Raw genomic sequence first — 487587 nt, 5'->3', positions numbered from 1 at the left:
TGTAAACATCATTTTTTTTTCTGGTCATAAGCCAAGGTACATGTGTCTCAGTCCACTTATTTGAGGACACAAGGGAAAAAAAGAAAATGCTAAGAAATGCCATTTATAATATGGTACATCTTTCCAAGAGAGGACTTGAAAGTAACAATTTGGAAATCATATTCTAATGGTGTGGAGCTCCTATTTCCTTTCTGACTTCATCTGCTACTACGGCTGCCTTCCCATTTCATTCCAACCAGAGTGGCTTCCTTGCTGTCTTTTAAACACAACAGCCATCCACTCATCTTGGCATATTTTCACTTCCTCTTCCGTTTTTCTGTAGTTCTTTCTACCTGTGTTACTCCCCAGCTCTTTCACAACCTTAATATGTGCTATCTCCCCAAGGTCTATTCTGGCCACACTTCATGAGATTTCAAACTCCTCTCTACCTCACATTCTGTCTCCTTTTCCTTTTTAATCCTTTTTCTCTGTAATATTATTTATTATCTTTTTCATCTGTCTTATGTGCCAGAACTTAAGCCCTTGAGGCAGAGGAATTTTGGTTATTTTGTCCAGGGCTATACCCCCGGTTGTAGAACGTTCTTAAGCACTTAATAAATATTTGTCAAAGGAATGGATTCGAGGTTACCTAATCTGATTCCAGAGCTCCAATGGGTAGCTCGAATACGTTACTAGACAGTGAGTTCTTAAGGCTAGGATCTCTTGTGTAGGATCTCTCTCTCTCTCTCTTGCTTTTTTTGTTTGTTTTGTTATTGCTTTGCGGTTCCACAGTAGCTGAAAAAAAGTGTCCACTTAAATGTTTGCTGAATTTAAATTAGTTATATTTTATAGCACATCTAAAAGGAGTGGTGAAAATTGTAGCTAACTTTAAAGAAATCTATTGTCATAGAACGACTTCTGGGTCTGAGGACTCTGATTTTATGTAACAATTTATAAAATGGGATGCATTTACCATGGTGAGTATTTTCAGAGAAGAGATAACTAGGAAGAGAGTTAAGTCCTTTCCTAATAAGAGATAATTACCTATGCTTACTTTCAAGTATTTTAACTGTATTCAGGACAGGGAGGTTTAAGCCTAAGAGGAACCATAAATATCAAGAAAATACTGTTTCCTTCTGAGAAGAAACACGGTGTGTGGGTGGAAATTCTGGCTAAATGGTCACTGAATAAATACAGCCAAAATCTTGATGGCTTAAGCAGAAAATATAGGTGTTTTTTAAAAATCATTCTCCAAAATAGAATACTTAAAGTTGCTTTGGTTTAATTATAGGCAGTTCAGTGACCTTTGGGAGCCAAGCTCTTGCCTGCTGGTAGCCTTTCACATAGAAACATCTCTAATATTGCAATGCTTTACATTACCTCTCAGGTAGTACTGATGTTTAAAGGCTTCTCTAGTATTGAACTGTCTTGCTCAATTCTAATCTTATTTTCTATATTTTTATCTTTCCCACATACCAACATCAACTTATATATTTTTTAAAAGCAAAAGAAATCTAGAGAGGGGCGGAGCAAGATGGCCGAATAGGAGCAGCTCCAGTCTCCAACTCCCAGCGCGAGCGACACAGAAGACCGGTGATTTCTGCATTTTTAACTGAGGTACTGGGTTCATCTCACTGGGGAGTGCCGGATGATCGGTGCTGGTCAGCTGCTGCAGCCCGACCAGCGAGAGCTGAAGCAGGGCGAGGCATTGCCTCAACTGGGAAGCGCAAGGGGGAAGGGAGTCCCTTTTCCTAGCCAGGGGAACTGAGACACACAACACCTGGAAAATCGGGTAACTCCCACCCCAATACTGCGCTTTAAGCAAACAGGCACACCAGGAGATCATATCCCACACCTGGCCGGGAGGGTCCCACACCCACGGAGCCTCCCTCATTGCTAGCACAGCAGTCTGTGATCTACCTGCAAGGCAGCAGCGAGGCTGGGGGAGGGGTGCCCGACATTGCTGAGGCTTAAGTAGGTAAACAAAGCTGCTGGGAAGCTCGAACTGGGTGGAGCACACAGCAGCTCAAGGAAACCTGCCTGTCTCTGTAGACTCCACCTCTGGGGACAGGGCAATAACAAACACAGCCGAAACCTCTGCAGACGCAAACGACTCTGTCTGACAGCTTTGAAGAGAGCAGTGGATCTCCCAACACGGAGGTTGAGATCTGAGAAGGGACAGACTCCCTGCTCAAGTGGGTCCCTGACCCCTGAGTAGCCTAACTGGGAGACATCCCCCACTAGGGGCAGTCTGACACCCCACACCTCACAGGGTGGAGTACACCCCTGAGAGGAAGCTTCCAAAGCAAGAATCAGACAGGTACACTCGCCGTTCAGAAATATTCTATCTTCTGCAGCCTCTGCTGCTGATACCCAGGCAAACAGGGTCTGGAGTGGACCTCAAGCAATCTCCAACAGACCTACAGCTGAGGGTCCTGACTGTTAGAAGGAAAACTATCAAACAGGAAGGACACCTACACCAAAACCCCATCAGTACATCACCATCATCAAAGACCAGAGGCAGATAAAACCACAAAGATGGGGAAAAAGCAGGGCAGAAAAGCTGGAAATTCCAAAAATAAGAGCGCATCTCCCCCGGCAAAGGAGCGCAGCTCATCGCCAGCAACGGATCAAAGCTGGACGGAGAATGACTTTGACGAGATGAGAGAAGAAGGCTTCAGTCCATCAAATTTCTCAGAGCTAAAGGAGGAATTACGTACCCAGTGCAAAGAAACTAAAAATCTTGAAAAAAAAGTGGAAGAATTGATGGCTAGAGTAATTAATGCAGAGAAGGTCCTAAACGAAATGAAAGAGATGAAAACCATGACACGAGAAATACGTGACAAATGCACAAGCTTCAGTAACCGACTCGATCAACTGGAAGAAAGAGTATCAGCGATTGAGGATCAAATGAATGAAATGAAGCGAGAAGAGAAACCAAAAGAAAAAAGAAGAAAAAGAAATGAAGAAAGCCTACAAGAAGTATGGGATTATGTAAAAAGACCAAATCTACGTCTGATTGGGGTGCCTGAAAGTGAGGGGGAAAATGGAACCAAGTTGGAAAACACTCTTCAGGATATCATCCAGGAGAACTTCCCCAACCTAGTAGGGCAGGCCAACATTCAAATCCAGGAAATACAGAGAATGCCACAAAGATACTCCTCGAGAAGAGCAACTCCAAGACACATAATTGCCAGATTCACCAAAGTTGAAATGAAGGAAAAAATCTTAAGGGCAGCCAGAGAGAAAGGTCGGGTTACCCACAAAGGGAAGCCCATCAGACTAACAGCAGATCTCTTGGCAGAAACTCTACAAGCCAGAAGAGAGTGGGGGCCAATATTCAACGTTCTTAAAGAAAAGAATTTTAAACCCAGAATTTCATATCCAGCCAAACTAAGTTTCATAAGTGAAGGAGAAATAAAATCCTTTACAGATAAGCAAATGCTTAGAGATTTTGTCACCACTAGGCCTGCCTTACAAGAGACCCTGAAGGAAGCACTAAACATGGAAAGGAACAACCGGTACCAGCCATTGCAAAAACATGCCAAAATGTAAAGACCATTGAGGCTAGGAAGAAACTGCATCAACTAACGAGCAAAATAACCAGTTAATATCATAATGGCAGGATCAAGTTCACACATAACAATATTAACCTTAAATGTAAATGGACTAAATGCTCCAATTAAAAGACACAGACTGATCAAAAGAGACAAAGAAGGCCATTACATAATGGTAAAGGGATCAATTCAACAGGAAGAGCTAACTATCCTAAATATATATGCACCCAATACAGGAGCACCCAGATTCATAAAGCAAGTCCTTAGAGACTTACAAAGAGACTTAGACTCCCATACAATAATAATGGGAGACTTCAACACTCCACTGTCAACATTAGACAGATCAATGAGACAGAAAGTTAACAAGGATATCCAGGAATTGAACTCATCTCTGCAGCAAGCAGACCTAATAGACATCTATAGAACTCTCCACCCCAAATCAACAGAATATACATTCTTCTCAGCACGACATCATACTTACTCCAAAATTGACCACGTAATTGGAAGTAAAGCACTCCTCAGCAAATGTACAAGAACAGAAATTATAACAAACTGTCTCTCAGACCACAGTGCAATCAAACTAGAACTCAGGACTAAGAAACTCAATCAAAACCGCTCAACTACATGGAAACTGAACAACCTGCTCCTGAATGACTACTGGGTACATAACGAACTGAAGGCAGAAATAAAGATGTTCTTTGAAACCAATGAGAACAAAGATACAACATACCAGAATCTCTGGGACACATTTAAAGCAGTGTGTAGAGGGAAATTTATAGCACTAAATGCCCACAAGAGAAAGCAGGAAAGATCTAAAATTGACACTCTAACATCGCAATTAAAAGAACTAGAGAAGCAAGAGCAAACACATTCGAAAGCTAGCAGAAGGCAAGAAATAACTAAGATCAGAGCAGAACTGAAGGAGATAGAGACACAAAAAACTCTCCAAAAAATCAATGAATCCAGGAGTTGGTTTTTTGAAAAGATCAACAAAATTGACAGACCACTAGCCAGATTAATAAAGAAGAAAAGAGAGAAGAATCAAATCGACGCAATTAAAAATGATAAAGGGGATATCACCACCGACCCCACAGAAATACAAACTACCATCAGAGAATACTATAAACACCTCTACGCAAATAAACTGGAAAATCTAGAAGAAATGGATAATTTCCTGGACACTCACACTCTTCCAAGACTAAACCAGGAAGAAGTTGAATCCCTGAATAGACCAATAGCAGGCTCTGAAATTGAGGCAACAATTAATAGCCTACCAACCAAAAAAAGTCCAGGACCAGATGGATTCACAGCTGAATTCTACCAGAGGTACAAGGAGGAGTTGGTACCATTCCTTCTGAAACTATTCCAATCAGTAGAAAAAGAGGGAATCCTCCCTAACTCATTTTATGAGGCCAACATCATCCTGATACCAAAGCCTGGCAGAGACACAACAAAAAAAGAGAATTTTAGACCAATATCCCTGATGAACATCGATGCAAAAATCCTCAATAAAATACTGGCAAACCGGATTCAGCAACACATCAAAAACCTTATCCACCATGATCAAGTGGGCTTCATCCCTGGGATGCAAGGATGGTTCAACATTCGCAAATCAATACACATAATCCAGCATATAAACAGAACCAAAGACAAGAACCACATGATTATCTCAATTGATGCAGAAAAGGCTTTTGACAAAATTCAACAGCCCTTCATGCTAAAAACGCTCAATAAATTCGGTATTGATGGAACGTACCTCAAAATAATAAGAGCTATCTATGACAAACCCACAGCCAATATCATACTGAATGGGCAAAAACTGGAAAAATTCCCTTTGAAAACTGGCACAAGACAGGGATGCCCTCTCTCACCACTCCTATTCAACATAGTGTTGGAAGTTCTGGCTAGGGCAATCAGGCAAGAGAAAGAAATCAAGGGTATTCAGTTAGGAAAAGAAGAAGTCAAACTGTCCCTGTTTGCAGATGACTTGATTGTATATTTAGAAAACCCCATTGTCTCAGCCCAAAATCTCCTTAAGCTGATAAGCAACTTCAGCAAAGTCTCAGGATACAAAATTAATGTGCAAAATTCACAAGCATTCTTATACACCAGTAACAGACAAACAGAGAGCCAAATCAGGAATGAACTTCCATTCACAATTGCTTCAAAGAGAATCAAATACCTAGGAATCCAACTGACAAGGGATGTAAAGGACCTCTTCAAGGAGAACTACAAACCACTGCTCAGTGAAATCAAAGAGGACACAAACAAATGGAAGAACATACCATGCTCATGGATAGGAAGAATCAATATCATGAAAATGGCCATACTGCCCAAGGTAATTTATAGATTCAATGCCATCCCCATCAAGCTACCAATGACTTTCTTCACAGAATTGGAAAAAACTACTTTAAAGTTCATATGGAACCAAAAAAGAGCCTGCATCTCCAAGACAATCCTAAGTCAAAAGAACAAAGCTGGAGGCATCACGCTACCTGACTTCAAACTATACTACAAGGCTACAGTAACCAAAACAGCATGGTACTGGTACCAAAACAGAGATATAGACCAATGGAACAGAACAGAGTCCTCAGAAATAATACCAGACATCTACAGCCATTTGATCTTTGACAAACCTGAGAGAAACAAGAAATGGGGAAAGGATTCCCTATTTAATAAATGGTGCTGGGAAAATTGGCTAGCCATAAGTAGAAAGCTGAAACTGGATCCTTTCCTTACTCCTTATACGAAAATTAATTCAAGATGGATTAGAGACTTAAATGTTAGACCTAATACCATAAAAATCCTAGAGGAAAACCTAGGTAGTACCATTCAGGACATAAGCATGGGCAAAGATTTCATGTCTAAAACACCAAAAGCAACGGCAGCAAAAGCCAAAATTGACAAATGGGATCTCATTAAACTAAAGAGCTTCTGCACAGCAAAAGACACTACCATCAGAGTGAACAGGCAACCTACAGAATGGGAGAAAATTTTTGCAATCTACTCATCTGACAAAGGGCTAATATCCAGAACCTACAAAGAACTCCAACAAATTTACAAGAAAAAAACAAACAACCCCATCAAAAAGTGGGCAAAGGATATGAACAGACATTTCTCAAAAGAAGACATTAATACAGCCAACAGACACATGAAAAAATGCTCATCATCACTGGCCATCAGAGAAATGCAAATCAAAACCACAATGAGATACCATGTCACACCAGTTAGAATGGCAATCATTAAAAAGTCAGGAAACAACAGGTGCTGGAGAGGATGTGGAGAAATAGGAACACTTTTACACTGTTGGTGGGATTGTAAACTAGTTCAACCATTATGGAAAACAGTATGGCGATTCCTCAAGGATCTAGAACTAGATGTACCATATGACCCAGCCATCCCATTACTGGGTATATACCCAAAGGATTATAAATTATGCTGCTATAAAGACACATGCACATGTATGTTTATTGCGGCACTATTCACAATAGCAAAGACTTGGAATCAACCCAAATGTCCATCAGTGACAGATTGGATTAAGAAAATGTGGCACATATACACCATGGAATACTATGCAGCCATCAAAAAGGATGAGTTTGAGTCCTTTGTAGGGACTTGGATGCAGCTGGAATCCATCATTCTTAGCAAACTATCACAAGAACAGAAAACCAGACACCGCATGTTCTCACTCATAGGTGGGAACTGAACAATGAGATCACTCGGACTCAGGAAGGGGAACATCACACACCGGGGCCTATCATGGGGAGGGGGGAGGGGGGAGGGATTGCATTGGGAGTTATACCTGATGTAAATGACGAGTTGATGGGTGCAGCACAGCAACATGGCACAAGTATACATATGTAACAAACCTGCACGTTATGCACATGTACCCTATAACTTAAAGTATAATAATAATAAATAAAAAAAAAAAAGAAATCTAGAAACTTCCTTTTACTTACTTGCTTTATTATTTTTTAATTGACACAGAATAACTGTACATATTTATGGGATACAGTGTGATATTTTGAATATTTTGATACATGTATATAATGTGCGATGATCAAGTCAGGGTAATTAGCATACCAATCATTTCAAATGCTTATTTCTTTTTTTTGAGAATATTAAAAACCTGCTGTTTTGGCTATTTGGTACAATAAATTGTTAATTATAGTCATCCTATAGTGCTATAGAACAGTCACACTTATTCCTGCTATCTAGCTGTAATTTTGTATCCATTAATGAACCTCTGGCTATCTTCTGCTTCCTAATCTTTAGACTATTATATATACTGAGATGATAATATGAGGGGGCAATTGGTGGATTTTTTTTTCTGATTTTTATTCTACGTCTACCTCTTTTGTTCCTGGTACTCAAAGCATACACATAAACCATATTTTTTTAAAAACTGTCATCCATTAACAAGGAGGGGGAGGAGTTTTTAAGTTTCCTAAATTTGGGAGTCATTATGGGACAGATAAATAATATTTCTTAGATATTTTCATCAGACACCACAATGTATATATCCTGGTGTTCCTCTAAGATTGTTTTTCTTCTCCTTCTTCTTCTTCTTTCTCTCTGTGTTGCCTAGACTGGAGTGCAGTGGCATGATCTCAGCTCACTGCAACCTCTGCCCCCTTCAAGTGATTCTCCTGCCTTAGCCTCCCAAGTAGCTGGGATTACAGGCATGTGCCGTCATGCCCGGCTAATTTTGTATTTTTAGTAGAGATGGGGTTTCACCGTGTTGGTCAGGCTGGTCTCAAGCTCCTGACCTCAGTTGATCCGCCCACCTTGGCCTACCAAAGTGCTGGGATGACAGGCGTGAGCCACCACATCAGGCCAGAGATCCTTTTAAAGGTGCTAAATAATTGTACTTCTTTTATCTTTTGTGGGTTTCTTGCTTATCTCAAAATCATCTCATTTGCTCAGTTAAAACACTAAGCACTTAGAGTGGCAAATCTGTGGATATAAGAGAGTAAGTTTTTATAGCCCGCATAGTGGGGGGCTTGCTAAGTTTTCTTTCCCTCCAGAAAATAATAATATAACACAAATAGTGATTAAACATTATTTAATGAAAATTATTTGATAGAAGTAGTATCAAGGCTTTCCTGTTTTAACTGAATTTTCAGACTCAATGACCAAGTTTATTGCCTACATGTTCTCTGAGAACTTGTGACATGATCAATAAAATCAGTAAATTTACGATTCAGTAGAATTCAGCCATAGATATTAGATCATACCAATATATACAGGAGCACTTCCATTTTCACTGACAAAAGAATTTGTCTGTAGAGATGGACTGGTTATGTAATCTTTTTGGATGAAGAATAGATCTCTATAATATTACAGTGTGCAAATCAGACAAGCATCTCAACCATGCAATCAAAGTTGATACCAACATGTCATGTTTGTAAGTCGTGTTGATAGAATGCATCCTTGATATGATGTGATAAGAATTGTAATTTACCTTTACACTCTTCCTTCCAAATATGTATAACCCCTGTCTACCACAAACTGTAGAATGTTCTATAAAATTCCTGACCAGCATGACTCACAACTGTTAAGTTTGTTAAGTTAGAAACAAGGAAAAACTGAGAAATTCTGACAGCCAAGAAGAGCCTGAGGAGACTTGCTGACTAAATGTCATGTGGTATACTAGACAATATCCTTAAATAGAAAAAAAGAACTCTAGGGGAAAACTAAGGAATCTGAATAGAATATGGACTTAAGAATGTATCAATATTGATCAACAGTTGTGACAAATATACTATCATAAGATGTTAATGATAGGAGAAATAGTGTAGAGTGTGTAGGAATTCTCTGCACTATTTTTGTAGCTTTTGGTAAATTAAAAAACTTATAAAATGAAAAGTTGGTTAAAAATAAAGAAGTTTGTCAAGTATATTGTTTAAAAAATTGTCATATTATATTTATCAACGTTAAATGAATTTTTAAAAAGAAAGAATAATTTTCTCAGTCCAACTGAACACATTTAAGGTGCACAATAGTTGCATGTGGCTAGAGTCACAAGGTTAGGTTGACTAACCCTACTGGACAGCCCAGATGTTAAACAGAAACTATTACCACACAAAGTTGTATTACACATTGTAAAACTCCAGAGACAGCTTTCTTTCAATTTCTGATACTGGTTTTGAAGAACTGATAGTATATTTGTTGATTTTCTATTGTAGGTCTGCATTTAATTTCATCCATTTATATTCTTATCTATATATTGTATATAGTTTTTCTTTCTACTTCCCTTGGATTTACTTTATCATTCTATTTTTTAGCTTCTTGTAAAGGCATAAATCAATGTTCCAAAGCGTTCTTTTAAAAATATATACATGTAAATATATATATTTCACTATAAATTAAAAACCTTCCATTTAGCTATATCTCACAATTTGTGATATTTTTATTTCACTCAGCTCAGAAATGTTCTAATTTATGTTTTCTCTCACCTGCCTTGGTTTAATGTTATCAAATATTTTACTACTTTATATGTTACATATATTATACAACATAGTTGTTACTGTTATATTAAAGGATTAATACTATTCATTTTCTTACATATTTTTATTTTTTGTTTCTGCACAATTCCATTCTTACATCTGCAGTCATTTCTGTTAGTGCCTCTTATTTTAGTAATGATTTCTCTCAGCTTTTTCCTGTCTAAACCGTGTTGCCTTTATTTTCATATTTGAAAGATATTTTTATTGCATATAGAATTTTAGTTTAACACTCTTTTCCTTTTTACTTTTTTCTTTCTATTCCTTTTAGCAGCACATTAAATGTGTCATTCCATTGTCTTCGTCGTTTCACAATTTTAGTTAAAATATCAGAGGTTGATTTTATGATTATTTTTCCTGTGAAAGTAAAGTATCTTTTTTGCAGGGCTGCTTTTAAAATTTTCTATTTAGCTTTGGCTTATGGAATTGTTACTATTCTGATCATTGTCTGTTAGTGTATGTGTGTGTGTGTGTTTGTTTGTTATTCTACTTAGGGTGTGCAGAGCAGAGTAAATTAATGTGTTTAAATCTGTCTTCAGTTTTGGAAAGACATTTTCTCTTATCTCTTAAAATATTGCTTTGGCAAAATTTCTAGTTTTTTTGAGGGGAGACTTTAATTTCATGCATTTTTTACCATTTGATCTGCATCTTTCTTCTGCTCTGCTATTTTCATTCTTTATTCACCAGTCTGTGCTTTAATTTGGTAATTTTCTATTGTCCTGTATTTGAGTTCACTATTTTTCTTTTTCTGTGCCTGGCATGTTAAACCTATGAAATAAGTTATTAATTTTAGAAATTTTAATTTGCAAGTCTAGAATGCACTATAGATTATTTTTATAGATTTCAATTTTCTGTTGACACTGGCCATCTTTTTCATACTTTTGTCATATTTTCCTCATATACAATAATCAAGGTTATTTTAAAGTCCTTATTTACCAACTCCAATACCTTAGGCACATGTTTGTATCCTTTTCCTCTTTATTATTCAGTTACATTTTTCTGTCTCTTCACATGTGTGGTATATTTTTTCCTTTGTATTGTTTTATTTTGTACATTTTACATAATGTAACCGTATAGAATAAAGTTGTTCTAGTGCTTCTTTCCAGAAATTTTACCAAAGTGAAACAAATGGTATATCAGGCATGAACTACCTAAAGAAATGAGGTAATGTCTATAAAACAAAGAGAATGCTCTGTGATATGAAAGGGAAAGGTTTCCAGGATGTATTGTTAAGTATAAAAGTATGTAAAGATGCATATGTATAGTGTGCTTCTATTTTGTTAAAGTATAAGCATACAAGAATTCTAGAAACACAATCAAATAATGTTTATTTCAGCTTTTTATTATTTAAAAAACATGTAAAGATTCTGAAAATACCTCTTTTTAATTCTTCTTCTATTTGAAAAATGTTATACCTCCTTCTCAACAAGAAGAAGAAAAGAGAATAAAAGCAAGAAGCAAGACAAAAAGGCAAAAACAAAAATAAAAACAAACAAAAAACAATGGGGGGGATGAAAGAGGAAAGGAGGAAAAAAATGTTGAAAATCATAGCTTTAGAGATTATTATCCATCATTGTGAAATATGCCTTATGAAAGGTAAAAATATTACTTAGAGAATCATTAAAACATTAACTTTTAAATATATATTCTTTAATAATAAACTTTTGTGTTTAATTGCCAGATTGTCTCTACTTTTACAGTATACAGCTAAGTAAATATTAGGGTGAATTTTGCTATGAGCTCAATATCATTACAGAAATGCAAATTAAAATCATAACAAGATACTATCTCACACCAGTCAGAATGGCTATTACTAAAAGCCAAAAATTAACAGATGCTGGTGAGGAGATGATGTTGTGGAGAAAAGGGAGTACACTGTTGCTGAGAGTGTAAATTAGCTCAACCATTTTGGAAGGCAGTGTAGCAATTCCTCAAAGCATTAAAAACAGAACTACTATTTGACCCAGCAATCCCATTACTGAGTATATACCCAAAGGAACGTAAATCATTCTACCGAAAAGACACATGCAAACATGTGTTCACTGCAGCACTAGTCACAATAGCAAAGACATGGGTTCATGCCCGTCAATGACAGATTGGATAAAGAAAATGTGGTACATAGACACCACAGAATACTATGGTGACATAAAAAAATAGTGAGATCATGTCCATTGTGGGAATATAGATGGAGCTGGAGGCCATTATCCTCAGCAAACTAATGCAAGAACAGAAAACCAAATACCGCATGTTCTTACTTGTAAGGGCTGAATGATGAGAACACATGGACACAAAGAGAGGAACAATAGACACTGGGGCCTACTTAAGGGTAGAAGGTGGGAAGTGGGAGAGAATCAGCAAAAAATAACCCTTGGGTACTAGGCTTAGTTCCTGGGTGACAAAGTAATCTATACAACAAATCCTTGTGACACAAATTTACCTATGTGACAAACCTGCATATGTACCCCTGAACCTGAAATAAAAGTAGAAGGAAAATTTGTTATGAGTATGAATTAAAGGCATATCTTGACTTAATTTTGGCCTGGAATTCAATTTCATCATACAATATGAATTGAATACTTAATGCAAATATTAATGCTCTAAAAATAACTTCTGCTTTATGATGAAAATTATCTTTTCAGATATAAAGTATACTCAGTTCCCTTGGTAGCCAATATAATTTATACCTAAACTTTTATTTATATAAAATAATAAATGTACATATCCATAGAGAAATACAATGTAGTAGAACTTAGAGTAACATATATGAACAGCAAAAACTATAAGCCATAAAATTTTAGCATTAACCGTGAGTTCACATAGTGATTTAATATCTGACTTGATATTTCCTAATATAAATACATCAAATGACTGTTACTACGTCAACCAACTGAAAGTTCAGTACCTCTCAAGGCAATAAATGTCAGTATCTGAGAGTTCTGATTGTTAGAAATGTAATTCTTATATAGAATAAAATTAATTTACTTTCTCCACAGGTCACTTTATCTATTAATTGGTAAGCATACAATTCCCATATCTAAATAACTAGCCTTGCCTTCTTTAGAAATTCCAGGCTTGAATTTCAAATCATTTTTTATTCTCACTACCTGTATAGAGTAAACCCCTCTAAATCAACATGACCACAATTTAATCTAAGTGTTTGTATCCTTCTCACACCTGCATTGTCTATTTTATCCTCCTAATTACAATAGAAAACATCTTTAATTGTGACCCTCCCTACTTTATAACATATACCCAGTTCTTTAATAATTCATTTTTACTTTTAAAATGTAACTCATTTATTTCCTTCTCATTTCCATTTTAATAGTCTCTGCAATCATTATTTCTCCTTTTTCCTTTTCCTCCTATGAAGTCTTGGGTACACATAATTGTTCCAATCATAATCCCTAGTTTATGATGTACTGCTTTAATTACTCAATGGAAAACTCTTTTACTTTATTTATTCTAATGGTATAGTGAACATTGTGAACATATTATCAAACCTGAGAACCAGAAAATTAACAATAACTATGTGCTTCTCTCTGATCCTAAAACCCTCCTAAATTTATTTTAACATTCTCTTTCTCTTCCATAATAGTTTCATCACATATTTTTATGACCAAACTATATTTTGGTTACTTTTAGATGACTTTGAGTTTTGTGAAAAGGGAATATATTTTAGATACTCCTCTGAAACTTGCTTTTATTAACTCAACATTAATGTATTGATACTCATTTTTACTTGTGCATAACATTTTATTTATCTAACATAAATTGTTCATTATCTATTTGTTTCCAGCTTGAGTCTTTTAGAAATAATTTTTATGGACAGCCATGTTTCTTTCTACACTTATGCAACAGTATCTCCTGGGTATATGCAAAAGTAAAATTGCTATACGAGTATGTCAATATTCAATTTTTAAAATAGTAGAAAATTGCTTTCAAAGTGGTTATAGAAATTACATTCCTATCAAATGTGCCTATTGATCCATACATACGTTTGCTAAATTTGGTTTGATTAAACGTTAAAATGTAGGAATTAAATGGGGACAATGATGTCTTCTGTTTCTGACTTGCAATTTTTGACTAGTAATGAGATTTTTTTCATATTTATCAGAATCACCCATTTTGCCTTTTGAGAAATGCCTGCTTATATCTTTTGCACAATTTTCAAATGCATAGTTTTTCCATGTCCCTTCATTTTTAGGAGTTATTTATACATTCTGGGTATCAATTGTGCCGGTTTTATATATTGCAAAATATCTTCTCCCGGTTTATAGCTTGTCTTTATACTTCTTCTTCTTTTTTTTTTTTTTTTTCTTTGAGACTGAGTCTGGCCTTGTCACCAGGCTGGAGTTCAGTGGCACCATCTGGGCTTACTGCAACCTTGCCTCCCAGATTCAAGCAATCCTGCCTCAGCCTCCCGAATAGCTGGGATTGCAGGCACAAGCCACCACACCGAGCTAATTTTTATATTTTTAGTAGAGACGGGTTTCACCATGTTGGCCAGGATGGTCTGGATCTCCTGACCTCGTGATCTGCCTCCCTCAGCCTCCCGAAGTGCTGGGATTACAGGCGTGAGCCACCGCGCCCAGGGGTCTTTATACTTTCATTAAGTTGGGATTTGATGAACAAGAGTCCTTAAATTTAAATGGTTAATGATTTTTTTCTTGTTTAATAAATAATTCCCTTGACCACATGGTAGAAAGTTGTTTGTATTTCCTTCTAAAAGTTTTGTTTTATATATGAAAGTTTTTAATCCATCTGAAGTTAATTTCTATGCCTGAGAAACAGAGTGAGATGTAATTTCATTTTTCTTCCATATGGGTAATCCATCTTTCTTTATGATCTTCAATGACAAATATATGAAAATTCCATAAATTTTTAGACCTTTGTTTGTCTGTTTGTTTTTTGAGATAGGGTCTTACTCTGTTACACAGACTGGAGTGCTTTGGTGCAATCTCGGTTCACCACAACCTCTACCTCCCAGGCTCAAGTGATTCTCCTTCCTCAGCCTCTCAAGTAGCTGGGATTACAGGCGCATGCCATTACTGCCTGGCTCATTTTTGTATTTTTAGTTGAGATGGGGTTTCACTGTGTTGGCCAGGATGGTCTGAACTCCTGACCTCAAATGATCCACCCACCTCGGCGTCCCAAAGTGCTGGAATTACAAAAGTGAACCACTGTGCCCAGCCGTAAACACGTTTTTAAGTTGCCTATTCATTATGTTAATAAATATATTCACCAAATAAATGTACTAAATATCCTTAACATCTAGAATTTTTATAAAGAGTGCTAATATCTGGTATGGCAATACTCTTCCACCTTTTTATTCTTTCTTTCAGAAGTATCTTAAAGTAAACTGTGTTACAGTTTATTAAAAAATGGTAATAAATTTTTATTAGAGTTCCATGGAATCTATAGCATTTAGAGGAGTATTGCTATATCCACAACTATTTACTTATTAATGAACATAGAACATATTCTCTAATAAGGAAGGCAAGAACCCATCGCCTTCTTTATAGTTCTATAGATTTTAGTAAAGCTTTTATATTTTTATGTAGGTTTTCCACAGCATTTTGGTGAAATTTTCCCAGGTGCTTTTTAGTTTTTGCTTTTTATGATTGAAAATGGTGCCCATTTTTTAAAGAAAGTTGTATTTGAAATATATATACACAAACTGTGCTTATTGGAAGGGTAAAGCTTACCACAGTTTAAGTGAACATGATTCCATAACCAGCACCAAATCAAGAAAGAGGATATTAATTTATGCATATATTTTTAAAATTATATTTTCTAGTGTTTTTGTTACTGCATAAAAGTACAACTGATTTTTATTTTGATACTATTTTTAGCTATATTACTAACTTATCTTGTTTCTAATAATTTGAAGATATTTTAGTGTAAATCATCAGAAAATATGCCAATAATGAGATTCATTTTTCTTCTTTCTATTTCTTATGCTTTCAGAATTGTATACTCTAATTGCAACATTTCGGGCATCCACTGCAATGCTGCGTTTGAGTGGTGGTAGTAAGACTACTTTTCTTGTGCCTGGTTTAAAGGCTTTCAACATGTTCTCATTTGATTCTTATGATAACTTTTCAGATTAAGAATGTTCTCTTCAAACCCAGTTTAATAGAAGTTTGGTCAAGGACAGATGCTGACATTTACGGAATGCCTTTTCTGTATATGTTGAGGATATAAAATGTTTTTCTTCTTTAATATATTAATGCAGTGACTCACACACATTGTACATGTATACACATATTAGATCATTTGCTTTTCTTAGGATAAACCCAACTTTGTCATATTATATTATAATTTTAATATCCTCTTGGATTTTTTTCTAATATATTATTTAGAATCATTGTAGTCCTATAATACTGTTTTTCCTTATTATCTTTATTTGTTTGGGTATGGTATTTTAACCACAAAGAATGAATTATGGAATCTATTTTTCTTTTCTGTTCTCTTTCATGTTTCCATGTTCAAGTTTGACATGGAGTTCTAACTTTTTAAAATATCTTTTATGTTAACTTCTTTGGCCCATGAGTTAATTAGAAATAAATTCTTAATTTGTAAATATATTGAGATTTTAGGAGTTTTTATTTTTTACTAACTTCTAATTTGATAATTCCATGGTCAAAGCTTCTGACCTACATAACTAATCTTTACATTTTTTAAAAAATTGTTAATATCTCAGAAATTAATCAATCAACTTTATAAATGTATCATGTCTGAGAATAATGTGTACTTTCAAATTATTTTATTTAGAACTCTAAATATATGAGTTAGATGAACTTTATTAATTATTTTGCTCAAATATTATTTATTGATTGAATTTTAGCCTGTTTGATTTATCAATAATTGATGGATACTGAAGTACTACACTGTGATTTTGTATGGATTAACACTATTTCTTTCAAATATTTATTAAATGCTTAAGTGATTAGTGTTTTATCTTCCTGAAGAATTCAATACTTTATCAGCATGTGGTTACTCTCTATATTCTTAATAATATTTTGCCTTAACATCTGTTTTTAAAATATTAATATAGCTACAGGAATTTTTTTCTGCTTAGTGTTTATTATTTTAAATTTTTCTGTAACTTTTACGTTCATGTAATTTTACATTAACTTAAAAGGTGCAAGAATAATATAAGGAATATTCATAAACACTTTTTCTAAATTCACTAATTTTTTTTTTTTTTTGAGACGGAGTCTCTCTGTCACCCAGGCTGGAGTGCAGTGGCCTGATCTTGGCTCACTGCAAGCTCCGCTTCCTGGGTTCATGTCATTCTCCTGCCTCAGCCTCCCCAGTAGCTGGGACTACAGGCACCCGCCACCACGCCCGGTTAATTTTTTTTTTTTTTTTGTATTTTTAGTAGAGACAGTGTTTCACCATGTTAGCCAGGATGGTTGCGATCTCCTGACCTCGTGATCTGCCTGCCTCGGCCTCCCAAAGTGCTGGGATTACAGGTGTGAGCCACTGCGCCCGACCTCTAGATTCACTATTTATTTGTTGTCTCATTTGCTTTATATTGTGTCATTTTTAATATTATTGCTTGATCATTCCCTAAATTTTCCTTCTCCCTTATCTCATATATACATAATATTACTATACATTCATGTTGATTTTGTATATTCATATATAATTTTCTGAGCTGATGAGAGTAAGTTGGAGATGCAGTCTAGTGTTATTTCCTAAGAACAAGGACAGTCTATTACAAGAGTATAGTACAATCAAAATTAAGAAATTGATATTCATGTAGTAAATTTCTGTTTCCTTAGTCTTTTTTAGTCATTCTAGTGTTGTGTAGTAGTATCTCACTGTAGTTTAATTTACATTTTTCTGAAACATATTGTTGAAGACTTTATCGGGTGCCTTTTGAACATTGCATTTCTTGCTTTGTAAAATGTCCGTTCAAGACAATTGTATTTTTTTGTTGTTGTGATTCTTTTATTGGCTTATTCTGACTGTGGTTGATTTTTTTTTTAAATTATTAAGTTGTAATAGTTATTTTTATGTTTTGCTGTAATATCATTATCAGATGCAAAACTTGAAAACATTTTTGGTGGCTTGTCTATTCATTTTTTAATGGAGTATTTTATTAAGCAGATGCTTTTGTTTTTAGTAAAATCTAAATTATCAGTTTTTCTTTCATTATTATTTTTTCTGTCTTAACTAAAAAGTATTTACCAACTTCTAGGCCATGAAGATATTCTCTTCAATATTTTTAAAGCATTATTATATTTTTACCATTGACTTTTAGTTATATGATTCATCTTGAATTAATTTTGAGTATTGTGCAATGTAGGGGCAGACGTTCAGCATTTTCTACAAGTATATCCGGTTGTTCTAGCATCCTTTGTTAAAAGGCGATCACTTCCCATGAATAGATTTGGTGACTTTGCTGACAATGATTTTATAACAGTATACATATTTCTGGACTGTTTATTTGTTTAACTAGTCTTATTTTAATTCCACACTCTCTTGGCTTCTGTAACATTTTAATAATACTTGAAGTATGGTGGTGTAAGTCCTCTATCTTTCTTCTTCATTTTGAAGTTGTTTTGGAAATTATTGGCACTTTGCATATCTATATAAATATATGAATTGCATTAATTTCTGTGGTTTAATATTGAGATTGTACTGAATTGATAGTTTGACTTGTGGATAATTGGTTTAGCAAGATAGAACCTTCTATTTCTGTGAATATAGTCATGTGACATCTAGGTAATGAACATACTGCAGGTTCTGCCGTGATTAATGAAATGGTGGCCCTGCCTATTTCCAGTTATGAGCTGGAAGAGCCTAAAACATCAGTAGCATTTGGAGATGAGGCAATGATGGAGATTTTAATCCCTGGTTACTTTATTATGGCTGGTGTGTACTATCTTTGAGGTTACGACTGCTTAGAAACATAATCCTTGTCTGAGGGCTGGGAGGGCCATGGGGCCAACTGAAGTAACACATAGCCAGGTTGTTGATATAACACTCCTGCACAGAGCTGGCTAAAATTAGTGAGGAATTAGGTTATTTTGTTTAGAATGCAATCATAGAGCATATACGTATTTACTACATATAGGTAGGGAGCTGAGCTAAATAAATGGTAAGATATTCTATTGTCATAATCACTAATTTACGCAATCCTGGTTCTTTGTCTTTTTTGTTTCATGATAATTTTGAACTTCATAAATTATCTATTTTAAGGGTTTAGATACATTTTCTTTATAAAGCATAATATATTTGACACCTAATTCCAATCTCACAATCCAAGTAGAGAGCTTGATATTTTGATCCTCACAAAAATCTTAATTTAGTTGCTATATCAAAAGTAAAATGAGCACAGTGACTTCTGATAATTCAGGTGCTACAATAAATAGAATTCTTCTCCTTCAGTACAGTGGTCAAACTGATGACTCCTGTCTTCATGATAGTCTTCTGAAAGTTGACTAAGAAAAGTGTCTGACGTTGTATTCATCAAATTCCCTCTCATTTTTGAAAAGCCAGGACATGGAATACTGTCAGTATTTTTAATTTAAGAATCTTATAATTAATCAAATATAGATACAGTTTAATGTAATCCTTTCACTATATAAACAATTGTGATTCATTTTAATATTTCACTGAATTTGGAGTTCAGGAAGCAAGGGAAGAGAGAGAGTCAGAGAGAGGTGGAAAGAGAGAATTTTTTTTAATTACAAATTGTCTCAGTAACTTATCCCTTCACACCACTTGCCTATTCTACTACTCTGGAGTCTGGAGGCAGGCTTCTCTGAGCAAATGCTCATTCAACAGCATGTTTACTCATAAGTTCAAGGCTCTGTTTAAGGTATCAGAAAAATGTTACAGTGCTCAGAGTACAATGCAACTCCTTGGTTAGATAATTTATTTACATATTAACTTTAGTCTTCTTCATATTAGACATATTAGCTTTCTGTCTTCTTCCCTTCTCCTCCTTCCTTCCCTTCCCTAACTTCTTTTCTCCTTCCACTCCTTTCTCTCCTCCTTTTATTCCTTTTTCCTATCATTCTCATCTAATGTATGTGGGATCCTTTATTTTAGTTAGAGTCCTCTGAGAGGCAGATGCCAAGATAGAAATAAATGTCCAGGAGATTTGAGGAATGGAATACCTGGATGGATGAAGCAATAGGCAGGGAAAGCCTTCAAATCCTCATGCAAGTTTGATATCTGTGACAGGAGAAGGAAAAGAAAGAAGGAAGACTGGGCAGGAGGAGATTCAGACTGCTGAGTATTTCTAAGAAAGTTTATATTAGGTCAATGAAGAGTATCAAGTCCCTCCAGAATAGGCCTAGAGAGGTTACCACCTGTCATGCTCAGACAAAACTGAATGGATCTAAAACTGTATCCCTATATGTTTTAGAACTCTTTTCTAATAAAAACATACATTTAATTTTTGTATCCAATATGATAATATCTGGCTTTTAAAAGTCAAGCCTGGTGTGTTGATATTTATTGATACATTTACATTTATTTATTTCATTTTTTTTCCCTTTGAGACAGGGTCTTGCTGTGTTGCCCAGGCTGGAGTGCAGTGGTGTGATCATAGCTCACTGCAGCATCAACCTCTAGGGCTCACACAATCCTGCCACCTCAGCTTCCTGAGTACCTCAGACCACAGGAATATGTCCCCATGCCCAGCTAAACTTTCTTGTTTTTTCATAGAGACAAGGATTCACTACGTTGCCCAGGCTGGTCTTGAAATTCTGGGTTCAGATGATCCTCTTGCCTTGACCTCCCAGAATCCTGGGGTTACAGGTGCGAGTCACCATGCCCAATCTAAATTTATTTCTATCATTTTATTTTGTGATTTTTTTATTTCCCTGAATGATACTTGAATATATTTTCTTCCTTTCCTCCTTTTAACTGAAATGATTGTGTTTATGTTTAATTCCTTCTCTTTACCCCTTTCCAAGTTTTTATTTTTATTCTTGTATTTTAAAAGTCATTACTCTTAATATGTGAATATGCGTGAAGAAAGCTGATATCTTTATTCAACTCAATGCTAATCAGTCCTTCTGTCATCCATGATATTGATACCCACCATTTTAGTTGTAGCTTGTTTTTACCTTGTATGGAAAGAAGAACCCCGTGTAGGTTCCTAGTTGGAAGGAACCCCTGTAAAAAGAGAAAGATTAACAAGAGAAAAACAAATAGAAATTTATTAACAAGCATATTTTATTTATACTTGGAAGAAATCCTGGGAATAAAAAGTGCTCAAAGAGATAGTCTTGAATTCCAGCTTATATAGCATCTTCAACAAAGAACAGTGAATTTTTAGAAAAGTGACAATACGAAAGAAAAGGACTTTGAGTCTCTAGGGGTGTCAACTTGGGGGAAGGCAAATAAATGGCAGGAAAGGCAGGTTAGCAAGGCTTATTAATGTAGATTATTCTGATACCATTTCCAGGATGATAGGATCTAAATTGTCTTCCACGGTTAACCTTAACCTTTGTCTTTCCTGGTTGGGAGTGTCAGAGTATTTTTTGTCTTTGCAAATTTACTTCTTGCTTTAATGCTAGTAGAGGAAAGGGAAGTAACTGTCTTACATCGACTATTTTATTTCTTGATTATCTTCAGCTCAGCAATTCTTCGTAACATGGGGTGGCAATATCTGGTCTCCCATAACACCCAAAAACTAGACATAATTATGATTATTTTTTCACATGGTCAATAATATTTTTTATTGTACTACCTCTTTATCAGTTTCTTTATCATTGTTTTTGTCTGCAATCTTCACTTCTGAGACCTATTTACATTTTTTTCAAATATATCTGTAACCATGGGACCAGCCCAAACTGGGCCCACTCTGCTGATAACAAAATGTAGAGTTATCTTGTAGATGTAACAGTACCAAAAACTAGCTCATGTAGCCCAGGCATGCACAATAGAAAAACCTTAGACCTTTCACAACATCTAGAACAAATGATTCCTCCTCTCAGAACCAAGAAGACTGGGACATGACCAGAACATAAATGATAGAACTCTTTCAAAAGCAAGGGGTCTTTTGGTCAGAAAGATTCAGAGCTAAAATCTGTCTCAATATACCTTACTGTAAATGGTCAAATTTGAGGCCCTCCAAGAAGACCCTGCCAAACAAACATTCCTAAGTCATTTTCGTTGCCCTCTGGTCCCTTAAAACTTGCTTCAGACCTCATTTAGTGAGACAGATTTGAGCTTGTTTTCTGTCTCCTTGATGAAGAGGCAGAAAACAATAGAGCCCTCCGTTTCCCAATAACCCATCGCCACAGTATTGGCTTCTGTGTGCATTGGGTGGCAAGTTCATTTGCTTGACAAAATATCCTTTATTAATTTTGTGGTGAGGTTCTATTAGTAGTTAGCTATCAACCCTTTTCAGAATGCTTATTTATGAATGATAATTTAACTTGGCATAGAATTGTAATCTGTAAGTTTATTTTTTTTAAATCAGTGAATTGTTAGCTTATGTGTTTTAGTCCTAATTTTTACTGCACTATTCATTTTTTTTGAGTCCTGAGGATTTTCTTACTTCATTATACCTTATAATTTGTATAGGGGAGGGATTCATGAATTTGTAATTGCCCAAAGCGTCCTTCTTGCCTACTACCCAGATAGAGCCGATTTACCAAGACAACACAACTGTAATAGAGAAAGAATTTAATAAATGCTGAGCCAGCTAAGTGTAAGACTAGAGTTTACTCCTCAAATCAGTTTCCCAAAAAAATTGGAAACCAGGGTTTTTAAGGATAATTTGACAGATAGAGGGCTAGAGAATGGGGAATGCTGATTGATTGGGTTGGGGGCGAAATCACAGGGAGTTGAAGTGGGGTCTTCTTGGTCTCCCCAGTTTCTAGGTGGGATTGCAGAAGTACTTGAGCCAGTTTACTGGTCTGAATGGCACCAGCTGGTACATTAGAAAGCAGAGTCTGAAAAACATCTTGAACACCAATCTAGGTTTTACAATAGTGATGTTACCCAATGGGAACAACTGGGGAGGTTAGGAATCTGTGGTCTCTGGCTTCATGACTTCTGAGCAATAATTTCTCTTCTTGTGGTAAATTTGCTAGGCACTTTAGGCCCCAAGCAAGTAGGAGATTTGTTTGGGAGATTTGTCATCTTTGTTTAAAAGTTAAACTATAAACTAAGGTCCCCCCATAGTTAGCTCAGCCATGCCAGGAATGAACAAGGGCAGCTTGGAGGTTAAAAGCAAGACAGAGATGGGCAGGTCATATTTCCTTCACTGCCATAATTTTTCTGTATCAGTTTTTTCTCACTGTCATAATTTTTGCAAAGGGTGTTTCAGCTTCCCCGCACACTCCTAGGTTTTTTGGCTGGGCCAAGGTAATTCTATGGGCTATCATAAGGCAGATTAAAAGGAGAATTTAAAAACCATTTTAGTTATGTGCATATCTATATATGCAAGGCAATCTTACAAAAATATGAGATTCAAAGAAGGGCCAGACAATTGAAGCTTATATAGCATCCTGAGTGACATAAAGAAATAGGGGATTGGGGCTTCTTTGGTGATGGAGGAAGGGCTGAGCCAAATTATGAGCCAGTGAGGGCAGGAAATGTATGGTGAATAAACGTTAACTTATTATGCAAATAAAAGCCTCTCAGGTGATAAAACTTGTGTTACAGTACCTTTCTTCCTGGTATAGATAGTTCTACTAACGTAAATTTCCTTTATAGATATGTTTCCTTTACAAATGGGAGATTTTTAAGAGCTACTCCTGTGTCTGCAGTTTCTCAAAATAACCAACTCCAAATAATCAATATGCCAGAGAGGTATATTTTGGAGTGGCATATTCTGGTCTCCTGAAGTCATAGTTTGATCTGGTGCATCCTGAGCCTCAATATGTGTATTTAGAAATACCTTCTTTATATTATATCTAGCATCTAGAAATTTTGAAGGGAATAGTTTCTTTGTTTTGTTTTGTTTTTTTAATCTGCTTTGCTATTTTCCCAGAAGTGGAAATCTGCTAACATAGCATCATAAAGTCAGAGCTGGCAGGTAATTGCTTGGTCTCTGTTGATCACCAGCTTCTAACTCTTATCCATTGTTATTCTCATTGAAAGGATTTATCCTTAAATGACCTTTTGTTGCACTTTTTATGACACTTTGTGCATTTGGTAGATGAGAATTAGCAAAATCATTCCATGTTATCTGAAGTGCAGGAGTGGGGATAGGGGCTAAATCCAGACCATCACATCATGAGAAAATATTATGAGCATTTCTATGGAATTAGTAGTTTAATTAAACAGCGGCCCAAAATCTATAAACAATATGGTAGACACTGAACAGAAGCAGGAAAATCAGCTAAACCAGAGAAAAGGCTCTACACAGATTTCGTTATGGAAAAGGCTGCCTTTTGTATTAGTCGTTTCACATCTTCACATGTATTTTTAATATTGTCAAAAATTCACAACTAAGAAAGTTAGATAAGGAAAACCTGAAGCGCTTAAAACACTTAGAAAAAGAGTATCAAGCATGTTTTGTGCTGCCATAAATTTCTTTATGATATTTTATGATTGAGATCATGAGATATAAATTTATTTAATAAAGCAAAAACATATTAGACAGAAAAAAAATTTATTCCATCGGATTCTGTTGATGATTTGGGACTCAGAAAACAGCCTCAGAGTGAAGGCTGCAGAAACAGACTCAAAGGCAGTTTCTCTCTGACCTTCTGTGCCTTCCTTTCTCTCATCCCTCACTTTCTTGCACTGCAAGCCATAGGATCTAGAATCCTTCTCTCCAAGGGGAGTCATGGAAACCAAAACCCCTTTTCTCTAAAGCCAGCCATAAAATCTAAAAATGTTACTCTAACTTTCCCCCTTCTTTCTATGTAAGAACTGGTCAAGAAAGAAATTATCTATCTTTTTTGATTGTAGGCAGTAAGACCCTCATTCCAGAGAGGGCCATTCCCCATACCTGGAAGGAAGGAAGGAAAGCTCCACAAGAGGCCAAGAAGAACCTGAACAGACAGGCCTTGCTACGTTTCCCCACTCAGTCTATTTTCATTAGCTCCTACCCTTTTTGCCCAGTCACATTTCTACATGGCCATCCCTGCTTTATCAAACCAAAGCATGAAGTCAGATTGTTTCCCCTGTTTCTTCAGGCTTCTTTCTGAAGGCTCCTATGCCATATAAAATTATGATTAAATAAATTTGTTATGTTTTTTCTTGCTAACCTGCCTTTTGTTGTAGAAATGGAGGTTGCGACCCTGATGATAATGCTGAGCATGCTTGCGTTATGGGACAGAATATTTAACTCTTAGATTTCTTTGTTAACTCAGAGACAAAGATGAAAATTTTTCTACTGTTATTATGCCATAAGGAAAAGGAATAGATACATTGAAATGGTAGTGCTTTGTGTGATTCTTGTATTTCTGCATCCACATATTATGTTCTAATAATATGAGGCCAACGTTCCTGTAATCATGATTATAGTGGATTAAATTGTGTCCCTCCAAAATATATGTTGAAGTCTTAAACACTCATTCTTTTGAATTTTATTTAGAAATAGGGTCTTTCAGATGTAACCAAGTTAAAGTCAGATCCTTACACGAGGTGCTAATCCAAAATAACTGTTATCCTTATAAGAAGAGAAGAAGAGGCACAGACAGAGGCACACAGGGAGAATGCCACATGATAATGAGGGCAAAGAGTGGAATGATGTGTCTAAGAAAATGGCGCAGAGCCAGTTCTCCCTTGGGTCTTCAGAGAGAAATGGCCCTACCAACAATTTCATTTCAGACTTCAAGCCTCTAAGACTTATGGGAGAATACATTTCTGCTGTTTTAAGCCAATCAGTTTGCATACTTTGTTTTAAGCAACTCAGTTTGTGTACAACTGCATACAGATTAGGCATTGTGGAAAGGAAGGTTAATGAACTCAAATCCAAAGTAAAAGATTGGAAAAAAAATTCTAAATGAGGAAAAGGAGAAAGCAGAGAAAAAGGATGAGAAGGGAATATCAGTCAGTGATCTATGGGATAACTTTAAGTAAACTGGTGTATGTGTAACTGGAGTCTGTGACAGAGGAGAGAGAGGAGGAACAGATTGCATGCTAATTTGAACATCTATTTTAGTTATGGGTCAGTGTTATTTGTGTGACTTTTCTCCTCTTGTGGGTGATAGTTTCCAGCTTCCTTTTATGCTCTAATTTTTTTATGTCTTTGTAAGTGTTTTTAATTGGATGACAGGCATTGTGAATTTTACTATGTTGAGCGCTGTGTATTTTTGTTTTCCCTAAGTATTCTTAGGCTTTGTTTTCTGAGTCGCAATTAAGTTACTTGAAAATTATGTGATCATGCTGGTTTTTGCTTTTAAGATTAAGATTTTTTTCAGGTGAGACCAGAGCTGTGTTCAGTCTAAGGTTAACGATTTCCCACATCTGAGACAGGAATCTAAGGAACCTACTGCATATTCTCTTCCAATTCCCAAAGAATCTTGAAGTTTTCTAGTAAGTCTGGTGAGAACAGGTACTATTCCTTGCCATGTGTGAGCTCTAGGCACTGCTGTTTCTCTTTGTAAGTTATTTATCTGGCCTCAGCCGGATTCCCCAGACACTTGCGCTAATCAACCAGTGCTGAGTGGAATACCAGATGAGTGCCCTCTGCAAATCTTCAGGTCACTCTCTTTAAACCTCCTCCTCATTTTGTACTTTGTCCTGAGAACTTTAGCTACTGTAGTCTCCTCGGGCTGTCAGTTCTAAGGCATTAAGGCATCAATTTATGGCAACCTTAGAGTTCACCTTTTTTCCCAGTTCATGGGGATGACTGTTTTTTGTTGCCTGATAATACAGTGCTTGCAAAATGTTATTCTATAATTATTTTTCTGGTTATTTCAAGTGGGGTGGCAAATCCAGTCCGTATTACTCCATTTTGAAAGGAACTGGAATGTTCCCTCCTGCATTCCTTTTCATTATTTTCTTTCTAATAAACCAGAGAGCACTTAAGACCGAAGACAGAAAATGTTTAACAAAATTTACATTTTAGAAATAACTGTTAAAAAGAGGGAAGAAAAAGGAGGTCTAGGATAGATAGGAGCTTTATTGAAACATGAGTTTTGTTTTCTGAAAAATATCTCTTTACTCTCAATTTGTCTTACTGGCATTAACATTTAAAGAGAAGACCATGGATAGTCATCATAATTTCCCCAAATCTGATATGAAGTCAAGGTAACAGGAAGAAGTGTTACTTATGAAAATATCAGAAATATTAGACATGAAAACATTATAAATAAACTCAGTCCAAGAGGCTTTTTACTCATGCTATTTTCTTAAGTTTTGTTTATTCTAAATTTTCCATCTTCAAATTGCACTCAATCGTATAAGATTAGTTTAAGTCCTACCCTTACAAGAAAGCCTTCCCAACAGCTCTAGGCTTTTAAAAATTGTAGAATTTATGACATAAAAACCAAATTTAGTGGTTTATGATATTCTATTATGCTTTATTAATTTTGTTATATTTTAAAATCTTGTGATAACAGAATTAATATCCCTTTTCACATTTCTAGATGTCTGCATACATTTTTTACCTTACTGTTCATTTTTTTTATAGTTCTTGAATTACACTAGGTTACTGAGTATTTTATCTTAATCATGATGTTTTATTTATTACAAACCGTTTAGTTTACGTAATAACTGTTTACTTCAGGTTTTAAATTCCACACTGTCTTCATAGGTTAGGTGTAGCCAAGGGAAATAACTTATTTTTTTCCATTGTTTTAAATGTGTTTCTTTTAAATAAAGGCTGTAGTTTTATTTTAAATAAAGCCAGTAGTTTATACAAACACAGTAAAGAAGATTAATAAGTACATTTAACTAAAGTTTTTTGGATGTATCCAATAACCAGCAAAAAGAAAGAGAAGCAAAAGGAGAATGTCAAGTGTTACAGCAAGGAATGAGATAGGAGCTGAGATATTGACTCAAATTTTAGAAACAAATTGAAATCTGAGCTAAAACTGAGATATACTGGGAGAGCATGAAGAAAGGCAAAGAAAGTTTTCTTAATCTATCCAACTCTTTAGTCCATTAGATAATTTCATGAGTGCTGTGTGACACGGATCAAGGTTTTTCTCCCAAAGTAAATATCTAATGGAGTCAGCATCTTTTAATGAAAAGATCTTCTTTTCTCTTATGGTATTGTATTAGTAGTACCCTTGTCATTAAGCTGGTGACCATTTATTTGAAAGTCTGTTTCTGGTTTCTACTCTGTTACATTTGTCTGTCCTGAAAATGTTATATTTATATGTCCTTAAAGTAGATATTGCTAATTTCCACAAAAGAAAAACTCCTATTATTTGACTAGGCTTTAATTGAATCTATAGATCAATTTCAGAGAATTGATATTTATTGCCCTAGTGAATTTGAAGTTTCCATTTTGTGACTATGGTTTGTTACTTCTTGTTGTTATTTCTATTATTATTATTATTATTTTGAGACAGAATCTCTCTGTCACCCAGGCTGGAGTGCAGTGGCACCATCTCGGCTCACTGCAACCTCCGCCTCCCAGGTTCAAGCAATTCCCCTGCCTCAGCCTCCCGAGTAGCTGGAACTACAGACATGCACCACCATTGCTGGCTAATTTTTTTGTATTTTTAGTAGAGATGGGGTTTCACCATGTTGTCTAGGCTGGTCTCAAATTCCTAACCTCAGGCAATCTGCCCACTTCGGCCTCCCAAAGTGCCGAGATCACACACATGAGCCACCGCAATGGGCTGGTTTATAAGTTTTTAATTTAAGTTTTTGCTTTTTCTCCACAATGATTTGTAATTTCCTGTATGGAAGTACTTTTTATGTAACTACCAGAATGATTTCCAATTTTTATAATTATCATTCACTGTCATTACTGCTGGCTTATTCAGTTTTTCTCCTTTTAATTATGTTGTTTTATACTGAATTTTAAAAAACCATTTACATAAACCCAGTAAGTTCCCCTGTGACTCTTCCCAATCTCGACCCCTACAACCAGATAAAAAAATATTTTTTAAATTTCTGTTGTCATATAATAGTTTTGTCTGCTCATGAACCTCATACAAATAGAAACATATATACTCTGGTGTTTCTGCTTCCTCATTCGCTTACTATTTTTGAGAATCAGTTGTGTTGTTGCATATATAATTTTTTTTCCTTTTTACAACTGAGTAATATTTTGTTTGAATACATTATAATTTGTTTATTCATTCTCTTACTGATTAATATATAGTTTACTTACAGTTTTTTAATTATTAGGAATAGAACATATTTGAGCATTCCTTTATAAGTCTTCTTTTTTTAAAACCATTCAATGAGCATTTATTTGTTGTTACCCTTAGCTAGTCATTGTATCAGGCATGGGAGATACTGAGATAAGAAAGCCTCTGTTCTTTAGGGACTCTTCCCCCCCCCCTTTATTTAAATTATACTTTAAGTTCTGGGATACATGTGCAGAACGTGCAGGTTTGTTACATAGGTATACACGTGCCATGGTGGTTTGCTGCACCCATCAACCCATCATCTATATTAGGTATTCCTTCTAATGCTATCCCCCGCCAGTCCCCCACTCCTTGACAGGCCCCGGTGTATGATGTTCCCCTCCCTATATCCATGTCATTGTTCAACTCCCACTTCTGAGTGAGAACATGCGGTGTTTGATTTTCTGTTCCTGCATTAGCTTGCTGAGAATGATGGTTTTCAGTTTCATCCATGTCCCTGAAAAGGAGATGAACTCATCCTTTTTTATGACTGCATAGTATTCCATGGTGTATATGTACTGCATTTTCTTTATCCAGTCTATCATTGATGGGCATTTGGGTTGGTTAAAAGTCTTTGCTATTGTGAATAGTGGTGCAATAAACATACGTGTGCATATGTCTTCATAGTAGAATGATTTATAATACTTTGGGTATATACTCAGTAATGGGATTGCTGGGTCAAATGGTATTTCTGGTTCTAGATCCTTGAGGAATCACCACACTGTCTTCCACAATGGTTGAACTAATTTACACTCCCACCAATAGTCTAAAAGTATTCCTATTTCTCAACACCCTTGCCAGCCTTTGTTCTTTCCTGACTTTTAATGATAGCCATTCTAACTGGCATTAGATGGTATCTCATTGTGGTTTAGATTTGCATTTCTCTAATGATCAGTGATGATGAGCTTTTTTTTCATATGTTTGTTGGCCACATAAATGTCTTCTTTTGAGAAGTGTCTGTTGATATTCTTTGTCCACTTTTTGATGGGGTCATTTCTTTTTTTCCTTGTGAATTTCTTTAAGTTGCCTGTAAATTCTGGATATTAGCCCTTTGTCAGATGGATAGAATGCAAAAATTTTCTCCCATTTTGTATGTTGCCTATTCACTCTGATAATAGTTTCTTTTGCTGTGCAGAAGCTCTTTAGTTTAATTAGATCCCATTTGTCAATTTTGACTTTTGTTGCCATTGCTTTTGGTGTTTTCATCATGAAATCTTTGCCCATGCCTATGTACTGAATGGTATTGCCTAGATTTTCTTCTAGGATTCTTATGGTTTTAGGTCTTATGTTGAAGTCTTTAATCCATCTTGAGTTAATTTTTGCATAAGGCATAAAGAAGGGATCCAGTTTCAATTTTCTGCATATGGCTAGCCAGTTTTCCCAACACCATTTATTAAGTAGGGAATCCTTTCCCCATTGCTTGTTTTTGTCAGGTGTGTCAAAAATCAGATGGTTGTACATGTGTGGCATTATTTGTGAGGCCTCTGCTCTTTTCCATTGGTCTAGGTCCCTGTTTTGGTACCAGTACCATGCTGGTTTTGTTACTGTAGCCTTGTAGTATAGTTTGAAGTCAGGTAGTGTGATGCCTTCAGCTTTGTTCTTTTTGCTTAGGGTTGTCTTGGCTATACAGGCTCTTTTTTGGTTCCATATGAAATTTATAGTTTTTTCTAATTCTGGGAAGAAAGTCCATGGTAGCTTGATGGAGATAGCATTGAATCTATAAATTACTTTGGGCAGTATGGCCATTTTCATGATATTGATTCTTCCTATCCATGAGCATGACCATTTGTTTGTGTCCTCTCTTATTTCTTTGAGGAGTGGTTTGTAGTTCTCCTTGAAGACGTCCTTCACATCCCTTGTAAGTTGTATTCCTAGTTATTTTGTTATCTTTGTAGCAATTGTGAATGGGAGTTCACTCATCATTTGGCTCTTTGTTTGTCTACTATTGGTGTATAGGAATGCTTTTGATTTTTGCACATTGATTTTGTATCCCGAGACTTTGCTGATGTTGCTTATCGTCTCAAGGAGGTTTTGGATGGAGACGATGTGGTTTTCTAAATGTACAATCATGTCATCTGCAAACAGAGACAATTTGACTTCCTTTCTTCCTATTTGAATGCATTTTATTTCTTCCTCTTGCCTGATTGCCCTAGCCAGAACTTCCAATACTATGTTGAATACGAGTCGTGAGAGAGGGCATCCTTGTCTTGTGCCAGTTTTCAAAGGGAATGATTCCAGGTTTCGCCCTTTCAGTATGATATTGGCTGTGGGTCTGTCATAAATAGCTCTTGTGATTTTGAGATACATACTATCAATACCTAGTTTATTGAGAGTTTTTAGTATTAAGGGGTGTTGAATTTTATTGACGGCCTTTTCTGCACCTATCAAGATAAATCATGTGGTTTTTGTCATTGGTTCCGTTTATGTGATAAATTATGTTTATTGATTTACATATCTTGAACCAGCCTTGCATCCCAAGGATGAAGACGACTTGACTGTGGCGGGTAAGCTTTTTGATGTGCTGCTGGACTTGGTTTGCCAGTATTTTACTGAGGATTTTTGCATCAATGTTCATCAGGGGTATTGGCCTGAAATTTTCTTTTTTTGTTGTGTCTCTATAAGTCTTCTTGTAGGTACATGTTTTCACTTAATTTTGGTAAATATCTGAGAGTGGAATTGATGGGTCATAGGGTAGTTGTATGTTTATATTTATTAGAAATGCCCAAACAATTTTCCAAAGTGTTTCATTATTTTACATTTCTGTCAGCAATGTATGAGAGTTCACATGACTCTAAAGTCTTGCCAACACATTTCATCATCAGTCTTTTAATATGGCCATTTTGCTGAGTATGTAGTGCTGTTCATTGTGGTTTTATTTTGAATTATCCTAGTGATTGTTTCTGATCATCTTTTCATACAATAATTGGCCTCTCATATATCAACTTTTGTGAACATTCTTTTCAAGCATTTTTTAAGAGTTTTATTTTTATTGTTCTTTATCATTATCCTTTTTATCTGATGGAGGATGTACATATGGATATGGACATATTTATGGTATTGTAATTGTACCATTGTCATTAAGCTGGTGACCATTTATGTGTAGGTCTGTTTCTGGTTTCTGTATATATAGATATATATATATATATGATTATGGATTAGATATATATCAATAGTATATATAATATTGGATATGTCATATATAGTATATATGGTATTAGATATGTCATATATAGTAATATATGATATTGGATATATAATATATATGCTATTACATATAAGATATATGATATGTATATTATATGATATATATGATGTATATCCATATATAAACATATCCATATATATCATACCTTTTCCAGTCTGTGCCTTACTTTTTCACTTTCTTAACACTTAACTTGGTCCTTTTATTATCCTTTATCTTCTCTTTCTACATTTTACTTTGAATAATCCTAGATTCATCAGAAGTTGCAAAAAATGTATAGACAGGTCCTCTGTGCCCTTCATCTAGTTTTCTCCGATGATAACTAACTTCATTATCTTTAAATAATATCAAAGCCTATAAAAGGACATTTATATTGGTATAATTTACAAAACCTAGTCAGATTTCACCAGTTTTATTTGTACTTGTGTTTGTATAGTTTTGCACAATTCCAGCACATGTGTAGACTGATCTAATCACCAACACAATGAAGATACAGAACTGTTCCCTACTTTAAGGTAAAATATGTAATGCATTTACATTTTTGACAAACATTGAAATTATTTCAGCCCTGGGTAATTCTAGAAATGTAAAACACCTACCTATTACTCAGTTTTGTTCTTATCGTAATAATATAATTTGAACATTTTGAGTTATTTCATACATTAGGCTAAAAAATTCACTTCTGAAAATCATACACTTATTGTTTATTTGAGACAGTAAAAATAAAATATCTTGATGCATCTGTGTTGGTATCACACATGATTCATTTGCTTGACATCTTTTGTCCCAATATTCATAAACATAGCTATTTAAAGGTATAAATGATAACAAAAGTTTTATTAGGTCATACTCATTTATATTTAACAATGCCAAATGGTATTTCTTTAAATAGAACTGTATTCTATTTAAAAGCATGTATAAGAGTAACTATAATACAAATGGCTGATGGCATAGATAGGTGGAGAAAGAACCAATAGAATAAAAGACCACCATGTTTTTCTTCTCATTCACCAGTCATTTATTGGCCTGATAATGTACTGTTGAAATTAAAAGCTCTCATCTGTGACACATATTAGATCTTCAGAATTCCATTCATTTCCTACCTGAAGAAAGAAAAATATGGGATATAGGGCGGATGAAGGAAGAATGTCTGAACTGTAGGAGTTAGCTCTCAATAAGCTCACAAAGAACCAAATAATCTTTTCCAAGATGAACCCTAATCCACTCATATAATACAATATTATCATCTGACAAAAGTGCTTATGATTTCTCACCTTCTTTTTTGACTCATGTAGAACTTCACTTACTGGAGATCAAGACCTGTCTTATAAGATCAGGATACTATAAAGTGGCTTCAGACATGTTAAGCTTAACTTGAGAAGACCAATCTGCTGGTACCAAGTTGTGGATTTCTGTAAAAACTCCACAAATCACAAATCCGATCTAAATTATATTCCTCTGTCATCTGTGAGGCAGTACTGTGCCAAGTTGGATAAAAAGATGGTCTCCTCCTACTCTTCTCTTCCCATGCATGGTATAGGCCAAAGGAAGCCCCATTTCTATACCCAAACCTACAGTTTTATCTTATGTCCACAAGTACTTGTGAGGCTGATGTTGTGAGTTCCAGTCCTAATCTTGCTGATCCCTTTTTGTTCTGAAAGAATTAGAAATTTACTCCCTCTCAATTTTGGACCCAAGTTGTCAGAATATTCCTCAAATCTTTATCTGATTTAAAAAAAAACAGACTCAATATAGCTTTTCCTTGTAAAAAGGGAAAAGAATAGTACTTCACTTAAATTACTTTGTTAATAAATATATAAACAAAAAAGTTAGTCATCAAGCTATTTTTCATAAGTTCCCCTTTCCCTTTCTAGCTATGTGATGCATTGTATTTTAAATGTATTACATTAAAATGCTGATGAGAAAAAAGAGAATGATCTGTTTTTTCCTTTCCTGAAGATTATTCATCTATCAAAAGCTTAATTGACTTGAAAGTAATAAATCACGCTGGGCTTGTCACAAGATTTTGGGTTCTTTTTTTAATTTATGTCAATTAGAAAAAAGCTGGTCTGTTGGAACTGAAGTTGAATTAATGATGCATGTACTTTGATGTCAGAATGAGCTCTGCCTTGGTTTCCTGAGACTTTTAGAGAATGCCCCAAATCTGATATACCTCACCCTAAAGAAGGGCCTGCCTCCAAGGGGTCTTATAAAAATAGACCTTTGGGAATGAGTCCAACCGAAAAAAACAATGTACAGTGATGAAAGGTCACACCCAGAAAGTAGCATTGAGTGATTCCAGTAGAAATCATGAGGGACCGAGAATTGTAGTCAGATTTTCCTCTGTTGATTAACTAAACTCTTGGAAACAGCTATTGTAAACTAATCCATTGTTTTCTGGAGGATATTACTTTGTCCACATCTAATTGCTTCCACGTATTCATCATTGTTCAAAATGTTCCTTTTAAACAGTTGCATGGATATCACCTACAACTTTTCCCTATGAAATTTTAATGATTATTAAGGTATGCCCAGTAGGCAGTCATGGTCTGCTACTACAGATTTCATTTACAGAAGTCATAAATATCTGAACACGCAGAAAGGCAATTTCTGCAGTAGTGTTTTGGAGCACACATTTTGCAGTGACAGAAGATCAGTCTACACTCACCCTCTGCCACATTCATGGCTTATGGATAGCAATCCTAGAGTCATACTCTTCCAAGATCTCCTTGGAGAGTAAGGACTATACCTTCTGTTTCTTTACAATCTGAGTCTCTTGATCGTATTTCTCTTTTGGATGGTATTATGTTCTTACCTAGAATATAAGTTTTGGTTCTCTTTGTAAAATTTCTCCTACCTTATAAATAATTAGGGGCATATTTGATTCCTGTAATACCTACAACTATCTTGCATGTGGCCGTTGCTCAATGAGTGTTTATAGTATAAAGAGACAGGATTTGACTCAGAAAGATTGTGTTTGAATATTATGGTTGCATAAGGTAGTGGCATAACTTTGGGCAAGTTTATCCAGTTCTTTACTCTTCAGTGCCTACATAAATAAAATGAGAATAATAATTCTAAATTTGTGTAGGGATGAGAATTATAAATAATATTTTATAACATCTAGAACATTATCTGTCACATAGTAAACATCTGAAATGCCAGTTGCTTTATTGTTTAATGAATATTGTTAAGGTCATTGCTGAATTACCTTATTATACCTAACTCAGCCTCACAAATGCTATCAACCTACTAGAAGTGTCTTTATATTTAGTTGAACTTGAGTGGTTTGGGAGAGAATAAGGTATTTATGATTTGGCTAACTTTATTTGTGCAAGATAAAGAAACCAGCATGTGCACTAGAAAAATTGAACACTAGAAAAATTCAATTCCATGAAACCTTGGGAATACTTCAAATGTACAAATCAACACATAGCCGTAGATGGTGTCATTAATTCTCAGATTATTTGCTTCCTTGTATCAAACAACATAATGGGAAAAAACAAAATGCCCAATAAGTTCTCAAAAATAAGTCACTTTTTATCTTATAGTTGGAATCAGCCTAGAATGTCAGATACTATGTCAATTTTAATATTTTAATTTTGAGTTATCAGTTTCCTGAAATGATAGCTAAACTTTATGCCTGATAATGCAATGTGGTTAAGTGTATAACACCGATTATGTTCCAGACACTGTTATTAAAATAATATTGAGGCATTGTTACTCTGATTCTTTAGAATAATCTGCATTTTGAACACTGTGTTTCATCATGATACCATATTTCCAATCACTTTTAACTCATTAATTAGTAGAAAATTACATTCTCATAGTTCAATAAATTTCCATTCCATGAATGGGTATGTATCTGATAAAAATAAGGTCTTATGTTAATTAAATAAAATATATGAGAATTTTAAAAATATATATGCAACTTTAAGGCAACTTTTCAACTGAACAATGACACAAGCCATTAATGAGGACAATCAAAATGTAGAATTAATTGAGCAGTGCTAACACGTTTGCTAAACTGGCAAATGTTGAGGCAGTGATGGTGGCTTTAGACTGTCAACCTGATAGGTTTACATAGAAGAATGCAGAATAATTAAACCTTATAAATGATCTTGATCTACCATATACAACATATCCTGACATTTTATGTCATCTGGAGCTTTGATAATTATGAGGGGACTTCAAAAAGTTTCTGAAAAAATGAAATTAAAAGATACAAATTAAAAGCATAAACTTTATTTCTCAGCATAACCTTCATCAACGTCAAGACACTTTTCTAAGCAATGATACCAATCATTTTGTCCATCCCAAAGAGCTAAGGACCCTGGGAGTTTAATCAAGTCAATGTAGTCTTTTTTACATTATTAACTGAAAAAAAAATTGGAGAAGCTTTAAAGATTTTCTTAAGATTAGAAACAAAAAGAAGTCAAAAGAGTCCAAATCAGAACTGTAAGGTGTATGCCTATTGATTTGTCATTGAAACTCTTGCAAAATTGCCCTTGTTTGATGACAGAAAGGAATGGGGTTATTGTCATGATGGAGAAAGCCTCTCTGATGAAGCTTTCTTGGGCATTTCTCTGCTAAAGCTTTGGCTAAGTTTCTCAAAGCATTCTCATAATAAGCAGATGTTATTATTCTTTGACCCTCTGGGAAGTCAACAGCAAATATCTTGAACATTTTCCCCAAAATGTTGCCATGACTTTTGCTCTTGACTGGTGGTTTGCTTTTGCTTTGACTGCACTGTTTCCGCCTCTTGGTAGCCATTGCTTTGATTGTGCTTTGTCTTCAGGATCATACTGGTAAATCTATGTTTCATTTCCTGCTACAATTCTTCAAAAAAACAAAATGCTTCAGAATCTTGATCCCACTTGTTTGAAACTTCAATTGAAAGTTCTGCTCTTGTTTATAGCCAATCTGAGCACAATGATTTTTGGCACTTACTAAATGGGAAGGTTTGTTCAGCTTTAATTTTTCATTCAGAATTGTGTATGCTGGAACAATTGAGATGTCTATAGTGTTGGCTATTTGTGTGGTTATTTGTCAGTCCTCTTCAATTAGGGCATAAACAAGATTGATTTGTTCTCACAAATTGATGTAGGTGGTCTGCTAGTATAGACTTCATTACAGCATCATCTCATCCCTTCTTAAAATGAGTTGTCCATTTGTAAGCTGTCATTTTATTTGGAGAATCATACCCATAAACTCCTCATAAAGCATCAATGATCTCACCATTCTTCTACCCAAGCTTCACCATAAAATTGATGTTTGTTTTGCTTCAATTTTAGCAGAATTTGTTTTGCTCTGATAGGAGCTTTTTTCAAACTGATGCATTATCCTTCTTAGTTTCTCCCCAACCCAAATCTTGTTCAAATATGTTTACAAGTTTATTTTGGTGCAAAGTATTTTTCAAATCCATGCATAGTTTTTTATTTATAATACACATTGTCCGTAAAATTTAAAAGACTCCCTTCTATATCGTTTATGTTATTCTCCACACTGTTTATTATAACACATATTAACAAGGGCTGTGCTTTAGAGCAGAGTTCTCCCACTGCCCCTTGAAGCTTCTTTTACTATGCTGACACTGAGTTATCAACCCTCTCCCTCTAAACTTAACTGTTTTGAGGTAAGTGATTCAGAGAAAATTTAAATCCAGCTACTGACCTTGGTGGACGTCCTAGCTTCATATGCTAACTTGCATACGTTAGCAAAACTGAAACAAACTTTCCATCTTGACAATTGTTCTGTAAGTTATACAACTAATGTCATACAAAGCAGCTTTTTAGGGTATGCTACCTATATAAACTTAAATTTAGTTGTACAGTTCAAGCAAAAAAGATGCAGTACTCAAGTATTTCTTTTGGTTCTCATGGGTCCTCTCAAATCAAGTGAAATTTGTTCTTGGATTTGGAAAGGGGCTTTATTTTACAAGAATTGCTATTTCATTCTACTCAGTATTGCTCCATTCACAGAACAGCTGTAAGCAAGGGGATATGTGGGAATTTTTATCAGAACAAAATAAACAATATCATTTTCTAGCAAAGTATAGGAAATGGTGCAAGAGGTTCAATCTCTTCAGGTTGCTAAGTGTGGCAGGATGTTTTTGGAAGGTGACACATTCACAGTGCACTATGTAACCTGATGAAAAGGTAGAAACTCATAACAATGAATATGAAAACAATAACAACAACAACAATCATAAAATCAAGCTTTACTATGCCCTTGCTTTGATAGAGAAACATGGGTGAAAAACAGAGAAATCAGATTTCAGATGTGACAGCAAATCTAAGGATACTTTAAGCATTAATTTTTAAAATTTTAGATTATTTCATTCTAACTAAAGGCAGCATTAACTAATCTTATGCTCTAAACTGACTGCAACAGTGATAGAATGATTAAGACTAAGAGAGCTTATTTGGGGTGTGGGTTGGGTCAGGTATGCAAGGATGTTTGGCAAGGTACAGTTAGCAAAAGTATATCAATAGGATAGGGATGAAGGTTATGGTTGAAATTAGAGCAGCGTTTGAGGTCAGAACTAACATTACTTGGAAATAATGTAAACTTTGTTGTCAAAGAAATGTGATTCCCATTAAAGAAGAGAATAGTTAAAAATGCAATTAAGAAGGAAATAACATCAAATGAAAAGTAAATATTCTGCTGAGCAAACTTGCAGAGGAATATACAATCGTGAATGGTAAATACAAAAACTTGGGAACAAACTCACCTTACCTAAAGAGGAACCAAGGATTAGGATTTATGGACTTTAATACTACTTTGGATACTAACAAATAATGTACACATTAGGAAGGCCAACTTACTGCCTTTGAATGGAAATAATGTATGTTAGTCTAACAATATCTTCTCATTTCATTGAAAAAATGTTAAGTAATCAAATACTAATCGTATGTCCAGGGCTATATGCTAAATTCTTGGATTAAGTAGTGTTTGTGGAGGACTCATGGGAACAAGGAAATAAGAAATCAAAATTACTGAGCCTGTCAAATAGTTGGGGAGCACAAAACACAGAAAGTACAATTGAACACAAGTAAGATGATGCTCATGCCTAGTGTTACAAAACTAATCTTTCTGTATCTAAGGAGAGATTTTAAGATGGAATAAAACAATACTCTTCTAAATCAGAGATGTTAAACATATATCTGGTACTGAACTTTGGGCTCAAAAAGATCTGATCATACTTATCTCCAATATCTGTGAGGTTGGTCAGTCATTTGCCTCTCTAGGCTTTCATTTTTGTAGTTTAATGTGTTAATACACTTTAAACACTTAGCACAATGCCTGGGACCTAATAAACATTAAATAAATGACAATGTTTAAGTTTACTAATATGTTTACAATGTTAAAAATAGAATAAAGGAGGCAATATGACCATCTTACATTTTTAAACTATTGGATTCTTTCACTCTTTCACCTTGCTTGATCCAATGAATACATACGGTTAAAAAAAAAAAGTCACAAGGAAAGTAGTAAAAGATTAAACTTACCTGCCATATATTCACATAAAAATTTATGATTTTCAGTTAACAACTGGATCTATTATAGCTGGCGCATGTTGTATGAAAATTTATTACCCAAAGCTATAATTAAACAAATTAATATTTTTGTTTCATCTTATTTTGATAAAATAAGTATGCACAAGGGAAAATTCTACCCATATAAACATCTCACTTTTATGTGTTGTCAATTATTCTGCACTCATTTCTAAGAAGTTATAAAATTAACACAGGTATCATAAAACTGTATGAATTATTTAACACCAATTTAACACTCTGATTATTTATGTATTTTTATCTTTATATTTTGCTTGTATTTCATTTGTTTAGTCTTTCTCTCTATCTTTTGCCCCGAATCTTTGTTTTTCAGAAAGCAAAGTTTCTATTTCATCCACTGACATGATTAGGTTAAGATATGGGGGATTCAGTGAGTGCTTAAAACTACTCTTGTAAAAATCAATTTCACACGCACACACACTGATTTCACTGAACAGGTAAGAAGTCTGCCAAGACATCCTTCCCTCCTCACTCTTAATATCAAGAGAATCAGGAAAGGCTTTGGGAACACACATGTCAACACTATGAGTCAGGCACTCAGTACTCAAGGTCAGCCCAGTTGATCACAATATTTTGGTTTACTATAAGGATCTAACCCCTCTCATCCTATTTACTACAAGTCTTCACGTGATTTCAGAGGCAACTGTCCTCCTCTACTCTGATTAGTTTATCTGTATTTCTTTCAGAACTCTCTACTCAATTGAAGAGGGTCTTTTGCAAAATGAAGAGCTGCTAGTGCACTGCTTGTCACTTACCCGTTTGATCTTGACCCCTTTTTGGAGGAATCATTTAATGAATCTTGTTCTCCACTTGTTATTTTCCACATACCAATGACAAGTATAGGATAAAGGCTGAGAACAAAGATTTTAGAAACCTAGAGAACAGATTTAGATACCAAGCTATACTATTTAATAGCTGTAAAATCGTTTTAGAAATACTTTTATCTCCTGCAGTTATTGTAGATATTGGATTTTATACCACGTATATAAAACTCTTAGCACAATGCTTTGCACATAGAAAACAATCAAATGCCAGTGATGGATGACAACAAGGATGTTGACTGTGATGATAAGGAAGATGATGGTGAAGATAATGGAGGTAACATTTGTATAGAACTCTGGATATTTGAGAGCAAGTAATACATGATATAGCCAGTACAAATTATATAGAATATAAATATATATGTAAACCCATATATGTACACCCATATATACTTTAAATAAATGTATATATACTTTAAATATATATACTTTATATATATACTTTAAATATATATATATTTGTATTTGCTTTGTTATGCCAATAAATGTAGCAATGAATGAAAGGGCTACACTAATTCATGGTTTCATACATTCAGATATTACAATTGTCAGCAAATATTTTCTTAAAAGGTCAGATATTAAATACTTTTTACTTTGCGGGCCATATGGTCTCTGTCACCAGAAACTCAAATCTGCCACTGCAGCATAAAAGCAGTCATGGAGAATACATAAATTAATGGGATGGGTATGGTTGTGTTTCAAGTAAACTTTTCAGTAAAGTGGCCAGTGCATGTTTGCTGAATCCTGAAATAGACTATTATATGCTTATTTGGTACTTCTGAAGGTAATATAAATGTTATAAATTTGATATCAAGTGTCTGAGATATATAGCATTTTAATGCACTACCACCATTTAATTATAATTAAGTAAAATGGTTAACTTCTCTTTGTACATATCTTGATTTGTTTACATATTTATTTATCCAACAAATACTTATAAAGTGACAATCAAGTCCCAAATGCTAAATCTTGTGCCAAGATAACAAAGAAGAATAAGGCAAAATCTCTTTCCAAAATGGAAAAAAAAATTCGTTGTTTATATATACACACCTACTATGTCCCCATAAAAATTTAAAAAAAAATTAAAAGTTAACAAGCTTAAAGAGATATAATATTTGTATTCCCATGCAAAGTGAGTAGTATGAGCATTATGGATCCGTAAAATAAATAGGCTCTCAAAGTCCTCAGCTGTGGTAGATTGCAATAATTGTCACAATATTTGGCAGTTCCCCCAATCAAGAGGCAGAGTTGATTTCCCACCCCTTGAATCAAACCATGTGATTTGCTCTGAAAACAGCACATTGACAACCGTAATGAAAGCAGAGACTTGGAAATGTTCTTACGTAGTGGGTCCTGGACTTTCTGGCTGCTATTCAGGATGCAGAGAGCATCCTGTGAAGAAGTCCAGGACAGCCTGCTGAAGAATAAGACATCATGTGGAACAGAAATTAGCACAGCTGAGACTCCCTAGATTAATCAGTCTGCTAACAACAGATGTAAGAGTTAGACCATCTTAAGTCATTCAATCCCAGTTTAGACTCTTATTAACCATAAATATCAGTTGAGCTGGCAAAGACCAGATAAATGGGACAACTGACCTGTAGAACCATGAGACTTTTTAAAAATTATTATTTACTTGTGTCATGATTTGTTAGGCATCCAAAGCTAACTGAAATAATAGCTACAGTTCTATCACTTGGAACACATATATAATACATTGGCATATTCACATGTATGTTTATGTGTGTGAGTGTGTGTGCAAGCATGTGTGGCATACATATTTATATAACAAGCACACTCACAGTCTACATAATTTTATAACTCTTTAATGTATATCTCAGTTGTATAACCAAATTGAGATATTTTGTACAGAATGCCAATTAATGTAACATTGTATTGACATCCTTTAATTGACATTCTTCAGCTACTGAGAGAAGGTTTCTTTTAAAAGGGATAAAAAAGGAATGAAGAAAATGAACTTTTGCCCAAAATTAAAATGTGTAACATTTAAAAATATGCCATGTACCATATGCCACATTGGCTTATATTACTACAGTAATTCATAACATTTCTGGGTGGCAGCAAAACTTAGTAGTCTGTACAATATGGTCTTCACTTCACTGGCATTTGTCATTGCTTGATATTATATTACTAACTGTTAGTAAAGAGATGAAGTTTCTGACCATTTGGAGGACCACTAATTCCTATATCTCATAACAATTCTTATGGTAAGTACTAATGATGCTCAAGGTACTGCATAGGTAATGTTCTTATAAGATATGAACAATTCTTCTTTTCCTACACATAGAAAAAGGAAACACAAGGCACATCTTCACTTGGCAATAAATGTTAATTCTGGAGCTCTTGCAGGCCCAACTAACATTCTATCCCAGAATAGAATCACAGATAAAAGACAAGGTGCTCATCTGCATAAGAACTCCACAGTATGTAGGAGCTTGTAGACTCCTACAGGGCATGATTTTCCACCACTGCCCCATCTGATTCCCAAAATGAGACTTTCTTTCTTTACTGCATTCACACGTGAGTCCAGATTATCCTAAGATTGCTCCCTAAGGGGTGCACACATTCTTTTTGGTGGCCCTCCATTTTATTGTTGTTCTTAGAAGGGTAGTATATGTGTGCCAATGGGAATGAGGAGATATAGATAGTTTACAATAATGGGATACTTCACAACTTTCTGTCACTTGTTTAAAAAGTAAATAACACCCAAATGGTTCTGACAGAGACACAATGCTCTACTCCAAAACTGGTAGACCTTCGAATGTGAGGGACCAAAATATTTTAAGTGTTTTTCTAGTATAACTACTGTGTCAGTTATCCTCAGACAAACAAAACAAAACAAAACAAAACAAACTTCACCACAGCTTAGAGTCTTAAAATTTCTAACTATTCTTTCTTATAGTTCTGTCAGTTGGCTGGGTGGTTTCTTGCTGTGTTCACATGGACACACATAGCTGCATAGCTGCATTCACGTGGAGAATCAACTGGATTGGAAGGTCCAAGATAGGCTCACTCACATACTACTGGGCTATATTGACTTCCCTGTATGTTAATTTCAGGGCAATGTTCCAAGCAGGTGAGGGAGAAGGCTGCCAAGATGTCTTAAAACCTATGCTCCATAACTCATACACCATTACTAAATGCCACATTATTCCAGTGGTCAAAATGAGTGACATGGACAGCCCAGATCTAAGAGGGTAGGGAAATAGACTCCCTTTTCGGATGGGAGATGTGGTAAAGCATAGTTGCAGAGGGACATGTATACTCGAATGGGAGGAATCTGTGGCCATTAAGGAATCAATGACTGTCAACTTTATGACATAACCATAAAAAACACTGCTTAATCTGGAATGAAGATCAAATATCATTCTGGATTATGTTTGCTATCATTCCAGGATAGTTGAGGACAGTATTTCTCAATAAGTGTTCTAAGGAGTGCAATATTTAAAGATATTCACAGAACATGCAGTATTTGGTTTTCTGTTCTTGTGATAGATGAGAATGATGGTTTCCAGCTGCATCCATGTCCCTACAAAGGACACGAACTCATCCTTTTTTATGGCTGCATAGTATTCCATGGTGTATATGTGCCACATTTTCTTAATCCAGTCTATCACTGATGGACATTTGGGTTGGTTCCAAGTCTTTGCTATTGTGAATAATGCCGCAATAAACATACGTGTTCATGTGTCTTTATAGCAGCATGATTTATAATCCTTTGGGTATATACCCAGCAATGGGATGGCTGAGTCAAATGGTATTTCTAGTTCTAGATCCTTGAGGAATCACCACACTGTCTTCCACAATGGTTGACTAGTTTACAGGCCCACCAATGATGTAAAAGTGTTCCTATTTCTCCACATCCTCTCCAGCACCTGTTGTTTCCTGACTTTTTACATACGTAACAAACCTGCACATTGTGCACATGTGCCCTAGAACATAAAGTATAATAAAAAAAATTGACAATAAAAAAATAAAATTAAGAAGGAAAAAAAAAGATATTCACAGGAAAGTTACAAAATGTGCCTCAATGAGGTTGAGATAAGCTACATGTTATATTCCACTCAGAGATTAGCAATAGACATTAACAAAACAAAGGTTCTAAATTAAAGGCTAGAAAAGGGAAACTATTGAACTTTGCTTAACTCAGTATTTGAGAAGTGACACTTCTTACTAGCCATTACCCTTTAAGAATTCTGTCTGAAAGAGTATTCTGGTTTGAAAAATGTTGAGATAAATGAACAGGAAATCCTCACACAAATTGATAAACAATGAGCACAATTACTATCTCCCTGGTCAGTAATGGAAAAATAATCAAGTGCTGATAATTATAGACATAACAATAAATTAATTATACAAAGTACACATTTTCTACTGATTCCTGCCAGAGTGGGAACATCCTCTCCCTGCTTTTGTTTCATCACCTGATTGTGATATTTGGATAAAGTAACTGAAGAGGATTCAATGAGTTAAAAGACCCTGCTATACTAATTCGCCTCCAACCAACTTTGTGGCAGTATATATAGCAATTGGTAGTGCCAAAGTCTTCTAAATTATTTAACAATTTGATCTATATGCGCAAGAGACATTTCTCCTCTGCTATATTCCCCATAGGCTTTTCTAAAGTGTTTATATTCACAGTAAATTGGAAAGGTTTGTAATTCATCAAAGTAATACATTTTCTCATGCCAGTTTTCAAAGCAATATCACAGTTAACTATTGTTTCCATTTTCACACATAAAATACCTCAGATATAAAATAAATGTGAGTTTAGCAATGGAGTAACTTTGCTAGGGTAGATGGCATCTACAATGCTATTGAAATACGAGTACACATTGATGACTGCTCAGTGTTCCATAAATGTAAGAAATAAGTGCTTATAATTACATCTTGCATTTTGCATCTGTATTATTACTAGCTACACAGTACCATATTGTACAATAATATAACATAAAATGGGTGCAAGTCCTCGTTTTTTTCTCTTAATTGGGAAGAATAATTTTTTGGAGAAAGATCGTATTACCTTTAATAGGTGTCATCAATTTGAGACCTTTTGTAATCCAGGCACACTGTATAAGATTTAATTTTTCTACTGAATAAAATAAGATGTATGAGTTTGTTGATAAGGTAAAATAAAGTCTGGTACCTTTGCATTGTACAGGATCCAGATTGTAGTTAGAATGTAATTGAGGGACTCTGAAGTAGAAAGGCATCAGTTCATCTACAGACGAGGTTAGATAATTTTTGTTATCTTCTCTTTTTTTCTAGATTAATGTTCTATTGTCCTTTTTATTTGAAACCATGTAAAACAACAGAAGAATACCAACTTAGCCTGTGAATGTGATACAAATCATACGGTATTAGAACAAATATTTTCCATTGAAAATGTGTATTTTCAGGAAACTTAAATGAGAAAATTGTAGTAAACTAGTATCATGTTTTAGTCAATACTAATGACTAAGAAGGAAGTAAAAAAGCCGGGAACATAAATTACACTCCTGACCACCAGAAACTGACTGAAAACTATTTCTCTCCACCTCTCCATCTGGAAAAAAAAATATGAAACTGTGATTTTTAGACACTGGACAAAGGTCAGTACAGGATTGTGATCCTCAAGAGAAGGGAAACAAATGAGATAATCCCTTTGATTGTCTTATCTTGTACTTTCAGGGCAGTTTCTTGGTCACAGAACAAGGAGACAAAAAATTGAAAAGTAGGGAGAACAAAAGCAGCTGCAGAGGTGGGAGCTGTGTGGAGGTGAGAGCCGTGCACAGAGAGAAATTCCGGAGGTCTTCACAGGGTTCCTTATGCCTGCAACTGAGTTCTGATTAGCAAATGTGTTTGAGACTGAGAAAAAAGCCACTTGATAGGAACAGGTAAAACAATCTCAGGAGCTCACATAAAGCCAAGAATAGTTTCTTCTCTCACAGTCAACATGGGCAAATCTTATAATATAATACTTGGAGTCCTAGGTGCAGTAAATAAATGCTATTGCTGGTACTTTTTCCTACTCTTCCTTGTAAGAACAGATTAAAATGCTGGGCATTATATATTAAATAAACATAATAAGCCTCTGAAAAGTGAAGAGAAGAAGGCAGGCTGGTCAAAGACCTCAGGATCTAAGGAATGATATAGTGGTAACTTACTCTGAGTTTTCTTCTTTTGGCATCATAGATCCAGGGCTGAGTGCTGGAGAAGGCAGCACCCTAGAAACATCAATGGACACAGACAAAACAAAGCCCCAAGAGAAACCTGTTCTATTCACTTAAGAGACCAGAAAAGGGATATCCTATTAGGACAGATAATAACTGTTCTACTCCAGCCACAAACCACAGAAAAACTATGGCCCCATCCCCATCTCTCCCAGTAAAGGCTGAATGGAGAGTCTAGACTTCTACCTTCGTCAGGATATAACGATGTGCTCCAACACTCTGCTGGGATGTTGTCAGAGAAGGCTGCAGAGGGAGCTGGGATATCTGTTGTCCAGCAGGTGGTAAGGCCTCTCCTTCCTGATGTTAATGGAGACCATAGAGGGAGCCTGGACATCCACACCATATGGTGGTGGAAGCATCCCATTGTCTGCCTGCTAGAGGGGTGTAAAAAGGAGGCTGGTGGAGATTCAGTAATGAATCCTAGCAGTAATGAGGCCATCACCCTACAATGTCAGCATAGGTCATGTGAGTGTAAGCCCCAGGGTATCAATGCATAACTAGAGAGAATCTGTATTTCCACATTTTTTTTAACATATGGCAGAAATGAGAGGGCATCTGCTTCCCTTGCTGGTGTGGTGTCACAGGAGAAGTTAAATAAAGCAAAATATTTAAATAAGATCCAGAGTCTCACAAAATAATACCTAAAATGCCTAGGTTTCATTTGAAAAATCACCCTTCACACCAAGAACAAGAAAAATTCAGACTCAAATGACAAAAGGCAATCAAAGAGACCACACAGATGTAGGAGTAATCAGAAATGATTTTTCAAACAGCTTATAAAAATGGTTCTATTAGCAATTTTGAACACACTTCAAACAAATGAAAATATATAGTCTTAGCGAAGAAATATAAATTCTCAGAAAAGACATAAAAATAGAAATTTTGGTAGTAAAAATGCAATAATAGACAAAAAAATCCTCCATGGAAGTACTCATTATCGGGATGGAGGCAACAGAGAAAATAATTAGTGAAGTTGAAGGTAGAAAAACAGAAATTACTTAGTCTGATCAACAAAAGGAAAAGTAACGGAGAAAAAAATACGCGTCAAGGAACTGGGATCATAACAAAGGAATCTAGCATTTGTTTCATTGGAATTCCAGAAAGAGAGTAGAAAGTTGTATGGCATCTAAAAAGTATTTTTAAAAATGACAGAATTGAAAAAAAACTTGTCAAAAGATTTCAATGTGACATTCATAAATTGTACCGCTATGACTTTATCCTTGTAAAATAGCTATTTATTGAATTTTCTTTTAAAACCTGTATTTACTGTTTTTTTTTTCTTCTCTCAGTTTAAACATCTTAACAGAGAACTGGTTACTGTTTATTAAAAGAATTGCATTTGGAAGCAAGAAAACAACCTGATTTACAATCATATGAAGAAACAATAATGCCTTTATTATCAAGTATTAAGCACAATTCTTATACAAACTGTGATAAATTCTTTTTTATTTTCTTTGCCACATTATTTTCTTATGAACAAACCAAAAATTCATGGTGAGCAGTTGCAGTGTTGACTGATATATCTTTTATGTACAGGGAATTAGAAGAGGACAGTGGATTCATTTAGAAGTGTAACTGGTGCTGTGATTATAGCAATACATTTGTTAGTTGTACTTCATCTTTTTCATGCTAGCTTTTTAAATGTTTAGTTTTCCTCTTGTCATTGTCAGCTGCTGAATTTACTTGAAGGATGTAGAATACTGTTTAAAAAATACTAAAATCTGTACAATTAGGTCAAAGAATTGTGCAGTCATTTCCTTTTTAATTGTTAAAATGTTGAGGGTCATAAATATTTGAGAACATCAGATCAAATGGAGCGTAGTGATGCTATTTAATTTAACCAAAGTCTCTAGTGAATATTTCAACTTTGAATGTAAACTAACGAATAAACTTGACCACCAAGGAGATTGTTTGCCCAGAGTTTCAAAGCACATTGTCTACAAATGGAAATTGAAATAATTTATAAAATATTGACTTTACTATGTTTTTTAAAAAGTTCCTAATTTTTTCACTAAATGGAGGAAACTATTAGTTTTATTGTTAAATATGGTAGATATTAATATTCCTCTTAGATGACCAGCGATTCCAATTGTCCCAGTTTGAAATAAGTACCCTGTGAGTATGAGATAAATTAGTGACAATCAGAACAAGTTTCAGTATCAGATGTTCAACAGGAAGTTGCTATTGTTGCACTGATTTTAATATTTGTACATAAACACTGATTTTTTTTTAGCATTATTTTGTATTTGTTGTACTTTAATACCTGGTGTGCAGTTCCAGATATAAAAATCTGGGAATCTTAAAAAAAAAAAAAAAAAAAAAACACAAACAAACATTTAATCCCACAGACTCAAGAAGCTGAGTAAACCCCAAACAGGATAAGCTAATAAAAAAAATTCTGAAAAACAGTAATAAAGAAAGCCATGACTGAGAAATGAAAAGTGACAACCTGACTAACTGTAGAGGAAAACAATTCCAATGACAACAAATTTGTTGGAATAAACCGTGGCGGCACCATATTTTTCAAGTGTTGAAAGAAGATAATTGTTAAATCAAAATGATCCAGAGAAAATATTCTTCAGGAATGAAGAGAAAAATCAAATGAATTAGCACTAAAGAATTCAAGTGAATAACAGAATTTGTCACCTTCAGATTTAGTCTAAAAGAATGGCAGACGGAATTTTTCTAATGATACAGAAACATGATACAGAAAAAAATATTGAAACATCTGAACATAAGAAAGAACAGAATGAGCAAAAATATGGTGAGATCTAATAGATTTTTCCATATTTCTTTCTCTTGAATTTTCTAAATTATGGGCTATAGTTGAAGCAAAAAATATAATGCTCTTTTGTGTGGTTCTCAATATATGTAGAAGAAATATTTAAGACAATGAATGATAAACAAGGGAAGATTAAGGAACATAAAAGGTTTCTCAATTTCAATTGAACTGGTAAAATTTTGACTCCAGTAGACTGAGATAAATAATGTGTATATAATAAAATACCCATAACAACAACTAAAAGGCTATACAAAAAGATACAGTCAAAAATATTAGATATGAATCAGAATGGAAATAAAAATAATATTCAACTAACTCATAGGAATACAGGAAAAAGAAAACAAAGAAACAGAAAAACTGAAAACAAATCAAAACCAAAAAATAAAATAGCACACTTAAGACATATCTAAAGTTGCCTTTGATATAAATGGTAAATAAATTAAATGACAGAGATAAACAGAGTTAATTTTTTTAAATGACTGAACAGAATGCTGCTTACAAGAAACTCACTTCAGATACAACTCTCTCTATATATAGGTTGGTAATAAAAGGAAGAAAAAAAATACAGCTGTTCTTTGGTATTTATGAGGGCTCTTTACAAGACCTCCTGCTAATACCAAAGTCCTTGGGTGTTCAAGTTCAAGATATAAAATGACGTAGGATTTGCATACAACCTATGCACATCCTCCTGTATACTTTAAATCATCTCTAGATTAGTTATCTAATATTGAATACAATGTAAATGCTATGTGAATAGCTTTTATCCTGCATTATTTAAAGAATTATGAGAAGAAAAAAGATATTTAGTAGAGTCACAATTTTATTTTTTGAATATTTTCAATCTGGAGTTGATCGAATCCATGGATGTGAAGCCCGTGGATACAGAAGGTTGACTGTATTATACAAAAGTTAAAAGAAAGTAGGAATGGCTAGATTAATATTAGATAAAGTAGACCTTAGATGAATTGATAGGTATGTAGAGGCATGAAGAAATGTACATATATGTTATAAATCAAGTACAGTAAATGCTAATTACAAGTGGTAGATATATGGTTATTCACTGCAAACATGTTTTCGATTTTTCTATATGTTTGAAAATTTATAATGAAGTGTTGGGAGACAAATTCATGTAAAGATACATTAAAATTATCAAAAGAAATGATATTCCTCCTGTAGCAGTTCAAAAATTGTCATAGATGAGAAGTTGCTATTGTCCTGTCTAATAAGGTTTAAAAGAAAGACTCTAAAGGACACAACATTTGCTATATAACTTAACTGCATCTCAGAATAAACCTCGAGTTTTTTTCATAAGAATTCAAACACATCCAGTCTCTAACAAAATGCAATTCAGAATACTTGGCAATCAAGAAAAAAGTACGAGGCATGTAAAGAAGCAAAAAAATACAACCTATGATGAAAACGAGAATCAAACCAAGAGTAACAGTCTCATATATGAGACGGTAACATTCATGCACTAATACATTAAATGAGTTCCTATAGCTATGTTAGATATGTTACAGAAGGTAGAGAAAAGCATAAGCCAGTAAAGGAGACAGATGCAAAATATAATAAAGATCCAATGAATTTGTAGTGATTAAAAATCTAAAATTTAATATGAAAATAATGCATTGGATGGGTTTAACAGACAATTAGACACTGCAGGAAAAAAAAAACAATTAGTAAACATGAAGGTGTATCAGTAGAAATTATACCAAGTGAAACATAAATATTAATGCTAGTAATAGTAACAATAAATAATGATAATAATAAACAGAGTATCAGTGAGCTGTGGGACAACTCCAAGTAGCCAAATATACACGTAAGTAAAGTCTCTGAAGAGGAGGGCAGAAAAAGTATTTGAAGAAATAAGGCTAAAAGCTTTCCAAATTTGATAGAAGCTATACACTCTCAGACCCAATAAGTTTGACAAATCCCAAGTACAACAAAAATGAATAAATTTCTGTTAAAACATGTCATAACCAAATTGTTTAAATAAATGGTAAACAGAAAATTTTATAAATAGCCAGAAAAGAAAGACATAGTATATGCAGAGGAGCAAAGAAAACAATGACAGCAAGCCTCTTTTAAAAAACATGCTACATGACAGTGAAGCACATTTTTAAAGCATAAGAGAAAAATGTCTTAGCTAGAAATCTGTAGCGAGTAGAAATATATTTTAAAAACAAAGCCTGGCCAGGCACGGTGGCTCATGCCTATAATCCTAGCACTTTGGGAGGCTGAGGCAGGCAGATCACTTGAGGTCAGGAGTTCAAAACTAGCCTGGTCAATTTGCATGTGTGTGTATGTATGTGTGTGTGTGTGTGTGTGTGTGTGTGTGTGTATAAATAAGCTGGGTGTGGTGGTGGGCACCTGTAATTCTAGCTACTCAGGAGGCTGACGTAGGAGAATTGCTTGAACGCGGGAGGTGGAGGTTGCAGTTAACCAAGTTGTGCCATTGTACTCCAGCCTGGGCAACAAGAGTGAAACTCCATCTAAAAAAAAGAAAAAGAAACCAACAAAAAACCAAAACTGCATGAACTCTTTTTCAGACATACGAAAGCTAAAATAATGTATTACCCTTAGACCTACTATACAAGAAATTTTACATGAATTATTTCAGCGAGAAGAAAAACACCAGATGGGAGTATGGATTAATACAAAGGAATGAAGAACAATGGAAATAAGTGGGTATCTATAAAAGACTGTTAAAATATCTTTTAAAATCTTCTTTTAATTATAAGTGACCATGTAAAGCCAAAAAATGACATTGTGGGTTTTAGAATATATATAGAAATAAAATATTTGACTACAAGAGCACAGAGTTTAATAGTGGAAAACAGTAGTATACTGTTATAATTTTATTGCACCATGCATGAAGATTTACAATATGTTTAGAAGTTAGTTAATGATAAGTTTACATAATTCATAATTCCATTTACTTAAAAATTATAGAAAATGCAAACTAATCTATGGTGATAGGAGGAGATCAATGGTCGCCTAAGGATGATAGACAAGGACCTAGGAATGGAGGGATAGATTGCAAAATGGCAGAAGGAAAGCATTGGAGTTGATTGATATATTCAATATCTTGATTATGACAATGGTTTTACATGTTTATACACATTTATTCATGAAAAAATTCAATCATAATTCATTTCAATAATTTGGAAAATTTAGTTCCCTCTTTTAAAAAATGTTTCAAAATTGATCATTTACTATGTGTCAGGCTTTATATCAAAAGCATTATAAGAAAGATCTTCTTTCGTATTTATGACATGCATTACCATGAAAGTACAATTATTATGTCCATTCCATACAACAGAAAACAGTGGTGAAAGTGACTGTGTAAGTTACTCACTGTAACAGAGCTAGTTTTTTGCAAGACCAGAATTAAATCTTGGGCAGTCTGATTTCAGGATCTATAGTCTTCAGCATCCATACTCTTATCACCTACTTTATCCTGCTAATACTGATATTTTGCTCTAATATCAATGTTAAAATGTTAAAATGTTAAAATCAGTTTTAACATTAAGCGTTTCACACTTCTTTCTTTTTCCTCCTGCAACCTCCACCCCCTGTGGAATTGATCAGTTCTGTACTGAAGCACAAGGTCGCTGCAGCAGCATTTAATCTCTCTGATGTGGTTTCATCCTTTCCACAAAGATCTTGCTGACCATTTCCAGAACTAATGTCATGATACACTAGTTTCCATAGGTCACCTGCCTTTTCAGGATCTTAGAATAACCCTGTGATTCAAAACCCTATTCAAACTTCACAAAATTCCCCACCACTGCCTGCCTGCCATTATCACTTGTAATTTTAAATATACATAACTCTTATAATTAGCATGTGACATACATATTCTCAGGCCAGTGTCTGAGTTCAATCTCTCTCTCCAATAAGGACTTCCACTCAACTTATTTTAGAATATCTGAATCTCCTCCTTTCTTTTTTACTGAAATCAAATTCTATTTGCTTCATGGATTCTATTCTGGATCCTGTAATCCATACTCATATCCTCCTTTTTTGGATGCATTTAATGTTTATAATCAGCACTTAACATTTAACCCTTGTTTATTGGTTTTAGATAAGGTTCATGAGATTATAAACACTTTCAGAGCAAGACCTACTTCTCCTTTTGTGTCAACTACAATTCCACAGCAGTTGGAATATCAGTAAGTCTTTACAAGTTTTCTGAATCACAAAGTATATATTTTATGTTGTGAAGTGTCTCTGTGCATAGCTTTAAAGTCATTACTTAGATAATTTTTACTTACAGTTAGTTATGTCAACATCATTATGGCCACTTTGGGTGAATAGGATTATGGTTAAAGAGTTATTCAGTTACATGATTCATTTCCATAAATGTAAAAAGTGCATGCATAGTGTTTGTATTCATATCATCTACCACCACTGTGACACAGATATTGTTCTAGGTATTTATGTTAAGTATATTATTTTATATAATTTGTCTCGTTACACTTTAGACTCTTACAGGACTTTAGGCTTATTGTTTTGAGCAGTAATTCCCATTACACAGGATTATTGATGCTAGCAAGTTCAAAGACTTGGCTGAATGGGCCAACATCCTTTAGAAATATGTTAACTTTCCTATTTGTCTTTAAAACATATAATTTAATTTTTTTAGCCAATACCAAGTTTCTGCTTTGTTGCATTAACTGGAAGAGGTAGTGGGAACACAGTGTAAACAGGATATAGGCTCTGCAGTCAGGGAGGTTATAGCCTGTGCCTGTGAAGTAGACAAATGCATAGGCAATGGGATTACAGCATGAGGCAGGCTGTGAAAGGAATGCATCCAGAGTCCTGTGCATCACAGAGAAGAGTTGTATAACTCAACTGGAGCAACCTAGGCTGAAAATATAGAATCCTGCATTAAAATTTGGACATAACCACACATACTATCACAAAGCAGTACCAATTCGAGTTCAGTTTTTGCAATTTTCACTTGGAATCGTTGGTACTTTCAATTCAGTTAAATTAATGTTTCTGGGTCATAGATTGCTTCCTAGGTTATGAACAGCCTTCTAGATGCTATTGTGGATAGAAAGAATAGAAAGATTAGCCTCTGTCTTCTGGATATACAAATATTCTCTGTAGTGGACTATCCTTCTAATTTGAAGATGGCAACAAGAACTTGGTCTGACAAAAAGAATGAGTGATCAATATGCATACTATTATATTTGGTTAAAAATCGATATATTATTATAGTGTTGAGGCTTATGTTTTTTCAGGCTTTGTATATTGATTTTTTTAGCAAAGCCAAAAATAGCATACATAAAAATATTTTGAGAAGTAAAAACACCTAAGTTATATTGTTTCTCACCTTGATATATAAGATTCTATGTTAGAATCACTTATTATGTATGTATAGTCCTTGTGATGTCCCATCTCCCTCTTTCAGCTTTTCAAGAGCTCATTTAATAGCATTGGAATTACTCCCAGATTTTAAAATAAAACCCACAAAGCCAGCTCTACAGAGAGAATGTCTTCTGATATAATTGAACCAATAGAAAAATGTTGGTACTTGTTGTGTAAAAAATCTAAACCAATCTGAGTTTAAAATATATATAACTCCCAGGAAGGAATCCAAACTTGTTAAAGAGTTTTATCATGTTGCAAATGTTTTGCACAAATAGAGTGATTTAAATGAGAGTTTGCCTCAGAAGACTCTTTTCAACACTTTTATTTGGTTAATGTTAAGTCTACTGCATTTACTAGTTTAAAAAGAAAATAAATACAAGAAAGTAAAAAAAAAAAATCAAAACCATACTAAGATTGAGTCTACTTCTCTTTAAAGTTTTTCTGTAAGGGAAGGCAAAAATAACAGCCCCAACCCCCCAACACAAACACACACATTTTTTAGATTAATTGTCTAAACTATATTTGATTTTATACCCAAGTTATAGCGAACACATGTCACTCATTGATTTTGGAGAGTTTCCTCAGTCTTTTATTTACAATTCTGTTTGGAAAACTCAACTCTCTAAAGCAAAGAATAAATAATGACTTAAAAAGTGAAGGGAAATTAACCTTACAAAAAATGAAAAGCTCAATGAAATGTGAATTATAAATACTGAAAAAGCAATTCATTCAAATTATTCTTAGATTCATTATAATTAGGTAATCTGTGCATTTCAAAAAATTAAAACTTTTCTTACTGTTGATTTTTTATGGCAACCAAATGGGAGTCTGTATGACTATCTTCTTTGATATTGCTTTGCTACCTTCTAATCTTCCTTTTATAGTTATATGTATACATCCAAACTAAGAAACTCAATTGAGAGTACTTAATAAAACTAGGATCAAAAGAATCCTTAAAATTGCCTATAAAAAGATATTAATTCAGAGATATGTGTCAACATGCAAACCATTCTTTGATACTGATCTGTTTGGTTTTATTCACAAAACCAAACACAAATTTATTGGAAATTAATGATAATAAATATTTGTGTTACTTTAATATTGTAGAGGAGTAGTTAGAAAGTGTAATTCACCACTGTGGCTTTCCAAATGTGTTCCTTGGAAATGTGGCTCTGCAAGGACCATCTGGAACTCACAGTGTTGAATATATATATAATCTATGCTTGGAGTAATGTTTTTGTGCTTTACTTCTAATGGTGAATTGGGAGCCTGAAGTTACAAATCACAGCATAGAAACAAAAAGAGAGAAAATTTATATGTAGGAATTCAAAGATACTAGTCTTATAGATATAACACTGTGTTAGATATACAGGAATTAATGATAATCTCAGTTTGGTTCCTTGAACAGCAGCATAATAGATAAAAACATGTTTTCTGGAGGCATGCAGCAGGTTTTCAAATCTTGAGTGACTTTTCTATGAGTACTGCTTCCTATGACTCAGTTTCCTTAAACATCAAATTGTGTTAATATGACTTAATCATCAACGGGAAAATGCAATAATAAAAATATTCAAAAAATCTGAGACAAACCAAGAAAGGACAATTAAAAAAAAAGGAACAGGAGAGGGAGGCTACAGAGCACAAAATAAGATGGTAGATATGAACCCAAATATTTTGATAATTACAATAAATGTAACTATACTAAATGTTCCAATTAAAATACCAATATTTTCAGACTACATTTAAAGATTTAAAATCAAATTATAGTCTTTTACAAAAGGAACATATGAACATAGTGCTACAAAAAATATTAGAAATAAGTTGAGGGAAAAAGAAACGCTTTACCACTATGTCCAAAAGAAAGTCTGTGGAGTCATGTTAATATTACGCACACCGAACTTTAATGCAAGAAAACTACCAGAGATAAGAAGAGGCATTCCTGTGATAAAGATTCACCAGGCAAGTAGAACTATTTAAAATTTGAGTACACTCAGTAATATAGCCACAAAAGGTAGAAAGCAGAAAAAGACTGATCTATGGGGAGGAAAAAAATCAACTTATAGTGAGAAATTTGAACCAGCTCCTTTCAATATTTTATAGACCAAGATGGAAAAGTCAACATAATACGAACGCAATGCACAAGGAGAACATATATTGATGCCTAGTTTGGAGTAGCTATGCATCACTCAGTAAGATGAACTAACAGGCCTGAAAATGAAGTCTTTTGAGACATCACCCCTTCTTCCATCCTTTCCATACTCTTGTTCACTCTGGGTTCAACTTTCCGGAATTCTATTAGTAACTTGACAAAGTCAGACCTACTAGCTTAGCACAGTCTTTAATGAAAGAACATTTCTTATTTTTTCCCTCACTGCTTCTTGAGGCAAAATTCTATCAATGATGGACTGTTCCATTTTCCAGTCTTTGGCTTTGTTTGTTTCCAACCAGAACTTAATCAAGATTTAAGGTCAATGAATAGAGTCAGTCTGGCCCTTGAGGGAATGGATGATAGCAAAGAACACATGTGACTTAGAAAGATTCTTATCACTGCCATTAGAACTATAGACAATCAAATAATATCTGGCTGTTTAAATACTTTATTTTAACACTCCAATGATCTGACTGGCTTATAATTTGGAAAAGGAAATCCAGCTAGGGCCAGTCAAGGCAATTACATATAAGAAGGAAAACTTGATTGTTTTTCCATGCATGAAAACATGAAGAAAATTAAGTCTTTCCCCTTTTGTCCAAGTATTGGCTGTAATTATAGATAGCAGGGATTCTTAGTTACTATAAAATATGGACGTGCTTTTATATTGCTGCTAACTGTATAATTGTTTATTAAAGGATTATAGGAAAGCTTTGGTTTAATGAGTGCATTTTTGAAAAACAATGGGGATAAAAGGCATTACTACATAATACTCTGCTCCTTTATTATTAGCTTGAAAGGACAGCCAAAAGAAATGTTAAACTAGCTCAGCCTCCATTCTAACATGAATTTCCCATTAGTTGTTCTATCGCTAACTCTTGTTTCTGAAAAGACAGGGAAATGCAAATATATAAAGTTGTCGCTTAAAGGCTATTTAAACTGCAATTTTCCTGTGACATTGTCCAAAGTGTTCTCAGCCTGGTAGACAAAACAGAAACTCTTGATTTATATCAGAATAAGTTTAGAAACAGGATAGAAACTTGGTAATAGAGGTGAAGAATACATGTCAAAAGAAAAGCAATGTTCTAAGTCAGAAATAAGTTGAATGTTTAGAGTCGGAAAGAAATTTTTAAAAAGACACATTAGTTAGATTGTAGGCAATTCCAGTAACTGCCATAATCTTAGTGATTATTATTACTAATTGTACAACTGTCTACTCTAACATTGAACATGAAAAACTCAATGGAGTATCATCAGAAAACAACTTGTCTCCCACAGTCCCTTTAAATTTACTCTGTGGGTTTAAGCTTTCCCTTGCCCATGGAAGAAAAATGAAACAAATCTTAAGGGTGTTTCTGTTTAATCTTAAGTAGTTCAGATGATTTTCCAGTCTCTTAAATTCACACAACATAGTTTCAGTTTAGTAACCAATTGTTTAAGTCTATGTAATAGTGATAAATTCAGTATTGCTTTCAAGTCCAACTTCTTCCCTGACTTGCTTACTATAAATGAGAATCTGAAGATGGAGAAAGGGCTTACAGTTCCTTACCGCATTTCCACCACATGCCTTTATTCCTCCTTTACCCATTTTGTTAATTATAATTTTTGGCCCCCTATGATTGGAGCAGTAGGAGGAGGAGAGGAAATAGAAGCAGGAAATTTCCAGTGACTGGTGCCATTGTGAAGATCTAGCACCCTCTGAGCTTGGCAGATATTTCAATTCATTCTCAGAAATCTCACCATCACTCTGACAAATGCAACTGAGGTTCCATAAGTGTTGAACTTATCTCTATTCTAACTTTTCCCCTATGATTCCTTTCACAGCCTCTAGGTATCACCATTATGCTCAGCTTCTTTCTGCTGTGAACTTGGATATGTTCAAAGACACCCAATGTTGGCTTCTGTTTGTTTTCACACATATGTGCCCAAGGAAATTCTCATGCTTCCAATACCCTGAAAACCCTGAAAAATTTGTGAATGCTGGAAAATTTGAGGGAATAACAATTGCTTATCTTTTTCACCATCAGAGCAATTCACCAATCACTTAGTCTACCTTCAGATATAGATAGATAGATAGATAGATAGATAGATAGATAGATAGATAGATAGATATTGTTTGTCAGAGAGCAGTCCATTGTGTCCCACAAACTAGGTTAGAGCCATGTAAGATGTTCTGAGTTTCCAAGTAAAGCCTCTTTCCCTAGTCTGGAAGTGAGAAACAAGGCTTCCTGTAATCCTTCTTTATAGAAGTTGCGATGTTTATCACACTAGTATCTGTTAGCCAAAGTATATTCTAATCTGTAACCATGTGAAGTATATTCTAATCTGTAACCTCTTATCTCCTTAAAGGGGATGAATAGTTTAAAAGTCATAAATTGTTTATAACTGGTTAATATGCATTCCTGGTATCATACCTTTTCACTTCTCTTTAAAATGTGGTATGTATTGCCACAGTACTTCAACTACAACTTCCATTTTACGTTGTATTCCATTAAGGTTGATGTTATCATTGCACAAATAAGGAGACTACTTGGTCACAACTAATTTCATTTGATAGATCACTCTTGCACAAAGTTCTTAGATTAATTGCTGTTTGGGCTAGAAATCAGTGCACAAAAATATCTAAGATACTATGGCATTATTTTTACCCTATATAGTTGTAGAAGTGAGCTGAAATATAAAGAATAGCACTTTGCATTTTACTAATATTTGTAATTGCAGAACTTTTTGCTAGCATTCTTCTACTTATTCTTTATTATGATTGCTTTTTAAAGATTGAGTGAATAGTCAGAGATAGGCTAAATAAAGACCTCGTCTTGAAGAAATAAAAGATTACTGGTGAATTTGGAAGCACTAAATCCCCAGAACATTTATTGCCCCTAAATAATTGCCTCTATTGTGTCTCCACAATAATGTTTTTTTATGTTTTCCAGATTATGGAAGCATAGGCTAGTAGAACCAAAATGAAAGCAAGTTTTTACAATGATTAGTGCATAATATTAGGTTCTTTTGCCAAGTATAGTTTTGCTCTTTAAATAACAGGAATATCACACTCTAATTGAGTCCCCGAGTAATACTGTGTTCAGAAATTCCTTACAAGTTCATTAATGTATTTTCCAGAAAAGCTTGGTAGAAAAGTATCCAAATCATTCTTTTAGTCACAAGAGAAACTAATAAAGAAAACTGCTGACAGTAAAGACTGCAGGGCTAAGTCCAAGAAACCTAGATTTTCCACTGCATGGAAGTGTCATCTCACACAAGATATTTAATTTCCTTGGACTTCATTTAACTTGTTTTCCAAAATGTTGAATAATCCTGTATAGGCTGCCTCACAGATTACGAAATAAAATCCATACATAAAAGTCCTTTGCAATTTTAATAAAAGTTTAAATCACTGTGTTCAGTTATGATCACCACCATTGCCATCATTGTTCTTTGGTTTTTATTTTTTAAATCCTAATGTGAGATATTGTCATTTAGGCCTTTTATTGAAAAAAAAAACTCTGAAATATTATGGATGTTTTAAGAAATAATCTAAATTTGGTGAAATTTGTAACTTAAGACTAGTTGGGACTATGTCACTATAGATTTTTTTCATACATACAAAAATGTCCTTTGATATTAATATTATGCTGAGATTAGGGGAGGTGTAAGAGGTCAAAACTTGCAAAATTGATAATGTATACTTCGTAAAAAATGTGACTATCATTTTTGATAGACCACTAAAATTTATCATTCTCATTCTTTAAAGGTTATCATGACAAAATGATGACCACAGTCATCTGTAGGTGAAGATTCAATATATTTTTGCAAGAGGAAAAGGACTACTAGATGCACAGACAACTCATAATATATCCATTTTGACAGGAAACTCAATGTATTAAAATACTGATTTTGGATTAATCTAGAGCAGGTCACCCAAAGCAAGTGCTGAAAAAGGCCAAAAAGCAACAGCACTCAATAAAGCAATAAAGTTAGTACATTTCCTCTAGTTTTCAATGTCTATATTAAAAACAGCTGTAATGTGGAAGAAATATCCAACCCCAAGTGTGCAAGGAATGCCAAAACCTCAAAACCACCAAAGGTATAAAACCATGTCCTACTTAATTGAGGCTGGATGAAAAATGATAGTAAAATGTTGCTTGAGGTTTTCACATAGAGCTTTCCTCAAGCCAGGAGAAAATAAACAATCTCCAGATGTTCAGATGATGTGCACATTTCCTTTACTAATGTTTTCATGTGGTCTCCTAGTTAATCGTTTATAGCAGTTCTAACTAGGAAAAGAATAACATTTTATTTTAGAGACTTTTCTCAAAGATGGATGTTTAGGTGTATAAATCATTCTTTTCTCACTTAAACTTTGAATCTCTTAGGATTAGTGGGATGAAACATCTTGGAACCACAAAATTAAGCTAATGCTAAAACCATTGCAATTTGCTGTCTGGCTAAAGAATCATCGCAGCTGCCTATAACAACCTTCAGCTAAGGGGTGGTCTAATTAGGTATAAGATAATATTTTTCCGATGATTTCTTTCAAGACATTTAAATCGAATGACATACTCTATGCCTTCTCCTTCTTTGATGGATACTCAACCATATTCCACTTTATGGAATTCTATAATGCCCTCTTATTTTTAAGTCATCTGAGTTGAGGAGGTACTGCCAAAATGAACTAGGAGCTAGGTTTAATGGTATGGCTGTTTTAAATTACCAAGTGTAATCAAGTATCTCTTTTCTACAAATATTCTGACTATTATCACTGTGTGTGAGTCAATTTACTATTTTTTCTTTTGATTTAGGCTTGGCATCATTAAAGGTATAGACATAGTCAGAAATTATAAATGAACATGATGTATTACTTCTTTTGAAGATATGTATTGTTTTCTAGGATTTTTCCCTTATTGCAATGTAGGTTGACAGTAAGGGGCAAAGTGAAAAGGGAATTACTTTTCTGCTGTTTCCAAACTTCAGGATGTATTCTTGTCTAAAACATTCCATGAGCATCAGGACCTATTTATAATTGTGAGTGTGTTTGTGTGTGTGTGTGTGTGTGTGTGTGTGTGTGTGTTGGGAGGGGGTGTTTTTTATTTTATTTTTTTTAAAAAAACAAGTTTTTCAGGAGTATATCCACTCAGATTTGATTTTAGTTCCTTATAAAACTACTTAAAATTTTTAATTTTAAATAGTCTTTTTTGTTTTTTTTTTGGAAGGGCCGTACTCTCAAGGAACCATTATTATTCCCTGTAGAAAATTCAACTACCATTTTTTCTGCTTATTTTACCCAGAAAGATTTACCACGAGGATAACTTGAAATAATACTTGTCCTAATTTTTTTATTACCATCATAAAAGTTACAATAAACTTAGTGACTTAAACAATACAAATATGTTCTCTTCTCTGAGAGTTATGGAGATCAGAGTCCAAAATAGAACGTAATGGCCTAAAATCAAAATGTGTACAGGGCATTCTAGAGGCTCTAGGGAAGAACCTATTTCCTTGACTTTTTCAGCTTCTAGAGCTGCTTGCATTCCTTGGCTTATAGCTTCTTCCAGCTCAAAGTCAGTATCTTTTAACTGCTCTCTGAGTCTGATGCTCACTCTTCTGACTCCTTCTTTCAGTTATTAGAATCTCTGTGATTAGACTGGGCACACTCAGATAACTCAAGATAATCTCCCCACCTCAAAGTCAGCTGAATAACAAATTTTTCCCATCTGTAAACATAATTTCCCCATCATATAGGATATGAGCTATTCGAAGTTTATAGAAATTAGGACATGGGTATCTTTGGGTGGGGGGGAATGAAGGGAGGTGATTATTCCTACTAGCATCATAGTTAATCAAGAAAATAGTAGTAATATGGTTACTTCCAGAGACAACCGTCACACCTGAATTCTCTTGAATGCTCACATTCCTTGACTTCACTGTCTTCATACCTAATGGAAATTTGGTTTGCATGTTCCATTTCAGTTGCAATTCCCTATTTGAGGGTTAGGGTTCTTCAGAGACATAACATATTAATTATTATTATTTTTAAATTTATTGTGACTACACACAACAAGTATTAGATAAACAGATTAAGTGGGTTCTTTATATTCTGCTTGTTTAAAGTGCCTTACTTTTGATATTGTTGTTGCAATTTCAATATCTACTTGTCAAGTTCAAGGTGCTGCCAAAAGGAACTATTGCATGGCAGGCTACCTGCCTCATTAGGGACCTTCCTGAAGTGATATGGCGCATATCTCAACAATGCAGAAACAATACATTTGAAATGTTTTGTTGTGCTAACTTTGGGTTTGTGAACTAACATGTCTTGAGTGTCCATTGTGTGCGGTGTGTTTAATGAGCAACTTTTATTTATCCCTTGAAACCACCTTCCATAGATGATGAAGTTGGGGCTCAGCTTTCTGACGTTGTCCAGAAAATGTAAACAAGATCACACAGCCAATATTTGGTGGAGTTCAGATTCAAATTTGGTTCTGTCTGAGATAATTACTTAACTAATAATACACCATAACAAAAACTAAGGAAGGGCATTTAAAAATATAACTATAGTTATATATAGGAGTAAAAAAAGAAAACAGACCATTCAGGATGATATTGGCTGTGGGTTTGTCATAAACAGCTCTTATTATTTAGAGATATGTTACATCAATACCTAGTTTATCGAGAGTTTTTAGCATGAAGGGCTGTTGAATTTTGTCAAAGGCCTTTTCTGCATCTATTGAGATAATCATGTGGTTTTGTTGTTCTTTCTGTTTAAGTGATGGATTATGTTTATTGATTTGCATATGTTGAACCAGCCTTGTATTCCAGGGATGAAGTCAACTTGATCATTGTGGATAAGCTTTTTGATGTGCTGATGGATTCGGTTTGCATGTATTTTATTGAGGATTTTTGCATTGATGATCATCAGGGATATTGGCCTAAAATTCTCTTTTTTTGTTGTGTCTCTGCCAGGCTTTGTTATCAGGATGATCCTGGCCTCATAAAATGAGTTACGGAGGATTCCCTCTTTTTCTATTGACTGGAATAGTTTCAGAAGGAATGCTGCCAGCTCCTCTTTGTACCTCTGGTAGAATTCGGCTGTGAATCCGTCTGGTCCTGGACTTTTTTTGGTTGGTAGGCTCTTAATTATTGCCTCAATTTCAGAGCCTGTTATTGGTCTATTCAGGGATTCAACTTCTTTGTGGTTTAGTCTTGGGAGGGTGTATGTGTCCAGGAATTTATCCATTTCTTCTAGATTTTCTGGTTTATTTGCATAGAGGTGTTTATAGTATTCTCTGATGGTAGTTTCTATTTCTGTGAGATTGGTGGTGATATCCCCTTTATCATTTTTTATTGCGTCTATTTCATTCTTCTCTCTTTTCTTCTTTATTAGTCTTGCTAGCGGTCTGTCAATTTTGTTGATCTTTTAAAAAACCAGCTCCTGCATTCATTGATTTTTTGAAGGTTTTATTTTTTTGTGTCTCTATCTCCTTCAGTTCTGCTCTGATCTTAGTTATTTCTTGCCTTCTGCTAATTTTTGAATTTGTTTGCTCTTGCTTCTCTAGTTCTTTTAATTGTGATGTTAGGGTGTCAATTTTAGATCTTTCCTGCTTTCTCTGTGGGCAGTTACTGCTATAAATTTACCTCTACACACCGCTTTAAATGTGTGCCAGAGATTCTGGTATGTTGTGTCTTTGTTCTCATTGGTTTCAAAGAAGATTTTTATTTCTGCCTTCATTTTGTTATTTACCCAGTAGTCATTCAGGAGCAGGTTGTTCAGTTTCCATGTAGTTGAGTGGTTTTGAGTGAGTTTCTTAATCCTGAGTTCTAGTTTGATTGCACTGTGGTCTGAGAGACAGTTTGTTGTGATTTCTGTTCTTTTACATTTGCTGAGAAGTGCTTTAGTTCCAACTATGTGGTCAGTTTTGGAATAAGTATGATGTGGTGCTGAGAAGAATGTCTATTTTGTTGATTTGGAATGGAGAGTTCTGTAGATGTCTATTAGGTTCGCTTGGTGCAGAGCTGAGTTCAATTCCTGGATATCCTTATTAACCTTCTGTCTCATTGATCTGTCTAATATTGATAGTGGGATGTTAAAGTCTCCCATTATTATTGTGTGGGAGTCTAAGTCTCTTTGTAGGTATTTAAGGACTTGCTTTATGAATCTGGGTGCTCCTGTATGGGGTGCATATATATTTAGGACAGTTAGCTCTTCTTGTTGATTTGATCCCTTTACCATTATGTAATGGCCTTCTTTGTCTCTTTTGATCTTTGTTGGTTTAAAGTCTGTTTTATCAGAGACTAGGATTGCAACCCCTGCTTTCTTTTTGCTTTCCATTTGCTTGGTAGATCTTCCTCCATCCCATTATTTTGAGCCTATGTATGTCTCTGCACGTGAGATGGGTCTCCTGAATACAGCACACTAATGGGTCTTGACTCTTTATCTAACTTGCCAGTCTGTGTCTTTTAATTTAACCCGTTTACATTTAACCCATTTACATTTAGAGTTAATACTGTTATGTGTGAATTTGATCCTGTCATTATGATGTTAGCTGGTTATATTGCCCGTTAGTTGATGCAGTTTCTTCTTAGCATGGATGGTCTTTACAATTTGGCATGTTTTTGCGGTGGCTGGTACGGTTGTTCCTTTCCATGTTTAGTGCTTCCTTCAGGAGCTCTTGTAAGGCAGGCCTGGTGGTGACAAAATCTCTCAGCATTTGCTTGTCTGTAAAGGATTTTATTTCTCCTTCACTTATGAAGCTTGGTTTGGCTGGATATGAAATTCTGGATTGAAAATTCTTTTATTTAAGGATGTTGAATATTGGCCCCCACTCTCTTCTGACTTGTAGAGTTTCTGCTGAGAGATCTGCTGTTAGTCTGATGGGCTTCCCTCTGTGGGTAACCCAACCTTTCTCTCTGGTTGCCCTTAACATTTTTTCCTTCATTTCAACCTTGGGAAATCTGACAATTATGTTTCTTGGGGTTGCTCTTCTCAAGGAGTATCTTTGTGGTGTTCTCTGTATTTCCTGAATTTGAGTGTTGGTCTGCCTTCCTAGGTTGGGGAAGTTCTCCTGGATAATATCATAAAGAGTGTTTTCCAGCTTGGTTCCACTCTCCCCGTCATTTTCAAGTACAAAAATCAAACGTAGATTTGGTCTTTTCACATAGTCCCATATTTCTTGGAGGCTTTGTTCGTTTATTTTCACTCTTTTCTCTCCAAACTTCTCTTCTGGCTTTATTTCATTAATTTGGTCTTCAATCACTGATACTCTTTCTTCCACTTGATCAAATTGGCTATTCCACAGCCAATATCACACTGAATGGGCAAAAACTGGACGCATTCCCTTTGAAAATTGGCACAAAACAGGGATACCCTCTCCCTCTACTTCTATTAAACATAGTTTTGGAAGTTCTGGCCAAGGCAATCAGGCAAGAGAAAGAAATAAAGGGTATTCAATTAGGAAAAGAGGAAGTCAAACTGTCCCTGTTTGTAGATGGCATATTTAGAAAACCCCATCATCTCAGCCCAAAATCTCCTTAAGCTGATAAGCAACTTCAGCACAGTCTCATGATACAAAATCAATGTGCAAAAATCACAAGCATTCCTATACACCAATAACAGACAGAGAGCCAAATCATGAGTGAACTCCCACTCACTATTCCTTCAAATAGAATGAATTACCTAGGAATCAGCTTACGTGGGAAGTGAAGGACCTCTTCACAGAGAGCTACAAACCACGGCTCAATGAAATAAAAGAGGACACAAACAAATGGAAGAACTTTCCATGCTCATGCATAGGAAAAATCAATACCATGAATATGCTCATACTGCCCAAGGGAATTTATAGAGTCAATGCCATCCCCATCAAGTTACCAATGACTTTCTTCACAGAATTGGAAAAAACTACTCTAAAATTCATATGGAACCAAAAAAGAGCCCGCATCGCCAAGACAATCCTAAGCCAAAAGAACAAAGCTGGAGGCATCACACTCCCTGACTTCAAACTATACTACAAGGCTACAGTAACCAAAACAGCATGGTACTGGTACCAAAACAGAGATATAGAGCAATGGAACAGAACAGAGGCCTCAGAAATAACACCACACATCTACAACCATCTGATCTTTGACAAACCTGACAAAAAAAGAAATAGGGATAGGATTCCCTATTTAATAAATGATGCTGGGAAAACTGGCTAGCTATAGGTAGAAAGGTGAAACTGGATCCCTTCCTTACGCCTTATATGAAAATTAATTCAAGATGGATTAGAGACTTAAATGTTAGACCTAAAATCATAAAAACCCTAGAAGAAAACCTAGGCAATACCATTCAGGACATAGGCATGGGCAAGACTAAATAACTAAATGACTTGGTGTTTCATGACCAAAACACCAAAAGCAATGAAAACAAAAGCCAAAATAGACATATGGAATCTAATTAAACTAAAGAACTTCTGCACAGAAAAAGAAACTATTATCAGAGTGAACAGGAAACCTACAGAATGGGAGAAAATTTTGTAATCTACCCTTCTGTCAAAGGGCTAATATCCAGATTCTGCAAAGAACTTAAACAAAATTACAAGAAAAAAACAAACAACCGCATCAAAAAGTGGGCAAAGGATATGAACAGACACTTCTCAGAAGAAGACATTTATGCAGCCATCAGACACATGAAAAAATGCTCATCATCACTGGTCATCAAAGAAATGCAAATCAAAACCATAATGAGATACTAGTTAGAATGGCAATCATTAAAAAGTCAGGAAACAACAGATGCTAGAAACAACAGAGAGCATGTGGAGAAATAGGAACACTTTTACACTGTTGGTGGGACTGTAAACTAGTTCAACCAATGTGGAAGACAGTGTGGCGATTCCTCAAGGATGTAGAACTAGAAATACCATTTGACCCAGCAATCCCATTATGGGTGTATACCCAAAGGATTATAAATTGTGCTACTATAAAGACATATGCACACATATGTTTGTTGAGGCACTATTCACAATAGCAAAGACTTTGAACCAACCCAAATATCCATCAATGGTAGACTGGATTAAGAAAATGTGGCACATATACAGCATGGAATACTATGCAGTCATAAAAAAGGATGAGCTCATGTCATTTGCAGGGACATGGATGCAGTTGGAAACCATCATTCTCAGCAAACTATCACAAGGACAGAAAACCAAACACCGCATGTTCTCACTCATAGGTGGGAGTTGAACAATGAGAACACTTGGACACAGGGCGGGGAACATCACATTCCTGGTCCTGCCATGAGGTGAGGGGAGCAGGGAGGGACGGCATTAGGAGAAATACCTAGTGTAAATGACAAGTTAATGGGTGCAGCAAACCAACATGGTAAATGTATACATATGTGACAAACCTGCACATTGTGCACGTGTACCCTAGAACTTAAAGTATAATAAAAAAAAATTAAATAAATAAATAAAAAGAAAATAGCAATATCATGTTAATTAGGGCAATGCAAGTTTTGAGGATAGGGTGATCAACATTGCATTTGTGGCAGAGAAAGGGAAGATTAAGGATAATAAGAAGATCACTTAATTATTTTTGATCCATCTACAAGACAGGGGTATTGGTATTAAGATGGGTTAGATGTCTAAATGCAGGGAGATCAAGGGTGATAGGAAATGAAGATAGAGATAAAAAAAAATCTCAGTGCCAAAAATGAAAGCACTGAAGGAAAGAAAAGAGAATGAACAGCAATTAGAATAAAAGAAGAGCATCTGTTGGTGCTATATAAAGAACCAACACTGGAGTTAAACATATATGAGTGAGAACTTTACTTCTGCCATTTAGTAGACATAACTGTGGCCATCTAATAACTATTTGGACTGCAGTTTCCCATCTGAAAAATAGGGGCAGTCCTAATTAATTAATGTTGTTGTAAGGATAAAGTATAAAAATATTAGATGTAATTAGCGCTAGAGGATTTAAATGCTGAAAGAAAATGGGCTTGCTGGAAGAGAATGCACAGAGCACTGAAAAAAAGGTGACAAGTAATGGAGATGTTGGGTGTTTTTTTTTTTTTTTTTTTTTCCGAGATAGAGTCTCTCTCTTGTTGCCCAGGCTGGAGTGCAGTGGTGTGATCTCGGCTCATCGCAACCTCTGCCTCTTGGTTTCAAGCAATTATCCTGGCTCAGCCTCCTGAGTAGCTGGGATTACAGGCATGTACCACCTTGCCCAGCTAATTTTGTATTTTTAGTAGAGATGGGGTTTCTCCATGTTGGCCAGGCTGGTCTTGAACTCCTGACCTCAGGTGATTCGCCTGCCTTGCCCTCCCAGAGTGCCGAGATTACAGGCGTGAGCCACCATGCCCAGCCGACATGTTGGTTTTTAAGGAGATTGAGAAGGATTTAAATCCAGAGGCTAGGTGGAAGAGTTAACATTCAGCCAAAGATTTATATTGTGTGTATTTCCTTAAGTAAACTCATAGAGTAATTCCATAATGGTGAGAATGAGATACCATTAAAAAATGTCAGATGAAGGAGTAAAAGGCTCTCTGATCTCCTTTAAGTTCTTCAAAGTGTCATTGGCTCTATCTCTGTCTCTTTCTAGTCAGTTCTGAAACCTCTGCTAAGAAAGAATACAGTATCTCTCAGAAATCCCTTTCAAATACAAAGCATTATTAGATTTCTGCAGCTTGACTAACTTCTTAGCTTTGCGATATTAATTGGTTGCCTAGTGTGCAGCAGTGTGAAGATGGCGACTTGCATTGGTATTCTCCAATACGACAATGATACCCATCAGGAGACTCATGAATGGGCTTCTGTATAGCCGGGCAACAATTCCTTTCCACAAGCAAGGTAATCTAGTCTAATCAATATTTGGAATGTGGTCAGGTTAAACTAGGTACCAGGTCTTTGTTTACTTTTTTCATGAGAAATCATTACGACACAGAAATCAGCATGACTACTCAGTGTGCTTTCATATTTGGCCTCTTAGAAGACACCATATAAATCTCCATTAGAAAATTAGTACCAGGAAAACCTTACCGCTCCTGTTAATATCATATGATTTCTTTTATAGTACATTGACAAAAATAGACCACACCAGGTTGTGCTTTTGTGTGTGTGTGTTTTGTCTTCTCTTACAGAAAATTCAAAACTAAGCAAAACACTAAGTAAAGTAACTGTGTTATTGGAGTCTTTTGTAGGATTTTGTTTTTAAGATTTGTTTGACAATGCTCAGTTAAAACACACACACACACACACAATTATATATATATATCAATTTACAATTTTAAAAAGAATGAGCAAAATGTTAATAGTGATTGTGCTTAAATGATGAGAGAATAGGTATGTTTTACTTCTCTAATCTTTATTCAATAAGTTGAGTAGTTTTACTTCTATTATAAGAGAAAATAAAAAGGATTAATCCTACATGACCTCAAATTTTTCTTATAGCAGTTTAATTTACTCGTTTATTTATTTTATTTTGTGTTTTCTTTGTCATCTCAAATGGATTATTCTTTGGAAACGAGCAGGAAATAAATTTTATGAAACATAAAATGCATATGTAAATATTTTGATAGATCAAAGACATTTATTTTAATGCTTTTTCTTTAAATTTATTCTAATTTTAAAGAATAGCACATTGTCATTGAGGATTTTGAGTGGGAAAATAAGAAAAGGCTAGTGAATAGAAAGAAGTCAAATCAAAGAAAATATAAAAATCTAGTGAGAGCATCTTTAGATACTAGATAACCCAGCCTGTGGTATTTGCTGTGTTCAGAAGTGTTCTTTAAAAAATAATAATAAAATAAGACATAATGATAAGGGAACTTCCTGGGAAATCAGAGGATTAACATCTAAGTGTTGTGATTCTTGATTTTAAGAAAGGGAGAGAGCCTTCTCCCGTCCTAAATTAGTTAGTTTCTCTTCTGGCTTGCTCTACCAACTAAGACTTGTATGTACGTGTGTGTGTGTGTGTGTGTGTGTGTGTGTGTGTGTGTATTAGTTTGTTTTCATGCTGCTAATAAAGACATACCTGAGACTGGGCAATTTATAAAAGGAAGAGGTTTATTGAACTTACAGTTCCATGTGGCTGGGTAGGCCTCACAATCATGGCAGAAGGTGAAAGGCATGTTTCATGGAGGCAGACAAGAGAGAGCTTGTGCAGGGAAACTCCCATTTTTACAACCATCAGATCTCCTGAGACTCATTCACAATTATGAGAACAGCACAGGAAAGACCCACCCCCCATAATTCAATCACCTCCCACTGGGTTCATCCCACAACATGTGGGAATTGTGGGAGTAACAATTCAAGATGGCATTTGGGTGGGGACTTAGCCAAACCATAACATTCTGCCCCTGGTCACTCCCAAATCTCATGTCATCACATTTAAAAACCAATCATGCTTTCCCAATAGTCCCCCAAAGTGTTATTTCAGCATTAACTCAAAAGCCAAGAGTCCCAAGTCTCATCTGAGACACAGCAAGTCCCTTCTGCCTATGAGCCTGTAAAATCAAAAGCAAGTTAGTTACTTCCTAGATACAATGCGGGTACAGGCATTGGATAAATACAGTCATTCCAAATGGGAGAAATTGGCCCAAACGAAGGGGCTACAGGTCCCATGAAAGTCCAAAATCCAGGGCGGGGAGGCACAGTGGAAGTCAAATCTCAAAGCTCCAAAATGATCTCCTTTGACTCCATGTCTAATATCCAGGTCACACTGATGCAAGGGGTGAGTTCCCATGGTCTTGGGCAGCTCCACCCCTGTGGTTTTGCAGGGTACAGCCTCCTTCCCAGCTGCTTTCCCAGGCTGGCACTGAGTGCCTGTGACTTTTCCAGCCTTACTGTGTAAGCTTAGGTGGATCCATCATTCTGGGGTCTGGAGCTCGCAGCTCCACTAGGTGGCGTCCCAGTAGGGACTCTGTGTGGGGTTCCTACCCCCATTTCCCTTCCACATTGCCCTAGCAGAGGTTCTCTATGTGGACCCTGCCCCTACAGCAAACTTCGCTTGGGCATTCAGGCATTTCCATACATCTTCTGAAATCTAGGCGGAGGTTCCCAGACCCCAGTTCTTGACTTCCGTGCAATCACAGGCTCAATAACACGTGGAAGCTGCCAAGGCTTGACACTTGCACCCTTTGAAGCTGTGGCCTGAGCTCTGTATTGGCCCTTTTCATCCATGGCTGGAGCAGTTGGGATGCAGGGATCCAAGTCCCTGTGGTGCACACAGCATGGGTACCCTGGGCGCAGCCTATGAAACCACATTTTCCTCTTAGGCCTTCAGGCCCGTGATGGGAGGGGCTGCTGTGAAGACTTCTGATATGCCCTGGAAATACTTTCCCCATCATCTTGGGGATTAACATTTGGCTCCTTGTTACTTATGCAAATTTCTGCAGCCAGCTTGAATTTATCCTCAGAAAGTGGGATTTTATGTTCTATTGCATTGTAGGCTGCAAATTTTCTGAACTTTTATGCTCTGTTTCCCTTTTGAAATTGAATGCCTTTAACAGCACCCGAGTCACCTCTGGAATGCTTTGCTGCCTAGAAAGTTCTTCTGCCAGATACCCTAAATCATCTCTCTCAAGTTCAAAATCCACAAATCTCTAGAGCAGGTGTAAAATGCCACCAGTCCCTTTGCCAAAACATAGCAAGAGTCACCATTGCTCCTGTTCCCAACAAGTTCCTTATTCCCATCAGAGACCACCTCAACCTGGACTTTATTGTCCACATTACTATCAGCATTTTGGGCAAAGCCATTCAACAAGTCTCTAGGAAGTTCCATACCTTCCCACATTTTCCTGTCTCCTTTTGAGCCCTCCAAACTGTTCCAACCTTTGCCTGTTTCCCAGTTCCAATTTTGTTTCCACATTTTTGGGCATCTTTTCAGTAGTGCCCCATTCTACTGGTACCAATTTACTGTATTTGCTTGTTTCCACACTGCTAATAAAGACATATCTGAGACTGGGCAATTTACAAAAGGAAGAGGTTTATTGAACTTACAGTTCCACGTGTCTTGGGAGGCCTCACAATCATGGTGGAAGGTAAAAGGCATGTCTCACATGGCAGCAGACAGGTGAGAGCTTGTGCAGGTTAACTCCCGTTTTTAAAACCATCAGATCTCATGAGACTCATTCACTATGATGAGAACAGCACAGGAAAGACCTGCCCTCATAATTCAATCACCTCCCACCGGTTCCTTCCATGACACATGGGAATTATGGGAGTTACAATTCAAGATGAGATTTGGGTGGGGAAACAGTCAAACCATATCTGTGTGTGTGTGTGTGTGTGTGTGTGTGTGTGTGTGTTAAGAAGAGAAGACAAATGAAAGGAAGAGAAAATAATGGAAGGGGAGAGAAAAAAATGTAAGGGGCTGAAAAGAGGAAAGGAAGTGAGAGGAGGGGATAGAAGGCAGCAGGGGAAGAAAAGAGAGAGTCTTGCAGCCTTGGACTTAGTGGAAATGATTAAGAATCATACTTTTAAGGATAAAAGAAAGGGAAGGAGTTAGTCTGAATACCAAAGGAAAAAAGGTTGTAAAAACAAACTTCTTTGGCTTCTTTCTTCAATAGCTTTATTTTTTTAAGAATCTGCCATTATTCTGAGAATTTATTTTAGATGCAATAGAATACATGCAACCTATATCAAATAGTTGAGTGATTGTGTGGGGAACATTCTTAATAAAATGAATCCAATTTTATTTGCGTGTGAGTATAAAAGTCTTGGCATTGAATAGGGTGCTGATTTTGTCTTCTAATGTATTATATGTTATTTCTATTTGATGCTATTGGTAGAGTTACAGAACACTTCATTACTGTACTTGTTCAAGGCAATAATAAAAATTATTGACTAGGAAGGTGTTCTTAGATTTCCATCATTGACTTCTTGCTGCATTTATAATATTTTACTACAAGAATATCTGTATTATGATAGTTATAGAAAGATAGTAGAAACTTGATTCCTGCCCTCAAGAAAACTGTAATTTGGCTAGGGAGGTATGAATATGTTGAATAATGTGTTTTATCTGGTCAAGATTATATGACAAATGCAAATTTAAAGATACTAAAAATCAGAATAGGAAGAAATATTTTTCATCTTGCTTGATCCAGAGAAGGAGATAATTGAATTGAGTCTGGGAGAGTAGGTGGCTTTGGGTGTGTAGAAATAAAGGAGTAGACATTTCAGAAAAAGGAATGCACCAGCAGAAGGTTAAGATAGTTGAAGATAAGACGTAATCAGGAAATGTCAGATTAGGCAAAGAAAATCAGTTAAATAATTTTCATAAATTTATTTAGCAAATAAATTTCCAGTTTTTTATTGTTAGCCTTAAACATAAACCCACATTCTTTCCCTTTGTTATGCTGTTTCTGTTCCATTGACTCTTTAAGAAGAAAAGAGTTACTCAACCAGGCAGTACTTAGGGACATTCCTTTAGACGTGTTGTTCAAAATAGTAAGAGGAAGCCCTTAAAGAACTTGCAATGGTTCACATTGGAAGAGTAGTTTTCAGTCATTTATTTGAACACTATCTGTCCTTCCTATCAGAATATTAGGATTAAAATCCATAGGCTACCTCCTCATCTATCCATCTTTATTTAACTATTTAGACAAATGAAAATTTTTCCATATTGGCATGATGTATCTAGCAATGTGGACGGTTTACACTGCCAAAAGGTCCTTTTAAGGCCTGTCAATTAAAATTTGGGAAACAAACTGGTCTGTGATTAATGAACCCATCTTTTAACCGGGATCCCTTAGGCTAGATTTCCTCATTAATGAAGACTGCACTGCTGTCTTGAAAATAGCCGTTATCTTTTGGTCATTCACAGCCTGAGAAAGCACTCTATAATTCATTTTTCTGAGTGGAAAATCTCACAGGGAAGTTTCATTATCTCTTGAACTAATTATTTACCAGAACCTTTTGTAAAAATAGTGGTATTTGGGGCTGAAAGATGTCAAAAATATTCTTGATTACAATAAGCACAAGGAAAAACAAGTATTATGAAGAGGACATGAAATCTTGAATTCCAAATAATCAATTTGCTCATTACACATTGTATGCTTGTATCAAAATAGCACATGTACCCAATAAATATGTACAACTATTATGTGTCAATAATTACAACAGACCTTATAATTTGCAGGACAAGTTGAGAAGAATTATTAAATTTCATTCTAATTTTTCACATTCAATTAAATGAAGACGACATGAATTTCATGCTTACTTCACAGATTTGCAAATGTACTTTGAATGTTTAAACTGCTCTGCAAATATTGTTGAAGTATTGACCCAAATAATAAGCAATGTTATTTTAAGAGTAAGAAACTCATATAGAGCTGTCTTGACATTCAAAGATATAGACCTTGCTTAACCTCTCTTGGTTCCTCAATTATGTCATTGCTTCTGCTACAAATATACTGTTCTGAATTACATTACCAATTAAGGGGAACAGGATGCTCAGAAAAGACAAGCTGTATAATGGTTTGGAAATAATTATATTTATATATATATATATATTTTTTTAATCTGAATTTAAAAATTTTTGACTTTTCTTTTTAAAATGCAGCTGTATTCCTTGTGGCTGTATTAGCTCTTTTGTTCACAACATTCTGTAAAGCTTTATAAGAAAAGGCATGTAAAACAATTGGGTAATTTTTTTGAAAGGAATAAATAAATATACATTACCCATAGCATCAGAAAAGGTACAAATCTAAGTAGAATGAATCTTTTACTCTCTAAGAAATAAACTAAATAAACTACTTTTCTGTAGACTTTTCTTTAATTAAAAAGTTGTTTGTTAGAGAACAATTCTGTAATTTCAAAATTGCATTTGAAAACTCCAATTTGAGATGATCTGAAACTAAAATCAATGCTGTCTACTTTTCAGCATTTGCCTAATTTCTACATTATTTGGGTCTCTGTATTGTTACTCAGTTATTTATTAATACTGTGATGTGAGTATGCTTTCCTCATTTAATCCCATTTCAAAACTAAAGTGTCTTCAATGTGGGTAGCTAGGGAAAAATTTTATTTGTTAAAATAACCAATTCTTTGCACAGAGTGTGCTATAGTAAAACAATTGGCTGCAATGGTAATGAAAGCACTTACTTCTATATTGGAGATATCCCTAGAATGTTCTAGTTGCATTAATTGCCAGACTTTATACATTCAATATAATTCTGTGATTAGTTCCAGAAAAATAGCCAGAGTTTAAAATGTTTCAAACTTGTTTTTTTGTAAGTGGTCTGGGACTTATAGCTTCTAACATCATATTACTAGAAATGCCTCTGAGTTATGAGGCATAGATTTAAATGATAACTATCAATAGAACAACTACCTTAAAAATCATCTATTATATGTAAAAAATCAATTGACAAAGATATAAACTGTGAATGTCTTCTAGTTTCTTTGGTCAAGTGATGGAGCTTGTCTCTTCAGCCACCACTGTCTGTGATTACATCAACATATTCCATGGAAACAAAAATAAGGTTATTGAGCCAGTCTCTCATCAATAGTTATAACTAAGGGGAACTAACTGGCTAGAGAAAAATGGGAATTTGTTATCTCATAACTTCACACAGAGACTTCAAGCAAAATGAAATCAGAATTTGTATATAAATAAAAAAGCTGAAATTTCAGGCTGTTTTAATGCTATAGTTCTGCAGTATTCTTTATAACTTTCTATCCAAGTAATGATTTTAGGTTTATAAAAGTATACAACTCACCTAGCAGACCAAGCAGAAATGCTATTAAAGACCATGAATTAGTAGCTTTTTATAAGTCATTACATTCTGTTACAGATGAAGCATTAGTAAGTATCAGCAGGTCACAGAGCACAGTAGTAAACACTATGATTTATATGTGGTTTCCCACAATTCAAGAGAAAGCTCCCTTTGGTTCTTCCAAGCAACAGAAAGATGAGTATCAATTACCTTTTATTTATTTATTTATTCTTTTGAGACAAAGTCTCACTCTGTCTCCCAGGCTGGAGTGCAATGGCGTGATCTCAGCTCACTGCAACCACTGCCTCCCTGGTTCAAGTGATTCTCCTGCCTCAGCCTCTTGTGTAGCTAGGATTATAGGTGTGTGCCACCACGCCTGGCTAATTTTTTTTCTTTTCTTTTTTTTTTTTTTTTTTTTTTTTTGAGACAGAGTTTCAATCTTGTTGCCTAGGTTGGAGTGCAATGGCGTAATCTTGGCTCACTGCAACTCCTGCCTTCCTGATTCAAGCAACTCTCCTGTCTCAACCTCCTGAGTAACTGGGATTACAGGCACCTGCCACAGTGCCCAGCTAAATTTTTTGTATTTTTAGTAGAGACAGGGTTTCACCATGTTGGCCAGGTTGGTCTCAAATTCCTGACCTCAAGTCATTTGCCTGCCTCGGCCTCCCAAAATGCTGGGATTATAGTCACTCTGCCCAGCCTATTATCTTAAAAATCTACTCTTGTGATCATTTTAATCTTATATGTAACTCTGAAACTTTTGTTAAGTTGATAGTTCAAAAAGAATTGTGATTTTAGAAAATTATGCTATAGGATTTTAGGGACTTGGAGTTTTCTAATGGTGGCACACGTATCATATACACATATCTTTCAATCGTGTTAGGGGGAAATTGATGTAAGTTTAAGATGGTCTTCCCCAAAATTTGTACAAAAGAATTAGAGATAGGTCTATAAAATATCCTCACATAGTTCTTATTTTCCTGAATGAGAGAACAGTTTTTTACAGTCCTATAATAAATTTTCAACTTCTTTTTTTCTTTATTTAACTTTTATTTTAAGTTTGGGGGTACATGTGCTGGTTTGTTATAAAGGTAAAATTGTACCGTGGGGGTTTGTTGTACAGATAATTTCATCATTCAGGTATTAAGCCTGGTGTAACCCATTAGTTACTTCTCCTGATTCTCTGCCTCCTCTCACCCTCCAGCCTCCAATAGGCCCCAATGTGTTTTGTTGCCTTCTGTGTGTCCATGTGTTTTCATCATGTAGCTCCCGCTTATTAGTGAGAACATGTGGTGTTTGATTTCTGCTCCTGTGTTAGTTTGCTAAGGATAATGGCCTCCAGCTCAATCAATGTTCCTGCAAAGAACATCATCTTGTTCTTTTTTATGGCTGCTTAGTATTCTGTGATGTATATCTACCACATTTTCTGTATTCAGTCTACCATTGCTGGTCATTTAGGTTGATTCCATGTCTTTGCTATTGTGTTTTGTGCAGCAGTGAACATATTCATGCATGTGTCTTTATGATAGAGCAACTTATATTATTTTGGACACCCAGTAATGGAATTTCTGAGTCAAAAACCTATTTTTAGGTTTTTGAGGAATTGCCACACTGTTTTACACAATGGTTGAACTAATTACACTTCCACCAGCAGTGTATAAGCATTCCTTCTCTACAACCTCCATCTGTTAATTTTTGACTTTTTAATAGTAGCCATTCTTACTTGTGTGAGATGGTACCTCACTGTGGTTTTGATTAGCATTTCTGTAACGATCAGTGGTGTTGACCTTTTTTCCATATGCTTGTTGGCTGCATGTATGTCTTCTTTTGAAAAATGTCTGTTTATATCTGTTGTTCCCTTTTTAATGGAGTTCTTTGTTTTCTTTCTTATGAATTTGTTTAAGTTTCTTACAGATGATGGATATTCGATCTTTGTCAGATGCATAGATCATTTTGCTGTAAAGAAGATCTTTAGTTTAATTAGATCCCATTTGTCAATTTTTGCTTTTGTTGCAATTGTTGTTGGCAGCCTTGTCATGGAATCTTTACTTATTCCTGTGACCAACATGGTATTGCTTAGGTTGTCTTCTAGGGTTTTTATAGTTTTGGTTTTTACATCTAAATCTTCAATTAATCTTTGAATTAATTATTGTATATGGTATAAAGAAGAGGTCCAGTTTCAATCTTCTGCATATGGCTACCCAGTTATCCCAGCACCATTTATTAAATAGGGATTCCTATCCCCAAAGCAATCAGGCAAGAGAAAGAAATAAAGGGCATCCAAATAAAGGGCATCCAAATGCAAACTATTCCTGTTTGCAGATAGCATGATCCTATATCTAGAAAACCCCATGGTCTCAACCCAAAAACTCCTTAGCTGATAAACAACTTAATCATTGTTTGAAGATACAATGTCAATGTACAAAAATTATCAGCATTCCTATATACCAACAACAATCAAGCTGAGAGTGAAATTAGGAATGCAATCCCACTCACAGTTGCCACAACCAGAATAAAATACCTACGAAAACAGCTAATCAGAGAGGTGAAAGATCTCTACAAGGATAACTACAAAACACAACTCAAAGAAATCAGAGATGACACAAGCAAATGGAAAAAAAAAAAACTTTTCATATTCATGGATAAGGAGAATGAATATTGTTAAAATGACCAGACTCCCCAAAGCAATTTATAGATTCAGTGATATTTCTGTTAAACTGTCAAAGACATTCTTCAAAGAACTAGGAAAAGATATTTTAAAATTCATATGGAACCAAAAAGGAGTCCGAGTAGCCAAGGCAATCCTAAGCAAAAAGAACAGGTACCTAAGGCATCAGGTACCTAACTTCAAACTATACTACAGGGCTATAGTAACCATAATAGCATGGTACTGGTACATAAAAAAGACATATAGACCAATGGAACAGAATAGAGAACCCAGAAATAAGACTGCATGCTTACAACTATCAGTTTCATTTTTAGTAGAATCAGAAACCAAGATCAAAATAGTCCCATTGGAAGTTTTTACTTCATTTGCTATTCCATATCAATGATCTTAGTTTACATTTATCTTTTCCTTCAAATGTTCATATTATATTTCTAAAAATGATATGTATGTCACATTTGTAGCTATATCTGTGGGTTGTTCCTCCTCTTTCTTTTAACCAATGGATGGCTTTCTCATCAGATTCCTGTATTAAATGTGGTGATTGAGAGCGTGAGCTCTTGGCTAGAAAACTTGGGTTTAAATTTCTACTCTGACAGTTACTAGTTATGTAACTTTAGACAACATATTTAACCACTCTATGATTCAGCTTTCTTATTACATTCTCATATAGATTAAATTGCTCAATAGATGTAATGAGTCAAAGAATACCTAGCACCAAGTAATCACTCTTATTACTATTATTATCCCTATTATTTTTATCATAGGCAAAAATAAATGTATATGTGGATGATCTGTTGGGAAGCTTTCTATCTGCTCAGTTTCCCAGGAGCATTATTTCAAGAAGCTAATGATTTCAGAAGTAACGTAGACAAATTCTAACTTGTAAGTCCTGATGTCTTGGCTCCAAGAGTCTAAAGAGAGTTTATCTTCAAATAACTGTAAAAGACAGGAGCATTAATGTGAAACAGAGTGGCCCTGATTGAGGGAGAGGGTGGGCTTAGCAGTTTGATGGTTGACCAGAAGGATGGCAACTATCCTGATGCTAGAAGATGAATTGATACCGCTTTTGGAGAAAGATGGGTGGAATGGTACTGGCTTTAGAAACATTGTTCTCATGGGTGGGCATGTAGAATTCAGCATCTGGGAGTGACAGATTTCAAGGATTCAGGTGAGAAAGATGGGCTTTCAGATAAACAATGGGAATTCTGAGCCATGTGGCAACTAGGAATACTTGTAGAATCTAAGCCAAGAGGTATCTGCTCTCTGCCAAAGAGAGAAGAACTAATCTCTGCCCCATACCAGTGACTGGTGAAGGTCTGTAAGTGAATGGCAGCAAACACACTTGACTTTAATGTGAAGTACATCCAAGGTAGAGGCTCTTTATATGATTCAGGCTCTAAATTGTCACTGGGCTAAGGAGTGGTTTGTTTTGAAACTTCAACTAGGACAAGCTGCTGACTCAAATATCGATTAAGGTGATAGGTTGTTTGTAAATGAATGGAAGGTTAAGATCTTTCAATTAATTTTCTTTACTATACCCAGCATTTCTTGTGTTTGGTATTTGTTGGACCTTGAATTGCAGTATATACTCAATGGGTCCTACTCGTTCACAGACACCACATAGCTGATTCTCTCCTGCTGTTGGTATCATCATTTATTCCTCTTTTCAGAGCAGATGGAGGCCTCATGGCTGTATTCCCCTGCCCAGTACCCTCCTCAAGCTTCCTTCAAAAGCCATGCATGCACACCCATCTTCCTGTCTTTTGTGGAGTGGACTCTGCCCTCTCCTGCTTCATGTGTCCTTCAGGATGGCTCTCTTCCTGTTCTGTTGGGATCTACCAGATGTCTTCAGTTAACCCCCCACTGATTAACAAGAGAGATTGCTCCACAGGGCAGACATTTGCTTTATAGGCCAGGCTGTTTCTCATTTTATGTAGCTTTAGAGAGTGTGATGAGAGGTGGCATAAATTAAAACGTCAGCCTCATCTTCCTTTCGTATACATTAAACAAGCTGAGTGAGAAAAAGAAAACACCCTGATTATTTTAGTGCGCAATAATTTAAGATTTAAAAAGATTTAAGAATATAGCATTCTGTATAATTCAGAAAGTAAATAGATTTATGAGAATAGTAAATCTCAATCAAAACCTCAAAAGTGTGAGACCCCATCTCTACAAAAAATTAAAAAATTAACTGGGTGTGGTGGTGCCCATCTATGGTCCTGGCTGCTCGGGAGGCTGAGGAGAGATGATGGTCTGAGTCCAGGAGTTCGAGGCTACAGAGAGATGTGATAGTGCCAATGCACTCCAGATTGAGTGACAAAGCAAGACTCCATCTTAAACAAACAAACAAACAAACACAAATCTCTCAAAAGTTTCTAATCACCACCTCCATATCTTGCCCTATACAGTATATGTAAATCCCCCAAAAGAGATGAAGCAAATTACTGAAATGTTGTTTTAACCACTAAAATGCTTGGATGGAGAGAGGATGCCCTTATTTATAAGTGGTTATTTCAAGACCCATTTAATGGCTATTTGTATCCTTTTCCTAAAAAATAATTAATTGTTACTGTTTTTCTGCGCATTACGTACCTTGACTCCTTGACTCAAAAAAAAAAAAAAAAAAAAAAAAAAAAGCAAGCAAGAAAAAAAAAAAAAAAAAAAAACTGAAGTTTCCCCAGACAGCATACATTAGTATGTCTGGAAGCCATTGCCTTCCAAACAGCTCTGTTCTTTCTGAAATGTTATTTAAAAATAAAGTCCTGATAAAAACATTCCTAGGATATAAATTATCTCTGCCACGTAGGTCTGACATGGCAAAACTAAGGGGAAAAAAATGTTTTAACTGTTTCCGAAAGGGACTATAGGCAGCTTTAAAACTTTGTCCTCTCTTAAAGAAAATCCTAAATTACAAAATAAAAAAAAAATTAACATTTCACTATGCTCTTGTAGCAGGATGAGCCACAGACAAAACACCTCAGACACTGAGTTAAAGAAAGAAGGGCTTTATTCAGCTGGGAGCATCGGCGGACTCATGTCTCCAAAAACCGAGCTCTCCAAGTGAGCAATTCCTGTCCCTTTTAAGGGCTTACGACTCTAAGGGGGTCTGCATGAGAGGGTCGTGATCGATTGAGCAAGGCACCGGTGGTTAGAACAGAACAGAGCAGGACAGGGATTTTCACAGAGCTTTCCCATACAATGTCTGGAATCTACAGGTAACATAACCAGTTAGATCAGAGGTCAGTCTTCAACTACCAGGCCTGGAATGCAGCACGGGTTATGTGACTACTGATTTCACTTCTGTCTTTTCTTTAACTCCTACTTTTCCTTTGAGGCAGAAATTGGTCATAAGACAATATGAGGGGTGGTCTCCTCCCTTACTAGAACTTTATCAAGATTATTATACTTTTTGTCAATGTTCTAGTTGCAAAATTCCATAAATTTTAAGTGGTCTTCTACAATCTTGTTTTTCCCTGTAAACTGTGATTTTGCTGAGCTGAGATTTTTCAGAAGTGCGTATGTATAGCATTGAAACAGAAATGCCTGCTTTATTTTTCTGAGCTGTGCATGCTTTTATTAAGTGCAAGAGAAGCATTAAGGCCTGGGATGATTTTTCATACACCAAAGTGTAATGTTACATTTGAGTGGCACAATTTAATAATGTTTAGCTCTACTCAGTGAAAGATTTACAGTGGCAATACGACAGCCAAATGTTTTTCATGTCAATCAGTTATTTTCAAATTTAAAGCCATAGCCTTATTATAGAAATAGTTCTGTTATAGTTCAAGTATTCTAATTGTTTTTGAGGCGTTAACAGAGCACTAGGATGGAAAACTAGGACTCATCAATTAAATATTCCAGATTTTATTTTCTACATTTTGCCTGAGTGTGAAATTTAAAATAATTCACAGTGTATCAAATCTGAGCAGAAAATATGGCTGAGAAACATGACTGATTCTGGTAAAACCAATCACATTACTTCATCTGAACACGTTTTCTTAAGGAGTATAGACAAAAGAAGAAAATGATGTTAGTAATTACTTCTTAAATTAGGTTCGTGGTGACCTTGTGGAAATTCTACTATAATTCTGAGTAAAAAGACATCTATTCTATGTCCCACAGTAGAGAGCAATAATTAGAGAAGTAATTCTGGAAGAAGAAGAAAAAAACAACAACCTCAAGTTGTTGACTCCAGGTGTTCTGAATTGAATCAGAAATTGAGTACTCCAGACCTGTCCTAAGAATAGCTTTAAAGTTAAATGGGGACTGATGATCAAGGGTACAGGCTTGCCAAGCAATACTGTCTGAGATAATATATCATGGTACCCATCCAGTTCAAAAACACACACATTATAAGAAAACTAATACATTGTATTAAAAATCACAACCATGCAATTTTTTTTCTGTTTTTAACAACTATTGGTCTGCCTCACAGGTGGAGGATTCTTTTTTTCTTAAAGATAAGTTTAGGCATATCTGACATATTATATTTGTCCATAGGTTTATGCTAGTCAGTTGAAGCAATGGTAATGCAGTGCTGCATGTGATTGGTGAGTCATGAAGCCGCCATCCTTCAGGAATCTGGATAAATTCAGAAGTGGTAGAGTGCAGTAGTTGCACAAAAGGCCTAACATTGGAGAAACTAGTTTGAATTTTGGTTATGTTGTCTGTTAATTGTGTGACCTTGTGCATGTAACCTCACTGAGCTTCAATTTCTCAGTTATGACAAAGTAGAAAACCCATTATGGTGTTTTAAGTTGAATTTATTAACATCAATAAAGCCACTACTGTTCAGTAAATTTTAGATCTGGTTAGTGATTGGAGTAATGTATTAACTGGAGTAGCTAGATAATCTATTGATAAGCTAAACCACATCTTGTTTTCACCACCATAGAGGCCTCCAAGATGGTAGCCACTCTTATTCCCACCCCCAGAAGGGTAAGTAGGTCATGTTCTTAAGAAGTGAACTTATCTTTCTCAAGAGAATTATCATTTTTATATTTATGGGTTGGAAAGGAGTCATTGACAGTCAGTGTTGGTATTGACCTGAAGTCTTTCTTTAAACTTTTGTTTCAATGCCCATGAAGTCATTGAAGCTAAATTGTCTAAAGGGAGAAAGGAATGGATGGATTTTGTTGTTGTTGTTATGAGTGTTAAGGGTTTGAACACCCAGAAGAGACTGGAAGCAAGGAGAAAGTGATGAGGCCCTTGTACAGGGGTTTGGACCCCTGAGCCACATCTTAAGAAAGGTTGTCTAGAGGGTATGCTACCCAGACAGTGGGTGAATGGGTGTATAGAAAAACTCTTAGATCCCTGGAAGCTTCCAAGGAATAGTACTAGATCAGAGAGGCAACCTTAGCCCTTCCTGCCTGACAAAATTCCTTAGGGCAGTGTGAGAATTGATCTTTTCTTCCATTGTTTAATCATAATTGAGAACACATTGGCTTGATCTGTGACTTGCACATCCATGCAAGTGAGGAAAAGAAAAAAACCTTACCACTTTCTCACCCTTTGGGTGTCACATTATTGAACCACCCAATGAGAATGTCTCACTGAGTCTCCCACCTCCAACTTCAAACCACATTTGGACCCCTGCAGGAGGGGAGGAGTTGGGAGGGGAATTTCTGTACTTCCATATCTTGAGAGCAGTGTGGGGAGGGCGTTGGGTGATAGCAAGCTAGGAAGAGAAGAGCCTGTGTACATTGTCATTATAATCACCTCAATATATTTTGAAATTGATATGACTTTTTGATCTTCTAAACACTGGAAAAGAAGAGTTTAATTAAAAGGTTTTCATGTTTATATTATCAGAAAGAGTTCAGCTCTAGAATTTTTGAGAAAAGAATGTTTTCTTTTTTCTAACCCAAGGATAGTAAGTATCTTTCAACCTTCATCTGAGGTATTTTGAGGCAACTGTTGTTAATTGTGCTGCTTGTTTTACACCCGGGGTTTCATTAGATAAGTGGTGGTGTCATTTAAAACCACCAAGTAAGGAGGCTCTGAAGGAGAGAAAGGAAAACCAGTTAAAACTAAAAAGACAGGAGAAGCCCTATGGTGAAGTTAGAGACAGATCATCAGCTTTTTACTTCTCTTAAAATTTAAAACAATTTTTGTTTTCTATCTCTCCTTTCAGGTGCTTTGATTCTTTCCATAGCATATTACCTAGTTTATAAAGAGCTTTTGGAAATAACTTTTTTACAGGTACTGTTACCACCTTGTAATTTAGCTTGAGTAGAAGAATGACAAAGCTGGGAGAATTTAAGTTATGATTGCTTTGGAAATTTAGCAGCACACTGCTCAGCTGTAGAAAACAATGTCATTGTTAGAAATAAGGGATCTTATTCTGTTCAATATTTTGGGAAGAATGGAGACCTGAAACAGAAACTTCCCAAGAAGTTGGACTTATAATAAAGTTTCCAGGGACTTGTGCTAATTGTTTACTATATGCAGGGTTTTACATTCACTGTGAGAGTTATTACCTATGACTATCCTGGAAGGAAAATGTAAGTTAGTATTTCCATTTCTTGAATCAATTACATTGTACCAAAAATGTGTGGATGAGAAATATGTTACCACGTAGTCTATGTAATAATGTGTTATACAAGCAAATAAGGCTTGTAATTATTTTAGTGATTTTCAAAATACTTCATTTTAAAGCAAAAAAAAAATAGTTTCCACAGAAGAGATTATGTGTGAAATGAAAGTAGATTTATTAAATCTTAACCAATAAATAGATTTCAAATTTCCATGGTGATCTGTCTTTGTACAATTATTACTTCAGAACTTACACTGGAGATGTACAAAGCATATTTAACAAATACCTAGAATATTTTTAAATAAATTAATGACACAACTAGGGGTTGAAAACTGTTTTCTGTTTTTTTGTGTGTTTTTTTTTTTTTTTTTTGAGATGGAGTTTCGTTCTTGTCACCCAGGCTGGAATGCAATGGCACGATCTAGGCTTACCATAACCTCTGCCTCCAGGGTTCAGGTGATTCTCCTGCCTCAGCCTCCCAAGTAGATGGGGTAACAGGCGGCCGCCATCACACCCAGCTCATTTTTTGTATTTTTAGTAGAGATGGGGTTTCACCATCTTGGCAAGGCTGGTCTTGAACTCCTTGACTTTAGGCCATTCACCCTCCTTGGACTCCCAAAATGCTGTGATTACAGGTGTGAGCCACCATGCCTGGATGAAAACCGTATTTTTATTCCATCATTATATCCTACTCAAATTTATTGGCTATTTATCTGAAAAAAAAAGAAAAGATTGCCTGCCATGTACATTTCCACATTTCCATACATTATTTTCTTTTAATTTTCAGTATGATCATCTGCAGTTTGTTTTATTAAAGACCAGAAAGGTTAACTGAATTGAAAAAAATCACTCAGCTATTAAGTACCTGAGCCAGAATTAGAACCAAGCGCTATGTCTTTCTAAATATATGACAATTTTTACGTGAAGAGACCTTTACTACTTCATAGCTGACTTCTTTGTGGGATGGTAATTGCTCCACTCTGAAATGATAAGACTGTATCTAAAAACTTTACCCGGGACAGAGAGGGGCCTTTCAAAGTTCAGAAAACTGACGGTGCGACTGGATGCCAGGCTATGAAGCAGAGGTAGATCTAATTAACAGAAAGCTACTAACAAGGTTGTAAAAGATAAAAAGATCTGTGGAGTCTTAAAGTTGAGAGAGAAGAAAAATGTGCTTGCTACCACCACTTCTATTAAACATTTTTATTAGAAATCCTAACCAAGAAGAAGAAATAAAAGGCATCGAATTTAAAGAGGAAAAAGTAAATATGTTCTTATTTACAGATAATGTGATCGTTATGTAGAATATAATAAATAAATAACAACAACTACGAAAAACTATATAAATAATAATGAAACTAAGAAGACAATCACAATGGTCAAAGGCAGTAGTTTGCTAGACCTGCTGACATCTATTCTCAAGAACTAATTTTTAACAATAATGTCTTGTAATTTCAAAATGGTTAGAAGAGATGATTTGGAATATTCTCACCACAGAGAAGTGATAAGTGTTTGAGGTTATGTATATGCTAATTACCCTGATTTGATTATTACACAATGCACACATGTATTGAAACATCACACTGTATCCATAAATATATACCAATATCATGTGCCAGTCAGAAACAAAGTAAAACTTAACAACATTGACAAATTGAACCCCAGAAAAAGTTAAATTTCCTGTTCATCAAAAAACACCATTAAGAAAATTACAAGGAAAACCATGAACTGGGATAAAATTGCATCCATATATCCTTAAAAAAGACTTGTGTCTTGAATATATAATAAACTCTTTCCAATGAACAATAAAAAGATAGACAATATGATTTAACAGTTGGCAAAAGACTTGAACAGACAGTTCACCAAAGAAGATATATGGATGGTCAATAATCTCATGACAAGGGGATCAACATTATTGGCCATCAGGGTAATGCAAATGATAACCCACCATGTAAGGTCATTTCAACAAATTAGAAGCTATAAAATAAAAAAGTGACAATGTCAAAGAATGGCAAGGATGTCAACAAGTGAACCTGCCACATGGTGTTGATGTGGATACAAAGCTGTGACTGCTTTGGTGAATTGCGGTAATTTCTAATAAAAGTAAATACATATCTGTTGTGCTTTCTATTACAATTTGATGGAAACTGTGAAGTCCAAGATCTAGGCACTGGCAGATCTGATAAATCTAGGGTACTCCTCCAGGTTTGCAGACAACTGCTTTATCCTGGTATCTTCACAATGTGGGGAGAGAGAAAGTATCTTTTTCATGTCTCTTCTTATGAGGGCACTAATCCTATTCATGAAGTCCCCACCCTCATGAATCCATTCTCCCAAAGGTGTCACCTCCAAATGTCAATATATTGGGAATTTAGGCTTTAACATACGCATTTTGAAAGGACATATTCAGTTCATAGCAGATTCTGATTTGAAAGCTCTGCTAATATGACTTGCACATTATCTATTCTTTATGACTCTGGCTGCCACAGATCACATATTGGATTTATTCAACTACTCAATTATATGTGACTATGTTTCTATAATAGAAATGTCTCAGTTTTCGTGCTCATATTCCAATGATATTTGTTGGCCCATTTTGACAAGGAACAGAATTTATTACCTTGAGAATTTTGTATTGTAGAAATAAAACATAAAAAGAAAATGCAAAATGAGTTCGACACAGGACAGGAAATGTGATTTGTGTTGATACGTATAAAGAGCCACAACTAAAACCAATTATCCCAAATATTAATATGAAAGAATGACAGTGGCAATCTATTACATTTTGATTCTCACATCAGCGGTATGTAGTAAATGGTCATTAAAAGTCTGCATCCGAAAGTTAGCCATCAGGTCAATCTTAAATATTTTGTAGTATATATAATTCAATAAATAAAATGATGATAGTGATATTTCTCTTCTTTTTTTTTCTTTTTCTTTTTTTTTTTTTTTTTTGAGACAGAGTTTCGCTCTTGTCGCCCAGGCTAGAGAGCAGTAGCGCGATCTCAGCTCACTGCAACCTCTGCCTCCCATGTTCAAGAGATTCTCCTGCCTCAGCCTCTTGAGTAGCTGGGATTACAAACGTTCGCCACCACACACAGCTAATTTTTGTCTTTTTAGTAGAGACGACCTTCACCACGTTGGCCAGTCTTATCTGGAGCTCCTGACCTCAGGCGATCCACCTGCCTTGGCCTCAAAATGCTGAGATTACTGGGTAATATTTCTTTTCTAATGCAAAAAATTACAAGTGCCTGTGAAGAAATGTCAGGCTTAGGTTGTAGCTTTCACCTGGAATGACAAAGGAGTTTCTATTTGCATACCATCTCTCAATTGCTTAGTGGTATTGCCTAGATTATCATGATAAAAAAAAGTCCTTGGTTGGGCCTTATGTAAGTGTCATTAAATGGAGTGAGGATGGGAGAGTCGTAACGTAACTTTCATATAACATTTGTAATATTTCTTGATTATGGCCTTAGGAAATTTCCACTCTGTAAAGACAGCTTTAGGAGGGCAGCTTTCCCCTTCTATTTACTGTTTCCATGCTCCCCCTACAGCAACATATCACCAAGATCCAAACAATTGCAGGTTGCGTGTTTTTTATGTCCAAAAAAATGAGAGGATATGTCAGGATAGACAATATATGTAGATGTGTAGTGACAGATACAGTTAAATCAAGCCATGTTTAGTTTAGGTTAAGATATCCTTGGAATTCCTTTGTTTTAGTGACTGTGTCACATAGAGGTACTTTTATCTCATCACAGGCAAATAGCTTATTCACTATCCTGGACCCTTCTGTCAGCTTATCCAAGGAGCTTTCTTTAATTCTGTTTTGGCACTACTTTCTTTGTAACAAAGTAATGTTAAAAACACGAACTTGGATTAATATATGATATTTTACAATTTATGTAACCCTGGAAATTTTGTCCTTCTATCTGATACATTAAATAATTTTGGGATGTATGTAAATATTACTCCAATTTCTTATTCAAGGGAGGAGAAAAAAGCAAATGTACAAGTGATCAAAGAAACAACTTTCTTTTCTAAATTCAGAAATGATTCCAGAACTCAGCTACCTGACTTTCAAATCTTTAATACTTAGCCACAAAGAGCAGATATAGTATATAAAAACATAGTGTAAGCAAAAGCACAGTAACAAAAGTATCCAGGAAAAAGCTGGAATATAGTGGTTATTCTGATAGCTCTTATTATTACCTAGAAGACAGGGAATCTTATGTCAGAACAACCAGTTCAAAGTGTAAAACTGCACTGAATATTAGAGAAAGATCTGAAAGATTTTTCTACTCCTTGGATGAAACATTTGTGCTGGTGTGTTTTGCACAGCTCCAAAAAATGCTGCACTTCCTGCATTTAATCCTGGACTATAGCTTCTCTTTTCTGCTTAAATAAGTCCCCTAATCTCCACAAAGGCTTGCTGAAATATAGTGGCAATTTGAGGTAATTGTGTCAGTAGAAAAAGGGGAAATCAAATTTATTTTGTTATTTCCATTCATAGTAAACCATTTTCCAGTGCTAATATTTGTCAGAAGTGTTTGTGGGAGTAAAAATGGATTCCCAGTGTGATTTGTTTCTACTCATCTTTCCTTTTTTTTAAAAAAGTAGAAGATAAATAATTTGATATAGTAATTAAGTATAAATCCTCTTTTAAATGTTTATTTCCTGTGAAATTAGAATGAATACAAATATATAACATTTCGGGATTTTTTAGAGGATTAAAAAATCCTCTGAAATGGGAAATTATGGTATAAACTGTAAAGAAAATGTTCTTAATCTGGGATCCAGGGTCAAATTGTCACTATCAAAGCTGTCAGGGTCCTGGATAATTTCTAGAAAATTGAAAATAATCAGGATTATATGAAAAATTAATTTTGGGTGTTTGTATTTAATGCTTTGTGTTCAAGTTGTGCTTTTTTGTACATTGGCTTTTCCCTCGGTAATATACGCAGGGGTCATCATTCTCATTGTATAAAGAAACTAAAGGCAGATGACAAAGTATTTGAACTGGACTTTCAGACTCAGAACCCAGTTTTCATGATTCCAGCTCTCTGCTCTTTAGAATATACTAGATATGTACTCAAAATTACAGACACACAGTTCTATTTAAATCTGTGCTTTTTGTAATTTCAAAGACAGAGAAGAAAGCCTCAGTTATCTGTAGTATCTCTATGTATAAATTTTAATATTCTTTGTCATTATTTCCTTTCAGCCTTATTTGAATAATCTCTATTTGAATAATGGACTAACTAAGCAGAGTCAGCATGTAAACCCAGACATTCAATGCTCATTTGGGAGAAGTTTCTGGGTGAGAATCTGCCCTCTTCTGGAATGCAATCATAATATGGTGAATGATCCAAAAGGACTTCATTCAGCAGCTGTTTATTAAATTTGTACCTTGAATATTAATATATTTATATGGTTTGGCTGTGTCCCCACTCAAATCTCATCTTGAATTATAGCTCCCGTAATTCCCAATGTGTCTGGGAGGGACCCAGTGGGAGGTAATTGAATCATGGGGTCCAGCCTTTCCCATGCTGTTCTCATGATAGTGAATAAGTCTCACGAGATCTGATGGTTTTATAAATGGGAGTTCCCTTGCCTACGCTCTCTTTTTCTTCTGCCATATAAGACATGACTTGGCTCATCCTTTGCCTTCTGCCATGATTGTGAGGCCTCCCTAGCCACGTGGAACTGTGAGTCAACTTAACCTCTTTCCTTTATAAGTTACCCAGTCTTGGATATGTCTTTATTAGGAGCATGAGAAAGGACTAATACGTATATTAAGTAGAGGGAGAAAAGGTACCTAGACTTTTCTAGCTTCCCACTCAAGAAGGGTCTTGAGCATGTAGAGAAATCAGTGGATTTGTACCGCAGAAAGTGAGTTATACCTGCTCTTTAGAGCACAGACTGGTGCATGGCTTGATGTAAAACTGAGTGCCCAACCAGGATGATACTGTAAGAATCCTGATGATAGTAAAGAGTGATGGGGAGAGGAATGGGAGTAGAGATGGGGGGAAGAGGGTGAATTTGTAGATATTTAAATGTTGTAATAAGAAGTCCTTAATGGATGTTGGACTGTTTGATGAGGGGAGTGAGGGAAAGTTGAGGGAGGTGCTTGGATTTCTTACTTGAGTACCCAGGATGATGAGGATGATCTCATAAGGAATTCAATGGAGAACAAAGCTTTTTTTTCTTTTTTAGAAGTTTATTACTCATTTTAATTATTTTTCTGAAAAGATAAAGTGAAAACTTTGAAAGCTTTTATAGAAAGATTTGAAGGTTTTTTGTTTTTGTTTGCTGGCCTTTTGGGCTAAAGCATGATGGTCAGTAGAGCTATTACAATGCATAGAAGAGAAATTTTCCGCAGTTGAGGTCAGGTATAATCAGTGTTTCAATTGGATAATTTTGTCCTGTCTCACCGATGGTGAAATTTCCATGCCTGTCATGTTGTGATGTGTCATAGAGCGAGTCAACTGGCAGCAGTTTGTTCTATTAACCAAGAGCATTTGTAGCTTGAAATTGATTTGTAAACTTAATCCAGTGACTGCTAAGCATGCTAAGAATAGGAGGTGAAGGGGATCTCCATACCCTGAGAGGTGGGCTGAAAACTTAGAACTCTTACAGGCTGAACTCTATGTAGCTTTATACATGTTGCACCCCTTTCCGTTTTCCTACTGTGAAATAAGGGCAGCTGCAGCAGTCCAGTGCTGGGCTGTGGACATCCCCTACACAATGATAGAATGCCAGCAATGTTACAGTATCTTAACATTATGGAGCTAGAAGGCTTAAGTAAAAAATACACTCCAATTACACACATATTTCAGACAAAATTAACCCTTTCACTTAAATCACCAGTTTGAAATATGTTTTTAATGTCTGATTTAAATATTTATTTTGTTATAGGAAAAAAACATGAAAAAAATTTTTTTTCTTTTTTTTTTTTTAGCTACATGTTTTTCTACTGTGAAATTTATTTATTTATTTATTTATTTGAGACAGAGTGTCAGTCTGCCACCCAGGCTGGAGTGCAGTGGCACAATCTCAGGTAAATGCAACCTTCGCCTCCTGGGTTCAAGTGATCCTCTTGCCTCAGCCTCTCAAGTAACTAGGATTACAGGCATGGGCCACCATGCCTGGCTATCTTCTTTTGTATTTTAGTAGAGATGGGGTTTTGTCATGTTGGCCAGGCTGGTCTCAATCTCCTGGCCTCAAGCAATCCACCCGCCTTGGCCTCACAAAGTGCTGCGATTACAGGCATGAGCCACTGTGCTGGCCATTTATTTTTAATTCTCACTCCCATATTAAGATGTAAGGTAATATGCTCATTTTAAAATATAAGAACATAAGAGTTTCGATGACTTCCCTAAGGTCATTTAATAGTTAGGAGCATAGATAGACCTGACGAAAGCACCGGTCTGATCATATATGGTAATAAATAGAACCTGAGTGATTTTGCCTGCTAGGGGACATTTGGCAATGTCTAGGGACATTTGTCAAAGACTGAGGGTATGATGCAATTGGCATCTAGTTGGTAAGTGACAGTATGCTGCTAAACATCTTAAAATACACAGAGAAGCTCCTACCCCCATCCCCACCCCCCTCCACACACACACATTCATGCACTCACCACAAAACACAATAAATCCAGCCCTAAAGGACTTTTGATCCAGGTAGTGTACACCTAGATCAAAGTTTATAGTTAATTAGATAGTTAATCTTAGGGAGTTTCTACCTGTCCCATATACTGCATCTTTTGCAATTTTGGGAGATTGGGCCACTTGCCTTTTTAGGAAGTAGTAAAGATGAAGGTTGCTATTTCCATATTTAAGGGGAAATGTCTCAAGACTATTCTATTTTATAATTATTATATAACATCTCACCTATTCTTCTGAAGATAACAAACTTTATTAGAGAATAAGAACAATACAAAAAAGTCTGTCAAAATTATTTGTCTCCAAGCAACACAAGTGTACCAGAATTTACATGTATACCCAAATGCAAACATACATATGCATATATATATATATATATCAATGCATACATATAGAGACATACATATACATGCATATATATGCACACATATACATGCACAAATGTTTACATCCACAGGCTCAGGTAATTTTATTATGAACGCATAGTGGGCACAACTCTTTCTGCAACGATTTAGTGATTTATCTGAAGCTATTGCTTGAGACTTCTTCCTGTATGAAGCAAATTACAAATTTGCAATATCAAATTAATAGGAAGTTTATGATCTCTGAAATCACCCAAAGTAAAATTCACAACTTCAGATCTAGAAGAAGTTATCTGTGTCAAAATCAGTTCTTCATGGAAAACATCAAGAACATCAGCCTGTAAACTTTCATCATAAACATGTCAGAATGTGAGTTTAAAAACCCAAATGTAACCTCAAATGTGGACATCCCCAAACAAGACTTTGCTATTACGTTGTAAACAGCAAAATAACCACATAGTTAGAGGAGAGATCCTTGTCCCCTATAATGTAGGTATTTTTAGAATTGGTATTTTAGATTGAAGTAATTAATTTCATAATTCCATAGGATTTTGGCAAATCAAAATATGTGCATCACTGGAATTCTAATAATCGTGAACGAAAGAAGCCTTGCAAGGGGCATAAGATAAGGAGAGGTGGAAATAGTCAATATGCAGCTGGAATAGTATTTTGGAGGGAGTTTGCCAAAGGACGATCAAATACTCTATACAGTGGAGGATGGGAGATGAGACCAAGAGAAATCCATGAAAGATAATTGATATTGAGTACCTGTGGTAAGGCACCATGGGCTACACGAACACATAAGACATCACTCTAACTTGGAAGCCTACACAAATTGAAAATAAGAAATATTAAAATACACAAGATGATAATAAAGGTTAAAGAATCCTATATATATATATGTGTGTGTGTGTGTGTGTGTGTGTGTATATGTGTGTGTGTGTGTATATATATATATATATATATATATTTTTTTTTTTTTTTTTTTGAGCTGGAGTCTCACTGTGTTGCCAGGCTGGAGTGCAGTAGTGTGATTGTGTGATCTCGGCTCACGGCAACCTCGACCTCCCAGGTTCAAGTGATTCTCCTGCCTCAACCTCCCAAGTAACTGGGACTACAGGTGAGTGCCACCACACCCCACTAATTTTTTATATTTTTAGTAGAGATGGGGCTTCACCATGTTGACCAGGATGGTCTTGATCTCTTGACATCGTGATCTGCCCACCTCGGGCTCCCAAAGTGCTGAGATTACAGGCGTGAGCTACCATGGCCGGCTGACAAACTATATATCTTATAGTTAAAATGGAGAATAGTTTCACAGATGTATTATTTAGCTCCTTAATTGAGCCTTAAAACTATCAGTTTATATTGAAATAGATGGTGGAACAAAGAGAGAAGAAAGAAATCATGTGTTTGCGGTCTGTGATGTCTGTGATGAGGTTTTAATTGTTAATTTTTTAAAACCCACACATGACTTCCTGTTTATCCTGTGATTAAGTTCTTACCTACTGTCCTCTCCATAGTCCTTTCCCCTGAGCATGCATCTCCTGCTTACCTCACCACTGTCTTCAAAAGTTACCTTTTATGGTGGGACCACCATCTTTCCTGCTTTTGTATTCCCAGTTTATGAGAACCATGATACAGTGTAGGCAGTTTATAAAATTTGTGAAATAATTAAAATGAAAACCTAGGGCAAGCTCTGGACGAGGTCAAAGACTTTCTTTACTCATCACAAGGAAAATTCTAGGCCCAGAGTTTACACTGTGCAGAAATATTCTGAGACTGAGCACAGAAATTACTTAAATGATATTACAGTGCACATGAGTAAGGAGTGAAAGGATACATGTGAAAAGATGAAAGACCTGGGAATACATGTGCTAGCAAAAGAACACACTGAACTACTGAGGAGTTAGGAGTTAGACGTAATCATTACTTTGCCTTTAAACTGTCGTATAGCTATAAGTCTCTGTTCTCTCACTAAAATAAAACCAGCTGATTTTTGGGAATTCTGTCTATAAGATGAGCTTGTAAAACTAGTAATTATCCCTTATAGTGGGCAAAGCCACTGTTTGGGAACAGTAAAATAACAGATATTAAATAATTTTAAAGATACAAAATATCCCTTGAATAAAAAAATTATATAATGAAATATATGGCTAATTAGACCATGTTGATACAATGTCCCTTTCAGGAAAACATTTCTGTCTTTTGAAGAGCACATAGGGGTTACATTTGAATACAGTCATCATTCTCTCTTGCTCACCAAAATGTTACGTATTCTGAGCAGTGATATACATAAACTGAGAGACTAAGAAATATTAATATGAGTAAAAATGCAATTATTTTTAGAAATTTTCTCTTTAAAGGTGACTTACTTATTGCTTATTCTGAGTAAGTGTACCAGTTTGAGAATTCTACACTGGCAAATGTTCGGTAGAGCTCTTTCCCCTTTATGTAGAATTACCGTATGGAAATTCTTTTTTCTTCATTTTTCCTCTGTGAAAAACAACCTGAGCACATTTTTTACCCCCAGAACCTCACAGATGGAATCACCTGTTCTGCGTCAATGTTTACTGGAAATAGAGTTTGGCTTATAGAATTGCTATCTGCCCCATGTATGGTTAGCTAAGGTTGTGAGGCATTTCTCTGACCTGGAGACACCCTTTAGAGCTATATGTTTAAATGATATTACAGTGCATCTTAAATGACCAATTTAAGACCTGGAAAAATCATTGGCAACTCAAGCTCTGGCGGCTCTTCATAGGCAGCAGAGACGAAGCTAAAACAATTAGAAGGGTCATCGATTCTCTAAAAGCAGTGGTAACTGGAAGTCATTGACATTCATAATTGCTTTTACATGGCCCTAGCATCTGCAAATGCAAACTTAATTCCCCTTCAAGACAAAATCTGAAGCTGGTAATGCAATCCCAAAATCAAAAAGTGGGTAGAGTAAACCAAGTACAGTGAGAAGGAGAACAAAAGGTACTCCCTATTGAATATTAGTAACAATGATCCTTAAAAAGAAATCTGCATATTGGTTGAGCACAATACCTGGCTTTGCATGATGGTTTATACCACACCATTGGTTGTCTCTCAATATACATTTATTCTTTCTTCCTTGTTAACAGAATCTTTCCTTTTCAGTTTATTAAAATTATCTTTTCAAAAAATTTTATTCATTTTTAAATTGATATACAATAATTGTACATATTTGTGGAGTATGTAGCGATATTTCACCACATAAGGTAAAGTGATCAGACCAGGGTAATAAGCCAATATTTATTATTTCTTGTATTGGGTGTATTGGGGACAACTAACGTCCTCCTTCTAGTTATTTGAAACTATATATCATTGTTAATTATAGTCATGCTAGATTGGTATAGAACACTAGAGCTTATTCTTCATATCTAGCTGTAGTTTTGTATTCTTTAGCAAATTTCCCCCTTGATTATATTCAGAGAAGCAATGTCCCTGAGAAAAGAACCATTTTCCCAGCCTTCCTTTGTAGTAGGAGTGGCCATGAAACAATTTCACCAATGAAACATGCTACGGTTTGAATGTATCCCCCCAGATTCCTGTGCTGAAAGCTTAATCCCCATTGCAACATTGTTGAGAGGTGGAACATTTAAGAAGTGATGACTTCATGAGGGCTTTGCCCTCATGAATAGATCAGTGCTATTATCACAGGAGTGGGTTAGTTATCATGGGAGCTGATTCCAGGTAAAAGGATGAATTTGGTTCCCTTCCTCTCCCTCTTGCACATGCTCTCTTGCCCTTCCACCTCCCTCCATGGAATGACAGGAAAAAGACCCTTGGAAGCTGCCAGCACCTTGACATTGGACTTCCCAGCCTTCAGAACTATGAGATATACATTTGTTTCCTTTATACATTGCCAATTCTGTAGTATTCTGTTAACACAAAGCAGAGTAAAACAAAACATAAATGTAAATTTACAGCATTTTATTTCAAAAGCTTTTGCTTTCCTGAAAAAGAGGGACTTGCACAGCCTTTCTTCTTTCTTCCCTGTCCTTGCATTAAAAGCAGGCCTGGTGCCTGTAATTGAGCAGCCATCTGGTAATCCTGAGGAGACAAATGTGAGGGTGGTGGAGCAGAAAGCAGAATTGCCGCAGGTCCAAATGATCTCGTGGAGCACCTGCTCCATGTCTAGCACCCGCCTAGCTCTGGACTTCAATGTAGGGGAGTTAAATAAATCCCTAAACTGAGTTCAAATGCAATTGAGTTGAATTTTCTGTTGCTAGCAGTGAATGCAATCCTAACTGATACAGCAGTCATCTTTCATTATGCAATAAGCACTAAATAATCTAATCATCTAACTCAATGTTTGGGTCAAAGGGAAAAGGAGATAGAGTAAAAATTCAGAACACAAAGTACATAATAAGTGATTTCTCTCTAGGACATGAGGGTGGAGTCAATGTTTAAGCAGGTTTTAGGTGACCGTTGAGACAGAAATGGGCTGCACATGAGTAAGGAGTGAAAGGATACATGTGAAAAGATGAAAGACCTGGGAATATATGTGCTAGCAAAAGAACACACTGAACTACTGAGGAGTTAGGAGTTAGACGTAATCGTTACTTTGCCTTTAAATTGTTGTATAGCTATAAGTCTCCGTTCTCTCACTAAAATAAAACCAGCTGATTTTTGGGAATTCTGTCAATAAGATGAGTTTGTAAAACTAGTAATTATCCCTTACAGTGGGTAAAGCCACTGTTTGGGGACAATGAAATAACAAATATAAGATAATTTTAAAGATACAAAATATCCCTTGAATAAAAAATTATATAATGAAATATATGGCTAATTAGACCAGAAAAGGTCTAATCAGAATTGGGCCATTAATCAGAATTGGGCCATTTGTCTTAAAATAATGGAACCTTAAAGGTTTAAGGTTTATTGAATTATTTTTATTATGTGTTTATTTGAATTATTTTTCCATGTTTTCTTTGTACATTTAAAATATATCTTCTGATATCAGAGATAGGCTTCTGATTATTCAGAAATGTGATTATTTTAAGCATTATACAGACAAGGCTGCCAGCGTGACTTTATTTATTGTGATTGTGTAGTCAGCAGGTGGTATCTGTTAAGGTATATATTTCTCATATGTCAATTTAGAATTTCAAGAATTGACTAAAAGTGAAAATCATTGTAATGCATAAGGAATTTTATTTAGCACAATGATTCTGTTGGTAATGGTGGAAAATGAAGCATAATGGGAATAGAAATAATGAAATGGATAATAGAAAGGTTAGGATTATATGATAATGTATTATAGAAATATGGCAATTTTAATATAAGGAATACTGGTGTGAAATATATATGTGTGTACATTCATATATATATGAGCATATGTGTTCATATATATAAATATATTCAATAAAATATATATGTTCATATATATAACAAATATTTATATATTTGTTATATATATGAACATATATATTTTATTTTAATATAAGAAATACTGAGTGCGAAATATATATGTGTGTGTACGTTCATATATATGAACATTCATATATGTTCACATCCATATATGAACATATATATGAATGTCCATATATGTTCATATGTTTATATATGAACATATATATGAACGTACACACACACATATATTTCACACCCAGTATTTCTTATATTAGAAGAATATATATATATGAACGTACACACACACACACAGCCACACACACATACACACACACACACAGGTGAGACCTGAACCACTCAGGAGTTAAGGGTGCCAACTTCCTACACAGTTGAAAATCTGCATAAAATTTTGACTCCCCCAAAACTTAACTACTAACAGTTTACTGTTGTCTTGAAGACTCACTGATAGCGTAAAGTCAATTAACGCATGTTTTGTATGTTATATGTATTATGTACTATATTACAATATAGGAAGCTAGAGAAAAGAAAATGTTATTTAAGGATATTATAAGAAAGCAAAAAAAGTATTTGCTCTTTATTAAGTGGAGGTGAATCTCCATAAAGGTTTTCATCCTAGGTGTTTTTACATTGAGTAGTCTGAAGAGGAAAAGGAGAGCTTGGTCTTGCTGCCTGAGGGGTTGTAGAGGTTGAAGAGGTGGAGGAGTTGAAAGGGGAGGCAGGAGAGACAGCACACTCTGTGTAACTTTATAGAAATAAATCATAATTTCTGTCTGGCTTTTTGACATTTTCATTTCTCTAAAAATATTTCTATGTGGAACCAATCCTTTTTCCACCATTTGCTTTAGTTTCAGTTCGTGTATCATAAAGGGTTCATTTTGTAAAAGAGTTAAAAGCAGGTTTGAATAATCTGAACACTTCTGCCAGATTGTCTAATGCCAACTTGTTTTCTGTCACTGCTGCTTCCATGTCTTCTTCATCATCTGGCACTGGTTCAGAAGCACTCATCTCCATCAAGTCATCTTCTGTTCATTCCTGTGGTGTGGTGTCTATTAACTCTTGAGTTTATCCAAGATCTATATCTTGGAACACTTCGTCCTCCACCTTTTTTTTTTTTTTTTGCCATATCCATAAATGCTTTCATGATTTACCTGATTGACTCTGTCAGTCCTGTAAAGTCATGAACAATATAGGAACACAGATTTCTCCAGCAGGATTGTTTTTGCTTTGTTTTTGGGCTTGATGACTTTCACGGCATTTTCAGCTGTGTAATCCTTCCATACTTTTGTGATGTTCTTTCTGTAGTTCTCTTCTGTATTATGATAATCCTTTTGATAATGTGTACGACAACACTTTAAGACTCTTATGACCCCCTGATTAGAGGTTGAGTTAGAGACGTTGTATTTGGAGGCAAGTGGACCACTTCAACACCTTTGGTATTAAACTCCTGGGGTTCTGAGTGGTATTGTCCAATATCAAAAGAACCTTAAAAGGCAGTCTCTTACTGGGAAGGTACTTATTGACTTCAGGGACAATGTATCAATGGAACCAGTCCAGAAAAGGGATTTCATTGTCCAGACCTTATTGTTGTACAACAGAAAAACTGGCAGCTGGTATTTACTTTGCCCCTTCAAGGCTTGAGCTTTATAAATAAGGGCAGCCCTGACCATAAACCCAACTGCATTTGCACAGAACAGTAGAGTTAGCCTATCTCTTTCTGCCTTAAATCCTGGTGTTGACTTCTCTTCCTTAGTAATAAATGTTCTTTGTGGCATTTTCTCCCCAAATCAGTACTTTCATCTCCATTCAAAATCTGTTCAGGTAGATATCGTTCCTCCTCAATAATTTTTCTTAATGGTTTTGGGAACTCTGCTGCCTTTGAGTAGGCAGAAGCTCCTTCTCAAGCTGATATTTCAAAAGCCAAACCTCCTTTTAAAATTATCAAACTATCCCTTACTGACATTAAACTCATAACTGAGGAGTGGAAAAGCAAATATCGTATGTTTGCACTTATAAGGAGGAGTTGAGCTATGAGGATGCAAAGACATGAGAATGATATAATGGACTTTGGGAACTCAGAAAAGGGTGGAAGGGGGTGAGGGAAAAAAGACTACACATTGGGTACAGGGTACACTGCTCTGCTGATGGGTTCACCAAAATCTCAGAAATCACCACTAAAGAACTTATCCATATAACTAAATTTACATGCTTCCCCAAATCTATTGAAATTTAAAAAAAAAATTCTACAGCTTTAGGTCCTTTACTGTCTTTTATCTTATGATTTTTTCATATCCTGATTTTGCCTTTTCTCAAATCATATTACCCTATAGGTATGCCTTTCTTATAGCAATCCTGTACCAACACAAAAGCTGCATTTTCAGTACAAGTTAAAAAGATATTTCTCAAAGAATGCAAGGCTTTGTACCCACTGGCATAGCTGCGGCAATGCCTTCAAATTTTTTTTTTCCTTTTTAAAATAATCCTTATGCCAGATTCGTTTCTCTAGAAATGGTGGGCAACTGCAACGGCAGACCTCAATCTCTGCTACATATCAAGCTGTTAAACTTTTTATTGTAACGTCATGACTTTTTGTTTTGTTTGTTTTGTTTTTCTTGGGAGTGCTTTCATCATCACTAGTGACACATTTTATGGGTCCCACGCTGTTGCTCAAGGTTTACAGTATTGGATTAAACATGATGAAAAATACATGAGAACTGTGTACATTTGGATAAATTTTAACTTTTCGTAATAGATTGGTATATATTAGTGAGAAAATAGACTAACACCTACATATAATTTACGGACTTATGACATACCTAACTTTTTCTTAATTTTTTGATATTTCTAGGCTACATAGTTTGTGAGTTTTTTCAGATTGACAAAAATCTCCAAAAATTTTTCCATTATATTTATTGAAAGAAGTCCATGTATAAGTGGACCCATGCAGTTCAAGCCCATGTAGTTCAAGGATCGAATGCACACACACACACATAAACACACACACACACACACACACACAAACATTTTATATATACACACACATGTATTTTATTTACACTTGATGCTGTTTGGGTTTGGTTATTAATAAGCCATGTGATCTTTAATAAGTCACTTATTCTCTCGAATCTCCCTTTCTTATCAGTATGTAAGTTATATTTCCCATAAAGTTTTAATTTTAAACATTTTTTTCTCTATGTCTGCTAGGACAATAGTACCACTTGGGAAATGAAGAGCTGATCTCACTTTCTTCTGTGTCTCTAGGAAATCATACAGTAGTCCAAGGTAGTTTTGCCCTGGCCCGCACCTCTTGCTGCCCTTTTGTGCTCCATTGCAGTTGTTTTATTTGATTCAAACCTATCTGTGCTTGATAATCTTCTTGTTATGGACTGAATATTGTATCCATCAAAATTTATATGTTGAAGCCCTAACCCTCAGCTCTTTCTCTCTCTCTCTCTCTCTTTCTCTCTCTCTCTGAGTTCCTGAACCAAGGAAAGAGCATATAATGACGTAGCGAAAAGGTGGCTGTCTGCAAGTCAGAAAGAGAGCCCTCACCAGGGAGTAAATTGGTCAGAACCTTGATCTTGGTCTTCTAGCCTCCAGAACTGTGGGAAAATAAATTTCTGTTGTTTAAGTCACCTAGATTGTGGCATTTTGTTATGACAGCCCAAGCACACTAAGACGCTATTCCAGATTTTCTGCCTTCACACTGTTCCCAGGCCTCTTCCCAGATGGTTGTCTGGGTCTGCCTACAGCTGCCTACAATGACCCGTCTTCCTATGGCTATTTGAGGTTTTCCACGTAGAGATAAGATCTGCACTTTTATGTTAAGCACTTCCTGGAATTTCAGTTTGCTGAAAATTTTTGGTATCTGTTTTCCCATAACTGATGGTCACTTCTCTGTTCTGTTGGAAGAGAAACAGACACTTTATTTCTCTTGAAAATGTTTTTTGTTTTGTTTGTTTTTGGAGAGGAACATAGATTTCAGATATTTGGGCCCAGAGGAGGTGTTTATTTCATATTTTCCTTCAGGTTCTTCTCAGGATATGGAGGCATTCAGTGAGGAGGGAGGAGACCCTCTTACATGAAGAAGCTGAGCATAGGCTCACCTTACATCAAGATCCACTGTACTGCCCCTCTGTACCCAGGACCTGCTGCCAAGTCGAGCTTATCTTCAGTGGTAGCAGACTTGTGCCTTATATGTCATGACATTTTTCCCAGTGGGTCCATTTTATTAATCATGACATAGTATCTGTTATTGGCCACAGATTGTATTGGCCATATCTTTACAAATGAACACCAATTTTCAAATGAATCACAATTTACAAATGCACTCCAAATGTTGACACAGATAACTTTATTGATCACAGGCTTAGCAAACCCCATGCAAATGAATGTATATGGCAGAGTCCCACGGAAATATCCCTGAGCATGAGTGGATATTCCAGGAACTTTACGCTAAAGCGCTCTTGTAGGAGAATAATTTTGTAATTTGTTATTTAGTATTTTGTTACCTAAACCCTGAATATCTTTACGGCTTTCATCAAGATATTCTATTATGTGAAAAATGGGTATGTAACTACTGAGAAAAGAAAAGAAAACACAGTCCATAGTACCACACAAGCTCAGTTATTTGATTTATCCCTTCATTTAAGATAATAAAAATTTATACTTTAATGGCCAGATGCTATTAGGGTTAATCCATATAGTCACATGACATTAATTTTTATGAGGGTGGAATTTGGATATAATTCTTTTGCTAGCCAGGTCTGGAACAGAATAAACAAAACAAAATACAACTATCTCTGAATGATGACATCAGAATTTTTTTTATTACTAGGATATAACTGGATATACTTTAAAATAATCATTGTTTATGAGCTGTAATCGATCTTAGTTATCTTTTTCTTCAAATTCTACATTTAAAAAAGTCCATTTGGGGGTTAGAGATTATGTACATATATTCAAGAGAACAACTTATTATCGCTCTAGTAATAAGCGAGTCAGGTCTCTGATAATTCCTGGAAATGTATAGCCTTAATGGCTGTGAGTTACACAAGTTTGAACTGAAACTTCAGAACTGTGTAAAGGACAAGGACGTAAACAAGCTTATGTCACTAAAACCTATTTCTTGTTCAATTCCCTTTGTCTGTTTTTTTCCTTCAGTAAGATGCTGGCTGTCATCATTTCCTGATGTGACAGACCCTTCTTTGTTCTGTTCCATAATGTCTTTGGGACCGGCTTAGTCACAATGCTGAATACTCAGCTTCCTCTGCCAGAAACAGTATTACTTGTACCAAAATTAATCACTTGCAGAGACTCTGAGCTCTTTTTTCCAACTACTCTCTCTTAAATATGTAAAATAGTCTGCCAGACACCGCTTTTTATTTATTTCTCAGTTGTAGCAAAGTATCTGTTGGGCCTCAGATGGTCTCATGGGAACTAAAGAAGAACATAAAGTACCTGAATTTCTATTAATGCAGAATCAGAATCCGTAAAAATAATAACATAGTTGCCATTCTTTAAACATTTGGTACCTGCTGATTTCCATGTTAGTTATTTTATATGAATTATCTCTATCTCTATTCTTTTAAAAAAACTATAAATAACCTTTATTGTCTCTGCATTGCAGATTAAGAAAAGGAAGTTCAGAATAATTAAATTAGTTACCATGTCAACGCAGCTAGCAAGTGTTTAGGTGAGGACTGAAATGTAGTCTGCCTTTCTCAAATATCCCTAGTCTTTTTACTGTAGCCTTTTCATTTTCTTAGTGCTTTTATTGCCAATAGCAACAATAATGACAGTTATTATATGGTGAGTACGATTATGTGCCAGACACTGTGCTAAGCACTTTATCTGCATCTTTACAAATTTTATTTGTCCTATATGCAGATGTGTGATACAGATGATGCCATTGATTAGAATATGGGTCATACGTGGCATTTAGTATATCTGAGATTCAATTACCAATCATTATTGGCCTCATTAAATCCCTGCATTCTAAATTATTGTCTCCTAGGCTCATTATCCAAAACCATGAGCTCTCAAGCTTCCACCTAGATTCCAACATATTCCCATTGTATTTGCATTTGGTTGCTTATGTCCTCCCTAGATGGTCCATGTTCTCTAATGGGCTGTGTGCCTTCATTTCCCACATTTTCTTTGTCCAAGATGAACTTCCTAATCTCTTCAAATCCTCTTATCCTTTTTTTTTTTCACCCAAATGTCTTATCCTTAGTAAAGTTCCCCCTGGTAACCCACTCTCAATATGAAACCATCTTTCCATTTTCTTTGTTCCCAAGAGGACTTTTATTACACTTGTGTAGTGGAACTGATGATTTTAAAATTATGTTGTTCCTGTGTGTGTATGTGTATGTACACACTTCTACATTTCCTACCTTCATTATACTGTAGGATAAGAAACGGCACTGTTTATTTTCTTTTTATAAGGTAGCACATTTCCTATCCGAAAATTTTACAGATTTATAAACAATAAATTCTTTATTTCTTCTTTCAAACATATAAAGAAGAAATTGTCATTTGTAATTCTACCATTTACATATAATTACTATTAATATATGATTTCTTTAGTTTTTTTTTTTTTTTTTTTTTTTTACCTTTTTTTTTTAATACAGGGTATCACTAGGTTTCCCAGGCTGGTCTTGAACTCTGAGCCTCAACCAATCCTCCCACCTTGGCCTCCCAAAGTGCTGGGATTACACATGTAAACCACCACACTCAGCCTATAAACCACATTCTTATCTAAATTTTATGACTGTAAAATAGATATTGTATTACTTGTGAGTAAACCTCACAGTTGTCAATCCAATGTTAAAATGCAGTTGTATAATTTGGATATTGTATGTATCTAAAATTATTAAGAGACAAATTTTTGTCTTTTATTCACATTGCAAGAATTTGCACACATGACTAGTAAAGATCAAAATGCATGTACACTTTTGAAAACATTTTGTGGATAGGTGTGGTGGCTCACACCTGTAATCCCACCACTTTGGGAGGTCAATGCAGGCAGATCATGAGGTCAGGAGTTTGAGATCAGCCTGACCAACACAATGAAACCCCATTTCTACTAAAAATACAAAAAATTAGCTGTGTGTCATGATGGGCACCTGTAATCCCAGCTAATTAGGAGGCTAAGACAGGAGAATTGCTTGAACCTGGGAGGCAGAGGTTGCAGTGAGCCAAGATCATGCCACTGCACTCCAGCCTGTGCGACAGTGTGAGACTCCGTCTTAAAAAAAAATAAAATAAAAAATAAAAAAAGACAGACAGACAGAAAGAAACATTTTGCCATGTATTTCAAGGTACAAATAACGTATGCCATCTGATGAAGTAATTGAACAGCTAGAAACCTTAAGAAAAGTAATCGATGTTGCAAAAAGATGATTTATGTGTAAGAATTCACTTTGTAATTATTTGTAACAGTGAAAAATTATAAACAACTTAAATATAAAATTATTATATAATAGCCACATATTTGAAACACAATAGTAATAACACATACTTAGCATGTGCTAGAACCTGCTTAGTATATTCCAGAATAGTTTTAGAGCTTTGCACATATTATCTCATTAAGTTCTCAGAATAATCCTGTACAATACTCAATTATAGTATGTCCATTTTCTACATAAAGAAATAAGGCACAGTTCACATGAGTAGCCTAAGATCATACAAGTAGTATTGTCAAAGCCAGAATTTGAATTCAGATTTCTAGCTCCAAGCCTTTTCTTACCACTGTATTCTATTGCCACTGTATAGCATCATTCAAGATATTTTTAATATGGATGAAGATTATCCTTCAAATATCTTGAACTTTATGTCTATGATCTTCTCACCTCCAATGATCTTGTTTCTCATTTACCTCATCCGCACACAACTGCTGTCATCCACAAAACTTTGCTATAACCTTCAAATTTTCCATATCAAGCACTCACTTTCAGACAAACACCACCTATCTTTAAAATTTATTCTGTATTGTATCTTGACGCCAGCAATTTTTTGGCGCCTTACTATTTTAAAATAATGTACACTAATGCCTTTTTACTTTTCCTAATTTTCTTTATTCCAGTTGGATCAGAACCCTATCATTATCATTACTTCTTTGTAAACCTTCTCTACTTCCTCTCTTTTTTCTTCTTCCAATCTCCATCCTGGTTAAATGTACATCTCTACCTACTCTAAGCCTGATATTTGAGTAGTTGAAGGTGGCTTAGAATATGGAGAAAAATATAAAACCATGCTGAATCATCTCAGTTTTAATCATGAACACTAAACCAAAAAGACCCCATATAGCCAAGACAGTCCTATGCAAAAAGAACAAAACTGGAGTCATCACAGTACCTGACTTCAAACTATACTACAAGGTTACAATAATCAAAATATCATGATACTGGTACAAAAACCAGACACATAGACCAATGGAACCGAATAGAGAACTCAGAAATATAACCACACACCTACAAGCATCTGATCTTCAACAAACCTGACAGAAACAAACAATGGGGAAAGGAGTCCCTATTTAATAAATGATGCTGGGAAAACTGGCTATCAATATGCAGAAAATTGCAACTGGACCCCTTCCTGACACCTTATACAAAAATTAACTCAAATGGATTAAATACTTAAATGTAAACCCCAAAACTATAAAAACCCTAGAAGAAAATCTAGGCAATGTCATTCAGGACAATAGGCATGGGCAAAGATTTCATGACAAAAAAACAAAAACAATTGCAACAAAAGCCAAAATTGACAAATGGGATTTAATTGAACTAAAGAGCTTCTGCACAGCAAAAGAAACTGTCATCAGAGTGAGCAGACAGCCTACCTAATGGGAGAAAGTTTTTGTTGTCAATCCATCTGACAAAGATCTAATATCCAGAGTTCACAAGGAACTTAAACAAATTTACAAGAAAAAAGCAAAGAACTCCATTAAAAAGTGGGCAAAGGACACGAACAGGCAGTTTTCAAAAGAAGACATTCATGCGACCAACAAGCATATGAAAAAAAGCTCAACATCACTGATTATTAAAGAAATACAAATCAAAACCATAATAAGATACCATCTCATGCCGTTCAGAGTGGCTGTTACTAAAAACACAAGAAACAACAGTTGCTGGCTATGATGTGGATAAAAAGGAATGCTTTTACAGTGCTGGTGGGTATGTAAATTAGTTCAACCATTGTGGAAGACAGTGTAGAGATTCCTCAAGGATCTAGAAGCAGAAATACCATTTGACCCAGCAATCCCATTACTGGGTTTATACCCAAAGAAATATAAATCATTCTGTTATAAAGATATGTGCACACATATGTTCATTGGCAGCACTATTCACAATAGCAGAGGCATGGAACCAACCCAAATGCCCATCAATGATAGACTGGATAAAGAAAATGTGGTACTTATATACCATGGAATACTATGCAGCCATAAAAAGGAACGAGATTATATCCTTTGCAGGGACGTGGATAGAGCTGAAAGCCGTTGTCCTCAGCAAACTAACACAGGAACAGAAAACCAAATGCTGCATGTTCTCTCTTAAAAGTGGTGGCTGAATGATGAGAACGCATGGACACACTGGAGGGAACAACACATACTGGAGCCTGTTGGAGGAAGGGGAGGAAGAGCATCAGGAAGAATAGCTAATGGATGCTGGGCTTAATATCTAGGTGATGGTTGATATGTGCAGCAAACAATCATGGCATATGTTCACCAGTGTAACAAACCTGCACATCCTGTGCATGCACCCCAGAACTTAAAATAAAAGTTGAAGAAAAAAATTAATTTCTTAGTGCTACCTGACAATACTGCTATTTACTCTCTCACTCTCTTAGATGATTATTTCACATAATCAACTTTTCCTCGAACCTTCAAATTTTCTTTTATTTTTTTTTTCTGTCACTTGCAGTTGATGGGCTTGTATCTTATTGTGTAAATAGAGTAACAAGAAATTCAAGAAATTTCCTGGAGCTTAATATAAACTTTAGCATAACACATGTACCTTTAGCATTTTTTTCCATTTTAATGAATTTAACTTTCCACATTCTCATGTAGAGCCAACACCAGTGCTACACACAAGATAATATACCTGCTCTTTATTCCAGAAACTCATACTTGCCTTGACTTCTCTCCTTTTCACCACCAATAGCGCTCTCTCTCCTGGATAATTTATATTATCATGAAAATACAAAATCATATTGCCTGTCTTTAAACAAGCCCTTCTGATAAAAGCATATTTCCCACCAGGTAATGCCCAGTCTGTCCAACTCCCCATTTTTAGAAAAGCTTCTCAAATTTTAGGCTATATTTTCTTTCCTTGCTTTCTCTAGCCTCACTCTATCTTAAACACACCCCAATCAGACATCCACCCTGCCAATCTACCAAAGCCCTTCTCACAGTGACTATGCCCTTTAGTTGTCACTTCAGGGGTTATTAGCTCTCCTATTATCTGATCTGACAGCTGCATCTGAAACTCTTGATTGCCTCATTCTTCTTTAAACACCCTTAATTTTCTTCCTTTGGTATACCACTTTTTCTTCATATCTCCAAATTTTCCAGCCTCTTATTTTTGTTCCCTACCCTGCATCCTCCTTGGGTTCCTACACTCTACCTGTAGAGTTTGCTCAGAGTATGGGCATTGGCAATCCTCTCTCTCTTCACACAGTCCCTTGAACCCCCTACAATATGAAAACACCATCCATTAATTGTTAACTCGCAAAGTTTTGTCTTTGGCCCAGATTACTTCACTGAGATCCAAATTCTCAAATTCTTGACATTTTGACTTGAATTTCAAGTACTCATCTAAAATTTAACAAGTTCAAAACCAAACTGCTGATTTCCGACCTGTTCCTCCTATCAAGGTAACTTCCGAGTTTTCATTTGCTCAAATAAAATGTTTGGCATCATGCTTGATTTCTGTCTTTCAGGGATACCCCACAGTGGTCAGTCATGAAATCCTTTTAGCTCTACAAAAGATAATACGCAGAATTTGACTATTTCTCACTTCAGCAATCACAGTTGTTCAAGCCACTGTAATTTCTTACCCAGGCCATACTTTCCTGGATGTTCTTTCTGTGGTCACTCTGGACTCTCTATGGTCTATCCTCCACAGAGCAGCCAAAGCCATCATTTCATAAAGCAAGCCAGGTCCCATTACTTTACATGACTGGCCAATCACTAATGATAAAAGTCTAAATCTAATACAGCCTTCAGAGCCCTACGTCACCTGGTCACTTTATCCTGTTATGGCTTTCTTTCTTCCACTCCCACCTTATTCTTTTGTCATCCTTCAAATATTTCAAGCAAGGTTTTGCATCAGCATTAGCAATAACTGTTCTGCCTAACAGACATTTCCTTCAGATCCTCCCCTGAGTGGCTCCTTCACTTCTTCAGTTCTCTAATCAAATGTCACCCTTGGAGAGAAGTCTTCCCTGAACCCTGTGTATAACGCAGCCCTCACCCCAATTATTCTTTGTCCTCCTGCCCTGCATATCCTGCACCATTGCACTGCCACTTAACACATACATACATGCTTTTGCATCTTTGGTGTCTGTGAATTTTCAGTAGAATGTAAACTTTAGCAGGATCTTCATTTTGCATAAATAAAATAATATGTGGTACCTTGTAAGTTCTCAATTAATATTTAATGAATAAACAGGGGATTCGGTTAATATGACTTACTTCTGTACACTTTTTAAAATTATTTGCATCTAAAACTTTTGATGACAAGAGAAAATGTCTAAGATACAATGTTAAGTTGTTAAAGCAATAGAAAACACTGTTTGACAAAATGGGGCAAAACATTTGTTTTAAAGCCCAGTTCTTCACAATGAATATTGTGAAGATACATTGAATATTAATGAGTGCATCAAAATATTGACAGTGATTTTAGCTCAGTTTGGGACTAAAATGTCTAATTTATGTTTTATCTTCATATCATCAAATTTGTAAGCCAACATACATTAATTTTTAATATTTTAGAACCATGAAATGAAATAGATTTATTTTAAAAATAAATAAAATCAGTATGTATTACCTACATACTATCATACCTTCTTAACAGTTGTATTCTTGACACTGTCCAGCATAACATCATGCATATAGCAGATGTGTAACAATTTCCATAAAATAAATGCCTAAAATGCCATTTCAATGTGAAGGTCTTATGATCAGTTTTAACTTCCGGCAAAGTGCTTCAAAAGTACTTTTATTTATTCTCAGAATTCTATAAACATTTGTTAAGCCACAATTCTGTGCCAGGCAAGTTTCTAACCACTAAGAATATAGGGTGGGCATGACAGCTAATGTTGCTACCTTATAGGTTTGACTTTCTACTACAATTAGACATATTAAGCCATGTAGATTTCCAAAATATTGATTAATAGTCACCTCTTTTGTTAGGTATTATAATAAAATGATGAAAAGTTAAGGAAATTCTATTTGATTGGAAACAGTATGAGATTCTTTCTAGAAACATGTTTTAAATGTCCAATTGAATACATTTTATTGACAATTGATTTTTCCTTATATATATTGTGATAAAATATAATCATTGTTGTTACTTGTGCTTTATCAGCCCTAAATATGTGTTTAAGACCTCAAAAATGAAACACACTAAGAATATTAAAACCATCATAGAAATGTGAGTATACATATGTATATATGTATACACATACACACACATTTAATGTATATTTTGAAGCACAAACAATTCTTACTATTACATATAACAATGTTTACAAGCTTAACTGATTCAGTTTGGGTGATTATAAAATGAAATCATATAAATTTTAGGTTATCAGAATCCAGAGTCATTAAATGTTTCATTACCAGTTTAATTCTTCCTCTGATTTCAAGTTTGCCAAGTGTCATTCTGATTGCAATTTGTTTTTTGATGTAATTTATCTTCAGGGTTAAAATATGGGTGTTGGTGAAGTTGCTGTGAGGATAGACTTGACAGTAATATTTCTTGATTAATGTAATTAAATTTTTATTAGATTGCATATTTCTATGAAAAATCAATGTGAAAATAAATGTTTTCTGGAGATAGTTCCATGATTGGTTACAACTATATCACATCTAATATGAGGAAAAATACCAATGGTACTTTATCAATTACATTAATTATCAAATGTTGATAAGTGATATTATTTTTCCTTCGACTATGAGAATGCCTTTTATTAAACAAGGTTTCCAGAAACATATGCTTATTTAAACTGAGTTGAATAACATAGTCTAAAGCATAATACCTCTATTTACATAAAGTTGCTGAATTAAGTTACTAAATAAGTTCAAATAGCATACAATATTGAAAGATTATTTACTTGATTCAAAAAAAGAAAAATTCTAGCACTCTACTTACTTCTAAAGATATTATCTGAGTGGAAAATATAGTCTCAAAAAAAAGATTACAAGCTCACATCTGAGAATGAACACTATTTGCAATTTTTCAGACTAGAAAATGGTTTATCATCAGGTATAACATGTTATTTTAAATTTTTAATAAAGTTTTATTTCCAAAGGCATTTATATTCTATAATAGCTAAGTGATATGTGTGTGTGTGTGTGTGTGTGTGTGTGTGTGTGTGTGTGTGTTCTCTTAGATTAAAGTGAATACTTTCTGGTCTAGTTTTATTTTCTAGAAAGATGGCAATGCATACATTAAAGTTGGTCTCTATTTCTCACTATATTGTACATTTCTCAATACCCTTATGTAAAAGAATTAAAAATGAAACACAAATAAGGTGAAAGATCATACTATCACTGGCAGAATGAAAGGTCATTATCTCTAATGTATCTTCAGAAACTTGAAGAAAAGTAGCTGAGATATTCAATAAGGCCAAAAAAATTGTAATAATTGCATCCTCTACTTTCTTTTTCTACTCACTTTCTTCTGATAATAATTATTGATTTCACCTTGTCAAGCAGTTGAAATATAAAGAACATAGGCTTTATAATCAGACAAAAGAGGATGTGAATTTCACCTTTGTACTTACTCTGTGGCTTAACACAAATTATTTATCAGCGCTTATTTTAATTTTCTTTATGTATAAAATGTAAATGATAAGTTCTATTTCATGACATTGCAAAGATTTAATGAAATAACATGCAGACTGCTGAATATATTGTGCTGAATATTGGTTGACCAGTTTCCTCAATAATGAATCTTGTGGGGTAGGTGAATTATTTTTTTCGATGGCTGAAGGTCACAGTTGAGAATTGCGAATTCTAAATTCACGATTAAACTCTAATTTCACTAGAATTAAAACTAGTACTCTGTGAATTTTCTAAAACAGAAATTTTTTAAAACTAAAGATAATAATTGCTATCAGAAGAAAGGCTACCTCTAGAGCAGGCAAAGCATTAGGCAAGCACTTCTGGTAGTCAGACAAACTCCACAAGTTAGGAACTTAATAAAAATAACTTAAAAATAAAAAATATGAGGCTCAGTAATGTTGAATAGCCTCCTGTAATAAAGTGCATGGAATATATTAATATCTAAAACCATCCCTTGATTCTCAGTGTCTTTGACATGCACATGGCCATTGCAATGAGGAAGACATGCATTAACATTTGCATTGAGGGTATATTGACATGGATAGGTTTAAGTCTATCATCTCACTAATTATTTTCTATTGGTTTATCTCTCCTTTGTTCTATGTTTCCTCTTTTACTGCCTTTTCAGGGATTAATTACAAATCGGATAGTTTATTTTCCTTCTGGCATTGATGTAAAAACTGGCAAAATCCAAATAAAATCTGAAGATTAGTTAATAGTAATGTACCAATTTTGATTTCTTACTTTTGATAAACATTGTGATGCAATAGAAGATGTTAACATTATAGAAGCTGGGTAAGGAGAAAGGGATATATGGAAACTCTCTGTATTACCTTTAAAACATTTTTATAAACTTATAAAGTTATTCTAAAATTTAAGATATTTAAAAGGGTAAAGAGATTGCCAGTGAAAACAAAAGCTGAACAAATAAATTGCCAGCATACCTGCACCAATGGAAATGCTAAGGACCATTCTTTCAGCTGAGGGAAAATAATCTTATAGAGAACTGAAAGGTAGGAGGGATTGAAAAGTAAAGAAAAGGGTAAATGTATATGTAAGTCTAAATATTCACTATATAAAACAAAATAATATTATGTGGGTTTAAAATAAATGTAAAATTTTAGATTCTAATAAGGCAAGGATACACACTCTGGGATGAATCGTATAATAAAAATACAAGAACTTTCATCTGACAAATTAAAAAAAGGGAAAATGAAATGATGCATTGTTCATTTCAAAGTATAAATGAGACAAAAGGGAAACTAATGATAAGACAGTTAAGAAAAACTGAAATATGAAAATTATTGTAATGTGAGGGATATAATGATATATCTTTCTAAAAAGTCCTACACACAGGCAACAAGAGTAAAACTAGACAAATGGGTCGGCATCAAACTAAAAAGTGTCTCTCCAGCATAGAAAACAATTAAGAAAGTGAAAGTACCATCCATAGAATGGGAGAAAATATTTGCAAACTATTCATCTGATAAGAGGTTAATATCCAAAATATGTAAGGAACTAAACAACTTAATAGCAAGAAAACAAATAACCAGATTAAGACAGGCAAAGGACTAGAACAGACATTTCTCAAAAGATACATGCAAATGGCCAACAGGTACACAAAAAATGCTCAGCATCACTTATTATTAGGGAAAGGTAAAATAAAACCACAATGCAACATCACCTCACACATGTTTGAATGGCTTTTATGAAAAAGATAAAAGATAATAAGTTTGTCAAGGATGCAGAGAAAAAGAAACTCTTGTATATTGTTGGTAGACATGTAAATTAGTATAGTCATCATAGAAAATGGTGTAGAGATTCCCCAAAAAACTAAAAATAGAGCTACTGTATGATCCAGTAATCCGACTTCTGGGTACATATCCAAAGGAACGTAAATCAACATATTGTAGGAATACCTGCACTCCCATATTCATTGCAGCATTATTCATAATGTTCAAGGCATAGAATCAACCTAAGTGCCTGTCAATAGATGGTTGAATGTTTAAAATGTGGTATATATAAATAATGGAATACTATTCAGCTTTTAAAAGAGGAGAAGGCCTGACATTTTTGACAACATGGATGAATCTGGTGGAGATCATGCTAGGTAAAATAAACCAGGTGCAGAAGGACAAAAACCACAGCATCTTACTTAAAACAAACCAGGCACAGAAGGACAAAAACCACATCACCTTACTTACATGTAGAATCTGCAAAAGTTGAATTTACAGAAGAGAGTTGAATGATGACTACCTGAGGCTGGGAGGGTTGGAAAAGAGGGAATGGTGAGTTGACTAAAGGGTAGCAAGTTTAAGACAGGAGAAATAGGTATTGAAATTTATCGTATAGCAGAGTAACTATAGTAAATAATAATGTATATTTTAAAATAATGAAATGAGTAAATTTTAAATGTCTTATAAAAATGATAGGTGGTCACTATGTTAATTAGCTTGATTTAATAATTTCACATTGTAGGCATATATTGAAATATCACATTGTACACAACAAATGGTAAAATTATAATTTTTCAATCAATCAATAATAATAAATCCATATATATTAGATTAAGTATCAAGTATCCAATTAGAGAACACAGGCTGTCAGACTGTAAATATTTTTAAAAACATCACCATATGCTGTTTACAAAAGAAATATAATCCAGAACATTTGAAAGTAAAAGAATCGAGAACGATTATGAAACTACTAAACAAAGTAAATACTGTATATCAAAGTAGTTTTTAAAACATTATTTGATAGAACCAAAGACATTTCTACTTGAAAGATATGATTTTAAATCTATATGAATCCAAAAACTTAGCTTGAAAATATATTAAGTAAAAGGTGAAGAACTTCAGGTAGAAATAAACAATTCCACAATATTAGTGAAGATATTAACACATCTCCCTCAATTACTGATGGAAGAAATAGCAAAATATAGGAGATTTGGACAACAGTAATAATAAACATGACTTGATTGGCATATACACAACACTTAAATAGAGAAAAATGTAGTAAGAATCATTTTAACTGGAAACTAAAAATAAAAGTAAGATCATTTAATCATATTTAGAAATTCCCATACCAAATATTATACATCATGGCGAATTATGAGAGCTTTCCACTGAAAATGGAAGAAAAGAAAGTACGCTTGTGGTCAACATTTATATTCAGGTCCTTGGTGCAAAAAGAAAGCAACAACAAAAAGCCAGAAGAAATGAAAAATAATAAATAAAACTGTTAATTGTTGTGAATGGCATAATTGTAAACATAGAAAAAACAAAATATTCAGAGATAAAAGTTTAGAATTGTTGGGTGATTTTTAGCATCCTGTTAAATATACAAAAAAATTACAAAAATAATTTTGATGCTCCATTTAATTCTATACATGAAACAAATAACCAGAAAGTATAAGCAATACTATTTATATCAGTATTTAAACTACCAAGTAATCAATTGGATGTAAGGTGTTCAAACATCTCAAAAATCTACAAACTATTACTAAGATAAATTATAAAAGACCTAATTAACTGAAAGATTATATGTTGCAATGGTTTGGGAAAACAAAACTAAATACTGTAAAGATGTCAGCTTCCCCCAAATTAATCTCCAGTTTCAGTTTAAACCAATCTTAGTATTATTTTTGTGGAATATAACAAGCTGATTTCCAAACTTTTCATATGAAAATATGAGCATCCAAAGCTAGCCAATATAATGTTGAAGAATAAGAACAATTTGAAGGAGTTTTACTACAATATATTGAGACATTATAAAACCACAGTAACTAATAACAGTTTGCTATTGGCACGAAAAGACATAAATAGGCCAAAGGGACTATATAGGGAGTCCAGAACACTTAACATGCAATCATTTGATTTATGACAATGATGTCATAAATGGAGTGCAGATTTTTTAAAAAACCAGTAATGTTAATTATATACTCATAGGTGAGAAATAAATAGTTTTTTGATTTCCTATGTCATATTATACATAGAAATCAATTCCAGGTAGAATATAGACCTAACTGTAAAAGGCAAAAATTGTCATCAATTGATACTATTAAGATAATGTGAAATCAAGCTAGACCATAGTTGTGATATAAAATTCCAATGATAGACATGAAATCTAAATATTAAAACTTCTTACAAAACAATAAATGAAAAGGCCAGCCAAATTTAAACAATGGGCAAAAGACTCGAACAAGAACATACCCTTTTCTTTTCATACAAAAACTACAATGTGGAGGAAGCACAGCTGTTAGGTAAATAAGCTTTCTTCCTCATGTTGGGTGTCATAGCTGTATGTCAATTAATACAACGGAATGAAGACCAGAGAAACCTGAACTCTCCTAAAGTAAGTGAATAAGGAATAAAATTATAATTTAAGTATGCCTTATGTTCTTATTTGATTACCCTAAATATTTTGGGGTATACTCAATTAATTATGAAAATAGAAAATTTAGTGAATTTGAATTGTTGAAGACCAAAACAATCTTGTTAGAGAAAAATTCATCCACTGATATTTGCATGTTTTGTTTTGCTTCTTGAAGAATTTTGTGGCAGGTAATTAACAGGACACCAATTGTGAGAATGAAAGAAAAGATGGAATAAAATAAAAATATCTTTAGTTTAGGTAAGAGATATTATTGGTAGCATGAAAAAAGCAAGTGTTATTCTCACACAATGGATAACCAAGTATTCAAAAACATCAATATATAAATGTAAAAACACATTTTATTCCCATTAAAACTTTCAATATTTGAGCTTTGCTTTGCCTGTTGGGAATTTATTTTGGGTAAAAATCTTAAGAGCACAGATACATGAGAAAAAAAAATCAACTAAAATTCTTTTGGCGTATACAACTCCCATGCATCTTAGCATTATGGACGAGAGAATTTTTAACATTACAACTACCTTGAACATGCTTAAGTCAATTAAGATTTAAAAAATGAACAATGGGTTACACATTGATTTTTTAACATTATAAGCACAAAGTATTCTTGATATTTTATTTATTTTAAAGCAGCATGACATAATATAATTTTGTGGGTAGTTCATTCATTTGGTATTTCACTAATTCATGATTTTCTGATATTCATTAATTCACAGTATATTTCCTGAAACTGTCTTCCTAAAAAAGGGACCACTTTTCTGAAGCTTAGAATATGACTAGAACTGGCCATATTTCACCAACATTTCTACTTGAGTTTGGTATGACCAAAAGGCTGATTTATAAGCAATTAATTTCTCCCTCAATGAAATGTACTTTTTTCATTCCCCTTTATGTCTGTTAGCTAGTATTCTGCCTTTACTACTTACAATTTCATAAGATGTAAGATGTCTTTTTTTTTTTTTTTTTTTTTGAGACGGAGTCTCGCTGTGTCTCCCAGGCTGGAGTGTAGTGGCACAATCTTGGCTTAAGCCATTCTCCTGCCTAAGCCTCCCGAGTAGCTGGGACTACAGGCACCCGCCACCATGTCAGGCTAATTTTTTGTATTTTTAGTGGAGACGGGGTTTCATCGTGTTAGCCAGAATGGTGTTGATCCCCTGACCTCGTGATCTGCCCACCTTGGCCTCCCAAAGTGCTGGGATTACAGGCGTGAGCCACCGCGCCCGGCCCATAAGATGTCTTTTTAAAGTAATACAGTTTTCTACAATGAAGTCCTTACCAGAAAACAAGTTTAGGAATGAGGAAGAAAATGTCATCTTTAGAGGACATTGTAGAAAGATTTCAAATACTTTAACACGTTTTAACATGGGTAAATAAGTGTATGTGCATCAGGTATCAATGTCTTATCAAATTCATCTAAGGGTTTTTCATATACTTTAAAATTTTACCTTAGTGTATTTCTTTTATAACTGCTATTATGAGAAGAAGTTTGTAAGATAAATTTTGTAAATAATTAGCATTATCATAGTCATAAATTTCATCAAATAAAGTAACAGCTCTCATGATGATCAAACAGATACGATTTTCTTTACAATCAATAAAGGCAACACTCTTCTCTTCAACCAGAGTATACACCATCAAGCTGACGTGGAATCTTGAACCAAATACTGACAAGGAAGAAGGCCCTAGTGAAAATGTTTCCTTGGGTAGGGAGCCAGCCTTCTTTTCATTGCTTCAGTGATGGAGAAAGCTTTCCTGTACAGAGTATTTGTGCTTACAACACTCATTTCTTTAAGTAAACGAAAATCCAATTTTAATTGTTGACCTTAGCTCCCTCTGATTTGTAGAATTTCTGCCTTAAAATCCATTCTTGAGTGAGTAAAGCATTAACTTTTCTAATCATAAGGCACTGTGGAAAATTGTAAGTATATTTTCATCTGAGTTATAGCAAAAGTTTCATATAGGACAAATAACTCTTGTGTTCAGTCTGTTTCTGACAGTTTCTACTTGGAAAGTCTAGTCACAAGATCTTAGTCTCAGCATTCCAGTAATTTAGGACATAATATTACTACCTCATATGAGTAAGATAATTAAATGAAGTATGTGGAAACAATCAACATGGCATCTAGAACTTTGCTGACTCTTCATAAACATTACCTTTCTTCCTTGTAACAAAGATAAAAGCTATCATGCTTATTCTAATGTCATTTCTCTCTCATGAGCAAAGGCTTAATTTGGACCATGCATAGGTCTGATTTATTTCTTTTAGTGTCCTGTAATTACAGAATATTGTCAGACACATGTAGGTATTATATTACATGCCAATTAAGTTGCAATAATTCACATTTACTTAACAATGATTAAAAAGTAATGTTGTATTTACCAATTAGTTGATTGTATTAATATGCTGGTAATATGTTAGAGGTATTACCTGCACAATTCTTAAATTTAAAGAAAAGGGCTTTAATATTTAAAAGGAATGCAACCTCATTCCAAGAAGAAACAGTGTGATGTGAAGGAAAGAACAAGATTTTAAATCAAACAGACCTGGGTTCAACTTCTGCCTCTGTCAGAAACTAGTTGTGTCACCATGAGAAAATGACGTACCTGATTTTGCTTCAGTTTTTTTTTTTTTTCAGTAAAATACTACCTTGAAAAATTCTTCAAAGGATTAGATATAATATAGAGAGTTGATCTTCATTACATGTGGATTCTGTATTTGCAAATTTGCCTACTCATTAATATGTGTTTGTAACACGAAAATCAATATTGTGTTCATTTCATGGTCATTCATGGATATGTCAAAGCAGCAAAATTTGGAGTCACCTAACATGCATGTTCCCAGTTGAGGCTGAACACGGCTGTGTGTGCTCTGCCTTCTTGTTTGACTTTACCTACTATAAGTAGTATGGTCTAGTCAGTCCCACAGAAACACACATAAAACAATGTTATATATTGATCAGTTTACAAAAATGTTTAGACCAAAGGCTTATAGGAACCTAACCTTGTGTGTCTAGTAGGAGCAGTGCTTAAATATTCATTCATTCAGTGTTCACAGTGACTTCATGAATATGTGAATATTCATTAACAATGAGAAACGTTTGTGTGTGTGTGTGTGTGTGTGTGTGTGTGTGTGAGTGAAAAGTTTAGTACTTGCTACAGTATCAGTAGAGTGGGAAAGAAGCAGCCACTGACATCTAGGAGTCCAGGAACTGGCCTTTCAGTTAGGTCTTGGTGTTCCCCTGCTGAGCATAAACAATTTCACAGAGAAGGGATCTCTGTGACCTGGATGGATTATGACAAAAATAAGGCTATTCTGTAATGATGCCTGGGCACAGACAAAACGTGAACATTGTCCAAGCCATGGAATACATACATAACACTCCCCTCACAAGTAATATGAGGGGTTCTGCTGATTCTTTACCCTTTTACCTATTGTTATAAAACTTGCTCTAGTCTGCCCTCTGTATTGATATGATTTAGTAAGATACCCAGTTATCGGATGGCTCCACTCTCTGACAGCACCAAATCCACATCAAACTCTTCCTTTTTTGGACCCCTCTCCAAAATCACCAAACAGAGGACAAATGCTCTAATTAGTTCTTTTGAACACCCTCTTACTGAGATAAGCCGGTAATCTATGCCACGTATTCTCCCTCACCGCAATGAAAAATAAAGTCATTTGTTTACACCCTGTGTGTGTTCCTGGTGGTCTATGCCTGCAGGACATTAACAACAGATGTAATTAGCAGGTAATAGTGGTGGTGTTGATGTTATAGATAGATTTTTCCATCTGATAACCATCCCAAATGGACTCACAAAAGCAATTTGCAGGATGTAGTTCCTTCATAGACAGTTAATTTTGTTGTCATGGGTGTGTTGCAGGTTCTTTACTGTTTTGCATAGTACTACAAAGAGTTAAAATGTAGAAACTTTACTGTATTAATCATGATATTTTATTTTCTGATGTTTTGACATGTTGAAGCCTTGCCGGCTCTGAAGGGATTGCCCCTGGAAGGCTTAGCTTATTCCTAGAAATAACAAACAACTTCCTGTGTCTGTGCCATTCATTCAAACCAAGCAAGCCAGAGTCCATGCCCCCAACACTCTCTTTTATCAGTCTCTCAGGCTCTGGATTACGATTTCCCTGCCCTCATCACCCCAGGGCCAGGTACTAGCAATTATAAACAGCTCCTATGCCCCAGAGCCCACTGAAATTATTTAAACTAGCCAATCCTAGACCTGTGTTTATGCTGACTCTCTTGTTCCTTTCCATGGAAATCACAAAAGTGGGACTTGTCCACAGTTCACTGCACCCCCACCTTGATTCCTTTGCCTCCTTCCTGACCCTAGTACTTCCCATCTGACTTGCCTGTGGCGTGGTGTACCCCCTTATCTTGAAGTCTATGTGTCTAACAAACTATCAGTTCAAAATTTCAGCGGTCTCCTCATATGTTGACCTTGCTATTCCTAAATAATAACAAAACTTATATTTTAAAATACTCAGCTATTCTCATAAAGAAATTTTGACTGTAACTTTGGAAACCAGATAACTTACAAGAGAGAAAAAAAACAAAGCAATCAAACACAATATGTAACTTGTGCAAAACTTACACAAAGGTAGTTGTAAGGATGATTGATAGGGTTGGCACAAAACACAAGAAGGCTGAACGGGCAATTAAAAACAGCAGTGCATGGAGGAATGAGGCATGCTTGTCAGATGAGAGATGATTGAAGTTCTTTGTGCTGTAAGTGATGAATGAAGCAGTGAATTTGGAAGTAGTTGGTTCCCCTGCAAAATTACTTCATTAAGGCAAGGCATTACAATTTTCTGGTTTTAATTTTAAAAACATACATTTGATCAGGTAATGAATTAAAAATGGGTCTGAATGATGCTCATTCTCAAAAGCAAGCATCTTTTATGGGATATTTGAGATGCAGAGGTGAGCTTTGATTTTTATCTCAAAAAAGTGACCCAGATAAATATATAATGCTTATGGACATATACCTCTGTATCCAGGCAACATCACTTTGAAGTAGGGGGCAGATTATTGACATTTTATATCCAGGGTTCTAAGAATACACACACACAAAAAAAGCCAGTCTTGGAAGCAGAAATAGCCCACAGGCCAGGGATCCTGGAAAATTGGGATAATTACTGAAATTAATTCTAGCTTGCAAAGAACATAAAAGCTGAACACACACTGTTAAATTGCATTCAGCTCACCTGTGGTTTATCTTTTTTTTTTTTTAATGTTCAGATTTTGTAAAGGCCAAGTGGAATTTCTAACAGATCATTAATAAGAAGCACTCGTGGCAGTAACAGGAACACCAACTTATCACAGCGCTTAAAATATCTACACTTCCTATAACCTTAAAATTAATAAAATGGAATAAAAATTACTAAATTGCTTTCAGCAAATGCCATTTATGGATAACATGTATATGTAAATGCTTTTTAAAGCTTTTAATACATATGATTCAATTTATGAAGTGGTTAATGCTACTTGGATTTGAGAAGTCATATCTATATGAATAATGCCATGAATCTCTAGTAATTATCAATTTATTAATGTACCCCATGTGATCCATGCATAATTCAGGCATCATGTAGTGGGCTTTTCAGGATAAGAGATAATTGCTGTCACAAGTGCTGTGGAGTAAATGATTGCCTCAACATGAGGAAGGAATGATCCACAGTGTGTTGGCTTCATGTCCAATGAACCACATTTATATGATATTACTGACTCAGAGAAGGAACAAATGCCTAAACCAAAAGAAGGTTATTATTATGGCTTCAAGCCTATTTAGCCCATAGAAAATCCAGAAATACTACTTCAGCACAATTCTGTGGAGGCCTCAGAAAATCAATTCCATAGTGTGTTCTTTAAGCTTATTGCTAGAATATATCAGAAGTGATAGTGAAATTCATCTTTTGATCTTGAATGAATGTAAATCCTACTGATGCCACCTGAATGAATAATTGCAATTAACGTGTAAAGAGCAGAATTTTTCTTTTGTTTGTTTGTTTTGAGACAGAGTCTCTCTCTGTTGTCCAGGCTAGAGTGCAGTGGCACGATCTCGTCTCTCTGCAACCTCCGCCTCCCGGGTTCAAGCGATTCTCATGCCTCAGCCTCCTGAGTAGCTGTGATTATAGGCATGCACCATGACACCCAGCTAATTGTTGTACTTTTAGTAGAGATGGAGTTTCACCATGTTGGCCAGGCTGGTCTTGAACTTCTGACCTCAAATGATCTGCCTGTCTCAGCCTCCCAAAGTGCTGGGATTACAAGCACTTTGGGAGGCTGAGACAGGCAGATCATTTTATGGCCAGGAGCCACCGCACCTGGCCGCCAAACATTTTTGAAACAGACGTAGTTAGCTTTGAGTCTCAATATTGTCTCTTCCTGGCAGAATAACTGAATACAAATTATTGAACCTCTTAGAGCCTCCATTTTGCTCGTATTTATAGATTAAGTACAACACATATCTTGTGAATATTAAATAAAAATTTATATGAAAGAACAAGGTTGGCACATAGTGGGTACTCAAAATATCAATCACTCTTCAAAGAACTGCAGTAATTCTAAAATAAATTGGGATCTTTAGAAGAAATGGCTTAAAGTCAGTCTTGATCTCCCGATCCTACTCAAAACTGGAAAGTGAGGGGTTTAGCTTCATTATCGCTCAATTTACCCCTCAGAACCACTTTATCTTTGTGTAGTGGCTCAGTGCTCCCCATCACTTCTGAAAAATGCTGCTTCTAAGAAGAAAATCTGTAATGTATTCACTCTGAACTGTATTACAAATTAACGCACCTTTGCCAAGTATTTAAAGACTTTAAAGTAGAAAAATGAAAGAGGTTTTAGCTATTGGGTACACGTTTTGTGTGTGGAAGTGTGGAAGGCAGAGTAAGGGATGGTGGGAAAGAGAGTTTAGGCTGGGATGTTGACTTATAAAATGTAAACATGGTGGATTATAACCAGGAAAACAACTTTACTTTCTGAAGGAAAGCTTTGTATACTCTTTTAAGCTACTTTGTACTAGTAATTGTATTCAGAATGTTTTCTGTAAACAGAATTGTAATACAAAGTGTTTTAAGAGGGTTTTTTACTTAACAGAATGTTTAAACGGGTTTCCTATCCAAAAATGACTCATACAAAGAAAAAATTAAAATTATAGAAATATATTAAGCTATATAAAACCCAAGATCTTATAAGACTAAAATTTTTTTCTTTGTCCTGTGCTAGGCATTTAGTTTTATCCACTTGCTTTTGTTACTTTCAGGGCAAATGTGCTTCCTTGCTTTTCACTCAGTGCTGAGTATACTTATTACAGAGAAAAATACGACTGACTGGAAGTCGGGAGTCCTAGTAGCAAGAGCCTGAATTACTAACAATTTGATATGAAAGCATGAATAAGTTTTTTCCTTAATGTCTTTGTTTTCTTTTATAATATGTAAAAGTAAAGAAGTTTTGTTTAGTTCTGCTTGGAACACTTGAATAAGCATGGCTGGAAATTTTCCTGTATTAAAAGGCAAAAAGCAAGGAGTGGACAATTAAATTGGGGAGATAAATAAGTATAATTAATGGCACATACCGTATGCATCCATTTTTATAGTCAACGAAGTTCCCAACATTCATAAAAGAGTTTCATATGCTTACGTGATTAGAATGTAGCCTACACCCCATGTAGCCTGAGGATTTTCTCCACAGAGTAAGTCATATGCCATCAAATCAAAATAATTTCATGTAGAAGAAAGCTACATTTGCAAGAATGTTAAATTGGGTAGATGCACCTGGAGGCTCAAAAAGAATCACATTATAAAATTTAAAAAATAATTTTACTTGAAGCTGTAATGTGGGGAATAGACACTGTTGATTATTTTACATAGTTATTGGTGCTATTTGAAATGATTACTCTTCAGAGTCTTAATTTCTAACCCTTTTCATGGTGGAACTGATTGCACAAAAGTAAAATGTAATCTTTTTCCAAGTCGTATGTTTTACAAATGCAGTTTAACTTTGGGCAATTACATTGAAAATTAAAGGATTTAAGCTGAAAGGAAGTAGGTTTAGAGGCAGTGTGAATTCAAAGACCTTTCTCTTCCTTAAGCAGCATCTAATCAAATGAATATGCAAAACCTACGTACTCTGTGTTTTTCTCACATTTCTCTCCTCTCTCCTATTGAAACAAGGTCCCCACATAATAATGATCTTTGGACTTGCTTCCCACATGCTGCTGTTAACAGTATTTCTCTGTTCTTTGGCTGAATTGCTTTTACTTTTAAAATAGATGCTTTGAAATCAGTGCAGATATTAGGAGTCACTTGTATTTTAACATAGATATACACATATACCTTAAATATATATTTTTATTTGTCAATCATACTTCAAAAATTCCAGAGGCAAAACAAAAAGAAAAGTGAAATGGTAGGTGATTGATAGATAAATGATAGGTAGATAGATAGCTAGATAGACAGACAGATAGATAGATAGATTAAATAGACAGATAGGTAGACAGACAGATAGAGGATAGACAAAAAGTGCTTTAAATGACTTCTGGCTGTGGTACGCTGGAAAATGTTTAAAATGAGACATCTGAGAGAGAAAAAAGTACCACTTGTTAATGTTTGTGGTGTAAATACTTCCACTTCTAGCTACTAATATGATGTCATTGAATAAGGAGTTGGGAGGAGATATAGAGTAGCACATCCAACAGAGCAGGAGGCTCCATCTTCAAGGCGGCGGACTGGGCAAGCAGCATTACCGCCTGAGCCACACCTCCCTTTAGATGAGCCTCCGCCATTAGATTCTCATAGAAACTTGAACCCTATTGTGAGCTGCACATGCGAGAAATCTAGCTAGTGCGCTTCTTATGAGACTGTAATGCCTGATGATTGGAGGTGGGACGATTTCATCCCGAAATCATCCGCCCAACTCCCTGCTCCGTGGAAAAATTGTGTTCCACAAAAGTGGTCCCTAGTGTCAAAAAGGTTGGTGACCGCTGCAATAGAGGATACCGTGGATGTAAATCACTTCATGAGGATAAATGGTAAAATGTAGACAGTAATATATTGCGAGTGTATTAACTTGTTTTTAGTGTAAATTATTTAATTGTACATTAATATGATTTAGTTTCAAATAATATTAGCTTTAAACAACTGGCTCAAAAATTCCTGAAAATATAATAATTGGTTCTGATAGGCCAGTACAAGGTAACTCCAGCGTACCACTGAAAAATCTAAATAGAAGGAAGAGGCAGCAATTAAATCATGGGTTTTGACGGGTGGGCAAGACATAGTTTTAGTTTCAGAACGGTTAGTATTCCTTAAATAGCAGTTGAAATAACTTCCTTTATCCTTGGGTATGTTCATACATCACCTTAGCATTTGATAAATTGGGAAGGTTTTTGCACTTATCCTAGGATGGCATGATTTCAAGAAACCCACAGTTTTGGAGTACAGTTAAATGTTTAATGCATTAGAAAGGCAGTTACCCACCTGAGAGGCAGAAGAGGCCACTGCCTTGAAGTGCAGCATACTCTGAAGCCCAACTACCGGCTTTTACATCTTGGCCTCTCCATTTATTTTTTGCTTTAGGCAAGGTATTTAAGTTCTCTGTCTCTCTGTTTCTTTATCTGTAAAATATGCAGAATAATATTCCTTACTTACGAGGGTTCTGTAGTGTGGTTGGAATGTATCAAGTGTTTAATAAAGTTTAGCTATCAATCTCATTTGACTTTTGTGAGATTTTCCTTTTTTGGAAAATGTTGTTTCTTAGCCTCCTCACATGCAGGAATTTCCCTATTCGGCACAAAACAACTGTATGTGTTGAGAGGTCATCATTAATTTACCATATACTGTATATCACTGTCTTTTATGACAGTTCCCTACTTGATGGGAACAGAGCTATGCTCCCTGACAGTAAACTAACATTAGAGAAGCTTACTTTTTTTTGGTCCCTCTCCAAGCACTGGTCCCTCTACCTTTTATATAATCTCTCTCACATTGTTGGCAGCACCTTTCTAATTTCACTGGCTGTTTCAACCCAAGCCCTTAGATTGCTTCCTGTACCTATCTTAACTTCCCCTCTGTAAAACTATTAATGTTTCTCATGGATTAAAAAATGTACCTTATCATATCATTCTCTTTTCCAGAATCCCTGATTATTCTAATGATGATCAAACACTGACTACTTTTTTAAGAATGTGCCTAATGTTTTTATTTTCCTGTGAAAGAGATAGCAGTTTCATATTATTTTAAACAACTTCATTTATTTGGCAGAGATTGTAGGGTGTTACAAACTAAAATCCTTTCTAATATGAATGTCCCAGGTTCCTGAAAACCGAGTGATTTCAAGGTAGCCATTATTTATTCATTTTTATTTTCATTTTTTAATTTCTTTCAGACAGAGTATTGCTCTGTCACCCAGGCTGAAGTGCAGTAGTGGGATCTCAGCTCACTGCAACCTCCACCTCACAATTAGCCCTCATTTTAATTATTGAATTTAAAATAACCAAAAACAAACAGAAAGTTTATAAATTTTGTCAAGTTTATAAATTACTGATTTTAGTGTTAATTTTATGAATGTTGTATTTTATTAGTCATCCAGGGACATTTTTATTTAATTTTCAAACATAAATATTTGAGAAGACATCCTTTTTGTTCATCAAATGTCTACATTCTCCTTCCCCACTTGAATAAGGAATATCAGTAACAGCACTTTCTTTCTCTTTCTTTCTTTCTTTCTTTCTTTCTTTCTTTCTTTCTTTCTTTCTTTCTTTCTTTCTTTCTTTCTCTTTCTTTTCCTTCCTTCTTTCTTTCCTTCCTTCCTTTATTCCTTAACAGCACTTTCTTCTTTCTTTCTTTCTTTCTTTCTTTCTTTCTTTCTTTCTTTCTTTCTTTCTTTCTTTCTTTCTTTCCCTTTCTTTCTTTCCTTCCTTCCTTTATTCCTTATCAGTAACAGCACTTTCTTTTCTTTCTTTCTTTTCCTTCTTTCTTTCTTTCCTTCCTTCCTTTATTCCTTATCAGTAACAGCTCTTTCTTTTTCTTTCTTTTCCTTCCTTCTTTCTTTCCTTCCTTCCTTTATTCCTTATCAATAACAGCACTTTCTTCTTTCTTTCTTTCTTTCTTTCTTTCTTTCTTTCTTTCTTTCTTTCTTTCTTTCTTTCTTTCTTTTTCTTTCTTTCTTTCTTTCTTTCTTTCTCTTTCTTTCTTTCTTTTTCCTTCTTTCTTTCTTTCCTTCCTTCCTTTATTCCTTATCAATAACAGCACTTTCTTTTCTTTCTTTCTTTTCCTTCTTTCTTTCCTTCCTTTATTCCTTATCAGTAACAGCTCTTTCTTTTTCTTTCTTTCTTTCTTTCTTTCTTTCTTTCTTTCTTTCTTTCTTTCTCTCTCTCTCTCTCTCTCTCTTTCTCTCTCTCTCTCCTTCCTTCCTTCCTTCCTTCCTTCCTTCCTTCCTTCCTTCCTTCCTTCCTTCCTTCCTTCCTTCCTTCCTTCCTTCCTTCCTTCCTTCCTTCCTTTGTGCTCTCTCTCTCTCTTTCTTTCTTTCTATTGAGACGGAGTCTCACTCTGTCGCCCAGGCTGGAGTGCAGTGGCGCAATCTTGGCTCACTGCAACCTCCGCCTCCCGGGTTCAAGCAATTCTCCTGCCTCAGCCTCGTGAGTAGCTGGGACTACAGGCGCCTGTCACCACTCCAAGCTAATTTTTGTATTTTTAGTAGAGACAGGGTTTCACCATGTTGGTCAGGCTGGTCTGGAACTCCTGACCTCAGGCGATCTGCCCTCCTCAGCCTCCCAAAGTTCTGGGATTACAGGTGTGAGCCACCGTGCCCAGTCAACAAAACCTTCTTTCAATTCTCTAGCTTAAAGATAATAAGAAAACATAGCTAGGTTTTTTTTTTTCTCTCATTTCCTTGATTGTCTTTTATGATTTTCTTGGGGGAATAGTTGGATTGAAGATCATCTGAGCTATCAAACAATGCACCCTCAGCATTCCTGTGTGTGTGTGTGTGTGTGTGTGTGTGTGTGTGTGTTTCTTTTCATGTGATTTTTAAAATATAAAGCACATGTCTGACTCTAATGCCACTCACATTATGTTGTAGCTAAGCAAGTTCTAAATAACTAAGTATGACTAAAAAATATTTCGCAAGAAGATCAAGTGCCCCTAACTGAATTTCAAATACAAAAAGAGAATAAAACACACTATTTTCATTTCCTCCAAACAACAGGCACCTATATAAGAAAACAGTACAGGGGCTTAGAATTCAAGAAATCAACACTCTTTCATGTCTTTTCTCTAAAACAGATAGTTTTTTCTCTAAAACAGTTAGGTTTTGAGAAAGTCAATATAGTCATTCTTTTATGTTCAGCTTTGGTACTAAATGACTAATATTTAGCAATTAACAGTGATAGCACCTTTTCCATATCTACGTATTACATTTTCTTGATTGGATGATGAAAAAGATGTAACTAAATATATTAATATCCAAGTGCCTATATTACCTAATACAGCTAGCAATGTTTCTAGGAATGTTAAATTTGAATAGTTATACCCTTTTAACACTTATTTGCTGGTCATTATTCACCTTTACTTTTCTTCAGACAAAAGCCTCTAGGATGGTCCCCAATGATTCCCACCTCTTATATTTTTTACTTTTGTTGAATGTGGGCTTTACCTGATGGCTGGCTTCTGAATAATAAAACTGGACAACATTAATGTGATGCCACTTCTGTAATTAAGCTACAAAAATACTGTTGCCTTTTTTTTTTTTTTTTTTTTTAACTCTTGGGCTGCCTTCTGTCATTCTCTGACTCACTTGCTCTGTGAGAAGTCAGCTGCCATGTCATGAGCTTCCTCATGGGAAGATCCACATGTCAAGGAACTAATGTTTCTAGGCAATAGCCATTGAAGGCCTGGGGCCTGCCAACAGACACGTGAGTGAGCTTCAGGGTGGATATGTCTAGGACTTACAGGTAGGCCTTGAAACAACTGCGGCCCTGGCCAACACCTTGAATATGGCGTTGTGAAGAGTCTGAGCTAAAAGAACCCAACTAAAGCCCAATCCCTGTTCCACAGAGACTGAGATAGCAAATGCTTGTTGCTTTAAACTTCTATGTTTTGGGGTATTTGTTACTCTGTTATTATCTGTTGATAATGATGCAGGCAGATTCTTTGTCTATTTAATAAGTCTCTCATCAATTTATAATTTGCACAAATTCCACTCTGTTCTGTCAAAGATTATATACAAACCACAAATTTGGGGAAAAGACTCACACGTTGTCTTTTGGTAACCTTTTATTTCCTATTTATGTTCCAAATAATGTATTATTTAATTACATGGAAGATTAGAATGTCAGGTGAGTCCTTCTCATTTCATCAAGCTATAGTTTTCTTTAGAAATACTAGTTTCTCTCAATGGATAACAAGAAGTAAAAGAATATATTTCTTTTAGATAGATAGACTAGCATAGATATCTATATAAACAATTACTTTAATTACAGAAAATAATCAATAATTAAGTCAATTAATTCAAACAATATTTACATCTCTTCATTTCATGAAAAATCTCTTTTTAATGAAAAATCTCATCCAAGATGAAACAGTGCTTTTCATAGATAAAGAAATGAGAAATTAATCTATGCTAAAAGAAATATTGAATAGGTTCTGAGTCATTCTGTGAAATATTTTCCATAAGCAAAAAGTCTTTTGAAGAAGAGATGACTGGATTTTTATTAGGATATGCAGTTTCCAGAACATTTTGGAAACTTGAAGATACTCCATTCTGATCAACTGTCTTTAATTAGACCCCAATAAGATGCAGCGGAAACTATCTGTAGCAGTGATTATATGTTAACACTGGTCAGTTTTGAAGTATGTATGAAATAAACCAAACAAATTTGACCATTTTGCGGGAATATGCAAGATATTTATCTATATTTTTAGACTGTGTTTATGTAGTTATATGCATCATAGAATGATTATATTCACTGGTTCCATAGAATTTAGTTCTGAATTTAAAACCATAGCGTACAGACTCTAGTCACTATAAATTACTCTCAGAACATGGAGATTCCTGGCAAGGAAAATATTGTTACATGAAGTAGTTACCAGGTGAAATGCTCCCTCAGGAGTCCTGGGATGGATCTGTTCAATGTCTTCTTGGTTTCCAAATTCCTAATTTGGACGCTCCTCCTGTGAGTGCAGCTATAATTGAAAAGAGAGGAAAAGCACTCTGCTAAATGTTTACTGTTAATAAGGGAGTGGGAAATAGAGAGAAGTTCAGAGGCTGTTAGAAAGAAGTACATTTTCCTGACCAGCTATGTCCTTCAGAAAAGATTTCTTCAACATATTTTAAGAAGGCAGATAATATCATTGTTTTAAAACAGAGCTTTTTGAAAACTCAGTATAGTTTTAAGGGAGTTTCCCATTGTAAAAACAAAACAAAACAAACAAAAACAAAACTATTGGTTGAGGAAAGTGTTTATATACCTATTATGAACAGGTCTTTTTATGACCAAGTATCTTTACCTACAAACTAATGCTATTTCCTCTCCTATTACATTTGATTTTAAAAATAGTGCTCTTCCTTTTAAAGATGTTTAAACATTTGGACTCATTCTAGGATACATGGATATACATGCATACATCATATAAAAATCTATGCATATACACTATGTATATTCAGTGTGTATATATACATATGTGCAGTATATATGTATTTACAGTATACATGTACAGTATACATATACAGTATACACAGTGTATATCCATAAATACACATATATGTGTTTGTACATATGTGTATTTAAATAGCTGTTAATCTTGAAAATATAGACCCAACACTAATGATGTTGATTTATTAATTTTATTAATCATTTTAACATTTTTCTAACATTTCCAAAGGACTTATTTTTTATAACAATATGTTTAATAGTATTTTCAAATATATGAGAAGTTCTCAAGAAAATTGACACTTTTAGAAAAAAAGAATTTTGGCAGAACCATTGTAATAAAAATAAAATTAATAACATATTCTCAGAATTTTCAGTGTACTCAAAATAATGTTTCTTTCAGACCTGAGGCATAGTTGAAATTGTAACTGCCCAGTGGGTTCACCTTGCCTACTGCCTAGACAGAACCAATTTATCAAGACATAGGAATTACAATAGAGAAAGAGTAATTCATGCAGAGCCGCCTGTGCGGGATTCCAGAGTTTTATTATTATTCAAATCAGTCTCCCCAGCATTCAAGGATCAGAGTTTATTTTGTTAATTTTTTAATTTTTTATTTTTATTATACTTTAAGTTCTGGGATACATGTGCAGAACATGCAGGTTTGTTACACAGGTGGTGGTTTGCTGCACCCATCAACCCGTAATCTACATTAGGTATTTCTCCTAAAGCTATCCCTCCTCTAGTCTCCCAGCCCCCGACAGGTCCCGGTGTGTGATGTTCCCTCCCTGTGTCCATGTCTTCTCATTGTTCAACTCCCACTTATGAGTGAGAACATAAACACAACTTGGTGGGTAGGGGGAAGCCAGCGAGCCAGGAGTGCTGATTGGTTAGGTCAGAGATGAAATCATAGGGAATCGAAGCTGTCTTCTTATGCCAGGTCAGTTCTTGGGTGGAGGCAAGAAGATCAGATGAGCCAGCTTATCGATCTGGGTGGTGCCAGCTTGTCAGAGGCCTTAGAACCAAAGCGACTCCATTTTGAGTAAGGGCTAGGAAAATGAGGCTGAGACTTGCTGGGCTGCATTCTCAGAAAATTAGGCATTCCTAGCCTCTAGATGTTTACACATAAGGGGACAAATTAATAATGTTTACTAAACAGACCCAGTCTTGGGAGTGTCCAGATATCCCAATATCTGGAAAACAAAGCCATTCCTAATTTTGCTTTAACGATAATACTATCAATTCTTGCAAAATACAGTAATTAAGAAAATTAATCCTTTATCACAAACCCTTATAGCAGAGCACATCTCCTCATATATAGGAGTATTGTACCCAGGGTGGACACCATCCTCCTCTTACTTTCTGGAAAGTCCTACTCTGGAGTCCCTACTATGGAGTCCTACTCCATAAAGTTCTATGGAGTTGCTGTCCTTTTACCACTTTACTTTCTTAATAAACTTAATTTTACATCTCTCTTGGGGTCTGGATGGGGACATGTTTCCTGTAACAAGCTGATCCATTAAGTGCAGGGTTTGTAAAATATCTCAAGCACTGATCTTAGGAGCAGTTGAGCAAGGGTCAGAATCTTGTAGCCTCTAGCTGCATAACTCCTAAGCCATAATTTCTAATATTGTGGCTAATTTGTTGGTCCAACAAAGGCAGTCTAGTCCCCAGGAAGAAGGAGGGTTTTTTTTTTGGGAAAAGGGCTGTTATCATCTTTGTTTTAAACTATAAACTATACACTAAGTAGCTCCCAAAGTTAAATCCGCCTACACCCAGGAATGAACAAGGACTGTTTGAAAGTTAGAAGCAAGATGGAGTTGGTTAGGTCAGATCTCTTTCACTGTCTCAGATACAGTTTTGCAATGGCAGTTTCAAAATTTGTCTTGACAATGTAACATACAGACAAGTTGCAAAATGTGTATTTAAAATAATGGAAATAAAAAAATAGTAGGATATAAAGATAAAATGAGAAAGAATACAAATTTTATCTGATTTATAGTTGCTTGTAGCCTGCCAACATTACCTTTTTAATAAAAATATCACATTTCTAATTCAATACTATTGGCAAAGTTTGATTGTTTTACTTGAGGTTTAAACGTCAAAATGAATTTTCTTTAAATTGGTCTATTTTTCAAACATAAGGCTATTTTTCTCCTCAATGAATTGTAGTGATTACAAATTCAATTGATACAAAAAAGTATAATACTTAGAAAAAATAAATAAGAAACAGCAAGAACATCTGATAACAAATTATTTGGTATATTGTGTTTAAAAGAAATAGTTACTCAGTAACTTGAAGGGAAGTATTTAATGGATAATATATCTCAACAAAGACTAAAAGTACAATTTGTAAGCTGAAAGAAAATTTGCAATTTGGGATATTGTGAAAGAAATAACATCATTGAGAAGAAACTTTTACCTAATCAAAGCTAACTGTCTCCACATTGTTGATTTCCACTTCTTCAGAGGAAATCTTGTTGTAATTTAACATAGTACTCTCACTTAGTTTTGAATTTTAAGTTACTTCTGTAGATCAGCTGATATAAAAGTTGTTTTGAAATATAAGATATGCTACTCGGTTTTGAAGAAAAGGCACCGTTCTTTTGAAGTAGAGTTATGCTATTTAAAAACAAATTGTTTAAATATAAAATTTTATACAAGCTGTTTAATGTTTTTGTGCATATCAACAGCTTAATTGCACTAAAGTTATTAACATCTCATCACTATACCCCAGATTATTTTCAGTAATGTTAGGCAGAAAATTAGTCAATGATTTATAGTTATACCTAGCTCATGCACTGAAAGATTTCATCTAAATACGTGTTTTGATAGACCAGGCTCACGGAAGAATGTCTTATTCTTCACAATTCCTTATCAATATAAATATTTGAAATTTCAAATCACATATTTAAAACTTAGAAATAGTAATATAGTGCATGCCTTGGTAATAGCTATAATCATGTAGAAGTAATGTAGAGAAGAAACTCCAAAAAGAAAGGTTAGGCTGGTTAAAACATAAATTTTAAGTGGTATGGTAGAAAAAAAGCAGTGGTATAGGCTGAGGCAATGGATTTGGATAATTTGGGATGGAAGAAGGAAATTGAAAAAACATATACTGAGCATCTACATGTTTCAGGCATTTTTAAAGATACCATCTATTCTTTATAATAGTGACAGGTTGATAGAATAAATATCATATTTATTACACTTGAGGAAACTGGACAAGTGATGTTCTTACCCAAGACCACACAGCTAATATGTTGGTTAAAATACTTCTGAGATTTTCTTGGGAAATTCAGAGCACCTTGACATTGATACAAACTCATACATGTGACTCCAAAACCTATCCACTTCTTACTGTACCTGATATTATTGTATGAGCAAAGCCAGAGTAAGATATGAAATATCATTATGTGTTGGGGTAATGGGTCTGTGGCAGGAGTTTGGGTTATGAGGCCATAGTAGAGTTGGACTTAAATGACAGCTTGTAATTTAACTCTCCAATTTAAAGAAAACCATAAATATCAGTATAAGAACTTACATTTTATACTGTACTCAGTGGGGAGTCAACAAAAATTTTAACCAGAAGAGTAACCAAATCAAAATTATGGTTTAGATTTGTGAATTCCTTCAGCTTGTTCTAGGAAGAACACATTCTCCAACCCAGCATCATGTTTAAAAGTGGCTCAGCTAAGCTACATTACATTCTAATTGTGTTGGTTTAAAAATAAATTTAATTTAAATTTAAAATATGACAGTTTCATAACAATTGCAGTTTCCAATCAACATTTTCACTGTTACTTTCTTTTAAAACTAAATTTGAACATTTCCATTCAGTGATTAAATGTAAAATCTTACCTACAATGAACAGTTATCAATCCCAAAAGGAGAAGAATTAGAAGAATGTAGGCGTATCCTCTTTATAGAAAAGTTGAGGGTTTTGGCTCAAATGTATTAAACAACATATAATGGGAGTTTTGAGGAGAAAGAAAACCTGGAGTTTTTTTTTTTTATTTTTTTATTTTCAGTCATTCAACAGGTATACACAAAATGCCTCTTAAGTGCCAGAAACACTTGTAAGTTCTAAGATTATGTACAGCAGTGAAGATACTCCTTTTCTCCAGTGAATTTTATTTCATTAGGATGGAAATATTCAACAGACAAACAAATAAGGCAATAACAAAGTTCTGATAAATGCAATAAAATGGGTAAAGGAAGGAGCAAATTTGGAGTGGGGAGGTTCATTGCAAACAGAACATTTGAGCAGATCTGAAAGGTATGAGAAAGTGAGTAGAAAGCTTATCTGCAAGTTAGCATTTCAGGCAAAGGGAAGAGACACTACAAATAAGTTAGGTGAAATTTTTCTGGAATATTTGATCACCTCAAGTGTTCTTGGAGTGTGCGATGAAACGGAGTGTGAGAGAGAAGATAATGAAAACACATGAGTATTCAGGAGGTAGCTGGGGAGGCTAGAACATGGAGAGTCTTGTAAGATACCATTTGGATTTTTGCATTTACTCAGAGATAGAAGGGAATTTATTAAAGTTTTTTTTTTATATGAGTGTCATAATATTTTTTATTTTTTTATTATTTTTTTAAACATTCTGAAAGGACCATTATGGGGGCAGATTGGGAGGTGAGGACAAAAATAGTCATTCAAGTTAAAACCATTGTAATAATCCAGGTAAGAAGTATTTATTGTCTGAAGTTTGCTTGTAGCAGTAGATATTCTGAAGGTAGTAAAATTCTAGATCTATACTCAAGACAACGTAATTTGCTGATAGAGTGGGTATGGCATATGAAAGAAACAGGAAACAGAAGAATCTAAATGAGAAAGGGAGAATGAGGAAGAGAAACTGTTGAGAGGGTTAAGGAATCAAGAGATTAGTTTTATTAATGTTAAATTTGAGATGAATATTAATATCCAAGTACAAATATTGACTAGTTGTATATTAAAATCTGGAATTTAGAGAAATAGAGCTTAAGATATAAAATGAGGAACTTAAATGTATAAATAATATTTGCAACTACAAGGCTGGGTGAGATCTTCCAGGTAGTAATTATGAATTAAAAAAAGAAGAAGCCTTAGGCCAAAGATTTGGGGCATTCCAATATTTATGTTAGACGAAAAAGAAAAAAAAAACAACACAAAGGAGGCAGCAGCAATGGATGTAGGAGAATCAAGAGAGATTGATATCCTGAAAGCTAAGAGAAAAAAAAGTACAATGCAGTAAGTTATTAACTGTCTAAGACCACTGGATTTAGCAATGAATAGGTTGGCCCCGGCAATAGCTGTTGGCCCCGGCAATAGCTGTTTATTTGAGTTTTGAAGAAGAAGATCTAATTATACTAGATTAAAAAGTCAGTGAAGGGGAATAAGTAGAGGCAGTATTCTTAAGGAGTTTTATTGTGTAAAGTCACAAATAAATGGAGCATTAACTGGAACAGAATGTGGGCAACAATATATATTTTAAATATGGCATCTATTATGGCAGGTTTTGATTATTATTGAAAAGCCCTAGTATGGATGGAAGAGTTGATGATGTAGCAAAGAAATGGGAAATTTGAGTAGATGAGAGGAGATTAAATGTGGTCCATAGAAATATGGACATTTTGTCCATAATTTGATAGATGTGATCTTAGAAATGTGTAAAACTATCTATCATTCCTTCTACTGGGGTTTATATTATATATTTATTGTCCTTTAAAAAGATATTGAAATCTATACATTTAACTGTTTTCTGAAAAAAATGTCATGATGTATATATTAATAAGCAGCTTTCTGGCCTTTTTACTCTTAAGCCAGTGCTTTTAAAAAACTATATTAAACCACTAATATTTACAACTTCAGAGAAGGGTTAACAAATACAGAGAAATGTTTTAATACATCCCTCTTTTCTATATTTTTTGAATTTTGGTGAATAGTATTCATTTTCTGACATGATCTTGCTATTTGCCAACTGGAGCATGTTAACTTCTCTGTAAATATTAGCTATTATAAGGAAAATAAATGGAGGAGTATAATTTCTTGGTTGATATCACTTCATGACACTTGAGACTTCAGCTATTCTTTATTTTTATACACACCAATTCTTTAAAATGTTATTTAACTGTGGAGCAAAACAACTTACTGTGCATAAAAACATCAGACAAGCTAGAGTTTCCCATTCAGTAAGTAGGGATAGGGCCAGGTAATTTCCAGTTCAATAATGCTATCAGAAAATTTATCACCAGAAATTTGAAGGCTAGGAGAGAATGGGATGGTATATACAAAGTGCTGAAGAAAAAACATTCCAACCAAGAATACGGAACTCAGAAAGCTATCATTCAGAAATAACAGAAAATTAGACTTTCTCAGGTAAACAAAAGCTAATGGGGCTTATCACAGTAGACCTGCCTTAGAAAAAATACTAAAGATATTCTTCAAGCTGAAATGAAAGATCACTAATGAGTAAAGTGGAAACACATGAAAGTATAAAACTTACTGATGAAAGAATGTAGTCAAATTCAGAATATTTTAATACTTCAATGATAGTGTGTAAATTACTTATAACTCTAGTATATAGCTTAAAAGATGAAAGTATTAAAAATAACAAATAATTTGAAGAGGATAGATATACAAAATAAAAAGGTATAAATCATAACATAAAAAACAAAATGTGGGGGGCAAGGAATAAAAGTATTGAGTTTTTATATGCTACCGAAGTTAAGGTATTGTCGGCTTAAAGTAGACTGTCAAAATTTTTATTTGTAAGCCTCATGGTAACCACAAAACAAAAATCTATGGTAGACACGCAAAAGATACAGAGAAAGGAATCAAAACATATCACTACAGAAAATCATCAAATCACAAGGGAAGACAGCAAGAGAGAAAAAAGAGAACAAAGAATCTACAAACAGCCCCAAAATAATTCACAAACTGGCAATAGGAAGTTCTTACCTATCAACAATTACTTTAAATATGAAAAGATGCCGAGTGGCTGAATGGAGTAAAAAACAAGACCAAACTGTACGCTGTCTATAAGATCCCCATTTCAGCTTTGAAGACATATATAGACTTAAAGTGAAGGTTTTAGGAAAAAAATCTATGCAAATGTAAATCAAAAGAGAGCAAGGGTAGCACTACTTATATGAGACAAAATAGACTTTCAGTTAAAATCTGAAACAAGAAACAAAGAGGGTCATTATATAATGACAAAGGTTCAATTTGTCATCAAGAGGATATAAGAGTCGTAAATATATATGGACTGAACATGAGAGCACTTAGATATATAAAACAAATAGTAACAGATCTGAAGGGAGAGATAGACTGTAATACAAAATTAATACGAGAATTCAATACCCTTCTTTCAGCAATAGACAGAATATTCAATCAGAAAATCAATAAGAACACATCAGACAGGACTTATCCTTTTTTAAAATTTTTATTTATTTATTTATTTTTAAAGAAGGGGTCACACTATATTGCCCAGGCTGGAATCAAACTTCTGGGCCCAAGGGATCCTCCCACTTCAGCCCGCAAGTAGCTGGGACCACAGATGCATGCCACTGTGCCTGACTTTGGATTACTCTTTAGAACAAATGGACCTAACAGACGTGTATAGCACATGCCATTCAGTAATAGCAGAATATACATTCTTCTCAAGTGTATACAAAACATGCTTCAAGAAAGATGATATGTTTGGCCAAAAACAGGTTTTAACAAGTTTAAGAAGATTGATCATATCAAGCATCGTTTCTGACCATAATGGCATAAAACTACGAATGAGTAGCTGACGGAAAATTAGAAAATTTAAAAATATGTGGAAATTAAACAGCACACTCTTGAACAATCTATAGGTCAAAGAAGAAATCAAGGCCAGGCGCGGTGGCTCACGCCTGTAATCCCAGCACTTTGGGATGCCGAGGCGGGAGGATCATGAGGTCAGGAGATTGAGACTATCCTGGCTAACATGGTGAAACCCGATCTCTACTGAATAAATAAATAAATAAATAAAAGTAAAAATAAATTAGCCGGGCATGATGGCTGGTGCCTATAGTCCCAGCTACTTGGGAGGCTGAGGCAGGAGAGTGGCATGAATGCGGGAGGCAGGCGGAGCTTGCAGTGAGCCGAGATTGCGCCACTGCACTCAAGCCTGGGTGACAGAGCGAGATTCCATCTCAAAAAATAGTAATAAATAAATAAGATTAAATTTAAAAAAATAAGAAGTGTAGTCAAAATAACGTTTTGTCTACCTTTAAAATGCTCTGTGTTACCTTTAAATAATTGCATTTTATCTTTAAATCATGCTCTGTTTTATCTTTACCTGGCATGTGCCCTCATTTGGCCAATATAAATTAGAGAAGAATAAGGGTCAGCTTTTATATGCTCAACATAATGGAATGGAAAACTCTGATACATGCCTTCAGAGTCATGATTTATGTAAAGGAAAAACTGTTACTTCAAGTGATCTTGCCTTTTTCTGATTTTTTTTTTCTTTGTAGTCACTCATTCAACACATTACCTTTTAGAATTCTACTTGAGAGCACTGCTTTCTACATAAGGGAGAAATGGTGATCTTCACGTTTCTCTCTCTCTCTCTCTTTTTTTTTTTTTTTTTTTTGAGGTGGGGTCTTACTCTGTCCCCCAGGCTGGAGTGCAGTGGTGTGATTTCTGCTCACTCCAACCTCTGCCTCCTGGGTTCAAGCAATTCTCTTGCCTCAGTCTCCCAATTACCTGGGGCTACAGGTGCTTGCCACCATGCCTGGCTAATTTTTTTGTATTTTTATTAGAGACAGGGTTTCACCATATTGGCCAGGCTGGTCTCGAACTCCTGATCTCATGACCCACCTGCCTCCAACCTCCCAAAGTGCTGGGATTATGAGTGTGAGCCACTGTGCCCGGCCCACAATATTTTTTATTAAAAGAGTTCATTTTATGTTCTTACAAGCAGGGAACTTAGAATTTTTAACACGAAGTGACTATCTGAAATAAGAGCACCCTTTCCTGAGACTCCATGTCGTGGAGACTGTAGAGAAATTTTTTATAACTTCTACTATTTTTAGAAGAGTTGTCACGTATAGGTTGTGTAAATATAGTATATTGTACCTTATAGAAAACTAAAGTTCTTGCCAACTATATTCATTTTTTTTTTACTAGTGAAAAGGTATTTTATTGATTAAAGGAGATTATTTTTTTCTAGCAAATATGCATTAAGTCAGTCTTCTATTACTTTTTTTTAATTTTTTTTATTATTATTATACTTTAAGTTCTAGGGTACATGTGCATAACGTGCAGGTTTGTTACTTATGCAGCTGTGCTGCACCCATCAACTCATCAGCACCCATCAACTCGTCATTTACATCAGGTATAACTCTCAGTGCAATCCCTCCCCGCTCCCCCCTCCCCATGATAGGCCCCGGTGTGTGATGTTCCCCTTCCCAAGTCCAAGTGATCTCATTGTTCAGTTCCCACCTATGAGTGAGAACATGCGGTGTTTGGTTTTCTGTTCTTGTGATAGTTTGCTAAGAATGATGGTTTCCAGCTGCATCCATGTCATAGGTAAGGTCTAGAACCCTGGGTGTAGCCACATTTGTTATCAAGTATTTGTTTTATGAGTGATATTGGTCAAGGATGAAGAAACCCAAAACTATGGATTCTCTAAAAGATTTAAAATGAAACACAGATGAAAAATGTTTCACAAGAATAATAGCTAGCATATATTGAACATGTATGTAGAACATTTTCTTATCACCTTTTAAAAGTTACATATGGTGGATACTTGTATTATTTATATTTTACAGATGAACAGACCAAAGCATTGACAGGGTAAACAACTATCCATGATCTCGCAGATACTAAATGGAATTTAGTATCCATGTATTTGGGTTGCAGAGTTCACATACTTAATGACTGTATTCTATTACCTCATCCAACTCAATGTTTGAAAAACACAAGTTTTACCCATTTTACAGTCTCTCCCACACCTAAAAAACTGTCAAAATTTGTTATCGTAGAAACATACAGGATGCCTTGAAAGCAAGTTGAGGAGACTTCTGAATTTATAATGAAGACTTTAAAAATTCCTAATACTAGCCTGAAGTAAAGGCATGTCTTTAATGATTAAATGTATTTTACTTTTAATGACAAAAACCGCAGTTACTTTTGCACCAATCTAATAGCTACAGGTTAAAACGAATAGGAGCCAAAGGTGTCTGCAGCATTTGAAAACAGACTATAAAGCAAAAGGCATTGCAAGAATGAGGACTTTGCTTATTAGGGACAATCTTCTGATCAATTTATTTATTATTTTTAATTAAAGATTGTTATGACTAAAAATTTAATAAACTATATACTTTCTACAGTGATCCCCTGTGAAGCTGAATGGTACCTATTAAAAGTAGAAATGGTTGGAATCTGTTTTTAAATATGCTTAAATTTAAGCATTACATCTCAATATTATTGAGAGTTCATATCTTTAATTTTTTATGTAGTTTCAATTTTAAAAAGAATTAGTGAGAGGAGTACTGCTCCTCATAGGCAGAAAAACATTCTAGTACTTGAAAAAAAATTATTTTCTGTTTAATAGAATTCAAATACCAGGAAGCAAACTACATGTAAAGAATTGAAAACCAATGCTATAAATAATTTTGAACTCTAATATGCAGTGAACTTAGAACAAATTCTAATTTTAAAAATTGGACTGTAACATTTGTTGCCTTTCAATACAGAAGTAGAATTTTCTTTTCTTTTTTGACTGGGGGCAGGCAGAGTTTTTGTTGTCCAGGCTGGAGTGCAGTGCCATGATCACAATTCACTATAACTTCAACTTCCTAGGCTCAACCTCAGCTAGGGACTATAGGCATCACCACAACACCCAGCTAATTTTGTAATTTTTTTACAGAGGGGGGTCTGACTAGGTTGCCAGGGCTGATCTTGAACTCCTGGGCTCAGGTGATTCTCCTGCCTCAGCCTCCCAAAGTGCTGAGATTACAGGCGTAAGCAATTGTGTCTGGCTGGAAGTAGAATTTTCATTCAAAATGTTTCATTGTGGATTATTAGTGACTAAGAGGGGAGAATATATAATTCCTTGATTTCAGAATGAGAGACTTCTCCTGGTTATTGGTAAATCCTGAATTCTCCATCTCTTGAGTACTACCATGTACATGCTAATCATAAAGTTGTATAAACCTACATGGAAAACAGAGTCATCCAGACAGACTCAAATTTTCAGTTAAAATTTTAAAGTTTTATTTGAACACTCATTCAGAAATGTACTTTCTTTTTTTGCCCTAAGACTTTCTGCTTTATTCATTTGTCATCCTTAGATTAAAAAAGAAAGAAAGAAAGAAAAAGGGAATGAAAGAGAGAAAACTGATGATTCTTCTTAAACTGTGTGCTGGAAAAAAAAGTTTTTAGGCTTTATTTGTGTAGGGTTTATAGGTTTCTGCCATTCAAGATGAAAGTTTTGAATATTTACTAACTCAATTGCTATTATTGCTGCATTAATAATTCTGGCATAAAATTAATTAATCTCATTTTTCCATTTGACATAATAATAACCAAAAAGGACATGTTTTAGAAAGCTGTTTTATTCAGCAATTTAAAAAAATCTATGAATGAGTGAAAATTGCTGATTAGATTTTTTCACTTTACAGTTCATAGAACATACAGATTTTACATTCACCTTTTTTACAAAAGAGAGACAATATACTTACATTGAACTAAAAATTGAACTAACATAAGACTATTTTTAACAAGGCAAATGTAGTTTGTTGAGCACTTCCAGGACTCACCTCTTTACTGATTTCGTGGAATCTAAGGTATTAAAATATTTCCATCACTATTCAAAGGCAGAGGAACACCAAAATGGACTTCAAAAGTAGTTATTGGCCTAGCTGTGAATAAAATTATCTGCAAAATAAGTGATTTATTCTGTATATTATTTTATGGTTTAATTTATTAAATTTGAGTTTGAGGAGTTTTTACAATCTCAATTTTGTATTATCTCAAATACCATATATACCAAAAGCATGGTGAAGACTACATACCTAATCTTAAAGTAGAAAAATGCAAACTAACTAAATCTGATAAACATTTACCATGGTATCTAGTAGGTATGTATTTTAAATGAAGTAACTGGCCAGTACTAAATCGCTTATCAAATGCAGAGAGATTCTAAGTCCTAATTTTGGTTTTTACCTAACTGTAGGCAAAATTTGACACATACATAGAGGCAGTGCTTGTTTTTGCACAGTTTCAACATTCATGAAATTCAGATATCATGATTTACTTAGAGAATACCAGTCCCCATAAATACAGTTCCAACTTCAATTACCACAATATATTAACTGTGAGTAATTGTATAAAGTAAAAAAAAAAAACAAAAAACTATTAGCTCTTTAGTCTACAAATCACTGCATAAACAACAGATTCCCATCATGATAAATGAATGGTAATGTCACTTATTTTAGATCTGTCCATAAGTGATCACTGCCCATCTGTTATTTAGTTCTTATTCTGACAGCAAACATGAAGAAGTGTTACCTCCCTATTTTCCCAGTGATTCAACCACATGCCATTTTACATAACTTGATCTTTGGAATGGGGGAATTGGCCAACAAAGATAAAAGTTCAACAAAGAAACTATAAGTGATAATGCTAGAAGTAAAATTCAAAACAAACATAAATGGATGTCTGAAGAGGTAAGTGACCATAGGAATGTTGACAGTGGTGTTATTTCGAAGACTGAAAATATACAAGCAGTGGAACTTAATACTTGCAAACTTACTGAAATAAATGAGGAAAGTGGTTGTGACCAAAATAAATAAATAAATAAATAAATAAATAAATAAATAAAGTAATGAAGATGTTCCAGAGCAAGTGATGTCAGTGAAACACCCCACATTAAAGAAACTCCCAAAGGTATTTTATAGCATAGAAAGGACAAAGACTAAAATGTTAGAAACTGATCTAAATTTAGAGAGAAGTATGACAATTCACTAAGGCATTGAAAAAGTACTTGCTTCATATTGTTAGTTAATGCACAAGGCAAGCACTGTTCAATTACCCTTAATTAGTTTTTTTTTTTACTAAGAGATAAAATACATCAATTCTCAATGGTTTGAACATTGTAAACTGATGTGCTACGGTTTGAATATTTGTGTTCTTTCCAAAATTCATGTTGAAACTTAATTCCCAATGCAATATTATTAAGAGATAGAGCCTTTAGGAGGTAATTTAGTCATGCGTGCTCCTCCCTCATGATTGAGATTTAGGGCCTTGTAAATAGGCATCGGACAACATTCAGCCCTTTTTACCCTTCTGCCTTCCGCCATGTTGAGGACACAGCAACACGATGCCATCGTGAAAGTAGGGAAAACTGTCTTCACCAGACACCAATTTGCTGGTGCGTTGATCTTGGACTTCCAAGCCTCCAGAACTGTGAGAAATACATTTATATTTTATATTAATTACCCAATGTGTGGTATTTTGTTATAGCAGAACAAAAAGAATAAGACACAATGCAATAAGTAATACTGATTTTACTGTTTTTGCATTCTCCTATACCTATTAACTGACAATAAGAAAGCTTTAAATACTTTGACAAAAGTTTTAAAGATGATGGAAAATGATCTACTATTAAGGTGACTTTGTACAGTTTCACATTTTAGTCTTTTTGCAGTCCTGAAAAGCCATACAAAATTACATGTATATATTTCTCTGTTTGTATATATGTATACATATATAAAAACATGTATATACCTATATACATACATATATACACATATATATGCATGCATATATGTACACATATGTATATATACATACGTATATGTAATGAGGTTGCAGTTTTAACCTCTTATTTTAAATAGATGTGTGTATCTTCATCTGAGAGTAATTTCACCATTGTAGACCTCAACTGATCAATAATAAAAAGAAAATATTTCTGATGAGAGATTTTTTCCTTCAACTGGGAAGAAAACTCTTCACCATTCTGATCCTAGTATGAATCCTGAGTTAAAAACTATGTCAAGGGAGGCCGAGACGGGCGGATCACGAGGTCAGGAGATCGAGACCATCCTGGCTAACACGGTGAAACCCTGTCTCTACTAAAAAATATAAAAATTAGCCGGGCGTGGTGGCGGGCGCCTGTAGTCCCAGCTACTCGGGAGGCTGAGGCAGGAGAATAGCATGAATCCGGGAGGCGGAGCTTGCAGTGAGCTGAGATCTGGCCACTGCACTCCAATCTGGGCAAAAGAGCGAGACTCCATCTCAAAAACAAACAAACAAACAAAAAAAAAACTATGTCAAAAGGAAAGTGCTTCTTTAAGGACAGAATTGATAGAGGAAAAAGTCCTCCGTGCCATCTGGTGACTTAACAACGTTAAAATGAAAGATTTTTGTGTACCTCTCTCTGTAAACACAGCAATTAATGGCCATTCTTTAACAACCTGAGAATCATGTGTCTTCAGGTCATCTGCCAATGAATCATCCATCAAAGGTAGAGTTTCTCAAATAATCTCAAATTAGAGTCTCAAGCTCTAGTGTTGCTAGATGTACAACAGAGATCAAATTACAGGGATTCAAACCATGTGGCAAAAAGAAAGGAACAATACACAACATCTCAAAATGAGTATTCTTAGTGAAAGAAGTCGGATACAAAATGGTACACATGGAGTGATTCTACTTATATGAAACTCTAGAAAGTGCAAACTGATTAATAGTGATAGAAAGCAGATCAACAGTTGTCTAGGACATGGTGTGCGGGAGGAATTGACCACAAAGGGGCACGAGAAAAGGTTTAGAGTTGATAGAAATGTTTTGTATTGTAATTGCGATGGTGGTTTCCCAGGTATATACATCATCAAAACTCATCACAGTGTTTATAAATGAGTGCAGTTTTTTGGGTGTAAATTATATCATAGTAAAGTCATGAGAAAGTCATACAGTTCAAGATTTGAACAAGATCAGACTAGATTATATCAAGCCCCAGAGGAGCCAAAATGTATTCTTTGGATTTTATAGATTTTCCACAATAATCTTTCAATTCTGTGTTTACAATCACAAGGAAAACCTTTAAAAGGCTAATTTAAGCATTATTCATGATTGACATCCTTTTCACTATGTTATGCCCATGAGCTGTGGGAACATGTGTTCATTTGCGTGTACACTTTTGCTTACATAGTGCTGCCATGATATTGTAATCATTGTGATATGCTCAAAAATTAAGAAGTGCATGTTTTTATATATACATTATGGATTTCTATTAAGTGAATGTAAATCTCTGTCAAGCAAAGATTTGAAAGCTCAGACAAAAGAAAGTCATGAAAGTCATTAAAGTTCTGCAAAGCCAGTATGTTGTTAACATCTCAACTCAAAAGTCCTTGAAATGTTCATACAGTGAGGGCAAAAACATTTTTAAGGTTTTAATTTAATTTTACTTTTGGTTTTGTAGTCTTTCTTGGAAGTGTAGAGCACCTGTAGTTATAATGTCATATACACAGTTTATATGCATAGAAATTAAATATTATAATGAAAATAGCTATGCCATTTTTCCTTTAAAAGGAATTTTTAAAAATCATTACAGTTTAAGAACTATCTCCCAATATCACTTTGAAAACACTGATAATTTTGTTATAACTCTATATCTGGTAATAATGTTTCTGTCAAAAATAGCATGACATTAAATGCAATTCAGATTATTATTCTTTTGAAGTCATAATATCCCCTCCAGTTTTTTATTGTAAATATATAATATTCTAATGATATTATAAATTAAGCAAGTTTTATTTGTTTGCTTGTTAAATATCTGTGAATTCAGAACTTAAAGAACTCATTTCTGTTTGTAAATAGCAACTTGTCAAATGCATTAGAATATAAGCATTTCACAGTGAGTATTACTGATATGTATGGCATGGTTTTTGAAGAGCTGGCAGCATCAATATACATTTTTTTAAACTAAATTTTTAAAAAATTCTGGTTTTTTTTTGTTGTTGTTGGTTATGTTAAAAGCAAACATGCTTTCCTTAGCAAGTAAGGCACTGAGAAAAGTGAAGATTGAGACAAATGCCAAGTTAGTCAATTTGTGATAGCCACTGCTACAACAGTATAAAGGAATGTCCTGATGATTTTTCATACCTTTTTATTTCAATAAACCTAAAAGATGTTGCTCATGCCTCCAATGGAAGCAAGTCAGCCAGGTAGTATTCTTCCAATCTTAAAAAAATGGGAAAAATAACACCAACAAGAATGCCCATTAATATTAGCCATTCTGATTTGTGTGAGATGGTATCTCATTGTGGTTTTGATTTGTATTTCTCTGATGATTAAAGATGATATCATATGGTTGTTGGCCTCTTGTATGAGAAAAAGGTTGCACATATACACCATAGGATTCTATGCAGCCATGAAAAAGAGCAAAATCTTGTCTTTTGCAACATGAATAGAGCTGGAGGTCATAATCCTAATCAAATTAATGTAGAAACAGAAAGCCAAATATAGCATGTTTCCACTTATATGTGGGAGCTAAACATTGAGTACACATGGGCATAAAGATGGGAACAGCAGAGACTGCAGACTACTAGAGTAGGGAGGGAAGAAGAGGGGTGTGGGGTAACAGATTACCTATTGGGCATTATGCTCACTTCCTGAGTGACAGAATCCATATCCCAAACTTCAGCATCATGTTATATACCCATGTGACAAACCTGCACATGCACCCCTGTAACTAAAATAAAAGTTGAAATTATATATAAAAAAGAATGCCCATTAGAGAAAGCTGAAACTTTAATTGAAAAAAAAATAACAATATATGCTATGCCAGCTTCTGCTACCTTTTTGACCCTACCCAACAACCAACTGAACACTAAGCCTTGAAATCTTGGAATGCTTCTGTTTTATAGCCACACAAGGATGGCATTCCTTTGTTTTAGAAGATAAAGTTTACAAAAGCAGCACGTTATCATGATGGTCTCAGTGAAGAACAACTTTTTAATGAGAAGCTAATCAAAACTATTTCAAACTTAAACTGGAAATATTTAATGACATCTTTGGAGTAGCCAGTTATTTTTACACCTTAAAATCTACCTAAGATTTATTTTTAATGATTTTGCAGGAAAAGAACAGAAAATGGGCGCAAATATTAGCTGTAAAAATGTCATGTCTGAGCTTCATTCACGACTTAACAGTTTAAATCATGTACAAGCCAGTACCATCCAGGGCAAGATAGCTTAATGATTCAGGACACCAGACTCATATCTTCATTTTCATTGACTTGTATGTTGACTTCTGCGAGTTATTTTCCCTCTTCGAATCTGTTTCATATCTTTCAATGGAGCAGATTAACTAGGTGTGACATTTTCATATCAAAGCTTCCTTGTATATGCATCAGAGACCCCTAGGGACTGGACTGATCAGGTGTCCATCTCCCCATCTCCTGCACTCATTCAGCAGGAAAATACTGTAATTATGTATTTATATACTGGTTTTAGTGTTATCATTGCTGTTGTTTTTAAGAGGAAAAAATGGATCTAGAGATCCATTTTTAAGTGCTTGCAACTATTAGAATGGATTATCTCTATGGTTCCATCCAACATCTATAATTAAGCCTACCAGCAATGGAAATTGGTGCTCAGAACTTGTTATTACTGTTAATAATGACACCAGCAGGCCGCTAAAAGACAGACATTTGTAATACAATTAGCCCCCCATTTAAAACCAGAATTTGAGGCACACATTTATTTATAAGTTAGATATTTGGGAGATGAAGGCATTTTTCCATAGAACCAGTTTTTCCATAGAACCAGTTTTTAAGGTAGCCAAAGATAATAATTATTAATAATAACAAAACAAACTAATTTAACTGCCACAGTAAAAAACAGTCTGTTTTTGATAAATAGGAATGAGAAAAAATACTCTCGCAAAAGCTGCAGTTAAAATTTAGGAAGAAAACAGTATTATATTTTGAGGTTTTTTTTTTTTTTTTTTTTTTTTTTTTTTTTTTTTTTTGAGACGGAGTCTCACGCTGTTGCCCAGGCTGGAGTGCAGTGGCGCGATCTCGGCTCACTGCAAGCTCCGCCTCCCGGGTTCCCGCCATTCTCCTGCCTCAGCCTCCTGAGTAGCTGGGACTACAGGCGCCCGCCACCGCGCCCGGCTAATTTTTTGTATTTTTAGTAGAGACGGGGTTTCACTGTGGTCTCGATCTCCTGACCTTGTGATCCGCCCGCCTCGGCCTCCCAAAGTGCTGGGATTACAGGCTTGAGCCACCGCGCCCGGCCTATTTTGAGGTTTTTAAACTTAATTTTGAATGTTTGAAGACAAATGTTTTTAGAAATACAGTATTTATTTTAATATCCTTTTGGTTTTAGAAGTTATCCAAAGTGACATGATTAGAGAGACACCTCTTTACTGATGTTGACATGGTGACTGAGATTTCAAAATTTAAATTAAATTAAAAAGTCAATGCCCACTTAACTTTATTCAGAATGAGAGGTTTGCTCAATCCCTTTTAAATCTTTATATCCCTCTTCAAGCTAAACCTAAAGACCTTGTGTTAGTGGTAGAGGAAAAAAAGCAGCACTAATAGATTTTACCATCTATTTCTACCTTTGTTTAAATATATAGGTTTTTAATCAGAAGATGCTGGTAACTCAGGGAGTTGCTCCATTAAAACTGATGGAATACTTTTATGTTTTCAAAATCTTCCCTCAAGTGTACATCTTGTTAAAAAGATCAGTAAATGGAGATCCAGAAAAATAAAGCTTAAGAGAATCTAAATATCTAGGTAACATATTCAACAGGAATATAAATATCTAGATATTGTGAATGCAATTAGTTCTACTTAACTAAAACTATTTTTTGTTTTAAAGGGTTCCAGTACTTAATAGAAAAATCCATTTCACCTATGCTGGAATATTTTCAGGCTAAATATTGTAATGGGAGAGTATGGTTTAGAATACACAGTGCATTAATAAATTGTTCAATATAACTAGTAAATGAGACACATCAAAAGTGATTGTAACAATTGCTATAAAATTCTAGGTTCATCAATCTCAGTTCTTGGATGTTTACACATTTTGCAAGTGTCATGTACTCCTTCATCTCCAACACCAGAATAGTTGGGCATCACTCCGAAATTTTTGTTTCCATGATTATGGGAAGTGAATATTCCATATTATTATATCCCAAGATTGTACTTAACATAGTCAAAGTTATATGATCATTCTGACCTAAAAGTTAGTACACAGTGGGTACTCTCTATATATTTTAAAACCTTGTAATTGTGAAGAAAAATGATCTATCCATTTTTATCATTAAAATGAAAATTTTTTCTTAGCCTTATGTTTTAAGCACTAGTATAGGACCTCTTTCATTATCACAAATACACGAAATTCCCTTTGTTCCTTTATGATGGGGATGAGCAGTGTATACTCAAAATAACAAAAAATACATATTTCCGATTTCCCATTTCCCCTATTGCGTCAAAAATGTATAAACAAGAAATTTAAAAGTTGAATGAACATATGCCATGAGATTTTAACTATTAGAGGAAGTGTGCTTCCTAGGTTATTATTTTTAGAAAGGTAATATGTACTTCTCCAGGCAGAGGTTCCACTTTGACACGAACATGACATATATCTCACACAGTAATTCTGTGTCATTTGGGGTAGATTGGCATCATAAAAAAAAATACATATGCATTATGGCATATGAAAATTATAGCTTGATTTGATTTTTTAAAAATTTCAAGTAACACTATAGCTTCTTGGAAACATAAATTTCATAAGGAAAGAAAAATGATTTATCTTTCTGGGAAGATAAAACTGAGAGGTGACGTCTTACTTTTCTTACCAAAATGTCAGCACAGTCTTTCAACAATGTCAGCATATGGTTGGATCTTGTCTTCCTTCTATATATTTTTTCTCCCACTGTGAAAGCTGAAAGTGATTGAAAGGGAGAGAGAAATGTACTGTACATTATAGGGTTCTTCAGCAGAAATTCCACTCCCCTTGCTTTCTTGCTCATTATCTGCATCTCACATGTATGAAGAAATTACACACCTAGTCAGGAAAATTGTTTACTATAAAATAAATTTTAAAATGCCAAGATTCTTAAAAATTATGCTTTTATAAAAATGTTTTATTTTCTTTGTAAGGTTATAAGATATGCTATAGACTGTTTCTTAATTATTAGTCATGAGTTTCCCAATCATTAAAAAATTGGTTTCTAGAAACCCAAAGACCACATAACAGGCTTTTGTATCATATAAAAATTAATCCAGTTTGTAAATAGAGGGCTTTGAAAGAATTTTAAAATTCTGTTTCTGGAATCTTAACCAGAATCTCCATAAAATTTTTTAGAACTAAACTGATGTGGAGCTTTGGTTAAATGCAAATTAAGAAATGTCAAGAAAGATATTTAAGTGAGGTAACAAAATATAAAAAAGGGAGCTTAAGTTAAAAGTAAAATGAAAAATAAGAGACAGACAATATTTGGGACATGAATGAGAAATCGGAAATAAGATATAAAACATTTCATGTAGTAGTTTAACTAAGTAGGTAGGTAACAAGAGAAGCTTAAACAAAACAGGAAACCTTTATACCAAGCTTGTCCAACCCATGGCCCATGGGCTGCATGAGGCCCTGGACAGCTTTGAATATGGCTCAACAAATTCATAAACTTTCTTAAAACATTATGAAAATCTTTTGCCTGTTTTTTTTTTTTTTAAGCTCATCAGCTATCATTAGTGTTAGTGTATTTTATGTGTGATCCAAGATAATTTTTCTTCCAGTGTTGCCCAGGGAAGCCAAAAGATTGGGCACTCCTGCTTTAAACACGTATATACATCCACAAGCAATTGTAAAATAGCAGATTTGTATCTCCCTATGTTTATATAACATTTTAAATATTATAATATTACCATATCATTTTAATAATATTTCTTTTAGAAAACTTTTATTAAAGTGTGATATAGTAAAGTGCAGCTTAAGGAACTTCCGTATGTATATGCACCCTGGTAACCACCAAATTAAGATATAAGACGTTGCAAAAGGTTCTCTCTTGCCCATCTCAGTGAATTTCCTGCTCACCCATGGTAACCCTGATTCTCTCTTACCTATTACAGTTGTTCTGCCATTTGTTGAACCTCACATATATATATATAAAATTATACAGTATGTATTTTTGTGTGCCCATCTTCTTTTTCTCATCTTTATATCTGTTGTAAATATCACATCTTACGTATCCATGCTATTGAGTGTAACAGTAGTTCATTCTTTATTTCTAAGTAGTATGCTATTGATTAGGTGCACCACAAATTACTTACATAAGCGTGCTAATGGTAAGGGGCGGTGCAAACCTTCCATTCCCACTACACAGGTTACTCAGGCATGTCCTCCAGAGTCTCTTTTGCCACCTGTGATCTCCAAAGGAGAAAAAACAGTGGTGAGACTAAAAGCAGAAGATTGCCATCTTTTATGCAGTAGGATATGTTACCTCTTTTTTCTTCACATTTTTTTTTTCACATTTCAATGACTTTTTTCTTCACATCTGATGATGAATACATTGAACCACTGAACTCAGATATCAAAACTTACAGAGAACCACGCTTTTCCATACTTAACATAATATCAGGATTCAACAACAGATAAACATACATCACCTCTGACAGCTGTGGGCACAAGAATAGGAAGAGGGGAGGGATTCGCTGGTAATGGAGATAGTTTAGCCATTCTTCAGGTGGCAGGACACATGCATTTGGGAACACACAAGCAGGCAGTCACATATTGATGGATGTGACTTGAAAAGGATGTCCCTAAGGGTATTATTTGATCTAAAAACATGTCCTTGGTTTTTCCAAACAGTTCAAGTAATTTCTCAGACTAAAACTATGTGAAGCATATTCTACGTAATTAGATTGTCACAGTTTATTTCCTGTTATCTTAGTACCTCCAGCTCTCTCTTTTGTTAAGGACCTGGATGACAACCCTTTCACTCTGATGTATGATTTGCATCTCAGCAAATAAAACTTTATACTATGCAAGACCAAGGTCGTTTATTATTATTATTATTATTATTATTATTATTATACTTTTAAGTTCTAGGGTACATGTGCATAACGTGCAGGTTTGTTATATATGTATACTTGTGCCATGTTGGTGTGCTGCACCCATCAACTCGTCATTTACATCAGGTATAACTCCCAATGCAATCCCTCCCCCCTCCCCCGTACCCGTGATAGGCCCCGGTGTGTGATGTTCCCCTTCCCGAGTCCAAGTGATCTCATTGTTTAGTTCCCACCTATGAGTGAGAACATGTGGTATTTGGTTTTCTGTTCTTGCGATAATTTGCTGAGAATGATGGTTTCCAGCTGCATCCATGTCCCTACAAAGGACACAAACTCATCCTTTTTTATGGCTGCATAGTATTCCATGGTGTATATGTGCCACATTTTCTTAATCCAGTCTGTCACTGGTGGACATTTGGGTTGATTCCAAGTCTTTGCTATTGTGAATAGTGCCGCAATAAACATACGTGTGCATGTGTCTTTATAGCAGCATGATTTATAATCCTTTGGGTATATATCCAGTAATGGGATGGCTGGGTCATATGGTACACCAGTTAGAATGGCAACCGTTAAAAAGCCAAGGTCGTTTTTGAAGTAATTTATGTTTTGTTTTCTACAGCAATTAAAGTTAATTTGATTATAGGCATGTTTTACAAAATGTGAAAACTTAGAAAAAATGTATTCAAAACAAGTTTATTTTATTCTTTAAAACTTTGATTTTTGTGTCTTTTTGTAATTCTGAAATGGCAAGAAATTTTCTTCATGCAACATATTTATTTTTGATAAACAGACATTTTCAATGATGTGTCCCATTTTGCCTCATGTTTGTTATTTATTGAATTATTTATTCAATTTTATTTTGCTTGAACCACCCCTTAAAGTTCAAACTACTTATTTGTAGCTCTTGAAAAGTATTGACATTTATGGATAAATTTATTGTCAGTTTACACAAAAAAATCAATGTCAAACTGTATCTTATTAAAATTAATAAGGCATCTATGAATTATATATTATCACTCTTGAAGTTTTATATTGTTTCACTATCTGTGATATTAATTCAATAATTAAAATACTTGATCAATTTATAAGTGCTTCTTTCTTCTACATCATTTTTTATTCTAGTCATGCATCATTCAACAAGTAAAATAAGTTTATTTTGAGAAATTCATAAAACTTTGGCTTTTTTCATAAATAATCCAATATCCCTATAATTATATAGGAAATATATATATACATATATATATATTTTTTTTTACAGAAAATAACTTCATTCTGCAATCGAAAGAATCACAGCAAGCTCTCATTGTACCAAGGTGGGTAAATTTTTCTTTCTTCTTAAAATGCATGTTTCCATGTCATAGAGGAGAAGGTGTATTGCTTTAAAAACTAATTTCTGTAGATATTCTGTTTTAAAAGACAATAAACTTTAGAGTATTCTACAATACTCACTTTTAAGCACGTAGTTCTTACAGATTAACGTATTGCTTTGCATTGATGATTTTCTTTTAATGATTATCTCAAACTGTTCTGGAATAACCAAAATTTTGAAAAGCTGGTAACTGTATGCTAATTGATTATAACTTGTAAGTATAGTTTTGTCCAAACTAACGTTAGTTTTGGTGTTGACAGCCAAATTGTATGTTGCTGAAAATGTATGTTGTAAGCTTTAATTTCATTTAGATATTACAATATTTCATGGTACATCTTATAAAACAATGGGGAGATATCCATTGTATGACACACCAGTGCACCTGACTGATAAACCCCCAAAGAGTGTGGATTAATGGATTCATGCAACCTGAAGGGAGGCCTCTTATGAAGCAGTATAGAACTGTCCACATTTTTACAAACACCTTTGAAGATGAGAGAGAAGTCATGGTTATTACATTTATAAATGACTGGAAATCCGAAGATTATTTAATGTAAGATATAAGATGCAAGATTGGGAGGCTGAGGTGGGTGGATCACTTGAGGTCAGAAGTTCGAGACCAAATGGCAAGGTGGTATGGATTGTTGATTCCTTAATATATAAAAATAGAGGAATCGGAGATGTTTAGTCTGGAGTAAATAGCACTAAGAATATAGAAACAAAATAGATACCATAAAATATGTGAAGAATTTTCATGTTCAAGAGTTATTACATTTGTTCTATGTATCTCCAATGAGACAAACAGAAATACCATAGAGACATATTTTGTGTAAGTAGAAATAGGATGAATGGTAGGAATTTAATTCAACATTCAATCAGTGCCTTCCACATGGTATGCTAGACTGGGAGTGTGAATGAAAATATCAGATGAATAAAACATGGTCTCTTCCGGATGTTTAGAGAGGAAAGTTCCAGCTCAAAAAGCAAACTTCCCTTAAGGAAGTTTTTGAGTTAAGGGAAGTTCTGTGTATATATATATTTGCCAGCCCTTTTATGATTAGATGGTGTAGATGAATAGTTAGTCCTCCTAGAGAAGATTTTCACAATTGCAATGGGCCCACTTAGTAATGTAATAGATAGTGTTTTAGTAGGGCTAAGGTGTGACAGTAACTTTTCAAGCTACACATGGCTTTTATTCTGAAATTTTCTTGGTATGTAGAGATGATACCTGGAGTGTAAATAGAAAACTTTGCATAGGAATAAGGAACATCTTGAGAAAAAGTAATCCAGATTTCTGCCTCACTGAAGATTCACCCTGTTAGAACCTCTGTCAAAAAGTGAAGGTTTCCAGATAGAACAAATCCTGAAAAGTCATACTAGGGTTTACATGTTCTTAGATGAGGGCTGGTTCTACCTGAGCCTGATGTTTACTCCAAAAGACCTGTCTGACCCAGCCACTTTGACGGAGCAGTTCTGTTTTAAGTAAAATGTTTGAGCATGTCAGCATAATCCAGAAGAATGGTAATCTTGAGATGCTGATCTTCCTGGTATTTGTTGGAATTATTATTCAAAAATGAAATAAAAATGACATTTGCTGGAAAGATGATTTATTTCCAAAGAGAGTATACCTGAATTTGTAGATATATGCCTTTTCCTTTCCAATCTTGTCTATTACATGTTAGAGTAGTGATGGGAGCTGAAAAACAGACGATAATGCTTAAACTTACTCTCTTAAGTTAAAGTCTAAAAATCATGCTGAAATAAAAGATCAATTAACAGATAGAATGCATTTATTCACCATAAAAAAACCTTCTCACTTAGAATAGTATTTCTACGCTCAATTGTTTTAATATGAAAACTAACTTCACATAATAATAGAATAATCATTCTTCGCTGGATGGACATTATCAAATTGACTATGTCCCACCCCACACTAACCAAATATAAATTTATGCATTTAGTGCCTTATAATCAATATATATGTTTTAATTAAAATCAATTTTTTTATTATACTTTAAGTTCTGGGGTACATGTGCAGAATGTGCAGATTAGTTACATAGGTATACAGGTGCTGTGGTGGTTTGCTGCACCCATCAACCTGTCATCTACATTAGGTATTTTTCCTAATGCTGTCCCTCCCCTAGCCCCCCACCCCCTGACAGGCCCAGGTATGTGGTGTTCCCCTCCCTGTGTCCATGTGTTCTCATTGTTCAACCCTCACTTATGAGTGAGAACATGCAGTGTTTGGCTTTCTGTTCTTGTGTTAGTTTGCTGAGAATGATGGTTTCCAGCTTTATCCATGTCCCTGGAAAGGACATGAACTCATCCTTTTTTATGGCTGCATAGTATTCCGTGGTATACATGTGCCACATTTTCTTTATCCAGTCTATCATTGTTGGGCTTGTGGGTTGGTTCCAAGTCTTTGCTATTGTGAACAGCGTCACAATAAGCATACGTATGCATGTGTCTTTATAGTAGAATGATTTATAATCCTTTGGGTATATACCCAGTAATGGGATTGTTGGATCAAATAGTATTTCTAGTTCTAGATCCTTGAGGAATCACCACACTGTCTTCCACAATGGGTAAACTAATTTACACTCCAGCCAACAGTGTGAAAGCTTTCCTATTTTTCCACGTCCTCTCCAGCATCTATTGTTTCCTGACTTTTTAATGATCACCATTCTAACTGGCATGAGATGGTATTTCATTGTGGTTTTGATTTGCATTTCTCTAAAAAATCAGATGATTTTAATGTGCTTTCAGGATTGAGAAGCATCATCATAGAGCAGTGGTTTTCAAAGTGTAGTATAACCACATTTGTATCTCCTGGAAACTTATTGGAACTGCAGATTCTCTGGTCCAACCCTGATCTTCTTGATCAAATACTCCGGGGAAAGAACCCCCGAGTAATTTTTAGTCATATTCAAGTTTGTGAACAGTGTCATAATGTCATATAAAGAGCTGTAATTCTTCTACTGATGAATATGAATCAGACTTGTTGATTAACCAATTGCAACCAAGAGGATGTCTTGGAGATAAGAACCATATTCTATGTTTCTTCTGTATTCACCTGAAATCTAGATAAATGTGTGAAACATACATTAAGTTATCAGGAAATATGTACTGATTAATTTGCTTCTCTGTATTTGAAGATTTTTATGCCTAAAATGACAGAATGCTGATTGCTGTGGACTGAATGTTTGTTTTTCCCCCTCCAAATTTATATGTTGATATTTTAATCCCAAATGTGATGGCATTTAACAGTAATGTTTTTGGGAGGTATCTGAATTTGGATAAAATTGACATTCTAATATGGAGATGAAGAGACCAGATCTTTCTCTCTCTCTCTCTCTGTCTGTCTGTCTGTCTCTCTCTCTCCCATGTGAGGATACAGCAAGGATGTAGCCTTCTACAGATTTGGAAGTTGGCCTTCACCAGACACTGAGTCTGCCAGCACCTTGAATTTGAATTTCTCAGCCTCCGTAACTATGAGAAATACATGTTTGTTGTTAAAGCCACCCAGTGTATGGTATTGGTAGCAGTAGTCCAAGTTGACTAAGACACTGTTTATGTTCAACCTGTACAAAGCCTTTGTCTCTTATGTGTCATGTTTTATGCAGCATCAGAAGTGAATGGACACAGGTAAAACCTTGCCATTCATTTATTCAACAACTATTCACTAAGTGTGCAACTATGTGCCAGGTATAATAGATCCTGGGAATACCTCAGTGAACAAAATAGACGAGAATTTTTCCTCTAGAAGAGATAACGCCCTGGTGGGAGAGGCAGAAAATAAGCAACAAACATAAAAGCAAAATACATGTATTATATTTGAGAGTTGCATGTATTATAGAAAACAAAGAGTAGGAAGGGTAAAGAGAATCAGGATTAGGGAGGATGGGAAAGGAAGTAGATGGGCCACTTGAAACACTAAATAGAGTTGATAGTATAAGCCTCAGAGTGGAGGTGAGATTTGAGCAGCAGCTAGAAGGAGGTGAGGGAGTGAGCCAAGAAGGTGACTGCATTAAGAACTGAGAGAGGGAAAAAAGAGGATAAAGCCTATAAAGCAGGATCATGTCATTAGTGTTTGAAAACCAACACGGTGGCCAGTGCAGCTGTATGATGGTGAGCAAGTGGAGGTGAGCAGAGAGAAGGTCTGGGAAAAAGCAAATAATGGAGCAGGGAGGGCCTTGTGGCCATGTGGAAGGATTTTTGTCCCTTCCTAGGAGTGGAATGGGAAGTCATTGGAATGACATGATCAGGCTTACTTTTTAAATCAATTACTGTAGTTGCTAGGTGCAACTGGAGTGTGGTAAGGGTAGTAGCAGGGGATAAATCAGAAGACTTGACAATGATATGGAGAGAAAAGATGATTGCTCAGATTAGGATGGCAGCAGACCATCTGGTGTCAAGATTCTAGAAATATTTCAAAATTGGAACCAATATAATTTGTTTATGAATCAGAAGAGCAAAGAAGAGGAATTATGTATCATTCTAAGGATTTTGGCTCAGGCAACTGGAAGAATGCCAGACAAACAAATGGTTGGAAATGCAAAGAAATATATATATATATAAAATAGTAAGACTACATACATTCAGATTATCTTTCTTCTTAAGCCTCAAACTGTCCATTCCTGATGCCACAAAAAAGAATACCAGCCCTTAAGTCACACTGTGTTTGTCTTCATGCTACTTGATTGCTGAGTTTAAGGATCATGGTATCTATGTCCTTTTAAACTGCTCGCAGTACTTTCCCTGGAGGGTGCATACCCAGTAGATTTTTATTCACTTATATACTTAACAAACATTAACCCAGCATCCATCCCCAGGCAATGGGAAGGCACTGGTGATAAACTGCTAAGAAGATAAACATGGTGCTGCTAATATGAACCTTAGAGTAGACTAGATCATCTGATCACATAGAACCTTTTGTTTCAACTTGAAAATTATTTTATCTCTCTACCTTTCCTGCACTGCCTGAGTAATACCTAAAAAGGGCAATCTCCCTAAGTTACTTCTATGGCATGACTGACCTTAGGAAAGGATACCTGTACAGGCAACAGGAACAAAAATCGACAAATAGGACTATATTAAAATGAAAGACTTCTGCACAGTAAAAATAAAAATAATAAACAATAAACAGAATGAAGAGATGGTCTCTTGAATGGGAGAAAATATTTGCAAACTACTCATCTGACAAGGGAATAAAACCTATAATACACAAAAGCAGTAAAAAAAAAAAAAAGAAAAATCCCATTAAAAAGTGGGCAAAGGACTGGACAGACATTACTCAAAAGAAGACATACAAACAGGCAACAGGTTTAATACTTAACATCACAAATCGTCAGAGAAATGCAAATCAAAACCATAATGAGATATCATCTTATCCAAGTTATAAAGGCCATTATTAAAAAGACAAAAAATAGCAGATGCTTATGAGAATGTGGGGAAAAGGGACCCCTTATATGCTGTTGGTGGGAATGCAAATTTAGCCACTATGAAAAACAGTATGGAGATTTTTCAAAAAACTAAAAATAGAACTACCATATGATCTAGCAATCCCACTATTGAGTATTTATCCAAAGGAAAATAAATGAATATATCAAAGAGATACATACACTCCTGTGTTTATTGCAACACTATTCACAATAACCAAGATATGGAATCAAGCTAAGTGTCCATCAACCGATAAATCAATAAAGAAAACGTGTGTCTGTGTGTGCATATATACACAATGGAATATTACTCAACCATCAAAAAAGATGAAAACTTGTCATTTGCAGTGACATGGGTGCAACTGGAAGTCATTACTTTAAGTAAAATAAGCCAGGCATAGAAAGACAAACATTGCATGTTGTTACTCATATGTGGGAGTTTAAGAAGTAGATCATGTGGAGGTGGAGAATGGAATGATGGATACTGGAGACTTAGAAGGGTATATGGAGTAGGGATGGGGGCGATGAAGACAGACAGGACAATGGGTACCAACATACAGTTAAACAAAAGGAATGCACCCTAAGGTTTGATAGCAGAGTGGAGTGACTATTGTTAACAACAACGTATTGTATTCTTCAAGATAGCTAGAAGAGATGACCAGAAGTATACCCAATGCATAGAAATGATAAATACTCAGGTGATGGATACCCTAAATATGCTGATTTGATCATTGTCCATTCTATGCATGTAACAAAATTCCACATGTACCCTATAAATATGTACAAATATAACGTATCAAAAAACTAAAAAGTAAAAAATATCTGTAGAACTAACCTAAGCATAGGGCAATACTATGTTTCTTCAAATGAGAGAATATAGAAAAAGGTAACAAAAATTCTGTGAATTCATTAAGAAAAATGAGTAATATAAACGTTTCTGAAACAACTCTGGCAAATTACTTCAGTCTTTTTGAAAAAGTACTGTGCGTGTGAAGAACAAAAACATGTCTTACATGGATACAGTAATATAGAGACTTTACAAAAAGATTTGACCTACAAGCCCTTTCATTTTACTTTTTTTTCTTTTTATTTTTAAAAAGCCAAAAAAGGAAGACCATAAGTTACACTTATGATAATGCACTGATTTATTAAAAAGATCATTTGTGCTTTCAATAAGGCTTCTTTATGAGTCTATGGATATGAGCAAAATTATTTTCATGAAAAGTCAAAGGAGTTTGCTGACAGATTTAAATTTCCTAGGTGAAGGAAAGTGTTACATGGTTTAAAAGACCAATGCCAAAAGGCTATCATTAAGAAATTTTATTTTCCACAGCTACAAATCCATTTTTTTCACATTAAGTTTTAATTGTGATTTCACGTACCCGAAATGGGACATGAAATAATTTGATGAATTAGATACAATTTTTCCATCATTTGATGAGATTTTTCTATTCTTTAGCTCAGAGGGCCCTTTTGATGCAGAAAGAGAAAATTAAATTATTACATTTTGAACCTTCTTTTAGTGAAAAGTTATGCCTAAGGGCGATACCCATAGAGAAATGATGAGTTCTCAGAATATTTTCACAAGACATATTCCCACGTCTTCATTTCTTCCCCACCCTCAGCAATAACAAAAACAAAACAATAAATCTTGCAGGAAAACACTGTCAGAAGCATAATTTAGCCAGTTCAAGTAGAATGTATTTATGGCACTACAGGCTTCCTTAGAAAAATTATTTTACAGTATCAGTTTAACAGTCATGCTTCTGCTCCAGGAAGCACTACCCAAGAAGTGCACTAGCTTGGAGTGCCAGCCGGCGGGTCAAAACCGTTGGGACATGCCAAACATGTGCAGAACATCATGATTTTCATCATGGGACGTCAGGGGAAATGTGTAGTTTTGTGTGAATGTGCTTCCAGCGAATATAGAAAATTCAGGAAATTCAAATGCATGTGATAGAGAAGATATGTGGAAGAAGAGAAAGATTTTCTATGAGAGATTACTACATGAAAGCAGGCCTAGGTAATCTTTGAAATGGAGGAAGGTAAAATTGGTTCTGACTATTTAGGGAGATATTGATGTGGTCCATAGCAATAACTTACATGTTATTCATAATGCATGTATTTTTCAACTGGCGTTTTTAAAGGATACAGGCCATTGCTTTTACAACATGATGCAGGTATGTATGCATGTTTGTGTGTACATATGTGTGTAGTATATACCAACTGGAACAGATGTACAGGAGTTAACTGATAGAAGGATCCTGAAATTTTTTGGATGGGGAAATACAGTTGGGGCTATTGTGGAAAGAAAAACACAAGTCTAATTTGCATGGTTTATGTCCTTCTAAAGCTGAAAATCCTTTCTGATTCCCTAAACTCACTTTCAACGGCCTCTCTCTGCTTTGCTAAGGCACATTATACTTATCCTGAAATTAGGTTATCTTCAAAGTTATTAATTGAGAGAAGAACAGATGCCAAACACACACACACACACACACAGACACACACACATAAATATATAAATTAACTTCCAAATATCCCATTTTCCTCCATAGATTAAGTAAATATTTTAAAAAGAAATTGAACTGAACCTTTGGATGGCATTCAATGTTCTTCTACTCACATGTTAAAGAATTCTGAATATCTTGCCAAGCACATAAACCAAATTGTATTGGAGCTGTAACACTTTAATAAGAAGTCTCAGATATTACCTCCCTCCACCTGCACATGGCAGGACTCTCATTTATTGGAATTAGCCATTACCAATATGCCAACTCTCTCTTTTTCTAAATGTTTATAAGTCTTCATCTTCCCATTGACTCTATTCTTGAGTTTGCATTTTATTCCTTAAGAACCCATTCTCTGAATCTTTGATTTTTTTTTCTTTTTTGCTACCCTATTCTTTTGCCATCCTGTACCCCACACCTAATGTCACTTAAGAATCATCTACATCTTCGAGACACTGCTAGTTTCATCACTAGGACACGGGCCTTAGATGAAAAGATCCTTTTCTTAATTCAAATAGCAAATACAGTGTTATTACATTAGAGCTACAGCCAGCTATAGTGAACTTCTCTTCCTACTAACCACCTTTTTTATTGTGTCTGCCCCCTCTCTCTCAAAAAAAAATGTTAGTGTTTATAAGCAGTGGTGACAGGTTTGGAGAAGATGAATGTCATGGTATTGTGAAAAAGAACAATAAGAAAAGAAACATTTCAGTCTTTGTTTTTACTGACTCTCCAGAGAATACCTGAAATTAAAGGAGGTATTTTTTTTTAAAAAAAGTGGACACTAGGTCAATGGTTCTGGCTCGTTAGTTCAGAAAAACCTTTGTAAAGCAAAAAAAAAAAAAAAAAGTAACTTTTTCTTTCTTCTTAAAGTAGTACTATCTTAAGGAGGACTATTTCTTCGCAAGAAATCTGAAGTATGGGTTCCATGTACGATATCCTGGCTTTTCTACTACAATGGATTTAAGAGAAGGAGTCCTCTCATCCCACTCGCAAGTCCCTTGGTCTCCCTTCAGGGCAGCTGGGAAGGATTTCATTAAAATTCCTGAGGATTCTTACAGCACAATTTGAGACAAACAGTATTAAGGCATGCTAAATTCTGAAAGGTAATGTTTATGATGTGGGAATATCTCCTTATGATATATTCTTATTTGACAATTGCTTAAAATTATCACCTGAACATCTCTGGCTCAAAAGTAGAAATACCTAAAGAAAAGCATGGCATTATATCAGATTTGCCTGTCAGATTGTATGTTAATATTTCAGAGAGGCTTAGAAACTAAGTGAAAACTATATCTCATTTCCACATCGAGCTATAGCCTATTTAAATAGCAATGGTAAAATGCAGTTGGTTTCCAAAAGTATCACTTCCACTGTGGTTCTCCAAAGACAAATGTACAAGGAGACCACATGCTAAGCAGCAGATTCTCTTCCAGAAAGAAGTATTTGCACCTGGTTTTATTTTGGTGCCACATGACACTATGGTAATTTTCATCATTCTTATAAATGTCATCTTCCTGGATATCACCAGAGAGAATGAATGATGGGACTACTTCTATGATTCAAATAGCACCAATTAAGTTTTAGTCTTCTGTAGAAAAGATTTGTCTTTAAGTCAAAATTTCCTTCATTTAAGTTAGCTTATTTTACTCTGACAGGAAAACGTGTTTTTCTTATTAGGGTTTCAAAAAATGTAACACATTTTATTCCTATCATTTACTTTTTTCTTTGTTTGTTTTAAGACAGGGTATCACACTGTCACCCAAGCTGAAGTACACAAACAGGATCGTGGCCCACTGTAGCCTCTAACTTCCGGGCTCTAGTGATCCTCCTGCCTCAACCTCCCACATAGCTGGAACTACATGGGTATAGCTGCACACCACACCACCAACCCCCGCTAATTTTTTTGTTTTTTTGTTTTTGTTGTTTTGTAGATACGGGGTCTTGCTATGTTGATCAGGTTGATCTTAAAACTCCTGGCCTCAAGTGAGCCTCCTGTCTTAACCTCTGAAAATGCTGGAATTATAGGCATAAGCCACCATGACTTGCCTTTTTGTATTTTTCTAAAGATCTACAGTTCTGGATGAATCTTTCAACATTTGCATGTTATTCTCAGTATAAAATCAAAGGCCTCTAAGTTTATTTCAACTATTTGGACAAAAATATCTATACTGTAGTCAGATTATCTATTGTATTTGTAGTGCTAGAATATTTGCCTCTACAGTTTGGTGCACACCTGAGCCCAATATACCAGATTACACTTGTCCTTTCCTTATGGAGGTACTAAATAAAATGCCTTCTCACATTTTATAAGCCATTTCAGAATCATGTTCTTATTAAACATTCTCTGTCCATCATGCTCACTCTGTTTTCAAGTCCTATAATATTCAGACAGTAGCTCTCATACGATGGATACCGTGTGGGGAAGGAGATTCATGTCCTCACTTAAATTTGTCGAAAGTTGCTGTTGATCAAGATTTAGCAACATGAGTTTTCTGTGTGTAGAAAGCCAATTTGGTAACTACATAGTAAATCTTGACTAAGAACATCAGTGGAAATTATAGTTAAAGAAATGAGTTATTTATTTTCATTTATGTAAGACTTAACAAATTATTAGTTTATCAACTTTTGGAAAAGGAAATAGGAATTGCAAAGAAATATAATCTTTCCTGTGAGATAATATTAAAATAGCTGTGAAAATGGATTATGTAGACAATGCTCATTTCTCACCATTTTTATGAGAGTTTTCTATTGTTTTAATAATTGATAGTTATGAATTAGAGGTAAGGGCATCTAAAATGCCAGGGAGATATTGAATTAACTATCTCTTGCCTTTCTGTGTTCTCCATGGACAATACATTCAATATTAAACTAAATGAAATGTGAGTTCAAGAGCAGTTTAGATATGTCAGGAAGATACAATTTATATAGAAAAAGTTGCAAAAATTTAAAAATATATTTAAAAGATTACAAAAATTACAATGGTTACCTGACAATCTTAAAAAGCATATGGGCTTATTGTTTCATATTTTCTAACATATTCTATTACAAAATAAATTATTACTTGAGGAAAATTCTCTTGAAATGGTAATATTCATATTATAAATTAATAATACAACTGAGTTTGAATAACCATTCAAATGACTGCAGAATAGTTTTCCTTTAAGTCTCAAAAACTGCATCTGTAAGTGAATCTCATATTCTAGTGCTGCAAAAGTGATGAAAGATTTTATTTAATTATAGCTGTCTTTCTTTGCCAATCCATGATGCCTTAGCCTAAAAAAGAACTCCTAGGACATGGGTGTAATATTGAATCTAAATAAAGTGTCAAAAAAGCCATACATTGTTATTTAAGTAGTGCTGCGATGTAACTCTCTTTGCAGTGTTTCCTCTTAAGGCAGGAATCACATCTCATACTTCTTGGGTTTCCTTTTTTTTTTTTTTTCCCCCTAGAGGCTTATGTGCTCTAAAGACTTTGATATATTGACCAATATGTGAAATATGTGAGCCATATGTTAATAAAATGTTTGAACTGAGCTAAAAATGGAAATCGAGTACTAGTAATCTCTGTCTTCCCAGTGTTCTATCTCAACACTCTCCATTCAACCTGCAAGAGGAATGATATGGTTTGGGTCTGTGTCGTGGCCCAAATCTCATGTCGAAGTGTAATCCCCAATGTTGGAGGAATGCCTTGGGGGAAGGTGATTGAATCATGGGGACGAATTTTCCCCTTGCTGTTCTTGTGATAGTGAGTGACTTCTCTTGAGATACAGTTGTTTAGAAGCATGTGGCACCTCCCCCTTCTCTCTCTTCCTCTTGCTCTGGCCATGTAAGATGTGTCAGCTTCCCCTTCCTCCATGATTGAGTTTCCTGAGGCTTCCCCAACCATGCTTCCTGTACAGCCTGTGGAACTGAGAGCCTGTTAAAGCTCTTTTGCTTGCTTGCTTGCTTCCTTCCTTCCCTCCCTCCCTCCCTTCCTTCCTTCCTTCCTTCCTTCCTTCCTTCCTTCCTTCCTTCCTTCCTTCCTTCCTTCCTTCTGATGGCATCTCAGAGTCTTGCGCTCTCATCAGGCTGGAGTGCAGTGGAGCAATCTCGGCTCACTGCAACCTCCGCCTCCCGGGTTCAAGTGATTCTCCTGCCTCAGCGTCCTGAGTAGCTGGGACTACACGCCTCTGCTACCATGCCCCGCTAATTTTTTGTATTTTTAGTAGAGACAGGGTTTCATCATGTTGGCCAGGATGGTCTCAATCTATTGACCTTGTGATACACCTGCCTAGGCCTCCCAAAGTGCTGGGATTACAGGCATGAGCCACCACGCCCGGCCAAAGCTCTTTTTTTAAATAAATTACAGAATCTCAGGTATTTCTTTATAGCAGTGTGAGAACAGGCTAATACAAGGCAGCGTGAACCTATTACAGTTCTTGTTTCAAATATGTATGCATTTATTACTCATTTGGCCTGAAAAACAAACAACTTTCTATCTCATTTTCTCTTGCTAAATGTTGAGTTAGCTAAAGCATAATTTCTAGAACCTTGCCAGAACCCTTGAGTTTTTAATAAAAAAAGAAAACTTAAGAGTTTCCGTAGCACATCTGCATAGCTGATGCATCACATATTATTAAAACCATGTTTGCATAGCTCTCTTCCTTGCATGATTTTAAGCTACTGTGAATTTCAGCTGTTTGTCTATAAAGTACCTAGGTGTATGTTTTTTAAATTAATTTATTTATTTTGAGACAAGGTCTTTCTCGGTTACCCTGGCTGGAGTGCAGTGTGAGAACCCAGCTTACTGAAGCCTCTACCTCCTAGGCTCAAGCAATCCTCCCACCTCAGCCTTCTGAGTAGCTGGGACTACGGTTGCGTGCCACCACACCTGGCTAATTTAAACATGTTTTGTTGTTGTTGAAACGGGGTCTCGCTATGTTGCCCAGGTTGGTCTCAAGTTCAGGGGCTCAAATAATGCTCCCATATTGGTTTCCCAAAGTGCTTGGATTATAAGTGTGAGCCACCTGGCCCCTAGTTGTATTTTTCTCCATATTTATCCTTTTTGGGGCTCATTGAACTTCAAGAACTTCTAAATTTGTATCATTCACCTAATTGTGAGTTGTTTTAGTCATTACTTCCTCAAATAGTTTTTCTGATCCATTTACTATCTTCTCTTCTTCAGGGCCTCCATTTACACATATATTTGGCATTTACATATTGTCCAACAAGTCCTTAACTTCTTATACATTGAAACAAATTTTCTGTTTTTTTTTTTAAGATTCGAAATTTATTTTTCATTTTGTAAACTATCTTTATGTTTATCGAGTCTGTCATCTATATTGTAGTAAACCATTCAGTGAATTTTAAATAACAGATATTGTATGATTTTAGTTCTAGATTTTATATGTAGCTATTGTTAATAGATTCTAGTTCTCTATTGACATTTTCGATCTTTTATTTATGATGTGTATGTTAGCTCTTACCACACTGAAAGTGTTTAGAATAACTATTTAAAATCTAAAGTATTTTTTGATCATTCCAACATCTGGGTCATCTCATAGTTGGCCTTTGTTGATTGCGTTTCACCTTGAGAATGTGTTACCTTCTGTTGTATATATGTCAAATACTTTTTATTTTTGTATCCTGCATTTTGCTAATGTAGTATTATAGAGACTTTGAATTAGTTTATATTATTCCAAAGTGCTGACTTTTTTTTTTTTGGCATTAGCATGTAATTAATTTTACTGGACTCCACATGTGAAATCTCATTTTGAATTTTTCTTTTCTCTTTTAGAAAGGTTGTTTGCTACCTGTCCCACACATGTATGGTCAGACCTCACTCAGTCAGAGACTTAAGTACAAATATGCCCATAATTAGAGCTCCCCTTGCTGGTTACTCAAGATTCACAGTACTTAAGATTCAAACTGAAGAATCAATTCTCTGATGACTTAATTGACACTTTGGCAACACAAAACTTAAGTCTCTCTTAATATATTGAGATTTACTAGGTCAAAATCAATTTTTATCAAAGTTTTTCAAGTATATAATCTAATAAAGCAGAAGATTGCATTTCCATTTTGCAAAAAAATTCATTCTTTTTATTCCTACAGCCTTCATCTATCATTCATCTTTCAGTCTCAAAAGTTGAGTCTATCTCCTCTTTTAATGCTATTACATGTACCACTTTTATGTCCCTTGTCTCTGTCCCTTATCTCAACATTTTTCTCTCTCTGTTCTTTCCCTTTAATCCTTTGTTTTAAACTTAGGAGAGTGGGTTCATACATAAGTGATCTCTACTAGCTGTTACCATTTTATCTCCACTGACTTTGTCCTTAGCCTCTACAATCCGACTTTCCTCCCAGTAATTTTCTACTCAAAAGACCTAATTATTAAATCCAAAAATATGTTGAAAAACAATGCTTCAACCCTTCTACTATGCCTTCTGGCCACATTCTTCACAGCTATTTACAGTACATGAATCATCTTTTTTATCCTTCTTACTCGACCCAACTCTCTCTGCAACTCTCTGCAATTCTCTCATTGGTGATAATAACTCATAACCAATTAAATCAGTCTTTAAAATGTCAGTAGTTATGTCTGAAATATTCTGTGAAATTCCAGACCTAAAAGAGGGAAGTCTAGGAGTTTAAGGCTATATGAGCCATAATCATGCCACTGGTTTCCAGCGTAGGTGACAAAGCAAGACCCTATATCTAAAAAATAAAAAAGGAAAATTAAGAAAGAAAGTCGGATTTTTCGAGGAAATAATGAAGAAGCAACTAAATATAAATAGGAAAGAAGGCAAATAAAGAGAAACTTGCTAGTTGAATCCAGAACCCTGTGTCAGCTTCCATTGCCCCACATGGGCACAATAAACTTGCCTGTGGTGATTTTTCTAGAGCTTCACGTTCTTGTAGCCTGTGTTAAGACAAACTTCTTTAAAAAAATTTTTATGTGCAGCACCACAGACTTCTGACAATTCTAGCACTCCTTTCCTATCCCTATAGTAGAGTAAGCACATGAGTTTTGGAAAGGAAAATGATGATTTACAAGTCTTATAGCCAAAGTTGAAATACTCATCCACAAAGTTCATAGAAATGTGCACTGGGTCAAAGCTCAATAAAACATGAGATGGAGACTTCAACATTGACAACATTGGGAGTCTTTATTGAGAGTTACATAATAAACAAGCTCTTCCAGTAAATTTGAGAATACCTAATCAACTCTTTTTAATTTTTTTATTTGAAATAGAGTCTCACTCTGTCACTCAAGTTGAATTGCACTGGCACAGTTACAGCTTGCTGCAGCCTCAACCTCCCTGGCTCAAGCAATCCTCCTAGCTCAGCCTCTGGAGTAGCTGGGATCACAGGTGTGTGCCACCATGCCCATCTAGGTTTTTTTTTACTTTTTGTTTTTTACTTTTATTGTATTTATTTATTTATTTATATTTGCAGGGAGAGAGTTTTGCCATGTTGCCAAGGCTTGTCTCAAACTCAAAGACTCAAGCAATCCTCCTGTCTCAACCTCCCAAAGCGCTGGGATTACAGGCATGAGCCATTGGCCCTAGCCTCTTTTAATGGCTTTATAACTGAGAGAACTGCTCTGAAAAACCTAATGCATATCACTACTCAATGGACAGGCCTCACAGACTTCCTTCCAAAAACAGATATCACCAACCTGTAGGACATGGGTCAATTAGAGAGATCAAGTAGTCATATTTACTTCAAAATTTTCTTGGTGAAAATAAGTTGCTATCTCTTTATTAGGTCAATCTTACTGTTTCATTCGAGTCTTATGTGTCCTTACAAACTTTTGTCTGCTTCTTGAATGAATATTTGAGAATATTTTTTTCTCTCTTACTGTGATTTTTAAATCTGTTTAGTTGTGTTAATATGTGCTTCATATATTATGAAGCTACTTTATTGTAAGTATTCAAGTACAGATTTTAAAATCCTCCTGTTGAGTATATATGTTACTGTCATGTAATGAATCTCCTTTATACTGCCTCTTCCTTTTGCCTTAAAAATACGTTTTGTTATATCAACTTCATTTTTGATTGGTTTTGTCTAGTATGTCTCTTTGCAATTCCTTATTTTCAACTTCGTCATTATTTGCTTATTTCTGATTTTTAAGATATCTATGACTCTTTGATTTCTAAAAGTTGTTAGGTTTTGCAATAGTTAATTTTACCTGCCAGGTTGGATAGGCCATGGTGCCAGTCTTTGGTCAGACACCAGCCTCGATGTTGCTGTGCAGCTATTTTTAAAATGCAATTGACACTCAAATTAGAAGACTGTGAGTACAGCAGGTTACTTTCCATAATGTGAGTAGGCCTCATCCTATCAGTTGAAGGTTTTAAGAACAACAACAACAAAAAAAACTAGTCTCCCAAGGAAGCTTCCGGACTGTTTTCTCACTCAAACTGCAATATTAACTCTTCCCTGGGTCTCCAGCCTGCAACCCTGCCCTGCAAATTTCAGACTTGCCAGGCCCCACAATTGTGTGAAACAATATCTTATAGTAAATCTTTCTCTCTCTCTCAATAGAAAGATAGATACTTATGGCCGAGAGATCTAGATATATATAGATATAGGTATATGGGTATAGATAGATGTAATATTTATGTCTATGTACATGTATAGCTAGCTATGTACACATACACATGCATTCTGTAGTTCATACACACATACAGATTTATACATAGAGAGAATATATGTACACAAATGTACACATGCACACCCATTCTATTGATTCTCTTTTCTGGAGAACCCTGACTAATACAGATTCTTTTCTCAAACTTTTCTTGGTCTTAGTGTTTTTTTAAAGAAAGTATATATTTTACTTTTTTTGTTTATTCATTTCCATCTCATTTACTCAAACATATTTATTTTATAACCAGTATTTAATTATTTTATTATTAAATTTTTAAGAGTCTAAATGTTCTTTGTGGGCTTTTGTTTGTTTTTCTGCTTGTATATTCTCACTCATTGTGCAGGATCAATTTGGCTTCATCCCTAATATATTTTTGTACTTTAGATTGAGAGCATACCTTTTGTGGGAAATCTACGGGATCTGGGTTGTGGGAAGTCTCTCTGAAAAGGACTTGAAATGGCCCAGGAACTACCATCATGAGAACACTTTACATTCTTTCCTTGAGTCTGGATTTCCTATGCCAGAAATGTGGAGTAACCTTAAACCTCAAACTAACATAAGACAAGCCTAACGTTATAATATTTAGCAAAACTCTTATTTTTCACCTAAGCTGAGGCCGAAACCACATGTTTGTTTTGTAATCCTTTACAAAAGGGCAATATGTATTTTTTTTTCAATTTTACATATTCACTAAAGGTGGAGACTTTTAATGGTTCTGGTTGTTATTTAGGGGTTTCAATTCTAAATGCCCACTTTGAGTAAGTTAGCATGACTCTGTAGTCAAAGTGATGCCTTCTTTTTTTTTTTTAAAGTAATGCCTTTAATGTGCCCTCCTCCTATTTTCTGAGCTGTCCAGTGCCCTCAGGTCTGTGAGACATTCAAATTTTCTCTACAGTTATTAGCTTGCTCTTGATTTATTGTCTCTGGGATTTCTTTTATGTTTTTAAATTTTCGGCTATAATGAGAAGCATGTGTAATTTATTCAGCATTTCTACTTTGTTTATATCAAGGTGTTCACAGAACATGTAGCCCGAAATGAATTTTTTCTTAAACAAATTAAAATTAATGTACTTAGTAGAAGAAAGAAAATTTTAGTCTTATTTGTTAACCTTAGTGTTTTGAAAATGAAAATTAATTTTAGAGTTTGTACCTTCCTTTTTATATATGTGATTACCTTAAACATAAAAACAAAGTAACAGTTTCTTCTCTTCACTGCTGCATGACTTACACCCTCTCTCAATTCCATTAACAGAAGAGTTTCTTTTATTCTTTTGTAGTTACTAGTAAACAATGGAGAATATCTGTAAAATTTAAACTCATTTATTGCTTCAGAGTTCAAAATTTTAGTGAATACTCTTACAATTATCTTAAAAACTATCATTTTACAAATCATTTAAGAAAAATATATGAAGAATGTTTCAAATGATCATAATATTAATATCTACATGGAGAAATGAGAGTACAGAACATGATTTTTCAATTATTCTATTGGGTTAATTTCTTTGTTGTGACAGTATTTGTGCTAATTTTGTCTTTCATTTTTTATTTTGTCTCTCAGAGGTGTCAAGTAAGCAATATAATGGTGAAACTCACTATTTTATTCCCACGATTAACATTTCTCTGAAGTTTAAGAGTATGTTTTTGAGTATGTGTGTAAGCAGACTTTTAAAGTAGCCTAAAAAATGGATATTTCTTAAAAAATATTCTACTTTCTAAGTTTCTATGTGACACTTCCAAGAACAAAACTAAAAGTGAAGGCTGGAAAATACTACTTTTGCACTGAAGTGACTAATTCCTCAATTTACATCTCTGAAACTGGGGTTTAATAATACACAGTTTAAGATTTTATAAAGAGAGCAACTAGTCCAATGGTAGACACTAAGTATTTTCTAATAACCTTTATTTTTTCACTTTAATTTTATTTCCTTTAGAACCTGAGGATGTTTACTACATACATGGGTCTATTCTCCATGCTGCTTAAAGGACTATAGTTCAGACATAGTTTAGTATCAGTGTTCAAAGGAATCTGAAGTAGGACATTGCCATCAATTTTAATGAGTTAATGATACAGTAGACATTATTAAAAATTCTTGACTCTTTTAAATGAATCTGGACATCTCAGCAAGCAAATAATAATGTCTTCTGATTGAAAAAGTAAACGGGAAACAATATCCGGTTAAAAATATTTTTCCATGTGTCTATTGGCTGTATGAATGTCTTCTTTTGAGAAATGTCTGTTCATATCCTTTGCCCACTTTTTGATGGGGTTGTTTGTTTGTTTCTTGTACATTTGTTGGAGTTCTTTGTAGGTTCTGGATATTAGCCCTTTGTCAGATGAGTAGATTGCAAAAATTTTCTCCCATTCTGTAGGTTGCCTGTTCACTCTGATTGTAGTTTCTTTTGCTGTGCAGAAGCTCTTTAGTTTAATTAGATCCCATTTGTCAATTTTGACTTTTGCTGCCGTTGCTTTTGATGTTTTAGACATGAAGTCTTTGCCCATGCCTATGTCCTGAATGGTACTACCTAGGTTTTCTTCTAGGGTTTTTATGGTATAGGTCTAACATTTAAGTCTCTAATCCATCTTGAATTAATTTTCGTATAAGGAGTAAGGAAAGGATCCAGTTTCAGCTTTCTACTTATGGCTAGCCAATTTTCCCAGCACCATTTATTAAATAGGGAATCCTTTCCCCATTTCTTGTTTCTCTCAGGTTTGTCAAAGATCAGATGGCTGTAGATGTGTGGTATTATTTCTGAGGACTCTGTTCTGTTCCATTGGTCTATATCTCTGTTTTGGTACCAGTACCATGCTGTTTTGGTTACTGTAGCCTTGTAGTATTGTTTGAAGTCAGGTAGCGTGATGCCTCCAGCTTTGTTCTTTTGACTTAGGATTGTCTTGGCAATGCGGGCTCTTTTTTGGTTCCATATGAACTTTAAAGCAGTTTTTTCCAATTCTGTGAAGAAACTTATTGGTAGCTTGATGAGGATGGCATTGAATCTATAAATAACCTTGGGGTGCTGACGAGTTGATGGGTGCAGCACACCAACATGGCACAAGTATACATATGTAACAAACTTGCACGTTATGCACATGTACCCTAGAACTTAAAGTATAATAAAAAAATATTTTTCCATTCCCCCCATTCATTTTTTGTGTCCAATATTCCAGGAGGATAACTATTTGAACGTGAAAGTTTCTTGACCTGTAAGATTTTCCTATTAGAATGCAAATGACTCAAAAGACAAACATGTTAAGTCTTAATTATCTTGACTATATTAAGCCATTTGTTAACAAAAAGCTATAAAATACATATCTTGGAAGTGTGATGGAGAATGGCAGAGGCAATGCTCATGCTACTCACAATCTTATGGTCACACAGACACATCCACACATACAATGTACATGCTGGCTAGAAAACTGATGAAGTCCCATTATCATGTTTATGTGTGTGCATACACTATATAAGAACACATCTAATGAATGTTAATCATCTGTGATGAAGACGAAGAAAGCATTTTCAATGGATTCATGCACTTTGTAACGAAAATCTCTGGAAGGCAAATTAAACTATTGAGAATATCTTATCTGGAATATATATCAAAGCAAAATAAAGAACAGATTATTTGCACATATATTTGTTTTCTTCCAAGGTAGAGACAGAATATCTTCAAAGGGGAACACAGTGGAAGCAGAAAGACCTCTAATCATCTTGAAACATCTTTATCTCTTCTTAGAATGTGAAATTTTTCGTGATGAGTGAGCAGTGATGTGTGCATTCTTTTTTTTTTTTTTTTTTTTCCCTGAGTTGGAATCTTGCTCTATGGCCCATGCTGGAGTGCAGTGGCATGATCTCGGCTCTCTGCAACCTCTGCCTCCCGGGATCAAGGGATTCTCCTGCCTCAGACTCCCAAGTAGCTGGGACTTACAGGCAGGTGCCACCACACCGCTATTTTTTTTGTAGTTTTACTTTAGTAGAGATGGGGTTTCACCATGTTGGCCAGACTGCTCTCAAACTCCAGACCTCAGGCGATCCATCTGCCTCGGCCTGCCAAAGTGCTGGGATTACAGGCATGAGCCGCTGTGCCCAGCCGATGTGTTCATTCTAATTCTGTTTATATACTTACCTTATTAACATCCACACTCTCTTGCTCAGAAACCACTACCTACTTCACTGGAGATGTGAATAAATGTGATGGTAATATCCATACTAACATGATTCTGGCATGATCTTTCTGCATCATTTATTTTGAATTTGATTTTTCTGATCATGCTGGTGAAAGAGAAGTGGGAATTAAATTAAGTTCAGATTTTCAAACATAAAATCTCCCCAAAGGCATTTAATATTTCATATTCATATGGAGACATTTGGGAGGATGAAATGTAATTAGTTTAAGCAAGATATTTAAGACTTCGCTATCATTCATATTCTGTGCTCAGTCGGATAAAGTAAGTGTATATAGCATTGCAATCTGTTTCAGCAGAATGGGTGAGAAGCCATGCTTTGCCCTCAGCAGTTATAAGGAAACGAGTAAAGCAATCCAACCAGCAAAGCAAAACAAAACAAAGAGTAATTTCAGGAGCCTTACTAGAAAGCTGTTTAACAAGGGGGAAAAATGCTTTTCTTTATATTCCAGTGAGAACAAGAACAAATTTCTTACTTTGATAACAAAGTTACCAAAAATCTAGAACTCTCTCTTTAGTAAAAAGTAATATTTTTAAAACATTGTCTATATAGGTATTAAAAAAAGAGTATAAAATTTTCCATGACTGTTTTTCAGATTTCTTTTAAAACATTTTAGCACAAAATCACACTAATAAAATGACCAAATATGAAGAAGTTTAATATGTTAAAACACATTCATACACACATACTCATACAACTCACAAATTAACCAAAAAAACAAAACACATAAAAATTGCTCTGGTTCCCCTCTTTTTCTATTGATCGGAATAGTTTCAGAAGGAATGGTACCAGCTCCTCCTTGTACCTCTGGTAGAATTCAGCTGTGAATCCATCTGGTCCTGGACTTTTTTTCATTGGTAGGCTATTAATTATTGCCTCAATTTCAGAGCCTGCTATTGGTCTATTCAGGGATTCAACTTCTTCCTGGTTTAGTCTTGGAAGAGTGTAAGTGTCCAGGAAATTATCCATTTCTTCTAGATTTTCTAGTTTATTTGCGTAGAGGTGTTTATAGTATTTTCTGATGGTAGTTTGTATTTCTGTGGGGTCGGTGGTCATTTTATGAGGCCAACATCATCCTGATACCAAAGCCTGGCAGAGACACAACAAAAAAAGAGAATTGTAGACCAATATCCCTGATGAACATCGATGCAAAAATCCTCAATAAAATACTGGCAAACCGGATTCAGCAGCACATCAAAAAGCTTATCCACCATGATCAAATGGGCTTCATCCCTGGGATGCAAGGCTGGTTCAACATTCGCAAATCAATAAACATAATCCAGCATATAAACAGAACCAAAGACAAGAACCACATGATTATCTCAATAGATGCAGAAAAGGCTTTTGACAAAATTCAACAGCCCTTCATGCTAAAAACGCTTAATAAATTCGGTATTGATGGAACGTACCTCAAAATAATAAGAGCTATTTATGACAAACCCACAGCCAATATCATACTGAATGGGCAAAAACTGGAAGAATTCCCTTTGAAAACTGGCACAAGACAGGGATGCCCTCTCTCACCACTCCTATTCAACATAGTGTTGGAAGTTCTGGCTAGGGCAATCAGGCAAGAGAAAGAAATCAAGGGTATTCAGTTAGGAAAAGAAGAAGTCAAATTATCCCTCTTTGCAGATGACATGATTGTATATTTAGAAAACCCCATCGTCTCAGCCCAAAATCTCCTTAAGCTGATAAGCAACTTCAGCAAAGTCTCAGGATACAAAATTAATATGCAAAAATCACAAGCATTTGTATACACCAGTAACAGACAAACAGAGAGCCAAATCATGAATGAACTTTCATTCACAATTGCTTCAAAGAGAATAAAATACCTAGGAATCCAACTTACAAGGGATGTAAAGGACCTCTTCAAGGAGAACTACAAACCACTGCTCAGTGAAATAAAAGAGGTCACAAACAAATGGAAGAACATACCATGCTCATGGATAGGAAGAATCAATATCGTGAAAATGGCCATACTGCCCAAGGTAATTTATAGATTCAATGCCATCCCCATCTAGCTACCAATGAGTTTCTTCACAGAATTGGAAAAAACTGCTTTAAAGTTCATATGGAACCAAAAAAGAGCCCGCATCTCCAAGACAATCCTAAGTCAAAAGAACAAAGCTGGAGGCATCACGCTACCTGACTTCAAACAATACTACAAGGCTACAGTAACCAAAACAGCATGGTACTGGTACCAAAACAGAGATATAGACCAATGGAACAGAACAGAGTCCTCAGAAATAATACCACACATCTACAGCCATGTGATCTTTGACAAACCTGAGAGAAACAAGAATTGGGGAAAGAATTCCCTATTTAATAAATGGTGCTGGGAAAATTGGCTAGCCATAAGTAGAAAGCTGAAACTGGATCCTTTCCTTACTCCTTATACGAAAATTAATTCAAGATGGATTAGAGACTTAAATGTTAGACCTAATACCATAAAAACCCTAGAAGAAAACCTAGGTAGTACCATTCAGGACATAGGCATAGGCAAAGACTTCATGTCTAAAACACCAAAAGCAACGGCAGCAAAAGCCAAAATTGACCAATGGGATCTCATTAAACTAAAGAGCTTCTGCACAGCAAAAGAAACTACAATCAGAGTGAACAGGCAACCTACAGAATGGGAGAAAATTTTTGCAATCTACTCATCTGACAAAGGGCTAATATCCAGAACCTACAAAGAACTCCAACAAATGTACAAGAAACAAACAAACAACCCCATCAAAAAGTGGGCAAAGGATATGAACAGACATTTCTCAAAAGAAGACATTAATACTGCCAACAGACACATGAAAAAATGCTCATCATCACTGACCATCAGAGAAATGCAAATCAAAACCACAATGAGATACCATCTCACACCAGTTAGAAAGGCGATCATTAAAAAGTCAGGAAACAACAGGTGCTGGAGAGGATGTGGAGAAATAGGAACACTTTTACACTGTTGGTGGGATTGTAAACTAGTTCAACCATTATGGAAAACAGTATGGCGATTCCTCAAGGATCTAGAACTAGATGTACCATATGACCCAGCCATCCCATTACTGGGTATATACCCAAAGGATTATAAATCATGCTGCTATAAAGACACATGCACACGTATGTTTATTGTGGCACTATTCACAGTAGCAAAGACTTGGAATCAACCCAAATGTCCATCAGTGACAGACTGGATTAAGAAAATGTGGCACATATACACCATGGAATACTATGCAGCCATAAAAAAGGATGAGTTTGTGTCCTTTGTAGGGACATGGATGCAGCTGGAAACCATCATTCTTAGCAAACTATCACAAGAACAGAAAACCAAACACCGCATGTTCTCACTTATAGGTGGGAACTGAACAATGAGATCACTTGGACTCGGGAAGGGGAACATCACACACGGGGGCCTATCATGGAGAGAGGGGAGGGGGGAGAGATTGCATTGGGAGTTATACCTGTTGTAAATGACGAGTTGATGAGTGCTGACAAGTTGATGGGTGCAGCACAGCAACATGGCACAAGTATACATATGTAACAAACCTGCACGTTACGCACATGTACCCTAGAACTTAAAGTATAATAATAATAAAAAATAAATTTAAAAAAATTGCTCTGGTTTAAGGAGGAGATAGAAAATCATGCAGGCTGAATGTAGACCTCTTCCTATTTACCCTCTTTCCATCTTCCTTTTTCTCTCTTTTAATTTGTCCATTGCAAGCTCCCAAACAGATCCAGGAGCACTGCCAAAAAAACACTGGCAGAGTAAAACAATTCGCGAACCTACAAGTGTCTTTTTAAAATCTTTGCAAACATACCCCTTATCTCCAAAACTAAGACAGTGTATTTGGAAAAAAAAAAAAAGACACATATTCCTCAGTGGCAGAACTAGTTAGAAGAGATAATAGGGATAAATTAAGAGCAAGCAATAACTCATAACCAGTTTATATTTATTCCTAATAAACATTACATATGTATGGAATGGTAAAAATATTAATAGGTAATAACAATTGTTCAAATGTAAAGAAGCTTATGAGACATGAAGAAAATGAGAAACACAAATATAATTATATCAAGGCACCTCATAATCAAATTGCGTCAAACCGGTGATAAAGAGAAAATCTCAAAATTGGACAGAATTAAAAAATCACATTGAGGAGCAGAGATAAGAACGGCAACAGATTTTTCATTAGAAAAAAATGAGGCCAAATGCAATGGAGTCATATCATTAAAGTACTGGGAGAAAAGTAAACTATCATCTTAGAATTCAATATTCAGGTAAAATATGTTACATGAGCAAAAGCAAAATAAGAGTTTCTTATACATACAAAAGCTAAAGAATACATTGATGGAAGATGTACATTATAATAAAGGTTTAAAAAAATTCGGCGGGGCACAGTGGCTTGTGCCTGTAATCCTAGCACTTTGGGAGGCCGAGGTGGGTGGATCATCTGAGGTCAGGAGTTTGAGACCAGCCTGGCCAACATGGCAAAACCCTGTCTCTACTAAAAATACAAAAAATAGCTGGGTGTGGTGGCGAATGCCTGTAATCCTAGCTAGTCTGGATACTGAGCTTGAACCCAGGAGGCGGAGGTTGAAGTGAGCCAAGATCACACCACTGCACTCCTGCTTGGAAGACAGAGCAAGACTCTATCTCAAAAAAAAAAAAAAAAAAAGTTCTTCAGGCAGAAGCAAAATGATAACAGATGGAAATGGAGACTTACCTACAGGAATAAAGAGCATCAGAAATGATAAATAAATATATTTGTATATAAAAAGACTTTTTCTAATGTTTAATGTCTTTAATAGATAACTGACTTATTAAAACAAAAATGATATCAATGGACTGTTGTGTTTAAAACATGTAGAAATAAAATGTATGGCAACAATGACATACAGGTTGGGACAGTCAGAAATGCAAGTATCCTATTGTAAGTTTCTTTTACATTAAGTGTGATAGCATTACTTGAAGGTGAACTGTAATAAGTTAAATACAATTATAAGAACACCGTATATTACATATAGCATTATATATGGTAGGTATAATAAAATGAAACAAAGTATTGTAGCTAATGATTCAACAAGTGACATAAAATTAATAATGAAAATTCTTAATAAAGTAAAGGCAGAAAAGAGAGAAACATAAAACAAGTAATAGATGGGATAAATATAAATTAAATGGACAAATAGAAGATTTAATTCTGACCATTTCAAGAACCACAATTAAACACAAGTGATCTAAATATACCAATTAAAATACAAAGATTGTAAGTTCTAACAAAAAAGCATGACCTAACTAAATAGTGCCTACAACACACACACACACACATACACACACACACACACACACACACACACACAAAGTTAAAACTAAAAGGACGCAAAAAGAAATCCATGTTTTTATTAGTCAAAAGAAAGCTGGAGTGGCTAAATCAATATCAGACAAAATTGATCCCAGGGCTAGAACATCATCAGGAGTAAAAAAAAATGTTGATTATTTATGATAAATACAATGAATTATTAAAGAGGATGCAAAAAATTTTAAGAATTTATCTTTAGTAGACCAGCACTAAAACAATTTTCAAAAAGTCTTTAGAAAAATGAAACGGATATATAAAATTTTGGATCTGCTATAGTCTGAATGTGTCCTTTCCAAAATTCGTGTGTTGAAACTTAATCCCCACTGTGATGGTATTAAGAACTGGGATCTTTAAAATGTGATGAGACAAAATGGGTTTGTCTTATAAAAGTGCTCAAGCGTGAATCTCTTTTCCTCTTCCACCACATGAGAACACAGCACTCATTCCTGTTTTGCTCTTCCCCGCTTCACTATGTGAGGATGATACCATGAGACGGCGTCATCACTGAAACAGGTCCTCACCAGAGACCACACCTGCTGGCACTTTGATCCTTGAATCCCCTCCTCCAGAATTCTGAGAAAATAAGGTTTCATTGTTTAGAAATTATGCAGTCTGTGATATCCTTTTACAGTAGCACAAATGGAAGAAGACAGTATTTATCTACACTAATTGTAAATATGTAGGTATGTAAAAATGCTTAATTTTAAAACATCTTCAAAGGTAATTGACATTACAAATTACAACCTGTGATGGGGTTTAAAGCACATTTAAAAATAAAATGTAGGAAAATAATACCACAAATACTAGAAAGTGGACATAGAAGTTTACTGTCGTAAGATGTATATGTTTAAGAACTGATATCATACTGTTTGGAGGAACACTATAATAAATGTATATACCAGAAACCTCAAATAAGCATCTATAAAAACCAAACAGAGTTTTAGCTAATAAGTCAATAGAAGAGATAAAATGAAATTGTAAAAAATATTAAATCCAAAAGATGGAATGATAAGAAAAAAGAACAAAGAACAGAAAGAATAAACAGAAAATAAGTAGAAATATGGTCTATTTAAACCAACTCATATATATGGTCACAACTAAAGTGGTTTAACAATGAAGTTAACATATTTTAGGTTTTCTATACCCTTACTTTTGTCCACTTGAAATCTGCTACACAGTGTTGTGTGAATACTTACTATTATTAAACAGTTTCTACTATTTTATATGTAATCCTTTTTATTTGTAATATATTAAATTTTTAAATATTTTACTATTTTAAAATATCATATAAGTAAAGATATGTATAAATGCTATACTTTCATTCACAGGTGTGACTTTTAGCAATAAGAACTATCCCTTTTAATACTGACATTTTTATTCTGAATTCTGCTTTATTTGTTCATTATTTCTGAAGTGTTCATTAAATATTTTTGTTATTACAGATGGTGGTTTCACTTCTACTACATCTTGTAAATAATTATGTATATTTATATTTTATATAAGTTATATAGTATATACTATATATAAATTACATGTTATAAAATATGTCACATATTTTATACATTATATAAATTGATTACATATAGAATCACTATTTACTTCTTTATGTTAGTTATATATCCTCCTGACTTAGCTTTATCAATGATTTTCCAGGATTTTCTAGATTTTTTATTACATCATCTGTGAATAGAGACATATTTACTTCCTGTTTTTCCTAATTCTTCTCCCTGTGATTATTTTATCTTCATTAAAAAAGTAGTGAAGATGGTGAGGATCCTTCACTTGCTTAGGATTTTAGTGGAAATATGTCTCGTGGTTTCATATTTAAAAAGCTTCCAGCTTTCATAATGAGGTATGCATTTTTATCATGTATTGATATATTAAGGAGTATTCATCAGTTCATATTTATTGAGTCCTTTACATCAGAAATGGGAACCAAATTTTGTCAAATGCCCTTTTGGTTTCTGAGAATATAATGTTATACATCTTCTTTTCTGCTCTATTAATATGGCATATTATATCAATTGATTTGTAATGTTAAACTTAGGCTTACATTTCTGAAATAAATACCATTCGATTATGATGCATCATTTTCTTAATGTGGCATTGAACCCTTCTAATTCTTATCCTTTACTTTCTATAACAATATTCATCAATGAATATTTATGGAATATATTAAATATTAATGAATATCTATTAATGGACCTGGTGCTTTTCAAGGAGTGGTTTATTGATATCTTTCTCTATTTCATCAATGGAAATTGTCCAGTAAGTTTTTTATTTCTATTGCCTTCAATTTTGGCAAATTCTGGTTTTTTAAATGAATTATCCATTTTACCTAGCTTTGAATATGTAATTTTATAGACACATCCAAAGAAATTCTTCATTATATACAAATTCTAAAGTTTTGGTTTAATAGTCATTCCTCCTTTTCATTTTTTATTTGGAAATTTGGGCTTCCTTCCAAATTTTCTTGGTTTTGTTGGTGGGTTGTCTACTTTATTATATTTATATTTTGTCTAACGAACCAATGAACCAAGGTTTTTAGTCATTAATCAAAACTACTCTTTGTTGTTGTCTATTCCGTTATTTTGTCATTGTTTTCTTGTTTTATTTTGATTTTCTATTGTTCTTTGTCTTGCTGCTTGAAGGGAAATGTCATTTTCATTCATTTTTTTTTATTGATGAAAGTTGTTTAGCCTATTGATTTTTAAAAATTTTTAAATTACTGTTAGTGCAGTGAGCTGAGATTGCACCACTGCACTCCAGTCTGGGTGACAGAGCAAGACTCTTCTCAATAATAATAATAATAATACTGCTAGAAATATTTGACAATTTTCTGTTATGTAATGTTTTATTTTAGATTTTTCCTTTTGCCTTCTTCAAATACTCAATTAACATAATAGCCTTATTGTTTCTTTGTTTTTAAGTTTCCATGAGGGACAATCTTTTCAGTATGTATTTTTCTATTAGCTTCTAGTTGCTTTCTTTGTGCTCAGATTATTCTATGTCTTATTTCTTCTTATAGAACTTACTAGTTGTTTCCCTGTAACCAAAGAGATGATCATTTTGTAATACTGCTATGTACAATTAAGAAGGTATATTTGATATATATTCATAAGGCTACATATTCACATATACTGTAACTTACTTTGTATACTTAATATATCTTATTTTGAAATTAATATGTTAATGTTTTCTATTATTACTGTGATTCCTCTCACATTATCTGTCGTTGCTTTATAAACATAACGGCAGTGTTCTTTGTTGTAGAAACCTTCTCAATTGTTATATCAGTATTTTGAACTGTGACTTTTAGGTTTTTGTCACATTTAATATATCTTGGCCTGAATTCTACTTTATTTAACGTCAAGATCTCAGCTTCTGCTTTCATACCGTTTTCCTTTCCTATTCATTTCATTATATTTAGGCTTTCTTTCAGATGGTTCTCTTTTGAACACACAGGGATGGGTGTTGCCTCATGAAACAATTTGGTATTTCAGTTGATAGGATAAGACCATTTAGTTTTTGATATAGCTATTGTTTAGTTTCAATGCTATCATATTAGCTTATCTTATAAATTATATACATATATATCTGCTACGTTTCTTTTTACCTACATCATTTTGGGAGGCTTGGGATATTTGTATTTATATTATTTTAGTAATTATGTTTGTTTTATGCTTTTATAATGCCCTAGTACCACTTTTAAAAAAATACCTTTTACTATCTAAGTTGTCAGTTTTAAATAGTATCCTACCAACTATTTAGGTTATGGGTTGACTACCATCAACCAACTATTCAATAGTAAAAGAATTGTTTTGTCTTCCTTTTGTTCCCCCTCTCTTAGTTGAAGTAGTGTTATTTCTAATTTGTATTATAATGGACCTGGTGCTTTTTAAGGAGTAGTTTCTTGGTCTCCTACTAATTTTTGTAGTTTAGCTTCATCTCCAGTTTTATTGATGTATATCTTTTTGCTTTTCTCTGAATGCAAAATTGACTAGATAATGCTTACTATAAATCTTTGGCCCAAATTTCCCCAATTGTATCTTGGTTGGATACAGTTTATGCTACAGTAAATTGTTCAAGCATGGCACATGAGTACAGTGCTTTCTGATTTCAAGTTTATATCAATGTTTAAAAATATTTTTCTGTATGAAAACTTTGGTTTGCACTTTCTTTCTTTGAGTTTCTGAAAAATGTGGTTTCACTCTTGTCTTGCGTTTTTGTTGTTCTTCAGAAGCTCGGTATCAGCTTAATTTTTTTGCTCTAGCAAGTAATTTGGTCCTTTCACTTTCTTCTTATCCATGAAGATTTATTTTATCTTTAAGGTAATAGTTTTGCTGAGCTACAACTTGATCATGGGTCAATTGGCTAGAGTATATCTTCATTTGGGGTTAATATTCTGAGGTACACACCTGACTGTATGTAGATTTTGGTAGATTTAGGTCTTCTTTTATTTTTGCAAAACTTTTATAGATTATACTATTATATTTGGTTCTCATTATTTTGTTTTTTGTTTTTGGATCAAATGATAAACATTATGATGAATCTTCTCTGCTTCCTCCTATTTCAACCACTATTACTCTTTCTCTCATATTGTCAACAAAAAAAGTATTCTAATGTACAATCTCTTGGTCCATATGAGTGAGTTTTTTTATGATAACTAATAGGAAATTTAGTGTCTGGTCCATGGACTATGATAATTTAGAATTTTACTACCTATTGTGACTTGCTCTCCAAATTACCATCTCCATTCACATTGCACCAACCATAAAAAAGGTTATCATGTCCCCTTACTCTTCCCCACATCTGCTATCAAACTTTTTCCCTGTACTGAGGAGTATAAAGTGATATTCAAATTTTGTATTAATTTGTATTATCTTAATTACCAATAATACCAACTGGTTTATTATATGTTTATTGGCTGTGTTTTTTTCTGTGAATTCCTTGTTCATATGCCCATTTTTCTATTGTATTTTCTTTTAAAATTATAGATTTATGGGAGCACTTTATGTATTGTCAACATTAATCCTTTTATTTTGCATATGAAATATAATCTGTTACATGCATGTATGAGTGAGTACATGTACGTATGTGTGTATATGTATGTAATTGACTTTTTGACTTTTATTTTATCCTTTTCTTAATGGTTTTATTCTTTATCATTAAGAAGCCCTCTTTTTTCCTATTGTCAAATCATAAACGTATTTTCCTATATCTTCTGCTAATATTTTACAGAATTATATATATATTTATTATATCAGCAGTTTGTGAATTTGTTAAGAAGTAGAGAATTAACCTTTTTTTCTTCAAGTATACAGGCAAAAGTAAAGAAAATTTTCATGAGGAAAACATTCTTTCAATCAAAGAAAGTCTTTTTCAATGGAATATTGCTTTATTTATCAGAAAAATAGAATGACAAAAGAAAAACATTAATCTTTTATCTGTAAATATTTTTCTTAATTGGGGACTTTATAAATGAACCTGCATCATGTGCGATTGTCTCCTAATCTTGCTACCCAGCCTCAGGTGGAGTTTACAGAGCTTTAGTGCTCAGATTGTGAGATACAGTAATTCAACTACAATTTGCTGTAATACAACAGCAGGAGTTTATGTTGATTTGCCATGAACCCATTTTTAGGAATAGCATTGGAGGGGAATATATGTGGTCATGTGTTACGTATGAATAGACAAAACCTGGGCTTTTAGCCCAAAGAAAGGAAATCTTAGAGAATTCATGATAGCGATCTTTAAATATTTTAAATAATGTCATATCTAAAGAAAATAGAAATGAAATTTAGCTTAATGGCATAGAAAGCTATTTAATACTAAAACTGACTAAGAATTGGGTAGATGGTCATGTGGGAAAGCAGATTCTGATGACCAGAAATCCTCACAGAAGCTGGGTGGCCAGATTTCAAACCATACAAAAGGGAATAGGATTGAACATTTGCAATAAGTTGAACTTAACATCACTTTCACTTCTAAGATACTATTATTTAATTTTATGCTAATTCACTTGGAACTTTCATAGCCTCATGAAAATTAAATGCTGGTAATATGAGCAGAGGAATTTTCTAATGAAATGTGTGTAGAGTGAAGGACTGGGAAACAGTAAGGGTATTGTTTTGTAATTTATATTGGATGCCATTAACACACTTCCTAACATAGTCCAGTGAGGGAAAGTAAATAGGAGGTGCAAAGTCCAGGAGGCTAAAAGTGGTAAGGATGAGGGGAAGAAAGGATGTCATTTCTAAAATATTCTGGGTACTCAAAACCCCCTAACCTTTGCTGTTGATTTTTTTTTTTTTTTTTTTTTTTTTGAGGCAAAGTCTCACTGTGTGCCCAGGCTGGAGTGCAGTGGTGTGATCTCAGCTCACTGCAGCCTCTGCCTCCTGGGTCCAAAGGATTCTCCTGCCTCAGACTCCTGACTAACTGGGACTGTAGGTGTGTGCCGCCATGTCCGGCTTTTTTTTTCTTTTTTTTTTTTTCTTTTTTGTATTTTTAGTAGAGACGGGATTTCACCAGCAATTAAAACATTCAGTACAATCACCAGGAGCTGTTGATCTTTCTGTTGGATCCTCAGCATGCTCCAAGACATCTAAGTCACTCGTATCTAGATGTTGTTTTGGTAACTTTTATCTTTGCTTGCAGGTGTTTTTAAACTTCTCTCAACACAAATGTAGATACTTTAAACAAAGTGTTAGGAAGCAAAACATGCTTTGGACCGCATCATATCAATGGTTTTTCTAACTTATATGCAAACAAAACACAGTTGAGTATTTTTTCTAAAGAGTTTGTACAACAACAGGACTGGAACTTCAATTAGGTAGTGGAAGTGGAAGCTCTGAGAAAATGTGTTCATTCATCTGAAATAGTGCACCTCATGCCAATTTAGTTTGTGACCATGGTATATGAATTTATAGGATATTGTATTAGTATATTGGGAATTAAAATTTACATGGGGTTAACTATGGAACATATTAATTATTTGCATTTATAACATGGGAAATTAGTAGCAGAATTGGGTAACTGGGATGGTATGAGGTGAGGCAAAGATGAACAAAACCCAAGCTAGGCCTAGTGGGTGAACAAGGGCAAGAAGAGGTGTCAGAGAAGGCAACCCTTGTGACATATTTTCATGATTAATATTATCATAGAAATATTTTTATGAAGAAATGAAAAAAGACAAAAAGTCATTCACTCACTGGGAACAAAAAACATCTCTCTTAATATCCTATATTATCTCTTCTCACATAACTCAGTCTGCCTGATGTAGAATATAGAACAAGGGAAACTATGCAGAAAGAAAACTGTTAAATTCTTCATTAAGGGACTCTAAAGGTCAAATTATACAAGGGAGAGTTTTGACATTTTTGCAAAGGATTGTATAGGAGATACTCAAATAAAAAGCCACTTAGCCTTGATTAAAAGGAAAGGTGATGAAACGTCACCATACCTATTTCCTGAGTGACATAACTTGACATATTCCTCCCTCCCCATTTTCGTTTCTCCTTTCTTCCTTCTTTCCATCCTATCTACCCTGTTATTTCTTTCCATAATTTGTTACCCTGGTCACTTTAATATAAAATATACCTTGCCTAAACTATACAACATAAAATTACTAAAATATAAATTTTGGACTTTAATTCAAACTGTCAGTGGGTCATTTTTTCAGAAGGAAAAGTTGTGTTCTTTTTTTTTCCCCCACTGTTATTATTAGGACATTAGGCTGGTTCAAGGGCAATGTACTGAATGATGAAATAATCTCTGAGCATATCTTTTAACTAAATGCCCAGCATGATACTCTTTGTAGTGAATGTTTTAATTGGCTACTTTCTCCCTCTGGAGCCCAGAATAAAAATGTTAATCTTATTTTCCAGACATTGTTAGCACTGTTTGCCATTTTCCTAATAAAGCCACAATGCTCTCAGCCTTTCATCATAGCTTTCCAGTAGGTTCCCCAAACATTCTCCCCTAATTACTATAGCCTGGAAATAAAACCTTTCACCCCTTGTAAGTTTTACTGAGCAATCAGCAATTTGCTGAGAGGAACAACGACCATCTTCTACATCTCAGACTTCATGTAGCTATGCTTCTCTTAAATCAATTCAGTTTTATGTTCACTCTTTGAGGGATGATAGTGGGGTTGCTATTTCCAATTCTGAGAGAGCAATTGGTAGCAATAGGTAGAAATGCCTCCTATGAAGAAATAATTATCATGTCTGTTAACCTGTGGATAAGAGCTGGGTGAGAAGCTAGTTGAGAAACTGCCATGCAGGATGAGCTGTTTCTCTCCTCGAAGTGAGCCTGTTGAAATAGGGTTACCTTAGCATTGTTTTTCCTTATTTCTGTCTTAAACTTTATTAAAATGAAAAGGAAATGCCCCAGGAAAGTGAAGTCTCTGGTCATTGATAGCACTGCCTGTAAGTCAAGACACTGCTTCTTTGGTATTTTCTATCCACCTTTCCCCAACCAGTGGGGTGCAAGGGGCTCCTCATATTGAGGTTTCTTTTGAAACCCGAATGGTGATATTCAAGCTAAATGAATCAGGGAGAACTAATTCTTTTCTTCCTTTCTGTGCGGAAAGATTTATTATTAATGCTGTCAGTAAATAGAAGCAAAAGTGCAGAACAAATAGGAATTTGAGTATGACAAGTACAGTTATGCATCAGAGGAGAAACCTGAAGTGCATATTCAAAATAGGAGGAGACAGCAGCTCTTCTCACAATGAAGGGTGACATACAGAGGGTAGAGTTGGCTAAACACTGACCAAAGGCCAGCAATAGTTAATTTCTGCAGGGGAAAGTACCATAACACACAGTGAATATTCCTCTTCATAATGTATGCTTCAAGAGGAAAGGAGGAATTAGAATTTGGTGAATATCTTATCTCTTTGAGAAGTACTACACACAACATCTCAGTTGCTTTTCAGAACACCTCTGGAAGACATGCTATTTGCATTTCATATGCCTAGTAATGGAAACATTAAGACAGTCTCAAATAACGAAGCCAGAGGATGGAGGGATGAGATTTGTTGGGCTATGAACCCATTGCTCTGTCTACTGTAGCACACTGTCTCAAACTGAGAAGAGGTTAAGTGTGGAGACAAAAACATGTTCAAATTGCTACTATATAAATTATTTAAGCAGAGAGTTATAATCTTTGTTAACTTGTTTGATCATTTATTTAAGACATATTTATCAGGTGTACTATGAACCTGGGGATGTAGTAATAAAAAGTAGACAAAGTATGGCATTTAAGAAACTCACAGTGTAGAAGGAAAAATAGTGAACAAATAATCGTTAGGGTGATGAATGTTCTAAAAGAACATTCCTGGATTCTACAGAATTGCAAATGCTCCATCTGGGTAAATTTATAGGCTTTTTAACAGGGGAAGGAGAGGATGATATTAACAAATCACCTACAGGAATTCACATATGTGAATAACCCAGAAGATGGTGATAAGATCTATTCGATGAGATCATTCCATTAGAAAATCAGAGAAAATCCAATTTAAACTGGTTTAGGAAAAAAGGAAATTAATTGACTAATCATAGTGAATAGTTCAAGGTTATTTGTGTTCCAAACATGAACTGATTTAAGGCCTGAAATGTGTCACAAGGATTTATCTCTGAGTTCTATTTCTTCTATGTTGGCTCCATTCTGACCCCAGGCAACTTGAGGCTCATATCATTATGAGCTGATCATTGAGAATGAAAGAGATTGAGACTTTTCCCAAGAATCACATAGCTAGAATAGAAGTTTGTCAAAGGAGACCTAAAACAAAAGTCACACAACTGATTCTCAATTGACATGCGTATACTGTCTTGGGTCATTGGACGACACACAATAAATCACTGTGTTTGGAGATACAAGGTACTGATTGGCTTTCCCTATTAGTTAAAAATGAAGATTAGATTATCCAGAGACCAATGGGTCTACATCTAACCCTAGAGAGTTAGTGGGTAGTGGGTACTGCGTGGGAAAAAAAATCCCTCCAAATCAGAATTAAACATTAACATTTCACACTAATTATAACTCAATAATATTTTCAGAGAAACTATGTAAGCCGTTAAGATCAGGCCTAAAATGAGTCAAAATTATTTACATTCTGGTCATCAAAGCCCTTACAGTCCAATAAAGCAGCCAAAATAATAGATACACATGTAAGAATTATGTAAGGCAGAATAATTCAGCTATTATCATGAACACGCAAGCTGGAACTTTTACTTTTTCTTCTGAAAATTATCCTAAGGCAACAAGGGAAGAAAAAGCTTAAAGAAAACCTAAATTTTCAGTAGACCTTGGAGGCATAAATAATTTGCAGACTCCAAAATCTCTTTAATGGTTGTGAAATGTGTTAATCAGTTAGAAGTCACATAGAAGGAAGTAAAGAGAAAATGTATGGAGCACTGCAAGAAGGCCAAATAGTGGCATCTTAGAAAACACCAGAAAATTATACTTCCTGTAAGTATTAGTTTTATTTTGCTGAATAACAGATTGCCACGAATTTAATGAAGTAAAGCAACAGATATTTCTATTATTTCACAGGAGTCTGGGCAGGAGTCTGGGCAGAACTTAGCTGGGTGTTCTGCTCAGTGTATTGCAAGGTTGCAGTGAAATTGTCAGCCAGGATGCTTTCTCATCTGGAGGCTCTAGGGGAAGAATCTGCTTTCGAGCTCATTCAGATTGAGGAGAATGCATATCTTTAGGGGGTCTGGATGAAAGCTGAAAGTTATGTTTTGCTGGCTGTTGGCTGAATGTTAACTTCCGGTCCTAGAGTCTATTCACAATTTATAGAGGCTGTCCATAGTTTCTTGTCACTTCGATTTCCTCAACAACACTTCTTATTTCATCAATTCAACAAGAACATATCTCTCTTTCCAGTGTACTAAGACTCAGTCTCATATAACATAACATAATCATGGGAGGACATTACCTTTGTTATATTCAATTGAATTGTTTGGAAGGAAGTCACAGATCTTACCTATATTTAAAGGGATAGGATTATTAAGACAGAATACTAGGAGTCAGGAAATCACTGGAGGGTCTCTTAATGTTTGTCTACTACTCTGAAGTATCCCATATTCTGAAGTAATACTACAGCCTTTGTAATCACAGATGTAGAAGCTGCAGTAAGCAAAAACATACTAGAACTGTTATGGTTCAGATAAACAGAAGAATTAAATATCAATAAAGAATTTTGCAAAGGGGAGTTTAAGAATGCATTTAGTGCTTGTAGTTGCATAAACAATAGCTTATGAGTTGTGAAAGCTCTCTAGCATGTAAAACCAGTATAGCAGTCCACCCCGACAAAGGAACCTTATGCAAATAGCTCTTTTGGGAAAATTTAAATCAAAGTTGAGTGTTTAAAGCATTACTTACTGAATATCCATGTGCTCTTTCATTATTGTTCTCTTTTTCATTAAATATTCTTAAGAGAGAAGTATTGCTATGTTGCCCAGGTTGGTCTGGAACTCCTCAACTTCATGAGTGGCCCTGACCACATGCACCACTGTGCCTGGCTTCCATGTGCTCTGTTATGTTTCCCAGTCTGCGTTACAGTTTGGTTGGGGCAGTGTGACTTATTCTGCCCAATGGGCTGTTCAGAGAACTGATGTAGACCATACCAGGCTAAGGCTTTATCAGCCAGCATGTCTTGTTGAAAACCATCAGAATCAAGTAATATCCTGAGAGAAGAAAATCTGGACCATTGAGTCATTATAAATATAGCCAAGGAAAATAATGGAAAGAATGACTTCTCAAATGGTGGATTCAGGGGCTGTAGAGAACAGTGAACCAAGATGCTTCTTGTAGAGAGCAGAAACACAGCCTATAACTTCAATGATGTGTCAAAAAAACTAATTGAAAATATAATTCCAGAAAATTTCTCTAAAATAAAAGAGTAAACAATGGATAAGAAAATTAACTCAGTTTGAACAAAACTAAGATATGTCATTGTTTAGTTATTGGATTTCAAAGACAAAGGAACAATAGTTGGGCAGCCCATCACAAATATCAAGTAATTTATATGGAAGAAAAATCAGGTCGGTCTCATTCATTCATAGCAACTTTCTGTGCCCAAATATGAGCATCTAAAATATTCACAAGAAGAAAGTTATGTCCAATAAATTTTATATTCTGTCAAACTTTTCTTCATATTAATATCAAACAATTTTGAACAGTCAAGAACCCAAAGAAAATTGTTCCCTTAGACCTTTTTTTGAAGAAACTGCTGATCTATATACTTTTCAAGAGATAACTGGAAAATTAAAATACTGGAGAAAACAGTAAATTTATTTAACAATAGAACTGAAAGAGGAAAATGTGGACTGAAACTGTGGAGCAGAATGAAAACATTAAGTTTCTAAGAAGCTATTCAACAACTCACACAAATTGGAAAGGAATTTTAGAAAGAAGGTGTGTGTAATTACATTTGTTGATTGTTTCATCTGTAAGATCTGGGAGGAACAGATATTTAAAATCAACCTCATACTTAAAAAATTAAAAAATACATTTAAAAGCATATTTAATGATACAAAAGTAAAAAAACAACAAAGGTAATGCTATTAACTAAAATATGATAGTGATGGGGGAAATGAGTCTCACAGACCAATTAAAAATATTATTCAGATTATATTGCACAGCAAGATACAACTTTATTCTATAAACCAGGAACAAACCTAAATTAAAATGACAAAGAAAAGTTAAAAATAAAAAGGATAAATACAGTTATAGGAAGCAAATATAAACAAAAAGGAAACAGATATGCCAATTATATTATCAGAAAAGGTAGGCCCAAACCATTACACTGGACACAGAAGTTTACTTTATACAGCTAAATCATGTAATTCACAAGGAAACTATAGTACTGGATACTAAAGAACAAATAATATTGTGTCAATGTCTATAAAAACGAACCATTGGTAGATTCAGAATTAGAATATACTGAAAGGAAAGTTTAATTAATATCTCCCAGTCCTTGAGAAAGTGAAACAAAAAGTATTAGTGTAGAGGAAAATCTAAATAACATATACATAATTTGATATTATAGAGATTTATATATCAAAATTTATATTCTGAATCTAGAGAATATGACCTCTTTTCAAATGTCCCAAAAATAGTTAAAGAAAATGACCATATCTTAGGCTAAAAAAAATAAAAAACTCAAAGATACAAATATGGCTGGAAAAATTTCATCGTAATGCAACACAACCATATTTTTTTTAAAAAGAAAAAGAAGCATCTTCCATTTTTAAATTACAAAATTATCTATAAAAACTGTTGAATACATGAAGAATTACAAACTGAGACTGTAGAATATATAATAAAAAATTATAATGAAAATATGACCTATCAGATCTAATGGAATAATTATAGCTAAAACAGTGCTCAAAAATTTCATAGCTTTAAACATTTAAATCTATTTTGAAAATATACAAGCAGTGAATAAATCTGAGAGTTTAAGATTCACAAAACAAACTGATGAAAATGGAAAGTATTGTTAAGGAAAAAAATTAATTAAAAATTAACGTTTTAAAACAGAATGATTCTAGAGATCATAAATACAAAGGCTGATTCCTTGTAAAAACAAACAATTCAATAAAATACATAAATCCATACCTAAACTAAATTAAGAAAAAGGAAGAAAGTATTAATACCTAAGCAAAATCACACACACACAAACACACCCATGTATATAGACACACACACATATGTATAGGCACAAATACACATATGTATAGGAAATAATCATAAAATTAAAATAATAAAATAATAAAACATTTAAAAACCGATTTTCTCAACACTAAATAATTTAGAAAAATTGCATGATATGGATATTATCTGTGCAAATGTAAATGACAAAAACTAACTCCAGGACAGATAGAATTCTAAACAGATTGATTTTCACAGGACAAAACTCAAAATTGTCAGAGTTTAATACTCCAATTAGAAAATGAATAACTAGACCTGTATAATTTCTGAAGACTCAACCAAATCTTTAGAAACAGATAATATAATAACTTCTAAAACTATTGGAAAAGCAGGGAAAACTTCTATAGTATTTCTTTTTTTAAGCAGCTATATCTGTTAACTCCAAAACCTGATAAAGTTTGCGTAATAATGAAATCTATAGACCAAACTTACTCATAAACATCAATGCAAAAAACCAAAATAGGATATTAGTATAGAAATTCAGTCACAAAGTAAAAAACGTGACATCATGAACAGTGGATTTTATTCCAGGATGATTAGATGTTACTAAATTTATTAGTATATTTCATTCCATTATTAGATTCATTAAAACAAAATCATTGACCATGGACTCTGCAATAGAAATATTCTTCACCAGAGATACATCAATAAATGAGAGACAAATTATGTGCCATATGGATTTATAATCTAGTGGGGTGGTTGAGTGAGAAGTAAAGTTTAAAAATAATAATTATACAGTTTGCTATTTAGTGATACATGTTAAAGAAATCCTGATGCAGGGAAGGGGAATAGGGAATAATGTGTCCTGGACATAGAAGAGAAGAGTTGCAATGTCAAATAGAGTGCAAGGGAATTTCTCAAAGGTTAGGTGACACATTTGAACCTTGTGGAAATCAGAATTCAGTGATGTAGATATGATGAGATTTGTTCTGATTATCTCAAGGCAAATAGGGTGGCAAGTCTGTGAATGTTAGGAGAATGGGGGAAGGTTTCCAGGAGCACATACAGCTCTAGGGTCCCTCTTTTGCTCTTGCTGTTGGAGGTGAGGAAGCCAACCAAGGTCACTGCACACAAAGAGGGAGGAGCTCCTGGGCACCTGCTCTAGGCCAGAAGATGAAGGTGCAAAAGCCAGGAGAGATTCACTCTTCTCCACAGCACTAAGAACTATGGAGGAAATGTACGTGATTATCTCCAACAATGCTGAAATGTCTATTTAAAAAAATCGACTGTTCTTAAGGAAGTACTAGTAGCTGTACATTCCCCTATCATGATGACTATATCTGTGTCAGCACTAATGTCAGTATTAGGCTTCACTAGGGCTCAGAGAGGGAAATCACATTGAACCAGAAACAAGATGGCTCTGCTCACTGTTGCAACTATTGGGTTTTAAAATAGTTACTGAATATGTTAGCCAATAAATTAGACATGAATTAGGAAAGGAGGAGATTAAACCATCTCTTAGTAACTCAAATGATTCCAAAACGGAAACTCATAATAGAAATCAATGAAAAAACACACAAATAATATGAAAATGTAATAAATTCATGGGGTATAAATCAATACTACACAGAAATTAATACAATTTTTATATAAAATAGAAAATACTTAGAAGGTATAGGGCAAAGTTAAAATAACCATATTTACAATAGCGACAGAATGATAAAATAACTAGGAATATGCTTAACAAGAAAAGCAAGCAACCTATTTGAAGAAACATGTAAAATACCTAGAAAAACAAAAAAAGAAGAGCCAAAACAAATAGAAACAGATCATATTCTGATAGGAAGTCTCAAACAGCAAAAATGCCAGTTCTCTTTAAGTTAGTTTATAGTTTTAACATGATCTCAATAAAATACTATCCATTACATTTTTCTTGCCTTTTAAAAAAGTTGCAACTAATCAAGATGCTTCCAAAGTATTTTACCAACTGAGAAAATAATGGAAATACCTAGGAAATTATAAAAATGAAAATTAGAGAGATAGGCTTAGCCCTACCATTTATTAAAATAATTATAAAGCCTTAGTAAATAAGACTTCATGGTCATGTCTCATAAACAGACATGGAGACCAAAGGAATAGAAAAGAAATGCCATAATTGGACTCGAGTACATCTAGGAATCTAGGTTATGAAAGGCAATATATATTATCAGTGAAGAAAAGATAGATAAGTCAATAAGTGATGTTAGGACAACTGGATACTTAGTCAGACATAGTCAAATTCATACTTTCCATTTGTTACCAAAGTAAGTTTCTAATGGATTAAATGTGCAAATGTAAAATATGGAAGTATGAAACAAGACCATAAAATAATACATCCCAAATCTTGGAGGAAAAATAAAATGTCTAATTTTGAGTAAACACTCAGGAGCCGTTAAAATGGGTCAATTCAAGTAACTTAGGAAAGAACATCTACAAACAAACACAACAAATGTAACATGAGCAAAATATATATGTAAATTATTATAATATATTTTTAGTTTATAGCACTATAAAAGGATAATTTTTCTTAGGTGATAGGAAATCTAGAAAGCTTTAAGAAAAATATCACAGTCACAATAGAAAAACAAACAATATAGAGAATTCAAAAAAAGGAAATTGAAATGAGTCTCAAAAGCAATTCAGGTAATGGCAGTTTCATCTTTCTAGTTGTTAAGGCCAGAAAACTTGGAGTTACAATTTACTTCACTTCTCTTATACCACATGTTCAATCCTTCATGAAATCTTATTTGCTATATCCAGAATTTGACAACCTACTTTTGCCAGTACCACCCTGGTCAAGCTGCCATCACCTCTTAATGGGATTGTTGCACTGGCCCTGTAACTATCTATCTTCATTCATTCTTTCTTTGTATGGCCCAATCTTAATAGTAATTAGAAAAATCTTTTTAAAATACATATCATATTATGTCCTTCTTTTGTTCACATTACTCATTGGTTTCCCATTTCATTGAAAATAAAAGCCTGACCCAGCGTGGTGGCTCATGCCTGTTATCCCACCACTTTGGGAGGTCGAAGAGGGTGAATTACGGGAGGTCAGAAGTTCAAGACCAGCCTGGCCAGCATAGTGAAACCCCATCTCTACTAAAAATACAAAAATAAACGAGGCGTGGTGGCAGGCACCTGTAATTCCAGCTACTCAGGAGGCTGAGGCAGGATAATTGCTTGAACCCAGGAGACAGGTTGCAGTGAGCTGAGATTGTGCTACTGCACTCCAGCGTGGGTGGCAAAACAAGACCCTGAAGAAGGAAGAAAGGAAGGAAGGAAGGAAGGAAGGAAGGAAGGAAGGAAGGAAGGAAGGAAGGAAGGGAGGGAGGGAGGGAGGGAGGGAGGGAGGGAGGGAGGGAGGGAGGGAGGGAGGAAGGAAGGAAGGAAGGAAGGAAGGAAGGAAGGAAGGAAGGAAGGAAGGAAGGAAGGAAGGGCCAAAGTCCTTTAGGTTATCGACAAGGCACTGTGCATTCTGGCTTCTTGTCATCTCTCTGACAACTTCTACCACTCTTCCTCTCTCCATTTCTGCTCTGACCACACCGAATTCCTTGGGATTATTCTAAGATGCTAGAAGTTCTCCCATTTTGAGAATTTTGCACTAGTTGCTCCTTCTGTATGGAACTCATTTCCTAAGATACCTGTTTAGCCCATTTCCTCATCTTCTTCAAGTTTTTGCCCAAATGTCATCATATCAAGAAGCCTACATTGATTATCATCTCCCCTCTACCTTAGTCTGTTTTATATTTCTTTATAACTATCATCATAATTTAACATACTATAGGATTTACTGTACATATATCATTACATGTATAATTATATACATATATTTGATTTCTTTCTTTTTGGTTCATTTTTATATTCCCATCACCTAGAATAATAATGGCACATAGTAGGCACCTAATAAATATTTATTCAATAAATAAATTTAGTTATATTCCCAATCTTACAGAGAAAGGCAAATTAAAATTCCAATAAGATGCTAGTTTTCACTTAACAAACTGGCAAAACCCAAAAGCTGGTAACACACTCTGGCTAAACAGACTTTGTAAATTACTGATAAGAGTAGGATATGGTATGATGCATATGGAAAGGAATTATGCAGCATCTGCTGAAATAATTGCTGTGTGTCCTTTGGTTTAGCAAGTTTTTGTATTTATACATGGATGAAATAACTTATATTTGGGTTATGCGTTGTTATCTTGTTGTTACAGTAAAGGAATAGAAAACAATGAAAAGTTAATTGGAAACTGGTTGAATAAATTATGGTTCATTAACCCAATGGAATACTGTACAACTAGGAAAAATAATGAGTAGTTCTCTATGCTATGATTTGGAAAGCTTTCCAAAGTAATTTGTTAAATTTAAAAGGCAAGGCACAGAACAGTGTGTACAGACATCTAGCATTTGTGTAAAGAGGGACACCTAGCAAATATATATTCACAGGGCTTATATACATATATGGAAACTCTGGAGGGATACAGAAAAAAACAATTGGTGTTTATAGATGGGGGGGAGGTTAGGAAAAGGAAAGGAGGAAAATAAAAGAGGGAGATATTTTTATTCATACTTTTAAAAAGATTTTTTAATCATGTTAAAGATGACCTATTTAAAACATTAAATAAGCTGAATGTAAAACCATCACCAGATAGTAAATAAAATTACCCACAAAAGGGGTACAGTTAAAAGAATGGAATTCTCAAACACACTCTGAAGAGTGATATAAGTGCACAAGTTTTCCTAAGAACTTAGACATTTGTTAGACTTTTAAGATTCGATTACAGAAAATCAATATGTAAATGGATGAAGTCAGCCATATGGAAAAACACCCACCTAAGTAATTATTTCTTAGAAATGGGTGGTCCCAATCAAGAGATGAGGGTGTATTTTCTATCAAAATATGACTACATTAGCATACTTAAATTGTGACTAAGACAATGCTATTAATATATTACAAGGATACATATAGCCACCGAAGGTACGTGGCTGATCAGAAATAGAGAAATGCTAGAGTCAAAAAGAAAAGCTGGCAGTTCATTCCTCAATATCCCAGAGTGGGAGTCCTCCAGACAATGGTCCTTAGCATGATGGTCTGTTTAACATACACACCCACTGTGGAGACAGGGGCAACAAACCATTTAAGCTTGATCTCAAAATCCCTTGAAATTACATAACTCCATAACACTATTTTAATTATAAACAACTTTCTAATTATAATCATATACAGCTTTCTGAGAGAGAATAAAAGTATTAGGACCATTTAAACATTTCATTCTACTTGATAATCACAGTTTTCAATGGAAATTACCACATGCACATTTTGTTCCCTTGAGATTTTGATTAGCGTGAATCTATATCCCTGACTCTGATCATCTTAGGGATACTAACAGATGCTACAAATCTGTGAAACTGAAGACTGTGCTGAGAGTTGAAACAGTATCACTGAAGTATTTTCAGGGGCATTGTCAGAATGACCAGGTAGCAACGTTCTTATATCACTTCGTATTACTCTAATAACAAACGAAGATGATTGGCTAGAGGAAAACAAGGTGGGAAGAAGGAGCTGACCTAGTTAACTCCCAATATATCCCAGTTTTTAAAATATATTAGGATGAAAATGTGAAAAAAGTTTGTTGGTGCTCTAAGGTAACTAGCCATAAAGGAATAATTTTAAAAAAGAATGTATCATCTTGTATCAATCAATTCCATTAATATAGTACAATCATAAAATACTTTGTTAATAAAGTACCAAGTAGGACACTCTTCATGTAAAAACTGAAGAGTGTTGAACTCCTTGCTTTTCCATGCTATCTAAATGAAAACTGATAAGAACCTCTATGTCATTTTCTGTTAATGACCACTCAAGCAAAGAGAATATATCATTAGAAAAGACAACATTTCCTGCAGAGTATCACATTTTTCAAAGTATGGCTATGGTGACTAATACATTTATTTTAAGTATGGAATTAAGGAGGTAGAACTTTTACAGGTACAGGGTGCCGAAGTTCCAAGTCCCCAGTTATACAAATGATTTTCTTTGAGATTTAAATTTCATTTATCTTAAACCATTATGAAGTTTAAATCTATCGCTCAAGAGGGTTTTTTGTTTGTTTGTTTGTTTGTTTTGTTTTATTTTGTTTTTTTTGCCTGGTATGTTGAAGTTTTAGGTGTATCAAGTATTTATTAAATACTGGGGCAGGGAGTATGGTAACATCCTGAAGGCAACTCTGTTCTAGTTCCTCTTCTGTTCCTTAAAACTACTTGCCTTTCTGTGTCCTTTGATCTCTCCCTCCTTCCAAACTGAAACCTTCTATTCCATATCTTTGGCTTTTTGTTTTCTTTCTATCACTCTGATGCTACTAACTTGCAGGAAAAACCTGATATCTTTCCTAATTATGTGGGGAATTAAAGTAGGTAATGTTTACAGATATAAGGAGGTGCTCATTTAAAAAAAATGTGCTAGGCACAGTGCTAAGCACTTCACAAATATTTCCTCATATAATACTCAACATCACTCCGTTGTATTCTCATATTGCAGAGGAGAAAACCAGCACTTATAGAAGTCACAATCTCACATCATTAGCAAGAAGCAAAGTCATGTTTAGAGTTCAAATTTTTGGAACTCCAAGAAATACATGACTTTAAGGAGTAGGCAAGATTGACTTTCCTTTTCCGTGCTGATTTTCCACACATATCCCCTTCCTAGCCCTTCAGATACAGGCGCTCTGAGGATGATCCAGAATTCCTAAGTAGTAACCCTGTCCGTGGATTGGGCCCTACTGGATTCTCTCCTTGTAGCATTGACTGGGTCATCTGTAACATTCTTCTGACTCACTGTAGAACTGGAACTCAACCCTGACGTCTTGGATTCTTCGGGAAACACTGAGATGGAAGTTACTGTACAGAAAGCTTATTGAGGGCTGTTCTTTTTGATAATACCTATTGAGGAGGGAGTGAGGAAAGCCAGACTGGATACAGGGAAAAGCTCAACTGTGATACAGTTGCAACAGAGGCCTCAGCTCATTCCACAGTAAACTCTGGAATTTTTACTGACTTTTACTGCTTATGCTGATTATACTGCTTATTTTGTTTTTATGCTTAAACTAATTACATATATTTTAGAAAGTAATATATTAAAATGTACCAATATTTAAAATTAAATTTCATATCCAAAACACTAAGGTTAACAATTAGGATTAAAGTTGCTTTTCTTCCACTAAGGACATTAACTTAAAACACTTAAGAAAAAAATCATCTCAGGGTACATATTCTGTAAAACACTTTGATATAAACCAAGTAGAAATGCTAAATAAAATACATTGCTTCTCATTATAGCTGAAAATTTAAAAACACAACAGAATTCCCTCAGAGACAGTAATTGAATTACATTACTTGAAGAAATTAAGTTTAGCAACATTTCTTTACCAAGCCAAAAAAAAAAAATATATACTGTATTCATATACATTAGTGACAAACATTCAAAATGTTATTTTAAAATAATATTGTATAAATGTAAACAAATACTATAAGGTACCAAAGACATTTTGAAAATGATGAATAATAACTTTATAGAGTGATAAATTTTACTGAGAACAAAATGGATTAAAATAATACAACATATACCATGTTCATCAACAGATATACACCTTATAAAAATGATAAATTCTTCTAAATTTAAATTACAATAAAATATAAGTAAGTTTTTCATTAAAATTAGCACGTTAGTTCAAAAATTCAAAGAAAAAATGAATGGTTAAGAAAATCCAATAGAATTGTCAAAACCAAATGTAGCATAAGCTATGAGATATTAGGCCTTATTCTAATATAATAGCAATTTTGATATTGTTTTATTAACAGAGAAATAGGTCAATGCAAGAAAAAAGAGTGCCCAGAATGAGACCTACACATATGTGGAAATGTGAAAAATTCATATAGATTATAAAAATGTACTTATATGTCAGAGAGAGGATTGGTCAGAGAGAGGATTGCACAATAGCTGGTAATGGCAGATCATTCAATAAATTGTGCTGACACTATTTGTTATTCATATCTAGTTAATTAGATCTCTGTCTATCCACATATATATATACACACATATATATATAAAAAGTGGGATATTTATATATATATATAAAGTAGGATAACTACCTCATATTATACACAATTCCAGATGGAGCCATATCTTAACTGTGAGAAATTTAAAAAAAACAAGATATTTGATGGGAAATATGATATTTTAAGCATGTAACTGGTGAGCCCAGAGCATATAAGAACTCTTAGAAATCAATAATGGAAACAATTCAATAAAATAATGCCCAAATAATATAAACATTATCAACAGAAGAGTATATTGTAATGTCTAGTAACCATATGAAAATTTGCTCTTCTTCATTAGGAATTAGAGAAATGCAAACTAAAATAAAGATATGAAGTTACATACAGAATTTAAAATATTTAAAGTTTGATAATACTAAATTTTAGGTGATCACAATTAAAGATAGTAAAATAGTAAATTTGTATAACTCAAGAATGGACTCATAGAGCTCTTATGACTACAGACTACAGGAATAGTTTGCACATATGCCCCAGGAGACAGATTGGAGACAATATGCAGTAGCATTGTTTGCAGTAATAAGATTAAAAGCATTATTTTTTTTATACCAGGAGAGTGGGTAATGTGGTATTTGGTATATAGCGATAGAGTAGAAAATTTTGCATAGCAACGAAAAAAAAATGAATAAATTTATATAGATATAGGTCACAAATATAATTTTGAAAGAATAAGCAAATTACATAGTACATATGATGTTTATGAACATTTTTTAAAAATGCAAAACTATACAAATACTGCTGAAGAACACACATAGTAACATCTTAAAATTCAGAAAGTGGATGATAAATATTAGATTCGCTATGTGGATACTATATGTTTGAGGATGAAATTGGCAGGAAATGTAACATGATAAGAAAAATACATAAATTGACTTTAATGGGTTGACACAATGCTAGTAGATACTGTAGGGTTAATTACTTTTAACAGCTTTTTAACATCTAAACTATTTAACATCACACTGTATATAAATATACTTTCTAAAATCTCTCCAATTTCATTAAGTATTTGGAGAAATAAAAAATTGGTGGAAAGTTAGATAAGATTTGCTGGATAATTTTGACTTGTCATTCAGTGGCTGTGACTATTAACTACATTCTGGCATTTTGTCCTTTGTTCCCAAATCCATGTTAGCAAAAACTATGTTGCCTGAAAGTTATTGCTGGGCTACCATGAATTATTTCTAAAATTTTTTAAAAATGAAGATTTCTTGCAGACAAAGGAAACCATAGGGAAATAATACTCAACTCCACAGAAATTTCCAAGTGATTGTTTAGTAAGGTCATAATTTTTTCCAAGGAGAACATGATTCAAATTCAGAATCTATCTCCGTTAGTTGTTACCTGAAATAACTTATAAAATGCGTTTGTTTCTCATAATAGCTGTCTGGAAAATGGGCAGAGTAATGCCTTACAGGATTATTCATTTTGAGTATCAAAATGAAAATTTTATGTCAAAGTGCCTTGCACATTAGAGGTATTCAGTGAGTTCTGTTGCTTTCCCTTTTTAACCAGTGAAGTCTTGGGAGATTCCTTCATTTATTGCCCAAGTTTTTTATTTTCTTTTGGAACAAAAACTGATTTTGCTAATAGCAACCAATAAAAACCCTCCTCTCCCTATTTTAAAGTTTCTTCCAAGAGATTTTAATTTCTAAAAGCTGTGTTGGTCTGGGCTACTTGGTTACGTATAAACATAACATAGAAAACTTTCAAATCTTTCCTTTTAGTTCTTCATGTAAAGATTTTAACCTGCACTGTCTTAATTGACTATGTAAGCTAATTGATTAAGAGCTAAAATTATTTTGTTATCAAATTTAACACTTTTAGTAGTCATTTCCAGATTCTTCTGTTATAAATATATCAATACATGATCCACTTGAACTGTAACACCAAAATGCATAAAACATCAATGCTTTGTAAATACTGGTTATTAACAATCTATAAGATTGTTTACCCCAAAGCTAAATGCTGATATGTATAGTTTAATGAGTGTTCTTCAGAGTATTTCTAGCAAATCATAGCCTATAGAACCTGTTTTCCATCTAATAAGTTGGAAAGTGGAAGAAAGACATCTGAGCTGAATGTTCTACTGTTTTCTACTTTGGGAATATAAATTGGCTCATTTGTTTGAGTACTATAAATTACACAGCTAAATCTCTCATTACACCACAGGAAGCTCTAGTCCTCCGAGTAATTACTTGATTATCTTGTATTCTGAAAGGTAAAAAGAATAACCTCTCAATAGATAATGCACAATTAATAGAATTAAAATATTGAGCAGGGCTCAAAGCCCTGTAACACTTGTAGAGAGTGACTTTTGCCACTGAAACTGGAAAAACATTCTCTTATGTTCTCTTTCTGAATAAGAGCAAAGGGACAGATGATTATCGGAGAAGGGATAGGAGCACAGGCCGTAAGGTGTAGCAGAGGATAATAGATTGGACAAATTTCTCATTTCTTGACAGTAATAACCACTTCCAGCCATATTTCTCCCTGTTCTGTGGTAGAATTCCCAGACTCCTCCAGTCTCCATAAACTTCCACCCTCATCCCAACCTTCATCAGCCTATGATTCCCATTTGAGAACTTTGCTTCACCATATCATTTTAATTTCCTAGGCAAGAAAGTAGATGTCAAAAAATATATTTCACAAAAAATTGATCTGACAAACATTTGATCACTGTTCAATATCTTGCATGAGGTTGATAACTGGAAGCAAGGATCTGAATTTAAGGCATAAGAAGATGTCAAGTCTGCTTAGATCTACTATTTGTTAACTACAAGGTGACAAGCCAAATTTTCAGCTTGGTGATTTAGGGAAGGTCAATAGAATTGGAAATCAGAATGAAAAGCAAACTTTAGAAAACACAATTTTTATGTAATTATATAGAACAATTAACATGTTGAAAACAGAAGTTATTTAATAATAATGAAAAGAAATATGGGTAATCCTATTGAGTTTTAGAACAACATTTCAGATGTTAATCTTCATATATTTACATACAGATGTGCCCATATACATATACACATAAGTACAGATATGTGTAGATACATATATATTATCCATGTATGTATATGTGAAATAGAAAACAAGTAGAAATTTTGGCAGCATTCACAGAGCTAGGGATTCAACAGTTCAAGAAGTTTAGCAAGGCCAGATCTATACAGAGACTCCAATATCAAGAAGAAAGTTCCTTTCTGACTTCCTGTGAAGACACAAGGACGGTAGAGGAAACGTATGTTTGAATATAAAATTAGTTTTTTCTTTAGTTTCTTAACTTCTTCATATGCTAGAGAACTTTTTGTGGTGTTATGGTTGTTAATAATGCCAATCTTAATAGCAATATTTTCTGGCATTTCTTTGGGAACAATGTTCATAATGCTGTTTTGTTCAACAATACTTTTGTCTGCTTTTCCTGTCAAGTCATTTCTTACTTAAACATTCAAATGAAATGAGCTCTAAGGTTCAAAGCAAATTTCCCTTTTCTAAGGATTCCTTTTTTTCTTTCATTTTTATATTAAAGTTAATAACATTTACTTGTAATTAGTACTTTTCTCATTTCTCTCTCTCTACTGAACATAAGCCCTTCCTTAGTATTTTATGTACCTGTATTATTTCCTCCCATTGAATCTTGGTTAACCCTTTGACTTGCTTTAACAAGAAGAATATGGTGATACTGTGCCAATTCTGGGCCTAGCAGAAGTGTGGCAAGTTCTGTTTTTAGGCTACTGGGAGCTTGGACCCATCATGTAAGAATTCTGCCTATGCTGCCATAGAGACCATGAGGAAAAACCTCATGAAGAGGGCATGTAGAGAGAAAGAGGCTCAGCCATCCCATCACCCCAGGTAAGCCTTCCAGCTCTCCCTAATCTGATGCAAAACTTGATAGCAGTCACGTGAGAGTTCAAGCCAGATGATCAGAAAAGCCACCCAGCTGAATTCCATCACAGGAATCTGCCAGCAAGCTTATTCTATAAAGAGCCAGATAGGAAATATTTTTGGCCTTACAGGTCAATGGTCTTTGTATCAACTACTCTTTTGTTGTAGTGCAAAAGCAGGCACAGTCAACACATAAACAAATGATTGTAACTGTGTTCCAATAAAACTTCATTTATGGAAATTGAAATTTTAAGTGCATATAATTTTGCATATCACAAAATACTCTTCTTTTAAAATTTACTTTTCAAGTATTTAAAAATTAAATAAATCTCTTCTCAGCTCTTAGGAAATACGAAAACAGATGACAGAACAGATTTGTTGCTTGGGTCATTGTTTGGTGACCCTACTCTGATCAACCCACACAATTGTGAGAAATAATACAAAATAGCTTTTTTAAGCCCTTAACTTTGGGATATTTTGTTACTGAGCGATAGATGACACAAACACTATTTTTCAGATCTTGTCTCAGGGAAGGAATAAAATCATCCAAACTCTAGGTATGGGATAAATGACATATAGTGAAAAAGTGGGGTCAATTGGAATAAAGATGGATAATTAACCCAGTCAGCCTGTGAAATATACTAGTATCATCTTGTACTTAAAAACATATAAGTACAGGAAAATCACAAGCAAGTGAGCCACAGATCTGAGAGAGATAAGGGCTACCTATAAAGTACCTCAGATCAGGACATAGGAAACAAGGACTGAGACCACAGTTATAGTGAAGGAAAAATCACTTCCAAGATATTAACAGGAAAAAGTTGAAGGTGACCAATGTAATCAAAAAGACAACATAGAAAAAATGATAATTACCTTTGAGTATATGAAGAGTGAGAATGAGTTTTCTCTGAACTGTATAAAGAAAAAAAAAGGTAAACTGCAACCAAATGTTTAGTCCACATATTAGGATTAGCTTTCTGACGGAAAAACCAAAGAAAGGCACCTTTAAAACTCAGCAGCTGGCTATCTTTAAGAATTACATGATTGGTTTTCTGCCTTAAAAGATTTAGATAAAGCCTTATCTAATGGTAGGGGCAGGGATTAGACTACCTCTTTTCCTTCCAAATCTGATTCTGGTATGTGTGATTAGAAATCACAGCCTTTAATATGCAATTTGCAATTTCTACTGCTGAATCTAAACTGCCTCAGTTGGAAACTGATAGCTACTGTTGTCTATGAACTGTAGCAGAGAGTGCACTGGGAGGTTTTAACGGATAACGTAGAATCATCGAAGTAAGCATTTCCCCCTCTTAAGTTCTAAGTACTTACTATTACTTTGATAGAACCTAAACTACATAAAATAAATGGATAAATAAGTATATAAATAAATGCATAAATATTCTGAGAATGAATTTTGTAGTCTTTTCTCCGAAGAGTAACACATCAAATGTGTTATAAAATCAATATTTTTACACAAAAACACATGCCTACTTTTCCTGGGCACTAAACCAAAATATCATGACATTGAAAACTCCTCCAGTCACTGAACCCACAGTGATCATAGCCATTTACTTTTAACAAGATCCCCCCAAAAATACACACTTTATACATGTGGACATGTGGGCACACATTCATGTGTGCACAGGCACACACACACACACACACCAAAAACCTGGTAGAAAGGAGAAATTGAAAAATAATAACTTGGAGAAATATTCCTTCCTTAACATTACACCAATATGTAATGACACATTTTATACCCACTTCCACTTGATTTATCATGGAATTATTCGAAGCAGCAGGAATACCATATGATTTTTACAAATGTCTGAATTGATTGACAAATAAGACATGCTGGTTTTATTAAGTAATATACATGCTTGGTTTGTAAGGTGACTGTAGAAATCGTTTCTGCTATAGTCTGAAAGTTTATGTCCATTCAAAGTCCATAGGTTGAAAACCTGAGCCCAAGGTGACAGTATTAGGAGGTGCAGACCGTGGAAGATGATTAGATCATGAGTATGGAGCCCTCATGATTAGGCTAATCGCCTTTACAAAAGAGACAATAGAGAGTGAGATAACCTCTTCAACCATGTCAGAACACAGCTAGAAGTCCCCATCTATGTAAAATCAGGCCCTCACCAAACATCAAATCTGCCAGTGACTTGATTGTGGACTTAGCCTCCAGATCTGTGGGATGTAAATTTCTGTTATTTATAAGCTACCCAGTTTATGATGTTTTGTTATCATAGCCAAAATGGAGTAAGACAGTGTCCAAATAAAATATATCTGATGGGAAGTTTTAGAATTACAAGACTCTCAGACCCCTAAATACTGATAATTAATGTAGAATTTATGGAAAGACCTCCATAGTGCTAAAATGATGCACATATAATTGATCACAAAGCATTGTCAATATGATCATAGTCATAGACTTCAGGAGTTAAGCAGAAGAAAGTATAATCACTTCACACAATTGACAACTTGTGCTCTTTTGAACATTAGGTTTTAATGCCAATAGTTTCTTCTTTAATATTTAAAGTAACTGCTCATTGTTTTTAGAAAAGAATTCCTGAAAATTCTTATTTAGCTCTTACTAAACCTATTTCTCAAAGGTTTAGTAAGAGTGGCTATGACTACTAAGTATATTAAATAAAAAGCATATCTAACTCTATACCTGAAATGAACCTGTTCTGTTATATAATTAATCTAAAGTAATTCCTGATATAAATAGTATAACATACATCTAGACATTTGTTTCACATTATTGTTGATTTATAAATGAGTTCGCTGAGGTAGTTCTCTCTCCTCTCTCTCTGTGTGTGTGTGTGTGTGTGTATATACACACTTGCCATCACAATTTGAATATTTCATAGAAATAACAAAATTAAGATGACTAGAATTTACTTTTGACCCAGTCAAGAGATAGCCAGGTGCTCTCTTTATCATCTTTTGGTAAGTTTGGAAATCATGACTATATCATTGGTTGCCTCATTTTCTTTGTTTCACTTTTTCTGGTTCCTTATTATTTTAACCTGCTAAATATCTTTAAAATATGCTCACTTTTTTCCATCTTCATTGCTACTTCTTAGGTAATACCATCATCATCTCTCCCCTAGATGGGTAAAATAGTTCTTATACTGCTTTTCTGTTATTTCTGTGTCCCTTAGTCAGCTCAGGCTGCTGTAGCAAAACACTGTAGACTGAATGACTATATAAATTTGTCTCACAGTTCTATAGGTTGGAAGTCCAAGATCAGAGTGTCAGGATGCTAGGATCTGGTGATGACTCTCTTCCTTATCACTTACTACAACACCCTTGTTGTATCCTTGCATGGGAAAAGAGAGCTAGTTACTTCCTTACTTCTTCTTATGGAAGGACTAATTCCATTCATGAGGGCTCTACCCTCATGAACTAATTACCTCTCAAAGGCCCCATCTCCAAATATCATTATATTGGGATTAATGTTTCAGCATATGGATCGTGGAGAGGCACAAACATTAAGACCATTGCACTCTCTAACCTATTTTTTTTTCTTCTTTTTTTTAAATTTATTTATTATTATTATACTTTAAGTTGTAGGGTACGTGTGCATAACGTGCAGGTTTGTTACATATGTATACTTGTGCCATGTTGGTGTGCTGCACCCATCAACTCGTCATTTACATCAGGTATAACTCCCAATGCAATCCCTCCCCCCTCTCCCCTCCCCATGATAGGCCCCGGTGTGTGATGTTCCCCTTCCTGAGTCCAAGTGATCTCATTGTTCAGTTCCCACCTATGAGTGAGAACATGCGGTGTTTGGTTTTCTGTTCTTGTGATAGTTTGCTAAGAATGATGGTTTCCAGCTGCATCCATGTCCCTACAAAGGACACAAACTCATCCTTTTTTATGGCTGCATAGTATTCCATGGTGTATATGTGCCACATTTTCTTAATCCAATCTGTCACTGATGGACATTTGGGTTGATTCCAAGTCTTTGCTATTGTGAATAGTGCTGCAATAAACATATGTGTGCATGTGTCTTTATAGCAGCATAATTTATAATCCTTTGGGTATATACCCAGTAATGGGATGGCTGGGTCATATGGTACATCTAGTTCTAGATCCTTGAGGAATCGCCATACTGTTTTCCATAGTGGTTGAACTAGTTTACAATCCCACCAACAGTGTAAAAGCGTTCCTATTTCTCCACATCCTCTCCAGCACCTGTTGTTTCCTGACTTTTTAATGATCGCCATTCTAACTGGTGTGAGATGGTATCTCATTGTGGTTTTGATTTGCATTTCTCTGATGGCCAGTGATGATGAGCATTTTTTCATGTGTCTGTTGGCTGTATGAATGTCTTCTTTTGAGAAATGTCTGTTCATATCCTTTGCCCACTTTTTGATGGGGTTGTTTGTTTTTTTCTTGTAAATTTGTTGGAGTTCTTTGTAGGTTCTGGATATTAGCCCTTTGTCAGATGAGTAGATTGCAAAAATTTTCTCCCATTCTGTAGGTTGCCTGTTCACTCTGATGGTAGTTTCTTTTGCTGTGCAGAAGCTCTTTAGTTTAATGAGATCCCATTTGTCAATTTTGGCTTTTGCTGCTGTTGCTTTTGGTGTTTTAGACATGAAATCTTTGCCCATGCCCATGTCCTGAATGGTACTACCTAGGTTTTCCTCTAGGATTTTTATGGTATTAGGTCTAACATTTAAGTCTCTAATCCATCTTGAAATAATTTTCGTATAAGGAGTAAGGAAAGGATCCAGTTTCAGCTTTCTACTTGTGGCTAGCCAATTTTCCCAGCACCATTTATTAAATAGGGAATCCTTTCCCCATTTCTTGTTTCTCTCAGGTTTGTCAAAGCTAAACCCTTTCAAAATATAAAGCCAACCTAATAAATCCTCTGAATTCAAGCATTTAGTTGACATACTAGTGTGCCTTAAAGAAAACATGCATTCTTTACCCTGGTTAACAATACTCTTTCTGATTTTCTTCTTGTCTGCATCTCCAAATTCCATTCTTATCAGTTGCCTTTTCTGCCTCTGTGCTTAAATAACTCCAGTTTTATTTCATTTCCTTAAACATAAGCTTATTTCTGCCTCCAAGATTTTGCTTATGCTATTCTCTCTGCTTGTCATATTTTGCCTGAACCACCATCTCCATTTCCTGCCAACAACCCTAAGAATAGTTGGATGTTATACTTCAGCTTGCAAATTGACATTTTAGCAACACAATTCCTGGTGATTCTAAATAAGATTAACCCTGTCTTGTTTATGATTGCAGTACTCTGTTGATTTCCTCATGACATATAACACATTTTGTTTAATAGAAGTACAGAGTTTATTTAGTCCAAGTTTGAAAACTGTAACCTGAGAGACATAGATTTCAGTTGCTCTGAATATATGCTCCCCATAACACATTTTAATATAAGTATTGCTTAATGAAAAAACATTTACTAAGATCTACTGCATACTAATGTGCTACAACCTATGTTTGGCGCTAGGGATTCAAAGGTGAATAGTATACCCCGTTCCTGACATTGAGGAAGCTTCTGTCCATCAGAAGAGACAAACACATAAACAGACACTTCAGTGCAATCAAATAACTGCAGTAAGAAACATGTACAGAGAACAATGAGCACATAAAAGACATCTAGAAAATTTTGAAGAGAACAAGGAGAACTCTGTGGAAGAAACAATGCTCAGGTCTGTCCAAAAGAAATAGAAAAACAGATCTGGCAAAAGCTTCGTGTGGGGTGATGTGAAGATAAGAGAAATTAAGGGATTACAATTTGATATATTCCATATTGAAGAGATAAAATTAACAGTTATGGTATAAGAAAGAAACGTAACGGTTGATGTAAGAAGTTTTATGTAGTTTGATTTTATCTGGGCAAAATATATGTGAAAGGAAATGGTGAGACATGAGAATACAGTTAGTCAGGGGCTATATATTTTAAAAACTTTAATAACAGCAGTACTAAAAGTAAAAATAATTGTAATAACAATGGTACTTACTACGCAGTAAGCACTTTTAAATTTTTTTTTTTTTTTGACCCTGGACTCTGACTTTCTTGGGCATGAGAGGAGTACAGCAGTGAAAAATGCAGGCTGGACTCCAAATAGTCAGCTCCCATGGTGACAGGACTAGTTCACTTCATTCCAAGTTAACTGACAAGCAGAGTGAGCACTAAATGCAAATGAGTGCAAGGAGACATAGCAAGAAAAAAGATCAATTTGGGAAAGGGGTGTGGGTTGCATAGCTTCCTTCTCTGGGGGGTCTTGGACCTTCCAATTAAGGCCCAGTTGCAGCCTGGCTGCCAACAAACTTTCAATCTCTCCTTAACCCTGCCTTGGAGTTTATTGCCACTAGACAGGCCTTTCTAGAAATGCTCAAGGGTGTCTTACATCTGGAAGTGATAAGAAAACAATCACTATAATAAAAATATGTAAAACTATAAACCTCACTGGTAAAACCAATACACAAATTAAAAAGGAAAAGGAATCAAACCTTATCACTACAAAAAATTGCCAAACAACAAAAATAAACAATAAAAGAGGAAGTAAAATACAAAGGATTTACAAAACAAACAGAAAACAATCAAATAAATGACAAAAGTCCTCATTTATCAGTAATAACCCTAAATGTAAATGAATTAAATATGCCGTTTAAAAGATAAAGATTGGCTGAATGTGGAACAAAAACAACACCTTACTATATGCTGCCTACAAGAAACTCTCCTGACCTGTAAATCCTTTCACACAGAATGAAAGTGAAGGATAAAAAAAGTATCCATGCAAATGGAAACATTAAGCTAGTAAGAATAGCTATACTTCTATCCAACAAAACAGACTTCAAGTCAAAAGCTGTAAAAAGAAACTAAGGATAACATTATATAATAATACAGGGATTAATTTAGCAAAGGAACATAACAACTCTAAATATATGTACAACCAACACCAGAGAACCCAGACATATAAGGGAAATATTATTAGATTTAAAGGGAAAAATGAACTCCAATACAATAAAAGTTGGAAACATCAACACCATACTTTCAGCATTTGGACACATCATCTAGACAGAAAATCAGCAAAGAAACATTGGGTTTAAACTCAACCATAGACAAAATGGACCTAACACATTGACAGAATATCTCACCCCCAGACTACATAGTCTTTTCATTTGCACATGGATCACTCCGTAATTGACCATATGTTAGGATACAAAGTAAGCATCGAAAGTTTTTAAAAAACCAGAATTATACCAAGCATCTTATTGAAGCACAATAGAATTAAGCTAGAAATCAATAACAAGTAGAACATTTGAAACTATACAAATGAATAGAAATTAAACAACATGCTCCTGGGTGACAACTGAGAGAAAGAAGAAATTAGGAATAAAATTAAGAATTCCTTGAAACCAATGAAAATAAAAACACAATATGTTCAAATGTGTGAGGCATAGCAAAAGCAGTGTTATGAGGGAAGTTCATAGCAATAAATGCCTACACCAAAAAACTAAGAAGATTTCAAATAACCTAATGATGCATCTCAAGGAACTGGAAGCAAAAACAAAACAAACCCAAAAATTAGTAGAAAGAGAAAAATGAAAATCAGAGCAGAAATAAGTAAAATTGAGATTAAAAAAGCAATACAAAAGAACAAAGAAACAAAAAATTATGTTTTGAAAAGATAAACAAAATAGACACACCATTAGCTAGAATAGAAAAGAGAAAGGAACCAAATAAATAAAATCAGAAATGAAAAGAGAAACATCACAACAGATATCAAAGAAATAAAAAGGATAATTGGAGACTACTATGAAAAACTATACACCAATAAATTCAAGACTAAGAGGAAATGGGTACATTAATGAACGTGTACAACTGACAAAGACTGAACTAAGAAGAAATAGAAAAAATAAACAGACCAATATCCAGTAATGAGATGGAATCCATAATAAGAAGGCTTCCAAGAAAGAAACTCTAGGACAGAATGGCTTCTTTGCTGAATTCCACTGAACCTTTAAAGAATAACTAATAACATTTTTTCTCATACTATTAAAAAATTAAATGGAGAGGATTCTTCCTAAGTAACTTTGTGATGTCAGAATAACCCTGAGGCCAAAACCAGACAAGGATACAACAAAAAAAGAAATGACAGACTATTATCCCCAATGAACTTAGTTGCAAAATTCCTCAAAAAATGCTACAATTCCTGGACACATAAAACTTAACCACAACAAAAAACAAATCCAAATTATAAATCCCACTATAATCAAGTGGGATTTATCTCAGGAATATAATGATCATTCAACATATACAAATTAATAAACATGATATATCATATCAACAGAATGAATGATAAAAACCTTATAATTATCTCAATAGATGCAGAAAAACTTTTAATAAAATTCAATATCTCTTTATAATAAAAAAAACTCTCAGTAAATTAAGTATAGAAGGACAGTACCTCAACCAGGAAAATCCATAGCTAACATTATATTATACCAAATGGGGAAAAGCTGAAAGCTTTTTCTGTAAGAATTGGAACAAGACAAAGATGCCCATTCTCAGCACTCTTATTCAATGTAGCACTGGAAATCCTAGCCAGAAAAATTAAGCAAAAGAAAGAAATAAAGGGAATCAAAATTGGAAAGGATGAAGTCAAATTGTCCCTGTTTCCAGAAAACATGGTTTTATATTTAGAAAAACCTAACGACTCTACCAAAACTCTTAGAATAGATGCGTGAAGTCAGTGAAGTTGCAGAATACAAAATCAACATAAAAAATTAGTAGTGTTTCTATACACAAACAACAAACTAGCAGAAAAAGAAATCAAGAAGGCAAATTCATTTACAGTAGCTACAAATAAATGAAACATCTAGGAATAAATTTAACCGAGGAGGTAAAAGGCCTCTACAAGTAAAACTATAAAACACTGATGAAAGAAAAAATAGACAAATGGGACTTAGTTAAACTAAAAAAACTTCCACACAACAAATGAAAGAATCAACAAAGTTAACAGACAGCCTGCAGAATGGGAGAAAATTTGCAGACTATTCCTCTGACAGGAGACTAATATCCAGAATTACGAGGAACTCAACTCAACAACAACAACAATAAAAGCAAATAATTTCATTAAAAAGTGGGCAAAGGACACAGACAGACATTTTTCAAAAGACATATTAATGGATGACAAGCATATGAAAAAAATACTCAACATTACTACTCAAAGAAATGCAAATTAAAACAACAACGAAATGATAAAGAAAAAAATAACAGATGGTTTGTGAGGATGCAGAGAAAGTGGAATGCTTATACACTGTTATTTGGGGTGTAAATTATGACAACCTATTTGAAAAATAGGTTGAGATGGAGATCTCTCACAGAATTAAAAATAGTGATCCAGCAATCCCACTAGTGGGTATCTACCCAAAGGAAAACAAATCAATATATAAAAAAGTAATCTGCACTCATATGTTTATTATAGCATTATTCACAACAGAAAAGATATGGAATAAACCAAAGTATCCACAAATAGATGAATGGACCAAAAATGTGACATATATACATAAAGGAATACTTTTCAGCCATAAAATATGAAATCATGTTTATTATACAGCAACAAGGATGGAATTGGAGGTCATTATCTTAAGTGAAATAAGCCAGACACAGAAAGATAAATACTGCATGTTCTCATTGATAAGTGGGTGCTAAAAAATGCATGCACATGAAGGTAGATGGTAGAACAATAGACATTGAAGACTGGGAAAGGTGAAGGCATAGCAAGGTTGGTAGAGAATGAGAAATTACTTAATGGGTACAATGTTTATTACTTGGGTGATGGATACCTTAAAACTTCTGACTTGACCATTATGAAATATATACATGTAATGAAATCGCACTTATGCTGTATAAATTTATTTAAAAAAAATTTAAAAATAGAAGGGAATACAAACAAACTGAAAGACATCCCAGGTACCTGAATCAAAATAATTAATATTGTTAAAATGGTCATACTACCTAAAGCGATTTACAGATCTGATGCAATCTCTATCAAAATACCAATGACATTCTTCACAGAATTATTTTAAAAACCCTAAAATTTGTTTGAACAACAAAAGACCCCAAATAACCAAAGAAATTCTCAGCAAAAAGAACAAAGTTGGAGGTATCACACCACCAGACTTCAAAATATAATACAAATCTGTAGTATAAATAGTACTGAGAAAACTGGATATCCATATGCAGAATAAAACTAGACTCCTCCCCATCAGTCTACACTAAAATTGACTCAAAATAGATCAAAGACCTAATGTAAGACCTGAAACTAAAACCACTTAAAGAAAACATAAAGGAAATGCTTTATGGCAGTGATCTGGAAACAAATTTTATAAATAAGATCTCACAGGCAACAAAGCAAAAATAAAAGTGTGATATATTAAACTAAAAGTCTCTGCACAGCAAAATAATTAGTCAGCAGAGTGAAAAGACAACATACAGAATGGGAGAAAATATTTACCAACTATTCATTCAACAAGGAACTAAACATCTCTACAGCAAAAAACAGTCAGATTAAAAGTTTCTCAAAAGAAGAAATACAAATGGCCAACAAATATACTGAAAAATGTTGAACATCACTAATCATAAGGGAAATAAAAATTAAAGCCACAATGATGCATCATCTTACCCCAGTTAGGATGAATAATATCAAAAAGACAAAAACTAACAAATGTTGGCACCAATGCTGAAGAAAAGACAGAACTCTCATACACTGTTGGTGGGAATGTAAATTAGTAGAACCACTAGGAGAACAGTATAGAAGTTCCTTTAAAACAAACAAACAAACAAAAAACTACAAATAAAACTACCATATGTTCCACCAATGCCACTACTGAAAGTTTATCCAAATGTAAGAAAATGGATATATCAAAGAGAAATCTGTACCCCCATGTTTATTGCAATCATTATTTTAACTATTTGCATGGACCCAATCTAGGTATTCAACAACAGATGAATGAATAAAGAAAATGTGATATATATACACAATGGAATACTATTCAGCCATAAAAAGGATAAAATTCTATCAATGATGGCAACATGAATAGAACTGGAGGATGTTATATTAAGTGAAATAAGCCAAGAATAGAAAGTTAAACACCATATGTTTTCACTCGTATGTGAAAGCTAAAAAAACAAAAGAAAACAAAACATCGATCTCTCAGAGAAGTAAAAAGTAGAAGAGAGAATGCCAGAGGCTGGGAAGAGTAGGGGGATGGGGAAAATATGGTGAGATATATTATAAGATATAAAATTACAGCTAGAAACAAAAAATATATTCTTGTGTTCTATAGCACTGTAGGATGACTGCAGTTAGCAAGAATATAGTATATAATTTCAAATAACTGTTTGAGATGGTAGATATGATAATTGCCCTTATCTGATCACTATACATTACATGTATTGCATAATCACTTATATACCCCTTAAATCTATACAACTATGTGAAATTTTTTAAAAAAATTTAAATAATTTCTTTCTCAATAAATGTATTTATCTTTTCTAGCACCCTACGAGAAATGAATTATTATGATAACCATTTTATAAATGAATAGAAATACAGAAAGTTTAAGTGTCTTGACCAAAACTACATACCTGACATAAGAAGCTACTGAATGATTGTCAAGAGATTATATGACTTTAATGGGAATAAAACACATACTCAGAAAAGTGTATGAAATAAAAATATGTACAGCCCAATAAATTGTTGCAAATAATACCCATGTAGAATCACCCAGATAGAGAAAAAGAATGGCAAACACTTGAGAAGCCACCCTTAGACACTTTCAGAATAACAGTGTGAGGACCTACATGAACATTCTCACCAGTGAAGCAAAAATAGATGGGGACAACTATTAAAAAGCAACCATTAACATCTCTGAAACTTGTCCGAAGTGCATACAAAAACAAATGAGAAAAAATTCAAATAATCTACTAAATTTCCAGAGGAAAGATAGGATCTATGGTATTTGAAGAATGACCATCCCCACCCTCTGCCATCTCAGTGTGACATAAACTCTACACCATATATGTACAGCAAAAACATAGGAGACCCTCTCCCATAAACTCTAAGTTTAGGGCCGCGGTATTTCCCTGAAAGAGAAATGCAAGTTACCAGCATTTCTCATTACCCACCCTTTCCACATAGGTCTATCATGTAAAAAATTTATTTCAGACAAAAGCGGCTGAGAGGTCTGGGACTCCCTTTATTCATCTGGCCTCCAGCTGAAAGGTAAAGCTCTAACTCGAGTACAATAGGCCAAGAATCTTAGACCCCAGTCACCCTCATTCATGTTCACTCACAGAAAAGATGCTCCAAACCAGGAGAAACAAACTGAGAAAATTAGGGCCTATTATAGCTACCCAGCATTTTGCTCATACAATATAGATATCACACCATGTGAAGCAGGACACCATTCCCACCTGAGCAGTGTTCCAGAGGTTTTGCCCAGCAGGAGAGGCAGGCCGTAAGAATAAAGAGCTATGTAGCTCTCTCCAAAGGGAACTAATTTATTTGGAACAGAAGTTGGGGAAGTCTATCCCTAAAGGTGCTATAGAAAAAAAAAAAAAAAAAAGAAGAAAATTAAAAAAAAAGGAGACTTGGGGAATGAGCAACTAAAAGAGCCACAGGTTAAGAGACCAGCTAGAAGTTTAACAGAGGAAATCAGGAAAAGGGACAGATAAACCATCTAAATAGTCTTTATAGGGGACAAACAAGCTTGGGAGACTACTGCTGCAAGGAGGCCAAGTTTGATTGAACCAGACTGTGAAGCCATTCATTTTCAAAGGTCATTTTGGAGACAATAATCAGAGGGTCAATTAGCAGAGGCTAACAGCTGAGTGTGATATTAACCAAGGAACATGGCTTAACGGAGGTCAGGGAAAGCACATTTAAAGAGAGTTTTACTAAATCCACTATCACCCAAATGTGCCTGAGTCTCAAGATGTGCCCTCTAAGGAGCAACAGAAGCTGCACACTGTGGAGGAAGTAAACTTCATCGAAATAGTCTAAGTTACTACAAAAATAAACAAGCAAACAACAATACTAGCATAAACAGTAACAAGCACAGTACTAGGGGGATTAGTATTAAGAATTAGTACAGTATATAACCGAAATTGTCCAGTTTTTAAGGTAATAGAATAAAACATTCAAATAAATAAGAAAATGTGACACATACACAGGGAAAAAAATAGAAATAGACAACAAAAACCCCTAAAAGAAAGGGGGGCCCAGATATTGGACTTAGAAATAAATACTATAAGCAGTTATTAAAATAGGCTCAAAGAATTAAAGGAAATAATTATTAAAGCAGTAAGGTAAGATAAGATGTTATGGAATAAATCATATTTCTCTAAAATTTGTAAGTTGAAGTTCTTAACCCCAGTATTTCAGAATAATATTGTATTTAGATATAGGGTCTTTAAATTAGTATTTAAGTTCAAATGAGGTCATATGAATAGGCCCTACTCCAATTTGACTTGTGTCCTTATAAGAAGAGGAAATTTAAACACACAGAAAGGCACCAGGGATGTACACACAGAAGGCGGCAGCCATTTGCAAGCTAAAACAAAAGACCTCAAAAGTAATCAGCCGGCTTGGCGCAGTGGCTCACACCTGTAATCCCAGAACTTTCGGAGGCTGAAGTGGGTGGGTCATAAGGTCAGGAGATTGAGACCATCTTGGCCAACATGGTAAAATCCACTCTACTAAAAAGAAAGAAAGTGAGGGAGGGAGGGAGGGAGGAAGGAAGGAGGGAAGGAGGGAGGGAGGGAGGGAAGGAAGGAAGGAAGGAAGGAAGGAAGGAAGGAAGGAAGGAAGGAAGGAAGGAAGGAAGGAAGGAGAAAAATAGTGGCCAGCCATGGTGGCACGCACCTGTAGTCCCAGCTACTTGGGAGGCTGAGGCAGGGGAATCACTTGAACCCAGGAGGCAGAGGTTGCAGTGAGCTGAGATTGTGCCACTGCACTCCAGTCTGGTGACAGAGCAAGACTCTGTCTCAAAAACAAACAAACAAACAATAAAAGTAAACAGCCCTAGAAAAACCTTAACCTTGGACTTCTAGCCTTCAGTACTTCAAGAAAATTAATTTCTGTTGTTTTCAAACTATAGTATTTGGTCAAGGCAGTCCTAGCAAACTAATACCTAATATCACAATGCCTCATCATATAGTAACTATGAGTTAAGGTATAGAAATTATTTAAAATAGAACCAGTGAAAACATTGGAGTTGAAAAGTATAATAACCAAGGTGAAATACTCACTAGATTGCTGCAATTGTAGATTTAAGATGGCAGAATATGGAATAAGTGAATGTGAAAATAGGATAGTTAAGATTATGCAGTCGAGCGGACAGAGAGTAAAATGAATAAAGATAAATAAAAATAGAAATATGGACACCACTAAGTGTGTCAACACATGTATAATGAGACTATCAGAAAGAACTAAAAGGAAAGAAAAAGAAAAATGTATTTAGAGAAATTATGACTAAATCTTTCCAAATTTCATTTAAAATCATTAATCAACAAACCAAAAATATCAGTGAATTCCAAGTAGGGTAAACAGAGATCTCACTCGCAACAGATCATAGTAAAAATGTTAAAAGCTAAAGGCAAAGGAAAAAAATTGAAATAAAAAAGAGGAAAATCACTTATTATACACAAGAGAAGCTTGGTAAGATTAATAGCTGATTTCTTATCAGCAATACTTGAGGCCAGAGGCAGTGAGATATAATATTCAAAAAGCCATGAGAAAAAACATTGCCAGCCTGGCACGGTGGCTCACGCCTGTAATTCCAGTACATTAGGAGGCCAAGGCGGGTGGATCACCTGAGGTCAGGAGTTCAAGACTAGCCTGGTCAACGGCAAAACCCCATCTTTGCTAAAAATACAAAAATTAGCCAGGCATGGTGGTGGGCCCCTGTAATCCTAGCTACTTGGGAGGATGAGGTGAGGGAATCGCTTGAACCTGGGAGGTGCAGGTTGCCGTGAGACGAGATCACACCATTGCACTTCAGTGTGGGCAACAAGAGTGAAACTCTATCTCAAAAAAGAAAAGAAAAAAAAAAGGAAAAGAAAAAGAAAAAAACACTGCCAACCAAGAATCTGTGCCCAGCAAAACCATTTTTCAAAAATGATGGTAAAATAAGAACTTACCTATATAAACTAAAACAAATATGTATTTTTTTTCTGGAAGTACTGCCTGATGAAATACTAAGAGAAATAATTAATTTAAATACTGATTTCCTTTTTTTGTTTTTTGGTTTTTTTTTTGGTATATACTCAGACATTACAAGAAAAAAAGAAACTCTACAGGTCAAATTTCTTATGAATGCAGATGCACAAATTCATAGGAAAATTCAAGATAGGATTAACAGGATCAACTAAGATTAACACCAAGAATGCAACATTGGTGTTAACATCAAAAGCACAGTTAATATAATTTGCCATATTTATAAAAAAGGGAAAAGGACATATAATTACCTCAAAGTATTCAGAAGTATGAATTCTAGCATTCCTTCATCATAAAATACTTAACAAATTAGGAATAGAGGGAAACTTTATCAACTTGTTAAACAGTATCAATGAGAAATCTCTAATATCTCACTACTTTACTTAATCATGAAAGACTGAATGCTTTCCCCTGTATAATCAGGAACAGGACAAGCATGCTATTACCACTTATATTCAATATTGTACAGGAGGTTCTAACTAAGGCAGTAATAAAATACTAGGTAGACAGATACATCCATTGATTTGATTCAATTAAATTTCACAATTAAATTCCTATCAAATTCCTAACTTGCTTTTTTGCAGAAATTGACAGGCTAATATTTAAATTAATATGAAAATACAAATGATTTGATATAGACAAACCAATCATGAAAAAGAATAAAGTTGGAGAACTCACACTTTTCAATTTCAAAACTTATTACAATGCTACAGTAATCAAGACACTGCTACTCACTTAGGGATAAACATATAGGTCAATGGAATAGAATTAGAAGTCCCAAAACAAACCCTAACATTTATGGTTAATTGATTTCCAGTAAGGGTGTCAAGGTAATTTAATGGGGAAATAATTCTTTATTCAACAAATGGTGCTGGGAAAGTCAGATATCCACACGTGAAAAAAAAAAAAAATTGAGTTAGGCCAGGCATGGGGACTCACTCCTGTAATCCCAGCACTTTGGAAAGCTGAGGCAGGCAGATCATAATGTCAAGAGATCAAGACCATCCTGGCCAACATAGTGAAACACTGTCTTTACTAAAAAATACAAAACTTAGCTGGGCGTGCTAGTGTGTGCCTATAGTCCCAGCTACTCAGGAGGCTGAGGCAGGAGAATTGCTTGAACCCAGGAGGTGGAGGTTGCAGTGAGCTGAGATCGTGCCATTGCACTCCGGCCTGGTGACGGAGCGAGACTCCGTCTCAAAAAAAAAAAAAAAAAAAAAAAAAAAAAAAAAAAAAAAAAAAAAAATTGAGTTGGACATAGACATACACCATATAAAAAATTACCTTCAAATAGGTGATAGTCATAAACGTAAGAGCTAAAACCATAAAAATAGAAGTGAATCTTAATGACCATGTGTTAAGCATAGCCTTGTCAGATACGACACGCAAAGCATAATCAACAGCAACAACAACAAAAACAAGTAAATATTTTTGTTGTTTCCAGAGACACCATCAAAAGAATGGGAAGCCAATCACTGAATGAGATAAAATATTTACAAATTATAAAGCCAATAAAACCAATAAAAGACTTATATCCACTGCCATTGTTACTGTTGAAAAGTCAGTTGCCAATTTATTTTGGTTTTGGTTTTGTTAACAGAATCTCTCATTTCTTAATATTTTAAGTTTTCCTATATTTTTTCTTTTTTGAACTTTTACTGTGATGCTCCTTGGTATAGATATTTTTTTAACTATTTCTTGTTTTTATTATACTTTAAATTCTAGAGTACATGTGCACAATATGCAGGTTTGTTACATCTGTATATATGTGTCATGTTGGTGTGTTGCACCCATTAACTTGTCATTTACATTAGGTATATCTCCTAATGCTATCCCTCCCCACTCCCCCCTCCCCACAATAGGACCCAGTGTGTGATGCTCCCCTTCCTGTGTCCAAGTGATCTCATTGTTCAATTCCCACCTATGAGTGAGAACATGCGGTATTTGGTTTTCTGTTCTTGCGATAGTTTGCTGAGAATGATGGTTTCCAGCTGCATCCATGTCCCTACAAAGGACACGAACTCATCCTTTTTTATGGCTGCATAGTATTCCATGGTGTATATGTGCCACATTTTCTTAATCCAGTCTGTCACTGATGGACATTTGGGTTGGTTCCAAGTCTTTGCTATTGTGAATAGTGCCGCAATAAACATATGTGTGCATGTGTCTTTATAGTAGCATAACTTATAATCCTTTGGGTATATCCCCAGTAATGGGATGGCTTGGTCAAATGGTATTTCTAGTTCTAGATATTTGAGGAATCGCCACACTGTTTTCCACAATGTTTGAACTAGTTTACAGTCCCACCAATGGTGTAAAAGTGTTCCTATTTCTCCATATCCTCTCCAGCACCTGTTGTTTCCTGATTTTTTAATGATTGCCATTCTAACTGGTGTGAGATGGTATCTCATTGTGGTTTTGATTTGCATTTCTCTGATGGCGAGTGATGATGAGCGTTTTTTCATGTGTCTGTTGGCTGTATGAATGTCTTCTTTTGAGAAGTGTCTGTTCATATCCTTTGCCCACTTTTTGATGGGGTTGTTTTTTTTCTTCTAAATTTGATTGAGCTCTTTATAGGTTCTGGATATTAGCCCTTTGTCAGATGAGTAGATTGCAAAAATTTTCTCCCATTCTATAGGTTGCCTGTTCACTCTGATGGTAGTTTCTTTTGCTGTGCAAAAGCTCTTTAGTTTAATTAGATCCCATTTGTCAATTTTGGCTTTTGTTGCCATTGCTTTTGGTGTTTTAGACATGAAGTGTTTGCCCATGCCTATGTCCTGAATGGTACTACCTAGGTTTTCTTCTAGGGTTTTTATGGTGTTAGGTCTAACATTTAAGTCTCTAATCCATCTTGAATTAATTTTCGTATAAGGAGTAAGGAAAGGATCCAGTTTCAGCTTTCTACTTGTGGCTAGCCAGTTTTCCCAGCACCATTTGTTAAATAGGGAATCCTTTCCCCATTTCTTGTTTTTGTCAGGTTTGTCAAAGATCAGAAGACTGTAATTGTGTGGTATTATTTCTGAGCGCTCTGTTCTGTTCCGTTGGTCTATATCTCTGTTTTAGTACCAGTACCATGCTGTTTTGGTTACTGTAGCCTTGTAGTATAGTTTGAAGTCAGGTAGCGTGATGCCTCCAGCTTTGTTCTTTTCGCTTAAGACTGTCTTGGCAATGTGGGGTCTTTTTTGGTTCCATATGAACTTCAAAGCAGTTTTTTTCCAATTCTGTGGAGAAAGTCATTGGTAGCTTACTGGGGATGGCATTGAATCTATAAATTACCCTGGGCAGTATGGCCATGTTCAAAATATTGATTCTTCCTATCCATGAGCATAGTATGTTCTTCCATTTGTTTGTGTCCTCTTTTATTTCACTGAGCAGTAGTTTGTAGTTCTCCTTGAAGAGGTCCTTTACATCCCTTGTAAGTTGGATTCCTAGGTATTTTATTCTCTTTGAAGCAATTGTGAATGGAAGTTCATTCATGATTTGGCTCTCTGTTTGTCTGTTACTGGTGTATAAGAATGCTTGTGGTTTTTACATACTGATTTTGTATCCTGAGACTTTGCTGCAGTTTCTTATCAGCTTAAGGAGATTTGGGGCTGAGAAAATGGGGTTTTCTGAATATACAATCATGTCATCTGCAAACAGGGACAATTTGACTTCTTCTTTTCCTAACTGAATACGCTTTATTTCTTTCTCTTGCCTGATTGCCCTAGCCAGAACTTCCAACACGATGTTGAATAGGAGTGGTGAAAGAGGGCATCCCTGTCTTGTGCCAGTTTTCAAAGGGAATACTTCCAGTTTTTGCCCTTTCAGTATGATATTCGCTGTGGGTTTGTCATAAATAGCTCTTATTATTTTGAGATACATTCCATCAATACCGAATTTATTGAGAGTTTTTAGCATGAAGGGCTGTTGAATTTTGTCAAAGGCCTTTTCTGCATCTATTGAGATAATCATGTGGTTTTTGTCTTTGGTTCTGTTTATATGCTGGATTACGTTTATTGATGTGCTTATGTTGAACCAGCCTTGCATCCCAGGGATGAAATCCACTTGATCATGGTGGATAAGCTTTTTGATGTGCTGCTGGATTCGGTTTGCCAGTATTTTATTGAGGATTTTTGCATCGATGTTCATCAGGAATATTGGTCTAAAATTCTCTTTTTTTTTGGTTGTATCTCTGTCAGGCTTTGGTATCAGGATGACGTTGTCCTCATAAAATGAGTTAGGGAGGATTCCGTCTTTTTCTATTGATTGGAATAGTTTCAGAAGGAATGGTACCAACTCCTCCTTGTACCTCTGGTAGAATTTGGCTGTGAATCCATCTGGTCCTGGACTTTTTTTGGTTGGTAGGGTATTAATTATTGCCTCTATTTCAGAGCCTGCTATTAGTCTATTCAGGGATTCAACTTCTTCCTGCTTTAGTCTTGGGAGAGAGTAAGTGTCCAGGAAATTATCCATTTCTTCTAGGTTTTCTAGTTTATTTGCGTAGAAGTGTTTATAGTATTCTCTGATGGTAGTTTGTATTTCTGTGGGGTTGGTGGTGATATCCCCTTTATCATTTTTTATTGTGTCTATTTGATTCTTCTCTCTTTTCTTCTTTATTAGTCTTGCTAGCGGTCAATCAATTTTGTTGATCTTTTCAAAAAACCAGCTCCTGGATTCATTGATTTTTTGGAGGGTTTTTTATGTCTCTATCTCCTTCAGTTCTGCTCTGATCTTAGTTCTTTCTTGCCTTCTACTAGCTTTTGAATGTGTTTGCTCTTGCTTCTCTAGTTCTTTTAATTGTGATGGTACAGTGTCAATTTTAGATCTTTCCTGCTTTCTCTTGTGGGCATTTAGTGCTATAAATTTCCCTCTACACACTGCTTTAAATGCGTCCCAGAGATTCTGGTATTTTGTATCTTTGTTCTCATTGGTTTCAAAGAACATCTTTATTTCTGCCTTAATTTCATTATGTACCCAGTAGTCATTCAGGAGCAGGTTGTTCAGTTTCCATGTAGTTGAGCGGTTTTGATTGAGTTTCTTAGTCCTGAGTTCTAGTTTGATTGCACTGTGGTCCGAGAGACAGTTTGTTATAATTTGTGTTCTTTTACATTTGCTGAGGAGTGCTTTACTTCCAACTATGTGGTCAGTTTTGGAATAAGTGTGATGTGGTGCTGAGAAGAATGTATATTCTGTTGATTTGGGGTGGAGAGTTCTGTAGATGTCTATTAGGTCCACTTGGTGCAGAGCTGAGTTCAATTCCTGGATATCCTTATTAACTTTCTGTCTCGGTGATCTGTCTAATGTTGACAGTGGGGTGTTAAAGTCTCCCATTATTATTGTATGGGAGTCTAAGTCTCTTTGTAAGTCTCTAAGGTCATGCTTTATGAATCTGGGTGCTCCTGTGTTGGGTGCATATATATTTAGGATAGTTAGCTCTTCCTGATGAATTGATCCCTTTACCATTATGTCATGGCCTTCTTTGTCTCTTTTGATCTTTGACAGTTTAAAGTCTCTTTTATCAGAGACTAGGTTTGCAACCCCTGCCTTTTTTTGTTTTCCATTTGCTTGGTAGATCTTCCTCCATCCCTTTATTTTGAGCCTATGTGTGTCTCTGCATGGAGATGGGTCTCCTGAATACAGCAAACTGATGGGTCTTTACTCTTTTTACAATTTGCCAGTCTGTGTCTCTTAATTTGACCATTTAGTCCATTTACATTTAAGGTTAATATTGTTATGTGTGAACTTGATCCTGTCATTATGATATTAGCTGGTTATTTTGCTCATTAGTTGATGCAGTTTCTTCCTAGCATCGATGGTCTTCACACTTTGGCATGTTTTTGCAGTGGGTGGTACCAGTTGTTCCTTTCCATGTTTAGTGCTTCCTTCAGGATCTCTTGTAGGGCAGGCCTGGTAGTGACAAAATCTCTAAGTATTTGCTTGTCTGTAAAGGATTTTATTTCTCCTTCACTTACGAAACTTAGTTTGGCTGGATATGAAATTCTGGGTTGAAAATTCTTTTCTTTAAGAATGTTGAATATTGGCCCCCTCTCTCTTCTGGATGGAGAGTTTCTGCCAAGAGATCTGCTGTTAGTCTGATGGGCTTCTCTTTGTGGGTACCCGACCTTTCTTTCTGGCTGCCCTTAACATTTTTTCCTTCATTTCAACTTTGGTGAATCTGACAATTATGTGTCTTGGAGTTGCTCTTCTTGAGGAGTATCTTCGTGGTGTTCTCTGTTTTTCCTAAATTTGAATGTTGGCCTGCCTTACTAGGTTGGGGAAGTTCTCCTGGATGATATCCTGCAGAGTGTTTTCCAACTTGGTTCCATTTTCCCCGTCACTTTCAGGCACCCCAATCAGACGTAGATTTGGTCTTTTCACATAATCCCATATTTCTTGGAGGCTTTTTTCATTTCTTTTTACTGTTTTTACTCTACACTTCTCTTCTCGCTTCATTTCATTCATTTGATCTTCAATCGCTGATACTCTTTCTTCCAGTTGTTCAAGTCGGTTACTGAAGCTTGTGCATTTCTCACGTAGATTTCATGTTATGGTTTTCATCTCTATTAGTTCTTTTAAGGACTTCTCTACATTGGTTATTCTAGTTAGCCATTCGTCAAATCATTTTTCAAGGTTTTTAGTTTCTTTGCACTGGTTGCATAGTTCCTCCTTTAGCTCTGAGAAGTTTGATTGACTGAAGGCTTCTTCTCTCAACTCGTCAGTCATTCTCCGTCCAGCTTTGTTCCATTGTTGACGATGAGCTGCATTCCTTTGGAGGGGGAGATGCGCTGTGATTTTTTGAATTTCTAGCTTTTCTGCCCTGCTTTTTCCCCATCTTTGTGGTTTTATCTGCCTTTGGTCTTTGATGTTGGTGACGTACTGATGGGTTTTTGGTGTGGGTGTCCTTTCTGTTTGTTAGTTTTCCTTCTAACAGTCAGGACCCTCAGCTGCAGGTCTGTTGGAGTTTGCTTGAGGTCCACTCCACACCCTGTTTGCCTGGGTATCAGCAGCGGAGGCTGCAGAAGATAGAATATTGCTGAACAGCGAGTGTTGCTGTCTGATTCTTGCTCTGGAAGCTTTGTCTCAGGGGTGTGCCCCGCCATGTGAGGTGTGAGGTGTCAGTCTGCATCGCAGTTGAAAATGCAGAAATCATCCGTCTTCTGTGTTGCTCACGCTGGGAGCTGGAGGCTGGAGCTGTTCCTATTTGGCCATCTTTGATTTATTTTTATTTATTCTTTTTGGCTTTGCATTTGTTGAATCTATAGATTATTATCTTTCATTAGCATTGTAAAATTGTAAATCATTATTTCTTTAAATTATTACTCTTGTTCCATTCTCTATCATGACAATTAAATATATGTTAGATTTGTATTACTGCATCATTTGTTTCTTGACATCTTCTAATTGCTATTCTTCTTCCACTCTGCTAAATTCTGCTTTTTTCTTTAAACCAATCTTAGAATCCTAATTCTGTCTTTATCAAAGTCTAGTTATTTCTAATCTATCAATTGTGTTGTTAAATATGGCATTTGTCTTTTTAAAAAATTTCCATTAATTTTTACATTATTAAATTATCAGCTGACTTTCCTAATTTTATATTTTATCTTCTGCCACATAGTAAATTTAGCTATTTTGCAGTCTATGCCAGTAATCTCAAATCCTCGTCATAAAATGCTTAACAAATTAGGAATAGAGGGAAACTTTATCAACTTGTTAAACAGTATCAGTGAGAAATCTCTAATATCTCACTAATATACTTAATCATGAAAGACTGAATGCTTTCCCCTCTACAATCAGGAACAGGACAAACATGCTATTACCACTTGTATAGTTCTCTTTCTATAGTTTACAGTTCAGGGTGATTGGTGTCCATATTGTATTATTCCTTTGTGTTTTGTAGTTTATGATACTATGTCAAACATTACACGTGAAACATTTTTCAATTAATATGAGGTCTAAAATGATATTGTCTTCCATATAAGATTTAATTGATTTTGAAAGTCAGTGTTGGGCACAATCCCTTCCAGATCAGCAAATCACATGTCACAGTTTCAGTTGACTGTTGACAGTAGCTGAGCTGCAGTCCATGAAGGGACCTACTTCCAATTCACCATTATTCCTAGGACACAGCCCAAGCCTAACATGAGGGGTTCACTTGAGTGCTTCTATTTTCTGGTATGATCTGGAGAGTATCATATTTCTTTTTAATCCAGAAGTGTTGAGAAAATCTTAGCCTCTCTGCCTCTTAGCTTCTACCTCAGAGTTTGGCTTCCTCCACAATGAGAAAAAAAGAAAAAAAGAAAAAACCCAAATGTCAGCCTTTACTTCTTAGACAGAATTCCACTCTCTTCAAGATCTTCCTAAGTTTCTTTATTTCTTTAGATTTCTTTAAATGACTTCAGGCATTTAAAAGTAATTTGTAGAGCTTTTTTAATTGTCTGGGTAAAATATGATCAAAAGTAGACAATATAGGGTTTACATGTTAGATGAATTATTACAATTATAAAGTATACATTCGAAGTGAATTATACATAAAGCATGTAGAATATTTAGTGGCCCATTTGGAGTCTAGAGGATTCAAAATTGTGATGGTTACTTATATGTGTCAGCTTGGCTGAGCCGTGGTGCCCAGATACTTGGTCAAACATTATTCTGGATGTTTCTGTGAAGAATTTTTTTTTTTTTCAGGAGGTCAACATTTAATAGGTGGACTTTGAGTAAAGCCCTCGTAATGTGAGTGAGCTTTATCTATTCAGCTGAAGGTGTTAACAGAACAAAGACTGACTTACCCCAATAAGAAGGAATTTTGTCAGCAGGCTGCAACTGTTCTCTGATTCTCCAGCCTGCCAGTCTACCCCATCATAATTTGGATTTTCCAAGCCTATGTAATACAATTACATAGCCATTTCCTTAAAATCTCTCTCTCTCTCTCTCTCTATATATATATATATATATATACACACACACACACACACATTTAATGTGTGTGTATAACACATATACATATTATATATATAACATGTGTATATATTACATATATATTACAAAGACGCATCCTGTTGCTTCTTTTTCTCTGGAGAACCCCGCTACTACAAAAATATATTTAAGTTTTGGGAAGGTGGATACAGATACAGATGGTGGACAGACATTAGCTAAATATTTTTCCCCAATGATGAGAAAAAATGGTGTCTCATTAATTGATAAGATTGGTAAATGGATGAAGAGTAAAAAAGCGTAAGTCTAGAGCCACTCTTGCTTAGGGGCTAAATTTCCAGGAATATATGTGCAGCACTTATCTCTTTAAGCTGCTAATTAAGGAAATTCAATAAATGAGTTTTACGTTAGACTTTAACACTATTTCCAATTCCCTAAAATGTTCAATGATTTACTTCTACTCTTTAGGAAACTACTCTTAAAAAAATAAAACAGTAAACCTGCAATGACTTTTTTTTAAGGCTCTATTATCTTGGACTGTAAATAAATTTTAATATCATTGTAGAACTTGATTGTATACAAGATGAGAGATGCAGCTTCTTTCATTGACAGAGTTTGTGTTCTTTAAAAAGCAAACACATAATTGACAATGGAAATTCTAAAAATGACAAATGCAATATTTAACAACACAATTAATGGATTTAGAAATACTTAGACTTTGATGAAGAAAGAATGCCAGTCATTAGAAAATTGTTGCTTTAAGGAAAATGTAATCTGAATAAAGGAGAGCATTTTGGTTTAATATCTTCAAGACATTTAGTAACTAAATTATGGTGTGTATTGTGTTATAAACAATAGTATATTAACACTACATAGTTGATTAAATTTGGATGTTACTAGCTCTGTGGCCATTTTTATAAATGGTATTAAACATTCTTCACTGTTTCACAGGGTATTATGAGTGTTAAATGAAATGACATAGCTTTGAAAAACTAATGTGCATAACAGATGCTGTCTTTATAAAATAATGGTAGTGAATGCTTAACAAATGAAAGTATTTGATTTATTGTAAAAACATGGTAAACAACTATGAGTAACCCAAGAACTTTCCTAGGGTAGTTAGTGCCCTGTAGTGAGTAGACGATAATTAGATTTGTTTTTAAAGCAGTTACATTTTGGGTACCATGGCATACCTCCACAAAGCTGCAGGAGAGAGAAATGATGTATTTTACCTATGTCACATCCAGTCTCAGTGGCAGAGCAACAGAGGGAACTAAGAACTATATTCATACCAGATAGGAGTACTACATGGTAAAAAATGTTGTTATTTGTTTGCTGGTCAAGAAGAATAGCATTAAAATATTTTACTTGACCACTTTAAAGCATAATTTCTATGAAATGTATCATGCATTTAAATAAAATATATATGTATGAATATATGTGTAGATGTTTATAATGTATATATGTCTGATAGAGAAGAATTTATCAACTTTCTATGCCAATGCCCAGCTTACAAAACTGGCATTATTAGTACTTAGGATTTGCCATATCTTTACTTTTTGTTATAGATTTGCCTTACATTTATGAATCTCCCCAGCATATAACATTCTATTTTTATTTTTTACTTTTGTGTAAGTAGAAAAAATACATATTCTTTTGTGAATATACGTTCTACTTTTCCTGTGGACATTCATCCAGGTTGATAAGTGAAAGTAGAATTCATTCAATGTAAGTGTTGTACAGTGTTATCTTATGTGCCATTTTTACTTTTAATTATTTAAGACATTTGAGTTGATTCAGGTTTTTTTTTTCTGATTAAAGCCACACTGCTTTCACGTTGTATATATTTGTCACAGTGCATATATGAAAGAATTTCTCCATGATATGTACCAAAGAGTAAAATTACTGGGATTAAACAATGGATTATCTTCAGCTTTGCAAGACAACTCTAAATTGCTTTCTAATGTGATTTCCCAAGTAGAGTATAGTCATACACTGCCATTAGTAGTGTATATAAATAGTCCTAAATCTTTCAACACATAGAATCACATCCTAATCAACACATGAAAGATTCAGATAGTTTAATTTTCACCATGTTGGTGGGCATATTTTTTTTCTCCCTATGTTTTGAATTTCCATGCCTGCAATTACAATGTGACTCACATGTTGATTTACATATTAGTTTTTTCCTCTGTGGAGGTTCTGTTCCTGCAGTTTTTTTTTTTTAATTAGGTTGATTTTTTTCATCTCATTGGCTACTATGAGTTTTGCGTGTTCCAGATACTAATCTTTTGCCAGTTATTTGTAGTACAAACATTTTCTCCTGATTAATGTTTGTATGTTTTAATTTAGGCTTCTACAAAGTTTTAGATTTTTTTAGTTTCTTTATTTAGCATCTTTAGATGTCTACACCCCCTGTGAAATTATAAAGATATTTTTATATTGCCTTTTAATAGCTTTGAATTTCTCTCTTTCATATCAACAACTTTCATCTCCCTGGAATTAATTTTTGTACTGTGTTACAGAAAAGTTATTCAGCAATGCTTGTTAAAGCACAGTAAGGAAGACTTATTCAAGACCACTGCTATAGGCATAGGGGCCACTGTGAGGGGGTCTTGCAGTATGGAAGAGAGATTGAGCTCCACTGCAAATGCAGCCTAGGCAAGTGGGGATTTATAGACAAGGAGCAGTGTGGGGGTCAGTGGTTGGAAAATTATTAAGGAGAAGCATCAGGGGTAAGAGAGATTACAGCTAAAACAACTAACCAGAATTCTTGCTTAACACAGGCCTTGGTGATCAAACATCACCTAGGAAATGGTGGAGGATGAGGAACCTGATCAGATACTAAGGAAGATCAGATATTGAGGATGGGGGTTTCTTGCTAAAGTGACTTAGCAGGATTCTTTGCTAAAACTAGATTTTATATGAGATTTTATAAGATGTGCACAAACAGGCCTAATAGAAAGTTTAGAAGCCTGACTAAAGTTTGGCTAAGCAAAGAATCTTCGTCAATTGTGAAATAATCGAACCAACTCTTTTTTAAATATATAAACACTGTCCCAATATAATTTGTCAAAAGTTCATTAATTACCTTTGATATAGAGAACCATCTCTATACTATATTAGTTTTTCAAAAATATATGTGATTTTGCTTTGTGGACTTTCTGTTTTGTTCAATTTTTCTATTAGTCTACCATGAGTCAATATTGTTTTAATTATTATATTTTTATCACTGTTGATGTTGTTTGAAGAACATCTTTTCACGTTGCTTTCTTTCTTCAGAACAACCTTGCCTATTATGAGCTCTTTTCCTTTGTCTATTAATTTTAGAATCATCCTATCATCTTCCATTTTTAAAATATATATATTTTTGTGTTTTAACTGGAAATGCATTGAATATTGAGATCATTTTGGAGAGAATTGATATCTTAATAGTAATGACTTCCTATCCATAAACATGTTAAGTTTCTATGATTTTTCAGGTATTTGTTAATTTTTTCAAAAAACTTCATACTTTCCTACATAATGTTTTTACACATTTGTGTGTTTTAATCCTAATATATTGTATTTTGTTGCAACAATAAATGTATTATTTTAGAATTAAATTTTTATAACTTTGTAGGTTTTACATGAAAATGTCATTAGATTTAATTATTGTAGTTGTGTCTAGGAATATTTCTAGACCCTATAAGTTCTAATAATTTTTCTATAGAGTCTGTTGATTTTTACATATGTTGATATGTAAAAATGTTTTTTAACTCTAGAGAACTGGAGTCTTTTTATTATCTGACTAATTTTCTAATTTTCTTCTGTTTTCTTCTTGACTTCCTGCACTAGTTCGGGTATTTCTACCTAAATGAAGTCCTCAGACTTCACACTGGCATCACTGTGGAGATTGTTAGAAATACAGAATCTCACGCACTTCCAGGTTAACTGAATCAGAATGTGCAATTTGAAAATATCCCTAGGTGATCCATGTGCTTATTAAAGTATAGGAAGTACAGGAATATCCAGAATAATTTTGAATAGAAATGATAATGATAGGCACATGGATTTTATAAGGAATGTATTGATGTTTCATCATAGAATGTAACATTTGTTGTATGTTTTGCCTCCAGATAGTCTTACCGTTACAACAGGTAGTTAATCAGACATGAGCAGGGCAGGAGAGCCCCCCACCTCCCCACCCTACCAGGAATGTTAGGTGCCCATCAGGTGATGGTTGGACGGTTGTTAAACTGTCTCTCCAAAATAATTGTTTGCAGCCAGCGCTTTAACATTACTCTTTTTTAAGATTATAGGATAATTCAGATATTCTCATTATTTTTTAGTGAGCTTAGTGATTTTTTTTTTGTTTTTTTAGTTGTTGATTTCACCTAAATTTGAATATTTCTGGCATAAATATTTCATAATTTTTATTTATGTTTGTAACATCTGGTTTATTGGTAGAGATGTCCTCTTTTTAATCCTGACAACAGTTATTTGTGTCATCTCTCTCTCTCTTTTTTTCATAATCATCTTGCCAAAACTTTTCAATTTTGTTGGCCTTGATGGTCCTCTTTTGCATTATTTTTCTATTCTCTAAATTTACACTTCCATATTTATTCCTTTTATATTTTGTTCTCTATATTCTTTTTTCTTATTTACTCTAATAGATGTCTTTGAACAATAATATTAATGCTCTTTTTCATTAGAATATATATATATTTAGAAAATAATATAAACAATTAAGGGTATAGATTTAAGGGTATTACATATGTTTAAGGATATAACATAGGTTTGGGGGTATGTAATGTTTCACTTATCAGTTCATACTAAGTATCTTTAGATTCTATTTTGATACATATCCTAATAAATACTTCTTCCCGAAGTACATTTGTAAAAGTCCTTTTACATCATATGTATTGATAATAACCTCTCTCAGATTTTATTTTACTGAAATATTTTTGGTTTGCCTTTATACTTAAGACATTTTCCCTGAGAATTTTTTCTAGATTTATTATTATTTTATTTCATCCCTTTAAATATAACATTTCATAGTATTTCAATTGCCATAATTATCTTTCAAAACTCACCCATTACTGTCTAAACCAAAAATATCTGAGAAAGATCTCAATCAATTTAGAAGTTTATTTCACCAAGATTATGGAACATAACCTGTGACACAGCTTCAGACAGTCCTGAGAACATGTGCCCAAGGTGGTTAGGTTACAGCTTGGTTTTATATGTTTTAGGGAGACATAAGACATCAATCAGTACTTGTGAGGCATACATTGATTCAGTCCAGAAAGGCAGGACAACTTGAAATGGGGGCAGGGAAGGGACAGGGGGGTAAGATTAGGAAGTTATTGTCTCAAGACCTAGAATCAATTGAAAGAAGTGTCTGGGTTAAGATAAGCGGTTGTGTAAACAAAAGTTATTATGTAGATGAAGTCTCATAGATAGCTGCCTCAAGAGCCAATATATGGCAAATATTTTCTCTTCAGGCCCTTAAAAAGTTGCTAGACTTTCAGCTAATCTTGTCAGGATCAGAAGAAGACCTAGAAAGGGAAGGGGATTCTCTATAGAATGTAAATTTCTCCCGCAAGGCAGTTTTGCAGGGTCATTTCAAAATATGTCAAAGAAATATATTTTGGAATAAAATACTGCTGTTTATTTCAGGGACCTGCTGTCTGTCGTGTGATGCCATACTGAGAGTCAGGTTAGACATTGGTGTCTTATTGCTATATTGAATCTGCTGTCAGTTTTAGGATCTCTATTTTAATGCTCATGCTGGTCAGTTGTATGTCTAAAATCCCAAGTGGGGAGACTATAATGAGTTATGTTCACCTCTCCTTTCCCTCATGATCAGAACTAGTTTTTGCAGTTTATTTGGGCCTCCTTGGCCAAGAGGAGGGTCTATTCAGTCAGTTGGGAGGCTTAGAATTTATTTTTGACCAACAAGTCTAATTATTATACTCTTACATGGATTAAATAATTTATCTCTAGTTGCTTTTAATATTTTCTCTTTATCTTTGCTCATCTACAATTTCAATTCCAAGATATAAATATCCTTTAAAAAATATCTTGGGATTTGTGTAGCTTCCAGAAACCAAGAATTACTTTCTTTTATCAATTCTATATACTTCTCAACCTTGTCTTTTGAATTTTTTCCTTTTATTTTTGGAACTGTGACTAAATAAATGTAAGATCTTCAATTTTACCTTCATCCTTTCAATATTTATTTGATATCTTATTTTTATTTTTATTATTTGCTGCATTCTAGTAATGATGTAACTCTACCTTCCAATTCATCAATTCTCCCTTTAGCGTAGTATATTCTGCCATTTCTTCCATCCATGGAGTTTATAATTGCCATGATTATACTTTTAATATCTAGAAATTCTAGTTATGTTATTTTTAAAAAACATTTTCTTCTTGCTTAGTGATAATTTCAATTAATTGTGGTTTAAAAAATATTAAGCATGCTTTTTTTCCTAATAAACATATAATAGCTCAGTTTCCACAGATTTTGCCAATCTGTTTGGATGCTTACTTTCTTTTTTCTTTCTTTTTTTTTTTTTTGGCTCAGTCTTACTTAATGTGATTTGTTTTCTCACAAGTTTTGTATTTTAAAATGGGAATCATAGATGAAAGTTGTCAGAATCAAGGTGGAGTCACTTGTGTCAAACCCTAACAAAAGTAAATAAATAAACAAAGCTGGAAAGTTTTGAGGGAGAATACTCATGTGCACACACCTGTAATAATAACTATTACAAAGATTTCCTGAAGGCCTCTTACACACATACGCCTGTAACCAAACCTTTGGCCAAAGACTTTCAAACTGCATCTTGTTACATGAGTCGTAAGAAGAGCTAGCTGGATGTATAAACACTTGCTTAATACACTGTGTCCATGAATAAACTGACATGAAAACAGTAGTTTTTAACTGAATTCTATCAAAGTCAAGGAAGAGATAAATCCAGTCTTATCCAAAGCTGTTCACAGACTGAAATGAAAAGATTCCCAAATAAATATCTCATCATCAACAAGTTTTGAGAGGTGAATACGTTGGATAAGAAATGTAGATTTTGCCAATGGTTTTAACAAAAGTATTGTGTTTGGGAGGCAAAGAAATGAATGACCTTATAATATTAACTGAATTTATTGGCTATAGAAATGCTCAAGCATAAGGCATGACAAAGCACTTTATATTATATTGATTGTTCACTGTTAGGTTTAATCTCCTTCTTACTAATGTGTAAATGAGAATTATTCTTGAATTTATTTTCATCTTGTGAATCTTAAAATCAAAAATCCTTAATCTCTGATATCTACCCCCATTCCAAATCTCTTCAGCTTAATTTCTGTTGAAACTGGTATCACAGCTACCTCTCTTATCTCTCTAAAATCTGTATTCAATGCAGCCAGTAAAAATTACGTTAAAATGGAACACAAATCATTTAATTCCTCTGTTTGCAGACTTCTTATGATTTCTCATCTCATTTTTGTGTAAAAGTAAATAAACAATAAAATAGAAAAGAGAAATGTGCAGTAGTCTACAAATCTCTTCAGATTCTGGTGCCTGCATTGCTACTCTGACCTCAGCTTTTACTACTGTCTTCCTCACTTATGCCCCTCCAACCACAGTAGCCTCATTGGTGAACTATCACCATATCAGAAATTATCTGCCTCAGGGCCTTTGTATTTGTTCTCTCTTTCTCACTGATGAAACTGGCATTTCCCCCAAGAATTTAAATGTCTCTCTCTTCTTCATCAGTATTTGGTCTTTACTTCAATATTTTTCCTTCCATGAATTTTTATTCCATATAAAATATGGTCTTTCTATTTAAAATTGCCCAACTATTACTCAACCAGGACCTTTCTATTACCCCTTCTATTTTAGTTTCCTATATATCACTTATTATCTGACATATAATGTTTTTTAACTTAAAGTATGTTTGTCTCCCTCTATAAATGTCAAGTTGCAGCAGTGCCCAGAGGAATGCTTAGCACATAGCAGGACACCAATAAATTCTGGGATGAATGAAAGAAGTCAATAGCACAATGAGGAAGGAGTAGTAAATGCTCAAGTCTATGCTGTTGAAGGGCTTATTTCTTCATCCCTACCAAGACCATGTTATGAGCCTTTCCTATGGACTCTCACAGTACCCTTCAATTTGTCCTTAGCTACAACTTCTCATTTGCTTTTTTTTTTTTTTTTTTTTTTTTTTTTTTTTTTTTTTTTTTGGTCACCTATTTAATTATAAGCACTTGATGTAAAGGAACGCTACTTGATGTAAAGGAACAAGTCATGTTAATCTGTGTACCTGTAGAATCAGTTCTCAATAGGTATTTATTGAAAACATGGATCTACTAGATAATAGCAGATAAAATAAGAAAAGAAGGCAGTTCCTCTGCTGCTAATTAGGTTTAGGAAAAAAGTTAAATATAAATGATCCTTCCTGGTTTCAAAGGAGGTTTTTAGCAACCCTCTCAATACTGACTTAGAAAATCATAGATAACAGACCATAAATCATAGATAATTTTACATAAACAGTAGAGTGTTCCTAGCATTTCCTGAGCCAGACAGCTTGGGTTTAAATTTTCATTTCACTATGAACCAGCTGGTGTTCCTTGGTGAACATGCTGAAACTCTCTGTTCCTTAGTTTCCTCATTGTTATAATCGGGGTGATAATAGTAACTTATCTGTTAAAGTACTAAATAAATTACCAGATTTAAAGTACTTACAATAGGATCTTGGACATAGTAAAGACTCAATAAATACTGGCATTATTATTGTTATTGCTGTCATCGGTAGCACTTTTATTAATAGAGCATGTATTTCCTTTCTGAGTAATTTAAACACTTTGTCAAGTCCTATTCCAACACCAGCAATACCTATAATAAAATATTCCTACCACATGAGGTGTAGGAAAAAGGCATACAAATAATAAAGAATGAAAGAAAAAGAAACCAAAGCAAAGTGGCTTACCATGGAAAATAAGGGCTCATCCTGGAGCAGAATTATCCATTGAGCCTGAACCCAGGTTCCTTGGTCTATCAACAAATGTTTCCTAATTCCAAGTCCCTAAGGTGCAGGATTAACATTTTTGATCTCTCTTTAGGGCATAAATTAGTCCATAGAAATGTGTTTCCAGTCAAGTTAATATCCAACTTGTTATATGGGTTAAATTTGATTTTCCATCTTGGGAAGCTCTGTTTTCCAAATTAGATCTTCTCTCTTATTTTAGGCTGCTTAAAAGGTTAAAAATCAAATTAAAACTTGTTTAATTAATTTAAGTTGGTTTTAGTAGTCATATGTATATCAAAGTGAACAAGGGCAATCATATTAGTACTATTTATAATTCTAGGCCACTGCATGGCAGAAGACAAGATATAATTTAATCTAGCTCAATTTGGAGCAAACCAAACTCCTCTCTGGCCTTTTGTTCAAACCTCCAGGAAACTGATACAAAAATCCATCATTTAAAAATAAAGCTCAGTATGTAAGAATGTTAAAAATTTTGAGTCATTAATTGTGAAATGTATCTGGGTGCTTATTTTTGTCCCGTAATCCTCAGATTAAATGGCATGCTGGAAATAATGACACAGAATACAATAGGATTAACAGGTCATCTCTGGTGATAACTGTCACAGATGTTTAAGACTAAAGGTTAAGGGTATGAATCCTCCTCACAGAATAATAAGTGAATCTGTGTGGCATGACAGAAAATTCAGAGCTAAGAATAAAAACCTGAATCTATGTACTGAGTCTGTCATCCTGCAAGCAAGCTATTTTATCTCTCCATGTTTGTTTCCCTTTTTGAATAATAGGACTAGATCATGCCTGCTTGTTTGGATTAAGTTACAGAATATGAGAAAGGACCTAGGATGATGCTGGGCAAATGTGTTAATTGGATTATTATTATTAACTAAATATAAATCTGAAGCTTCCACTGGCACTATCCTACTACTCAAAAGATTTGCTGTGGTTTGAATGTGTTGCCTCCAAAATGCAGGTGTTGCCAACTTGATGGATAAGAGGTGGGATCTTTAATAGGTGATTAGGTCATGAAGTCTCCTTCTTTGTGAATGGAATTAGGTGGCCTTATAAAGAGGCTTGATTGAGGGAGTTATCTCCCTTTGTTGCCCTTCCACCTTCTACCGTGTTAGAATATAGCATTTTTCCCCTGCAGAGTTTGCAGCGTTCTCAGTACCATCTTGGATGTAGACTGTACCCTAACCAGACATGGAACCTGCTGGTGCCTTGAGCTTGGATATCCCAGCTTCCGTAACTATGAGAAATAAATTCCTATTCTTTATACATTACCAGTTTCAGATATTCTGTTAAAATAGCACAAAATGGACTAAGACAGAAATTGGTACTGAGTAGAATGGTGAGAGTGGATACTGAGGGAAATCAGCATTGTCTTGCTTCGCAATTGCCTCAGGGGAGACCATTAACATTTTCTCAGGCAGTGCAGGGTTAATCACTTTAGGTAGAAGTATGAGGGTATCACTGTGGGTAGGGATGCCCCTGCCTCTGGGGTGAGGGAGACAAAAAAGACTCATCCAAATGTAGGAGTCCAACATCCTTAGCTTCAATAGAGTCTACCCACACATCTCCATCCCAATTTGCAGGATCCCATTATTTCCCAATCAATGTTCTCACTTCAGCAGCAGATACTTTGCAAGGCTGGAAATTCAACTTTTATTGTAATTCAGGCAATTGCATGATGAGGATTTGTGTTTTACTTTTGTCAGCAATTTCAGCCCTGTGGCTAGAGGAGGGAAAATTCTCCTTCAGGAAGTACTTAGAAGCTTTTAGCTATTTATAAGTATCTGGAGACAGGAATTGGAATCCCTGAGATCATTCTCTTCTTTAATTACTTTGTCCAATGACAATAGGAGCAACCAACCAACATCATATTTCTTAGTTGTCCAAAAATGTTTGGAAGTATCCTATATGGTTACTAAGTTTCTTGCCTCTTATAAGTGGTTAATTATGAGTATCTAATGCAGTTATTTTGCATATCTCTATAAACAGTCATGCCATAGACTATCTGTGCTGTCTGTACTAGTGGAAGTAGAATTCTTAGTATGTTTAAATCCAATCAGATTAAAGGACCAATTCGAGGAACTTGAAAACAATTAAGGAAACTCATCCTGAAAATTCAGTTTCTCTAGAACCACTCTCTGTACAAAAGTCTATTTTAGTCAGTGTTCTCCAGAGAGGCACAAACAATAGGAGATTTTATATATATATGTGTTTTATATATATATTTTATATATATATTTATATATATATATATACGTGTGTGTATATATATATATAAAATCCATATATAGAAAGAGATAGGTAGATAACATTTATAAGGGAAATTACCTTGCTCAATATGGAGGCTGAGAAGTCCTGTGAGAGGCTATCTGCAAGCTGGCGACTCAGGAAAGCCAGTTTGAAGACCACAGAATAAGAGAAGCCATTGGTGTAACTCTCAGTTCAGGGCCAAAGTCCTGAGAACCCAGGGAATCACTGGTGTGAGTCCAACAGCAGGAGAACCTGGAGTTTCAAAGTCCAAAGGCAAAAGAAGGGCATCCAAGCTCCAGAAGCAGGAAAAAGAGAGTGAGGAAGACAGAGCAATAATTGGCCCTTTCTCCTTCTTTTTGTTCCATCCAGGTCCCCATCCAATTGCATGGTTCACATCCACCAAGAAAAGGGCGAAGACAGAGTCTTCCCACTCAGTCCAACAACTCACATACTAGTCTCCTCCAAAAGCACTCTCACAGATACACCTGAGGCAGCCCAATAATTCTAATCATATGCCAAACCATCTTGTTTCCATTTCAACAGAAGAGAGATATGCTCAGTGCCTACTGAAGCACTGAGAATAATACAATGATTGAGAATAATGCTTTATCAGCTATCTGGGTATCCCTTAATTCAGCCAAGTTGACACTCAAAATCAACTATTACAAGATACCATTATAACTCTGTCCCTAACATTGAGTGTTAATTCAACAGCTAATGACTGAAGTATTATAATAGGAGAAGTAAAAAATACTCTGATCTCCTATTTTAAAAATTATCTTTCACCTATAAGCAATGCATTCCCTTAAATATATTTATCATCTAGCCATTCTTAAAGCACATACTGCAATACTAGTGCTGATTCTGTAAAAGGAATAAACATAGAGCCCACTTTAGACATTGGAACAAGATTTATAATGAAGATATATTTCCCGATAGGATGATGCTGCTCATTAAAAAACACTTTATCAAGTTCTACTCCATTCTCAGAACTGCCTCCAATAATATTCAGATTATATTTACAACTCCAGGTGAAAAGTTCCCTTGCAAACTTAATGATTATCTAATAAATACTCTAACAACATGGATGATAGTTCATCATGGGCAAAAGAAATCCAGTCCAAGGCTAAACACCATAAGACTATCCAAAAGGAACAAATGAGAGAACTACTCATAGGTGAAGGATGACTGGAGGTTCCAGGAAATAATCTTCAGTGATTAAATAGGAGAGCCTCTTCTAATACAGCAGGTAAGGCATAAATAGAGGCAGAGTAGACTGATGTTACAGACAAGGGTCAAGGAATATGGACCACACCTAAAAGAAACTGAGGACCTCTTCATATGTGCAGTATCTCCTATGCCACTTTACCTTAAGACAGATTTAAAGCACCCTTCAATTGGATATTCAGTATGAAAATGATTAAAGGATAGGAACTATACTTTGCATTTATCTTTGAAACCTCTCAAACTGAGAGATTTCCTAGTCAGAATCTTTCAGGGTCCACACATTTTTTGCCTTTATACCTTTTAATGCAGCTGCTTCCAAATACAACTTTTAGACTAAAATATACTTAATCAATTCTGTATTTGTGAACATTTAGCTTATTTCCGGTTTTTAAATTTTATAAACAACCTTATCATGAACTACTAATTATATTATTGAAAAAAAAAAGCCCTCAATGTGTAACATTTTAACTTGCCTGTTCAACTTTCTCTGATGAATATTCCCCAGCCACCACTGATCTATTTACTGTCTCTATCACTTCACCTTTTCCAGAATGTCATAGTGTTGGACTCATACAGTTTGTATTCTTTTCAGATTGGCTTCTTTAATTTTATACTATGCATTGAGCTCTTCCATATATTTTCATGGCTTGATAGCTCATTTAGTTTTGATGCTGAATAGTATGCCACTGTCTAGATGTACCACAGATTATTTACTCACCTACAGAGGAACATCTTGATTGCTTCTAAGTTTGGCAATTATGAATAAAGCTGTTATGTTTATTAAAACTTGTGAACATTTGCTTTTAACTCATTTGGGTAAATATCAATGAGCACAAATGCCAGATTATATGGTAAGAGCATGTTAGTTTATAAAAAATTGTTAAACTCTCTTCCAAAGTGGCAGTACTATTTTGTATTCCCAGCAACAATGAATGAGAGCTTCTGTTACTCTGTATTCTTGCCAGCATTTTGTGTTGCCAGTGTTCTGAATTTTGGGTGTTCTAATAGGTGTGCAGTATCATCATATTGTCTTTAATTTGCAGTTCTCTGATGACATAGGATGGGAAGCATCTATTAATATGCATATATGCCATGTATATATCTTCTTTGGTGAGGTGTCTGTTCAGATCTTTAGCTTATTTTTAATCAGGTTGTTAGTTTTTTTATTGTTGAATTTTAAGAGTTCTTTGTGTGTTTTGGATAACAATAATTTTTCAGATGTATTTTACAAATATTTCTCCCCATCTGTGGCTTGTCTTTTTACACTCTTGACAGTGTCTTTTGTAGAGCAGACATTTCTAATTTCCATGAAGTCAGCTTCTCGATTATTTCTTTGATGGATCATGCCTTTGGTGTTATATTTTACAAATCATTGTCATGCCCAAGGTCATCTATATTTTCTCCTGCTATTTTCTATGAATATTATAGTTTTGCATTTTACATTTAAATCTATAATCTATTTTGAATTAATTTTTGTGAAGGGCATGAGATCTGTGTAGAGATTCATTTTTTTGGGCGTGCATATCCATTTGTTCAAGAAGAATTTCTGGAAAAGACTCTCTTCCATTGCATTGCCTCTGTAGACTTGTCAAAATCAGCTGATTATATTTATGTGTATTTTTTTTCTGGGCTTTCTATATTGTTTCATTGATCCATTTGTCTATTGTTTCTTGATACCATACTATCTTGACTACTATAGCTCTGTAGTCAATTTTCTATCTCTTTCATTTTCACTTCACATCCTAGGACACCAAAAATTTAAATATCTATGGTGCCTCCTATGTCATGTAAGCTTTACTCATTCTTTTTCACTGTTTATTATTATATTATTATTTTTGTCTGACCATGTTAAAGACCTATCTTCAGCTTCTAAAATTCTTTCATTTTCTGCTTGATCTAGTCTATTATCGAAGTTATGAAATGCATTTTGTATTTCATTCAATGAATTCCTTCATTCCAGAATTTCTTTTGAGTTCTTTTTTATGATATCTATCTCTTTGGTAAATTTCTCATTCATATCCTGAAATGTTTTTCTGTTTTGTTTTGTTTTGTTTTGTTTTTGCATTATTTATCTGAGTTTTCTTGTATCTCACTGACATTCTTTAATATCATTATTTGAATTTTTTACAAGATTTCATAACTCTTTTATTGGAATCTTGCTGGAGAATTATTGTGTTCCTTTGTAGAGATCATATTTCCTTTCTTTTTCACGTTTCTTGTGTCTTTATGTTGATATCTGTGCGTCTGATGTAACAGTCACTTCTTTCAACTTCTTGGGTTTGCTTTTATATGGGAGGAAATTTTTCTGAGGAGTTATCTATAGTGTTAGTTGGGTAGGCCACTTTGGCTTTGATTCTAGATGAGTGCAGTAGTATACTCTCTGTGTGATTTATTGGGCTGTAAACAGCATGACTAGTGTCTGTGATTTCTTCAGCGGCTTAAGGTGGGGTTGCTAGTACTCACTGTGGTGATGTTTTGCTGGAGATGGGGACATCAGTTGCACCAGTTCTTGGGCCCCTATGATGGTAGTGGTGGACTGAGCATGCCTATCCTTCACCTCCAGGGTGGTATATGCCTGTTAGTGGGTCCAGGTGGACCAATTCGGGGACCTCTGGGCAGCTTGCTCAGGTGCCAGCAGTGATAGCAGTAAGCCTGGTGGGTGCACAGGCTCTAAGGCTCTTCTGCAGTAGGTGTGGCATGGGCAATAGAAACAGCAGTGGTAGGACAACCCTCTGGCTTCAAGGCATTCTGCCTAATGTTAGCAGGGCTGTGATGGGCTGGACAGGCAAGTTCCTAGGTCCACAGGTGGTGTGTGTGGGTGAGTGCCAGCTGTGGTGGTAATGGCAGATTGGGTGGATCTGGCCTCAGGCTCCCTGGTTGTGTGTGGGTGCTGGTTCAAAGAGGCAGTAGTAAGGTTTCTGGAGGAACGCTCAGGTAAGGACAGCAGTGGCTGCGGTGTGGCCCTGCAGCTGGGGAGGACCAGTTTTCTTACAGTGGCAGCAGCTATAAACAGGTGGGTTGGGAGGAAGCCCTTTGCCCCAGGTGGCTGCTGCAAGTGGAGTACTCTTTCCTCAAGGTGCTTGTAGGTGTGTGGTGGTCTTGATGCTGGGGAAGAGGCGTTGTTACCAATGCCCCATGTTTGTGATAGCACTCTGAAGCAGCACCAAGCTGTGGGCAAGGGATGTCAATGGGGATCTAGGGATGTGGACATTCAGGGGCTTTGGGCCTCTGAGTAGCATGCATTCTGGTGGGGGCTGTGTTCTCAAAATGGTGCTATGCTGGAACTGCTTAAGATTCAGGAGTGTGTGACACCCAGCGTGAGTTTCCTCTGTGAAACAGTGCCATTGTACAGTCTGGTGGGGGCTGTGTTCTCAAAATGGTGCCATGCTGGAACTGCTCAAAATCCAGGAGTGTGTGAGACCCAGCGTGAGCTTTCTCTCTGAAACAATGCCATTGTGTTGTCTCTAGGCAACTCCCTATAATAGTCCCAGGGCCCCTGTGGGTCGAGGGGCTCTCCTGCAGCTAGGATTGCAGGATTTGCAGTGGGAATGTGGACCACTGGGAGTCACTCACTTACCCTTTCCCTGCATTAGGGAGCCTTTCCAGGCTCCCAGTGGTCCCAGACCAACAGGCTGCCTCACTTCACTCTCCTTCCTTGCCTTAGGTATTTCCTGTTAATTCTCAGTTGAATTCTAGTGTTCTCTGTTAGGCAATCTAATTAAAGTGTGATTATCTACTTGCTATTTTGGCCCTTCTTTGTTGGGGAGGTACCAGATGCCTCTAGTCAGCCATCTTGAAGCCCTGCCCCTCTAGTCCCCTACAGAAGGTCTAGAATTAGTTTGTCTTTATCCACCGATAAAAAACATTTATAAATCGTTGTCAATAGTAAGGCAATCTATGCACTAACAACCATTGAAAATTGACTACTGATGCACAATTTTCAGTGACTTAGTCATTCTTTATCTGATAAACGTAGCCACCATGCACTCATGCTTTACCACTCCATCATTTATCATGTGTCATCTCGTTTCTTTGTCAAACGTTCCTTTAGTTCTATACATTTTGTGATAAGTGAGAACCAATGTATTTGTATAAATATGAGTAAAGAAAGGTACAATGTAACTCTCAGCTTTCCAACCTGATTTTGAAGTTGAATTATTTAAAAAGGGCACTTACCTTTTGTTGATGTATTCTCTAACCTCAAACTATAGCTATACTACAGAATAGCCTTTTATCAGGATTAAAATCTGATATTCTACATATGCATAACTTTGGTCTCACGATCAAATATTTATGATTTCAAGCCTTCAGAGTTATCCAATTATGGTTTGTGATTAACTAGACAGTAGTATGCGGTATAGATCCACAGGAAGAAAAGCTCCAAGAGGGGCTTTTTTTTTAAGCAAAAGTTTTTTGCTACTTTTGTTCACTCCATTTCCCAAGTACCAAGAAGAGTATCTGACCTTCTGTAGTTGCTCATGAAAAAAATAAAGGAGTGGCTTCCAGGACTCTGTTGGAATGGTCTCTGGAAGCATCAAGCTAGTGTTTGACTGTAAAATTGATACAGGTGCTGGCAGTGATAGCAGTGGGCCTGGTGAGTAAAGAATTAATTCTTCAAACATATATTGCTTTATTTGATATGAAGATTATTTTTATTTAATTTTAATTGACAGATTATTATTGTGTATATTTATGAGGTAAAATGTGATTTTTTTTTTATAAAAGATGGGGTCTTGCTCTATCACAAGGTTAGAGTGCAATGGCATGACATAGCTGACTGCAGCCTCAAACTCCTCGATTCAAATGATACTCCCATCTCAGTCTCCTAGGTAGCTGGGATTACAGACCCAAGCTGCCACGCCTGGACACATGTGAACATTTTAAAATAATCTTCGTAGATTAAGAAAAGATCCTCTCCGGTTGTTTTTGTTGCCCTCTCATTTCAAACGCCAATGTATTTTTGGCTTTTTCTCATACATAATACTCAAGCTAATAATATTTATGATAAATTAATTTATCTGTAATGTTTGCTGTCTTTATTCATGTTATATTGCCTAGCATGTATTCCAAAGTTAATATTGTTAAGTTTATCTGCAAGTTTGAATAGTTCATCAAGATATGTTTTGAAATTTGGATAGACCGTCAATTCCTTGGAATAGCCAACCCTACTGCTCTTCCTTTAGAATACACTCAAAATCCAACAATTTCTCTGTAATTTCACTGTCATGAACCAATCTTAGGACACCATCATCTCTCATCTAGACTATAGTAAGTTTCCTAAGTGGCATCCTATTTCACCTTTATACCACCACGGCCATCTATCCTCTCACCCATACAGTTATACTCCATAGAGGAGCTGTGGTGAATATTTTATCATTTATACCACATGTCATTACATCCAATAATTCTCCATCTCAATCAGAGAGAAGCCAATGTCTTTACAACAGTCTGAAAGCCCCTAAATAGCCTGGCTACTTGCTACAACTCTTACCTTCTGCTCTTACTATTTTTTCCTTGTTCATTCAGCTGTGTCCATACTGGCCTTTGTGCTATTTCTTGAACATGCTGAACACCCCTACTTCAGTACATTTGTGCATTCTGCTTCCCCTAATTGAATGCTCTTCACCCAAATATCTGCATGGTTCTCTCCGTTACTTCCTTCAGATCTCTATTGGCATCTTGTCCTTGAAGGTGCTATTACAAGATCTTGTTGTCTTTAATAAGGATCCCAGCCAAAGCTTGAAGGAGAGTAGGTAAATATCTTTGGAAATTTAAGGAAAAGGAATCTATACTATGTAGCAGCATAAGCTTTTGGCAACATTGTTGTTCACAGTAACTGGGTGATCTAGCTCAGCATCCTCAACTTTTTTGGCACCAATTGTTTCCTGGACAACAATTTTTCTATAGACAGAGTGGGGGTGGGGAGATGGTTTGGGGATGAAATTGTTCCACCTCAGATCATCAGGCATTAGATTTTTGTAAGGAGTGTACAACCTAGATCTCTCTCATGTGCAGCTCACGAAAGGGTTCATGTTCCTATGAGAATCTAATGCCGCTGCTGATCTTGATTGGTTTGGTGCTATTCTATTGCCCATGCCACACCCACTGCAGAAGAGCCTTAGAGCCTGTGCACCCATCAGGCTTACTGCTATCACTGCTGGCACCTAAGCAATGATAGCAGCTTGAGAGACAGAGTTCAGGCAGTAATGCTGGCTCAACCAGCACTCACCTCCTGCTGTGCAGCCCAGTCTCTAACAGGCAGTGGGACCCATACCAGGGGTTGGGAACCCCTGATCTAGCTTAAGAGATTTCTAGACAAAATGTAAAAAATATTGCCTGTTTTCTTCTTGCTGCTTAGAGTAAAATATCTGGGTGACCAAATAATTCCCTTCTTCATCTCCTGAGATTACAGAAATTAATTATAACCTTCTTGATTTTTTAGCTATTGATGATTCTTTCTTTTTGAATACTACATTTGCGATGCTCATATATTTATTTCATTTTTAGTTAAAGCCTGGAGCAGTATCAACAGCAATTGAGTTTAAAATGAAGCAGTATCATTCCACCTTTCTTGCTGAATGCCCTTCCTATGTATTGTTAACTTTACATTTCCTTTGACCTTCTTAGAATTTTCTGGCTTTCCAATGTCATGCAAATATGAGTTTTGTTGGAGCTGGGCAGAATGGACAAAGGGATTGTTTAACATTTTGAGGATATTATGTGAAAATTGCAGGCCTAGTTCTAGTGCCAGGAAATCCATATGTCATAAAATTGTTAGCCCCATTCTTTCTCAGCCTCATCAAGACACTCCATCCACTGAATCCATCAAATTTTGTTCTTGTCTTATTATTTTTTGATTAATTAAATGGCATATTTGATATTCCACAGGGTATTAGACTAATATTATTAAACATAAAGAAGGCACTTTAATGTTCTCCTATTGAAAGCAGTTTTGAACAGCCAGTAATTTAATTCCAAATCTTTACTAATGTTTCCCTTACATTTTTCTCATTACTTCTCCATCTTTTATTTATCAAAATAATCTCCATAATCTACTTCATATTGATCCTTTGCTGATACCAGGACATTAGTTTTTATTATACAAATCATTCTTTTTCCAAAATGTGATTTATTTATAGTTCTCCAACATTTTGTTTCGTGGCATTCTTAGCTTAAGATACCTTCTAAATTGCTGATGCAAACAGTAAAAATATATTTTTATACTACATGTATTTTTCTATGTAGAAGACATTCAATTAATGTCTTCAAATGTATACTTGGTAGAAGATACAAGATATACTCATATGTACAAAACTTTTACTATTTACTAGGAATTTTGCTAACTATCTTCAGCTCCTGAAATTGCCGAATAAGGACGCTTGTAAAATTCAATTCCAGAAATTAAAAAATTTTTAACCTACAACACAGAAAGTGAAAATGCAATTCAAAGTGCCATAGCTAAATTTTGTGTAGATAAGTCTTTCTTTGGCTGTAGAAAGGATAGGTTTTAAAGAAATAAGTGTGGCAAAAGAGCAGTTAAGAAACTATTTTAGTAATCTTGACAAGAGATAATGAAAGCCTTGCTAGTATTGTGAATAACAGAAGGGAAGGATATATTAGGAAAAATTCAGCAATAAAATTGTATTTGGTGTATAATCTGTTAACTAGGGAAAAATAATGGGCATTTGGACAGGATTTTCCTAATAAATGCAATATTCTACATCTTTTAGGTAAGAAAAATATTAGAAAAGAAAGCCTCAGGTCCTTTGCCTCTGAGAAAATGACTGTTAAAGGGAATTAGGGAAACATGTTGTTTAACTTTTAAGTAAATGTTAGAGGAAGACTCTTGAAAATACACATGTAATATCTGACAAACACATAGATATTTGTTACGAAGAATAACAAAATGAACACACATGAATTCCCCACTGTACTTACAATTACATTACCAATACCTATTTATATGCTTCTCTCCTGTCTTCATGCCTGAGGTAGCTCTTATCCTGAAATTCTGTTTTATCTAAGAGGCCCTGAGGACTTTAATAAGGCTCACTAGCCCCCAATTTGCTGTAATGGTAGTGGAAGTCCCTTTGGACTTGTCAGACTCAATTACATTGTGTCACCTATGTAACTCATCATATGCTGATCTTTGAGGTGTTATAGATTCACTTCTGTTCTTTCTCATCCACATTCAATCATTTACCAGTGTTGGCCCTATAACAGAAAAAGGTCATTTTCTTATATTTTTCTTCATCAGATGGTAATAAACTAAATTAACACCTGAATTGCGAATGGCAAAACTGATATAATCTAATATAACCTTTAACTACTATGTTAGCCTGTTCTCACACTGCTAAAGACATACCTGAGACTGGGCAATTTATATATAGAAAGAGACTTAATGGATTCATGATTCCACATGGCTGGGGAGGCCTCATAATCATAGTGGAAGGCAAAGGAGTAGCAAAGACACATCTTACATGATGGCAGGCAAGAGAGCATGAGGCAGGGGAACTACCCTTTATAAAACCATCAGATCTCATGAGACTTATTCACTGTCATAAGAACAGCATGGGAAAAAAGGACCTCCATGATTCAATTACCTCCCACCGGGTCCCTCTCATGACATGTGGGGATTATGGGAGCTACAATTCAAGATGGGATTTGGGTGAGGACACAGTCAAACCACATCAGCTATATAATCTTTAGCTATATAACTTGATATAACTATATAACCTTTCTAACCTTGAGTAAAAAGCTGCAAGGTATGTTCCTACTTTCTTCTTAAACAAACGAACAAACAAAAGTCCTGTAGTTGAAGGTGTAGTACTGCCTCACTATGAGAATACAGACAGATCATCCCTTTTGGAAATAGTCAAGAAACATATCAGACCACTAGGACAAATTCCCTGGGATTTCAAAAGGAGGAGAGAGACTTTTTGTGTCTTTTACAATCCTTTGTCTTGAGAAAAGAAGATACATGTAAGTAGGAGGACAGGAATTATATTTTTTACGCTTGTTAAAAAATTGCTAAGAACACTATTTAGTTCTAGTAGAACTAATAAGAAAACAAATTTCTCATTGTGGTAAAAATGCGTAACGTTAAATTTACCATCACAGCCATTTGTAAATGAACAACTCAGTAGTGTTAAATGTATTAATATTGTTGTGCAACAGAGCACTAGAACATTTTCATCTTGCAAAACTGAAACTGTACACTCCATGCTTGTTAAATGTTAATTCCTCTTTCCGCCAGCCCTAGCCCCTGGCAACCACCTTTATATTTTATGATTTGAACTACTTTAGATATTTCATGAATGGAATCATGTAGTAAATGTCCTTTAGTGACTGACTTATTTTGCTTAGCATAATATCCTCCAAATATACACATGTAGTAGCACGTGACAGTATTTCCTTCTTTTTAGGGCTATACCATTTATCCATTCCACTGTCAATGGACATTTGGGTTGCTTCCACTTCTTAATTATTGTAAATAATGCAGTAAAAAACACGAGTATACAAATATCTCTTTAAATTCTCCTTTAAATTATTTTGGATATATAACCAGATGTGGGATTGCTGGGTCATGTGGGAGTTCTATTTTTAATACTTTGAGAAACCTCCATATTGTTTGCCACATTGGCTGCACTATTTTACATTCTCACCAACAGTGCACATTGGTGCCAGTTTCTCCACATTTGTGCCAACATATTATTTTTTATTCTTTTGATATTGGCCTTCCTAGTGGTTATGAGGTGACATCTCCTTGCAGTTTTGATTTGCATTTATCTTATGATTAGTGATGTAGAACATATTTTCATATCCTTGCTGGCCATTTGTATTCTTCTTTGGATAATTTTCAGTTAAAGTCCTTTGCCCATTTTCAATTGTGTTATTTGTTTTATTATCATTGAGTTGTAGAAGTTCCTTTTATGTTCTGGATATTAATCCCTTACAGATATATGATTTGCAAATATTTTCTCCCATTTTTTTTTTATTATACTTTACATTCTAGGGTACATGTGCACAATGTGCAGGTTTGTTACATATGTATACATGTGCCATGTTGGTGTGCTGCACCCATTAACTCGTCGTTTACATTAGGTATATCTCCTAATGCCATCCCTCCCCACTTCCTCCACTCCACAACAGGCCCCGGTGTGTGATGTTCTCCTCCACTCCACAACAGGCCCCGGTGTGTGATGTTCTCCTTCCTGTGTCCAAGACTAATAAAGAAGAAAAGAGAGAAGAATCAAATAGATGCAATAAAAAATGATAAAGGGGATATCACCACCGACCCCACAGAAACACAAACTACCATCAGAGAATACTATAAACACCTCTACACAAATAAACTAGAAAACCTAGAAGAAATGGATCAATTCCTGGACACATACACTCTCCCAAGACTAAACCAGGAAGAAGTTGAATCCCTGAATAGACCAATAACGGGCTCTGAAATTGAGGCAATAATTAATAGCCTACCAACCAAAAAAAGTCCAGGACCAGATGGATTCACAGCCGAATTCTTCCAGAGGTACAAGGAGGAGCTGGTACCATTCCTTCTGAAACTATTCCAATCAATAGAAAAAGAGGGAATCCTCCCTAACTCATTTTATGAGGCCAACATCATCCTGACACCAAAGTCTGGCAGAGACACAACAAAAAAAGAGTATTTTATCCCGTTCCATGGGCTGCCTTTTCACTCTGTTCAAGGAGAATCTTTATTGACTTAGTTTCATTTTAAATAGCACATGATTTGGCATTTCTAAGTTGTAAGGGGTTCAATCAGGTCATTGTAGGAACCTTCACATCTTATTTAAATGTTGCTTCCCCAATATATGACCTTGTCATGCAAATCTTTTGCTGCTCATTTCTGCTCTTCTGCTGTTGCCCAAATAGATTAATACTTCCTCAATAATGTCCTATATTCTGAAATCTAGTTTTTGCTGCTTCTCAGTAAAATTAATCTCAGATTCTAAATTCAAAGACCAACCAAACCCAAAATAACTTGGAAGAGTTTGTTTGAGTTGTAGTATTGAAAAGGAGCTGGAAAGCACATCTCAGCTCAGTGAAGGAGGAAGTTCCTGACCAATTATATCTGACAGAAAGATAATGCTGGAGTATGGCAGGCCTGGTGCCATGCTTTGACCATCTATTTTATAAATGAATATATGGTAATATCTTAATAGTTAACTGGTGTTTGTACTCTAGTCAGCACACAAAAAAATCTACTAACCCAGAAGGGTGTTATTAATGACTAAGATAACTATAACTTATTGAACTGTTACTATATACCAGGTTTCATGCTTCATCTTACCCCATACTTGAAATAATCTTTGTGATAGGTATTTCCCTACTGTGGAGATGGGAACAGAAATTGACACACAGAGGTTAAATATTGGCCCAGGTTTCATAATTGTAAGTGGCAGATCTGGGCTTTCAAACTTAGAGCTGAGGGACTCAAAATATCGACTTTTCTGAACTAGAACGTATGAGCGCATCATCCACATATTTACCATACAGTGTTGTTCATAGTATGACAGTAGTATATGATATAAACAGGAGGGAGAATGAGATTTATTTATGATTATTCAGAGATAGACTGATGCACAATAAATTCAGGAACTGGAGAGAATTTACATTTTCCTTTAAAAGAGATGAGAACACTGATTCATGAGTGGGAGTGCTCAATAGAAGAATGGTTTAAAATGACATGAGGGTTCCTGTCATTATTTTATATAATGCATTTAGCAATGCAAAATACTTGGAAAAATTAGGGAACAGTATTACACAGCTTGTTGAGTCAGTGGAGAAGAATAATATATGCAGTTAATGTTTCTGATCTGGAGCTGCCTAACAGTAACATGTATAATTTCTATTTTAATCCTGGTATGATATTACAAATATAAAAATATGCATGGTCTTGATGGCATTTGTGCCTGATATCTGATATGTGCTTGAGGAAGTTTTCATCTCCAACAGTCTCAGATAGACCAATTCTCTTATTTTCTATGAAGTCTGCAGCACACTCAGTGAAATGCGAAGTAAAAAACCAAAGCTTTGAACTATGAAGCAGTACTTCTAGCACATTGAGGTAAAATGGCAAGAAAACAGAATGACTTCCCCCCCGCCCCCCACCAGACACACTGATAAAATAGAGTAAGAATGTGGAACAGGCTGTTTCCTTCCCTTTTTTAAAATTGTATTCTTTTAATTGGAGCATGTTCATTTAGTGCTCTTAGAATTATTATCAATTTGAGGTGAGTTAATAGCAGTATCAGAATCACAAATTTAGTTCTTGTGAGAGAAAAAAATATTAGAATTATATACAGCCTTTTTTGGGGAAAGCCCTGAGAACAATGAAGTGTGAAAGTTAGATTATACTGGTTACTTATGCTTAATAACTTAGTGAGATCACAAATCAAATCCCTGGTTGTCAAATTTTAATATGAGAAATATAGTTTCTAAGATACATCTAAGGAGAGCCAAAAATAAACAAAATATTGTCTTTGTTATTGAACATTAACGCTATGTATTAAGAAGTGAAGTATACTGCATTCCACCTCATTTGGTATGATGATGGTAGAATCACATTGATGGATGTGGCCAGTCAACATAAAGGCATGATGTGCATACAGATGTTCTTTGTCGTAAAATATGCATATTGTGTGCATTGTTGAAACATGTTTGATTCATAACACTGATAATTGAACTTCAAGTCATAAGTTTCTTGAAGATCTAGACTGTTCCTTGACAATCACTCAAAGAAACATTGTATGCTGAGAATAAATCAAACACATATATATATATATTAAAAGTCAGTTTCTCCACCAGCAAACTATGAGAGAAATTTCATTTTTGAAACTTTGCTTTTGCCACAGTGTAATAGGAAGAGCAGAGTCTATCTTATAGGTGCTGATCATATTCATGTGCTCTGGGAACCTAGTATAGGACCTGACCCTCATAATGTGCTTGGTTAGCATTTATTACCTTCCCTCCTTTGCTTTGCAACTCAAATCCTAGTACACAAATCTTAGTTTCATGCATGGCCCGTAATCAGTAATATTGCCTTTTATAAAAGAAATAGCTAGGCCAGGCACAGTTTGGGAGGCTGAGATGGGCACATTGCCTGAGCCCAGAGTTCGAGGTCAGCCTGGGCAACATAGTAATAGCTAGTCTCTATGCAAAGAAGAAAAGTACAAAAATTAGCTGTTCATGGTGGCACACATGTGGTCCCAGCTATTTGAGAGGCTGAGATGGGAGAATCGTTTGAGTCCAGGAGGCAGAGTTTGCAGTGACATGAGATGGCACCACTGCACTCCAGCCTGGGTGACAAAACAAGATCCTGTCTCCAAAAAAAGGTAATAATAATAACAAAAAATAAATATAATAAAAATAAAAAAGAAGCTAAACCGTTTTATCAAGGTGCATTTCATATGCTATAAAACCCACCCATTCTAAATGTATGATTCAGCAGTTCGTCTATATAGAAAATTTCCCAAAATATGCAGAATTTTCCTTCAGATATTTAAGAAGCTTATGAATTTTATCATATATTAGTAAATAAATGTAAACCTTATTTCTGTATGCTAGCAACCATCAAAAATTTTAATTAATCACATTTATAATAGCAAATAAATGTGATTTTTGTAATTTATAATAGCAACTAAAATAAAAGGACTAGAAATAAAACATACAATAAAATGTATAGAGACCTTTATGAAAAAATTATCAAACATGATTGTAAAACATTACATCAATATCTTCAAATTATTGGCTGTTTCTCCAATAATCTGTAGATTACAATGCTTTCCAATCAAAATTCCAATATATATTAATTATAAGACTTAATAATCAGATTCCAGAGCTTATAAGGAAGACCAAATGGCTGGAGTAACTATACTGAACTATAGTATAGTTTCATGTTTCAGTAACATGTTTCAGCCATGTTTCAGTAACATGACTGAAAATGAGCAAGATATTAGCTTGTTCTACCTGTTACACAGATTTACTATAAAGTTACAATTAATGCAGTGTGGCACAGCTATAAAGGTAAGTAAACACATATATATTACATATAGACATATATTACATATATGTTGCTTATAGGAGGCAGAAATTATTATTTCAGATTAATGGGGAAATATGGACGCCATTCAATAACTGATATTTGTGACATAAATTTATACCATACACAAAAAGAAAATCCAAATGGTTAAAGACTTGCATGTAAAAGACGAATCTTCAAAATTTTGTAAGGAAATAGGAAACACAGAAAAATATTCTTATCACCTTCTCATATGAAAGGATTTCTTAAATGAGACACAAACTATATGATCCACAAACCTAACAGATGAGAAATTATATTGGAATCTAAAAATTCCATTCATTAAAGGTATGGCAAAATAGGGTTGAGAACTTAGAGAGTGTACTCAAACATTCGTTGTCAACAAAGCTATAAATAAGGTGTATACTTTGGATAAAGAAAGCCTAAAATTTTATAAGGAAAATTCACATAACCAAATAGAATAATAGGCAAATGGTATTGAAAGATATTTTAAAGAGAAGGAATAAACTTATTTAAAAAGTTTCAATCCCATCAAGGAAAGGCAATTTTAAAAAGATAGAAATTATCTCACAACTACCATATTAAATACAGAAAAATTAATTTCAAAGGTTTTAGAAAGGAGTAAATGGCTAATCAACTCCCATATGCTCTTGGTGGGAATGCTTTCAGGTGGTAACTTTGCATTGTATTTCAATTTGGTGATATATTATTAATCCCTATATAGCAATGAAAACAATTGAACTACAGAAATGCGCACTAATATGGAGGGGTCCTAAATAATATGCTAAGAAAAACAAGCAAGCCATGAAAGAATGTGGAAGTTTTTATGCATTTTATAGAAATTTCATAAAAAGTAAAATTATTGGGGATCCATTCATATGAGGTTATTTTAGTTTATTTGTGCTGCTATAACAACACCACAGAGTGGTCATTTATAAAGAACAGGAATTTCTCATATTCTGGAGGCTGCAAGTCCAAGATCAAGGCACTGGCATTTAGAGTCTGGTGAGGGTTGCATCATCTGAATGGGAGGAACACTTTGTCCTCATACGGCCAAAGGCAGAAGGGCAAGTGGGAGAGAACTCCCTCTGTCAAGCCCTTTTATAAGAGCACCTAATCCTCTTCAAGTGGGATGAGCCTCCATGACCTAATCACCTCTTGCGGGCCCTGCCTCAATACTATCACATTGGCAACACCTAAATTTTGGTGGGGACGCATTAAGATGATAGCAGAAATCCAAGTATAATGGCAAGCAAAAAATAATAATATTCAGGATAGATATATTTGGGAGGGATAGTGCAATTCAGGAGGAACACAGGGTTTCAAACTTTTCAAAGAGAGTAGAGGATAAGATAGAGCAATTTACTTGCCAAAGGAAATTTCTCTTTAATTGCAGGTAGAGGAGGGTGGAAGTGCCCATATGTGAATAAATCTTTCCTGCATCATGCAAAAGCAAATACTTAAATGATCCCTGACTTCTGTAGGATTTTCTATGTTTTATAACTAACAATTTCTTTTCTTCCATTTCGATAATTTTATAGATTATCAGATAAAGTGTTGCTGTTACAAAATGTGTTAGCTATGTACAAATCTCTCTCACCATCACACCAGACTTAGTACTTCACTGATTCTTTCTTGCATGGATTCCATTGTGAGTTCATATTCTTACTCTAAATAAAGCTCTTCTTAAAGAATGTCTGCTATTGAATTTTAGGACTTTCTGCCAGTATGAATTTTCCAAGAATGACAATAGTATTTTAGTAAAGTGTTTCCCTAATAAAGTACTTGCTCAATATTTACTATAGTCAGATATCATTTTAGTCAAATGAAACTACTGAGAATTATTCTCCTGTAAATTGTGTAATATTTCCCTATTAGGGGATGTTGATTAGACAATACTGAGTGATGATGCTAAGTTAATCCAAGAGTCGTAATAGTTGAAGACTTTCTGCAGGGAAAAAAATCATATAAGTAAAAAAACATGTAATAAATAAAGACAGATACAGTTTTAATTCCCTGCACCACCAATTAATATATGTGTGGTAGTGGGCAAACTACCTAAACTCTCTAAGCTCCACATTTCTTGGTTGTCCAGAATCTGATTTGCTATTTATTTGTAGTAGAGATACGTGAAACTCCCAGCATACTTCCTAGATGAGAATAGTCACGCAATAAGCCATAACCATTAGCATTATTTTGAATATTGTTTTCTGCATAATAAAAACTTTTGGAAATATATAGCTAATTGTAAAATATTTGCCATTTTCTTGTCCAGAATCATGTGCAGCCTGAAATTGCATCTGTATATTAAAAATTAGGTTCACCTTTTTACGAGAAGTAAGAATACTAGTTTGAAGGCCAGCTTTTGTTTGAAGACTAGTTGCAAGATGTATAAATTTGGTAAGAACCATCACTTTTTTTCAATGATCTTTAAAAAAATTAACTGTTTGATTTTTCAATCCAGTCAAACCAGTTTGCTGATGCTCAAACCTCTGTGAACAGCTCTGGCCAAGATATAATTATTAATCTTTACTTTAAGGTAGAATTTATTTCTCTGTAAATTAGATTTTCCTTCTACTCACTGGTTCTATTAATTCAATCAGCCATTTGTTCATTCCTCTAACGTCTAATGAACATATAATATGTGCCCATCATTAGTTAAAGAGCACAATTCTATCTCTCTTCCCCTGGACAATACTTAAAAGTACTTTAAGATGAGTATGAAACTCCAACTTTACCTCTTAAGCATCACAACTACATTTTACTTTATCATTCTATAAACTTTTGTCTTTCTTCACCATCCTAATCCCAAAATGTTTGTATCTCTAACAGGTCACGATTACAATTGAGTAAAAGTTATTGACTTTGTTATTTAAATTATATCTTGCTATCACATAATCTTAAAACATATTTTATAATTCCACACTGAGAAATGTACTAAGTTGAGCTACTGGACTATTTTGTAATTGATCTTAACTTTTGATCCCCATGTTGAACTAGAGGTAAGAATCTCTTGCGGGGAGGTTGTTAGTAGAGTATAAATCACTGAATCTCACCTTTGAATATTTTCATTCAGTAGGTCTGGTTTGAACCTGGCAAACCTACTTGCGTTTTTAGTTTGAAATAAATACTCAGGTGAGTGTTTCTTTTCTTTAAAAAAGTTTGCAAAACATTGGTATAGTATATTATAAATACAATTATATTAATTACAATTATTAGTGATAATGATGCCGTATGTTTAAATCCCTTCACTGATTTTGGATATTAAGACATGAGGCTTAAATTAATGCTGAACCAAATATTTTAGAGTGGCCACATCTAACTCACTAGGCTGTAGGGGCAAGATCCTTGGAGAACCAAAAGGTCCAATCTGACTGTCACTGACTGGCTATGTAACCTTGGACCAGACACTGAATTTCTCTTAGCCTAACTTCAATGATTTATTAAAATAAAATAATCTTTTGTGTATATTTCATAGAATTTGGGGGAGGATAAAATGAAACAAGGTGGTTATATATGTGTAATGGGATAATAATCTATAGAAAATCAAGCTTATTATAATTTTAAACTATCAACAACACTTCCACACATTATCTAAGGCACAATGAATTGATTAAAATAAAGAGTTTTCTAGTTTATTCTCTTATTAGAAATGTTTGGCATTGTCATTGTATGCACACTCTTTTCTTAAGAAAGATTCTAGACCAACTGATACCAAGAATGCTGATATTATTATGTACATTTTCTCCTGCATTAGAACTAGAGACAAACATACAACTAATTATTTGTAAAATGCCTGTCAGTTTTACTGAGTCCTCAGGGCAGAAGGAAAGTGTTATTAAATCTAGGCCTTTGTATTGATGACAGCAATCTATGGACCAACTTCGCCTGACATTTAACAAAGCTGTGGGTGGTCATTACATATTTTGAGCAAGTAAATAAGTACAGGTCTTCTGTGTGCTTTAATATATAACCAACTCTGCAATTTTAATTTTATTTCAAAATCCTCAGTGGGCAAAAAGCTACCAACACAGTCATAATTTTTTCTAGAGCTTGTTTACCTTTCCATTTTTTCCTTGTACATGCCCTCTTATCTCCTTCATTTTAAAGTATCATCCATTTAAAATATTGTGCCTTTTAAATAAGCGATGTGTGTTTTCCCTTCTCTAAATTTCTCAAGGAAGAGCATTCTCTCATATTTCTAGTTTACGTTGAGGCTGTACTGCCTCGAGAAGCCTTTTTAATAGAGATTCCTGATAATAATCAATGATGTAATAATGTCTAAATTTTTCTAATTCATTCTAAAATAAGAATAAATGAAAATACATATAGGCAATTACCCTATTACTTCACTATCACCAAGGCATAGTAAATCCTCATTTAAAATCATCGATAAATACATGGAAATTATGACTTTAAGCAACACACATATAATGAATCCAAATTTTTTCTCATCAACTAAGGATGTTATTTGAGGACCTGTTACACATTGACTTACTTAAAATCACAGTTTCCAAGAACCTATCAATAACATTAAGTGAAGACTTACTGTATCTTACTGAGATGTACTGTTGAAATGTAGTTTTTGGAAATGTGTACTTTTATATGTGCTTTATGATGAACACCACATCTTGACTTTCATTGTGTTAAACTGCTAGAATGAAAATTACATTAGAAAGTCAGAGCATAGACTCTGAATTGTTTCAGGGTTTTATAAAGTAAGAAGATGGTTTCTGTCCTTAAAGTGTTTTAAATCTAAGAACGAAATAAGGCACAGATACTTCTTTTAGTCATCCATCAAACCTATATTGAGCATCTTCAATCTGTATCCTTCAATGAGTGGGCACTAGGAAACAATAATTACATATAAATGAGAGACAAAAAAGAAGGGGTAGCTATATGAGTAGTAGTGTGAGACAGAGGAAAGAAAATGGCCTTTAAAATCAGAGCAAGCATCTGGTACTTACCAAATCTAGCTATTGATTAAATCACTTACATTCCCTAAGATTCAATTTCTTCGCTTATGGCTATACCTAAAATGTTATATAAAGGAAGTGAAAATTCACATATCATCTTAATTATGAGATAAAATAATTGTTAAAAGAAATTGGTGTACGTTTTGAAGTCTTGGAGCAGAGGGAGGAACAGGAAAAGAAAATGTCTTTTATTTATGATAGATAGATAGACAGGAGATCAAGAGCAGCTATTTAGCAAAGTGCCCTTTTAGTAAACTGAACTCTGACAGCTGTCAAACACCATCATAAGTTTGAAAAGATCTGTGTCAGTAAGTCCTGGTAAATTGTCCGTAGAAATTAGAGTTACAGTATCACCTGGCTGAAGCATCTGTCAAGAATCTGATTAAGTATCTCTTCACTGTTCGTCCATACTTGACTTATTTTTTTAAAGAGAAGCAAAACATTATTTTATAAATAAGAAATAAGAAGTTTGCAGTATAAATAGAGATACAAGTAATATTGTATAAATAAATGAAGACCACCTAAATGAGGGCAAGCTGAGGCGATTTATGCAACGCTTGGAATAAGAAGAAAGTCAGCCACCATCAGTTGCATTTGGGAGAGATTTACAGGCGGGTAGGAAAGTGTGAAAATGTTAGAGTTTTTGTTTGTTTTTAAAGGAAGGCTTCAGATATGCTCATAGTGGAGGTTGGTGGCATGGGGAAACTAGAGGCAGGCTAAGAGGAGTGGAGCATCCTCTGAGATTGTTTTGGGAGCATTTTTGGCTTGCTCTAGCTGATACTAAATTGGAAGCAGAAGGCTGGGGCAAAAAAATTAGGGAAGCTGGAAGTTTTTGATCAAGTCCTGACTATTCTGAGCCACATGCTGCAGAGGTTGTGGTTTAATTTCCCAAAGTGGTTGTTCCAGAGGTTGTTGGTCAGAGTTCTGTTTTCATGTTGGATTGGTCATTGTCCATTTGTTTATTCAGTCTCTCCATACATACAGATTTATTGCCAAAGTAAAATCTGTCAATTATTCAGCTAATATAAACTACTGATAACAGATTTTGGATCTAGGTGATTAAATTACATGATTAATTGAGGTATCAAAAATAAGAAGAAGAAAGGGGGAAACGAGATGAAGTTTGGAGGAGGAGATGCAAGATAACGCAGTAAAAAAAATGTCAAGTCAATGGCAGAACACATGAATTAACTGTGCCTAAATGAGTAATTATAACACAGCTTCATATCCATGGATAACAATAGCACACATATTCTATTAATACACATTTATTGATTTCGTACACTCAAAAGCCTTTGCTGGAAATAGAGATATTAAGATAAAATGTCATTTTCATTGTTCTCGGTTATTTTTAAGGTGTGGAATTTCTTTACGAACACTCCAGAATTCACTGCCCTCAATTTCCTTCAGCACAGTAGGCTGAAAACATTTTCTCAGTTATTAAGACAGGCATTTTCTCCTTCTTATGCACCTAAACCTGTCCAGTGATGAGATCTGGGATCTGAATTCCACTCTCAAGGGGGCCCTACACCGGTCCTCTGAGGCTTAAGACTGTGCCATTACCTTGTCTTCAGTCACGAAAGCCACAGACATGCATTTGGGGAGTCAGAATAGGTTCCAACCTTCAGGGTCCACCCATATTTGTTTATTTTGTAGTCACTATATTAATGGCTGTATCATTGTTTTACTTAAACCTTCAGGGGGTATGAACTTTTTCAGCACAGCTCTTTTAATTAATGATTGATTTTTCAATAACTCTAAAGTTTGAATACAATTTATAATTTTTAATGAACTATAAAAACATAAGAAGCTTCATAAGGAAATCAGTTGAGTATAAAATACCTGGTTCATTTGGTTTCAGTTCAATGATGTCATGTTAACAATTGAATTATAGAGAGGAGTAAAAACAAAATCTGTCCTTGGGTGAAAAAACTCTTTCCATAAAGAGTTTATTTTATTTTCTCATTAATTCAAAACATTGCAGAGAATGTGATTAATATCCCCCTACTAAGCTTTGAATAATGTATAGGATAGTCTCAGTATCACCAGGGGACAGAAGGGGTTTTAAAAATGAAAGCACCTTTAGCAGATGAGGGCATTACATACACTTAAACTGTATAAATGTGTTCTCAGTTGGAGTCCTATCTATAATATGACTCAACATTTGCAGAAAGATCTTACTTGTTTTCTTTTTAAAGAAGATTCATTTGTACTTTTGAAGGACATGTTTTTAAAGGAAGTGGCAGTGTTAGATCCACTTGATCTTTACTCCTCTTTTTGTTTTCTCCTTACTCCCTTTCCTTCTTGCATTATTTTGCTAAATTGGCTTCCTTTTTCTTAACACATCATGCTTTCACTGAATTTATTTTTGCTTAGTGAATCTCTAAACTCATGAAATGATTAGACTTCTGCTTACACAAAGGCTTTTCAGAAGTAATTGAATATATAGTCATCACGAAGATACTGCATTGTGGACAATTTTGTTATGCTTCTTCAAGGAGGGAAGGGAAAGAAAGACCTGAGACTGGTGAACAACACAGCCTTGCCCTTTGTATATGTAATATACTGTCTTTTGGGGGGACCTTTCTTTTATGCATGGAGTTGCCACTTGTTAATTCACTGGGTCACTAGGATCATTTGCACATATACACACCAACTTGTTAAAAACAAACAACGCTGAAAGCAACAAACAATGAAGACTGGTTTGCTACTAAGATAAAAGAGTTTGCTGCTATTTAATCTTGATGTTTTAGTTCCTAAATAGGCATTTATTTAACTTCAGAGAGCACTTTTAGGAATCTTCTTTAAATTGTGTTTTTTTTAAACTTCTTCAGTGTATCATTACCTATGTGACTCATGTGTTTGATCGGACAGAATGGAACCTTTTATTTTCTTCTGAACAGGAAAAAGAAACAGTAATTGTTCTCCCTTTCAATAACCAAGCACTCGTGGTTTATATTGATTTTGAATCCTCTCATTGGCCACATAGGTAAATTATGTAGTTCAAGTAGTACTATTTAGGTCATTATCAAGTTGTATTTTTGGAAGAAAAAAATTTACCTAAAAAATTAGATTTCTGTTTTTCTGCATGTATCTTTTAATTAATAATTGATTTTCCATAACTCTAAAGTTTGAGTACAGGGTCTAATTTCGAATGCACTAGAAAATACAAGAATCTTTATAGGGAGATCAATTGAGTACAAAAAGCCTGGTTCATTTGGTTTTACTTCCATGGTGTCTTGTTAACAATTAAATTATAGAGAGGAATAAACACGAAATCTGTCCTTGGATGAAAATTTAAGATGAACTTCTAGAGAGAGTGTCAATACTATTTTATATCTGATTGTTTAGAAAATGTTTAGATAGTCTGTATCTTGGATAAAGCACTAGAAATAGGATTATAGACTCATTAGAAGAGAAATATGATTAATATCACACCATTAGGGTCCTTCTTTAAACAAAAACAAAAAATTCACCCTCTCCCATGACACATAAAACAAAATAAAAGCTTACTGTGCTTTAACACTATTATAGGTCATTTTCTGGGTTGTAGAGGGGTAGTAAGTGGCTCTAATGGCGAGGAATAGAGGAAATGTGGGAGTGATAGAGCTGAAACTCTTTTCAAGGAGTTAGCTTATAGAAGGGAATAGAGTAGCTCTCAGTTATCATTTGAATTCCATTTCCCTTACATTATTCCATAAACTCTAGGGAAGCCCCTTTAAATGTACAATATTTGGTCTCAGTTTTTGTGTCCATGCTTTGGATATGGAGTGGGGAATAAGGCATTGCCAAAAACAGCACAGGTGACAGCAAAATTCCTTCACACAGGCCCGGAGTCAAGAGCAGCATCAGAAGGGAATGGAAGACCTCTCTGCAAGGTGGCAGTGTATTAGTCTGTTTTCATGCTGCTGATTCAGAAATATTCAAGATTGGGTAATTTACAAAGGAAAGCAGTTTAATGGACTCACAGTTCCACATGGCTAGGGAGGCCTCACCATCATGGCGGAAGGCAAAAGGCACGTTTTATAGGGCAGCAGACAAGAGAGGATGAAACAAATGAAAGGGGAACTCCTTATAAAATCACCAAGAGAACAGTATGGAGGAAATCGCCCACATGATTCAATTATCTCCTGTTGGCCCCTCCCACAACACAGAGGAATTGTGGGAGATACAATTCAAGATGAGATTTGGGTGGGAGCACAGCCAAGCCATATCAGACAACTTCATGAAGAAATATCTGGAAGACAGTGAGATGGTAGTTAATATCAAAAAATGGGACAATGAGGCCTGAGCTATAATAATTTGATATACAAAGCACTGTGACATAACTAGTAGTGATGAGCTGGTAAAATCTGAGATACATGGGATAATAGTTGAGATTGTGGGTGAATTTTATTTTCTTCCCTTTAATCCATTTTCCATACTAATAATTTTTAATAATAATTATGAAAAAGAAACAATATTATGTTTATGTGATCATAGTGTCCAGATGGAAAAAGCTTAGGGACTGAACTAGGGTGATAACACTGGGAACAGGAAAGAAAAAACTGAAGCCATCTGAACAGACACCTCACCAAAGAAGTTATACAGATGGTAAAGAAGCATCTGAAAAGATGCATCATGTCATCTGTCATTAGAGAAATACAAACTAAAACAGTTAGATACTACTACAAATGTATTAGAATGACCCAAACCCAGAACACTGACAACAAATACTGATAAGAATATGAAACAACAGAAACTCTCATTATTTGCTGATGGGAATGCTAAGTGGCATAGCTACTTTGGCCCCATTTTTTATAAAACTAAACATACTCTGACCATGTGATCCAGAAAACATGCTCCTTTTAACATGTTCTTTGGCATTTACCAAGGAGCATATGTTTACAAAAAAAAACCAACCAAACAAACAAACAAAGAAACTGTACACAGATGTTTATCATAGCTTTATTCATAATGGCCAGAATTTGGCAGCAATCCGGATGTTCTTCAGTAGGTGAATGAATAACAAAACTATGATGCATCCAGAAAATTAAATATTATTCAATGTCAAAAGAAATGAACTGTTAAGCCATGAGTAGACATACAGTATGTTTTCAATTATATGATATTCTGGAAAAGGCAAAACTATGGATACAGTAAAAAGATAAGTAACTGCCAGGGGTTGAGACTGAAGAATGGATGAATAGATGAAGCACAGAGGATTTTTAGGGCAGTGAAAATATTCCATATAACACTATAATGGTGGATATGTCGTTACACATTTGTTAAAACTCACAGAATGTACAATACCAAGAGTGAACCTTAATGTAAACTATGGGCTTTGGCTGACAGTTGGCAATGTAGGTTCATCAATTTTAACAAATGGTCAACTCTTGTGCGGGATGTTGATAATAGGAGACACTGTGTGGAGAGTCAGGGAAGAGAGGGTACCCTGCACTTTCTACTCAATTTTGCTGTGAACATGAAACTGCTTTTAAAAACCAACTCTATTTAAATAGGGAAAAATATACATGACGTTAAAGTAAAAACAAAACCCAAACAAACAACAGCAACAAAAACAAACAGAAACTATCCTCAGAATGAACGAGCCATTTTCGTTTCATTATTTTGATCCCAATGACAAGGCAGTGATGGCGATGAAACAGAAAGCAGAAGGTACAAGGAGGTCATCTTCCTTGTGCATACCTGTCTTACATTCTTCAGGGATCTCGGGGACATCATAATTCAACATAGAAAAATATGGTTTCAGAAGAAAAACAGACAGTAGAAATTACCGTCTCAATGAAATGCCCTGGAGCATTAAACAGATAACTGAGAAAGCTGAACTTCCTCCTTTTCAAATTGTATCAATTATAAATCACCAAGAAAAACACAACAAATATTTGTTATATTCATTTGGGTTTCAGCGATACTTCTCTGTGTAGGTTTAGTAATATTAATAACATTAATTGCATTAGATGATTCTTATTTCATAGTTTGCTTCAATGACTATTAGAAAATGCAACTCTGACCAGAACCTTCACAATAGTATACATGGTTGCATTGTGGGCAAGTGGTTAGATGCTCTTAAACTCAGTCAAGCACCTTAAATTCATAGAATATTTACAGAAAAAATGAGGAAATAGGTAGAGGAAAACAACAGCAGATATGAGCGCTAAAGCTGTTCATAATTTAATAAAACTTTGGTTCAGACAATATATAGAGTGAATACATGGTAGAGAATATATCTCTTCTTTCTTGTTGAAATAACAGAGGACACTATTCAGCTATAATAATATAACCATTTCTAAAATGACTATTAATCAGCAATTCCAACATATAAACCAGATTTATATTTTTATTTTAAAAATTTGTTAAATGAAAATAAGTCATCTATGTGTATTTGTATAAGGGGTTTATTTTTGAATGAGATTTATCCCCATATTCTTTTCTTTTTTTCAAAAAAAGTTATCTTTAAAAAATATTATACATTCTCCTTCCCCAAAAATCCTTTTATATGGCATATTTTCTGAAAGCGAGGAGGAGCTAGACAGAATTACTTTATCTCCATGTCTGGAGTCTGCCACAAGAGAATATAAAGGAATGACGTAGCTTTTTGATCTTACACATTCATGCCAACTTAACTAAGTGACAAGGTTTGTAGAAAATAGAAAATACAAGGATGCTGGACAAATGACTGGATGAAGCCTAGGTACACAGCCCACACACAAACAGATCACTAGAGATAATGAGCAAGCACATTGCCTGCTCCGGAATCCCACACGGTACTGAATGTACAATTAAATTACTGCTTGAGATCATGATGTAAATACTTCATTACAAAATTTAGCATAAATCATTGAGAAAGAAACGGATTCCAATATCCTTGGTGCTCTTCACGTGAAACTTTACAGCTGGAGTTTTCTGGTCATTTTATTTTAATGCAATATACTTTGCAGTTGGACTGTGAATAAGGTCAAAGTATGACATTTTACAGAATCCTATATCTTTCTTCTTTCACTAGAAAATGAACAAGTAAATAGATGGCAAGTATTTTGTAAAACTGACTTATAATGTATGTACTTGCAGTCCATTTTAAGAGGCACATATAATGGGTTAGGATCCATCTATCTCTGGGAAGAAGCTGTGAGGTGATATAAGAATGCAACTACTTTTTGAGATCTAGAGTCTGATCCCATCTTTGCCGATAATATACTTAATTACTTTAAATCCTCTTCAATTCTTTGAGCAACAGAGATTAAATCAAATATTTCCTCTAAAGTGCTTACCACAATGCCTTGCACATAGTAAGTGTTCAATAAACGACAGCTGCTGCTATCAGTTCCCTCAGTCATATAATATCAGGTTTGGACTGTATGATATCTCAGGTCACTTTTGACTCTACCATATTATTTTTCATACTGGAGGCAAAATATTTACCAATTTTTAGGCCATTTATTCCCTTTTCTTAGTCTCTGATGGATATTCTTGTTTATAATGTCTTGTTTTTCAGACATTACTTGCATAGCTTTGATGAGATTGGTCATTGTTTCTGTGGCCCTGAAACATAATCTTTTTCTTACTCAGGGTTAGGGATTCTGTAGCTATTGGCTTAAGAATCACCTGGGGAGTGTGAAAAATGTGTTTTATAACCTACAAAAATTCTGATTCAGTCTATGAGTGGTGAAGTCCAGATGATTCTGACGCCTGTGGTCTGAAGACTACAATTTGAGAAACACTGCACTAAAGAACTAAAATTAATGGGGTGCCACTGTATTCAAGAATAGCAGGAACTATAAGCAAGATGGGATGTTGTTGATGCTGCCAGTGTTTTTAAGAAATAAAAAACCCAAATTACATTTTTTTTCTAGCAAAATAAGTACAAAATTAAAATTCAAGCCTAATTCTTGCATAAGACTGTGGCCTTACAAATGTTTGTACCATTTCTCATCTTGACATAACTAGACTTCCTGAGTGCACTGCAAAACATGGTGAAAATCTGCAGATCCCTGCAATTGCAGCACTTGCCACCAAGCAACTATGGCTAGACTTTGTTGCATTAATTGCAGAAGCAGGGAAGCGTAGCCAAAAAAGCACATAGATTTTGTATGTGTTTTGCAGCAGGAAAATATTAAAAGTTCTTCAAGTACCACTTCAGTAATCTAGCCATTTTTTTAGTTGTGCAAAGTTTTAGTTTTCAGCTGGACTATTCTTAGTTGACAAAACCTGCAGAGAATAAAGAATAATCAGAAAACATGGAAAAATAAGCTGCTTAATGTGACGTTATTTTTGGGTAATCAGAATTTATGATGTGCTTATTTCACATTGCATGCCTATGTCAAAATAGCTCATGTACTCCGTAAATATACACACCTACTATGTACCCACAAAAATGTTTAAATACTCAAAAAATTTTAAAAGAAGAATTTATAACATATTCCTCAGTTAACATTTGAGATTGTCATTATATAAAGATTCATTACAAAAGTCCCTGGAAACCTCTTCATTAAAACATAAGAGAAAATCTGAGAAAATATACACCGAAAATGCAAGGCTGAGGTACCAACAGGATCAATGGGAAATGCTTACCTGATATTTTAAAAGGAGCTTCAACTAAAAATTACAAAGAGAGGAACAAGATAACTATTGTCAGCAAGATTATCTCCTTAAAATACTAAATGACTTTTTTTTTATTATTATACTTTAAGTTCTGGGATACATGTGCAGAAAGTGCAGGTTTGTTACATAGGTATACACATGCCCTGGTAGTTTGCTGCACCCATCAACCTATCATCTACGTTAGAAAATACTAAATGACTTCTATTTTGTCATTCTGTACAAATTTGTGCTGAAGTATGATACCTTCAGATTAGTAATAAAACACTATGATATGAAATGGTTAAATGACTACTTTCTAAAGCCACAAGATCAGCAAAGAATTTCTTCAAATCTCCTTGCCCAGACAAAGAGCCACACACAATTCTAAGATATCAAATCCTAAGCGAGACTTTGATTGAATAGACCCTTCTAAGTCTTGGCCTCAGGAAACTGATTTTATCTTGGGATTGAACGCTGTTGCTTCTGGCTAGAAAATCATGAATATAGCTAGTGGGATTGTGAAATCACTACCATAAGATGGATTCTATCCTCTGAGACAGCAACAGGTTTTGCAGTGCTGAAAACTGGGGAACAGAAAGCAACAAACAAAGAGTACTCACACTATTCAAATCCCTAATAATCTAAAAACAGCTATCAAAGCTGGGAGTTTGAGAGCTAGAGACATGAACATAAATGAAGGGTCTTGGAGAATTTTATACACCACCAGCAACATGCTGTGTAGATGAGATAACCTCTGGCTAATAGGCCAGGGAAAGGGAAAATGTCAGAAGCGGTCACTAGGGCAGACTGGGATAAGGCGAGGTGGCTTGGCCATCATTTACCACTAAGAAAATAACAAGGTTAGAGTCCCTTTCCTTATGTTATAGGCATGATACAAGCCTCTGAGATCTTTCAGTTAATCTGAAATAAGAAGGAATTTACATTACATTTTCTAAACTTATCAAAGGAACGTCGGAGTTATTTTTCGTTTTGTTCTCACTGTTTGTCAGGTTGGATTATTTACATCTATTGATGTATCTTCAAGTTCGTTGACTCTTTTTCTATCTTCTCACTTCTGTTGTGCTTATCGAGTGAATTTTTTTTATTTTGGTCATTGTGTTTATTGGTTCTAAAATTTTCATTTGGTCTTTCTTTCATATATTTATTTGATGAGATTTTTAATATATCTGTTGGCTTCAACAGTGTTCACATTTGCTTCCTGATGCATTTTTCTAATACCTACTTTATAGTCTTTGTCAGAATATTTCAACATCTGTGCCACCTTGGTGCTGAAGTCTATTGATTGTCTCTTTGTCTTTTCCCATATGAGTTGAGAGTTCCCTGATGATTTTGTATGCCAAGTAATTTGTGATTGTATCTGGACATTTTGAGTATCATGTTATGAAAATCTGGGTCTTCTTTACACCCAGTGAAGACTAGCTGATGGTCTGTCAATTTAGTCCTCAATGGTTTTGCTATACTGCATAGGATCCGGTTCATGCATGAGCAGGTTGGAAATGTTCAGGAGTTCAAAAAATCTTTATGGGCTCTTTTCCTTGCATTCCTCCCTCTCCATGATTTTCTTAGTACTTTTGAGTTCCCTGGAGTTCTTTTTGGTCCTCTGGTGGAGAATTTGGGGTTTTAGTTATCCCACTCTGCTATGAACTTCTATAACAGAGGCAGTGACTGGAGTTAAGGGGTAGGATTACAAAGAAAGAAAACAAATGGGATGTGCCCAACTCTGTTAGAATCAGAGATCTATGAAAGGCAAGATTCCCTTTCATACCAGTTTCGGCTCTGGCAGGATTGCTTTGCCACTGTCTGTCATTACCAACATGGGATTGCCTGGGGGCTAGTGCATGAAAGAACAGAGAAAAAAAGAAGGAAAAAAATGGAGAAATGCAATTCTAAACCACAATGAGATACTATCTAACGCCAGCCAGAATGGCTATTACTTAAAAGTCAAGAAATAACAGATGCTGGTGAGGTTGTAGAGAAAAGGGAACACTTATACACTGTTGGTGGGAGTGTAAATTAGTTCAGTTATTGTGAAAGACAGTGTGGTAATTCTTAAAGACAGAAATACCATTCAACCCAGCAATCCCGTTTCTCTGTATATACCCAGGGGAATATAAATCATTCCCTTATAAAGACATATGCATGTGTATGTTCATTGCACCACTATTCACAATAGTAAATACATTGAATCAACCTAAATACCCATCAATGATAGACTGGATAAAGAAAATATGGATCACGGAAAATATGCACCATGGAATACTATGCAGCCATAAAGAAGAACGAACTCATGTCCTTTGCAGCAACGTGGATGGAGCTGAAGGTCATTATCCTTAGTAAACTAGAACAGGAACACAAAATCAAATACCACATGTTCTCACTTATAAATGGGAACTAAACGATGAGAACATATGGACACATAGAGGGGAATCACATGCTGGGGACTTTTGTAGGGTGGAGGGTGGGAGGAGGGAGAGGATCAAGAAAAATAACTAATGAGTACTAGGCTTAATACCTGGGTGATAAAATAATCTGTACAACCAACGCCCATGATACAAGTTTACCTATGTAACAAACCTGTACTTGTACCCCTGAACTTAAAAGTTAAAATGAAAAAAAAGAAATGCTGTCCACAATCCCTCTGGGTGTTAAATGCTCACTTTCTACTTCTCAAGCCAGAACTAACAGGATCCTTCTGTACCCTTCTCTGTGCCTTGCTGCACGTTTTTGGCATACTGAATGCAGGCTGAGATGTAATGGAGGAAAAGAAATGGTAAACTCACTGCTTTTTCCATGGAATTTTAAAGTCAAGTTTTCTCCTCCAATCTGCTTTCTGTAATTTACTTTATAGAGTCCAAATAGCTGTTCCATGCATTCTGTCCATATTTTATAGTGTATCCACTGGAGGAAACAGAACACCCTGAGTTAGTTGTAAAACAAGTAAATTTAAAGTCAATTTGAAAAATTTACAATTGTTACAATACGTTAAATGTAATTTCTTTGACAACTGGAAAAATAATGATTATACGTGGTATATATGTATTGAGTGTGCATGAACATGTTCACAGGAAAATATGTATACAAGTGAATAGCTAAGAACTTAAAGGTATTAATTCATCTTTATTCAATTAAAATATTCACAGTCTAAAATTACTACCATTAGTTATTTCATTGATTGTGCAGTTTTAAGGCTAATATTAAGTCGTAAGTATTATTTTGGAAAACAAAATCTTGCCACTTTTACTTATTTTCATTTTTTCTCAAATAAGTTTAACAGAGTAAATAGAATGGGAAAAGCTGAGTAGATATAAGAATATAATTGGCCAGGTGCAGTGGCTCATGCCTGTAATCTCAGTACTTCAGGAGACTGAAGAGGGCGGATGACCTGAGGTCAGGAGTTCGAGACCAGCCTGGCCAACATGGCGAAACCCCATCTCTACTAAAAGTACAAAAATTAGCCAGGCATGGTGGCAGGTGCCTTTAATCCCAGCTACTCAGGAGGCTGAGGCAGGAGAATCACTTCAACCGGAAGGCAGAGGTTGCAGTGAGCCGAGATCGTGCCACAGAACTCCAGCCTAGGTGACAAGACTGACTTCGTCTCAAAAAACAAAAAACAAAAACAAAAACAGAAAAAGAAAAGAATATAATCAATAGATCTTGCTATTATTCATATAATTTTCTTACAGAAACACACTCCTTAACATATTACATTCATGTTTCAGCAGGCAAAAATTGAGAGGTTTATCATGACTACGTAAATCACTAATGCTGTGACTCTTTTCCTCTTGGTTTATTCAGTTAAGTGTATCAAATTAACAGAACACCTATAGGTAATGAAGAAAAGTAGCTTTCTTATATCCACTTAAGGCTACACTTCAGATCATTAAAAGTAATGTATTTTGGCTGGGCGCGGTGGCTCACGCCTGTAATCCCAGCACCTTGGGAGGCCGAGGTGGGCAGATCACAAGGTCAGGAGATCGAGACCATCCTGGCTAACACGGTGAAGCCCCGTCTCTACTAAAAATACAAAAAATTAGCTGGGCGCGGTGGCGGGCGCCTGTGGTCCCAGCTACTCGGGAGGCTGAGGCAGGAGAATGGCATGAACCTGGGAGGCGGAGCTTGCAGTGAGCTGAGATGGCGCCACTGAACTCCAGCCTGGGCGACACAGCAAGACTCTATCTCAAAAAAAAAAAAAAAAAAAAAGTAATGTATTTTTAACTTTTACGTTAAGTTCAGGGGTACAAGTGCAGGTTTGTTACGTAGGTAAACTTGTGTCTTAGAGGTTGGTTATACAGATTATTTCATCACCCAGGTACTAAGCCTAATGCCCATTAACTATTTTTCCTGATCCTCTCCACCCTCCATCCTCCACCCTCCAAAAGGCCCCAGTGTGTGTTGTTACCCTCTATGTGTCCAAGTGTTCTCATCATTTAGCTTCCATTTAATAACTGAGCATATGTGGTATTTGGTTTTCTGTTCCTGTGCCAGTTTGCTAAGGGTAAGGGCTTTCAGCTTCATCCATGTTCCTGCAAAGGACATGATCTTGCATTCTTAAGTTTATTACTCATTAATGGAATCTCTTGCATTACGAGAAGTGCCTGCACTTTTCCCTCTGTTCATAATCAAAATATATTTGCAAGTTTTTAGAAAACCCATTCTTAGAGCTGACTGGAACAAGCACAGGAGAACTATTAGTCAGTAGATATTTTGAATTTAATGGAGTTACACATAGGGTGGCACATACAGGGTCTACTCCCAGGAGTTTTGAAAGAATACATTTAGATTTTTAAAAGAAGATAAAAATTATCTTTTGTTTCCTTTTTGTCTAATCAATTTATGGCAGGCGTGTCAGCAGACTGGTGGCCCCAGTGGCATCCTGAATCCATGTACTGAGGATGCAGTAATGGAGATCAGGGACAGACCAAGCTTTCCTGAACTGGGCTAACTTTGATGGTGTATTTTGGCCCAAGGTGCTGCTATCCCATTTCCTCTCTTGGACAGTGGGTTGCTTATAGTGCTGATGAGCTCAGTTGAAATTTGCTGTAAATGCAGTTGAGTTTTATGGATAAAGAAAAGAGTTTAGATATGCCAGAGACCTTTTAACACTTGAGAAGAGGCTTTAGAGAAGTGTCCAAGGCTAAGGAATTAGAAATTAAGAGTGAGGTGTTAGTCAAAATAGGCTAGGACATTTTTTAAAAGATAAAAATTATCCTGAGCAAATGGAATAGGCTTAGAATGTTAATGCAAATTATTTTGTAGGAGAATATGACCTTAGGGCTGATTTTCAGTGGGCAGCACTGGGATAATTTAGTAACTACAGATATAATTTTGCATGCTGATTCATTCATTCAGTTCAACTTGACTCGTTTATGCCTAGTGTTCCATTATTGGAACGCTAAGCTTGTGGCAGTTATTTATATCCTACTGCTTAAGGTCGTCACCAAGGTCTGATTTTTCACAAATAAAATTTGCAACCTCCGGCATAAGAGGATTAAAAGGACAGTGATTTATCAATATGTTTGTATAGGGAAACATAAACTATAGATGCAGGTTTAGTTCATGAACTGTGGGATCATACTGCCTATGTTTGAATCAAAGCATCACCATTTGATAGCCATAAGACATTGAGCCGACCTTAACTTCTCTATGCCTCAGTTTCCTCATGTGTAAAAGGTGGCAATACAGGATTGCTGTGAGAATTATATGAGTTGATACATGTCAGTGAGGATCTTGTATGTCACAGAGTGTGTGCCCCAAAAAAGTTGCCTTTTATTAATTGTTACCTGACACAATCAGAGCCAGTAATCAGTAATTGCTCTGCAAGTAGAAAAAAAAATCATCAACTGAAATTGGGTATCATAAAAAAATAAAGGTATATAACACATATACATATGTGTATATATATATACACATAAAATGAAAAATATATAATGTCGCAATGCATTTTTATGTGAATGATGTAAATATACAATCACCTGCCAATTTAGTTGAAGTCATTTTCTATTTAAGTCATCTAAATAGAGTCCTACATTATTTTCTGTCATAAATCACACTTGTCATGCATAATGTATGATATCTAGTTTTGGTTTCTTCAAAGTGGAGTGAAAAGTTAAAGGCATTTGTTAAGCAATCTGAATACAGAATCCTTATAAATTTTTACCATTTCCTATTATCTTTTTCAGGTGCCTTTAATCTACCCAATATGGTAGCAATGTTTATCACATTTATTTTATATTAACTAACTCACATTTATTGAGTTTTTCCCATATTCTAGATAATTTTCTAGAAAATAACTTGGGTGTTCTAGTGCACTAATATTTCATTTGTTTACATTTTATTTTATTAGTTTGTATTTCTAATAACAGATATTACTAATCTAAAACTGTTTGAAAACAAATCCAGCTGGCACAGGTGAAGAACAAAACTTTTCACTGGTGAAAGATGTGGATTGAGAGTTGGCATGTCAGGTTAGCTCCTTTCTTGTACTGTGGGCAACAGTCAGTGTGGAAGGAATGAGAGCGAATCTGTCTGGTTGGAATAAATTGAGTTTCTACAATATCTCTCTTCATTCACCAGATGCTCTCCCCTTCAATTTACCTGCTTTGTAGTTAGTCAGAAATTTGGCTTCTCAGATTTTTAAATAATAAGACTGAGTCAATGCCAGAGAAATATTCATACTATTTCAATGGATTCTGAATTTAGTACCAAGAAGAACAAATCATTTAGTTGGCAGGGAATATCTGAGTTGAAATCCATTAAGAATTATCTAGTAGTCCTTGGAGAACATAGAAGTGATATAGAGGGAAAAAGAGAACAAAAATATTGTTTCATAGAATGCAAAATTGAGCAAGGTTTGGCTTTTTTTTAATAACTTTTTTTAAATTACCAAGTCTGCTGGAAATTTTTTTTTATCATATAGTATTCCATCATTATATACCAAACCAAAAACTGTTTGGCATCTATTAACACATCCTCATATGGTAAGTAAAATTGAATTTAAAAATAAAATCTACTTTGTGTCAAAAATAAAATGTAAGTCTTTGGAAGATTCAGAATCAAATTTAATTATTTACTCTTAGAACTGTCATTTTGGTAATGTACTAGTAACTTTGCATAATGGAACTTCAATCAGTATAAAATCTTGCCAGAGAGAACCTGCTAAATTGCCCAGAAACCTGAATAAATGCATGGATAACACTGGAATCTTCCTTCCTTGCTAGACTTCTCCATATTCCTATTCCTTCTTTCCTTTTGCATAAGATCCCAATTTGAGAGTGTACTAAAAAAAGTATTTGACAGGCAGAGGCACACACAGGCCCCAGAAGGTTTTAGTGAGAAGGAGAAATGACCCTGGTTGAGAGAGAAAATCGCGAAAGAGAAACTTATGATAGTGACCCACAGAAAAGGAATGATAATTCTGTAATGCCGAGGGAACTGGAGAATCCCTGCAATTGTCCTCTCATTCATGGGCCTCTTATCCTGAGTAGTCTAGATAGCTTTTTGGAAGGTGGTAACTGATCTAGCGCGAGAGAGCCAGTACCAGCAGAGACTGAAGAAAATCTCTTCTGGTATTTTAGATGTTCCAGGTGTAGGAAGACAGGAAGATACACCACCCGGTAATGGTCTGTAAAATTCAGGTATCATATGAATTTTATAATATAAAATGGATACCATGTGAAATGAAACTCAAACAGCATTTCCCAAACCCACTGCTAGACACAGAATAGACTTGCAATATGCCTTAATAGAGTTTGTGTTTGCTTATTTGTTTTTAATGCTGTTTGACCCAGTCTTGAGTCTCTGGCCAGAGGCAGGTCAGTTTCCCTTCTTTATTAAGTCTACACTTCAACTAAATCCCTTCTCAGGCTCTCTCACTCTGGGGCTGCTATGCCCTAGGGCTAGGTACAGACAATTAAGGGATAGCCTCTGTGCCACTGGGTCCCACAAGATCATTCAATTTCACCTATCCACAGGAAGCCAGCAAAACCTGGCTAACCCCACCTGGCTTGCCATACTTAAGCTGCCTCTAGCTGTCTGTTACCTTGTCCCTGGAAGCAACTCCCTGTGTGACTCAGCCTTCTCTCATTTGCAATTGGAAGTAACAAGAAGTTCTGACTTTCATTTATCCAATGTCTTTTGTGTCGTGACCTGCCATTCAAAGAAACTATACTTCTATCTAATATCTTGTAATTATGAAACAATGTCAAATTCTATGAGATATTTATTAGCATAGTATTTGTCTGATCTTAGAGAACAGGAGAATCTCCAACTGATAAATTAAGGCATTCCAGACACAATGATGTCATAAACCACCTAACAAATGAGTGGGAAAACGCTCTGAGTATTTGAGGAAAAAAAGGCCAAAGCATACAGTTGAGAACAAAGAGCACTAAGAGTTATGGAAGCACATTGAACCTATGCTTAATTACCAGGATGAGGAACGTGGTCTTTATTTCATGACCAAATAAAAGTCATTTGGGGACTGCTTAAAATAAAGTAATAAGCAATGCATAAGGAATAGCACAATGAATATATATTTCCAAAAAAGGTACCACATTACTCATAGGTTTCTAAAAGAAAATCTCCTTCTAACTTCTTGAGCATCAGAGTAGCTAGATTTGAAGACACTCCCCCCAAGCTACACGCCACTGCCATCATCTCTATTATGAAGACATTAGAACGATTAAAAGTGCTGTGGGTTCTGAACAGAACTATATTAGAGACCCAGCCCTTATACTTGGACCTGTATCACTCAGGAGATATCACTTAACCTATATAAACCTCTGTGATGCTTAATTTTAGGTGTCAACTTGACTGGATTAAGAGATTCCAAGACAGCTGGTAAAACATTATTTCTGGCAATATCTGTGACAGCATTTCCAGAAGAGATTGGCATTTGAATCAGTAAACCAAGGAAGAATCATTCTTACCCAAATGTGGGTGGGCATGATCCAATAAGCTGAGGGCCTGGATAGAACAAAAAGGTAGAGGAAAGGCAAATGTGTCCTCTCTCACTCTTCTGGGGTGTACAAACCCATCTCATACCCTTGGGCATCAGAACTCCAGGTTCTCCAGTCTTTGAGACTGGCACCAGTGTCCCTCAGGTTCCCAGTCCTGATTAAGACTTTCTCAGACTTTGAGTTATGTTATCAGCTTCCCAAATTCTCCAGCTTGCAAACAGCATATCCTGGGACTTCTTAGCCTACATCAATCATGTGAGCCAATGCCCCTAATAAATTTCCTCTCCTGTATCTAAATCCACATGCATATATCTATCCTATTGGTTCTGTTTTTCTGGAGAACCTTCACTAATACAACTCAAATTACTCTTCTATACGTTAATAATAAGGTTGTCATGTGGCTTTAATAAGATAAATACTGTGAAGTGCCAACACAATTCTTGAAATATTTTATTGTTGAGAGCCATGTGACATAGACTCATGTTTTAGTTCTTTGCTCTTAGGCAAACAAGAAATTCAGTTTTCTAATTTTGTAAATAAACACAATAATGGCAGCACTTTATATGATTATCTGAGAATTAAACTAGATTATGAAACTCTATAAAGGACTACCAACATGTTGCTATTACATAAGTTCCTGCCCCTATTGTCTCAGAAGACAGAACTTAGATTATGCATAGAACCCATTCAACTAATATTTCAGCATCTACTTTTTGCCAGACATATGCTAAGAACTCTATTCCCCATTTAAACAGACAGGGAGACAGCGATGAAACAAATTTTATTAAAGTGAAGGCAAGCTTTAAAAATAGCAGTGTGTGTTCCAAAATTACATTATTTTTATTTTGCTTTTGAATAATAAATTTTAATGATGGACAGTATTTTACAATATTAAATTACAAAACAAATTTATAAAGTACAGTGGTTTTTAAAAAAAGAAGTTAAAAATAACCTTGAGAATAAACTTGGGAAGACCGATTTGTAAAATTTAAGTTTCTGAGTTTGGTTGCATGAGTATGAAGAAATCAAAAAATATTTCAGAAATCATTTCATATTAATGGAGATAAATTTGTTTTGTGAATGCCAATTTCTCTCTCTTTTTTTTTAGTAACAGCTTTATTGAGATATAATTCACATACCCTACTATCCACCTATTTAAAGTGTACAATTCAATGGTTTTTAGTATACTCACAGAGTTGTGCAAGCATCACCACATTTAATTTTGGCACATTTTTACCCCATCTGACAGAGCCTTGGCAACCATGACTCTACTTTCTGTCTCCATACATTTGCCTGTTCTGGACATTTCATATAAATGGAATCATACAATATGTGGCCCTTTTTGTGTGACTTCATGAGCATGATATTAAGGTTCATTCATGTTGCAGCATGTATCAGTACTTCATTCATTTTTATTGCCAAATAATATGCCATTGTATGGCTATGCATTTTGTATATCCATTCATCAGCTGATGGATATCTCGGTTCTTTCCACTTGTTGGTTATTATGAATAATGCTGCTTATAAACATTCATGTACAAGATTTTGTATGGACAAGTGTTTTCATTTCTCTTCAGTACAGGACAAAGAGTAGAATTGATGGTCATATGAGAACTCTATGTTTAATCTTTCTTTAGTTATTATACTTTAAGTTCTAGGGGACATGTGCACAACGTGCAGGTTTGTTACATAGGTATACATGTGCCATGCTGGTTTGCTGCACCCATCAACTTGGCATTTACATTAAGTATTTCTCCTAATGCTATCCGTCCCCCAGCCCCCCACCCCTCGACGGGCCCCAGTGTGTGATATTCCCCGCACTATGTCCAAGTGTTCTCAATGTTCAATTTCCCAACTATGAGTGAGAACATGAGATGTTTGGTTTTCTGTCCTTCTGATAGTTTGCTGAGAATCATGGTTTCTAGCTTCATCCATGTCCCTGCAAAGGACATGAACTCATCCGTTTTTATGGATGCATAGTATTCCACGGTGTATATGTGCTACATTTTCTTAATCCAGTCTATCATTGATGGACGTTTGGGTTGGTTCCAAGTCTTTACTATTGTGAATAGTGCTGCAATAAACATACGTGTGCATGTGTCTTTATAGTAGCACAGTTTATAATCCTTTGAATATATACCCAGTAATGGGAACTGGGTCAAATGGTATTTCTTGTTCCAGATCCTTGAGGAATGGCAGCACTGTCTTCCACAATGGTTGAACTAATTTACAATCCCACAAACAGTGGAAAAGCATTCCTATTTCTTCAGATCCTCTCCAGCATTTGTTGTTTCCTGACTTTTTAATGATCGCCATTCTAACTGGTGTGAGATGCTATCTCATTGTGGTTTTGATTTGCATTTCTCTGATGACCAGTGATGATGAGTGTTTTTTCACATGTCTGACGGCTGCATAAATGTCTTCTTTTGAGAAGTGTTTGTTCATATCCTTTGCCCACTTTTTAATGGGGTTTTTTTCTTGTAAATTTGTTTGAGTTCTTTGTAGATTCTGGATATTAGCCCTTTGTCAGATGGGTAGATTACAAAAATTTTCTCCCATTCTGTAGGTTGCCTGTTCATGCTGATGGTAGTTTCTTTTGTTGTGCAGAAGCTCTTTAGTTTAATTAGATCCCATTTGCCTATTTTGGCTTTTGTTGCCGTTGCTTTGGTGTTTTAGTCATGAAGTCCTTGCCCATACCTATGTCTTGAATGGTATTGCCTAGGTTTTCTTCTAGGGTTTTTATGGTTTTAGGTCTAACATTAAAATCTTTAATCCATCTTGAATTAATTTTTGTATAAGATGTAAGGAAGGGATCCAGTTTCAACTTTCTACATATGGCTAGCTAGTTTTCCCAGCACCATTTATTAAATAGGGAATCCTTTCCCCATTTCTTGTTTTTGTCACGTTTGTCAAAGATCAGATGGTTGTAGATGTGTGGTGTTATTTCTGAGGCCTCTATTCTGTTCTATTGGTCTCTATAGCTGTTTTGGTACCAGTACCATGCTGTTTAGGTTACTGTAGCCTTGTAGTATCATTTGAAGTCAGGTAGCATGATGCCTCCAGCTTTGTTCTTTTTGCTTAGGGTTGTCTTGGCAATGTGGGCTCTTTTTTGTTCCATATGAACTTTAACATAGTTTTTTCCAATTCTGTGAAGAAACTCATTGATAGCTTGATGAGGATGGCATTGAATCTATAAATTACCTTGGGCAGTATGGCCATTTTCACAATATTGATTCTTCTTATCCATGAGCATGGAATGTTCTTCCATTTGTTTGTGTCCTCTTTTATTTTGTTGAGCAGTGGTTTGTAGTTCTCCTTGAAGAGGTCCTTCACATCCCTTGTAAGTTGGATTCCTAGGTATTTTATTCCTTTTGTAGCAATTGTGAATGGGAGTTCATTCATGATTTGGCTCTCTGTTTGTCTGTTATTGATGTATAGGAATTCTTGTGATTTTTGCACATTGATTTTGTATCCTGAGACTTTGCTGAAGTTGCTTATCAGCTTAAGGAGATTTTGGGCTGAGACAATGGGGTTTTCTAAATATACAATCATGTCATCTGCAAACAGGGACAATTTGACTTCTTCTTTTCCTAACTGAATACCCTTTATTTCCTTCTCTTGCCTGATTACCCTGGAGAACTTCCAACACTATGTTGAATAGGAGTGGTGAGAGAGGGCATCCTTGTCTTGTGCCAGTTTTCAAAGGGAATGCTTCCAGTTTTTGCCCATTCAGTATGATATTGGCTGTGGGTCTGTCATAAATAGCTCTTAGTATTTTGAGATACATTCCATCAATACCTAGTTTATTGAGGAGATTTTGGCATGAAGGTTGTTGAATTTTGTCGAAGACCTTTTATGCGTCTATTGAGATAATCAAGAGGTTTTTGTCGTTGTTTCCATTTATGTGATGGATTACGTTTATTGATTTGCATATGTTGAACCAGCCTTGCATCCCAGGGATGAAACCCACTTGATCATGGTGGATATGCTTTTTGATGTCCTGCTGGTTTCGGTTTGCCAGTATTTTATTGAGAATTTTCATATCAATGTTCATCAGGGATATTGGTCTAAAATTCTCTTTTTCGGTTGTGTCTCTGCCAGGCTTTGGTATCAGGATGACGCTGGCCTCATAAAATGAGTTAGGGAGGATTCCCTCTTTTTCTATTGATTGGAATAGTTTCAAAAGGAATGGTACCAGCTTCTCTTTGTACCTCTGGTAGAATTTGGCTGTGAATCCATCTGGTCCTGGACTTTTTTTGGACAGGCTATTAATTATTGCCTCAATTTCAGAGCCTGTTATTGGTCTATTCAGAGATTCAGCTTCTTCCTAGTTTAGTCTTGGTAGGGTGTATATGTCCAGGAATTTATCCATTTTTTCTAGATTTTTCTAGTTTATTTGCGTAGAGGTGTTTATAGTAATCTTTGATGGTAGTTTGTATTTCTGTGAGATCGGTGGTGATATCCCCTTTATCATTTTTATTGTCTATTTGATTCTTCTCTCTTTTCTTCTTTGTTAGTCTTGCTAGCAGTCTATCAATTTTGTTAAAAAAACAAAAACAATAACAACAAAAAAAAAAACCGCCCCTGGATTCATTGATTTTTGAAGGGTTTTTTTGTGTCTCTATATCCTTCAGTTCTGCTCTGATCTTAGTTTTTTATTGTCTTCCGCTAGCTTTTGAATTTGTTTGCTCTTGCTTCTCTAGTTCTTTTAATTGTGATGTTAGGGTGTCGATTTTAGATCTTCCCTGCTTTCTCTTGTGGGCATTTAGTGTATAAACTTCCCTCTACACACTGCTTTCAATGTGTCCCAGAGATTCTGGTCCTTTGTGTCTTGTTTTCATTGGTTTCAAAAAACATCTTTGAATGCCTTCATTTCCTTATTTACACAGTAGTCTGTGAATGCCAATGTGTCATATTCTAACTCTACTCTGACCTTTTCTACAATTAAGTGTGGAAATTTTAGCCTTTGTTTTTTTCTTTTGTATTCATTCATATATTCTTGATACGATGTCTGATTTTAGGATGCATAAATGGAAGGAATGGAAATTAAGTGTTATATTTCTATTTATAAGAGTCAACTCTTATGATTCTGAATGTAGATCTGATGCCCAAAGTTCAAAAATAGAGTCAGATGAGGATTGGTGAAATAGGGTTGCTGAGATCAATGGATGAGACAGATAGTGAAAGTCAGAGCTCAGAGTCAGTCACATTTCCAGAATTACTTCTCTATATAATGCTTCTCTGCTTGGAATATGACATGGCCTGTCACAGTGAAGGAAGAGAGTTGAACTAGGAGGGAGCTGTTCACTGTAAGGAAGGGAATAGCTTGTACAAGCCTTATCAATGTTTATGGCAGACAACTCACTTGGGGCACTGCCTGTTTACATGATCTCAATGGACATCATGAGATCAGTAAATTTCCCCAAGATAGTCCAAGCTAAGTAGACTGGTATCTTCTTTGACTCACCGCTGGAGTTTGGGAAGCATAGCTATCATGACATGATATGATGGGGAAAGGAGGAACCCTTTGTAAAGAATCCTAGAGATGGGAATTGGCCACAATGGGGAAAAACTAGTGCAGAGATGTTGCGTAGAACATTGTTTTAATAGTTTAATAAAACGAGCGCTTCATGAGGCAGACCAAGAGAAGAATGTGGCTTTAGAAGAAATTTCTGAGTGATAGTCATCAGGAAACTTCCTCACACATAATGTGCAGAGATTGGATTAAATTCTCTCAAGGTTCCCTAAAGTTCTAACATTCTCTGAGTCTGGGTGATATTTGCAAGTCAGTGGGTATCATGAAAGTACCAAGCTTGGGGATTAGGAAGTGTATTAAAGGGACCCAGGAAATCACTGAATATAAGATTTATCTGTTCCAATAATGTGACTAAATCTAATATTTTTAATGCTCAGAAGATAAAGACATAGAACCCCAGTTAGTCCAGAGTAGACATACATATCGTCCCCTTTCTTCAGACTCCAAATCTGGTCATCTAAGAGCCTTCATAATATTTCATGCTACCATCCGCACATTCGCGCTGCCAGCCCCACCTGACTTTTTAGAGATCACTTGATATTCATTTACTCCAGTGAGAACAATATTTAATAACGAATAATCCTTATCTTGCTTCCATGTCAGGGGTTACTGATGTTGGGATAGTACAGAGGGCACTGCTAGAGCATCTTAAAATTAAACTACTAGATGTTATTAAACAAATAAGAATATTCATGAAATAAATTATTGTGTAGGATAGCTTTAACAACTGTAAAACTGAAAGGGACTTTCAAAATGACTTTTTAAAAAATAAGGTTATGTTGTTTATATATATACATGTGTGACTGGTTAGTAAAAATTTGATTGTTTCTTTTTTTTTTTCAATTTATGTTACTATAAATTATATATTCTACACACACAAACACACACCCAAGCGCACACACACACACACAGTTTTTAGTCTCTTAAGACCCTAAGGGACAAAGAGTTATGCTTGCATACTGACTTTAAGCTAATGAGCAAGCATTGGCTGACCTTTAGAAAATTATTCATAACACCAAGGACGGCGAATCACCAAGCATTAGCGAATACAGGCTCACCATTCTTTTCACGGTAATGAAAGCTGATAGTTTTGAATGATAAATATCTGCAAAATGGTGCTATGAAGCACATGCCACATCACATTTAATCTCCCTAACAACTCTATCAGTTAAGTGATATTATAACTGTTTTAAAAATTATTATTGGCCGGGCGCGGTGGCTCAAGCCTGTAATCCCAGCACTTTGGGAGGCCGAGACGGGCGGATCACGAGGTCAGGAGATCAAGACCATCCTGGCTAACACGGTGAAACCCCGTCTCTACTAAAAAATACAAAAAACTAGCCGGGCGAGGTGGCGGGCGCCTGTAGTCCCAGCTACTCGGGAGGCTTTGGCAGGAGAATGGCATAAACCTGGGAGGCGGAGCTTGCAGTGAGCTGAGATCCGGCCACTGCACTCCAGCTTGGGCGACAGAGCGAGACTCCATCTCAAAAAAAAAAAAAAAAAAAAAAAAAATTATTATTACATTTCATAAGTGAGCAAATAGAAGTTTAGAAAGTTTCAGGGCCAGGCACGGTGGCTCAGGCCTGTAATCCCAGCACTTTGGGAGGCCAAGGCGGGCGGATCACGAAGTCAGGTGATTGAGACCATCCTGGCTAACACGGTGGAACCCCGTCTCTACTAAAATACAAAAAACTAGCCGGCCGTGGTGGCGGGCGCCTGTAGTCCCAGCTACTCAGGAGGCTGAGGTAGGAGAATGGCGTGAACCCGGGAGGCGGAGCTTGCAGTGAGCCGAGGTAGCGCCTTGCAGTGAGCCGAGGTAGCGCCACCACTGCACTCCAGCCTGGGAGACAGCGAGACTCCGTCTCAAAAAAAAAAAAAAAAAAAAAAAAAAAAGTTTCAGTAACAAATTCATAGTTATTCAGTTGGTGAGTGGAGGGCCTGTGGCTAGAATCAGATGTCTCTCATATTAAACTCTCTATAACTTTCACATTGGCTTTCTTAAGTGTAATGTAAGTTGGAATGACAAGAAATGTTTCTGGGTGCATTTCTTGTTAATTCTTCCTTGAGTCGTCTGTCAAGTTAGTCAGCTGTGGACAGAAAGTAATACTAGTGAGAATTTAGAAGTGCAGCATTGATAATAGTAACAAGTTTATGTCAAAAATTTTAAATCATGAAAAATATATAAAAACCATTTTTATATACAATTGTCATAGGATGTAAAAAGTATCCACATGTAGTGAAGTTAGTACTATTATTGCTACAATATAAATAATTACAATATATATTCTAAAATATCATTATAAAAATAATTTAATATAATGTAAGGTGAATGCGACAGTTAATTTTAAGTGTCAACTGGATGGAATTAGCACAGATGGATGGTAAGCATTACTTCTGGGTATGCCTGTGAGAATGATTCCTTAAAGAATGTCATTTGAATCAGTGGACAGAGTAAGATAGATCCACCATCAGTGTGGATGAGCACCATTCAATCTGCTGAGGTCTCAGAACAAAAAGGCAAAGGAAAGGTGAATTTACTTTCTGTCTTCTGGATCTGGGAGACCCATTTTCTCCTGCTCTTGGACATCAGAACTCTAGGTTCCCTAGTCTTTGGACTCCAGGACATGCACCAGTGGACTCTCAGGTTCTCAGGCTTTTGGCTTCAGACAGAGTTATACCATCAACTTCCCTGGTTTTGAGGCTTTTAGATGGCTTGTCATGAGACTTCTCAGCCTCCTTAATTGCATAAGCTAATCATCTTAATAAATCCCCTCTCATGAGTATGTGTGTGTGTGTGTGAGTGTGTGTGTGTATACATATATATATACATGTATATAGAATATTGGCTCTGTCTTTCTACAGAACTCTGAATGACACAGTGGGGCAGACTTCAATATACTGTCCCGACAATCTTTCTAGACTAATCTACTTATTGCCATATTTTAATTTATTGAAGATAATTATCCTCAAAGGATGTATTATCTCAACATAAATTTGTTATGAATTTTATGAATAAAATCAAATCCTGTTTTTTGGGTTTTTTTTTTTAATATGAATTGAGAATTCAGCAAACAGAGAGAGACAGGTCTAAGTAGGAAAGTAGAAAATATTGGGATTAAATAAACCCAGGGAGGATTGTTAAAACTAGGGAGCTGACGAATATTTGTGGGAAAACTGCTCATCTACAGAGCTTTCTATAACCACCGAGACTGAGTTAAGAGTTCAGAGCACCTCATATGTGCAATAATACTGCAGCATATATGACATTATAATTGTCTCTTTACCTTTTTTGACTTTCCCAGGAGATTTTTGAACTTCATGAGAACAGAGATAATTTCTTATTCAGTAATGAATCTCCAGTGTCTGATACATAACAAATATTCAATAGATATTTCTGCATAAATAAGTGAGTGGAGTATAGCCTTTGCAATGCATGGCGAACAGTCTCATCAGTCAAATTAAGGAGGGAAAATCTGCAGTAAGCTGAATTTGTTCACAATTATTTATTCCCTCCCATATTCTAATGGTTCCCCTATGGCAGGGTACACTTACCTACCTCTTCAATAATAGGTTTGACTGTGAGATTTGTTTTGGAAAATAGAATATGAAGGCTGGGCATGGTGGCTCATACCTGTAATCCCAGCAATTTGGGAGGCTGAGGCCTGCGGCTCACTTGTTCAAAACCAGCCTGGAGTTCAAAACCAGCTTGGCCAACATGGCGAAACCCTGTCCATACTAAAATACAAAAATTAGCCATATGTGGTGGCACACTCCTGTAATCCCAGCTACTTGGGAGGCTGAGACATGAGAATCACTTGAACCTAGGAGGTGGAAATTGCAGTGAACACCACTGCACTTCAGCCTGGATGACAGAGCGAGACTCTATCTCAAAAAAAAAAAAAAGAAAAAAAGAATGTGGGATGAAATGATAATGAGCTAGTTCTGAGACAAAGGCTTAAGAGACATCATGTGTTTTCACTTAGCCCTCTTGTGCTTGTGTCACTGGATAGAAAAGAAACACGGTTACAGAAGGGGGAGAAATTATGTGGAAAAATGTGAACCCAAGCCACGGCCTGAGTCAAGTCTGATTAACCTCAGACACATCCACCAGAACCATAATGTCCAGCAAACCAGTGACTGAGAAATAAATACTTGTTTTAAGAACCCACTAAATTTGGGGGTTGTTTGTTACACAGCATTATTATGGCAATAGCTGGATAAGGAAGCATCAGAAAGGCCTGGTAAGAGATAGGAAATATGTGTCAAATGTACTTGCTGAAAAATCACAGTGGACTAGGCTCTATGCAGAGATTCAAACAAGCTACAGATAATAGGTGTGAGAAAATTCTAGTAGGAAAAAGCAGGGTGTCATTTTTAGGGACTAGGATTCAGAAGAATTATGTCCATCTTTTGTGAATTAGGAATGTTCGTGGAAGGATCTAGGTTTTGAAGGAGATTTGAAGGAGATTACCCAGTAAGAGAGTGAGACAAAAGTGAATAAAACAGGGCCCTCAATGCTAGAGATGGAATACTAGGTAGAGTCTTAGATGTAAGAATAAAATAAAGTGACAATGGACTTAATACAGGTATCCTAGGAACAAGGATGCTTCTGTGTTTAGTTGCTGACCCTTAATTACGTTTCTCAGTTTCTCTTGAACAAAGGGCAGAGTTGATCCCAGGGTTTATAATAAAGATGAGCCTGAGAGTGAGCTCCAGAAAAGTGTCAACAACTAGTGTGTGCAGGGGTCTGGAAAACATTCTTGTCAATATAAATCTGATGAAAAAGAAAGCCTTAAAAACCACTATCTGAAGAAGACTTTCACATGTTTCTGTAATCACACATGTTTACAATGCATGCATTCTAATGGCTCAAGATTCTCTTTAGTGATAATTCAAATCATATGTTTCATCACATTTTCACAGATTGGCATGTTAAATCATGATGTAAACATTAAAGGAAAACTCTATTGGACAAACTAGCTTTGAAACAGAGGAGGAGGATTTCATTGATCCTGCTAGAAGTTACCAGGAAATTCAGTAGTTTGCTATTTTTCTCAGCATGGAAGCACAGACTATATATTACATAGAAGAACAGGAACAGAGACTGTGTATTTATTAAGGGGGCAGAGTTTTCTTCAGTAATTTAGACTGAATAGATAGGAAGAAAGTTATACTTGAATGAAAAGAAGGAGTTTGATAAGCAGACATGGGAGGAAAATATTCCAGTCAGTGAAAATAATAAGTAAAAAGCCCACTAAGGAATAGAAATCTTAGTCTTGAAGTCTAGAATTATTAGAATTATTAAAGGCCAGTGAGGGAACAGGAGATCAACTTGGAGGAGTTGGCAGGAACCATGGAGACTTTGTTAGACCAATGATAGAAGTTTGTCTTATACTTTAAAAGCAGTAAGAAACCACTATCAACTGTTAAGAAGAATGAAGTATTCTCATTTCCATGTTCAAAACACTGTGATATGAAGGATAGATTATAGTAAGGTAAGAGTTGAAAGAGGAAATCTTAGTATGTTTTTGGAATAGTGCAAGATATTTTGTCAACTTTTGTTGGCGTGGTAACTATCCCCACAAAAATGAACAGATGCCAGAAAATAGGCAAATTCAGAGTATATTTTAGTCTTGTTGATGGATTGTGGATGAATTAATTTATAACGGAAATTAAGGATTATTCTGATTTCTGGGTAGCATCTAACCAGTGACCTCTTTTACTGAAATTGGAAAGCTTGATGGAAGAACAGATTTTTATAGAAAAATCAAAATATTTGCATTTATCTTGTTAAGGTTAAGATATATACAAACTTCTAAGAGTATTTAGCAAGTAGGCAACTGGGTATATGAGTCTGGATCTTAGCTTTAAGAATGGGGGCTAGGATATAAATCTGGGAATGAGTCAACAAATGAATGGCATTTAAAGCCATGAGGCTGAATGAGATTGCATAATGAGAGAACGTACACTAATTAGTAAGATATGGAATTGCATTTATAATATTATTATCACAGTGACCAGAAATGATTGTTTACTTCCCATCTCTCCTCCCCCTCAAATTCATCTCATGCATGTGACAGAAACTGATTATATCAACAATCTCTTTATATCTGTCAAAATTGATCATTATTCTATGATTCCCTTCTTACAAAAACTTTAAAAAATGAAATGTAATAGAAGTATGAAGGATAGGCAAGAAAATAGACTAAAATTTTATGTGCATTTAACACAAAGGACCATCCAATATTTTAAAATACTCTCTATATATCGTGGTAATTTCCCGCATTTGTGTTTCATCCTTACAAAATAAGAGCAGACAAAAATCTCTCTTATTTCTGGATTTACTTCTCCTCAGCTGTTATTTATCATCTGACACTAATTGGGTCTGCCAATTAGGTGCTAGCAAGCTCTGCTAACAAGATACACATTTGTGGATCTCGCATTTATAAGTTAACATTGAACAGGAAGGAGGATGTTGAGGACATAGCACATAGGAATGTTTAATTTTTTTTAAACATGACCTATGTAAGGTGATGATCACATAGGGAGATTGATATCTGGCAAGCATGATCATAGGTATTTGGCTGGACACAAGAGTAGTGGTGAAAGTCCTAATGTTCAGTCCTGGATGCTGTTAATGCCGTGTGGAGGTGGCAGGGGTATTTTTACAGCCCCAATGAGTGATTAAAAATAAAATCTTTGAGGCTGGCTGTTTGACCCACCCAAATATTATGTGACCCCCTTATTAATTATTATTTTTTAATAAATTTATTTTGTGCTTTAGCTAAGCAAAATAATTTCAATATTTGCTATTAAAGCCTGATCAATTCAGAGATAAGTCACAAAGTTGTCTAATATCTCTTTATAATATTTGTTCTTGAGACCTATGTCTTTGTTAAATTTTGTTGTTGTTTTATAACTTTTATATATTTATTTATTTGTTTGTTTGTTTGTTTGTTTTTGAGAAAGGGTCTGGTTTTGTCACCCAGGCTGGAGTGCAGTGGCGCAGTCATAGCTCACTGTAGCTTTGACCTCCTGGGTTCAATCAATTCTCCCACCTCAACTTCCTAAGTATTTGGGACTACATGTGTATGCCACTATGCCCGCTTAACTTCTGTAGTTTTTGTAGAGATGGGGTTTCACCATGTTGCCCAGGCTTATCTCAAACTCCTGGGTTTAAGTAGTCCTCCTTCCACCTCGGTCACCCAAAGTGTTGGGATTACAGGTGTGAGCCACCATGCCTGGCCAACTTCAGCTTTTAATTCTTACCAATCTGAGAATGCTAGGTTTAATTATATATAAAGTTATAACTAATACGTGCATTTATATCTGCTTCTACATGACTTTTTATTAAAATACAAGTTGAAGGATAAGATGGCACAAAACTGCAAATAAAAGGTTGAATAAAGTGAAAGGGAAATCAATTTACCACATTTCAAGATATTTCCATAGCTACATTAATCAAGACTATGGTAACAGCAGAGGAATAAACTCATAGAGCAACACAACTAAGTAAAAAATTCAGATAGATGCATCAAAATATGCCAGACTGATATTTGACAACATGGCATAACTAATCGAATTCAATGGAGGAAAGATGGTCTTTTCAACAAATGATGAGGGAGCTGAGTGAGGAAGTGAGCAAGCAAGGGAAAAAAGAACCTTCAGTTAAGTTACGCATCTTATACAGAAATTGATCTAAAATTATGGACTTAAGTGTAAAACATAAAAGTATAAAATCTTTAGAAAAAAGCATAGGAGATATTTTTGTAACCTAGGACTAGGCAGAGTTCTTAGACTTGATGCAAATGTATAGTCAATCAAAAGAAAAATTGATAAGTTGGACTTTATTAGAACGTAAACTTTTGAATTATGAAAGGCTCTATTTAAAACTACAGACTGGGAGAAAATATTTGCAAACCCCGTATTTGACAAAAGGCTACTATCTACAATATAGAAAGAACCTCAAAATTCAACAGTAAAAATGCAAACAGGCCCAGTGTGGTGGCTCACACCTGTAATCCCAGCACTTTGGGAGGCTGAGGAGGGCAGATTACCTGAGGTTGGGAGTTTGAGATCAACCTGAACAACATGGAGAAACCCCGTCTCTCCTAAATACATAAAAATACAAAATTAGCCAGGTGTGATGGTGCATGCCTGTAATCCCAGCTACTCGGGAGGCTGAGGCAGGAGAATCGCTAGAACCCGGGAGGCGGAGGTTGTGATGAGGTGTTATCACTGTGATCATGCCATTGCACTCCAGCCTGGGCAACAACAGCAAAACTCTGTCTCAAAAAAACAAAAACAAAAACAAAAGTCCAATTAGAACCTGTGCAAAAGAAGAAATATTTCACCAAAGATATCAAAGATATATAGATCGTAAGTTAGTACATGAAAAGATGTTCAATATCACTATTAATGAAATACAAATAATTCCCATAATAAGATATTCTTACAAATCTAGAATGGATGAAACATAAAATAGTGACCATAACAAAATTTGACAAAGACACAGAACCACTGTACCATTCAGACTTTGCAGTGGGAATGAAAAATGATACAGCCACTCTGGAAAACAGTTCAATAGTGTATTTACTAAACATACCTTTGCCATGGGAGTCAACTATCACACTCTTAATTGATATTTTTACCATAGAAATGAAACTATGTTAACACAAAAACATGTGCTGAATATATATAGCAGCTTTATTCATAAGTGTCCAAAACTGGAAACAAACAAATTGAACTTCAATGGTTGAATGATTAAACAAACTGTGGCATCTTCCTACCATTGAATTATTCTCAGAAATGAAAAGGAACATAATCTTGAAACATGTAACAATCTGGATAAATCTACAGAGAATTAATGGGAAAAAAGCCAATTCCAAAAGGTTGAATACTTCATAATTCCATGCTTATAACATGCTTAAAATAACAAAATTAGAGAAATGAAGACAGATTCATTGTAGACAAGAGCTAAGGAAGGGGTGTGGGTGTGAGGAAAGTGGGTGTGGCAATAAAAGGACAACACATGGGATGCTTGTGGTGATGGAAATATTCTGTATCTTGAAGGTGCTGATGCCAATATCCTGGCTGTGATATTGACTAGAGTTTTGAAAGTTGTTACCATTGAGGGTAAGTGGGCAAAAGGCACAGGATCTCTCTTTATTATTTTTACAACTGAATGCGAATCTATAATTATCTCAAAATTAAGAGTTTAATTTTAAAAGGTCAAACATCTAAAATAATTACAGGGCAAGTAAGCCAAATAAGACAAATACTATATGATCCCACTTATAAGTGAAGTAGAATCTAAAATAGTCAAATTCATAGAAACATAAAGTAGAATAGTGGTTACCAATGGCTGGGGAGAGGGAAAATGGGGGAAGTTGTTGTTGAATGGCTATAGAGTTTCAGTTTTGCATGATGAAACAGTTCTGGAAATCTGTTTCACAACAATGGAAATATACTTAACACTACGGAACTGTACATTTAAAAATGGCTGAGAAAGTAAACTTTGTGTTATATGTTTTTTTACTGCAATAAAAAGTAATTACTGGGATTTACTCATTGGGAGATTTAAATTAGAGAGACACTGAATTAAGGCTCAGTGGTGCACTGATAAAGGAGAGACTCAGCTGGGAAGATGTTTTCTCAACTCCAATTTTCTCACTCAGCATTTAGATTAACTACTGCCAACTGGGCTTAAGACATTGTGTTGCCGGCGGAGGGTCTTTGAGTCGTCCAGGTTCCTAGCGTTTTGAACAAAGAATTGGACAAAATGCACAAACAAAACAATGAAAATGTGAAGCAGCAAAAATAGACATTTGTTGAAATGAAAGTAGCCTCCACAGAGTGGGAGTGAGCTAAAAAAGTGGCTCACAAGCCCTGGTTACAGAATTTTCTGGTATTTAAATGCTCAGTAGAGGTTGCCTGTTGGTTACTTGGTTTACACCCTATGCAAATGAAGGAGTGGCTCACTACCAGTCTGGTTGCGGTAGGTGACCCATCAGAGGCTGAATTGAAGTTACAAAGTTAGACCCCTATGCAAGTGAAGACTAGGCTCGTGACCAGTCTGATTGGTTGTGGGAGGTGACTAATCAGAGGTGCTTTCAATTTTTCATCTACTATGCAGAAAAGGGGTTGAGGATTGCAAAGGGAGTAACCACTGGTCCTTAGGTTACGTGGGCGTGGACAGTTGGGGGTTTTCTTTTTGATTTAGTTCCAGGAAGTCAGCGTGTATTGGCTTTAGGTTCCCTGCCTCCAGACCCTATACTCCCGCCTTAATTAAACTGTGAGTTGAATGGACTTTTCTCTGGAAAAATATCTGACATTAGAAAAAGACAAGCAGAAATTGACATTTAAGGAAATTTACCGATCCCTGTATGATCATCTTATTGTGAGGTCCGCTAATTGGTAAGTTCCTTCTTGAGACATACCAACTTTATAAAAGATATTTTAGTATATCATTATTTTTGTAATGTTTTGTGCATGAATATGAGTGTGAAAAGACACTTAACTTTAGAGTAATATATGCAATAGATATGTAAAGTTTAAAGAACAGCTTTATGTATAACCACCACCTAATCCAGGAAATTCGATAGTAGCAAAATACCAAAAGACCCTTGTGGCCTGCCCCTATTGTATCCTCCCCTTTTCTCAGATTCTATAACTGCTTTGAATGTTGCCTGTTAACGCTTTTGCTACATTTACATGAATCCTTGGAATATTATATAATTTTATCTGTTTTTTTAACATATAAATGGAGCCATGTTATATCAATACGATACCTTCTTTCATTTGGCATTAGGCTTTTCTCAATTTATATCAATGCATAACAGTGTTGTTTATTTGGTCTTTTGGCCGTTTATTCTTTTGTTTAATTTTGTGTTGCTGTTGTTAGCAAGGTTTTATTTTACGCATTCTTATCTATTTCTCTTAGTAAAGTGTGCAAGAGTTTTCGAATGGTGAAAAAATAGCATAATTCAACGTCAGAATGGTTAACTTCAGAAGATACCTTAAAGGCCGGACGCAGTGGCCTACTCCTGTAATCCCAGCAGTTTGGGAGACGGGGGCGGGCAGATCACCTGAAGTCAAGAGTTTCAGATTAGCCTGGCCAACATGGTGAAACCCAGTCTCTACTAAAAATACAAACAATTAGCTGGGCGTGCGGCAGGTGTCTGTAATCCCAGTTACTCGGGAAGCAGAGGCAGGAAAATCACTTGAACCTGGGAGGCGGAGGTTGCAGTGAGGCGAGATGAGATTGCATCACTGCTCTCTAGCCTGGGCGACAGAGTGAGACTCTGCCTCAAAAAAAAAAAAAAAAAGAAAAGAAAAGAAGAGATATGTTAAATGTTAAATTGCTTTTCAATTGAACATATCAATTTAAATGTCCTAGAATATTTATCATTTATTTTATACTCTATCAATAATTGGTAATAATTTAAAACTTTTAAACATATGTTTTGTCTTTTGTTTATTAAAAAGCATCTAATTGTACTTTTATGGTTATTTACATATTTACAATAAGATTAAATATTTTTTGACACAGGCACTCTCTTTCCTGTAATATTTCCATTTATTTTCATTGTTTTTATTCATGTTTCTTTATATATTGTAGATAAAAAGCATTATTTGGTTATAGGCATGGCATATATAGTCTATTATGTTTGTAGCTTGCATTTTTGTTACCTTAATAACATTTTTGGTACACAAAATATTTTTTCATTTTAATGTACCCAAATTTATCAATATATATATTTTTTTGGTTATGCTTTCTGTCTGAGTTCAATTCGGAAAATCTTTTCTTACCATGACATCCTAAAGATAGCATTCTATATTATATTCTAAGGTTTACATATTTGTATTCCACCTAGAAATGATGGTTTGAAAATGAGATAAAGGAAAATACAATTTCAATTTTTTAATATGAATGGCTAATTGGCTCAGCATCATTTATTTGAAAGCCCATTTTCTCATTACATTTTCTAACTCTGTCATAAATTAAACTGCTATATATGGACACATCTAGGACTAAAGTCTCTACTGTATTCTATTAGTTTCTTTAACTCTGTCCCCATTGTACAATGTCTTAATTATTTTAGCTTTATAATAATTCTTGATGCCTCTTTAAGGCAATTTCTTCACCGAGAGTTTTGAGAGTGACTTGCTTTTTAACAGATCTTTTATTCCCCAATGCTTTTAGAATTACTTTGTCAAGGCACGAGGAAAAAAAAAAATTGGCAATTAAATTCGAATTATATTGAATATTCATATGTTCATATTTCTTTAAATTTCCCACTTATAGTGTACTGATATGTCTATGATATTGCATATTACAGTGAAGATACACAGTATATCTTGCTATTTGAATTTTAAAAATTGTTTGTCAAGCAGTTTATAATTTTCTACCCAAAGTCCTTTCCTGTTCTTAGATTTATGTCTAAATACTTTAGAATTTTATTTTATAGTATAAAGAATCTATTTTATTTCATTTAAAAAGTTTTTTTCTAGTGTTAAGAAATGCAATTGAATTTTGTTCATTGATTTTTTTCATCCAGAAATTATGTATTCTAATAACATACATAGATACATATCTAAGTACATACATTGATTGAGTCAGTATGATTCTCTAGGTACGTAATCATATAATCCACAAATAATGAGTTTAATTTCTTCCTAATCCTTTTATTTTATTTATGCGTATATTTATCTTTCCTGCATTAGTCATTTGGCTTCTTCACTAATGGTGAATTAACATGATTATAATAGGCACACATCTTTACTTCTAAACTTAGAGATATTACTTTCAATATCACAATATAGTTTTAATTGTAAAAATACTTTTGTAGCTTTACCAGGTTAAGGATGCCTCCTTAAACTGAAAATAATCTTCTTTATTTTAATTTTTGAACCATGAACTGATGTTGAATTTTATCATATGCTCTTTGTGCATGTATTGAGATGATTATAACACTATTCTACTTCAATTCTTAAAATGATAAATATATTGGACTTTTATGCAAAACAACCTTGAACTTCCTAAAAAAACTCAATATAGGTAATGTGATAATTGTATACATTGCCTTCTCAGGCTCATTAAGACTTTGGTAAGGGTATGTGCATTTACATCCATAAGTAAATTTGTCCTGTAATTTTTATTACCTACTGTTCTTTTTGAATTGTGGTATCAAGGTTATGCTAGCATAATTAAATAAGTTTAAAAAAATCTTTTTTTTTCCTACATTCTGAAATGTAAGAGTGGAATTGATTAGGGAAACTCGTCTTCAAAACTGTGTGGGAATGGATTTGTATTTATGTGACTTTTTAACTGTTAATCAGTGGTTATATTAGATTTGAGCTCTCTAGATTCTCTGTAATTTCTCAGGTTAGTTTTGATCAGTTATATTTTTCTCAATTTGTTTATTTCTCAAATATTTTTAGATTGAATCATATAAATGTATTCATAATATATCAAAATCCAAGCAGACTTTTTAAGGAAAACTGATAAACAGACATATTTTATGTTTATATAGAAGCATGCAGAATACAGAATAGAAGAGCTATTCTTGAGAGTAATAATTGAAAGTTTTAAACTACTACATACCAATATTTACTATGTAGCTACAGTTTTGAAGACACTGTAATATAGGTCAATGTATATAACCAATGAAACAATTGAATGTCATATACAGTCATCTGATATGCAACAAAGGCACCACTATAAATCAGTGGGGAAAATAATTGTCTTTTTTGATAAATGATGCTGAATTGATTGGATATCTGAGGGAAAAAAAAGTGGCCCTTGATCCCCTATGTCACACCATACAAAAAATAAGTTTCAAGTGGTTATAAACCTAAATATGAAAGGTAAAACATACAGACTGGAAAAACACATATACATATGTTTTCATAATCTTGCCTTTGACAATGATTTCTTTTTTATTTATGTATAATAGTTTTCTATATTTTGGGAGTTCATGTGATATTTTCATACCTGTATATAATGTGTAATGATTAAATTAGAGTAATTAGGTTATCTGTCACCTCAAAAATTTATCTTTTCTTCATATTAGAAAAAAATTCTCAATTAGTACATAAAAATCCTGGTTATCAGAGAAAAATAAAACAGTTGAGTTTATTAAAGCTAAAAGTTTCTATTCATTTGAATAGAGCAATGAAAGAATGAAAATGCAAACGGATTAGAAGAATATTTTCAATCTATTTGCTGAACGACTTGTATTCAAGGAAGAGATAAGAAACTATAAAAAATCAGCATTAATAGTGAAGTTATTTTTTAAAAAAGATTCCTAAATGCTAATGAGCACATTAAAAGATAGATATTAGTCACAATAGATATACAGATTAAATCCAAATCAAATAACACTACACAGCTATCAGAATTATTATAATGAACAAGATAGCAACTTTCAAGTGATCTTAAATAGGTTGAGCAACTATAAATACCATACTTGGAGGGAGTATAAATTTATACAACTACTTCAGAAAATTGTATATTACTTACTAAAGTATATGCCCTATCCAACCTTTCTATGTACATACATTAAGGGTACTATATACACTCCTACTATGTGTACATCCAAATAATGTGTGCATGACCACCAAAAGGCATATACAAAAATTTGCACAGAACCTTTACTTATAATAACCAAAAATTTCAAAACAACCAGTTTCCCTCCACATAAGAATAGACATATAATTTTTGGTATGTTTTTACAACATAATACCACCAAAGTAATTTTAAAAATTGCTGCTACATGCAACAACATAGATTAATTTTAAAAAATTCATGTGGAAAAAAATACGCAAATCCAGAAGTGAATATTCTTTGTTTCTACTTACATGAATTTCAAAAACAGGCAAAATTAATTGATGATGATAGAAGTTAAGAATAGTACCGATGGATACTACCTGGAAAGGAGCCCGGGACAAGCTTCAAATACACTATATCTTAAACTTGATGATAGTTACATACACAAAAATTCATGAATGTTTGAGATTTTGTCATTAAATAAAAATGTAAATAAAAACATTAAAAGGAATAAAGATTACACACCAAAAGAGTTCATACCAACCATAAAATTATAGATTGTATGTCTACTAGGGAAAACAAAATATATGTCTGTAAACTCTATGTCAAGTAAAATTCTTACAGAAAATATACAGAGATGAAAATCAGGTGTGAATCTTTAAGAAGTGATTAGAAGAGGTTTGAGTTGAACACAAAAGGTTCCTGGGACATTCAAACATGATTCCATTATAATGAAAATTTATTTCCAGGAAAAAAATCTAAGAAAAAATGTAATTTCTTAATAAGACAAAAAATGTCCTGACCATTAAAGAAAAAATGGTACAGTTGACTATTAAAATAAAAACTTCTGTAGATAACAAAGTAAAAGACAATGCAAGATACACACTGCAATTATTTATTTATTTATTTATTGAAGTTCTAAAATTAGCCTTTATTTGTGTCTGATTGTAAAGTGAAAATTTAAGCAAATAAAAAATCAGACCTGAATTGAGTGACAGGCTGCATTTCTAAGATGCATGTAGTGGCCAGGCCTAGGCAGAGGGATGAGGGTGGGTGGGAGCTGAGGTGACAAAAGGCTCAGGTCAGTGACCTCTTCCTCAAGATTTGTTCTGGTTCAGCCTTACCCTTCTCTGGTATCTTGGAGCTGACCTTGGAGCTGATCTTGGAGCTAATCTTGGATGACAGGCTGAAGACTTTGGAAGATGAAGCATAGGTATAGTAGGTGATGTGCTGAGGTGGTGATGTTGTGGATTGGGTGGATTATGCTGCAAACTTTCACCATAAGGGGTTACACAAGATGATGTTGAGAGCCGCCAAGCCTATAAACACATGACTCACACCATGAGGAAAAAGAAAGGCTGTTTACCACTGAGTTGGAGCCCACGGGTGTGCAGCAAGAGGATGAACTGGTAGTTTCAGCATGTGATTATACATATACTCATACATATACATATGTAACTGTGTGTGTGCATATATATGAGAGAGAGAGGGAGAGAATAAGAAGAAAAGTTTAACTCAGTTGTAAGAAATGGCAACAGCACACACAAATTTATATACATGTGTACATATTTGTATGGATAAATGTTTATGTTTGTGTCAAAATTAAAATGGTTAAAGTAATTTAATAATAACAAAAGAAGAATTACTTCATTATGTGTTTGGAAGGCATATGACGAGCTTTCATGGAGCCAGCTAGTATTTTGTTATCAACATCTAGTTCTTAGTGTTTTTTTAATGATTTTTTGCATGACTGGCTCATCTTGAAGCCAGTAATATTTATCATTCATTAGTTCTGGGGTTCAGTTTAATATTTTCCATAGTTCCAGCTACTTCCTCTTAATAATGATATAGCTATTAAAAAGTAAGCAACTGCACTAGGTATTTATAATAAAAAAACACCACGTGAAAGAAGTACTCATCTGTTCCTGGAAATGATTCAGAAGTCTTGGGTTTAGATTCTGCTTCCTTTGCTGACTATAGTTAACAAACATCACAGAACCATGCCTTCTTCCCCCATACCTACCCCTTTAGAAGTATTGATGAAATAAAAATAATTAAGAATTGTGCTGAATTATGCATGCAATAAACCATAATTGAATTTTATTTTTTAATGACAATAGCTATATAATTGAACCAAGAACATGTTTGAATAACCACCACATGGCCAGAACTGTTGTACTGAAATACGATAAAGAGTATAATAAATTAAATGATTATATACAAACAAGCAATTTATTTGGAAAATTTATCTACACACACACGCACACGTATTTCCAGTAATAAGACTTGAATTGTATACTAATACTCTCCTCCTTTCTTTTTTGTTCTAGGCAAACTGGCAGTCATACTCTTCTCTAAATGAGCCAACACTCACCAGGAGACCTCAGTAGAACTTTCTCTTCTCTGCTGGAAAGGTTTTGCCTCCCCAGGACCCATCCCTCAACATCCATGCATGACATTCTGATCTCAAGTATCCAATCCTCAAAGGTACTTCCTGATGACTTTGTTTAAAACAATACTTTAACATATGTGTGAATCACCTAGGGTTTTTATTTAATATGCACATTCTGTTTCAGTAAATCTGGGAAAGGTAGGGTCAAATTCCCAGGTGATGCCTGTATTGATGGTCCCTGGAGCACATTTTGCATAGCAAAGACTTAAAAGAGTCCTCACCTCATTACTCTTGATCCTTTCATTCTGTTTGTTTGTTTGTTTGTTTGTTTGTTTGTTTTTTGAGACAGAGTCTCACTCTGTCACCCAGGCTGGAGTGCAGTGGTGTGATCTTGGCTCACTGAAACCTCCACCTCCTGGGTTCAAGGGATTCTTGTGCTTCAGCCTCCTGAGTAGCTGGAATTACAGGCGTGCACCACCATACCTGGCTAATTTTTGTATTTTTAGTAGAGACGGAGTTTCACCCTGTTGGCCAGGCTGGTCTCGAACTCCTGTCCTCAAGTGATCCACCCGCTTCAGCCTCCCAAAGTGCTGGGATTACAGATGTGAGCCACCCCGTTTTATTTTTCTCTATAGCACTTGCAGTATCGTCGCTTTACTACATTGGCAATCATGTAGTAAGTTTATTTAGTTAGGTATGTGCTTGCTTATTGTCTGTCACCTCCAGGAGACTATGTATCATGCATGCTGGGACATCGCATATGATATTCACTCCTGTGTTCTAAGTATTTAGAACAGTGGAACACACAGCTGGTGCCTAAAACTATTTGTGGAATAAATGGATGATGTATCTGATGTTGCATGTAACAAATAGCAATTTTCAATATAATTCAGTTGGTTTATTTTTGTTGTTGTTGCTCTTTTTTTAGGGATGGGATTCAGGTGCAGATATTCCATTGTACATCTCAGTTCATAACACATTATCTCTGGAGTTTTTCTTCCTCACTTCTTTCAGATCCCCTTCTTCTTTCTCCTCCAATATACTTCTACTCTACTGTGTTAAATAGATGTCTCCTTAGACATTCATACATCTTTGCAAAATATATGATTTTTTCATTATACTTTAAGTTCTAGGGTACATGTGCACAACGTGCAGGTTTGTTACATATGTATACATGTGCCGTGTTGGTATGCTGCACCCATTAACTCGTCATTTACATTAGGTATACTCCTAATGCTATCCCTCCCCAATTCCCCCTCCCCACAATAGGACCCGGTGTGTGATGTTTCCCTTCCTGTGTCCAAGTGATCTCATTGTTCAATTCCCACCTGTGAGTGAGAACATGCGGTATTTGGTTTTCTGTTCTTGCGATAGTTTGCTGAGAATGATGGTTTCCAGCTGCATCCATGTCCCTACAAAGGACACAAACTCATCCATTTTTATGGCTGCATAGTATTCCATGGTGTATATGTGCCACATTTTCTTAATCCAATCTGTCACTGATGGACATTTGGGTTGATTCCAAGTCTTTGCTATTGTGAATAGTGCCGCAATAAGCATACGTGTGCATGTGTCTTTATAGCAGCATGATTTATAATCCTTTGGGTATATCCCCAGTAATGGGATGGCTGGGTCAAATGGTATTTCTAGTTCTAGATCCTTGAGGAATCGCCACACTGTTTTTCCACAATGGTTGAACTAGTTTATAGTCCCACCAACACTGTAAAAGTATTCCTATTTCTCCACATCCTCTTCAGCACCTGTTGTTTCCTGATCTTTTAGTGATTGCCATTCTAACTGGTGTGAGATGGTATCTCATTGTGGTTTTAATTTGCATTTCTCTGATGACGAGTGATGATAAGCATTTTTTCATGTGTCTGTTGGCTGTATGAATGTCTTCTTTTGAGAAGTGTCTGTTCATATTCTTTGCCCACTTTTTGATGGGGTTGTTTTTTTTCTTCTAAATTTGATTGAGCTCTTTATAGGTTCTGGATATTAGCCCTTTGTCAGATGAGTAGATTGCAAACATTTTCTCCAAATCTGTAGGTTGCCTGTTCGCTCTGATGGTAGTTTCTTTTGCTGTGCAGAAGCTCTTTAGTTTAATTAGATCCCATTTGTCAATTTTGGCTTTTGTTGCCGTTGCTTTTGGTATTTTAGACATGAAGTGCTTGACCATGCCTATGTCCTGAATGGTATTGCCTAGGTTTTCTTCTAGGGTTTTTATGGTATTAAGTCTAATATTTAAGTCTCTAATCCATCTTGAATTAATTTTCCTATAAGGAGTAAGGAAAGGATCCAGTTTCAGCTTTCTACTTATGGCTAGCCAATTTTCCCAGCACCATTTATTAAATAGGGAATCCTTTCCCCATTTCTGGTTTTTGTCAGGATCGTCAAAGATCAGATGACTGTAGATGTGTGGTGTTATTTCTGAGTGGTCTATTCTGTTCCATTGGTCTATATCTCTGTTTTGGTACCAGTACCATGCTGTTTTGGTTACTGTAGCCTTGTAGTATAGTTTGAAGTCAGGTAGCATGATGCCTCCAACTTTGTTCTTTTGGCTTAGGACTGTCTTGGCAATGCGGGCTCTGTTTTGGTTCCATATGAACTTTTAAGCAGTTTTTTCCAATTATGTAAAGAAAGTCATTGGTAGCTTAATGGGGATGGCATTGAATCTATAAATTACCTTGGGCAGTATAGCCATTTTCACAATATTGATTCTTCCTATCCATGAGCATGGTATGTTCTTCCATTTGTTTGTGTCCTCTTTTATTTCACTGAGCAGTGGTGTGTAGAGGGAAATTTATAGCACTAAATGCCAACAAGAGAAAGCAGGAAAGATCTAAAATTGACACCCTAGCATCACAATTAAAAGAACTAGAGAAGCAAGGGCAAACACATTCAAAAGCTAGCAGAAGGCAAGAAACAACCAAGATCAGAGCAGAACTGAAGGAGATAGAGACACAAAAGTCCCTACAAAAAATCAATGAATCCAGGAGCTGGTTTTTTGAAAAGATCAACAAAATTGATAGACTGCTAGCAAGAGTAATAAAGAAGAAAAAAGAGAAGAATCAAATAGATCCAATGAAAAAATGATAAAGGGGATATCACCACCGACCCCACAGAAATACAAACTACCATCAGAGAATACTATAAACACGTCTACGCAAATAAACTAGAAATCTTAGAAGAAATGGATAATTTCCTGGACACTTACACTCTCCCAAGACTAAATCAGGAAGAAGTTGAATCCCTGAATAGACCAATAGCAGGCTCTGAAATTGAGGTGATAATTAATAGCCTACCAACCAAAAAAAGTCCAGGACCAGAAGCATTCACAGCCGAATTCTACCACAGGTACAAGGAGGAGTTGGTACCATTCCTTCTGAAACTATTCCAATCAATAGAAAAAGAGGGAATCCTCCCTAACTCATTTTACGAGGCCAACATCATCCTAATACCAAAGCCTGACAGAGATACAACAAAAAAAGAGAATTTTAGACCAATATCCCTGATGAACATCGATGCAAAAATCCTCAATAAAATACTGGCAAGCCGAATCCAGCAGCACATCAGAAAGCTTATCCACCATGATCAAGTGGGCTTCATCTCTGGGATGCAAGGCTGGTTCAACATATACAAATCAATAAATGTAATCCAGCATATAAACAAAACCAAAGACAAAAAGCACATGATTATCTCAATAGATGCAGAAAAGGCCTTTGACAAAATTCAACAGCCCTTCTTGCTAAAAACTCTCAATAAATTTGGTATTGAGGGAATGTATCTCAAAATAATAAGAGCTATTTATGACAAGCCCACAGCCAATATCATACTGAATGGGCAAAAACTGGAAGCATTCCCTTTGAAAGCTGGCACAAGACAGGGATGCCCTCTCTCACCACTCCTATTCAACATAGTGTTGGAAGTTCTGGTTAGGGCAATCAGGCAAGAGAAAGAAATAAAGCGTCTTCATTTAGGAAAAGAAGAAGTCAAATTGTCCCTGTTTGCAGATGACATGACTGTATATTTAGAAAACCCCATCGTCTTAGCCCAAAATCTCCTTAAGCTGATAAGCAACCTCAGCAAAGTCTCAGGATACAAAATCAATGTGCAAAAATCACAAGCATTCTTATACACCAATAACAGACAAACAGAGAGCCAAATCATGAATGAACTCCCATTGACAATAGCTTCAAAGAGAATAAAATACCTAGGAATCCAACTGACAAGTGATATAAAGGACCTCTTCTAGGAGAACTAAAATATATGATATATTTATGAAACTTTTAAACTTAAGTGAATGCCGTTTTGCCATGAATCTTATTCTGTTTTTATTTCCATTGGCAGTATCTTCAAGATTTATCCATATTGCTGAGAATACAATCAGTTAATTATAATAACTGAATTGTATCCCACAGCACGCATCAACAATATTTTGCTTATCCATTTGCTAGTAATAGGCTCCTACGTGACCTCCAGTTTTCTGCTATCACAAACAATTGAAAATCTACTAATACACAGTAAGGACAATAAGAGTCTTGGCATATGAAATGCAGTCCACTGCCTCCCTCCACCTTCTAAAGCAGCGTGACAAATTCCAGTCCAGGGGAGGGCAGTCAAGAACATAGAGCTTCCACTACCTTCAGCTTCCAACTCAAAACGTTAGTAAAAAAAATTAAAAGAACTAAAACCTCAGATTACAAAATAAGTATTCACTTAATGCAAGAAAGCAATAAAGGAGATTGAGAAAGAAAAACTGTTGGAAGTCATACAGAAAACAAAAAGTAAAAGTTCAGGCTTAAATCCAACTATATCAATAAAAACATTAAATGGCAGTGGTTAATACCTTCTAATCAGAAGTCAGAGAGAATAAGATGTAATTAAAAATAAAAGCTCCTACTATGTGCTGTCTACAGTAGACGCAGTTGAGATTCAAAAATACAAATAGATTGAAAGCAAAAGAATTGAAAAAAAGACGTCACATTCAACTGAGTTTTTGATACTAACGCAATTTCCTTCCTTCCTCCCTCCCGTCCGTCCTTCCTTCCTTCCTTCCTCTGTTCCTCCCTTCCTTTCCTCTTTCCCTCCTTCCCTCATTCCTAAAGATCAATTTATATTTATTATTTGTATATTTTCTGCTGCTTCTTAGATCAGTTTCAGTTGTTTTTGATCTTTTAAATGACCTGGTATATGTTCTATGGTGGAGAATGTTCCATATGTACTTGAAAAGAATGTGCATTCTGCTGTTTTTTGGAGGGATGTTCTATAAATGACTGTTAGGTTTAGTTGGTTTGTAATGTTATTTAAATCTTCTGCTTGTTGTTAATCTTCTGCTTAGTTGATGTATCCGATATTTCAAGTGAGGCTTTAAAGTATCTAACTTTTATTATTGAATTGCCCATTTCTCCATTTTTGTCCTATTTTTCTTCGTGCATTTCATGTTCTATTGTATTTTCCAATATAATATTTTCCCTTTGGTTACCTTTTGTAATATCTATCTCTTGAGCAATATCCTCCATTTGGTTATATATCCCTCTGGTACTTCCCTTCAATTCTTTAGACATGGTTTACTTACATTCTTTTATATAATAAAAGTTTAATAATGACTGAATTAAAATATTTTTCTAGTAAGTCCAACATCTGGCCCCCTCCGGGATAGTTTCCCTATACTACTTTTTTCTTGCATATTAGCCATACATTCATGTTTCTTTTGTGTTTTGCATTTTTAATTGAAAACTAAATATTTTAGACAAATTATTTATTTATATAATTAAAAATCAAGCAGTCATTAAAAGCCCTGAAGCAAGTTAATACGTGCTAAAATAGAAAAATATTGAAGATGCAATGCTAATTGCATTAAGAAAAGTACAGAATAGTTTGTGTGGTATGCTATCATTTGTGTTAAAAAATGAATATAAATACATACACACCTATACAAATGTATAAACATCAAAACAGTTATTGTGAGGATATATAAGAAAGAAACTAGTAGCCTGGGCAACAAAGCAAGACCCTGTCTCTACGGAAATGTGAAAAGTAATAATAACCGGGAGTTCTGTCGTACTGCTGTAATCCTAGCTACTTGTGAAGCTAAGGTGGCAGGATGGCTTGAACCCGGGAGTTCAAGATTGCAGTGAGCTATGGTTGTGCCATTGAACTCGAGCCTGGATGACAAAGTGAGACTCGGTCTTAAAGAAAGAAAGAGAGAAAGAGAGAGAAAGAGAGAGAGAGAGAGAGAGAGAGAGAGAAAGAAACTAGTCACAAGATTAGCTTTGGATAGAAGAAATTAATGGATGGAATTGAGGTAAATGATACGTCTCATTTTTTACTATGTTACATTTTGTACTCCTTAAATTTCATACCCTGTGAATATTTGGTGCATTCAAAATATATTAATGTTATTTTTAAAATTTTCCTTTATTTCCACCTATGTCTCAGTCCATAACTCTTTCTGTCCAAAATCAAGCTTCCTGGATGACTCATCTAATCTAGTTTCTTATAATTCTCTCCAACTTCCTGTTTTCCATTAATAACACAAAGCCCTACAATCTAATTTCTACCTCATCATTCTACTTAAACTTTTTGCAGACATCCTTACTGATTTCCATAAGTGCAATTCTGTAATAACCAATGATCAGTCTTCTGTGTCTCAGTATATGTTTATCCCTTTTCTGTCACATCATTATATACACTCATACTTTTTTTGTGACACTTCCATGTTAATATCGATCACAGCCTTGATTATTTTGAGTCCCTTTTTAAATATTTGTTTAAGATTCTCCTCATTCCTGATTTTTCTCCTACTCTTCCTACTTCTTTGGAAGTTATGCATCAATCTTCTTCCCAAGTTCTTATTCTTCTCTTAAATAGTGATGTACTGCAAGGATCAAGTCTTGGCAGAAAGCTCTTCTTGCTCCTTACATAACCCTTAAGTTTTACCAATTACATCTAAAACTTAAGATATTGCTGAAATGCTAAGGACTTCCAAATCAATACTTTTGTGTAGCTATGCGGATGTTCCACAGATATATCAAATTCTGTTATACAAGTAAAATATTGGATTCATTATTTATTACCTTTCCAGCTCAACCCCACCTCAACACCTAAGCCAAGAATCTTTAAATTGCCTTTGTCTCCTTTTTCATTTACCCTTTATGTCTACTGTTTTGCAGTGCTCTAGATTGTACTTTTAAAAAATGTCTCCAATTCATTCCATTTTTTGAATATATTCTGTCTTTGTCTAAGTACAAGTTATTAACACTTTTTGCATAAGTTATGGTAATAAACTCCTCTCTGCGATGACCGTCTAACTGATCTTTCTGTCTCAAATTCCTGTTTTTCTAAATCATTCCCAAATAATATTTATAAAAGCATAATAATGTGCTATTAGGTCATTTTGAATTTTATTATATCCTTTAGAATGAATATCATACCTTCTTACTCAAAGCCATCTATGCTGTGGCTGTTTCCAACCTCTCTCGCTTCATCTTTCCCTATTACCCACATGAACATTTGCTCCTTTAGTTTAAAATAACTACAAAGTAATAAACTAACGTTCATGGCTCAGCACTTTTCCTCATCCTGCTCTCTTCTCTTGGCCCATTCTTTTCCACTTTTTCTTTTACCTAACCAACAGTATACTGCAAACGTCAGTTCAAGGATCATGTTTTCTCAAATTTCCCAAATCTCCTCCCATTTGAATTGGAGCCTTTATGCTTTTCTGGTTGTGTAGCATACACTGCATTGAGAATATCTCTGTGATAGTACTTATAGTACTTGACAGTTCTGTAATATCTGTCTGTCACTCATTAGAATGTAAGATTCATAAAGGCAGAAGTCATGCATTATTCAACATTGTTTCTACCAGCACTCAGAAATATGTCTGACACACTGCAGCTTCTCAAAAAGGTTTGTAAATGCCTAAATGGAAAAAAAAAAAAACAAAAAAAGATTTGTGATGACTCTTCTTGCACATCTCCAGCTTGTTTATATTTACCACAGCCTGGGATAACAAACAGAAGAATTCAGGATAAGAGTGGGAAGTAGTAGCCCATTACTTCAATTAATGATAAGGGGCATCTGAATATGACATGCATCCTGATACTTAAAGTGACTTTTGTAGATAAAATGGGCTTGAAGCACTATTGTTTATTAACTACTTTATTTCTGCGATTCATGTGCACAGGGGCATTTGTTGTATTTTGAATAATAAGGGACACTTGTAGTAGTGCTTGTTATTGAGGTGTAAATGCCATAGATGAACTCAATAGCCTATTGAAGGCATCTCTTTTTACGCTGTACACATCTGCAATGGGTCGTTGCTCTTCTGTTCTGGTACACTTTTCCATGATGCGATAATGTTAACAATAAAGCTATTCAACAGCACCTCTTGATTGAACCGTATTTGACCTTATGAAACCAAGGGAATATTTTAGCTAGTCAGTTTATGTCAGCATGTATCATAAATGTGAAAAAATGACATGTAATAGAAATGCTATTCATGAGCACGCTCTGACTCCAGAGCCGGTGAGCTCTTCCTAACAAGGTTACAAGGACACAGACAAAGAAACCACACAATGTTTACTGATCTGTACAGGATTACTTGGTTAAAAACCACTCTTTCTTGGTGACTCAAAGGTGTGAATACTGTCCTGAAAAGTTCAAACCCAGACAGAAACCAGGATTGGCAACAGCTAAGGGATACGATGGGACTTGTTCATGCTACAGAAGAGGCTGGCAATGGATGAGGCAGGTGATGGTTTCAGGGGAGCGCTAATTTCACGAACTATGAGATCTTCCTTCAAAAATCTGGATGGAATCAGAAAGAAACTTGAAATATTAAGCAGCATTATAACAAAAGGCAATTGTAAATGGATCAAAAGGGTTCTAACTACAGGAACCAAACCATTTTAATAGAAACTGGAATTTGAGGGCTGCTGTGAAATAGCAACCATAGACTTCACTTGGTCACGTGACCACAGACAGTATCTGAAAAGAAGATTGGGGGCACATTCTACTTACCCATATGTGCTTGTCCATCTGCATATCCCTCCCTCATGTCTCAAATAATGTGTCTTCTGAGGGAAAGGGCCCCTTTTAGGAGACAGCCCACCACTTGTAAAAGCAACAGACAGAGGCTGCCACTAGTACTGCACTGGGACAGCCTCTGAAAATGACAGTCCATGTTGGGTGATGGAGTATTCGCCAATAAGAAGAGGTAAGAGAGAATGTTGGGTAAAAGCACAGGGTGCTTTGTGACTAGCCTGGCTTGAGTCCAAATAATAGACATGTCACCTAAGTTGTGTGACATGAAAATGTTTGTCTAAATCTCCCACACCTGTTTTCTTAGTCGTGAACCTGTCAAAATACCAACAACTTCACAGTATCATCTAGAAGCTTTCATGATGTACTATATATAAACTGCTTAATATAGCACTGAAATTACAGTAAATGATTCAAAAATGATTCCTCTTAATAGCTAAGTTGAAGGAACAAAACTGATATGCCAGACCATGCCATGTTATATTGATAATATTTATGTTCCTTTTGAGTTTCTGTGGTAGTATCTTGTAATCTTTTAGGAAAGATTACAGCAGAATGGTTCTGGGGTCATTAAAAATAGGGAGCACACTTATTTTGAATAACTATTTTGTGACAACTAACATATTGAACACTGCACACATATGTGGAGTGGCTTAAATCTTCTCACTTTACTTATAAGGAAGCTAAGTCTAATAAGCATTAAGTACCATTTTCCAAAACCTATCAGAGCCAGGTTGAAACCCAGGTTCTTCTGATTTTAGGGTAGCTATCTTCAGAAGAGCACAAAAAATTTTATCATGGCTTTCACTGTTTGGGCAACTAAGCAAAATCTCCTCCTTTATACACCATGTTAAGGGTAATTTACTGATGAAGGAGAACTACCAGAATGATAATTTTCTGTTAACTTTTCGTTGGTATTGGGCAAATACTCTGGAAATATCTCTGCTCTACTCATGGGAGCCTGTTTTGATATAAGCATCCTCACCTCTTCCTTAGAGTAGACTGAATGAAATTTTTGGAGCTGAAAGCTTATTGCTGGAAAACCAATGGTCTTCTAGCTTTTTCTGACCTACAGAATCTAGCCATAAGCTTTTAACTTTTGCTTTGCATATGTAGTTCTTTCACAAGTATTTATAGCATCTGTGTTGATTGTAGACAGTAAATGAGCAGTGAATCAATGAATGAGATTAAGTAATTGTTACCAAAATAGTTCAGCCCCAAAGTAAAACACCAACTTAGCCTTTGCCTACTAATTATTATGGAAGAAATAGTATTTGAAAATGGTTCCTTTTGACATAAAATATAACATTATTATTTGATTTCGGAATAACACAAAGTCTAAATGAAATGCTATTTTTAAGATTCTGTATTTCATCCTGGCAGTATAATAATATATATTATTCATTATGTTTTTGAAAACAAAACTTGTGATATACTGAGCTAATTCTGATATACTGTATAGGAAAGAAGAGACACAAAATAGCAATTGCACCAACAAGAGACTTTAAAAAGACGTGAATTCACACGAACAAAAGAGGCTATAAAGACAAATGACTGCAAAATAAGCAGTTTTAACTAGTTTTACAAATATAACTTCTGGGGACAATGTGACATGGCTTTTGTAAAAGTGAAATAAAATGTAGTTCAGTTTGAGATCTCATTATCACTTGTCCTCTGCAGTTGTTCAAAGCATTCTCAGTACCCTAATATTAACAGGTCCTAACTATAGCAATCAGAAGGGCAAAATCCCCCTGCTTAGAAGGTCAGTAAATTCTCTTTATAGCCAGCCACTGTACTGATGATCAGAGAAAGACAGCTATGCACTAGAAGAGTTGCACAAGGATTTTAACTATATCTTCAATGTTTCACTTGCAAAAAAAAATCTGAGGCAAATGTTACAAAAAGTTAAGATTTGTTGTAGCAGTCTGGTAGCACTTGAATTTATTGTTTTATGTTCTAAGGCAGAAAAAAAAATCAGAAAGAAAATGTATGATAAAATCTAACAGTCTTTCATTTAAAAACAAAACTTTTAATCTAAGGAGTTTTTTTTTTTGTTTTAATCTTAATAAAGATATCTACCAAAGAGTTAAAGCAAATGTCAAGTTAACAATTATCATAAAAAGCACCCCCATTAAAATTACTAGTAAATATCAGTACTGATATCTTTGCTATTCAACATTGTACTAGAGATCTTAGACAAATTAATAATGCCATGAAAGTAAATGAAGGAAAAACTTTCAAAAGGAAAGATTAATGTATTATTTATTGATATAATAATCTGTCTAAAATCATCCAAGAAACGAAAGATACTAAAACTAATTAAAGAGTTTGGAATATGAGTGTAGAAGAGATCAACAATCAAAAATGAGCAGAATTCTTATATAGCTAGTAGTTGACATCTACACTTTTTGCCTGCATGGCATTCATTTCTTCTACTTTTAGAATCCTTTCCTTGATTTCCTTTTGCTGTTATTTCAGGCCTCTAGGCCTTTCACAGTAGCCTGCCCCAGTCCCTGTGCTGGCAGTCATCAAGTCAAACCTGACCAATCACAGTGCTCTATCTACCTGCCCTACCTGCCTCTGGAGCGTGCAATCCTTTCTAGTTACTATGGGACTGTTGGGAAAGAGAGCTTCCCTTCAGCTGGTTTTCCTCTGCTGCTGAGATATTGCCCTGAAGCTACTGATGGACATTTTATTATCTCAGGCACAGAGCCTACTTGAGACAGATGACATGATGGAAAACTGATGCAAGCGACAGAGAGATTGAGTCCTGATGTCATTGTTTCAGCCCTGAATCCAATGTTTGCAAAGTAAACCAATACATTTCTTATATTTGTTGAGGCCAATTTGAGGGTAGGTTCTATCACTAACAAACAAAAGATCCTCATTACTGCACAACAGCAACATCTAATCAGTAAATAAAAGGGAACATAAAAATAGCCTCATTCACATTGGAACCAAACTTTTAATACACTGAGTAATAAGTAATATATATGTTCTATAATTAAACATATAATTATAAATGTGTATGTAAGGATTTCCTGGAGAAAACGAAAGTACTTTGTTAAAATTTTAAAGGAAGACCAAAATAAAGAGATAGTACAGGTTTATGTCTGAGCATCAAGGTGCTAACGATGTCCATTCTCACATACTTCCTTATTAATGATGTGGTTCAGTATTCACATGCAAAAAACAGAATTTATAACTACTGATTTAAGTAGAAAGGGGTTTATATTGGATATTAAATGACTCACATTATAGCAGAACAGACTGTAGGATAGACTTGGCTAGACTGTGGCTAGATGAAAAGATAACTCTCACAATCCAGAGATTACCTATCTAACTGGGAAAGTGCTTTGCTAGCTGCTGATCCCCATACGAATGTATATAATAACCATGAGAAGCTATTACGAACCCATCAAAAGGCAAGAAATTAACAAATACGACAACACCAAGTATTGGTAAAGATGTAGGGCAACAGAAACTTCCTATACAGCTGTTGGGAGTATAAATTGATACTGCCATATTGGAGATCAAAATGGCAATATCCACCAACTTTGAGGATTGCATACATACATCAATCCAGCCACTTCACCCAGAAATGTATACTCGAGGGAAATTTTTATTCAGGCCATAAAGAAGTTAATACAAGAAAATTATTTTCAGCAGCATTTAAAATTGTAAACAAATTATATGATTTTATGATAAAGGTTAAATAAATTAAGGTACAAACTTAAATCTGAATAGTATGCCTAATTTAAGAGGAATAATAAATGTATATTTATTAAAATGCAACACCAAGACACAGCATTTAAAAACACAATAATTACAAAACAGTATAATAATGTCACTATTTTAAAATAATTTAAAATTAATGCATTTTTTTTTCCTGGGTACAGACATATGTATGGAAAAATGTAGAAAAAGTTCTGGGAGGAAATACCAAATGATTATAGTGGTTACCACTGAAGAAGAAAATTAGGGATGGTGGTCAATGTAAAATTTAACTTTATTTGTTGTTTTACTTTTGCAAGGTGAATATATTCTTCTAATACTCAATTTGTGAGCTTCGATTTTTTTTTTTTTTTTTTTTTTTTTTTTTTTTTTTTTTTTTGAGCCCAAGTCTCATTCTTGTCGCCCAGGCTGGAGTGCAGCGGCGTGATCTTGACTCAATGCAACCCCCACCTCCCGAGTTCAAACGATTCTCCTGCCTCAGCCTCCCAAGTAGCCGTGATTACAGGTGCCCGCCACCATGCCTGGCTAATTTTTGTATTTTTAGTAGAGACGGGGTTTCACCATGTTAGTCAGGCTGGTCTGGAACTCCTGACCTCAAGTGATCCACCCACCTCGCCCTCCCAAAGTGCTGGGATTACAGGCATGAGCCACTGTGACCAGCCTGTGAGCTTCAAATTTTATAGTAAAAGTTGTAGCAGCAGCAGAACAACAAAATCAATGTGGTTTAATTGGGCTTGTCACCCATAAACAATGTTAGACATTAACTCTATCTCTTTCATTAGGTATATGAAGAAAATGTTCTAGACATAAATGTTTGCATTCAAATTTTCTTTATAGCTTAACTCACTCCACTGGCAAGGCAAATCCCTATGCTACAAATCATCTCCATTCTGTCAATAGCTGATTAAATTAAAGATGAACAGCTGACTCAAGGGAAACCAGTACACATAGAGAATAAACTGTTTTTTCTCCTCTAATAATTTGATGAAAGAGACATTGGCACTGTGGTCAGTCTGTACTGGGTGATGCAGTTGAAATGCTGTGAATGTATGGAGTAGTAAGGTATAATGGAGTGTACATGCCCATGATGAGTAAGCAAAGAAAAATAATCTAGAAGGAGAAATAGGAAGAAGAACGAGGCAAAAATGTAAAGAAAATCGGAGACGATAAAGACATCATAATAGCTCAGGGTAAGATAAATTGTTGAATTTTCTGACCTTCTACTTCCAGCCCCATATAAGGCTTGGCTCTATACATTTCTTGCCCTGGAATGACTGAAAGAATTTTTATATATGAACGTCAGCCGGGTAAATTGTAGCCACTTATTTAATATGAGATCAATGTGAGGTTGCATTAGTACCTACCATTCTTCAGAAAGGGAAGCATAATCATTATTCCTTTGAGGTTGAACTAGTTTAGATGGATTTTTCTTCTTTACCACCCAAATTTCTTAATTAGAAGAGAAATAAAAGCCAGAGATGTAAAGTGACCTAAATACAGTGTCATAGCTGGTTGGTGACAAAACAGGGCACCCTCTGATTCTTAGTGTAGTACTTTTTGCACCCCATCCTCCTGTTTCTTTTCCTTTTAGAATCCACCATTTGTTAAGCCCCTCCTAAGCATCTCTTTTCCTACATTATCTCATGGTGTACTTTAACAGCAATTTCATATTAGTTTTGTAACTGAACAAACAAGCTCAGAAAAGTTAAGGGACTGGCTCAAGTTAAAAAATATGAGCCCTAGTCCACCTGCCTTTGGAAGCTTTTTACCCTCATACTTCCACTTCCATTAGCCATCTTGTCAGAAAGAAGTTAAGAGACTAATGAGAGACAAACCTCCGTCATCTTTTCCTTTCTGGCAAAGAGTTGGGAGAAAGAAAAGTCTCTGTATAATGGCCACTTTTTGTTTTCTCATGCTTGATAGCCTGTTGTCATCTAAGGCATTACAGACCCAATATTTCTAAAGATAGTATATGTTTACTAGATTGTCAGTTATTGATTCATCATTTAAATAGCAAGCTGTAAGTTGCTGGTCATCTGGAGGAAACCTATCTCAGTGCAGGCCAGCAGCAAGGTCTTGTTTGGCAGCTGTATATCTCAAGCATTTTTGTTGCCAACACTCTCAGTGGCTACAAAAGCTGGAGAGTGCTCTTAAGCATGTAGCAACAAAGATGTACTTTATCATATCCCAAATGCACTGCAGTGTACCCTATGGTTAAACGAAGTCAGAATCATGAATTCATTAGTCATTGCCATACAGCAGCAAGGGTCCCATTGATTTCTAATTGGTTATTAGAGTCAGGATCCACTCTACAAGAAAAAATAGGTTCAGAAGCTCATATTGCATTCCTTTTAAGAAAAATGACCACAAATAACTACTATTAGGGGAAAACATAATGCCCAGTCTTTATTTCTGATGTTACAATGTAATTTGTTAAGTTTTGCAACTGGTGCTACATCTTGGTGCAGTATTTGGGTTAAAATAAATTATTCCAGATACTCGAAATGCTAAACTTTTTCATATGACTTTCCCTTTGTGGGAAAACTTGAACCCTTTTGCAGCATCTTGAGTTCTTCCTGATTTCCCATTTTTACTCCAAATTCTGGGCCCAATTAGGAACAAGCCGAATCCACAGTGGGACGTTCAAGTTTTCTGAGATGCTGTCACCAAAACAGGCTCTTGAAGGGCTATAATTTGACCTGAAAGATCTGGATATCAGTAATGAGAAAATAAACAGAATAATTTCTAAATCTCACATTGTCTTTGGACTATTTGGAATTCCTTTGTTAGTTGAATTTTATAGTATTGTTTTAAACCATGAGGCAAATAGGATGTGAACCTTTTGCTTCTTATACAGGATGTGAATGAGGTCAACAATAAAAAAAAAAGTGAAGGAAGTTTTGTGGTTTAATCGAATGTCAGTCAGCCAGGTGAGTTATTGTCAGATGGTCTCAGAGAGGGAGGGTTTAATCTTCTGTTTAAGCAGCATCAAATATAGGGCTCAGATGCTGGCATTTTAGAATTCTTTGTTGTGATTCAGTAACTCCATGATATGTACTTGCTGGTCATATTAGGAATTAGATAAGAATTTAATTTACATCTGAGATTATGTCCACCACACATGTTAATTTTAGATGCTGGAAACATTCTCAATGAGAAATAGTCTTTTTTTTTTTTTTTTTTTTTTTTTTTTTGAGATGGAGTCTCACTCTATCGCCCAGGCTGGAGTGCAGTGGCCGGATCTCAGCTCACTGCAAGCTCCCCCTCCCGGGTTCTCGCCATTCTCCTGCCTCAGCCTCCAGAGTAGCTGGGACTACAGGCGCCCACCACCTCGCCCGGCTAGTTTTTTGTATTTTTCAGTAGAGACGGGGTTTCACCGGGTTAGCCAGGGTGGTCTCGATCTCCTGACCTCGTGATCTGCCCGTCTCGGCCTCCCAAAGTGCTGGGATTACAGGCTTGAGAGAAATAGTCATTATTAAAATGTAAACATAATTCTTACCACGAGTCAAAGGCAAAACCATATCTTGTCATTTATTTAAAGGTCATCACAATCCTCCGTGAAAACATTGGTTATGGCAATGTTTCTCAAACTTACAACATCCACAGACAAATTAATATTCCTTAAGAATAGTCACAGAACAGCTACTCGGGAGGCTGAGGCGGGAGAATGACTTGAACCCAGGAAGCGGAGCTTGTGGTGAGCCCAGATGGCACCACTGCACTCCAGCCTGGGCGACAGAACAAGACACCGTGTCAAAAAAAAAAAAAAGAAAGAAAGTCACAGAAGACAAATTTACTTAATATTTTAAAGCATTATAACAATATTTCTGAAAATAGCACTCTTCACATCAAAGAAAATCATAAAATTTTTTGAAGTTTTTATAAAATTATTTGAAGAATCTTTATCTGTGGTGTATATCTACCACATTTTCCTTATCCAGTCTACCTATGCAGCCATAAAAAAGAACAAGATCATGTCCTTTGCGGGAACATAAATGGAGCTGGAGGCCATTATTATCCTTAGCAAACTAACACAGAAACAGAAAACCAAATACTGCTTGTGCTCACTTATAAGTGGGAGCTAAATGGACACATTAAGGGGAACAAAACACACTGGGGCCTTTTGGAGGGTAGAATGTGAGAGAAGGAAGAGGATGAAAACAAACAGCTAATGAATACTATGCTTAATACTATACCTGGGCGATGAAATAATCTGTATAACACACACACACGACGTAAGTTTACCTATGTAACAAACCTGATCTTGTAAGCCTGAACTTAAAACCTAAAACAAAATTAAAAAAAAAAAAAAGAATCTATATTTAGAGTTCTATAGGGAATCTATGTCTAGAGTTTTAATAGATAACTTGAGGTGTTGTGCAGGTTTCAGTTAATATTTCTTCTTGCATTTTATTTCTACTAAATTAAAATCTCCCAACTAATAATGTTAGGTCATTATTGAGAATAAATATCAAAGAAAAATTATAAGGATATTTCCCAGAGTTGAAGGACATAGTTCACATAAAGAAAAGCCAACAAAGGCCAGAACAGCCATGCCAATGAATGATAAAACATACAGAAAGCACAATATATTTTCAATACAAGGAATGAAGAGATTCTGAAAGTTTCTAGCACAGGAAAATAATAATGTATACCAGGTTAAAACCATAATTGAAAGTTTCAGTCATATCATTGAAAGCTGAAATACAATGAAGCAATTAGTCTCACGATTTTGAATAAGAATGGCACCAAACCTATAATTTTATTCTCAGCTAAACTGTCCATTAAGTATTAGGATAAAATGAACCATCTAAAAAATATACAAATGTTTTTTAAATGTATCTTCCATGTATTCATTCTCAGCAGTCTACCCAAGATTATGCTTCATCAAAACAGTGGAGGATGTGTCAAAACAGGAAAAGATGGAGTCCAAGAATAATGTTTTCAAGGTTTATCTATGTTGTAGCATGTATAAGAAATTTTTTGGCTAAAAAATATTTCATTTTATAGATATTCCATACCACATTTTGTTAATCCATTCGTCAGTTGATGAATATTTGGATTATCTCCACCTCCTGCCTATTATTAATAATCTTGCTAAGAACATTTGTGTATAAATCTTTGCTTACATATATTTTCATTTCTTTTGGGTATATACCTAGGAGTAGAATTGCTGGGTCAAATGGTGACTCCATGTTTAAATTTTAAGGAACTGTGAGACTGTTTTCCAATATGACTGCACCATTTTACATTTCCATTAACAGTAAAAGAGGGTTCTAATGTTTCCATATCTTATCAATATTTGCTATAGTCTGCATTTTTTATTATTGCCATTCTAGAGAATATGAAATAGTATCTTGGTGTGATTTAGATGTGCATTTCCCTGATGACTAATGATGCTGAGTATATTTTTATGTTCTCATTGGACATTTGTGTATCTGCTTTGAAGCATAATATATTCACATCCTTTGTCAACTTAAACAATTTTACTATTTGTCTTATTATTGAGTTGTAAGATGGTGTATATTAAAAACAACTTCCTTATCACATATATAATACAAAAATGTTTGTTGACATTCACTGGGCTGATATTTCAGTTTACTTATTATGTCATTTGAAGTGAAGTGAAAAACGTTTAAATTTTGATGAAGTCTAATTTGTCTATTTTTCTTTTTTGTCACATACTTCCGGTGTCATACCTAAGAAATTATTGCCACATCTGAGGTCATGAAAATGACCCCATTTTATTCTAGAGATTTTGTAGTTTTGTCTTTTACTTTGAGTTTTGGACTGATTTTAGTTTTCAAATATGATGTTCTTATGCTTTTAATATGCTAGATCACATTTAGAGCACTGTCATAGGGTTTGGGAATTATTGATAACTTTACAGGAAAGGAAGGCAACAGAAAAAATAGGATATTGTTAACTAGAATAGAGATTTAAAAGTTGCACAAAATGAAGTGAACATCTAATATGTCTCAACTGTGAAAACTTATTTAACACTCTAAATACTGAATATTTATTTAAATGTAAAAGCAAAATAACTATGTTGGAAGGAGAGGAAGGGGAAAGAGAGGGGGCATGTATAAGACGGCCGAATTCCCATATTCCGATCAGAAAGTCAGTTTATTACACCCACAACTGGAGAAACAAAAGTAAGAAAAAACATTTTACACAAGCTATTTAGAAAATGAAAGTAAACTAAAAGAGTTAAGTTATTGCTTCTTTGGGGTATACATCTTGGCTGTAGAGATAGAGGAGACTTGTGTTTACATTATACATTTTGTTGCTTTATTTTTAAACTATATCTATGTATTGCTAAGTTAAACACATTTTTTTTTCCAGTGACTTAAAAGGTGAACTTGAGGAAACAGTTTGAGTGTTAATACTATCTGATTCCCACGAAAGGGAAAACCTCAGTGCCAGTGTAGCAGCTTGCCTGAAAGTCTCTCATAACACCATACAGAGAGTTATATGTGTTTATATCCAACCTGCACTTTGATACACAGCTATTTCTCAAAGAAGACTATACTCATATGCATTTCTCATACAAAAGCTGGATGGTACAATTCAGTATTTTAACTTGGAAGGTAATGTCAAATTGTTTCCCAGTCCTTCCTTTGCCATTTGGCTTTGCAAAATATTTCAACTCTCTCACCATATTTGAATGTGGTTTTTAAATGTGTCCTAAATATGCTGTCGATTTCTTTCTCCAATGAATTAAGACAAATATTAAATATTTAAAGGAGGTCAAGTTCACTGACTCTGCTGTTTTCACTGAAATTTAGTCTTAAGAAATCATAATGTTCTATGCTCAACATTTATGAAAGTGATCAGCCCTTTGATCTAAGGATTTTAAGTATCTCTCTATATATTTTTGCTAAACATAAACATGTATATCGGTCAAAAAATGCTTTATTAACAGACCATTTAAAAATTCAGTAGGCTCACATAAGCGATTTGCCATTGACTTCCCAGTGATAATAAGAATATATAGCATTCTACAAAATGTATTTTAAAATAGATGAACCAATTTTTCCTCCACTTCATTAAATCAGATTGTAATCTGAATAACCTATTCTTGAATTGGGTTCTACCATAGTAGTAACAAATGTACTAACACCTGCATTAGATAAAATCACATGGACAGGGATGAAGGAGGCAATTATACTTCATTCACATATCTGCAACAGGTTGTATCCCTGAGGTTCTTGTATATCTGAGGTTCGGTTACAGCTTTATAAGACAATTAGCTCCTTATTGCAATGTTCCACCAAGTACTCCAGTAACTGAGGTTAGAAAAGGCATCTAAGATCAGAAAAGCATTTATTTGTGTTTTCTAACTTTCCTGCTCAGGTTTTTTGTTGTTGTTTTAACATTCAGGAAACCACTATTCCATTAAACACTCTTTCATGATTCTACCTTGTCTCTGGTTTTTCACTGGATACACATTCTCTTCAAGAGATGCTTTAGAAATCTTCTGTGGGTACCTTGGGGACCACCCCTCAATATAAAGTGGTCTTAATCCTGTGGTCTATGAAATGGTCACCACAGCTGCACAGCATTTTGATCAGTCACAGGTTTGTTGCATACTGGCTGTGATATAGCAATACAGTATTGTCAGGAGCAGTATTAAATAATCCACCATCTTTGAAAAAATGCACATGTTTATAATACTACATTCAGACTAAATGTTATTACTTTCTAAAATTATTAGGTTTGGAATAGCTATGACTATTTCAAATCTACCCTGTTTTCCAAATACAATTAAAATGACTATGCAAAGATTAGCACTTGCTTTTCAAATGTACACTTAAAAAGTAAAAATTAGTACTTTCCATGAGCAATTTTTATAAGCTGGATTTTAGATTTTACCTAGCAATCAGTCTTGATAATGAATGTTTAGGAGACCAATTATGTATAATCCTTTTTAATAAGCAAAAAGCAATTTTTCTTAGAAATATTCCTAGGGGGTTGTGTACTTAACAAAATACATAAGACTTATGGATTTGGAAACTGTACTTTTGCTAACCACAGTACTTGATGCCATATGACATAGTGACAATACCTCTAAAACTTAATTTGGGGCCAAATCTAATGGATTTCATACAAAAAACTTAAAAATTGAAGTAGTCATGGCGTCATAGGAAATTACAAAGATGATACCATAGTTTTACGCTTTACCCATTTTCCCCCAATTTTTATATCTTAACTATAGTACAATATCACAACTTTGTATTTGACATTGGTATGATGTGTATATTCTGGAATGAAATAGAATTTCCCCTTAATTTCTGAATTATATAGAATTCTAGGTTGGCAGTTCTTTCTTTTTTCTCTTTTCTCTTTTCTTTTCTTTTCTTTTCTTTTCTTTTCTTTTCATTCCCTCCCTCCCTCCCTCCCTTCCTTCCTTCCTTACTCCCTCTATGCCTGCCTGCCTCCCTCCCTCCCTCCCTCCCTCTCTCTCTCTCTCTCTCTCTTTCTTTCTTTCTTTCTTTCTTTCTTTCTTTCTTTCTTTCTTTCTTTCTGCTTGCTTTTCTTTTCTAGCAGTTGAAAGATATTGTACTACTTCCTTTTGGATTCTATGGCATTTGTTTTGAAATATGCTGCCATTCCAATTGCTATTTCTTTATGGGTAATGAATAATTTCTCTCTGGCTCTTTTCAAAACTTTCTTTGGGTTTGGTGTTCAGAATTTTGACAAGGATATGTTTTGTGGTGGATATAGTTGGGTATATGTTATTTTGGGTTCATTCAACTTTGTTAATTTTTTGGCTTAGGTTTTCTGCAATAATAAGAAATTTTTCAATCATGATTTCTTCCAATACCTTTTCAATACAACCCTTTTATTTCTCTTTTGGAATTCTGATGACACAAACGTTAAATTTTTGATATTGTCCCAGAAATGTTTTTATTTTTGCAGTTTATGTCTATCTGTTGTTCAGATTGGGTAATTTATATTATTTAACTTAAAGTATATTCACACTTTTTATGTCCTTTACATTCTGTTATTTAGTGTATATAGGTATTCTTTAAATAATTGGATAATCAATATATCTGTATTACAATGGTAGCAAGCAATTAGAGTTAATTTGATGTCAAACATAACAATAAAACCATGTTTTTGATGTTACACTATGTTCAGCATCCCCCCAAATCTTAAATTTACACAAAAGAAGCTTGTAATTAGGTATGTATTCAGTCATTTGCAACCAGACTCCTTCACACACCCGTGCCCCCAAATGGTCCCTTATATGCCCTTAATTCCAGTTTAAAACTTGGCACAATGTTAATTTTCAGAAACATGTAAACACTATAGGAGATGAGCATTCATGTTTATGAAAAGTTTGTAATATCCCTGTAGCTGCCTTCAAATGATTTCATTCAACCAGTTTCTCACAGGAATGCCTTTCCTCAAAATTTAATCCATATTATGCTAGAGAGCAGTCATCAATATCTCCTAAGAGTTTTCATTGTAATATAATTTAATGTGCATTCATAATTATTATCAATGAAATTATAAAGTGTATCAAACAATCTGTCCTTTGTTAATATTTTCAAGATTTAATAAGTGTTGATAGCACTCAGACACACAATAAAAATACTAAACTTAGGTAAGTTAAAAATAACTTGCATGATTTTTCCATTCATATTTGCTATAAATAGCATGTTCTTATTTAAACAAATATGCAATGTATCCATGGAGTGAACATTAAGCATGAAAGATAAATATATCTCAAACAAATCTGCATTTCTTCAGAAAGTTAGTATATGTTTAGAGTGTCCAAACTATGTTCTACAGTTTTTCTTATCGAAGTACTAATATTTCACCAGTATTTTGAGACCACGGCAGCTTACTGATTGAAGATTCCCAGTTCCCACTGAAACACACATTAAGGGGCAAAAGCAGATGAACAGCAACATCCCTTGGAAGTAGCAACATAAGGTTAAAATGGAGATTAATGGATGGAGCAGGATATATAAGAGAGTCCAAGGAGGGTGAAAGGGGCAGGAGAGTGAGGCAATTTGAAATTACGGCAAAAGGAACATATCTAAAGTACTTGTAAAAAGAAGGGAGATTTTTCCAATCAACATTCAATCCACCTAGATGTTCTCTTTCCTTCAGAGCGGCAGCTATTTATAATACCTATGCTGCCACAGGAAGGTAGTTATGCAGTGGTAGCGTCTGATATATCTGCAGACGCATTATCTATCTATCTATCTAACCACTGGAAAAGTTTGTGTGTATGTAATCCTCATATATATTGTGATTGATAGGTCAGTAGAGAAATGGATACATAGTGAAGCAACAAAAATGAAGCAGGTGTATTTATTTTAAGATGAAATATTAAACAACGGAGTAGTCTCTTAATTATCAGTCAAAACCAATCCAAGAAAACAACTAGACAAATGTCAATTAATGCAATGGAAAAAAAAACAAAAAAAACCACAAACAACAACAGAGACCACAGGCAGAAACAAAATAGACACTGGCCTGACCCTGACTAATTTTTCACAACTGAGGTTTGAAGATTAAAACCCACTTTCTGGCTTTTTATCAATTGAAAACTGGTCTGTTAAAATAATGTCTCAATTTTTTTAATCTATACCAGAGCAGATGGGGGTGCCATGTATCCCAAGCTTTGTATTCTTAAAGACCTCAAATTGAGAATTCCCCAACACAGTCACAGGGATATGCTGACACGAGTGAAACAGGATAGGTATATCCAACATTTTGAAACTTATTTGCATTCCTAATCTATGCTGCCTTTGGTGCACCATCAATTATTTTATTTCTAAAATAAATTCTTGATTGTGTAAAAAGTACAATTATATTGCATTCATATATTTGCTAGAAAAATTATTCAGGGAACAGCTTTAAAAGTGTCTTAATAACCTTCTTGGTGTATGGAGGTGGAAAACCAGTGTGTTTATTACCTTTCACATCTAGTCATGCATTGGGCCATCTAAATCGCTTCTGTCCACTTAAACATAGTATCACTAACCCTATTCCCTATAGTCCCAATGATGTCATCCTTTGATTATTTTAACAATAACTGGTAGTGCAGGGTGGCCCCTGGAATAGAGTGAATTCCCTTCTGGGAGTAAAATGAAAGTCCATTTTCTTCCCATAGAAAGGCAAGGTTGGGGCTATAATTTTGTCCTGTGATTTACCAAAATCTTTAAGAAAAAGGATTTGTAGTTAATGCTGACATTAGGCTATATACATAGTATTGGTAAATGTAAATATTTAGTAAGAAAGGTGTTCAATATGAAGATACTTAATGATCATTTCTTTCTCCCACATGGGTATTCAAATTACAAGTGCAATTTTCCTGCATATCAGCACATATAGATAGATTACTGTTTTGTTTAATGAACTCTATAAAGGCTGTAATGTAGATTTGTTCATCTCAAATAAAATCAGTTTTCTCAGTGCAGTGTAGTGGCACACACCTGTAGTCCCAGCTACTAGAAAGGCTGAGGCCAAAGGATTGCTTAAACCCAGTAGTTTGAGACTGGACCTTGCAACACAGCAAGATGTCTATCTCTAGAAATATATATATGTGTGTGTGTGTGTGTGTGTGTGTGTGTATAAACAGTTGTCTTTATGAACTCTTAAAGTATATTAATATAATAAGCTCCCCAAATGGTGTGGCCCAATTCAAAAATTATAGTGAAAATTTGTTGTGCAACTGAGTCGGAACTGGTAATAATCAACTTTCTAAAAATGGTGTCTGAGTAGACTGCATCACTTCCACCAGAGTGTCCTCAAGAATCAATCTGGTCTCAAGTATCTGTCAGTTTTAAAACTAAAATTAATAATACCTGACATTTTAATTGTATTAGGAAGGGACTAAATCGATGCCAAATAAACCCTCAATATTCATTCAGAAATAAATCAGGCCTACAAATGGGACGGCATCCAGAGGTACAGAGATAGAAATGGATATTTTTTCATATTAAATTATAGGCAAAATTCAAATTAAGAGAACCTAGTATATACTCTATTCTTTCTCCAGAACATGATATATCACAGCTGATTCTATGAGCGATCTGGTTTGTGTGCCATGTGATTTCATAAGCTCTTCAACAACAGACATTTGTGAAGCAGCCTACCAATAAACTTCAGTTGCAGTCATAGCAACTGAGAATAATAGAAACACAAACTCCTCTCATTGTTTTTATTAGGAAGGCACATAAGGAGATGAATGCAAGCTCGTTTCAACAAAGAAAGCAGTTTCCTCAGGAAGCCCTTATTTTGGAAATTCCGTCACAAGTGCTTTCAGCCATTAAATGTAGATTCCTGATGGTTAGGAAACCTAGGTTTGTCTTTTAAATGTTTCTGAGTTTCATTTGTCAGATAAATTTTAGCAGTTGAATGGGTTATAAAATATTGACATTTTAATAGAACTTTGCTGCATAGTCTCAGAAGTGGATATATTTATAATTTGCAACAGCATAGCTATTAGCTAGACGATCATTCAATAAACAATAGTGCAGACCAAATCACCTTCCAGAGACCGTTACCAGACCTACAAAGTGGGGGCTGACATTCCCAGAATATTGATTGAGGAAGTAGAATGTGATATGGAGTTAGTTAGGGTTTTAACTACTTATCCAAAGTCAAAATGCCGCCTGGTGACTGCCTAAGAACATTAGTGGCTGTAAGAGTCTTCTGTATGTAAAAAATAGTCACATAAAAATAATGTGGTAGGTGCTTTATGGATTTACAAGCAGGAATATCTCAACTATTTCATAGTATAGCTTTTAAATTTGTGTGTAGTCAAACATTGAAACCACAATGAAAGCAATCCATTTTCATGATAGTAGTCATTAATCAAAAGAGAACAAACGTGAGCTGGTGGCAGATTTTATATAATCCACGTATAGAGTGTAAGTGTGTGGTGTAGCATCCATTTCCAAGGACTTATATTAAGACAAGTAGAGTAATCATGTGAACCCGACTTAGGAAAACATTTTCCAGAAAAAAAAAAAAAAAGCAGTAATGCTATGTCATTCCATGAGACCATATCATAGGTAAAAGAAGAAAGTCAAGTAGAATACTTAAAACCATATTTTCTACTTTGTTATTATATTAGGATGTTGTTATTTCTATGTCATGTTATTGAAAGTAATGGCAAAAGCTGCAATTACTTTTGTACCAAACTGGTAATATGCCTTATACTTTTTATTCCATACTCCACTCAAAAGCTACTGTAAAGTTTTGTACAGATTGGTTGTCATTTACATTGATGCCAAAAGATCACAGGCCGTTGAGGTGAAGATTTAAATTTCAGGTCCCAATTGGTCACTGATTTGGTACCTGACCCCTGACATATTTATAATGATCTGTTCCTCAATTTTCTTCATATGTAAAACAAAGATTCTAGGAATTAAAAGATTAGTTACTCTCAATTTTAGTAATCTATGAGGTCAGAGAACTTAGAAGTTCTGACTTCTCTGTCAGACATCTCTGTTTCCTAATTAGGGAAGTGTAAGCTTTAGAGAGAAAAGTGGGCCCATATGAAGATTTAAGTGCCGTGTGGGTAATGTTCTGGATTTGACAATGTGTTAGTAGAGGGTCTCCACTGGGAATCTGCCTCTTGGGATTTGTTAGTTGCAACAGTTCATGAGTGCTGCTCATTGGACCAGCTTCACTTGAACCATCTAGGAACTTTTTAAAAGACAGCTCAGTGCTCCACCCTAGGAATTATGATTTCCTGGATGCAGCCAGGGATGGGTCTTCTAAAAGCATCTTTCTAGGTGATTCAGATGCAGGGTTTAGAAACCTCTAAATTCATATAAACTTCCTCAGTAGCACATCTGTAGAGGATAAATATTTTATGAAATGCTCCTTTATCTCTTCCATAAACACTGTCTGATTCTATTTGTTACTTACTGTCAAACACATATATTTCACAATTTGGTCAGACTTTAAAAAGATTAAATGGTGATTCTCACCTCTTTTTTCTAAGCACCATTTAAGAATATTCATCTGGACCAGATCCATATGTTCAATCCAATTCCAATCACTCTTACAGAATGATGATAGGGTTTAAAGAGAGGGCAAGTGCCTACAGAGCAAATGATTATAAAGCCTTTTGTTTTTCTTCTTAAAATGCTTACATGATAAATTCAAAAATGAATATTTACATGTTCATTACTGCCCCTTAAACAGCATAGCTTTTTCTAAATGAAATTTCTTTTTCTTCACATCTAGAAAGGATGTTCTGTATTTTATTCTTCTCTAGGTCTTTTCTTTAATAATCAATAATCTTACATTTAATAATCAGCTTTCTTAGAACATAGCACAGGTTTGTGATCCCTTAAAAGTTTCCCCCAAATTTATATATAATATTGAAAAGGTCTAGTATTTTTTTTTCACCTACATAGCTGCCTTATATTTTCTGAGGAGAATGTGTAGGTCTTCTACATTTTGTTTAGGGCAAGTCCGTGTTTTATTATTTTTATTATTTTGTTATTAGATTATCTATTGCTACCTGTTTCCCAAGATAGTGTTAGTAATTTTGAGTGGTGGTTTACATAAATGTTTAACATCTACTTGGCATTTTTAGGAAGCTTCTCGTTACTTAGAATAAGAAAGTTAAAGTTGTTTCAACACAGGATACACAAGGGCATAGGCATCAGCATCTTCTGTCTCAGGTCTATTTAGCATATGTACAAAACATTCACAGACTAGAGATGAAACTCTAATGTTAGGGCAAAGGAGAGAAAGCACATGGGGTGCTGTTATGACCCAGTTCCTGCTCCCATGGAGCTTGAAATCAATTTCATTAGAGAACTACCCACATGTTTTGAAACTAGAAACCCACTGAAGTGCCATAGCAATGCAGAAGACAATTAAATGCTATAGGCCAAGAAGCAGTCAGCTTTTTATCGATTGATATTGCTAATAAAGAGTTTATGGAGATGGTAAAATTTGAGATCAACTTCAAGCAATATTAGCACCGAGAACTAGACATAATGATTCATGGTATTTTCCTTTTATTCTACAAGATTCCATCAGGTAGTCCTTCATTTACTAAATTAAGTCCTAAAAAAAAAAAATCATAAGATAATTATAAGTAAAATGTATTTACTTCTTGTATTATAATGCTAGTTTTCCTTTATTAACTTTATCCCACATAATCAAAGCGATGACAGATGAATTTAGCTCTATTCTTAGTTCAAAGCTTCAGTAAAATTTTGTCTTCCAAACCCAAATTAGAAACACTTATATTGATGCTTGGTATTATCTAGCTTACCTCTCTTCTCCAGTCTAGTCCCTTAAATTAGGCCCTATGAATCAACACCTCCAAGAGAAGAAAGTGGTACTGATTACAGTCTGTGTCCTTAAACATCTTTCTTAGGACCTGAATGACATGCAAATTCAAGGAAAATGTAAGTCTCTTTCCATGCAACTGAGATTGGGATTTCAAGTGACATGATTTTTTTTTTTTTTTAAATGAAGAGGTTTTTTTTTTTTTTTTTTAAGTGAGGCTGAGTCACTGATCTTTATTCTCTGTTCTTTGTTATGTATATACTTACCCTAAAGACAACTAATGTCAAACATTCAATTTCTGTTCTCTGGCATTTTCAAGTGTATCCCTGCCACCTGGCTTTTGCTCCTGATAGTTCAGGAGTTTATCCTTCCTGGTCCTATTTTCCTTCTTCAATATTCTTGACATTTTAAGATTTATACCAAGTTCAACGCCTCTTTAAATCTCCCACCCTAGGTTGGCCTGCACTGGTCTCCGTCTGTTCAGCAACCCTTAAACACTTTTAAACCATTCACTTTACCTATATATCCTGGGGTCTCTGTTTTTAGCTAGGTAAAAGTTATTTTCCATATTATATATCAGCTCCTTCACTGCACAGAGCATACATTACATATTTTGTTTGTTTTTAAATTTTGTAGTACTTGACACAGAAGTGGGTATATAGTAGTTATTCAAGTAAATAGATTTGTGTAACTTTAGGCCTGGAAATGATATTTAAAAATTACACATCCCTATATATATATTTATATCCCTATATATATATTTCCATACATATATATCTATAATTACACTAATATTTTATGTGCATTATAAAACATGCAAAGAGATTAAAATCATATTATTAGTGTTGGACATGAATTAAAGTTCTAGTATTTTATTTTCAAACCCCAACTAGATCACCCTTAGTACTGACTTTGGAGATCACTGATTTAGCAGATCATGTCATACAAGTCTCTAAGGAGTTTAGCAGTTTTTGCAAAGATGCCTAAGAGACTGTTAGCAGCTGAAAAAGGTAGTCAAAGAGTAGCTCTGAAATTTTCCACTTGCTACTCACCCACACTCATCTGCTTAAGGTAACCTCTAGTATTATCTTTGTAATATAATATCTTTAAAACACTAGAGGTTTATGAAAGACTGTTTTTGAGCAAAGAGTTCAGTTGGAAAATCATGTTTTAAAATCAAGATATGAACAATTTTGAAGTAAATAACACAAATATGGAATGATTTATCAAGATCATGTCAATTTAAAGGCTAATAACACATTCTTGGCTGTTTGGCAAGAGAGCACAACACATTCCATTTATTAGATAAATGTAATCAAAGACCTGTTATGTAACAGCACAGACTCTTAGTTTGTTGTCTTTTTTACTATACCATTCTTTCACTAGACAGGAGAAAAAATAGGAAAGGCTACAGAATTGTTTTTAGAAAATTATTTTATAGTTTTAAAGTGAACTTACGTAGGAAACACTTGAAAAAAACAACTCTGGAGAATTATTTTTTTAAATAAAATATGCAACTTAGAAGTCAAAAAAATGATGGGCAAATCTGAATATATAAGAATTTAAAATGTTAGCACCAGAAGACACCAGAAACAATGTCAAAACTTAAGTAAGCAATAGGTGGGGAACGTTTTGCAACATAAATAATGAAAAAAATATGTATTCATAACACGTAAAGGTCTTCCATAAATTAGTACTAATATGACTACTGTCCAAAATGAGGGCAAAGACATGAATATGGATTTCCTAGAAGAATAAATACAATTAGTCCCCAAATATATCAAAATAATCACATGTAATTTAAAATAAAAAAGATACCATTGTTCATGCAAATGGACACAAATTAAAATACTGATTGTATTTCTGATTCAAAAATAGGAGAACATTATTACATTCCTACACTAATATTAGAAATATAATTTGAGATAATTTTAAAAAGACGATTTGGAAGTGTCAATCAAAAATTAAGTATGCATATCCTTTTACCCAAGAATTTCACTTCTGTTAATTTACACTGCAGAAAATTACACATTTGCACAAAGCAATGTTTTACAGCACCCTTTATCAGTGAGAAACTGAAGAAATGTGCATATTTAGAGTCATTAAAATACATTATTAAATATCCATTTTTGTGGAATACTATAACAATTAAGAACATTTTTCTATGTTCTCTGAAATAGAAATAATAATTATCCAGTGAAAAAAGCAAGGCACAACAACTTAGTCTGTAGGATCTTATTCATATACTTCACCATATTAAAACAACAGAAGATGATAGGGCTTTATCGTTGTGAGTAGGAGCGTGTGTGTTTGTGTGTGTGCACATGCACCAAAATTTAACAACAGTAACGTCTGGATAGGGAAGTGGAATGATTTGGGGCAAAGGGAAACTCTTGCTTTTCACTCTGTTTTTCTTTTAGTTTGAGCTATTACAAAAAGCTACTTTCTTTTTGTAATGTAAAAATCTATTAGACACACAAACATACACACTCATATTCTTTCTCTTCGTTGCACACGCACACGCGGCCACGGAAACACACAATCTTAGTCCTAAAGATTGGCTCACGCCTGGAATCCCAGCACTTTGAGAGGCCGAGGCGGGCGGATCACGAAGTCAGGAGATGGAGACCATCCTGGCTAACACGGTGAAACCCCCTCTCTACTAAAAATACAAAAAATTAGCCGGGCGTGGTGGCTGCGCCTGCAGTCCCAGCTACTCAGGAGGCTGAGGCTGGAGAATGGCAGGAACCCAGGAGGCGGAGGTTTCAGTGAGCCGAGATTGCGCCACTGCACTCTATCCAGCCTGGGTGACAGAGCGAGACTCCGTCTCAAAAAAAAAAAACAAAAAAACAAAAAAACACCACATCAGATTATAATAAAACAATTGGTTTGAAGTAAATATAGAAAGGCTTAACTAATCATATTCATAATTGTAGTGGAGGATAACAAGGTCTTTTAAACTTGTCCTTCCTTGACAAAATCTTCCTTGTCTCATCATTTCTTTTTTTTTTTTTTTTTTTTGAGATGGAGTCTCTCTCTGTCGCCCAGGCTGGAGTGCCCTGGTGCGATCTCCACTCACTGCAAGCTCCGCCTCCCGGGTTCACGCCATTCTCCTTCCTCAGCCTCCTGAGTAGCTGGGACTGCAGGGACTCACCACCACGCCTGGCTAATTTTTTGTATTTTTAGTAGAGACGGGGTTTCACCGTGTTAGCCAGGATGGTCTCGATCTCCTAACCTCGTGATTCGCCCGCCTCGGCCTCCCAAAGTGCTGGGATTACAGGCCTGAGCCACCGGGCCGGGCCTTGTCTCATCATTTCTTCATGGCATATTAATCATATAAATGGGTAAAGAAGAGAGGCAAGAAATTACATGAAATAAGTACTTATGTATCAAAAATATGTCAAACTTTTACCTGTATAATCTCATTTAATTCTCATTCAGTCATAGAGAGGAAAGTTTGACTATTTTTGTTTTCAGATGAAGCAGTTGACAAAGAGGCTAAGTAACTTACTCAAGGTTATTAAATCCCAGTTAATAACTGAAATGAATCCTGAAGCTAGTAAATCCTGAAGCCAGGATTCTAAGTGAGTTTTGCTCTGAAACCAGCTTTTACTGGTCATAGTCTCAATAGGAATAGAATTTAAAGAATGATTTATTTATTAAAAATTTGGGTATGATGCAGAGAAATTACAAGTGATCATGCCTTTCTCAGGTCTGGTAACCTCCAAACCTGAAAAAGCTATGTTGGGGGTAGTTATGGGATTGTGGAGGCCCATGGGTCTCCTAAGAGAGGCCACTGATGGGAGATAGGACCTTCCGGGTAAAATATTACCTCTCCCAGGAAATGTTAATCACCTAGAGAAATGTAATTGCAGTGTTTTGAGGGATTCCTATGGTAGTCAAATTTGACTTGCCAGAAACTTGTCTTAGCACATCCCAGTGAACTAAAAATAAAAAGTCTCAAGTAGCCATCCTAGGTTCCATTGGAATTTTATAAGTATCACCATGTGAAGGTTTCATTCCCTCACACAAGATACTGCAATATTATTTTAAAAATCATGTCCTTTTATGAATCTCCGTGGTGATATTGTCATACTGGTGGAGGCTGGTTTCCGGAATCATCCAGTAAGAATTCTGGTTTCTGGAATCATCCAGTAAGAATTCTGTTTTCCAGAATCATCCAGTCAAGAAATTTGTTCTGCCTCTTTCTTATTCTGCTGCCTGATTTAGACTAGTTCACTGTCTATCAGGATCTCTTCAGGAGGTGAAGTTCACAAGAGAAATAATTAGAAACTCACCTACTGATTCGGCTTCCATTATAGTAAATACACAGGAACTTCAGACAGGGAATCTTAAAAAGTTAAAAAAAAAGTAAGAAGAAAATCTTTAAAAATTACTATAGCATTGTATGAACAAAGGGTAAACTGAGCATTGGGATACATGGAAGCCATCTATGAGGGAACGAATCCTACACTAGCAGAGTTTATGTGATAAAACAATGCTTTATTTAATGAGAGATTGTGTGGGTAAAGGATAGTGTTTTATATTCTAAAAACTGCCTAAGAGGAAGTTGAAAGGAAATAAATGAGGCTCTACTTTAGGGTAAATAGGAAAAAAAGAGAAAAGCACAAAGGGCTAAAGTTTGGCAAGAACATATGACAAGAAAAGCTTTAAAAATATTGAACAATAAACCTTGATATTATAGAGGAGTTTCTCATTAGTATCCATTGCAAGAAATACATTGGGAGGCTGAGGCACGTGGATCACCTGAGGTCAGGAGTTCAAGACCAGCCTCAACATGGAGAAACCCCGTCTCTACTAAAAATACAAAATTAGCTGGGTGTGGTAGTGCATGCTTATAATCCCAGCTACTCGGGAGGCTGAGGTAGGAGAATTGCTTGAACCTGGGAGACGGAGGTTGCGGTGAGCTGAGATCACGCCATTGCACCCCAGCCTGGCGACAAGAACGAAACTCCATTTAAAAAAAAAAAAAAAAAAAAAAAAAAAAAAACAGATCATATCATAATATACTAAAACAACAATGGCCTTTTGTAAAAGTAGCATTATCTAAATATAGGTGAACTAAAAAAACTGTTTAAAATATTCTCATTTTTGAATTCCAAAACTATGTCTGACTTAGTTAACTTGCAAAATGATTTTCAACCATTTATAAATAGACTATAGAATATCAAAACTACAGTATCAAATACCCCCCACAGCAGTTGGCATTCTTCAGAGCAAGTGTACCTGCAATCTGGTATGCTTACTTATGATCTGAAAAACGTCCTCAGCTCTCCTGTAGACTTGTTATTCTCTGCATAAATGGCAAAGTAAGCACTTCTGTCTTTTTCTGGGTAGAGGGTAGCAGACATTTAAGCACAATTCCAGTCATCAGAATTGGCTTTAATGCCAAATATAGAAGATAACAAGTGCAACATTGTGTTGACCTTCATGTAATTCATCTCCAAAGGCAAGTAATAGAGCATTATACATATGAGTTGGAAACTGATCTACCACTTACCAGCCCTGTGACTGTGAGCAAGTTACATAAGCTCTTTACTTCTACTTTTCACAACTGTAAAAATTGAAATAGTAGCTAACAATTACATAGCACTCTCCAAGGCTGCTGCACACAGCTGTACACTGTAGAACAACAGAGGGTACAACAGGTGAGCCCTGACACTCATTATGTGCCAGGCACTGCTCTAGATACTTCATGTATTAACTCATTGAATCCTTCTAGCAACCTGTAGAGTAGGGACTAGTATTAATCCCAGTTCAGATGAGGAAATTGAGGCACAGAGATGATAACTTTATATATTGACTCTGACAAATCATCAAAGACTGGGTATAGTTTGCCAAATTTATTGTAAATAACCTTCAAATACTGAAAAAAATGCAACACAAATTTAATGTTTTAATTATATATATACTATTCACATCAGAATTTGTCACACCTGTGAACTGGGCATGGTGGATCATGCCTGTAATCCCAGCACTTTGGGAGGGAGAGGGAGGCAAATTTCTTGAGGTCAGGGGTTCAAGACCAGCCTGGCCAACATGATGAAACCCTGTCTCTACTAAAAATACAAAAATTAGACAGGTGTGGTGTTATATCCTGTAGTCCCGGCTATTCAGGAGGTAGAGGCAGGAGAATCACCTGAACCTAGGAGGTGGAGGTTGCAGTGAGCTGAGATCATGCAACTGCACTCCAACCTGGGTGCCAGAGCAAGACTCCATCTCAGAAAAAAAAAAAAAAGAGGGAATTTCTCATACCTACAGATACATTATTCTGATTAGCTATTTTGATGCAGGAGAAGCAGGAGAAGCTCTAAGTTAATTCCGTTTTTATCATTGAATGGACTATTTCATTTTTTAAGCCTACCAGATTGAGTATGTTATCTACAAAACATATTGGCAACTATTCATAACACACTGTATCCTTGTAGCTGGTAGGCTAAGGACACCCCACTTTATGATAGCTATAATTTTAGTTGAATACTTTCTAATGGTCAGTTTTATATATTCCTAAACCTATGTAGTCTATCATACATGATCCTATAATTGCATAATTCAATTAAACATCAAGCAGTCAAATACATTGTCAGTATGAAAAGAAATGAAATTGTTGCTTCCAGGTAAACAAATTATATGCTTTATTAAGTCTTAACAAACTGAGTTAATTTTTTAAAAAATGGTGAAGTTGGTGTGAATGAGCCAAATATAAGAGTCTGGTAATCAATGTATAGTCAAAGAAAAAGGACAATTAATATACATTTAAGTATTTTATGTTTCAGCATAATGCCTAGGTGTTAGTCATTTTATAACTTTCATCTATAATTGGCTTATTCAATTAACAAAAATAGTAGGTTCAAATTTGTAAAATAATATAGGATTTTTCTGTATATACTAAGTTATTATCACCTGCCAACCTGAATTTTATCAGAAATTAGTGGTGCGGGGTTGTTTTTCAAAACTTGTGTAGCAGAGCTGGTGTATCCAATTTCCAAATAATTAGTGCCCTTCAAAGAAGGCTTTTGCACAAGTTATAAATCTATCTATCTATCTATCTATCTATCTATCTATCTATCTATCTATCAATCATCTTCAAGGATGTGTTGATTACTAAGAAAAGTTTTGTGAAGAATCTTTGAGATTTGTGAGTCACTTTTGAAGACACACAAAAAAATAGTTTATTACATTAAGGGCATTCTATGTTTTGTATATTAGAAACATATATAAACCTGGGAACCCCATCCCAACCCTATATTTTTTCAAATACCCTATATTTTTTCAAAAAATCCAGATCACCATTAAATGATGATCTTTCAAAGGCCCCGGATAAAATTCCAAGCGGAGTTTATCAAAAGTATGTTTCCAATGGAAACATCTGTTTTCCATGCATAAAACTTGTCAAGGTAAATATTTTGCAGGGGAAGCACTTGTTTGCTATGCTTGCTACATTAAAGTCAAATTCTCTTATGTTACGGCTTATTCAAGTAATGCGTTTTATTTTTTTTCCCAAATGTCCCTGAGTAATGCATTTTCTTATTGTTACATATGTTCAAAATATCTTCTATCATAGAAAAAATATATTTTTTCAAATGAACATTGAGATTTTTCCTTAATGATGACTTCAGTTTGTGAGGATATTAACACTTTGGTGTAGCCAACATATTCCTAATCATATTTGGGGTTTTTGCTGACACATATTGAAGGGATTATCTTCCAGGCTAGCCGATTCTATTTATCTTTTAGGTATCAGTTTAAGGTCACAATACTGTCTCTGACTATTCAGCCACAAGGTTTCCATATAGAGAACATAGCAATCCTGTGTTCTTGACTTTCTAAAGTTGTACCTACTTCACTATGACTAAATATTATTGATTTTTTTTTGTCTTCAGAAAGCTTTGTTTTAAAATAAATTAAACATAAGAAGGAGTTTATTGGATTCCCACAGCTTTGCCTTTTTGCTTGTTTCAGGAAAATGTCACACAGTCTATATTGTGTATCCAAATCTAGCTTATTATGAGAATCACCTGATAATTAAGGCTCAGTCTTAATTGCAAGTGACAAAATCCAATTTGGGCTTAAGCATAAATAATATGTGTTGAAAGAATATCAAGCAATTCATAAAGCACATAGGAGAATTAGGCTCAGGAATAATAGGGGAGGGTAGGGAATGGGATGTATGGTTAAGGTCACCACAAGGACAATCTGGTTATGATTCAACACCTGGACACCTGCTGCCACCTCTGGAATTTTAATTACATCATTGTTGCTGGACTTGAAATGCAACCAACACTGCAATGAGTAACTCTTTAATTCTCTATTTTTTTGTACTTTCAGTGTTCCAGGCAGAGGTTTTATTGAAAACACCTAGGTAATTGGTGTAACACCTAGGTAAAAGTGACCCCCTTGGTTATTGTCTCACAACTAAATTCATTAAATGCAAGTTTCTTTTCAAATAAGAACAAGATACTTATGCTTAAAATAATAAAATTTCCAGTAACCAGACCCTGTCTCTTAGAGATTTTGGTACAGCAGGTCTAAGATTGAAGAGCATCAGTATATCATGGAAACTATGACATTTAATAGCCCTGAGTTCAAATCTGTCTCTTACTCTTACAAAGCAGTGTTCTCTGCCTTGGGTTTCTAGCCAGGTACTGAGATAGCTGTCTATCAAGCCCCTCTGCAGGGGTCTATATTAATGAAGTGATTAGATGTGTTGATTTTGGAGTCAAACCTGTCCATCCCTTCCACTTGATAAATACATGACCTACATAAACTTAGTTTAACTCTCTGAGCTTTGACTTGTTCATCTATCAAATGAGGATAGTTATAATACCTGCCATATTAGCAGTTATTAGGCTAATCAGTGTTTGAGTTAATGCATGTAAAGTAAGTTCAACATTGACCCATTGTATATACTCAATAAGTGGTACTGTTATCATTATTTTAAAAAGTAATCCTCTCTGTACTACAGTTTCCTGTGGGAATGAGTCTGTTATAGGCTCCAAGCATCCCTGTACATTCTTCTGAATGTGTCAAACTGCAGGATGTAACTATTCCTGACACTAAGCAGTTTCGGTAGATGGTTTCACAGACAAATAATAAGTACGCTAAGGTGACTGATCACAGCACAACTATCATTCAGTTGTTCATTCTCCATGGGAGAGGAAGTGGCTTTTTTTCCACTTGCTAAAATGTAGCTAAGCCTTTAGCCCTATGTTTCTTCTTTTTTGAGACAGAGTCTTGCTCTGTTGCCAGGCAAGGGGAGGTGGATGTAAGAAACAAAGGAAAAAGGAGAAACAGGAAGAGAAGTACTTATCTTCATCATATATAACATTATTTAAACTCATAAAACAATAAATTAGGACATGCATAGAAATAATAGGGGAAGGAATGCATACAGTAATTAATCTGTGTATTAAATGAATCACAGGTAGGTAAAATTAGAAATAAGATATCAATTAATGAGTAACCCTATTTATTTCATAAAAGAAGGTACTGCAAGATAGATATTGAGAGAAAAAATTTTTTGAGGGTCTTTCTATAAGAGATAGGGCTGTCCAAAAAGATTCAACAAGCTACAAAAGAATAAAAATCATTAGAAAATTTGTTCAGTCTTAAACTGAAAGAATATGTTGCATGAGTTAAAGATAATATCCTCATTTACAGAATTTAGATACTGAAGAAAGCTACTCTTTTTTGGGGGGGGTGGGGAGGATAAACTTGGGAGATACTCATAAATTCAGAAATTTTAATGTGCCTATAAGAAGATAAGTTCTTAACAACTAAATCAATTAGCAAGATGAGATTAGCAACCATTGTTTGATTAAGCCCTTGATCAAACTCATCAAAGACAAATCTTCAAGGTCTTAACAGATAAAGATTACAATGATCCGTTTATAAATTTATAAACCAAATGGTGGTAGAATAATGAAGGTCTTTCCCATAGACCTTTACTAATGATAAACCTCTGAAGTAACTGTTCACTGTGCTTTATCTAATTAGTCTACACCATGCTCTGGAAAGTTAAATTGGGATAAGATTCTCATTTCAAGTGAGAAATTAAAGTACAAAAATTAATTAATAGTCTTATGTCATGAATTAGAGCTCAAAGCAAATACAAATCTTCCCAATAATTCCCCAGCGCTGGTCTCAGTTAAAGCAAGATAAGCAATTGCCCATTCCTGAGGTCTGAGGCGCTTTGGCAAAGCCTTTGAACATTTCCCATAAAAATGTGAAAATTATCTGTGATGCATTTTTTTTGGATCAACACAATTCTTGAAGACAAAATAAACTAATGTAAATATCCCTAAGAGAATTGATGCATTACTATTAAAAGCTTTGTTAATTATAGCAAATAGACCTCCTTAACTACTTGATAAAGTGGTAGCACTGAAGAAATTGGGTTAAAAAATCTACTTTTATGTATTAGTTAGACGTGGTGTGAAGAGCTCTTCAGTGAGACACTGGGATGACATAAGACTTTTAACCATAATAAAAACTGAAGTAAAGAAGAATGGAAAGTTGGAAATGGCTTATTTAAATAAAGAAGTATGGTAATAGAAGACATTTGTATTTACTGCTGAGATTTTCCAAGACTAATTCCTAATGAATACATAAAGCTTCAATGGACAGTATAAGGGTGTATATCCTAGATTGTGTGTGACTTTCTTATTGCAGTTTAAATATATGTCTTCCCCATCTTGCCAAATGCTCTCTAAAAATTCAAGGCAAACCCCATCAGAATATTACCATCTTTCTTCACAGAATTAGGAAAAAAAAATGTAAAATTGATATGGAACCAAAAAGAGCCCACATAGCCAAAGCAAGACTAAGCAAAAAGAACAAATTTAGAGGCATCACACTACCTGATTTCAAACTATACCATAAGGCCATAATCACCAAAACAGCATGGTACTCATATAAAATTAGGCACATAGACCAATGGAACAGAAAAGAGAACCCAGAAATAAACCCAAATATTTACAGTCAACTGATCTTCGATAAAGCAAACAAAAATATACAGTGGGGAAAAGACACCCATTTTAACAAATGGTGCTCGGATAATTGGCTAGTCACATGTAGGAGAATGAAACTGGATTCTCATCTCTCACCTTATACAAAAATCAACTCGAGATGGATTAAGGACTTAAACCTAAGATCTGGAACTGTAAAAAGTCTAGAATATAACATTGGAAAAACCTTTCTAGACATTGGCTTAGGCAAGGACTTCATGACCAAGAGCCCGAAAACAAATGCAATTAACAACAAAGCTAAATAGCTGGGACCTAATTAAACTAAAGAGCTTTTGCATGGCAAAAGGAACAGTCAACAGAGTAAACAGACAACACACAGAGTGGGAGAAAATCTTCACAATCTATACATCTGACAAAGGACTAATATCCAGAATCTACAACAAACTCAAACAAATCAGTAAGAAATAAAACGATCCCATCAAAAAGTGGGCTAAGGACATAAATAGACAATTCTCAAAAGAAGATATACAAGTGGCCAACAAACATGAAAAAATGCTCAACATCACTAGTGATCAGGGAAATGCAAATCAAAAGCATGATGCAACACTACTCCTGCAAGAATGGGTATAATGAAAAAATTAAAAACAGATGTTGACATGGATGCGGTGAACAGGGAACACTTCTACACTGCTGGTGGGAATGAAAACTAGTACAACCACTATGGAAAACAGTGTGGAGATTCCTTAAATAACTAAAAGTAGAACTATCATTTGATCTAGCAATCCCACCACTGGATATCTACCCAGAGGAAAAGAAGTCATTATACAAAAAAGATACTTGCACACGCATATTTATAGCAGCACAATTCACAATTGCAAAATCATGAAACCAACCCAAATGCCCATCAATCAACAAGTTAAAGAAACTGTGATATGTATATATACACACACACACACATATGTACACATATGTATACACACACACACATACACACACACACATATATATGTATATATGAAGAAATACTATGCAGCCACGAAAAGGAATGAATTAACAGCATTTGTAGTGACCTGGATGAGACTGGAGACAATTATTCTAAGTGACATAACTCAGGAATGAAAAACTAAGCATCGTCTGTTCTCACTGATATGTAGGAGCTAAGCTATTAAGACACAAAGGCGTAAGAATGACACAATGGACTTTGGAGACTTGGAGGAAAGAGTGGGAGAGGGGTAAGGGATAAAAGACGACAAGTATAGTGGCAGTGTATACTGATTGACTGACGAGTGAACCAAAATCTCACAAATCACCACTAAAGAACTTTCTCGTCTGACCAGATACCACCTGTACCCCAGTAACTTATGGAAAAATTAAAAATGAAATAACATAAATAAAATAAAATAAACCAAAAAATCTACTTCCTAAAATAAAATAAATAAATAATAAATTTGTCTTCCACATGAAATTGTTGTATCTTTGAAATTAAAAACTACTCATTCGTTTAATATATTTGTTAAGCTCTCAATAGTTTTCAAACATTCTGATAAAATAATTTTAAAAAATCCAGGCCTTTGCCAGCTTAGGTAACTTAATAACTACAGAGATCTCTGTAATGTATTCTTATACTTTCATTCTAGGTGGAAATATAGAAATGCCAGAATAATGCTAACTCTCCTGTTAAAAGTTGCTACATGTTTCATTATCTTGAGAAGAGAATAATGTTTGTACATTGCTTGATTCATGAAGTAATAAGATTAACTTGAAGAAATGTTCAGAGACCATACCAAGAGTTAACTACAGTAAATAAATGTCCAAGTATTAATTGGACAAAATTAAACGTCTCTAGTTATGTAGTTAATAAGTTTCTCACTGGATGCTATATACTGAAGGCCTAGAAAGCATCTATCACTATACACTTTTCTGGTTGAATAAATGAATTAATGAAAACAGTACTGCCTCTTTTATTAGTTATATGATCTCAAGAAATTTACTCTGAGTCTGTTTCTCATTTGTTGTAAGGGAAAAATCCTTGCCTTGCCCACTTCACAGTGCTTTTGTTGTAATCAAATGGAATATGGAATATTTAAGCTGTGAAGTTAAAAATACAGACATACCTCAAAGATATTGCAAGTTATATTCCAGACCACTGTATTAAAGCAAATTACTAAATGAAGCAAGTCACATAAAGTTTTTGATTTCCCAAAAAGTGCATATAAAAATTATGTTTACACTATACTGTAGTCTGTTAAACGTGAAATCATTATGTCCACAAAACAATGTATATACCTTAATTTATAAAAATATTTCATTGCAAAAAATCCTGAGAACCTTTAAGCCTTCGATGAGTCATAATCTTTTTGTTGATGAAGGGTCTTGTCTCCTTGTTGATGGCTGCTCATGGATCAGGGTGGTAGTTGTAGAAGGTTGGAGAGGCTGTGGCAGATTTTTAAATCAGACAGCAATGAAGTTTTCTGCATCAATGGACTCTTTCTTTCATGAACAATTTCTCTGTTCCGTAAGATGCTGTTTGATATTAATAGCATTTTACCTACAGTAGAACTTCTTTCAATATTGGAGTCAATCCTCTCAAATGTTGCCACCGCTTTATCAACTAAGTTTATGTAATATTTTAAGTCTTTGTTGTCATCTCAACAGTGTTCACAGCATCTTCACCAGGAGTACACTTCATTTCAAAAAACCACTTTATTTGCTCATCCACAAGAAGCAACTCCTCATCCATTCAAGTTTTATTATGAGATTGAAGCAATTTAGTCACATTTGGGCTCCACTTTTAATTCTAGTTTGCTTGCTGTTTTTATCACATGTGCAATTACTTCCTCCACCGAAGTCTTGAACCTCTCAAAGTTATCCACAAGGGTTGGAATCAACTCCTTTCAAACTCCTGTTAATGTTGATATTTAACTTCCTCCCATGAATAACAATCAGTAGAACTTAGGGATCCTTCCTCCACTCATGCTCAGCTGCCAAGAGATTACGTTTCAGCCCTGAGTTACTCACTACCTTAGACTCTGTACAGCTGTGGAAAGCAAATCAATAAATTCAATACCTTTTTCTGCCAGCAGGAATATATCAGGGAAGTTATTAAAAATAATCAGGTAATTGGTGACCTTCTGTTTCCTACCTGCAGACATCAAGAGTTACACAATATTATAGTAAGCTCTCCAGTGAGTCTGTGAAGGCCGTTTGAAACTGGGCTTTATGACAAAGGAATAAAAAGATGGAAAAGAAAAACATATCCATGGAATTGGATGTTGTCATAAAAAGTGGGAAAAAAAGACAAAACATTAAAAGTAAGACATGAAGAAAAAGAGTACTCTTTAGGTCATGGTATATAACACTGGAGCAAGTGATATAAATCAAGGAAAAGACTGATAATTTGAATCCAATTAACATGAATGACATATACACAAGAAACGGTTTCATAGAAAAAGAGAAAAGAAAAGCCACAGTTGAATACAATTATTTTAACACATATAAACTATAAAAGATTAGCAGCCAACAAATAAAAATACCTCAAATAAATTAGTAAATATAACTTAAAATTATACCCAATGTGAAAAGTAGGCAAAGGTTTTGAATTCATGAATTCATGGGTAGGAAATTCAAATGGCCAATAAAAGATGCCCAACCTTACTGATAAAAAAGCAAAATAAAGTCTAATTAATTAAAATTGTACCCTCAAATTTGCAAAACACATGTTAAATGTTAGCAATAGAAATGAATAAACATTACCTCTTATTCACTGCTAGTATGAAAGTAAACTGGTATGCCAACTTTGATAGCAATTTTGAAATATCAAGCTGAAAAATGTAAAATAACCTAAACATTCATTGAGAATGAGAAAGAGCATACACTGACATGTAATTACACAATTGAACATGTTACAATAGTTAAAATCAATGGACTAAAGTCACAGGTGTTAATTTTAATCTCCACAATTAATGTTGAGTAAAAACTATATATTTAAATATTAAAAGAACAGGTAAACCCTTGGCAAAACTAGTAAATCATTGAGGGAAGGATACAAACCAATATCTGGATGGAATTATCTTGGGGGTGAAGAAAGTGATTAGTATCAGGAAATGTGTTGGAAGAGGGCTCAAATTGTATCTGGAATTCTTTATGTCTTTACAAATATACCTGCAAGAGAAGGAGGTATGGAGTTATTGTTCAATGCATACAGAGTTTTGTTTGGGAAGACAAAAAATTTCTGTAAATGGATAGTAGCCATTATGTACAACAGTGTGAATATACTTAATGCCATGGAACTGTACACCTACAAATGATTAAAATGGTAAATTTTATGAGATCTATATTTTATCACAGTAAAGATATATATCTAAAGAAGATATTAAAATATATATAAATTTGTTTAAGCTGTGTGGGTTTTTTAAAGTGGTTTATAGAAAACTTGTATATGTTTTTAAATAATTTATTCTCTTTTTTGTTTAAAATATTTATAATGCAAAATATAAAGCAAAGAATTCCATAAATATATGTGTAAATTATACTCATAAGGATAGAAGTTACATTGTGAAGATAAAAAGGTGTTTGCTCACTTAATATAAATATTACCAGAATTTTTATAATGAGAATGCTTTCATACATTGCATTCAAATGTCAAAAATAAAAATAAAATCACATATATATATCATACTATATATGTGTGTGTGTGTGTGTGTGTGTGTGTGTGTGTGTGTATATATATATATATGTCTGAAGCCTAGACTCACACAGAAGCTAAATGGCTTAAATATATAGTTAATGCTAAAACATGACTTTCTGGCCAGTATAGTCATATGAAATTGTTTTAAGTTCCTTGTCCTTCTTCACATAATATCACTTTTAAATTGTTACACTCACACATAATAATAGTAATCCATGTTAAATCAAAGTAGCATAACTTGAAACTAAGGCTAGAATCATCCCTGTTTTCAGCTATATACTTATGACCATAGCCTAAGATCGTGTTAACTTTTATTGTAACTTCATTCCATAGTTCTCTAATAGTTTGTTTAAATTAAATGAAATAAAGTGATCAGTTTTCATACATGATGTTGATGAACTCAGTCTAGATTCTGTCTTTAGATTTACCATCTGCTTAATATTCAGCTATAATATGATACGCAGACCCTTAACATATGAATACTGCCTCTGGGTATCCACTAATAAAGTAGACATCTTGATCACTTGACCCTCTATCTTTCCAGTAAACCCAGATATCTACTGTAGATTCATTCTATTCCAGAGATATTTAAGGTGGCCTGGATTCAAAAAGTTGGATATGTTCAGAGTTGAACATGTGACTTACACCATTCCATTTAAAATTACTCTCGGCTTATTTTCTGGTAATTCTGGGAGACAGGTGGTCTCTCCCCTTCTCTTATTCTAGACAATGTGGGGCGCACCTGTCCGTGTGAGGCCTGGAGCTGTAGCCATTTTGTGATCATGAGGGAAACACAAGGAAGACAGCAGAGAATTAGACAGTGAACAAGACAGAGTTCAGAATTCTGGTCAAATTTTACCTAAAGCTTATCCTGAAATTTGACCTTTAAATATAATTTGTATAATCCTTTCATTATTTTAAAGAGTAGAGTAGGTTTTCTTTTAATTATGAATGAAAATATTCTAATAATAGAATGTGATTCAAGGAAGAGCAGTGTTACATCTTACAGATCTTAAATGTGGAATGGGTTGCAATTGGAAGGGAAGAGTAAAGTGAGCATCCTGGACTTTTCAAATGGGTAATCTTTGCCATTAAGTTAATTCTTTTTTTCTCAAATTGTGGTTTACAATTCCCTGAATAGCCAATAATATGCTGAAAGGCTACAGCATTAATATATTTGACAGGAGACTTTGAATATTCTACATTGTGTTGGCTACTTGTTGTAGTCTTAATGAGATGCTGTTAGAATTAATGCTTGCATTATAACTGGCCATTCTGAGACCAGAAAGGGAAGAAAACATTGCTTTGCTAGAAGCCTTTTCTGAATATTATCTATCATCCAACTTGACAGAGAATGTGATCATTTCTCATTCAGGATTAGAAAAGCTAGATTTCTATCCTAACCTGTTAGGGCCAGCAGTTACAAGGAGGAAATAGATATAGTAGAATAAAGATTGGGGCCCAAGAATAGCAAGACGAGTTCCAAAGCACCTGTGTTAGATATTCTGTACCAGAAAAGAGTATTATGACTCGTTAAGAAGATGCAGCTAGATTCAACCTAAGGCAAAGAGTACATTATCCTTGTATTACCACCTATCCTGTGTTTTTATACCACTCAATAGAATGGATGTCAATCTGAGGCTAGATGCGAGGCAGTGCAAGTAAGGCCAGGCTGGCCATCAGCAGAAAATCTTTCCAAGGCTATATCCTAGGCTCAAAGACTAGGGTAAGCAACATATCTGGGTTTGGTTTTAATGCATGAAAACAAATAGACCAGAGGCTCACATGCTTTTAAGGGAGTTGTCTATTAAAGTAGACCCAACCTGACTTATCATCCCATTTTTGCCCAAATCATATGGGGCAACCTTAGTTTCTTAGTTCATAACAACAGCAAATGCATTCCAAAAGCAATCAACACCCAGGTTTTCATATGAGTTTCTGTGTAATCAAGTCTCTTCCACTAAAGGATAAAACTTGTCCAGGTCATTTTCATCTTCAGACTGTGACAAGTGTTTAAACATTTCCTTCTTGTTACATTTTTCTTATGAATTTGTTTCTGAAAAGTCAGTAAATTTCCATTGCTTGATAGCTATGAAATGACAAACAAATTAGCAGCTCAGATAACTCAATCCAGGCTGACCTTTTATTCAGTGATTTGTTTGGGGAAATATAGTATAAAGGATAATATACATTCTGCTCAAAGCAATAAGAAATGGGGGGAAAATAATTTACTATATTATTACATTAACTATATGGAATATAACACAATAGAACAAGAGCATTCATTATAGGATTTATGGAATATTGCTACCCATTTTCTCCCAGATGTTTAGTATTGGCAATTTTGAATATTTCAAAGTAAAGCTGTATCTGTGAGTTGATTCACACATATATTTGTCTTCTATAAACCATATCTTTTGAATTATTCATCTCTGATGGCTCATTTGTGAGAATTCATATAAATGAAACATTTTGCAAAGATAAAACCCTATATAAAATGTGTATTATTGTTGGAATAAAAAGAGAGCATCCAAAGTGGCCTAGTGACCTTATAGAGCAGAAAGGTAAATTAAACAAAGCATGTTTTATTTAGAAATAAAAATGCAGCCCTGAAAGATCCTATAATATAATGATATTCGATTAAAGTCATATGTTGTCTTTGATTTTAAACTGGTGAATATCAATAAAAACAATTATTTAAATTGTAGCATGTCACAACATGCATTATCTTTAACAAATTATTTAAAGCAATGCAAAACTATAGTGGGTTCAGTGGCTACAATAAAATAAATTATTTTTTCATTTTTGTTATCAGTGATACAATTTTTAAACTTCCCTTCATTTATTCTTATTAAAATGTAGTTGAGAGGTAGATTGATACAGGAAAACATCTGTATGTTTTGTTATCAGTGATATAATTTTTAAACTTTCCTTCATTTATTCTTCTTAAAATGTACTTGAGAGGTAGATTGATACAGGAACACATCTGCTTTTTCAAATGGCGTGATAGGCTAAGCATAATTTTCCAAATAGCTCCACTGGCAGAGTCAGAACTTAACAGCAAGTCTCCTGACTCCAGTTACAATTATTTTCCATTGACTATGCTAAATGTGATGACAGGTTACAACTCAGACACACACTCACACATGCTGATTTAGGGGAGATTCTGCCCCTAAGACCACATTAATCTGGTAAATTAGGAGAAGTGTCAAGTTGTCATATGGAAACTAGGCATTTGTGCTTACAAGAGCTATACCTCTCAGAGAATTTGTATATGGTCCTCTGAATTTCTCTTGTAGCCATGAATTGTATACATTTACATTTATTAATCAAGGGAAAAGAGGATATTGGATTGTGGAGAAGAGAGGACACAGCTCTGATGAAGATATAAAACTTCTGGCTCAGAAAGGGATCTCAAAGCTGTAAGCTAATACAAGTCACGTTTGTAAGAATAAAGTCTCTGTGTTAAATGGTTTGACTTACCAGGCCAAAGGCAAGTAGTTTCCACTTAAGTAGGCATGACCCTTCTGAGTTTATTGGATGCAGGAAATCTGCAACAGATGAGCCTTTGGAATTTTTTAGGCTATTGGTTTCTTGGAAAACATTTAGTGCCTTTTAACATTAATTTTCCAAATTTTCTGGTAGACTCTGTTTGAGAAACTCAGAATATTGCAGGTGAGAAATCATCCTCAATCCACAGAAAGGAAATCAGAGGCCCTGCCACATATCTTGTGATGGTAAATTTTATGTATCTAATTAACTGGGACACAAAGTACCCAGATATTTGGTCAGATATTATTTAGGGCATTTTTATGAGGGTGTTTTTGATGATACTTAATATTCAAATCTGTAGACTGAGTAAAGAAAATTGCCCTCCGTAATATAAGTGGGCCTCAACTAATCAATTAAATACCCGAACAGAACAAAAAGGTTGACAGTCCCAAGAGTAAGAGAGAGTTCTTTTTGCCTGACTGCTTTCAAACTGGGACATCAGCTTTTTCCTGCCTTTAGACTCAAATTGAAGTCCTGGGCCTTGATCCTGCCAGCCTCTGGCCTGGAACTACACCATTGGCTCACCTGAGTTTCCAGTTTGCTGACTCACACTGCAGATCTTGGGACCTTTCAGCTTCCATAATCTCATGAGCCAGTTCTGTATAATAGTGTTTTTTATTTTTTCCTAACTGCAACATCCTTATCATTATTATTATATAATATAAGTATTTGCTAATTCATGATACTGGAACAGGGATATTGAATGGGGCTATACTCAGCTGACAATGTAAACATATAGACAATTACTAAACCTACAATTATACCATGAATAGAAAGCTAATGAACCAACTCAGAAAGATTTTACACAAGTAAAAGTATGACTTTCTGATTCCTGGTCCTACTCTCACTTATCACTTAGGAAATATTTGAGGAATCCACCACTTTTAACTTTTAAACATTCCTTTGAGTAATCCTTGCAGAATCATTAAGAATTAAACTTAGAAAAAGAAGTGGGTTTTTGTTTGTGTTTTTTGTTGTTGTTTTGTTTTTCATTTGTTTCTGAGCGTACATAGAAGCACTTGAAGGAGAAGGAAGTGTGTAATGAAAGAACAGACATCATGGAGAGCCAGTTTGAAAAGACTTTTTAAGTTAACACAATTGGCTTCCTACAAATCAAAGAAAAAGAGTAAGTGGGAGAAAATACAGTGCTAATGTCGAAGAAGCTACAAGAAAGCCTGCACAAGAGAGAGCTTGCTTACAAGAAAGGCACAATTTCAGTACAAGATTGTTATTGTAGAATCAATCTGCAGTGCATGCCTGACCAGCATGGCCTCCTACAACCCATGAAGATTTGGTGGGCTGCCAGACGTAATGTTACCATCTGACTATAATAATTATCTGTCAATGGCTATAAAACTCCTGAATGTCTACCGCAATGCTTTCTATATGGAATCTAGATGAGAGAAACTCTTTCTTCTGTGACAGAGAACATTGAGTTTTACAAGCCTGAAGCTATCGCAGGGACATTTCTTCCTCCCTATTCCTCACTCTTGAAAAAAAAAAAAACAATAAACAAGAATCCAAAATATTCTTAATGACATTATTCAAGACCCTGTAGTCCCTGGTGCCAACTATATCCCTGGACTTCAGAGTAATCCAAAACAAGATATATATATATATATATAGTTAAAGTAATATATATATTATTATATATATATAGTTAAAGTAATCCTAAACAATATATATAGTTATATATATATATTTTATATATATATAAAAATAATATATATATTTTTTTCTTTTTCTGAAACTAATGTAAGTTCAGGGTCTATTGGTGGCAAACGCCCTAACACAGTCATATTTCAGATTGAAAAGATTACAGGTTGTTATCTACAGATGTACTTTGCATTTTTCAAAATGCAATTATAAAGAAAAGATGATTGATACTGTATCTTTTTTTATTATCCTTAAGCTCTGGGATACATGTGCAGAACGTGCAGGTTTGTTACATAGGTATACACGTTCCATGGTGGTTTGCTGCATCCATCAACCCATCATCTACATTAGGTATTTCTCCTAATGCTATCTCTCCCCTAGCCCCTTACCACCTCCACAGGGCATGGTGTGTGATGTTCCCCTCCCTGTGTCCATGTGTTCTCATTGTTAAACTCTCACATATGAATGAGAATATGCAGTGTTTGGTTTTCTGTTCCAATGTTAGTTAGCTGAGAATGATGGTTCCTAGCTTTATCCATGTCCTTGCAAAGGACATGAACTCATCCTTTTATATGGCTGCATAGTATTCCACGGTGTATATGTGCCACATTTTCTTTATCCAGTCTGTCATTGATGGGCATTTGGGTTGGTTCCAAGTCTTTGCTATTGTGAGCAGTGCTGCAATCAACATATGTGCGCATGTGTCTTTATAGTGTAATAATTTACAATCCTTTGGGTGTATATCCAGTAGTGGAATTGCTGGGTCAAATATTATTTCTGGTTCTAGATCCTTGAGGAATCACCACTCTGTCTTCTACAATGGTTGAACTAATTTACACTCCCACCAACAGTGTAAAAACGTTTCTATTTTTCCATATGCTCTCCAGCATCTGTTGTTTCCTGACTTTTTAATGATCGCCATTCTAACAGGCATGAGATGGTATCTCATTGTGATTTTGATTTGCATTTCTCTAATGATCAGTGATGATGAACTTTTTTTCATATGTTTGTTGGCTACATAAATGTGTTATTTTGAGAAGTGCCTGTTCATATCCTTCACCCACTTTTTGATGGGGTTGTTCGTTCTTTCCTTGTAACTTTAAGTACCTTGTAGATTCTGGATATTGTCCCTTTGTCAGATGCCTTGATTGCAAACATTTTCTCCTATTCTGTAGGTTGCCTATTCACTCTGATGATAGTGTCTTTTGCTATGCGGAAGCTCTTTAGTTTAATTAGATCCCATTTGTCAGTTTTGGCTTTTGTTGCCATTGCTTTTGGTGTTTTAGTCATGAAGTCTTTGCCCATGCATATGTCCTGAATGGTATTGCCTAAGTATTCTAGGGTTTTTATGGTTTTAGGTTTTGTGTTTAAGTCTTTAATCCATCTTGAATTAAGTTTTGTATAAGGTTTAAGGAAGGGGTCCAAATTGATACTATATCATTTCTATAATATCATCTTCAGATGGATGGGAGAAGCTCAAGTCTAGTCATAAATGTCAACACTTGTATTTTTCTTAAAGTGTAAAGATTTGTGGAGTACTATTTGTATAACATTTAACATATGCAGTTCAATAATAATTGAGATCTGGAAAATAAGAGTACTAAGTCTGTAACTTCAATAGCTTTGAATTTTTTTTTAATTGAAGTAACTTTCAGTGACCATTTCCAAATTAAAACAATTATCATTTCTGACTGGGACATAAGTTTATTATCATATAAATGACTGGTACTTCTAGATAGTAACTTGAGATATGAAAATTACCTGGATGCAAACACATGAATTTTGTCTTACTTTAGGTTATTTTAGAGCAGCTAATAGATCTGTAATTTATCAAGGCATAGTTTCCTCTTCCTTATTTCTTATACTACCTATAATTTAGAATGTGCTTGAGTATCCATATTCTCATCAGTCCAGGGGATGACAAGGAAGGAATACAAGAATGCTGATGTGAAATTATAATTGGATATGTTTACCTGTCTGAACAATGAAAGTGAAAGTAATTGGTGGAAGAATATGTGGTAGATATTAGTAAAAATAAGGCTAAAATTGTCAGTTCATATGTTTTCTATTATCCTTTCTTAAGTAACCTTTAATAAAATAAATAAATACTCTACTCATTATCCCAAAGGTTACACTGGATCATAAAAATGTTATGTTTATCTCCTTCACATTGCAGGTTTTGAATAAAGGGGAAAAAATTAAGGACAAGGTGTTTATATGAACGCATTGAAAGATCATTTCTTTCAAAATTATATCAGAATATTCACAACATAAAACCAATAATTCCTTCTAACAATAAAAAACAGAATGTATAACAAACTTTAAAAAATTTCATTCATGATGGGTCCTAGTAAGAGCAAAGAATTCTAAAATAATGCATCTCTGAGTGTAACATTTCAGAATGTCAGAACCTAAGGGGAAATATAATTTATTTCAAATTTAAATAGAAATTAACCTCAAATATCCATATATATAAGCTATCAATTCAAATTTTTGGTTGTTTTAACAAAATCAGCTGTTTAGATTATCCTTTTATTATTTCATTATTTTTGATGTTGATAAAATAACTTACTGTAATGATCAATTTTTTAATATTAAAGAGGTTAACTATGATAAATACATGTAATTATTTCTGAAATGATATCTTTTTACTCAAAGAAAATATTTTTTAGCCTTGGTAATAACATAAAGTAATTATACTAATGTAATTTAGATACATTTCTTTTCATGATGCATTGAATTTTGACCAAAGAAATTATTTTTACTTTTTTGGATCAATGGTCCCTCATAAACCTGATAATGCATATATATTTGTATATGTGTATATATATGTATATATGATATATATCTGCCGGTAAGTGCACATCTGGCATATATACCATTGATAGAGGGGAGGTAAATGAAATAAACTGCTGACTTAGACCTCAGATTTAGAGCTGATTTGAAGTCAAATCTGTTTTCTAATGTTAATTGTAAAATATAATCACTGCCATTCTTATTTGATAGTTTACTTAGATTACTCAATAATCTGTAACAACTTATTCAAAATGATTAAAGAGCTGATTATTAAATTGATCAATTTCCTGGAAAAAAAAATAAATTAAAAAAACAAAGATTTTCTAAGCCAAACTCTTATCAGAAAGATAGACATAAATAACATTTTACAATGAATAATATAAAAAGCATTCACTGGTGTATTTATATTATTTTGCTCTAGGACTTTAACAAAACTCTTAAGTAAATACATACTTGAGTCATTTCTAATTTCTTAAAATATAAAGCTTTTTCACTCATCTTGTAAAAGGGTGAAAATGTTTCCCTACCAATGGAAAAAAAAATCACCAATATAGACGTGGTTACAATTTGGAATTTCATTAATTATTAAGTATTCTGCTCTCAAAAGGCTTGTATTATGAAGAGACAAAGACCCACAAGTATGCAGGAATACACACACCATCACCCACACACAGGCATATATGAACGTGCATGCATACGCACACACCTAGTTAAGTGCTTGGTTAGCTGATTTTTCTCTTGTAGTTTGTCACTACAACAGTTAGCATTGGTTTCAGAGTGATACATGCTAGAGTAAAATCCAGCTGGAATAAAATCTAATTACTAAAGGCAGGGTACTTTTTCTCATCTGTTTCCTCCCCTGTAAGATAGCTTTCCTCACCTATCGTAAGACTTTATGACTCACAGGACTTTGCTGAAGAATGAATAATTAATCATTTTAAGTGTTTATTCCAGTGCCTGGAACATAGTCCTCAAAATGTTAATTATGAATATTGCTGTAACTATACTGTGATATTGTTTTTATTACCATCATCACCATCATCATTTAGTGGAATCTAAGTTACTCCAAAACTTTTCTGAGGAAACAGAAGAGAGTAAGACACAGATATAGATATACATAGGTACAGATATATGTAAATATACAGACACATACAGCACACAGTTCTCAGAATTTGGTTCGGGGACATCTGGACGTCTTGGGGCCTCCAAAATCCTCTCAGGGAGTTTGTAATGTCAAACTGTTTTTCTCATAGTACTAAGATGTTGTTTGCCTTTTCCCTCTTACTCTTTCGCAGACATAGAGTGAAATTTCTGAGGCCAGTAGGCAGAAGTGGATACGGAATCCATGTGCCCTCTATTAAGAAAGACATTAAACAGATTTGCAAAATGCATAACAATGCCATTATTCCACTAAATTGTTACTTGCTTTGGAAAATATAATCACTTTTGTTTTAAAAAGTTACTAATGAAAATATGCAATGGCTTCTTGTTGTTTTAAATGATGTAAATATGTTAAATATTTCTCGGTTTTAATTTCAATTAACTATCACTAGATAAAATCCACAAAAACAAAATAACTTCAGTGCCCTACGTGTAAAGGAGTCTTGAAACTAAAAAGATTAGGAAAGTCTGCTCTAAAGATTGTTTTGCGATTTGTTTTCCATTATTTAACCATCTACCAGGAATGTTTATCCATGTCATGACAATATGTCTGCATTTATAATTCCATTTCTATATGGCTGAGTAATATCCCATTTAAAAAATATACCCAATTTATTTAACCAGAGAGGCTAAATCTTTTTTTTTTTTTTTTTTTTTTTTTTTTTTTTTTTTTTTTTTTTTTTGAGACGGAGTCATGCTCTGTCGCCCAGGCTGGAGTGCAGTGGCCGGATCTCAGCTCACTGCAAGCTCCGCCTCCCGGGTTCACGCCATTCTCCCGCCTCAGCCTCCCAAGTAGCTGGGACTACAGGCGCCCGCCACTTCGCCCGGCTAGTTTTTTGTATTTTTTAGTAGAGACGGGGTTTCATCGTGTTAGCCAGGATGGTCTCCATCTCCTGACCTCGTGATCCGCCCGTCTCGGCCTCCCAAAGTGCTGGGATTACAGGCTTGAGCCACCGCGCCCGGCCTGAGAGGCTAAATCTTTAACAGGGAAGAAGACCACATGCTAGAGTATGTTTTCTTTGGGAAGAGAGGAGAACTTGCTTAATTATAAGGCTAAGATTTTCCAACAGGACTTCTACTGTTAAATGTGTTGCTTGTTTGTTTTGTTTTCTTTTGTTTAAAATGTTATTACTGTGTCAATCTGCTGATCATATTTGATAACTAGGAAATCGGGCAAGGAAAATAGTAGACCAGTCATTAATGAGGCATTTTCTTATCAGCTCTAACAGAATGCAAATAAAAATCATAGCTATGGGGAAATAAACCAATGGGAAGTACCACACATAATTGCTCCCAAGTTCCTGAGCACCTAATCACTGAACATCTAATCAGTAGCAAGGAGAGTTAACTTATGTTTCACTAAACTTATGAGATGAATGTAAACCAGCGAATCCAAATTACAGTTAGATTATGAGTGTTATTCAGTGATGCTGACTTTAATCTAGAAATCCCCAAGTCTTTTGAGATCTGTCTGTTTTTTTCACACTAAAGGAGTAACTAAAATATTTGGTCTGAGTGTGTTACCCAGATTTGGCTGAGATTAGCTCATGCTCAGAATATCAGGGTCTCAGTGTCAGTGATCAGCACAATAACAGCCAAATTTTATGGAGAGAAGACAACTCTATGTCAGTAATTTAAATTCCAACTTGACTTTAAGGGCAATATCTTTACTATGTTTGCATTAGTTTGTTATTGTTGCCCTAACAAATTACCACTAACATAATGACTTTAAATAACACCAAGTTAATCTGTTACAGTTCTAGAGTTTAGTGTTCTAAAATCAAGATGTTAGAATGGCTGTGTCCCTTCTAGAGACTTCAGGGGATAAGGTTTTCTTGCCTTTCCTACTTTCCAGAGGCCACCAAATTATTTGACACTAGTCAAATAATTTCTCCATCTTCAAAGCACATTGCTTCAACTCTGATTCAGTTGACACATGTCCTTTTTCAAACTTTCACTCTCTCTACTCTCTCTCCTTTTTGAGATAAGAACTTTGTGATTTTTATTGAACCCATCTGATAATCCAGGATAATCTCCCCCTTTGAAGATTTTTAACTTCACATCTAGAGAGTCCTTTTTACCGTATTCATTTACCATTCCAAGTGACATATTCACTGGTTCTGGTGATTAGAATGTGGATATCTTTGATAGTAGTGAAGAAGCATGATTCTATTTACCACATGCTTAATGCTTAATAGGTAATTTTTCTGGAAAAATGTTATCTATAATTAAGTATCTCAATGTTTAAACTCCCTACCATGAATTCTCTTAAATAATTTTCCAAGCGATAGGAAGTGTCTCATACCTTTAATCCTAACGACTCAGAGGCCAAGGTAGGAGGGTCGTGTCAGGCCAGGACTTTGAGACTAGTCTGGACAACATAGCAAGATGGTCATCTCTAAAAAAAAGTTAAAAAATTCTTAGCTAGTTTCAGCTACTTGGGAGGCTGAAGCAGGGGGATTCCTTGAGCTCAGGAGTTCAAGGATGCAGTGAAGTATGATGATACCCCTGCACTCCAGCCTGGACAAGGGAGAAAGAACCCATCTCTAAAAAAAGAAAAAAACTACCTATGAATATCAAATTGTATTTTTTTAACTGAACTACAATAAAATGTGCTAATCGGGAATACTAGTTGATTTGTCAAAATACAGTTATCTGCAGCAAATTTTGCTTTTGAGTTTTGTCTGGTTAACATTTGCATTCATTTTTCAAACATGTACTATGAATGAGGAAAATTACCATCACCGAAGAATGGTATAACACATATTCTTTTCACCAAAGAAAAGTATAATGTTTTGTGAGGGAGAAGTTATCTACGTTTGGAAGCATGTACACAGATAAATACCACATTAAGCAATTATACAACAAGAAATTTAAAAGGAAATGTCCAATAAACAAGGGATAAGCAGTACGAGAAGTACATTCTGAAGTTCAGAGAAGAGAGAAATCTGTTCCTGGGAAATGTTTATGCAAGTTCTGTGGCAGCAAATAGGGACTTGGTAACAGTTGGGCATGGGAGGACAGAGGAGACCTGGCTGGGTTTGGGAGCAGAAAGAAGACATTCCAGGTGCAGGTAAACACAGAGAGGAACGGGGATGTTTGTGAGGTAATAGTTCCCTTAACTGAGCTGGATGATTCAAAACAATGTTCAGAAATAAAATTTAACGAATAAGTTTGGGCTAGATTAGGGAATATCTTGAATGACAGATACGAGAGTTTGAATATTATGATTTAGACAAAGTCCTAACATTACAGATTTTTAAAACTAAGTAATTGAAAAAGCAGTAAAATAAGAGTTAGACCCTTTGTTTTTTACTAGGTGAGTCTGTCTGGCTATGGCTTTTGTCCTTTCTTCTGTCTCAATATTTCTAGTTTAGAAAACAAAACAAAATAAAACAATTTGCCCATTTTATTTTCATATTGGTTTGAGAATGATATGAGATCATACATGTAAAAATGTTTAACATTTGTAAAGCAGCATGTCATGAAAGGCCTCTATTAAGTATTACGTTGAAGATCAGTGCCCTAACATAAGCGAATGCTTTATTTGTTCCAAAAACCATTGATAGAGATGCCTTTTAGTATAGAACAACCACCTTTCAGCCCTAAGGAAAACGTGAATAAGTACATAATAATAAAAAGGAGGAGAAAGAGAGAGAGTACATAAGCTCATTTATTTATTTTTTTCTTTTTATAGTGCTGTGAAAACAATTTTATCTCTAAGTTTGAGAACAAAAACAGGATAAGATATTCTAATGAACTAGGCCTTTACAGTGAGTTCTCATGATTTGATTCAGATCTCATGAATTTGGTGTCATCATTCAAAATACTTTTAACATCACATATACATCCTTCAAATATCTTCAGTTCTGTAATCTCTTGTCTTTTCTTTTCTCCGTTAGAAGGGATACTGAAGAATGGAATCTACTATATGCAAACATTAGTTGAGGTATTTCAATTAATTCAGTAGTTTCAAGAGGTGACATTCTGAGTTTATGACTAGTAAATTTATAGTGCTGCTCTTGTGAGAACCCTTGAGTGGAAACGTTTCTTCATTAAGAAAAAGAATGTGATCAGCACAATGGAATGTAAATTTCATAGGCTTAAGGGTTTCCTTGCAGTGTTTTAATAGAGCTTGACTTCATGGTTCTCTTAGTTTAAGAATTTATCAGGCATCAACAATAGTTCCAGGAATTTCTAATAAGCATATAAACAGATAAGAAAATATTAACAAGGTACAAGAGACTGCCGTTAGTTTAGATTTTTGAAACAATTTAAAGTGCAACAGTATTAAACTAGGCATGCTTGAAATTTCTGAGTAATAAAAGGGACCTCAAGATTGCTCTCTAATTTTATTTCTACTCCCATCTCTAACCTATGACCAATCGTAGCCAACATTAGAACCATTTACACATATCATAGCCCACTGTGAGAAGAGGATCCTTTCCTCTGGGAGCATTAGAAAATGCTGTCTGCTGTAGGGTACATTTCCACTCCAAATTACATTGTTTCTCTGCTTCTTTATTTGTTTTTCCAAAATAATAAACTGAATACTTTCCGTGTTTTTTCCTAAAGCTATTTGCCAATCTTGATTCAAATTCTGCTGCTTAGTACTTTGATTCTAGCTGGCACATGAGGCATTTAACATTATTGAATGCATCAGACATGATAAGGCATTTGAAAGTAATTTGAGAACTAATTGCCACTGTAAGTCATTTCAATTTGTAAAGATATTGGTAATAGTCTAGTCTGGAAAAACATTTTATCCATTATCAATATAAACACACACACACACACACACACACGTGCGTGAGAAAAAGAGGGCAAGAGAGGGAGCAATAAAGGTGATAGAATAAAAAGCCCCCTTTATAATTAGTTCATAAAAATGTTTATGTTGAAATTTAAAAATCAAAAAGCAAATGGTTCAAGTTCTGTGTCTTAGCTACCTCATCCATAAATTAAGGTGTAAAATTTTTTCTTTCTCTTTCATTTCTTTTTTTTATTATTATGCTTTAAGTTCAAGGGTACATGTACACAACATGCAGGTTTGTTACGTATGTATACATGTGCTATGTTGGTGTGCTGCACCCATTAACTTGTCATTTACATTAGGTATATCTCCTAATGCTATCCCTCCCCACTACCCCCTCCCCACAATAGGACCCGGTGTGTGATGTTCCGCTTCCTGTGTCCAAGTGATCTCATTGTTCAATTCCCACCTATGAGTGAGAACATGCGGTATTTGGTTTTCTGTTCTTGCCATATTTTGCTGAGAATAATGGTTTCCAGCTGCATCCATGTCCCTACAAAGGACACAAACTCATCTTTTTTTATGGCTGCATAGTATTCCATGGTGTTTATGTGCCAAATTTTCTTAATCCAGTATGTCACTGATGGACATTTGGGTTGATTCCAAGTCTTTGCTATTGTGAATAGTGCCGCAATAAGCATACGTGTGCATGTGTCTTTATAGCAGCATGACTTATAATCCTTTGAGTATATTCCCAGTAATGGGATGGCTGGGTCGAATGGTATTCCTAGTTCTAGATCCTTGAGGAATCGCCACACTGTTTTCCACAATGGTTGAACTAGTTTACAATCCCACCAACAGTGTAAAAGTGTTCCTATTTCTCCACATCCTCTCCAGCACCTCTTGTTTCCTGATTTTTTAATGATTGCCATTCTGACTGGTGTGAGATGGTATCTCATTGTGGTTTTGATTTGCATTTCTCTGATGGCAAGTGACGATGAGCGTTTTTTCATGTGTCTGTTGGCTGTATGAATGTCTTCTTTTGAGAAGTGTCTGTTCATATCCTTTGCCCACTTTTTGATGGCGTTGTTTTTTTCTTCTAAATTTGATTGAGTTCTTTGTAGGTTCTGGATATTAGCCCTTTGTCAGATGAGTAGATTGCAAAAATTTTCTCCCATTCTGTAGGTTGCCTGTTCACTCTGATGGTGGTTTCTTTTGCTGTGCAGAAGCTCTTTAGTTTAATTAGAACACATTTGTCAATTTTGGCTTTTGTTGCCATTGCTTTTGGTGTTTTAGACATGAAGTCCTTGCCCATGCCTATGTCCTGAATGGTATTACCTAGGTTTTCTTCTAGGGTTTTTATGATTTTAGGTCTAAAATTTAAGTCTCTAATCTATCTTGAATTAATTTTCATAGAAGGAGTAAGGAAAGGATCCAGTTTCAGCTTTCTACTTATGGCTAGCCAATTTTCCCAGCACCATTTATTAAATAGGGAATCCTTTCCCCATTTCTTGTTTCTCTCAGGTTTGTCAAAGATCAAATGGCTGTAGATGTGTGGTATTATTTCTGAACGCTCTGTTCTGTTTCATTGGTCTATATCTCTGTTTTGGTACCAGTACCATGCTGTTTAGGTTACTGTAGCCTTGTAGTATAGTTTGAAGTCAGGTAGCATGATGCCTCTAGCTTTGTTCTTTTGACATAGGATTGTCTTGGCATCTATTTGTTTCTTCTCTCTTTTCTTCTTTTAATCTTGCTAGCGGTCTATCAATTTTGTTGATCTTTTCAAAAAACCAGCTCCTGGATTCATTGATTTTTTGAAGGGGATTTTGTGTCTCTATCTCCTTCAGTTCTGCTCTGATCTTAGTTACTTCTTGCCTTCTACTAGCTTTTGAATGTGTTTGCTCTTGTTTCTCTAGTTCTTTTAATTGTGATGTTAGATTGTCAATTTTAGATCTTTCCTGCTTTCTCTTGTGGGCATTTAGTGCTGTAAATTTTCCTCTGCACACTGCTTTAAATGTTTCCCAGAGATTCTAGTATGTTGTATCTTTGTTCTCATTGGTTTCAAAGAACATCTTTATTTCTGCCTTCATTTCGTTATGTACCCAGTAGTCATTCAGGAGTGGGTTGTTCAGTTTCCATGTAGTTGAGTGGTTTTGATTGAGTTTCTTAGTCCTGAGTTCTAGTTTGATTGCACTGTGGTCTGAGAGACAGTTTGTTATAATTTGTGTTCTTTTACATTTGCTGAGGAGTGCTTTACTTCCAACTATGTGGTCTATTTTGGAATAAGTGTGATGTGATGCTGAGAAGAATGTATATTCTGTTGATTTGTTAGAAACTATCACTGTGATATGCAATAGAACACCAGAATTTTTTCTTCTTTCTAATGTAATTTTGTACCCACTGACCAACCTCACCCCATCTTCTGTTCCCCCTGCCCATCTATCTACACTCTTCACTATACACTGTTCTACTCTCTTCTATCATATCTATTATATTTTAGAAAAGATTTTCCATATTAGTGAGACCATGTGGCATTGTCTTTCTGTTTCTGGTTCATTTCACTTAACATGATGTACTCCAGGTTCATCCATGTTGTCAAAAATGACAGGGGGTTTGTGTGTGTGTGTGTGTGTGTGTGTGTGTGTGTGTGTATACTACCATAAAGTGAAGCACAATGAAACAAAATATGCCTGTGTGGCATACTTCTCTTTATGGTACTTGACATATACGCATTTTTTACAAATTGCATGTTTCTTGAGTGACTCTATTCACAATATTTTTCCAATTGCATGTGCTAACCTCATGTCTCTGTGTCAGCTTTTGGTGGTTCTTGTAATATTTCTAACTTTTTCATGGTTATTATTACATTTGCTGTGATCTGTCATAAGGGATATTTGCCATTACTATTAAAATTGCTTGTTGGTGCTATGGACTGTGCCTATATAAAAACAAACTTAACCAATAAATGTGTCTGTTATAACTGGTTGGTTATAACCAACCAATTGTTGTCCTTTTTCTCCCTCTCTTTTGGCCTCCCTATTTCCTGAGATACAACAACATTTAAATCAGGTTAAATAACAAACCTACAATTGCCTCTAAGTGTTCAAGTGGAAGGAAGAGTCACATGACTCACTTTAAATTAAAAGCCAGAAATGATTAAGCTTTGTGAAGAAGGGATGTTAAAAGCCAAGACAAGCCTAAATCATTGCCTCTTGTATTAAACAGTTAGACATGTTGTGAATGCAAGGAAAACATTATTGAAGGAAATTAAAAGTGCTATTCCACTGAACACATGGATAATAGAACAAAACAGCCTATTGCTGCTGTGAAGAAAGTTTTAATGATCCAGATAATAATAGAAAATCAAACCAGCCACAACATTGCCTTAAGCCAAAGCTTAATTTAGAACAACGTCCTAAATCTCTTCAATTCTGTGAAGGCTGAAAGAGGTGAGAAAGCTGCAGAAGAAAAGTTTGAAGCTAGCAGAGGTTGGTTCATAAAGTTTAAGGAAAGATGTCATCTCCATAATATAAATGTGCATAGTGAAGCAACAAATGCTGATGAAAAAGCTGCAAGTTATCCAGATGATCTAGCTAAGATCATTGAAGAAGGTGGCTACACTAAACAGAATTTTAAGGTGGACAAAACAAGATTACACTGAAAGAAGATACCATCTAGGACTTTCATAACTAAAGAGGAGAAGTCAATGCCTGGCTTCAAAGGACAGGCTCACTCTCTTGTTAGGGGTTAATACAGCTGGTGACTTTAAGCTGTAGCCAATGTTTATTTACTATTCAGAAACTCTTTAAGAATTTTGCCGAATCTGCTCTCCCTGAATCTACTTACCCTATTAATGGAATAATAAAGTCTGAATAACATCACATCTGTTTGCAGCATGGTTTACTATTTCAAACCTACTATTGGGACCTACTGCTCAGTAAAAAATATATATATTTTCTAAATATTACTAGGTACAAATGTACCTAGTCACCCAAGACCTTTTCACCTGGGTTCTGACGAACTTATACCACTTCATCAGAGTTCTGATGAAGATGTATGTACAAGGAGATTAATATGTTCATGGCTGCTAAGCCAACATCCATTCTGCAGCTTATGGATCAAGGAGTAATTTTAAATTTCAAATCTTTTTTTAAGAAATATTTTTTGTAAGGCTGTAGCTCCCATAGATAATGATTCCTCAACTGAATCTAAGCAAAGTAAACTGAAAATTTTCTAGAAATAATTAACCATCTTAGACACCATTAAGATTCTTGTGAGGAGGTCACAGTACCTACTGTGTTTTTGTCATTTGCATAGTATATATTTTTCCATTTCTTCATTTTCAGCTCATATGTGTCCTTGAATCCACGGTGAGTTTCTTATAGGTAGTATGCAGTTGGATCTTGATTTTGTTTTCAGTCTGTCTATGCCTTTTTTATTGGAGAGTTAAGTTCATTTAATTATTTGTAGGAAAAATTTGCTATTGTCATTTTGTTAATAGTTTTCTGTTTGTCTTGTTCGTTTGTCATTTTTTTCTCTCTTGCCTTCTCTTTATGTGTTTTGATGGTTTTATGTACTGATAAATTTTGATTCCTTTCTCTTACTTTTTTGTGTAACTTCTATACCTATTTTCTTTCTGACTACCAAGGGGCTTACCTATTTTTTTTCATAATTACAACAGTCAATCTAAATAGGGTAACCACTTCATTTCCCTCGCATACAAGAGCTCTCTGCTTTTCCCTTTTCTCCCACCACATTGTATGCTATTGATTTCACAACTTATATCTATTTTTTTTTTTTTTTTTTTTTTGAGACGGAGTCTTGCTCTGTCGCCCAGGCTGGAGTGCAGTGGCGCGATCTCGGCTCACTGCAAGCTCCGCCTCCCGGGTTCACGCCATTCTCCTGCCTCAGCCTCCCGAGCAGCTGGGACTACAGGCGCCCGCCACCTCGCCCGGCTAATTTTCTTGTATTTTTAGTAGAGACGGGGTTTCACCGTGTTAGCCAGGATGGTCTCGATCTCCTGACCTCGTGATCCGCCCGTCTCGGCCTCCCAAAGTGCTGGGATTACAGGCTTGAGCCACCGCGCCCGGCCCTTATATCTATTTTTTATGTATCAATTAACATAATTTAGGTATAGTTATTTGTAATACTTTTGCAATTTAACTTTATAGTAGCATTAAAATTGGTTTTCCCACTATCATTATAGTAATAAAATATTAACTTTATTTTAAGGTAATATTTTTTATTATCTTAAAATAATAAAGATAATATTTACCTTTCCAGGTAAGTTTCATACTTTCTTATGTTCTGGTGTTGCTATTTAGCATCCTTTAATTTCATTAGAAATACTCCTTTTGACCTTTCTTGTAAGGTGGGTCTAGTGGCAATAAACTCCCTCAGCTATTTTTGGTCTCAGAAAGTCATTATCTCCTCTTGATTTTGAATCAAGATTTTTGAACAAGGTCGTCTGGGTATAGTATTCCTAACTGGCATTTGCTTTCTTTTATTATTTTAAATATATCATTGTACTTCGTTCAGGCCTGCAAGGTTTCTTCTGATAATTTCTCTGGTACTCCTATCTAGGATTCCCTTATATATAACAAGTTGCTTTTTTCCTGCGTCTTTCGAAATTCTGTGTACCTATTTTTGATAATTTGATTATAATGTATATCAGTGTGGGTCTCTTTGGATTTATTTTATTTGGTATTCCAGAGACTTCTTAGATCTATATGTTTTTTCCCCCTAGACATGGGAAAATTTCAGCTAGCATTTCTTTGAATTAGCTTTTAGGTAATTTCTCTTTTTGTGCTCCTTATAGCAATCCCATAATGCATATATTGGTTTGCTTGGCAGTGTTTCATAAGTTCCTTAAACTATCTTCACTATTTTTATTGATATTTTTTATTCCTCTGATTAGATGGTTGCCAGTGACATATCTTCAGTTTCACTGAGCCTTTCTTTTACTTGACCTAGTCTGCTGTTGAACCTACCTGTTGAACTTTTCTGTTCAGTTATTTTCTTCTTCTACTGTTAAAATGAAAACACCTGAAACCAGTTTGAGAATTTTTTATTTATTTTTTTTTTTTTTTGGTCTTAGGTCTACCGTTAATTATTTACAAATAGTAGGATCTTGAGTGGGACTTATATTGTGAATTGGGTCCAAATAATGTTTATGAGAAAATTATTCTTTGGATTTAAATATTATGTATGTGGCACTTTATTTTTAGTACTTCATACAGTACCTGAAAAATGTATGCTCTCAGCAAATAGTTGCTGAATATATACATATATAAAATATATATTTCCTTATAACATCCCATTAGATCCTCAAAATAGTTTTAAAAAGGAAGAGAAAGAGATCTCATTTTATACATAAGAACCTGAAAGAATATTTCTAATTTGCCTAAGGGTTGCGTAACTAGTGCAGCGAAGACAGCTTTACTTGAATTCAAGCCTAGAGTCTGACTCTAAGCTATAGATTTTGTTTTGTTTTGTTTGTTTCACCTGGGACCTGGTAGTGTGGGAATGTTTCCTTTGTAGCAGAGCTTGAAATTTAAAATTAAATATAATAAGTTAATACTTACCTTACATAGAATTTATATAAATTCAATTCATACAAAAAGTAGTATTCAGTTATATAATCTATTTCCGTTTTCTCTAATGAAGCACATATAAATAATATCTGCTAATCACAATATCAGTTTTTTGTTTTAGTTTGTTTGTTTTTTAAACATATTCTTCCAATCTTTTATTTTCAGTACTAATCAGTAAGTGATTATATGGCTTAAAGTAATACATAAGATTAATATTCTCAGTGGATTTTTGAACCTTAGACCTAAGTTCCATATTTTCCAAAAAGTGAAACCAGTAAACAGAGATACTTTAACTTATTCATCTAAACAAAAGCAACATAAATGTCAGAGGAGAGTAATTACTTAAGAACTGAAATCTGAGAAAAGGTGATAATTTTTATTAAATTTTATTGTCTGCGTATTAGATGCAAGCCTTTATACTTTGTCTCGTTTAAACCTGACAAAACTTTTATGAAGTAGGTATTTTATTTTCATCTTGCATATGGGAAAAAATGAAGCTTGGGGTGATATAGTGACTTGCCCAAGATGAAACAGCTATTAAATTGTAGGGCAATATTTCTCCGACATCAGAGTCTGAACTGTTAACAATACCTGCTATTGACTCTCGCTAGGCCTCTGTAAGTGTGAAATGTCAAAAAAATCTTCTTAAAAAGTTGCTAGAATTTTATGTAATGCCATTATAAACTATATTTGTTTATTATATAAAACTAACTGCGTATTGATCCTTGAAGCTTAGAGTAAGATTGTTGACCCTGGGAGTTGTGCCATGGTAGAGAGTCTCTGTCTTCTCCATAGTACAAGCCCAATATCCAGTTTGAAACGTATCTGTTTTCAACATTCCCTGTGAATATGACTTAGCTCGGCAGAAGTTTAGACAAGTTACACACAAAGAACACAGAATGCATGAGAGAAGGAAAACAAAGGATCGGGTACTCTTGTGGCCTCCATAATACATAGTATACATAGTATGTACACCATTCACAAAATTCCTCCCATCTACTCTCTACTTGGTGGAGAGGACAAAGGGAAGAAAAGCAGAAAGAAAAAGAATAATTGGGAACAGAAACAGTAGGGTGTGCCTATCATGTGTCCCCAGATCAAAGACCACAAATAAAGCTTTCCTTTCCTCCATGTATCCATATCTCTACAATAGATCCTGCAACCCAAACTACATGAAAATAATGTGGTTTGGGTTGCAGAGTATATTGTAGAGATATGAACTCCGAGAATATAATGTAGCTTGGGTTGCAGGGTATATTGGCTTACTGCATACATTTGATTTATGATTCAGAATATAAACAAATCAAGAAACTTCTTTTGTCTGAAGTTTCTTGCTAGCCTCTTTTTTCTGTTGCTGCTTGAAAATTCACTTGCGACAAGCATGACTTTTGTCCATCTTTCATGGTTGCGAATTTAGTGACATGTGCAATGTAGTAAAAAGAGGATAAAAATAAGAGGAAAAACAGTTTGGTATCTGGAGACCAAGTCCATCAGGCTCACAGTAAGAGAAGAAATCAGAAAGATTGCTTTGTTTTGCTTTGTTTAAAGAATTTGACTTTGAAGATAGTAGCATTTTGCTGTCACCATAGGATAAATTTATTTGGGAAAAAAAATCTCTGTTGGTGAGCAGTTCTCAAGGTGACCTGGTAGGCTTAGAATTTAAACAAGAAATGTCAACAACACAAATGAGTGCTAAGGAGAATAATGTTGATGCCTTTTGAGAAAAGAGCACAGGGATTTAAAAATAAATAAAGTTGGAGCTTTTGATATTTGGCACAATTTTCTCAAAAAAAATTTATGTGCAATTACAGTTGAGACCCAAGCACTTTTCCACGGTGTGTAGGTGGATATTCAGCTCTCAAATCTGCAGCAGCAACCAAGTCAAATGGATTCTTCCAATTCTTAGCCTGAGTAGGTGTCAGGGCTTGTTAAAGTTTCATGACGAGGGAAGGAAATTTTGTCTTTTGGCATGAGTGTTGGGGAAAGATTAGAAATAATAATCTATTGTTAAAATTAAAACAACTGAAACCAGTCTGTGAACATTTTTATAGTAGTTTGCATGAGGCATAAGATTCCTAAGTAACTGAGTTGTGTTTTTACCCAGCTATCTTTCAAGTAAGGTGCTGTCTCAGTTCTCATTTTACAAATAAGAAAACTGAGTCTTTAGAAGTTTGTTTTTTGTTTGTGTTTTTTTTTTCGTGTCCAGAAATTGAACCTATATTCCTATATTGTTCAACACCAGATCCTAAGTTCATACCTCTTTAAGGCATTGTCCAAAATCTATCTGTGCTCTAAATATTTCTAATATATTTACATTCAACTATGTTTAGGAAACTCTGGATTAAATAAAGTGCAAAATGGTTACTTTTTTGTAAAACTTTTGCATTGTGAGTTTCCAAGAGTGTGGTATGTGTTGTAGCATTGCTCACATTGGTATAACTAGGGAAATATTAATTTGCTGTATATATTATTCTGTTTTCATACTGCTAATAAAGACATACCTGAGACTGGGTAACTTTTAAAGGAAAGAGGTTTAATTGGCTCACAGTTCCACAGGGCTGGGGAGGCCTCACAATCATGGTGGAAGTGCAGGAACATCTTACATGGCCGCAAGCAAGAGAGAACTTGTGCAGGGAAACTATGCCTTATAAAACCATCAGATCTAGTGAGACTCATTCACTTATCAGGAGAACCGCATAAAAAAGACCCACCCAGACCCATGATTCAGTTATGTCCCATCGCGTCCCTCCTATGACAGATGGGGATTATTACAATTCCAGGTAAGATTTGAGTGGGTACACAGATTCAAACCATATCACTGTGTATTTTCAGGGACTGCAGTTCCTCAGAACGAATTTGGGAAATGACACCAAGTGGTAGTTAAGTGTAACCATTAGTTGCTTTTAGTGTCTAAAACCAAACATAAGGCAAAAGAATAGTTTCACATACAGGAGAAAGCTATAGGTTGGTGCAAAAGTAATTGCAGTTTTTGCCATTACCTTTAATAGAAAGAACCACAGTTACTTTTGCACCAATATATTAAGGAACATAGATATTTGGTGACCTTTCATACTCACCTTAAAATTTGCCAGATGTATTCCTGAGATGGAATAGTGAATGATAAATAGCATTGACTTCAATAAGACTGCCTAGGTTGAACACTCAACTCTACCATTTACAAGCTGTGTAATCTCAGATAAATTATTAAATTTCTCTGTGCTTCTGCCAAATAGAGATGATAATGATAATATCTATGTCCTAAAACTGTTATGGAGATTAGATGAGCGAATATTTCTAAAGCACTTAGAGCACTTAATACCTAGTAATCTCCATGTAGGGGTTTATTAATAAACTGCATAAATCTAGCCTTAGTGTTTTGCCATGGATTTTGAGTTTTTTTTAAAGTGCCAAAAATTAATCCACTGGAATGTTTATTTGAATAAATTAATGAATTATAATACCATGAGAAATTGATTTTCCATAGGTTTGATAATAACTTCTCTGAACCTTTGCATAAATCTCTGGATTTACATGCAACCAAATGTCTAATATTGAAAGACAGAAAGACCTGATTCTGTATCCTGTCATTTAACAAAGCTTGAGAAAATTACCATAACCTCTCCGAGTGATGGTTTTCTCATCTGTTAATCAGAAGAAATAATTCTTATCTGGTCTTTAGCCATGCTTTTCAGGTAGTGTATGTAATGCGCTTGACCCATAGCAGCTATTTGCTGGCCTCTTGTAATACTGACAACTCAGTAATATATATTTTCCCCTAAGAAACTATGTGAACAATGTAATTGTCAGTAAAAGTATACTCTAAAATCTGTAAGAATTAGGATACCAATTCTAGGTGAGAATTTGAGGAAAACTGGTAAAGTTAATACTTTAATAACTTCCTGTGTAAGTTTATTTATCTTTAATTATTATCTAGCTGACTATAACATTTGTGTATTGGTTTCAGTTCTTCTTTTCTCTTTTGGTTAAATCTTCTGAATCTTGACCAAAGAACAAAGCTGAGACATCAAACAAATGGATTGCAAAATAGATTACGAAGCTATAGTAATCAAAACCTATGGTACTGGTGTAAAAACAGACACATTGACCAGCAGAATAGGATGAATAGCCCAGAAATAAACCCAGACGTCAGAGTCAATTGACTTTTGACAAAGATGCCAATAATACACAATGCATAGTGTCTTTAAAAATGGTGTTGGGAAAACTGGATATACATATACAGAAGGGAAATGGATTCTTATCTCAACCCTTATACAAGAATCACCTCAAAATTGAATATTTAAATGCAATTCCTAAATCTATACAGCTACTAGAAGAAAGCATAGGGGGAAATCTCCATGGTATTGGTCTGGGCAATAATTTCTTGTGTATAGTCCTAAAAGCACAGGCAACAAAAGCATAAACAAACAAACACAATTCCATCAAATTAAAAAGCTTCTACACAAAAGGACACAATTAATTGTGTGAAGAGAAAATGCACAGATTAAGAAAAACATGAAAATTATACATCAGATAATGGGCTCTTCTACAAAATATACAAGAAACTCAAACTAATCCAAAACCAATAATCCTATTAAAAATGGACAAAGAACTCAAATAGACATTTCTTAAAAGAAGACATACAAATTGCCAATAGAGATATGAAAAATGTTCAACATCTCTAATCGTCAGAGAAAAGCAAATTGAAGTCAGAATGATATATCACCTCACACCTGTTAGTTTGGCAATTATCAAAAAGATGAAAGATGGCTAGTGTTGGTGAGGATGCAGAGAAATGGGCACAGTTATGCCCTCTTAGTGGTATTGTAATTTAGTGCAGCCATTTTGGGAAACAGCATGAATCTTTATTAAATAGCAAAAAATAGAATTACCATGTGATCCAACAATCCCACTACCAAATATATACCCGAAAGAATTCAAATCAGTATGTTGAAGCAATGTCTGTACTCCCAAGTTCATTGCAGCACTATTCACAATAGCCAAAACATGGAAACAACCTGGGTCTATCAATAGATATAAATCAATGGATTTTTTAAAAAGTGGCAGTGTATACATAATGGAATACTATTCAGCCTTAAAAGAAACAGGAGAGTATGTCATTTGCACTTAACATTTATGTTAAGTGAAATAAGTCAGGCACAGAGAAACAGATACTGTATGATCTCACCTATAAGTGGACTCTAAAAACGTCAAACTCCTGGAAACAGAAAATAGAATTGGGGTTACCAGAGGTTGTGAGGTAGGTAAATGGATGGGGAAGGGGAAAATGGTCAGTTGGTATAAAGTTTCAGTTAGAAGGAATAAATTCTGGTGTTTCATTGCACAGCATATTGAAAATGTATATACAACAGTACATCAAAATGTCACATACTATCTCATAAAATTATACAATTATTATTTGCCAATTAGAAATGAAACATAACTTAAAAAAATAGAAATGAAACATAACTTAAAAATTCTCCTAAGGACAGTAATGGTTATGTGCTATAAACCAAGGAGGAGAATTAACTCCACTTTCCGCACTTGGCATCCAGTATAAAAGGGAGAATAAATCCACTGGAATGTCTCCCTGGCATCTCAAAGACAAATTTCAATTTAATTGGACTCCTTATCTTTCCACCCTTCATTTCTACTTAAGTTAGTGTGTACACATGTTTTTCAAACTTTGCTAATGGCTTTTCATTGTAAGAAACACATATAAACATTACATGTGTGTATGTACCACTGAACCAAACGTTTCTCAAAACACCTTGTCCCTTAGTATTTGTGTTTTTTTCCCTATTTTCTAGTCTTTTTCATTTTAAAATACTGGTTGTGACCCATTGAACTGGTTTCCCATCCCATGGATGGGTAGCAACCTGAAATCTTAAAATCTCTGGGCTGCACTCTAAATAGCAGTCAACTTAGACAGGCTGCCTCAGGGGATCTTCAGGTGCTGCATGCAGCTGCCCTGAAATCCTCATTTCTGCCTCTGTAATATTTCCTAAACACAGCTTACTCTCCAGCCCTCATCCCTCCTCTGGAAGGTTTCAATAATGGATAATGATTATAAAAGCAGATAGTGTTTTTTTAAAGCCCCCTTAGTTTTTATCTACTAACAGCTAGTAAAACGTTTAGCTGCTTTAGTGATATTTTAAAATAGCTGAACTAACAAAATAATTGTAAGAGTTGTTTAAGATAAGCAAACGCTAATTTTGAATGCTTTTGCACTGTCTCTAATTTTCTACTTAATTCAAATTAAATTTTAACTCTCTCAGAAAAAGATAACATATTCTTAGCTTACTTCAGGTCCCATTATTGTATGTTGTCCAATGTGATGAGTTTTGTATGTGATGAAATGGGGGTTCTTCGCACCATAGTGCCATATCTTACTTGTCCACTGATTGCTTTCAACTCTAGAGGTCAAGATTCAGAATAACTCTAGAGTATCTGTGATCATTAGGTAGCATGGTATATGCAAAGGAAATTGGTGTGCAAGTTTGAAGACTGGACTCTGTTTTTGCCAGGTTACTGCTTCTCTCTAAGATGTAATTCTTCCTCTGCCAGGGAGGAAGCTGGGCTAAATGTCCTCAAGGTACCTGAGGTCAATTTAACACCTACTTTAATTTAAAAACTGAACCCTCCATTTCTTTAAAGCCTGCCATGTTTTTAAGAAAGTGTTATAAAATATTTTATCTTATTGAGAGACACTTAATTATTTCATAGCTAATTCCAAACACCTAAATGTGGGGAATTTTGTTTTAGATAGTTACATGAGTTTACTGTGCACATCATTCGGCTGATCTAATGTGTATGCTGGGAGACTCCACAATATAGGTAAATATGCAAACTCAGATAATTTGTAAGCATTCCACATGTTAAACAAAATACTGGTCAGATGACATTTGCAACAGATAGCCTCTATTTAACACCATTTCTTTTCCTTGTTCACAAGTAGTTAGATCAATCAATTTCTCACAAGGTAACTGTATTTATTCTAATACCAAAAAAGTCATGACTTTGTTTAAGCACACAAATGTGCTGTGGCTAGATTTTTGAAATTATATCTTAAGTTACATATGTAGTCTGTTAAGTTTATGAAATCAAAATCTTATAAATACTAATCAATAATTTTATCTTGACAAATGTATATAACAGCCTCTTATTTTAAGATTTCTAAACCAGAGAGGATTTCTTGTGTGGCATATAATCACTAGTTAATGACCTGACTCTGATTCCTGATGATCTCAGAACTGTAACTTCCAGCTCCATCGTGTTCTGTTTCAATCTTGAGACACTGTCTTGCTCCAACCACTCACTTGGTAAGAGTGCCTTTTCAGTTGGTCATGAGAGAAATGGATAAAGGGATAAATATAAATGAAAACAAACTTATTATCTAGCAACAAATCTCTGCATATATTAAGCTCTAAGATTCTGACATAAAATAGTAATTAAAATTATAGTTCAGTAGTTGCCAGTTTAACATACATATATCTAAATTATATGTATATATAACATAACAGTGATTATTTTCCTATCAACATTTAACTTTTATTACTAATATAAATTATCAACTAAGAATATTACTGATATACTTTCAGACACAATAATTATTTGTTCTCATCAATAAGTGGGCAGCCTAATCTCATACATAGGAATCAACATTCTGTGTCACTAGTGTTTACCATATCACATGGAGGTTCTTCAGACATTTACTAAATGTATAGACATATACTAAGATGTTTTCAAACAGTTCTATGGGAACTTGGTGTTCCATTGACGTGTTAGTCCTAATCGTTAAAATAATAATAACCAAAATGTTTAAAACCCACTATCCTGCATGTTTTGTATCTTTGTTTCCATCAAGTAGTAAGCTGCACACTTCCCTTTTTCCTGTATTTTCATTTTCATGTTCTCATTCACTAGTTAGCCTACCCGTGGAATACTGATTTTTCTCAATTTTCCTATTTCTGCAATAGTCACATTGGTTGCTCTCAAGTACCTTTGGCCATCTTTGATAACTCATGTTGTTACACTTACACACATACTCCTACACATATTTGTAAGTCTCCATTCTCTTGCATAATGCTGCCAGGTAGCATTCTCCTTTTTTGATATTTGTTTCGCAGGTTGCAACTGAGGCCAGTATTGTATGAGCAGTAAAATGAATTTACAAAGACATTTGTAGGTTATAAAAAGGCAGATTTATTAGAGAAAATATGAAAATACATTGCAAGGAAGCATTGGGAAAGTCAGCAAGAAGGGACCTGACTGCAAGGACACAAAGGCTTGCTGGAGATTTTATAGGATGGTGCTTCTGCTTTGTGCTGAAGAGGGCTCTATGCAGTACTGATAACATCAAGGTTGCAGTGAGCTGACTTGCATTTTTCCATCAGCTGAGGGTCTGATGATAACTGGGCACAAGAGGACTATGTGTTCTGGACTATGTAGAAAGACAGAGTTAAAATTTACCTACTTTCTCTTTTTGCTCTCCCTCTGTCCCACCAGCCCAATTCCTTCTCCCTAATTAGGACTTCACAATTTGTATTAGTCACTGAGACCTGCACTACGTATATTGAAGCAGCTAATAATAATCAGTGGTGTCAGCAAGATCAATGAAGGGCAATTATTAATAAGATAAAAGAAGAGAAAAGTAGTGATGAGAGAGAATTACAACTAGAATGTGGGTTGACTAGCCCCTTTCAGCCCTTGTACTTACTTTGCCATGAAAATGCTTTCTCTGCTGAAACCTGCTTTATGCACAGTGCCCCTATTTACATTAGCTCTTAAATATTCGCTGAAAGACTTAAAGATTAAGAGAGTTTGACTGCTTTTACACTTCTTACTTTGTTGCAATATCACTTAATTTTGTAGCACTTAAACTGCATTGAGGGCCGGGCGCGGTGGCTCAAGCCTGTAATCCCAGCACTTTGGGAGGCCGAGGCGGGCGGATCACAAGGTCAGGAGATCGAGACCACAGTGAAACCCCGTCTCTACTAAAAATACAAAAAATTAGCCGGGCGCGGTGGCGGGCGCCTGTAGTCCCAGCTACTCAGGAGGCTGAGGCAGGAGAATGGCGGGAACCCGGGAGGCGGAGCTTGCAGTGAGCCGAGATCGCGCCACTGCACTCCAGCCTGGGCAACAGCGTGAGACTCCGTCTCAAAAAAAAAAAAAAAAAACTGCATTGAGTTATAGCAATAATAAAGTCTCCAACCACCCTATTCAGTCTGTACTCTAAATGAAGTTAAATTTCTACTAGACTCCCTCTTTGCTATATTATACCCATGTATAAAATGAGGAGTTTGTATTTTAAAACTTAATTCTAGTTGGGAAATATTAAGACTCAAGTTTTTTCAAAAACATTGTCAACTGCAGGTAAGTTTTATACTTAAAAGAGTGGATAAATTAAAAGGTCATAATTACTGATAATATACATAAGGACAAATCACATATAGCAGATATTCCTAATCATTGGTGAAATGTGTAATGCATATTTAAATCACATTGCACTTAAAAACCCAAATTATTTTGTAAACATATCAGGGAACCCAAAAGGTCAAGGGTTGTTTTTGCCTTATAACTATTATAATTCAAGGACTGAGAGGAATTATATATGTCATGTAATCTGGGTGGCACACAATCTTATCTTCACATCTTCAAAAGGACCACTAACCAAAGAATATCCCTGTTACAGAACATTCATTAATAGAATTATATCATCTTTACATGAAACCTATGAGAACATTCACACTTACTCACTTTTAAAATATCACCCTTTCACTCCTAGGCCCCCACAGGCCCTTGGACATTCAGTGGAAATCTGAGTTTCTTACATTTTTTTTTCTCTTCTACAACAAATTTTTATTTTATAAAAGCCTTTTCATTTTAAAGCCTATTTTATTTTTACATTCTAAATACAATCAGATATGTGGGTGAGAAGAGATAAACATGTTGATGGGAAGCTTCAAAAAGAAAGATAGAAATGGCATTTTACATTTTTTGTTTGAAAACAGTATAACAAAGATTGTAAAACCTGTCAAGAAAGAAACGTAGAATGAAGCATGTTTGGTAAATAGGTTTGTATATATGATGACAAAATTAATAACTGGAAATTTGAAAACAGTTATTTTGCTGATTCCTCCACATTGTGGCAATAACTGGCTTGATATCCTCTTCTTCTTAAGTAGATAATCCTTTTCTTGATTCCCCTAGATTAGGATAATACATTGAAACAGGTGTATATTTCAGTGATGAGATATGCTTGCAAAAAATAATTGGTATTTATTATTAGTTATATATCAAATCTTAGTTCACTAGTATCTGTTTCCCTGATTTAATGAAAAATATTTTGCTGCAGGAATTGTCTTCACAAAAGGACATGGTCTTGTCTATGGCCTAAGATTTTATCTTCCTGCCAAAGTTTGCATGTTGAGACTTCCTCATATGTTAGCCACATAGTAGGATACAAACTGTTTCCGATATTTTCATCACCTTTTCTGTGTAGATTACCCCCCAAAATCAGCAACTTCAACCATCGAGATCATGCACCTTCTGAAAAGAACCAAAGTTGTCCTAAAGTACAATTAATAAAGACATCTGGATTAGTATTTCCTTCTAGAGAGCTAAAATATTCCCATAGTACTTTTCCTGAATATTCCATGTGATACATATTTAGAATTTGCTCTTGTGATGAAGAGATTCTTATGTTCCAAAATCAACTTTTCTTCAAGGTAGTTTTTGTCCAATATAAACTTACACACACACACACACAGACACCAATATCCATACTTAAAATACTGCTTAAAGTTTCTGTTAATTTTTCAAAACAGATTTGGGATTATTTTTACGAGCTATTTCCAACCACTTATTAGAGAGTACCTAATATGGTTTGGCTGTGTCCCCAACAAAATCTCACCTTGAAGTGTAATAATCCCCACATGTCAAGAGCAGGGCCAGGTAGAGATAAGTGAATTATGGGGACAGTTTCCCCATACTGTTCTCGTGGTAGTGAATAAGTTTCGCGTGATCTGATGCTTTTATAAATTAAAGTTCTCCTGTACAAGCTCTCTTGTAAGACATCCCTTGCTTTTCCACTATAATTGTGAGGCCATCCCAGCCATGTGGAACTGTGAGTCAATTGGACCTCTTTCCTTTATAAATTACCCAGTCTTGGGTATGTCTTTATTAGCAGCTTGAGAACAGACCAATGCAGTGCCTATGTTAAATTTTCAGGTAAGAAATTTGCTACTGTGTGAAGGTTTCCCAGAATGGTAAATTAGAAATCTAACCCAAATCACTATTTCCGAACATAGTTACCTATGGCTATATTTCCCTCAGGAAGGAATCTGTTGAGACCATTTGGGGACATTAAAAGAAGAGATTAAATTTTAGCCAGACCCACGTTTTCTGCAGGAGACATCAAGTTTTATATAACCCCTTACTGATAATTTATGACAGTTTCCTCCATGATTTAATCTCTCCATTCCATGAGACATGGCCTGGTTGCTGAAGACAAAACTACCTTCAATTATCAAACAATTTGTTAGGCCTGGAAATTCCATATACATAAACACATGCACACACACATATGCTATATATGTACATATGTATGCATATATTTCCGGAGATGTAACATGCTTCCATGTATGTAGTTAGCATATCAGTGATGATGAGATTTAATTTCTGCTTTATCTGAAACTTCATAATAACCAGTAATATTTTACCGACATTTAATTATGCCTTAAAGTGAACTCAATAGAACTAGTATTTCGTGAATAGAGTCATAGAATTGGGCCCCGTTTGAATCTTTACTGCTTACTAGCAGTATTGTAGCTTTAAGAATTTAAGTTACTACTTCAATATAGAGAGAGAATATATCTGCTTCACTTCTATACCTCATTGACATATAGTAATGAATTAAATTTTAACTTTTTCTGTAATGATATCTCATTCATTTTTAAGTTTCTTTTGATTTCCAACAATTCCTATTTTGAAAATATATTGACAGTTTAAATTTCCAAGTCGTATTAAGGCTGTTTTACCCACTACTCACCCTTTTCCTTTTTAAGATGGCACCTTGGAATAAGATGGCATGGATGTCACCATGGGATTGGGGTTGGTGGTTATCTTGGTCTCATGCAGGTTCTTGGGTGGGTCTCCACTGGCTATGTGGAGGCTGGTATATCCTGAGATGAGGATAGTCTGTTCATATCCATAAGCATCCTACTAGTGTACATTAATGAGTTCTGTCCTCCTGGCCTAGCCACAACCCTATAGCTTTCCCCTGATGACTTATTCTCACTGAGGCCCAAGGAACTTTTCCTGAATCATGACTGCAGGATAAATGAACCTTCTCAGTAGCCCTTAATGTTCAAGATTCTTTGCTTCCACAGTGATAACTAGATGTTCAGCTACTTTTTTACACTCTCTCCTAGAAAATGTAGGAATCTGTGGGTTCCCGAAAGGGCATATGGCTACAGAACAGCTTAGGAACGCCTTCCTGGGTTCATTTATTCTTTCTCTTTCTCTGTCATCTCCATATTGGCTCATGACGGTGTGCATGGCAATCTCTTCCCAGGTGGCCAAATGGTGGACAAGGATAAACTTTCCTTGATTTCAGCTCTCTCTCTAAACCTATACAATAAGCTTTGCTACTGTAAGAACACAGTTTGGAAAGAGGTATTCCAGACACAGAGTCCTATATCTCTGATTTCTTTCATCTTATCATGTGCTTTGATGAGCAGAAAGTGCAAGCTTCACATTTTCTGTTCCTGTCTAGTGTAATATTTAGTTCTTTCTAAAGTTTCTTAAAGTATATAATGTCTTACAGGGCAATAAAAGAAACTAGATCTCTTGGGTTAAATTTCCAAAGAACCAGATCTGATGTGGAAATATGTATGGAAGAAAGTTACTTGGGAGTCCTCTCAGGGAGAAAATTCAACATCTACTACTAACAAAAAAAGAAGAGAAGTAAATCAAAATAGTAAGAGAAGGAAACTTCCTCAAACTCAAAAAATGCCATCCATAAAAATCAAAAATAAGAAGAGAAGGAAATCAAAATGAGAAGCAAACTTCCTTAAACTAAAAAGGGGCATCCATAAAAACATGTATTTAGCATCATGCTTAATTTGGAAATAACTAATATGTTCCTCCTAGGTGATGAACAAGTCAGGATATGAGCTATCACCAATGCTAGTGCACAGTGTGCTGCAGATTTAAATTTGTAGAGTAAAACTAAATAAGTAAAATAAAATAAAATGCATCCAGATGGAAAAACAGAAGAAATAAAATGGAGACATGTTCCATGTTCAGGAAGCACAAGATTTCAATATTGAGCCTTACCTCACGCCACATTCTATAATTTGAAATGGATCATACAGTACATGTAAAACATTAAAAAAATTCTAGAAGGAAATATTTGCAGCCTTGTATAGGCAAAGATTTCTTAGGGTACCTAAGAACAAAACATAAAAGAAACTTCGTTAAAATGATTATTATCAAAATTAAAATCTTTTTCTCCTATAAAGGTCATATTAAGACGAGAAGTCTGCAATGGAATGGAAAAACTTATATATATATATAACATGTTTTATATATATATGTAAAGCGTTACATCCAGAATATATAAAGAACTCTTACAACTCAATAGTAAAAAGTCTAATAACTCCACAACGTTACTATCTCTCACTAGATCAAGCTCTTCATGACCACAGATTTAAGGAAATGTATAGTTGCTTAAATGCTTATAAGTAAATGTGTTATAGTAATCATTCCACTAATTCTGTCTCTTTGCATAAAATTACACAATTTACAAACCAAATAAAGTCAATTAAAGTTAGTTGTGCAGAACTGAATTATAGAGGATTAAGAATTGTCATTTTTCATTTGGAACGGAAACTTCAGAATTTAATATTTTTTTTCCATGGCATATATGTGTGCTAGAACAAAAGAAGATCTGGTAGGTGGGAGGTTCTTAATATTTCTATGACTGTGCATAGGTTAAAATTTAAACCTTCTTAATTAAGGCCATGACCCCTAATAGGTCAGAATTTTCCAAGTGTAATAGTTTAAGGGATTTTGAGACAATTTTGCTCAATCCCAAGTAAGTGCTGGCTCCGTGAGTTTTCCTTCCTACTCTTGCCATCCTTGACACTACAGGTTTACCCCCTCCCCCTTTTTAGGGGTAATATTAATGTACTAAGCCACTGGTAATTTCAGTGAAATAATACCTTCTTCACAACATATAATTTGGTTAGGCTGACTGAAGTCTTGAAATGCACAGAGTGGCATATCTGCTGAAAGACCAAAGGGTGATATGTAGATTGTGATCTCTAGGCAGCTTGCCCTGAATAGCAGTGAAAGGAACAGTAATGAGGCCCCAAGGGTACATTGGTCTGAGTCTTGTCTTTTAATGATAGGCCACCTTGGTTCTTCTTACCACTTAGCTTAGCCAATACTAATCCAGTTTGTGAGGACAGAACATTTCAGATCTTCATCTGGGCTCTATTCTCTTATTTGTAACATTCTGGGTGGGGGAATATAACATGTAACCACTGGAGGACAGCAGAGAGCCAGGAGCAGATGCAGAGGTGCCTTGCATGGACACATTTGGAATAGCAGTTGATTCAGTAGTCTCTGTAGCCAATTATCACACCCTTGAACCAGGCTCCAACTTAATTGGAGAAAAGAAAAATATTTAAGTACTATCCATAAAAGAGATTTAGAATGTAGTCCTCTAAGTAATACATAGAAATGGAAATATAAATGCTTCAGAATCAAACAAATATTGATCTATTTAACGTGTGTGTGTGTGTACACGTATGTATGTGTTCAGTTAATTTTAAACACCACTGCATTCAGACTAGTCAACAAATGTTTCTTGAGTGGCTGCTATAAACCATGTACTCAGCTGGACTTTGTAAATAAGAAGATATAATGAAGTTCAGAAAAGGTTTTGAACAGAGAACTACCATTATAAAAGGAATGTTTAAGGCAAATTCTCAAGGATGTAGAGACATGGCCTATAAATAATTTTAGCCCTAATTTAGACAGAGTAGTAGAATGTGAAGATGTCATCACAATGCCAGTATTTAACAGAAAATAGGACAGGTAAAGATAGACAATGAGAACTAATTGGAAAAGATTAAACTGAATTGGAAGATAAAGTATCAGAAGCATATCAAAATCAATACTATAAAATGCATCTAAGACATAAGGAGAGTGAGGCCAGAAAAAAACTAAAATTTTAAAATTCTGGACTTATTTCTAATGTTATTGGAATAATTAAATATTATTCCAGAAAAATTGAATCAGTAAATGAGAGAGGGCAAAAACAAGGGTATATCACTTTTTAAACTAAGAGTGGGAGGAAAGGGAATAAAAGTAAAAGCTGACAACTACTCTTTCTTTTGAAATTGAAAGGAGAGAAATAAGATTGTAAAGGGGGTAACATTTTTAGAAGAGAAAGAGAAAATGTGTGAAACTTAGATCCAATCATTGATAAGATATATGTTAAGTACTTCAAAAAGTAAATTTTAATTTGTTTTAGAAATAGCAATAGCTAAAACTAAAACCAAAACAGAAACACAAATCATTTTCTGTTTGGAGCCATAAATAACACATTGTAAACTTGTGATAAAAATCATCCATATAGATTCATATTATAATGAAGATCTTCTAGTACTTTCAATATCTCACTGGACAGATTCCAAAATGAGCCTACATTAAGCAGAGTTTTGGGCTGTTACAGTTTACAGTAACAACAAGAATTTCACTTCCTAATTGTGTTTAGTGAGTTGGATGTAGCCCAAGTAAGAAATGTGTTGGTAGAATGCCTGTGTTCATTTCATTAGGCTGCTAGGAGATGTTATAAAAATGACATATTACATTTATATACAAGTGTTTTTTCCACAGAGCTCTAAGCACTATATCTTTCTCCAAAAGTTCTGCATACTTATTAACAACTACAATACTCTTGAGGTGAGAAGGTTATAGATATTATTTCTTTTTGCTGGCAAGGGTACAAAGAAGCAATGTAATGTGTTCACAGAGAGACACAGCAAGACAGTAGTTGATTAGCTTAACCTGTATATTTGAGACATAATTAGTGTGCCTAGAATCTGCAGGAAATGTGGCAACTTAGACTGAAGAACTACCATATCCACGAATATGAGCAAGCTATGGGAAGAAAAGATTATGTGCTCACAACTTCCATAATACAAAAACTTCATCATTGGAAAAATCTTATGAGATCTATGCTGACCAAATAGAGTAAAAACCTGGAGTATTTAAGCAAGCATCATGATATACCAATTTCATACATATATATGTGTGTATATATATGTGTATATATGTATATATGTGTATATGTGTATATATAAGTATATATGTATATATGTGTATATCTCTATATATACACACTTTAAGTTCTGGGATACATGTGCAGAACGTGCAGGTTTGTTACATAGGTATACATGTGCCACAGTGGTTTGCTGCCCCTATCAACTCGTCATCTACATTAGGTATTTCTCCTAATGCTATCCCTCCTCTAGACCCCCATCCCCCAACAGGCCTCGGTGTGTGATGTTCCCCTCCCTGTGTCTGTGTGTTCTCATTGTTCAACTCCCACCTATGAGAACATGCCGTATTTGGTTTTCTGATCCTGGATACACCAATCTCTATGCATACCTTTTCTAGACTTTGTAACTAGAAAAATATAATGAAAGTCTAAGGAAGGGTTTTAAAAGGAAACCGGCATGAACAGAAATAATTGAAGCAAATTCTCGTGGATGTAAAGAAATAAGCTATTAATAATTTTAGTCTTAATTTGGACATGGTAGAAGGTTAGGCCTTCTACTTAGGTTTAGGTTAACTAGTTTCAGTTATCAAATATGTTTTTAAAATGTATGTGTTGATTTTTTCCCAGGAGCACAGAGAAGGTAGAAAAAGGTCATAAAGTGATTGAATGGATTTGGAAACTCTTATTTTCCCATTGTCTACACATTTCGTTATCAGAAAAAAATACATATACAAATTCTAGATTATATCATAGATTTGGGAAAAAAATCAAATATGAAAAGCAGCGTTTTATGCTCTTGGCAAACCAACTAGGTATTTAGTGTTTATTGTTTCAAGGTAGCTTCAATAGTGAGAAAATCTCAGTGTCTTAATTCACTGAAGTCCAGACATTCAGTAACTCCTTTGCCTAATCAAAATAAATCAGGCTTTATTTCAAGTAATATTTTTCATCAAGCTTTGATGTTCAAGAAGGGGATAGTCAACTTTAGAATAAAATCTATTTTATACTCAGTACTTAAATTTTGTATTACAATACTCGGTATTTTCTTGGAAAGTTCGTTAACTTTTCTGTTAAAATCAACTTTCCATACTTTGATCATTCTGTGAGTATTATTCCAGATAAATTTATACCATTTATTATAGTAACAGAGGCAATGATGATAAGATATGGAACCATTAAATTTTAAACAAAAGCAATACTTGTGGTGTAAAGAAGAGTCTTAAAAATCAAATAGTTAAATGAAACATGTTAATGTGCATGATAGGATATTACACAGCTATTTGGAAAAGATGAGCTGATACATTCTTTATGTAATGGAAGTGATTCTGATATAAAAGTAATATACATAATAGTGCCTATAATATGATCTAAACATTTATAGAAAAATGCACTCACAAGTTAACTTTTTTAACTGATTGGTGAGCTTATTGATGATTTTTATATCTTTATTACAATGTGTGATACATTTTCAAAAATTTCCAAATGAGCTTGTATTATTTTTTTCAGGAAAATACAAAATAAAAGTTTCACGTTTATAACAACAAAAAAATCAAACTGAGATAGGCAAAAGAAAAATAATGCTGGCCAGGCATGGTGGCTCACGCCCTAAATCCCAGCATTCTGGGAGGCCAAGGCGGGTTGATCACTTGAGGTCAGGAGTTTGAGTCAAGCCTGGCCAACGTGGCAAAGCCCTATCTCCACTACATATACAAAAAATTAGCTGGGCATGGTGGTGCACACCTGTAATCCCAGCTACTCGGGAGGCTGAGGCATGGGGACCACTTGATCCGAGATTGCACCACTGCACTCCAGCATGGGTGACAGAATGAGAGAAGGAAGGAAGGGAGGAAGGGAGGGAGGGAGGGAGGGAGGGAAAAAGAAAAGGAAAGAAAAAGGAAGGAAGGAGGGAAAAGAAGGAGGAAGGAAGAAGAAAGGAAAGAAAGGAAAGAAACAGAGAGAAAGGAAAAAAAGGACAGGAAGAAAGGAAAAGAAAAGAGAAAAAGAGGGAGGGAGGGAGGAAGAAGAAAGAATGAGACAGAAAAACAGAAATGGAGAGAGAGAGGGAGGGAGGGAAGGAGGAAGGAAGAAAGGGAAAAGGAAGGAAGGAAGGAAATAAATAAATCTGTATTTGAGAACTATAATCTTTTTGTCAGTAATACCTTGGTATAAAACAACAAATCATCTTTGTGTGTTTCAGTGTTTGATAGTGTTGTGCTTCCAGCTTTAATATAATTCAAGTATGGTTTCCTTAATAGTACCAAGTTGTTTTCTAAGTCACTTAAAAAAAACAAGTATTTAGTACAAAACATTATTCAGGATCCAGACCTCCAATTAAACATTTTGAAACATATATGGCAAATTATATCAACTGTGGCTATTGAAATAGTGAAGTTGACTGTCATAGTGGCCAAAATCATTGAGTCAATAGGCAAATAGTACTATCAAGATCTTCCAAAAAAAAAATCTGCTGTTTTAAGTCTCACTCTATTAATGTAGTTTATTTGCTTACTCAATGAATGAACAAATGGGTAAGCAAGATTCAATGCCAATTCTTTAGACCCAAAAAAATAGGAGTTTAATTATTTTTCTGGAAGCAAAGCACACACAGCCAAACAAATACCAAAAGTAGTCATTCATTCAATTCTGTATTTGCATTAGTAAGAAGCTTTTGCATTTTATATAAGTAATCTGGAAGAAAAAAATGTCATATGTTCAAAAGAGAAATGTGCTGTATTCTATTAGTGAGAGACATTTTAATTGAAATGTTTTTCAGAAAGTTCATCTAAATTAATAATCACAATATATTAAAATATCCTTAAATGTGGGATTTACATAGTTTTTAATGTTTGATATTAATTAGTGACAAAAACAGGCACTCTTACCTATGAAATCATTACTGTGAATAAGAAACTACCAAGGGCTATGTGGCTTAATCGTTATTTAGCCACCCATCTACTTTTAAATGTTTTATAAAATTTCAAAATTTAAAATGTTACAAAATTCATCTTTCTGACCAAAAAGTTAAACTATAGATTTTCATTTTGTGTAAAGATTAGGAAATATGCTATTTAGTCATCAGAAGAACACCATTGGTATGAAATACTTTCTAGTGTTAAGTACTATTTGTTCTTAAATACACATTTTCAAAGACACATGTTGATTTATTCTCAGGTGCTCAGACAAGAAGGTAGAAAAATATAATTTTTAAAAATTGAGTGGATTTGGCAACTCCTATTTTTCCCATCAGTCTAAATGCTTAATTATCTTATTCATCCATAAACTGTCTTCATTCAGAAATCCCATGTTAAATATTGTGTCAAGTTCTCAAAATAACTTCTCCCTGATTCTTCAGGATAAAAGGTATATTGCAGATGTCATCTCCATGGAAGATTTCCTGTCTATTAAACCCATCAAATGAAATCGAAGAAGTGATCATAGCCCTTTGCTCTGGCATAATCTTATACTCCCCTTTGCAGATGAAATGGTGGCCTGGAATGCAGTGAAATTAGGTAGTAAGCATTGCATGGTCTTTTAGAGGGATATTGAAAGCTGTTGCCTCTATTTTGTATATTAAACTAGTGTTTAGAATTACTCAAATCAGTCTAACTCCTTGTACTTCAGTGTAACATGTACATTTATATAAGCAGCAACACTGGAATTGTCAGAATAATGATGTCTATTGATCATCGTATTCAAAATGTTCTTCTCTAGGCTGAGAAGTCATTTCATTTTAATTACTGTCAATTCAAATTACATCTTTCTTTTTTCCAAGCAACTTTGCTACTTTTATGTTCAGCCTACTTTGGAAAATAATCACTGTGTTTCCTTCTGTAACCTAAGTAAATTAAACTAATGATTTTTAAATGTGGAAAGAAATGGAGTAGTCAAGTTCGATGATATAATTGGAAGTTCATATCCCTGCAAATAGAAGCATAAAGTAAAATAAAATACTACCCCTTTCTAGGCATATGATGAAATCTATTATACTGGAGATATATACACATACCATCTTTTCTTAAAATGTAAACTTATTTTATTCTTTCTTGCTCTTCAATATTTAATATTGGCCAGACTCTTCATTAATTCTTTGTTCATTCAACACATATTTACGAAATACCTACAAGGTGCCTGCAAGTGGTGTTACATGAATGAAAAAAAAAAAAGGAGCAGCTCTTCCCCGCTCTGATAGAGGTTTAATCTTAGCAAAGAGAAAAAGACAAAAAATATATTAAACAATTACATTATATCATATGTTTGGAGGTGCTAAGTGCTTAGGGAACAAAACAGAATGGGGAAAACCTGGCTGGAGTGGGAATCACAGTTTTACACACGAAGGTCATGTTACAAAGGTGATAATTGAGTTAAGATTGAAGGAGGTGAGGGAATGATCCATGCAAACTTTTGTTTTGTTTTGTTTTAGGGGAAACAGTTCCCAAGGACAGGAAACAGCCAGTGCAAACATTCTGAGGTAGGCGCATTCCAGCATGATGATTAATTTTTCAGCCTATGAACACTTTCTAAGGAGATTTTCATCATTCAGGCCATTGGTCGAAATATTACTATTTGACAAAACTGAGAATAATAGTAAGTCTCTCTCAAGTTCTCAAATCTCTCCAAGTTCTCAGGTACGAGGCTTAGCGTGCCCTATTTCAGAAATTTAGTTTTCACATTAGGAGGCCAAATTTATGAGCTAAGACCCTTCCTCAAAATTATGCTAAAATGTGAGTGTTGTATAATGCTGCATTGGTCTTTTCTTAAATTGAGATATACATAGAAGTAATCATGTTTATAGTATCTGAGTCTTGCAATGTTTTTCTCAGTTTTTCATGCTGTAGAATCCTCTGCATCTCAGATTAGCTTTCAGCAGTAAGATAGAGGCCTCAATCCTGTGTCTCTTCCTATGCAGGTTAATCCTAAACTAAAGATAAAGTCTTACAGACTTTAATGAATCTTACTGCAAGTCTAAATCATGTACAGAACCTTGGTTTTAGAGAGTATTAGGAATTTAGCTTATAGTTTTATTTTTCTAGCTTCTGCTAACAATAAAAACTTGCTAAAAGTCAATAGGAATAAGTATTAGGCAAATTAGTCTCATCCATAGAATCTGTCTAAAACAACAAAAAAGAAAGCACTTTGGTTCTGTGTCTGGTTTTTGTTTTGTTTTTTTTGTTTTTGGTTTTTTTTCAGCAATGCATTTCAGCAGGGTAAAATACTTGAATAAAAGACATCAATGTTTTAGTCTGTCTTTAAAGCTGGATGTGGCTAATGACTGAGATGTTGCCAATTCCTGGCCAATGGAATTTGTGAGAAAATGTTGGATATACTTTCAGAACAATTCATTAAAAGGAATTGACCTAGACAGAAGGGCCACCTTGTCCTTTTCTAAGTTTCCTCCTTTTACTGGTCCAAGTGTAAGTGGGATGACTGAGGCTCTAGACACCATCATGGGCCAGCAGGCGATCTTGCTCATGTATATATGGCAGAGCAAAAACAACTGAGCCTAATCCTCACTGACACCACGGACTCCTCCTGCCAAGCCGTGAACTTCTTACTACTGGACTTCCTTATTTGAAAGAAATAGTTTCATTTTGTTTAGTCTATTTTAATTTGGTAATTTTTCTCTTTATGAGTTCCTATTCACTCCTTACTAGTACAATCATCTCATCCGGTCTTTTAAAACATTTTTGAAGTGATGGACATAGGTAAAAATATCTATTTTCACCACTCCGAATTAGAGGGCAATCGTGTGATTTTGAGTGAATTTTGTCAACTTTTTGAAAGGCTATCTTTCTTTAGCTTGTGTCAGCTAGTCTTAGATAACTTAATTGGCTGAAACTACCCTCAACAGATTTCCCTGTATTTCTGATTAGTTACCAGTGCTGATGTAAAGTTTTCCCTTCAAAATGTTGATTATTTCAGTGAACTTCAAGTAGAATTGCTGCCTTACACTGAATTTTCCAATGTGCTCATTCATATATGTATTCATGTGTATGTACAAGGACATATGTTCATGTGTGTATACATATATACACAAATGCATACTTATGATGTTTGTAATTTCATAAACATTTTTTGAGCACCTATTATATGCTAGATATAGGAAATTTAAAATGTCTTCAGAGATCATAAATAGGTTTTATTTGTATCAATGTGGCTAAAATGCAGAGTGAAGAGAAGCTTTTGAAAATACAACGACTGGGAAACTTATGCTAAATAGAGAAATTCAAATTAGGTCTAATAGAATTTGATTCTAGAATGATGACTACTCTTCTAAAATAAAATGAAAACAACAGACTGTTCTCTTTAAACTCAGAGCAATGAGAAAATCCTTTACATAATACAAAGTTCTTGTTCCAATTCTTTGAGTAATCCCTCTGAGTCACGTAAGTCAAAACAAACTAAATATTGGAATAGAATTAATTCAAATAAATTAAAAATTGGAATTTGAAATTCATGGCTTCACTTTTTAATTTTTGTTACTTTCCTTTAACAATAGGCAGTGAATTTTTATTCATACCACGAACAACATTACTTCCTAATATGAGTGAAATATAACACAAAACACAAATAATCTGACCTTAATTCTGTTACTGGTTAGCCTCAAGGAATGTTATGATAATGTATTGTGTTGTGTCTGTATAAATCAATGAAGTCTGAAGAATAAAAAAAGCAGATATTTGAAAACTATCTTTAACTGCATACTTTATGCTGATTTTAAGCAACAGCATGCTATCTCATATGTGCATATGCTGATTTATTACATAATGGAAAGGATACTGTATTTGGAATCAAACTCCTGGGTGAGAATTTTTGCTTTACCACTAATAATAAAACCTGTATTTCCTATCTGTAAATGGGAAAAATAATGCCTTCCCTACCCTACTTTCACAGTTGTTGGGTAGATGTAACTTAGGGCCATGGAAGAGCCCTGACTCTAAATCAGAACATCCATGTTCCATTCCTGACTCTATCATTGATGCCCTTCATAGCCTTAAATACGACACTTTTCCAATCTTTTCCTTATTTGGCTTACTTCTAAATGAAAGGCTAAGTCACTTGTGTCTTATTGATATTCAGTACTTTCTAGTTAATTTGATTTTAAAATAATTTCAAACTTATAGAAATAATGCAAATAGCAAAAATAATTCTCTTATATACTTTATGCAGATTCACCATTTTTGAACATTTTGTCACAATTGTTTTATTATTCCTTGCGTATATCTATATACATTATGATATGTATATGATTTACATAAAATATATATGTAAATTATATGCATTTTATGTACTATTTGAGAATATTACATATATCATTTCCATTTATACTTCATTGTATATTTCCTAAGGTATAAAACTTATTCTAACTACACTAAAATATTCAGGTTTTTAATATTTTAACTGTAAGCAACACATGTGAATTATACTGTGAAATCTAAAACACTACTAAAATTATAAATTGTTTTTCTTAAGAAACTAGCCCAAAAATATTTTATAAAAGAGCTAGCTATTTTTCAAATAAAAGTTTGAACCTATATTTTTATAGATTTGGAAACATTGTACCTGGAATATACCTAGAAGAAAATGTAACGATTTCCAAAATGTAATGATTTCCAATTCTAATTTGTACAGGTAATAGAATTATGTGTTCAATTTCTGGCAGTCTAAAAAAATTTATACTACTCATAGGGAACATATTTCATGTATCACCTCATTTGAGTCAGGTTTAATTAATCAAATATAATAGTACTTTAATCACATAGGTAGACTATTAAAATAAACAATGGTCCTGAGAATGCATTTTTTTTTCTGTTCTAAAGGTTTCATGTTTTATGTGTAGTCACTTTAGTGCATCAAATGTGTAGGGTATATTTAATACAGCATTCTTTTCAATAGAATATTGTCAATTGCAAAGCATGTTTAAATTAGCTAGTGGAGAGATTTGTGCATGCCACTCCTTCCCACACATCAACCAGAAAACATGTAACCATGTTTGAGATGACAGGAGAATGCTTATTTGAATTTAAATCATGTTTAAGGCAGAGCTACATTAAGCAATGGCTCCATAACTAATGAATTTCTTTGGAGAATTTGCTAAATATTAGACCATCATACTCCAATTTGTTAAAAACATATCTAACAAATGCATTTGAAAGAAAACAATAACTGAATTAGCTCTTAGGACAGACCTACTCCAACAGAGAAAGAAAATACACCTACTACCTTTTCACTGCTTCCAGGATGCCAAATTTTGATATCAACTATTGTTTTCTTTCTGTTACCATAGTGAATGATAAAATGGATTGCTAAACTCCCTTGGAGAAAGGTTTCTTTCTTTTTAAAACAAACATTTTTTTTTTTTCTGAAGAACAATGCTATATGCACAGTGTAGTACTTTGAAGTCTTTAGGATTTTGATCATTATAATTTCCTGAAGCATACATACAAAGCTCTTTATCAAATATTTTTTCAAAGCTCTCTAGTAATTATATACTAGCTGGTTTTATATTTTATTTAAAAATGCATTTCACAAGTTTTATTCTAAACTATACAACCATGTCAGTTTTTGTTCATCCATCAAGCTCCATCCCAATGTCCACAGAGTGACCTGTTTTGAAAAATAATGCTTGAACATTTCAGCAATGACAAAATTTTATCTGTGCCTCTAGTATGGTTCCAAGTGCTTTCTATATGATGGTATGTTAATTTGTGTGCAATCTTCATCTCTTCTTTCACAAATAAAGGATTCTTGTCTTATTAATATTTGAATTATCCACAAGTTTTTAAAAAGTCTGAATTACATAAATACTAAAAAGTAACCTCTCTGAAATTTCAAAATATAAAAATCTTTTCATACATTTTTAACTTATAAATATATTGTTTTTTCTTCCACATTTTTCTGTCTCCTAAACAAAATTGTAGAAGTTTAAATAACATATTGAGACACTCTAATACAACTTTCCATTTCTGAGATTTTCCCCATTACAGTTTATGGTAAAATCATAAAGGATATACAAAATGGGAATTTAACAAATGAAAATCGTTATTTTCAATCTTACCAACTCAGATACCAATATATTTTTAACAGTATATTAATTAATACATGCTCTATCTCATTAAATTATACTTTTTATTTATGTAAACAGGGCCCAACATAATTTACTTCTCAACTGCATAAATAAAGCAAAACTGTTAGCATAATAAAATAAAGCACAGTGTATCTGGCATTACAAATGACAATGACCCGCTGAGTGATTTGATGCTATGTGAAACTCTGGAGTCATGGAAATATTCAAGCTCATACAAGTTCTGAAAGACCTTACAGTTGACTGGTGCTCAGATGTTTGATAAAATGCAGTCGAAATAGTACAAGTTATTTATAAGCAAGAATACATATATTAGAAACAAAGGGTTTATTTATTTATTTATTTATTTATTTATTTGAGACAGAGCCCCACTCTGTCACCCAGGCTGGAGTGCTATGGCATGATCTCGGCTCACTGCAACTTCCACATCCCAGGTTTAAGCAATTATCCTGCCTCAGCCTCCTGAGTAGCTGGGGTTACAGGTGCCCGCCACCACGCCCAACTAATTTTTGTATTTTTAGTAGAGGCAGGGTTTCTTTCTTTTTTATTTATTTATTTATTTATTTATTTATTTATTTATTGAGACGGAGTCTTGCTCTGTCACCCAGGCTGGAGTGCAGTGGCGCGATCTCGGCTCCCTGCAAGCTCGAGGCGGGGTTTCACCATGTTGGTCAGGCTGGTCTTGAACTCTTGACCTCAGGGTGATCCGCCCGCTTCAGCCTCCCAAAGTGCTGGGATTACAGGCGTGAGCCACTGAGTCCGGCCTAAAGTGTTTTTGTTTGTTTGTTTATTTGTTTTGTTTTCTTTTGTTTTTAAGGGAGCCAGGTTTGTTTTCTGAAACACATATTCTGTATGCCTTCTATATTCTTTAAAAATATTCTTTACCCAGAAATTTTCTGGTTCAGCCTGAGTTTCTCAAGAATTGGAGAACATTTTTGAGTTTATAACGTTACCATTCCTGGTCAGAAAAAGAGAAACATGTTTACTGTAATAACAGTCAAGATCATATATAACAACTTTCCTATAAGGTTTTCCAAGTTCCTTAATATGACATTGCCTGAAAAAAGTATAATGCTAACTAGGTGTGTGTTCTGTTTAACATTTAGAATGCTGTGCACTCCAAATAGATATTAATCCACAGCAACTGTGGGGAAAATTGAACAATATGTTACCTTAATAGAAATTTGTCTCAAAGAAAAAAAAAATCTTATTTCAATTTATTAAATACCTCAACCGACCATTGTTTGGTAAACAGAATTGTGTATGAATAATCATCCATCAAATACGAAAGCGTAGTGTTGCCAGAGAAAATGTACCTCATTTTAACCTATCTGTAAGTTCTCCTTCCTGAGAAATGAGAATTTCATTATAATTATAAGAAAATATGGATTTCACTACCAGAATTTCACTATAAGGTTGAATGACGAGCGAGTATTAATTATGTGTGTGCGTGTAACGAAAGAAAGAGTGAAAGATTGAGAAATGAATGAAGAGTGTCTTTTCTAATAAAACAGGAACATAAGCAATGTTAATATGTTGGGCAATATGTGGGGCAGGAAGAGAGTGGAAGACTGTCGTGATAGGGCACGATGACATTAGTGACACTATTAGCTGTTGTAAGCTTATGCACGGTCCTGATAATGGAGATGCAAATTGTGCCAGTCCAGAAAAAGGCCAAGATAGATACATAACTTTTTACCGCAATGTGGAGAATTTGTCAGCTTCTGCACATCCGTGAAAAGATTTTCTGTGTCATCAACTATATTTTGTCATAATCTTGTGCATGTCAAGCAGAGAGATGAAAAGTTCAAGGGAGCTCTCATCTCTACCATCAAGTTCACCTCTTCCTTAATTTCACTGGCAAGCATTTTAACTACAAAATCTTGTCCCTATAAGTTATTTATAATTACATATGTAATTTAGAAAAATCCGTAGATGGCAGTTTAATGCCTCTGAATAGATTACCAAATGCATAACTTAATATTCTTTCAGAATGTTTATGTAATAAAACTTTAATTTTTATTTTAAAACAAACATGTATTTATGGCCTGATAGAGTTCCCTATTTTCTATATAATAAAGAAGATACTAACAGAGGTTTTGGTGTTAGATAACATGTAGACAACATAACCTGAAAATGCCCATGGCAGAAACTTAGAGGAACTCCAATAGTCTCCCTTCCTCCATAGAACTAGAACTCTAATTTTAGAATGCTGGCGGCTTAAATGTTGCAATTCTCAGGAAGCTTCCAGGAAGTGTAGCCATATACCTAACATCTGACATACAGAGCGAGAACGAATAATATATGCAACTTTGAGGATGTATCTTTGAAAAGAAGGAAATGCCTTCTTTCTTCTCTATCTCCAATCTGCTCCGGAAAAATGAATGTGTTAACTTAAGTCCAATTTGGAAATTGTGTTAGCAATGGAGGGTCTTGACTGCAAATTGCGCAGGTTCTTGGCATTTTGAACAAAGAATTGGACAAAATGCACAGCAAAGCAATGAAAGAATGAAGCAATGAAAGCAAAGATTTATTGAAAATCAAAGTACACTCCACAGGGTGCAAGCTGGCAGAGCAGCTGCTCAAGGACCCTGGTGACAGAGTTTTGTGGGGTTTTTATACCCGCTAGAGGTTTCCCATTGGTTCACTCTAGTGAGCTGTGACTAGTCTGATTGGTTGAAGAGAAGGCCCATGACCAATCTGATTGGTTGCAGGAGGGGACCAGTCAGAGGTACTTTAATTTTACACCTGCCACGGAAACTGCCAGGCAGCAAAAGGAGGGATTACAACTTCCAGCAGCAACGGCCATGCAGAAAAAGGAAGGGTTGAAAAGGGAGTGGCCTCTGATACCGAGTCAGCCAGAATCAGCGTTAGGTTCCCTGCCTCCAGACCTTATTCTCCTGCCTCACTTGAGACCATAGCATAGAAATTATGTAGAAGAAAGCTGAAAAAATCTTACATCCTAGATAGATATGTAACCCTTAGCTACCTTCATCAGGACCTAACTTTTCTCTTACATGAGAAAGAAACTTGTGGTTAAGCAAATTTTATTTTTATTTACTTTTTTATTTACTTTTTTAATGCTTTATTTTTAAGTAATTGAAGATTCACACATAGATGGAAAAATTAATGTACAGAAATTCCATAAACTCTGCAGCCATTTTTCTTCAGTTCTGACACCTTGCATAACCATAGTATAAAATCACAACCAGGAAACTGGAATTTTGAGTCTTTGTTACAAACTTATTTAATGAATTAGTATTTATTTAGAATGTGCAATATTTGGATCTCTGTTTTAAACTTAAGGCAAATATATACCCTAACTGTTCCACTTTATGATACAATTTACTTAGAAATACTGGATTTAGTATTTTTAAGTCCTTTAAAATTTATAAATGCTCTCACATAAAAGACTACCAGAGATTAAAAGCAAAGAGGAGACAAATAATTCTGGCAACAACTAGAGTGCTTAGCTCTCAAACTGAAGCAAACCGGACAGATCTGGGGTGGAGGTGGAAAGGTTCCAGTCTTATCAATGATGAAAGTGAGTTTTAGAGCAATGTGGGAGCTGAAGATGTAGCCTATGGTCCTTGAAAACTGGAGAGCAGCTCTACCAAAGTGAAAGAGTGGATTAAAACAAAATTAAGTAATGCAGGATGGATGGCCAGGACAGAAAAGAAATGCCCCCAAGCAAATTCACCATCAACTGCCCGGCCTAGCCACAGTCTGGGGTTCACATTTGTATTATTTGGATTCATCAGTGTGCCTTGGAGCATAAAAAATTAACATAAAAAGATTGGTCCAGGTTAGTGATACTCCTCAGGCTTCTGGAATAGTTACATATAGGCTCTTTGAAAATGAACATATCTTCAAGTCAGCATCCACAGTTCTCAAGCAAGACCTCCCAGTCCAAGAGTACAACGTAACCACGATCAAGTGTAGACAGACACAAACAAACTAACAAAGCAAGATTATGTTCTGTATGTAATTTCCAAGGGCTGCTGTAACAAATTACCATTAAAGTTGTGGTTAAAAACAACAGAAATTTATTCTCTTACAGCTGTGGAGACCAGAGTCTGAAGGTGTAGCCAGGACTGTACTCCCTCCAGAGGCTCCAGGGAGATTATGTTCCTTGCATTTTTCAGCTTTGAAAACTGTCAGTGTTCCTTGGCTTTTGGCTGCAACACTCCAATCTCTGCTTCCCTCATCTGCTTCTCTTTTAGTCTGTCTTCTGTGTGTGTTTTGTAAGGACACTAGTCATTGAGTTTAGGGCCTACACAGATAATCTAGAATGATCCCCTCATCCCAAGATTTTTAATTTAATTACCTCTGCACAGACCCTTTCTCCAATAAAATAATATTTGCAGGCTCTGGAGATTAGAATGGTGCATACAAAAAGAGTTATGTCCACATTCTAATCTCCACTGTCTAAAGAATTTCAGATAATAGAGTCAGCAAGGAGTCATTATATGTTTATTTAAAATAATTGCCTTCTCAGGGGTTGCAATCCTAGTCTCTGATAAAACAGACTTTAAACCAACAAAGATCAAAAGAGACAAAGAAGACCATTACATAATGGTAAAGGGATGAATTCAACAAGAGCTAACTATCCTAAATATATATGCACCAATACAGGAGAACCCAGATTCATAAAGCAAGTCCTTAGAGACTTACAAAGAGACTTAGACTCCCACACAATAATAATGGGAGACTTTAACACCACACTGTCAACATTAGACAGATCAACAAGACAGAAAGCTACCAAGGAATTGAACTCAGCTCTGCACCAAGCGGACCTAATAGACATCTACAGAACTCTCCACCCCAAATCAACAGAATATACATTCTTCTCAGCACCACATCGCACTTTCTCCAAAGTTGACCACATAGTTGGAAGTAAAGCACTCCTCAGCAAATGTAAAAGAACAGAAATTATAACAAACTGTCTCTCAGACCACAGTGCAATCAAACTAGAACTCAGGACTAAGAAACTCAATCACAACCGCTCACCTACATGAATACTGAACAACCTGCTCCTGAATGACTACTAGGTACATAACGAAATGAAGGCAGAAATAAAGATGTTCTTTGAAACCAATGAGAACAAAGATACAACATACCAGAATCTCTGGGACACATTTAAAGCAGTGTGTAGAGGGAAATTTATAGCTCTAAATGCCCACAAGAGAAAACAGAAAAGATCTAAAATTGACACTCTAACATCACAATTAAAATAACTAGAGAAGCAAGAGCAAACACATTCAAAAGCTAGTAGAAGGCAAGAAATAACTAAGATCAGAGCAGAACTGAAGGAGATAGAGACACAAAATCCCCTTCAAAAAAATCAATGAATACAGGAGCTGTTTTTTTGAAACGATCAACAAAACTGATAGACCGTTAGCAAGACTAATAAAGAAGAAAAGAGAGAAGAAACAAATAGATGCAATAAAAAATGATAAAGGGGATGTCACCACCAACCCCACAGAAATACAAACTACCATCAGAGAATACTATAAACATCTCTACATAAATAAACTAGAAAACCTAGAAGAAATGGATCAATTCTTGGACATATACACTCTCCCAAGACTAAACCAGGAAGAAGTTGAATACCTGATTAGACCAAGAGCAGGCTCTGAAATTGAGGCAATAATTAATAGGCTACCAACAAAAAAAAGTCCAGGACCAGACGGATTCACAGCCAAATTCTACCAGAGGTACAAGGAGGAGCTGGTACCATTCCTTCTGAAACTATTCCTATCAATAGAAAAAGAAAGAATCCTCCCTAACTCGTTTTGTGAGGCCAACATCATCCTGATACCAAAGTCTGGCAGAGACACAACAAAAAAAGAGAATGTTGGACCAATATCCCTGATGAACATTGATGCAAAAATTCTCAATAAAATATTGGCAAACCGAATCCAGCAGCACATCAAAAAGCTTATCCACCATGATCAAGTGAGCTTCATCCCTGGGATGCAAGGCTGGTTCAACATACGTAAATCAATAAACGTAATCCAGCATATAAACAGAACCAAAGACAAAAGCCAGATGATTATCTCAATAGATGCAGAAAAGGCCTTTGACAAAATTCGACAGCCCTTCATGCTAAAACTCTCAATAAATTCGGTATTGATGGAACGTATCTCAAAATAATGAGAGCTATTTATGACAAATGGCATTTAATTAAACTAAAGAGCTTCCACACAGTAAAAGAAACTACTGTCAGAGTGAACAGGCAAGCTACAGAATGGGAGAAAATTTTTGCAATCTACTCATCTGACAAAGGGCTAATATCCAGAACCTACAAAGAACTCGATCAAATTTACAAGAAAAAAGCAACCCCATCAAAAAGTGGGCAAAGGAAATGAACAGACACTTCTCAAAAGAAGATATTTATACAGCCAACAGACACATGAAAAAATGCTCATCATCACTAGCCATCAGAGAAATGCAAATCAAAACCCCAATGAGATACCATCTCACACCAGTTAGAATGGCAATCATTAAAAAGTCAGGAAACAACAGGTGCTGGAGAGGATGTGGAGAAATAGGAACACTTTTACACTGTTGGTGGGATTGTAAACCAGTTCAACCAATGTGGAAGACAATGTGACGATTCCTCAAGGATCTAGAACTAGAAATACTGTTTGACCCAGCTATCCCATTACTGGGTATATACCCTAAGGATTATAAATCCTGCTGCTATAATGACACATGCACACGTATGTTTATTGCGGCACTATTCACAATAGCAAAGACTTGGAATCAACCCAAATGTTCATCAATGACAGACTGGATTAAGCACATATACACCATGGAATACTATGCAGTCATAAAAAAGGATGAGTTCATGTCCTTTGTATGGACCTGGATGCAGCTGGAAACCATCATTCTCAGCAAACTGTGGCAAGAACAGAAAACAAAACACCACAAGTTCTCACTCATAGGTGGGAATTGAACAATGAGATCACTTGGACCCAGGAAGGGGAACATCACACACTGGGGCCTGTCATGGGGTGGAGGGGAGGGGAAGGGATAGCATTAGGAGATATACCTAATGTAAATGACGAGTTAATGGGTGCAGCCCACCAACATGGCACATGTATACATATGTAACAAACCTGCACGTTGTACACATGTACCCTAGAACATAAAGTATAATAAAAAAAATAAAATAAATAAAATAATTCCCTTCTTTATTAACAGAGGCAATAATACGATACTGTAGAAAAATGCTGGCCAGTTTTGCAAAAGCCCAGAACAGAACTTCAAAATATAAATAATGTAGGTATTAGCATTAAATGAATAAATAGATGAATTTCACAGCAAATTAGGGCATTGCTGAGATTATTAGTTACCTGAATTTTATATATATATATATATGTACATATACACATATATGTGTATATATATATAAATACACAGATTGAAATGTTAAGAGATATAAAGGACTTAAGTTTTATATGTATATTTAATAGAAGTTTCAGAAAGAGATAACTGACTTACTGACAGGTAACACATGCAAATATAAACTAAATAAAAATATAATTCAGTATAAATTTTGAAGAATTATTGAAGTATATAAATCCTTACATTCAGGAATTATAATGAGTATTAAGTAGAATGAATAAATATTAATTCACACTTAAGTAATATACAATGAAACTGCAGCACACCAAACACAAAAAGAAGATACTAAGTGCAACCAGAGACCAATTTTATCTATAAATGAAGAACAATAAGTTGAAAGCAGACTTCTCAATAGAAATTACAAAAAAGAAAATCCAATAGAAAAATGCTATACGTGCTGAGGACTGACGTTTTGCAGCATTTATTCTTAACCTCCTTCCTTTACTGGGACTCAAATTATAAGATATCTCAGATTCTCTTGAAAAGTTACAATTGTATTTTAGATTTCACTAGTTTAAATGGACACATGGCAGTCTTGTATTTAGAATCTCACTCAATGAAGTAAAAGGTGTCAGAATGAGAAGCACCCCCTCCTTGTTCCAACAGCACAGCTTGAGTCAACAATTCCAGTGGCAGTTTCCTGATCCTTGCATGCAGCTAAGGTACCATAATCCTGGAAGCAAAAGTTGAGAAAGCAATCTCCTGCTTCCAGCAAGGGTAATATTTTCTTGATACATTAGTTCTGAAGTGCTATTCTAGGAATCGTTTTGAAGGCCCAGCCTGGAGCTTGCTCCTCTAGGCTAATACTTTTATAAATGCATATTTCCCTATATCAAATATTTTGCTTAAAATTGCTGGAGGGTTTTGTTATCTGAAATCAAGTCTTTATTGATAAAGTCTTTGGTACCACCAGTGATTGTAGGCAATGGGAAAGCGATTGGTTCTCTGATATGGTTGGTTTAAAAGCGAGAAATATCTTTTTTTCCCCACTATATAATTGGCAGATTAATAGTTCATGGTGTTCAGTGTTAAGAGCTTTACCAAAATTTTCTCTGTGAATGTATAACTCTGGAAAATTAAATGGTAGCTTGAGAGACTATGAAACAGGCTATTTGTAATAATACTGAATAACAAAGAATAAATCAATTGAACCAGAGCTTTAAACTCTTGGCTTAAGACACAATCAGAAAATCAGGAAATGTCTATGATCCGTCTAAATTAATTATTTTCTTGTATTAGCTGGAGGGCTAATATAGTCAAAGATAAGACAAAATCTTACCTTTTGAGATGCTAAATTGCAAAACAGGTTATATCCACAGACTCACTAGGTTGCTTATGTGAAAGCTAATTGTGAAAAAATAATATCCCCAAAGGCAGAATTTTTTATTTGAATAATTTTATAAGTGCATGCATTCTAAATGCTCAAACCTCAAAAAGACTGTTAGCGATCTGCTTTATTGGAGAGCTGAAATGACCTCACAGGTCAGCTTGGAATAGAATACCAATTATCTTCTTGCTTTATTACTACTATCTAGTTTTTTCCAGAACCATATTTAGTAACAGAATCCAGGATGCCACAGAGGCCAGTTACAATGGCAAACCAAGGAAAAGAAAATTTCCATGCCAAAATGTCTACACGGTGATTGTATTTTTATTTAAAATACTTTTTGTGCCTGCTCCCATGGAAAATTAGCACATCCGTACTCCCACTGATGTAAGGCTTGGCCATGGGACTTGATTTGGCAAACGGAATGTGAACAAACTTGATGTCTGCAGCTTCCAAGAAGAAGCTCAAGAGCCGGTGTGTGGTCCACCACGATGTTTCTCTTTCCCTGCCACAAAACCAACAATTTCCAGAAAGGTCCTACTCCTTTAGCTGGGCCCTGAGATAAAGACAACATAGAGCAAAACAAACTGCAGCCGTCTCAGAAATGAGACATAACATGGGAAAATATATATATATATATGTATAAATGTGTATATATGTATGTGTATGTATATACATATCAAACATATATATTTTATAGCCACAGAACAATTTAGCTTAAGTTTAAGCTAACTAGAATGTATATTTATATCAGCAAAAGTTGATCACAGGAAGACTATAATTTTAAATCAGATTGCGTTAATTGATATAGTTAATCTTATCAGAAATTCCGACTCCATCTCCTAACTCAACATATGGGAGTCCACCTAATTATTTCTTCACTGAACTCATTGGTGATTTATGCTGAATAAGGTTATGATAGAAATTCCATCATATACATATATATATGTCTTTATAAAGTCTTTATATATATATATATAAAGACTCAGAGACATATAGATATTAAAGCAGATTTTTCTTGTACCATCTGCTAGCTCAGTTCATAACCACGACTCACAAGGTAAACCAGAAGACCTCTTTTTGGAAGATAGCACAAGCATCCTTGAAAAAAAATTGTAGTGACTGCAGATGAAAGTGAGAAATGCTGTAACTGAAATAACTTCTCTTATTTCTTTATGAATGCCAATATCTGAGGATGGCAGGGTCCTTGCAGCTATAATAAACTGCTGGAGGAAGCATAGGCATGATTACAGTATTAAGTAACATAGCTGGAGCCACTGAGATCTTTGATAGTGGCTCACTACTTATGGAATTCTTAAACTAAAATCAATAGGAAGGTTATTAACCTACCTCACCTATTTAACTAACAAACATATGTTGATGAACAGAGAACTGCCTTGATTCACCATGATATTTATTAATAGGATGACCATATTGTTTATTATCCAGATTAAAATATATTTGAAATTCAAAACTGGAATATCAGGCATGAAACAAAACAAGCATTTTAATTCTATGATCCTGTGAAATGTCTAGGCGAGATTACAGGCCCTCTACAGTCTTACATGGCTGTAACTCTACAGTCTTATATGGTTATATCAAAAGCCAGTTAGGTATTGATGTTTATTGTCCTTTTTTGTCCATAAAATACAGATTTTGGTCAAATTTTATAGTTAACCCTGCATAATAGAACATAGTAATTAAAAACATTAACCATAAATAGAAAACGCCATATCTCCATTTAAAATGTTTCTGTATATAAAAAACAACTAACTTTAGGGTTGAAAACATCTAAAGTACCTAACCATTTTTAATTGCAAGGATCACACTGGTTATTTGTCCACTTATATTTGAAAATCTTAATTCACGAAGGAAGATAACATAAATGAGTTCCAAAATTATCTCAGGAGGTATCATATGTGAAATAATATCCTACAATAAAATTATTTTTTAATTATTTACATTTTAAAAAACTAAACATGTTCTCCTCACAGGAAAGGGGTCAAATATAATAGCTGATGTATTATTCTTGAAACATGAAGAATTAGATCTTAGACCTTAAGAATTTTATACATCTGTGTGTTACTGAACACAAACTCAGAAGTACAAACTTTTTAAGTTCTACTTTTGAATGTTCTATGGTGTGCTTCAAATGTGTATACAGCTATTTCAGAGAGGTGTTGGAGATGAATTACCAAAAAATATACAGTGAATTACAAATAGTCCCCTGGAGTCTCCCTTGTTTTGCTCTTCTTTTATTTTGATCTCCAATAACCATTTATTATGGAAAATAAGCTTGTTCCCAATGAGCTTTTCTAAGTCTTTTGAACACTTTATTTCATAACTCCCACCCCCTTTCTGTCACATTTACAAGTTCTGGCCTTGACATGTTCATTTTCCAGGATATAGCACTGACAGATAACATCATCATTATGATCAGGGCTAGCTTTGCAGAAAGTAGCATGACTGAAACACTAGAAGACGCTCCAATCCCCCACTTCATTTTTCTTCATGCTTAAAGTTCAACATGTCATTTCATTTAATAATTGCCTTTTCTCTCCAGATTATCTTTTGAAATGCAAATTTTTTAAAAAAATGAATATGCAAAAACCATGTTGTAAATAAATTTATCTGTCATTTTCTTTAGGTGAATAGAAAGAGAGAACTATTTATTGTTAAGAGAAAAATTTAAAGAGACAAGAACCTAAAGTAGAGGCTGGAACTTCAAAGATAATTATATTATTCCTTAGCACCAGATGGGCTGATTGTTAGTTTTGATTGAGAACACACTCATCATAGCCATTCCAATTCTTCTAAAAACTACCGTTTGATGACTGCTAATAATGAAAGTAATTTTTTTTTGGTTTCTCACATATATTCTCCTTCAGTATTTTATTAATAAACAATAATACAATTATTACAATAATTGTATTATTCCTTAGAGCCAAATGGATTATTAGTTTTGATTGAGAACACACTCATTATAGACATCCCAATTCTACCCTTTGATGACTGTTAATAATGAAAGTAAATGTTTTTGCTTTCTCACATATATTCTCCTTCCATGTAGTATTGCTAATAATCAGTGGCTAAATGATAAAAGACACCCTAAAAAATCTGCATCCCTCATGAAAGACAGAAACAAGCATTCAAATACTATGACACTGTGACGTGTGTACACATGGTCTTGGCACTACTGCAGTCTTTTTTTTAATTCTTTTTTAAATTTATTTTTTATTATACTTTAAGTTCTAGGGTACATGTGCACAACTGCAGTCTTAAATGGCTAACTGGGTATTGATGTTAAGTGCTCCACATGCTGTAGAAAATAACCTGGCAGTGAGTGCTTTTGAAGGTCAAAGATTTGGGAGAGAGGACAGATACTTACTTTCTGGAGAATCTTTAAATGGAATAGCAGTAGGAGTTCCAAAGCAGAATGGTAAAAACACATATCACCCCCACCTTCTTTTTGAAGTTTACTCAAAACAAGGTGAATCAAAATCAGAAATTCAGCACAAACTCTACCCATAATTGTCAGAAGAGAGCTGTTGACTCCAATCAAACTGTATCAAGATAGAAAATGGATGCAATAGATGTAAATGACTTATCACAGAGAAGAATGTTCTTATTCAGGGCAATGAGTCATGGTAGAGAAAACTATCTTCAAGAAGCAAATGTATTGATTAGTTCTATAGACACTCAAAAGACTCAAGAATTCACATAACTGGTCAACATAAGAGTGAGAAGAAGGAAGAGGGCTGAAAATAGGGAACTTTTCAAAAGTATTTATAAAAAGAAGTGAGACCCCAAGACTCTACATTAACCCATCTTTTCTTAGTGCCCAGGGAAAGTTTATCCTCTGTGGTGTCCTTTTTAACTCAAGTTATGTCATCCCCTGGTCAAAGCACTCCAATTTTTTCCCTTCACATGTTTCGTGTTGTATTTCTTTTTCAGAAAAAAAATAACTAAAATGTTATACTTTCTCTAAGGGTTTTTGATATACTTAATTTTAAATAGGAGTAATTAAATTTAAAATTAATTTTTCCCACTTGAGTGGGAAGATTGCAGACTACTGACCAGTAGCTTTAATGACTGTCTGCGTTCAAATCAACACTCAATAGTTATGTGTCATTGACATGTAAATTACTTAACCTCTTTGTTCCTCAGTTTCCTCATCTATAAAATGCTGATGAAAATAGCACAATTGACCTTTGAACAGTGCAGGGGCTATGGACCCCTTTTGCAGTCAAAAATCTGTGTGTTCCTTGTGATTCACCCAAAACTTAACTACAAATGGCTTACTGTTGACTAAGACCTTACTGATAACATAAACAGTCAATTGACACGAATTTTGCCTGTTTTATGAATTGCACACTGTATTCTTAAAAAAAGTATGCTAGAGAAAATAAAATGTTATAAAGAAAATTATTAAAGGAGAGAAAATATATTTACTATTTGTTAAGTGGAGGTGGATCATCATAAAGACCTTTATCCTCATAATCTTCACATTGAGTAGCTGAGGAGGAAGGGGAGGAGGGGCTGGTTTTGCTGTCTCAGGGGTGGCAGAGATAGAAGAAAAACTGTGTATAAGTGGACCCACACAGTTCAAAACCATATTGTTCAAAGGACAACTATATGTTGACTAAATGTCATGAAATTGTTTTGAAGATTAAATATGTAAAAATTTAGAAAATTAGCCTGGAATACAGTGTGCTATATTGGAGTTTCCTAGTCCATTATCTAAGTTCTGTTATGACCACCTCCTAGAATCTACTGACAGCGAGAATTAGAAACATATAAAGATGTTTTAAATAATTATGAGAATAAATTGACACAAAGTTAGAGGCTGCTAGTTACTCACCTACTATGGATTATCTGCATCTTGTTACTGATATATTCTAATTTAATCTGGTGCAACAAAATAACTGAATGAAAGATTATATTTCCCAGTCTTTACTTGCCATGAGATACAAGCAGAAGCCATCAGGTGAGAGTATCTAGGAAACCTATTGAAAGTGAGAGATTTGCCCTTTTAGTTTCTCCTCCTCCTTCATTGTTCCTTCCTGGAATACAGCTGTATTGTCTGGAGCTACAGTTGTCTTCTTGTACCATAAGATGACCACAAGCATATAAAACATCCTAAGGAAGGCAGAAAAGAAAGATTTTAAAAGACAGGGTTCCTTAATGTCAGTAAAACAGCCATACCAATTCTGGAATTCTTTCATGCACAATTTCTGTGAGACAAAATTAAGATTCAGTAATTTTAAGGCCTCTTTGAGATTTGCATTATGTGCTGCTGAAGCCAATTCTAACTTATATGGATGCCTGTAGTAATTCCATTTGACCCATAGTAAGAATATCATACTTTTTTTAGTCAATTAAAAATACAAAATTAAGCCTTTAAAATAATATAGATTCAGAATTAACCACAGATCCTGCAATGAGAAACATTTTTCAGTTAGTTTCTTCTTTCCGTAAGAAGTTTCTCCCTATTTGTTTTATGATTATGTCTCCTCTGTGTCATGAAACAGAGTGCCTTTTGTTTATTTCTTGTGAAGCAGATACAAAATTTGAGTGTTCATTTTACTACCGGTTTTTCCAGCATTACGAACCCCAAGCTTTTGAACAAAATTTTTGTTAGCCTTTTCTGTCTCAGGACACTGTGCAGTAATGAACAGCGGACCATTACGATGCTCATAATGTTCACAGTCAATAAAAGGACCATTTTATGTGCATTTGTTGGCAATGCATACATATGCGAGTTTAAGGACTAGGGGAGAGAAGCAAAAGTAGCTTTTTTGTTGTTGTTTAACTTAATTTCAAAGACTTCTTTTCCAAGTCTCATTGAAGTCTTGGGTGTTTAAAAACATTACAAAGACCCTCCTGGCTTCCAGTGACTTGATTTTATCACCCTTGTACCACATAGAGAACCACAATATAGTTCCTCAAATACTTGACATTTTTAACATAGATTTACATAGGTTAGAGACTTTTTTTACTCTGCCTGCTTGCATAGTCCACTGCTGTTCTAGGCACCATGACATGACAGAGACACAGGGATGATAAGGAGTGGTTGGAGGGGCCATTACAAAGAGGAACAGAATAAAGCAAATTGCTACTGTCAATTTACTATCTATACCTATAATATGTACCTTTACTAAGTATACCTCTAATCATCACTTTATGAGACATTAGCAACTTTTATATTTCCAAACCAGCCGTCAGCACCAAGGGATCTGAACTTAACTGAACTTGTTTGGGTTCCTTCATCATGTCTACAAGAATAACAAAACCACAGAGCCCCGACACATCCATCAGGATAAAGGAGAATGGCGCTGAATGTGATTATCACCAGGTATCTCTGTTAAAGAAAGAGGGAAATCCAGAATTACTTGCTTCTTAAATCCAGAAAATACTCCCCATTTTTAGATATCTATTTATCTTTTTCTCTGAAAAACCATTTTCCCCAATTGAAATAATAAAGAAGAAAGAAAGCAGGCCCCAGCATCTTTAAATGTAAGTTATCTCAAGCCACTTTTATTTTTCAGTCTGTCCCAGCTTCATTTTGGCAGTTTTATTCTTTGGAGAATGGAAAAAAAGAAATCAGGTCACCATCAAGCTTTTATTCTTTGGATTAGAAAAGGCAATGAAGGCTGCCTGTACCAGTAGCAAGGACATTCCAAGGGCACAGCTGTCCCAGATGCATGTAAGGAAATTCCTAGGCTTTAGATTGTGATATTCACGATGTAAAATTTCACAGTACTCCAAATTGCTATTTTATAATAATAACATTAAATTATAGTTATTGTCTTAGTGCATTTGGGCTGCTGTAACAAAGTACTATAGACTGGGTGGCTTATAAATAACAGAAATTTATTTCTTACAGCTGGGGAGACTGGGAAGTCCAAGATCAGAGTGCCAGCAGATTCTGTGTCTGGTGAGCACCTGATTTCTGATAGAGAACTATCTTATGACTCTAACCTTACTTGGCAGAAGGAGTAAGGGGTTTCTCTGGGGCCTCTTTTATAAATACACAAATTCTATTCATGTGGGCAGAGTCCTCATGCCCTAATCACCTCCCAGAGGCCCCATATCCTAATACTATCATCTTAACAGTGAGAGTATCAACATATGAATTTGAGGAGGAAATAAACTTTAAAGTCATAGCTATTATATATTTATTATTAAGTTATCGAACATTTCTATATGTTCACTTAGATGTAAACCCTTTGAAGAGAATGATAAAAATGTACTCCATGATCCTGACCCAGTGGCTCCGTGGTTATACATGGTAAATAAGTACCATACTATCTCTTTCCCTAAGAGGGCTATTGGAATGCTCAAAGCATGCAGAGTGGGTAAAATGGTTGGTTTGTGAATCATAAATCTTTTGAACTCCTGTGCCTAGATTGCCATATTAAGCAATTTTTTCAAAAAAAGATTTCCATTTCCATTTGAATTTTAGATGAACAATTTTTTTAAATCTAAGTATGCCCCATGCAATACTTGGAACATACTAAATAAAGTACTTGTTATGTAAAATTTAAATTTACCTAGATGGGGATCCTGCATTTTATCTGGCAAGCCTACCCCCACCTCATAATGATACACTTAAAACATTCTTTTATATATTGAATAAGGTAGATTCAGTCACTGAAGAGTAGACATATATCTTGTTTCATGTGACAGAGTTTAAACAAGTATGTTTTAAATAGTGTGATATAAAATATATTGTGAAGTCCAATTGCCGTTCCATCTAGTTTACATGATTTTTTTCTTTCTCTTTAGCTGTCCACATTAAGTCCGTAACACAGCAGCTTATGGAATCTCAGAAACTCATGCAGAAGTGGGTTTTTTGTGTCTTATCACAGAAGGATACTCCTTTGCTTTGGAGATGGACTTCCAATCATGTTCTAAAACTATATTATGACACCTTTAATTGAAGCATGCCATGACGTTCTGCGATTATTTTGCCTACACTCAAGACTTAAAGTCAAATTCAACATTCCTGAAGCAGCACAACAAATATTTTCTTTATATTGTCATCTTTTTTGTTAGTCAATATGGAAAATATACACATTCTTCATTCATTCACAATATAGTGGTTAACATTATAAACCCTATAATTAGGCAGCCTTTGTTTCTTATTCTAGCTTCATTGTGCCACAATCCTTATATTCTCATGTTCCATTATATCATAAAACTTTATGATGTTTAGGGTTTTAAGAATTAAAAAAAAAAAACAGTATCAGCAGAGAAAATTATCCAGGTAGATAAAAACTAACTTCTTTAAATTCCTAAACATTTAATGATTAAATACTTAAATAATTGGGATAAATTATTTAAATATGTTGTATGTTTCCACAACTTATAATAAGAAGTAGAACATATCATATGCTTTTTGAAACTCTAGAACATTTGTTGGAATGCCAATTGTTCTCAAGCACAGATGAAGTAAACTCGAGAGAAACATTGCTCAGAAGAATGTTTTTGCAGGGGCAGAAATCTTCTGTGTCTGTATTGTCCAATACGTGGGCACAAACCACATGTGGCTACTAAGCACTTGAAATGCAGCTAGTAAAACTGACCTCCTACATTTTAGATTTAATTCTAATTAATTTAAATTTAAATATTTGCATGATGCTTGTGGCTACTTTTTTGGACAGTGCAGATCTAGAGAGTTGAGTTGTGAGGGTTTTAAGATCTTCTGACTAATTTCTTTAGGTTGTTTTTTTTTTTTCCTAATTCTGTCTCTTCAAGAAAGTTCCATATAGTTAAATGGTAGTACTTGTCTTTAGTGAATTTCCTAACTGCTTTCTATTTTTTGTTTCTAATCAGCTCAGAATATTCATAAAAATACACTTTTTAGAAATGTACTCATATTAAGAACAGTCAATTTGAGTGAAAAACACGATTATTTCTTAAGAGGAAGGAGTATGTGCTATTATATAAAGGTGCCTCAGTTAAAAAGACATTAAAAATAAAGGTCTATGTTAGCTGTGAAAAGGTTTTTTTTGTTGGTCCCCAGCAAGTAACATAAAGTTGACTTATTGGCTAAAAGCTCTCTAAATAAAGGAATATGCTGTATGTATAAGAATCCTTCAGATTTTATTATACTTTTACATTTAATTGTAGTTGATATTAAAAACCCAGAAAGTTAGATAGTTGTTTGTTACCATTGCTATTAAATATATTGGAGAGGATCCAAGAAAATAAGGAAGATCTGAGATAGACCAGTTCTTGTCATCAGGAATCTAATTAAGGGATGTTAATCCCGTGGTCTTGAGAAACTAGGCTAAGAGAAAGATTGTAATTGTATGTGATTATGTAAAGTACCAGTAAACTGTAAAAAGGTATAGTTAACCAATAGTACTAAATAACAGTCACAATTTGGAAAAATGTTATTTTTAGCCATTAGACAAAAATGCACAGTCTGGTATTTACTAATCCTGATGACTGAGTGACATAACTGAGCCATTTGAAAATTACAGTTGATTTGGTTATATTCATTTGGAAATAAGACATTTACCAAAATAGAGATAATGAGAATATTTTACCCTAAGAAGAAATTATAAAAAAGAAAATGAAAACCTAAAAACCCAGGATGCAAAGGATTAACTTTTTTTCAAAACCTCTAACTCACACCTTCTCCAAACAGCAGTTACTATGTCAAAGAAAACGCATAAAACAGGCAGCAAAACAACAACATATCAATCAAAGGTATTGATACAGACAGAGCACACACAACAAAAAAGAAAAGAACTTGAAAGTCGTGGTTTCCAGACATTGAACATTAGACAGTGTAGGACTGTAATTCTTGAGAGAAGGAAATCCATAGCACAGGGATAGAAGTATATGGCTGAACCTGGCAATCTTTCTGAGTTGAATGGACCAAACTGGGTATCTAGGGAGATCAATGTGTATAGAGTTTGCAAGACAGAATAGCAGAGTCTGGAAATCTACCAGGAGTCTCCTTCTGATCTTCAACTGAGTACTGGTGAGCACATGCATATGATAAAAATACCTGAGGGCAAGGAAAGAAACAGAGGAAACAAAAGAAACAAAGGAAACATTCCAGGGGTTGTACACAGGGCCAGAAATTGTTTGTGTTCCTCCATCCACAGTAAAAATCCATGTAATTCAATTTGAGAGTTACTCAGAATAAAACTTTCATAAAATCAAGCGTTTTCCAAAAATTTCACTATGTTGCAGAACAAGGTCAAGAATATTTATAAGAAATATCAAGCATACAACAAGTTTACAATATCTAATATCCAAGTGAGAATTGTCAGGTATGAGACAGCAGGAAAGTGCAACCATCATGAGGAGATGGTCAAAAAGATCCAAACCAAAGTTCCAAGTATGAAAAATAAAATTGAGGGGAAAACTATGCTAGTTGTTCACCACTTTGGAAAACATTAACAATGCAGTGCCCTTCAGAGGATCCAGTCATTCCATTTGTATTTACTCAATAGAAATTGTCTGTTGAGACAATTAAATTGTCACAGAAGATTGATTTTTAATACCCCCAAATTATAAATAACTCAAATGCCCATCAACAGATGAAGGAAAAAAGCAAATTACAGAATATCCATATGTCTCAGTTCAGGCTGCTATAACAAAATAGTTGGCTGGAAGGCTTAAACCACAAACATTTAATTCTCACAGTTTTGGAGAATAGGAAGTCCAGAATCAAAGTACCAGTAGATTTGGAGTCTGGGGACAGTCCTTTTCTTTTTTTGCTGATGGCCTTCTTCTCATTATATCCTCACGTGGCCTCTCTTTGGTGTAAAAGAAAGAGCTCCTGTTTCTCCCTCATTTTTTAATGAGGGCATTAATACCATCATGAAAACCTCACCCTCATTACCTAATTACCTCCCAAAGGCTTTAACATGTAAGTTTGGTGATGGGGGACACAAACATTCAATCCATAGCACCATACAATGGAACATATTATTCAACAATAAAAATAAGTGTACTATTGATTATACTGAATAAAAAAAAAAAGCCTTACCTGCCTCTGAAAAATTAAAAGAATATATTCTCTATAATCCCATTTATATAAAATTATTTCAAAAGCAGAGAAAACTGTAGTTGAGGAAAGCCTATCTGTGATTGCCTGAGGATGGCTATGTGGGGGAGAGGCAAGAGGGAAAAATTATAAAGGAACATAGGAGAATTTTGGAATTTCTAGATATGTTTATTATCTTGATAGTGGTGATGGTTTTACATGTATTTACAGACACACACATACATCAAATCTTACAACTTCATTTTATTAAGGTTATGTTTTAAATTTAGATCAATATAGCTATAAAAACCATAAAACACTTAAATGACATGATATAAATATTTGAAAATAGACACATATAGTACATCCTTTATGCTGGAAATTGTTCATAAAACATATTTATAAGCATTGAATATTGTGTTTGTAGTAGACAGTCAATATATATTACTCTACCGTATGGTCCATGTAATATTTTTATTTGAAAATATGTGGAATATAGCTCAAAGTTTATATCCAATTTACATCTCTAATCACAGTATCTCTGTGGACCTTTTTGGATTAAACTCAAAACAGTGAAACAAAAAAGGTTTTACTAAACCATGAACCCCAACAACAATAGCATTTAAACACACACATACACACAGACAGAAACACACACACATATTAGCTTTTTCAGTAAAATTAGTAGCATTCCTATTTAAAGTTATGCATATGAGTTTCTAGAACTCTTTTTAGTGATACCTAGAAGTTTTTTAAATATAACTTATTAACTTGTTAACAAACGGTCTGGCACTTACTGGTGCTCAATAAATATATTTTTAATGAAACAATGAACAGTTTTTTTTTTTAAATCATTTACTTGTTTTATAAGGGCCTCTCTATGAAAATAGCTTCCAATAATGTTTAAGTGATTTCATTGTGATTCGGTAGCATTAGTCACTTTTTTTATAAAAAAAAAAAAAAAACTATTTCTTTGTATTCACAAGTCCTAAATGATAATGTTAAATAACGCTAATGAAATAATATTAGTAGTGTCTAATATTTAAATTTAAAAATAAAATAATTTTTGAAATATTTTTATAATGAAACTACTACATATTGTAACTTGTGAGATACAGAGAAAGCAGTATTTAGAGAGAAATATATAGCCTTAAAAGCTAATATTAAAAAGGGAGAAAATACTGAAGGGTGATTTAGCATATATTTACTTAAAACCTTTGAAGAACAATACAAAAAATTAAAATAGAAATAAGAAAGATAATTAAGGAATTTAAGTAAAAACCTTAGAAAAATATTAGAGTACATATACAGGGCCAAAATTTATTATTTGAAAAAAGAATAAAATGGACAACTTCTAATGACAGCAAAGAGAATGAGAAGCTGCACAGTAAATATAAAGATATGAAAAGACTACAGAACTACTAGTTTACTAGTGCCACTCCCCCCAAAAATAATAGAATACTTTGATGCTGGTTTTTTTTTGTTTGTTTTGTTTGTTTGTTTGAGAAGAAGCCTCGCTTAGTTGCCTAGGCTGGAGTGCAGTGGCGCAATCTTGGCTCACTGCAAGCTCCGCCTCCTGGGTTCACACGCCATTCTCCTGCCTCAGCCTTCCTAGTAGCTGGGACTAGAGGAGCCCGCCACCACGCCCAGCTAATTTTTGTATTTTCAGTAGAGATGGGTTTTCACAGTGTTAGCCAGGATGGTCTTGATTTCCTGACCTCGTGATTTGCCCGCCTCGGCCTCCCAAATGCTGGGATTGATGCTTAGTTTTATGTGTCAACTTGGCTGGGCTATGGTGTCCAATCCCTAGTCTAGATGTTTGGCCAATCCCTAGTCTAGATGTTGCAGTGTAGATATTTTGTCGATGTGATTAACATCTACAGTCAAATGACTTCTAAGTAAAGAATGATGATGATGTGGGTGGGCCTCATTCAATCAGTTGAAGGGCTTCAGAGCAAAAACCAAGGTTTCTCAGAAAAGGAAGTTTCCTTCATCAAGATTATATTCTAATAATATATTAATCTATTATTTGAATATTAGAAATCCTGCCTGAATGTCTGTCTGTTGGCTTGACCTATGGGTTTGGATTCAAGACTGTGACTCCAACTCCTGCCTGAGTTTCCAGCCAGCTGGTCTTCCCTACAGATTTTGAACTTAACGCTGTGATTGCATGAGGCTATTTCTTTAAATCTCTCTCTCTGAGGAACCCTAACTAAAACAAATATTATAATAATGTAATACCAATACATTTAAAATATGACAGCAAAATTGACTGAAAATGAAAATGTAAGCCTGCATACTTTTATGTTCATTAACAAATTAATTTGATTAAAACTTTTACACAAAAAAGTTACCAAGTTTATGTAGTTCTATAGGTGAATTCTAGTTTATCTCAAGAAGTTTATCATTTAATTCTATATTGTCCCTTCCAGACAATAGAAAAACAGGAAGCATTACTTGTCAGATTTTATGCTTTATATAAAAACCAGATTTTATGCTCCAAGAAAAAAAATTACACCCTAAAACATCACTCCTGCAAGAAATATATACAAAAGCTCCTAAAGAGTATCTTAGCAAACTGAATTCAGCAATGGATAAAAAAGATGCACTGTGTTCTTTCTTTCCTAATAGATTCAAGAATGGCTAAACATTGTAAAATCTTACATTCATAATCATTAAATTATCAGGTTAAGTAAGAAAAATATAAATATTTCAATAGAATTAGTAAAAAGCTTTTAATAAAATTCGATGCCAACTTATGGTTTTAAATTAAAAAGGAAGGAAAGAAACATAATTTTCCTGAGAAAGAGTAAATACCAATTGATACCACATATATAGGCCTACACTATAGAGAATTCTCTTGCCCATGTAAACCAATACAAATCAAGAATAGCAAATGTCAATCAATTCTTTGTAATATATTCATATAATGGAATACCTGCATAGCAATGGAAATAGATAAATGAGGGTTGTGTGGATCAATAGAGATGCACATTAGAACATAGCATTGAATGAAGAAAAGAAATAACAAGGTATTAAATTCTACTTTCATAAAACTCATCAAAGAGAAAAATTAGCTTTGATATATATATCTAAGAGAAAGACTTTCACAAACACACACACAAAGCAAGTTCCTAATAAATACAAATCAAATTAGTGTTTAATTTTTTAGTAAGGACAGACCCTAGAGGGATATGGGTTAGGAAAGGAGCACATAGATATACGGCAAGAAGTTGATAACGTTCTAGTCATTAAAGTTGATCATGTATTGATTGTTCTATTATCAGGCTTCTTTATTTTATATCTATCATATATGTAATGTGTATGATATATAATGTGTGTTTATATATCTGTATGTGCATATATGTGTGTATGTGTATTCTGTGAATCATGCTTGCATCATGTAGGCTAGATGGGGGCAAAGGAGCTGTATCATCCCTGGAGTCAATCCTATTTTATTGACTCTTTCACATACTCTTCCTAATTATTTCCCTATTTTCTTGCCTCATCCCCTTTACTTGACATTGTTGCTCAATTGTGTTTTAGTAACTATTTCCTGATTGGAAGAGCGATACAACACATTTCTAAACAGCTGGCATAGCAGAAAAATTAAAATGAAAATCACCCATAATTCTACCACATAGAGAAAATATCACTTATCTCATGTGTGCATGCACTATACATACACACGGACCCCAAAACCATTGGGAATTTCTATATATTCACCTTTGTCTACTGCCATCATAATATATAACAGGAAAATAAACAGTATTACATGTAACATATATAAGCAGTATAATATGCAATATTAAATATTAATATGTAATATTTATGATATGCTATTATAGACTATTCTATATTATAATATTAGTATAGAATATATCAATATTTACATGTTATAATAATAGAAAATATATTCTAAAATGTCATCATGTAATTATATAATGTATACAGTTAAATAGTGCATATTTCTTGTTTTACTTGTTTCAAGTCATTATTTTTCATAGCTGGAGCCTATAGGCAGAATTTTTGTTTTACTCTTCTACCAGGTCATCCTTTCTTTATCCAATGTCGAGTAGTTTTCTCTTGCCTTGTATTTCCTAATTATTCCTTTCAATTTACGAGTACTTCTCAGGGCTTTTGAAATCTTTATGCAATGGCTAAAGTTTCTCATATACCTTATAATAATAATTAATATTATTTGTATTAAGGTAAGTTAAAAAATACAATGTGTCCCTTTGATATTGGGGTATTTGAGATTCCTGTAAGGTCAGAGACTCAATTCTTATAAACATTTATTTTGTTAAATACAGCCTTGGGAACAGGCCAACATCCAGTCAACAAAATTATTGTTAGCCCTAGGTGTAATCAGAATCAAAATAAAATGTTTAAAAAGAAGCACAATGCATAAAGAAAGATGCTCTTGACTTTTCTGGCTCTTTGAGAGAGAAGTGCTTCTCTTCTCTCCTTCCCGGTCCTAAGCTATGGTTGATACTCCTCTCTGCTCTACTCAGGGCACTCCATTTGGAAGCAACACATGGGATGATAGCACCAATGACTTCTGACTCTTACCTACAGAACCACTGCCTTTGTTATGTTTGACCTGTCATTTTCTTTCTCTGCCTAGGATGGGAAGGTATGAGACTCCATTAAAAAATGCAACAAATCGATGAGTTTTAACAGAAAACTGAAAAAATATATAATTTTAATTTATTGGAGCCTAGTCATTTTTCCAATATAGTGTCCCTTTTTAAAATCTATTTTAGCTCAGCAGAATTGAAAAACTATGGCTACCCTCACAATAACAACAACAACAACAGTAACAACAAAAATCTGTTGATATTCCCGACATTTTGAGAACTTTGAATAGGATATATTGTAGAGAAAGGTAAAGATCAAGAAATGTTTCACTGAAAAAAGTACTGTTATTTGGAATTTAAATGTAACTTAGCCTCTGTGGGATATTGCAGTGACCTAGAATTTTAAAAAGACATCCAGTTGTAAGATAGTGTTCAAATCATTGTCAAGAACTGTTACTCAACATTAAGCTCAATTTCTCTGTGTTTGACTATATCTGTAGCTCGCAGTAACAAGAAAAGGTCATTTTATCTGCTCTCTATAGAAAACTGCTAAGGAAACCAAAAACATTTTGACTCTATCTGTGCCTTTATCTTTGATTTGATGAGATTTTATATGGAAAATGAATTTATAATAACAAAGAGCAACAGTAGAAAAATACTTTTTAACAATTCTTACCAAAATTTGTTTGTATTTGAAGCATTATGGACAAAACGCAGACAGAGGTCCACTGTTGTCCTTTCTGGCTCCACGAAATTCTGGAAGTTTTGTTTTTAATTTATTTGACCTAGGGATTAATGAAAGCAGCGGAGCTTTCTATTAATGCAGAAGCTTTTGGGTGCTTAGTGTGTATAAGCATCACCAGGGAAGCTTGATAAGCACACTCAGCCCTACTTAAAAGATATGGGGTAAGTCTCTGAAACATGCATTTTAACCAGTGATATAGATGGCCTGTGACTAACCTTTTAAAACATGGTCTTCAGGTGGTCACTCTTAGATTCTCCCTCTGAAACGGTCGTACTATAAATTCTTTTAGGAAGTTGTATGTTGATTTTCAAACACTAAGACCCCAGCTACCTTAATACAGGTCTTTTTATACCTAGATATTCTGATTAGCTGAAGGTTTCGATTTCCAGTAGGAGCACTATGAAGGTGAAATTGTGGGAAAACTGCCAACTGGTGAAACCAATAGAGTCTCTTGGGGAGATGGGTTAAGTGGACCTGAATTCCAGCAAATTTCAAAGGGCAAGCTAATTCCATTTCCGTATTTGTGTGCGTGTTTATAACAGCATGCTGAAAAACCAGTTCTATATGATGTAATCATAAAAACAAATTAGTAATTATCTCCTACTGTTTCTTTAACATTCCTAATAGGAAAGAAGTAGGGAGTACAGGTTTTTCACAACCCAGGAAGTCTCATGCCGTTTTTCGGCTACTCACAGATAATAAGAAATTCTATATTCAATTAGAATTACTAAACAGAATGTAAATTCAGTAAATAGAATGTCTGGTACCATAAAAAAATCACAACTTTGAAGTTGATGAGGTCAATCTTTCCTCCGCTGCATCTGGGTCCTGTTGAGAGCTGGCTATTTGCAGTGAGAGAAGGCAACGCAGTATTATTCACTTCTCTCAAATTCTACTTCTTCCCCACTTCTGAAGCTGGCTAACAGGAATTTCCACTCTGCTAGAATGGAAGAGAGAGAAGAAGGAGAGGCAGAGAGGCATCTAAAAAATATTTTATATTAGTGGTAAGATTGGAAGATGTCCATTAATTTCTGGAGATAGGCAAATTTTTAAATTTTTAAAGCAGACTTTCTTAGGCAGCTTTGTTAGCTCTATCCTGCGAGACTATCCTGCTATCCCTTCTAACTGCACCTGTATTGATAGGGAAAGCAATTTCTGTTTTCTTTTTCTTCTTTGAGCTCCAGGTTTTCCAAAGCCCATGATTTCTCACTTTCTTTGTCTCTGTTGGTAGCTCTTCGCTCTCCTAGATAATTGTTTGAGCAAGATTTTAAATGACCCCAGGTAGACATTGTTACCACTAGACTGATCCCTTGATTTCATGCAGCTTTGCCCTACTGTCAGGGAGTCGGGGAGTGTGGGTACTGCCAAAATACAGCTCTCAGATCTGTTGCCACAAGCTACACTAGCCAACACCATAATATTTGACAGCCAGTAGAACTCTGCTTCTCAGTAAAAATGTTCAGTGGATCACCTAGTTACACAAACACACACACACACAACTGCACTACTTACAGAAATAACTTAAGGACAGATAAAGGCTTGGCATATGATTTATTTCCTATTTAAATATAAATAGACTCAATATGCTAATTTTGTGACAAAAGTGACTGCCCCCAAAAAACAAGTAAAAGGCAGTCCCTTTTCATCTTTTCTATGTATTATTCCTTTCAGAATTTATTGGAAAAATTTGCAATATGTCTTAACACCACCTTTAAGAGAAATGTAATCTGGTTTCTCAGTGCTACTTTTGCTTGCCTTCTTTCAAAAATTATATATCTAATACGAATTTTGAGATCATTTAACACCTAATAAGTACAACATGTCATCTGTGACATTAACATTTCCTTTTTCTTTCATGGTTTTCATCCAGGATAGTATCATTTTTCTGTCTTTTTCTTTATAAGCTTTTGGAGAAATAAATATGAATTTAATATCTAAGAAAGTTTTAGTGTGACTTCCTTAAGTTATAAAGGAAGGAGATGTAAAATATTATGAAGTACTGTAGTTGAAAAATTTGACATTGTATAACTCCTGAGAAAATGTAATTTTGATGACAACAAAAATAATTGTGATAATAACCATGATGGAGAGCAGAGCAAGATGGCCGAATAGGAGCAGCTCCAGTCTCCAACTCCCAGTGCGAGCAACACAGAAGACCGGTGATTTCTGCATTTTCAACTGAGGTACTGGGTTCATCTCACTGGGGAGTGCCGGACGATCGGTGCTGGTCAGCTGCTGCAGCCCGACCAGCGAGAGCTGAAGCAGGACGAGGCATTGCCTCACCTGGGAAGCGCAAGGGGGAAGGGAGTCCCTTTTCCTAGCCAGGGGAACTGAGACACACAACACCTGGAAAATCGGGTAACTCCCACCCCAATACTGCGCTTTAAGCAAACAGGCACACCAGGAGATCATATCCCACACCTGGCCGGGAGGGTCCCACACCCACGGAGCCTCCCTCATTGCTAGCACAGCAGTCTGTGATCTACCAGCAAGGCAGCAGCGAGGCTGGGGGAGGGGCGCCCACCATTGCTGAGGCTTAAGTAGGTAAACAAAGCTGCTGGGAAGCTCGAACTGGGTGGAGCTCACAGCAGCTCAAGGAAACCTGCCTGTCTCTGTAGACTCCACCTCTGGGGACAGGGCACAGTAAACTAAACAAACGCAGCAGACACCTCTACAGATGCAAACGACTCTGTCTGACAGCTTTGAAGAGAGCAGTGGATCTCCCAACACGGAGGTTGAGATCTGAGAAGGGACAGACTCCCTGCTCAAGTGGGTCCCTGACCCCTGAGTAGCCTAACTGGGAGACATCCCCCACTAGGGGCAGTCTGACACCCCACACCTCACAGGGAGGAGTACACCCCTGAGAGGAAGCTTCCAAAGCAAGAATCAGACAGGTACACTCGCTGTTCAGAAATATTCTATCTTCTGCAGCCTCTGCTGCTGATACCCAGGCAAACAGGGTCTGGAGTGGACCTCAAGCAATCTCCAACAGACCTACAGCTGAGGGTCCTGACTGTTAGAAGGAAAACTATCAAACAGGAAGGACACCTACACCAAAACCCCATCAGTACATCACCATCATCAAAGACCAGAGGCAGATAAAACCACAAAGATGGGGAAAAGGCAGGGCAGAAAAGCTGGAAATTCAAAAAATAAGAGCGCATCTCCCCCGGCAAAGGAGCGCAGCTCATCGCCAGCAATGGATCAAAGCTGGACGGAGAATGACTTTGACGAGATGAGAGAAGAAGGCTTCAGTCCATCAAATTTCTCAGAGCTAAAGGAGGAATTACGTACCCAGCGCAAAGAAACTAAAAATCTTGAAAAAAAAGTGGAAGAATTGATGGCTAGAGTAATTAATGCAGAGAAGGTCATAAACGAAATGAAAGAGATGAAAACCATGACACGAGAAATACGTGACAAATGCACAAGCTTCAGTAACCGACTCGATCAACTGGAAGAAAGAGTATCTGCGATTGAGGATCAAATGAATGAAATGAAGCGAGAAGAGAAACCAAAAGAAAAAAGAAGAAAAAGAAATGAACAAAGCCTGCAAGAAGTATGGGATTATGTAAAAAGACCAAATCTACGTCTGATTGGGGTGCCTGAAAGTGAGGGGGAAAATGGAACCAAGTTGGAAAACACTCTTCAGGATATCATCCAGGAGAACTTCCCCAACCTAGTAGGGCAGGCCAACATTCAAATCCAGGAAATACAGAGAACGCCACAAAGATACTCCTCGAGAAGAGCAACTCCAAGACACATAATTGCCAGATTCACCAAAGTTGAAATGAAGGAAAAAATCTTAAGGGCAGCCAGAGAGAAAGGTCGGGTTACCCACAAAGGGAAGCCCATCAGACTAACAGCAGATCTCTCGGCAGAAACTCTCCAAGCCAGAAGAGAGTGGGGGCCAATATGCAACATTCTTAAAGAAAAGAATTTTAAACCCAGAATTTCATATCCAGCCAAACTAAGTTTCGTAAGTGAAGGAGAAATAAAATCCTTTACAGATAAGCAAATGCTTAGAGATTTTGTCACCACTAGGCCTGCCTTACAAGAGACCCTGAAGGAAGCACTAAACATGGAAAGGAACAACCAGTACCAGCCATTGCAAAAACATGCCAAAATGTAAAGACCATCGAGGCTAGGAAGAAACTGCATCAACTAACGAGCAAAATAACCAGTTAATATCATAATGGCAGGATCAAGTTCACACATAACAATCTTAACCTTAAATGTAAATGGGCTAAATGCTCCAATTAAAAGACACAGACTGGCAAACTGGATAAAGAGTCAAGACCCATCAGTCTGCTGTATTCAGGAGACCCATCTCACACGCAGAGACATACATAGGCTCAAAATAAAGGGATGGAGGAAGATTTACCAAGCAAATGGAGAACAAAAAAAAGCGGGGGTTGCAATACTAGTCTCTGATAAAACAGACTTTAAACCATCAAAGATCAAAAGAGACAAAGAAGGCCATTACATAATGGTAAAGGGATCAATTCAACAGGAAGAGCTAACTATCCTAAATATATATGCACCCAATACAGGAGCACCCAGATTCATAAAGAAAGTCCTTAGAGACTTACAAAGAGACTTAGACTCCCATACAATAATAATGGGAGACTTCAACACTCCACTGTCAACATTAGACAGATCAACGAGACAGAAAGTTAACAAGGATATCCAGGAATTGAACTCATCTCTGCAGCAAGCAGACCTAATAGACATCTATAGAACTCTCCACCCCAAATCAACAGAATATACATTCTTCTCAGCACCACATCGTACTTACTCCAAAATTGACCACGTAATTGGAAGTAAAGCACTCCTCAGCAAATGTACAAGAACAGAAATTATAACAAACTGTCTCTCAGACCACAGTGCAATCAAACTAGAACTCAGGACTAAGAAACTCAATCAAAACCGCTCAACTACATGGAAACTGAACAACCTGCCCCTGAATGACTACTGGGTACATAACGAAATGAAGGCAGAAATAAAGATGTTCTTTGAAACCAATGAGAACAAAGATACAACATACCAGAATCTCTGGGCCACATTTAAAGCAGTGTGTAGAGGGAATTTTTTTTTTAATTTATTTATTATTATTCTACTTTAAGTTGTAGGGTACATGTGCATAACGTGCAGGTTTGTTACATATGTGTACTTGTGCCATGTTGGTTTGCTGCACCCATCAACTCGTCATTTACATCAGGTATAACTCCCAATGCAATCCCTCCCCCTTCCCCCCTCAACATGATAGGCCCCGGTGTGTGATGTTCCCCTTCCTGAGTCCGAGTGATCTCATTGTTCAGTTCCCACCTATGAGTGAGAACATGCGGTGTTTGGTTTTCTGTTCTTGTGATAGTTTGCTAAGAATGATGGTTTCCAGCTGCATCCGTGTCCCTACAAAGGACACAAACTCATCCTTTTTGATGGCTGCATAGTATTCCATGGTGTATATGTGCCACATTTTCTATATCCAATCTGTCACTGATGGACATTTGGGTTGATTCCAAGTCTTTGCTATTGTGAATAGTGCTGCAATAAACATACGTGTGCATGTGTCTTTATAGCAGCATGATTTATAATCCTTTGGGTATATACCCAGTAATGGGATGGCTGGGTCATATGGTACATCTAGTTCTAGATCCTTGAGGAATCGCCATACTGTTTTCCATAATGGTTGAACTAGTTTACAAGCCCACCAACAGTGTAAAAGCATTCCTATTTCTCCACATCCTCTCCAGCACCTGTTGTTTCCTGACTTTTGAATGATCGCCATTCTAACTGGTGTGAGATGGTATCTCATTGTGGTTTTCATTTGCATTTCTCTGATGGCCAGTGATGATGAGCATTTTTTCATGTGTCTGTTGGCTGTATGAATGTCTTCTTTTGAGAAATGTCTGTTCATATCCTTTGCCCACTTTTTGATGGGGTTGTTTGTTTTTTTCTTGTAAATTTGTTTGAGTTCTTTGTAGGTTCTGGATATTAGCCCTTTGTCAGATGAGTAGATTGCAAAAATTTTCTATGTATGTTGTATCTTTGTTCTCATTGGTTTCAAAGAACATCTTTATTTCTGCCTTCATTTCGTTATGTACCCAGTAGTCATTCAGGGGCAGGTTGTTCAGTTTCCATGTAGTTGAGCGGTTTTGATTGAGTTTCTTAGTCCTGAGTTCTAGTTTGATTGCACTGTGGTCTGAGAGACAGTTTGTTATAATTTCTGTTCTTGTACATTTGCTGAGGAGTGCTTTACTTCCAATTACGTGGTCAATTTTGGAGTAAGTACGATGTGGTGCTGAGAAGAATGTATATTCTGTTGATTTGGGGTGGAGAGTTCTATAGATGTCTATTAGGTCTGCTTGCTGCAGAGATGAGTTCAATTCCTGGATATCCTTGTTAACTTTCTGTCTCGTTGATCTGTCTAATGTTGACAGTGGAGTGTTGAAGTCTCCCATTATTATTGTATGGGAGTCTAAGTCTCTTTGTAAGTCTCTAAGGACTTTCTTTATGAATCTGGGTGCTCCTGTATTGGGTGCATATATATTTAGGATAGTTAGCTCTTCCTGTTGAATTGATCCCTTTACCATTATGTAATGGCCTTCTTTGTCTCTTTTGATCTTTGATGGTTTAAAGTCTGTTTTATCAGAGACTAGTATTGCAACCCCCGCTTTTTTTTGTTCTCCATTTGCTTGGTAAATCTTCCTCCATCCCTTTATTTTGAGCCTATGTATGTCTCTGCGTGTGAGATGGGTCTCCTGAATACAGCAGACTGATGGGTCTTGACTCTTTATCCAGTTTGCCAGTCTGTGTCTTTTAATTGGAGCATTTAGCCCATTTACATTTAAGGTTAAGATTGTTATGTGTGAACTTGATCCTGCCATTATGATATTAACTGGTTATTTTGCTCGTTAGTTGATGCAGTTTCTTCCTAGCCTCGATGGTCTTTACATTTTGGCATGTTTTTGCAATGGCTGGTACTGGTTGTTCCTTTCCATGTTTAGTGCTTCCTTCAGGGTCTCTTGTAAGGCAGGCCTAGTGGTGACAAAATCTCTAAGCATTTGCTTATCTGTAAAGGATTTTATTTCTCCTTCACTTACGAAACTTAGTTTGGCTGGATATGAAATTCTGGGTTTAAAATTCTTTTCTTTAAGAATGTTGCATATTGGCCCCCACTCTCTTCTGGCTTGGAGAGTTTCTGCCGAGAGATCTGCTGTTAGTCTGATGGGCTTCCCTTTGTGGGTAACCCGACCTTTCTCTCTGGCTGCCCTTAAGATTTTTTCCTTCATTTCAACTTTGGTGAATCTGGCAATTATGTGTCTTGGAGTTGCTCTTCTCGAGGAGTATCTTTGTGGCGTTCTCTGTATTTCCTGGATTTGAATGTTGGCCTGCCCTACTAGGTTGGGGAAGTTCTCCTGGATGATATCCTGAAGAGTGTTTTCCAACTTGGTTCCATTTTCCCCCTCACTTTCAGGCACCCCAATCAGACGTAGATTTGGTCTTTTTACATAATCCCATACTTCTTGCAGGCTTTGTTCATTTCTTTTTCTTCTTTTTTCTTTTGGTTTCTCTTCTCGCTTCATTTCATTCATTTGATCCTCAATCGCAGATACTCTTTCTTCCAGTTGATCGAGTCGGTTACTGAAGCTTGTGCATTTGTCACGTATTTCTCGTGTCATGGTTTTCATCTCTTTCATTTCGTTTATGACCTTCTCTGCATTAATTACTCTAGCCATCAATTCTTCCACTTTTTTTTCAAGATTTTTAGTTTCTTTGCGCTGGGTACGTAATTCCTCCTTTAGCTCTGAGAAATTTGATGGACTGAAGCCTTCTTCTCTCATCTCGTCAAAGTCATTCTCCGTCCAGCTTTGATCCATTGCTGGCGATGAGCTGCGCTCCTTTGCCGGGGGAGATGCGCTCTTATTTTTTGAATTTCCAGCTTTTCTGCCCTGCCTTTTCCCCATCTTTGTGGTTTTATCTGCCTCTGGTCTTTGATGATGGTGATGTACTGATGGGGTTTTGGTGTAGGTGTCCTTCCTGTTTGATAGTTTTCCTTCTAACAGTCAGGACCCTCAGCTGTAGGTCTGTTGGAGATTGCTTGAGGTCCACTCCAGACCCTGTTTGCCTGGGTATCAGCAGCAGAGGCTGCAGAAGATAGAATATTTCTGAACAGCGAGTGTACCTGTCTGATTCTTGCTTTGGAAGCTTCCTCTCAGGGGTGTACTCCTCCCTGTGAGGTGTGGGGTGTCAGACTGCCCCTAGTGGGGGATGTCTCCCAGTTAGGCTACTCAGGGGTCAGGGACCCACTTGAGCAGGGAGTCTGTCCCTTCTCAGATCTCAACCTCCGTGTTGGGAGATCCACTGCTCTCTTCAAAGCTGTCAGACAGAGTCGTTTGCATCTGTAGAGGTGTCTGCTGCGTTTGTTTAGTTTACTGTGCCCTGTCCCCAGAGGTGGAGTCTACAGAGACAGGCAGGTTTCCTTGAGCTGCTGTGAGCTCCACCCAGTTCGAGCTTCCCAGCAGCTTTGTTTACCTACTTAAGCCTCAGCAATGGTGGGCGCCCCTCCCCCAGCCTCGCTGCTGCCTTGCTGGTAGATCACAGACTGCTGTGCTAGCAATGAGGGAGGCTCCGTGGGTGTGGGACCCTCCCGGCCAGGTGTGGGATATGATCTCCTGGTGTGCCTGTTTGCTTAAAGCGCAGTATTGGGGTGGGAGTTACCCGATTTTCCAGGTGTTGTGTGTCTCAGTTCCCCTGGCTAGGAAAAGGGACTCCCTTCCCCCTTGCGCTTCCCAGGTGAGGCAATGCCTCGTCCTGCTTCAGCTCTCGCTGGTCGGGCTGCAGCAGCTGACCAGCACCGATCGTCCGGCACTCCCCAGTGAGATGAACCCAGTACCTCAGTTGAAAATGCAGAAATCACCGGTCTTCTGTGTTGCTCGCACTGGGAGTTGGAGACTGGAGCTGTTCCTATTCGGCCATCTTGCTCCGCCCCCTGTAGAGGGAAATTTATAGCACTAAATGCCCACAAGAGAAAGCAGGAAAGATCTAAAATTGACACTCTAACATCGCAATTAAAAGAACTAGAGAAGCAAGAGCAAACACATTCGAAAGCTAGCAGAAGGCAAGAAATAGCTAAGATCAGAGCAGAACTGAAGGAGATAGAGACACAAAAAACCCTCCAAAAAATCAATGAATCCAGGAGTTGGTTTTTTGAAAAGATCAACAAAATTGACAGCCCACTAGCCAGACTAATAAAGAAGAAAAGAGAGAAGAATCAAATTGACGCAATTAAAAATGATAAAGGGGATATCACCACCGACCCCACAGAAATACAAACTACCATCAGAGAATACTATAAACACCTCTACGCAAATAAACTGGAAAATCTAGAAGAAATGGATAATTTCCTGGACACTTACACTCTTCCAAGACTAAACCAGGAAGAAGTTGAATCCCTGAATAGACCAATAGCAGGCTCTGAAATTGAGGCAGCAATTAATAGCCTACCAACCAAAAAATGTCCAGGACCAGATGGATTCACAGCTGAATTCTACCAGAGTTACGAGGAGGAGTTGGTACCATTCCTTCTGAAACTATTCCAATCAATAGAAAAAGAGGGAATCCTCCCTAACTCATTTTATGAGGCCAACATCATCCGGATACCAAAGCCTGGCAGAGACACAACTAAAAAAGAGAATTTTAGACCAATATCCCTGATGGACATCGATGCAAAAATCCTCAATAAAATACTGGCAAACCGGATTCAGCAACACATCAAAAAGCTTATCCACCATGATCAAGTGGGCTTCATCCCTGGGATGCAAGGCTGGTTCAACATTTGCAAATCAATAAACATAATCCAGCATATAAACAGAACCAAAGACAAGAACCACATGATTATCTCAATAGATGCAGAAAAGGCTTTTGACAAAATTCAACAGCCCTTCATGCTAAAAACGCTCAATAAATTCGGTATTGATGGAACGTTCCTCAAAATAATAAGAGCTATTTATGACAAACCCACAGCCAATATCATACTGAATGGGCAAAAACTGAATTCCCAACATACTGAATGGGAAAAATTCCCTTTGAAAAGAGGCACAAGACAGGGATGCCCTCTCTCACCACTCCTATTCAACATAGTGTTGGAAGTTCTGGCTAGGGCAATCAGGCAAGAGAAAGAAATCAAGGGTATTCAGTTAGGAAAAGAAGAAGTCAAATTGTCCCTGTTTGCAGATGACATGATTTTATATTTAGAAAACCCCATTGTCTCAGCCCAAAATCTCCTTAAGCTGATAAGCAACTTCAGCAAAGTCTCAGGATACAAAAGTAATGTGCAAAAATCACAAGCATTCTTATACACCTGTAACAGACAAACAGAGAGCCAAATCAGGAATGAACTTCCATTCACAATTGCTTCAAAGAGAATCAAATACCTAGGAATCCAACTTACAAGGGATGTAAAGGACCTCTTCAAGGACAACTACAAACCACTGCTCAGTGAAATAAAAGAGGACACAAACAAATGGAAGAACATACCATGCTCATGGATAGGAAGAATCAATATCGTGAAAATGGCCATACTGCCCAAGGTAATTTATAGATTCAATGCCATCCCCATCAAGCTACCAATGAGTTTCTTCACAGAATTGGAAAAAACTGCTTTAAAGTTCATATGGAACCAAAAAAGAGCCCGCATCTCCAAGACAATCCTAAGTCAAAAGAACAAAGCTGGAGGCATCACGCTACCTGACTTCAAACTATACTACAAGGCTACAGTAACCAAAACAGCATGGTACTGGTACCAAAACAGAGATATAGACCAATGGAACAGAACAGAGTCCTCAGAAATAATACCACACATCTACAGCCATTTGATCTTTGACAAACCTGAGAGAAACAAGAAATGGGGAAAGGATTCCCTATTTAATAAATGGTGCTGGGAAAATTGGCTAGCCATAAGTAGAAAGCTGAAACTGGATCCTTTCCTTACTCCTTATACGAAAATTAATTCAAGATGGATTAGAGACTTAAATGTTAGACCTAATACCATAAAAATCCTAGAGGAAAACCTAGGTAGTACCATTCAGGACATAGGCATGGGCAAAGACTTCATGTCTAAAACACCAAAAGCAACGGCAGCAAAAGCCAAAATTGACAAATGGGATCTCATTAAACTAAAGAGCTTCTGCACAGCAAAAGACACTACCATCAGAGTGAACAGGCAACCTACAGAATGGGAGAAAATTTTTGCAAACTACTCATCTGACAAAGGGCTAATATCCAGAACCTACAAAGAACTCAAACAAATTTACAAGAAAAAAACAAACAACCCCATCAAAAAGTGGGCAAAGGATATGAACAGACATTTCTCAAAAGAAGACATTCATACAGCCAACAGACACATGAAAAAATGCTCATCATCACTGGCCATCAGAGAAATGCAAATGAAAACCACAATGAGATACCATCTCACACCAGTTAGAATGGTGATCATTCAAAAGTCAGGAAACAACAGGTGCTGGAGAGGATGTGGAGAAATAGGAACACTTTTACACTGTTGGTGGGATTGTAAACTAGTTCAACCATTATGGAAAACAGTATGGCGATTCCTCAAGGATCTAGAACTAGATGTACCATATGACCCAGCCATCCCATTACTGGGTATATACCCAAAGGATTATAAATTATGCTGCTATAAAGACACATGCACACGTATGTTTATTGCAGCACTATTCACAATAGCAAAGACTTGGAATCAACCCAAATGTCCATCAGTGACAGATTGGATTAAGAAAATGTGGCACATATACACCATGGAATACTATGCAGCCATCAAAAAGGATGAGTGAGTCCTTTGTAGGGACTTGGATGCAGCTGGAATCCATCATTCTTAGCAAACTATCACAAGAACAGAAAACCAAACACCGCATGTTCTCACTCATAGGTGGGAACTGAACAATGAGATCACTCGGACTCAGGAAGGGGAACATCACACACCGGGGCCTATCATGGGGAGGGGGAAGGGGGGAGGGATTGCATTGGGAGTTATACCTGATGTAAATGACGAGTTGATGGGTGCAGCACACCAACATGGCACAAGTATACATATGTAACAAACCTGCACGTTATGCACATGTACCCTACAACTTAAAGTATAATAATAATAAATTAAAAAAAATAAAAATAAAAATAAAATAACCATGATGACAATTATTGGAATAATAATGATAGACTAGACTAAAAGAACCATCTATTTCAGTGGTCCCCAACCTTTTTGGCCCCAGGGACTGGTTTTGTGGAAGACAATTTCTCTACAGACCAGGAGTGGGGATGGTTTCAGGATGAAACTGTTTCACCCCGGGTCGTCAGGATTTATACTCTCATAAGGAATGTGCAACCTAGATCCCTCACATGTGCAGTTCACAACAGTGTTGGCACTCCCGTGAGAATCTAATGCTGCCACTGATCGGACAGGAGGTGAAGCTATCAGGCAGTAATGCTCACTCACCTGCCGCTCACCTTCTGCTGTGTCGCTGGGTTCCTAAACGGCCATGAACTCATACCAGGGGTTGGGCACCCCTGCTCTAGTTGATATTTTCATTAACAGGACAGAAAAAATACCAGACGAAAAAGCTAGTGTACACATTTTAAAGTGTAGAAAATTGTTACGGAAACTTTCAAAGTGACCTTTATTTGTAATAGCAAATGGACTACCATTGTACTGTTTTTGCAAAATATCATTATGGAGGCCGGGCGCGGTGGCTCAAGCCTGTAATCCCAGCACTTTGGGAGGCCGAGACGGGCGGATCACGAGGTCAGGAGATCGAGACCATCCTGGCTGACACGGTGAAACCCCGTCTCTACTAAAAAATACAAAAAACTAGCCGGGCGAGGTGGCGGGCGCCTGTAATCCCAGCTACTCGGGAGGCTGAGGCAGGAGAATGGCGTGAACCCGGGAGGCGGAGCTTGCAGTGAGCTGAGATCCGGCCACTGCACTCCAGCCTGGGCGGCAGAGCGAGACTCTGTCTCAAAAAAAAAAAAAGAAAAAAAAAATCATTATGCAAATGTAAATAAGTAAATTTGGTAGATATAAAAGTAGTATAAAAGTAGTTGATGTGACCGATTCTGTTTATCTAAAACCAAAAAACAGAAGGTAATATAATGGAAATAAACCTTGGTAATTGAATTTAAGCTTGTTAGAGACCCTTATTAAATCATTCCATAAAAAGCCAAGCGCATTCACATTTCTAATGGTCCTTTAAAACTTGAATATGGAAAGAATGAATACAATGATTACGGACAGCACAATTGCTAATTATCTTTTAAAGTACTATATATAGTTGTGGTTAACTGATATTACAGCATTCATCCAGAATCCAGTTCCTCAACTTTGACTCAAGAAAAACACTGGGAGGGGGAAGATATAGAAAGAGAAAATACATATTTTTTTTCTTATTGTAGCATATTTTTCTGCTTAAAGTTTGCATAATATACATTGTTTTTAAAAAAAGAAACCCTGGATGTTATTCAGAAAAATATGGGAGCCAAAATCTCTTTGCTCAGTAATTTCTTTTGACAAAAATTTTAAAATAAACTTCATAAATGTAAAATAATATGAGCAACTCAACTTGTACCAAAACATATAAAATAAGAATAAAGATATCCTCTTCACATCCAATGCTATTATTCTCCCTAAAGTCATCTCAAGAAGCAAACACTAATAACATCTCTCTAGACATCTTTCTATGAATAATTACAAATTAAAGTATCAATAAAAAATGGGTAGACGGACAAATGGATAAAGAAGTCTATAGGTAGGTAGATCAGTAGATATAAATACTGTTTCTAAAACTAAAAATATAATACGTATAATTTCTTAAGATTTAGGACAAATCCAATTTTTTATCTCCTTGTATCTTCTCACAGTCACCCAACTTCAACCACTTGCTCAATTAAGAACTTCAGCTGAAGCTATTATTGCCTCATGTCCTGTTAAACTAGCTGCCACAGCCTCCAGAATGGTGTTTGAGAACCAGGGTTTATCTGGCCCTCCGTTATGCCTGGACAATCATTTATGTCCCGACTAGGCACATAGAAGTTCTATCTTCCTAATCAGCCAAGAAGAAAGAATGTGGGGATGCTGCTGTCTCATGACATTAGAGTGGAAGGCCACAGGACAAAAGGTCAGGTAAGTGCAGCACCAATTCACTAGGATGGAAGTATTTCTTGAGGATCAGCCCCAAGCAAACGAAGAAGACAGAAGTAAATTACATAAACAAGTCATCCAGACTCCCACGTCACCTAATTCTGTTGTATCAACGCTTCTCCATCTTATATCCAAGTGAGTCAAGGACTGGAGCCTACTTTGCAAATTGGTCGTCATGATATTTCGACATCTGCCACCATCCTACTGCTGATTGATAACAGACCAACTCAGAGATGGCCCCAGATGAAAGTATAAAGAGGAATCCTCCTCAGGGGTGGAGGGGGATGCAAAGTTGTAAGCAGTATACTTGGTTGCCCACCTTGTATGGCAGAAGTGGCCCAAGGCAAAGGCATATTCTGAGTTCTGAAACTAGTAGGTGACTTGTCTCTTTAGGCAGAGCCTGACACATGACTGGAAAATCAGAGACAAGGCAGTGTGAAGAAGAGGTATAATACAGATGGATCTATGTGAGTAATCACTAAAAGTGCAGATGTTTTGGTCTCACACTAAAGCACATTGGAGAAAATCCTCCACAGCCAAATCTCTCAGCAGTCAGTTGAACAAGATGGCCCACCTTATGGAATTTCTGCCGGACTTTCCCTTTGTTCATCTTGGTGGTTCTGAAGAGCCAATGAGGAGAATAATTAAGGTGGCAGGAATGAGACAATGTATGGGTTCAATAACCTGGACTTTTTCTCAAGTCTGCTATAGTTACTGCCACTTCTGAATACCCAGCTCTGCCAGCAGGAAGCACAGATGCTGAATCCTCCTTGTGACACAACTGAGGGAAACACAGTGGCTGAACTGGGTCAGTTACAGTAATGAGCCCCTTATACCTTGGAGGAGATTGTGGTTTACCCTTTCCAACATGGACATATATACTCCCTATATTGGTGTGCCTCCTCTGCCTACCAGCTTGTAGGCCTATGTGATTTGCTTAATGGAGAGTCTCTGCTGCATCTTGCATTACTGTAGTTTCATCTTTTAACTTCACTGGTAGCTTCTGCCTTCCCCAGTGATTGCCTGGCTTCAGCATAGTGTAGGTCACACCCCTGAAGCATGAGTCACAGCTGTGCCAGTGCCCAGGTCTGAACCAGCTGAAACTTGGAGGCTTCAGATTCTAAGAGAAAAAGATTCATATAACCTGGATGTACAGGAAGATAAATGTCCCATGGGACAAACGTGACTAATGAGGGACAAGAGACAGGAAGGATCCAGCATATAATTTTCATACTTTTTCTTCCTTTTAACTATTTCAAGGCACAGTATTCCAGTGACAGCTCAAGGATGATAGGCAGAGTTGTACAGTCAGTTGTATTTTACTGAATATTTGGGCTCAATGGGGTATATTTGTTTCCTGTCTTTCCTTGCCTCACAATTTTTTAAATTACTTTTGGTGCTAAGAGTCTGCACTCCAAATAAGACACTAATATGTAAACTTTGCCTCAGTATGTTTTCTAGGCACCTAAGCTAAGGCAACCTAATTATTTTATTTAATCTTAATTGTATTTGAGAAAAGAAACTAGACTGAAACTTAATTTACAAACCACTCATTGTCCACCACATACCTATTATTGGCTAACTGATTTATTTACTATTTATTATTGGCTAACTATTTTTCTTAGAAAAAAGAAAAATATATGCATGTGTGTGTGTGTGTGTGTGTGTGTGTGTGTGTGCCTACTTATATATGGACAAAATAACCAGAACTTATGTTTTTATAACAGAATGTTTCAATATTAAACATTATTGATTGTGTCACCTCCATAAAAGACAATGAAAATTTACCTTCTTGCATGACTTTCCATATCCCTTCCTTCACCTCACAATTATTAACAATTATTTTATTGTTTTTTAGTTGTTGAAGATTATATCATCTACTTTATGATTCCCCCAGATATTGCACTTGCATATTTAAATGCTTTTAATGCTTCCCACTGAGGCTTACCAGTATTCCTTTTCCCTGAGACCCTAACTAAGCTCCCTTGACCTAACTAAGTTCCCTTAATTATTCTCCTTAGTTGCATCAACAGTTTTATGAAGGCTTTGTTTTCTTCTTCAGTGGTGTGTTGCCTCATTTTGCAGAAATATATCCTGAAATAGCTTTTTAGAAAAGGGTCTCAGGAAGACAAACTTTTTGGGTCTTCGTCTGAAAATGCCTTCTATCTGAAGTTATACTATGTAGTTTGCTATGCATTTTAAGGATATAATTGTAGGTTGAAAATTAAACCCCTCAGATGGTTGAAAACACTGCTTTGTGCCTTTTGGAACTTTGAGTATTGATTAGAAAACTGTTACCAGTCTGATTTGCAGTCCTTTGTGTGTGACCTGCTTTACTTTTCTTGAAAAATTCCCTTTAATTTTTGTTTTCTGAAATACCATGAGGGTGCATCTAGATACATGTTTTTGGTTCATTCATTCACGATTTCTCTCCAGTTTAAAAAGATTATTACTTCGTTCCTCAGTTCTGGAAAATGTTATTGTATTTTTGTGAAATTATTCTGTTTTCCATTTTTTTAATTCTCTCTGAAATCTTTATTAGTTAGATTTTGAACTTCACATTTTCTCCATATTTTCTTTGTTTTCTACTTTCTGGATCTTTCTCTAACTTTATCTCATGCCATTCCTATTAAAAAACATTCTCAGATTATTTAGCAGAATCAAATTTTATTTCACCTGGGGCCCTTTTTTGTTTGGTTTTTATTTGTTTGACATACTTTTCATCACATGCTGGTCTTAAAATAATGAATGTCATCCCAAATCTCTATCAGAATACTTAAAATGTCTTTCATGTTATGTTCTCTTCACAATCATAGTTTTTTTCAAATAATAATTTTATGTTTAATTATTTGGTCTCTCATTTTTATGTTGCAAAATTTTCTTAAACATATGGTGCAATTGGTTATGCAATTGTATTTAAGAAAGAACCAACGAAAAGCTATTGAAAGTTCTGTGTGTGTTTGAATAGGGCTTATCTATTTGTGAAAGTTTAATGGCAGATAATTAGGCAGAAGACCAGCAGTTCTGTTAAGATGATCTCAGTATCTCAACAATGAACACTCAATTGTTGTGATCCTCTGTCATAAGTTGAGAGATGGAACACTGAATTCTTCTTCCCCCTCCTTCCAGCTCATCTCATGCATTCCGTTAATCATGTAGGATGTTTTTAGATCCTCCCTGAGTCTTTCCAGAGTTCTGAAAAGCAGAGCTGCAGTTCCTTTGTTAAGAGAATCTTACTATAAGACTATTTTATACTGAAGGTTCTTCCTTTTAACTAAACCCATTACCACCCCTTCTCATGTTCCAATGATTTGTAGCAATCATCTTCTGATGTCCTCTCTGATGTGTTTACCTGGTTTGTATTTGTTATCTAGTATTTTAATAAAGTATCAGAAGTGAAAATGGTAAGTGGGTATGGAAGCCCCACTTAATAGTTAAAAGAAATTGCACAAGATGAAATCAACTAGAGATACGTGATTATTTAATGTTAACTTGTAGTTCAGATATTTCAATAACAAAATGTCTTTAAAGAAAAAAAGTATATTTCCATTTCTTGCCACCGTTTTTTTTTCAAAAAACAGTCCCTAATTTGTTCTAATCCCATATTATTATTAATAATAATTTTACCATCAAAATTGATACATTACCACAATTAATTGATTAGCTGGGAAGTACTCACAATGAGACCATTATTTATAATGTTTCCTGTCATGTTGATTCCAAGATTACATGGAAAAATAAATGTTAAAGAAAAATTGCACCAATACCAAGTTAAATAAGTAAAAAAGACCTTTATTTAAGGCTACTGAAATAAGGGAGAGAGGTCAGAACTTAGTCTGAGCCCAACTCTCTGAAACAAAGGGTGGGAGTTTTTTAAGATCTGGGCTGGGAGAAATCAAAGGCCATCTGGGTTTGCTGGCTGGCCTTGACCAAAGGAAAAGTAAGTTTCTCCCATCTATGCCAGGAGGTAGTGTTACAATTTGGAGAAGGCACCTATAAGTTAGGCTGCTACCTTCCCACAGAAAGATAGGGATACTATCTTTCTTGATGAATACATTTTAAAGGGATGGCTTGCAAGTCTTTGAGAAAGACATTCCTGGGTTGAAAATGTGTCAAAAAGCTTTAAAAGAGATATCTCAAAGAGGGCAGAGAAAAATCTACAATTAAAAGCTTTCTAAGTAAATGGTCTAAAAAAAGATGGTCAAGGCCCAGAGTTAGAAGAAAGCCTGTCTAAAGTTTATTCCAGGTGAGATATAAGTCAAGATCTTCTTGGTCATAAAGATGTAAGAAATTGTGGAGAATATTCTATACCCTTTTATTTGCAGGTAAGGGGAGTGAGGCCTGGGCAAGTTAAGTAGTTTTCACAGGAAAGCATGGGTAGCTGTTGGCAGGGCCAAGGCCAAGGTACTTCCTCAAACTGTAGCATGCATTGTAGTACTAGTCAGAATACCCAGACCGTGGGATGCAGTAAATGGAATAGGTCTGTTCCACTAAATAAATGAATAACTTCTCATTTCCTTTATCTTTATTAGCTATTAAGACCATGTGCGTATAACTTGCCCACCTTTTCTTATAGAATGCTTTTACCTTTCTCTAATCACCTTATGTCCTGATGTTTGTACAACTCTGTCATGAAGAAACAAACTTCCACTATAATGTACTCTGTGTGTATTGTGTTCCAGTACTGTTTGAGACTCCATTAATACAAATTACTAAGACCTAAGTACTGAGTTTTGCCCTTAATCCCAGAGTTTGGAAGTTCAAGAGAGAAAACTATTTGGTGTGTTCATTGCAGTATAGTTTAAAAGCACTGGCTTGAAAGATCAGAAGGAGAACACCTAACTCTTAGCTCAGCTAGATATCAGCCCCCAAGAACTTGATAAAATCACTTACATTCTCAGTTTTCTTATTCGTGGCCTGAAAGACCATTAATATTTCCTTGAACTCTAAAATTCTGATTCCATAAGATGTAATTATTTCACATCCATTGAAGTGTAAAATGTGCAGACAGGTTTATGCCCTTCTTAGGCACTGGTTAGTATTGTTCCACTTTTTCAAGCATGTATTTTTTTTCAAATGCTATTTCTTCCTGTCATCTGCATTATCCTGAGGGAACAGGAGAGAGAATAGTTTATACTTTGATTCAGACAGCACTGGCCCTCCATAAGAGAGTACGAGTTGCCTGAGACACCATCAGATTTTTTAATTTAATAGCCATTGTATTAGTCAGGGTTCTCTAGAGGGACAGAACTAATAGGATCTATGTATATATGAAGGGCAGCTTATAAGGAGAATTGATTTACACCATCAAGAGGTAAAGTTCCATGATAGGCTGTCTGCTAGTTGAAGACCAAGGAAGCCAGTGGTGGATCAGTCCGAATCCCAAAACCTCAAAAGTAGGGAAACTGACAGTGCAAACTTCAGTCTGTGGCCAAAGGCCCAAGGGCCCCTGGCAAACCACTGGTGTAAGTTCAAGAGTCCAAAAGCTGAAGAGCTTGGAGTCTGATGTTCAAGGCAAAAAGCATCCAATACAGGAGAAAGGCCGGAAGACTCAGCAAGTCTGCTCAGTCACCTTCTTCTGCCTGCCTTTTCTAGCCAAGCTGGCAGCCCAGGGGATGGTAACCATCCAGATTGAGGGTGGGTCTGCCTCTCTCAGTTCACTGACTCAAATGTTAACCTCCTTTGGCAACACCCTCACAGACACACCCAGGATGAATACTTTCCTTCCTTCAATCCAATCAAGTAGACACTCAATATTAACCATTACAGCCATGACTTACATAGACTAGAGTAGTGATTGCTATGTAGAAAAAAACGAAGAAAAACTGGTGGCCAAAGTGAAATCCAGAATAAGTGGAGTGTTCTATAATAGGACATTATTTTTTCAGAAAGTACTAAAACAATCCAGCAGATGCCAAATACTATTGCTCAGCCCCTACTTATATATATTTATGGATGTACATAATTTTAATAAAAGAACTAAATGTGTATATACATGTGTACACAATTTTTTAAAAAACCTTTAAAATTTTCTTAAGTCTAAAAAACTGTTGTAATTTTAGGAATAATATTGGAAATAGCACTTATGGACTCTCAACTTAACAGGAGTATAATTTATGTCTCAAGCCTGAATGTCTCCCCTAACCTCAGACTTTGTAACCAAGTGCTTTCTTGATATTTCTAATCAAGGTGATAAATGCTAGTAATATCTCAAATTTCATATATCCAAAACTAAACCCCTACTATTCCATTCCAAATGTGCTTCTCTCTCTCAGTCTTCTTTATCTCACTCATGAAAAGCTTTTTCTTCCAATTTCTCAAGCTAAAAACCTGTATTTATCTTGACTTATCTCTGCTTTTCACACCATATCTAATTCATCAGCAATTCCTGTAAACTTTTCTTCAAAATACACCTACATCCTGACTACCTCTTACTGCTTCCACGATGATCAACTCTTTTCAAGACACCATCACCTCTTGCTTGGATGGTTGCAGTAGCCTCAGAAATGGCTTCTGGCTTCTGCCATTGCCCCTCCCCATCTCATAGTCTACTCTTCACACAGACACAAAATAATCCTGCTGAAATATAATCCAGATGATCTTCTTCTTCCACTCTGAAAGCTCCAGCGGTCCCAAGTTGCACTTGGGCAAAAGCCTGTGTTTTCTAGATGACCTACATCTCTAAACAATCTAACCCTCTCCCCCACTTTCCCCTCTGAATTCATTTCCTACTACTTTTCCTTTGGATCATTCCCTTTCAACCACACTGGTCTTTCTTCTTCCTTAACAAAAGTAAAAAGTGCTTCCACTTCCAGTGCAGGGCAATTGCCCTGTCTGACCACTTTTCCTGGAACTCCTCTTCACGTGAATGACTGCATGGCTTACTTCATCTTCTGCAGGTTATTGTTCAAACATTAGCTTCCCATGAGGTATTCTCTGGTCTGTATATCTAAAATTACACCACCATTATTGACTATACCCATTATTAAATTTTTCTCACTAACATTTTCTTATCTTAGCATTTATTATTATCTAACATACATTACTTGTTCATCTTGTTACTTCTCTATTCAAATTAGAACACAGCTCTATGATGAAACACAATTTTTTTTTGTTTCATTTTCAAAGTTGAATCCCAGCTACTAAAACAGTGCCTTATATAGCAGACATGCAGTAAATATTAGCTGGAATAAAAAATAAAGCCCACAATGTGCTTTGGTTTCTGGTTGTTTAAATAAACTTCTTTAATCTTATTTTTGTTCAAATTCTAAAATATTATATACCTCACTCCAATGTAGAATCCTCTTTCACCCATGTTAAGAGTATAAAAGAGTGAGGAGGTTAATGGTGAACAAAGAATTTTTAGACAGAGAGAGACGTTGGGTGCTGTGAGTTTTTTTCCAAAGTGGAAGGAATAGTGTCTGCTCCTCTCCTCAAGAGTAGGGAATAATCATTCCATGAAACACACAGATAGTTTTTTGTACACAGTACAGTGGTCTAATTTATGCCTTGGAAGCCTAAAGGTTAAGAGGCTGGTGGAGGCGTGCTTTCACCCAAGAGGAAGTCCAAGTCTGATACCAGTAGTCCTAATGGTGAGCTGAAGGTGAATATTCCAGGGGTGGACTCTATGCACAAAAGAAAAATCCAACTGGAAACTTCTTAAAGGAAATTTGTCCAAAGGAGTCAACTGGAACTCAACAGAAAGATGGGAAAGTGCACCCCTAAGCAGATAACCAATGGAGAATACACCATCTGCATCAAGGGAACTGCAGTAGTAAACTCTTCTAAGAACACAGGAAATTGTTGCAGAAGATAATGTCAGCTTTACATATGTTCAAAACTCAGAGCATTATAATTATTCACAATAATTATTAATTGCAATAATAATGTTTGTAATAAGTAATTACAATCATTCACACTTAAGTGAGAACTTTTCCTGCCCATTTTCTTCTCTCATTTCCTCTCTCTTATTGACTCTGGAAGAACCAGAAATCACTGTTGGGAAGATGCAGGAGAAGAGCTAAATTATAAACTGGGAAAGAGAAAACCTGCCACCTGCATTTCTTTCTGATCAGTGGTGGGATCAGGTTGCAATGTAAAAGAAACAGGAATCAAGCAGGTTAAAGTTTGATTATTATACTCATGGATATATTAATTATATAAATTGCTGTTAATTCTTGAAAATAACACAAAAGTCCTGAAACTCTACTGAATTTTATCAGGGGTGGAGGGTATTAACCCTACAGGATAAACTTAAGCAAGAATGGGAATTGAAAATTAAGTTGTTTATAATTACATCCCATGAAACATATTTGTTCAATGTTATTATTACATTAGGTGGTGAGAATCAAAACATTATGTACTTAGTAGAATTATTTTTATGTGAAATGCATAGCTTTTTGACATATGAAACATTGTCTCATTAAAATTTTCATATTGAGACTCAGTTATCGTCCTATTAACATTTGCTCAAATTCTACATGTCAAAAAATTGTCACTTCTACTGACTCTTCCTTTGGCCAAGGAGAAGAAATACCCATGCTTCAAATATATTTCTCAAATAAAGGAGAAAAGCATTTGTACTCAATGTATAGGTAGGTTATAACAACCACTAATTGACCTTAGTGAGCTGGAGAAATCAACCCACCTGTTCAGATTACTCTATAAGAATGCCACCAAGCTCAACGGAACACTGGCTTTCAATGCTGTGAAATAAATTATAACATGCTAACAAAGCAGCTAAGATTACTAATGCCAATCTAAAACTACAACTATGATTTATTTTGCATTGTTCAGATCACATAAAGAATATTGAATTTTATTGTCAGTCCTGTATTATAAAGAAGGTGCCAATCTAAAATACATATAGATGAAGTGATCTTAAAAAATTATATAATTTAATGGACATTAAAGAATTGAAGAGTAGATTATATATAAAAATGAAAGTTGCCCTCATTTAAAAATATTTTATATAGAATAAAGAAATAGAATATAACAAAAATTAAAATAGCAAATCAAAGCAAAAAATACTAAACTTCAGTAATTACCACAGACATACAAACTAAAATTACTGTCTATTGGTAGAAATATATATTGGGTAGAAATTTTACATCTAGCGCTCCCAGGCAAGATGGCTGAATAGGAACAGCTCCAGTCTGTAGCTCCCAGCAGGACCAATGCAGAAGGCGGGTGATTTCTGCATTTTCAACTGAGGTACCTGGTTTGTCTCATTGGGACTGGTTAGACAGTGGGTGTAGCCCATGGAGGGTAAGCAGAAGCACGATGGGGTGTCATCTTACCTGGGAAGTACAAGGGGTTGGGGAACTCCCTCCCCTAACCGAGGGAAGCTGTGAGGGACCATGCCTTGAGGGACGGTGCTATCCAAGCCCAGATACTATGCTTTTCCCATGGTCTTCACAACCCATAGACCAGGAGGTTCCCTCTGGTGTCTACCCCGTAAGGGCCCTGGGTTTCTAGCACAAAACTGGGTAGCCTTTTGGGCAGACACTGAGCTAGCTGCAGGAGTGTTTTTGTTGTTGTTGTTGTTTTCCCTACCCCAGTGGCACCTGGAACACAGAGAGACAAAACCATTCACTCCCTTGGAAAGGGTGCTGAAGCCAGGGAGCCAAGTAGCCGAGTGGTCTTCCTCAGCAGATCCCACACCCACAGAGCCCAGCAAACTAAGATCCACTGGCTTGAAATTCGCACTGCCAGCACAGCAGTCTGAAGTAGACCTGGGACACTCAAGCTTGGTGAGGGGAGGGGCATCCGCCATTACTGAGGCTTGAGTAGGCAGCTTTCCCCTCACAGTGTAAACAAAGCCTCTAGGAATTTCGGACTAGGCAGAACCCAACACAGCACCACAAAGTCACTGTAACCAGACTGCCTCTCTAGATTCCTCCTCTCTGGGCAGGGCATCTCTGAAAGAAAGGCAGTAGCCCTAATCATGGGCTTATAGATAAAAGTCCCATCTCCCTGGGACAGAGCTCCTGGAGGAAGGGGCAACTGTGGGTGCAGCTTCAGCAGACTTAAACGTTCCAGCCTGCTGGCAAATCTCCCAGTGGATCTGCCTGCTGGGGGATCTCCCAGTTCAAACTCTGCTAAGGGACAGACTGCCTCCTCAAGTGGGTCCCTGACTCCCATGCCTCCTGACAGGGAGACATGTCCCAACAGGGGTCAACAGATACTTCATACAGGAGAGCCCCAGCTGGCATCTGGCGGGTGCCTCTCTGGGACGAAGCTTCCAGAGGAAGGAGCAAGCAGCAGTCTTTGCTGTTCTGCAGCCTCCACTGGTGATTCCCAGGAAAACAGGGTCTGGAGTGGATCCCCAGCAAACGCCAGCAGACCTGCAGCAGAGGGGCCTGACTGTTAGAAGGAAAACTAACAAACAGAAAGCAACAGTATCTACATCAACAAAAAGGAAGACCACACAAAAACTCCATCTGAAGGTTACGAACCGCAAAGACCAAAGGTAGATAAATCCATGAAGATGAGGAAAAACCAGCGCAAAAAGGCTGAAAATTCCAAAACCAGAATGTGTCTTCTCTTCCCAAGGATCATAACTCCTCACCAGCAAGGAAAAAAAAAAAATGGATGGAGAATGAGTTTGACGAATTGACAGATGTAGGCTTCAGAAGGGGGTTAATAACAAAGTCCTCCAAGCTAAAGGAGCATGTTCTAACCCAATGCAAGAACTCTGATACAAGGTTAGAAGAATTGCCAATGAGAATAACCAGTTTACAGAAGAACATAAATGACCTGATGGAGCTGAAAAACACAGCATGAGAACTTCGTGAAGCTTACACAAATGTCAATAGCTGAATCAATCCAGTCGAAGAAAGGTTATCAGACATTGAAGATCAACTTAAAGAAATAAAGCATGAAGATAAGATTAGAGAAAAAAAAAAATGAAAAGGAATGAACAAAGCTTCCAAGAAATAGGGGACTATGTGAAAAGACCAAACCTACATTTGGTTGGTGTACCTGAAACTGATGGGGAGAATGGAACCAAGTGGGAAAACACATTAGATATTATCCGGAACTTCCCCAACCTAGCAAGACAGGCCAGCATTCAAATTCAGGAAATACAGAGAACACCACAAAGATACTCCTTGAAAAGAGCAACCCAAGACACATAATCATCAGATTCACCAAGGCCAAAATGAAGGAAAAAAATGGTAAGGGCAGTCAGAGAAAAAGGTCGAGTGTCCACAAAGGGAAGTCCATCAGACTAACAGCAGATCTCTCTGCAGAAACCCTACAAGCCAGAAGAGAGTGGGGGCCAATATTCACATTCTTAAATAAAATAACTTTCAACCCAGAATTTCATATCCAGCCAAACTAAGCTTCACAAGTGAAGGAGAAATAAGCAAATGCTGAGGGAGTTTTGTCCCCACTAGGCCTGCCTTACAAGAGCTCCTGAAGGAAACACTAAATATGGAAAGGAAAAACTGGTGCCAACCACTGCAAAAACAAACCAAAATGTAAAGACCATCGACACTATGAAGAAACTGCAACAACTAATGTGCAAAATAACCAGATAGCATCATAATGACAGGATCAAATTCACACATAACAATATTAACCTTAAATGTGAACAGGCTAAATGCCCTAATTAAAAGACACAGACTGGCAAATTGGATAAAGAGTCAAGACCTATCAGTAAAATTGACCACATAATTGGAAGTAAAACACCCCTCAACAACTGCAAAAGAATGGAAATTATAACAAACTGTCTCTCAGACCACAGTGCAATCAAATTAGAACTCAAGATTAAGAAACTCACTCAAAACTGCACAACTACATGGAACCTGAACAACCTGCTCCTGAATGACTACTAGTTAAATAATGAAATGAATGCAGAACTAGTTCTTTGAAACCAATGAGAACAAAGCCACAATGTACCAGAATCTCTGGGACACAGCTAAAGCAGTGTTTAGAGGGAAATTTACAGCACTCAATGCTCATAGGAGAAAGCAGGAAAGATCTAAAATTGACACCCTAACATCACAATTAAAAGAACTAGAGAAGCAAGAGAAAACAAATTCAAGAGTTTGCAGAAGACAAAAAATTACTAAGATCAGAGCAGGACTGAAGGAGATAGAGACATGAAAAACCCTTCAAAAAATCAATGAATCCAGGAGCTGGTTTTATGAAAATATTAACAAAATAGGTAGAATGCTATCCAGACTAATAAAGAAGAAAAGAGAGAAGAATTAAATAGACATAATAAAAAATGATAAAGAGGAGATTACCACTGATCCCACAGAAATACATACTACCATCAGAGACTACTATGAACATCTCTATGCAAATAAATTAGAAAATCTAGAAGAAATGGATAAGTTCCTGGACATATATACCCTCCCAAAACTAAACCAAGAAGAAGTTGAATCCTCGAATAGACCAATAACAAGTTCTGAAATTGAAGTAGTAATTAATAGCCTACCAACCAAAAAAAAGCCCAGGACCAGACAGATTCACAGCCGAATTCTACCAGAGGTACAAAGAGGAACTGATACCAGGCCTTCTGAAACTATTCCAAACTGTGGAAAAAGAGGGACTCCTGCTAACTCACTTTATGAGGCCAGCATCATCCTGAGAGCAAAACCTGGCAGGGACACAATAAAAAAGAGAAAATTTTAGGCCAATATCACTGATAAACATCAATGCGAAAATCTTCAATAAAATGCTGGCAACCTAAATCTGGCAGCACATCAAAAAGTTTATCTGCCACGATCAAGTCAGCTTCATCCCTGGGATGCAAGGCTGGTTCAATGTATGCAAATCAATAAATGTAATCTGTCACATAAACAGAACCAATGACAAAAACCACATGATTATCTCAATAGATGCAGGAAAGACCTTTGATAAAATTCAACACCCCTTCATGCTAAAAACACTCGATAAACTAGGTATTGATGGAACATATCTCAACATAATAAGAGCTATTTATGACAAACCCACAGCCAATATCATATTGAATAGGCAAAAGCTGGAAGCATTCCCTTTGAAAACTGGCACAAGACAAGGATGCCCTCTCTCACCACTCCTGTTCAACATAGTATTGAAAGCTCTGGCCAGAGCAATCAGGCAAGAGAAATAAATAAAGAGTATTTAAATAGGAAGAGAGGAAGTCAAATTGTCTTGGTTTGCAGATGACATGATTGTATATTTAGAAAACCCCATGGTCTCAGCCCAAAATCTCCTTAAGCTGATGGGCAATTTCAGCAAATCTCAGGATACAAAATCAATGTGCAAAAATCACAGGCATTCCTATATACCAATAATGGACAAATAGAGAGCCAAATCATGAGCAAAAAAATACTACAAGGCTATGGTAACCAAAACATCATGGTACTAGTGCCAAAACAGATATATAGACCACTGGAACAGAACAGAGGATTCAGAGATAACACCACACGTCTACAATCATCTGATGTTTGACAAACCTGACAAAAGCAAGAAATGGGGAAAGGATTCCCTATTTAATAAATGGTGTTGGGAAAACTGGCTAGTCATATGCAGAAAACTGAAACTGGACCCCTTCCTTACACCTTATACAAAAATTAACTCAAGATGGATTAAAGATTTAAATGTAAGACCTAAGCCATAAAAACTCTAGAAGAAAACCTAGGCAATACCATTCAGGACATAGGTATGGGCAAAGACTTCATGACTAAAACACTAAAAGCAATGGCAACAAAAGCCAAAATTGACAAATGATATCTAATTAAACTAAAGAGCTCCTGCACAGCAAAAGAAAGTATCATCAATGAACAGGCAACCAACAGAATGGGAGAAAATTTTTTCAATCTATACATCTGACAAAGAGCTAGTAACCAGAATCTATAAGGAACATAAACAAATTCACAAGAAAAAACAACCCCATCAAACAGTGGGCAAAAATATAAACAGACACTTCTCAAAACAAGACACTTATGCAGCCAACAAACATATGAAAAAAAGCTCATCATCACTGGAGAAATTCAAATCAAAATCACAATGAGATACCATCTCACACCAGTTAAAATGGTGATCGATCATTAAAAAGTCAGGAAACAGCAGATGCTGGAGAGGATGTGGAGAAATGGGAACAGTTTTATACTGTTGATGGAAGTGTAAATTAGTTCATCCCTTGTGGAAGACAGTGTGGCAATTCCTCAAGGATCTAGAACCAGAAATACCATTTGATCCAGCAATGCCATTACTGGGTATATACACAAAGGATTATAAATCATTCTACTATAAAGACACATGCACACGTATGTTTATTGCAGCACTGTTCACAATAGCAAAGACTTGGAGCCAATCCAAATGCCCATCAGTGTTAGCCTGGATAAAGAAAATGTGGCACATATACACTATGCAATACTATGCAGCCATAAAAAATGAGTTCATGTCCTTTGCAGGGACATGGATGGAGCTGGAAACCATCATTCTCAGCAACTAACAGAGGAACAGAAAACCAAACACCACATGTTCTCACTCATAAGTGGGAGTTGAGCAATGAGAACATATGGGCACAAGGAGGGTAAAATCACACACTGGGAACTGTTGCAGGGTGGGGGCCAAGGGGAGGGATAGCATTAGAAGAAATACCCAATTTAGAAGGTAGGTTGATGGGTGCAGCACATCACCATAGCACATGTATACTTATGCAACAAACCTGCACGTTTTGCACATGTATCCCAGAATTTAAAGTATATATTTACATATATATATGAAATATAAAAAAATTCAGCAAAAAAATGAATCTTGTCCCAGTAAAAAGTAAATAAATAGTTAATTAAAAAATAAAATGCAAAACAAAAATAAATTTTGCATCTAATAATACAAATGTTGGAGAGAATGTGGAGCAAAAGGAATTTTCACATGCTGCTGGTGGGAGTATGGTTTGGAATAATTATTTTGGATAATATCTTGACATTATCTAGTAAAATTCAGGATGCATATATCATATGTTAGAGAAATCACACTACTGGGTATGATCCCTTCAGAAACAAATATGCCTAAATGTTCAGAACACATGTATAACCATGTTCACTGGCTTTAGGGATGAAAAAATACATGATAGTATATTCATACAACAGCATACTAAAAAGCTCCCAAAATAAACAGTACTATGGTACTATAAGACAACATGCTCAGTCTTACAACTAGAGTGGAAAAAGCCAAGACACAAAATAATACAAAGGGAATACTTCCATTAAAATGAAGTTCAAAAAACAGGTAAAACTATTGCATATTTTTAGGAATGCATACATATTTGGGAAAAGAAATATAAGGAAATACAAATCTATTTCTATTTAAAAAATAAGAAAATTCTTACATACCTCATCAGGATAATAATTACCTCTAGAGGAGATGGACTGTGTGGTATGAGAAAAGGCATATGTGCATCTCTTGGCTTCCGGCAGGGTTCTATTTACTGATTTGTGTGGTGGTTACATATATGTCCACATTAGAATCACTCAGTACCTTTTTCCATATAAGAGTTATAGTTCATAGTGAAAACATGTTAGTGCCACATAGACAAAGCCCTGGTTATTTCAGACGTTAGAAAGAAACATGAGAGAGCTATAGTTTTATACCACGGTAAGCGTTGGAAACAGTATGCATGGGTACAAGTTGACAGTGATGCAAAGTTCATGTCAATGAAATAATGTACTTTCTAATATCTAGAGCTATCCGTACATGAAATGAACTGCTTCTGGTCTCCTAACCTTCCTATCACATGAGAACTCCATAAAGTCCTATATGATTATCACTCAGAAGTACTATGGAAGGAATACATAATTTGAGTGCAAATTGACTTTTGTAAATTCCAATTTTTGCATTCTATAATCTTGTACAAGGTTTCTGTTTTTATCATGCTTGACTGACCTGATATAACTCTTCATAAAAATTCTCCTGCCTGTCACATGAATATAGAACGTTTGCTGGGGATATGTTCTGCCTTATTTGGGATTCAAAGTCTTGGCTTACTTGTTAGTTTCTCACCTCTGCTCTAAGGATTACAAATTAGGACATTTTAAAAAGGTGAACCCAATGAATGTTGCTGTCTGGTCCTTCTACCCAGAGAGCAGAGCATACAGTTTTCATCAATCCTCTGCAAAAAGCTCAGCTGCAAAAATATGGGAAGAAATGTCATTGGTCACTTTTTTCCCTCTGAAATAAAATGCTTCAAGCATAAAGACTAGCTTTTTCTTCTTATTTTGTCAAATGACCTTTAAATGTAAACTTGAAGTAATATCTCTGTCATTTGTAGTTCCTATAAAATATATGAAGCTAACCTGAAACATGTAACATTGGAAATTGATTCCTGCAATAAATAAACTTAAGTAGATGAAATAAATGAGAAAAAAAATGAGAAGAAACATAAATTATGAGACATTGACAGGAATAAAGCAATGCTAAGAGTACAAGGAAAGTTTAATAGAGATAAATTTTGCTTGAGATGCTTTGATTGCTCAGTGAAAACTAAATTCTGCATGAAACAGGTTTTCTCTGTTTAGCTTCAAGAAAGAGAAGGTGGAATAAGTATTTGCATCACATTTTGGTTGTTTTGCCATATGTGGTGTGTTTAGAAAGCAGTAATAATTCTCCTTGAATAAATCTGTTCTCAGATGTAAAAATGATTGAAACTTCTCACTTGATAATACAGTTAGCATGTCTCAGTAGTTTGGGAAAATAAGCAAGACAACAGATGCAAAGCCTGTGTATCAATCAGATGGACTAGGTTGTATACTTAGAAACAACTTCCAAATCTTAATACCCTAAATTAATAAGGTTTATATTTCACTCATGCCACACATCGATATTATCTTGGCTGGGACCTATGCTCCATCTTTTTTCACTTGCAATGGAACTCAGTTTAAGATCTCAAATATTATCAGGTTCTGTGTCTAAGGGAAATAAATATTTGAAGATTATTGAATGGAGAATAAATGCCCTAGCCTGCAAGGGGTACAGGCTTTCTGCAAACAGCTCTGACTAGAACTACTCACAAAGACCTACCTAATTACTAGGGGGTCAAAAATTGTAGTCCTCATGTGGCTATAAATTCCCTGTCAATCCTCTACCTGAGAGATTGGTTCTATAGTCTCACTCCTTGAATTGAGGCAGGCTCAGTAACTAGTTTTACTAAGAGAATAAAAGAAAATGATATGCACTAATTTCCAGACCTCACTTTAAGAGACTGACAACCTCCACTTCCTACTTTTGGAATGCGCTCATCAGAGCAGTTGCTATGTAAGATTTCTAACTTTCCCATTACTGCCGTGATATGAGAAAGTCGAATGGAGACACATGGGAAAGATGCATGGAGAGGGTTGTCTGGCCAGCAGACATAACATGGAAAACTGAACAGCACATCCAACAGCCTGATCCAAGGCCTCAGAGATGTGGTTCCAGTCAACCCATCATATCTGTAATCGAACACTGAAGCCACCACAAATGAGGAGGCTTATCACAGAGTTATCACAGAGCCAACATGAGCCATCCCCACTGTACTGCCTCATGTATGACCCACATAAAAGAAAACATAATGAAATTGTTGTTGGTTTACTCAACTAACTTTTAAGGTGGTTTTCTATGCAGTAATAGAAAACTAGAACCTGTATTATGAGCCGGGAAAGTGAGGAGCAGGAAATATTTTGTATGTGTGTAACTAACACCATCTCTTTCAAAACCGCAGCACACCTTTGTATAAACAGTATTGATAGTTTTCTAAATGCTTTCTCATTTGATTTATTCTTCAGACTCTTCTTTCTTCAGTGACTGATAAATTTCCTACTTAGAGATTTTAATCTGGGAATTTTGATTGCATTACGTACATTTCACCTAAAAATCCAAAGCTCATCTGTCCCTAGAACTCTATGATATCAGAAGAATATTTAGGGCAGGGATAAACTCTTAGGCACACATAAAACAGAAAATAGTGAGTAGAAAAGATGGGTTATACAAATGAAGTGAAAATAGTCTGGATGCTAGAAAATGTATTGTCCTTCCTTTTATTTTCTCTTATAGGAGTCAAGAGGGAGCTGAGAAACTCTCTGTGCTCTGAGTAGAACGTCTTCCTGGCCTCTGTATCTCTGGGCAGAGAGGAACTCTGCAACTTCCTGGCAAAATAGTTGCCCTTTCCTTTCCCACAGCACTTCCAGCCTGGCCTCTACCCTGCATTTGGAGGCTATCAGGACTAATCTCAGGTTGTTGTTCATTCCCTGTAGTCTATTTCTCATTTGTTTCTAAGCACACTGGAGATAATACCCATGTGTGCCCAGTATGAGACTCCTTTTTTCTCTCCCCTCCCATACTACTTATCACACATAACATACTTTATTTTAACTTATTTGACCGTATTCATTCTACAGCCCTCACCCTAGAATATATGCTTCATGCAGGCATAGACATGTGTCTGTTCTGTTACTGACTATACCTCCAAGACTTAGAGCAGCGCCTGAAACAGATTACATTTTCATTAAATTTTGAAAATGTGTGTTTCCATGGATAAACAATTGCAAAGTAAAAATAGATGGATGTTTTTAGTCTTATAGATATGACCCCAAATTTATAGTCATTGGAATTGTCCTGTAAACAAGATATATTCAACTTTGATTTGATTTAATGCCATAATCCCAATGAAGTTTATACAATGTTGCATTTTTTGAAGTATGCAAACAATAACCATGAGAAATGTTAAAAATAAGTAATACAGGACATGGAGAACTACTTTAGTTAGGCGGAAACTGTTGGTGACTAGAGATAAGGGAATCACTTTTTAATTACTGTCTTGATATACTTATAGATGACTTTATTCACTTATTTCCCTTCTGGTACTCTGTTTACAATCCGAATTAATCATTCACCAAGTGAATGGTGGTTATCACCCTGTTAATGACTACATTTCTTCCAAAGATGTGAAAAATGTGAGAGATCAGAGCCATTCACACACTTCATCATATTATCCTTTAAATAAAATGTTTTATTCAAAGTATTAAATGTAGCACCATTAAAAACAAAACTCTGTAATAAAATGTAATACACATAAAAGAAGCAAAAAGAAAGAAATATCTATGTTTGCATGAAATGTTACCTATTAAAAATTATAAATTTAAAGAAAAAGGCAGTCCTAATTTGCACTAAATTAATGTAAATATTAATATTATATAAATTATACCTAGGAAATTTCAGAATTTTGGTTAGTGTAAAGATAATCCAGGTCATTTCTTACATTTATACATGTATAGCTTACCTGGTAAACTACACTGGCAGGACTTTTTTTTTTTTCTTTCAGTAGGTTTTTGGGAAACAGGTGGTGTTTGGTTACATGAATAAGTTCTTTAGTAGTCATTTCTGAGATTTTGGTGCAGCCATCATGTGAGCAGTGTGCACTGTACCCAGTGTGTAGTCTTTTAGCCATCACCCCGCTTCCATCCTTTCCCCCGAGTCCCCAGAGTCCATTGTATCATTCTTATGCCTTTGCATCCTCATAGCTTAGCTCCCAGAAAGTGTTAGGACTTTTTTACTCTTCAATTAAACCTCCTAGTTCTCAGATTTTTCTTCATCTATTTTTCTCCATGCATTTAAAGCAGAAAAGATCACTTGTGTCAATTAGAGAACCTTTAGTGAAAATTCTATTTTTGAGAATATAACAAAAATTATTCACCCTTAATTACTTGAACTTTTCTGACTCTTATGTGAACTAAAATTTAAAATGTTTTTACCAGAACATTTTACAACATGGCCCTGGTGTAGACTTAGAAATCTCAGTCAAAGGCAGACGTCATTTCCTAAAGGATTTGTATTATATTGAAGAAGGAGTATTTAACAAATATTCAACTTCTGTAGACCAATAAAGTTTAAAAACAGATTTAATATCATTTTATCTACTTGAGTTAATACTTTAATTTCTAACTCAAATTGCTGGGAAGCGCACATACACCCAGAATTGTTCTTTCTTTTTTTTTTTTTTTTTAAATAATTATGGTTGCCTTGATGGTTTTGCCCTGAGCCAGCAATGTATTTGAGAGCCACTTGAGATGTAATCACAGGCATATATTTGAAAGAGTTTTCAGGCCTTAGTGTGCATTATTAAATGTGAGAACAGATTCACTGAACCAAACAAGTCTATCTGTTTATAAAAAATTGTTCTTGAGACTCGGCTTACTGATATTTCTAGTTTACTTCATTGATCACACTATCTCTGTCTCTTCTACAAAATTGTATACCCTCTAATGTATCATTCATGGGCTCCACATCCATTCCAGTTACTGCCCTATAGATCTGCTCCTCTTTACAGCAAAACAAATCAAAAGAAATGTTTCTATATAGTCTTCAGTGCCTCTCCTCCATTTCTCTTGCACTCATTCCAGTCAATGTTTTGCCCTCATATTTGAAGGAGTTCATGTTTCTAACTGCTCACGTTGCCAAAGCCAATGGTCAGTTCCCAGCTCTTCCTCAGTCTATCAAAAGCATTTCATGCAGTTGGTCATGTCATCTTTCTTGAGATACTTTCTTTGATTAGCTTTATCTGTCTCTGTTTCCGTCACACACAGACACAGACACCGTCTCTTTTTGTTTTCTTTCTTTCTTTTTTTTTTTCCGATGGAACCTCTCTCTGTCGCCCCGACTGGCGTGCAGTGGCACAATCTTGGCTCACTGCAACCTCTGCGTCCCAGGTTCAAGCAATTCTCTTTCCTCAGCCTCCCAAGTAGCTGAGATTACAAGCGCGGGCTACCACGCCCAGCTCATTTTTGTGTTTTTAGTAGAGATGAGGTTTCACCATATTGGCCAGATTGGTTTCGAACTCCTGATCTCATTATCTGCCCAACTTGGCCTCCCAAAGTGTTAGGACTACAGGCGTGAGCCACCGTGCCTGGCTGACACTGCCTCTTTTTCTCTCTTCTCCTCCTCCTCCCTCCTGATTTTCTCAGTGTTGCAGGTTTCTTCTTATCTACTCATTTTTTTAAACTAGAATGCCCCAGGATTCAGACCAGAGACTGCTTCTCTCTCTTGTCTCTCCTCATTCTGTGGGTGTTCTTACAAAGTCTTACACCTTTAAATTCCACATAGTAAATAATGATTTCCAAATGTATAAACTTAAAACTCATATGTCCAACTTTCTATTCATACCGTCAATTGGATGACTAAAGGGCATCTCAAATTTAACATCACCCTAATTGCTCTCATAATTTCCACCAACTAGTCATTTTTCCTAAAAGATTTTCATACCATAATCTTTCTCATCTCAGGACATGGTAACTCCATGCTTTCAGTAACGGTGACACACAGCATAACCTAAGAGTCATTACTGATTGGTCTCTTAAGTGATTCTAATAAATCATTAAACCATAAGTGACCTATCTTTAAAATGTATCTGTACCACTATTACCAGATTTCAAAGACTATTATCTCTCTCCAGAAATATCGCTGAAACATCCTAGGTTGATAATTTGTTCCCACCATTGCCCTCCCAAAATCTGTTCTCAAAACAGCAGCCACAGTACTCCTTTCAAAACATACGTCTGATCATGTCACTCCTCTGTTTACTACACTACAAAGATTTCTCAGTCTCAATTAGCTGTTACCCTGACTACTATGATGTAAATCTTTGCTATCTCTCCACACTTGCTTATCTCTTATGACTTTCCCCAACCTCACCCCACCCCAGCTCATTCTATACTCACCAGACTTGTTTTTCTTGAAAAATCCGTGCATGCTCTTACATGAATATTTGCACTTTCCAATTATTCTTTCTGGAGAAGTCTTCCCATGTATAACTGTATTATCTGTTCTGTCATTTTATTAAGGTCTCTATTCAAACATCATATTATCAAAGAATTTGCTTTTATTCCTTGCACCTCATCCCACTACAGCAAATATGCCCTATTCACAGTGGCTTACATTTTTTTTTCTATCAAGTGTACATATCACTATCTGATAATTTGTGTTTTTAAAAATATTTTTGTTTCTTTTTTACCATCCGGAATATAAATAAGCTCCATGAAGGTGAGGACTTTGTATTTTGACCAATGTGCTATTTATACCTCTGAGGATAGAACTTGGCACTTCACACGTTTCCTCAGCATATTAGGGGTTTATAATCCAAAGACAAACTATATCTTGTGTGACTCAGAAAGGATCCTGAGGAGTTGCATCTGGAAGTTTCTTGGGACTCCAGTGTCTGCCTGTGCTTTCTTTCTCTACCCTACCATAACCTTTACCTTTATTTAAAGCCTTAAATGAATTAGCTGGGCGTAGTGGCGGGTGCCTGTAGTCCCAGCTACTCAGGAGGCTGGGGCAGGAGAATGGCGTGAACCTGGGAGGCGAAGCTTTCAGTGAGCAGACTTTGCGGCACTGCACTCCAGCCTGGTCTCAAGGGGAAAAAAAAAAAAAAAGGCTTAAATGAGCACCTGCAAATGTCTTGTATTTTCAATCATCCAAACCTGTGTAATTGATGCAAAAGAATATCATTAAAGTGAAAAGACAAACCCAAGAAGAAAAATAATTGTAATGCATGTATCCAATAAACTCATATTCAGAATATATAAATTAAAAAAAAAAAGAAAAGCAGACACTTCAGTAGAAAAATGGGCAATGAACTTGAACAGAGATTTCACATGATTGATTTTACAGCAGCTAACAGAATTATTAAAAAGGTGACCAACTTCATTAGCCATCAGAGGAAATTCAAAATAAAACCAAATTCAATGCTATTTCCTACTCACCAAAATCACTGAAATAAAAGTTTCAGCTAATATCAAATGTATATCAAGGATATGGAACAACCAGGACTCTCAGGCACTGCTGGTGGGAATAATATTGGTACAGTGCTTTGGAAAACTATTGCTGATTGCTACAAAAGTTGCATCTCTTCATATCCTATGAGTTAGCAATTTCATTTCTATTCATAAGCCCAATAACCAGAGGAATAGAACAAATGCATATAGCTCATGAAACAAAAAAACATAAAATAGCTGAAAAACAAGTTCCTTACAGCATTATTTATAATAGCTTGAACTTAAAACGTCTTGAAAATCCTTCAACGGTAGAATGAATAAATAAAGTTTTGCATGTTCATATACTGGAATACTACACAGCAATGATAATTGAGAAAGTAAATTACATTAAACAACTTGGATTAAGTCTTCCAAACATAATATTGAGCAAAATATCAGATACAAAAGAGGACATTCTGTATGATTTAAGTTAGAAATCTTTAAAAAGAAGAAAAACCTAATCTATGCGAGTAGAAGTGAGGGTAAAAGGAGCATCTGGTGAGTTGATATTTCTGTATTGATTTACATATTGGTTACTTGAGTGTTTTACCAATGCAAAAAAATTCTTTCAGTTGTGTCCTTATGATATGTGTGATTTTATGTGCCTATATTTCAATAAAAGTTAAGAATTAAATCATGAGTAAATACCCATGTTATCCAACAATCTTTTAAAATATTATGTTTATTTTTACAATAACACATAGTGGAGCAAAATATATTTAATAACTACATCTTAGACATTGTTTAGAATTTGTTATTGTTACAAATGCAGTCAATATCTCTATGTATTCTTCAATGTGGAGCTCTCTGGTTATTTTCTTATCATAAAATTCCTGAAGAAGTGGAAATGTTTAACAAAAAGTTAAGAACAGTTTTTCAAGTCTTGGTATGAAGTGACAACTTGCCCTCTAGAGAGCTGACACTATGATAAATTATTCTAATATCTCTATGTTATCTTCATACAATAAGATAAAACTAAAGGAGATGGGACAAATATGGAATTGCCTCCTGCTGCCTCCACAGTCCTGAAAGTTTTTTATTTCCTTTAAAGTATATTGCCTTTGGCATGAGATTTTTCCATCAAGGGTTTATTCAAGGCAACCAGTGCATGAAAATTTCCACATTGTAATTTTCTAAATAGTCTTTCATGAACAGTACCACAATATGTTTCCATTCAAGGCAAGGAAAAATGCCTACTTTGTCCAAGCCCTACCATTTTTTATATCATACTTTTCTTTCATTAACCTACGACTCCAGGCATTTGATCGTTTTCCTGTTCCTATTCCATGTCATTTTGCCCTCATTTTCATGATTTTCTTAGTTTTGTTAAAATTTTCTGTCAAACTTTATCTCACTCATACTTTAAGTCTTCATTCAAGGTCTGTTGCTTTCACAAACATTATTCTAAGTCTTGCCAAATCTGAGCCTCTTCTTTGCTGAATATCCAGAGCACTTGGGCCTAGACTGCTCATTTTTCTTTTTGGAAGCCATGACTTACTAAATGCCATCTTACATTTTCCCCACACAAAACAAATATTATGCATAGGATTTTCTTCTTTGCTAGAATGGGTGTTTCTTTGTAGGTGTAGGTGTGTTATTTATCCCTGTATCTCAAACACTCAACAAGAGAATGGCACATCATAGGTGTTAAACAATTGTTTTGTAAAAATTAATGGTTTATTGAAGACTAAACTTCTCACATCAGCTACTCACACTAAAGTATTTTACAGTAAAATAACAGAAAAAAAAAGTGCACCTTTGTTGAATATTAACTACATAATTTTAAGGTTTAGTTTGGGTTATACACAAAAGACAGTCTGTATAGTAAATATTATAACTTTGGGCAGTACCCATATGGCAGCAATTAGCCAAAAGTACCTACTGAACCCTTAAAATGTGAATAACCTGAATTGATGTGTGTGTGCTGTGAGTGCAAAATACACATCAGATGTTAAAGATTTTTAAGAAAAGATAATGTAAAATATCTCAGTAATAATTTTTATATGTATTTCACATTGAAATAATATTTTGGACATTGTGATAAAACATTAAAATTAGTTTTGCTTTTGCCTTTTTAATATGTCTACTAGAAAATTTAAAATTAAAACTATGTGCATTTCTATTGAATAACAGTTTCATAAGTCCTTTTAGGATATAATATCTATTATTAAAATATAAGGATACATTAGGAAATGCATAAGCTAAATTTATCCCTATCATCAAGCAGAAATTGGAACGATTCATACATAAAAGTAAAGCTTGCTGAAGTATATCACAGTGAACCAGAGTTAAGATGTGAAAATATCATGCTAAAGTTTATGGAGGCTTTGACATTAATGTTCAAAGGACATTCTGAATATTTATGTTTGTTCTTCCTGAGATAGTTGAAGTAAATAATTCCAAATTATTTTTCCTTCTTTAAAAGTGTCTGATACTTCTACAAAAAACTGTGGAAGGCATCTGTTTGTATGTCTGAAATCAACAAGGATTGTTTCGTCTTTATTTGCTTAGGAAAAGAAATTGGAGAGATTTGCCTTGAAAATAAGCCTTCACATTAGTGACTTCCTTCTTTTAAAGGACATCAAACCAGTTTTGTGAGTCCCTTAATTTTTCACACAAGTATTTACTCTTCTATTGTATTATAATCTTCATTATTCTATATTTCTTTTCTTCATACTACTTGCATTCTTCACATTTCAGTTTGTCACATGTATACAAAGAAAAAAGAATTTTTATAATAAGCAACAAAAAAGGTGTGTGTGTGTGTGTCTGTGTGTGTGAGAGAGAGAGAGAAAGAGAGGAGAGAGAGAGAAGAGAGAGAAGCCCACATTCCTAGTTATCGACCTATCATGTTTGTTGACACTTCCTCTAATCTTCCCTGTCAGTACCAATTCACAAAATTTTTGTTACCTCTTCACTTTCTCACTTTTACCAATGATTTAAAATTTTTTTTCAAGATTCTCTTTATTTTTTTAGGTATAAATAACAGTTTTCTTTATACTGTGTATTATATGTAACCATTATTTTGCTTAGTTTTTTCTTTTTAACCTTTATTTTAAGTCCAGGGATACAAGTATAGATTTGTTACATAGGTAAACCTGTATTATTGGGGGTTAATAGAGACAGGTCTTGCTCTGTCACCCACGCTGGAGTGCAGTGGGATGCTCATAGCCCAATTGCAGCCTTGAACTCCTGGGTCAAGTCATCCTCCCCTCTTAGTAAACAAATTAACTAGAATTGCAGGTGTGTGCTACCATGCTGGGCTAATTATTTGATTTTTTTTTTTTTGTAGAGATGGGATCTCTTCATGTTGTCCAGGCTGGTCTCAAACTCTTGGGCTCAAGAGATCCTCGTACCTCAGCCTCCCAAAGTGCTGAGATGATTACAGATGTGAGCCACCATACCCAGCCACCAATGACTTTTAAATTGTCAACTTCAAAATAATTGCTCAACAACTTTCATCATTTATAACAATTACACACTTATTTCTTGAAATTATCTCCACTGTTCACAATAGCAAAGACTTGGAACCAACCCAAATGCCTGTCAATGATAGACTGGATAAAGAAAATGTGGCACATATACACCATGGAATACTGTACAGTCATAAAAAAGGATGAGTTCATGTCCTCTTCAGGGACATGGATGAATGAAGCTGGAAACCATCATTCTCAGCAAACACAAGAACAGAAATCCAAACACCACATGTTCTCACTCTTAAGTGGGAGTTGAATAATGAGAACATGTGGACACAGAGAGGGGAACATCATACACCGGGGCCTGTTGCAGGGTGGAGGGAGGGGGGAAGGATAGCATTAGGAGAAATATGTAATGTAGATGATGGGTGGATGGTTGCACCAAACCACTATGGCACATGTATACCTATGTAACAAACCTGCATGTTCTGCACATTTACCCCAGAACTTAAAGTATATTTTAAAAATTCACAAACATGCACACAAAACATAATTCCTTTCTCATAATTTCTTCTTGATCTTCTTAATGAAATCCAAGTGTTATATATGTGTTGATAATTTTCAAATCAATGTCTTTGGACATCCTTCTCTCCTGAGATGCAAACTGATGAGTACAACTAACAGCCGAGGTGAAGTTGATCCTAATGTAGAAATGGTCACGCCCAAGTCTGAACTCATCTTTTTTCTGACAATACCTTCCATCCAATTTCCCAAATCAGTTGCCTGCAAGCAATTGTATACTCCACTCTCATTGTTACTTACTTACATGAATTCTGTTTCTAAGTCCTGTCATCTGTTAATTATAGTTTTAAATATTTTAAATACTTATTTCCTACTTCTATTCATTTCCAGTGCTGTCCTAGTAAGGCCTTCATTATCTCCCTCTTACAGTAGTGCCATAACTTTCCTATTCAATCTATCATTCTGTCCCCAATACATCTTCTGTACTTCTTCCAGCATTAATCTTTACAACACGAAAATCCAATCATGCTTTGCCTGCATTAAATTTCTTTAATACTTTGCCATCATCTAGAGCAGTATTTCTCAAAATGGTGCAGAACATTGTCAGAAACACTAGAGTGGAAATACTGGGGATAGATGTGGAATCTTGTTTTTTTAAATTCTCCAGGTGTAATTCATAACACAGAATAGTTTGAGAAACACTCCCATAGGAGAAAAGCAGTTTATCCATTTGCAATGCATACATTGTCCTTTGTTATTTGATTGAAGTTTATTTTTCTATGGCCTCTTCCCATTATTTGTTCTAGTACTATTAAACTGATTTGTAATCCTCTGAAGGTACCATTTTCTCTCATAAATTTATTCCATTGTACAAACTGATCCTTCAGCTTGAAATTCCTTTTGGTCTTTATTTCCTGGCAATTTTCATTCAGCTTTCAAATACAACTATTTGGTGTCAGGGAATTATTTTGAATGTCTATGTTCTCAATGTCTAGCAAGCATCAAGCATACAGCACAGTGCCTAGCACAAAAGCTACCCAAATTCACCACCCAACACATGGAAATGCACCCATGTCACTTGATTTATTTCCTCACTTTCTTCTTTATGTTTATTGTATATTTTCCTCCTTTCCATTACCAAGTGTTAACTCACTGAATGCAGGGCTTTTCTTTTCTGCTACATTGCCTTTATGCTGAACAGTAGCTGACATATAAAAAGTTGTATGACTGTCCCAATTAAGAGCTTAATGTTAGAAACAAGTAGATTTTTTTAAATCCCTGTTTACCATGATGTATGAGAAAAGAACAAACTCTGGAAAAAGAACAACAGGATTCTGGAGAACTATGTTCTAGGCCCAGCTATTTTTTGTTTTGTTTAGTTTATTTATTTTTATTTTCTTTATTTTTTATGAGACACAATTTTGCTCTTATCACCCAGGCTAGAGTGCAATGGCATGATTTCGACTCACTGCAACCTCTGCCTCCCAGGATTCTTCTGCTTCAGCCTCCCAAATGAGTAGCTGGGATGACAGGGATGTGCTGCCATACCTGGTAATTTTTTTTTTTTTTCAGTAGAAACCGGGTTTCACTGTGTTGGCCAGGCTAGTCTTGAATTCCTGACCTCAGGTGATCTGCCCACCTCGGCCTCCCAAAGTGCTGGGATTACAGGCTTGAGCCACCGTGGTCGGTCTAGTTTTACTTTAAATCAGCAGTGTGAGCGCTTCTCTTAATGACTCTGAGGTTTCTCAGCAGGTAAACTAAAGGCTTTGGGTGGTTAAATGGCTTTTAACTCTGGCTGGCCTTTATAATCATATATGGTTTAAAATTCGCTAACCCAATCCAGTTGTGAGGCCTCAGTTTAGTAGGTCTGATGTCCTCCCAGGTGATTTCCATAAGCAGCCAGGCTGAGATCACCTGTAGCAGAGGGTGATTATTATGTGCCTTCACTGTGACCTTCTAAATTTTCAAGTGCAAAGAATGACATTTATTAAACTTTTTATGCACACGTGGAACAGCTAAGTGTTTTTCATACATCATTATTCTTTCTGGTTAAAAAAAAAATGTCTTTTTGCTTTTGCTTTAACCAAAAATCAGATTGGAGGCATTTGAAACTGGTAAAATATCACATCATTCACTTCTGGGAAGGGAAACAAAAGCAATGAGGTGAACTATACCAAATACATTTTATTTTGCTTTCTCTAAACACAGATTTCTCTGCCTTTTGCTGTGCTAAGAACGGCATGTTCCTGGACCCCTTTCAGAATCTCTGTTCTTCTACCTCTCACTGAGCCAATGAGTTCCATTGACATGGTATTTATGAGATATCCAGAGAGGAGACAAACCGGCCTGACTCATTCAGACACCAAGAAAACTAGTCGATATTTGTCTCTAACTTTGGTTCTGTACCCATAGACTAAGCCTGTGAGCTAAAACAAGGGGAAAAGGAGAAACAATGCAAGAGGCATTGAAAAGAAAACATCAGCCTAAGTCAGTACTCTGCCATGTCATTAGTAAGATGGCCCCTGAAAGAGCTTGAGTTATTCTGAATGAGTCATTTTGGACGTTTAAAGAGGAATTAATGAAAGCAAAAAGAGGTATCATATTTAGTTAATCAAAAGAAAAAGTCAACACTCCTACCAGATACTCAAAGTTTTCTATTTTTTGACCCTAGCCTCCTTTCTAACCTTTTAATCTTTGACGTGCATCCTAATAGCTGGGGCAATTAAGCGTACTTGTAACTCCCTGCACAGCAAAAGTTATTTTGGTTTTACTCATGCTATGATCACTGTCTAGAACTTCCCTTTGTCCAGTGCTGGCTCACCTTTTAGCTTTACTTCACAGTCACCCTCATATGCCTTCATCCATACACATAGACACTTTCAAACTCACTCCAAATGGGAACTACCCTTTCTCTGCTCTTGAGTATCCATGGCTGTCTACTGGTGACTGTTTAAGCTTATCCTCGCACACTTGGCATGGCAGTTTTATATGTACACATGCCTCTATTGTACTCTGAGTTCTGTCAAGGTAGATTCCCAGTCTGATTCATATCTGTGGATACCTCAGTGCTTGACTCAATATCTTAATTCTAGTTATACTCTCAGTAAATATTTATCTATAAAAGGAAGATTAAAATACGTATTATTTTAAAAGTGCATGTTCTCAAATAACCAAAGGCACAATATGGGCACTTGGAACAGTAGAAGCAGTCCCAGGAAGTCTTATGTTGCCTACAGAATAAACTGATGATGTATAACACACATACATGCACACAAGCATAGAGAAAATAACAGTTAATACTAATTATGCCCTAGCTTCTATTCAGGGTGCTTTACATATGCTATCTTTTCCAAACCTCACAGTAACCCCATGAGATAGGTACCATTCTTTCTATTTTAAACATAGAGAAATTGAAGTTCAGGTAGGTTAATTGTCTAGGGTCACAGGCTATGATAATTGTTTTATTGATCCCTAACCACTTACTTTTTTCACTATGTTTATTGTTTAGATAGATATGCAATCTAAAGTGTTTATCACAGCATTCTACACAATAGCAAAGATATAGAATCAAAATAAGTGTCCATCAAACATTATTGGATAAAGAAAATGTGGTATATATACTCAATGGAATACTATTCAACCTTTTCAACCTTTTTAAACGATGAAATCAAGTCTTTTGCAACAACATGGATAGAATTAGAGGTCATTATCTTAAGTGAAACAACTCAAACACAGAAAGAAAAATACTGCTTGTTCTCACAACTGTGAGCTAAATAACATGTGCACAAGGACATAAAGTGTGGAATAATAGACACTGGAGACTTCAAAGGGGGTTAGGAGGAGGTGGGAGATGAATAATAACTTACTGGGTACAATGTATGTTATTCTGATAATGGATACATTAAAAGCTCTGACTTCACCACTACCTTAACCACTAGGCAATATATCCATGTAACAAAGTTACACTTATAGCCTACAAAATTATACAAAATAAAAGATTCCTTTGAGATTGGTAACAAATTTCCTCAAATCCCTAAGGTCTTAAAGATTACTATCTCTACTTTGGGAACGAAATACATAAAACAGTCAGAGTTCCCTCTGTTATACAATGGTTTGTTTTCAGTATTTTAATCTTGTTTCATTTTTAAGAATCATAATTATTAGTACAGCTATTGTGAATATGAGCATCTTTTTGAGAATTATAGTCAATATATTATCAAAATGTTATGTCTTTTTTATCTTTATATGTTCTGCATTTTGTTTGTATAATCTTATCACATTCAGAGATCAAAATATTTTCCTTTGTTGTTTTAAAATACAACTAAATTTAAAAAATAATAATGATTTAAAAGGAATGTGGCTTACAAAAACATTTTTGGAATTCAGTAATGTCATTAAATAAGTGAGTCCTTTATTTGAAATGTCCAAGCCAGGTAATCACAGAATGAAAAAAAAAAAATTCTTGTCTTAATTTGATAGCCTTTGTTCCATTTTAGTATCCTCTGTCAGTATTTTACTCATGTTAACTCAAGGGCATTCTAAGGTTGATTGGCACCCTGTAATTGGAATGATTTGATTTTTACTCAATTGAGTCTATCAAGGGATAATGCCAGTTATCCTTTTCTGTTGATCCAATCACCCATGACAAAGGAATACTTTTATATAAAGAAATAATAAAAATGACTGAGTAGAAAGTAGTTCTGCAAGCTTTTAAAGTGTTAGATTAGCCAAGAAGTTAAAACTTCTGAAAATTGAGGGTGATGATATTGTGTGAGGGGACCAAATACAAAATCTCAGCATAAAACTCAATTCAACATTTCTAAATTTCTCATGATCTTAAATAATCATTCAATTGTCAAGATTGGTTAGGATTGTGGTCAGACGGTGAGCAAATATACTCAGATGTACTGCTTGGCTTCAGGTTCCAAATCACCCAAAGGAGCAAGGAGAGAACAGATGGAAAGAAGCATAGACTATACAGCAATTCATCAACATAAGCTCTTCAAGTAACTTTTAAAGCTTACATGTTTAAATATTAATTTGTTGGGTTAATAGCTACAAAATGAAAATAACTAATGAATGCAATCTAAACATAGGAGAATCAGGCCTGCGTTTCACAGACACATGCCCTTGAGGGGCCTCTGTAAAGATAAATAGCATCTCCAGAGTAGGTAAGCTCAGTGTGTTGATGCCAACATCTGTAACTGCTCTCAGCCAAGGACTCAGCACCAATATGCAACTAGCACCACAGTGACATGCAGACTCTGTAAGTGGTGCCCTTTCAACCAGACATAAAAATTTATATATGCCTATTTTAGGAAACTATCTTTAATATGGTTAAAAAAGTCATCATCTCTCTAAGTTCTAGAAAAAGACAAGGGCAAAATATGAAAACTTCAATGGAACAATGTGTTTTATTTATCCCCCTGGGAAATCAAATTATAGGGTTTTAATTGGGCCCACTGTGTAAGCACATATATTCCTTAGTATTTTTCATATTACCTATTACAAGAATTTTATTTCTTTAACAATTATCAATCTGTGCTGTTAGTTTCTTGCTCGCTTCAGCTGTCCTAAGACAGAAAATACTGTAGTTTGAACTTACACAACACTGCATTTGTAAGTATATTTAAGCAATTTCCTTTGAATAGTCTTATCTCCCTCCACACAAAATATTCCAAATAAATTTATGTAATTAAGTTGGATTTAATAACAAAATCCAGAAATGTTTCTTCTAATTCAATTTTACCACTAGAAAGCTTAATGAGAATTGTTGTATTCTTCAAAAACATATTTTTTTCTGTTTCATACATTTTTGCAGGCTTTTCACTCCTAAAGTATAGAAACTGAAGACAATTTCCTTCCTTCGTTGTATAAATAACTAATAGCCAATTCTTAACTCAAGATGTAGCTAATTTAATAGCATATCAGTAAGAATCATTAATCAACAATTTTTTTAAAAATCGAGTTCACTGTGTGAGTTAGTCAAATGGGAATTTGAATAGCAGTAGTCAATTAGCTAATATTGAAATTGAATACATTCTTATGGCATGTTTTCTTGGCAGGTGGGAAACCAGCTGATCCTCGTTTTTATCCATAATCATGTTGTCACACATTTTATTCAGAAAAGTGAATCCAAGTTTGTCTAGCTAATTGTTTATATTAGTCTCAAGATATAAGCTGTTTCATCAACTTTCTCACAGGGAATTTCTAAAGACAATTGTTTACCCAATTTATCAGGCTAAACAAGGCTTTTCTACATGTCTCAGAGATATGCCACAAAGAGATTTAGCAAGTCTTCAGGACTTGCGACAAAGTCTAAAATTTATTTATAATACATTGTTTATGAAAATGACTATAATAATTCTTTTCTTCTCTTCTTGGCCATATAACTTCATAGATCCTCTTATCAATGAGTGGAACCTCTTTCTCCATAACTTGAATCTGCACTGGCCCTCTGACTTGCTTTGGCCTAAAGAATGTGGGCCATTTCTGAGTCCAAGCTTCAAGAGGACTTTGCATTTCCTTTTTCTCTCTTGACACACTGTTGAGGTACAATGTAAATGAGCCAGGGCACTCTTATAAGACAAGAGATGTAGTTTAGTGGTCCTCATTGCTCTGGGTGATAGCCAGCCAACCCCCAGAAGCACAGCAACTTGACCAAATTACAGCTGACCACTGATACTCATGGAATCAGCCTCAATTAGAAGAACTGCTTAACTGAGTATGGTCTAAACGATCTGTTGCTAAATTATGAACACAATAAATGCTTATTGTTATAAGCCACTGAGAATTAAGGTGACTTGTTATATAATAACAGATAATTGACAGACTAATTGTGCATGAGTTCTCTGTCTCTGAAGACTTTATGTTGTTTATCTTTTTGTAATATCTAACATGATGTGTTCAGAGTACTCACTCAATAATAAATTATTTAGTTAACTGAAATGTTTCCATAGCAATAAGAATAGGCAGTTGTCATTTGATGATTTAGTATGATCCACATAATTCCTATGAATAATCAATCCATTCTATACCATATTAAATAATCTGAACATTTAACAGGAATATTGATATATAGAAAAAGCTAAATCTCAATGTAGGATGGACTGTTTCCACAAAATATTGATATTGCTTTGAACACCCATACTCTAATGCCTGTGTCTATAACGGATGTTAATCATACAAGAAAAAAATTAGATTAAGTGTTTTCCTCCCATTTGGGTAACTTAACCCTTTTAATGGCCCCAGCACAGCTTAAATTTCTGGAGAAGAGTTCACTAGCATCTCTATACTAGTCAAATGACAGAAATATGGCAGCCTTGTTCATCAAAAGTGTAGTCCTCAGACCAGAAAGACCAGTGTCACCTTTGAACTTTATGGAAATACAAAATCTGAGCTGGGGCTACCTGAAGAATGAAGGAATTTGCTGGACTGAGGGAGAGTCCTTGGGAGGACTGATTCTAGTCTACAGTCGCTTTCTGTTCTTGTTGGAATGTACTGTGTGGCACAGAAATGGACATTATGGGCTATTTTGACCATGTGATCAAACAAGTTATAATTACAATGGAATCACTGGGCCCCTGCAGTTTCTGTGTTATAAAACCATGCCATTAAAAGAGGCTTAAATGACATTATTCCAAACTCATAGTTCAATGAAAGTCATTTTTTTCTGAGACATGCCTCTCACACCTGGTACACATCAACTTTAAAAAATCAAAAGGCGGGGAAATCTCCCTTATTCTCATCTAGGGTGAAAATGATCTGTTCTTCCGCTCTTCTCCTTAGCAAATGGCTACTTAATCCTTTTTCAGACAGATACCTTCCCCTAGAAAACTCTCTTTTTGTGCTCTCAGTTTCAGTTACTTCAATTTTCATTTGCCGTGTTCTAGAGATGGGGGAAAATGCTTTCTGCAAATGGTAGAGTTTATTTTTACTAAGACAGCATAAACCAGAGTTGGACTTGAAAATGAAAAGGAGTTTATCTTATGTACTCTCTGACAACAAAAGACTCAATAGGATTTTCTCTTTTAAAAACAACAACAAAAAAGAGCTTTATTTCATATGTTTGTTGGTTGAATAAATGTGTTCTTTTAAGAAGTGTCTGTTCATATACTTTGCCTACTTTTTTGTGGGGTTGTTTGTTCTTTTCTTGTAAATTTGTTTAAGTTCCCTGTAGATTATGGATATTAGCCCTTTGTCAGATGGATAGATTGCAAAAATTTTCTCCTATTCTGTAGGTCATCTCTTCACTCTGATGATAGTTTCTTTCACTGTGCAGAAGCTCTTTAGTTTATTTAGATCCCATTTGTCAATTTTGGCTTTGTTCCCATTGCTTTTGGTGTTTTAGTTATGAAGTCTTTGCCCATGCCTACATCCTGGTTTTTATGGTTTTAGGTCTTACGTTTAAGTGTTTAATCTACCTTGAGTTAATTTTTGTATAAGGTGTAAGGAAGGGATTCAGTTTCAGTTTTCTGCACGTGGCTGGTCAGTTTTCCCAACAACATTTATTAAATAGGGAATCATTTCCCCATTTCTTGTTTTTGTCAGGCTTGTCAAAGATCAGATGGTTGTAGATGTGTGGAATTACTTCTGAGACCGCTGTTCTGTTCCATTGGTCTATGTATCTGTTTTGGTACCAGTACCATGTTGTTTTGGTTACTGTAGCCTTGTGGTATAGTTTCAAGTCAGGTAGCATGATGCCTCCAGCTTTGTTCTTTTTGCTTAGGATTGTCTTGGCCATATAGGCTTTTGTTGTTGTTGTTTGTTTTTGTTTGGTTTGGTTTGGTTTGGTTCTATGTGAAATTTAAAGTAGTTTTTTTCTAATTATGTGAAGAAAGTCATTGGTAGCTTGATGGGGATGGCATTTAATCTATAAATTACTTTGGGCAGTATGGCCATTTTCACAATATTGATTCTTCCTATCCATGAGCATGGAATGTGTTTCCATTTGTTCCTGTCTTAATTCCTTGAGCAGTGGTTCATATTTCTCCTTGAAAAAGTCCTTCACATCCCTTGTAAGTTGTATTCCTAGGTATATCATTCTCTTTGTAGCAATTGTGAATGGGAGTTCACTCATGATTTAGCGCACTCTTTGTCTATTATTGGTGTATAGGAATGCTTGTGATTTTTGCACATTGATTTTGTCTCCTGAAACTTAGATGAAGTTGTTTATCAGCTTGAGATTTTGGGCTGAGATGATGGGGTTTACTAAATATACAATCATGTCATCTGAAAACAGAGACAATTTGACTTCCTCTTTTCCTAATTGAATATCTTTCTTTCTTTCTCTTGCCTCATTGCCCTGACCAGAACTTCCAATACTATGTTGAATAGGAGCGGTGACACAGGCATCCTAGTCTTGTGCGGGTTTTCAAAGGGAGTGCTTCCAGCTTTTGCCCATTCAGTATGATATTGGCTGTGGGTTTGTCATAAATAAATAGCTCTTATTACTTTGAAATGCATCGCACCAAAACCTAGTTTATTGAGAGTTTTTAGCATGAAGCAGTGTTGAATTTTATCGATAGCCTTTTCTGCATCTATTGAGATAATCATGTGGTTTTTGTCATTGGTTCTGTTTATGTGATGGATTATGTTTATTGATTTGCATATGTTGAACCAGCCTTCCATCCCAGGGATGAAGCTGACTTGATCGTAACGGATAAACTTTTTGATGTGCTGCTAGATTTGGTTTGCCAGTATTTTATTGAGGATTTTTGCATCGATGTTCATCAGGGATATTGGCCTGAAATTTTAATTTTTTGTTGTGTCTCTGCCAGGTTTTGCTATCAGGATGATGCTGGTCTCATAAAATGAGTTAGGGAGGAGTCCCTCTTTTTCTATAGTTTGGAATTTTTTCAGAAGGCATGGCACCAGCTCCTCTTTGTACCTCTGGTAGAATTCAGCTGTGAATCCGTCTGGTCCTGGGCTTTTTTTGGTTGGTAGGCTATTAATTACTGCCTCAATTTCAGAATATATTATTGGTCTATTCAGGGATTCGACTTCTTCCTGGTTTAGTCTTGGAAGGGTGTATGTGTTCAGGAATTTATCCATTTCTTCTAGATTTTCTAGTTCATTTGTGTAGCGGTGTTTATAGTATTCTTTGATGGTAGTTTGTATTTCTGTGGGATCAGTGGTGATATCCCCTTTATCATTTTTTATTGTGTCTATTTGATTCTCCTGTCTTGTCTCTTTTATAAGTCTGGCTAGCATTCTACCTACTTTGTTAATCTTTTCAAAAAACCAGCTCCTGGATTCATTGATTTTTTTAAGGGTTTTTTTGTGCATGTGTCTCTCTTTCAGTTCTGCTCTGATCTTAGTTATTTCTTATCTTCTGCTAGGATTTGAATTTGTTTTCTCTTGCTTCTCTAGTTCTTTTAATTGTGATGTTAGGATGTCGATTTTAGATCTTACGTGCATTCTCCTGTGGGCATTTAGTGCTATAAATTTCCCTCTAAACACTGCTTTAGGTGTGTCCCATAGATTCTGGTACCTTGTGTCTTTGTTCTCATTAGTTTCAGAGAACTCATTTATTCCTGCCTTAATTGCATTATTTACCCAGTCGTCATTTGGGAGCAGGTTGTTCGGTTTTCATGTAGTTGTGCGGTTTTGAGTGAGTCTCTTAATCCTGAGTTCTAATTTGATTGCACTGTGGTCTGAGAAACTGTTTGTTATGATTTCCATTCTTTTGCACTTGCTGAGGAGTGCTTTACTTCCAATTTATGTGGGCTGTTTTAAAATAAGTGCAGTGTGGTGCTGAGAAGAATGTATATTCTGTTGATTTGGGGTGGAGAGTTCTGTAGATGTCTATTAGGTCTGCTTGGTCCAGAGCTGAGTTCCAATCCTGAATATCTTTGTTAATTTTCTGTCTTGTTGATCTGTCTAACATTGACAGTGGGGTGTTAAAGTCTCCCACTGTTATTGTGTGGGAGTATCTTTGTAGGTCTCTGAGGACTTACTTTATGAATCTGGGTGGTCCTGTATTGGGTGCCTATATATTTAGGATAGTTAGCTCTTCTTGTTGCACTGATCCCTTTACCATTAAGTAATGGCTTTCTTTGTCTTTTTGATCTTTGTTGGGTTAAAGTCTATTTTATCAGAGACTAGGATTGCAATCCCTGCTTATCATCAGTGGTCATCAGAGAAATGCAAATAAAAACCACAATAAGATATCATCTCATGTCAGTTAGAATGGTGGTCATTAAAAAGTCAGGAAACAACAGATGCTCGAGAGAATGTGAAGAAATAGGAAAGCTTTTACACCACTGGTGGGAGTGTAAATTAGTTCAACCATTGTGGAAGACAGTGTGGTGATTCCTCAAGGATCCAGAACCAAAAATACCGTTTGACCCAGCAATCCCATTACTGGGTATATACCCAAAGGATTATAAAACATTCTACTATAAAGACACATGGACACATATGTTTATTGCAGCACTATTCACAATACCAAAAACTTTGAACCAACCCAAATGCCCATCAATGATAGAATGGATAAAGAAGATATGGCACATATACACCATGGAATGCTGTGGAGTCATAAAAAAAGAATGAGTTCATGGTTTTTGCAGAGACATAGATGAAGCTGGAAACCATCATTCTCAGCCAACTAGCACAGGAACAGAAAACCAAACACCACATGTTCTCACTCATAAGTGAGAGTTGAACAATGAGAACACATGGACACAGGAAGGGGAACATCACAAACTGGGGCCTGTCGGGGGGTGGCGGTCTAGTGGAGGGATAGTATTAGGAGAAATACCTAATGTAGATGACTGATTGATGGGTGCAGCAAACCACTATGGGGCGTGTATACCTATGTAAGAAACCTGCACATTCTGCACGTGCATCCCAGAACTTAAAGTATAATAATAAAAAAATGAAGTTAAAAAGCATAAGCTTTTTCAAATAAGTAAATAAATAAATAAAAATAAAAAAAGGAAACCCTAGAAACTTTGGCTGATAAAGACATGTGATTTTCTTTCTACTTGTAATTTGCTACTTACAAAAAACCAGAGAGGCTCCCACTATCATATTTATAAATCAATATGAAAATCATTTCTAAAAAAATTTTCAAAGAAATGATCCAAATATGGAGTTTATGTGTGTAAGTTTGCTTTGATTTAGTTTTTCTGTGTGTGGTATTAAAAAATTGAAAGCAACTGAAATAACCAACAATATTGAAAGAGTGAAATAAATCATGGTACAACCTTTCTGTGAAGCATTACAGATCCAGAAATGGAAACTTGCTTATACTACAGTGAACACTAAATGTAATCACAAAATATTATGATTGTCATGTTTGCTCTGTATAAGTTTCATATGCAAAAGTGAAAGCAAAACTTTCCAAAGCTTAGCTGGTGAAATTTAATAAATAAAAAAGCAATAAGCCTGATAAATGCATCTCAAATTTGCATAGCATAGTGGTTTTAAAGGTCACATAAATTCGTAACAGCCTTTGGGTACCTAACATGTAATGAAGTACAGGAGTTCTAATTTCAAAATAAAAATTACAGTAGAGTTTCATTTATTATGTTGCCTTTTATTTTCCATGCTTAAAAAAAATTATCAAAACTTTTATAATTTAAGGGTGGATGAAAGCTACTGTTTATGGCAATTTTGTGGACTAGATAAAATAAAATCCTTCTTGTTATCAAAACCCTGGTAAATGCTAGTAGCAATATATTAATATCAATTTGAAATTGCATAGTTAATTTTGAAAATGAATCCCCAGAGGTCAAAATCAAAGAGGAAATTGGAAAACAGAGCCATTAGCTGAAATGAATGTCTTGGTTTTCTTAGGGTAACTTGTTATTGGAGAGGAATGTTCAGGAGAACTAGGATTTAATAATTATCCAAGGAGAAGAAATGAAGATTTGTGTTGACAAGAGAAAATGGGTTATAACTTCTTCATGAAGCCTGGACAATCCAAGGCTGCAACTTAAATGAAAGTGTGGACAACAGTGATTCACCTACATCCATGGAGTGATAACAAAGCAACTTGTCTGCTTCATCTTGGAGGCTGTGTAAGAAAAAATATCTCCTGGAAAATTCGTAATTTTGGATCTTCCTTCACATTGGGTCAAAGATGTGGTTTGCTGGTTTAATAATAGGGTATCTAGGGGAGGAGGAAAGTACTGATATCTAGCATCTGCTAATTCTGTGGTGTCAATAACATACTATGGCTGATTTCAGGCTACCAGCATGATATCATGAACTAGGAATTGGGGAGAAATGTGGACAATCAGCTGACACAAGCCAGTGTGAGCTAACTTCATCCAGCACACTACTGATTTAAAGAGTGAACGCATGTCACTTGAATAATCCAGCAATAAAAAGATCATAGAAGGGTTACATATTCAGTAAAAAGGTGAACTAGAAAAAAAATAACCCATTGGCACATTTAATATATTTATCACCTATTTATAATTTGATTCTGTAACTTAAAATACAGAGATCCTTTCTAAAAATGTTTACACAGGGATCTGGCCTCACCCACTTTTCCAGGTCATCTGTATACCATTCTGACAGTTTAGGAAACCCTAACAAGAATTGCTGTAGGACTTATCTCTGATGCAACTGACAAAGCAAATACAATATTGGTCTGAAGAAGAAACTCTCCAGTTAGTTTGCACAGAAAACATCCAGTGAAAAATAATGAGTCCATAATACAAAAATTAAAATATGCAATGAAACAAAATATATGTCAACATTAGCAGAAACAAAAATAAGCAGTATAAACCTTAAACAGCTGTATAAATTGTGTACATGTGTTTGTCTCTGTGTTTGTGTATGCAGGCATCTGAGTGTGATTCCATGTCTTTAATAATGGTGGAACTATTTGTGCTTTCAAAATCTTCTGAATGAGTTTAAGGCTATATTTTTGTCGAGGAAGTTCTGGATTTCACCTAATTTTCAAATTTATTTTCACAGAACTTCCTGAAAACTTTCTTATTACTTCAGTTTTATTGTAGGTATAATTATGTTTTACTGTTCATTTCTAAGACTGCTTGTGTCTCACTACTTTTTAATATCATATTATCAATGCTCTTAGAGATGTATCTATTTACTTAGACTTTTCAAAGAAAATGTGTTTCATTTTATTACACTTAAATATTGTTTCTTAGAGTTCTAGTTTATTGAATTCTGTTTATATTCTTATTTCTTGGTAATTTCTTTCTTGGGTTTTCTTTGGAATTAAATTATTAGTCTTTACAAAATATTCTTGTGGTGGGGGCTTAAGTCATTAACTGAATAAATTCCTTTTATTTCAAGTATGCACTTCTAAATCTATTTCTCTTTATTGTCCCTATTTTTCCATTCTAAAAATTTGAACATTTTCAGAGAATAGAATGCTAAATACTCCCTTGTTTTATAAAGCTAATACATGTTTGAGTTAGACAAGAATAGGATGGAAAATAAACTCTATAGACATCAGATTTCACCTATGAGTACGGGTGCAAAAACAGAGTCAATAAAATGTTAGCAAACAAAATGTGGTAATATATATCTTTAATGCAATGTAAATGTCCTGTATTCATACTGCAAGAGCAACTGTGATTCTGCGTATGTAAATATATTATGTCAGTTCCCACTACCATAAGGAGAAAATAATATGATTAGCTCATTTGTGCTGTTGTGTCCCTAATTTATTCCTTCCTGTGGGTTCTTGGTCTCGCTGACTTTAAGAATGAAGCCATGGACCCTCACAGTGAGTGTTACAGTTCTTAAATGTGATGCATCTGGAGTTGTTTGTTCCTCCCGGTGGGTTCGTGGTCTTGCCAACTTCAGGAGTGAAGCTGCAGACCTTCGCAGTGAGCGTTACAGCTCATAAAGGTAGTGCAGACCCAAAGAGTGAGCAGCAGCAAGATTTATTATGAAGAGTGAAAGAACAAAGCTTCTACAGCATGGAAGGGGACCCCAGCCGGTTGCTGCTGCTGGCTAGGGTGGCCAGCTTTTATTCCCTTATTTGGCCCTGCCCACATCCTGCTGATTGGTCCATTTTACAGAGTGCTGATTGGTGCATTTACAGTCCTCCAGCTAGACAGAAAAGTTCTCCAAGTCCCCACTCGACCCAGGAAGTCCAGCTGGCTTCAACTTTCAGTACCCTCTCTAAACAGGACAGCCCAACTGCTGTTGAGAATTGGGCAATGACTGCTTTAGCTACTTCCTGCTGGATAGGGATGAAGAAGGGGCCCTGCAGTTGTAGTGTCCTCCAGAGGGGAATTCTTCAGTCCAGTGAAAGGGCCAGCCCATCGGTCCAGGGGTCCTCACTAGAAGTTGTTAGTTGAGCTCATTTGGGGTTCCATTTATAAGACCATCTGTAGCTTGATGGCCTCGATCCTAGAGGAAACAAATTTGACAAGGAGGTTAAAAATACAGGGCCCGAAGGCGAGTAATAGCAAGATGGCTGTCACAGGACCTAGAAAGGGGAGAAGCCATGTCACCCCACTCCAGTGGTTGGTATAAGAGTTTGAAAGGTGTTGTCTGATTTCAGAAGCCTTTTCCTGTAAACGCCAGGCAGCATCTCATACTATCCCTGACTGGTTAGTGTGAAAACAACACTCTTCCCCTAAGAAGGTGCAGAGTCCTCCTTTCTCAGCAGTGAGGAGGTCTAGGCCTCCGCGGTTTTGGAGTGTCACTGCTGCCAAAGAGTCTATTTGGGATTGTAAAGTAAGGATAGATTTCGTTATTTCTTGCAAACTATCTGAGAAATCCTTTGGGAGTGTGTGGTATTAGGATAATACATGTTACACTGTTAACTTTTAGCAAAAACTTTACTTTTGTTGAAAGCCTTGTTAAGTTTGGGATTTTAAGTTTTCTTTGCTATTAATAAAACCTCATTCAGTCCATATTAACTTAGAATTGGTGTTTACACTGACAACAAGGTGGTATTGGAGTGTTAGAGGGTTATGGAGAAGACCTTCAATTACTAATTATAAGTTTTAAATTTACCCTGGCTTTTAAAGGAATAGGGTGCACTGTTTTTTCTTTACTATTTCTCTCTCTCTGACTTTCTGTCTCTTTCTCTCTCCTTCCTTCTCTTTCTGTCTTTCCCCTCTCTTTCTCTGACTTTCTGTCTATCTGTCTTTTCCTCTCTCTCTGTCTCTCTTTGACTTTCTATCTGTTTTGCTGTCTTCCTCTGTCTCCTTCTCTTTGACTTCCTGTCTTTCTCTCTCTTTCTTTCTCTCTTTGTCTCTCTGTCTCTTCCTCTCTCTGTCTCTTCCTCTCTCTCTCTCTGATTTTCTGTCTCTTTCTCTCTTTCCTTTCTGTTGGTCTTTCCCTGCCTCTGCCAGCTGCTTATGCTGCTTTTCTCCCCTCTCCTTCGCCTTTTTGATGGCTTTGGCAGTGTAACACTGCCACCTCCTTGGATTTTTGCATTGCATGCAATAACTCCATGATTTCCTTCTGGTATTTAATGGGGCTTCCCCCAGAGGTTAGGAACTCCCTTTCTTTCCATATTGCAGCATGAGCATGTAGGATTAGATAAGCATACTTGCTATCTGTATACACATTTATTCTTCTTCCCTTTCCCAGTTCTAAGGCTCGGGTAAGTGCCGTTAGTTCTGCTAACTGGGCACTGGTCCCTGGGGGAGGAGGCTTACTTTCAACTACTGTTTCATCACTGACTATGGCATAACCTGCCCTTCGTATCCCATTCTCCACAAATGAACTTCCATCGGTATATAGGTTAAGGTCAGGATTAGCTAAGGAGACTTCTAAGAGATCTTCTTGGGTGGCATAATTCCGGACCATAATTTGTTGGCAGTCATTCTCAATTGGTTCCTCATCCTCTGGGACAAAAGTGGCAGGGTTGAGGGCCGCACACGGGTGTATTTGAAGCACCGGTCCCTCAAAGAGTAGCACCTGGTATCTAAGCAGGCGGTTGTCTGATAGCCATAAACTTCCTTTGGTACCTAGTATGCCATTTACATCATGAGTAGTCCAGATAGTGAGATCCTTTCCGTGTATTATTTCAATAGCCTCTGACACTAAGATGGCCACTATCACAACTACACATAAACAGCGAGGCCAGCCTTTTGCCACTATGTCAATTTCCTTACTTAGGTATGCCACTGGTTGTGGGGTTGTCCCACTAGTCGGAGGAAGGACCCTAAGATCTATTCCTGCTCTTTCTGTGACATATAAAGAGAAGTTTTTGTCCTGTGAGAAGGCTTAAGACTGGAGCTTGAGTTTGTTCCTTCCAATGCCCAGACTTCACAGTTGATTCCCTCCTCAAGCAGGGGACAACAAATGGGTAACTTGTTCCCCATATTCATGTAGATAATAGCTCCAGCTTTGGCTAATATATCCCTCCCTAATAAGGGTGTGGGACTTTCAAGCATAACAAGAAAGGTGTGTGAAAAGAGCAAAGTCTCCCAATTACAACTGAGGAGGTGGGAGAAGTACCTGGTTATAGTCTGTCCCAGGATTCCTTGGTTGGTAACGGACCTTGAGGACAATTGTCTGGGACAGAAGATTAACACTGGGAAGGCTGCACCAGTGTCCAGGAGGACGTCATTTTCCTGGCCCTCAATGGTTAAACATACCCGGGGCTCAGTGAGGGCGATGATATGAGCTGGTGCGTACCCTGGGCGCCCTCAGTCCTGTTGTTGAATCATCTGGTTGGGGGCTTCTGGCTCAGAGAACCTTTGTCCTCTGGGGCAGTGCACCTCCCAGTGATTGCCTCAGCATAGTGGACATGGGTGAGGCGGCAACTTGTTTCTCATTGGACAGTCTTTTTTAAAGTGTCCTTGCAAACCACACGGATAACAAGCCCCACCAGGTGATTGGCCTGCTCCATTTTCTGTCTCCTTTGAACCACAAAGGTTTGTTTCTCTGAGGGCCATGAGTAAGGCTGTGGCCTTTCTCTGATCTCTCGTTTCCTTTTCAGCCTTTTCCTCTTGGTCCCTATTATAGAACACCAAGCTTGCCAGGTATAATAATGCCTCCAGATTTTGTTCAGGGCCCAGGGATCACTTTTGGAGTTTTCTCCTGATGTCTGTGGCTGATTGGGTAATAAACTTATCTTTTAGAATCAATTGACCTTCGAGTGAGTCAGGTGACAGGGGAATATATTTTCTTAAGGCCTCCGGAAGCCACTTGAGAAAGGCAAGAGGATTTTCTTCCTTTCGCTGAGTTATGGTGGACATCATTGAATAATTCATGGACTTTTTCCTAATTCTCCTTAGTCCTTCTAGAACACAGGTCAACAGATGATTATGAATCCAGTCCCCAAGATCTGAGTCTAGATCACAGTGGGGATCCATACTGGGGATGGCTTGCTGACCAGTAGGGAATTTGTCCCTTTCTTCAGCTGTCATTGTATCATTTACTTGACTAAGATACCAGCTATCTCCAAACTCTCGGTCTGCAGCTAAAGCCGCACTCTTTTCATTAAAGGCCAGGGTTTGGTCTAACAATAGCATGACATCTCTCCAAGTGAGATCGAAGATTTGCCTTAGATCCTGTAGGACATCTATGTACCTATCAGGATCATTTGAGAACTTCCCCAGGTCTGCCTTGATCTGCTTTAAATCAGAGAGGGAGAAGGGGACATGTACCCGGGTTGGGCCAAATTCCCCTCCCTTTACAGCTTGAAGGGGACATACCAATAGCCCAGGGGGTTTTGTGGTCCTTTGGAGATTTCTTTGCTTATTTCTTTCTGGGTGGGACAGATTAGAGGAGGCTTATCATTAATAGGAAGTGGAGCTATAGGAAGGAAATGATATGGGGGTAAGCTGAGAGGTTCTCCTGTGGGATGTAAATTGCAAGCTTTGCATAGTTGTGTATTCTCCTTCAATGAAAAGAAAGCTTGAACATAAGGAATTTCACTCCATTTGCCTTCCCTCTTACAGAAAAGGTCAAGCTGCAGGATAATATTGTAATTTATACTTCCCTCAGGTGGCCACTTTTCCCCATCAGAGAGAGAATATTGGGGCCAAGCCACAGTACAGAAAAAAATGAGCCACCTCTTTTTCAGGGTTTGTGGGTCAAATTGGTCCCAATGGCTTAGCATGCATTTCAAGGGTGAGTCTGTTGATGCCTGAGTGTTTCCCATCTGAACGGGAAAGACGGGGTTTGTTTCCTCCCTGCACAAGAACCTGCAATGGTCCCTGAACCCTGCTGATCAGAATAGTTGCGCTCACCGACACAACAGCAGAAGCACCTCTTAACCAAGAACCCACAACAGTGCCTGGATCCTGCTGATTGGAATAGTTGTGCTCACTGACACAGCAGCAGAAACACGAGTTTTCCTCCTAGACCGTGAGGAGGACCAAGGAAGGTCGGATTTAGTGGCCCTTACTGATACATTTTCAAAAACTTGCACCCTTGCCTGTCCTCCTAGACCACAAAGAGGACCAAAAATGTAGTGGTCCTCACTGACACATTCTCGAAAACCTGTTAGAGTCCTCAGCTTTCTCCTGTTAGTATTGGGACTTTATTCGTGTCCTATAAAGATGTTATGCCTCCAAAATGAAGTGAAGGGCCATACCCTGAGGGAAGGAAGGGATCTCTAGGGTTGGAAGAGTGACGTCTTTTGTCCTCACTTGAATAGGAAGGATACATTTCTGAAGCTCCCCATATCCTAGTTTCAGGAATAGCTTTTATTAGGCCTGCTAGTCTGAGAAAGGATCCTAAAATTCCAGATAGTCCCCTGCCCCGACAGGCCTTAGGGCAAAAATTATGTCTTTCTGATTGGTGAGCCCAGGTGCCTAAAGAAAGTAACACAGTCTTGAAGTTTATATTAGAAATCATTCTTATAAGAGAAACTAGAAAAGTACCAGAGACAATTTTGAATAGCGGGGCGGAGCAAGATGGCCGAATAGGAACAGCTCCAGTCTCCAGCTCCCAGCGCGAGCGACACAGAAGACAGGTGATTTCTGCATTATCAACTGAGGAACGCAGCTCATCGCCAGCAACGGATCAAAGCTGGACAGAGAATGACTTTGACGATATGAGAGAAGAAGGCTTCAGTCCATCAAACTTCTCAGAGCTAAAGGAGGAATTAGTACCCAGCGCAAAGAAACTAAAAATCTTGAAAAAAAAGTGGAAGAATTGATAACCAGAATAATTAATGCAGAGAAGGCCATAAACGAATGGACAGAGATGAAAACCATGACACGAGAAATATGTGACAAATGCACAAGCTTCAGTAACCGACTCGATCAACTGGAAGAAAGAGTATCAGCGATTGATGACCAAATGAATGAAATGAAGCAAGAAGAGAAATCTAAAGAAAAAAGAAGAAAAAGAAATGAACAAAGCCTGCAAGAAGTATGGGATTATGTAAAAAGACCAAATCTATCTCTGATTGGGGTGCCTGAAAGTGACGGGGAAAATGGAACCAAGTTGGAAAACACTCTTCAGGATATCATCCAGGAGAACTTCCCCAACCTAGTAGGGCAGGCCAACATTCAAATTCAGGAAATACAGAGAACGCCACAAAGATACTCCTCGAGAAGAGCAACTCCAAGATACATAATTGCCAGATTCACCAAAGTTGAAATGAAGGAAAAAATCTTAAGGGCAGCCAGAGAGAAAGGTCGGGTAACCCACAAAGGGAAGCCCATCAGATTAACAGCAGATCTCTCGGCAGAAACTCTACAAGCCAGAAGAGGGTGGGGGCCAATATTCAACATTCTGAAAGAAAAGAATTTTAAACCCAGAATTTCATATCCAGCCAAACTAAGTTTCATAAGTGAAGGAGAAATAAAATCCTTTACAGATAAACAAATGCTGAGAGATTTTGCCACCACCAGGCCTGCCTTACAAGAGACCCTGAAGGAAGCACTAAACATGGAAAGGAACAACCAGTACCAGCCATTGCAAAAACATGCCAAAATGTAAAGACCATCGAGGCTAGGAAGAAACTGCATCAACTAACGAGCAAAATAACCAGTTAATATCATAATGGCAGGATCAAGTTCACACATAACAATCTTAACCTTAAATGTAAATGGACTAAATCCTCCAATTAAAAGACACAGACTGGCAAACTGGATAAAGAGTCAAGACCCATCAGTCTGCTGTATTCAGGAGACCCATCTCACATGCAGAGACATACATAGGCTCAAAATAAAGGGATGGAGGAAGAACTACCAAGCAAATGGAGAACAAAAAAAAAAAGCAGGAGGTGCAATACTAGACTCTGATAAAACAGACTTTAAACCATCAAAGATCAAAAGAGACAAAGAAGGCCATTACATAATGGTAAAGGGATCAATTCAACAGGGAGAGGTAACTATCCTAAATATATATGCACCCAATACAGGAGCACCCAGATTCATAAAGCAAGTCCTTAGAGACTTACAAAGAGACTTAGACTCCAACACCCCACTGTCAACATTAGACAGATCAACGAGACAGAAAGTTAACAAGGATATCCAGGAATTGAACTCATCTCTGCAGCAAGCAGACCTAATAGACATCTATAGAACTCTCCACCCCAAATCAACAGAATATACATTCTTCTCAGCACCACATCACACTTACTCCAAAATTGACCACATTATTGGAAGTAAAGCACTCCTCAGCAAATGTGTAAGAAAAGAAATTATAACAAACTGTCTCTCAGACCACAGTGCAATCAAACTAGAACTCAGGACTAAGAAACTCAATCAAAACTGCTCAACTACATGGAAACTGAATAACCTGATCCTGAATGACTACTGGGTACACAACAAAATGAAGGCAGAAATAAAGATGTTCTTTGAAACCAATGAGAACAAAGATACAACATACCAGAATCTCTGGGACACATTTAAAGCAGTGTGTAGAGGCAAATTTATAGCACTAAATGCCCACAAGAGGAAGCTGGAAAGATCTAAAATTGACACCCTAGCATCACAATTAAAAGAACTAGAGAAGCAAGAGCAAACACATTCAAAAGCTAGCAGAAGGCAAGAAATAACTAAGATCAGAGCAGAACTGAAGGAGATAGAGACACAAAAAACCCTCCAAAAAATCAGTGAATCCAGGAGCTGGTTTTTTGAAAAGATCAACAAAATTGATAGACCGTTAGCAAGACTAATAAAGAAGAAAAGAGAGAAGAATCAAATAGACATAATAAAAAATGATAAAGGGGATATCACCACCGACCCCACAGAAATACAAACTACCATCAGAGAATACTATAAACACCTCTACGCAAATAAACTACAAAATCTAGAAGAAGTGGATAATTTCCTGGACACTTACACTCTCCCAAGACTAAACCAGGAAGAAGCTGAATCCCTGAATAGACCAATAGCAGGCTCTGAAATTGAGGCAATAATTAATAGCCTACCAACCAAAAAAAGGCCAGGACCAGATGGATTCACAGCTGAATTCTACCAGAGGTACAAGGAGGAGCTGGTACCATTCCTTCTGAAACTATTGCAATCAATAGAAAAAGAGGGAATCCTCCCTAACTCATTTTATGAGGCCAACATCATCCTGATACCAAAGCCTGGCAGAGACACAACAAAAAAAGAGAATTTTAGACCAATATCCCTGATGGACATCGATGCAAAAATCCTCAATAAAATACTGGCAAACCGGATTCAGCAACACATCAAAAAGCTTATCCACCATGATCAAGTGGGCTTCATCCCTGGGATGCAAGGCTGGTTCAACATACGCAAATCAATAAACATAATCCAGCATATAAACAGAACCAAAGACAAAAACCACATGATTATCTCAATAGATGCAGAAAAGGCCTTTGACAAAATTCAACAGCCTTTCATGCTAAAAACTCTCAATAAATTCGGTATCGATGGAACATATCTCAAAATAATAAGAGCTATTTATGACAAACCCACAGCCAATATCATACTGAATGGGCAAAAACTGGAAAAATTCCCTTTGAAAACTGGCACAAGACAGGGATGCCCTCTCTTACCATTCCTATTCACCATCGTGTTGGAAGTTCTGGCTAGGGCAATCAGGCAAGAGAAAGAAATAAAGCGTCTTCAGTTAGGAAAAGAAGAAGTCAAATTGTCCCTGTTTGCAGATGACATGCTTGTATATTTAGAAAACTCCATTGTCTCAGCCCAAAATCTCCTTAAGCTGATAAGCAACTTCAGCAAAGTCTCAGGATACAAAAGTAATGTGCAAAAATCACAAGCATTCTTATACACCAGTAACAGACAAACAGAGAGCCAAATCATGAATGAACTTCCATTCACAATTACTTCAAAGAGAATAAAATACCTAGGAATCCAACTTACAATGGATGTAAAGGACTTCTTCAAGGAGAACTACAAACCACTGCTCAGTGAAATAAAAGACGACATAAACAAATGGAAGAACATACCATGCTCATGGATAGGAAGAATCAATATCGTGAAAATGGCCATACTGCCCAGGGTAATTTATAGATTTAATGCCATCCCCATGAAGCTACTAATGACTTTCTTCACAGAATTGGAAAAAACTGCTTTAAAGTTCATATGGAACCAAAACAGAGCCTGCATTGCCAAGACAATCCTAAGTCAAAAGAACAAAGCTGGAGGCTTCACACTACCTGACTTCAACTATACTACAAGGATACAGTAACCAAAACAGCATGGTACTGGTACCAAAACAGAGATATAGACCAATGGAACAGAACAGAGTCCTCAGAAATAATACCACACATCTACAGCCATCTGATCTTTGATAAACCTGAGAAAAACAAGAAATGGGGAAAGGATTCCCTATTTAATAAATGGTGCTGGGAAAATTGGCTAGCCGTAAGTAGAAAGCTGAAACTGGATCCTTTCCTTACTCCTTCTATGAAAATTAATTCAAGATGGATTAGAGACTTAAGTGTTAGACCTAATACCATAAAAATCCTAAAAGAAAACCTAGGTAGTACCATTCAGGACATAGGCATGGGCAAGGACTTCATGTCTAAAACACCAAAAGCAACGGCAGCAAAAGCCAAAATTGACAAATGGGATCTCATTAAACTAAAGAGCTTCTGCACAGCAAAAGAAACTACCATCAGAGTGAACAGGCAACCTACAGAATGGGAGAAAATTTTTGCAATCTGCTCATCAGACAAAGGGCTAATATCCAGAACCTACAAAGAACTCAAACAAATTTACAAGAAAAAAACAAACAACCCCATCAAAAAGTGGGCAAAGGATATGAACAGACATTTCTCAAAAGAGGACATTCATACAGCCAACAGACACATGAAAAAATGCTCATCATCACTGGCCACCAGAGAAATGCAAATGAAAACCACAATGAGATACCATCTCACACCAGTTAGAATGGCAATCATTAAAAAGTCAGGAAACAAGAGGTTCTGGAGAGGATGTGGAGAAATAGGAACACTTTTACACTGTTGGTGGGATTGTAAACTAGTTCAACCATTATGGATAACATTATGGCGATTCCTCAAGGATCTAGAACTAGATGTACCATATGACCCAGCCATCCCATTACTGGGTATATACCCAAAGGATTATAAATCATGCTGCTATAAAGACACATGCACACGTATGTTTATTGCGGCACTATTCACAATAGCAAAGACTTGGAATCAACCCAAATGTCCATCAGTGACAGACTGGATTAAGAAAATGTGGCACATATACACCATGGAATACTATGCAGCCATAAAAAATGATGAGCTTGTGTCCTTTGTAGGGATATGGATACAGCTGGAAACCATCATTCTCAGCAAACTATCGCAAGAACAGGAAACCAAACACCACAAGTTCTCACTCATAGGTGGGAACTGAACAATGAGATCACTTGGACTTGGGAAGGGGAACATCACACACCGGGGCCTATCATGGGGAGGGGGGAGGGGGAGGGGGGAGGGATTGCATTGGGAGTTATACCTGATGTAAATGACGAGTTGATGGGTGCTGATGAGTTGATGGGTACAGCACACCAACATGGCACAAGTATACATATGTAACAAACCTGCACGTTATGCACATGTACCCTAGAACTTAAAGTATAATAAAAAATAATAATAATAATAAAATAAAAGCCAAAAAAAAAAAAAAAAGAAAAAAAAGAAAAGTACCAGAGACAGGGAGTGGTTTTTGGAAGCAGGACTAGCCTTGGAGAAAAGAGGCAAGAGGAAGTTTGTCTGACAGGCACTAAGACCCAGGAGGCAAGGGTTAGGGTACATAGGATAGATGGGTGAGTCTCGCTTGGACAACATGACTTTGAGAGTTCCGCTCATGGCCACAGGGTCAACCAACTTGTTGTTGGGACCCCAGAGCTGAATGGCTTTCCTCTCTGTCAACCCTCAGCTCAGCGCAGAGGTACAGGAAACATGGAAACTGGTTCCAGGCAAACCAATGCTCCCAACTCTGAAGAGTCGGGGGTTGTTAGCCCTTTCCAAGAAAGCTTGACCTCTGTGTCTCTAGTCTGGTGGCCACGCTAGTCACTTTTAACTGGCCAATAGGTGCCGGGTATTAGGCCTCGAACTCTAAGGAAAAATAGGACAATAGGAAGTGAAAGGGGTCCGATGGTACTCACCTCTTGGTGATTATCCCTTAGTGGTTGCCAAAATATGTCCGGAATTTATTCCTTCTGGTGGGTTCTTGGTCTCGCTGACTTCAAGAATGAAGCCACGGACCCTCGTAGTGAGTGTTACAGTTCTTAAAGGTAGCATGTCCAGAGTTGTTTGTTCCTCCTGGTGGGTTCATGGTCTCACTGACTTCAGGAGTGAAGCTGCAGACCTTTGCAGTGAGTGTTACAGCTTGTAAAGGTAGTGCGGACCCAAAAAGTGAGCAGCAGCAAGATTTGTCGCAAGAGTGAAAGAACAAAACTTCCACAGCATGGAACGGGACCGAGCACGTTGCCGCTGCTGACTTGGGTGGCCAGCTTTTATTCCCTTATTTGGCCCCATCCACATCTTGCTGATTGGTCCATTTTACAGAACACTGATTGGTGCATTTTTACAGAGTGCTGACTGGTGTGTTTACAAACCTTTAGCTAGACACAGAGTGCTGATTGGTGCGTTTTTACAGAGTGCTGATTGTTGCAATTACAATCCTCTAGGTAGACAGAGAAGTTCTCCAAGTCCCCATTCGACCCAGGAAGTCCAGCTGTCTTCAACTCTTACAATGAATGAGTAAGTAATCCATATTAGTTACTCGTCTGGTCTTGTCTGTAGAAGAGACTTTGATAATATAGATCCCATTGTGATATACCAAAGATTAATTTCAATAATTGAGCAGCCTACACATTGTCTCTCCTTTAGGTGGAAAGGGGAGAAAGGAAATATGGTAGACTCCCTTCTTAATTGAAATGAAATCTTAGTAATTTTGCTTAGTGTATTAAATTCACAGCAAGAGGATAAACTTTGGAATTTGCTCACTATGAAAGATGATGGTAATTTTTAAGTAATATATATGTATATGTTTATTTATTCAAATAAAAAATTGAATAACAATCTCAATATGATATTAAAATCATGTATATCAGAGACATTCATTGTTGACAAAAATATTCCTGTATGAAAATAATACTAATTCAGAATTTAGTAACATTTCTTCACTGGAAAATATTATCTCATATATTATGCATATAATACATATATTCTTTTTATTATTTTAATTCTTTATTGGTAATTAGTATAACTTAAGTGTGTGTGTGTTAGAGGGTATATATGATGAATGTGTCTGTGTGTTTTTATGAAGGATATATATACTAGATCATATACTTGTTCAAGTTTCCCTTCAAATACACACAGAATTATTTGGACTACTTCTTATAAATTAATGATTCATATACCTTTATATATTAATTAAGTGTATTTTATCTATAGCTTTGGAACTGGAGAGAGTAAGTAATAATGAACAGAGGGAGAGGAGGATTTGTGCTGATTTCTCAGAAGAGGCAGTGAAAATATTTTCCTTAATTTTTTACTATCTATATAACTTCTCTTTACATGAGTATCCGACTGAGACTTACAGAAGAATTTAAGCATTTTCCATGAAAGAGAGGTATGGTAAGTCAAACTTGCCAATTTACCTCTTTTCTGCCTCATTTTTTGGGAGGATATTTAAAATTCAGTATTAATGCTGAAAAATCAGTGTTTATTTCTAGATACACAGAGACCTAGAATGTAGGACATATTTGGATGAAAATGCATAGTTCCTGTGCTTGGAATTCAGGTTTGCATTTGTTGCCAAAGATACAATCTAAGTAAGATACAGTCCCTGCTTTCAAGGAACTTGACAGATTTCTGAAGTAGACAATTAAGTTTACAATAAAAAGTGGCAACTACAGGCTACATGTAGAGAAAAGGCAGAAATAGAAAAATCTAAAAGAAAAAACCTTCTCTAACATGTATTAGATTATTAATTTGCATTGTATCAGAAGTCATAAAAATCCCTACTACCACAATAACTCACCAAAATATACCAAATATTTCTAAGCTGAACTCCTATGAAATGTTATTATAAAATTTATTATGTAGTGTTAGAGAAACCTGGAAGAGTGACTTGAACTCACTACATGGGAAGGTTTGATAGTAACTTAAGTCAGTAAACATATGTGCATTTCCTATATGTTCTTAGTCCAGCTACTTCTTAATTCTGTTTTTTTTTTCTATCTCAACTTGTAGAAACTATAATAACATATATATGAGAATATTTGCAGTACACACAGCCCATAAAATATAGTTCTCTTCATCGTTAAGTCCATGTGTTTGTCAACTATTCAACTCTAATGTTTCACTTATATATTTTTTATTACTTCCTAACAGAATATACTTTAATATAAGACAGTCTTTCAAGTGGAAGTTTCTTATACTGTAAAATTAAGGAGCATCCAATTTCACCAACTGCATACAATAATTAATTTAAAGTGAATATACTGTTGTCTAATACTTCACATTACCACTGAGTTGGATATATGACATATTGAAAATGTTCTCCTGCATAGCTTGAAACATTAGAGGGTATTTTTCCTCTTTCTTTTCTTTTGTCTTGTTTTACTCACCACTCCTAACCTCCCTGACCTATTACTACAGAAGAAAGTATAATTCAGGAATGAAGTTAATAAGGTGAACTATCCAAATTTAACTTTATTTCTGAAAATAGTTTGTCTGATTTCT

General features: G+C 35.3%; 1 long non-coding RNA gene across 3 annotated transcripts; it reads left to right on the top strand.

Annotated features, from left to right (window-relative positions):
• Positions 1–1330: 1330 nt before the first annotated feature.
• Positions 1331–485600, top strand: LOC105464902 (uncharacterized). 3 transcript variants are annotated; one of them, XR_011612243.1, is made up of 4 exons: positions 1331–1596; positions 156189–156243; positions 303841–303997; positions 485526–485600. It is a non-coding gene; the product is annotated as an uncharacterized lncRNA (long non-coding RNA). The 3 variants fall into 3 exon arrangements; XR_011612242.1 differs by lacking the exon at positions 1331–1596 and adding an exon at positions 95346–95468; XR_977133.3 differs by lacking the exons at positions 1331–1596; positions 485526–485600 and adding exons at positions 95346–95468; positions 388862–388956.
• The last annotated feature ends 1987 nt before the right edge of the window (positions 485601–487587 follow it).

The sequence above is a fragment of the Macaca nemestrina genome, chromosome 13 (assembly GCF_043159975.1).
Source record: "Macaca nemestrina isolate mMacNem1 chromosome 13, mMacNem.hap1, whole genome shotgun sequence".
NCBI lineage: Eukaryota > Metazoa > Chordata > Mammalia > Primates > Cercopithecidae > Macaca > Macaca nemestrina.
This window is presented reverse-complemented; position numbering and strand designations above follow the sequence as displayed.